The 576,716-nt window shown below is 38.3% G+C and overlaps 1 protein-coding gene across 15 annotated transcripts; it reads left to right on the forward strand.

Annotated features, from left to right (window-relative positions):
- Positions 1-12,932: 12,932 nt before the first annotated feature.
- ROBO2 (roundabout guidance receptor 2) lies at positions 12,933-484,852 on the forward strand. Of its 15 annotated transcripts, none has more exons than XM_063347562.1 (30): positions 12,933-13,881; positions 62,253-62,579; positions 333,617-333,774; positions 335,419-335,539; positions 345,416-345,554; positions 360,516-360,643; positions 363,924-363,935; positions 378,797-378,921; positions 383,515-383,686; positions 390,009-390,214; positions 394,227-394,308; positions 395,016-395,181; positions 396,885-397,051; positions 401,424-401,545; positions 408,201-408,432; positions 414,209-414,333; positions 417,139-417,310; positions 423,317-423,499; positions 433,367-433,409; positions 434,968-435,095; positions 439,425-439,706; positions 440,082-440,207; positions 444,634-444,790; positions 450,621-450,881; positions 454,150-454,367; positions 463,940-464,122; positions 468,671-468,841; positions 476,486-476,746; positions 481,263-481,463; positions 482,496-484,852. In XM_063347562.1, coding segments are annotated over exons 1-30 (4,725 nt in total). In that variant the 5' UTR covers positions 12,933-13,826; the 3' UTR covers positions 482,498-484,852. The 15 variants fall into 15 exon arrangements, with proteins under 15 accessions (XP_063203632.1, XP_063203648.1, XP_063203685.1 ...); XM_063347578.1 differs by having other exon boundaries at positions 481,263-481,364; XM_063347615.1 differs by lacking the exon at positions 476,486-476,746.
- The last annotated feature ends 91,864 nt before the right edge of the window (positions 484,853-576,716 follow it).

Genomic DNA, 576,716 nt, shown 5'->3' on the forward strand with positions numbered 1-576,716 from the left:
TATCTCCTAGTATGTAGATGCCCCCCCAGATTCTTGCTTTCTTTTGATTATTCTTTCAAAAGGTCTATCCTTTTTTGGAAACTAAAAAGGAAGGAGTTAAATGGAAGCTGAAAGGAGCTTATATGAAAACAAGAGATGACTCTATTGTAGTGGAATTAATCAAACATGGTGATAAGATAGACATATCTAATTTCAGAAGCTACAGAGAGAATATCTTATCACAATTGTTTCAGTGACCTCACTTTTTAACTTTCAGAGGAAATGCCTTCAGTATGCAACCTTACACTGAGAAAAAAGAGCGAAAATAAGTAGACAGAACAATATTATTGAGGTTGCCAATGGACTTTTTTAACAGAACTTTTATTTTTTTACAGTCTCTGCCTCTTATAAAAACAAATCCAAAACACCAGTTAAAGGAATTCTAGACTATTTTTATTGCAAAAAAAAAAAAAAAGTTGTATGGACCCACATGAATCATGTACAGCTATGAGTCTCAGTTCAGAAACTGGTTCATAAGAGAAATGGCAGCATCATGTCCAAACTCCTATATTGCTCACAAGAATGCAAACATATAATTGTGCATGCTTGTATAAATAAAAATGGCATCATAACCCTTTTTATATTCAGTATTCAAGGAAATGAGTTTTGACAAGAATAGAGTAACAGTAAGATGTTTTATCTTGAAGTCCCTTAGTAGTCTCAACTAACCATACGGTCATCCTCCAAAACAGTACCGCGATTCAGCTGAACTCTACTTTTCAGCTGGATCTCAACAGAGAAAGAAAGGAGAAAGAAAAAACAGCTTAGTTGTTGTAGGAACAACAACATCTTGTTGTGGCAGTGGGATTTAATGTGGCAGTAAGATTTAATTACTACTTATATTACAATTTCAACTTCTATACAATTAGAAAAAAAAAAAGGTGAAAAAAGGTGAAGGTAATGATCTACAAATAGACTCTTTGAACAGACTTTACAATCATACTTCCTGAGGAAACATCAGAAAAACCAGAATGGTTTTATCAGCTGCTGCTGTAACCTAGGACTAGATTTTAGTGTAGAGATCTGGTATTCTGAAAAAATATTTGCTAAAATACCTATTCTTTTCTTATGTTACTGCAAATACAAAAGAACAACACGTGGCAAATTGTTGTATTGACTTACATTTTGTGACTTTTTTCTTTAGGGGGTGACACTGAAGAAGGTTCAATCCTTCCTGGCTTCTTCAAAGATTATACGATTCCTTTTCAGTGAAATAACAAAAATATCATTGGGGCTAGTTTCTTTTCTCGTATGTCTGCTAACCTAACTTTGTGTTCCTGCCTTTCCCCTGAAAATGCCTTTCTGCTCCTGTTTATGGCAGTCCTTATTCATTACAATTTTATTCACTGTTTTCTGGCCTTTGTCTTGGCTTTCTCCGTCAGTAATTATGTCAGCACACATGACACAGCTTGTGACCAAGCCTAGCCATGCTCCTTGGTGAATCCTGTGGTAATTCCTATTAATACCAGCTACCTTACTACTGAAAGAGTTCTAATTGTACTTTTTATTTGGTCTGAAAGAAGAGTACTTAGTACTCAAACTCCCTTTGGACAGTCTCTAATTTTATTTTCTAGATCTCTAGATCAAAGACTGCATGATGGAAGTTTCATACCCTGCCAGAATAAAAATATTTAGATAGTTACCTGTTAAGAACCTTCAAAAGAAACTAATTGCTAGAAACTTAACCTGCACTGACTTGCAACACTAGTGAGGCTTTCACACAGATGCTATCAGCACTGTGAAGCACCTTTAAATAATTTTGATAAACCTGGCCTTGGAGAAACATTTTTCTGCAAAATTGTTTTGCTCTTAACATTGAATAAATTTTGATAGGTATTTTTTCATGTATTAAAATAATACAGACCAAACAGGAGTTACCATACAATGTCACCAGTCCAAACACCTATAGCTACAAGATGATTCTTTAATATTGAAAGGCATAAATTAATAGACATTATGAATTGAATAAAAAATGGACAACTACTATACCAGAGCTGTTGTACACAGCACCCGACTCTTTTGGTTAAATAGTTTAGAATGTAAGAGAACCAAAATATCATCCGAGTTGAGATGTCAAACATCTAGTAATGCCTCTCAGAGAGAAGAACTATAGTTACAGTTTTAACGATAAAGACTTCTCTTTCAACATTTGGAATTAAAAATAGAAAACGTCCTGCTGTAACTGCCTGAAGTGCATATGACAGCAATCCTACTGTTCTGCTTAATGAGCCTGTCAGTCCAGAATATTAAGCAGTTTGATTTAAGCATCTTAAATACGATATAGATCTAAAATGTTAATGGTAAGCAAGAGTTTGGAAAATGTAATAAGGAACATTTCCCTACATAAAAAAAACCCTAGATATTTGCCTAGATTATGAAATGTGGTTATTAATTACTGTAGCTTTGATTCCTAGGAACTAAAAGAACTCAAATCCAAAATTTCCACTGTATTTTAAGATGTTTCAAGACGTTTTTATAAGAATCTAGAGGTTCTTCACATTTACTTGCTGTCACTCAGCCCTCATTTCATTTTTTTGCTCATCTTGACACTCTTTTAAGGAATACTTTCCTCAATCATTTGATCTACCATTGTAATTTGACTTAGCAGTCTTCTGATTAAGTCACTGCTTACAAATCCAGAATTTAGCAGTTCATATGCCCTAAACTTCCTGTGCCGCTCTTGCATCTATAATCTTATTTCTGGTAGAAGAGAGATCTCTGCATGTATCAGACATCCAGCTCCAGAGTCATTGCTCCCTTCTTTTTGTCATGTTGATGTTAGAGAAGGCTGTACCATTTTTTCTACATATTGCTTGTCAAATACATGACTTAAGTAACTGTAAGCTTGTATGCAGGGACCAAAAAACCACTTTTCTGCAAATACACTGATCACTGATACATTCAGGCATCCAGAAGATTTTAGAAATATAATCCTTGGTATTTTTATGTTAAGTAGTTTAAGGGTAGACCCTGCGAATTCTTGATGACTGAAAAGCAAGCTCCTTCTTGACTCAGAAGATGTTGTACATTTCATTTGAACAATGTAGATTTATGGCCATTTGAAAATTAACGGATTCAAACTTGTTCTAATTGAGCATACGTTGAATCACTAACCAACTTCCACGTCAGATGACAGGAAAAGTAAATGGATTTACAGGGGAAAAAAAGAAGGGAAAGAAAAGTTTGTACGCAGAATTCTATGTCAGGACTACTATGATTAAATGATCAGTTTTAGCCTATGTCCCTGCAAAACCACTGAAGAACAGTGGTGGATGACAATAAAGTACATCAGAATTTAAGCCAATTTTCTTTGAAATACAGATCACTTAAAAGGATCTCTAGGACTCCAAGAGGAAAAATTTCCCAGGTGGACTGATGCATTATTTCAATGATTTGAATCAGCTGTACCGTTTCTTCCAAGGGATACTGGAAAAGACTTCTAGTGTCTTTTTGTTATGTGAGGATATAAGTCCTGTAAGCACTCATGGAAATTTCGCAAGTAAATTCTGTTCAAATTTAGATGAGAATACCTCTTTCCTTCTATTCTTCAGAATGGTAAGCAATATTCTTTTTTAAATACCAACAAAATAATAAATCCAGTGCATATCTTGACTATTTGGACAGGGGACAGGGAACTGCTGGAGAGGGTGCAGCAGAGAGCAACCAAGATGATTAGGGGACTCGAACACCTCTCTTATGAAGAAAGGCTGAGGGATTTGGGTCTCTTCAGTCTGGAAAAAAGACAGCTGAGGGGAGATCTTATCAACACTTATAAATACTTAAAGGGTGGGTGTCAGGAGGATGGGGCCAGGCTCTTTTCAGTGGTGTCCAGGGACAGGACAAGAGGTAACAGGCACAAACTTGAGCATAGGAAGTTCCACCTAAACATGAGGAGGAACTTCTTTCCTTTGAGGGTGGCAGAGCACTGGAACAGGCTGCCCAGAGAGGTGGTGGAGGCTCCATCTCTGGAGACATTCAAAACCTGCCTGGATGCGTTCCTGTGCAACCTGCTCTGGGTGACCCTGCTGTGGCAGGGGGGTTGGACTAGATGATCTCCAGAGGTCCCTTCCAACCCTATGGTTCTATGATTCTATGATTTCATGCCACCTACACATCTATAAGCATTACTACAGTACTTTGAATTTCATACCTAGGAGTATTTACCATTTTTTACTTAAAAATTATCTTGTAGCTTTACTCCATATATTGAGTCATTTACTTTAAAACTGAAATTTTAATAGACCTGACACTTACAGATTAAAGAGCTCGTACAGATTCTTCTTTTTCTTGGGAAATGATAAAAAGTTAAGTTTTTTACATAACTTTTTGCCAGAATCATTGAAGACTCGTTTGCTTTAGAAAATCTTTCAGCAGGTAATGTGGAAGCGGGAGTTAATTACTCTTTATATTACAGAAGTCCATAGATACACAATCCTGGTTACAGGATCTCATTGTGGTAGATGCTGTTGAAACCCAATTCTTTCCTCATTCTCAAGATACGTACCTTCTGGGCCATGGCAGTGCAAAATACCCTATTCTTCTCAAGGTTGTCCTAGAAGGCTGAAGTATTGCTGATTGTCTGGGTAAGATAAGCTTACAATGTGTTTCTCTTGTCTACAAAAAGCTGACTAAAATAATTTAAGCTGGGAATCAAGTAATAACTTTTGGTCTTCACCAGCATGGGCAAGATTTGAACTGATGACTCAGATTGAAACATGCTAAATTCCACCATCAGCCACAGTATTGCAAGCTGTACAATGCAAAAAAAAAAAAGAAAAAAAGAAAAAAAAAAGGATTTTCTTTTGTGTGGGTAGTGTGCTTTAAATGTGAAAGAGTCTTCCTAGCTGTGGCAGTAAGCAGCTTTGAGGTAATTGCTATTTTGTGTTTCAGTTCAGAGACAGACATTAAAATGAGTCATTGGCTTCTGTTTCGGTATTCTGAGCTGGCCCCTTTGCATGTACAGTTTTATTGGCTTTAAAGGGACCATGTACTGGCACAGCTGCTCCCAGTATAATAGGATATGCAGCATAGAGGAAAAACATCCCCACATATTTTCCTCATAAAAGTTTGGTGATTTTGTATACAGTTAAAGCAATTAAATCCTGTAATAGCTTTAGCTGCAAAATATACAAAATACAATATTTCCTCTAGTGATTGTACAGGATACTTGGTGTTTACATTTGTACTTATTTATTTGTCATTTTGATTAAATGCATACTTTTTAAGGTGAAGTCTTGCTCTGAAGTTTCATTTTTTTCCTCTTTTATGTTTCTTTTCAATTTACTTTTGACATTTATGTCAGTATTGACCCCTCTTTGAGTCTGCCATGCAAGGGAGAGGTATTAGCCCAAATTCTGCTGTGGGAACTCTCTGTGCTTCAGCTGCCTTTAATAGGATCACAGTTTTAAAAAATAAGTCATATACTTATATAAAAATTTAGATAGAAAACTAAATTACATCAGCAGTGAAAAATCATATGACTGAAACATCAATTCTAATTTAAAAGCATTTCTTGAGACAATGCAAAATGTAATTCTATTGCCGAAGTGAGGCAAGGCTGTTCTGGGACAAAACTAATATAGAAGTCTGACAAATATTGTTAATAATCCACTGATATGTATAACTGATGAGAACAGTGTTGACAGCACCATATTGCAAAAAAGAATCATAGCCTGATGGGAACATTACAACCCACTGGTAGAAACATGCAAGAGCCTCTAATGCTGTTAGGGTTGCCACCATAGTGATGGACCAGATTCTCAGGAGCTGACATCTTCATAAATCAGAAGCTCTGTGGTACCACAACAGGTCCTTGGTTTGACTAATATATGATTACAGTTGAGGACTGTAGTACAGCAGAAATCATGCTAAGCAATAACCTATCTGTGCCGTTGACACTTTGGAGACCAGAGATAACAAAGGGAACTCAGTAAGTCTGGCTTCTTCTTCTATGAAACAGTAACTATAAAATCCAGCTAAACTCAAAAGCCGTTTAAGACTGAAAAACAATACTTATGTGTCTATTAGAATTTTCAAGTTAATTGACTTGGTAATGAAATAATAAATCTTGTCTCCTACTTTATTAAATTAAACAACACTTCCTATTGTAAATAATATTTGCCCATCTATACATGGATATCTACATAATGGACATTTACATATGGATCTCCTTGTAGGAATTTCTGACCCGTTAACAACTTATGTACATATATAGTTACATATTTCCATTTTAAAAGCTGTAATTAAAGTGTAAATATTGTTGGCTAATGTAGTTGGCTGTCAATATGCACTTGTTATGGAAAATGTGACATATGTCATTTAATAAGAGAGCATAACATGTTATAATTACGTAGGAATATGGTGTTCATCTTAAGACTTATTTGTGTATCATACAGTTATAAATGTTGTGTTGCTGTATAGCTTTAATTTCTGATCCTTGGAAGTCAGGGTGCAGTAGCTACACTTATTTTCACATGAATCAGTCTGATCGCACTACTATGAAATATATTTTTCTAGTGAGAATTTCACCTTTGCATCTCTCATGTAAGCGGGATAAGATTTTATCCTCTTCCAGTTCTTCATTTTAAATGCTTGTTCTTTTTTTGAATGATTCAATAACTACCTTATGCCCTCTGGAAACCTAAACTGTCTTTTGAAATTAAGCTTAACTTGTCACTCAAGGAATGGTTTTATTTTTTGTATGTAAATTAGGGCAGAGTGCGGTTTTGTTAATTTTTACTAAAAATGAATGTCTGGATAGAGGACTACATTATCAAAGGAATAAAATTACTCTTGGAGTCTTATTTTATTTGTAGTTGATAGAAAATGTCTTTCACGTCCTTATTTACGTAGATTCGCACTTTATTCCATAATTGGTGCCTTCATCTTATTAAATAATTGACTTTTCCTTCCTTAGACATTACACAGAGTCCTGGATATAAGAGAGGGAAATACAAGTTCCTGATGTAGCAGACAGGAACACTCACAACCCTTACAGATGGTCAATGTACAGACGTATCGATATCATGAAAATATTAGTGTGTAAGAGGAAATCCCTGACATGGAGAATGCTAGCTAGATGTAGTCTGTGGAAAGACTGGAAGGGATGCAGCGTGTCCTGTTGAATGAACTCATGCTACAGTCTACAATGTGGGGACAGCCATAAGCTTGATGTGCAACTTCCCACACTTGGTAGAAAGGCTATTAATTTTAGATACTGCAATTGCAACAGGAAGCGTTTCCAATCACAAGAGAGCAAGGAATGCTCTTCTATTCCTGTAATAGTCACTGTTCAGTCTACTTAGGAGTCACTCAACAAAGGCTCCTAGAATTGCAACAGAAATGGCTTAAATTTGAGGAAACTCAAGCAATTCTTTTATTTATAGCTTGTGTGTGCAGTTTTATGCAGTTTTATGACAGAAGTGAGTACTACTGAACAGTGTAGTATATACTTCTCTACTGAGAAACCTTGGCATTCGGTGTCAAACAAGTACACTTACATGCTCAGAACTTTGCTAGTATTGCCACTCATAGAACCACGGAACCTCAGAAAAGTATTGGTCAGAAGAGACCTCTGGAAATCATCTAGTCCAACTTAAAGCAGGTTCACCTTCAATGTCTAGGACATTGTCCAATTAGGTTTTGAATAGCTGCAGCAAGAGCGATTCCACAGCTCCCTTGAGCACCTGTTTGACTGCCCTCATGGTAAAAAACGGTTTCCTGACATCTAACTAGAACCCTCCCACATCACAAGTGGTGTGCATTACCTCTTGTCCCATCCCTGTGCACCTCTGAAAAAAGTATGGTTCCACCTACTCCATGCAAGTCTATGTAAGTCTATATGAAGTCCAGCAGTTTTGAAACGGCTTTAGTGGCTATGATTGTGACAGGCATTGTTCGCTTCACACAACAGGTTTTGAGTTTCAGCCCTACTAGTTAGTCACAGACATATTTCTAATATATGCTTCTCTTATCCCTTTAGTATAAAGATGCTGTTGTTTTTTTAAATGGCAACTCCAGGTATCTCAAAGGGTGGTTGGTGTACTGCCATCTCTTACTCAGCAGGAAAACACAGACCTGTATTTCACACAGCAGTAAACTTACCAATTCTTTTGTGAATGCCACAACTAGAAGCTTCCTTTCACCTCGCCCTTCTGCCCTGGAGGACGGAGAAATCTGACCCTGGTTTTATGTATAATCCATTTTCAAATGCTTTTTTTAACTAAGAATTATTTATTTGCTTTCTTGACTTTTTGACCAAGCTGCAAAGTGTGAAAGACACTGTATCTTTTTTTATGGGTGGTAAAAGCACATACATAGAACAAATGGAAAGTAGGATATACAAAATCTTTATGTGGTAACTTTATACGTAACATATAAATATTTGTGCTTATTGACTACTCTGAATTTCAGTTAAAAATAACAGAATCAAGTAAAATGTATTTTAGGTGAGGCTGTTTTAAAAATTGTCAAGAAACTGTACCATCTTTCTGTTACCAGTTTTTGCACATTTAATGAGCTGTGGATGCAAAACCTAAATTGAGCATATGATGTATATCAAAAAACTTGCAATAATTTAATTTACCAAATATTTATCTTACCAACAGTATAGATCATTCTTATAACTGCGGTAAGCATTGTAGCTGTACTAGTAACTGAAAACAGTGCAGACATACTAACAGTCTAGCAACGTAAGGATGTTTCAAAATAGGGTTCTTAGTGTTGCTTGATTGCTATTTCCATAGGAATATTCTCAAGTCAGATGCCACAACTCAGGAATTTTTTAATGTTGAAGCAGACAGTGACCCTCTGTGCTGCAAGTAAGAGAGACCTGTGATACAGAGAAAGAAACACATGCTTCTGGCACCCCTTTTTTTTTTTTAATCCACAAGAGTGGTCTAGGAGAGTAAGTTAGTTAAAATTGTGGTAGGCAGGGACAGCAGAAAACTAATTTTCAAGGGCCTTCAAGAGAGAGATCTAGCCACAATGCTTAAACTGTTTCTAGCAACACGTCTTCTTTTCCTGGACTGAGTGCCTGATTTACCTCTCAGTGTCCAATCTTCCTGTGGAAGAGCCTATTGATTGCAGCAGGAATAATAATCATGCTTCAGCATTGATAAGGATTAAAACCTATAAATTATTTTCTCTTTTCTCTCGTCATGTATACAATAGTCAGATGACATCAGACAGATGGAAGACAAGAGCATGTTCTCTGGGAAAGTCCATGCTCACTGTGGCATTTTTTGCCTTTTTCTTTTTGGGTTTCTGAGGCTACCTACCATTACATGCTCTGAATTATCCTCTGGATCTGCCTTTTCCTTTACTCCAGAGTCTAAAAAGACTAGTCTGTTAACTTAAATACTTAAATTAGTTGCCTGCATATAAATTATATGACCATCACGTCACGTTATCTTTTTGAATATTAAAGATCTCTAGTGACTTTCAGCAATTCCCTGAATGAGTAGCTCTAGTATCCAGAATAAATGCTATATGATCCATCTCAACTCAACCTATCCTCTTGGCGAAGATAACAAGAGGTTTTTATGGCAATTCAGAAATAGAGTGTATTATATACGTTTGTAACACCAGAAATGGTAATGTTGACTTAGAAGAAAAATGCTCTGAATGGTAGAGCTCACCTGAAAAGAGCGCTAGTCTTAGAACACTCATACTTTAAACACTGGATCTGACCTTTCGTATACTCAATATACATTTTAATGCAGGTATATAAGCCTAGGAATCACAGATATGAAACATCAAACTGGGGAAGCAACGAAACCTTTACTTGTACCACTGATATACGTCTGATCTAACTGCTGTTCTACCAAATTAGTCCTGCCTCATTTGATGACTGACCTCAGTATGAATCAGGGCAATCTTACTGTGCCATTTCCCTGTTCTAAAGTTCCACTTCAACAATACTCTTTGAACTGAAGCTTTATGTGCACTGATACTGACATGTCTTTTCCTCATCCTGCTCACACAAGTATTTTATCAGGTGGCATATTGCTCATAGCCAAACAAATAGCTGGCACATACAGTCCGTCTGTACAGACTTTGTTATTCAAGCAAAGAACATCTGTCTTGTTGGCCATGTTCATAGGAGGTTACTCAACAACTGGAGAGACAAACATACGTTTTTTTTTTATTCTAATATTTGGACTGAATCTTGTAATGGAAGCAAACACTGTTCCGAGAAAACTCTGCTCACAGGCTAGTGACTCTGATCTGTGACACATCCTGTGTTTGTAAGCCGTAACACATGTGAACCTCCACTGTAATGCTCCAGCAGATCTCTAAGTTACCTTTTATTTTTTGACCTTGTTTGTTTCTTTGTTCGTTTGTATACTAGCCAAACTTAGCCGAGTTTTCTGAATTTGGGAAAATAGCACCAATACAAAAGACAGTTTCCCAATGCTCTCAGACTCTGCTAGCCATTTTGGAGGATGTTAACTCTTCTCAAAGAAAAATATCACTGAACGACATATGGGAAAATTAATGCTTGAAAATCCTTGATTAAATTTGGCTGAAACTTTTCAAAGTTTTTCAAAGTGTTTAGTAGTTGAAAAGCGGTATTCTGTAGAAGTGAATGAATAAACCAGTAGCAACTATAATGAATAACCTATTGATTTCACTGAGAATGTTCATATCATATGAGTCATTATATCCTTTTACAGGTACCTCTGTACGTAAGGGGTTTGAAGACTGTATATACCTACAAAATGTTATGGTCTATATCAGCTATTATTAAATTTATCTTAAATTTATTTGAGCAGCAGAAAAAGAACTGTACAGTGTATAGCTATTTCCAATTTAAAACTTTGTAATAAACAAGTCAGCATTTTGACTAACACTGTGTCCTTGAAATGTCCACTACAAAGGGAAATATTCTTTAATATTTCATGTCTTGTTACACATACTGCTGTCAGGTAGGTGATTTATGGTTTTCTGGTTTTGCCAATTCACAAGCACACTGACAAAGAATACCATTTTGATCACCTTACCCTAATTAGCCGTAATCATAGCCACCTTCACAAGGTAGTCTTTAGATGCATTAATATATATTTATCTGCAGGGCATACTGTGAGTATAGAAGGACATCGTTCCCTGATTTGCATAAAGAGGCTTTGGAGTTGTCATCTGGCTTTGTATGGAATAGCAATAATCTTCTCAGACACTTAAAAAAGCTACAAACACCTCACACTGCCACATTTGGCAACGGTAAAATATTTGTCACTAATTACACACAACAATCAATAACTTGCAGACCATTCATTTGAGTACGTGTGGGCAGTGTACGGTTTGCAGGAATGTGGTTCAGATCGTTTACGTGAAGAACTTATTAAAAGAATAAATGTCTAGTATATGCAAAATTAAAAAAGTGAAGACAGAGAAAAATATTTTGATTAGTTGGTTAACACGTAAGGAGGTTAAGTCGCTTCTGTTTAAATAGCCCTGCTCATCCTAGTGCATCAACGCGTTGACTCACACGTTTTTATCACCAGTTAATTTTTATCTAGCACCATTGCGTTACAAAGATCCTCAACTTCAACGTCCCTCTAAAAACTAAAAATAGAGGCTGGCTAAATACGCTACCAACGTATTCGAACAGGTTGCTTTGGAAAAGTTATGTATAATCCTGCTCGTTTCGGGTTGTCTGGTGGAGAAAAGACTTGTCGCCTACTGAAACGGCTCCCTGCTCTGCAGCCGCTCCCGAATCTCCGTCATTCCTGTCACAACACCCGCCTTTTCCACGCCGCCGGCCCCACTGGCCCGCCGCGGCCGTTGGGCGCTCCCGCGCGCCGGGGCGGGGACCGCCGAGGGGGCCGCGCGCGCCGAGGGCGGGCTCCGCCGCAACAAAAGGCCGCGCCGGGCAAGGGCGGGTGGCTCGTGTCTGCCGCCTGCCAGTAAGGGGCGCTCGAGCTTCACCGTGCGGCGCTCGCGCTGGCTGCGGTGACGGCGCGCGGCGGCAAACGCCGGCCTTAACCGTCACCTCGGGGCCGTCGCTCTCCGACCGCCCCGTGCTTGGTGCGTCTCTGCCCGGGCACCCTCTGCCCTCTCCCGGCACCCGTCCCTCTTAAATTCCGGTTTCCTCCACATCGCCCCTTCCTTCGGGTGGTCCCTGTCTCTCTCTCTTTTTTTTTTTTTTTTTTTTTTTTCTGTGGTGGTTTGGGGTTTATTCTGCCGTTCCTGTGCGTGGCGGGAAGAGGGGCTGTTCTCCCTAGTGTCTTGAGGGGGACGACGACGACGCGGCCCTTTCTCTCGTCTCCCTTCCTCACCGGCCCCCTCCGGGGACGGCGGTCGCTTCCGCGAAACTTTGCGGCTGAGGGGGGTTGCACTGCAGCCGAGGGGCCCGGGGCAGGGCGCGGGAGACGCTGCTCGCTCCGGGTTTTCGGCTGAGCGGGCCCGCCGGTCCTACAGCCTTTGTAGGTCACGCGTGATCCATTTTTATTTTATTATTTTATTTGCCGCCTTCCTTTCCCACGGAGCGGGTCAGCAGGGAAATCTCGAGGTGGGGCGGGGGGATGATCCTTTCAAGAGTCTCGCTCCCAAAGTGTATGTGCGAGAGAGGGCATGAATAATTAAGAGAACAGTTCCATGGAATCGCTTACCGAAAAATTAGCTGCCCATTAAATGGGAAGCGGTGAGGAGCAATCATGTAAATTCTACCTATACCCAACTGTAGAAGAGAAGCGGTGGGTATGTGTGGGGAGGGGGGCACTGCCTGCAGCAAGCCCCGTTTCCAGTCCTGTGGCTGTCTGCTTACATCGCCGTCCTCATCTCCCTACCCCGGGAGGAGAGGGGGACGCGTGGGTGTGGAGCGCAGTGGTTTAGTCCACACCCCGCAGCCTCCCTTCCCCAGGCAGCCTCGGGAGCCGCGCTCATTCTCCTCCCTCTCCCTGCCAGCCGGTGTGTCCGCGGCGGCAGGAGGCGGAGGCGGCGGGAGGGGAGAGGAGGAGAGGAGAGCGAAGCGCAGCGGCGGACGCCGGCTTGTCCGCGGCCGCCCGGGAGAGCTGCGGCGGCGGGAGCCCCCTCCCCGCACCCCCAGCCGCACGCACCCCCCCGCCGCCAGAACTGCACGGCAGCAGCCCGCCCGCCGCGGCACCGCGCTGGAGTTGCTGCCCTCAAGCAGTTTCCGCTCTGGTTTTCAGTGAGGAGGGAGGTGTAGGGGACAGGGCTTTATTTTGAGGGGATGCTGAGAAAGCCGTTCCCCTCCTGTAGCACGTTGCCTAGGCGTTCCTATTATGGAAGTTAAGTGAGAAACTCTGCAGCTTGAACTGATTTGGGAGAGAAAGAGAGAGAAAGGGGTAGGGGGAGGGCGAGAGGAAAGCAAAATAGCCAAACCAAGCCAATGATTTTCCTGCAAAGTGCCGGGAAGTTTGCGGAGCACTTTCTAGGAATCAGGCCCTTTCTCAGAGTCTCTCCTTGTCTTCCGAAGAAGGAGCTTGCTTTTGGATTGCCATGGATCCTAAAGAGAGTCTTAGACACACTTGAATAATTCCTCTGCTTGGGCTGGATTGGTGGGAATTTAGGAAGGAGCGTGTGTGCAAAGCAGAAGCCTTCGGAGCTCGCTCACTGCTCTAATCTGTATGGATCTAAAAGTGTCACATTCAAGACCTTTCCATCTGCAGCTTTTGATTTCAAGATTTCCCCTTTCACTTTAAGTAGCTGCTAGGAAACTGAAAACTTTTGGACCTACCTCTTATTGGCTTTGGATACTTCTTTTTTTTTGGATCTCTGTGGAATTGGTCTCACAAGCCATCGGGATTTGCTTTTAATATGTCAAAATGGGTCTGCTGACGCCACTCCTGCTCTTTGGATTTGCATTATTTCAAGTCCATGGTAAGTTCGCTTATTTTAGATGTGCCATTTCTGTGCAGAATTCCCCTTCATCTGAATCTGATTTGGGACAGCACATGGACGGCATTATAAGCCTTAACATTACACAGCCTTAAGTTTGTTTCTGTATAAAAATGGTATTTCGGGGCGGGGGAGGGAGAATATGTGTTTCCAAGATGCAATCCTTCCCGTCTGCTAACATAATGGAAAAACAGCTTATGAATGGAAGAACGTCAGCTTGAGGTAGCGAGGAAAGAGTAAAAACTACAGTGCTAAATCTTTTATTTCAGGGTGTGTGTTGGGGGGGGGGGGTGGGAAGCGGGAAGGAGAAAGGAAAGGCAGACAGCTGTTGTAGCTGATATTACTTTGCCTCCTCCTATTGTTAAACTTTCCACCGGGAGAGCCGGCTGATGAAATAAATAGGTTAACTCTGCCTCGGCTCCAGGTGAGGCGAATTGGCGAATTTCCAGAGTCCCTAAACGCCTCCTTTGGCGCTGGCGGAGACTGGAGCAGGCGCTGGCGAGCTGCAGACCAGGCAGGCAGGGCGCTGGGAGGCGGACACCACAGCACCCACCACCCCGCATCACCTCCACCCACTCCCGTGGGGCTGTGCAGGTGCGGTGCGGCCGTCCCGCCACGCCACGGTGGGGCTTCGCTGGAGGGTGGGGCGGGAGGGTCTACCCATCATCTTCCCCTGCACCCCCTCGTTATGGGTTTTCCGGAGGGAGCGTTGTCATGAAGTTCAGCAACGTTTGGGGGGAAAGGGTGGATTTTCCCCGCGCTCTCCCCTCTGGGTCTGTTCTACAACACTTCTTGCGCTTTTCAAGTTTAAGTAATGAATGGGGAGCTATAAATTAGCATCTTAGGGAAGTACGCTTGAGCAGGGCGGAAACTTAAGTACAACGGTAAATGGCCTTTCAAAGTAGGGGTTGGCGCTGTACTGCAGTGTAGATGTTAGATGCATTACAGTAGTTCAAGCACAGAACTAGGAAGCGAGCATCTGTAATAGCATACAGTTCTACATGAGTGTGTGCTGGGACAAAATGCTCGGCAGTCTGCCTAGGGTTGAGTATTTGCATCTCTAAACAGTGTTTTAGATTTTAGGTGACTTTAATGTCTGGGACTCTGGCTGGTTTTGCCTGTCTGTTACAGCAAACTGTTCCAGGAAGCTACTGCTTACAGTATTTACTGTATCAGTCCTGAAGCAAGGACTCTAGGTTTATTGTTTGCAGTCACAGGCTGCTTTGGGTATTTCTCCCCCTCCTCTCATCTTCCCCCACCCCCTAGCAAGAAAGGAGGCAAAATAGATGAGAACAGGGAGACATTCAAGTATGGTTTTACATTGGTTGCATAATATGCTATGCAGTTTAATGTTCAGTTTGGTCTACCGATAAGAAAATTTCTGCATAATGTATGTACATGCTAAACAGCAGGAAGTTTTAACTGTGAAAGGATTTAATGGAACGTTTGCGTCTATCAGCACGGTCATAGGTTTGCGGGGATTTTGTTCTCTGTTTGCTTTATTTTTCCTACTGTAATGTATTTTGATCCTTAAGACCACCAGTATTGGAGATATCTTTGCATACAAACTGAAAACATGAGGCTGTAGAAATGTAGTTATTAGTAAGTGTTTAAAATTGTATGTAGCTAGAAGGAATACAATTAAAGTGCTCAGTGGAAGTGACAGAGTGAATCAGAGGAGCTTGGTGTTACAGAATGTAATTAATGTACCAGGCTGTTTGGAGATATATGAAACAAATGCAATTAACCAGCTTGCTGGAACGACAGGAGCAAGATATAATTTATTCTGGTTTTGTCATGGGGAACACAAGTAGAACCTTTGTTCTGGCTTAGCCTTACAGGACACGAGGGTGGGGGGTGCAGGTGAAGCACGTAGCTAGTTTAGAGCTGGACCGTTAGAAAAAAAAATGCCAAGAAACTGCCCAGAATAGATGTGATCCTCCCCTTTTGTGGGAAGATATTGCAGAGACTATCAAGTTTGCCTACGTTAACAACTCTCTTAAATAAAAAAAAAGCCTTGTGGATAGCGTATCTTGACCAAGTGGAGGTACGCTATTATTGCCGAAATGACTAACAAGTAGCTTTGAAGAAATACTGGCATGCAAGCTTGGCATGCTGTACTTTTGTCTCTTTAGGAGCATAGTAATTACGATTACACTTTAGGGTGACATATACCACCAGTTGCTTAGAAAAGATATATAACAACATTAGCGCTATTTGTAATGCTTTAATTTAAGAGAAAAAGGCAAAGCCCAACAGACCTTTTGTTTAATAGGTCCTTGATTTGTTTGAAAGTTACCTCTTAGTGCATTTCTGGTTTTGAGTGGTCTTTATTGTTGGGTTTGGGGTTGGGTTTCCAGACAGAGAGAGACACTGTAGTATTTGAAGCATGTTAGCCATCCTCTTCCCTGTGACATTAGTTTTGTTTAGTAATTCAGCAGTGGTATTACACAGTACACAGTGGTGTAGATCAAAATGATAATTTTGTCTTCTAAAGTTATTTTCTCTGTCCATGTTGTTATGACACCTGAATATTGCAAAGCTTAATGAAAATGGCCGAAAGCATACATATATGTGTCTATTTTATTATGATTGTGCTTATGATTTTCCTGTAGCCTTATCCATATTCTTGCAGTCTGTTGAGGGAATAACTGTAACTTTCTTTTTCTTTAGCTATCAATCTTGGTTACTGTTCTTGAAAAAACAAACAAACAAAACCCCACCCCACCAGACAGAGTCTGTACCATAAAACAAAACACTAGCTATTGGAGTTAAAACAGTTGATTACATGTTTTTTAATAGCATTCAATTGATTTTTCTTTCATTGTTATGTGTTTTTTGTTATCTTTCTTCCAATTGTTGGTAAAGCTTGAAAGAATGAATATTAACAGAAAAGTTCACAACTGCTGTGAACACAGGTGCGTGGATGTTACCACAGACGCTAGTTTTAGTGGGCCAAACCCTACCCTGGTAGGACTCATAGTGTGTTCAATGAAAATTACAACCTTTTATGTCAGGGATGGCTTTTAGCCATTGTCCCTTAAAAACTTCAAGTGTCATGCTCTTGAATGTGTGATGGCGTTAAAGATATGCAAGAATAATTCTGTAAAAGCAGCATTTTATCTCCATATTGTTATATTTCAAAAGCATTTATTTTCTTAATGAAAAGCATGCATCTGAAATGGTAGGGTGGCTCAAGCATTTAATCTTCCTTTTCCTTTTTTTTTTTTTTTTTAAATTAATTTTATTTCTTCACACCAGTGAGCTACACATCTGTGGCCTTGTGCAGGTCTCAGTTGCCTATCAGAGAACATGGCTTACATATAAAGCTAGAGTACGTTCTTCCAGTGAGTATTAGAGCTGACAGGGTCTTGATCTCTCATGTGGGTTTTTCTGTTGATGGATAACCTTTGCTTCTGTGGAATATGTGCGTTTTAATGCATTAAGAGTAAAATTCTGAAGTGGAGAGTTTGTGTTTTTATTTCCTTTAGCTTGTTCTTCCATAGGACCCAATTCTGCAGAACATTTGAGAGTATGCTTCCATAACTTATCCAGAATCTCATTGAAGTTAATAAGAATTTAAACATGTGTTCCAAGTTAATCATATGCTTTAAAACTTTGCTGAGTAGGGATGAATTTATGCCCATGATGAAATGTTTCACTGAATTAGTCTTAATGTTTTGCTTTCTTTATTTCCTGTCTGGTAAGTCATTATCGCAACAGCGTATATTTACGTGCAAAAGATAGGCAATGAGAAAATCATGTCATTGCACTTCCAGAGGTGGATATGTTTGAAAAGTAATGTAGTAATTCAAATGATTTTGTTGTTACTGTTCTTTTGCTAATTTGGTACACTGCAAAAGGTCTGATACCCCACAATCCTTTCAGAAAAGGGAGAATAGGGGTTTTTAAACTTTTCCGTTGAGTTGGACTTACTACAATAATTCTTCCATTAGGAACTTTCTGGAATGATGAGATTCATGTTGCTTAAGGAAAACAAGTTTTAGCACTGCAGGCTAAAGATATATAATCTTAAAAGTAGACAAAAGGATATAAGTAGATTTTCAAGGATGCATAAAAAGCATCAAGGAGATGTGCCAAAAAATTCAGTGAGAGGAAATGGAGGCTTTGGCTAGTCTGTCCAGTCAGCTCTGTTTCCAGGAGTTGCTTTCTATAGCAATGCTATGTAGGCTCATAGCACTAAATTCAAGACATGCTCTGTCCGCTGCTGAACCATTTAGTGGAAATTACTAAAGAGTATGCAATGGCTTTTTAGCCATTTGCTACCCTTGAATTGCTATTCATATATCGATCTTGGCTAAATAGGTTGCTAACAGGTTCTGTACATTCTGTTTCAGCCACCTAAGAGGAACACTGCTGTCAGGTTTTATCTGTTATCTCAGCTGGCGTGGCAGAGGTTGCTCTTCCTGTGGCTGCCATCTGGCTCACCATCTCTCATACCAACCTTGTGGAGGATACTTAGTAATCATATTGATGCTGTCTCTTGCCAAGAGGCTGGGTTACTGGTGCTCTTTTCTACATTTCTATGGAAATCTCTTTGTTTTGTGTGCAGAAGAAAGTATGCATTTGCTCTCGCCAAATAAATAAATGTGTTCGTTTTTTGGTTTGGACTGAACAAGCATTTCTTGTGTTTAACTGCTGAATTTTTAAAGAACACTTATTGTTATCTAATCTTTCTTGCACTTTTGCAATGCACACTTGCATTTTTATAGTACACGTACCTTGTATATTCCAAAAAAGTTCCTTTTAATTTTGGTACATAGGAGGATACAGAATCTGATTTTAAATTACTACTTCAGAGAAAGTGTTGTGGATACCTTTTATGCAGGACTAGTCATGTGGACTGTTAGTTAGGAAATCTTTGAATGCAAAATAATTGCACGGAAATAAAGATGTGTGCAGGATTTAGTCTTAACATATTTACTGTCACACCTGGCTTCTACTATATGATGCAGACTGTGGACTGTCTGCCCTTGAAGTTATGTGTCCAGAAATAAGATTGAGTTGTTGGTCTTGTCCTCACCTCAGACCCTTTCTTTAACAAAATAACTGTTAATCCCCTGTGGTTAACACTTTTTTATTGTTATAGTGGACAATTAAACAAGGGCCTGATAATTTAGGACCTGCTTTGCACCACTGAAATTTATTTCCTTTGTGTGAAATATCTTGAAAGCCAGTGGTGATATCTTGACTTACGGTAAGTAAAGGCTTGCATCTTAATTCATGTAATGTAATCTTGTTACAAGATGAAGTTGGCTTGTTACTGCATCCTTCCGTGGGGATACCTTCCAAATACTAGAGGGTACAAGTGCATGTTGCTGCTTCAGTCCTGCTTGCTCCTTTCTTGTTCCTATAGTGCTCTCTTTACTAGTACAGAGTATCCCTTTGTAATCAGAAGGCTGCTTCTTGTGCTGGGTTGTGGATGTAATGATATGCATTCTTAATATTTTTTCAAGCCAAAAGTTCATGAAGTAAGAAATGGCTTTTTAATTCCATCTCTGTGGCTTATCTTGGCTTTGCTGCCATGGAAGAGATCCAAGATGTGCTCTTAATTTTATTAAAATAATAACCTTCATCAATAAATTCATGAACAACAATAGACAAACTAACCAGTAGTACCCATGTAATAACCTGCTGTTACCTATATTGAGCTGCTGTGCTCTAGTGGCTAAGCCTAATTGAGATCCATCTTCATATTATGGACAAACATGATGTGAAAATATTAATTTAAACAATGCTCTGGCAGAAGCAGCTTCTGCGTATGCATTGAATTTGTAGTCTTTACCACTCTACCTCAGCTATTTTTTTGGCTAAGCAAATTGTAAACTCAGTAAATAATTGTTATTATCTGCGCACCTCTATGAGTTAACACATCTGTTTAACTGGGTTTTGAGCTAACTTTCTTGTTATGTTCTAGATAGATTTACAAACATGCTTCCCTGTGCTTAGTTTCTCTTTGAACTTAATTGCACTGCAAAACCGTGTCAGTAAAAAAACCACACAGTTTAATTTTTCTTAACAATAGAGTTACTTGTTTGTCTTGATATTTATACCAGGAAACAATGTATCTTTGGCTTACTGATGAATAAAGGCCACCAGTCTTCTAATGATTGCAGAGTATATTTTGGAACCAATTGAGATTGTGTGCATCCAGGGTGTATTGCAAACCTCTTATGCTATTTATCTGTCCTGGTTGTGGAGATACTCATTCAGCTCTACCTAGCTATGTGAATGGTGACAGAAAGAATACAACGCACTTTCAAATTAATTCCTCATCATTTTCAGGTGCTCATTGCATAAGACATCATTCCAAGCTTGATTTGGGGAGCCTTAATAGTATGTGATGTTTGCTTGCAGAATTACCCTTCTTGTAAGTGAATCCTCATTGTACTCCTTCAGTTTCAGAAGAATTCTTCAATCTGACTACAATGAAAGACAGTGGCCTGCTGTTGTACTATTTTATGCTTTGTTATAATTTACTTTTAATTTCTCTCATCACTTTTTCTCAGATCAAGTGGGAGAACAGTTTATTTGGTCTGATATATGGAAATGAAGTGGTAGGATGAGTGGGGATGCCAGAAGCTGAAGTATGATCTAACTCATTAGGGTTTACCTAGACAATTATGCCATAATGTCTGTTGCAGCATATGGTCTTTTAGTTTGTATTTATGCATTTAATGCATTGCCTGTATAGCTTCAGTGTAGTGTTGCCAAGGTGGGAAGAGTTGCTCCATAATATGTCTGTCATAAATACAGATTGTACAAATACTTAAAGAATAAATGGCCAGCAGCAAGTTGTAAACCACAGTAAACTCAGTAGTTCTGTTAATCGCTTGCCATTGATTACAAGAGAAACCGAGTGGAAAAAATTTAACCTTTTAAAACCAAAATGTCAGTTAACTAGCATCAGTCAACTTGTTTCTCATTCACAGTGAATGGAGGAACCCTTCATGCCGGGGTACCAGAGGTACTTTTTTACTGCTGTGAAAATTTCAACAGTAAAGAAGCAGTTATGAAAAGTATTTTAATGCTGTGTGAACCCTATAATCATGGTTTCTCAAGCTGTCATTCTGTGCAGTTTTCAAAGTCCATGTGTCCTGTAGCCCAGATGACTTCATCCTGGCAAAAGGAGTGGTCAATTTTAACAGCTTATGTTGTATCCTAAAGAGAACTCTGTAACTAAGGGTTGGACAATAGTTTCTTTCATATCAGTATTATGAAAAATTCAAACGGTGTAGCAATGCTGTTGAACTAGGAGCTAGTTGGAAAAAGTGTGTTTTCTTCACCTAATTTTCCTTTCTGTAGTCAACTTGATCTCCTCCTTGGGATTGCCGCTCCTTAGTGGAGGCTGCAGAAAAAGAATCTGTAGGCGCATCCTCCTTATCAGTTTCCAGAGATGAAATACTGTGCTCCACACATGATGTCACCTTCAAGACCTGGCGATGCTTATTGGTCCTGCATGTACATATACACAAGCACTGCCCTGCTCTGACAGTTTTCTGAGGAGAGAAGTGACACACTGTAAGCTGGGAGGAGGAGTGGCAGAGTAGCGTGATTACAGGTCCGTGGCTTGATGGACTAAAGGACCTACCCCATTTTGAAACAGGGAGTGAGGGGAGAGAGAGAAAAGCAGCGGAGCTGGGGTACAGAGCACGTGGGTGGATCAGGCAGCATAGGACATGAAAAGGGGAGCAAAAGACTACTGTCAGGCTTAACATGATAGTGCTGATGCCTAATAACTGAGGCTGTTTTATACACAGTATGTTTAGGCGTTTATCATTGCTATGTCATTTGTATATCACTTACCCATGAAGTGAATAAACGTCTCTGTTAAACTGAGTCCAGATTTGTTTGGAGTGGCTGCAAGAAAATGCTAAATTCTGATTTGATGCAGTGAACTAAGGTCTTTGCTGGCTTTAACTTGATCCACTGCAGAAGTGCTGTGATAGAGTGGCTGGATTTTTTGTGTATTTGTTTTTATGATATGTAAGAGAAATTCAGTGGGCTGACTAAAATAGTTGGTTTACATTGAGGTAACGGCTGTTAAACAAAGGACTTTCAGTGGAAAAAATTAACTATCAGAAATAATGCATTTTACTCTTGATCTATTACATCTGTTCTGTTACCAAACAGGGTTTTAAAATATGCTTTGATTTTAAGCTAGTGAATGGGATGTATCTATTCCGATATATGCCTGAATTATAAGAACTTGTGTTTTTTTTTTCTTCTGCATGAATTTGATTCATCGTCTTAAACTGTGAAATGTGATGTTTACCTAATGAGATCAGACAACTTGTTCTATAAGAACATCTCATGGGGTGAAATCCCAAAATCTGGACTAGGGGGATCCTACGATAAAATTGCTTTTTAGTACTGTTGTCTTTAAACCTCTAATAATAGTTTACACTATAGCTTACATCTAGTTTAAAAAAAAAAAAAGTTTTTTTGTCTATGTAGGGATATAATTATATCTCTGCACACTTATAATGAAAGAAAATAACTTTAGAAACTGTAAGGAATAGAATTTATGTCCCTGAAGGCAAAACTGTAAACAGTTGTAGGAACTGTTAGAACACTGAATTAAAAGAAAATGGAATGTGTGACAAGTAGACAAACAGATATTTAATTAAATATGAATCAGGGTAAACCAGAACTGTTTATTATTGTTTACCGAATCCTTTTTGACAACTGCTCAGTTTAGGATAAAATGCAAAAGAACATACGTCTGACTTTGTATGACCCCAAATTTCTCTGTTCTCCCTTTCAGCAGACAACATGCCTTTTTTCTCTAAGTGATTTTTTTGGTTGCTAGGAGAAGTGCAGTAGTCTGCCCTGCTCTTATCCAGCAGTAAAACCGAAGAGTGTATTGAGGTAAAGAGAGGGGCAAAGCACAGTATAGGCCATGAATCACAAGTTGTCTCTAATATATCCACTTTGTTCCCACTTTTTCTTTGAAAACTTTTGTTTTTACTAATGGTGTTTCTTTTCAGCTGGTCTCTCAAAGCCATTCAGAGAGTGAAAAAAAATTGTGCTGTTAAGAGTCCACTTAGAGGAATAAAAAAAGGAGGGGGAGATATTGAGACTTATTCATAGGGCCACAGTGGTAGCAATGCGCAACTCAATGAATAGCTTCAGTCAGCTGCTGTTCAAACTGGATGATTGATACCTTCTGGTTTTTTTTGCTAGGGCTATAGAGTACACAGAAGGTCTTCATAGTGGCCCTGCCAGTTTTAATGCAAGATATTGAAGTTGTTTACAAATGATCTTCGTACTTCAGTATATGCAGTATTCTTGAAGCATGTCTGCAGAATTTGAAAAGTAATGTTGCATGCCATTTGTTAAAATTAGAAAGAGAGAATTGTTAATAATCATGCTACTCTTGCTCTAGTTTGTGAAACCCTTTATTCACTCTCTAAAGCGTGCTTTTTGAATTAACTGTGTACCGTGGCAAGAGTCACTTGACCGTCACCTCCTATAACGTTCTGAAAGTGTGCTTAACCAAATGTCATTGGCTAATTTTAAACCTTTGCAGTTAAAAATGGTTTTATGTAGCCAGATATTATAACAGGTATAAGTGATTAGACAATATTGTCTTTATTAGTAGACTATTGAAATAACAAGAGTTATGGCAGATTTCACTTGAAATTGATTGCAGGATGAATGTATAGACAATATATTCTTTCCTTAAGTGCTTAATGAAACCTAGCCTTAAGAGCAGTCTTAAAACAATGACTGTATCTCTCAAGAAAGATTGCTGAAGAGGTCATGTGTGTGAGATCCATCGATAAGGAAACAGAACATGTGACTGCAGAGAACTGCGATTTGTGCTGTAGAAACAGATGACTCCCTGTGAACAGAGCAGGCCTCTGTATCATTCCTTAACAGGAATAAGTGGTGAATGGCTAAGGGTCTCATTACCAATTTAGAATATCTTGTTGACTCAATTTAGCGACATGCAGATAATAGAGAAATTCAATGATGATGTAATTGGAAAAATAGTGCAGCAACTTGTACCGATTTGTTGTTTCCATTTGAACAAAATAGGTTTCACCCATATTTCTGAGGGTATTGGGTGACCTGGCAGTACTGGATTCAGTCCCAGTGTAATTTAGTGGAATTTGTGTCTGTTTAGGTCAGGGCTGAATTTGCCCCCGGGGAAAGATGAAGATGGAAAAGTTGTAAGTTAAATTACAGGGAGCTGGCTCTATCTTACAGTCTGGTGATGGGGGTGGGAGTGTGTGTGTGGTTTTTCTGTGTGTGGTGTGTTTTTTTTCTTGTTCTTCCTGATCCACACAGACTTTAGGAGTAATTTAAATACCATCTACACTACCACCGAGGCTTTCAGTTAACTTCCATGAAAGCTGCAAGTGCTGAGATCAAGGATTTTTCCCTCATAAATTACAGCAGATGTTGTCTCAGTCATTCTTCAGTGTTAGCCCAAAAGTGCTCTTGTCCCTCTTCCTGCTGAGAACTGCGTGGGAAAACAGACACATTTTTGTCACTGCATGTGGATGTTGATTAGCAAAATTGGATTAACTGTTAATATGTTAATATAAAGGATGTGCCCAATGCCACTTGGGAACTCCATGGCAGAAGGGAGAATGAGATCTGGTCTCTAAGAACACAGTGGACAGCGGGGAGAGGTGTGCTAGTGTTAATGGTGAAGGAAGAAGGGGTAACTTGAACTGTTACTGCTGCTGCATCTCTTTACTTGGTATTTAAAGCAAGACAATTTTTGAGGTCCAGGAGGATGAGAATGGTAGAATCATGGACCATGAATCTGTTCTCTAGTAACAATTTTCCTTCCTGTTACTCAATAGTCCCACCGCACTGCATTATGAAAGAGAAACGAGGTAAGAGGGTGATCCAGCACTGCTGGATTTGGGACAGGGGCAAGGGAGGAGCAGCCACAGGTGCGGTGAAACATTAAGCTGTGCTTGTCCTTCCTGATCTTTCCCCTCCATCCTCAGCTTTGTGTTTCTGGGAGTCTAAATATGCTAAGGAAGGAGTTTGGAAAGAAGTGGTAGCTCTGGATCTGGACCTGTCTGAAATCGGAGGAAACCTATTGTTGCATGGTGACATTCAGCTATCTGACCTTCCTGCTCTTGCATTTCCCTCTTCGTTCAATTTAATGTGGCAAATGAAGCATCATTTTTTCAGAGAACTCATCTGTCCCTCAGAACCCGATTCATATGTAGAATAAAATCCTTTCAGATTAAGTTGATGCATCTATTTAAGTTAAGGACCAGCTATAGCCACAATATTGAAGTGGAAAAGTAAGGAATGAAGGCAGGTTTATGTATACTTTTCCTGTCATATGATATGGAACAAATCTGTGGTCATTTCTTATTCTTTCTGTCTTTCTCCTCTCCTGTTAAATCTATTTCCTAGTTTTTTGCTATAATGAAAGACGTGTGTACCTTGCTTGGCAAGTTTCAAATACAAAATCTCCTCACTGTTGATGCTTTGCATTTGTAATTCTACAACTTTTTCCTCTGCATAGGCCAGAAAATCAGAGACACCTTAGCTTACTACACAGAAACCACTGGCATAGAAACCTCTAGATTTATTCTAGAGAAATAATGGAGAAAAATATGCTCTTGTCTTTACAGATTTTAATTCCCTGTGCTGCTTGTCCGCAGCTTGCTCCTTCTGTCTATGTTGCATGTTTCATTCATGTAGCTTGCCTCCTTATATTTCAAAGTTGAAGACTTTCTTCTGTCTTGTTTTCTTGTCAATTGTTATAGTTTCTTTCCCAGCTTTTATCTGTTCATCTCATTCTTCTCTGATTGGTTTATGTTGCTGTTTTCTAACCATGTTGCTTGAATATGAAGAATGAAAGGACTGAAATAACAGGAGAAGTTGTGGGGAAGGTGGTGTTGGTGATGGAGGAACAATTATAAGAAACTTTGTTCTTTGTCAGGATTGCTTGGTGAATTCTATGTGCATAGATAACCTTCTGTGGAGACAGAATCTTCTGCCAACCCTAACAAGTGTCTTGAGTAAATCTGAAGAAAGTAAAAAATTACAGGGGTAAGCCAAATTTCATGTGAAGTTGGAAAGAGGTACCTTCCTGAATGTTTAACCTTGTATCAAGTCTACCTTTTAATTTTGAAGCACATAAATCTCCTTTGTCATGGATAATCCTCTCCTTCAATCTAGAGAGAATTACAGATAACACACTGATTTGTTAGGTTTCCTATTCTTACAAATAGTTGAACTTTATCCATCTATAAAATATCCATACATAGATGAGCAATCAACTTTGAATATCTAAGCTGATTTTTTTAATGTTCTACAAAGTTCTAGAATATTCTATAAACGGACAGTTAACATTAGATGGCAAATGATACCAGGTAGGCATAAACTGAATAGTAATGGCATTCAAGGAAATTATTGTGCTGATGCTACTGTTGAAATCATTGATGTTATTCGAATAATTAATTTCTTTTGTATGTATATACATGATATATGTATACAATATTATACATAATACATTATATACTATACAATCCTGTAAGAGAACGCTTCTGACTTCCGAGGTAAACTGGGTGAAATACTTTCTGGGTGAAAGTTTAAGTTGTGGGTTTTGGTTCTGTGGTTGGTGGTTCTTTTGGTTTTGTTTTTTTCCTAATCCACAGTTGACCTTAGCTGTATTGAAGAACAAATGTTATTTTTTATACTGGGTAAGACTTGTGATGTGTATGAAATCATGACTCAGCAGAAGACATTGGGAATTTTGTCATCAGCATCAGTGGGGCCACAGTTTTGTTTTTGGAGGGCATGGCAATGTGGGAGGCTATTGCAGAGAACAAAGTTTTGTTGGGTTTTATTTTCTTTTTGTAATTACACAAAGTTTAAGAGATTGACTTAAAAATAAACATAGAGCTGTAATCAGGAGGTTAACAGATGCAAGAAGCTTCACCTGTGCTTTGTTACACAACTAGTGGGAAGCCAAGATAATGATGCACCACACATCCAGTAGTAAACAGTGTAGTCTGCAGCTTGAGAAAGAAGTCTGTAACACCATGAAAACTACATTATTTCATCTTCAATTGAAGGCTGCCACTTGACTTGTGGAGAGCACCTTCAGCTCTATCTGCCCAGAGGGCCAAAAATTTCACTATTAGGGAAGCCACAAATCAATTTTAAACTCAATTTGTAATAAATTTGCAAAGTAGAAAGGCAGATATGTTGTTTGGCAACAAATTTCTTCCATACCTCTTAGCATTTGTGAGCAGGTGTCTTACTAGGCTACTTGGTATTTCCAGAGCATGGATGAGGATGAAATAAATTCTGGCACTCTTTAGATGAAGAATGATACAGATGTTATTGGTCGTTTGAAGGAGATGGAGAATAATTTTATGCAGGGCTTCGTCTATTCTGCTATCTGCAATGGTACTCTTAGCATCTTTTAGATGGTCTCAGGATGTAATTTAAGGGCCCAAATCTGTATTTTACTGTATATACTATCATCAAAGTCTAGGCCGGACTTTGTTAAAGGCTACATCACGTTAATCCCATGGTACTCCTGTTAATATAGTGTGCAGGTATTTTTGCCCTATGGGAAATAGCCAAGAAAGCTTCATGAGAATGGGACAGTGCCTCCTGGGCTTGTCTTCTAATTGGAATGAAAGAATAATTTCTGACCACCTGATATGTTTTGTAGTCATGCCCAGGTAAACATATAGAGGCAAAAGAGTGGAGTGTGAAGGACCAGAGTTGAACCATTGGTTCAGCATGCTTCTTGTGTATTACTTCCACTGTGAAACTTTTTCTGCTGCAGAAACTGCAGATATTGCAGATTTTTAGCAACAACTAGAGTAAAGCGCAGTGTTTTCCTGGATGCCCTGAATACCCTTATGCCAATTTGGGATGTTGGGGGAAAGAATTCTAAGTTCAGTTTTAGAGGAAGATGGGTTCCTGAGAGTTTGAAACTTCTGGAGACAGATATCCATGCAGTCATATCTACCTCTTTTCTTTTTTTCTCCCCCCACCCCTGCCCTGTGCCTTTAGAAATTAATTTCCTAGTGCTCTAGATTTTTAACACTTTGAATAGACAGGCAGCATTCTCACATCTAACAAGTGTGATCTATTAAGCTGGGGAGAGAAAATGTAGAGAAGGTTAGTTTTAATATGGACTCAGCTGGAGGCATGCTACCTAATGAGTCACTAATCACATCCTGGAGTGTTATGACTGCTAGTGGTCTGCTCTCCAAATACCATTCTTATCCAGCTTCCTTTGTTTACAGGCCTGACACAGTCATAATTCTTACATCTACTTTAGAAAGAAGATAGTTTACAAGTTGGACTGGCCAAGATGGAGTATTATGAACAGGTTTCTTTGGAAGTGAGGCTTCAGTGGAGAAATTGAAACACAGAGAAGAATAGTGCTGTGCAGGAGCAAAAATGTTCAGCCTGTACACTGAGTACCTGGAGAGGAAATAGTTTCTTTAACATTCTGTGCTGAATGTTCAGAAGGCTTTTCAGATTGTATTTTTTTTGCATATATTAAAGCTTTTTTATAACTTGGTATGAATTGGTTGCATATGCATGTGATATAAATAAAACCTAACTGGATGTTGTAAGCCAAAGAAATAAATCAATCAATGATTCTATTGCATATATCCTTGGTACAACTCTCTTGGAGAGCTATAAATAGATATTGCTTATTACTTTTGGTTGCATTCATTTTTGCTTTAAATGGCAAATAAAACTATTGTTAACAGACCTTAAAGTCACTTGGAGGATATTTACTTAGATCATTTTGAGGAAAAGAATGAATGTCCTTGTTAAAATATTTGTTAATAGTGTCTGAGTGTTGGAACAAGTAGATAAATTGTCAGTACAAATGACTAAAGATTTTTCTTTTATGTCTTCAAGAAAGAAATTATGTACAGGGTTTGTAAGCATTTTTCCAAGCACTTAGACTATGATTTTTTGTGGAAAAAGGTGGATCCAAGGGTGGGGGGTAGGGCAGGGGGGAATTGGAGTAGCAGTTTTGGCAAGTATTGATTTGCTTAAAATAGATACCCATCTCACACATGTATCGTTACCCTCTTTTGCTCCTTTCCAAATATGTCAAAATTGGGAAAAATACTGCTATAGTTTCAGTAATGTCTTCTTTAAAAGTAGGTCTTGCTGGCTTTGGTTTTCTTTTCCATTAATGGAAGAGCTTTTGCTTTGCAAGGATTTCTGGAGGCTTTGCTCACTGCCAGTAAATATGGCAAAAAAAGGATAGGAGATCAGTTCACTTAAGTGTTTGAGTGTTCAAGGAATATATACCTACTATAATGTAAATGTCACTGGCTCTTGTTCCCCTTCCCCCTCATGGGGGAAAATCAATACATATGCTTCCGGATACTTCCCTTGACAAAATGAGATAGACAATGATGATAGGTCTGACTAACTGTCTGGCAGCATGCCTGTTTCTCTGATAAACCAAATATTTGGAACTTTTTAGGGAAATACTGTTAAAACGTAATATTCCTGCCATCTGGCACTTCTTGCTCACTTCAGCGAGATGCTTTGGAGGTAAGTGAGAAGTGCTTCTTAAGAAGTTCAATATGAAAAAAATTCAGAATATTGAGACCTGGTGAGATTCCTTTATTATATAAACAATTAAGAAAAGTAGTAAGGGGGGGTGGAACAGTTGCTGATTTCTTGTGCTATAGAGTTTTAACTTCTGGTTGCATAAACAGATCCATAATGTACCTTACAATCTATATTTATATTTAATCTTTCAAGTAGTCTGAACAATTGGACTAGCCTAGCAATAGAAGCTGCAGAGTACTAGCAAAATAGATAGTAGGAAGGATTAATGAAAAAATAATTCGCAGAATTTCATCTCAGCCTAGTTATAACTAGGTATATAAAACTTCTCCTTTCAAGCAAAGTTATGTATTTATTTCCAACCCAGATTTTACAATTTAAGGTACAGATCCAAATAAGAACACAGGCAAAACAATTAAACGTCCTCAGACAGAGAATAGATTTCAAAATTCATTTTAAAATATTGTGAGCATGACACATTTGCAAATAATGGATCTTTGATTTTGTTAAAAATTTACAGTGAATGGAATGGAGCTTATGTATAGTAAGTCTTAATTGCAATTCTGAGAGCCAAGACAAAGAATCTTTTGGGCCACAGATAAACTAGGCTCTTGAACTATACAAAAATGAAAATTCCCTGAATGTATTTTTTTTTATATTGAGAATTAGAGGGTGCATGTCTTGACATTTTGTAGCAACACCAGACTCATGTGCCTTGGCACATGAATGTAGCCTATTTGCTTGCTGGACAGTAACATACAGTAAAGTTAAAACACAAAGTGTTAAAAAAGAATCGGTGTTATATCTCAAAACCAAATACTGAAAATACCGAATAAAAGAAGATGAATCTTGACTCTGCTTGCACTCCATTCATTGGAGCCGCTGAGGATGAAGGTATAGGTGACTATATATATTCTATAGATATATTCTATATTCTCTATAATCTATATTCTCCGTGAACTGTTGGGTCCCCAGTTATGGTAAATACTGTTAAGTCTACTTAAGTTGCTTTATTCTGGTCCGTATATTGGTGGCATACCTGAGGATTTAATAGGTTAATACTGCTCTAGACATATCTTGTCACATTAATTTGCTTTGTGCAAGGATTGACACACAGTGAATTACGCCAGCTCTTGTATTGTGATAGGATGCCATACATGAAGAAGGCAATTGTCCACTTCTGCATCAAAGTAAGCTTATGATGACTGTGTGACACAAGACATGTCAGACTTTGACCCCTTTTGCATTCTTCTTAATTAATAGCTCTTGGTCAAAAACATGAGGAATAAATATTTGGGCTCTAAACTGACAGAACTGCGGGATGTTTTTGCACAGTCTTTGCCTGAAGGCTGAATGACACATTGGTAGGTTGAGACAGTGCAAATGCTGGTTTCATATATTTTGGGAGATTTTTGAACCTTTAAATTATGGAGAACTCTTCTCTGTTGCAGTATTATTTTGAGGAATTATTTTAAGTCTGTCATTCACTGATCTATGTTCCTTTATTTATTATTTTATTCTAATGTGTGTGTTTTAAAATGCCTTTCAATTCAAGCCACACTTGAGTGAGTGGAATTCTGATGTCTCCTATTAGTGTCATTTTTAAGTCAGAAGTGATCTCCTAATTTGAGGAATTTCAATCAATTATCATCATGCCTCGTATTGATTAGGTTTTGTTATTTTAGGGCAACCCGCCATCTTTTTGAACCATAAATAAGACTATTGAAATTTAGCCACTGATAAAATGGCATTAACATATATTTTTTTTATATACATTACATAGAAGTCGTACAGTTTTGAGAGTAAGAATGTAGTCTGAAAGATATGATTTTAAACATGAAAGAGGGAGGTTTATATTTATTGTAAATAAGAGGTATGGGTGGACTGTTGGATGAAGAGGTGGCCTTTCACCTCCAAGGCAAGAGTTTAAATTAATCCCTAGATCCTAAGTTAATTGAGATAAATGGTTTTAGCTTTGTCCCTGGTGTAAAGTAGTCCATATTACAAAATTGCCATACATCTGTTTTTGCAAACTTGGCATAATTTGCATTCTCTTAGGAATGAATTGGCATTGAAATGGAACTACTTCTTACTGCTTAGGAAGGTGTTCTGTCTAGTCAGGGTGAATGTCATTGTCAGATCTGTGACGGAAATCTGCTCATGCCTCTTAATAATCCGTAGCTGAAAAAATGGTTAAAAATATTTTAAGTGCTATAGCAGTTCTTTTTTTTAAATTAAAAAACAAACAAAACCAAAACAACAACCCAACTTCAGAGTAAAGAAAGTAAATCAGTATAAGACAGGAACCTTATTTTCTTACACCTGGTAGGAATTCAAATGCTCAGAGACATTAAAATTGCCTAACTTATCATTTGCTCTTGACAGGTAGCCTAACACTTAGATGATGGACTCTTGAACTTTATGAAAGATGGACATGTGGAAATGAATATGAATTAATGTAGAATACATTATTATTTACTAAGGACTATGTTGAACCTGAACGGCATGTGGCTTTCCTTCCCTACTTTCCCTGGAGGATTTCTGGGAATCACAATGCCTTTTCTTTTATTGTGAGGGTGGTGAGACACTGGAACAGGTTGCCCAGAAAAGTTGTAGATGCCCCATCCGTGGAAGTGTTCAAGGCCAGGCTGGATGGGGCTTTGAGCAACCTGGTCTAGTGGGAGGTGTCCCTGCCCATGGCAGGGGGGTTGGAACTAGATGATCTTTAAGGTCCCTTCTAACCCAAACCATTCTATGATTCTATTATGTGTAGATGTGGCACTTGAGGGCATGGTTTAGTGAAAGACTTGACAGTGTTAGGTTTACAGTTGGACTCAATGACCTTAAAGGCCTTTTCCAAGCTAAATGATTCTATGATTCTATACTTCCTCCAAGCAAAAAGCAGTATGTATGATACTGCCGTTGGCTTAGAGTTTTTGTTTGGTTGGTTTCCTGTTCTTGCTCTTGTGTCTGCTGCACTGAAGCTTTGGAGCTAGAGTCCTGTACCTCACTTTTTTTTAGCTGGCAGAAGATGTGGAGGAGTCAAGGATCAAATACACAACTTTTAACCAGTGCATCAGTTTTTAATCCTTAGTGTGAACTGAAGTGTTAGGCTATGTTGGGTAATGAAGGAAGCTGTGTCTGCATTTTGGCCAACGTGTTCTGTTTGGTATTATCCAAGGCAGTGTTCCAGATGAGGGCTTAGTGTGCTAAGTGCTGTCATAGCACAGGTGGAGAACATGCTTTCCCAAAGTGTTTAGATTTAGATAAGAAATGAATCACAAAAAGTATTTATGTAGGACAGGAATTGGGGAAAAATGTCTAGGAAGACAATGGGTCATATTCATTGAGTTCTGTTTGTTTCTCTACTTGTACCAATAACAGAAGGAACTTCAAAATGGAACACTGGTCAAATTGCATGTATTTATATACATTATTTAGGGAACAATTTTCTTAAATTCAGGAAAGATTACAGCATTTTTTTATGCTGATTTGCGTATGTTCTTGTTTGAAAGCAGAACGCAAATCTTATTTGTTTTGTGCATAAAAAAAAATTGGTTTTGAAAAATTATTTTTAAAAATCTTTTTTATCAGATGTCTTTTTATATTAAGAACTTGAAAAATGCTTTACATATAGTGTTTGGTTCATTTTTATAAAGAACACAGACATTCATGTGCAAAGGAATCAGAGAAACTGCCTCGTGTGTCCATAGCAGGATTTTATATAACAAGTTAACATAGATCTCTTAAATCTGAGTCAAGTTTGGGCTATATACTAGGGTTACATATTAGGTCAAATTAATTACATGTTTGAAAGCATGTATCTTTTGTTTCAATAACAGGTGTCTGGTGAATAGGAGGGGAGGAGAGAGGAGGGGGAAGGAAAAAAACCCTTTTCTCTCATTATCATACTCTCCAAGAAAACGTGGAATGAACTGTCTTATCGTATGATTCATGCTAGTTAGTTACTGTGATTTCTAGTGATAGTAGATGGATAGAATTTAGAGGTAAATTTTCTTGGATGAGCAGTTTTAATAAAACATGCATCTTGTAGTCTTTTGCTGTATCATGTGTGGAACTTATTGGCAGGAATGGCAGATGTGAGCTGTTCTAAGCCGTAAGTAGCTAAAAGGGATTAACTTTACACAGAGGATTTACTAATGAAGACATCGCACTTAAACACACAGAAGGAAAGGAAAGTGAATTGTTGATCAAGAAATCATTCTATCTATCTAAATGCTTTCCTTTTTTTTTTCTTTCTTATAAATGTAGTTGGATACTATTCTCCTATTTCATCTTCATGCTTTTATAGTAGTTTCACAGTAGCTGTCAGTCAAAGTTGCAGTCTATGGACAGATAGACATGACAGTTAAACTGTAGACTGTGATGGCAATCTGTGTAGTTATTTGTGCTTCTGGCACTTAATTTTCATATGCTTAGGTGTAGATCCTACTATTTGATCCAGTAAGTAATTGGTGTTCGAAGGGATGATCCAGACAATTCTCATATTCTCTGGGATTTGTCTTTAAAAAAACCAACCAAACAAACAAAACAACAACACAAAAAAGCAAAAAAAAAATTATTTTTGTTTTTATTGAATACTCCTGCTTTGCTTCTATTCTGTAAACAACCAGTTAGCTTCATAGCTGGAGGCCAGGTGAGCCTCAACAAGATTAAAAAAAGTGAACAAAACCCCAAAGCCTAAGTAAGAAAAAGAAGTTTCTCCACTGAAAAGTAAGAAGACTTGGTGCCAACTGACTTTATGGTCAGTCTGTCTCTGAACTTGTGTAATTATTAGTTGGGAAAAGCAGAAGGAGGTGCACATGGCTGGGTAGCCTCCTTTATTAAAATCATTTTTTCCAGAAATATTTGTGATCTTGTCAGAACGTGTTAACTTTGTAGGCAAGAGATCAAGCAGGTATCAAAAAGTTAAGAAACATGCGTGTCGCCTCTTATTCCTTCCCTTGCTTTCTTATCGTATCAGCTGCAGGTTCTATAGTGAGACAGACCACCTTGATCTGTATTTCAAATGCATCTTTGCTGCAAAGGGTTGAAGCCAATTTTAAGGTATTTTACACTTACACCCCAAGTGGAGCAGTCCGGGTTTTGACAAATAGACCATATCACACAGAATCACAGGATCTTCAGAGTTGGAAGGGACCTCTGGAGATCATCCAGTCCAACTCCCCTGCTTAAGCAGGATTGCCTAGAGCACGTTACTCGGGACTGCATCCAGGAGGGTCTTGAAAGCCTCCAGAGAAGGGGACTCCACAACCTCCCTGGGCAGCCTGTTCCAGTGCTCTGTCACCCTCACTGTAAAGAAGTTTTTCCGTGTATTTGAACGGAACTTCCTATGTTCCAGCTTGTGCCCATTACCCCTCGTCCTGTCACTGGGAACCATTGAAAAGAGCCTGGCTCCGTCCTCCTTAAACCCACCCTTTCGATACTTGTAAACATTAATAAGGTCTCCCCTCAGCCTTCTCTTCTCCAGGCTAAAGAGTCCCAGCTCTCTCAGCCTTTCCTCATAAGGGAGATACTCCAGTCCCTCAGTCATCTTAGTTGCCCTTCGCTGGACTCGCTCCAGCAGTTCCCTGTCCCTCTTCTTGTGCTTTTTAAAATATACTCTTGTTGATACTTGTTTTAATATGTGTTTATACACATGCACATCCATATATATAATTGTAATTATTAAATGAGGTGTTGTAATATAAGTGTTCTATTTTACTTGTAGGGAAATTAAGATGTTATTTGTAACAAAGAATACTGGTTTAATTGGATCCAATATAAAAGTGAACAATCATTTAAGAAGTAGCTTTCAAATAAGGAACGATGAAGCTATTGCTCTGACAACTAGAGTATGATCTTTAAAACCATGTAAGCTATTAAAAACTAGTAAGAATTTTATTCTAGCTTTTCAGTATATACTGGGTGTATACGGTGACTTTGGTCTTATAAATTATTAATGCTGCTCTTATACAACATATATAGAAAAGTACATATGCATTTCTTTTATGTAGTATTAAAGATTATTTTTCTTGTAGATTATTGCTACTACTTCAAATTAATTAAATTTCTCAGCCATTACTATATTTGATTACTTTTTATTTAAAATCATTAAGGTGTGCCTGGGTCACACCAAGCTATCCCCTTGTCTTTTGTCTCATGGTAGCTGAACAATGCATTTCGGAAAGGAAAAAAAGCGGCAAGCACTTTGAGTCATTCCCGGCTTCTAAGTGTTTGTGGCTTATTGACTTCCTTGGGCGATTTTTTGCAGTTAACTTCTTCTGTGAATTTAGTGAGCTCTTTGGTTTTGGTTTGGGTTGCTTTTTTGTGTTTTTTGTTTTTTTTTTCTTTTTAACCCAACGCTTATTGGCTCTTTGCTTTTTAAGATCTTTCTGAGTAGAAGTTACAAAATCATTCCAGCAAACCATTTCCTGTAGTATTAGGTGATATCTATCCATAGATAGTTCTCTTGCCCAGTGCTGACAGAACTGAAGGAATTGCTATAGATGTGTGTTCTTTCTACGCTCAAATGAAAGACTGTTATATAAGAAACATGGGCTTGGCACCTGTTGAGCAGGGCACCAAAATAAGTTTTAAAATACAGGCATTTCTGAAGCTTTTTTCACTGTAGTGAACTTTGCCTGCAAGGTTGGTGATACAATCATTTGAGGTTGTTGCATTTGATATTGATGTTAACCTTTACCATAGCTGATAAACCGACTTTCTTCTAGCAGGCATCGTTAATGGGAGGCTCTATGCTGTCCTGAATAATTTTCCTCACAATTAGCAGCATTGATCTTGTAGGTGCAACAGCAGCTGAAGTTCCTTGAGGCAATAAATGAATGAAACAAGTTGAAACTCACACTGAACAGCAAGCCAATTTCTCCCATTTGACCATTATGACAGTTTTTTTCTAAGTCCTTGTTTGTTGATTCTTGAAAGCAGTTTATTCCTCATGCCTAGATACATTTTTCACCCTTCCAAGGCAAGAAGTGAAAGCCTGGATTCACCAAGTTGTTCTCTGTAGGATCAGTTCTACTTGGTAAGTTGTTCTGGATATGAAAATAATCTGTAAATTACTTTTGTGCAGAGACGCAGTGTCCTGGTATCTGAATATAATGAAAGCTGTGGGGCTTTTTTGTTGGGGGGTGGGGGGGAAAGGTTGAAACAATTCCTAGTTGAAAAGCTGCCTTTTTCTAAGTATAAATCAATATTGATTAATACTAATGGAATGGGCTCCAGGAGAGGCTTTACATACCTCTTCTGCCTACTAATAAGGTCTCATCTCAGATGCTCAAAAGCTCTTAAGGAAGCAGGTAATTTCTATGGAAGTTAGAAAAATCACCCTATGCTTTTGTAGAGAGGAGATCTTGCCTACTGAGCGGGCTTCAAAGAAAAGCTTGATGAGGGAATAGACTGGGAGCTGTAGAGCTACTGAGGAGCATAGAAGGGCTGTAGGGAGAAGGAGGAAGTGCTGTGTGAGAAACTATCTTGTTATGTGTCAAATACAGATCTTGATATGACTGTGAGTGTGAGCTTTCCTTCCCTAAGTTTATTATGTAGTCTTAAGAGTTGGTGCCCATTCATTTTGACAAAATCCAATCTTGCGTTTTGGTGGAAAAACAGCCTCTTACTTAAAATGCATTTGAACTAGTAGCCCAGCTTTCTGTAGGCTGTAACATTCTGTCAAATGGTTATCTTCATTCTACTGTTAAGAAGGAATTCATCAAGTGAGCAGAGCTTTTCTTAAACTTCTATGGTGTATAGTAGAACAATATGGAAGTTACAAGAGAAGGGCTAAAACCCGACAAAAAGTACACAGATGGGAGAAAATAGTTATTTGTACTCTTGAGAGCTGCAGTTCCTGAGTGCCTGGGAGACTTTGTGCTGGGACTTGCAGACTTGCACTTTGTTATGAGGAGGAGTGCTGGAAGAAGCACTAGTTAGGAAAGCAGTCTTTCAGTGCATAGGATTTTCTGGGCTTTATTTGTCTTTAAGGGGTCATCCCTGATGACAGCAGATTCCATTTGTCTTTTTCTAATCAACTTGTTTAATGTCAAGGATACTTAAAATTTAATTAGATGACTTTTTTTTTTTTTGAGAAATAGTATGCAGGCAGTGAAGCAACATTTGACTTTTCAGAAAAAGATGATGGGAACACAATGTGTAGTCCTATAACTAAAATTACAGAATTCCATAAATAATTATTGATAGTGCTGTTTGTTTTTCTAGTAGTTCCTGCATTCTGAGATGTTGTGGTATGAGACCCTGCAACTGTGTTTACAACACACAGCAAAGGCCTTGTCCGAAGTTAAACCTTCTCTGATAAAATGTGGAAAGCAACTTAGATTGGTAGTTTTTTACTAAGCTACAACGCAAAGTGAAGTGACATTGCTTGATAATCCTGTCCTTTTGGAATCAGTTGTAAAACCTATAAATTGATTCCAGTACAAGAAAAAGGCAAGTCTTTCCGGAGTAAATATATCGGTAAATAAAATAACTGGTGATGCTGTCAGTGTCTTGGTTATTCTATGTGACAAAAATAGTTGCATTATCCCTATAGATTATGGAGGATATGGATATATAACACACAAATTCTGATGGGAAAGTTGGGGTATGAGCACTGCTCTGAAACATTGAGGATCTTAATTTCTGATATCAGCCTATGTGTCTTTGCTGCATCAATATTGTCAGTATTCTTCCAGACTTATAACGCAATAATTAATTTTTTTTAAAGTAAATAAACTGTTTTCCTTTTGGCATTTTAGGAAACAGAAAATCTTGCTAATCCATTGGGGAAATGTGTGTGTTTATATATGAATATATGCATCTATAATATAAAAAAATAAAGATAATTAATAGATAAAGTTCTTGTATGGGCTTTTTACATCTCCAAAGGTATAAATTGGTTAAGGTATTGTAGTAATAAAAACTAGTGCTCTGGGAATTTCCACGTGATGTATGCAAAATTAGTTTGAAAATATGAAACAGTTTCATTTTGTGACTAAAGTAACATTAGAAACATAAAGCGTGGCAAAGTGAAATCATCTCTCAATGGTTCTAGAAACCTGGAGCTTCCAGGCATTCCAAGAGGACAGAGGGTAAAGCTCAAACACAGCAGATCAAGAACTTGTAGGTAAATCTTCCCTGTGTCTGCGCAGTGGCATAGCAGGAGGAGAGTGGTATCAGCCATACGTTATTGTAAGCCATCTGTGCATGCAGGGTATAGGTCAGGAAGACACCTTAGTAAGCTGACAATATTAGTTGTTACATGGGGATTTTGTCAGTGGATTCCAAAATGTTTCACAAAGGAGTTGTGCCAACATCTGCATTTTAAAAATAGACGAATTGTGGTAAAGGATAAGTGAAATATCTGCCACGTAGCATAATGATGATAGAGTCTGGAGTTGAACTCATGTGTCCTGTGTTTAGCAGTGCACGTGACTGTACATGGGTGCTGGAGTGGCGTATGTACCCTGACAAAATGAATTTGGCTTGGAAAGAATTCAATCAATGTGGAAATCCAAGCAAATAAATGTTTTGCTATCCACAGGGAGAACAAAGGGGTGACAGAAATAGAGAACACTATTTTATAGCTCCCACTGTGCTTAGCTGTCCTTATATATGATACCCTGTCTCCAAGTGACAGAATTTCTTGTTACTTTGATCCGTAGGATAGCAAATCTGCGTGTATGGTGCACATGGTGCTGTGTAACAAACATCAAAATTCGATGCTATTCTATTTCAACACTCTTCCTGTGAGGAAATGTCCAGTTTACTTGAACAAAAATAAGGTTAATGAAAACAGTATCTAATGCCATTTTGAGTTTAAAAGTACTTCCAGGGAAGAACTTGAAAGCAAAATAATATATATGACATTCAAGGAAGTTATACTTTCTATAATAGCAGAAAAATTAAGATCCAGTTTCTGTTCCTCAGTAACTGCTTTATTTTTGTTGTTGGTGGTTTTTTGTTAGGGAAAGAATCACATGTGCAATTTTCAGGCACAATTTTACCTGTTCTGTTATGGTTTAATGTAGCTTTCTTTGAAAATCATCAGAGTTATCAGTTTTGCTTTGAAAGAGCACATTCTGCAGGCTGTGATAATATCACTTCCTTTAAGTAGCAGCAGCAGGAAGAAGCAAAGACTAACGTTAAATATATATGAATTTAGCCTGGATGAAAATGTTCTTGTTAAAGATAATCTTAAATGGTGAATTTTACACTAACATAGACAAGAAAATGATGATTTAGGCTTTCAAATCTGAAGGGAGTGAAGTTACGCATTTTTACTAATACAAAGGGACCTCAGGAAGTTTTAATGTGGTTAAGAAAGAAAATGGGTTGTAATCCAGAAAAAATCAATAATTGGATCATATACATTAAGAAACAAGATGATTGCCAGAGACCTCTGAAAGGCTTTATGCTCGCCTTTAGTACGGTGTACCCTATATAAGTTTAGGATACATGTGTTAAGTTGGTGGCTGCAAAACAGAGGATACTCAACATGAGATCAATGGTGTGGCTTAGTAAAGCATTGCATTTTTCAGAATGACAAGCTATTACATCAGCTTTGCAAGAGAACAGAGCGAAGCTGAAACTTCAGTTGAGCATAAACTTTGTGCCAGCTTCCTGCAGAGGAGGGGAATTTAGCTTTCTAATATGTGTGGTTCTAAGTCTCTTGACTTAAAACTGTGTTAGCAAACTAGAGAAAACTCAAAGGTGATGACAAGAGATTAGTGAGAATTTGGAAGAAGTTTTATGAGCAACTGAAAGGGAGTATGCCAGAGGAGGTAAAAAAAAGTGTCAGGGGGACTGTTGCTGTTGTCAATTGTGTATGTTTTTTTCCTCATCTTTTACGTGTTCCTTCATCTTCTAAGACAAAATACTTAAGATGCGGATTATAATTCAGAGGATGTGAGTATTTTACAATAAGCATGATGTAGTGTTACAACTAATTTATCTCAATCTTGAAATTTAAAATTGGAGTTAACATAGTAAGATATGGAAATGCATAGTTAAATGTTAAAATGAGGAGCTATGATGATTACAAGTCTTTCAGAAATGTAACAGAATGTGGCTCAACTGGATATAATTCACCAGCGTTATGTACATGACATTTTATTCTTGTATTCAGTATGGAATCCTCTTTCTGGTAAGATAATGGAAACCACCTGCTATTTAAGTCATCTTAAAGTGGTCTGAACAAAGCAAGAGATGACTTTGCAGCTGATGGATGAAAATGCTTAACAGATAGTAAAAGAAAACCTGCTGATTTCTGTAATCATCCACAATTGGTTATGTGCAGATAAATCCACTGTATCGTAAAACATTGGTTTAAGCACAATGTTTTGGGCATTTAATACTAAGAACAATGTTGTGTCGTACTGTAATGATTGTTAGGCTGATACACTCTGAGGAAGATGCAGATCATGGAAAGGGCTGCTTAAGGCATGAGAAACAAGAAAAGTTGCAAAGCATTGGTTGCATTTGTTCTGATTATTTTGAGAGAGAAGAAGGAAGGGAGTGGGTTTATTTTGCTTGTTTTTTTCCTCCCCTCTCTGCACCCCAATAAGGCTGGATGATTTTCTAGCCACAAAGGCCATCTGTAGCTACAGAAATAAAATATGTAATGCTTAATCAAAGTGTGTACTTCAAGGTGTAACCTGATCACCTGCAGCTGTTTGCGAGGGAACTTTTTTGCCCACATGCAGCTCTGTACAACTGCACCAGGTTTGTTGCTTTTTACTCTCTTCAAGCATGATCATAAAGTAAACGATGTATTTAGGGTCTGATGGGGTGGGGCAAGTTCTACAGGGCTAAAATGTTGACATTATCTGACTCCGTTAAGTAGCTCTATATGCTGTACTAATTCATGTGCTCACTATGAGGGAAACCAGCATTTTTATGTTAATTTGTTTTATATCTGTAATTGAAAAGTCAGGAATGTTTGGAGGAGGGCATGGAAAGGGAAGAGTCAGTGCAAAATACTTTAAGAATTTTTATAAAAAATTGCAAGTGATTCTAAAACAACTGCATTAAGACATTAATATGTTAGTGGTACATAACGATTTGTATTTTTACTTTAGAACAGTAATTATAAAATCTACATATTGTAATTGTTTCAGTTAATTTTTACACCATTTTTCTCTGTGCTAGGTAACTGGAGTGCTGATTTTTTTTTTAACCATTAATTTGTGTAACATAAGAGATAGCTTGAAATTAACATAACTGTGGCACAATTTAAGAGAGATAATAGTGCACAGTGCCACTGCAACATTATAACTGAGGTGAAAATACTAGGTGATGCCCTTTCAATAGAGACCATTTTTTCCCCAATAGAATTGAAATCTAATTAAACAGATTTCTTTATCCCACATGAATTATTAAAAAAAAAAAAAGGGGGGGGGAAATAAAAAAAGGTTCAGAACACACATTCAGGCATGGAAAGACCAAGGGAGCTGCATGATTAATCTGAAGTAAAAGTAAAGGAAGTCTTTCATTATTCATCAGTTAATGACAGTTTGGAGCAAGCTGCAATGTTTCGATAAATGAGAGATGTAAAATGCAATGTGAAACAGCCATCTTCCTCTCAAAGTAGAACACAAGACTCAACCAAGCTCCTCAGTGAAAATGCTAATTCCACATGATTAATCTTTTCTTCTTTTCTGTCACCATGAATATTAAGTAACTTCCTTTCCAGGGTCACTGGTAACTTGTAACTGTTTTACTTCAGCCTTCCCTGCCTGAAACACACAGCCTGACCTTAGCACTTAAAATGACCTTTATTGTTTGTTTCTGCCCCTTTGAACTGTAGTTCTTATTCTTATTGTTCTGGAGGAGGGAGGCAAATGGTGGAACAAGCAGTCAGTGGCAATTACTAAGATACCAGGAACAGGTTTTTGTTGACTGCTTTGTGAGTGGCAAAAAGGCTATACTTGGGAACAGTTGCCTACGGGAATTGTGATCCTGGTCTTGCCTTCCTTTTAAGTAAGGTGTTAGCTTCAGTGACGTTAATGGTGTTAAGTCAGCATTGGCTGTTTTTCTTTGTACGTTAACCAGATGTGGCTCTGAGTATTTTATTTTTCATGTTTGTGATTTACAGCAAATACTTATTCTTGAAAGCTTGTCTTTATAGGCCTAGTACTCTTAAGTACTGCCCTGCCCAGTGTGATGCCACCGTATTTTCGGAGATGTTCTCTCTCCATTCCATTTTGGCTTTATATATATGTTTATATAGACTTGAAGGTAAAAGACTCAGTATGTTACTTGTTGTGTACACAGAGGCATATTAGTCCCTTTCATTTAAAAGTCAAATTTCATTTTTGTGGTGTTCATGTTATTTTACCCAAAGACTTGTAACTGAAAAACTTGATGATGTTTGGGTGACAGATGTTTGCCTTTTCATATAAAACAAGGCTAATAAAGCAATTTAAATAGAATGTGTCCTATCTTGAAAGCCTTCAATCTCTCCTTACCTTGTGTAAGGAGAAGAAACAAGACCTGGTTTCACAGCTCAATCTTTGATGTAGTTCTTCATGGTGTGCTGAGTAAATCTGTAGCATAAAGATATTATTAAATCAATACAGGCATGGCTGTTATAAAAACTGATTTAAAAGATGTCTGTGCCCTGTGGATGCATTCCAGATAATAACTTGACCCTCTTTTTCCTTTATACTATCCCTCAGTGACCTCTGCCACCTGCATACACTTTTGTTGCATTCCTCTCAGCTCTTAATCGTGCATTAACACCAACTGGTTCTTTGGTGTAGCAGGTGTGGCGTTTATGTTTCTTTGACTGCTGTTAATAGTTAGATACACCGCCCCTTTTCTTTTTGTGGACATCTGTAATATCTCTAGATTGAGCTGGGTTAGCTAGTGTGTAGCGATGCCTGTTCTGGAAAGTGGAAGTCTCTTAAAGCTATGCTTGTTTCAGTTTTCAAATAGATCGTACGCACCTGAGTTCTGAAAAAAAGTGGCAGTTTGCATTGTTTGAGTAATCTGAAAGGGAATAAAAATTTCTGATTGTAGAGGGATTCAATCCCCCTGAGACAGGCCATGTAAAATGAAGTGTCTAATTTAATGTTGTCAGTTTCGTTCTGTAGTTATTGTAGAGCCTTGTGCTAATGGTTCATCTTCCTACTGACCTTAAAAACTATGTTAGGATAGTATGAATCTCTGAAGCTGAATTCTTTCTCCATTTACTATCAAGTAAGCCTGTATGTGTAGGTTAGACAGCTGAACTGACAGCTCTGTTTAAGACCTCATTTCAGAAGAAAGGGTTGTTAAGGAGAAGAAAAAAAAATTAAGAATATAATTCTACAAAATCTTGAGTCATGTTCCAATTAAACTCATTCTTGTGCTCACTTGTTTGCTGGTAATGTAAGTCTTGAGTGTAAATATTATGTGCTTTCTAAGTGGGTAAAGAAAAGAGTTTATAGGTGCCTTTTATTATGAAATTGAACTTTGCTTTATAAAATTTGGATGAAATTTTTACAATTATACAGATAAGCAGTGGTATTTAGTGTAGACCTATCTGTGTAGAAACTAACTTGAGAATTATATTAGCAGGCAGAAATTACTGTTTCCATTATTCCTTTAAGTATTCTCATAGTGCAATGTACTCTCCCCTTTCCTAGGTTTCTGTTTACTTCTATATTACTTGAAATACATCTTTCAAGTAAATTATGTTCCTGTTCATCTGTTTGTAAAAGCAGATAGTATGATAGCATGGTATGGAGTACTACGTTTAAGAGCTGCTAAGTGGGAGAGAGCGCTGCTGGTCAGTAAGAGGAAGTTGCTGCTCAAGAGTTTCAATTTTACTTCAGTGTAAACTGAATTTATGGACTGAAGTTTATTTTAGTCTCTGCTTAGGCTATGTACACTCTATTAGAATATAACTTTGATTAGGGGTAGAAATCCGTTGTGCTTCGTCTGTTATTTCCTTCACTCTTGGTGTGGTATTACCTGGGAAGATCAGAATGTCTTGCTTTATGCTGTGTACTACAGTGCAGTCAGAATGGCATGTCCAGAGCTGTCCTGTTATTATTTGAAATAGGCATAAGGAGGCTCTGAAATGTTAATTAAGTTCATTGAAACTACTTTGAGGTAGATTTTTGCAACTACTCAGCAGTTTTATAAAGAGAGGACTAGAAGAAAAATAAATATTCCATAGATAAGCTCAGAGGAAGCTTTTATTACTTATGTGGTTATGTGTGGCTACCTGTTTTAGAGAGGATTTGCATTTCGTTTTGGACATCCAAATGTTCACTTGTTTCTTGTATTATGGTACTTTTGCAAAGGGAAGAAGACTGCTTAACATTTTGAGTTGCAAGTTGGATTTCTTTTATGAATAAAGGTGTGTGTTTGTATCTATGTGTGTCTGTATTACATATATAAATATATTTATATCTGAGTGTAAATATAGTGATAAGTTCTGTGATGTTTTCTCAAATTTTAAGTCTTCTCTGTGTGGAGGGTTCTCTTATGGCATTCTTCTTTGTCTTTATCCCAAATGTGATATGCTTTATTGATGAAACTCCATTAACTTTAATTTCAAAACCTAAGTATCGGTACACAGGCACTGCATTGTAGTTTTGCTTATCTGATGAATAAAACTGTAATGCTCTTATTGAAGCTACTGACTCAGAGCAGTACTCTTGCATTACTGTTCATGAATAAAAAGTATTTTTTTCCCTACATATTCCTTGCATAGTTACCACTGCTGCTAATCCTTCATTTCAAACCCAAGTTAGGTATCTTGCTTTTTCTAATAATTCTGTCTCCCTCTTCCAGATTTCTATGGACCTGGCTTCTATGGTTTTAGGTTATGACACTAGAAATAATCACAAATGGTGTGTATTTTTCCTGACCAGCATTTAGTATTCTGTGTATATTGCTGAGGAAAGGTAGATTAAACAGAAGCAGCAAGAAGGTAGATATTGTAGTGTGCTGAAACATGTTGGGTAGAGGAAAACTAGGACTTTGGAGGCAGGAACAGTTCAATGTAATTCTACTGTATATAGTATCACAACCTTTTAGCTGGAAAAAAAATAGCAAATTTGCTTGGTTATCCAAGCTGTCATGTAGACGAACCATTGGTTGACATCTGTAAATAAATGGTTACAATAGGTATGAATAAACTGATTTAAAGAGAGGCATCAGTTGTATTGCTATGGGGATCTTTCTTATTTGGGTTGTGTCTTGTTTAACATCTTCGTTAATAATCTGAACGAGTGGGTAAACTGCATGCTAATTAAATTCACAGATGATACTAAGCGGGGAGGTGTTGCAAACATAGGGTGGCCAGATTTTCTAAGTGAAAATCTGGACCACCTGTCATGGCAGGCACAGAGAGGAAGGTTTTTAGCAGTGATGAGGGAGGGGGTGTGCACAGAAGGACTTGACAGCTTGTGGGAGGGGAAGAAAGACTGCCCACTCCACCCCCTCCTTAACCAAGTGCACCCTCCCTTTCCTTCTCCAGCATCCTCTGGCTTGGATCCATTGTATTTATACTGTTTGCTGTCCTGAGGTCATGAAAAATTTACTAGGTACCTATTAGCTGAAAACAGAAGCTTCTTAATCAGGGCTAGATGTGAAAGACTGAGAGAAGGAAGCAGTAGCAAACTCCAGGCAAATCATCCTGGTAAGCTCATCTTCCAGCTACTGAAAATTTGGATGGCACAAGTATTCTATTTTTTTTAAGATGAAGATTCGAGGCTGACCCTTCCGTGTTATTCTGATTTATATTGTTCTGACAAATGTGGAGCTACATATTTTATATAGAAGCTGTAATAGCAAAAGGGCACTATGCCTTCCTCTGAATCTGTAGACTGTCGTTTAATAGCTGATGTTACCTAAGTAGCTGTGGATCAACAAGAATATAGCTCACGATAGAAGGCAATAAGTGCAAAGTGGAAATTTTCTTTCCTCTTTTTCCTGCTTATGTGTACTCTTGTGCCTCCTCCACTGGCCCAGTCTGTTCTTTCTTGTGCTGTGCTTTCCTCACTACTTACTAAGTACCTGTTGTGTTTTTATCATTTCTTTTCACTTAACATTGCTTGGGAAACTTAAGTGGCACATTTAATACTTCCATTTTTGTCCTCCTGGAATTATGAATAACAGGTTTGAAAACATTTAGTCTATAACTTTGGCAGTCCATTATCATGTGAACACTTGAATATACGCTTTGTGCTGTACCTACCTTCAGCTTTCTGGAGATGATGTGGCATTGATCAAGGGGAAAGATCAACATTGTATTCTTAATGAGGCAACCGGTTTTAAAGGAGTGGCACTACTCTTGCAGCCTTTTACTTTAGGTTCAGAATTTTTAACTGTCCTTGGCTGAGAAGGTTAGCTTCATTCTTAAGTTTTTGGATTTTTTTTATACTACTAATGATGTATTGGATAGCCTGTGGCACTTACTGTCTCGGGGACAGTTTGGGGGAAACCTGAAGGACTCTAACTTTTGGTAGTCACGAAGTCTGACTCTGTATATGTAGATCTATCTGTGTAAAAGTTAATTTACTTCGAGGGGTGTTGAAGTTTTGGGGTTTGTGCTTTCTAATTTTCTTAGGATTGTGCATTTTTCTCAGAATTTTGTTCCGGCAGCCCCCTTGCTCTCTCCAAGTTCAATGGCAGCAATGCCAAAAATCATACAATTCAATAATGTATGTAGGTGTTTGTTATGTATTTAGCTGTAATCTAGTTCCATATTTGTTACCTTAAACAATAGATGGTTCAAAGTGTAATGGCCATGTGACATATGATGAGCATGTCATGCTGCCTTCTTGAAGCTTTTTACTCTTGGCTTTTGTTTCCTAGGCATCTTTCCCTGGCAGTGTTATGCAAATTAACCAATTAATGACAGACAAAATGGCCTTCCTGCATCGCCATGTTTGTAATAAGAAGGGCAATGCTCTAAGTCACGTACCTATTCAGTGTGCTCTGTAGGCCACTGCGAGGGCATGATTAGCCTGCCTGTGGAAGACAATTGCAGAGGCATCTGCTCGGTTAATTTTGAGAGAAAATTTACCAGATGGAGGCTGAAGATTTAAGTGATTAGAAGGTAGTAGATTGGAATACAAATTGGATTAAAAGAAATTAGATTGATATAAATCGAATTGAGTCACAACAGTTTGTGTTGTTTGTACCAAGGGGCAATGGATTATGGGAGAAGCAGATGCTCCAATGAGATAGGAATTAATGTGGCTTTGACGGTCCATCTGGGAAGGCCTGAATATCGAGTACATCCCTAATCTCTCTCTCCATTTATCAATGCCATAATGTTAATTAGTACTTCATTCATTAAGTTACTTACAGAGGAAAAAATCTCACCCCTAGCCCCTCTCTGCTTGAGGATTTGTTACTGTGCCAAGAAATGGAAATCTTTCTTTAGCTGAGCTAGTTACAGTTGACTGTTACACTAGACCTGTGTCATTTTCCTCAAGCTTGTGGCTGCTTTTGGTGTAAATGAAATTTATTGGGCTTTGTTTTGCAATAAACTTACCTTCATACATCCAGCAGCAGAGTTTTTGAAGTTCTGTCTTGATCCCTACAGCACGCCAATCCCTAGCTACCAGTAATAAGCCTCCTTCTCACAGTTTTAATAAGGTACTATATATTCTATTTTATGTAGTTGCATAGCATTTTGTTTTATGACCAAGATATAGCTATGACATTAATAATGACAGGCAGATCTTCTTTGGGAGAAAACCAAGAAAGTTTGCAAGTGTGCGTGCATGTGTAAAATCTTTGTTAGAAAAAGTTGTGTGGGAGAAAAGTGCTGTACCTGAAACATCTAATGTGAGACTTGTCCACAGGTCTGCAAAAGTGGCTGAGGACAAAACTGTTGGCTTTTAAGTGTATTTCTCTTACCTAAGTTGCATTCTAGAAGATAAATGTTTGGGTTTTTAAACTCTGAAAAGTGACATGAAATCATAACTTGAGTTTTTTCGGTAGATGGGGAAAATTACAAAAGGAAAAAAAAAACATATGAAATAGTTAGCAAATATACTAGGATTGTGAAGGCACTGAGTTTAATTCTTTTTTGAGCCACGGTCTTCTGGAAATGAAAGTCAGATAATAAATTAGAAGCATACTTAGTAAAAATACAAAAGAGAAGACTTACTTTTCCCTCTTTCCTCCCCCAAGTACACACATAGGTATGATGCAGTAAGACTATAATAATTGAGATACTCACATAGAGTGCTAACATTGACAAATGTCAGTCTTCATGCGAGCATTGTTGTAGTGTCAACCTTAAAATTTTCTTTACGTATTTCTATAAGTATTTGATTTGTTTTCCTAGATGGCAAGGAAGCTTTGGTTCCACTTCACATAGAAAGCTAACTGCAGCTGGAGTCCTTCAGTTATTAATCAGGGAGGTATAAAAGCAGGTTGCTGCTCTACTGATAGAACGCAAAATGTCAAAGATATCTACAAGAGTGTCTCGCGTTATACCCATATGTTCTGGAGGAAGTAAGCTCACCATAAAATAGTTTTGCAAAAGAAAAGATTCTTTTATCATGTTTGAGGTTTTTTTTATCTGATGAAAAAAAAGCCATTAAAAAAACCCCTGCCTCCTGAAAAATTTATGATTTTTAGCTCTAAACAAAGAATGTAGTAGGCATGGGTGGGCAAGAGGTTCGGAGGGAACATAGCTGGGACAGCTGACTCAAGTTGATCAAAGGGATATTCTGTGCCACATGACATCATGCTCAGCAATAAAAACTCATGGAAAGGAAGATAAAGGGGCTACATTTGTGGTTATGGCATCTGTGTTCTCAAGCAACAGTTATGCATGCTGCTTGCCAGGAAGTGGCTGGACATCTGCTTGGTGATGGGAAGCAGTGAATGAATTCCTATTTTTTTTATATTTTTTTTTTTTTGCTTTGCTTGTATGCACAGCTTTTCTTTCCCTTTTAGCTGCCATTATCTCAATCCATGAGTTTCTTGCCTGCCTTCTACTTTCTTCCCATCCCATGGGAGAGGGCTGTGAGCGAGCAGCTGGGTGGGTGTTTGGCTGTTGACTGGGGTCAACCACCACTGTTTAAAGATGGAATCTTATTTCAATAGTTTGTCTAGACAGCATTCACTATATTTACTGAAGGCAATGATTTAAAAGTCAAAGGTTACAACCTGCGAAGGTGGAATCTACTTCCTCTGAATTTTCTATTTACTTCCTCTACTGCTACTTTCACAAATTTACTTGCTTACAGTAAACAATTTGAGAACTGCCTAGGAGTTTGTTTCACCTACTGTGGTGCCACACCTTCTTATTCCTGTACCTTTGTATAGTGCTGTTTGCTCTACAACAACATGGATTAAATAAAGTATACATTAGAAAGAAGCTTTTAGAAGGTTTTGTCACAGCAGTACCCTTGCCATTCCACAGCTCTCAGAGGTAGTTTTTTATCAGTAATACATGCTCCATTAGAAGAATCAACAGAGATCCCTATAAAGATAGGGTAGACAACATAGATTTCTGAGTCTGATCATAGATTTCTGATTTAAAAAAAACAAACAAACCAAACCCAAACACCAAACTTATAGATATCTAAAGGGACAGATGCATGCCACAAAGCACCAGTATAAAAATTGTGATGATCTTTTCTTATAAAGGTGACTTTTGTAGGTAGAAAGCATATGACTGAATTTTCTTTAAAAGTTCTTTGTTTTCAAACATCGGGTGTCTGAATGAGTCTTTGAAATGCAAGCTAGCAAAAGGTGAAATGAAAAAACATTTACAAACGCCCCCCCCCTAAGTCTTGTATGGCCTGTACTTACTCACCTGATTCTTGTATGTTGACTTATGTAGCAGAGATACAGTTGTGAGGAAGTTTTACGCTGATTCCGAAAGTCTTCCACTTGTGAGCATATGAAGGTGTATTTACTCAATATAGGGTTAGAAAAAAACAGGATTAGAAGGTTTCTTTGTAGAATTTGATCAATGTTTTCATCCTTGGAGTTTTGGAAAGCTTTTCTATAACTAGTTGAAGCTTCCAAAGAGAAACTATTTGACAAATGGCTATGGTATAATCTGTCATCTCTTGGTTCAGAAATCTACAATAAGCTTTTGATATCTGTCATGTTACTTTCAATTTTATTGTGAGCTTTGCTGCTGAATTAATACTGATTGGCTGATAGTTACTTAAAACTTTACAAAAGCTTATTTTAGGATGTTTGTGTCAAGTTTTAAATAACGTATTGATATTGTCTATTTGCAATTCCCTAGACCTTCAGAACTGGTGTAGTTCAGAGGAACAGGGTGGGAGTCTTTACCAGTGTCAGCAATGAACACAGTGACCGCAGGATGTAATTTAGAACACCAAAGTTAAATGCCTGCTGCCTTTACAGTAGGAATCCCCCACCTTCCTGAAAATATTATATTAAATTATATTGATTTCTGTTACTGTTGTCTAATGTTCTTTTTGCAATACTTAGAATCATAGACTTGATTTTCATGCCATGCAAAATGTGTAATTGTTTACATCTGCTAACTTGAGTAGGATTTTTCTAGGTTGCACTATGTGAGGATAGCTACTTTGAAATCTGCATGGACCAAACTGTGTTGCTTCTGATTTGCAAAACTCATATTACCATAACTATTTTGACATATGTCCTATCTATTTGCCACTTCAGGGTTTTTGACTAGCTGTGAGATGTCAGACTTCTTATTTTCAGGTTTTAGGATATTGGATTGTTAGTGGCACCAGGGAGGTTTTCATGAGCGTGAAGATGAAGGAAGAGATAAGAAAGTAAGTTTCCCTGGCTGAAGTAGCTCTGTGTACAGCCTACTGTAAAGGTTGGGGTGTCAGAACTCTCAAGGTTACCTAAAAATATTGTTAAAATTTATATTACAGTAGTGTTGGTGGAGTAAAGATGAGTTATTAATCAGAACTAAAAAACATACAAGATTCATAATTGTTTCTAGTGACACAAAATTGTGAACATTTTGACTTGCATATCAAAATATTTATATGAAAGTTAAAGGTCAGATAACTTTATTTGAAGAGGCTTTTTGAAGACAGGTTGAAAGTTCTTAATTGGGGAACCACCTTCTTTGATTTTGTGGAGTTTATATAACACTTTATTTACAAAATTAGTCTGATTTCACAGATTGTGGCAATTGTATCCTAATCTGATAGCTATTTGACTCATGATTCTTGACAGGATCTGGACCAGATTGTCATTTGAAAGCTTCTTTTATAGCTTCTGTTTCAGTTTAATACTGTTAAAATCAATGTGTTTTCATGTTTACTCATTTTTAAAGCTTTTAAATCATTTATTTTTTTAATAATGTCTTAGATGGTCATTATCATATATCAACAGAAAATTTTAGACTTTGGAGAACCTGTGGTTATCAACCCTTCTATGTAAAAGTATGAAAATTTACTTGCTCCTAATTAACCATTGGTTTTTACAGTGGTATGTGGGAAGATGAAAAGCTTCCCTTTGACTGATAAGAAGCTGTTGTTAGTTCCCCAGTGCTATGATGATATTATGCTGATTGTATAATAAGTTATTGTGCTGCCTGTAAACAATGTCTGTTAGTTTTGCTTCTATGCTTGACCTGAAAAAGAGCTAAAATACGTTTGGTAGAGTCAGGCATATGCTTAATGCTTCACTTTGCTAAATTCCGGAGTGGTTTTGAAAGGCTCCCAAGGGAAGAGCTGCTTTGCTTGTGCTCCACTGGATGAGAAGAGAGAAAAAAAACCTCTTGCTCTCTGATGCTTTTGTTACATGCTGTGTATATATTGTAGAACAATTTGGATTAGAAGGGACCTCTGGAGGTCATCTGGCACATATATGTGTTTGCGTACATTGTATGTGTGTACATTTTATATATATAAATATAGATGTGTTGTGTATCTACACACAACGTATAAATACAAAGACATATATACACATAAACCTTTTCATTTGTTCTGCCTTTCATAACTGAGAGTGTTCCTCTTCTCTCCCTATTATTTTCATTTTTAAGTGATTTTTATCATCTCATTGTTTAGAGTCAGTGAAGATTAATGAAACCCACACTTGAATTGGAATAGCTATTTTAATTTCAAAAGCCAGAGCTTTTTTGAGAAAGAAAGCCTATGAATAAAAGTGGCTTAGGTTTGCTGGTTTTTGATGGGGTTTTTGTGTGTATGTTGGTGTGTTATTAAGTAAATAGTTGTCTGTTACCCGCTTCCAGGGAGCATAGCTATGGTTGATATTTTACATTTTGACTGCACTCTAAACCATACTGCTTTGCAACAAACGAATCAATGTAACTTTCTCATCGAAACAGTGACATGTATTTATAACATCACTGGTCACCTGGAAAAAAAATTATTCATTTACCTGTGAATCTGTATACCGTTTTTCAGGGATATGCTGCTATTCACTCCTATTCTCGTAGATGTATCACTAACACGGTATGTTCCACCACAAGCAGTGTGCTGGAATGCAGTGATTTTTGAGGACTACGAAGACTCTGCAAAAAAAGTTACAAAGCAAAGAGAGCACAAGCATTGAGATGTAAGGTGAAAGAATGTAGCTAACCTATTTATAATATGGGTGGTCATAGAATCACAGAATGGTTTGGGTTGGAAGGGACCTTAAAGATCGTCTAGTTCCAGCGCCCTGCCTGCCCTAATGTACTTCTGAGAAGTTCTGTATGAAAGGGAAGGGAGATAGATGTTGTTTCATATTATGTGCAAAATGATCCATTAGCAAACTTATTAATCAAGATGCAATTTACACTATGAAAAACAGCATAGAACTGTTCTGCTCTGTGCTGGCTATACTGTTTTTTGGCCTGTAATGCAGATCAGGGGGTTTTCATTATTCTGCTCTCCCCTGCCCCAAAATTGAAATGTGACACTTATATGTTGATGTGTGAGGAGAAAAAAATTGAAGAAAAGTGAATTAGAATAAATTTCCATTAGGTCTTCATGGCAATTTCGGAATGCTTCTCATGAAATAATTTCATGCAAGCAATAGGGTGCTTATACTGTGGCACTGAATTATTGTCCACATTTAAAAAAAAAATATCAGATTTTATGTTTGCAGTGTTTCTCTACGATTGAAGTTGATTACACTTCGCTTAGCAAAGTCACAGTTTTGTACCAGAGTAACATAATAGAATCAGCTTTCCAATAAGATTTGGTCAAATGTTTTTAATGACTGTTATTGATCTCTCTCGTCAGTGTTGCCTACTATCCCTTCTTGGCAGATGTGCACTATAGGAAGGGTGGCTCATCTGCAGATACGTGTCCTGGGGAAGTTAGGATGTGTTGCTTAAGAGATTAATTTTACTCAAGGAAAAGATTTCAGAGGACTGTGTCATAGCTGACGCAGCTTTGAACAAAAAACGTACCTTGGAAAAAGTCATATCACTGGCGCCTGTTCCCATCTGCCAAATCTCGGGGGAGGGGGAGACATTGTGAAGTATAAATTTTCAAAATGTAATCTTTACCATGTCACTTTGCCTAGAGGAATGCGTCTAGGATAATCAGCCTGGTGCCAGTGCATCAGCCTGTACTCCAGTTGAGTTTTCTCATTATCTTGAATTTTTTGTACATTATCTTTTGTTCAAACTAGGATGTGACTGACTGGATCTCTATTTAAGATCTCTGCTTGCTTTCAGTCAATTCTGTGGTTAAAAGGGTAGTTAAAGCAACATACTTATTCATTATATCTAACAGATATGTGTAATGTGTTTCTGATAAGTACTTCCTAAGTGGAACAAGGCATATGAAGAAGCAGGAAAATGAACAGTAACTGTGACTGTCTTTCAGTAAATTTAAGTAGCTGCAGGAGTGCCTTTTTTCAAGTGTAGTGTTATCTCATTCAGAAGTGTTAGAGTCTGCATAAGGGGGGGGGGGGGAAATTACCCAAGCCTGGGCACGTGACAGATCCTACATAGCCAGAAAAGATTCTGCAGACTTTTGTGTCTTATCCTAAAAGCACATTATTCTTTTAATTGTGATTTTAATACCTTAATTTCAGATTTTCTTCTTATTTTTTGCAGTGAAAATAACCTGAGATTCTAGCACAAAAGAAGGTTCTTTGGCATTAAATATATCTCTGTAGCGGTCCTCTAAGTAAAATTCAATATATTCAGGCCTTTTCCTTCCTGCATCTATTACTTTCTGTTGCAACAGATTATTAATTTTTTTCCTATTACAGTTTTGCTGTTTCTTTTCCTGATAAACAGGCCTTTTGCACTGTCTGAGGGAGAACGTGTGTTGTTGGCAAAACTCCTATGAGGAATGCATTCAAAATGGTATCAAAAACACAGAACAAGCTAATAATCTCTCAGACGCAATATTGCTTGCTTTCATTCGTAGCAGGCATGTCACTAAGGCATAAGTTTTGAAATGTCAGTATGACTTTTTTTGGTTGATGTTTCTTTATTCTACTACTGGTTTACAGTAAAGCATATATGATGAACTTGTGTTTCAAGTTTGGTTATCTTTCAGGCATTACTTTTTTTCTGAACTAAATGTGTAATACACCTGTTAAGCATGACCTATCAGAACTATTGAACTGAAAGTGTTTCAAATGTACGACACAATGGAATACCTCACATCATATTTTAAACTTCCCTTTGCATAGCAATGAAATGAGAACAGTAGAGGGGCTAGAATAGTAGGTGGTGGTTCTGTAGTATAGGTGATATCTGGTATGCATAGTGTTAAATGGCTCTTAGTCCTGTTATTGAAAATCTAGTCCTGGCTTTCTTTTTTTCTCCAAGTATATTAAAGCTATGTATTTGGAATGTTAAAGAAATCAAAATGTGAGCCTTCAGAAAGGATATAAAAAGAGTAGTAGCCTTAGAGATGAACTTAGGAAGAGCTTTTCTGTATGTAGAAAGTCAGGTATAAACCTGGAAAAGTAGTGAATAGATGCAAATAAATGGTATGTCAGACAGCTGAATCACTGGTGGCAAGCTGTGTCAGGTGGAGATAAAGTCAGAAAGGAAAAGAGAGTATTGAGGAGGTTCATGAAGGCAATTCTGAGATCTGTATTTTGAAATACCATATCACAGTATTAACATTTAAACTGATACAATGCTGTTTTTTCTTTGAAATTGCTTAGTAGTTATAATAAAAACATCAGCCTTTCTAACCAGCACTAGCCCAGTAGCCATGAACATTTTGGTGACTTGAGAAATTAATTAAATGGCTATGAATGTAGTCTCTAGTGTTGCTGTTCTTGTATGACAGACTATTAGTTTTGTAGCTGCTTATATAAAGAGTAGGCTTAATAGAAAAAATTAACTTTTGGTCTTGATGTGAAGCTAATAAATTAAAACTGGAGGAGCGTGAAGTGCAATAAATGAAGTCTTTTCCTTGAAATTTGAAGGATGGTGGCCTAGAAGGACTAGAAGGTAAATTGCCAAATGCCTTTTTCTGTGAAGATACATCTATAGATTACACACATGCATACACACACACAGAGCACATTAGCCTTAGGGCAGGGATTGAATAGTGGCTTTGTGGAAATGTAGTGAAAAATAAAATATTGACTTTTTGTTTGAGTTTACTTTTCTTCCTGATGCGCCTCTGTAGCAAATCTATTGCTTTGAATAATAAAAATTCTTGCATCCAATTAATTTTTCAGGGTTATTTGGCTATAGGATCAACCCAGCTAAATTGAAAATAATAGGTACTCTGTTTATATGCTATCAGTGTGACTGTAACAATATGGTACACTGGATCCCTGAGGAAACTTATGGGGAAGTCTGAGTATATTACAGCAAATCCATGAGGCTTGTTGGTAGTCATGAGAAACAGTCCGACTTAGAACACTGATGGTGCTGAACTGTTCAAAACGAATGAGCAACGGTTGTCTTTTACAATTCCCAAAAGAGTAGTCTTGAAGGTGATTCTTAGGGAATGTCTAGCCCAGCACACCACAACTATATTCCATATATTAGTTTTCATTAACTGTAGACTGTAACTTATATTTTACCATAGGATTTTCAGATACATTTTTTATGAAATATGGAAAAATTCTGCATTTAAGTAGAACTACTAGTATCTACCAGTAGAAGCAAAAATGAAATAACAATATAAAACCTAGACTTAGCTGATTCAATATTTTACTCTTTATTTACTCCAAGCAGTGATTGGAAAATTTCATGGAGTTTTTCACTGAAATAAATGTTCCTATTGGCTGAGTAACTTTGAATGTGTTTTTTGGTGGTGGTTGTTTTTTTTTTTTCAATATATAGTTTTATAATGTTTTTCTCTTAATTCAGTGCTGGCTTGTGAATTTGAACAATAGCAGAACAGGGTGAAGGTGAACAACAGCAAACAATTAGCAGTATAGTCTTCCTTTGCTGTTTACCTGGGAAGAAACCAGTGAAAACATTTTAATCAGTTACCGTGAGAACATGTGGGATAAAGTGGTGCACTGATAGTGTTCCATCAGTTGTCTCCTCCTACTTGGCAGTGGTTCTGATTTACCCACTGAGGACAATCAAACTTAGTAACTTAGGTTACTAATGAAATATTGTCTGAGCACTTCGCCCATGTTAGGTTTTCTAGCTCTAGTAGTATCCACTGTACTGTGACATTTACATCAGTTCACGTCTGCCCCAAAGCCATATTTTCTGAAAGAGTCTGAATTATTTCTTCTAATAAGTTTCTAATCAGTAGATATCAGAAGCTGCCCTGCAGATGCTGCTTCCTTCCTTCTTTGCCTTATCCCTATAAGCTGTTTGAAGGAGAGAATATTGAACTATCTAGTAAAGTAGTGTAAACGGATGTGGTTTTTGCTATAGCATGGTCTTAGCAAAACTTTATTGGGAACTTCAACAGCATAAAGGCGGAATGATTTTTATTTATTTCCACCCCACTTCCCCAAGGCTATAATAATGAACTAATGTTGAAAGCCAAAGACTGTAAAATTGTTTATAACTTCACCACATACTAAAACCCATCCTCATCCAGGATGTTTTCTGGCTTAGATTCTCACACACAAAACTAGCAATCAGACACATGTTTTTGGGGTGTGTGATTAGCATTGTTCCAGATGACACTGAGGTTATGTTGAATGCTGTACTTATTTTCTGTGCTTGTTGTGATTTGCCTCATAGCATCAAGACATAATGTCATTATATCTAATTACTTTATAATCTCACCTGTTGCTTTCTTGCCTTGTTTTTGTATTAATACTAATGTAGGAGTATCTCATGTTGTGGTAGATGCTAGAAATGCAATAGAATCACTGCTCTTTTTTTGCTTTTTTATGAGATAATCCTTTTTACTCATGAATTATATGCAGTGATGAATTGTAATTGTGAATTACTCTGTTTGTGGCAGAAATGTTTGTAAAATGTAAGACCAGGTTTTAATGATACACCAGGATGAAAGTATAGAGACGTAAGTTGAATAGAGGTGGCTTATGTCTTGACTTTTGTTGGAGTCGTCTTAGTAACTTTTTGTTTAATGCTGCAGTATGAACAAGGAAACATTAATATTAAAGGTAGGATACTATAGTAGACTTGCAAGTACACTTGCACACTTTTTTCGATGTATGTTTCATTTCATGTTTTCATTTTTGAACAGTGTTTTTAATTATTCTGTGAAGTAATAAGCGAAAAGATGAGCCTAAAACTTTCTCTGTGAATTAGTTGATGAGGCATATATGAAAATAATCTTCTTGATGTGTAATAACCAGTCATCTGCAATAGCTATGTGAACCTTAATGTACAGTGAGTATTACAGTACTCTGAGTAAGTGTTAATGCTCTCCTTTTCATAGGTGTGGCTTAGTCATCATATTGTAGGATTTTTTTCGAAAGGCGTGGTTTTGCCCAACACCTGACAGCTAATTTGAAGTCACTGTAGTCCATCATAGTAATGACTACTTAAGGACTCTTTAAACTCAGGGGTTATTCACATTCTCTATGCATGCATGAGATAGTCCTGTATTGGAAATCCTTAAGGGAAGAATGGAGAAGGAAGATGCGTGGGGAGTCCAGGATACAACACCAGCTGCCTGCTTCAGTGCAACCACTTATCTCGAGTAGATCATGGTTCCGTCTCACCTTCCAGTAAAAGGAAAAGTATCATCTTCTGCGCAGTTGGCTCGGGGGGTTAATAGTTTTTTTGTTCCTTCTAAATTAGGATGTATTTGTAAGAGTATTGGGCGGTGGATGGCAGGGAGCCACAGTGCAAGAATCAAAACTCAACTAGGAAAACACCATTTGGGGCTGTCACTTTCTAGCATGTAGACAAGTGTTTGCATCTGCCAGACGAGAGGCAATGGAGTCAAGTTTTTGGTTTTCCTTGTTCTTTCTAAATCGGAGTATCCTTCTGGAATAGCGGTTGGTACTCAGTTGAGTTTTGAAGGATGAAGTCTGCTGTGCTCTGTGATTGATTTCTTTTGTGTGTTTTTCTTCCCCCCTCTTAAGTGCACGTTGAAGGAAATAACGTGCAGCACTAGATAGCTGAAGGTACACCCAGCCATCACAGGAACGCGTGGTATGAGCCCCCCTCAGAACACAGCCTTACCCTTTCTCCTTGCTGATTGGCATGGCCTCTGCTGCCCGCATCTCAACCCTCTTTTGCCCGCAAATTGCTTAATTAGGATAGAGTGAGGTAAACATTAGTTTTATGATAAACATCAGTACTGAAGAGGAAGAATTAGTCCTGTTATGACCTGAGGAAGAATTAGTCCTGTTATGACCTGAGGAGGGCTTTTGAATTGGGCTGTATAAGATGGAAGATTTAACTCTTTATGGGAGAAAGCCCTTTTCAAAGGATTGCACATGGCCTGTAATTCTCTGTAGAATGTACTATTTTGAGTTTTGAACATTATCAACACACCTTTGTGTGTAAGAAAACTAATATTTTGGATTTTCATTTTGCATTTTTTGCTACTAATTTTGCTACACTCTGCTAACTATTTATCAAAATTTAGTCATATCTGTTCTCTTTTCTGACTTAAGTCCCCCTAAACTCTCAGAAACGCTTCAGATTTGGTGTTCTCATTGATGCTGTTAGTAGGAATATCTTAACACAACTAGTGGGGTTTCGTTTGTTTCTTTTGAGAACAAGCAACAAAGTAAGTTGGTAGACTTGTGTGGAGAGTGTTATGTATGTCTCTAGTCAATGTATGAAGTTCAGTTTTTTTAGTCCTGTGTACTGTGAAATTTTTAATCTTTTGCTTTAATGGTGGTTTCAGTCTTTTTCAATGTTGTGTATGGGGTCATGGTCTAGATTCACTTTTTTAACTGCAAATTGTCCTGTTAGATTTTAAATGTCTTTTTGTCTTTCTTTTCTAAGTGTGCTCTAAGTTTACCTGTGCTTAGGTATGAATTGTTTGTGGTTTTTTGGTGTACTGTAAGTACAGATTATGGATACCTTTGCTATACTGGTAATAGAATCTGGTAGCCACTGAAAGAGTCCATTTGTGCAGCAGTGGTATAGCACTTTATTGCTATGGCAAGCCTTAGTTTAATGACCTGAATGTTAGTAAAACAGAAGTCCAAAGGTGGATTCACACTGTAGAATGGATCCTTATTCCTTTCCTCATAAATTTTGGAGTAAATGAGGCATTGACAATATTTTTAAATATGTAGTGCCTAGAATATAATTAAGATACTGATGTTAAATTGTTTTCCAACAACTCAGCAAAGCTGCTGACCAGAAAATGGAGATGAAAGTTTCACTAACCTGCAGAAGCTGATATACCTTGTATTTAAGAAGTGCAGTCCCAATTGTGCTAGCATGGCAGCTCCACTCAAAGGATTTTCAGGATTCATGCTGGAAAAGATGATTTGTGCTAACAATTAAGATCTGACTTTTTATGAGAGGCCATGTTGAGGCACGAACTACTGTGATGTGTTTGTTGCAGAAAAACTGTTCAGGCTAATATAGCCTAATTAAATATGCAGTAATGAACTATATCTGAATGATTGATGCTGAAGTTAGGAGTGCTGGACTGTGATTTTCTGTTGGATGACACTGTTCTTGCATTTCCTCATCTCTTCAATTTGTCTGGTAATAGCTGGAATGAGGAGCATAATAATCATGAAAGAATTCTCTTTTTTTCAGAAAAAGGGTATTGCAAAATTTGGTTAGCGTTGTGATACCATTGCATTTTCTTGACAAGGGTTCAATGGAGGTTTGTGATCCTGTGACTTGCTTTAGTGAATTTGCACTACGTGGTAAAGGCTGTAACGGAAGGTTGGCACTGGGACTTTCTCCAGGGTCAGAGCACAAATTTACTTTATATACCTTACTTCTATAGGATCTCTGCCCTGTCAGCACCTCTTTTCCTTATTCCAGGACTTGAGTGACAGCATTTGTTGAAGAAGGTGCAGGACAATGTTCAGGCTCTGCTACTTCCCTGCCGCAGGCGGTGGGAAGGCAACTGAGTGTAAAGGAAATACAGAAAGGCAGAACAACCATGTGTTGAAGTGACTGTGCAGAAAACTACAGGGCAATGCAAAAAGTTGCTATCATGAAGGGTACAAAAGTAATATTGTAGAAACATCAGTATTACCAATACCTAGTAGTCCTGCTATTTGTGAAGGCTTAACAATAGCGTATTCATCATCAGTATTGTAAAGTGAAAAATAGTATTCTGGTGGGCAATTGAAAGAAGGTGGTACTTTGGGTTGTATTACTTTCCAGTGATAGAGGGAATAATTTCTTTACTTAACCTTTAGTACTGAAAAAAAATATTAAGTGGAAAATGTATAACCACATTCTTTCCAAGGTATGCTGTGCTCAGACTGAGCTGCTGGAGCACACTTGGGGATAATCCAGGGTTCCAGATGCCTGGTTAGATACCTGTGTAGAAATGCTGGAGATGTTCAATGGTCAGTAACCATGTAACCAGGGTTGTGACGAAGTGTTGGTAGGAGTTTAGGGATACTGCAAATAAGTTAGAAAGTACATTTGCAGATAAAAGATGATGGACACCAAAAGGGAAAGTGAAGAAAAGGATGAATGTAGAGAGAAGAAAAAGGGAAATGGACCTATAATGATTTCCGAGACACTGACGTTTGCAATGCACTTTCAGGTGCATGTATGCCTATATTGTATTTGTGTCTCTGCGTACGTGCATGCAATCCACTGAAACCTTCTGAAGTGCAGTTGAGATTTGAGATTTCCAAATAAAAATAAAGCTCATGAATGATTTCAGATATTTTGAACAGTTAAATTTGTGAACCATTGTACTAGACATTTATGAAGGAAGGAATACTTTTCGGGTTTCAGTTGTGGGGTTTTGTTTGTTTGCGGATTTTTTTTTTCCTTCTATTTGCATACCTGGGCTGTTTGTGGAGAAGGGATACAAAGCATACATATAAAACTACAAAGAACTGTTAACCTGTGGGTGGTAAGACAAAGTGGTTTTGGATGTCCGTCTATTGAGTCTGGCAGATGAAAGGATGGGAGAGCAGTAGCCATGAGTGGAATCCGGAAGCATACAGGGACCTAGAAGCAAATGTAAATAGAAAGATTATTGGAACAAGGAAAAGATCATCATGCGTGTATGTATAAAAGATCCTCCTTCAAGACCAGTCTGCATGTGGTATGGATTTGATAATGCCTTAGAGGTGCATATCTGTAGTCCAACTCAAGTTTTTAGCTTTGAAAGTGTCTGATACAGTCTCTGATATCAGACAAAACAATATCAGATGTATACAGGTTTTCATTTTCTTTTTTTTTCTCTAAATTTTTGTGGCATTAAAAGAGTAACTTGTGAGAACTCTTTGTGAAGCCTGAAGTTAAAATAAATTGTTCTTTCCTCCCTTTTCTTTTTCTCTAGGATCCCGTCTCCGCCAGGAGGACTTTCCACCACGGATTGTTGAGCATCCTTCAGATGTGATAGTCTCTAAAGGAGAGCCGACAACTCTGAACTGTAAAGCTGAAGGACGGCCAACTCCTACTATTGAATGGTACAAGGATGGAGAGCGAGTGGAAACGGACAAGGATGATCCGCGCTCTCACCGCATGCTGCTGCCCAGCGGATCTTTATTTTTCTTACGTATTGTGCATGGACGCAGGAGTAAACCTGATGAAGGAAGTTACGTTTGCGTAGCAAGGAACTATCTCGGAGAAGCTGTGAGTCGCAATGCATCTCTGGAAGTGGCATGTGAGTAGCCTTATATTATTAGCACTGTGTAAAACTTTATAGTTGATTTTATGCTGTCGTCTAGCACTTGCACACAGTCAGCGGTCTGTGAGATAACAAAGGTATGGCATTTTGTCATTAGCTATAGCTCTTAGTCAAGGCGTTTTTACATGCATTTATACAGTAGCAGTGACCATACAGAATATGTGATTTACACTGAAGCAAGGCTCTAGCCAGTGTATAATCATGATTGGCACAAACATGGACAAAGGCTAATCTTCCTCTGAAGAGTAATCTAATTTTTAAATTATGACTAAAATTGGTTATAGTGAAACTAATGTGGAAAAATACGTATCATTTAATACAAGGTGTACTGCCTGTTTCTCTTTATCTAGTCATCTGTTACCTCAACAGAAGCAGACAGCTTCTTGGTGACTCATGTTCTGTACTGCTGGAAAACTCAATATATGCTTCCCTATCATAAACTTGATACAGGCCTCATTCATTATGTGCATGGCAAGTGAAATTGTTGGCCATTTCTCATATCATCCAGAGCAGTCTTATTCTTTATCGATTCTCTTTGTCTTAACTGAGAAGTCATCACGGCTCTTTCAGAGACCACCCAGCATGCATGATCTGCTTGCACGGGAGTTAGAAGAGACATTCATTATATTCACATAGCAAACAAACTCATCATACATAAAATACAATGTGTTGCATGTTATTTTTTGCTGCTTAGTTATATGGGTTGAATAAACACTAATCTTTTTATTCAGAATATCAACTAAGGGTAGCTGTGTATCTTCACATAGAAGTATATTGTAATAGATTTATGAATGCTCTTCTCTTGCTGGGCTTCAGTTTTACCCCCGCGGTTCTTCATCTGGCAGTAGTTTCACTGAAATGTGTTTGACTGAAGTAGATCTTTAGCACAGACTTGTATTGCTTAGTTGATAAAGGCTGGATTTAAGTACATACTAGAAGGTATGCTGGTTGAAAGGAGAAGGGAAAAAAAAAAAAAAAAACAAGCACAGAAGAGAAAACTTTACTCCTGATGCAGTCTGCAGACTATTATAGCCAATGTGATGTGATCTTGAGGCTTCAGTCTTCTCTGAAATCGCAGAAAGTGCTATTTTTGAGATAGTTAGATCATGCTATAAGCCAAGTAGAACAGACTTGTTCGCTGCTTTTACTTGTCATAACCTAGACTCAGAACTGTTTCCAACAAAAAATGAAAACAGTTTTGGCACACATTGAAGGCAGGCGTAAACGTGTATCTGCCAATAAAGGCATCACAGAATGTTACTCAGTTCTGGTAGGAATTTAGGAATCAAGAAGATGACCAATTTAAGGAAGGCTGAAATCTGGGTGAGTATGACTCTAGATAAATTTACTGGAGTATTTCTGTCTTTGTACTTGTAGTTCTTAAACTGTGTGTTGAGAAATCCTATGAGAGAAGCTAAGCACTTCGAAATCTTTATTGCAACCTTGTTGAGATGTAGACAACTCCTGTCGAAGTTCAGAAGGGTCATCAAATTAAAGTGACTGATTATTTTGAAGTTTAAACTTGTTCTATATTTTGTCAGTTTTCACCGATCCCTAACTCGTTGACTGCTGAGAGACTTGTTACAATATCTCCAGTATCTGGAGTTACTGTTTTAACCACTGAAGGTGGTGGCAGGTCACGTATGAACTGTATTTGAGATCATAGAATCATAGAATGGTTTGAATTGGAAGGGACCTTAAAGATCATCTGGTTCCAGCCCCCCTGCCATGGGGGCTCAAAGCCCCATCCAACCTGGCCTTGAACACTTGCAGGCATGGGGCATCCACAGCTTCTCTGGGCAACCTGTTTCAGTGCCTCACCACCGTCACAGTAAAGAACTTCTTCGTAATATCTAATCTAAATCTACCCTTCTTCAGTTTAAAATTGTTACCCCTCGTCCTATCACTAGTAGGAGATAGCAGAAGACTTTAAAAATAGTAAAACCGTGTTTCATTGTCAGAGGTATTTTAGAACAGGACCATAGAATGTGAAACCTGAGATCTGAAAGTGTAGCCAAAGTTTTTGCGATAGCAACGTGCACCTCACACCAGATTATTTTACTGTTTTCATAGTTTTTTAATTTAACTGACTGAATTCCCCAATTAAATGGTTTAGCAGTCTAAAGCAGGCACTCCTATTCCACTTCAACCGTGCTTTGTCTTTCCTTGAGTCATATCGTGCCTGCGGTTACAGGAAGGTCTTCACCGAAAAAGAACGTAAATAATACATACATTGCTTGTTTACTTAATCTTCAAGTTTCTGCTGGGTTTTAAAAGCACAGGGCAGTGCTTGACTTGTATCAAAGGCATCCTTTGGAGGATGATAGCAAAACTACCTGTCTTCCCTTGTTTTTGAGATGCTTCTTAATATGATTTTTGGTTCTAAATCAAGTTTTCAAGTGACTTTCAAACAATAGTTATTTTAAGGCTCTTAATGTCAGCGTTTCTGGCCTGAAGAAGATGGGCAGGTCGGTAGCAGCCCATTTGCACGCTAGTGAAATGAGTTGTTGCTGATAGCCTGTTGTCAGCAGCGAGTCCTCATTCACCTGTCCTTAACTGCTGCTGAAAACTGGTGGGTTGCCTGGATACTGCAGCCCTGTCCGAGGGAGCCGGGACAGCCACATGCCATCGGGTCTTACTTGAGCTAGCTGTAATGGTGTTGAAAACTGCTCTTTCCACACTAAGCCAAGATGTTTTCATCACCAGAAAAAGGACTGCTGCCCTTTGCTGACAAAAGGGGGTTGGATTGTTATCTGACTGTAGGTGGCCTCAAATTGTGCCATTAGAGACAAACTGCTGCACTTTACAGGTTTAAAATGCTCGAGTCTGCTATTTTAGTGAAAAAATCAGTAATTGTTTTACTTTGCTTATTAAATTGTCAGTCGCCAATAATGTGCACTTGCAACTTTTGAATGATTTATGAAGAAATATTTATTTGTTTTACGTATTTAAGTGTGCCAATGCTTATGCATTCAGATGATCAACAGCGTTAACTGTGGTTCACTCCCTTCTACCTCCCCTCGGCTCCCGCCCTCCATCCCCGCAGCCCCGGGCCACGGGCACCTGCCACAAAAGCAGCGCGATTGAAAAATCTTCTGATGTATCCGTATTTATATTTAAAGACAGAAGAAAAACTCTTAAGTGAAATTCAGTTGGGGCGTATAGTGATTCTGAGCATGGTGTGGCCCATCTTGAATGCAAACAGTTTGCCCCTTGGTTTTTTGGAGTCATTTTTTTGCAAGTTGCTGAAGTCCCTGAGCTCTTCTTGATCGAGTAGCAGTTAACACCTTTCCCAAACATGATGAACTCAAGTATCAGCCCATCCAAAGCATTTAAGCTTTTAAATGCATGCCTATTCAGAGCACGCGCATACAATCAAGGACAGTTATTTTTGTGCTGATGTATGTCCTCAGAAAAATTTCTCTGTGCCCGTGAAACGGTGAAGAACTGTGATTTGGGAAGTTACTTAAAAAACATCATTGACACACAGAACGTGCTTTTAGAATTTTTTTGCCTTTAATTTAAAAAGTCTTTATTCCAGAAGACATATTTAGGAAGAAATAGGAGTTTTTATTTGAAGGCATGGTTTAGGATTGATATGACTTATTTTATTTCATTCTTCTTGTAATGCATTAATCCATGGTGTGCTTTGTGCGAGTTACTTTTTTTCAGTAGGAGCTTCCTCAGAAGCTAAAAATAATGCTAGTGCCAGAAGCAAAACCATTCTTCTACAGCATATGTGGCAAATTCTGATGTAGTATTTGTATATTTTATGGTTAAATCATTAAAAATAAATGTTCTAGACCTAAAACAACCACAAAGAATGGTACTCAAAAGAGTAAAATGTCTTTCTTTTCATTTTGTGTACTGGAATGTTTTTATTGAAATTGAACAAGGGCTGGCATTATTAGAAATATGTTGATGCTCAGATATTTTTGGGAGGGTTTTAGAAAGGGAAGTTGTCTTGAAATAGTTTGATCCTTCAAGAAACTGCTTTCATATTTGAAAGCCAGAAGTTTTAAAATAAAAGCACAGTTTTTCACCATGCAGGAATTGACAGGATTGGAACCTATGTGGTGGAGTTTTCCAGTGGGAATATCAGGAGACACATTTGCAATCGCGACTCTAGCTAGGATTTCAGTTGCGAGCGCTGGGATGCCACATGTAAGCAAGAGAAAGAGCATGAGGGTCCTCGCACTGACTCAGGCTGCCTCTGATCCAGCCTGAGTCAGCGGCAGCCCCCAGAGATAGCAGCTGTAGCCCCAGGTGTTAAATATGTGACAGAAGCTTGATCTATCGACCACTGTAAGAGGGGGCTTTGGCCTAAATGAAAATTCATGAAAAATTGATGAAGTCCCCAGATTATTTTTTTTCTCTTTCCTTTTCCAGTGCTGTGCCAATGCAGCGAGGAGAGATTAAATGAGGTGTTGAACGCTTTAGTGGCAAGGAGGTTGTGGTTCAAAGGTCAGGGGTCAAGGGAGGGAAAAAAGACCAATTTTCTACCTTACCTTCCTTTAAAAGAAAACATGAAGCTCTTCAGATTAGCTGGTATTTGCTGCGATTTTAATATAAGAAAAAAGCTCAGGGAATATTCACAAATAAGATTCTTTTCTGCATGGGTTGGCAAAGGGTAGGAGTGTGTGGGCTGGTGCTAATAGAAAACAGTAGAAGACTCTGAGTCATAATTCAATTGGAGAACCAGAAATAGATTGAATTTTGTAATGGCAGTATAAATTTGGGTTTCCATCTTTCTGAGTCTGTGCTTGAACTGAAGTCATTTGGAGAAAGAAGAGGTCTTGCATTATTTATGTGTCACAGATTGCTTGAATAGCAGGCTTTGGAACACTCTCCAAACATAATGATGCTGTTTATGTTAGATCCAAAACTGAATTATGTTTTTATCTGTAACAAGAGAGGTTACAGTAGTACACTGAGTTTAGTGTGAAGAGTCACAGGTGAATTCCAAAACTAGCACAAACCAGATCTTAAACACAGGAGACAGTAATTTTACGAATAAAAGAGGTATGTTTTAATATTCGGTGAATAAAGACTGAGAGGTATAAAATACATGCTATGCAATCATCTCTGTATCATAATGCTGATGACTATTTGCCAGAGCATGTGCAAAAGGCTGCAATATGCTCACAATAATGGAGTTAGTAATTTCATTTTAGATATTCACGGTAAAGAGCACCTGTAAAACAAGATAAAAAAAGAACACAATGTATGTGGCTGTAAAATGGGTGGATGATTTTTCTCATCTAGTTTCTGTTCAACATATGACTTAATAACAATTTTTATCTTTAATTTTGTTACTGGTAACTTCAAAGTCTGATTTGCTTTGGGGTTACCTTCACATGTGGAGAGTACATCCTGTTCATTTAGTTATACCCCTCTCGCCTTCATCTTTCTAAAGAGAGTGTGAAAAGCTTCCTGTCTGAGCTGGCAGTCTTGCTGTCATCAAGACAGAAATAATTATTGTAGAAATTGAAACGCTGGAGACTGTGGTCCTGTGGATAAGCCATATCAGGACATTGAAAAGCATCGTGCTTTTTCTTAGTCTGCATTTCTCTGAGAAGAAATATAACAAACAGTTATTATTATCACAGCACACTTAATGAAAATAAAATTCCCCTCTTAGAAGAAAATGAATAAAATTAGGTAATCAGAGTAAGGGCATAAGATGGAGGGGAACACTTCAAACCTTCTCTGTAGTTCTGAAGCTTGCAATAAGCAATTTCTGTGGATTAAGATGAAGCCAGCGGGAATACTACTGTTAGAAACTATTACATAATACACATTTTTGTATAGGACATCATTTAATTCTTACAGTCACTATTAGAAATTAATGAGATTAATAATTACCAATGAGTGAAGCTATATCAGATAAATCAAGACCTGAGTGATGTGTCATTGCGAAGTTTCCTTTTGAGCCAAAAATGTAGTTCTGATTATTTACTTTAGTAGTTTAGCTCTTAGCTGAGTATGTGTTTCTACTGCTGCCAAATACACCTGGGAAAAGAAACCTAGGTATTTGGGAGGGTGGGATTGTTGTACCAGTAGCCAGAGTGAACTAGAATTTTTATGGTAGAGGTGCTCTTCATCAGATTAAACTAAACTGTGTCTCTTGTCGTTAACACATTTCTCATATACTGTTTAAGATTGTGCTTCAGCATCGGTGCCTTCAATATGGACAAAACCAGTACTTCCCATCATCATCCACTAGGATTTAGACAGCTGACTGCATCGTCACATCTTAATTTCTTGTTCTTTGAGCTCCACCTGGACATGCGGATTTAAATGTTTAGTTCAAGGCTAAAAATGCTAATGACTCTGCATTTAAGAGCTATCACACTGATGGTAGATCCAAAGATACTTAACATGAATTCAGTCATAACATCAAGCTGTACAGTGCCTGTAGGTTTCTCCAGACCTTGTTCTCCATTTTCTTTTTCTTGGTCTTTTCATTCTGTGGTCATCTCGTAACAGATGTTTTGATAGATGTTCAGAGCACAATAAGCTGTAAAGAGAGAGATGCAGATTCACACAAAACAAGCCGGCTTGGGTACCAGAAGAGTGTTCTTTGTCAGCATTTAAGCTCCGCTGCTTATGTGCGCTGAGAAGGGTACACTAGCCCAGAGAAAAGTTTCCTTAACAGCTAGAAGTTGATTCCACTGTGTGATTTAATTCCTTCAGAACAGATTAGTGTATCTTTGCAATGTGCTTTCTTGCACTGTGTAGTCTAGTATCATCCCCAGCATTCCTGTAGTAGAAATAGTTTCTCACATCCAGAAATGGTTAGAGAAGCTTTCTGTAGTATCTCTAACTGATTCCCTGAATTCTTCTGCCCAGGAACTACCCTCTTTCCCCACCTAAAATAAAACTTTCAGTGTTACATTTTTAGAAGATATTTGCAGTGTGCTTGATCTTATTCAGCTTCTAATAATTTCTTGCACATTTCTTCATTTGATTTTTATTGGCTACCTTCTTCCCCTTGCCTTTGACTTTATTTTTTAAAATCAAATCCTGCTGTTTATGTATCTTTGAAAGCTCTACCTGATAAAATGTGACAGCTAAGGAACTACTGATGACTTTACAGAAACCTTGAAAGAGATCAGCTGTTGGCTGATCTGTTAGTATGTGTGTCATCATGTACTGATTATTTTTTTCAGTTGACTTTTCTCTGATTTTTAGTTCATCTGGGAAGTGAAGGAGAACAATATAACATTGCATTTTTACAACTCTGTTCCCTTTGCTCAGGAGCCTATAAGCAGTATTTGAATGTTACTTTAAATATTAGCTATTGCTGGCATATGCTTCAGACATGTACTATTCTGCAACGTCAGATAGGCTTAAAAAGAAATACTCATTTGAAGGGGTACTTCAGACTGTTACTCTGCAAATGTAGCATGATCTCAATTCTAACAAACTTCATTACTATTGTAATTAACAGTAATTATTAGGGTGGATGTTTTATATATACACATATATATGTATGTATTTTTTAATATATATATTCTGATAGTCATTATATTTGTTTGAGGACACCAGAACCTTATCCTTCTTCCTTATTTTTTTTTGTGTGTCTTTGTTCAGATATGTTCTTCCCTCTGTTCCTGTTCTTAGAGGACTAAAATTTAATCATGGCTTTGGTGGTACTTCCACTTCAAATGCTGCCCCAGATGTTATACTTGGAATGAGTTTCTAAATTTGGAATTTATGTGGGAAATGAAGTGGTGGTTTTGTTCCACTCCTCTTGCTTGGAATTTTCAAGTGGCAACGATGTGAATGTATACTGATACTATGGAAATAGCTTCTTCGCATTAGAGAAGGGAGGTGTACACAGTCACTTTCTGCTGTCTCAAAGATCTGTCTGCCACTGTACGAGGGGAGGTAGAGATGTAAAGAACTGGGAGCTCTGGATTACTGAGTCCTCTGTATTCTAAATACCTGTATTTTGTAATTCCATTCGGAAACATTTCAAGCTGTTACAATCCCAAAACACCAATCCATACATGAAAATCTGAGGCAAAATATCCCTTGCTTAAGCAGATAAGGTGAGTAGCAATCTTGCAAAAGAATTTACATTGGTTAATCTTTATAATTAATTTTTAGGCCATCATGTGTGCAAAAAAGTTCCTCATCTGCTGTATACATGCAGACACACAAGTATGATTTATAAGAATGTAGGTGTGGAAAAAGAACAAACGAATTCATTGCAACCTTCTGACTTCAACTTTTGGAGTTAATTATTCAGTGCTATACTTAGTGCGCTAGGTGATTGACAGTATTATAAACTCCTAAAGCTGACAAATAAAAGGATGATCACTTTGTATCTTAGCAGAGACAGGTATTAAATGGAACTTTAGGGGTGGTTAGAATGTAACAATTCCTGTGTTTTGTCCAGAAGAATACTTATATAAAATTTCTTAGTTTTCATTTTACACGGAAGAAAGAAATTAGTGATGATGAAAGAAATTAGTGTCCTCGGGATAGCTTTCAATTTGTTTCCACGATAGATGCAAACTCTTCTCAGGTTTTACATGCATATATAGACTTTGGAATAAGCAGATTATCAGCTATTAACGTGAAGGGACATTTTGGTTGCAATATGGTCACACAGTGGTTTTGAGAATGATACATTTTTATCGTGTCTTAGATCTGAAACCTGGGACTGTGATCTCAGTTTTAAGGAGACCTTTCCTCTTTTGGATCGGAGGCAGTGGCCTCATTGCCCGACTGGGTCACACCCCTTGGTCCATCTAGCCCAATGGTCTATCTTGGATAGTGACGAAAACAGACACTGTTTAGGAGAACACATGGGTTTAAACACTTTGAAGTGGCTCATTTCCCTCATGGATTTTGGGAATTACAATTGTTTTTCTTAGTTAGAATCCAAAAAAGGCACAGGTAGTGGAAAACCTGTAGTAGTTGAAAGCATCCGGTATGGGTGAAACACTGTCATCTTGGTCATTGAGATATTTGTTATCTTTACTGCAAGATTGTCTTTGAGACAGATGTGTACATAGGGTTAAGAGTTTCCTTTCTTACTCTACACCTCACTTTTCTATCGAAGTATTGAATATTTAGAATGTTTTGAAATTAAGTTGATAACAAAGGCAATATGAGAGCACAGTTTGGGTATAAATTAGAAGTTACTGAAGCAAACTGGAAAGTTAAATGAACCTTTTAAAGGAATGTCAGGATGGCTTTTTCTTCTAGCAAAGCATCTTGGTTACTAAAGAGTAAGTGGCAAAAGAAATTAACTTGAAATTATTTTTGGGAAGTATTGACTTTTGTGATCTATTTGTTTCTAGCTCTGTCTTCTCATTTTTATGTATTTCTCTTAGATTTAGGATCAGCATCGTCAGGAAATCATGTGTTCCTCAAGTAGTCTAATTCTTGGGTTGATTAAGTTATGTTCCCTCTTCGGATTGTTGGAGGGGGAGATAAGTAGCCTGCAGTTTGAACACTCAGCTGGGAAACATGATTTAAGCTACTCTAGATGCTAAAGATACATATTTTAGAGCCCCTATTCATTCAACTAGCATATATACAATTCTTATTCTACTGTAGAAGCAACTTAATTACCTGATTCAAACCTGTAAATTCCACTCCTAGAGATGCATGCCTAAAAGCCAGTGGTGGCAATACTGAACATCAGTCATATTTTCTTTGAGATTCAGAGCCATCTGTTCAAAGTCATGTATCATGTTGATTGCAGAACCACAAGCAGAAGCCAAATATTTTGAATGGTAGTATATCTTAGGGATATGAGGGATATTCTTCATTTTATTTACTTCCCTCTGCCTACTATAAAAAGAACAGGTGACCATTAGTTTAAATGATATCTCCACTGAAGCCCATGCTTATACATTTGTTGTGAAATTGTAAACGGGTAGTTTGGGACAGAGCCCTGGATTTTTTTTACCCAAATTTTCTTATTAAGTAACTCGGTCAGATTGTAAGCACTTGTTTTCACTTGCTAGAATAAAAGCTTGTCTTTGACTATTCTTTATGTAACTCACTTGCTAATTTTGCCATTCATCAAAATATTTTGACTGGTTATCATAAAAACACTGTGCATACGGGCAGATCTAGGTTTAAGTGTCACTTTTCTCTTTATACACCTGCATGGTGAACAAATAAGAACTTGGTTTCTGTCATATCAAACACCTTTCACAGTTGTTTTACTCCAGTGCTGCAGATATGCTTAAAGATAGTTTAATAATACTAATTTTTATCTCTCTTGGAAATAATTTCACTTTTGCAGAATGGTTCATTACAAGGAATGGATGTAAAAAGTAGAAGTTAAAAGCTATGAGAAAGGAACAGTTTAGTATCAGCGTGTCATCAAGTTCCTATCAATAATATACAGAACTGGTAAACAAACAAGATATAATGTGCAATATATTTATTAATAACATATTTATATATTTGCTAAAGTTATGGGAATATGAACTCTCATATATGAATACTTACAATGAAGTATTTAGAACGTGTATAGTAAACAACTGTTTAACTATCATATATATTTTATATATATTATAATTTTTATAAATATATGTGTATATATGTGCAAAATACACATACACTATAACCATATATCTTTTTAAAAATAGACTCTGTCATTGATGCACATTAAAATTCCTAACTAATGGACAATTTAGGGGTTTTAGTGTCATCTGTCACTGTCTGTGCTTCAAAGAAGCTTCTTTGTCAGGCACACGGTGTCCGCAATGCAACTGCGGTATGAAATGTATGTATTTCCATCCACTCTCATTGTATACTAGAGCCAGTCTATGACATAGTGTACTCTTTTTGCTCCCTTTCCATTAGTCCAATACACATGCAATTAGCTACAAAAGAAATACTAAATTGATAATTTTTTCTAATTTTTAGTGGTCCTCTCTTCAGCCTTCATGCTTCTGCTGTGATACCTATTGGATATTTGTAAAGAAACCTTTTTTTTTTCTCTTTCTAACCGAGTAGACTAAAAACAAACCTAGGAACTTAAGGGACAGTGTTAGTAAGGATTGGTACTTGTTTCCATACTAGCACCAACTGCAGGGAATACGTGTACACTTGTGCCAGCTGTTTTTCCATTGCCTATCCCAAACTCCCCAGTTGAGGTGACCTCTGAAGTGCCTGCTACAGTGAGTGATGGAGTTAATGAGATCCAGCGACACCATGACCCTGACCCCCTCGTGGCCTTGGTTTCACTCATCCATCTTCCTAGCAACATAGGCTGTGATGTGCTGTGTGGAGACAGGATTAAACAAGTGTGAATAAACAAGTTCAAAGCTTTCTGTCATGGCTGCCAACACAAAACATCAGGAAAATGAGACATTAATAACCCAATGCTGGGGAGGCGTGTCTTTTTGCCATAGGAACACCTGGGGAAAGTACCACTTCCTAGGCAATCAGTTTTTTACATGCCAGGAAAAGGTTGCTTAAGACTTCTGTGAAGGGTGCAAGGTTTGGCCTGACATTCTTCTTAGTCATCAAGCAGGCAGGCATCAGACCAGAGGTAGAATACATCATCCAGAAAGGTGCTGAAAAACCTGCTATGAACGCAGTGCCTTTTTCTTGTATCGTGTGTTATTTGGGCTATGATTCATCAGAAGTGATTGGAGAGGGTTTTTTGTGGTTTTAACCTAATCTGTTTACAACAAAAAACAGTCTGAGATGTATTACCAAGATGTTACAAGAGGAGTTTTGTACTTTGTCATAAACAAAACTTTTTTTTGCTATAATATGGTTTCAAGTTAAATTTTTCTCTGTAGGTAAGAAGCTGAGCAAGATACACTTTTCTATTTGTGACAGTGTTTTGGGTAGTGTCTGTCTTCTCTTTGCCAAGACACTCTCTTTACCCTGTGGTGCTCTCGGAACAGTTGACTAGTCGGTGATTAAATACTTTCATTTAGTTCAATGGGTCAGAGCCGTTGTGGTGGGTAGAAAATTACTGATAGATTATCAGTTTCATCACCTCTGACATCCGGCCTTAGCATGGTTCATCATCTGAGAATTCATAACACATTTTCCTGAGCGATAACATGCTCAGTTACCTGTATGATCATGGATCTGGGTACTGGGAATGTTGTATACAGGATTGATAGAACAGATGTCACAGAAATTAGAAGGGCATCATCTTTTTTGGTGATAAAAAAACCTCATTAGTACCAACTACTAAAGAGTGTGCTAGGGTCAGTAGCAAGCTTAGAAAGTTACGAAGCTGTAATTCACTGATATTTGTCTTTTCCTGGAACACTTCAAGAAATAAGTGCTTTTCAGAATTGGAGGAGCTTTGGCTTTAAAGTAACTGAGCACTTATAAGGCAGAAAATATGTAATGATTTTTGAAGTGTAAAACTAGCAAATTCATAACGAAACAGGTATTTTTTTAGAGACCTCTTCATTTTATTTGTGTTACACAGAAAATCTTATTATTACTGACTGAGCCAGTAATACTGACTGAGCCTATCTAAGATCAAGTTTTTTTTCTTGAGTCCAATCCTGAAATTGTTGTGAGCAAGCCCATTTAGAGATGGGGCACTACTGTACTTCTAGGTTACAAAACTCAGAGACCTCTTCCATTGAAATTTGTGACAAAACAGAAGGATGCCCAAGACACCTAGTGAATGAAGAATAAATTTGAGCATTGTCAAGGTTAGCAAAGCAACAGTGGCTGTCATGGTTGGGGAAGTTATTCCTCCAAAAATTCCTCTAATATTTGAGATTCATCTCTTCATGATTTCCTTTGCTGTTATTCTTGTAATTTTTATTTATATCTTATTAAGCTAAAGACATTTCCACTCTTCCTCTTGTGGGACTATTACTCTGCTTGGTTGGTCTACTTGCTCGCTGAACAGAAGATCCCTCAAATATCTCTGACTTCAGAGTGAGTGAGTGACTTGTGAAGCAAATTTATCTAATACTCTTTTGGGATACTGACCTCAAAGATACAATTGAGCATAATGATGTATGTAGTAGTGAAGTGAAATCTAACATTAGTGAAGAAATTTTGAACTTTATTTGTTGTCATTATTCTTCATCTTGCAAAGTGGTCCAGACAACACAGCCAGAACGGGGTTTCATTGTATGTGGCTTTGAGCAAATATGACTTTTAATCTATAACCCACTGAACTTCATAAAAGATTATGAGAGGGAGCTTTTAGAGATGTGTTATTTTCATCATTTAAAGTGTAATAAAGCTTCTATGTTGGCATTATATTGGCTATTAATAAATATCTTTATAGAAGCAATATTGTTTGTTTTACTTCTGTAATGGGCTAATAGTCATGTTTAAGGAGTCATAACCCTTGGTTCTTACAGTTCTCAATCTAGTGGGTTTTACTTCTGGGAAGATTAAGAGTGTACTTCTTTACCACTTTTTAGGTCTTTCAAGTACCTAATTCCTATCCTTCTTTTAAATCATAAACAGCTTTAGGATCCATTTAAAACAGCAGTTCTATAGAGACATCTTTTAATTCCAAATAGTTTACAAGTATGACATTTGAAACCTTTAATGTCATGTGCAGCCATAGGGGAAAGATTCTTTGAGATGAGGTAAAATGATTGATTTTTCCTTTTTTCTTTTTTTTTTTTTCAGAGGATTAAACTACAGTTTTATTACTAGTACTAAAATAAAAGTCAGACCCAAACCTTACAGACAACGCTTGTATCAGTTAACCAATGAATGGATCTTGTTCAATCTTGTAAGTTCTTTCATGGGTTCAAAATGCAGTCACTATGAAAATAAAGCTGAGTTAAAGCTTTGTAGAAACAGACCACAGAAACAAAATGTTGTCTTTTTATTCAGTTTGTAATGTCCATTGTATAGTATAATGTCCGTTTGCTAGTATAGATTTTGATTTCCTCCTTTCAGCTAGTATTCCTTCCAGGTTGTGATTACAATGGATGAGAACGTGCTGTGGCTTCAGTTCTTTCTTCTGCTACAGATTTCTAAGTATTACCACCCCTATTTTACAAATTGTTAGCCAATGCTTCTTTATCTGAAAAGAGCTTGTGAAGCTAAGTATATTGCTGATGTGAAATGCTAAAATAATGCTAGTACAGTAGGCAGCTGTGAGATATTCTGCTCCTGTTGATACAAGAGCACTGTTTACCCATTGGACATGCGCAGCTTTGTACGCAAGTTGTTCTTCTAGCCCAGAGAGGCTTCATGCGCATATGGCTGCTTATTTTCTTCTGTGTCGCCAAAGGTGCCTTAGTTCCAACTGCCTACTTGATTTTTCTTTTGATAAGTGTTTTGAATATATTGAGAGGGGAAAACTCATAAGGCATTAATCTAGAGGAGATTATCCCAAAGTGTGGAAGAATATATGCGGTACTTGAAGTGACTTTTAACCCAAGTTCGACATTTGACTTGCTTTAGAGTTGATAATATCCTTTTGAGATCTCTGACTTATAATCAACCTCATTAATTCTTGTGACTTCTCTTGTTTCTTTTTATTGACACATAAGATGTATTATTTTAGAAAATGAATTCCAGTTCTTTGTCACAATTCCCTGTTACAAAAATGAAATAAGGTTAAAATACACATACACTTATAATATGACAATAGTTCTGCTCTTTCACTGGGGGAAGCATGCAGGAATTATCAATTTAGACCCTAGAATTTGCATCAATTGTTGTGATGTCAAAGCTGCCATATTAATATTCTTAGTTTTCCATTTCAGTGGTTAAGTATAATACAGATCAATCTAATGAGGTTTTAGGTACACTAAGTACTTCTTGCTTTTACAGCTGTATGGTCTTGAGTTAAAAATATGCTTTTTAAAACATATAGTCATAACCGATAAAAACTTGTGGTTTTAAATAAAAGGAGAATTTAATCAGGAAGGAAATTAAGTACATAAGTTTTGTCTGTTTTTCTTAAAACTGAACACATTATCTTTGTATTGAGAAATAGTATTTAAGTCTTTATAAATTTATAGTTTGTTTTGACTGAGTTTTTAGGTGGCCTTAGGTGAGCCTAAGAATGAAAACTGTTGTTATGAAAGAGAACTACCTTTAGCACTTATTAGAGTAGATGATGCTCACTGCTCTTATATCTACATGTATTCATGTATTTTCCTATCTAAACACCAAGGGGGAAAAATAAGAAATCTTCCTAAAAATGAATGCAGTGTTTAGATTGTTAGTCAGAGCTGCAAAACAAAGCCTTCTCAAATTTATGCTAGGAGTGTGAAATTTTTTATATTATAGTCTAAACCAAGGCTTTGTTCAGTATACTGTTTTACTCATATTACAAGCATTAAAGTATATTTAAAAAAATAAAATAAATCTTGTAATCTCTCATCCTGACAGCACAACAGTCTGGTGAAATAATGTCACAGATCATGTCTGATGGATTTAAAGTTGAATATGGGTGGTCTGTATTTCCTTTTTTCTAATTCTTCTCCACTTTACTGGTCCTCAGACTGGTATAAGCCTGCGTTGCTTGCATTCTATATATGCATCATGGACAAATGTGGACACTTCTGTGGTGGTCGCCAGCCAGGAGCCACAGGAAATTGTGTATTCAGAAATGGTGGGGTTTTATAAATATAATTAAATCTGAAAAGGAATAGCAACAGAGAATCCAGCCCTGTCTCCTAATCATAAACGATGAGCAGTTTGATGAATAAACTGGCCTAAGTTACTAGTTTTTAAGAAATTTAACCACTCTATTTCTTTATGGGTCCCTGTGGAGGTGCTCTTGAACAGAAGAAATTGTAGTTTTTAGACAATACGTGAGTATTGATTATATTTTTTTTAATATTTTTTTTCCTATTTTCTTTTGAGCTTTAACAGGATTTTAGTGTAGAACATAATTATTTTGCTGCTACAGATTTTTATTAGGGAATAAGATACTATTGGTTTATTTTAAGCTATTTAACATTTTTAAAGACTCTGTCCTAAACTTCACTTCAGTAAGAGGCAAGTGTGTAAAGATAAACCAGAAGAAGTTATTTTGTCTCCTTATGGCATGTTGTTTGAAAACAGCGTGAATTCTAACAACTGACACTTCCTTCCATAGCCTAGGAATCTTGGACTGTCTTTAACAAATGTACTTTTAGGTGAAAGTTCAGTTAAAGAAAACTTAGAAGTGTGTGGAAGCAGGGTGTTTTGTGCTTCTGATCTTCTGTTTCTGGCTGCTTCTAACTTTTGGTTGGCATACATGTTTGAGAGGCGCTCATGGCTCCTGTAATGCCAGATCTAGGTTGGTCGTAGAAATATCAAGTCCTGACTTGTTTGCTGGTGTGCTTAATTAAGCTTGGGTGTCAAATTTTAGGTGGCAAGCCACTGTTTGAATAGCCTAGAGTAGCAGAAGCAAAAGTGGGGCAGATTCATTTGCTATGCGATAATATAGATCTATTCTTAATTCTTGTATGGCAGAGGCCCATTTGCCTGTGTAATGTGCTTGTTTTGGAGAATGTAAAGTGTAGTATTTGGTTATGTCTGTGGGAGCTGTGTGTTTTATATATATAAAAATCTCATTTACATATACATATGTAGATAAAAGGTGGCCCGTCAAACACTAATTCTGTTTTATTTTAGTGGTGTGTAATTACATGACCATGTATATAATTTTTTGATGGGTTACAGTCTAAGTCAGTGTCCAAAGCGGATGGTGCTTAGCTCTTTTTTGTACCTTGCTTGTTCGATGTTTCACTCACACTTCAATTTCTGTGTATCGCTGAAGTCTTAAGTTAAGTGGGATGGTATTTTTTTCCTCTTTAAAGTTTTTAGTGCTTATCTTGAGTCCAAGAAGTAGCACTACAAATATTTTGCAGACGTGGAACAAAGAGAGGACTAGCTTGTGATTTAAGCAGTACTGGCCAAATAGGCCATGGCAAATGTAGAGCTTGGGTCTTTCAGACAAACAGGAGTATTCTTTGTCTTTCTATGAGTCTCATGTGACTTCCGGCTTGTCCAGGGAAGGAAAGAAGCGTGGCTTCACGTTATGATCATTTGACATATCAAGCAAAGACTGAAGGGGAACAGTTAAATTTGAACAGCTTACTAATTCTGTCACAGCTCTAACCTACTCTGTCAAATTCTCAGACTAGCAGTCTGGGAAACAGGACAGGTCAGTACATTTTCATTCCTTTGAAAAGGGCTTTGCAATAGATTCTAGAAGACTGAAGGTCCTGTAGGAAAGGAGTTGGTCACCATGTGGTGAGACACTGGAACAGGTTGCCCAGAGAAGGTGTGGATGCCCCATGCCTGCAAGTGTTGAAGGCCAGGTTGGATGGGGCTTTGAGCAACCTGGTCTAGTGGAAGATGTCCCTGCTTATGGCAGGGGGGTTGGAACTAGATGATCTTTAAGGTCCCTTCTAACCCAAACAATTCTATGATTTGTGTTTGCATATCAGTGTATTTAATTTAAAGTGCTGAAGTATACTAATCTAAATCGGCTGCTCATATGATTTCCTTTTCTTAACCATAATGTGTGCTGTTTGGAATTGTTATAGTTCAGCAAAGAAAATGCACAGTACTTATATAATAATGAAACAAATACCTCAAAAATTTTTAGGAAACTAATGCTATTTATTGTTTTTCCTACCTGATGAATCAAAATACATATGTATGAAGCCACATTTGTTAAGATCACTGTATATCACTTGATACTTATCCACTGTGTAGAAACTTGATCCTTGGCATAGATTTCAGCAGCTCTGAAGTAAAACAAAAAAAGATATAAAACCCTTTGAAAACTTACCCAATGGCAAATTAATCTTTTATGAAGCCTTATCAGGGCCATAGAAGTGGCAGTATGACCCCCATGTGTCATGAAGAAACTTGGTCACATTTAGTCAAGTGGTGTACTATCATTCAACCTCAACACAGCAAGCAAAGTATTCCTTTAAAATTTTGGCTATAGTCTCTGAGGAAGAGAAATTCTGGAGACCGCTGTGAAGTTGGAGTAGGGCTTCCTATTGTGTGTGCAGCTTCCAGCCATTGTACACATTTGACCCCCAAATGACAAAATAAATGAAAGCTGCTCTTCAAAGTAATGCAATCAGTTCAAAAATATTGTGCTAATAAAGTTATAAATTCTAATTGAAAGATTTATGGCAATCCATTTAGTTGTTACTAGGTTATTTGTGACAGACAGATGCAGAGTAACCTGATTAGAGTCAGCATTGTGATGACTTGTAACTGCAGAGGGGAATAAAGCTTTAAACCATTGTCATAGCCTATTCTCTGAGATGCATTTGGAAGCTGATTTGAAAGAAAATATATGACCATTAAATGTAGGTTTGCAGCTGCCTCAGATAGGTTGGCCCAAAGAAAGTGCTAAAATGGCAGGTCTTTATTTACCAAAGTGTTAATTTGTAAATCAATTTTGCAGATGGATTTAGAAGACCATTTATTGAAACTCTCTTTTCAATATAAAATTAATTTTTCCATTAATTTTGTATGTAATATCTGATGCTAGGAAAAACAGTCTTAATTCAGTCATTTATGAAAATACGCTACCTATATGGACATACCCTTGGAAAATGTAAAAGCAGTGCTTTTATTCACATATAGCTGTATAATTTTAACTGGAAGAGCTTAGCTTTGTTGGAACCAAATAATAATTTCATGGATGCTACAAGAAGAAGGAAGCTAGTTAGCGGTTGTCTGGTACGCATTCATAGATTTAATAGCTAAAACATGGACATTGTTTTCATATTGTCTTTAAGATATATATTCTTGTAGTAACATCCTTCACACCATTCTACAAGTAAGAAATAATTCAGTTTTGTACCTGATTTGTTTGTCTTATTTATGATAAGCCGGATTAATTGGTGAAAGGATACAGTTTGGTATAATTAGGAATAAAATGTATGAAGTTCTTGAATAACACTGTAGTAATGTGTATTGCAAAGCGGTTCCTTGTCCTAATTTCAGTGCACTTGAATGCTTTAGCACAATAAAGCAATAAAATGATCCAAGTTCAGGCTTATTGGCAAGTGCTGGTCTTAGCCTTTCTGATTAATACAGGTCTTTTCCTGTAACATGTCAATTTATATTATATTCAAAGTTATAATCAAAATAGATGTAGTAGTTACAGCTGTCAAAGGGGACTATTTTGACAGAACCACTTTTGTATTGAGAGTTAATGACTCTTACGGCTATAACCTTATGGAATGGTATGCTTTACTTGCTGGCATTCATTTAGTAAACTCTTTCTCTAATGCTATAGGAGGAAATACTAATTTACCAGAACATCTGAAAACAGAGAGTGAACTGTAAATGAATGGGTTATTAATTTCTGTTTATGTAGAGTAGGGAGACTTCTTTGGCAAGTTGCAATACTGATTAATTTCCTGTTAGTATTGACTAGCAAGTGTATTAAAATAGTAGGAAATATCAAACAGAACGAAATATAAAGTGTGTGTCTGTATTGATATATCGTTGTAAATATGTGTAATGTTTGTGTCTGGTACATATGTCTTTATTATATTCCAGATTATTAGTGTCATTTTAAAATTGTCTACTTTGTTTCCCAAGATAAGGCTACTTTCTGTTGTCTGTCACCTTAACCGAGTTGTGATCGCTTCATTTGAAGAGGACCTGTTTGACTCTCGTGAGTGCTGTGATGGGGAAAAAGCAAAGGGAAGAAATGGGGTAGAAACTTTGCCCCTTTCTAAACATCAGCTTTTTATGAGTGAAGATCCTCTGAATACCTCCTGCCAATGTCCTTTCTAAACTCTTGAAGGATTTTGGAACAGGTTATGGTATCTGGATACTTAGGACCGGGGACCTTATATATCAGAAACTTCCCTTTCACCTTGCCATCAAAATCCACTGTTGTAACACATGAATTACTACATTCTGAGACCTGAAGCAGTTAGGTACCCTGAAGATTTCATCACTGTTATGTGTGTTCAAGCCCAGGTGAACAAGATATTCCCAGCAATTGTAACTTCTTTCTAATGGTGTTCATTTGAAGCTCAGGGGCCTCTGGAATGGTTGAATAATTCCCAAAGTGATGGATTAGCATACAGAGAGCAGTTGAGGTGGTCAAAGGTGCATGATAAATGTAATTCATCACATGGATATTACTGCTGTGTCTCTGGGGTTTCTAGAGGACTAGCATAAGCACATTTTGCAATCTGGCACAACTTCTATTTTTAATCTGTGAGTCCTTATTTTTAAATATTTCTTTAATCATAAGTGGCAAAATCATTGTGATTAAAGCTATCAGTACAGCTTTATGGAAAATATTAGAACTGATTTTCTATTATCTAGGCATACAAATGTTGGTCACAAACTATTGTGGTATGGGAGCAAAAGAAGACCCAGAGCTTGTCATCTCTTTCCAGTTATCTTTATTCAGATGGAATATGACCCTTGCACAAAACTTAAAACTCCAATTAGATTGTACGAAGAACTGTAATAATGGAATTTCATATTTTCCAGGCTGTTCCACTTTGGAATTTGTAATGAAGCACAGATTTATGGTAATATGGAATAAGTACCTAGACTCTTTAAAATTCTTTAGTCTTAGTATATTAAGAAGGCTGTTGAAATAGTTTTAGATTAGTGAACAAGATCATTAGTTGATGCGCATGGGCCCCGTATCATTTACTTCACTTAAATTTTGCCCGTGTGTGTGCATCTTGGATGGCCCAGCCTGTTGTTGCTCTTAAGACATGGTGCAACTTCACTGCATCTGTAGCAGTCGAAGTGATCCTGGAAGGTGCTGGTACACAACTTCCATTAATTCCAATGATTCTCGCTTTCAAAGGTCAAATGAAGCATCTTTTCTATGCATATTTTTCCTCAGTTTAAACACACAAAAACCCCAGTCCCAGATTCCCTATCAAGGTTGGTTAAATCTGATTCTGAATCTAAGACTTAAAAGCCAGCAGTACACTTCAAATGCAGGATAACCATGTGCTATTTTAACTGGAAAGCAAAACTCTGTTTTGCCAGTTCTTACCTGAAATGCTTATTTTCCATCTCTGTCTTTACTTCCTTGCCTCTTAATCTCTTAAGTGGTGTAAAGACTCACATTTGATTCGCCAATATTGATGATTCTAAAATCTGGAAAACGTTTCTTAAATTAAGAAAGATTTGTTGCAAGCTGGATTTTGGGTCAGTTTTAATTTGCAGTTGCAGTATGTCACAATCTAAGTCATTCCTCGTAAATCCACAAAGTGGCTGAGGTACTGCTGAACTCAAGGTGGTTGTTCTGGAAAGTCTCAAGTGTTTGTCTCGGGTACATGCCATTGCTGTGCTGTTTCAATCAAGAATCAGAAATGCTGAGATGGGCATATCATGTTTGTTGACATCCCTGTCTGTCAACACTTTAGGAACATTTTCAGTACCCTTTTTCCTACTGCTGTCCCTGATCAAAGCATGACTTTCTTACTAAGATTCTCATAAGATAATCATTTAATAGCAACTCTGAGCCAGAAGACAAAAGGAAAGATAGTTTAAGAGCTCATTGCTAATTTCTCTCCCAGTGTAATCAAATCAGTACAGCCTCCAGCCAGGACTTATAACCCTTAATAAGTCACTCTATTCGATTAAGAGGAATTGATTTTCTTCTACTGTGGATCATAGTGATTATGACAAATATGGTATCTGCTGCTCACTTCCCTATCTTCCCTGCTAGTGTCCATTTGTTTGCAGGGTCGGCAGGTAAGCGAGCCAGAGAGATGATGCGGCGTCATTAACTGCAGTTGGTGTCAGCACTCTGACAGCTGTGGAATTGAGTGGTTCCATAGATCAGAGCAGAAGCCAGTTGTGAGGGTCTCGCACAGCAATTACGTACTTCTGACAACTCTACTGACAGCCTTAAATGCAGGAAATGATGGGATGGTAATTTGTAATTGCAACTAGGAGAGCAACTTGCAATCAGTGGTGGTGTGGTGACAGCACATGGGCCATAGTTTAGAGGTTAGCCAACATTAAAGCAGGTGGGAGAAGGGGAAAGGAGAGCTGTCAAGCTGCCATGTTTCAAAAGTACAGCAATGTTGACCTTCTCTTCAATCAGAGGTTACCAGTGCATTTCTTGACAAGGTTGCCTATTTGTTTGCTTTTCCTATGCTTGTTGTCAGTGTAAAATTTGATTGACTAGAATTAGTTTAATTTTGTGGGAGGCAGGGTGGGGCTAGAGAGGAGAATTAGCTAAGTGTCGTTGGTGCTGTTCAAGATAGTTTTGGGAATGAGCACATAAATGTTTGTTTATACATGGTTAACTCTTTGGGCTTTCATGAGCACAGCCAAACAGCAAAACAAGACGTTATATCTGCCTGTGAATTTTTCTTTCCCTGTCATGGTAGTAGCAGCCTATACCTGGACAGCATTTCTTCTGGATGCCCTCAAGCTGTAGACAACATAGCAGGTGCAGGTGAATTTTGGGAACAAGTGAGCCAGTCACATGGTTTAGCTCTTTCCTGTTAAATTTTAGCTGTTAAAATTAAAGTAAAAATTTATGTAAAAACATAGCAAACTTCTTAAAAAATTTTTTTTGCCGGAAGTATTGTCTAGCCCATATCTGGGCATCTGCTTAAGAAGCTTTAATTTCAAAACTATTTAATTACCTTCTTGTTGAGCAAGGGGAACTAAATGACTATTTCAGTGTTGAATTTTATAGTGTGAGTAAATCAAGGCAAAGTTTTCAAAATCAATATGATCATATAGTTTGACATTCTGCATAACCCAAGCCACAGCTTCTGTAATAGGAGCAATAATTTTGACTGGAAAGATATACGCTCTTGCTTTAGGGCCTGAATTTGTTCCATGTTATCCTGAATAAATATTGAATCCCTGTGTAGATTTCAAGTGAGGGGAAATCACATTGCCTCTAAGCTGTTTTAATATTGAGATGATTCAAAGTTAAAACTACTCCTTCATAAATTTTAGTTGTTCTGTTCTGGTTAGGCTTCAGTTCACGTTTCTTTTTAAATTTATACAAACTGAATATTCTGCAGAGGAAAAAGTTTTGATGCCCACACCGTGTGATATTTCTGAGACATCATATGTCTTTTAAGTATTGCAGCTGTTTCGTGCAGTTGACATTTACTTTCCCTGCATAGCTATGTGGAATGGTGGTAAAATGGGATTCAAATAGCCAGGTGCTATCTCATACTGTATAAGTACAGCTTTCAAGCACTGATTAGATGGCAGTCTGATGGTTTTGGAGTGCCTCAAATCTACAGCCTTTGGATCCAGAGACAGTTTTGAGGGAAGCAAGATAGAGAGATTAAAAATTTTCAGGTTTCAGAATATTTTGAGAAACTTGCTTCATTAACACACACAAAAAAAAATCCAGTTACTTCCATTGCAGTAACTTATTCCCTTTATTAGCTTTATTTGCAATTAGAATTTTTCTAGACCCAATGTCCAGCCATGAAATACTGAAATCCCATAGTGGGAATGTCACCCTAAGGAAAAGGCCTTGAAAAATTGGAACTTGCATAGACATTTACTACCTCTGCCTTCTTTTAGATAGGTCTAGAAACTTGCATTTTTAAGTATCACATTCTAAATTGTGATTTTCAAACTTCAAATTATTCTTATGTCCCTTTTGTGAAAACTGTCAAATTTTTTAGTGTACTTTAAAAGTGTGGACAGTAATATTTTAGTAATTTTTATCTGCATTGTTAGATCATGAGCTCGTGTTCCCTTGGTTATTCCCCTTTTCCTCTAGGATATAATCTTCCATTCTATCACTGTGGGGTTTTTTTGTTTGTTTTGAAATATGATCTTACCATAAATCTTCAACTGTGCCCAGTTTACCAAGCAACGCTTATGTGTATAGATTGCTTACCACTTCATTATCAGTAATGTGTGTTGTCTGAAAATTGGATTAGTAATGACCTTATATTTTCTTCTCGATTACTGACAGATATTGAATTGTTTTGAGGGTGTGAACCAATGCCAGCATGACTCCACCAGGAACTTGCTTTTTCATCAGTGATTCCCTAGTGATATCTCTCTTCTGGATTTATCAATTACCAGTTTCAAATCCACTTAGTATGTGCCAGGTTTAATTTGTATGGTGCTAATTTTCTAATGCAAATATCATGTGGTCAGATGCTTCACTGCCTATATAACCTCTTTTCTATGAAAACGTGTTGATCATAATATCGTGAGATGTGATATAGTCATCAGCCTCCTTCTGAACAGCAGGTTCAAAGCTTTTATTCTGGATTATTGGACCATTTGATTTTTTTTAAGCAGTCTTGGCTGTGTAGTGCAACTTTGGCTTGAAGGGTGCTCTCTGTTGGTGTTGCTTTTTGAGTGTGCAGTGCTGCTTGTGCACTTCTCTGTGAGAGAAGCAAGACAGTCTGCTAAAGCATACTAGTGCCATTTACATTATGAAGCTGGCTTAAATGCATATAAAACCTAATTTTTGTGGACCAGAATAATCAGCTATAAGAATAAGATGTTTCCTGATTTAAAAAGGAAGGAAATTCTTCAGCAGCTTGCTTTCTTATGGTTTCATCTGATTGTATTTATTTTGTTGCTGATAATAAAGATTTGATATTTAAATTACTATTTTGACCCTAAAATTATCTACTTAAATAAAATCTTCTTATGGACAGCTCCTTTCTCTTTAAGGCCTATAAAATGTTCTTATTCAGGTCCTCTGTACGTTGTTTGGCTCGTGCAATTTGGAGATGTTGGAATGTAGTTAAGGCCCTGGGGAGCTCAAGGTTAGAGTAATATAGAGGGGCTCTTGTTCTGTCCTAGGTCGACTCCATCTCTCTGAACAATACGTAGAGGATACAGAATGTCCCTGGCCAAACTGGTTTCCATCTAGGAAATCTGCTAATAACAATATATGACCTCAGTTGTCATCTGCTTTTTATATATTACAGTCTTCATGTTTAGTATATTCCTCTTCTTCTCATCATCATTTGAATCTTAAGGTTTTCTGATATAAAGAGAAGTAGCATATGGTTTACTTACTAGAATTTCTGTAATAATGAATGATTACGAGCACTTGATAGTATAGAGGTGATTGCATTACCAATACCTTACTTAAATAAACATTTTTTTCTGAAAATTTTAACTAAAATGTAAGCCTCATCTCAGAGTGAAAATTCCAATGTTTTTTGTTAGAATTGGTCTTCAGTTGCTCTCCTAATACTTAGTGCTGGCTTTATATTTTAGGTCTTGTTAGAGTCTAATAGTTCACCGATAATTTTCCCCCCTTGTTCAGAAATCCGGTAGCCAGCTAGAATGAGTATCAACAGTTAACATTCCTCCCCCTCCTCTCGGAATTTCCACTCAGTGGACAACAGTGTCTGTAAGTGTCATGGAAAACATAGCTAGGAGGCACTGATGTTGCTTTTAGAGTCGGAATGCCCTAATCCCCTAGAGCCCCAGGATGTGCTAAAGAATAGTGAATGCCTCCATTTTTGTATGTGTGCAAAAATTCTTTTGTAGGAAGTTGTATTGATATCAGAGAAAAATTTCACACATATGAATGTTAAAAATGATAATCAGTATAAGATTACAAAAAGCAGTAGCTCTAGCGTATCCTTTTTTTTTTTCTTGCGTCTAATGTGAATCAAGGTTGAGAATTTCTTTGCTACTTGATCTTCCTAAGCAAAACACTATGGCTGAATTAGAAGCTCATGAATACAAGTTCAGAGTGATAATGCAGTCTTCAGTCTAATGTAAAAAAATACTGCTATTAAAATAAGTCATGTGCTTAACAGTATAACAAAGGAGTTGAAGGAATGGTTGAAGAACATAACTAGGTGGTAGAAATCAACAAAGATCCTTTTGGACTTTGCTGTGTTTACTGACTGCTTTCTGTGAGCTCATCTGATGCTGTAAGTCAAGCATCGAAGTCTCAGTGGACATTTGATGATTGTTCATCATAGTAGATCATTAGAATTTTGAATAGAAACAGTTGAGGATATAATTAATTAGTTTATGTTAGTAAAGTGCTCTGTAAATACTAGCTATTATAAAATAAACTGACAGTATAGCCTGGAAAAATGGTACAAGCATCCTCATTACTATAAATCATTACCTTTGCTAACAGCGTTCTGCTTATTATTAGGGAGAATTTATAACTGATGAAGGGTTCAGAAGTGACCCAGAGCCTTAAGTCCTTAATTTATCACAGGAGCAGGACATTGCTGACAGAAAAAAATAAAAATATGCTGAGATGCTTCCAGTGCACCCTAACCTTGACCTAGAGGAGACATCTCTGTGTATGATCAGGTAATTCTTGCTCCATGCCCTGTAATTCATGACCTTTCTGTTACGATTACCAATAAGGATATCTATTACTCTCTGCTGAAAGTTGGACTTTATTAGTATTACCTATAATTTATATTATACTACAGGCCTAGAGAAATGGCTTCCAAATGTTGTACGCAATATAAAGGCATAACAAAAAGACCATCTCTGCCCCAAAGAACTTAAATCTGAACTCTTGTGAACGCTAGCACTTTTACAGATGACCGTCAGTCAGACTTCCTTATGAGGCACTCAGGTTGTTGTTTGTTGAATTTTTTGTTCATAACACGTGGGTGTTATGGTTAGTGTGGTTTTTATGATTATTTTTTTCCTCTTTTTAAAGCAGGTTTTACTCATATTTCAGTTTAGATTATTACTGCACAGCAAGTCCCTAATATAGTGTAAATACAAAAATCTGTAGCTGATAGTCTCCATGTGCAACCACAAGGCAAAGCCTTCTTAGGCATTCCTCTTGCTATAGTGGGTTTAAAAAGCTTTGTAGTTTCCTTATTTCATCATAAAGTTTGATAGCAGCAGCCTTTCTCAAACCACTTTTCTTTGCCTTTTTTATATATTTATGAACAAAGGTCAGTTACTTTCCAATGAAGGCAGGTTCTGACAGCCTCTTATGTGAGTGAATAATGCTATAGTTGATGTACTTGTCAACATTTAAAAAAATTAAAATAAAAATCCAGAGTACATCTTTACTTTCTCATGACCATATATGTCCAAACCAAACAGAAAACAACTGGGAAGAGAGGAGTGGTTCAAATACATTGCCTTTGTCAGCAACATATATATTATGTTGTGAAATATTTCCTAGTTTAAGTTACAGGAATGAACAGTAGTATCCAGGCTATTAAACGTGTACTTTCAGTACACTTTGCATTCTAGAAAAGTGCAAATGCCTCAGTTGAAACAAGTCCTTGTAGAGGCTGTTGCTTGAATGCTGTTAGATAAAATGCATACCTAATTGTGGTTTCAGATGGGAGGGAGTTGACTTTCTTACTAGCAGCTGGTATAGTGCTGGTTTTGGGTTTGAGATGGGGAATAGTGTTGATAGCGCACTGATGTTTTAGGTTGTTGCTAAGCAGTCAAGGCCTTTTATGCTCCTCATGACAACCCACCAGTGAGTAGGCTGGGAGTGCACAAAAAGTTGGAAGGAGACACAGCTGGGACAGCTGGCCCCAGCTGATGAAAGGAATATTGCATGCCATATGACGTCATGCTCAGTATATAAAGGTGGTGGAAGAAGAAAGAAGGGGGTGGACTTTTGGAGTTACTGCACTTTGTCTTCCCAAGTAACCGTTAAGTGTGATGGAACCCTGCTTTGCTGACCTGCCTGCCAATGGGAAGTGGCGAATGAATTTCTGTTTTTTGTTTTACTTGTATGCGTGGCTTTTGCTTTGCTTATTAAACTGGTTTTATCTCAACCCACAAGTTTTTCCCTTATTTTTCCAATTCTTCTTGTTTTTCCCTTATTTTTCCAATTCTTCTTCCCATCCCACTGGGGAAGGGAAGAAGTGAGCGAGCATCTGTGTGCTCCTAGTTGCCAGCTGGGGTTAAACCATTACACTAATTCAGAAGCTAGTTCTTATTTACAAAAAAAAACCCAAACAACAGAAAACAAACAATCTTGCAAAAATATGAAAGACATAGGAACATCACTAACAATAGTCTTCTGCTTCTTAGTTTTCATTGTAAGTGATGAGTAAGCACCATTGTGTTGTTTCTGCATAAATATAATAATATCAGACCTCAAAACATGCAGTATTTATTATTAGAGAAGGTAAGAGGCTAGGGTTTTAACGTAAAAGTGTGCTGTTTTGCTGTTAAATACCACATTTACTTTTCTTTATGAGATACTGGGATCCAGCTTGACCTAGCAATAAATCCGCATGCAAGAATATATTCAGATCTCTGTTATGTGATGCACCATTGTGCAAAAGTATCCATGTTGTCTACTGAATGGGCTTGCTCAATAACTGTAGGCAATATATGTTCCGTAGTGAATAAATAGGATTAGTTAGGGCAGGTGTGAAAAGTGAATTATGGCTGTTACTATGGCAGTTTGCTTGGACTAAGTCTGTCAGTGTATCTCCAACTTTGCTTTGGAGGCTTCTCTCCACAGTGACTGTGTTGCATAAGTACTTTGCTTTCATTGGTATGTTGATTATGAGCATCTGGAATCCTGAATAATTGCATAGTAATTTAAAAACAAAACAAAACACCCTTAATCAAATGAAGGAGAGAAGGAATAAACCGATAGGTGGGAAAAAGAAGAAGCCGAAGTCATTGTAAATTTAAGTTTTCACTTATGGGTAGATATTAAAGCTACATGGGTAGATATTAAAGCATACAGATGTTCTGGAAGGGAGTAAAGCAGTGAAACTTTGCATTACTTGGTGGAGACTTGAGACTTAGCTCCACATTCCTCTTCCCCTACTTGGACCCCTCCCAGACGTTGACCAAGGAAGCTGGCAGTGTGGTGGGAGAAAGAGCGAAGGGTTCTTACCGGAATTCTTAAACATCTTTCATCTGCTTATCCTCTTGAGAGCATTGCTTTGTGATCCTGTATCTAAATCAGTATAGCCCCGGTATGCAGCTGTTGAGGGACTTAAAATGCTTGTTTTTTCCAGGTGATTATTTAATAAGTGGAGGCTTTAGTAATAAAAATGTGTTTCTTTCTGAATCTGGAATGTACAACACTGAAAATGTACTTTGTCAAAATAGGAAACTGAATGAAATATTGTAAGCACAAGCAACATAAAAATATGGTCTTTATTTAATGCGTTTCAGTCTTAATGTTCCTAGGCTGTATTTACTAAATCATTACCCTTGTAACTGGATCATACACAACAGTATTTCTCAAGTTAGCAGTGACATATGGAAAAACTTCTTTTACAAAGATCAGTATTAGAAATATACAGATGTGTGTATAGGTTGTATTTATACATTGATGTACCTGAATCAGAAGACTGAAAGCAAATTCCTCTTTCAAGTTCTGAGCTTGATTAAATTAATTGATAAAAGACTACACATGTCATTCTTAATAAGTTTCCAAGACACTGAAATAGAAGAAAAAGCTATAGATGTTGGTATATTAATGATGGCAGTCATTTTCATCGTGAAAATATATGTCTGGATACTTAAGGAAGAGAAACAGGGAAACCTCTGTTTGTAGAAACGTATACAATATCAGACTTCGTATAAAATACAAAGTGTTACTGGATTTGATGGTCTTTGATTTCCATCATTCCTGGAATTACAAATAACCCTTTCAGTCATTCACCTGCTGTGGTATATGGATAAATACAGTCGAACCCTTGCCTGGCAATACACAGGTATTTTTTGACACTTTTTTCCATGTGAGTTATTCATTATGGTAATGGTACTTTGCGATGTGCAGTTTCTGGATTTATGGCCCATTCTCGATAAGCGTGAATCCAGCCTGCATGTGCATCTTTGATAAGGTTCTAATTGGATAGCAGTGACCTTTCTGAATGTAATTCTAGGAGGAAGATTAAAAAGCAGTCCAGAAAGTGACAGGTTTGGGACAATAACATATGAATTCAGCTCTGTTGGCAGGCATGAGATGTAAGCCATGATAAATTAGAGACAGGCCAAGCAGACTTGCTGAATGATTGTTCATTTCTGCTGCATCCTTGGGTAAAATCCCATGAGTAGCGCCAATGGCGTCATATTTTCCCTGTACTCCAAATTCAGTGTTTACTGATTATGCATGCTACAAAATCATACAGCTAGTAGAGTTTCAGAAGACACTGAGGAGAGCCTGTTGAGTATTACACATTTGAATGATACTGTCCTTTTTTGTGCTAGGGGAGTCGCGTATTTGTTGTCCTCATTCAAATACTTGGTAAAAGCTTACTTCTGCTTGCTGCTTCTGGCGGCTTTTTGCTCTAATTAAATTACTTTTAAAGAAGTGTCCAGTGTCTTATTAAACAGCTTACAAATTGAAACTAACATCAGCTTGACTCTCCATGCATCCTTTTCTTTTTTTTTTTTCTTTGAAAATAAGACAACTATATGCATGTTTAGAGGTCTAAGGTAATGTAGGAATGCACTAGAAATGAAAGCTTTCCAAAAAAAAAAAAAAAGCAAATTTATATCAAAAGTTCACTTCAATAAAAATTTGATAGTTTGGTTAACTTGTCAATTATTCGGAAGAGTCACCAGATGCTTCCTGTATTGGCAGACGTCTTTTATTTCTGGATGAAACTTGGGGTATACTTTAGATGTCTCTTTATATCTGCATTATTATTTCTACATAATATTTGTGGATAAAACTTGACAATATATGGCAGTGGAAGAAAGCAACAGAAACATGTATATCAAGATCTATGTTGATTTTTCAGGTTTTATACGTACACAGCTTAAGGGCTGTTTTTATTATTTTTCTTAGAAACAGTTTTTGCCTTGTGACAAAAACATCAAGAGTTTGAAGTTGCTTTTTACTTTATGAGAAATGCTTGTTCTGCTGTATGAAATCTGAGATAACTAAACCGAAGGGAAAAATATTTCACTGCAGTAAAGCTGACTGTGAATAACCTGTTTTTAAAGCTTTGTTAGGCATCACTATTCAGCCTCCAAACTGCATAGTGAAGAATTCAAATGGACATTAGCTTTAGGTTTTGAAGTAAACAGAGGTGACGGGAGAAAGAAGTTCTGAATGTAAATAGGGTTCCGGGTAACTATGCGAGTATGATAGAAGTTCCTGGAGTTGTAAACAGGGATTTGTAGTTTTATTTAAGTTTATAAGTTTAACCACATGGGAAATAAAAACTGGTTTTGTGGTTTGATGCTTAATCTTACGACAAACATTTAAATCGGATGCCCCAGTACTGGTGATATTTGTGAGAAGGATGTAATTAGTGCCTTGGTTTATTGGAGCGTGCTGATAAAAATGAGCTGTTGTTACCTCTCTGATAGTTTGTTTTGTTTTACCTTAATCTCTCTTGAAATATTTAGAAAATGGGTCATGGTAAGAAACTGTCAGAGGTTACAACATGTAGTTGTCATTTAAATCTTAATAGTTTTCCTAATGAAGATACTTAGAAAGAGGTAGAAATGAAATATTCTTTGCTTTAATAATTTGAAAACTGAAATTTGGCAGAAAGTGTGAACGGCCACATTTTGGTTAATCTAGAAGTGTTTTAGAGAAGGGTTCAAAAGGGGAGGAGTTGCTACTGTTTGTGTACCTGGCCAGCACAGGTGTCCATGAATCAGTCAGAATTTGAGTGCTTGCACTTAAGAATTCAACAGAGAGAGAGAGGCAACCTGTCCATGTCAGAGACACAGGGCTAAAAATGTTTCTAGAATCAGCAGCAACCCCACTGGGCATGTGTTTTAATGGTGTTTCCGTGCTGTTTCAGGCCATATGGTAGGTAATTTAGGGCTCATGTTACAGGTGAGGTGAGAATTGTTCAACATGTGAAGAAGCGTTATGCCTTCTAAAGGCAGAATTGTCAAATGCAGTTGCTTAAATAAGGCTCATTACTTAAATATCAAGATCTTATCTACTTGATTTTCAGAAATTCTTTGCTGCTGCTAAAGTCACTGTGCAATTCTGAGCATGGAGCAATCTGGGTGCTTTTGCATCACGATATGTACCAAATATTTGGGGGTTTTGTGTCATGTGAGTTACAAATGTTTGTTTTGTATTTTAAAGTTTTGATTATTTTAATTAAGTAGTCCTGGTTTTTACAATTTCTGAGAATGGACATCTGAGAACTAATTGACTGTAGTAGTCAAGGAATGTCCTTCTATACCTAGGTAGTTCAGCTCTCTATCTCTCCTATTCTTAACCTGATATTTTCAAATATAGCTGGAATACATGGTACGATATCATGTAAAGTTTGGTAACTGTTTCACAGTCATTCAGAGCAATGTGTTAAAAGTGGCTGTTACTTACTGTGTGGCTTAAAAAAAGATTGGGCTAAAAACAAGCAGGTGTGCAAAAAAAAAAAGGTAGTACTTGCTGTTGTACATCGATGCTCTTGTACTGAAGCTGTTGAGCTTGGTGCAGTTTCTGTAATGGCTTTAGTTCAGGCATTTAATCTAATTTTCCTTGTTATCATACCATACCAATAGTTTTGTTTGGTTTGGTTTTTTGTTGTTGTTGTTTGGTTGGTTTTGTGTGTTTGGTCTTTTTTTTTAAACCTGAATGAAATTCCCATTTTACTACATAACAACTCTAAAAGAGGGCATGTACTTTGAGATGAAGCTAATTCTATCTCACTGACCAGCTTCTAAACATAATCAAGACTTCTGAGACAGCAGAACCTTCAGTGTGTGTTGAAGTGTTTTGAAATGTCTTAACTCCAAGTCTAGTAGGATGAGAAAAAGCAAAAAGGGGGGGGGGAGCTTTTAAAACGGAGTAACAGCATGTGGTGATAAGGTAAGATAGTAGTTGAAATCTTTCTGATGGAAGAGAGTCCATTTATACGCTTTGTTACTGGAGGAACTCGTTTTATATGGAAAATTCGTAATACACACAGAGCTATTTGTTTTATTACAAAGTTTTCCCAGTTAATCATCTCTTCATAAGCAGACAATAAGGCTTGTGGGTGAATATGTCCTGATTTGCATTAGCAATTTTCCTGATAAGAAACAGAGTCCGTGTTCCAGATGCTTTTTGGTTTTCTAGCCCCAGTGCTTTAATGTTCTGTGTGGAAAGGCAGCGTTTGTCCCCCATAGGCAAACTCCCATGCTGCTGTTCTGTAGAGAGCCAGGAAAATCAAAGAGCCACCTACTGACCCTACCTATTGTCTGGCCTTGTCGCCTTCTATCAGTAGCATGCCACAATCAGCAAGCTACATGTGTACCTCGTGCTTGCTTGGGGTTTGGCAGACCCTGTCCCTTGCACCTGTTTGCTTATGCATGAGCTGTGCATGTCTGAATCCAAATAGCTGACGGAGAAGGAAGGCAAAGGGGGAGGGAGGGAGGGAGGGAAGTCACCGTCAGGCGCTTTTCATCAGGCTGCTTGGAGGAGCCAGGGCACAGTGATGCTGTGGAGCCAAAGGAAGCATTGGCAGAGGCCACCAGTGTACTATAAAACTGGGCATTTTAATAGATTTGGACAGCTGATCATAGTACGTCGGTAAATAAAGTGTCTGAGGAGAGGCATCTGATTTTTCTACTTACTTTAATTCTCAGCTTTGATCTGAAAAGATGGCATAATTTTGTGGGTGATGTGAGAATCCGTACTTTTCTTGAACAGAACCTTACTTTGTTACAAGAGCTGATAAAAGTGCTATTCAGCCTGAGTAAGGATGACAGAATCTAACCTGTTATTGGCTAACAAATCTAATGTACCCAGTCTGATGGGTCTTGCTGGCGTATGTTTATAATTGTTACAGAGGAAGGTTGTCTTGATTTTTCACTACTGCAAGTACAAGTCGCATTTAACCTTCTTCACCAAATGCTTTTTGATTTGTTAGATATTTCTCATACAGAATATAAGTGTGTGGGAGCACAAGCACAAGAAAACAGATTCCACATGCTATTTCTTGTCTTTTCAATGTTTTGAGAAAAGTATAGGAAAAGCTTGTTCCAATTCAACTCAGTAAAAGTGGGTGCAGGGCCATGTTCTTGCTTTCTCATTTGTACCTGCCCAGAGAGTGTTCCCAGACTGTGTTCCTCTAAGCAGAGAGATCAAATACCTTCTCTCAGGTCCAGCCTTTTTGGTGTTTCTTCCACGCGTTTCTTTCCTTCTTGCATCAGGCTGTGCTTTAAAAATCATGCTTTGCCTCAAAACACTGTGTATATATGAGGTTTAATTTGGCTACTGTTACTCATGATATAGCTTTATTGAGGTGAGGGTGATTCTCTGCAAGTGATAGGAACATAGTCTCTGTTTTAGAGTTAAATAACTAAGTGCTGTGGAATAAGGCTTGTTAATAACTAGATATTAGCTATATTAGCTAATGCGTAGTCTTGTACAGTGGATATTTCAAGTAATCTTTGCCATAATTCAGAAAATGCCTGAATAATTTTGGTTCCCAGATCATGCATTTCCTATACATATATAGGCTTTGTTAATGCCAACTGGATTTAAATTCCTAAAGCTTAAGTTTTATGTGTAGTCCCTTAGAGGGAGATAGACATCTATAATAGCTTTGAGAACATAGGCTCTATGCCATAGTTGCCTTTGAAAGTGGGTTTTGGGATTCAAGGATACTTTTGCAATGTTTCTCTTACTCAAAGGACCCATGGATACATAGAACTACAGAAGAATAGGTGAAATTGAAAGTTGTTGAATTCCGTGAATTTAGAACTACTATAAATCTTACTTGCCTTGTCAATGGCATTTTCTACCAAATATATATCTAGTTTCAAGAGTTATACTGATCACTCCTTTTTCCTCCCCTCTTCTTTTCTTGTTTTTTTTTTTTTTGTTGTTGTTTTAGTGTTTTATTTATATCTTGATGAGAACCAACACAAATTTAAGATGACAAAGTTTTATGTTCCTATGAAAGAGGAATGTTTGCTTCTTTTCTATGGAGAAGGGTCTTAAATATGATTCCAAAATTAACTCCTGTTAATAAATTCATATTGTTGCTTCAAGTATTCCTGTAAAACCTTTTCATAAGGTAAATTTTTCATGCTGTAAAGTGTAATTTCAGTAAGTACTTTAGCGTATGGAAGTGGATTTATTTTGTATAATTCATTATTGCATCAGAGAAGTTCCTGTGCTTTTTTTCTAGTGAGAGTTCAGCCAATGCTTCTAATAAGCTTCTTCCAGTGCGTTTCACCTCTAGTCTTTTGTCTCATACAGCTGTTATCTGACAAAAGGGGAAATAAAGAAAGAAGAGGATGCATTCCTGTGGTCTATTTTGCACATTGAGCTATGGTAGAAAAAACATTGTCAGTCCTGTAGTAAGTAGAATAGCATTTACAATTGAATACGTATAACGAATTCCGGGAAGGCTCCACCTCTTACTTGTGTTGCCCAACAAAGTCTTAGAGCTGTTTTCTTTCTGTACACCCCCCCCCTAGTTTGAACAAATGAACACTTTAGAACTTTGCATACAGAGTTTCAGTGCTTGGGCAGAAGGTAGTACATCTGCAGGCCCTTGCATGACTAATTTCATGTCAGCAACAGATTTTACTGCTATTTAAATAAGCATTTATAATAATAGCTGTAAAGTTGCCAGATGGTTAGACTGGTAAGTTTTTAAGGGCCCTAAGCTTAAAAATATTTAGATTTTTTTATTTGCCTGTCTTCCTTGAGCACAAACATGTTCAGTTTTGCAATTTTTTTTCTATCAGAATTTACCAGAGATTTTTTTTTTGGTTTCTTATACTAATCCATTTACTGTAATCCAGTTGTCTCAGTATATTTTTTTTCTTTAATGGCTATTTTGATCAGATTGACTGTATACTTAAGGAGTAGCAATACAATAACTCAACTCAAAGGCGTTAGTATAGAACTCCCTTTGAATTCAATGGTAATAATGGGAATTTATCGTTACTGTGACCCCTTCCTAGTGGCACTACTACATACAAAACCAGTTACTTCCCTTTGGGAGTTCATGCAACATTTAAATCCTGGCAGGTTTAAAATTTCCAGAGTTAACTTTAGCCGTCGTTGCAACCTTTATGAATTTACACAATATGCCTCAGAGGGCCATGTGTTTGTCCTCTGTGGCACCATTACCGGTGCTGCACAGACTATGGGAGCTGTTGCAGATAGTTTGTCTATGAAGATATCCATGAGTCTCCACTAGTCTGAATAGAATTGGAAAAGAATCTCTATAACTCTGTCCTATCCATTCCTTTACTTTAAGGGTACAATTCCAAAGGATATTGCAGTTATAGGTTCAAAGACAAAAAATCAGACTTCAGGTTATAAAGATATAGCATAATACTGTATGGGTTTATTTTAAAACAAGCATTCTTCCACCCGTTTTTTGTTTTGTTTTCTGTTTTAATATCAAACACTCATTTAGGTAGAATTTTATTTTTAATTTTTTTTTAGTCAGGTTACTTTAAGCCCATTGAACCAGTTTATACAAGTTTAAATCTTTTTCTGTTTTACATATAATAAAATGTAAATAACCTTATCTTCTGAAGTTCTACTGATACTTAACATTCGTCTGTGTGTGTAGCCATCCAGAAGTATTGCTTATATACACAGGAGGAACATCTTGTTACTCTTGCTGGGGAGCAAGTGCAACTGTTCAGTGGTATATACAGTACGTTAAGACTTCAGCTTTTATGGTCTGGCATTTTTAGGTTTGGGTTTGTTGGTTTTTTTGTGGTCGCTTTAATATATATCTAAAGTACTGGGTATATATTCCCACATGTCACTGTAGCTTTATACATCTTTCAATAGATTTTAGATCCTTTATTACCATTACTCAGCCTTTAACATCCGTCCCATCCAATTCACAGCTTGAATTTCCTCACCTACCAATATATATGTGCTTGCTGCCTAAAAAGCAAACTGTTGAAGGAGTGCTTTAAAAAGGATAGATTATTGGCTTGGTTACGTTCAGCTTTGTCACAGACATGATCTGTGTAAAATATTTTGGTGACAGAATCTTTCATTTCTAGTTTATCTCTTCCCTTCCCTTGTTGTTTCGACTGTCAATTAGTGTTCTCTTTTCTCCTTTTTTCTTTACATTCTGCATATTTTCTTTTTAGCTTAATCACATCTAACTATGGTTATAGATAATTTGTGAAATAACAGGGAACCACATAAAAAGCAGGAAAGCAAGGGGAAAATGCTTTCCCAGGAAAATGTCAAAATTGGATAATTCCTTTTCTTTCTCTCATCTGTCTGCTTTTTTTCTCCTCCCTCCTTCACTGGATGTATAATTACCTCATTGTTTCAGTAATGTGAAACAAAAATTAGATGCAAGACAAAAATCTAAATAGAAGGACTCTAAATGCTTTTTCAAAATGAAGAATTTAACTAAACCACTCTAAAGTCCCCTGCTGGGCTCAGGCAAGCTGAAATTAATTCAAGAAGGCAGATAAAAATTTTAACCAGCCCGAGTGAAGATGACGGATGTGACAGCTCTCAGTTAAAATGTCTTTTAGTGGCAAATGCATGCATATTAGTCAAGTGATGTGACATAACTGTCCTGGGTGAGAGAAGATGAACCAATGACCATTTGCATTGAGAACAAAAGAAAATTTAGAAGATTACAATATAGAGAAAAAAATATGTTAACATCCTCTTTCTATATGTAAACCTGTACATATTTGTGTGTGTGTGTATGTATATACACACACATGTGTATGAAAGAAGTAGCTTAAAAGATCTTGTGGGTTATGGGAAGTAATTTATGATGAAGATTTTTGAGTTTTCTATTTACAGAAGAATTCAAAACCAACTGTAGACTTGTTTGAATGGGATCCATGCAAACTAGTTTTTTCCTTTTTTTTTCTGTACATAATAGACAAAAAAAGCTGAGGTGTGTGTTATTAATGTATACTCACTGCATTTGGAAGTTTTTCTCTTTTCAAAGGTGTTTTTGGCTTCAGTGTGTTCTCAGACTGAGCAGACGTACAGATCTAATGTGAGTGGAATTTATTCAAGGATCATCCAAGGATGCAGTCCATTGTAAAACATAACAACAGAAATAAATAACAACTTCTTTATGAAAAGAAGTTACCTGCAAAGAAAATACAGTAAGAAATTATGGTCGGTTTACCACAGGAATGAGTTTTTTTTAAGTTATGATTTAGGAGCATATGCTACCAAGTCAGAGTAGCTCCCAGTTAGAGCTGCCCAGGTAATTGAATTTCAGTATTACTCTTATTTTTCCCCACTATAATCGAATTGGATTATCATAATTTTGTTATTCAGATTCCCCTCTTGCTGTGTACCTCAATAACATTCAAGGCTGCATCTGGAACTTACTGTTCTTAAATGCTGTAGGAGGGTAGGAGTAGGGGCACTGGAATATCTTTGTAATAACACTTGGTTGTAAAATGAGATGTACTCCCAGCTGCTCTTATAGAGGGAGTTCTACCAAAAGGTTACTGGTTGAAATCTCAAAACTAATTGGGCATTTGGGATGGCAACTTTTGGTATTTTTCTATGTAAGAATGTGCATAAATGAATCCTCAACATCTTAATTTTAATACCCGGTCTAAAAAAAGGTTTATTTTGTTTCCACTCGTGAGATTTTTATATACGTCCTTGTGCAGCATGCTCCATTATAGTATTTTACTTTAAAGTAGCAGTATTCATTAAAGAGTTTCACCTATTGAACAAAGTACTCTGAAACAGGGTCAGAGGGGTAGGGACTGTAAAACTCTGACCTGTTCATAAATAAACTGCAATTCAGCAAGCCTATGGCAAGCTACTCATTAACACTTTAACAAGGGTAGCTAATAGCACAACAACCTTATTACAGCAACGTGTCTGTATACGTTTGCTCTGCAGATTTTTTTTTTTATATCTCTTCCTTGTGATTTCTTTGAAAATGATGTTTATCATGTTTAAAAAGTTATCTGAGATATTATAAGCTATTTTCTAGGGAGACTTAGTCAAAAGAGGGGCACTTGCTTAATTTATTTTAAGTAAAACCAATCAGAGAAACATGTTATGGGTTATTGGTTCTTTTTATTCTGATATCCAGTGCAGGTGTGTACCTTGAAAAGATCAGAGTATAAATCAACTGCTTTTCTAAAGCTCCAAATTTTCAGGTTTTCTCAGTGTTTTTGTGAAGGTCTGTCTTGTCACAGTTTGGCTAGGTACTGGTTTGCAAATGGACATAATTTCCGTTCCCTGCTCTGTCAGCTATCGCCCTGACCTTGAGCAAGGCTTCTGTAGCCTTTTTGTGCTTCAATAACCAATCTGTAAGATGAAGACATTAACTTTTTCCAGCATGGACACTAAATATTAACTGCTTTTTTGACTTATAATGTGAGCACAGTTAATGTACACCTTTATGGACGGTATACAGCCTTTTTGGCAAAAGAGTGCAAGGTAATTTCTATAGGCTTGTGCCTGAGAGCTCAGAGTTTTCTGTTGTGTATCTGGAGATGACTGAGGTCTGGAAGCCAGGAAAGATGTCTGCAAGAATGTCACAGCTTCATGTTCCTATCTCATTCAGTAAACTAAACAGACAATAAAGAGCATAAAATAAAATACAAGGTGTGAATTATACCAGAATAAAGCCCATATGTATAAAATACCTCTATTTAAGACTTTGACTGCTTCATTAAGTAAAGTCACTCTTACTTATTGTACTTATGTTACCTACTAAAATACTGTCTGCCTGTCTTGGTAGGGAATATATTCATATTTCAAGAGAAGGGCTGTTGCCCACAGAGGAGATAACTGTTTGCCTGATTTTCTAAGTTATGTCTAGTTGAGGGGCATCTAGTTCTAATTGAGGAGTATCTAGTTGTATCTGTATCTAGTTGAGGACTATCTAGTATCTGTCCCCAGTTTAGAATTATTTCAAAAACCCCATCATAGGATTATTTCAAACATTAGAAATTATTTATTAAATAATATGTTATTATTTGGTATATTTAAAATTCAAATGACACTTTCAAGTGTGTAAGTCTTTATCAAAAGTAAAAATACAATTTTAAGACCTTTAAAGCATACATACCTGTTGAAGGCAACAGTGGTGCTTCAGCTGTTACTTGGACTTGGTGGATTCTGCCTCCAAAAAAAATGTAACAGATGCTGCCAGGGTATTTTCTATAAATAAATAAAGCAGACTGAAAAAAAGAGACAGACAACACAACTGTTCTAAAAAGGAATACAGGATGCTTGTTATGACTCTGGTGGCTTCAGGAAGGCTGAGGAGCAAACTTGCTGTTTAGCAACAGGTGACTTTCCTTTGGATGCAGAATTTTTTCCACTTGTTCTTGTGGGACTCCTAGTTCAGGCTGACCAGCCTTTAATGTGCTTGCCAGATACGATGGATTTGTGTATCCAGAAATAGTGAAAATCAGTAACATTGGCAGTCATACTGAGAATTCACTGCAAGCAATAGTTTGAAGCCTGTTGTATAAATGTCATGTAAATGTCTTTTCTTTCATGGTTTTTACTGCTACTTCTGGTTTCTCTCAGTGTCAGTTGCTTGTTGGTGAATTAGGATGAGGTTCCCTTTTTCTTTTAATATTACTAATATCATGCCATAGCGTTTGAATACATCAAGTTTATGTGAATGGGAGGTCTGGTCTCACAGTAGTTTGGGGCTTGGAAGGTATGCTGATATATAGAGTTAACTTCTATATAGAAGTATGTAGAGTTAACCATTTTCTTGGCCTCAGTTCTAACACAGTCATTTAAAAACTTCTAAACTAGGATGACTTGGGGTGGGTGAAGAGAAGTTGTTTTTAAGCATTCGTGTAGTTTTATTCCCTGTAGGCAGATCCCCTTTTATATGTTAGTACTCAACCACAAAGAACGTGACTGAGGTGCAAGATTCATGTTAATGGTTTTAATTTTCAAAACCTCACCCTCCCACAGTCTCCATTTGGGGTTTTATAGCAAGCTCTACCTTACTGTATACTTTCTATTACTTCCTTGTATATAGGTCTAACCAATTCGTAATAAGGTATTGAAAAGAAGGAAAACTACCAGTGCTCTTAAGATCTCTGTGGCACATTTGAACCCATATAGGTCAACAGGCCTTCCTGAAGATAACTGTTTTCAAAGACAACTGTCTATCTGAAAAAGACAAGAACCCATGGCTGGTAGAAGATAAGGTGTGTAAAGATGAGCCAACTTCTCAAGCAATTAATATGAAAACAGTGTTAATGCTATGTTGGGCTGAGTTAGGATTTGTCACTATTCTGCTGTCAGTTAGTAATTGGTTGGAGTCTAAACCAGATAAAACAAGATAGGCATTTAATCTGGTTTTTCCTCTACTTGTAGCTTAACTACCGAAGTGACTTACCTTTAGGGATCAAATTTGGGCTGTTGTGGAGATCCATTTACTTTCACACATGGCTTCAAATGTATTTATAAAGTACATATTAAGATAATGTTGCAAAAATAGTATAGTTAAACTCAGTACAAGATCTTATGGAAGGACAAGGTGATATTTATTTACTAAATGTATAAACAAGTTGTTCATATGCACTTCAAAGCTACATACTCAAATGAAACAAGATGTTTGTGTCTACCTAGTCTCATCATGATCACTTGTGCGTGACATGCAAGACAAGGGATGCCAGTTCTTCTTGACTGACAACAACAAACTGGTCTTTGGACAGATCTTTGGTCTTAACATAAACATCACATTCCTTATCCCTGTTCCTGGGAGCAGTGTCCTGGGGATAACATCATTCCCTATCAATATAGGCTATTCCTTTAAATCTTTGTTCTTCTTTTGTTCTGGTGCTGACCCACAAAGATTTCCATTCATACCAGTCTTGATTATTTTATTATTTATTTTTTTTCTGGTACATACCTGTACAATAACCTCTTAGGAAGGGTATATACTGTTCTCTCCATGGTAACTCTAATTTGAACTTATTGGAGACCATGGGAAACATCTTCTGTAAGGTTGGGCTACATACACATCTCATCTAGAAATGTGTTGAAGTTATGATGGTAAGTAGAAGACATTCAAGTGAAATGAAATGGCTGTAATTCAGTGTTCCTTTATCAGAAAGAGTCATTTCAGGTATGAAGAATTTCTCAGAATTTTTAACAGTTAACCTGAGGGTGAATTTGCTATTTGGCTTGGTAATAATGGGCAAAATATTAAAGATTCTGCTCCTGATGCTTTTAGTTCTATTTTTTGTTTGTTTCTCAGGTCATGTAGATTACTTTGTTACAAGTATGATGCTATTATCTCCCTTTTCACTGGGTTAATTTTGTAAAAAAAAAAAAAAAAAAAAATTGGAAAGTTAAGGAAGAGATGGATATTCTAGATCACTCTTCTAATGTATTTACTCTGTTTTGGATCAGACTGAAACTCTTAATTAAGTTAATGAGTTTTTCGTTTCATCTCAATGACAGCAGGCTAATCTTTAATTTTTTAGGATCTTTGTTTTGCAACATAGGATATTTCTAAGTTACATTTTGTATTACTGTGGACATAACAAGCTTTTTGTAACCCAGATACTGGTACTTTTCCATTCCACGTTAAAGTGAGAGACCTGAATTGAGGCTGGTGTTGAAAGACTTCATGGAAAGAAACTCTGATTCAGTGATGGCTGCCCTGCAAAAAAGACTTGTGCTTATCAGAAGAATGTTTATTTAAGCAAATGAAACTACCAAACAAGCAACAAATCAAAAGATCACTGTTCGAGCTCTAATTTTGGGGGCGTTTGTTTTTTTTGTTGTTGGAGTTTGGCGGTTTGGGGTTTTTTTGTGTTTTTTTTTTATTTGGTTGGTTTTGTGTTTTTGTTTTTTTTTAAAGCTGGACTAAACATTATGGTTTAAAGAGACTCATAAATTTGACTCTTTTATTTATGGGGTACAGCACTCCTGATCGCTGTTGTGGGAACTGAAATGATTGTCATGTCACAGTGAAAAACTGTGGAAGTCTATGTCATTTTGGCAAAGTCTAGAGTGACATTTCCATTTATTTTCTTTGGTGTTACATTTGCCAAAAGTGTTACTTGTGTTATTTGTGACAGGCTGCAAACAAAATTCTGTGTATTATTGAACATTCATCAAGTGAGTAATCTCATGAATGAAATACTTGCAAATTTTATTTAAGCTTTTAATTTTTGGGAAATAAAATGTTTTAATTGTAGTACAGATGCACAGATGGCTTTATAGTCATTGAATGAGCTGTCAGGTATTCATTCTTCATTATAGAAGTTTTAAAATTTTGATTACATTTTTGCCATATTCCATTATTTCTAGTCCCATATGGTCAAAAGAAATTTGACAAAGTGAACCTTGGTTTTATGTGTCTTGGTTTTGGGGGAGATAAGAAAGATAGATTTCAGTTGCAAAGTGTAGTGAGCCTTCAACTGCTATCCTCATACCTCTTTACTAAAAATGGAAATAAAATACAAGGACAAAAAGCAAATTCTGAATTTACATGTGACATAACATATAAAGCTAGAATTTTGTCAAACAGTGTTAATTCACAGAGTAATAATATTATAATCATGGGAGCGAATAGATTCTCTTCACTCACAGGACTTCCTTTCCACATCTCCTGTTGACTGGGGACATTCACATAACCTTATTTTATAATTTTTGTTAATTTTTCAGTCATCTGAGGGTACCTTGCAGTTGTGTGTTCTAGTTGTGCTCAATTTTATTAATAGAAACTGAAGTACAGGGACTTAATCGTCATCCCACTGCTTACAAAATAAGAATAGAGGCAATATTAATGTGTGGCACAGCATGAAAGGTAGAACAGATGGTTTTAAAAATCATATCTGTTATGCCTTTTGGGTTCTGACATTCAGCTCTTCATGTAACTTAAAGTACTTGCTGGCTTGTTCATACCATAAACTTGTTCATGCCGTAAGCCTCATTGACCATCTTGAATTGAATCTCAGCTTCATAATTTGGGAGATAAGCAGGTTTTTCGGACTCTGGCATTATTTCACCATTATCCTCTTAACTGAGGTGCAACCCACCAGTAAACCATTTCAGCAGATGCCATTAATCCTTGCAGTCGATTATTGGATTATTAAAAATACAAATATGAATTTTTAAAGCATTGGGATGTTGTTAATGTTGAAATATTGGCACTTATTAAGGAAAGTAGTGCTTGTATTTAGTGCTGAGAATTTTTGTGCTCTATGAGAATTTCTGCTTTTTGTTATTGAGTCCTGAATGCGTTTATTGATACCGCTTTCAGACAGCATTAAGATACTGATGGCTTATTTGTCAGTGTAAGGAGAATTTCATTTTAAGACAATGAAAGAAACTAAAAAGAATGAAGTTTTTGTTTCAAAGGTTGACATTCATATAATGTGTGTGTTTTAATAAACTCCTATTATCCATAAAACTCACTAAACAATGCTTTTACTCTCTTCTAAAATCTTACTTGGCACAAATGAGTCTGATAGCTATTTTTCCATTCAAAGGGAATAGGCTTTGAGATGATTCTGGTTTATGGGGACTAAACTTTGGTTGTTTAGTTGCTTAGGAAGTTAAAGAAATAAAATATTACTATCAAAAGATATTTGGGGTAAAATGACACCTGTAGTAAGTGCCCAAATTGTTGCTATCATTGGCATATGCTGGAAAAGCATTAATGGAAGATCAATTAGATGACATAGGAGTACCAGTGTTAAGCAAATATTTGACTGACCTCTCTGGCTGTAAGGGAAGATATACACAGTAGTGTGCTGTACTTATTAATATACTGTTAGGAGAAGTCAAACTAGCAGAAGTTTGAGTCGTGACAGCCATACTTCTGTAGTCTTAAATCAGTTTCGTGTATTTATTCAGTCGTTCCAAAACAGATTCTAAGTTCTTAATGACAGTATTCCAACAATCTAAATAGACTTATTCTGAATTGTGTTAGTTTTAATAAAAACATAATTGATGGCAATATATGTTTTTGCCTTCAATTTTTTATCACTTAATATGAAGTAATTGAGCAGTATGCAGAGAGATGAGCCCACAGTGGCTTCATGAAATGGTAAATTCTCTCCTGCGCTTCTCTTCATTTTCTCCTTATGATGATGGCCTGTTACCACTCTGAAAGAAAAGCAATATGCTGTCTTATTTAAACACTCTTAAATAAAAGCTAAATCTTATTCCTATAGATGTTTGCAGCAAATCTTTTCTATTTTTCCACAAGAATGCAGTTGAATATTTTGTAAATCTTGAAGCAAACTGGGAAGAAAAAATCCCCCTGGACAGCAGATTATATCACAGTGACTTTAAGAACATTCAAATATATGGATTATTAACTAAAAATGTTATTAAATGATTTTGAATTGTGGATTATTGATCCAACAGATTGTGTTCCCTTTTCAGTCATTCCATTATGTTCAGAAAAATCTCTGCTTTCGTAGGTTGCAAATTATTGATCCAGTATCACAAGCTAGTAGCCTGTGATCATTCTTCTGTTTCAATAAGTTCTTTCTTTGTAATATATATCTGTAGAGGTAGTGAGTTAATGAATTTTTCCTATAGAAGTTCATAATCTGTGTTTTACTGCCACAGCATGTGCATAGCAATTATGGCATATGTTGTCAATGGTTATCCTAGGTATCTTTAAAAAACACTGTAGCGGGTTAACCTTTGCTAAAGGGCCAGATGCCCACACAGAGCCTCTCTCAATCCACCTCCTCAATCCCCTCCAGGATAGGGGGAGACAAATAGGATAGAAAAGCTCATTGGGTCAAGGCAAAGACAGGGAGGTTGTTTACCAATTCCCATCATGGGCAAACCAGACTCAAGTTGGGGAAAATTAATTTAACTTATGCCAATTAAAACAGATTTAGGTAGTGAGAAAGAGACAAAACGTTTAAATAACACCTTCCCTCTAATTCCCCTTCCAGGTTCAATCGCATTCCATTCCCAACTCTTCTACCTTCCCCCCTCTGCAGTGCAGGGGATACGGGGAATGGGCGTTGTGGTCAGTCCATAAGGGCTCCTCTCTGCTGCTCCTTCTTCCTCATGCTTTTCCTCTGCTCCAGTATGGGTACTTCTCATGGGCTGCAGTGCTTCAGGATAAACCTGCTCCTGCATGGGCTCTCCTCCTGGCTGCAGTTCCTTCAGGGCCTAGACACCTGCTTTACTATGATCCCCATCATGTGCTGCAGGGGAATCTCTGTTCTGGCATCAGGAGCACCTCCTCCCCTTCCTCTTCCTCTCACCTTGGTGCTCACAGGGCTGTTTCAAACACTTTACTCCTCACTGCTGGGCAGGATTTTCTGCCCTTTCTTACACACATGTCCCCCTCATGCTTTGTGAACATTCTCCGTCAGGCCTATATACAACTTGCCTATATACAGCTGGTAGAACAACATGATTTTTCAAACTGGTGAAGATGTACTCCGTTACGAATATCATTATTTATAGTAATTTGCTCTTATTTTTTATTAATTTTGTTAGCAGTTACTGCTTTATCAATAAATAGATGCTGATGCCTTGATTCTAAGTTCCATGTTTTAAAAGGCTTGGAGGAGCTGGGCCTGGAGCATGTACCTCATGGGTCTTAGTAGAGTCTCTAATAAGGTAACACTGTAATTTGTGCAACTTGTAGCTGCTTTCATTGAACTCATCCAGGCACTTGGAATAACTCTGCCATACTTTTTTTTTTTTTTCTTCCACAATCTGTTCTGCATTCTCTTTCTGTAAATTTGGCACCATGCTATACTAGGAGGTTCCATGCTGCAGAATGTGTTAAGGGAGGATGTTTTCCACCTCACGGGGAAAATTCTCCCAGGCTTTTGAAGTGTTTTGAGAAGGATGATACGCTAAGTGTCTTATTCCCAAGTGTTTGTAGATGAGATGCCTTAAGGCTATGGTTTTGCGTTTATTATTACTGGATCTGTATTCGGAGTATAAGATGAGAGCTCTATGCTGTTTGGGGGGAGGCAGATGGTATCGATTTGATGAGTTGTTACTGATTCAGCACTAATGTTGTGTAACTGTTATCTATGTCTTGCTTCATGATTCTGTGCCCTTATACCAAATGTACTCCTATTATGGAGCCACTACTGTAATTTGCCTCAAAAAAATCTTAACATATTGATTAAGATTATAATAACAAGCAAGACTGGTTCCCACAGAGACAATTTGTGGAAGTTAGGCAGAAAGTGGAAATTAAAATCTTGGAGCCACTGGGATGAATTGCACTGGTGTAATTGCGCTAATTTTGAAACTCTTATTGGTATGTAACACTTTATATCTTCCAAATTATTTTGGTGTACAGACATTTAAGCCTTATTTTTCCCAAAGTCTATAAACCAGCATAAACAACGAAAGGTGTCTCAACTTGTCTCCTCTTCATTCCCTGTCATGTCTTTCCAGACCTACACTGATCCCCTCTAGTGTCAGCAAAACTGTATAGCCAGAGAGTTCCCCCAGACTGGGGAACTAATCTAGGTTAAAACTTGTGGCATGTGAATGCATCTGTGGGTTTGGCCAGATTTAGAAGTTTGGCCAGATCACTTTTAAACTGGATTACTTCCCAGAGTGGTTCTGAACAGGTCACAGAAGTGCTTGTAGTGGTTGAAGAGAGGGGAGGATGTGGGGCTGAGAACCTGGAGGGTGCAGGGCAGAGAAACCCAACTAGGACTGAGGTGAGCGAGAGCTGCATTTGTCAGTAAGTTTAACTCAGGTGTTGATAAAACCCTGCCCTTAGGCAGAAATGTGCAAAGAGGAGCTCAGAGAGGAGTTTCTTAGCGTAAAAAGGTACATAGCTTGGCCTGAGGGATGGACGTATAAAGGATGCTGTAATGCTAAATACAACTTACATACTCGATAGGTTAATGAAAGAAGATAAAGTAATAATTAGTATGTTATGGGTGAACTGTATGTTAGGGAGGGGGGAGGAATGACCTTCTGAAATGTGTTACAAATTATTTATATATTTAATCAAAGGTTTAGTGCTGGTTCATCACCGTTTTCCACCTGCTGCTTATTCACAACTTACCTTTTGTTGGATCGTATAAATGTCATGAATTCATCAATTCCCCTGTTAATCCTTTTAAATGCCAGCAAATGGCAGTAGGTGTTACTGTGAGGCTCTGGGTAGGAAAGCTCTTTCTTCTCTCCTTCTCACTCATCTTTACGTTTTCATTCATGTCTTTAAATATTCTTCTGCTTCCCAATATTTTTGCTATTAATTATTACTTAGTAGTTGCTATTGCTATAACGACTGTATTGTCAAAGCACTGGTCAGCCCTGTCATTACCCAGCCTATTGGCAGATGGGGGAGCAATCTTGCAAATGTCAGCATTGAAGTCTTAGCCTGTCCACTGGTGATGAAGTCAAGTCTTGGTAAGCAGGAATTTACATATTTAATTGCTTAGATACCAAAATAAGATGTCCTGGTGTCAAGTGAAATCCTACAGAATAATTATGCCAGTTTTTCTTGAGACTGCTGTTGGTAGTGGTTGTAGGAATGTACTCTTCAATAAAATTGTTTGTGTTGATATGTAATAAATCTACCTTTTATTGTTATTCTTAAGATGCTTTTTTATGTTGTGGTAATACCTACAGGTCTACAATACCTACAAGAATTATAACGTCCTGTGTACTGTTGCAACGCAACAGCACTACACAAAATGTGCTCTCTAGTCCCTAATGTTACTGTATGCCTAATTTCTTTTAAATCTTATAATAATTATTCCTTTCAAAACCTCATTGATTGTATTACAGGTGCTGTTAAACATCTAGATAGCATCACAAATATATATAATGCTTCACAAAACATAAAAAACCTCATGCAATATTCTGCATAAAAATATTGTAGTATACAATATAATATATGGTATTATTTTACAGGATTTTTATAATTTAAAAAGCACATTACAGAAAAGAAAGACTGTTTAGATATCACTGGAGAGGGCCTAATGTGGAACTAATGAAATCAGTTGATCTTAAGGCAGGATTTGAATAAGAAAAAGCATGTGGTTGGCAGAAAGGAAGTGGGGGATATATCAAGCCCTTTTTCTTTTAAGCTCTCAGGAGCAGCATTCTAAAGGATATATTGCAAGTAGTCAGCTCTGAAAATGGAAGTTCCATTTCTGTGAAAAATCATTTAGAACCCATCTGTTTATATTTCACAGAAGCGGCGAGCGCAAGACATATAAATGATTGAAGATTGTGTGACTTGCAAAGGGCAAAACTATGAGTGTGCCTGTGTGTTTTACTTCTCTTGGAAAGAGAGTTGCATTTTGTAACCCTGTGCCTAAAACTGCTTCATCTGCTGCCAAAAAATTAATTAGAATTAACACACACACACACACTCACTCTAGAGATTTTTAGAGCAGCTTAGGGGAAATAGGGAGAATCTTAATTTCCAAATGGAAGTTGGGTGCTAAGGCTTTTAAACTCTTACAAGTATGTAGTTTTAAATGCAGAGGGCTGAGGAATATTGTTTCCCTAGTGTGCTTCATATGGAAAGAAGGGGTATGCAGAAAGAAAAGGTGCTCTGTAATCCACTGTGGAGGGACTGCATAAGGCCCACCAAAGCACCTAGGCAAGAAAGAAGAATATACCTGTAAAACTACTATTTCATCAGCAGAAAAGGACTGTATGTGGCCCATTTCTTAGCAACACTAGGTTAGTTTAGAATACTCTTATGGGCACCAAATGCTTGCTGTGTCGTTATTGCAAGTGGCTATAGAAACTCAGCTACTTAAAGAAATTAACGGCAGGGTGTATTGGGTTTGCATAGCAAGGTTTTGGTAGTGGGGGGAGCTCTAGGGGTGGCTTCTATGAGAAGCTGATAGAAGCTTCCCCCATGTTCAACAGAGCTGATGCCAGCTGGCTCCAAGACAGACCAGCCACTGGCCAAGGCCGAGCCCATCAGCAATGGTGATGGCACCTCTGTGGTAACGTGTTGAAGAAGGGGAAAAAAGTTGCTGTGCAACAGCAATTGCATCTGGAGGAGGAGAGGGCTCATTCATTATTACATTTGTCTTACAGAGCAACTGCTAAGTGTACTGAAGCCCCACTTCCCGGGAAGTGGCTGGAGATCACTTGATGTTGGGAAGTAGAGAATAAATCTTTTTATTTCTCTTGCTTCCGTGCACAGAATTAAAGCACTGTGCTTTTATTAAACTGTCTTTATCTTGACCCACAAATTTTTTCCATCTTATTTCCGCACCCTCCACTCCCCCCATCCTGCTGAGGAGGGGAGTGATAGAGCAGCTTGGTGGGCACGTGGGATCCAACTGAGGTCAGCCCACCACGCACAGGGTCAGACTGACAGCTTTTGTAAATCTGGGCAGGTACCTTGTCTCTATTTTGATTTACTCTTGGTCTATAATGTTCTATGAGGCCATGCATCTTGTAGTTATATTCGACACGACATGGTACTCTGTCAAAAAAGCAAAGGATTTGCTCTGACAAATCATGTGATGTGTCCAGCAGGTCTGAGGGGTTATCACTGCATAAACAAGTATCACCGAACCTATGGGAAGTTTTGCACATAGTTTAGCCGTACTCTTCCTTAATATTGTTAAAGGGGCTTCCTCATGTAACAAAAATGTACCTGAAGATCAAAGAAAAACCCCAAGCAGCATTTTCTTCCTTCTAGGCCCTTGTGTTTCAATGTTTTAAAAAAGTCGTGCATTGAGCTGATTTTTACTTAGTACCATCCAATAAGGAATGGATACTAACTCATCCTTCCTACTGCACAGGAGCCAAGGTGTGAGTGACAGCAGGGGGAGAACAGGGGAGACTGGAGAATCTGGAGACTGGAGAACTTCCTAGGTTTGATTACTTGGGAAGCTTATGTTTTTGCATTCTGATTCTGTTGAGTGACAAGCATCAGCCCCTGGAAGAAAAGAGCTCTATGTGACCGATTAGTTTGGTTTTTGTCCAAGTCACATACTTATATGTGTGTGTTTCTCACAAAACTATGTATCTGAAAAATTGTTTTAAAAAAACACAAACCAAAACCACTTAATACTAATACTAAATTTTATCTAATTCTGCTGCATCAAGTTATATTCTGATGGTTTTATAGACTTGTTTTGATCTGTTTCAGTGGGGACAAGTTTTTAACATTCCTTAAAAAATCTCACAAAACAAAACCAACAAAATCATCTTAGAACTGCATATAGTTAGATAAAAAAAGTTTCTGTGAATTCCTATAAAGCTGTGTGCTGTATTATTTTATTATTATTATTTATTTATTGTTGTTTAAATGCCTTGGCAGAAATATGTTTTAGAAGTGACCTTTCTAATAAGGACTGATAAAGTAGGATGACATTACTATAACCTATCCACACTTAAAATGTTACGATTCATTGCCTGCAATAAAAGGGAGATTCTGGCCATAATATCAGTGTTGCCTATCTTGGCTAAGAACTAATTAAGGAACAGGAATGTTTCCTGTGTGAAAATTTAACTTTTGAAAAAGTTGTTCATGGTTTAAAGGTCATGTGAACTTTAACGGCAAGGTTTTAGAAGAGTTTATGGACAAGCCAAGAGTATTGTTAAATGAACAGATGTTGGGAACAGATGCCATACATTTGTGTGTCTAGCACCACCTCTTTCTGAGCTGTGGGTCGCTGCAGCACTGTATCATAAATAATGTGTTGACTCGCTCTTAATCCTTTTGCTATTTCACTGCAAGCCGGGCTGTATTAGAGTCCAGTAAAATGCATCATCATGATATCCAAGGGTTGAACTTGTTAAAGTGGAGATGCTTACGTGTCCACTGAGAATTTCTAAAATTCCATCATTTCATGGCATGGCTGCAATTTTCCTTCTGAAAGACTGGAATTAGAGGGAGAAAGAGGTAGAATTTCAATTTTTGTTTCTGAGCTCAGTCTTACCACAGGCTATTCAAAGGGAGTGTTACAGTGGTTTAATACACAAAGTAGCTGTCTTGATGGGCTTTTAGTGCATCTGACTGGGTGGACACCTAGGTGAAATTCCAAGGAAATCTGTAGGAATTCCAATAGGGATGATGATTTTCAGCTTTTTATTTCAGTTTAATAAAAAAAAAAATAAAGACACGGTTTTTTATAAGCAATATGAGTTAATTCAACTACAGAATGAACATAAACCTTCTTAAGGATTAACTAACACTTGTAGAATATTAAACTCAAAGTGCCAAAGAAGTTGACTTTCTCAATGTTAATTCTCTTCTATTATGTCTTTCCCCCTGCCTCTTTTTCCTATTGTAGATGTTCACTCATATGGACACATACAGGCCTTACATATGTAGCAATATTCTATTGATTTAACTTAAAGCATTTTGAAAAGTAATTTAAGCTAAATAGATATTCCTGTTTAGATTTAAGAATGTTTTATTTGGTTTACTTTGATGTCTGGTGGACTGGAAACAACCACAATAAGCCCCTTTAGCTGAAATGACAAACGTATTCTTTCATGTATTTAGGTAATACAAAAAGGGCACCGTACTATTTCAGGGAAAAAAGAAGTATCACTTCAAATACATAAATCTTAACATTTATGCTATTCTTGATTTTTTTTTATTTTTTTTTTTTTTTTGCCAAAGAGGATTAAGTATAACACAGAAAACCAACTTTAAACTAGTGGTTTTTTGCTCACAAGCACATACATGCAAACAAATAAATACAAAAGCTGAAATAAAAATCAACTTGCAAGTGATGATGTGCAGGTTGACTTCATGAGGTGGAATTCAGTATTTATTTTTGAGCCATTATGTACATGGATTTGTATATGAATTCAAAGTGAAAAGCTGAATCTAGTATTAAAACAGCATGCTGTGGACTTCCAGCTGGAAAGACTTTAGTTATGGAGTCTCTAGGCTTCAAGCACCTGCGTTTCTAGATGGTTTTATTTGCATCCCTGGTATATCTTACTGATGAAAAGGTATTTGATACAGCATGTCAGTTTTTCTATCCCTTTAGATGATATGCCATACATGTCATAAAAGCAAGGTTCTGGGAGAGTATGATTAGTAAAACTATATCTGAGTTACTCTGAGGTGGAAGGATATGCAATTTTTTAGCTTAATGGTACTTTTTTTACATGAATTTGTAATGATTCCCTCAAATTATGAGCAAGCTTACTGCTTTATATTTACTTGCTGTGTAATGGTGGTTCTCAGAGTGGAAAATAATGATTTTTTTTGCTAACATTTTTCTTCTTATTGCTAAGTATTACCTCTTGTCAAGCTGCAATCAAGTGAAGTTCTCTCTAACCGATGCTTGAATGAGCACTCCAGACCTGGGGTTTTGTTATGATAAAATATTTATTTTAATTCCCCTGGAACAGGAAATTCAGGATGTTTTATACCCCATCCATCTTCTACCTAAGTAGCAAGTATGGTAGCTACTCTGTAAGGCCAGCCATGGTTTGACCTCAGTATTTGGATGCATGTAATGTCAGTAAATCTGTTAACAGTATGCTGAATTTATTTACTATTATTAATGGGCCTTTAACACATATTCTGACTGCTATAGATGTATAGAAACAACAGTCTTTTTTTGATATTATGGACCTATAATGCTAAATACTCAAAAACTCCATAGGAAAAATAATTGTTCTCTATACATCTAAATACTCCTAGTTTGGAATTCAGTTTTTCAGCCAGTACTTTTTGAAGACTTCCTAGCATAAGGGACTCATCTGCAGTAGAAAATAATAAACATTTGCCCCATAGAAGATTGGAAATGCTGCATAATGGAAGAGGGAACCCAAAGAGTACAGTAAAAATCCGTAGCTGTGAAACTGTCAGTAAAGCCTATCAGTAAACTCTAAGAGTAATCAACAGATTGCATACGTGTTACCTCCCAAAATGAAGGTAGAAAAACCAATCAGGAGAAAGATAAAGATAGTTTCCAGAGTGTTCATCTTCGTGTTGCCCCATTTGCATGGAAATACTGTTAACAGCAGACATCACGTGGCCCTAATGAGAGCAGGTGTGTTCCCTCATGGATCCAAGCCAGTTGTGGGTGGTAATGAAACCAATCTGTAAATGAGATTTTAAAGGGTGCAATACTTCATCACTGGCACTGTTGTCAACGTGCAGACGGCCCTTCCCTCTATTTAGAGTGGAATGCGATTAGTTGCAGATTAAGAGTGATGACAGAATAGAGTTCAAAGCACACCCTCCATAGTGTCAACAGGCCTTAATGATAACATAGTGCCGCTTCTCTTAAAGAGTTTCATGTCTTATTCAATGTAAATGGTAAAAATTTGGCATTTTAGAACCAATGATGTGTTTTTCTATTGATGCTGTCATAGTACGCAGCTGCCGAAAGAGGAGCTGTTTGTCAGATCCCATTTTCCTCAGTGATTCATCAAACAGTGGCAGTTCATGCATGAAGTATCAGAATGGGAATAAATAACTTGCGGCAATGCATTGAACAGTGTAGTGTTTTATTAATCTCACACCTACTCTGATGCCACTCAAGGTGTCAGAGATTTGGGGTAGGTTCATGGCTATTTTGCAGGACAACTTAAGAAATAGGAATGAGTTAATGGATGAGAAAAACAGAAGGAATAATTCCCATTATTCCTGCTGTAGGAGTTTTACATTTCCCAGAAGTGCCATTGATACATCCTTTTCTTTTACTTCAAATTCTATATTTTTAACAAATTATTGTCATTCTAAGAGGAGAAAAATCAATTTAGTAACTCTTTGATCACTCAAAAATCAAAAGCAATTCAAATCTAATTTACTTGCTCGGCACCTACTATCAACTATAACATGCAAATGCATGGTTTGACATAGAGGTAATAAAAGAAGTGTTTCTGGTTCAGTAGGGTATTGGCACTAACAAAACATGAGTACGCAAGAAGTTCTGTACATTTCCAGCTGTCATGATATGTCCTGTATGGAAGTCCAGATCTTGGATATGTTTTAGCTGCCATCTTGGGAGAGTGGCGTGTTTTAAAATATCTGAGAAGGATTAGTTTTAAGTATTGCATGGTTTTGACTGTTTAGGATTTGATGTGAAATGATTAGAAAACAGGAAAGAGAGGGAAGACAAGCAAAAGGAAAACCAAGTAAAAAGCCTGTCACATCATAGATTTCTCTTTTGAACAGTAGATGTTGACCGATGTTGTGGGAGTTGGGCAGATTTTCTAATGGGAAATATTGTGAAGGTTTCATAAAATCTGACTTTGGATGCCTGAATTAATAGGCTAACACCCAGAGACTACATAATCAGTCTTAGGTTGCCCTAGAATCCGTCTTCCTAGAGAAAGGAGCATAATATTGTAGCTTACATGCAAATTGTACACCCCAGCTTTGTGTAAGTGTTTTTGAAAAAGAGAAAATTTCAATCTGTAGCTTGCTACCTGGGGTGAAATTTAGTTTTCCCTTAAAATCCCGCTTCATACTCTGAGTTTGAGAGACTCTGGCAAGTTCTTCAGTGTGAAATGTATTCTTCAGGGTCTGCTGGAAGGATAGACAAAAAAAATAATTTCTTTTCTTTTTAATCCATCTTTGTCCGTAGTACTAGCCCTCACAGAAAGTATTCTAGGGAGCAGTATTTATAGTCTTAAAGGCTAAAAACCTTCTAAAGTAGTAAGTCCTTAACTGGCATAATGATCATAGTTTGCAGTAGGTATTTTTGTGATTATTTGTTTTGTTACTTCATATTCCAATCTCTCAGCCCACCTGACTGAAAAATCAGGTGGATGACACAGGTGTCCACAATGCCCTGCTACTTTCTTCAGCCAACCCATGGGAGAAACACCAAAAAAACCTGCTCAGCTTAGTCCAGAGGGCGCAGTGTCTGAACTCTCCTGTGAGAAAGATGATAGTATCCAGCAGGACTCTCTCACTCTCTAAAGCTGTATAAATTACCATAATATGAGTGTAACAAACATAAGACCATTATTAATAAGTTTTGAAAACAATTATACCACATACATCTGTGTAATCATAATTTATATGCATATGTTACATTTGTATATATCAACACACACAGAGTATACATTACTCTCATATTGTCACAGCAGGGTAAGTAATTTTTTATGTGTTTGGTTAAGTGTGGTCAGGATTTTTTCCATTCTTTTTCACCTACACATCAGTTGGAGAAACACAAGGAACTGTGATACTCTTTTCAGTGTGGTGTTAGCAATTGCTTTCATGAAAAACTTACTAGTAGTTTTCTGTTATATTTTGTCATGTTTTGATCATAATCCTTAGCAGTGTTCTGCTCTGGAGCATCCTTCTAATATGAGTAGCGGGCCAGAAAATGTCACTACATTTAAGATAATGATTTCTCAGTTCATGAACAGAACTAATGGATGTGTCTGTAAGCATGAGAAACCAAACTCCAGTATACTTACAGAGGGTTTACTCCTACATTGCTGATCTCGTTAGGCATCTTTATCATTGCCTATAGTAGAAAAAGTGTCGAAGTAAATGCATCAGCAATTTATCCAATACTGAGAGAAATAAGCAATACAGAGGAAGTTTGGGGCTGCTAGGCAGGTGATCACAGGATGCAGAGAAAGGAGCTTTCTGATTAGAGAGAAGCATATGTATATTGAAAATGCAACATGGGATCCTTTGTCTTTCTAACTACAACTCTGTGTTGTAGATAGTTGTATGTGGTGAGTCCTCTATCAACATAAATTCATGAGAATTTCCATGCAAGACTCCTTCTCCCAGAGTAAATCTTCCAGTATTCCCATTCAAGGGGCATCAAGGGCAGAAGTTCTAAGAAATGAATATATAGAGAAGAATACATTTTCAGAAATGTGAAATAAATACTCTTTGCAGATATTTATTATGTAGTTGCACAGCAGTAACATGTTGGCGATGGCTAACTAAAAAAGTGCAAGTTAGACATAAGTCTCCTCTAGGCTGAAATAACTACAGTATATACTTTCTTTTCTCAGCAGATGATGAAAAGTATGGGTTTCTCAGGTTCTTAAAAAATTATGGCCATGTAAAGTATTATTAAAGCATCTCATGTGATTGAATGATTAACTGATTACACAAATAAAAGAAAGAGTACTCTGGACCGATCCTAAACTGTATCTTCTTGTGATCACTACAGCCAAGGCTGCCCCCAACCTTAATGTCCTCCACCAGTCCCTCTTTGTATCAGTACCTTTCCACCAGTACCTGCTCTAGGTGAAACTGCTCTGGCAGGGGGGTTGGACTAGATGATCTCCAGAGGTCTCTTCCAGCCCCTACCATTCTGTGATTCTGGGACTGGGGATGCCTGATAATTACAAGTCTACTTCACGTAGCATTGTAGCGCGTGGTCTTTGAAAGAGGTTGGCTTCAGAAGGCCAGGGAAGTATTACTGTCTAGGGCATGCAGGTCCCAGAGGCTTTGAGCTGTTTGTTTAGGATTTGATGGGGCGGGGGGGGCGGGGGGGGCAAAACTCAAAGCATATGATGGTCATAATAATGGTTATGTATTTTGAATTGGATTTTTGTGTCTATATCACAGAGTTGTTCCTTGCATGAAAGTACAAACTCAGCATAATCTTATAGTGCTTCATTTGCTAACAGAGCAATGTAAAACAACTTAAATATAGACACACAATTGACAGGGAATGCTATTACAGTTAATTTACTAAATATGTTAAGTTTATGAGTGCAGTCTTATATAGAAAATTCATAGTTTACTTCCCCTTGATCTCGATTAACATGTCACAAGTATGTAATGATTTGGCGATCTTTTAAGAGTCAGTATTTTCCTCTTTTTTCCACTGTAAGCTCACTGCAAGAAGATTCCTGGTTCTTGTCCGGTTCTGGCCCTGGACTCTGTTTTGAAGGCTCACGTAGGCCAGAAAAAGTGTCTATGAATTTGGCCTTGTAACTCAAATAAATCACTACTGCACACCTTGGTATACTGGGTATTGAAATGAGGATCACGTACTTTGCTTTATTGGAACAACTTGGTGAGTAGGTTACATGCTACCATGAATTTTTCCTTTGTGGTTTCAAAGTTAACTGATAATTACTAAAGAGGCTTGCAGTTGCTTTGGCCTTTTCATGGGGACCTGGGAGAAACAGTGTAAAAAGTCTATGCAGATTTATAAAACAAAGTCACAAGCAATTCTAAAGGAGTATTGTTTCTGGTGTTTTCTTTGTTTAAAAGAAAAAAAATACGATACCTTGAGAATAATGAAATATTCTGTTATTTCTGAAAATAATCTTGTACGCATCTTCATACGATATTTTGATCATGGTTTGTTTTGGTTTTTTTTTTAAGATTTTTTTGTTAATGGATTCTAGATAGAAAACGCATCAAAGACCCTTGGTCAGTTCCTATAGTTTTTCTCTTCAGGCTTAAATCTTTTCTAAGTGCTGTTGGAAAAAAAAAAAAAGTTTGACATAAGTTCTTTATCATGAATAATTTTTAATTATTTCTTTTGGTCAAGCAAATGCTTCATATAGTGGTGTACCTGTAAATATTTACATTAGTAATTGCATTAATTCAGACTGTTTAGTGAAGTTGGTAACGTTTAGTGTATCTTTAATGAAAAGAAAGAGAAGGATTTGGAAAGGCAGAGTGGAAACATTACTTCTGTATCTTGCTACTTGTAACTTTAATGCAAGTGTATGTCTGGTATTTTGTATTCTTCCATTTGAAAAGAATGTAGATCACCTAAGCAGTCCTCCTTAAACGCATATGGATAGCTATATATGAATAGAAGAACACTGGGTAATGTTGTAGGTAGGTAACTACTCAGGCTTACAGTGAATAACCTTCTAATCCTTTGCCTCCCCATTCCCTTTATTTGTGTTATACGTGTTAGCTTCATCTTAATTGTTTTAAAGGCATCCAGCCGTTTTCTCTGTCTTCAAACCAACTCTCTGGGAACAAAAGCCTGCAAGTGTAACTCACCATTAAAAATCAAACACCCATGAATATTATATGAGTGAGAATTGACCATTCCCACTAGTCAGAAAAAATAATAAAACCAGCTGAGGGCTCGGGCAGAGGATTTTCATCACTTATTAATCCACCAACTTAAAATAGACAGAAAGTGTAACAGCGGAGTAACTTATATTGCAGTATAACACCCTGTGCGCTGCATTTTATAACGCTGTATATTTTAAAAAAAATTTATAATCAATTAACAAAGGTCATTTATTCCTACAGAAATTCTGATTTTGAACAGTATGCAATCCCATGCACATTAATTTACACTGACATTTGTCTCTCCCCCTACACCTCCATTCATCTGTGTTAAGGGAGCCAAAGTTTATTAGTCACAATAGGAGATGATCTTAAAATACCTCTTGCTTTGAATTTAAATGGGGCCAGTCTAGCTACTTTGAAATTAAAATTAAATTCAAAATTAGTACTCTTGATTATGAAAGAGAGTGTGAAAGGGCAGTCAAGTGTGATTTTTCTGAACAAATTATTCTTCCTTGGTACTGCTATATACAGTATTTAGTAGTTACTCACACTGGACTAGGTTGTGATAGGTCTTTTTTATACACATGGACATATATGAAAAGGACCCATTTCCTACCAGCACTCAACACAGGCTGCCTGAAAGCCGTAGTGCTTAACCTCAGGAGAAGACACTGGCAGTTTCTCCATTGGTGTTTCAGAAAGGAGTTGTACATGATCTTTAGATGTACGAGGCACCAAGAAGAGAGAGCTACAAGTTTGATTGTAAGAGGGTCCCTCTTACTTGTTCAAAAACTCTGGTGCCACATGACAGCAAACTGTAGATTAAATATAAATTTATGCTGCTAATTCAGATTTATCCAAACATTTTTGATAGGTGAAGATGACAGCAGCAGGCATTACGCCATTTTGTCAGTCTTCCCACAATTGGCATGAAAGCCTATGGCCGGTGCAGACTTCATATTGTGTGCCTGTGTGTGTCTGTGCTGATCCGGAGCAAATGCTTACTGTGAGCAGGAACATGAATCTGCTATTTAGTAATTTTAAAATTGTAGCCTCAGCTGCAGTACTAAAAGAGTTAGAGAATTACTGATGTATTTGGAGAGATATTGTTGCAGCTGCCATTAGTTTAACATAACTGAATGTCATCTTGTTATAGCATGGCCTTGAAGAGGAATGTGTACGCTTACTGAAATGAGAAATGAATGTTGGAATTTAACAGCATTTTTTATTTGCTGCTTCTGAAGGAAAACCAAAAATGTAAGAGTTACCTCCCGTTTAAGTGCCCAGATATCACTTCTGTCATTATTTTTATTTCACTGACAAACTCTGAGTAAGATTTTAACATCTATTCCTCTTTTAATAGCCCCTGAATTCCTAAGTGGTTCTCTGCATGGAGTTTGCCCAGGGTTATTGAATAAGTGAATTCAAGGTGAAAAACACCCAGGTTTGGATATTTTGGTTCTTAACTGAAATATGTTAACGCATTCTCAAAAGACTGTTTTAAACTTTCTTGGAAGAAGTGTGCTGTGCCTTAGTGCATAACCCTGTATTTTATCTGAACTGATGAAGTTAGAAGGAAGTTTTGCTAAAATGCAATTCTCTTCCAAAGCTTTATTAAGTCTTCTAAGTACAATATCATAAAATTAGAGAAGTGTTTCGTTTAAACTTTAAACCTTTCTAAAAGGTTTTAATTAGCAATTTAATGATCAATGTGAAGGAGAATGGGGCTGTGTTTGCTCATTAAATGAAATTAAATTAAATAACACATTTTGGTTTTGTAGAGTGTGCTCTTGTTGTGACAAGCGTGAATATGTTTCTAAGAGGGTTGATTAGCCTTTTGGCCTCTTCGCTTAATATTTTTGTCATTCTTCTATGGAAGTTCCTGTGTGCCTCCCATCAGGATTATTGGAATTTGGAACCTTATCTATAATTGTCTACCAATAGGGGTGACATGATGTCTCTCCGCTGCATTAACTTTATCGTTCCCTGTAAAACATTAACACAGCAAAAATCTGAGCTTGTAAATGAGAGCCATGTCTTCATCTTGATCAGAGAAATGAAATTTGTAATTCAAATGAGAAACGTTAATGAACTTAATGCACAGGCTGGAAAAAATCTTGTAATGTGCCAATTTGGTCTGCCTATGGATGCTTCCAAACATTCCCATTAAGGTATTGATTGTGTCCATTTAGCAAAGTGAAGGGGACAGTGAACTCCCTAATGATTTACAAATTATACCAGTAAAGTCTAGACCCCCAAACCGAGGAAACCTACCATGATAAGCCTTAAATTTCCTTAAAAATTGAATTTAAGAATGTAGCTATTAATGCTAATACGCTTCTTTAGAAGGCCAAAAGCTGTTGCAGACAGAATAAGCCCCCTTATGTGTTTATCAATATCTATGCAGAGTTTAACATTCTCAAGTTCAAATAATGGTGAAGGGTCTTAGCACTACAAAAAATAATGAAAGTTTCCCATCACATAAATGATTGCTGTAATTCTAAAGTAACGTCTTATCTGGAGACATAATGTTGTGGTCATCTTGATAGTTTGGAAATTCAAATTCTGCTCTTTGTACTTTCAGAAAACTTTATTTCTTTACTGGTTACAAACAGCTGTCACTTTATCTGCTGTCAGTAGCTGGTGATGGTGTACAAAGGATGTTCAGGCACGCTTATGTGCACAAAGGCTTTATTGGTGGGGTCTGAAACTGACGGTACACATCAACTTCAAAGTTATCTTAGGGGAAAAAAAAAACAAAATAAAACAAAAAACAAACGAAGGAGGACAAAAGAGGGACAGAGAGGGAGAAGGAAAGACCTCTTCCTAGTGGCTGCCTAGGAACAGAAGTAAAGTGTGTCCTTGGACAAGTGTCCTCTGCGGTGCACCAGCTGGTTTCCCCAAGCACTTTTCTCGCAGTAAGTATATGGGCACCATCTGAAACTCCTGAGTGGGTGATCCTGCGTGTGATACTGGTAGCAGCGGTGAGAGCACATGTAATCAGGTGCTGGTCTTGCACGTTGATTGATGGCTAAGCTTTGTATGCGTGAACATGAGAGTAACCTGCCTACTGGATTTGTGACTCGTCTCTGCTATGCTATTTGTGGTATACTAAAGCTCTAAGGCAAAAGACATGAGGGGAACGGTGAAGACGCCTTCTCCTGGACTTGCAGGCTAAAAGGCAAGAGGCAGAGAGAGATTCAGGCATCTGTGCCTGTCACAAGAAACCACTGTGACAGTGGTCAGAATCTGCTATCGTAAGGCTGCGAGGAGAAGAGCACTTGAGATGGTAGGGAAAGCGCTGCCATGGTATCCTCAGGGTGTGTGCTGATGAAAAGTCACAAGGTTACAAGTGAGAGTCAAGCTACAAAATTAGAAATGGAGGGCCTCTGGCTTTGGGAATTTTAAGGCAGTGAGCAGCATAGACACAGCTCCTGAGGTCTGTGTAGGAGATTTTGTGCTGTAATAGCCCCAATTTATTTCTAGATGACTTGCGTATAGAAGAAATGTTTATGAATTAGGCAGTAACAGCTGCAGATTTAGCAGCTCATGTCAAGTAAAAGAGTGAAGTACTAATCTACAACTGAAAATGCGGATTTGCAATTATTTTGCGAGTTGTGAAGTGAACCTCCCGACCACTATTTTCTTCCTCCCATGTTGAGGAATTTTTGTCTCTGAAGATTCATGTCCCATGAGTTGTAAATAACTGATTTTCTTATCTTGAAAGATTCTATGTGCCAGCTTGCAATCATTTTACTGTTTTACCAGGCTAATTCTGTGAAGTTTTAGGTTACTGGGTGATGTATAAATGGTTGTGGACTTCATGTTTAACAAACCGTTCTGATTGCCAGACAGCATTTTCAGTATGTAAACACATTGTAGTTCATTTTAAACAAGGCCAGTTTTAACACAATATGCATACATTTTTTCTAAAGCATGACTATATATAAATGCAATTCTACAATGGATAAGTAGTAAAAAAAATTAGTGATTTTACATACTGTGACTTAATTTCACTGTTAAAGAAAATAACATTTAACCAAGAAAGTAAATCTGCTAAACCTCCTGTGAACTGAAGTAAATATGCCAAATGGATGGGAGTAAGATATTTTACATGAAAATACAGGACTTGACAATGTCCCCAAAAGCTGCTTCCTACATTTAAGTTTGAAAGACCTGGGAAGTGTTTGAAAGGTAGCCTGTGCTAAATGCAGACCTTGAGCAGCGGTGTGCTTGAAGGTAGAACAAGTCAGCGTACTATTGATTGGAGTACGGTGGGATAAATGTGTGGCTTCTGCCCTTAATGGAAGCTGATTGTTCAGGGACGTGCCGGCAAGGCTGGTCGATTCCTTAGCTGTTGTTTACTGGGGAGGACGATATCAATTTTCCAAAGGGATGATTGGTGGGATGTCAAGGCTGTCACCCTTTTCTTCTCATCGCTGACAGACAGCTGAGTGACAATTACAGTGATGGGACATTGTCTGCATTGGCATATACACCAGAGGATAACTGGCAAACAAAAAAAGGCAGCAGCGCTTTAAAAAAGATATAATCAGCAGTTGTCAGGACTAGTTACATATATGATGTCTGAATAACAAGGCCAGAGTGTCCCGCCTCAGACACTGACATCTACTGTACTGTGTATTCCTCAGCCCATGTAGAAATTAGCCCTGGGAAAGTTATTGACTGTTGCTAGAAGTCACTGGTAATCTAATTGGGAATTAAGCTTCAAGAGACTGTATTTTCATGTGGATGTCCCTGAAAAAAAGCGAGCTTTTCTGCAGAACTTCAAAACAGTGGAGCTACATACCAAATTTATAAGCTAAAAAAATCTGTTGAAGCGTATGCCTACCTCCTTCTAGGAGTCCCGTGTTGGAATTTCTTCTTAATACTACCCCAGCAGTTACTCAGACACCAAACTGAGTGTGCATTTTGTGTTTGTGTTAGGTATTTAACCTGCCAGTCCAGAACACACAGATTATGCTAAACTTTAGATCTCGAAAACCTTATTTTACACTACATAGGTGTATACTAGGTGTACATATATACTTCTTGTGAATTAATATCTTGTAATAGCTACAGGTCATTATGCAAAAGACTTTGCCCTGCTTCTATGAAATCACAGGCAAAACTTCTCGGATTTCAGTGGTGCGTACTGAGGAGCAGTGAATCTAGTTGTGCGTTATGTTAACAGCTGTCACTTCTCTTGCTTCTGGAAGCTGAGATGAGAATGAGGCTATAAGAAAAAAAAAAAAGCAACCCAAGGAAGGGCTTAGACATAGATGTGTTAGATTTATGGTGCAAAGGACATCTGGCTTATCTCCAATCAACTGTATTCTCCTCTTTACTGCTTTCCTTGCCACTCCTCCCAGAAGCTCTAGATTGAGTGGGCCTTTTCAGAGGGTGTTTTTTAGGTGTACTCTCTTCAAACCTCAATTACTGTTTTGACAGTACACTTACGTTTATTTCAAACTTTTACCTGAAATATGTGTCCCGCTGAGACTTTTCTCTAGCCTGGTTCTCAAGATCTCCTGCAGCAGGCACAGGAGAGGGCAGAGCACTCAGCTCCCTGCATACCACTTACTCTGAAACAAGGAGAGATAATGGAAGCAGCGGTTTTAGGAATGATCATGTTCTTTTACCACAGGCCTGTATCTCTGGTCCTGCTTATAATGGATTAAAAAAAAATAAAATGCAGTAGTAGTCAATAGTTCAACAAAATTGCGCCTCTCCGAAGACAAATGTATGAATACACAAACAGAATGTGAATGTTGCCTCAGCCTGAAAAGCATTCGGACTATCAACTCTACCATTTTTACACTGATAATATGTAGGTCTAAGTGGTACAGTTGCATGAAACCCATTGCAGTGGTGTTTGGATAGCTTCCACACCTACTGAAATTCTAAGTGCTGGTTATTGTCTCTACTTTGTACAATATGCGTTTACACAGACGTAGGTAGTATATGGTACGAAGGCTACACATATATTCATTTTCCTCGCTTTAGGTCCTTTTTCTCCTTTTTTCACTTTTTAATCTCTTTGCATGAGTTAACTAGCTTGTTTTAATATATTAGTTCATTTCTCTTTTCTTCCACATCTGACACTTCCATTTTTTCCCTACACATCTTATATATACATGCACGTTCTTTCTAGTTTTAACTGTATAGTGAAAATTAGAGATTTTATACATGCTTCTGATTCTCTCATGCAATTAGATCTCTCAAACAACAGAGTCCAAACTTTATAGCAAAATGATTTTGCGCATCCTTTCAGGCACGTTTCATCCTTTGAATTATAGGCCCCTGATTGCAGCAGGCCAAGCAGGAGTTAGGAGATGCTGGTACGAAACACAGCTCTTTCTGTTGTATGTTCCGGATCTCAGTGGAACAATTCCTAACAGGGGAGTTTGTTTCTGCTGCTGACAGCTCATGATGGAGAGTGTTGAGACCCTGGGACTGTTACAGTAAGATTTGAAAGCTGCCCTCCACTGATGGCACACAGATATAGTGGCACCACTGTCTGTGAGAGCAAATAATTTCTCCAGCATAGCTTCTCTCATGCATATTGAGAGATGTAGTTTTTGCCTTTCTAATACAATGAGTCTGTATTAAATTTAAATTAATTTGCTTGCTACCTGAATTTTTCTTCCTACTGTTGATACTTTAGCATTATCTAATGACACTGCTGTTTGTGGAAGTTCAAGTTTCTTTTGTTTTCTTGATTCTTGAATATCTAGTGTTCCTCCCCACCAAGATAAGGTTGTATGGATGAGCTTAGAGGAATCTTCACAAGTAGAGGTCGTGATTTGAGAACTATTAGTTTCCAGGTACAAGGAAAATTTCATAACAAATTGCACTTTGGGAAGAATTGCCTGCTGCAGTAGAGATATAATAATATGATGTATGAAGTTGGATGTCTCCCAGCTGAATGGCATTAGAGAATTACATCAGACACTTATCTTCTCTTTTTCTGTTCTTTCCGAAATTGTATTTTCCTTGAGTGCTTTTTTTTAGCTATGCTATAGCATTTTTCAGGTTGGTGATGTGAAAGACTATGATATAGCGATATAGGGATTTTTTTGTATTTTTATTTTAAAGAAATGGTTCTTCAGCCTCCAGAAAAATACCAATGCATCTGATTAATACGGAAGTTTCTTTTCGATGGGTCTCATGAAAACGCCAAATACATGTGATTATTAATTTCTTTTTCTAAGCCACCAGCTAATTGATTTTGCACCGTGCTCATTAAAAATAGATACTTTGCCTTTCAGAGGGCTGTCTGGGAAACCTAAGGCAGGGCACGACTCCTCTGGGACACCATCAACTGACCATTCCATCAGGCAGGGAGAGAGTGGTCATGGTGCTTGTCAGAGCTGAAGTATATTTACCTCATCTCCCAGCAGATAAACATTTGCAAGGCAAATAATAAATTAGCCATTAATCAGCAGAGTGGCTGTGTTTGATGAACCCTGAATAGAGTGGAGATGTCAGGTAACGAGACAGAGTAAACTGACATTGTAGGCTGAGCCATGTGGAAATGGCTGTTAGCAGTTTTGAAAGCTTTTGTGCTGCGTTTTCAAGAGACTTTCAAGGTTAAAGTGAAAAAAGACTGAAGATATGAGGCAACCAGCAGTTACTAGTTTTCAAAATGATAGTATTATGCAGTCTTTCACCTCAATTAGATCTGCGGCACTATTCCAGTGCACAGCTATAGGTGTTACAGAAAAATGACGATTTTACAGAAACGGTACAGAATGCCCTTTTATTACCAAATTATTCAAGGCTTATTTTTGTTCAGACTTAATGATTTCAATACATCTTCAGGTGAAAGTTCAGGTTTCTGATTGACAGTGTTTCTTATATATTAATTTCTATTACATTAAGTATACTTTTTTACAGCATTTACAGTGTAAGTGTGTGTTTTTCTCAAAACGTATTGCAAAAACAGTGGGGAAATTCTACTCTGTTATTATCCAGACAATTTTATTAAAGATTGGGCATGCTTTAATGGCCACACTTGTAAACAGAACTGAAAATAATGGCAGTTTCCTAATTGCCATTTGTGGGTGCTTAATTTGAGCATCATTCTAGAATTACTAAATAGTCTAGGGAAACTTCAGATGGTCAAACTAGTGAAAATTGGGTAATTGGTGTCTCAAAAGGGTAAGTCCAAATGAGTTTTTCTTCATGTCATGTAAGTGGAGCTTAGAAATAATATGAAAAGTAAAATATGCAGGGATTCTGTAAGCTTTCCCACACTGAAATAAGGCTTGTAATATTTTTCTTCTTAACTGACAGGCAAAATAGCTATCCTTACAAATTGTTCATCAATTGTTTAGTCACACAGTACGATCTATACATTGGACATGCTCTTAGCCTTCAGGTGTCACAAAACATAGTCTGTTTGAAATGCAGATCTGCACCTTTTTTCTGAATGCATTTTTTCTAAAATAGATTACAAATACAGTTGCAAGTTTTTAAAGGAATCAGAACATTCAAGACCCTTCATTTTCATCTCCGCTCATTCAGTGCAGTATGGTTCCTAGAAATGAATTTCCAGGCTCTCAAAGGAAAATCTTTGGTTTCTAAGATCAGCTGTGTTCATCCCAATGCTTGTCTTGGTTCTTGAAATACTTTCAATCATTAATTTTGAATTAACACTTGTTCAGTTCGTTAGCAGGACTTCAGGGAAACACTTTAAGACAAAAGGTAAGGTGGCTAGTTGCTTTCTCACAAAAGTAATAGATTTGAAAGTAAAAGATTATTGATTACTTCTTTGTTGCTTGTTCATTGCCCATGCAGATTACCTGACAAGACTTTGGTTAAGAAATAGTCCTTGTTGTCATTATTCCTGTTTGAGACAATAATTATTTTTTTTTTGGCAGTCAGGTAGCTGACTTAAGAAGGATCTGCGTGATTTTCTTTATTTGGTTTGCAAAGTAACAAGATACTTTTCTACAGGTTTTTTTGTTGCTGTTGTTTTTTGGGGTTTTTTTTGTGTGTTTGTCTTTTTTTTTTTTAAGTATCCTCCTCAATTGTGTTAACAGCCCAAGATTATCTGTCTCTAAAAGGCTTATATTGTAACCTGTCCTATGCATTAGGAAGCATCATTTTACTACTGCTGGAAATTCTGATGCAGGTGAATGTCTCAGCAGGAGAAAGGTTTTCTCCCTACAATTCCAATTCTCTTGAAAATTGAAAACAGAGACTTTATGAGAAAGAAATCTCTGAGCAAGGAAAGTTGCTAAGCTGTGCATATACAGTAAAAGTAAACTTGGGGGTTTCAGAGATCAGAAAAACATGGGAACAAAAATTCAATAAAAATGGTTTCCCATCCACATTGTCTGGAATAGCTACTGAAAGGCTTTTTTTTTTTTTTTTTAAGTTAACTGTTGTTTAATAATATACTTGCCTTGAGTTCTCCTGTCGGTTTTTGTAGGTCACAGAAGATCTTTCTCTTTTTTAATCTGCCTCTATAAAGAAAAGAAAACCCACAGAGAGAGAAAGTGAGAGGAATTATTCTCAAATGTAGATGTTTTCTCTTATCTCTTGTGATCACAGCAAATCTCAACAGTCATTTATAATATAATAACATATTGTTCATTTTTAGTCAGCAGTATGATTCCAAAATCAGTGGTGACCCTTCAGATTTCAATTTTTTGTAGGTTAGACAGGTTCTTAACCGAGCCTCAGAATGTGAAGCTAGCCTTTAAAACCTATTTTCAAATACAGGATAGTAGTGAGTAAAAAAAATGTGTACGCGCCATAATGGAAGCATGGCTTTGCAGTGAAATGGTGCCTCCAATATTTTTCATAACTCTGTTTTGATATAAAGTATATTTTTTTCACAGTGTGTTGCAGCTAATAAATCTGTAATTTGAGCAGGAATAGTTGAGGCCCCAGAATGTGTATAAAAAGCTCCTCATCAAATAACTGTCAGAAAACTGACCTTGAAAAGATAAGTCTGCAGATAAGTGGCAGAAAGACTCATGACGGGTCTTTTGGACTCTCTGGCATTTTGTCTTTGGGAAGGATTTGAGTTCTACCATATCCAGACAAGGATATTAAACGCTACCTATTGTAACACTCTATTATTATATACTTATATTGAAACAAGTGATGTTGATTGCATAAGGATTTCTCAGAGGGTCCCCAGGGTTGAACGTCCCTGAGTGGACAAAAACAGAGGGTGCAGGACCTAAGGCGTAGACTTTGCGTTGCCCCTTGGCTGGCTTTAGGCATCTGCAGAATGGTTTTGCTTTTCTGCAGCTGGTTGCCTTGGTCCCTACCCTGTCTGTATGCCGTAAAAAGAGAAGAGGATGCTGGACTGCACACTATGAATCAACTACCTAGAAGGCAGATTTTGAGAGGCACGGACTTGAAAACGTTTAAGATCTTGATTGCTTCTAATTTCTTAAGAATCTGTATCTATTTGAAAACAGCAACTTAAGAATATATGTCACTTCAACTTTTTAACACTTTTGGCTTTGGATTTCTACCCCAAAAATAGGAATGGCTTTGATTGCAATAGAGGGAATTTAAGTTCCAGCCATTCTTGTTCTGATTGTCATCTTCAGTTTCTAAGAATATCAAAACCTTTCCATTATTTAAATTATTTTCAGAGACTGCAGTTATCTTACAAACTTCTTTAATTTTTAGCTGATTATTCTAATGTAGTTTGGTTGTTTTAAATGGATGTTGCTTTTCTTCTGAACTCTTCAATTTATTTAGCCCTTATGTATTTTAGGCTTTTGTGGAAGAATGTTCACTGTTTGTTATTCTGTATTTTAAATAAAGGAGCTTCATAAATAGTAGGTCTCGTAATTACTTGAGGGTTTTTGTGAAAAATAATACGCTGCTTTAAAAAAAAAAGTAAATGTGATTCTCTTCTTTTGGTCCAGTTTATTTTTGATGCTCTATATTTTGGTGGTAGCAGACATCAGGCGGCTGAAAAAAGGGATTGTCTTGCATGTGCCATTTTAAAAGTATTTGGAGATAACCTCTTCCTGCGACGCTTTTTTTTGTTGTTGTTTATTTAATCAATTATTTAGTAATGGTTTAGACACTACATGGAATGGAAGTTTCAGGCTTTTTTACTTGATTTTTGAAATCCTTCTTAAATGAACTGCAGCAGCCTTGTGCTTAGCTTTCTACAAACCCATATACTCTACAGAACAGTGAAGTGTATTCATATGTAGATAACATGCCATGCATTTGTGACCGACTTGGTTAGGTTTCTGAAAATAGCCTTTAGCTTTTCTATTGTTCAGTTGATTAGCAAAGTTTAATAGAGGTTTATGTCAGAGAAGTCTGAATGCTCTTAGTCTTGTCCTTTATTGGAAGGTCTTTTAATGCTTTGCAGATCAGAAATGTGTCACTAAATGGAAAAGCAAGATTTTTAATATTACAATAGTATGACAAAAATAGTATGTACGTTATGCAGCAAAATAGGTTTAGCCTTAGTTTGTGTATTTGCAATAAAAGTCTGTTGGATTAAATGTTTTGCTTAGCTACTCAAGGATACATGAGTCTTTCTTGCTCTCAAGATACTTTGCACTGATATTAGTGTCTCAGGATCACTAGCGTATATATCAGGTAACAAGGGAGTTTGAATTTCACTTCCTTAATCTGTTTCAGACCTTTTGGTAGTTCTCAGGCTTTGACTTCGTCGCTCTTGTATTCTGATTCCATAATGGTAAAAGGGACATTATAATTTTTCCCTATCTAAAGAGCAGGGGAAAAGGACTATATTAGTCTAAGCGGTGCTCTAAAATAAGGTGAGAAAGAAGAAAGCATCTCTTTCTTTTCATCTTATGTCAGCAATTTTGCTGGTAAAGAGGAGAGAATTATGATAATGAGGAATATCCCTTTACTAAGTCTTGGTTATCCAAGTAGCAGGGAAACTGGGCTGATGCTAATCTCATGTGATGTCCAAGCCATTAAAGTAAAAAACAATAGTATAAATGTATTCAGGTAAATTATGCAGCAAAACTTTTAATACTACAGTATAAAAGGGTACTATCTTCTTTCCCATAGAGATCTCAGTGTGAGACTGACTGAGCATATAAAGTCTGTTCAACCTAGCTGTGGACGTATTGCAGTTCTGGAAGCTTGGGCTTTGTACCTGCTCTGGCCATCTGTGATTTACCTTTGCTCTTTTCTTGGCTCTGATCCTTTGTTTCTGAATAAATGTCCTGGTGAGTTGAACGTCTGTTAAGTTTGTTATCTCCTTCTTTTCTCATTCATGTTGCAAGTATAGTGGCACTGAATGCACCTTAGGGGGATATTACATTACCTAAAAAGCTAACTTGACAGCACAGAAACATTGGAGAAAGGCAGAAGCTGAAGCTACTTTCTGAATTAATAAATCAAGGTCTCTGTTCTTCTGCCTTTTTTCTTTTTAATTTCTGGTCAGCTTTAGGAGAAGAGAGGCCACCACACCTTTGCCTGAATTTGTTGAAATAATTCAGCAAATGAGCTTCAGTTCCCAGGTTCACTGATTTTATTAGGAAATCTCCAAAGCTCATACTCCTTTCTTAGTTTGTTAAAATACTGGCTCATAATACTTAGGCAGTCATTTCTACTTTGCCTTTTCATGAACTAATCTGTAAGTTTTAGTAATGTTTAAAAAGGCAGACAAAGATAGTATGGAACTTTCTGCATTAATTTAGATGGGTTTTTAAAATATGTTTTGGGGTTTTTTTCCTTATCAGGCAGTAACATGATATAATTACACATATTGCTAACAAGGGCTCTGTAGGACAAGCTCAGTAGCATTTAAAAGATTCACAACAATTTCACTTTCTCAGCAGCAAGTTTTCATAAGCCCCAGTAAGATTAGTGGAAACATACATATTGATTGGAAGAGATTAATCATATTTTTTCTTCTCTTTTTTTATCCCTGTTTTGTCTGCTTTTTCACTTGTGTGCTCTAATATGAGCACTGTCCTTTGTACCTGTCACCATTACATGTAGAAAATGGTCAGTAAAGCCTCTTAGTTGCTGAATTACATTTTCATTCTCAAAGGCATCTGATGACATATTTCAGTTAAAACTATCCAGCTACCTTTAACAATTTTGAAATTTTTAGCCTTTTAATGACTTTTGGCTTTCCTACACAAAAGTTCTTAGCTTCACCACTAGCTTTTGGTCTTTATCCTTTACATTAAGGACTCTTGCATCACCCAAAGACTGTGATGTGTGTTGAGGGGAAAAACTAGGAACTACAACTGTATTGGGTTGTAGCAAGGTTTTGGTAGCGGGGGGACTTCAGGGGTGGCTTCTGTGAGAAGCTGATAGAAGCTTCCCCCATGTCCGATAGAGGCAATGCCAGCTGGCTCCAAGATAGACCCACCACTGGCCAAGGCCGAGCCCATCAGCAATGGTGGTAGTGCCTCTGTGATAACATATTTAAGAAGCAGAAAAAGTTGCTGTGCAACAGCAACTGCAGCCAGAGAGAAAGGTGAGAATATGTGAGAGAAACGACTCCACGGACACCAAGGTCAGTGAAAAAGGAGGAGTAGGAGGCGCTCCAGGCGCTGGAGCAGAGATTCCCCTGCATCCTCTGGTGAAGATCATGGTGAGGCAGGTTGTCCCTCTGCAGCTCATGGAGGTTGATGGGGCAGCAGATATACACCTACAGCCCATGGAGAATGCCACTCTGGAGCAGGTGGATGCCCAAAGGAGGCTGTGACCCCACGGAGAGCCCATGCTGGAGCAGGCCCCTGGCAGGACCTGTGGACCCATGGAGGGAGGAGCCCGGGCTGGAGCAGGTTTGCTGGCAGGACTTGTGACCCCATGAGGGGACCCACACTGGAGCAGTCTCTTTGTGAAGGACTGCACCCCATGGAAGGACTCATGTTGGAGAAGTTCGTGGAGGACTGTTTCCTGTGGGAGGGACCCCGTGGTGGAGCAGAGGAAGAGTGTAAGGAGTCCTTCCCCTGAGGAGGAAGAAGCGGCAGAGACAACGTATGATGAGTTGACCCCAACTCCCATTTCCTGTACCCCTGTGCCACCGGGGTGGAGGAAATATGAAAAATCAGGAGTGAAGTTGATGCTGGGAAGAAAGGAGGGGGGAAGGACTTTTAAGATTTATTTTTTTATTTCTCATTACCCTACTCTGATTGGATTAGTAATAAATTACATTAATTTTCTCCAAGTTGAATCTGTTTTGCCCATGACGGTAATTGGTGAGTGATCCCCTGTCTTTATCTCAACCCCTGAGCCTTTTGTTACATTTACTCTCCCTTGTCCAGCTGAGGAAGGGAGGGATAGAACAGCTTTGGGCATCTGGTGTTCAGCCAGGGTCCGCCCACCACAAGAACAAAGATCTTCCCCCTGTTCTAGGTGAGGGTCTGACCTAGCTGTGGGCAGAGAGGCAGGTTCTCACATCTCCGCTGCAGCTCAGCTGCAGGTTTGAAATGTCTCCTTAAGGGCACTGCAAACAGAGGAGTCCTGTCTCCCATGTGAAAACTCCAAAACACTGAGCTCTCTTGGCTAAAGCTGGGTTGAGTTACTCATGTCACTTTTCTAAACATATTCGTTTCTCTTGCTGTTTGTATTTTGAAAGGAATTTGCAACTCCCGTTTACTTGTTGAAAGACAAGACTGAAGTGCCTGTCTTTGTGAGGGAGTTCTGTGTGGTATCTTCTGAGTGGATGGAAATGGATCCCAGTGTGGTAAAACACAAAGAAAAGAAAAAAAAAAAAAAAAGTGATGTGGAGAGTGGGCAAAAGGTTCAAATAGCTCTATGTTTATACAGACTTTCTCCCATCCACTCTGACTCCAGGTTTTCTTCACTTAGTTTGAGGTCAGACTTTCCCCTAAAACAGGGTGATAGCTTCTACCTGGAGCAGGGAGATCAGTTTTTCAAACCTTAGTCAAAGAAACACTCAGCCCTGTGACACATTTTTCCACCTCTTAGTCTCAGCCTTATTTGAAATCAGATTTAGGCTCTACAATTTGAGGCATGCTTCCTTGGCTGGGAGGCAGCTAAAAATACAGCATTTTATATAAGGCAATTCTGCCTGCTGGCTTTACCCATGCCATAGAGCAGTTATAAAGTAGACCAAAATGTATACCTCACTAGTTTGCCCTATTTCAACTTCTCTAAACTGGATCATTATCTTCTTTGCTTATAATTTGTGTGAACTGACTATATGTGGGATGTTTCCAGAGGTTCTGAAACTGTTATTTTCCCTTGCTGTTATGGAAGTGGTAGTTTCAAATTACTGTGTGTTTTGCACAAAAATAGGGATTTCCAAAAGAGTAGCAGAAGGGAATTTTTATAAGGAGCAAGTCCTGACAGCTGCAGAACAGCAGAATGTGTGGGTCAATCTGTGATAAAAGTTGCAGCTGAGGTGGACTGTGCTAAGGAGATAGAGTTGCCCTAACTGCAGTCCATTTGTAATTAGATAAGGAATACTGACAGGAACAGTGAGTTAGTGGCTCCCCTCCAACGAGAGCTATTGACTGAACATTAGGTTTTGCATGAGATGGTGATGCAGTCGATAAAAGCATCAGGCCTTGTTTGGAGTAACACTGCCGATTACTCTCTAATTTGCCGCCTGGAAGTGAGCCACAGACATTTCAGCCTCGTGTTTAGTGTTGATGAGATCTAGAGCGAACATTTAATCTTATGTTTACTAGCAAACCACTTGTAACGAGGATGCAGCACCACAAAAGGGTAACTCTCTGATGGCTTTCCAGCAGTAAAGCTTTGTTTTAGCTGTAACCCAGTTCAAAGCTGTAACTTGATAAGGATTGTTCATTTTGTAAGCTGTAGCTTAAGGCAATCTGGTAAACCTTTGATGGGTGACTTTATTTTTTTATTTTTCATTTTTTTTAAAAAGGTATATATGATGTTTACCTTGTGACTAAAACACAGTATTCATTTTCCAAATTACAGCAAAGTCTCAGCTCTTCAAAGAGCTCTAGATGGAAAGGGACACCTATTCATTTGTATAGTCTCACTGCTCGGGGTCCGCATGGCTACAGTTGTCTGCCAATGGCGAGCAATTTGTACGACCAGAGCTCTCCTGCCAGCCTCCTCCTCTTGGCTTTGACAGATTTCTTATCAATAGCACTTTACCAATGCTATTAGCTTTTTAGATTTAAGCATGCAGTGATTTAATTTAAAGAAATGCTTTCTTTTTTTTGTCTAGAAAGTTATTGAGCATGTATGTGGTGATATGTGGTTTACTTTATATCAGGACTATAGGCTAACAGTGTTTAGCTGAAATACAGCTTCAAATGTAAGCCAGCAAATGTGAAAGAAAAAAATACAGAAGAAGAGGGAGAAATGTAACTCTGAAGTGATTTTTTTTTTAAAAAAAATCTTTCAGGAATGCATTTGTGTGACTTCACTGTGGTTCTGTTTCCATGAAATTGGTTAGTTAAAGTACCTAAAGAGACATCGTATCCTATTCTATGGCCACTGGAACTAAATACATGTAAATGATTTGGTACAAAAATAGGTTAGCTTAGGAAATAGGGAATCTAAGGTTTTCTAGCTTCTTGGCTTTTCATGCATTCACAGAAATTTTTTTTTGCTACCCAGTGATGATTTGGATCCTTTGTGCAATGAAATATCCAAATTGTAAGTAATTACAGTAGGAAAGAATGATACCACAGACAAAGCAGAGTTCCCCAAATCATCACTAACCATAATTGTGCTTTAAATGCTTCATAAAAGATCAAGTGGCAATCGTTCAGGAACCTTACCACTTTTCATCACAGTTGACCGGTCTCCTTAAAGATGTCCTCCCTTAGTATTAAGCATGTGAGGAGGTGCTTTTTCCAATGTTGTAATTCCTGTTGCATGAAAAGGAATCAAGTTTCTAGTCTTGTTCCATGGGAAAGTTGAGGAACCTGTGTATAACCTATGAATTCTGATTAACCGTACAGATTCATTAGCACTACAGGATTTGGTCAGACTTCTTTGTGGGTGCATATCTAGCACTGCTGACAGTGGTGGCAGAGCTTATGGTGCTTATCAGGTGTTTTACTGCAGAACTGGTGTATTAGAATGGAACCAGCTTATGGCAATCAATTAGATGAAGTTCAGGTAAAAAAACATACGTAGGGCGAAGATTTGGTGCAATAAAAAGTTTTGAAAGACAGATTAAGCTGTTAGAAAAGAGATTGTTGGAGTTCTGTCAGGAGTCCTTGAAGTTCAGGCATTCTCCATAGGCTTACTGCATGTCAAATGAGCTGACACAAATGATAATAAAAATAGCTCTTGCTTGCATCTTGTATTATTTGCATCCAAACCGGTCCATAAAATTTATTGGAAGTCTTGGGTACACTTGAATGCAAGATTCAAATTCTGGGCACGTAGTCCTGGAGCCTTATGAATTCCTATCTCGTGTTGTCGCTGCTGTCTCCAAAAAAAAAGGAAAAGAAATCACTTTGTATAATCCAAATATTAATGACACATGACTGGGTTTAGAGACAAGAATAATTACTACCTAGTTTAGATCACTTCTGTGACAGAAATTCCTGTCACCCTGGGCAGCAAGGTGGCGGAAGTTGGTCCAGTTTTGCAGTTGGGCTTCAGGCTTAAGGAGAAAACCCTTGTATTGATACTGCTTTAGCTAAATGCAATAGGGATTTGAAAATATTCGTAACATTATATAGCCACGCTGGGCGTTCTGTTCAGGCTTAAACTACCCTATCCACTGAGTGGGGTTGTTCATGAGAAGATCAGTTTTCTCAGGCCTCTTGCAGGTCTGCTGATAGCCTCTGTCTGCCTTTAAAAATGCTTAAGCCCTTTCGGCATGGGAAAACAGTCATCCTCTGTCTAGTACATCGGCATAACTTCTTAATGACTGTTCCTGTATTTATCTAAAACTTGAAAAAAGAAAAAAAGTTTGTGTAACATGGGAGCCTTTAGTTTGTAATTTTTTGTACATTCTGAAACCATTCAAACACAGTGACAGTCACGTTTCATGAAGTATGATGTTTATTTTCATGTTTTGGCTGGATTGGGACTAGCATGGGCTTTTCAGAGTTACTGCGGAAGAGATGTGTAAACTGGGAGAGGCCACCAGAAGCTCTGGGTAGAGCAGAATATCAAGAGCAATATGATGTGATTTCAAAGTAGAAGACTTGTTTAGGTTGCAAGCCTAGGAACACTCATCAGAGACAGAGAACTGTAAAGGACAGATTTTAAAGTCCAGAAACCTGAGAACAAAAATTCTGAACTATTCTGGAGACACTGTAGGAAAAGGAATGTTTTATGGGAACAACAAAGGAAATTAATTTAAGGAAATACATGCAAGTTTTATTTTGTCTGCTTCTGGGAATATTTCCTTATGTGAAGGCAAGAACAATATTTTTTTATTTTTTTTAAGTTGTCTATCTCTCTGTGTGTCTATTTGCATAAAATAGCATAAACTACAACCGGCCCTTACAGAGCCCATCCAGAGATGGGATTTCTGGGAGAAAGTGCATTTAATTTTGCCACTTCCTGTAGAGGCCCATTTAAGTTTGGATATCATCACTAATGTTCCGGTAGCTTGGTGGGTGGGTTGTATGAGCTTAATCTGTTGATGGCTAGCTCTAATTAAGAGAGGGCAATACACTAGAGAAGCCATGGACTAAAATAGCACTGCCAGGCTGCTGGTGAGATTAACAGTGATACTGTTCTCCGTTTTGCTGGAGGGTAATGTTTTCCTCAAAACAGAATATCCCTAAGCTAGTGTGGGGGATATTAAACTCATGCAGATGTATTCAGGCTCTTATAGCTGCTTGGTATAATGATTTAATTAAATTAATTAAGCCAGAACAGTACTTGAGCACTGAATAATTTATCAAAATAGATTTAAGGGAAGAATCAAAACAGTATGTCTCCCCAGATTTTGTCTTGTATGAGGGAAACTTCATCCTGCTGTGATCATCTTCCATAAAAATGTACTGTACAAGGGTCCTGAAAGCAGTTGAGGTGGACTTCACTGAAATCTCTGCTGGGTGCATGTAATATCATACTGAATTTAGAGGCAGGCTTCTAGGCCAAGACTGCTATAATCAATGATAATATGAGAGTGTGCGTGAGGAGATGTGACACCACATAGGGGTGTGTAGCCTGCCCAGGCTGAGTTTTCTCATGAGTAAATGGTACATAAAGGTGTATTCAGAAGCCTCTGTTGGTGGTCTGGGGGAAGGTAAGGGAACATTTGCTATAGTACACTCCAAGATTGGCAACATCATCTGATAAAGTGCCACTGAGGGTGGGCAGGGATGACTGGTCTTTGTTAACCTTTTCAGCCCGCTGCCAACATGAGTGATGTGTGATGGACCATTGTATTTTCTTGAGGCTCAAAAGTCAGAGACTAAAACATCAGTTTAGATGAAGATATTTCTTCTAGCTTGCTGTACTTTGCTGGTATAAGATTTTTCATTTTATCGAATGGGCCCTTTTTGTGTACTTTGTGGCAGTTGATGCTTGTAATAAGACTTAATTGAATGGCTAATCATTAATTACATACAGAGTTGATCAACTGTATCCTGGTAGGGCCTGTAAGAAAAAGGAGAAGTAGTCCAGGAAACCTTCCTGTTTTTCTCATAATGGATAGCAGCTCAGTTTTCGTCACAAACATTTTAAACTCAATGTCCTTATGCTGCTTCTGCCATTTTCTGTTTTTGCTGGTTTATGTTTCTATATTTTTAATGATTTTCCTGGGAGATTGGAAGAAATTGTGCTTTTGAATTAAAAGTTGGTACCCTCACCACGTTGCCATAGTGTGCTCTGGTTAGTATCCTGCTTTTTTCTGTAAGAAACTTCAACTGTCTTTCACAATTAAGTTGTACAAATGCTTGTGTTTCAACAAATACATACTTATCAGAGGATATGCGCCCTAAATAGAACCTGCTAGTTCATCTGAAGGTCTGGTCGGTGAATAATGATGTATACCAAGCAAGAAATGTATAAGTAAACAGTTTTATTATTGTGGCATATGTTTGGGTTGTTTTTTTTTTTTTTTTACTTTTTTCACAACATTTACTTCATCGCATACTCTTACTAGTTACTAAAAATTACTTGCCACTGACATACAGCTACCTTCAAGGTGAAAGATAACTCTGTAATAGCACCTGTACAGGAAGTAAATATGTGTGCTTAATAAATTGAACCTATAGGAGATTATTTAGGTAGGCAGAATGTAATTAGGTAAATTGGAATTTGGTTTGGACCCTGACAATGAATGCTATGAGGTATTAAATAACAAGAGGACTTTATAAAAAAAACCCGGGGCTCCTAGAAATGCAGTGCTGCCTCACTCCAACCCTGAGGTGTAGACTGAATACTACATTGTCTCTGATTCAGCCTCTATTGAAGTTCATGAGGGAAAGAAATCCCCTGTTTTTAATGGGCTTTGGCTCTGTCCCTGGGAGGGAATTGTGTCAGCTTTGAATCATCAAACTGCTTCCTGGTGCACCTGTGTTTTCCTTGGAGGACTCCCATCCGAACAGGGGAGGCATAGTCTTGCTCAAACCGGTGAGATCTGAGAAGATCAAAGCCCAGGGCAGGGCAGCTCTAGCAGCAGGAGCTGAACAGAACCAGCCACAACGCAATGGCTGTGCAACGGGATTTCCTTTGGGAAAACTCACCAGTCCTCCAGAGGTGATGGCCATGAGGAAAGCCACAGCCGAGGAAAGAACTCAAGTGACACTGGGCTTAGAGGCAGCTGTGCCGTGGTTAGGGGAAAGGATGCACATCACTGTTCATGCCCTTGGGTTGCAAAGCTAGAAACTTGCAGACTGGACTGGGTTGACAGTGGCACCAGAAAGTGCAGCCTCCAGACTTTCCTCCCTTTCTCCTCTCCCCTGTAAATAAGTACTCCGATGCACTGAGAGAGTTTTTTGTTGTGTCTCGTGTAAATAAAGATTAGTAGGATTAGTTAGCTTCTACAGGTAATTGCAGAGTAAGAAACCTTGCTAAAATTTCTGATTCATCTGAAACAAACTTTGAAATCTAATTGCCATAAAGATGGCTACTCTAGTGAAGGTGCTGTCAATTTTCTTTTATCCTTTATGACTGTGGCTTCACTTATGATAGAAAGATAACTGCTGTTCTACAGGGCTACTTTTTGCAACCTTGTGATAGTGAACCGTATTAAACCTTTCTAAACAGCTCTGTGCCCAGAATGCCTGTAGGTAATTAGGATTCTGTTTGTTAAGATTGGTGTAAAGAATAATTACTCTAGAGGCATCCATATTACTGGACAACACACCTGCATCTCCAGAGACAATGGCATTAATTGTAAAGTGTGTATTTTTTTCTCTCTGCACAGCTTACATCAGCCTACTTTGCAAAATCTAAAATCAGCAAGCAATTTAGCTTTCTTTCAGTGTTTTGTAGACAGGAAACTGTGAGAATTTTAATTTCCTTAAGGGGCTTAAAAAAACCAAAACAAAATCGAAAAAGCAGCCATCAGTGTGCACTCTAAAGCTAGTTAAGTGTAGAAGAAGCATGTTCACTGGAGATACTAGTTTGTTCTTGTCCTGTATCGGCCCTACAGTATTTTTTTGGTGATTGCCTAATTCATACCAGACGGCATATTTGTTTCAATATCCATTGGATTTTATAGTGTATTAATTTGTAATATTTTGTCAGTAAGTACTGAAATGTTGCATTTTGTTCACCAGTGAAGCCTTTTGATACAGAGGGGGGAAAATGACCTGTGTCGACATCATCTCCAGTATGAATGTATTGTGGGAATTTTAATGTGAAAGACTATAAAAATGCCATCGGATGTGCTTATAATGTTGATTACAGTACTAAATCATAAAACCAGAAGTGTATGGTTGTGTACAGTATTTCTAAGGCTTCTTTTTTTCTTAATCCCTCCAGGGCCCCCCCTTTATTAAGAGGCTTATATAATGATTTGTTTTGTTTACAATGCGTGAAGGTAGTATCACATTTTATTCTGATGAGTACAAATTCACATTAACTGTTTAAAATCTGTTTGAGAATATGATCTACAAATGAAGACTTTTTACCATTTTGTGCAATGTGCTTTTTTACTGAGAGCTAGACAGTTCACCTAGAAAATGTGCGCCCAGAAGTCCCTATACTGCAGACACTTATTGTTATGAAGTGAGCCTGCAGTTGGAGTGACTTTGTATTTACGATTTTAATAGTCTTTTCTTTAACAATTAAGTACAAAGTTCAAATAGCAAAACCTCTGGCATGGCAATTGTTTCTAGCTGTAATTAGTGCACAAAGGACTAAAATTAAAACTGTATTATAACTGCATTCTTTTATAGTTTACTGGGAAGACCAAAAGCCAACTGAAGATTAATCATCAAATCTGTACGCAATTTTTATTCCTCCCTTGAGCTCAACTATGGGATTAATAATATGCAGGTAGAGCTGTTGGTATTGGAAAAATACTTCTGACTTCCCCTGATCATTATTGTGGTATAATTTTCTTTAATATGCAAAAGAACATGTTGGAATTACAGAATGTGTTCTGAATTGTGCCTTTCTGTGAACGCTTCCCAAAAAATGTGAGGCAGGATAGTGCTGAAGATTAAATCGCATCACTAACTTGGTTTGCCTGAAAAGAGAAAAGCAACTCCATACCATTGTTGTACTTTGCTGCAGAAAGAATTCTTACAGGAGTCTGTAAGATTACATTAAATAAAAGGTTTGTAGAATTTATAATAATAACAAAGAAGCCTTTAATGAAAAACAATGAATAACAATATTGTGGATTGTCAATGACTTTCATGAGGCCAAAATTAAGATGATAGTATATTTAGAATTCAAGGGGTTTGGCTAGTAAAATTGTGAGCTAGATTGCTTGTTGTAAGGTACAAGAAAACACTGTGGATATTTTAAGGACTTTTTGGTATAAGAAGATATCAGACTATCTAAAGTTAAACTAATGTAAATTACTTCACTGTTTCAAAAGTTTAAAATCATACTTAATGGGATAAAAACACCTGCTAAAGTAGTATAACATATACCTTTGTCCTAAATTCTTGTGTGTCCAAGCCATATAACCTTGTCTACCCACAAAATTTTTCAGTGATTTTAATTTAAACTGGTGCATCTCAATGTGGATCCTTTGGAGGCACAACTCTCGTGTAGATTTAAGTTATTTTTTGTGGAATCACTTTGGTGAAGTCCAAATAAATTTTGTTCAAAGTGATTTAAGTGTGTCCATATGAGCTTTTTAACTCTTGCACCAATTATCATACCTTTGGATACTTTAGTTGGAAAGGGAAAGAAAAAAAAAAAAGAAGAAAAAAAAGAAAGATAAAAGTTTAGCAGTCTGAATATTCAAGATAGTAGTTTAGGTAGAAGTACTGAGCAGCTCTTGCTCTGCATTCTTTGAATATTGCTGGTTGGTTTTATTATCTTTGACCATAAAAAGACAAGAATTTTTTTTAAACTTTATTATTATTAATAATAATAGTTATTATTAGTATCACTTTTATTAATTTTTGTCTCTAGGCAAAATTTTGGCCCCACTGAAGTATGTAGGATTTCTTGCTAGTGATTTCAGGGGAGCTTGGATTTCACATTTAGTTGTGTTGGGTCCCTTGCACCTGATGTGATTTAAAGCTTCCTCCTTTGGTGAAAGAGATCTTTCACGCTTTCCAATCCAGGACACTTCGTCTTCTCAAAAGACAATTTAGCCACAAGGGCTCTTACCTTTATTTTCCTCAGGCTGAAATTGTGCAGATGGAGGCAACTGACTTAAAATGCTGGCAGCAACTGCATCTCCAACACTGAGCTGCCAGAACAGCTCTCTTGCCAGCACTCTTGGGCACTCAAGCATGTGGTCTGGGGACATTGCCATCGCAGAGTGTGACCTTGTGCTCAGACTCCATGTGGGGGCTCTTGGTTGGGATGATCAATCAAATGTCACTTTGGCCAATGGTCCACGTTAAATCTAAAGCTTTCCGAACAAAGCTGTGACAGATATGGCCAATTTTAATAGCTGAAGAATAAGTGGTGTGGAGGAAGGTTCCTCATTTGCTTTGTCCTGGCTGCTATGCTCTTACCTGTATGGCAGCTTTCTAGATAAGGGGCTGTTACTCCTTCCCAAAAACATGCTGCAGGAGGCCTATGGGGCGGTGGGGGAGAAGGATGTCCAGTGCCTGATGGGCAGCAGAAAGGCAGCAATTGAAAGAGCAGGAGCTCAGGCTGGGAGCTGGCATAAGGCCAGATGTCTGGAGTTATGGACAGCAAAAGGCTGTCTCAAAAGGGTTCTCCCTACTGCTAGGTGTAGAGTTTGCTGCAATTGTGAGGCAGTCATTGAGCTGTGGATGCAGGGCAAACCTAAAGAAAATGACCTGCTTTTAAAGACACAGTTGAGAGGGGACACTGTTTGAAACCTTCTTTTATATCTAGTCTCCTTACTTAGCCATCAATTTTTTGCTGGTTTTTAAAAATTACCTATTCTGGTAGCAAATCCAGTGAAACTTGGATTTTGGTTTTCTCAGCCCTTCTGGTATTTTCATGGAGCTTATTGTAAGAAAAAAATAAAATAAAATGCAGGCAGTGCTTCTTCAAAGCCCTGGCAGACACGGGGTCCCATTGCAAGAGGGCTTTTCTCATAATTGATCTTATCAACAGCATATTAAAAAAAAAAAAAATAATAATCCTGCCCGCAGAATTCATGTTACTAGTTTTTTGAGGAGCCATGAAAAGGAAGGTGTCGCTGTATTGCAAGCCTTGGGCTTTGCGTTTTGTATTTTTCATGTTTTTAGAAATCCATCTTAGCTATAGGCATTTTCTCCATTTGGCTGCTTTTTTTTCTTGTAACAAAATATTTTCTTTTTTAGATCCCATAGACCAGCAGCAAAAAGAGGTACCAGTATTACTATTGCTGCAAGTAATTCCATGACCTTTGCTATTAGATCAGCAAGTGACCTTACACCCAGAAAAAGGTTGCTCACAGGCTGTTCCTTCTCTTACTACAAGGCTTCAGGGCTGCTTGTCACTATTATTTCTTCCTGGATGTGCAAATTGTTTCAGAAAGCCAATAACTGTCATAAGAAAATGCAAAATTCTGAAAAATTCACACTGCACAGAAGGAGTTTGCTCCTGTATTTCTTGTTTTGCTTACTTGTTTGCAATAAAATAGCTAAAATGAATAGTTCAAATATGTTTTCTAAGTGTGCATGATGTTTTCAAGGACTGGTGACTCCCAGTATTTTGAGTATAAGAATATGGGTTTTTATAATTGATTTGTCCATTTTGCCAACTGTTCCTCAAAACCTTTCCAAAACAGTTTTTTAACAAAATCAGATGATGTAATACAAAACTTGCATAAAGGAGCTTTAAGCTCTTATCTTTCATCTGTATTATAGAAAACACTTCAGACATTTCTAGAGAAGTAGTATAAATGCAAAAGTTTAGTAATTTAACACAGATGCACTTTTATGATAAACTTAAAACAGAATGAAATCTCCCAGGAAGTGGAGCAGTATGTCATTGCACAGCTCAGAAAGCTACTTTATGTTTCATTTGCAGCAGGTGAAGTTACACGTTAAGGAGAGTGGCTACCCAGCCATACAATGCTTCCCCTAAAGAGCTGTGATTTGTAGCTTATTCAACCAGAAATTTCTTAAGACAAGGATAATCATTCTGAAAGCAAAGTACACAAAACCTGACCTACTAGCCTCTTTTTTTTTTTTTTTTCTTTACGCTTTTATCTCACGATTCATCTGGGGGTGGGGTGAGGGGGAAGAATTCTATCTACTTCTCAGACAGACTGTCATAATTTGTACTCGGAGTGCTGCAGATATATACTGCTACCTTTGCTATAGCACACAAGGCCATCGACAAGGGGCACAAGTCTGAATAGAATGAAAAGACGTTGTTGCTAGAAGTGCTTTGGTCTTTGACCTGCCTGAAACCTATTGGAAGGAATGATGGGAAAGGGGGATGGAGAAGACAATTTCTGCTTTTTCCCAGAAATGGTCATGTCTCTTTCCAACACTTATGTAAACACTGTGCTGCAGGGGTAAATTGAGGAGGGATAAGAGAGAGCTGACAACAAGCAAATAATTTTATTTTGCCACCATTTCTGGAATATCTATCCACCTGCAAAGTATCCGAAAGCTGTAAGGTGGTCCTGCCCAGAGGAGTGTGGTTTTTATTGTTAAGACAGTTGTGCTTCATTCCTCAGATATACTGATCTCCTGGAAAAGCTAGATCTTACTTGAATGAGGACAGCTCTTCTTTGCCTGCTCCAGAATAAAGTTAACTGTAGAAATGGTTCAGTCCCTTTGTACTGGGAGAACTCTGAATAAGGATCCCATTTTAAGTTGGAAGCTAAGGATGTATTATCTATAAAGATGCATTAACTTAGTGCTTATCCCTTACCTCATTGGTAGGTATGGGTGAGATGAGGAATAAATTTCGTTTTTATGCTTGGAACAAGTATAGGTTATATGCAGAGTTACAACCATTAGTTAACCTTCAACACTCCTTTCTAGGAAACACAGAGCTCTTTTTTGTGCATGTCAACTTGACACTGTTCATAACATTGTAACCTTAATAATTAGAATATGTATGAAGGAAAAAAGCTGGGGAAAAGGAGTTAGAATGAAAGCAATAATGTGGGACATACCTGGATTCACATCCCATGTGCTAACCCAGATAAGATTTTTATTTATTTTTTTTATTACCAGAGAAAACAATATCTTTCATCCTTAAAAAAACATAGGCTTTTCCTTATTGCTCCTCTGCTCTCTCAGCGTCTTGTATCTATTTCTGTGGCCACAACTCATTTTCAAGTCCCTTGACAGAAGTGACTCGTGTGCTCAGATTCTGCCCCTCCTGGCCATCGCGCATCTTTTAGTTGGCTGAATCCGGTTGTGTTGCAGGCTGAGGCTCTGCCGGAGTGTGAAGAGGTCTGTCTGTGAAGAGAAACTACATAGCAGGGTTCATGCTTTCCCAGGACTCTTCCCCAGCGTTCTTTCACCAGAGCTGATAAATCCAAAGCCTCGATGCTTTTCATTTTAGATTCAAGACTTAACTTAGCACTTTTTCTAGTGTAGTTATGTTAATTAAGGGTGCCCTTTTCATAGTGCTACTAAACCCCCGACACATTTGGAGTTTTAATGGAGGAAAAAAACTTGTTACCATTTGACCAGGGTATAAGAATGCTGACAAAAGCATTCTTTTGCTGGGAAGAAATAAGCAAGTTTAGAGTGGAATAAACGTAATCAGTGTAAATTTTAATAGTCAAAATTGAAAAGCAGATTTTGATCAGAAGCATTGTACTTTGCCATAAAGTAAAATTGTGCTTTTCAGCTGAAAATGCCCTGTCTTCAGCATTGTGCATGCCACTTCATATTTTGCTATTTAAAAAAATCCATTATTTTTCTTTTACTGCAAAGTGTACACTGAATGAAGATGCTTTGTTAATTTCAGTATTGACAGAATTTTAATCACCAGTACTTGGAAAAAAAAAAAAAAAGAGTGAGTTACAGAAAATGAGCGCATTTGCAATGCAACTTTACCATGTTGATTTCTGGGTAAGAAATAGAGTTGTAATATAATTTCACACCTTTGCAAGACGTTTTTGTTGAGTATTACTAAGTTTTGTATTACTTGCTTCTTTCCTTACAAAAGTATGTAATAAGCATTAAAAAGTCTATAGAATGAAAAAGCATGGGAACTATTGCAAAATGGTTCAGCTCATGCACCTTAGCCCTGACTTGTAAACCACCATGTTTCAGTCCTGAGTCTCAACTTTGGCGGAAATTGCTAATTGTCTAGTTGGTTCATGATGTGGCTAAATGTCCACTAGGGATTAAGGCGAGATCACAAATCTCTTAACTCATGACCTCGGACAGACATGAACGTTGGCCTCCAGAGACGAAAGGCTAATACACAGCCCCACTACTGCCATCTCCCCGTTGTGATCTTGTTCTCAGTAAAATTGAGGATTATCAGTCCTTCGTGGTTTTTTTTTAATGTTAGATATGTGTGAATACGGAGTAATTACATTGCAAAGAAAAATAAGAAAATATGGACCCAACAGCTGAAATAAGGAATAAGAAAAATGTATAAAACTCGGTTATGGGAACTTGACTTCCAAGTGTGTCTGACAATTCTATGTACTCAGATGAATCTCAGGAGATCCAAGCAATGACCTTTTACAGTTAACAAACAAAAAAAAAAGCACCTGAGCAAAACCCAAAATTCTGTCTGTGAGACTTTAATACTGAGCTTTTGAAACAAACAGAAAACGTGTCTTTTAAGAACTCTTATTCCTGATAATAGGAATTACAGTGGATCTTTAAATTTCTTGCAGTGTGATATCAGTAAGAGTGACTGGTAAAATGTGCTGAACAGAGACGGTAAAAGTCGTAAATGACATTTCCGTTTTTGAAAGGTGATGACTCAAAGCACAGCCACGGAAATGACTAATATCTTTGCTGAAATGGAGATGATGCTAATGACCTAGCAATGAATTGAACAAAAATATTTGGGAATTTTCACAGATGACATAAATTTAGCAACATTAGCAAAGTGTATTGTGTAAGACTTATTTGAGAACAAATTTTATAGAGTGAAATGAACGCTAAATTCAGTCAGAAATGGACAGAGGAGAGAAAATTTTAGATGATCTATTTCATTTTTCAGCAAATTTATTGTTTCCCTTTTTCAATAAATAATAATTTTAAAATATTTTAGCTTGTATGTTCCATGCAGAATTGATGGCTGCACTAATTCTGAAGGTGATTATTCTTCATTTTAAAACGTGCCCTGACCTAAACGAAAAAGGACAATTTACCAGGGCTGTTGGATTGGAGAGATGATGTAACAGTTTGTAAGGAATTACATTCTAATATCTAGAATCTATGCAAGTGTTTTTACACAGCATGTGTTTTCCGTGGTGCGGAGGTACCACATAAGACCCTTATTGTATTTGCATGTCAATGTGTGGCTGTCCTGGAAGGGGAGGCCTACAGAGAGCGATTGTTGAACTGAGCCTGATCTGATCCCAGGTCCCATTGCAGCGTGGGGGGATGTTGCTCCTTGTTTGGCATGAGGTAAGGCTGCAATTTAAACCAAAACAATGGGCATGCCTCTCTCATTTTTGCATTTAGAATGGCTGTCATGAGAAAGACTGCTGTGAATAGTAGAGGAGGCTTAAGGTAGCTATTAAAGATTTTTAGGTTGTTAGGTTGAACGAGCTCTTTTGTCATGTAATAATGTTACTGATCTTGCAAGTCATTTTTTAAAAATAAGCATGATTAGCAACTTGAACCTTAATTTATGATTTAGGAATTTACTGTATCTCTCGTAGTAGCAGAGAAAATAACTTCATTAAATATGAAGAGATCTTCTTGAAATGTTCAAAACATAATGACTGTGTTTCTAGGATCTTTAGGACATTTGCCAAACCAAAGCACTTCATCAGATCTGATTGCAATGGAAAGCAAGATTACAGACATTTCATATTTAATGTGCAGGCTTTTGTATCATTTTTAAAATTTACCTTTTTTTAATTAAAAAGTCGATTGTGATAATAATTTGTTTCCCTGTCAAGCACTGAAAACTGTCTGAATGGATGGTAAATTCCTTACAAGGAAACCGTGCTTTGTTTTCCCAAGGCTGTGTGTTCCCTTAAAGTTATGAATTTTCAAAGAAATCCCATATGGTTGCACTTACATTTTCTTAATGGAGGATGGAGCCATCATGTCCTTGTAAAAATGAGATGAGCCTTGAGCAAGCTTGTTAGTTGTGCTAACAAGTCCATTTTGTTAATTCTTTTTTTTTTGGTGACAGAACATTCTCTGAAGATTGTGAAAATAAATCGATGCAGGATGGATAGAGAGGTATCAGGCCTCGACAGGAAAGCATTTAACCACATGATTAAGTCTGTTTTTACATACTAGAACATTTCCTATCCACCCCCTGCTTAATTTCAGGTCTATGATTTAATCTCTTAAAGTTCAGCATATGGTTATTCTTCCTAATTGGGTCTCTAGCTGAAGCTTCTGATGTATATATTTTGGCAGTGTTTCATTTCCCTGTGATGCTATGTTTTTGAAAATGCACATGTTTTGCCAGCACCTCTACGGTTTGTGCCTACCGTGTTCATAAATCTCACCACCCTTTATATGACAACTGAAAGGGTAACTTTTGAGGAAGCATTCACGTGGTGATCGGAGCTTTAGCATGTATCTCTATTTTAATATGAGTTATGGTACTGCATGCTGAGAGACAACTCAGAAGTTTAGAGAAAGATGTTTATAAGGTATGATGCAGATTCCGTTATTTTAATGAGATACTACTTCTCTGGTATGTAAAATTGACATGAATATTTATGAAGCAGACACAAAATCTACTTGCCCACCTTTCATTATGTTGATGAAATTGTAATGAGATTTCACTCGCCTGTCAAAAAGTTGCTTCCCTTGGATGTATTAGCAAAGAGAAATTTTGCAGCACAGTTTTGCACACAGCTTATTGTCTGGTTTTCTATCCGAATAAGAAAATCTCTGCTTTCCAACTGAGACTTCATGTAGGAACATTTTGGAGTTGGAAAAATGCACTGTAGCTGCTGTACACTGTCTGCGAGATAGGTGATAAGAAGGAAAGGCATTTCCGACTGTGTTTAACTGCATGATACAAACGCCATGAGCGCGTTGTGCTCCGGCCTCCTCTCTCCCCCGAGGCTGGTTAAGCCAGGATGACGGTGCGAGCGCCTGCTCTTCAAGGCAGGGTGGGTGTTGTCCTGATGAGTCAGGGGGCAGCCCACCGCTTGGCAGAGCCAGTGGGTGATAAATGTCCAAAGCCCTCCAGGCTGACTACACATTTTTCATCATTAATCCGGCCTATTGTGAGCCGGTCACTCACATTGATTCCAACTAGAGGGCATCATCTGCCGTTAAGAGGGTGATGACTCGCTAAAAATGAAGGCCTGAAACTAATCAAATATAGTTAGAGCCTTTGCTGGCAGCTTGCTTGGATTGCTCTAGGGCACTAATACGAAAGCGGCAGACATGTGGTCAGATCCCTTCAGGCACTGTGTGGCTTTGTACAGGAATGCGACGGTTTCCTTTGACAGCGTGTCGTGTTATTATAGCTACTATTGAGTCAAATGCTGTTATGAGAAATTCTTCTGTCTCTTTTTGCAATTTTTTTTCTGGTTCTTTTGCAATAAAAAAGCCAAAAAGAGGGGTGAATTTGGAACCGTAATGTAACACCCGTCGTGTCCTGTCAAGTCAAGATCAGGCTAAATGATTGTGCTACAAAGAGAAAAGAATTCCCTCTGCAGAGAGATCTTTGTCTGCCTATCGAAATCATCTGCCTGTCTTCCTTTCTATTTAGCTACTTATTTATCTATTTACCTAAAGGCTCCATTTCTTTTGTTTAAAAGTAGCACATACGCGCAGCTCGATGCCTTATTCAGTGTTTGTCTTTGAATAGTTATAATTTGTTTGTATGGAATAAGTCGAGCTGAGAAGTAAAGGCTGAAGATCTGTGTAAATCATAGCCTCAAGTGAAATTACAGATTTTATGGAAATTGTAGGAATTACAGAGCTAGTGTGTTTGTAAGCAGCTTGTCCCTATTGCATAGCAGTGTGGTTCCCCGCCATGGTTTTCCTTCTTCACCTCACTGAGCATGTCCCTCCTCTAAAAGTTCACATCACTAGAGGTTCCCCTTGGAGGAATTTAACAGTGCTAGAAGAGAGCCCTTTTCAAGAAAGTATCCATTGTTGGCAGGAGGCTTTCCAAGAGTCCGCACTGCTGGCAGGGGGGCCCACCCCTCCTGGAGTTGTTTTCTGGGGTTCTCCGACTGAGAGTTCATGTTGGAGAAAGTTTAATTGGTAGCTCATAAAGCTCTCTTGTTGTTAAATGCTTTGACCACAGTAAAAGGTTCGTAAATACGTCGGGCGGTGTTCTACTTTTGTTTTTATTACAAGATGTGCAAATGATGCCTAGTGGCAACTTTTCAGAATGTGAAGCTGTTGCTCACTTTAAGCATTGATTTAGTCCTCTTGTAAGCAAGTTCAGCTTCCAGGTCATGTTTTCTTAGAAAGCTGTTTATGCTACAGGAGTAACCACTTTATGTTGGGAAGAATTGCTGAGAGTGCCAGTCTTGGCCATTCATTTAGGCATAATGCATTGATGAAGTGGTCTACTAAAAAAAACCCAAACAACAAAAAGCCTCCCCCCAAAAAAACACCAACACAAAGCAAAACAAAATCCAAGGCTGGTTTCCTCAAAAACCGGGACAGCTGTTGATTGGAACTGAGGGGTGAGAGGAAATTCCCTGCTGCAGGCTTTCTTAGCCTCAAACAATCTAATTGAAAGCAAGCTAATTGAGGAGCACCAAACCTGCTTTGTGACTGGAATCAGCGCATGCTGGGGAGGAGCAGTCAGGGAATTTGCTTCACAAATGCACTACTGCTCTAAACATGAATATAGATGCAGCCTAAGGGTCAGATTTTTGAAAGGATAAGATGGACTTACAAAACCAGCTCCCACTGAACTCATCTAGGCTGCAAGCTTTTTCTGCTAACCCAGAAGTTTCAGTGCCTTTGCCTGTGCTGCTGCTGTGGCAGCTGTCTTCAAAGATCTGAAGCAGTATAGGAGGAAAATGCCCTCCATGAGGGCTTTACAGCAATTACAGATTTTACCCAGGAAAACACAACATAATTCAATTACTTACGGGACTATTCACATTTTTAAAAGCAAAAGCACGTCCTTCTGTACTTCTTTAGATCATTTAGTTTTGTGTAATGGCCATTCAGGGAACCCCACATTTGAATAAAAAAGGTTAGAATTCTTGGCTGTTAGAGATCAATTTCAGCGATACATTTTCAGAATCCCAGGCATACCTTTTATGGAATTATTTGCTGTTTGCATAACACATATCCTGATAAATCATATGAAGAGTTTCCCAGATTTTCTAACATTTTATTTAATTTTCCTTTGTCAAATCCAGATATTGTTAATTCAGAGCAAAGTATATTCATGTTCTATGATGTTGGGTTTCTTAAACCACTCTCTTAGGTTTTGCTTCTTGTTTGTATTGTTTTAGCATTGCAGATGGTTCAGTATTTTTTAACATAGTTTATGACATCTTGGTAATTTAATTCAGAGAATGTTATATGCATTTCTTGTCTATTCAGCATCTTCAATAAAGTGAGCTATTTTAATTTCTCCTACCCACGAGTAAATTAATGGTATATTACTTTACTCACATACTCAGAGGCCAAGGAAAGATTTTACAAATAATATCAAAGAGGAGAGAAGTCAGCCAGCTGTGAAATTACTGATCATCTGGATTTTCCCTCTAGTTTGACTGCATATAGTGAACTGGAATAAATGCATTTTCTGCAGTATACAGCACTTCTACCTTATAGTAGGTTATACCAATTTGCTTCTGTTGATTACATGTCCATCTTACCTAGAGCAGAAGTAGTGTACCGGATGGTTTGTAGCATATTTTCTAGTGAACCTTCAGGAGAGTTTATATGGGGCAGGAGAGGGGAAAATCCTTGTTAATGTGTATTTGCCCTTAATGTTCTTAAGAAAAATACTCTGACAAAAGACTTCTCTTCTAAAAATGGAAATAACCTTTCTTTGTAGTGTTTTAATACAAATAGACCCTACAAAATAGCTGATGCGTAATATTTCTTTCACACTTACAGTAGTATATAATGAAATGAAGTGATCTTTTGTGGATTGTTCAGGAGTACACTGCATGTATTAAACCTTAACTTCAGTTGCTGGTTGGGAAGGAATGAGCTCACTCATCTAACAAAGTCTGCAGTCCAGCTAGTCCATCAGATAAGCAGAGCTAAGCCTTTCTTAAAGGAGTCAGGCTTTAGGAAGTTATAAATAAGGGAGCCTCAAGCCTGATCTGTCATCATGCTTATGTCAGTTTTTGCCTGCCCTGTATTACATATGCAAAGGGTGATTGACTATGTATATGGTAAAAAGGGGAGTTTATCAAAATATCTGTGACCCTGTGACAACAAATACTTCAAGGCTAATTTTAGAGTGAGTGGTAAGTTTATAATAAAATGGGTGAGATACTGTACTGTAGTCTCAGTCTAGCATGGCCCTTAAGAAGAAAAAAGAAACAACAAACAAACCAACACCAAAACACTTCCCTTAAGAAGAGGTTGACATTTTGTAGGCTGGCAGCTGTATTCATTGTATATAGAGACTGTACTGTTTCCTTAGCGGTAAAGCTGCTTTAAAAAGCCCCTGTTGCTGCTGGCTAAAATAGTGTCGTGCGGGGCTCGGTTGGCGGATTACTCTTTTGGTGGGTTATTTCAGCAGTTCAGAGCACAGCTTCATCATGTCCCCAGACAGTTCCTCTGGCAAAACTGGGGGAGGCAGGAAGCTGCAGCACAAGTAACAGGAGGACATTGCTGGAAGAAGGTGTAATGAGAACTTTGGAAACTGGCATAGTGGGCAGAGAAAATACAAGGTCAAATTACACTCTGCTGTACTTGAAGTTAAGTATGTGCTCAAATATTTTGCTATTCTGGAGTCTGTATTGAGTCACTTTGTACGTGTTGCTGCTTGAAGAAGTAAAGAACTGATGACTGCAGTGACACAGCTCTTTAGTTTTTAATGCTGTGTTTGTTTTGGAGCATGTTTAGGTTAAATTTGTAAGTTAAGTTAGGTTAAATGTTAGTTTGAAATATTATAACCTTTTCAAGCAAGCTTTGGCTTTCTGTGCCTCCTTTCCAGTTCTGTGACATGCAAGGGATTCTCCCTAGGCGCTTGGCAGTATTCTGCACTCATTATTTGTTTTGCATGGGTAAAGGGAGGTTGTGCAAACACGGAGGATACTCTTGTGTGCTCATACAAAGCAATTGTGTCTAGTTCTGTGATGCTGGTGGACCATTCTTTTGGTGAGGAGTAAGGTGTGATTTTGCAGCACGCCAGTGACACTTAGAGGCTGTGGCAGGCTCTAGGGACTTTCCCCACATGTTCTTTCCTGCTGCAGTGCCCGCAGCAGGTTGCCCCAACTGAGGTATCTCCTCATGAGGAGGTCTCTGTTAGTTTGGATGGATCTCCTGGTGGAATTGATTCTGTGACCATGTGCTAACCTGAGGCAAAATGAGCTGCCTTAGCTTGAACTGTTTAGGTCTTTGCCAGACTGACTTAATTTGACTGAAATGTCTTAGAGAACTGTGACACTATCTGTACCGCTAGAATCAGAAAACCAGAGCTGTATAGTGGGGTGCAAGCTGGTCACAACGTTGTCTTTTGGCCCACACAGCCATTGGCAGGAGAGGATGCGAGAACAGTGCCTGAAGTCATCCTTGTGTGCTGTTCAGTGCATCAGAAGTGTTGGATACTAGAGAATTCCTTTTGCATTGTTCTATTCTAAAACATCAATATTTTCATGGTGAAGAAAATAACTTTTTTCCCATAGCAGGGCAAGGGTGTAGCTTTTGTTATATGTTTTTTGCCTGCTGGAACCACGTCTTTCATTCCTTTGCATAAGCCTTTTCTTTTTTTTTTTTTTTTTCCATTCCTTTTGCATAGTCAGACTTTACCCCAGTTGCGAGTGTTGCATAGTACTGACGACACATCAGCTACATTGTCTAGCTGAAACTATCTTTCCAGAAGAGCAAGTGTAACATCTAGGTAGCCTAATTAGTCAGAGCAGTGGTTATGAAGGCGGGGATGTGCCAGGAACCTCATGCCAGCAGTTGTTGTCTCATGTGGTCTTAAACCAGCTTCATAATCTGCATGATTAGAGGAAGCATTTTTCCTGTCTGTGGGGTGTAGACAGAGAGATGCTCTGTGGCTGTATTAGAGAGAGTGACTCTAGAGGAAAGGGCATGTTTCCTCCTGGCTGTACACATACATCATATTATATGATATTTGGAACAGATAAATTTCCTCAGAAAGTGGCTTTTCAGGGACATAGGCAATTTGGCACCGAAGAAACAGAAAAAATTAATTACCTTTTGTCCCCTGTATCATCCACATGCTGATGCTTGGATTTTGAGAAGTTCCATTTGTGCATAACACGTTAATATGACATGTAAATTTGTTGTGTTTTAATCTATTCTGGTGTGTTTGCAGTAAAACAACAAAAGCTCGAAATGGAATGCAGCGATTCCTAGCACAGTGAGTCATAGGATATAATAATTTTCCATTGTGTCAGCAAACATTCTGTCATAACAGATGTTTTAATTATGTTTTTAGATGTTCAGTAGGTAGGTATTGGTTTTGTTAAAATTGTTATCTTTCAAGCTGTGTCTTTATATGGCCATAACACTCAGTATCTGGCTGTAGGCCCAAGGCCATGCATCTTCTAAAGTTTACATGTGTCTTGATATGTCTGTGGAGAATGAAAGGTCAATATACATTTGCAACTTTTTTGTATGCGTATCATGTGGCTGCTGGAGCCAAAACATCAGTGTTATAGAGGAAATTTTGTTAAGATAGTCACGCTGAGAAAGAAAACATGGGTGGCAGTGGTACATTCAGGCTGTGTGACGAACAGTACATTTTGCAGGTGTAGAACTGAGCAGTCCTGCCATCTTTGGCACACAAACCCCTGAGGTGGAGGGGTGATACAGCTTCCCACCAGCTTGTTAGAAGACTTCTCCATGCTATCTGTTCAGTTTTCATATTGAGCAGGAACACACCAGGATTGTGTAAAGTTGCCATACAAGATGCATTTTTTGATTGATTGTTCTTAGATTGCAGTTTTGATTAACAACCATGCTTACTCGGAAGCTCTGAGGAAACGGAGAGCCTCAATGTCTTGCAGGATCTACATGTTTAGTCTTTGCGCTGCTACCCCCCTCTCCCCCCATCCCACTAGAGATTAGATTTTCAAAGTTTTTATGCATCTTTGCATTATTCAGCTGGCTCAAATGTACCACATTACAGGGAGGAACTCAGTTTGCGCACATGAGCCTGAGGACCAACACCTGCATCTTCACATCCTTCCTGGTCTTGAGCTGTGCCAAGCATTGATAAGTAACTTGAAGGCAGACAAGTAATGGTGCAGGGTGAAAGGTAGAATTTAGTCAGTTGTGTATAGATAATAATAAAATCAAATGTTTCCCTTAAAACCTTCATATGCATTTTAAATAAAAATTTAATTATTTTTTCTCTTTTCTGTGTTACTAGGCTGTGACTGTTCTATCTCAGACAAGTACTTTTTTTTTTTTTTTTTAACATGAAGTATCCCTCTTTTGTGACTACACAGAATCACAGAATGGTAGGGGTTGGAAGGGACCTCTGGAGATCATCTAGTCCAACCCCCCTGCCACAGCAGGGTCACCCAGAGCAGGTTACACAGGAACGCGTCCAGGCGGGTTTTGAATGTCTCCAGAGAAGGAGACTCCACCACCTCTCTGGGCAGCCTGTGCCAGTGCTCTGCCACCCTCAAAGTAAAGAAGTTCCTCCTCATGTTTAGACGGAACTTCCTGTGTTCAAGTTTGTGCCCGTTACCTCTTGTCCTGTTGCCAGGCACCACTGAAAAGAGCCTAGTGCCTGGCAACAGGACAAGAGGTAATGGGCACCAACTTGAACATAGGACTACTCTTTAATTCTCCAGGCTGAATTAATGCATTATGAAAAAAAAAAACAAAACCAAAACAAACCAGCTTGAAGTAAAAACATGAAGGCAAAGTCTTCAGAATTGTATGGTCTTTTCAAGGACCCTTGATTTTTTTGCATGTCTGAATTGAGGCATCCCTAAAGTATTTGGTTTGCAAAAGGGATACGATCAATACTTCTGGAAAATTATATCCCTTGAGAAAAGGGGGAGAATAACAGGTCCTGAAGTAAAAACAATCCAAATCACTGGTAAATTAAAAATAAAAAAGATTCCCAATATGAGCAGGATGAAATCCTGTTATTCTTGCCAACAGTTGAAACTGATCCCTCTGTAAAAAGCCCACCCTTGGCCTCTGCTGTACTTTCCTTCCACTTGAATGCTGTTTTGAAATTTCAAGTGGAATTTAAGTGGTAGGGATGTGTTGGGCAGTCCTTCTGCACGGTTTTGAGTTTAATAGTAGAAACGGGAAGTTTCATAACATAGCACAAGAATAGAAATTTAGTCCATGGAAGGAGCCTGTATTGTCTTTTGTGAGCAATACAAATAAGAAAAGGAATATGAATGCAGAGTGCTTTTCCAAATACTGTTATGTTTTGACATGTGCAAATGCCCTGTAATGAAAATGATTAAATGGGAGATTTAAATTCTCTCTGCTCATGAGAATAAAGCAGTAATAAAATGATTTTTAATGCACGCCAACATTTTTGCATACTTGTGTCAAGATATTTGTTTACAAATAAAGTCCACGTTCTCTTTGTATGACTGGTCTGTAAATTTGAAGTGAAAGAAATCTGTTTCCTATTGATCAGAATGTGTTCCCGTCCAATTAGAAAAAATTTGAACTTGATCTTTGTGTAATAAGTGTTCTCCTTAATTGGATACGTGTCCGTGTTACAAGCTGTACTGCCCAGGGAACATCTAGTGTGGTAACAGATGACAGGCCAAGCAATGAATTGAACCCAGATGAACACTGAGCTATGAGTGTCCTTTTTTACTGTGAGGGGGCACTTAGCAGGACAAGCTGGAAAGGCCACACCTATGTTCCCTGGTTCCTCCTGCCACAATGGCCCCAGGCTGATGTTCTCAGATGCACTGGAACTGCACTCTGGCTGGAATTTGAAGCAGTTTTTAAAACTATTTTATTTAAAATAGGATTTTGGTGTTTCATGTATTATCTAAGTAGTCAAATACCAGTTTTTGACAATCTGACTTTGAGTGAGGTGTTTAGTTACATGTGCCCTGTGCCTGCAAACTTCAATATACGGTAAATTGTTTATCACCTTTTCATTGCCTCTGACCTGCTAAAGAGTCCACTCATGAGAGCCTATTAGTCTTGACCTAATTAATATTAATGGACTGAAGCTACTTATAATTTGGGTTTAGATGGGCAATCAATCTTACGTTTGCTTGTGAATGGTGTGGGCCTCACTGTTTTGTGTCTTGCCCTATGTCAGTATCTTCAGTCATTTGGAATTATTGTTACATTTAAGAATAAACACCTGCCATGTTTGCCAGTACATAATTTTAGCACTCTATAGAAGTTTGTAACAGCATTGAAAAGAAATACCAGCTATACTTGTAAAGAAGGGTCAAAAGCCAAATCAAGATTTTTCCAAACCTGACACTTCCAAAGTTTGACAGCAAAGTTGTCAAGATGTAATACTTCAAGCTAGTGATGTCATCTTGCAGCAGTTGTCTTCATCTTGTGGTTTAGGACAGGCACTTGAGTCTTCCCCTTCAGACTTGACGGTTTCTGGTTAGTGCCTGATACAGTAGATAAATAATCAAATATTTAGTTCTGAGTGAGAGAACTGGAGAAGCCATGCAGTAGCAAGTCAAGAAAAGAAAGAAATAATGCTATATTGTCATTCTGGTCAATGTCATGCAACCCATTCCTAATTGATAACAATTGTGTAAGCAATATCTGGTATGCACACCATTGACTTCTAATGATTATTTTTACATTTCACATGAAGAATGGAAGCTAGAATTTCTTCAGCTCCAAAATGCATATGGAAACTGGCTCTCTGCTTCCTGAAATTCCCATCACAACAGTCTCTTTGCAATCCAGGCACTGGAGGACGTAAACTGTTGTTCAGTCTCATACAGTCTAATAAAGGGAAAGAATGAGGATTATTTAGTGGCCATAAAATCCTAAATTTTGGTTAATGTAGAAGAATGCTTTTATTTTGTATTCATAGAATCATAGAACCATAGGGTTGGAAGGGACCTCTGGAGATCATCTAGTCCAACCCCCCTGCCACAGCAGGGTCACCCAGAGCAGGTTGCACAGGAACGTGTCCAGGTGGGTTTTGAATGTCTCCAGAGACGGAGACTCCACCACCTCTCTGGGCAGCCTGTTCCAGTGCTCTGCCACCCTCAAAGGAAAGAAGTTCCTCCTCATGTTTAGACGGAACTTCCTGTGTTCAAGTTTGTGCCTGTTACCTCTTGTCCTGTCCCCGGACACCACTGAAAAGATCCTGGCCCCATCCTCCTGACACCCACCCTTTAAGTATTTATAAGTGTTGATAAGGTCCCCCCTCAGCTGTCTTTTTTCCAGACTGAAGAGACCCAAATCCCTCAGCCTTTTCCCATAACAGAGGTTCTCCAGTCCCCTAATCATCTTGGTAGCCCTTCGCTGTATGCTTTTCAGGAGTTCCCTGTCCTTCTTGAACCAGGGAGCCCAGAACTGGACACAGTACTCCAGGTGCGGCCTCACCAGGGCAGAGTAGAGGGGGAGGATGACCTCCCTCGACCTGCTGGCCACAATCTTCTTGATGCACCCCAGGATGCCATTGGCCTTCTTGGCCACAAGGGCATATTGCTGGCTCATGGTCATCCTGTTGTCCACCAGGACTCCCAGCTCTCTTTCAGCTGAGCTGCTCTCCAGCAGGTCAGCCCCCAACCTGTACTGGTACATGGGGTTATTCCTCCCCAGATGCAGCACCCTACACTTGCCCTTGTTGAATTTCATAAGGTTCCTCTCTGCCCAAATCTCCAACCTGTCCAGGTCTCTCTGTATGGTGGCACAGCCTTCCGGTGTGTCAGCCACCACCCCCAGCTTTGTGTCATTGGCAAACTTGCTGAGGGTGCACTCTATCCCCTCATCCAGGTCATTGATGAATATATTGAAGAGGACTGGACCCAGTACTGACCCCTGGGGAACACCACTCGTCACTGACCTCCAACTAGACTCTGTGCCCCTAATCACAACCCTCTGAACTCTGTCTTTCAACCAGTTATCTATCCACCTTACTGTCCATTCATCTAGCCCACTCTTCCTAAGCCTCCCTGTGAGGATGCTGTGGGAGACCGTGTCAAACACCTTCTTTTATTGTATACAAAAATAGAATTTGTTCAATTGGTTGTGCTTATGGTGTTTGATAATAGGGTACATCTTCTTCAAACTCTTCAAAATTCTGTACTGTTTTTCTTCAGGAGATGTTTATAATTCTGATAAGGGACTAAAATTTTCATTTCTGTTCCCTTCAGACATCACAGTGAAAGCTGAATCAGTAGAAAAAACATTTGAATTACTATACAGTAATAAAATGATAGTTTAGAGATATTTTTAACATAATCATTCCTTAAATGGGATAGTATTTTAACTTACTATAGAGAATACCCTAACCTTATGGGGGTTTTGTTTTTCTTTAAATACATTATGTTTTAAAAGCATCTCACTCCATCATCATGTTCTTTTAAATATAATTTAGTTCTTGTATAATGCATTGTATCATCAGAGTATTCTGGAGTGTATGCTATTTATATACTGCAACCACTTATTCATGTAAGAGATGCATTAGAATAATTTTCCTGAATACAATGTATGATTAAAGGACAATGTCAAAGTATTTTTTAAAATGATTTTCCCCTTTCCCTGTTGTTTATAATAGCTTTTTGGAAGAGTGATACTTCAGGCATATTCATTTGAAGTCAAATAATGTTTCAGAACATTTTCTAACTTGCCTTGGCTAATTTTGGTGAGCTAATGAAGAGAGATTAATATCTGTTTCACTATTAAGACATTAATGAATTTTAAGTCCTGGGCACCCAACTTAGCCATTCATCTTTCCTAAGAGACAAATTATTGCATAACTTTCAATAATGCTCCAGAGTCTTGTTACATCTATAATGAGAATACTTGTTTAAACAGCAGCATTTTTATTTTAAATGACTAAGGGGCATAATCCGGTTGAAGTATAAATAAGTCTGCAACTTGAGTGATGAGGAAGTTCTTAGCATATTTCAATTAATAAATGTCTCGAGTCACATTCAGACCAACAGCCTACCTATGCATCTGGCTTGCCAGAAAAGGGAGCAAGGACAAATACTTTTCGGTTATGCTTTGAGGAGTTTCACTCACTTCCTGTGGTTCTTAAATGTTTTTACTTGTACTGCCATCCCGTTATAAAATGCTGAACTGCTATACACAAAATGAAAGGTATGTTTGTCAAAGGTTCCTTCACTCTGGACCGCTGGACTTTTTGCTATCTCTGGCCTCCAAATAGCACGCCTTCTATCGTCATTTTGCTACTAGGGATACTGTTAAGGGTTACACTCTTCAGAGATACTCACATATCTTCAAGATGTCATAGCGGAGTAAATGTAAAGAGATTGCAGCTAAAGTGAACTTTATGTTTTATGCATGTATGTACTTGCATGAGGGATCTTGATCCTTGATGGATGCATCCAAGCTGTTGCCACAGTAGTAGTTCCTGTAGATTCTGTAGAAATAGTCATTGAATTTCTCTGTGAGCTGGGGAAAACTATCAGGGCCTGCCTGGATCTGCTTCTGCCGTCTAACATCCTCGGTGACAAAGAGGGATGAAGGGGTTACACAGGATATTGGATTAGGTGTGGAGGGTTTCACGTGATTTGGATTATATAGTTGTTTCTGTATTTTGTCCCTTTTGCTGATATCCTTGGCCTCAGGCTTTTCTCTTTCTGCACACCAGTTGTATGTGGCTCAGAGTTGGTTTGTGTGGTTTGGAGAAGCTTTATTAAAGTAAAAGCTCATATGGATTTTTCATCTATTTCCATAATGTAGTTCATGAGCATTATTTTGCTGTTGTCATTGATTTTCTCTTGTTTAATTTTTTTATTTTCTTTTTCATTCTTTATCTAGCAGGATGTTGCAGAACTCAAGCGTACTGTGATCAAAACTTAATCTGTTGCAGAATTGGCACTGATCTCGTTGATAAGTCAGTTGAGTCCCAATTTATTTTCTTTTTCTGAATATGAAGGTCTACTGCGCTGTAGACATCTGGTGTTTTGGGCACTTAAAGCTGCAGATCACAGACAATTCTGTTATTTCTATTTAAATATGCATGAACTGTTGTTGAAGTAATCCACTCTGTCAAAATAGCATCAAGTGTAATATATCGCTGACCTCCTCTTTTGCATATTGGAGGGGATTGGAGAAGTCTACTTGTACTTATAACTACATTGTCTATGTTTCACTTTTTATATATTCAAATCTTTGCAAGTGTGATGATTATAGAGGATGTAACATTTGTAATAGCTTCATTATTCGTGCACCTTATTTATTTGGCCCTAAACAGGATATGACAATCTTTCACAGCACAATCTTGGTCTTAGGGATAAGAGAATGTAATGAGGTAATGTGGCAAGCTACAGCCCTTACTGTGGAGCTTGTGCAAAACACACCATGAAGGAAGTACCTGGACCCCCTACTGACCTTTAGGCTTTAAGAGCCTGAAGTCTCTGTAGATGTAGTTTGGCTTCTGGTGTCGGAGAAAGCAGGCTTAGCATCACCCTGCCTTCAGAGTCCCCTGGAGATCATTTTGACAGTGATAGTCAGAGCAGCACTTCACTGATGTACTTTCTCCTTGGCCAAGGGGGTGCGCAAGTGCGTGGCAAGTGGCTAGCACTGCCAGCTCTGCTGTGCTCTGAGGTAATCCTCGGTCAGCCAGCTAAAGCAGTTTAGTGATTGAATTGCTGCTGGACTCCCCTGGAACAGAAGCCTCTTGGGGTGGCATTGTACGCAATTTGGATTTCATGCAAAAAAGGCTTGGGTTTACAATCAAGCTGTGGCAGTTTACCTGCCATGTTAACATACCCCTTTCAATGGAAATTACAGCCTGTGTCAAATAAAATGAATAATGTCTTTTGATTTGATCCATTTTTTTTCTTGTGGACAAGCTAAAGTGGAAAGTGATTTCTAAAGGGTCTTCTGAAATCACTCATTTGCCATCTCTGTGAGTATTTTGAGTTAGCAGAATTGGCTTTGCCTAGTCTTGATAAGTTTATGGATTTCTCTGCCATAATTACGGGAGGGAGAACTCTTGCAGCATCTGTAGAATTAGAATTGTGTATAAGCTTTGCAATTTGATTTTTTAAGGCTGAAATAAGATTGACTGTACTTATTCTGTTGTTTTTTGTTTGTTCTGAACTTTACAATGGGAAGTATTGCTATAATGACAGGTGTGATTTAAAAGGTACAGGCTCGTCTTCCTGCTGATAAATGTATTTTTTTAATAGGCACTTAATCCTTGTGAAAGGTGCTGGATTGTGACAGCACTTGAAGATGAATTCCTGTATTTTTCTGCAGAAGTTGTACAGCGAGAGACAGTGGCAGGGCATGCTTCTCTTACAAATATGTCTGAACCCTGACCTAGAGCGATCATCTTTAGAGATGAGTCTCTGTGCCCATTCAATCCTTGACCTCCCTGACGAGACTCTATTGAGGTTGCCAATTTATGATGTGGACCTTGGGCTTGAGAGTACCAGCTCATTTTGAGTTGACTACCAAACCAGTTGTGAATGATGGCAACTAGATAATGACTTGGAGGTGGTTTCAAGCCAGTGGTCACTGGGGAAAGGCTCCCATCCTATTACAGATCTTTTGCGCTATCTAGCTTGCAGAGCAGGTGCTCTTCATTGTCAAAAGGTACTTTCTTTTGTCCATATTCTGTGTTTATTTTCATAAGGTCTTCAATGCGATGTTTTTACATATCTGGGAAAAAAATAACATAAAAATTGTAGATATTGGTTTTACATCAGGAGTTTGCAAATTTAGCATGCGTGTACAAATATCTCAGGACGGGAATTGTATTTAGCTATGGCAGATGTACCAGCCTGTTTTTTTCTTGCTGAACCTCACCATGTGAGCAGTGAGCTGCCATGCACACACTTTCGCTTGTCCTTGTGGATGTGGCAACGGTGGCAGTGACAGCTCCCCCCATTCAGTAGGAGGTCATGCACAAACTGAATGATGCCAAACAAACGCTCCCTATCCTCTCCAAGGAAAAGATTGCAGATCTTTTCTTTTTTGTTTTGTTTTTTTTTTTTTAAAACTTGGAAAAATAGTATATGTATGTTAATGTGTATCTATATGTATGTGTGTCCATGTGTAATACAAATATATACACATATTTAGACATCTTGAATTAAAATATTCTGCAAATAATTTATGAAATAGTTGCTATAGATTGGTAGTCCCTATTCTGAATCTTTGCTAGGCTTTATCTTACACTTACTAGGTAACAGGAAAACTCTCATTGTAGCATTGATTCAGTCCCTTGTCCTTGTTAATAATTTCAGTAAGTTTCTTAAACACACAGAAAAACTTTGGAACTTTGGAGTGATTATTCAGCCTATCTTTCTTGTTTTATTATTATTATCCTCCTTTACATTAGGAGTCAGCTAATGCGTTTGGTGAGATTTTTCTCCCCCTTATCTTTCCTTTAATAATTGATTCAAACCCGTCCATTTTTTTTGTACAAACCATAATGGTGTCAGAGCCCTTTTCCTCTTTCCCTTTCTGAAGCATTTGAATAACACTGCTCATTTGGAACCTGTCTTAACCTCAGCAATATGCTTAGGCTATTTGAATTCTTGTTCTCTTTTTCCTCTTTGTTATTCACTGTACAATTTGTTTAATGCTGCTGTAGCCATGCATTACCAGTCAACCTTATATATAAATTCCATAATAAATTAAATAAAGCTCTGTATGGGTCAGCTTAGACTAGCCCGATTAAAAAATGATTTACTAAAGAGATAGAGGTAGCAGGATGGTAGAACGTGCTTCTAAATCAATTATGAGTCCATTCACTGTTGGCCTATTGTGCGTAATAGTGTATTAAAATGCATTCTATATTGTTAAAAAAAAAATTGACTCTTTCATTGAAACTGAATTAACATTTGCAAGCGCATAATAGTGTTTGGAAAGCTATAAACATTTAAATTCAATCCCTCATTGCAGACTAAGTGCACACAGCTAGAATTGTAATATCCAGATAAGTCTTTATGTTGTGCTCATTTCATTATTATAGCAAGATGTTCACCATACTAAAGGTAAGATTGGGTCAACACTTGTATTTATAAGCCCATAATTACAAGAAGAAAGCAGTACCACTGGACTGTAGAAGTGAAGTTCATTTTTAACTGAAAATTAGTGTCTGTATGTACGTATATTTGTGCATGTATACACACACGCATATATAAAAACATACAATACTCGTTGCTAAATTTTTGAAAAGTCTGCTTAGAGAAAGTGTTTCGGTCTGAGTGCATTGGCTGGTCCTGTAAAACATGTGCTAGCCCTTGTGGCAGAAGATCCACAGCCCTTATCCCGAGGTTCAAAATCTTCCTCCTGCATCCCAGCTGTACGCTCAGATCATACTGGGGCACATCTTAAGCTCCCCCAACCCTGAAGACTCTTCCTCCTCTTTTCCTTGTGAAGGAGGAGAGGCAGGGTGCAATCAAACAGGCTGTCTGTTCTTGATGAGCTGGAAATGAAGGCTGCGCCCATGCTTGCGGCTTGGCACAGACTCTGTCATCTCACAGCCGCTTTCTTCTTTTCCCCCAGGTATTGCAGAAGGTCTCAGTTCTCGCCAGGGACAGCCTGTAAAGAAGTGCCATGGCATTAGGGTGACCTGGAGGTGTCTATGTCCTGAATTCACGTGCAGCAGACTCGCATCCTGGTACCCCCCTGCTAGCTCTGAGGCTGGCAAGGGATGCAGTGGAGCTCTGTTCCTCTAGAGCTTTCCTCTGCTGGGACTAATACTGTCTTTAGTGGGATTTGCTTACTTCAAATTCAGCTAATTAATTTTTATGGAATAAATTCAAAGGGAGCTGATACTACTGCTTTCATTTCAGTTTTACTTACATTTGTATTTCTGTGTTTCCAATATACCAAAATGAAATGAGAAGTTCTACAGGAAACAGACCAAGCAATGTCATCTGCAGAGTTTGAGAGTTTTAAAGAATTTATATTCTGTTTTCCTTCTTAGAGTATAAATATTAGGGCTGGTATTTGGACTTTTTGTCGTCTTTATAAACTGTATTTGCTTCCTTTGTGTATTAACTTAGTTCTTTGAATGAACACCTCCCTGCACACCCGCACACACACACACACAGGCACAAGCACGTAAGTGTACAAATCCATAACAAGCAACTGTTTGTGTCTGAAGCAGATTGGCTTAAAGCAGTGCCGCTTTTTGTGTCAGCACTGATCTGTGGTAGCTCCCAGAGCAAGAACTGGACTTGTAGGTTTATACAGCATTAGTTGAAGATGCACAAGCAACAGACGATAATCTTTAGTGACTCGGAAAGCAGGTAGCGAGCATCTTGCATAAGGTTTTATGGTGTCTGGTGTTCATACCAGTGTTTCCAGAAGTGCATGAACAATTCTTTCAGCCTTTAGAGTTTGCCTAAATTTGTTGTTCTGAAAGTGTGTGTGTAATTCGGTTTGACATGTAGGATGTTTGCAGAAACCTATGAGAATTACCTAAGCATTTTTGTTACACCCATGAGGGATATAGGCCTGAGCTAGCATGAAGACTGATTTTTCTCATCCCTGAAGAAATTTAGCCCTTCAGTTCTCTGAAGTGATCAGTTGAAGCATAAATTTGCTAGCATTTATTTCTAAACCAAAGAGAAACATATATGGCTTTAGATGTTGTGCTATTCAAGAAAAACAGATTCCACGAGTACAATTATTGCTGACCCTCCATTTAAAATGTAGATAAATACTGGCTGTGCATCTAGAGATAAATGGGTTTTCCTATATTTTCTTAGGATTGGGAGAAATTCATGTAAAGAGGAATAAAACAGTCTATCAAAGGCTTCGTTCTATGGAAAAGTATGTTAAGTTTTCAGGTTGATTTTCTGTCACTTTATGGTAAGCATGATGTGGTTTAATCTTTTTATAAATTTACAGGACAAGTTTTAAAAATAATTTAAATTTTGTGTGTTACACGTTTATATGTTGCTTTTTCCCTATAAGAAAGAATAAAGTTATGACAGATTTTGGTAGGTTAGTTACTACCCAATGTTCAAAAAAATGTGTAAATGTTTAAGCCCACTTTAGCCTCTAGGTTCGTAGCGTGATGCAAGGGCTACCCAAATGAAATAATTGCTTTGTCTGGCAAATAGATCGTCTCATAAGAGGACTGAACTGTATTAAGTGATTTTCCCCTGGTGATTGGAAGTATCTCTCTCCACTGGTTCAGGTAATTCTAAGGTTATGCCTTCACTCTTTCATGCTAGACTGCTTTTCCAATAAAATAAAAAATGTAGAACCTGCTACACAAATGTAATGTTAACCTAGATTTCTCTGAGGACAAAGGTGAATGCTATAGGGCTTGCTGAAGGCAGAGAGGGAAATGATATTAAAAGGATATTAGAGATAGAATTGGATGCATGGGACTGTACAAAGCTGAAAAGTGCAGATTGGGGTGTATGAATTTTATATTAGTTTATGTTCCTATGACTCTCCTTGAGGCAAATCCTAACAGACTTTTTAAATACTTGAGCACTACTTTCTTTTCCTGACCAGATATAAATTCAAGCTAATGGGTTTCTAGGGTAGAAAAATACAGTTGTAGGCAGAAGAGGAAGAACTAATCATGGAAAAAGAAAAGCATAAAGATTGTCATAGGGCAGGCTTGTACATTTCTATGCATTGTTTTTAGGTCAATACTTGGGCAAGGCTGCGGCTGTCCAAACTATGCATGTCCAGTGAACAAAATGAAAAGAAGCAGGAGTTTTGGTGCAATGAGAAGCTGACTTTCTAGTTTAAATCCTGAAGTGACCTGTCAGGCCCTGCAGTTTTTTGACTTGGAACAACCAGGAACGCCCAAAGGCACAGCTGGATTTTTCTGTGTTGCTGTACATATGTTGAAATTATGGATGTAAATGTTTAAATGCACTCCATGCCTATCTAACCATCATATTCAGCAGAGAAGCTGCTTTCATTGCAGCTAAATGGGGTGCAATTTGGATGTATATTTGCTGCTGTAGTGGAATAAATAATGTACACATCTGGAGAGATGTTGGGATAAGAGTACTGGTGGGAAGGAGGGACCGCGTCAGTATCTATTTTATGAACATCTCATTCATGTGCAATTATGCAACTTGTGCTCAGTTGCATTGCAGCTTGCATGTGATCTCTTACTGATGAATATTTGGTGCTTCGTTTTACTACAGGGGCTTTGAGTGCCAGAGAACTGTGGGGTCCCTGTTAAACAAAGTTGCCACAAAATCTATACCTCATTACATTGTGCATGAGTACTTTAAAAAATTAAAGTTTAATTAAAATAATTCTGAATAGAAATTATCAACAAAGGTGCGTACTTTGAAACTCTCATGGAAAATACTTTGAAAGAGGGGGAGAGGAGCAATTATTGCTGCAGCGTACCATATAAAATAGATTCTCTCTGTAAATTTGGTATTATGTTTGAGCTCAAAGAAAACAGCTAGAGAAGAATTTAATAATGAAAAATATTCTGGGACCCCTGTTCATTCTCAATCCTTGGAAAAGAAAACTCTTTTTGTATTGTTCTAAGTAATAAAAAAATTCATACACTGATGTGACTGCGTGGGAGCCAGTGAAGTTTCTTTAGACCTAATGATTGAAAGTCAGAGGTGAGTGAAGACAAATGAGCCATTCGGATGATACTACTGCTTTACAGATGACAAAGCCAGATCTAGCAATGGCAGTTGGAATTACGCTTTTGGGATATAATTAGGCTTTGGGGAAATAATTTTTGCCTTGATGGTTTCTCTGTGTCAGAAAAGCTGACCCGGCTCCTCTGCCGATCTGGTGAGAGGTCCAATTTGGAGAAAAGCCATATCTCTTCCACTCTCCCCGTCCTATACCCAGTAAGTGAAAGGGACCCCGACTACTCAGAGCTCCCCTTCTTGGGCACAGTGATCCAGATGCATGGAAAAACAGTCCTGTTTGCCTGAGTTACAGCTCCTGTCAAGAAAATCTTGAAGTCTCTTGCAGATAGTGGGTAAACATCCTGAAATAGTAATTCCCCAAATCCCAGGATGGAGAACATTTTAATTTTTTTTGGCAAGGTAAACATCAAGAAAATTCCAGAGCAATATCAAGAACATAACACAGTTCTGAGTTTTTAGTCAGTTGGTAGTTGGTGCCACAGCCCATGTTGCGCACAGAGTAACTCTGAACAGTATTTGGTGGGAGCAGTCTGCAGCACAAGGAATAAATTGTGAAAATGATTTTTGTTTATTGCCACACTCCTTTCTATTTAGCTGAAGACCTTAATGATAGCTATTGCATCTGGCAGAGTGGGCATCAGTATAAGAGCATGCTAGTTGCATTGCATTGTGACGGTTATCTGGCAAACCAGTTACTTTCAGAAACTGGATCATTCCAGCAGCAGTGCAATCAATTTCCACTCTACCAGGCAGCTGTTGGCCAAGGTCACTTCAAAACAAATGCCTGTAAGTTCCAGTTGTTCCCATCATGCAGCCCTAACCCTCAGTTCCAGTAGCCAGGCAAGCACACCCCCACACACCTGGAGGAGGTGGGGGTCTCATCTCACACAATGTTGTGTCCTTGGGTCTGCTAAGGAGGAGAATTAGTGGGCTTTGCAGAAATACCTCTCTGAGCTCTGACAGTAAGGAGTGTGATCATAGGACAGAACCTGCAAGGAAGAAATGGAGAGAGAGGTAGAAAAGGCATGAAAAAGTCTTTTGTTAAGGCTTATGCAGAAATGCAAACAGACTTTCTCTCAGCAGCTGCATGTCCTTTTTGTTTATGTACCAAAGGGTCTGCAGTCATCTTAATATTTATGCTTCAGTATTTCTTCTGATGCAAATGATGATCAGGCATTGATGTTATGGGCCAGCTGTAACATTGTCTTTGTTGTTATAAGAATACATAGAAGTGCTGTTCTAGCTGCGATGGTATAGGGTAGAAGAAATTTTTGTAAAGTGGCAATAGATCTTAGTGGACTACCTGATATGACTGGGACAAACATACAAGCGTTATAGGCATAAAATAAGCAAATAATATAAGCTCTGTGAAGCAGGAACATGAGCATTCTCATTCTCTCTAAACAAGTTTCTGTATTTTAGTGCACAGAAACTTGTTACTGAGAGCTTCTATTTATCCACCTGCCGTGGGAGGGAAAGCTTCGTGGCTTACAGGCTGCTGTTCAGCATCACAGATGATGTTGTTGCTCAGTAGCCATTAATATAGCTTTATCTATAATTAGCGAAGGTCTAATACCTTTCTGGCCATATGGAAAATGATAAGTTAGCTCCTGTCATAACAGGAAAATAATTATCGGATAAAGTATAAATATCAAAACATGATAAATAATGGTTACCTCAGCAATCCTCAGCTGGACAAAAGTAGCATCTGCCTTCACTTTCTGAATATCACACATGATTAATCTGGAAACAGGAAGGCACTTTCTCAGCTGTGCTGTCTCCACTGGGCAAGCCTGGCCAGGCAGTCAGTCCCATGAAGGCAGCTGAGGCAAAAAGAGTCTGAAGCCTTTTCTTACCCTTAAGCTCTGCGGTGGTGTCTCTGAATGAAAAGTTTTCTTCCATATGTTTTTTAAGGAAAAGTGGGAAGTAGGGGTGAGGTGAAAACATAGCATTGGCTAGAAGTATTCAGTTTGCTCTTGCAGTTTTGTTTGTGGAAAGTGCATCTAAACAAAGTTTTGTTTTATTCTTCTCAGAATTTCTACCATACTTCTTACAGAACAGTATCTGCCAGCCCTCTTGCATTGCAGAACTTGCCTCCCATTCGCTGACGGGTCACCCGTACAGATAGCCTGAACCTCCCATTTCATTCGGAGACTGGACCTGACAAAACTGTTCAAATCTGAGTCAAAATTCCAAAGGTGACAGTGGGTGTTAGGAGCTGTGCAAAGCACATCACAAGTTTATGTTGACTTGAACCTCTGATGGATGACAGCGTTGTCACTACAATGCCCCAAAACATTAATCTTTATGGCTATTTATTTGATAACAAAAAGGAGAAAATAAAGATCTGTGTGCATGTGCACACTTGTGCTTTAAACGGGAGAAAAACAGGGGAACTGCCACAAATCCTGAGGGAGATTCACTGATAGAGAACTGAAGTTCTCTCTTCACTATTCCTGTGGAGGCATTTGAATACAACTAACTGGCTGTCTCTGGTTTTCTTAAAATTGTGAAGTATATGTAAAAGCTTTACTCCTATTTGAAATGACAGGCAATACCATAATGCTCCAGAGTGTGCTGAAATTATTCCTGTAAGCTTAGTGCTAACTGTTAATCCACCCTGACTTCAGAGACTAAGGGAGAACCATGCCAGTGGAGAATTAGGACTGATTTTCATATTTGTTAATTTCATATAATCTCAATTATCTGTACACGGATTGAATTTCTTAGTACAGTATCTCTTTTTCCCCCCCTAATAAAACCTTTGAGTTTGCTGTAGATTCTGCATGGGTATTTACTACTTAAAATCAGCTTATCTAGCTTGAGGTCCATTAGCTTCCTTAGAGCTCTGGGACTTCGCCCTTTGCCTCTGGAAATTAAATATTTAATATTGCTTTGTCTGTGCTTACTTTGAAAAGCATTCATCCTTCATTTGGGTACCATGTCAGAATTCATTGGGAAGCAACAGCTAATGTTGCCAGCTGAAATCAAACCTGACCCTCTCATTCCCTTTCTGCCCTCAGGGGCTCTGTTAGTGTTACCATCTCAGGAACCCCTGGGGTTGCTTATGATAAAATGAAGTGAAATTAGGACCCTGGTAGAAAGCAGTCTGATATCCTAAGTGGTAATGTACAAAAGGACCCCTTAAATGAGATCCTTCTTGCTCTAACAGTTACTGCAGGATAACATAATGTGTATATGACTAAAAGGCATATAGTAGGTGAGTTGGATTGAAACATTTTTTGCGTTTTTCTTAAGTGTGTTGCTTGAAATGAACAATGCACATACATAGAGCTTGTCTTGCCAGTTTAAAAACGTATTTCTTCCAAGAAGAATACGAGATGATGGGGACAGAATATGAATGGGTTTAATATTATATTTGAAATCATATTTTTTTCTATCTTTTTATCTTTTATCTCTCTCTAGTTTTTATGGTGACCTACTTGAGTGCTTTGCCCATGAAGCATCCTTCCTGGGATTAAATGTAGTGAATTTATTTCAAAATAAGCACAGTCAGTGGACAACTTGCACATAATATGGTAAAGATTCAATTCATATCAACACTAAGCAATGTAAACTGTAGGGCTTTAAATTCAGAATTATTTGAGCAGGCTATCTAAATGTTTAGATGTGTGATACCAGTACTGGTATAAGCAACACAGTTATCCCAGTTTTTAGCTGTTTCATCTTGTTAAAGTCTTGTTCAGAGATTTTAACAGTACACGTTACATATCTTTGGAGACAGATGCTTACATTTTTTGAGACTTTATAAATTATTTTAAAAAATACAATTTTTTTTTCTTGGTTTGGTAGTTGAAAAATACCATTGTATCCATTCAATAAGTATATGCGTGTTTGGTTTAGAATTAAAGAAAAAAATAGCAACAAAGCAACACACTTCTTACAGATTTGTTCTATAAAAATTATGTTATTGATTGATGAAACTTAATTGGTCAAACTAAGGTTGGTGAAGGCACCAAATTCTGTATTTCATAAAACAAATAGGAAAGAAATTTCTTTCTGTATCGCTAAAGGAGTATGTACTGATATAATGCTAGTATTTTCTCAAAGCTCATAATGAGGCTTTAACAAGTATTTTATATGACATAAGGCATTCCTGGGAAACAAGGAGATAATGTTGAATGATTACAGGTGGACACTGTGCACTTCTGTGGTTTCAGATTAGTTCAGGTGCTCCTGAGTTACTGTGTGATGAGTGCTAATGTTGTTTAAGAGGGTGGGAATATTTTAAAGCTGTTAGGCTGTTTGTTTGTTTTTATTTTTTAATTCATTTATTATACACATCTACATTGTTAGAAACATTTTTTTATGTGTTTGTTCTACTAGTTCACCGGGACAACTGTTTCATGTACAATTGTGTCAATATTTAATAGTGGAAGGATAGGATTTCTTTTAAAGGTTTTTTTTTTTTCTTATTCTTTACTGGAAATGAAAGAGGAAGGGCTATAGCATGTCCTTACCCAGGGCTGGAAACAGCTGAAAGGTGCAAGGAGATTTTCTTCCCCTTATATTTTCAGTACAATGGAAGACTTTGCCTGATGATAGAGGTGCCACAAGGATTGAGAGCTTCTTGTGCCCTCTGGGGATGACTAGAGTGCAGCTGAGGGCCTCACTGGTTTCTGTGCTCACAAGGAAAAACTGGTGAGTGGTAGCATAGGCTACAACATTTAATAGTCTCACCGGTTCTTCAGTTTGTATCCCTGCAGTATTTTGACCATTTCAGGGAAAAGGCTCTGTGGACGTTCACTCGTGCATCATCCATCTACTCACCTTGTCCCACCCTTTCTGTCTCAGGCAAGGTGTAATGGCCTGTTTGACCATTTAACCTTCTTAGACATTACATATTTTTTCCATGGTTAAAAATTTTACCTATTTTGCATGATGCAGCCTGAACAACAACAGGAAAAAGCTAGTTGATTCAGAAACACCTGCAGCAGTTCCTCAAGGGCGAAATCTTCATTTTGTCCTCCAGTGAAAATGAAAATATTTTATGGCGTGCTAAACCAGCATTGCTAGTGCAAGCTGCTTAGGTACCTAAATCCTGCTCTTGAAAGATAGTCTTTGTAATAAGTTTAGTAGAGCTGTTGTTTTCATATAGTCTTTTACAATTATAATGTCTTCAGTAACTGATGATTAGCACTGGTCAGTTGATGTGGTGTGATATATTCAGTGGAAACATGTCCAAGGTCCAAGATCACTTGGCTGAAGAGTCTTCTATAAGGGCACATCCTTTTCTCAGGGACCCAAAAACCTGGGCAGATGAGAGTGGAAGGCGGGAAAGGATATGCCCAGTGGTGCCTTGAATCTACTACAGTATTTTTGCTGAAGGTCAGGGTAGCTCTCACCTTTACTCCTGGAAACTCTGTGGGGGCAGGACTCAGTCTTACCAGCAGCTGGAAATTAATGAGCAGTATCAAACATCAGGTTGTTCCTTTCAAATGCCTGTTTTTCCAAATGATGGTAGCTCCCCATTATGCCCTTCTACTTAATTTCTCATTGCTTATTCATATTTGGTTTTGATGTGCATTGAAATATTGGCCCCCTCTTCTTAAACAAGCTTGTAGTTGATTACGTGTAACCCTTGTCAGTTACGAAACTGAACTGCAATATTAACCCATGGTGGCATTTCAGATTACAAATTGGAATAAGAAATAGGAATGGTAATTGTTGTATTTTGGGGGAAAGGTTGTCTTACAGTGATTTTGGTCTGGCGAATTATTTTAGTAAATTCCACTCCAGTAAGAAAAAGCAAAGTATCAAAATTAGTAAGCGAACAAGAATCTCCTATTTCCTTCTCAAAAAGTGCTTCAAGATAAATTTGGGGAAAATGAGATCATGACTTTAAGCAGCATAATGTTCCTAGTTTATTAATATGCCAAGTAACATGTCAAAACAAGAAATCAAATGCAATTTGGCAATTTCTTCCTACAAAAACCAAAATACAGTGCTCCACACAATGTAGTAGGAATTTTAATTTGATCTTGTCCCTCTAGATTGAAGTCAGCCATCAAGTTTCCAAGTAAATTTAATACCCTATAAATGTGATTGATTGCTGATGTGGTAATCCAGTTAGCTGCTGGAATGTTTAATAGCTGGAGAATCCATTTAGAGAAGAATAAAGATCTGGAGGTTAAGATACTGGAGTATTTTCAAGAGGTCTAATTTCAGTTCTTAGCTTTGACATGAATTTGGGATAAATCCCCTTCTCTACGCGTCTCTTTATGAAATGGGGATTTCTGTATCCTCTACCTGGTGGGCATGAACATGGGTATGAACCATACGGTCCCATCAACACAAATATAAGACATAAGGTTTTACAATAGGATTTTCCTTATATTTCAGAAAGATCAAGTCGGCAAATGTTACCTGCAGCTTGTGTGTTATTTTAAAATATTTTAGCCAATTGAGGAGAAAAAGGAAATGAGAAACTCTTCCTAGCTTGATCTCTCAGCTCATATATCTGTCTGTTCAGGATGATGATAATTGTAATTTTGAGTCCAGTCAGAGATTTAACAGCTTTTAGTACTGCTAGTTTCACACCAAAGTTACATCATCTCATTAGTATTTCACTCCCTCAGTAACAACATATCTCTACATTTAAAATCTTCTTTTGCTTGTACTCGCATATACAGGAGACGTAATGATTTTAGCTTTTGTCCTTTTCCTCTGAAAAGGGTGAATGTCAAATGATTTCTGTGACAATTTGTGTCAGACTTGTGCCTTTCTTTTCTCCCATTAGACAAATCCATCCCACTTATCATTATGTTTTTAAAAAAAAATCATATGTAATATGATGTGAGTGCCTAAAAGCATGCAAAGACAATGCTGGTGTGACAGCTAATTAAAACCAGGTGCTTTAATGCTGAGAAGCAAACAAAAATCTTTAAAGTTACTGAAAACCAAAGTGTTGTGAAGGCAAAACAGAATTGCAGAGGGCTTGTTCAAGGGACAGCTCAAAAGATTTATGGAGTACAAAGGAATACGAATGATTTCCTGGAGGAAAACTGTGTTATTATGGATCCCAAATGACAAGTCATTGTTGCCTTGGTACTGGGAGACTTTTCAGCTTACGGTACTAGATACCACCAAAACAGAATCTTTTAGATCAGTCAGGTGCACCAAATTCATTGCAGATGATCCTTCAACCTGATCAGTTGGGTAAGTCCTTCACACTACTGTTTAGCCTCTTCATACAACTGTGATATCACTCATGTTTGCATATGAAAAAAATGAATGTTATCATCTAATTTTTATCTAAGGGTTATTTTGGCCCTAATGCAAATGTTAATAGCCAAGCAAAAGTAGTGGTGGGAAGAGAATATACATTTAGATTGCTTATTTTCTCCGATCCGAATGCAAGTTTTAACTATATGTTTTTAAGTACAAATGTGTTAATCTAAAGCCTTCACATACTGCTAAGCTCCCGTCCTTTATTACCAGGAGATCTTATGAAAAACACAGATACTTTACAAAGCCGTGTCATATAGTGTGGAGTAATTTGTAGAGGTTTGGGGTTTTTTTATTTAATATTTTAAACATAAGCCTTTTCAGTTAAGGTCTTTTTTGATCCTTTCAGCACTTTTGCTTTATGAGTGTGTGTGTATATACACATGCTGGGCTCCTGTTTCAGTGAAGCCTGAGCTGATACTAGGCCACCAAGCAAGAGTGTAGTGAGCAGGCTGAGGGAGATAATTATTACCCACTGCTGTTCATCCTCAAGAGGAGAAGACTAAGGGGAAACCTAATTGTTGTCTTTGACTGCGTGGTGGATGACTGCAGAGAAGGCAATCCCTCTCTCCTTTGAGGTGTGCAGCAAAAGGGCTGGAAGCAATGGCCACAGGTTGCAGCAAGGAACGCTTCAGTTAGATAAGGGAAAAAATCCTTCATGGTGAGAGTGGTGATTTGTGGCATGGGTACTGATGCCCAGAGGGGTGGTGGAATCTCTATTTCTGGATAGTCAAAACCCATCTGGAAAAGATCATGAGCAAAATGACTCCTACTTTGAAGTTAACCCAGCTTTGAGAAGAGAGTCTCCCCGGGTCACCTCCAGAAGGCCTTGCAATAGGAATTTTTCTGTGATTCTATGAGATGTGTGTATGTATACATATATATATATAAAAATGATGAAGTATGTATTGCTTTATGGTTTGCTATTGGCACAGCCTCTCAGGGTACTAAACATACACAGGTTAAGTAGAATTTGGAAGAGCTGGCATTTGCTTCAGGAAAAAATAAAAGTAACATTATACAAGGAACTAAAGAAATGCTTTGAAGTGGCAGCAAGATGTCATGTGTTTGGCAGTTAGAGATAACAACATTTAGGCCTTGTGGGAATAGATTCCCTTTCCTCCTCCTCCTGCTCTGTTTTGCTTCTAGAGCATGCTTTTGGCAATAGAAAATGTCATCCTATGCATCATGTAACACTTTGGTTACAGTTCCTAAAATAGGATTCAGATGAGGGTACAGTCAGCATTTGTAACCAACTACGGTACATGGAGAATAGACATAAAAGACTTGTGCTGAAAAAGATGAACCCATTTCTGTTTCATTTTCAGAGTGTGTTGGCAAGAGTTGTGATCACTGACATTTTGGGGGCAGTTCCTGAGAAGTGCAGAACTCAGTTGTCTTCCTCTGTTATTGCCACATCAACATTGACACAGTTTGTTTGTGCAAATGTGTTGTCAAAATGAAAGCATTTGTTTTAAATCAGTCCCGTTTTACTTCAAAAGTGAAAGAAGACTTTGGCACGTATTTTGCAAAGCCATAGGAGTTAATGTCTAGGAGGCAAAGCAACTGAAAAAAGGGGGTGTAGTGTGTCGCAGACATGAAGAAGCTGTTTGTGCAATACATATAAAAGCCTGGGAATGAACAGAGAGTCTCTTGTCGGGAAGTTCATGACCATTTAAACCTCACTTGACATTAAAAATCAAGCATGGCACAAACTAGAACAGAGACCATGTTCACTACAGGCATCTATTTGTCCACAATTTTGAAGCAGGAAGCAAGATGAGACTTTGGCATGAATAACATGTCTTTTTTTGAGTTTGAAGGGCGCGGAATACTGAGGTACAGAAAGTGATGGTGCTGGAGGTTTAGTGAGGTGTGTATGAGCTTTCTCTGGATATTTGCAGGGAAATGTAGTAATCTTTAATAAGCTCTGGGAAGGAAGCAAAATATCCCAAGTGAGGAGGGCCCAGCTATATACTGCTTCAGTCTGAATCCTACAAACAGTTCAACAAATGCGTGACTTGAGCTACTTGAAAACATGCTAAATTTTTGGTGGAATTCTCCCACTACTCATATGTTTATTTTGAGCATTCAGGCAGTATACCTTGTACCCAAGATGGTAGGAGCAATCCTTATACTCTCATGTGTTATTTAAGAAATATATGTAAGACTATAAAGAAAATGCTGATTTTGTTGACCTTGGAAGCAAAATCTGATTGATTTTATGGCACCCAGGATTCCACCTTAAGTTAGGGAATTTCAAAGCAACCTTTGTGATTCACGGGTCTGAATTTTCGTGGGATTCAGTGGAAGCTGCCTTAATATGCCTTGATAATCCTAACTCCATATGTTACGGGGCGTAGTTAAATTGAAAGTAAAATAGTGTCTTTACCTGTGGGTGCTTTAACTGTCCTTTCTCAACAGTCTTTTCATTCGACTTGGAAGATTTTAAAATTAGATTAACCTTGTTTTCCTGTTTTATATAGTTGGAGAATGTGATATGTATAAACCAGTCCCCGTGCTTGTACAAAAATCTTCCGGATTTAGTGATGCTCTTGTATAACAGGATAGCTAGCTTCCATGCGTTCTGTGCAGATTGGGATCAATAATAATACAACACAAACATTGAACATAGAACAGTGAATAGAAATCCCAGCTTTTATTTTCATAAAAATAACCAGAATATCTGCAATGCCTATTAAGACTTTTAACAACTTTGAAATATAAGGCATGACATGTTGTTTTAATTTATATACAACAAACACCACATTTCTAAAGTTGCTATTTGGTTTTTTTAAAAGATGAAACTGATGATAGCTAAAATGAAATGAAGTAAGTTTTATGCATGTTGCATTTTAACAAGTCTGCTGTCTCATTGGAATGCACTGCCTTCTTGTGCTACATTTTATTTTTGGAATTTAATAAGGCGCCTGTCATATCTGCCTCAAGGCTAAAGAATATCATGAGGGAGAAATCCAAAGTACTGTCATGTTTGACTGACAGGGGGCCAATTTTAATTTTTTTATGGGAGGTGGCTGATATTAACAGGCTGTAGTGCTGAAGATGCATTGCTCTACCATCTGCTTTAAAGACCTTGTGTTGATGAGCCAGTAATGACGTTGCTCAGTGACATTTATCAGGTGAATTTGGCTCTGACACTCAGTAGAGGATTTTCATTAAAAAATTAATTCTGTGCATTTTACAGTGAAGCCTATTGTGGTGATAGATTCTGGTACAGTGCCATGTATCTCCAGAAGCTGCTCTAATTACCTGAGAAACTTGAGAAAGCAATAAACTACTACTTTCCATTTCTTGTGTGTACTCCCTTAGCATATAATTAACACACTGACTCACTTAGCTTAAATCTCTAAAGATCTATGTCTATGTGATGATTACTAGCTCTTCAAAGTAATAAGCAAACGCACCTCAGTGGCTCAGTGACTGGATGGCAGTGGGACCGGCAGCCTTTGTGAGGTGCAGTCTGAGTGCGGCATTCTCTAAACGTTCACTGGAAAAGTGAGTAAGATACAGTAGCAGCGGAAATGCTACAACTTAGGCAAACATAAAAAAAACAACCAAACAACCAAGAACAAAAACCAAACCAACAAAAACCCCACAAAACCCTCCCAAAGGGAGCTCTAATAAACTATTCCTTCAACCCCTTCAATCCAATGGGAGAAAAAAGGTTTCTATTCACCAAGTCAGCATTTTGAGGCCTGGGCGTTGCCTGAACTGGAGACTCTGTGGACACCTGGTATTGATATAAATTAGAAGTCTTCTCTTTCAATATTTGTTGTAACATTAATTCATCTTGGTTAACTTTATTTCTCATTAGATTACCATTAGAAAAAAAAAATCTTGTCTAAGAAATTAATGCAAATTCCTTTGGAAGCAACATCATTTAATTAAATTTGGCATTTAATCTAGCATCTCTTCCTGTGCTTAGATGTGTCAGATCTGCAAGTATCCTTTTCCAGTTCAGAATGACTTTCAGGTGACCTGGAAGGAACAAGTAGCCTTACCATAGCTTTTCAAGCCCCTGTAAGTGCACCCTGGCAGGTGATGGCACTTCCATTGATAGTCTTGAAAGACAGACTAAAGGCTTAATAAAACATAGTAAGTGGGGTCATGGTTCAGTGTTCATTAATACTCATCTCTGTTAAGCTAGATTATTTTGCAGTGCCTATTTGATTTGAACCAAGGCTGAGCATAAATTCTACTGAGTTTGTTATAGCCCATGGTAAGGGGTTGTGCCAAGTTTATGCAGCTAACTAGAAGAGATGATGCTTCCTCCAACCTATAGTTAAAGCAACATATACAGAGAATTGCAGATACAGCATGAAGCCTAGTAAGGCCAGTGTCATGGAATATGACGATATCACCCCAAATGATTGGGATATAATGTCTAAGTAGAGCAGCTTAAGGAACAACTGCACTTTTCAGTGGATTGAGAGAACACATCAGGCAGATTGCATAGCATTATGCTGATGATCATCAAAATACTTAAGAACAGTTTAATGTAAACCAGGTGAGTTACCCATTAATGTCTCTGGAGATGATCTGATTAGCCATTTCATCTAGTCAGATAACTTTAGATGACAAACATTCTGTTTAAAGTATTATGACTAACTTTTTAAACTCATCTCTTGGGTTTTGTTGTGGTCAGAGAGGCTTATTATTTAAAGCAAACTATAAATACTCTTATGTGCATTTTCACAGAAAATTTAAAAGTAGTTTTCAGCCAGCTTTGTTGGCCTTTTGGGGGGTGAAGTGGATTAATTCTTTGACATTGTGTAGTGTTTCTCCTTCCTTCTGTGACATAGGAATATTTCTCCATTGTCTGGTTTAGTAATGTGAATACTTACAAGAGTATTTGGCTCAGCAAATAATTTGCTGTCGAACTGACGATAGCCTACACCTGGTTTGGGAGGCATACGCTAGTAAGAGATGGAAAAAACAATACTCACTTAATGGGAGTCAAGGAAGAAGTAAGTTTGTTACCTTTTGAGAAAGGTCTGCTTTGGGAGCATTTTTATAGCAGGTGAATACCATGTGCATTCATCACCTTGATGTGTACCTGCCCGTTGACCTATCCTACAGAGGTCATCTGGGTCAGGTCTTCAAGCAGCTTTTCTAATTGGGGACCCCTGGTAAGCATCTGCTTGATTTGCCCCTGGCTGCTATACGATCTCTCTTTTCCCCCTGTGGCATGGCTGCCTCGCTCTCCGAAGTGAATGCCAGCAGAAGGAAAAACACTGTATAGCTGGGGGATGGGGTAAGGCAGAAGGGGCTTGCTCAAATGCAGTTTCCTCCTTCAGAGATATCTAGTTTCTAAACCCTCCTTTTTTCTGCCCTTCTCAAGTGGAAATGTTTCCAGCTGACTGCCTTGTCCAGGTGTTAGTCCTCCTGTTACCTTTGAACCTTTGTAGTGTGCCTAGACCTCCTGCTGGTGGTCAAGGCAGAGTTAAATAACCGTATGGCAGCCTGCTGCTGAGCTCAGTTAGCTCGTCACTCACAACCTGAGCAGATGGTTGTGCTGCTCGGCCTTGAGAGACAGTCTCTTTCTCTTCTAAGAGCAAATTAGCCCATGGCTGGAGACTTGTGGAGGTGTTTTTGTTGCTTGCTTTTTGTTCCTTGCTTGTTTTCCCACATAAGGAAAGAACCGTGGGGCTTAAGCAAGAGTCTGTCAGAAGCAACATGAAAACCAGTAAAATAATAGACGGCCATCACAACAGGAACCTTAACTTAAATATTAGTATAAAGCTTAAGCAAACCTGAGGTGTTAGGCTTTTTTTTGGTGGGTTTGGTTTTTTTTTTTTCAAATGTTCCTTTTCAGCTATTGCATGTTCATTTATTCGCCCACTTCCCAAGGCTCTGTCTGATTGTTTCAGGTTTGCAGCACATTGGGATGAATGTTGTCATTCTTCTTTACAGGGAAGCAGGTTTAAAGCCATAAGGTTTTTTAATCACCAGCTGCTGGTCCTGAGTGACAAACCATGACACAGAGTATGTCTTGTTCGCCTGAGTCTTTCATTTAAAGGGAAGAAAAAAACAACCTCTGCTGATGGAATGATTTCTGTCGTGTTTTTTTCCTCCTTCCTTATGGAAGAAGTAGTTGGTTCTGGACATCCTAAGCCTTTTTGACAAATGGTAACATCACTGTTCATATCAGTCACACTTTTGTAATCGTTTCATACTTTTAGCAACAGAAAGTCAGATTAGGTACATCCCTATTGTTCCGCAATTGGAATTAGGAGCAAAAGGAAAATTACTTTCCTGAAGGGAAAAAGTGTAAAGGGGATATATTCCTCTTCCTCTCCCACCGCTTTCCCTTTTTTCCTCCCCTGCTTATTTTCTCTGTGAGTATACAGCACCAGCAGCTGGCCGAGGCCAGATATTCAGAAGAACAGGGATTCTGAGGAGAAAAAAGGGCTAGAGAAATGGGAGAGGAAACACATTTTCCTTTGATCAGAAGAGAGCAGATCTGAGTTAGCAGAAATCCTTCTATAGACATCAGCAGGTTAATGCAAGAAATAACGATTTTATGATACTAATAGTTGACGCAGTGGTGTTGCATTCATTATAGTATAAGCGTATAAAATGATTTATTTTTTTTTATGATTTTCATCAGGTCAGGACTATGTGTTTGTGTGGGTCTGTTTTTCCAGCATTTTCAGCTGTTGAAGTGAAGGATGCTTCCTTGCCCTTCCAACCGTGTTTCTCTTATGATCTTGAACTTCTAAAGAAATCTTGTGAGAAGCTTAAAACCTAGTGTTTGTGTAACACAAAATCAACAAACCATTAGCTCTGCTGCTCAAATTTTGTATCCCTACTTGGCAGGCCATTATAATGGTATCATAGGGTACAAATAGATAGGAAGAGAAGCAGAAAAAACTCCTGGCTTATTCCAAAGATATGCGTGCCATTGTAAAGGGATTACAGGAGAAGGGGAAGAATGCCCTTAAATGCTTGGTGGAGCAGCAGGTTCCAGAAGAATTCCCTATGCAGCTGTCTGCTTCACAGTGGAAACAACTTTCATGAAGTAGAGGAATTGCATAAGAAAAAAGATTTTGTGAGCATGGCAAGGAAATGATGTAGGCTTTAAAGCTTGGCATGGTTGCTCCTACAATTTGTGGGATGAAGCATCCAGAGCATTTGGAGTTGGAAGCATCTAGATAAACGTTAGTTTGTGTTTGGACAATGCGAAAAGAACTGTCTTGTGTATATTGAGTTACTCAAAATGCAGCAGTTTTGCTTCAATGAGTAAATACTTTCTGATTCCCTCTTTTTTTCCGCATAGGATGCAAAAGGATAGATGTTTATTAGCAGAGATTACTAAGCTACACAGTGAATCTTCAGTAGTACTAGAAAGAGCACACTGAATAAATAAAGACTGGTTTAGACGCTAAGAAAGCGTGTAAAAAATTTTAACGTTCTCACTGAAATGAGGTTTCTCTCAAGGTGAAGCAGGCAGACTAACCAGGTGCATTTATGAGACACTGCTGCCCAACAACTTGCTTTTCTCCAAGTGCTGAAAGTTTTAATTCTTTAGGGTTAACAATTCTAGTGACATATGTCCTTTTCTTCTTTTTTTTCCCTTTTTTTCCCCCCCCACCCCACAGTTCCATTTACTGCTGTTGTTTCTTAATTCCAGTTGTGTAACTCTATTGATCTTACAAATCAAATCACAACCTTTCTCTTTCAATAAAGGGGTGGGAAATAAAGGAAAAGGGTCTAAAGAGCCAAATATTTGACAAGATAAACCAATTCGGTTTTAACATGAAAGAAGTTGTTAGGTTACAGCCCTCTCCTAACAGCATGAGCACAGAACGTGTTGACATAAAGTAGCATCTTCTTGGCATTTGCAGCAGAGAAGCTAAATTTACACTGATGCCTTCACATTCACTTTGCTGCACGGGAAATTTTTGCAGGTTAGACTCTGTGGACTAAGAGATCTGATTGATAGAAGGGATAGCATCTCTGATGCGCTCATAGCCTTTTTTGCCATGAACAGGTGTTGATCTAACAACTTGGGGGAGTATATTCTACAATAGAGCTAAAGTTAGGATAAAAGAAATCACAGAGAGGTTTTTGTAACGCTTGAAATTTTAATGTCTTTTTCTGCTTTTTCCATTAAATTCCTAATGCTGTCAGGAAGAAGAGTAGTGCTACTACCTTAGTTATGCTAGCTTGTCATTATACCCTTATAAATGCATCAGGATGAACAACTCGTAGATTTGGGGTGTATGTATACAATTTAGTAAAAGTCTTATTGTCTCTTTTATACTAAACGCCATATGAAATCAGTCCTGTGAAGAAGATCTGCCACATGATTATTGGTTCTTATGTTCAATTCAAAAACTATTCTGCCCTTTTAAAAGTACCCTTTTTTTCTGCAACTCCTAATGAAGAACAGTTTCTAACTTAAGCCAATTTTTAACTGCTTTTATGGCATGACAATGATTTACATATGCCAGTAAAAAACCTCAAGAAGTTTATTATATTTAATTTATTATACCTAATGTGAAGGCACTTATGTAATACTATACTGATGTTACTAAAATTCGTAAGCAACTAATAAATATACCTTGAGTCTCATAGGAAATAAGCTTTACTGAGTTTTTGTAAAACTGAGCATTTCAAAGACTAAAAGTGATAATAAATTACCTGAAATAAACAGTAAGAGGTCTTCTCCTCTTCTGTATAAGAAGGCTTGCTTGGCTCTCTCATTTGTCCAGTTTCAGAATGCAAACCTGCCTTGAGCTTCTGATTCTTCTCCTCCTTAAAGGTCACAGTGGACTTTCAAAAGATTAAATTTATCCTATAATTGCCCAGAACTGGACAGTAATAACGCATATATCGCAAGAAGGAGTAAATGTAGTCAACTGAGAAGATAGGATCCACTAAAGTATTCATCCAATTTTCTGAACACTGTATAAGTGATTGTACTGGAATGAGAGGATCTGCTGGAAGCTGCAGATATTTCAGTCTGCACAACAGGACACCAGTCTTTTGAAGTCTATCTGCTGACTCCAGTTGACATGGTCTTCAAATTTCTTTTTCGGTTTGATTTTTAAATGGAATGTAGTTTCAGTAGACATAGCTTCAATCACAAAAAAATAGAGTATCATAGTGAGAGCAGGCCGAAATCGCCAGGCATCTGAATTTCTCCAGTAACAGCTGTGGCCCCCGCTGAATTTTTAACTTTTATTGTGTGATTTATTTATTTTTTTAAGGCAAAATTCCTCTGGAGCAACACCATAATAATGCAAAGTGTCAAATTGAAGTTAAATTCAATTTACAATCATTTACTCTTGCAGTGCTAGTGTAATTTCAAATATGGAACGTGATCTAATGATTGAACCAGCATTTTTCTGGTTTTCTATAAAGGATTTTGAAACATTTGTTTGTAATATCTATCAGATTGTAAACATATGTGTATTTTCCTTCTGTTTTCTGTTACCTCAATTGGTCCATTTTTTGTACATAAGCAAAGATGCCAGTAAATTTTGGAATACAACTGAGAGGAAAACTTGGAGGTAGTGAGGTAAAACTGAAAATATTCTGAACTCGGTTAATGTTGAGGGTGTCCCAGTACTTCCTTTCTTTGAAAAGAATGAGCCTGACTTACAACTGTTAAGGTCTGCAAATATTTTGTCTGATGACAATTTTTCTGCTATCTTTTATGCATAGCAGGTACACCTATATATATGGATTGCGTGTGTGGTTGTACATATAAAAAACAATGATCATGCCAAAAAGACCAGATCTTTGGTTTACTCCTTTTTGACTTGGTCTAACATAATTCTGCTGTTAAGCAGCACTCTACTGTGGCCTGTCACCTGTCATCTAATTCCTTACGTTTTCCTTTGTGACTTAGATAAAAGTCACAAGGCTTGGAATAAGGTGTATTTTTCAGATTGAGAAAGGATCACTAGCTCGCTTGCAGATACCTGGGTATTGGCAGGCAAAACAAGTACCATATTATCAATTATTTAAGAAGCTGGAGGATGTGACTTCCTGCTTTGAACGCACATACAAAATTTTAAGTGTAATTTGTTTTCTTTTTTTTTTTCCTTAATGGTATTTCTCTTGGAAATGAAGTCTTACTGTGCAAAAATAAGATCTTGGGCTTGCAAGTGAGTAGGTGAATTTACATATCCAATGTTAATAAAATGGACAGCACTCTCTTCATGGAAAACTGTTACTCCACGTTTAACTTTGGCAATACTCCTTTGAGGGGCAAAGGGCCTTCTGTTTGACCTCTGCCTCTGACCGTTCCAGAGCCAGTGCTTATGGGCACATGTGGAGTGGCAGCTGGTGGCTGCAAAATCCAGGTGCTGGTGTCGGGAATGTATTTTTACAGCTGTGCCATCTGGGTCTTTGGACATTTTCTTTTATTGTGTCTTAGCTGTCTTCACTTCTGGCTTTGCTGGACAGTGGAATAGCCCATGGGATGTTTGCTGGGTCAAACCGTTTATGATAGTCCCTTGTCATCCTTGATACCATTTGCGTTGAATCACTTAAATGAGAGCAATTTAACTCCCATTTATGCATCATTTGAAAGAAACAGAACAGTTGGTCTTGAAATTTGGGAAGGCCACTGAGTGTATTAAATATTACATAAACATGATCTGCAGTAGGTTTTTTGCTCTGAAGATCTTTTATAGGCCAGAAATAAAATAAGCATCCTCTTGTCTCAAAGCACTTCATATAATTGTATTATTTTATCTCTTTATGATTTGATAGTATCTCTGAAGCTTTTCCCAGAGCAGGTGGCAGTGTTTCCTTAGCACCAAGTGTTTGATCAAAAGAATAAAGGTATTCTGCGTAGTTAATAAAAAGAAAAGTAGTGTTTAAAAACATTCTTCTAATAAAATAAAAAGAAATACTCATCAGTTTTTTCATCAATAAGGTTCTACCAAAAAAAAAAAAAAAAGACAAAGGTAAATTAGGATTTTCTGTGGTTTTAATTGCTTTCTGTTTTCCCCCACGATGTTGGGGAATGTAGTTGTAATGCAAATATATTGCTTCAAAATTAAATAGGCTTCTGTGACATGGAATTGTAAAATGTCCAAAAATTCAGTGTTATAGTGCAAGTGTTCTCTTTCAAGAAAATACGTAATTGGGAGTGTTGGACCAATTTGACAATTAAAAGTGATTGAGAACTTTTCTCAGAGGAGAGCTCTTTTCCAAAGTACTGGAAAACTGCCTGCATAATGTAAGGTAATACAAAGTTATGCATCGGTGAGCTCTCCAGATCAAGGGCCTCTTGTAAACTTTATGCTGCACTTTAAAAAAACATGCCAAAGCTGGCAGTGAGTAGCAGCATGGATCATACTTGGACCCTGCACTGAATCTTAGTGACAGGAAGGCAAAAGCCATCTTTCACAGAGAGATGGGGACGAAGGCAACTCTGCTTTGTAATGACAGAGAGAGCAGCTGAGCAAGCCTCTCCACACCCGGCTTCCACCCTGACCTGCAGGACGCTTCCTTGGGGTGAAAAAGAGGTCAGTTCATTTTGCAAACTCAACAAGACATTCAGTCCACAACTCGTGTGCTGCGACTGCCGAGGGTGCCAATTAGTGGCAGCTGTATTGGTGGGGTTTGGGATGGGGACAGGTGGCTGCTAGGAGCTGAACCCAGACAACCCTCTCCTTCCACGTGGAAACAAAGAATTAAAAGGGAGGACAGCAATGTACTTTTTTCCTTCTGGGTGATTAGTTTTATTTATTTTCATTTTCTCTGTCACCTCTTGGTACTTTTTTTTTTTTTTACATTTCTCCTGTTGGCATTGTATCAATCTGATATTCCTTCCAATGGAGCAATGTTGGTTCTGATATGTACTTCAGCGTAGCACTCAAGATCTTGTCAGGTCAGGGCACGCTCATTTGTTAAGATAATGTGAAAATGGGTTAAATTAAGGAAGAAATTGGGAATCTTGTAAGAGCTCCAGTAAAGCATGAGGAAAAACTTTAGTTAAAAACTTTTGAATGTATTTTTTGAAGTGTGAGCTGAGCCAATAATTTGGTTCAGATCCTACTGACAGACTGAAAGTACAATTAAAATATCTGAAACTATCTTCACGCTCAGAAGAGAGGGCAAAGGCTGCAAGATGAACTACCCTCCTGTCCTTAGACAAAGTCTGTCTGGGTCATGTTTAGGAGGCTACTGTAGAGAGGCTTCTTTTACTGTCTCTGTTCTCCAAGTTGGAATTACTTTATCATTTCCTGTATGAAGAAATGGAAAGTCTGATGTATGAAAAGGTGCCCAAGTCCTAATGACAAGGATTTTTCCTGAAATCTTTGCATTTCAGATTTCAAAAGCCTTTTTAAAATCTTTGAAACACTCTGAAAGTGTTCCTTTTTTCAAAAACACCCTTGACAGAAGAAAGAAGTATACCACCACAAAGCTGTCTGTTTTCTCAAATAATGAGTAAAGGGAACTGGATCATCAGACTTGTTTAACCTCTACAGCAGCGTAGCTTAAGTAGAAACCGTGAAAATACTTCTTTTTGGAACTTGGCAACCACAAAGAAAAAAAGTAATAAGTACATATTACCTCATCTATAGGAAACCCTATAAACTGTAGCAGCCCCTTTAAGTTGTTCTGATGCCAAAGAACACATTTCAGGCTTCTTCTTCTTTATGAGGAAGATTTGCAAAGAATTTACTGTTATTCAGTAAAATACCATTTTTCTGACTGGCTTCATCTCAGCCCTACTGAAATACAATGCCTTGAGGCTGCCTTTGTGGTAATTTTCAGTGCTTCAATTTTGTACAGTCTGTCTTTAGCTGGAAAAACATGTATCTTGAAAAACTATTATGGTTATATTCGCTAACTTTTGTAATGCATACAGCAGCTCTGTCATGGAAACAAATCTTGCGTTAGCAAGAGTGACAGCAAACAGATGACCTATTCAAGACTGCTTCAGCCATCTGTAGTACCTGTGTTCTCTGTGTATATGCGTGCACATGTATATGTTTCCATTTATATAGATAGAGGCATTCAGAAATTAGAATTTACATCTGTAATCCTAACAAAAAGAGAATTCCAAATCTGGATGCTTTCTCTGCATTGCTCTTCAACAAGATGCTGTTCTTCATATCAAGGTCTGTGTCATATAGTATCCTGCGTCTTCCTCATCACTTCACTTCTCTCATATTTTCTTATCCATAATGGTGGTAAATTGAAGTCATTGGCCCAAGTTCTGTATGGGTTTATGGTTGGACCTTGCAAGATGTTAGCAACTCTTTCAACATGGTGAGTCTCCCACTAAGATAAATAAGCCTGTCATCTAGGGGCTTGGAGACAATACTAGCTCAAAGGCCTTCCTCCTGGCTTCTCATCGTCCCCTCACTGGTGGAGCTGAAGTTCATCTCTGTTTTAGAAATACTTTGTATCCCAGAAAACTTAAATATTTTTCAGGAAAAAAAGGTATATTTGGTTTGATGATAACACTTGATTCTCTTTTTTTTTTATACGTACACCTGTCAATTCATATACACCTATTGTCTGTTTTACCTAGGTAATGGTTAAATAAATGCCTTCCCATTATTTTATTACATGGAACATTGTCACATTTCTGCAGTTAAAGTTAACATACAAATTATATTGCTTGTTCTTTGAAGACTGTATATAGCATAGCAGCAGTGTTTAACCAGTGATCACATGACTATTTTAAGGAACCTAAGAAAGTTAAATCTGTTGTATATTTGCTAAGGACGGGTCTGCAGATCCATTTCAGAGGGAAAAGTTAGATGTCAATAAGTTAAAGAATACTGAAAACAACTTTGTTAGGATAGTGCACCTACTTTTCCATCGTGTTCTGCATTCAAGGCAGGAACTGGAGCAAAGGAGAGACAGAAAAACTGCTTGCAGCACGAGGACTTTTGAAAGTGCAGCCTTTGAGTAGGCATATTGTAAAGTATTTGATTTTCTACTTCATTTGGTTAATGGTTGAAGTGATTTCATTTTATTTTTGATTGAGGATATCTTTGATTCAGGATTTACTGTAGGAAAGTTAAGTATTGTGCTTATTCTTGGTGTCGGTTTAGTACAGTCTCAAACTGCCCACAGAGGTTATTTTCTGGATTCATTCAATCTTTAGCATTCTTTCTGAAATAGTGTGGTGATTAAAACTAGGTATCATGGTGAATGTTTTGTCCTGTAGAAAGCTGCTTACTGAGAATCTGACTGAAAATAGTGACCTATTTCGTATAGTTCACCAAGCAGGAGTTATTAAAAGCTTTGTTTATATAATGTGGTTAGATGAAGAGATGTAAAAGTTAATACCTCAGTTCAGTGCTGAAATCCATCTCTACGAAATCAAATTATCTGAAAATATAAAAATACAAATGCATGCTAAATTTTGATCCAATATAACTCATAAAAGGTGAAACAACTTAGTAAATCTGAAGAGGCGCATCATTTATTTTAAGCATTATCCATAGTCTGTCTTAAGACTGTTAGATAGATACTTTTAATTACCTTTGGCCTGTAGGTAGGTGAGAAAGAAGCATTACAGCAGCAAAGGGATGATGTTGATGATTCAAAATAAGATCTTCTGTACAACTGATCACACCCAAAAATCTGCTGATGTAGGTGTTGTCATCTAACATATACAAAGTTGGGCTGTGGTGGAAGTGGAAGCGTGAAAGTTAGAATGGTCAGGGTCTGCTTTTCAGCAAAATATACCTTCAGTAGTTCCAACATTGTTAGCCATCAATATAGGATGGTGGACTGGGCATCTGTAAAAATGCACAGATGAAAAACAAGACTATTAAAGCCCACTTCTGAAATTCACATGTTTTCAGCTTCTGACTTGATGCATCTCATCCATGGTACCTGGTAGGAGATTGCATAGGAAGGAAATAAGGCAGGCAGAACAAGCTGAGGTGTGTTTGTTAGTACATCTGTCTGCAGCAAAATCCCATTGTGGAAAGGACTGGGTCAGTGTGTGTATAAGAAGTGAACAACAACAATAATAATGATGATAATAATAATAAAGCAGTTTATTTGTAAGTGGGGTGGACCCTTTGGCTCTTGCATTAGTGCTTGTGCTACAGAAGACTAGTAATTTATTGATGCAGATGGCTATGTAAAGTGCATGCAATTTGTGAGGGGGCTTGACCCTTGACTGATGGGCCATATGTTGCAAAGCCCCAGAGGCATCATTTGACTGACTTCTCTTCCTCTCTCTGTGTCTGCACCCATGGTCCTTGTTCAATCACCACATATTGAACTATAGACTTACTAACTCCCCCAATAAATCTCCAACTAATGGCTCACGAAGGCTATAACTTAACCCTTTACATACAAAAGAGCACATAATTTTGCATTGAATGTTTCACACTCATTGAAATAAATATTACATGACCTAGCTAGTTATCAAGGACCAAGATGTCATAAAATACGACCACCTGCAGGCTTGTCATTGTCTGCATAAACAAAATTCACTTGGAGCAGTCTCTAATAATGTGTATACGGTGTTATTGAGACCTGTGCACTAAATGTGCATTACTGTTGAGTTGCATTTCTAAAATACCACTAGTGAAACACAGTAGAGTACCTAATGTTTCTAATTTACTGTCTTGTCTGCTACTCTTTTTATATCCTAATAGGGTTAATAGTAAATTCTTCGTGACCTAGGCATATGTCTTCAGTTGCGTAGAGATTTGACAGGCAGTTATCCCAGTAGACAATCTTTCCATAATCTATTAAAATGTGTCAACGTTTTTCTCTCTTACAAACCCCTTTCTTAGGAGCAGTTAATGCATTCAGGTGCAGTAAAATTACAGCTGCCTTTTTTTCATATAGTGTCCTTAAACTCTACAATGCTGCAAGTTGCTCCTCAGCTAGGCTGGCAGGTGGGGTTCTGCATTGTTTTCTGCAGGAGGGAGCTGTAGGCTGCTATATGAAAAAGCAGCCCTGTAAGAAAGTTGCTTATTGCCACTAAGCTTTTTTTATATAAGAAGCAGAGCAAGCTACACAACACAAAACACAGTGGTACAGTTTGTGTATCATTAGTAATGATGTAGCTTTTTAAATATTAAGAAGTAACCCCATACACCTAGCTAATGAAGTTACAGGGATTCAACTTTAAAATGTTGACTTGAAACTAGACAGGCTGAAATTTTTCAGCAAGTTCAAAAAGCAGAGGAAGAAAACCTCCAGGCAGAGGTTCCAGTTCCAGGTAGATAATGACTATTCTCTTTTCACCGCAAAGTAGCGTGAGGTGATAGTTTAGCTGGGTGGAAGTCGGTGGGAGTTTTAGTACTGACTGCAAGGTCATGACTTTACCTAGAGACCTGAGGCATTTGTAGGTAAAAGGACGCTATTTTTTTTACACTGGTAAAATCTTGTGTAGTAATTTCATGTGAGAAGCTTTTTCTAATTCTCCCAAGCTTATCTGGCAAAACTCTGGTTAATAATGGGGTTTGGTGTGAATAAGCACTGTGGCAGTGCTCAGATGATTTTTTTCTATATTTTTATGCTTAGAAAAGGTATGAAAACTTTAATTCGCTTAGGTAGTCATCATTCTGTAGTTTAAAATCTGGGTACAGGTGATGCTTTTCTTTTGTGTATGATTCTTTGGAGGTAGAAAATGGCGAAAAAATCAGAGCAATTTGGAGTTCTTCAGTGAATCTGAGCTACTTATTATGGTATGAAAAAAAAGGCAGCTCATGGCAAGCTGATGTAAATGAATAAATTCATAACTTCCTCTCCTAAAACTGCTTCTTTAGCAGTTTGTGATGTAGTCAGAAAGCAAGGTTATTTCAGCACAAATCACGTGCATTAATCATGCACATTTTTGTTTTCAGTCATCTGTATTAAGGCCCATAGGTTTGACAGTTTTATTCATATGGATCCTTTTTCTGTACTGTAGGCTCGGCACCATTATTTTATTACAAGTCTTCAGGCTTGAAGCATCCCATGTAACCAGAAGCCACTGATAAGCATTCCCTCCTGAGGTTATTATTTCACAATTAAAGTGATGATATTGAAAACATCGATGGCAGTGGGATTTACAAGGGCAAAGGTCTTTACTATTGCCTAGAATACCAGAAGCAGTTGAAAACAACATTTTTCAAATGTCCTACATACATTAGTCCCCATGGAAGATCTGTATATGGGTTTCAGTGTATGTTCTGAATGAGTTGGGCTAGGCTATAAATTTAATGTGCATTTTATATGGCTTTGGTCAGAATTTGATCTGCATTTCAACCCAGGTACCCAGGTAAGATTGCATACAGCATTCAGTTGTGTTTCTGTAGTGACCACCTTTGTTGAAACATAGAATCTTCATGGTTGGAAAGGACCTTTGAGATCATCGCGTCCAACCATACACACACAAAAAAACCCACACAACAAACCCCTACAATCTCTGCCACTAGAGCATGCCCTGAAGTGCCACATCTAGACGTTTCTTAAATACCTCTAGGGATGGTGACTCAACCACCTCCCTGGGCAGGCTGTTCCAGTGCCTGACCACTCTTTCAGTAAAGTAATTCTCCCTAATATCTAATCTAAACCTCCCCTGCCGCAGCTTCAGACCATTACCTCTGGTCCTGTCATTATTCACCTGGGAGAAGAGGCCAACAGCCACCTCTCTCCAACCTCCTTTCAGGTAGTTGAGGTTGAGTAGGCTTTGTTGCCTTAGCCTAGCCACTCAAATCATTTGCGCTCCTCAGAGTCTCATTCAAAACACACAAGCAGGGTAGAACAATGGAAGGAGAGAACAACTGGAGAACAATATAAGGAACTTACTTAGAGTTTTTCAGCTAAAAAAACCAGACAAAACTGTAGGAAAGTGTTCCAGTATTATGCAGATAGATCATCTGTCACCTTACAGTAGTATTTCTGAAAAATTTCAGTGTCAACAAAAAGTCTGGAACTGGCTGATGTGTAATATTAGAAGAGACATTTGTTCCTGCATATCATAAAAGAAGTTGTAGTAAATGGCCCGGAATAAATTATGTTAGTGAGTGGGCAACTGGTGAAAATCATTACTGTCTTGAGTTCCAGGTGTCAGTTTGTATATTATCACTGCTGTACTACATGTAGTGAAATGCACTGTCCTTGATGAGTTTGGGGTTCTTGAGAGGCAATAACAGATTATCTTTTCTGTCAATCACATTTCTATCAACTGTTGTTTGGTTTTCTAAGCCTTGGGTTGGGCATTAGAAATACTTGTTGAAAATTAGTGTGGTTATACTCCTTTTTTTTAATGTTGGAAGTTTTATTAAGGATAGGTATTTTTATTGCATGCTCTTCCCAGGTGAATGGAAATTAAGAGAATGAAAAAGATGAAATGAATTCCACTTGAAGGTGGTGCAGTTTTCAATAGCTACTGCACAGCTTTTTCAGTTTAGGTGTCGTATGCAGCATTTGAATGGATACACACCAAAGATTTGGACAGCACTCTGAAATTGTGCCACTTCTACTGATCTGAGGGAGTTAAAAAAAAAAAAGAAAAAAGATGTGAAGCTTGCACCAAAGTGGGCAACGGGAATTCTGAATTCTTTTTCTACTTATGCCATGGTATGCTATATAACCCTGAGCGATTTTCTGCTCTTGGGCATGCCTGAGTTTTTCATCTGAAATAGTTTGACTGTCTTGTCTGTTGAAGTCTATTACCTACCTCCCATCTCATAACCAGACATATAAGCAAACAAAAAATCCCCACATAATTCCCACACAGTAAAGTGTACGTCTAGAAATTAACCTTATTGCTAGGAATTTCTTGAAACGTGCTAAGTCTGATACAAAATTTGTTGATCCTGGTAGAATAAAAAGCTTCACTTAAGTTTCGGGTTTTTTGTCTTTGGAAGAGGTAAGGAGAATAGGTCAAACTGTTCTGTCCTGCAGCTTGAACCACTTTTGCAATTGGGTCAGCTGAACAATTGGAAAAATAATTAAAAAATTCTCCAGCCAAATAAGAGAATTGTCAGTTACGCCATTTTATATTTAGAGTAATTTCATTGACACCATTGGAATTGTACTGTCTAAAACCTGACGTAGCTGTCATCAAATTTTATGAGTTTTAAGGGGAAGGGACCTTGTGAATAGATTTTGCAGCTGTAGAAAACAGATCATAAAATCAAAGGCTGCACCAGGCCCTTTTGTTTAGGGACCTTTTCACTCAGAGCAGAAATTTTTTAGTAAAAGTGGTACAACAAGAATAGGAGAAAGATCTGTCTCACAGAACTATGACTTATATTTGTTGTTCTTCATCTCCCATTATAGTTTATTCACAGCAAGCTTTTATCCTGAAGAAACAGTAATTGAATTGGTGTTGAAGAGAAAGTTGACACATGTAAATAATAAAAAGGACAGCTTATGTCTCAATATATTTCAGATGCATTTCCATTGTGACCAAAGGCTCTAAAGACACAAATAGTAAATTTCAGCTACTTCCTTCAAGATTAATTTATTATACCATAATCTTTGTTTACGATACAGGCAGAATAGCTAAGTAATATCTAATAAATCAGAGTCTTTTACCGTTATAACCTGAAGCACTTTATCGTATTGTATTTTCTCTCCCTCCATGAAATTTTTGGCACACAATTTAGTACACTTGAAATACACATAATGAAAATAAGACTTCTGTATTGCTTTTGAAAGCTAAGAAAACCAAGTGTTTACTTCATTTACTGAAGAGGCGATAAGGATTATTTGGGTTTATTCTAAATCCAGTAATGATACCACATGATTTCTTTCTGAAAAAGTCATCTTCACGTATATAGACAAATTACTACTACCATCACCTGTGTTTTGTATTTGCCGGCTCATAAGCTTTTAAGTGCACTTAGTGGGGTGGATGTCAGGAAGACAGCAATATGACCACTGTTAGTGCATTAACTATGGGTTGGGTTGGGGTTTTTTTTGTTAATCCTTTTGTATATAGGCTTTATTTTAATTCAGTAGAATCACAGAATCAGTACACACAGCCTGATCCTGCTTGCCATTTATTTCAAGAGGAGCATGACTGAGACCCATTGTCATCTCTTTCTCTGATTTCAGAGTTCCCTTCTTGCTGATTAGTGCAGAGATTTTAATCTGCAATTTTATTTACAACAGTCAGAGCAGTCTCAGTGGAATAAGGAGAGCTCAGGGGGACTGAGCAGGTTCTGCAAAGTTGTTTTTTTGGTGCTGCATATACTTTAACTTGCACTACAGCTAGCTTTTTGGTTAAAATACTGGAAGCGCATAGGTACCTACTGCTATACTCATCAACGCTGTGATGCTCGTCACAGTATAAATAAGGAGAAATTTGTTTTCCTTCATGATTAAGTCAGCTCCCAGTATATTTTTCTTGGGTGAAGTATAAAAGAAGGGTCCTATGTGTATTTGTTTGTGTACCTGTTTCAAAACAGAGCCTTATCCCTAGATAGGAATTAATGTGTCAGGCATTACCCAGAAGAGTATTTATAAGAAGCAGCTGAAGAATTAAGGGAACAGCAGAGTTGTGTAAAGCACACAAAGGTACGCTGTATGATTAAATCACTGCTTGATGTGCTATTCTTAGACAGTTTGTTTGCCACAGAAATCCACCCATTATCTTCCTATTTTTTGTGTTGGTCTGGTTTTAGTGTTCCCGTGAAAAGCTGATGACTTTAATAAATAGTGGAAACCAACACAATAGGAAGGCAGAATAGAGAATTCATTATCTATATGTCAAAAGCTGTTTCATGGATGTGGGTGTTTTCTATATCAAGTAGTGGAAGCTCAGGAATATAGGATAATGCCATAGCAAAAATGTTGTTTTCCCCATTACTTTCCCAGTACCGTTTCTCATTGTTTCTTCATAGAATGAATATATTCATGCAATTTTCTACCCAGGTTTGGGGAGACCTTTTTTGCCTTCTGTATGCCTTTATTAGGTAACATAATGCAATGCCGCAGTATTATTGTCTATGACCTTTCTTAATCTGTAGTTCTGGGCTTTAGTTATTTATATTTTTTTTCTCATTTAGTGAACTCATATATTTCCGTGCAGATATCTTAAGGGAGTATTTAATTTTAAGCATTTATTTGGTTAATAATGGCACTGATACAGGAGAAGGAGTAGGTGGTAGTATGATTTTGCACTGAGTGAAAATGTTCCATTTCTGCAAACTGTTCTACATTATCAAGTTACACCATCATCTAAATACTTTTAAATATGTTTTTAGGCTGGGGAGAGGAAAGGAAGGACAACTGTTGATAAAATTTTTTTTTTTTTTCTCCTTCAGAATATTACCAATTTTTCTTCAGAGGAATAAAGTGTAATGATAACAAAGAACAGGATATAGTCATTTCTAATGCATAGAAATGATGGAAGAAAAAGTAGAAAAAATGTTTAATGTTTTGTTGGGTTGGTATCCAGAAGATCTGTGCTTTGGGAAAAGACGTGAAGGTTTCAGTTGTGATTCTGCAATTGTTTTTATTTTGCCGTGTGTTCAAGACCTCAAAAAAGTGACCTGTAAAACCATTTGAAAGTCATAGCTAGAGGCAACATACAACCTCACAATAAAATGAAACAGAACATTCCCTTGCCAGTGTTGTTGTTTGCCTGATGGCTTGGCTGATAGAAGATGGGGCCATTCTGGATATCGTGCTTTAGGTGACCTTGAGGAAGCTATGAAAATTATGCTTTAAGGTGCTGAAATGATGTTGAGTTTGTGCGTGTTCTCTCTTGAAATGAACAAGGGAGTGCATTTCCAGATTTGTTATAAATTCCCTTTCTACATGTGGATAAATTGAAGCACAAAGAAATTAATCTGCCTCTTTTTCAAGGTGGAAAAAAAAAACCACCTCAAAAAAGAACTAGGAATAGAAAAACTTGATCCTCTGTCTTCTCTATGTAAGCAGTAGATAGGCTGCAGTTAATGAAAGATTAAAGCTTTCTTAATCCGTGAGTTAAGAATGGTCATGCAGGTTGTGCATAGTAAAGTGATTCAGATAGTTGTTTCACTGGTGACAATTTGCCTGCTGCACGTAAAACAATCCTTTTTAGTTTACCAAAAAGAAGAAAGTTCTAAGATACTCATTCATCAGTTTCCAAGTCTGTTTGCTTACCTAAGCACATATCCAAAACCATTTAGTTTTGAGATTAAGTTGGAAATCTCATAAGAATAAACTTCTCTGTGGGTATTTCTGATTTCATTTACATTCAAAATGAGCTGACTATCGTGCTGTGTAGAATCACTCTTTTCTCTGTGTCTCAACTGGATTTTATGTGGGAGTTGTTGAGAAGTTAAACCAGAATTTTATCATTATCATGTTAGTGTAGCCCTAAAAGTAAAGCTTTTATTTTAGCTGAAGACATTAATTTCTAAATGGGTTCTGAAAAGGGAATTCTGTCTTTTTTTGTCTTTTTTTTTTTTGTGGTGCTGTGCTGCAAAAAAACAAAAAAGAAAAAGATTATTTGCATTTAGGATAATCCACAGGGAACGGTACATTATTTTTGTTTTGATATTAATGCAGTACAAATAGTTGTACTAACCAACAAGATTATTAGTGAAAGTGAAAAATTGGCCTTCCTTACCAAAAAAAAAAAAACCAAAAAAAACCCCTCCAACCCAAAAAAAACCTACTTTGCAAAGAGTACAACAACCCCTGCCAAATTGTCCCTCAAAATAGAGCAGCTTAGTCTCATGTCTCATTTGTAGCTCAGGAGGTGTTCCCTCAATGTTGTGCTCAAGTGTGTATGTGCCATTGATGTTGTAAGCACCTGACTGCCACTTGACGTTTAAGACTTTTTACTTCATAATTAACCAATAGTGTAAACTATGTAAATAGTTCATTCCTGGAAGTCCATTATTCCCATAACTCAGCCATCTAATTAATCTTTGGTGAACAAAGAAAACAATGGGACCGTGTCTGAAATCGTACTGAACCTAGTAGAAATGAGATACACTTCAGCATCTGAGAAGGAAGCAAAAAAAACCAGCTGCTTTAGATGGTGGTTCAGCTAAGAAAGCAGAATCAGAAAATGACAATTGATTCACTAACCATCACAGCATCAGTCCATTCAAGAGGCTCATGAAGATCCCATTGCAGATCTGGATCAAAAGAACTAAATTAAAGCAGGCTTCCTGGAAAGGACTGAGAAAGAAAAGTAGCATTAGGGAACAGAAGGAGGGCATCTGAGTCTAAGAAGAGCATTGATTCTGAATTTTTCATCAGTCACGTGAATTTAAAATCAAATTACATAGCTATTGTGGCATTGTAATTCTGCATATTCCTTTATGGCTCTCATTCCATATTACAACTTTCTCTTGCTGAATGTGCTGTTTAATAACAGGTTCCCAATGCTATGCACCCAATTTATCATTTCTTTTCTGAAAATTGCAAGTAGTACCTTATTCTAAGTAAAGCAGTTTACAGTGGTTGCTCTTCAGTAATGATACTGCCCAATTACATCAAATACATCATCTGCTATCCTAAGAAAAGAGAAGTATCATGGTATCGTGAATATCAATTATGCCATAACACTTGGTAAATGGCAGATTTTTAATGGGAGTCACATTATTCCTTAACGTGAGCCAATTTTACAGTGCATATAACTGTAAAATCTTTTCCCTCTTTCCAAATAAATTCTCTCCTATTTCAGGAGTACCAGTGTGTTAATAGCTCTTGCAGTGAAGATGGCAAAAGCGCAATTTCATATAGAATAAATGTATGTCTTAGGATTCTTTGAGAAGTGACACTTTAATTTTTTTCCCTGAAATTTTTTTTATTTTTTGCCAATATTTTGGAGACAGTAATTACTTTCAAAGCATCTGTCTGTATTTTCCCAGACTTCAGCATATGCATATTAGAAAGTGTTTATAATGAAGAGTTAAAAACATTTTTATGCTAAGCTCAGCAAACTATGCAAACTGTTGAACTGAGCTATACAGCTATTTATGAATAATGTAAACTTACTAAGGCTACATAATTGTTATGGTCACCTTATTGATATAATGATTGATTTTGTGTTTGAAAAGACATTAAATCCACAGAATAAGAATATATTTTAAAATTCCTTAAAATGTAGTAAGGAATAACTGGCAGGTCTTCTTACCTGCTTGAGTTGCAAGATTTCAATGGAGACCAAATCAGTGAAGCTTTCATTTTTGTGAATAACGACCGGTAGTTGAAAGCAATTTAATAACAGTCCACTTATTCCCTTTTCAGACACACAGGAATATACAACAGTCTGAAAAAAATGTTATGTGTTTTATCATTGTCGAGTGATCTTCACCAAGTTTTTTCAGCTTGACAAATCTAGCAGTTGGTGTGACAGTTCCTAATAGGAAGCTGGGGCAATAGAGAGAGAATTGTGGATATGGTGAGGGTGAATGAGGCAGTGCGTTTCACAGCCCCTGAGAAGATTAATTGTTAGGGTGAAGAACCCAGTGAATAAAGTCCAGTCCTGGAAGTAAATAGATGTATTTGTGAAAGAAAATCAAATAGAGTGCAATACCTACTTTCTATTGCTCGTGAAAATGTTTCTGTGCATTCATGATGGAACATAGAATCATAGAATGGTTAGAGTTGGAAGGGACCTTAAAGATCATCTAGTTCCAACCCGCCTGCCATGAGCAGGGACACCTCCCACTAGACCAGGTTACTCGGAGCCCCATGCAGCCTGGCCTTAAAAACTTCCAGGGATGGGGCTTCCACCACCTCTCTGGGCAACCTGTTCCAGTGTCTCACCACCCTCAGAGTAAAGAATTTCTTCCTAATATCTAATCTGAATCTCCCCTCTTCCAGTTTAAAACCGTTACCCGTTGTCCTGTCACTACACTCCCTCCCCATCTTTCCTCTAGACCCCTTTAGGTACTGGAAGGCTGCTGTAAGGTTTCCCTTCTCTTCTCCGGGCTGAACAACCCCAACTCTCTCAGCCTGTCCTCATAGGAGAGGTGCTCCAGCCCTCTGATCATCTTTGTAGCCCTCCTCTGGACTTGTTCCAACTGGTCCATGTCCTTCTTACGAGGGGCAGAGTCACCTCCCTGGACCTGCTGGCCACGCTTCTTTAGATGCAGCCCAGGATACGGTTGGCTTTCTGGGCTGCGAGCACATGGTCCAGCTCATGTTGAACTTCTCATCCACCAACACTCCCCAGTCCTTCTCCTCATGGCTGCTCTCAAGCCATTCTCCACCCAACCTGTATTTGTGCTTGGGATTTCCCCTACCCAGGTGCAGAACCTTGCACTTGGCCTTGTTGAACTTCATGAGGTTTGCACAGGCCCATCTCTCAAGCCTGTCCAGGTCCCTCTGGATGTCATCCCTTCCCTCCAACTTGTTGACTGCATGACACAGCTTGGTGTCATTGGCAAACTTGCTGAGCATACACTCAATCCCGCTGTTCACAGAATCATAGAATGGCTCAGGTTAGAAAGGACCTTAAAGATCATCTAGTTCCAGCCCCCCTGCCCTGGGCAGGGACATCTCCCACTAGACCAGGCTGCTCAAAGCCCCATCCAGCCTGGCCTTGAACACGTCCAGGGATGGGGTATCCATAATTTCCCTGGGCAACCTGTTCCAGTGTCTCACCACCCCCACAGTAAAGAATTTCTTCCTAATATCTAATCTAAATTTCCCCTCTTTCAGTTTAAAACCGTTACCCCTCATCCTATTGCTACACTTCCTGATAAAGGGTCCCTCCCCATCTTTCCTGTAAGGCCCCTTTAGGTACTGGAAGGCTGCTATAAGGTGTCCTCGGAGCCTTCTCTTCTCCAGGCCGAACAACCCCAGCTCTCTCAGCCTTTCCTCCTAGGAGAGGTGCTCCAGCCCTCTCATCATCTTTATGGCCCTCTGCTAGACGTGTTCCAACAGGTCCACGTCCTTCTTGTGCTGAGGGCTCCAGAGCTTCATGTCGCCAACAAAGATGTTAAACAGCACTGGATTTGATTTGGTGTTAATCAGCATGTTCTTTTTGGATTTCTAGGAAGAAATACACCTTTTTTTGGGTCTATTTGGATTATTTTTAGGGGGTGTATGCAGACTATCTTATGCAAAGCCATCACAACTGTGGCACTCTTTATGGTTGCAGAGGCGTGTTGACCTGTAGCCTGTGAGGGTCTGACAATTCCTGCTGCAGATATATAATCAATATCATGATTATCCTGATAATCAACTCCTGAATGTACCAGTGTGCAAAGGAAACAGTCGGTATGTATGAAAAATGGCTAAAATATAGAACTGCATTTTGTTGCATCATTTTTTTAAAAAAAAACCAAAGTCATATACATCCCATACAACCTCCTAGCAGCAGTTAGCTGCAGAGTTGGATCTTCTGACTTCCGTGCAGACTTTCAGTACTGAACATGAAGAAATGTGGACAGATCAGCCAAAGAAGAGAGAAGTATCATGTGTCTTTCTATAACTATTAGAAATACGTGTAGTGATTGGTGGCTGAGATTCTTGCTTTCTTTCATTTAAGAAGTTGATGGGTGTTAGTGGTAGGTAGAGAAACTAAGGAAACAGAGGTGATGTGTTCAGTTTGAAAGGGATTGTGACTGCCTTAGGAAGTCAATAGTTCGATGCATAAAAACTTGAGCTGTTTATCCATTTCTAACGTAATTTGTCAGGTGCATTGTGCTATTGTATTCATTTGCAAAATATTTCTTCGGAATAAGGCCTTGCATACTGCAAAGAGCTTAAAGTATACCAAAATATAAATAACACTGAATGAAAAAAAGTTTAAGTTTGGCTTTCATCCACTTTTGTCATCTTGTTCTCTAAGATAAAAGATGTAACAAATTTTTTTTTCTCTAACTTCTAGCTAGGTGGTACCAAACAAAGTGGCCAGTTCTGCCTAGGTCTAGTAAATTCTATCCTCATGTTAGATTGTTTAGAGAGTATGTATAAAACCCAAAGATCAAACCACAGATCTTACTTGTATGTGGATGTACGTCTGAGGTACGTAATTTCAACACAAAAAACAAAGCTTGGAAATGTTTTTTCATCTTATTTTGAAGAAATAGAAGGTCACTTGCTCCTCTTGTTTGAAGTTTTAACATACAATGCAAATATTGTTCTGAAATTTCTCAGTCATTACATGTTTTAATTTAAATGGTTTAAAAACAAATAATAAACCCCTACAATGTTGGTGAAAATGTTGAAAAAATTAATTGCATTGCTTTTCCACGTGTCTTGTGATTTGTTTGTTTATTTATTTTGTATAGCCATTTTTATGCATACTTGCTTCTCACAGTGTGTCACAGAATATCTTTTGCAATTGCTCAGAAGAGAAAAACATGGATAGTTGAATAAGCTAAAACACACAATAAAGCCCTGCAACTGAAAAAAAGGAGATAAAATTGGATGGAAAAAAAAAAAAAAAGAAATGCATCCACACAGCTATATAGGCTGATAAAAATGTAGTTAGATCCTTTGGGATTACTTGTAGAGCTACCAAGAGGCTTCAGAGAAACACTGATTTTGGTTTGGGCTCTGACAGAAATAAGCAGAAGTGGTGTCTCTTGAGTTGTGTGATGGGTTAACAGGAGTAGATTCTGTGTCCAGATGTGTTATGGCATAATTTTTTTGCAGTAGTATTAATCAGCAGTGTCACTCCATATATTATACACTGTTCCTGATTTGAAAACTTGCTCTATAATTCTGAGCCTGCCTGAAATCAGAGGGGTAAGGATTTTGCCATGAGAGTAACCTCAAAGGTAGCTGAAGAAAAAAGGAAATTAAAAGGAAAAAACTTGTTTCAGTAGAGTGTGGTTTTATTCCTGGACTGTAAAACAAACCAAAGAATGAAATAGTAAGTTTAAGATACAATAACATTGGATTGGGAAGCAGCACGTCCACCAGTTGGTACATACTAAACATACGTGAGCTTTTCGTTTTCTGGGGACACAACACACAGTATCTTCTTTTGTTAAAAAAAAGATAAATCTTCTTTTAAAAGTTAATATGCAGTCCCCTGCAAGATGAAAACGGGAAATATTTTTGGAAAAATGTGTAAAAAATAGTTGGATAAGTCTTTTTTTTCTGGGTTTTTTTGTGTTTTTTTTTTTATTTTTCTTCTCCCCAGTCCCCCTCCTTGCTCTCTCCCTGTGAGAGAATATCACACTGGTAGCTTACTGGGGCTCGTTTTCTTTGCTTTACTTTCAATTTTTTGTTCATTATCATCTAGTCATCTTAAAAAACTGGAGTCTAAACAAGAGATGCATGATTAAGTGCAAGTTTATAAAGCAGATAATTAATATGCACAATCACTATATGTAACCAGATTTAATATTCAATACACTGTATTCTTACAAGCCATATATGTATAGGAAATGGTAGCACTTGGCTCTGTTCTGTGGTTGAACCATACCATGTATGCCAACATTTCTTGTAAATCAAGATGCACTATGATTAAATTACTTGACTCATTTTTAATCCAATAATTTAAACACTCTGATACTGACAAAACTGGTATTTGATTCTTGCCTAAGATGTAAATCAGATTGCAAAAGCATGAGGAAGAGATTGCTATGACTATGCAAGAGATTAATACTGGGATTTAGTTTTGTAAATTAAATATTCTATTTGGATAAAAATTCCAAATTGCAAAATTCCACTGTCTTTGCCTGACAATTTCTTGGTGTTTGGTTGTAGGCTTTGAGTCTGGTAAAAAGTGAATGTTGTCTTAAGGAAAAGGATTGTAAAATGTAAAAAGTATATATTCAACCCAACTGCCTAAAAGCTCCTTAAATACCTATAAATTTAACTAAATTGCATTTGTGGTTCAGTATCAGTACATTCTGTGGAAGTACATCCTTGTAAACCCTGGTTTACAGTCTTCTTCATTGTCTTCCACAAAAGAACCCTAAATTTGGTGAGGGTAGCAAGTGCCCTTGCTAGTGTCTTCATTGTACTTGAACACAGCACAAGAAGAGACTGCATGAACCAAGGTGCCCTGAGAGTCCAGGAAAGGTCAAGGGCATGGAGTGTGATTGATTGCATGGTCTCCATGAGGGCAGGAGTCCTGACGCTTGCTGCAGCATGTGGGAATGCAGTAGCCCCAGTCTCTATCTAGACAAGAAAGTTTCCTGGCAAGAGCTTAAAGGTAGTGAGGAGCTTGGATTTTGTGAGTAAAATGCAGCTATTAGTTTGTCTGAGTTCTGGTTTAATCCAGTGTATGGAGCCATTGGAGCAACAGATGTTTGTGGAGAACTGACAGTCTTTCAGTGTCTTACCACAGATTTGCCTGAAAGTATAGCAGTTGTATTCCCACAGTTAACTGGAGAAAAAAAATCCAGGCTCAAAAAAGAACCACAAAATAAGCTTCCAATATACCTGGGCAAGTGTAAGCAGGGTAGCAAGTTCTGCTGAGGGATTCTTGCATGCAAGGTAGATTGATGTAGGTGTTGAGACATGACTCCCAGTCATGCTCTCTGATGTAGTGAAGTTAAATCTGGGACAGGAAGAGCATGGCCACTTTCAGCTTGTAGGATCATTTTGTAGTATTTCCTTAGCAAAATGAGCGTCTGTTTCAGGTTTTCATCCATAAATGTGTAAAAGGATGACAGAATATTCAAAGCTTTCTCACAGAACAAATAATACCACATTTGGGAATACCTTTACTTATTTCAGTGCCCTGTATTTGTCATTTATATTATACTGATTTGTATTGAGGATATGTTTAGACAGTGTACTTTGTGCGTGGAAGTCATCTTCCAGTCATAGTTGAAAAAACAGTAAAGTTTAAGGAAAACACAAGAACCAAAAGACTAAAGCAGTGAAAGAAAATTTAAAAACTTAAAATGTACCGCCATTATGGGGCAACCATGAACAGCAGGTTTATTCTTTGTAATTTGGAGACTTGAAGTCCATCTGTCTAGAACTTGGTTTGCACAACTGTCGTAGTACAGAGCATGTTCCCCTTTGCTTGCTTTCCACAAGACCACCCAGGGATTTCCAGTTATTTTTAAAGAGGAGTTGCTGCGGAATTGACAGTGGGAAGAATGCAGGGATGCTATTCTTTTCATCCCCTTCACCCTTCCCCTCCCCACCACCAAATCAAAGACAATAGTTTCACTGTGGACTACTCATTGAGTTGTCTTAAATCTGCACAGAGCACAAATGCAGGCATTCAGAAGCTTCTGAAACCTTATTCAGTTATTCTTGGCCTCTCCTTTGAGTTATAAAATTGACTTTTGATTGTGATAAGATGCTCCAGCATGTATTTTAAAAAAAGCAAACCTGCTGATCAAATACTGTCAGGATGAATTATATAGAGTTACTCATATATGCACAGCCACGGAGTTTCACAGTTTTTGGGATGCTGTCTTCTAGGACCATCCCTGTATCAGAGCGAGCTCTGAACCTGCTCTTCGAGAAACATCTGTCATTTGAGCTGTTGGAGAATCCTTATTAGTTGCATAAAGCCTGCAAGAAAGAGTTAGGCAGATCTAATTCCAGCTGAGAGACGAGAGTCAAACACATATCCAATAGCTAGCTTATTATAGAACAGCATGGAACATAAGGTTTATTTCAGGAACTTACTGAGTTTTGTAGTTTATCTGTTATATAGTTAGGGCCATAGGTTTTTTCTTATTCGTTTATTCCATTTTTATTTCTGAAGCACAGCAGCATCTACATTTTCACTTTCTATTTTTTTGACCTGTCATCCTGATCATTTTAAGATGTAGTTGGATTGCATTCAGTAGCCCTATATTAAAACATGTAATGCATGTATGTATTGAAAGAAATATGAAAATGTATGAAAATATCTAGTTGTGTATACTGTTTGGATGGAAAATTGAAGATGATAACCCCTTTCACCATTAACAGAGCGTGAAAGAGCAAGAGAGATTCAAAAACTTCATTAATTGCTGTAACATGACGTTACAAGCCACCTGCACTTCAAAGAATTTACAGTGAAGCAGATGGATTGATGAATATGCCATCAAAGATTTTGAGAATGTTTGTTTTAAAAATAAACTGCTTTCTAAGTCATTGACAATCAAAGCATACAATTTACAAAAATGTCACTGCTCTTTTTTATTTTTTGTATCCTGCATACTTTTAAAAACATATCCTTGTCTTTGGGAGTGGGATTCAGAGACAACATTTTCATAAGCAGTGACCGCAGTGGATTTGAAACAATCTTCATGTCATAAGAAGATTTATAACCCCTTATGTTTCACAGGCGTCTAATAACGGAGGGCAGGAGTGGAGTGTCAGTGGTTTTTTTAATTTGGCTGTGTGGGTCTGGGGCTCATGGAGGTGCAGAATTAGTCCTCTTGGCTAGACTGAGTAGTGTAGCAGGATGCTGGATGAGCATAGCTAACATAATAATAATCTACACTGACATTTTGCAAAAATCTTAGCTTTTATTCACTTTTCAACAGAAATTTGTGCTACAATAAGTGGCTTTATAATTACTATGGTCTTACTCATCAGAGGGCCCAGGAAACAGAAGTCTTGAACTAAAGTAACCTTGTGTTTGATGTGTAGGATCTGTTTGGCATCCTAAGTCCAGTCATTCCAATAACAAACGTATTATTATTTGTATCAAGTGGAGGAGATGTCATTGTTCAGAACTAAATATCAGAAACTGGGGACGTAGAAGAGGAAAAATAGTGACATATTTCCCCTCTTTGAGAGTTGACATCGCTACGTGTTCTTTTTCTTCTAGAATAGATTGAGTCATCACAACTTCTTTCCATGGTAAATGTGGATTATATTAGAAACTTGCTGTTAAGTTACTTTTGGACTGACTTTGAGTGCAAATTTCACTTTCATCATCTTCATTTCCTAAAAGCATTATAAACAGGAAAACTCTGCTAATTTTTAAATCTATTTTAGTACCATGTTATAGTGCCTGCTAGGTGAGTTCTTCTGAGAGAACTGAGGTGCACATTCTTACTTTCAAAAAATAATTTCTAATTCTGCAGGCTTGATTAGATGTTGATTGCTTCATAAAGTCTTTTCCTTGTAGAGGGAGAGTGAATGAATATTTCAACTCTAGTTGAGAGAAAGTAGAAGTAAGCTTATTTCTTCATTGTGAAAAATATCCGAATATGGAAAATAGTGAAAATTATCTGAATCTACTAGAAAGAAAAAAATTGAAAAGGAAATTAGCGAAAACCTTAATTATGGTCATTTTTATTTAAAACACTTTCTGTGTAGATGCTTGGAACAGTTGAAAATGGAAATGAAAGGAAGGGAAAACAGTGGAGGAGGGGCATAAAAAAACAGCACTTAAATTTAAATCTTTATTAATTTTTAGTTTGAGGTGCATTAAGAACATCAATCAGTCTTTCTTTTTTGCTATCAGGTAGTGGTATGCTCGGCTAGATCTCCACTTCGGTGAAGGCAATTCAGATGTAAAAGGATTGACATATCTGCAGATAGCAGGGCAATTTAGCCTACAGACTTGAGTCACTTTCTTGCTTTAGGAAAAAAGAGAGAAATGAAAGACAAAGATTCAAAGAAGATGAGGAAAATTGACATACAGCCATGTTGTGTCAGATTTGTGTTCTCCAAAGTTTAAAATGTAGGATTTCACTGTGTCTTTCCAAGTGGTTTTATTTGACCTTCGTACGTGGAACTCTAAGCATAATAGACTAAATATTTACTGAAGTCTTCAGTGATGAGTATTTGAACAATGCTGGGTTGGTTTTTGGTTTTGTTTTGTTTTTTGCAATACCAAAGAAAAGGAATACCAAAGAAGAAGAAATAGTGTGCCAAATACTGACAGCATATATCAGATACTTAACTGTGTAGGAAGTGTCAGAGAAAATGTTCTTTTGTTCGTTTGTTTGTTTGGATTTTTTATTGTTGTACATTTTATCACTCTGGTTGGAATTGGAGAGGGTAAAATGAAATAAGGAAGAAAACCTTAATAGCTTAAAAAGATATTTAAACACAGAAAAAAGCAAGTTAGTTTCAGTAGGTCAACATTTGCGAAGCAGGAGTTTGCACCTTCACTGGAAAAGAAAACGAAGGCATCTAGAAATCAAAAAGAAAAATTGAAAACCATTTCCTTCATTAAACAGAATTATTTGTAAGTCATTACTGTTCAGAGACATCCTTGTCCTTGAGAGACTGGTGGGACTGATAGAGTTACAACAAAGTGTTTGTACCTGGTGTTTAGGCATACCCCAGCCTCATCAGCCTGTGACATAATTGTACCCTCAGAAATGATTCCTTTCTTTTCGTCCATGAACTACTCATACCTTCTAGGATACTAGGTGGTGTGCTAACTGTAGTAAAAGGTTGTGTTTATACTTCAATGGGATATATTTGCCATTTTACACTTTACAACTCTCCTCTATAACCTACAACCTCCCTTACTGCTTTTCTTCCTTCTCCTTAGGACAAGAAGATCAAAGAAGCTTTAGGGAACTATTACTACCTTTCCATCTTCCTTTATATAAAAAGTGATTGAGATGTAATCACTGGGTAGTCGATTGGTTTTTATAATGGGTAAAATTTGTCATTTGCATTTGGCTAGGTTTCATTAGTATTATTCAGTGTATGTCTAAGTAGATGTTTTGATGATGTATGTCTTAAATACCTGAGATACACAGAATTTGGTGAAATAACCATCTCTAAATAGGATAGCACTTCTGTTTTCCCCTGATTCTTAGTATCTGAAGTAATAATACAAATTAAAGTATGCCTCTGCAATTGGAGGAAATCTGACATTCTAAACAACAACAAAATCCCTTTGTGATGCAGACGTGATTGGAGAGGTTGGAAGGCACAAAATACGGGGAATGTGTGTTATTTTCCTCTTGAGAAAGAGGGATTTGCAGTCTTTCAGATAGCAACTTGCACAGATTTCTCTATCCTGTCAGCACTTTGGAGTGTCGTTCTAAAAGATGACTGCAGTTCAGATGTGGTAACTAAGTGCTTTGATGTCTCTGTTCATCCTTTGCAGATCACAATCCATTTTCCCCCTCAGATCACCTCAGACTGTGATGTTAATCAGCATAATTTATATTCAATGTTTAGAAGAAACTCTGAGTGATATAATAAATGCAATGGAATCTGCTTAAGTAACGTGTGATCTTTTTATTTTGCATTTATTTCAAAGGCTTGTTTGCAAGAACGTAAGTTTTTGGGGAAGGTACTGTCATTTCAACAGTTTATCAGAATGAGACTAAAAGTACTGGTAATATTTTGGGGTTTGGTGGCTACATTTTGTGACAAACCATTACCTTCTGTTGAATTCAGTTGTGTTTTAGTGCATTAACCCCCTTTTAGTTTGTTTTTCCTGATGATTTTTTTTTTTCATATAATACTGAGATCAAATATGTGACTAAAAAACTGGTCAAGCATGAAATTGTTTCTCAGTATTGTGGGAGATGGTTCAAGTGGCAGCAAAATCAGGAGAACTGTGAAGATTTTTTTAAGTGATGCTCAGAAACATAAGAGCACATGAAGATAACACGAATGTATGTGATGCTTGCTTGACAAACTGATAATATTAATAAACACTAATCAGGGCCCATGTTTAGCTTTGGATGTACCTGTAGCCATAGCCACAGGTGCAGGAATGGGTGTAGATCTTACGCCTTATGGCAACTGCCACTGACAAGCAATTAGAGTTCATTATGACTGTGCTTATGCTATACTAATTAACATTCCTGTTGTGCTGTTTTCCTTGTTTGACCGTGTGACAGCTACAGGCCTGATGGCCTCTGTGAATAATCAGCTGAGGAATTGCTAGCTGCGGTAGAATTTGTACAAAAATGCATTCAAACACAGATGTGATCCTATCTTCTTGCACACAGTATAAGCAAGACTGAAATTCCACAGGAGTTCCTGTGAAAAAACAGTAGTAAAGGCATAGGAGGGATAAAAGAGAATAATCTTGAACTTGTTCCTGCCCATAAGTATTTGCTGCATTTCATTTTGATTTCGTAATTTCCGTTACGATTGGAGTTGTTTATAGCTCGGTGTGCTAAGCAAGTTTTCTAAGTCCCAGACACTCCAGTCCTCTTCAGTCTAGAAGAAAAGTGCTGTTAAACTAAATGCTTTGTCTCAAATAAGCAAAAAAGAAAATTACTTTCCTGGTTTGGGACTTGTTACTTACAGTTTGGAATGGGGACCTTGTAAGTCATAAAACATCACCATGAGCACTGTGGCTGTGGTCAGGCTGTGCCCCTGCTCTTCTTTAACAAATCCCTGGCAACAAAACACTTCTGCATCTGGAAGAAGACAGTGTACAATGCTTGGGAGATGAAACTGAGATGAATGGATAGACCAAGTAGAATCTCAAAGTTTGAATAATTAATTCTCAAGCATTATGTTTTTATACATTTAATGAAGTAGAACTGGGTTCCAGTAAATATTTTACAAGTTTCTTTTGTTTGTTTTTTTTTTTTCCCCCTCCAAGATTTTTGTGGAATGAAGTGTTTGCTGTGACCAGAGACCAAGGAAGGACAGGTGGCACTACTCAGTCATGATACAGTCAGATGGTGGACAATTACTTCATTGTGCAGATGTCCAGGGGCAGAAGCTCTCAGATGTGCGAGGCATTTCTCTAGCAGGGAAATGCACTGCCTGTTGGTCATGACATATAGTTTGGCAGTTTTATGGCCAGTATCAAATTGAATACATTAGGTCTTGAAAACACATTTTCATCTGAGTTCCTGCAAAGGTAAAAGATATTGAATGCTCCTGACAGAGAACAAAAGCCCCATTATATTAGGATCTTATTTACCTCATATATTGCTTTTCTTCATTATTCATGTTTGCATTAGAGACAAATATGTCAAGGTGGAAGTTACCTATTTTTATTTTACTTTTTGTTCAGTTACTAAGTGCCAGGTTTCTGTCAAAGGACAGTATTATGAATAATGTATGAGAAACAACCTGAGTATGAGGATGTTATCCTTTGAAACAAGTATAGTGGGAAGTGTCGTGGATCATTTAGAGTGCAATATCGTTGGCATACAAAACCCCAAGTAGTTTATTGTGTATGTAATTAGGGAGGGGAAGAAATTCTTTAATGCATCTGTTATCCTGGCAAAGTAATGAAGGAAGCAGAGACTATGCAACATGCAAGTGATGACACTTTCTTTCCTTTGCCACCTTCTCTCTGACTCCTCTCCTTAAATTGCAAGTAGAGTTAGTTGGGAATATTCTGGCAGAACAGTTTTTCTTCAGAAAATGCATAAGCATTTTGATTTCAAGAAACTTTCAGTGCAACACGAGTGAGATTCTGGCCTAGTTTCCTGCCATTTTGCCTGGGGGCTGCTGAAGAACTCGAATCCGTGTATCTGTGGCCCTGAGGAATCTCTGCTGCACTGCTAGCTTGCCTATCAGCAAGCCAGCAGCTTCTGTGGTTGAAAACGAGTAGGAGCCTGGAAGCCTTGAGGGCCTTGTGACAGGCACTATCGAGGCTCACAGTTCTGCTCACAGTAAGCAGAGAGCTTACACGCGATTTGGAATCCAGGCTCAAACTTGGGGGAGCCTGTGTTTCTGGAATCTTGACATGGTGGGCTGATTTCGGAGGCAAAGGCAATGGCAGTGCTTTGCCAGAGTCTCTGGCAGCAGGAACATCAGCAACTCTTTTGGAAAAATGAAACCTTTTGATTTAATACCAATAGTAGCTTAAAATATTAAAACTTCCAGGGAAAGAAGATGGAATTTGCCTTGCAGTATATGTTTGTACTGTGCTAGCTTGTGATCCTTGAGGCACTTCGAGAAATATCCTTTACACTTTTGGATGATCTTTCCAGATTCTCCATAATTTCTGGAGGAAATGAATCTGGGCAATGGCTGTTATCTATTAGTTGTTTCCCTACCCTGGACATGGCATTGGCATCACCATCTAACTCCTGTTTTCTGGGAAACCAGTACTAGGTGCTTTGTGTGAAAAATTATCAACATCAGATAATTTGGGAATTACACAAAACTATCTGTAGAGGAAATGAAATGTAAGAAACAGAAAAATACTAAGCGTTTGAGGAAAAACAGCACAAATGACAACAGAGAGAGTTAAAATAGTGAAGCGGATGAGCTACGATGTTGCAGAGAATTCAAGAATAGCCTATGTACAAGTAACAGCAGAGAAAGGAGAGCATAAGCATAGAGATAAAGGATACTGCAAGGTAGAAGATAGAGGTTAAGGAAAGGATAAGCAGATGGAAATAGGAGAGCAGGAAAAAAAGAAAGCAGTAGAGCGCTAAATGTAGAGTAGGAAGGAATATAAAGAAGGAGAAAATTCAACAAAAAGGCAAGGGGGGGAGTATTAAGAAGGGAATGACAAGCATAGCACTAAGAAACCTGTTCCTTCTGTCTTTAATGAGTCGTTAAAGACTCTTTTTTCTTTCAGTCTGTGACTGCAAAGAGGGGAGGTTTCCACAGCCTTTGATGAGGCAGGATACAGAGGCAGGAAGTCTGAGAGCTCTGGGAGGAGAGGGCTGCTGAGGACTTTGCTGCCACTGATTTACAGTACGAATCTTTCATTTTTAGAGAGCGATCCAGTGCAATCCATCCAGTCATTGCACAGGGCTTGGGATCCTGCTGGAGTTCCTCCAAGTGTATGTGCAGAGGACATTGCTGCTTAGTAGTATCTTTGCAATTGAGAAGATTAATTTTATGATATTCATTGGCTAGAAGTGACAAGGAATGTAACATACATCATAGGAGGGATATAGGGGAGGCTTCACGGCAGGACAGAAGTCATGCAATTAGTGTTACTTCACTATTTCAGTTAGATACATACTTGTACATACAAAAAAGAAATATTGATGGTTTGAAATAAATTTATTCTAGATACCAAAAGACCAAAACTGAAAGATATCACACAGTATCTGCAGAATACATGAGTCAACCAGGTATTTAACATACCTGATAGACTTGCCCTAAATGAAGGAAACCTTATTCGTATTGAATTGTAGTGGTATCTCTGTAGGTCATAATATAACCATCTAATCTTGAGTACATCACAAATTTTACAGCAGTATATCTTACAACCTTCTTATGTTGCCATTCAATATAGGAAATGATTTGTATCTTTAGACTTCAAGCCTAAAGTTAAAAAAAAAAAAAAAAGCCCTCCATAGTTCACAGCACAGAACAATAAATAAATGTATGAAATAGCTACATAAGGTAGATAGTTGGGTCACCACCAAGAAAACATTTAGATAAATCTGCTTTAACCTCCTTAGATAATTCAGGTATGCATGTATGAATTAAACAGCATTTATAATACAGTTTGGTCTTGCTTATGATATAGTATTTGTCCGGGTGAATGATGAAAGAGGGAAAAAATATACAGTGCCTGCTTTATGCCCTCACACTCCTTCCTTATCCAAGTTTAAATAATGTTTCTCCAGTTAGTCCTATAAATTGTGTACCTCATTAAGCGTAGTAACCAACAATGCACATATGCCACTAGTGTCCACTTTCCTTCGGAGATTTAGGGTGATGAGAAGATAAAAGGTCTGCCTACCAGATGGAGCTTGTCAGATTAGCAATTGGAGCAGCGTAAAGAGCACTGTCATATTGTTTTTTTCTTTTCCCTTCTTTTTTTTTTTCCTTGAGACACAAAGCAATCCTTTTATAACGCATGTGCATATTTTATGGGTTTTTTTTAGGAAGAAGGGGAGGAAAAAAGGCCTCAGCAGAAGGTCGCTGGTGGTTGTACCGCTAGCAGAGTAGCCGTTGCCTTCGGGCACTTTCCTGCTTTCTTCATAATAAGGAACATTAGCAACCAGTGGCTCAGGAAAGGCAGAGTCAAATAAGTCTCTTGGGGACAAGTAGGCCACATGAAGTGAGAGCCATTAGACAAAGCAATGAGATTACTGCTCCAGAAAGGGTTTACCACATATATTACCACATAGATTTTACAGGGCTGCCAGCTCACTCAACTTACAAATGTCAAACATGATTTAAAAGGTTATTATACTATCAAGAGAGAAAGAGGATGATTTTCTATCACTGAAATTTCTATTTCATTGTCTTGCACATACTGCATCTTGCAGAGTCCAATATAGCCAAATAACTCGCTTTTATCTTTAATAAGTGTTTTATGGCCCTCAAATTGGAAAAAAACATTTTCACTTTATTTGTATTCGAAAATTTATCTCCTCTCATCATGTAACGGTGTGATAAATATTACATGTAAGTCAAGTATTGAGAATTTGAAGACTTGTCTTTTGGACTGACTGTATTTGTATGCTGTATGTTGAAAAGGGCACATATCCTTAATTACTGTGAAATTGGAGTGATATGTTTTAAAAGCAGTATGTGCTTTCCCAACACACTGTAAAGCAGTAGGGCTCTTTAAATAGATTCAGAAACTTAGATACACTTGTGTCTATTTTAGCAAATTATATGAAGGTTTTATTGTAACTTAACCTTAAAGCAAAAGTGAGAAAAAAAATATTTTTACATTTTATATCCCTGGGTATTTTTTTCTAGCTTAACAGGGACCTCTGTTGGGGTGTGCGTTTAATTGTATTTTATAGCTGGGTATCAGTTTTAAGCAGTTGCTTCAGTACTAGCTACCCTGGTATCATATTTTGCTTCCCAATCAGAATTAAAATTGAAACTTATTAAGAACTGGCTGTTTTGTACCTAGTTACTTTATGGCTTCCAGCAGAGTTGCTAAATTACACAATACAGTGCATCCTTACTTCAGTTTTTTACCCACCTAGAATCCATTGCAACATGGAGCAAAAGCTGATTTGTGTGATCTTCTGAGTATTTAAAAGGAAAACTTCTTTTCCTTTTCTCCTTCCTCCTTCTGAGGCATCTTATTTAAGCTTCTCTAAAATAGTAATGATTTTTCCAGGCTTGCTTTCCAAATGTACAAATCACTCCCATTCCCACAGTGAATGGGAATTTGTATTTTTTTGTATAAATCTGTAAAATCTAATTTGCTACCTTCTCATCTTTGTCTGACTCCAAGTACTGCGGTACATTGGAGCTTGTAAAGAATGATGGCATTCACTGCAGTTTGGGGCAGTACGTTTTAGTCTTTGATATTCAGATAATACAGATTTTTATTTTTTCTTTTGTCTCAGTCCTAAAGCATTAAATTTAATACTCTAAATTTGCACAGGTACGTATGTATCAAGATTAAATTAAAACATTTGGAAAAAGCTTACTGCTGAATCTCTGCATGAAAAGCAGCACTGAATTGTTCCAAAATCAGTATGTCTGTTATCTTCATCTGTCACTGGAAGTTTGAGAATCTCCATGTTTCAGTGGGCAAAGTGCCTAAGTTAGAAAGGAAGCAATCTTGAAAGAAACAAGAAAAATCACCAAATTCCCCATAGAAGTACAAGTAGAGCAAGAAAAAGTAACAACTGATCTTTCCCATCACCGTTTTTCTACAAAAGCTGTATAAAATATGTTTCAGATTTTTAAAATATTATTTCAGACCTCTGGAGAGAAGTATGTTTTCTTTATGAACAAAATCTTTTCTGTTACACAGAGTGTCAGTCAGCTGGAAGAATCCATGTACTTCATTCTTGTTAGAACTTGGTATGAAAACAAAAAACAGCAAGATGAAAATAAATTAGGACCGCAGGAATGAACTAAGTGCTGTATTTTATCTTGCTCCATTGATGTTGAATTCAAGTGGCATAAACATGGAAACCTATTTAAAAGATTGCTTGCAAGATATAAATTGCCTGCTTCATTTTGCTTGGGTGCGGAGGACAAAACTAGTTGAATAATAATGATATTTTTGCACTTGTATAACACTTTTTGTCTGAGTATTTCAAAGCACATTGTAAACATCGTCACATGAACTTTGTCAGCTTGTAAATAAGATCTCAGCTTTACAAACTGCAATAGCAAGACAAAGGAGGAAAGTGCCAATTGTGTTTTGTGGCAGAGCTTGAGAAGGAATCCTGATCCTCAGCATCCTGCTGAACCATAAGAAATTATGCAGGTTATAACCATCTTTAACAACACAGGGCTCCAAGGTACGCTTATGTCTGAAGCACAAAGGGAAATACTTTACAGAAAGATGAACTTGTAGTATTGTTTAGATTTACCAACTTATAAGTGGATGTATTTCTCAAACTACATTGTTAAGTATCTTGTCGTTTCAAGGGAAAGCACTGAATAGACAATTTAAATATTCTCAGAAGGCCAAAAGATCTCTTAGGAATTTTTCTCTGGGAAAAGAACGCAGGGAAACCCACCTGGCTTATAAAACTATTTCATAATGGTTTTAAGCAAGGAAAAGTCTTAATTTTTTTACAAGGCAACCATGTTTAATGAGAACTTGCTTATTGATAGAAAAAAAAAAAAGTCAAACTTCCTATAAAAAAAATGGCTTGATAATTCATGCTTCCTTCGTATTCCCAAATATACTTGGGAGAAACAACACATCATGCCTCCAGACTTAGGGAGAGAGCAGCAGGATTGTCTCAGTGGTAGTGATGCAGACTCTGTGCAGAGACTCCCTGAGCCCTCTTGGGTTAACCTTTGTGTGCAATTCCACTGAAAGGAGAAATAATAAAAATGAGAACAAGCACATGGTGTGATGGACCTTGTTGCTTTTTAGATGGTTTCACTGAATTGGCAGCCATCTGATAGGTTTCTACTACGTATTTGGTTTTTTGGGGGGGAAGAGGGTGTTTTTTGAATTTTTTGATGAGGTGGTGATAATCCAAAGTAGAGCAGTAGTGAGACAGTAGTCAGATTCAAGTGCTTAGGTATGGGCAAAGATGCAACAGACAGAGTCAATTTATTATATTTTTTGAAAAATGTTTGGTTTTTTGTTTTCTGTAGTTTGTCCTTTTATGTGAACACTTAATCTAACTGGATTGTAGCAGTTTGTTGCATGATGCTGGAGACTGATCCCAGTTGAGACCCTTGGGTACTACTGCTGCAACAGAAACAATAACGAGGAATTTGTTTGTCAGGTTTCCCTGTGTTTTTAATTGGATCTGTCAACCCCTTTTAGCTGGAATAGACTTCAGAAATGGTATGGTTAGGGGATTCTGTACGGTCAATAGCTTCAAGGGATAGATTCTGCTATGAAGACTGGTAGTATTTGTTACTTGGCATTTTTGCTTAGCACACGCTTCTGCAAATAAAACCGAACTTTACTGTTTGTGTATTCTGGTTGTAGCAATTTATTTGTATAAAGTCAAAGAACAACATGATTATGGTAGCTGTATATTCTGTGTACTAGTTTCCAGACATTTACAACTTCGTTTCTCCAAATTTGTTTGCCATTAGGAATTGCCTTATGTTAGGGGCAAGGAAGAAACTGGGGAGATGATAAGTTATAGTAGGGGAATGTCCTTCCTTGCAGGGCTGCTTTGAACTGCTACTTATAAGACTGCAATTACTGCAATCAGTTTCTATTCTTTTTGAAATCCACTTTCAGATTTGCTTATATTTATTGATCTCTGCTGACTCACTGAGTTTATTTACTTATTTATTTTTACATCAGTAACATGTTCTTCTATGGAAATGTTTAAAAAATCAAAACCTATGATCAAACCCTGATTCCATTGAAATAAATCACAGAACTCCCACCAGCTCCAGCTGAGCTTGGCATTTTACTCCTCGTCATGAATCCCCACCGTGCCAGCTTCTGTGGTGGGGATCATTACTGAGACTTCTTGCCCCATCAACTCAGGTCCCTGGTTTCTGTAGTGCCACGTTTATTTAATGGTCAGTGCAGTAAAGCAGTTCATTAAAATGCTTTTGTTTCTAAGTTGCCTTTGAAAAAAAAAGCTACAATTGTTGTGTCTCAAGAATCCCTATAAGCAGCAAGACAGATGAGGATAGATTAGTTTTTTTGAGGGTTTTAGGTGCCTAACACTTCCGTGATTTAAATAGGATTAGGCATGTAGGTAGGAGATGAGTGTGTAATGAGTTTTGTGGATATATCCATAGCTTCCTACTATAGGGCTACATTATACCTTAGTGCGTTCCTCCGTCTCTAAAAAGACACGTAGAGTGGGATTCAGTTACCTAAACATAGGCATCTAGTGACACTGGAGATATCCCATGATGTTCTTCTCCAGTTGCTGCTCTAGCAACACAAGTGTCTGTTGCAGACCCTCTTTTTTCAGCCAGCCCTGTCCTCTAGAAATGCATCAGATAACCAGGGACCTAAGTCCCATACCTTTGGGTGTCTAAGTGTAGGTGGCAATGGGTGAGCTAAGTGCCCATTTTAAACAATGAAGACCTGGTGAACACAGTTAATGGGCTCAGGAAGCTACTAGGTCTGTCCGGTTGTTCTCCTGATGACACAGGTTTTATTGACTACCCCTTCACTGCCTTGTAATTAGAGCTTAGGCACCTACCTCACGTGTTGCCACTTGCATTTAGACACCTATATTTAGGTGTCCATAATGGGAAGCTGAAGTCCATTAATTACTTTATTGCAGTCCCTTTGGGCAGAATGGAAATCACACAGCTGTACGAGGGAATCTCAACTGTTTTAGGAAACCTCTTGTCATGAATGGTGATAAAAGAAAAAGAAAAATACAAGGATGGCTTTCAGCTCTCAAATGGAATTTAAAGAGGTATTAATTAGGAGTCAATGTATTGTCTTCTGAACTGAAACTATCAGGTAGAGAGGTAAATATCAATATGGAGTTTCTGATGGCATTTTTCTATGTGGCTTTTAGTTCAGTTTAGGGTTTAGAGTTTGTTTGGAATTGTAAACATGAGAAAAGACTACAGACTATGCGTATTAACATTAAGAGTGGAAGCTTGATGGTTTGTTTGGTTATAGATGGACAGGAAACATTTCACAATGGTCCATAGGAAATATTTTGGCTTTAGAGGGTATTGATGGAAAACTTTGTTTAATTCCAGGAAGTTACTGACGTACTGTACAGAGTTCAGCTAAGAATAGCACAAATTAAAGGGCTAAAGGGTCTAATTTACTAAGAACGATTATGTTAAATATGAAAAGTTTGATGAACTGATAAGTAAGAGGGATCTGATAACCCTCTTTAACTATTAACAGTGTATGATGCCAAAAGGGAGAGAGTAATTAGCCTGAAGGAAGTGGAAGTAAAATACACCTACTAGGATAAAGAAAATAAATGGACAAGTTAAGTCATATACTTCTCATGTCCTAGTTGCTTTAATGTTCTCCTCCCCTACTTAAAACTCGTATTTTCAATTCCAGACTGTCAGAAAAGATAACTGCCATTTTACTACGTTAGCCTTCTTTTCCAGCACATTCCCAGACTTTTTGTCACCCCTAATATTAAACACTTCAATCTTCCCATTTTTGCTTTCAGTGGCTGTATGTTGTGTATCTCTAGCCTAGATCCTGACCTTGAATATCTGACCACTGGGACTTAGGTTCATAAAGCCCTTTTAATAAGGAGAAATGAGTGCTGAACTAACACAGAAAACGATACCTTTAGCTTTAATACCCCTTCTTACTGATCTTTTCTTCCACTTCTATAAACTTCAGTGCCTCATTTGTTGCTTTTTCCTTTCCCTGCCTCTGTACCTCTTTCCATGCTGTTTTTTATGTACCTGTATCAAATCAGAGCTCGTAAAAAAAGCTTGGAAGGTTTGAAGAAGTGAGAGGGTAGCACATTTTCTGTTGCATATGTGGCAGAATGACAGGGGACACAGTTAAAAACTGTCAGCAGACCCACGGTAATTTGTAAGTTGCTGTGATTCAGCTGTTACCTGCACTCAACGTGTCTCCCTAAATGCTTAAGTCCAGCACGTAGGGCTTTACAAAGACAGTAAATTCAGAGGAATGCAGGAGTGGTAGTGCTGCAGTAGGAGGCAGAGAGTGTGAAATACACCAAACCATGAAAAATCATCAAAATCAGAATGAACATGGTGTGTTTGGTTCATTTGGTAATTTTTTTTGCCACTCAAACTATAAGATCCTAAGAACAGTTAACTTTTTCTGCATAGTGGTAAACTCATCTCTGGAACCGAGCAAATAATAACAGTAGAATCCGAGTTTCACAGCTGCTAAGCCCATCAGATTTCAGTTGCCTTACATAGCTCACCATGTGGTCTCTTTTTCTACCCTAGATTTGCTAAGCACATGCAAGGGGCTTCAAATCTTTAGGCAATCTTGGCTGAGTTACTTTTGGAAAGTTCCAGTAAGCTCTCATAATTACCTCATTTGCTGTTCGTAGTCAATGCGTTGATGTTATCACTTCATGTTTTCTAGCTAAAGAGATTAGGTCCCATGATGCAACCTAATGGCATTCATATGTATCTTAAATATCTTTTAACAAATCACCACCTAAACCAGTAAATATAAAAATATGCTCTAATTATAAATTATTCATGTGTGCATTTCAAAAATGTCAAACTGTTTCTTTGAAATCTTTTCTTGTGTCAAAAGTAGGGCAAGATAGCAAAATATCAAATTTGTCTATCATGGGCCCAAGGAAACACTTTTATAAAGTACAGTTTGTGCTTGAATTGATAAAGAAAATGGAAGAAAAGAAAAAATCCAGCTTTTGGCACAGCCAAGTGACGGGTTCTGTTACAGGGTTCTGTTCCTTCTGTTATATGCAACAAGGGGGTTTTAAATAGACCTTACTGGCAAAGAGAAACATCAGGGTGAAGGAAAGCTATAAAAAAAACTGGCTTCCTTTAGCTGAAAGAAGATAAAATTCATAGAAAGCTGAGCTATAATACTTGACCACCTAAATTATATCGGCAAAATGGGCATTGTTTTCTCACTGTATGCACAGGTGTTGTGTATTATAACAGCAGAATTAGGCACTCTTACTGCATAAACTCTTTTAGATGAAAATTCAGCTTTGGACAAAACCAAAACATGTACCTTTTTAGATTTTACAAGCTTCTTTTGGATGCTGAACTTTCAAAATAAGCCTTTAAACTACATGCAGCGAGAGATAAAGTCAAGTGAGCTTTAGCTCGTGAAACTTCATTAGCCAGTTCTAAATCGTGTCAGCTGAAGGGTAAAGAGAACAGTTAGACAGCAAGACTGTAGGTCTGCACAGCACTGTGGGCTGCTCTCTGTGTCCTCCTCCTAGCTTTTCTGCCCGCTGGATAGGAAAGCAGTAGTGAAATACTTCACTGTTTATAATGATGAAGTGCTTGCCCATGTCTCAGCAGGTTGCCAGAAAAAAGCAGCAGCACAGGCCGGTTTGATAGGAGAGCTCATCCAAGCATTCTCAGCCAGAAATTCGGAAGTTATGATGTATGTGACATCTCTGAGGCTGTGTTGACAGATGACTTATAAAGGAAGAAGTACAATTGGTCATTAAGGTGCTAGGTGGTGGATCTAATGAAGCTCAAGCAGGAAAAGAAAGTAGAGCTTCCTTTGTACATAAATCACCATGTTTTGTTTAGACACCATATATTCTGTCATGGTTACTCCCCGCGTAAGCAATTACTGCTAGGCAACCATAGTAGAAAGACATGCAGAATTTAATTCCATACTAGAAATCAAAGAATAATACCCAGATCTCAGTGATATATAAAATAATGATTTCCCTTGATAAGAAAGCATTGCACCGGTTTCCTTTTTTGAACATCAACTATTCTAGGTTAGCAAGACTTATTACAGATATAGAATAAGTAGGTTTTTGTGTGTGGTTTTCATAGATTTTGACAAAGGAGAACAGAGAGGCGGGAATAATTGACTCCCTGATCGGTGTGTCACAGTTTGTTGTGGGCAGGCTTGCGAACTAAAGGGACAATTGATGTAAGGAAGAATTGTAAAGATCAACACCCATGCTTAGTTTATACATGAACATAAGTCTGTGTTGAAACAGACTTATTGTGCGTAAGTCAGCCGGTATGGAAACTCTTTCTTGAACAGAAGCTATGTAAAATACTGCCCCTGAAGAAAGCATTTCAATGTCACTGACAGTTTGACACTACATCAGACTCTCTGTAAAATTTCTTCACAAGCAGCATATCCCATCCTTTGCCCATCAGACCAAAAGGAAAGAAAGACCATTTCTTTTGTTTGGATGATAATCCTATTTACCAAAGCAAAAGAGTAAGGTGGAGAAATTTTAAGTTGAAAAAGTGACTAATGTAGGATCACAATACCTGAAGTCCACAAGTACTTATTACTGGACAAGAGCAGATCCTTTTTTCAGTCCACTGGGAAGTACTTTTCTGGTTAAATAACCATCTGCAATTTCTATGTATAGAGCTTCAGTGGAAGAATATAAGGTTTCCTTAAATGGTACTGTGAATTTTTTATGTGTTAGCAGGCCAAAATGCTTGTAGTTCAAAAGAGGAGAACGTATTGTTAAGAAAGCAACCATTATATATGTTAAGCCAATTCTAAAGATAACAACAAAGTGATCTTTTCTAAGTCAGGGAAGGATAGCACAATTGCCACGTGTATTATGTCTCTTTTGTGGACAAAGAATTTTACTTTTAAGCAGTATCAGTGTTCAGATTCTTAAATAGATCTTTATTACTGAAATAATAGGGTCATTTTTTATTATTATTACTCATTAAACTATAAGAAGGAGCATGTTTAACAAATAAGTAATTTTAAATTTTCAGATACTTGTAAGTATAGGGTAGGTGTTGCTTCTGCTGAGATACTTTTGGAACGTGGCATCATGATAGCGGTCTGAAATAGCCAATTTTATTTAGGTACCAAAATGTACCGACATACCAATTGGTGTCTTGCTAAGTACATTGCGAAGGCCAGGCATCATGAGCTGAATCATTACAGAAGTGCAAAACGAAGTGTTCATGTAAAGAAACTGCACATGGTTTTACAGTAAAATGGTCACACGATAGGTTAAACTGTTTATTGAGTTTATTCCCTGGGTGGCATTCACTTAGTTGCCAGAGTGAATTTAACGGACTTTTATTGGACAATATGCCAGTCTGAATCTACTTGCGTGTTTATTTTATATATGGTATTTTGGAAGCCAACGTTGTTTGAAAATATATTGGCAGGTATACAGACATTTATATTTATGTCTTCTATCAGCAGGAGTTAAGGCATGGATTTGTCTTCCACTGCCTGCATGTGTTTGTAACTGTCAGAACTTAATTCTGATTTTAAGTCTACGTATTTATCTGAAACCTCTCCAGAAATGGGAAGCTGACACAGGATACGGAGAATTTCATCTCACAATAATCATTAGGGTTATGACATGTAAGCAGAAATCTTTTGGGGATAGAAAAGTGGGAGAGAGAGAAGGGAGAAGCTGCTCTGTGGCTGTCTACGCCATACCCTGTGTTTGTTAGTGTAGAATCTCAGTTTCTTCTTCAGGCATTAAAATTCACTTGAAAAATGTAAAGAAGAGAAATAGAGTGGTGCTTTAAATTGATGTGGTTTATCACATAATACATCTGTGTATTATGTGATCCATCTCTTAATATAAGCAAAAGAGATATCACAGATTACTTAGAGTAAAAGGTGATTTAAAAAAAAATCCGTAAGAAGCTCTTAAATGCCAATATATTGTATGGAGGATCATTTTCTAGATGTCAAACCTTTTCAGGTCCTTAAAATTGCTTCAATATCTATTATTATTCTGAATCTAATCATAATAATATTTTGTGTGGTTAAAGATGTTTTTAAGTGTACATATACACGTATATGTTGTATGCGTACACATATATATGGTATCTCGTAATCTAGTTGTTTGCTAGGTGTGGTATTTACTGTTCTGCTGGTTTCCAACTAAAATTGCTGTGGGAAGCCCTACATTACCACAGTTACAACTGCAGTTTGCCAAGGCAACCTGTCATCGCTGGATTCTCTTGGGGTTTTACAGACCCCGTGAGGTGCGGGAGGGGAGGGAGGCGGTGGCTGTTCCCATACAGCCTGCCTTCTGTCTCCTCCTGTCCCTGTTTCTGTGGCTCATACACACTGATCCTGTTGAGTTTCTCACTTTTTCAGCTGTCAGAAGCTTTCTGAGTTCTGGCATTTCTGCAGGGTTTCCATGAGGCACACTTCTTTTTTGACCCTGAGTTTACGTTAATGCCAGTCAGAATGGCATTGCTGAGTGTGAGTTGCTGACTTGGAATAAGATAGGAGCCACTTGATGAGGAGGAGGATTCAGGAGACGAATGCTTCACAGGAGAGCATATACTGACTGACATATACTTTCATTAGACATTATACAGCCATATGGAACTATAAGCAGAGAGAAAGATACAGCTTTGAAATTAAATTGGCTCGAGCCTTCTGCCAGTATTTAAAATGCAAACTTCCCTTTCTTCTTTCCATTTCTTTTGAATCTTTCATTTTCTGCTGACCGTTTGTTGACTTCAAACTGTGGTCCACCACAATTGTATCTTAATGACTTTTCACGTGCAGTTGATACCGGTGGAGAAGTCCCAAGTCATCTGCTTGTGTCCAAAGACTTGCTCTTATTGGAATTTAGAGTTTTTCTTGGATGGTGATGTTGTGTTTTCAGACAGTTGCAGCTTCCTTCTTGTGACTTTGCTGGCTGTGAGTTGTGGCAGTTTTTTGCAAGCCTCTCCGGTAGGAAGGTCTGAATGAGGTAAATTAGTTTTCTCAGGAGTTTGTTGGAACAATTTAATCTCAGTGTTGTGGATAAGCACACTAGGAAAACAAGCCTGAGTTGCAGTGTTTGAGATCAAAAATATCAAATTCACTTGAAGTTCCTTCCAACCTGGGAATGCAGGATAACAATATCATTATCCCTGCTGTCAGTTCACAGCAGGTCAGTTCAGGTCTTTCTGTTACATTTAGTGGATTTTACATCGGGTTTTCATAGGTACAGATGTTCATGATTGCAGAAAGTGATTCACTTCCTAAAAGAGAAGAAAGAGGTCTCAGGCAAGATTCCTGTTCAAAATTTACAGCCGAGTGAAGTCTCCCTATATTAGGATTCAAGCATCATGTTCTGTTTTGGTTATGATGCTAGTTTTCATAACCTTTTGATAGGGGTCCTAAAATAGCATTTCATTTTTTTCTTAACAGAATCTCAAACAGAGCAAAGTAGTTACCTGATATTTGTTGGTTTTCCTCTTACAAGCAGGGAAAAAAGAAATCCGTGCATTTCTGTTCTGAAGTCAGAAATGCTGAAATTTCTGTTAAAAAAAAGTAATCTGAAAATACTGACTACATAAATTATTGCAGGCATAAAAGTGTCTGATTTCTGTTGCTATGCTGTGTTTTATTTTTTTTCAGTGTTTCAGGGTATAGCATACTTTACTCAGCAAAAACCAAAATAAAATGTAAAATAAAAAAACCCAACAAACAAACCAGTAAAACTAATCAAACCCCAGTTTGATGGCCTTTCTCCCTAACTACGTGTGCATCTCTTAAGGGTTTAGTGTGAGCTCCAACAAGCTACCGCTGGGACCAATAGTGTTGGACTTTTGTCCTGCTGTATTGAGGGTTTATTAAGAGCTTTGCCCGTTTTATTTGGCTTTTTGATGTTTATATGTAGCTTGATTCAAGATTCCACCTTTCTCCAGTGCTCATTAGTTGTAGTGGCCTTTCTAAACCAGTCTTTTGGGAATGGCAGTGATTGTGACAGATGGTAGAGGAACAGAATTGCTCTGGGACGCTGCTTCTCGCTCTGTCTCTGTCTCTCTCTTGCCTTCTTTCCTCTTATTTCAGTGCCGATGTTGGATTCCCATGCATTTGCCCCTGGAGAGACACAAATTGCAGTAGTTACTTATGCAGCACTTCACAGAGTACTTGTAAGAATAAACTCTCATGCTTCTCTTTGTCAAATAGAAATCAATTATGTTTCTTTTTTTTTTACAATTGGATTTCTCTTTTTCCTTCTTGTAAAAGGTAATGCATTGAGAGTATTGGAGCCTAAAGACATATCTTTGTAGAAAACCATGTTACAGTTGAGCCAAAGCATTCTTCAGCTGCTTTTCTGGAGTTATTTGTAATTAGACACGCTCTGATGGAGAAAAGTGGTATTTTAATTCTGGCCTCTAAAGAGCCAAGATTACTTACAGCAATATTCTCCCAATTTGTATGATCAATATACCCTCCGTATTTGGCCAGTACAAATGGGAAAGGCATGTCACTGTCATCTAAGCTGCAGAAAAACAGTGTTTTGCCTTGAAGAAGCAAAGCAAAACTCAGAGAAATTTTCAGCTGGGGGAAAAAGGAAAAAAATGAGGGGAAAAAAATTGTCAAGATAGTGGTAAGCAAGGAAGAAACAGAAGAGACATTAAGCTTTATAATTTGTGTCCTTTTTTCTGCTTCCTGGTTGGTAAGGTAAAACTTCAGCTTTTTCAGTCAGTCTTAATATGTGAGATTTTCTCAAGACATTGTAAAGAGCACAAAATCCCAAGATTTAGCGTGAGAATGGCACCCCCTAATATTTTTGTCAATCCAAATACATGTTGGAAAAAACGCTTGGACATATCAGGAATGTAATGTAGGAACACTTAACAATACAGTGTCACAAATGTTTGTGCCATTTATAATGTTAAACCTAAATGCATTTCTTTGTTTCTAGCCTGCCTAGTACTAAAGGCCAGATTTCCTTTCCTTTATTTAAAATAAAAAAAGTAATACAGAGAGTACTGTATTATCTCCAGTCTTGCTGAGGTGACAGGCATCTTCCTCCTCTTCTCTGTGTCTTTGCAAAGATTAATTGCCTCTTCGAACCCATGTGCATTTTGCCTTCAAAGCATTCTCCCTTTGATCCCTCTCCTCCTTAGCTGCCCATCAGCGCTTGGAATCGTACAAGGGGAAGCCTAAGCTGGATTTGCTTGTATATTTGTGAAATTCACTGTGTGAAAAGGTACCGCTTGCACGTTCTCCATTGCTTACGGAGTATTATTGGATTAACTCTAATCGTGAGCTGCAGTGTATCCTGGAGGGGACCTTGGAAAAATGGGAATAGTTCTGTAGTTTCAGGGTCAGCACTCTGCATGTCTTGGTGTTCTCTTTTCTTAGTTGGGAAATAAAACCTGCTTTCATGGTCTCTTTCATTTTTTGGAGGTGATCCCCTAAATCAAAACTATTTTAATCGGTATACAGTGCTAGAGTGGATAATCATAAATTCATACAGTGAATATTGCTTGTAAATAAACTGAGTGAAAGAAGGCAAATGAATTACAAATACTTAATTGTAGGTGCCTACTGGAAAGTACAGCACTCTGTCGTTTTCTTGCTTTGTATAACCTTGGGACTTCATCTTAAACTGTTACTGACTGTATTTAGAATAAGATTGCAATATATATTTTCATATACTTAACCATAGAGAAAATCCTGCCTTCTGCTGCAGGAATAACCCTTTTTTCAAAGGAAATAAAAAGAAACATCCATTATAATTCTTAGGGTCTTAAGGTATTTCATGTACTAAAAAGATCGGAAAATAAAATTTTACTGTAGATGACTGAACTCAAATCTGCCTCCTTTTTTCTGTGGTAGATTTTCTGATTTGTTTTGTGTTGCAAGATGTTTCAAAAGTCATTCAAGTGGAAGCAGGCATGTGCTCTGTACGCCACAGCATACAATTTTAATTTCATGGTGGGCAATGGTTTTTTTGTTCTTTGCCAGGCCTTTTATGAATGTGCTGCTAGATCCCCTGTCTAATAGCACCTGCTGTGCTAGTGATGGGGATATGTATAATGGTATGTCTACCTTGGGAGATTATGGGTATGGTGAGGGCAGGGGACCAACAGGGAGGCCAATGTGTGTGTATACTTTCCAAATTGCTAGCTACGCCCCTGGCTAGATTGTACCGTTAAAAGTAGCATGCTGTTAACACTGGAATATAGAAAGTGAGGATTAAAAAATAACGTATCTCTGCATGTTAATGACTGTGTATTCTCTGTGCTTCCTAGCAAAAGCAGCAGAAGAATAATAACCTCTCTAAGGCAGAGCTATAGAGCACAGTCTTTCAAACTGGCGACCATTCCTTGAACTTGGAAAGCAATGCTATCTGTTCTAGCCTCTGTCACCTTAGGTTTCAGGCAATACGATGGTAGCTTTATGAATTTCACCTTCTAGGGGACTAGTTATTAGGGCAGATGCAACCAGGGAGTTGACAACCTCCTACACACATTGACTGGACTGACATTTGCTTAGCGGTAACAAGCTGCCATAGTATGGTGCCATGGGGGCCCTTGGGCTTGATTTAAGAGTGCTGACACCAACTGCTTGTTATTTCATATTTTAGAGCTGTCAGGGAGGGAACTGATGTCAGCATAAAATTATTTGATAGCTCTAAATCATGAGTAAAGTATGAATTTATTGACAGCAATAAGCTAGAAATCAAATTGTTGAACCCCTCAATAGGGAGAAAATTGACAACTGAATGGTGTGCATGCACACACGTGTCACAGGTAGAATATGTAACTGTAGCCCATCCTGTGCCTTTGCTCTGAAATCCGTGTGTATGATTCTATCTTTTAATATCGTAGTATAACTGCTGCTGTTATTGCCCAGCAGGTTTTCTAGGAAAATACTGCATTGCAGTTTCCATTGTATTCCTGCTGAACTTTTATTTGGCAAATTGGGTAATGGTAACGTTCTCATCTTATATTGTATATATAATCGCAATTACATCTATCTTCACTAATGGCCTTCTTGAAAATTCTGTGTTGAGAAGAGGCTTTTGAAGTAGGAAGATAATAGTGGGCTGTTAGGCTCACTGTGAATATTTATGAAGCATACTGCATTCCAACCCCAAAAGCTGTATCAGTTGGTTTACCTATGTCCCACATCATTTTCTTAGATTTATTCTAGTGTAACCACACACTGAATCAAACTTGTAAGCTTCAACTGTGGAGTATCAAAAAAGATATTTTTTTTTTTTTTTTTAAGCTCTACAGTGTTCCTTTTTTTCTCTTCTGTCCCCCCGCCCTAAGCCCATCATGTGGATTTTGGGAGCTTCTGATTCTCTAATTCTGTCCCAGTATATACCAATTGAAAGCATTTAGTTGTGATTAAAGCAGATTGAATGAGATAATCCCTCTGAGTGAGCAGCTTCAAAAAGCTCAAACACAGCTCTTTGGGGACATGAACTAACTCAACACAAGCTAATTCCTGCACCATCTCCCATGTGATGCGTTAGGCACATCGCTTACTTGTTTTGTTTACCAGGTCCCATTAGATATTTTTTTTGTTTTGTTTAAGAACTGAATTTTAAACTAAGTTTTAGCAGTCATACAGCATGGAATTGAACAGTTTATAGTTTTTTAAACTGCGCAATAAAATGAATATTTCTCTGTTAGAAATCAGAGCAAAGATGTTTCTAATGGAAGCAGTGATGCATTGAGTGATGACCTCTGGAGGAAGGGTAATAATATGCAAAGCACGGGAAATAGGATTGCTTCACTTTCAGCAATCTAATGCTTTGGTTAGACCGTATCACGCTCTCCAAGCCCCACTGCCTGGCCTCATATTTAATACTTTGCACTTTTTCCAAGTAACATTAGACTGGTAGCCAAGATTTTGAATCTGAGGCCTTGTAAGTGCAGCTGGAGTTGAGAATGTTGTAATGTTGACAGCTTTTTCCAGTAAAGTATTTTCAGTTGAGATGATTGCAGTTGTTATTTGTTTATATTTAAATTCCTTTCCTCAAATGTGTTATAACCATTATTTAAGGGGACCTAAACCTTAAGCTCTGCAACCTCTGTAGATATTAAGCTATCTGATTTTTTTCATTTAACTTTTGAATTATTGGAGGGGGCTGTTTCTGCCAGATCTTTCCAAGATCCACAGCTGATCTGATGACACTGGTCATGTGCTAGCCATGAGGCTACAGTAGCAAGTGATGCAATTGCTGTCCTCTACTGTTCACCGTGGAGGAAAGGCTCAGAATTAAAATATTTGGGAATATGAGATACTTTATTACATGTATGTGAACAAAAGGCAGTCTTTGCTGAATGCTGTGGTCATTGGAGTTCAGTCCCAAAAGGCAATGAATGCTTCCTTCCAATTTTCTCAAAATTTCTTATGAGATCGGTATTACTCTTTATTTTTAATGAGTTCATTTCCTACATTTTTTCTAAGACCTGTGTGTACTGATTTCTCTGCTTTTCTTTCATCTGAATGCAGTCTTGCCTTGTAAACACTGGTAGAAACAAGGAAGCTTGTATTCAGAAATCTTCCCTGGTTGGTTTTATTCTGAGTCAGGTGCAGAAAGTCAGTCTGTCATCTGAGGTAAAAACTTAGGAGGAATGAAAGGATACCTCTGCTTCAGGATCTTAGTGTAGATCAGGACTGTGCTGTTCTTCAAAAGATGAATCTTGTGATTATCCCCTGTTACTGTCCTTTGGCTCCTCTTACAGAGGGATGTTGGGGCATGGGAGCTATGCTCCTTTCAGAAGGAATTAAATCAAAACATGTGTTTCAGGAGAGATTTGAAATGTGTTCCAGCAGCCTGTGGACAGTCAAAGTACGGGAGCAGACTAGGACTAGTTTAAAATGGCTCTACCAAAATCATGTACTGTGTGGATACTGGGTTCTTGGTGCCAAGCCTTTCATTCGACAGATCTGATCCTGTTATACTACAGTTCTTACTAAAGGAGACATGACATAGGCTAAGGTGACATGTAACTGTGGAAGGGGAAACAAGGTGACAGTATTAGCTTTTTTCAACACGTCCAGATTTTTGAGTTCTGAACAAAAGCACAACCGCTGTGATAAATATATATATATATTTTTTAAAATTCTTCTGCTATGGCAAAATAATTGTAATTGAAATCCGAAACTTGATCTCTACATAGTCTCTAATAAGAACTACTTTGCAATGCCAAATTTGGATTGGGGAGAAATTGCAAGCTAAAGTTCGAGGCAATTGGAGAGGTCCTTGGCATGTGCCCAGTTGGCCAGCGTTCATATGTTGTGCTTGCTCAGCCCAGTCCCCAGCCTTACAGCAGAGAGGTGGTTGCTGAGTCCAGGACAACTTGCACATTTAAGTATCTTGGCCAAGTGCCACCTACCTCAATCTTTTTTGCAGAATTAAAACTAACGCACTGGTGATGAGGCAAATTCTGCTACATTTTGCTGTTGCTCACCAACAAAGGAAAACTAAGGGATTAGCTTTAAAAGTTGCATAACGGAAAGTGAACAGGCTTTGATGTGCCTGAGTAAAAGCAATCGTGTATACCAATTAAAGGGGTTCCAGTCATGTGCGAAGTGCACTGTTCATCCCAAGCATAACTTGCCAATTCATACCACCTCCAGTTGTAACTAAATATATTAGTGACACTTGATTTTGAATCTGGGGCTGATCTACTGGACCTGTTTTCCTGGAGATCACACCCCAGAATAGAGATGGCTCCAATCTTCTGTCACCTATGGAAAATGAAATTTTGCCAAACAGCGAAGGAGATGTTGAGACTTAACTGATACCAAGCTCCTTTTGCAACAAGAAAGGGTAGAATCAGAACTGGGGCCAGACTTTTTTTCTTCTAGAGACATGAGAAGCTAGAAAAAGCAGAGCAGTTGTAGCCACTTTAGCAAATCTGGCTTTTCAAGATTCAGACATAGGAAATGTTTGTTATTCCTGACAATTTTGTCTGAACTTGAAGTCAGCTCTGACTCAGTACAAATCTCTGTACTCCATGGTTTTGAAAGAAATGCAGGAGGCAGGAAGAACAAACAAGAGAATGATCCTTTGAAAGGGAGAAGTACTTTTGCTGCAGCACTTACCAAGTGACATTGATAATTCCCGTTACATGGCTGGACTTGTGAGGAAGGAATGAGGGAATGGCTGCTTTAAATAACTTCCCTCTTTTTCACTTAAAAAAGAGTACCAATTCCCTGTCTTTGTCTTTGGTATATTATAGGGCCATTGCAGAATGAAATTACTTGTTAGTTTGGAACTATTCAGGACTTCCCAAGTTTGACTGATGATGGTAACCTTTTTAAAGAGACGTTAAGTTAACACACATTGGAATTTGTCAGCGAGATTATCACAGGTCAGATGAATAGATGCATGGAGCAGCAGAGGAAATACTGGTGGGACCGAGGGGAATGGGCAGACAAAAGAGAAGGGCAGCACTTGTCTGGACATGAAACAGTTATCCAAGTAACTGCATGTATGACAGTTTCATTTTTCCCCTTGGGCTTTGAAAAGAGCCATACTAGTAAGTACTAATAGACTTACTTTTTTTTTGGTAATCAGTTATCAGACTGTCTGAACATTGTTTATTCTTGGCCTAGCCATGCTGATTTGTGTCTGTTTGAGTGGGCAAGCAATTAATGCCATACATATGGACCATTCATCTTCAACAAGCAAGAGCACTTCCACACTCTAAGGGAAAATAATGTTACCTTACAAAAGTTTCTTTTTCTTGCCAGTATTTTATCTCTTCATGTAGTCCAGATAGTCTAGAAAGGGAGAAAACCAGGAATACTGATTGTGTTCTTTTCTTGAGAGACAGAATCACTCTCATTTGTCTCACCTTGAGGACTGAAGTCATAAATCTCCTATCAGGTTGTTTTTATAATTTTAAGACCATAGGAAGGTGAGACAGAAATCAGAGTCACTAGTTTTCACATAATGCATCTAGGAAAATTGCACTGCACAAGCTGAGAACCCTTCACTTTCTAGGAGGAATCTAGTACTGTTCTTAGTCCCGTGGGATACATGAATAAAGTCAATTTGATTGGGGGCAGGGAGGGCAGATTGATTGGGTGTCTTTTGGTTTCAAGGGTTTTGTGTTGCCCTCTGATGAAGTACCATATGTTGAAAGAAGCTGACTTCAGGCCCTCAACATATTTTTCCAGAATATTGTAGAACACAGAAGATAGGCTGCTGCTCTGAACCAGCCACTCCCAGTGCCTCTCTTTTTCTACTGGTTAGAATGGGGCTTCTGGAAGACAAGCATTTTGTTTAGATGTCTGTACTGACGTGTGGTTATATCACCTGCTCAGTCTTCTTAGTTGGCATTTTGTTTTGACAGACATATTTATGAAATAGAAAGGAAGGAACCTCTCTTCCATCACCATATTTTTTTTTAAATATGATGTATGAAAAGAGAACTACAGTTGTGGGAGTTTAATTAGTTCAATCTATTGAATACCATTAGGTAACTGCTCATTGAATTTTTGCCAATAAGTGGACTGTAATATTACATGCATTTACCTGTAATATCTATCCTTGTAAAACTGAACTTTTTTATTATAGTTTTTATTGTGTTAAGTTGCTTGTCTGACAGATCTTGATAAAGGCCCTACATGCATTGTTCAGGGAAAGGTTCTGTTTGGGGCTCCATTAATAATGGATATCATCCATCTGTCTCTCAAAAATGAATTTTCATGATCTCATTGTTCTGAATGTTATGGCTAAAGCTCACAGTTGTCATATGTAGGAAGAAGAATTTGCCTTAGTAGCTTAGACCATTGGTCCATGAAATCAGGAATGCTGCCTTCACTGGCAGCCAGTTCATTGCTCTACGTATTAAGGACACTATTCTGATCACTCAGTATACAGAATTTTCTCTAATTTGAATGAAAAAGCAGTATGATAGGGCTCTTTCATTTCCCTCCAGGATATTAGGGCACATTCATGGAAACACGTCGGGACAATACCACATGCTGTGAATATCCTAAAGGGGAAGGAGAAGTCTGTTAGGAGTAGTGAACGGTACAGACTATCATGTTGTAATGATGTTTTTCTTCATATTTCTTTGAAATCTTTTAATAACTGCATAAATAGCTGAAGCCCTTGGGCAGCTTTAACTTTTGTGGCAGCAGTTCAGCAGTAGATCAGCCTGTGCCTTAGTGACCTTGGCAGGATTACATAAACCATATTTTCACCTGCATAAAATGTTCTTCAACAGTTTTTCTTTTGCTTTAGGCGTAAATAGTGTTTTCTCCAATGTCACATTGGCATGCTAGATTTCAGTTCCTGTGATGCTGGTCATGAGGAAACTTCTCTGTCCTCTATCCATGTTAGGTGTGTCATGCTCTGTTTATTGTATTATTGAAGGGCTGACATAGGATGCCTTGGACTGTTATCTCCCTCCGCTCATTTTGGATGACATCACTCAGAAGGTTTTGCTGAAGTCCCTTCATATTCTTAAACCTTGACTGCACTGAAGTCAACAAAAGTTTTATCATTTGCTTTTGCAGGGCTAAGTCAGGAAACAGGGAATTTAGTCCCCTAAAGCAGGTTATTTCTGATGGTTTTACTTAAGAATCACCCTCCAACAAAACAGAACCCGGCAGATCTCTCCAGAACATCTAAACCTACATTTTCTCTGGAAGCTGCAGATATCTTGCTGTTTCTGACTGGTATATGAGATGACAGGTAACTCCGTGGGTGGTTTGTGATTGACAGATGCTTTGCTCTTCTTCTCTTAACTTGCATATAATGATGAAAAAAGAATAGTCACAAAATATCAATGGAAAGAAAAAAATGTTGAACACACTCATGCATGTGCATATTTGCATAGCTGTTCCTAAAGGAAATTATTCATATAGGGAACCCTTTGGATTTGAAAACTCTTTCAAGTAGACACCCTAAAAGATACTGTGTGACTTGTATAAATAAATACATACTATAAGCAGTAAATTGCAAAGGTCAAAAAAACCTGCCAGAGAAATAGTCAAATTGAAAAGTCTGTGTTAACTTACACATGTTCACAGATGGGTGATCTAAACATTCATTTCAAATAAAGGAATGTTGAGGGAGGAAGGATGATCCATGGTTAAACTGTGAGCATGGGCAATTTCTTTTTATATCTTGCCATCCAGGTAAAATGGCAAAAATAATATTTTGTGGATCAGAGAACTATTTTGTAAATAAGGATTATGAAGTTTTCCAGCACTAGGGTCACAGCGTCTGTGAGTGTACTTTGATTAATAGATAATTCATACAAATGAAATGGGACTGAATTAATTGGAAATGCTATCCTTTCTGAATATTTTGTTTAGGGCTGTTGTTGATATCCCATTACATTTATCTGTTTCATTTCAACAACATTTTTGAACACAGCCAGAACTCTGTGATAATTTCTCCTTTTTGATGGATTTAGTACTTCAATAAAGTTATCCCTAACCTGTACTTGGGAACTTCTTAGAAAAAGATGTTAGACAACAAAAAAAGAGAAAGGTACTGCTTTTCTAAAGAATCAGTAAAAGACAGTCTTCCTTTTCCTCTTCTCATTGGACTCAAAAAGTAGGTTTCTTGGATTAGGACATCAACTGATATATATCATCAGGTTTACTTCCACTGACTCTAGGAAGGAGAATTTACAGTGGCTGGTGATCTTGCTACTGAAATCTTTGCAAAGATCACCTTCCAAATGTCATCCCTATGTCTTGTGATCCATACTTAATCTACCTTTCTGGATTTTTGGCCAAGTTGTAGTGGACGAGTTAAACATATACATTAAGTGGATTAGTTAAGCATATACATTAAAAAACAATAGCAATGAAAGGCATTATATACTAAGACACGTTGCCTTTGGAAGCATAGAAATAATATTCAACATTGCAGTTCACAACATGTTATAACTTGGTGATTAGTGTCCGAAGGCTTCAGAAAAATGAAAACAGCAATGTAATATAAATACAGTTATAAAACAACCAGTGCTTCATCAAGTAACGTCAAATCTCAAATTGATGGAGTTACCAGTAGCAAGTACCTCCTCCTGTGGAACATTTGTGTGCCCATTTGAAGTATCAAAATGAGAGATATTACTTGCTTTGGATCACAAGGCTATGTTGAGCCCTAAGACCGCACTGGCTTTTATATATGGGGTTGTGTTAGGAAATAACAGTGCAATACGATATTCCCATACCTAGAACTGGAGCTTGTTGTCTTGGTGCAGCAAATTGGCTTAACATTGGAAACCACATCTACTCCATAATCCATCAATTCACTAGGTAACCTGAAGTTCCTATTTACATTTGGTTTTGTTTGTTTTTGAGATATAAACATATTCTAAAAAAAACAAAACCAATGGAACTATTAGATGCTTTTTAAATGTGAATTTTTATTTTAAAAAGTTGTAGTGCCATTGTTTCCTTTCAAGAATTGTGGTTTTTTCCCATCTTAACATTGTTTTTGCAGCCCTCTGTAGCTCTGTTGTTTCTGATGGATCTTGTTCTAGTTTACTCCAGAGAAAGCATGAACAGATTTTAGGTTATTGTTTAGAAACCGTCCTTTGTTTGCCTAGTGTTTTTTAGTTAGGTAATGATTTTGTTTTCTTAACTGCTTTGCGCAGCATAGAGGTTACTGGTTTTAAGCAGTAGATAGCATGCAATCTCTTTGAAAGAAAGGAGAAATGACCAAGTCAGGTGTGCTCTGAGACTGGGTCACTGTCGTTCATTGTCAAAAGCGAGCAGCGTGGGCCATCGCACTGGTCCTTGCCGTCAGAAGTGACAGGTGAATGTCCCTGGGGGCTTCGGCGGGAGCAGCCCGCCAATCATATTTCAAGGGTGCTCACTCAGTACTGGAAAAACTAACCAAATGATTAAATAAACATCATTTTCCCCCATTCTTCTCAACTGGCCGGTAATTACATACACTTGTAATGTATGGAAATATATATTTAATAAAGAGGCTGTGAAGTTTCCATGCCTAGGTGGGCCAAGTGTGTAAATAAGGTAGTAGGCAATTTCAGTTTGTGGTCTCTTGCCTTAGGGAGTGTCTTTTAATGACTTGATGTGATGCCTTTTACAGTTTATCGCTGATGACATTTTGAGGACACACACAGTTCGTAGAACAAAGAACAATAAACTAGGGTATTTTCCTTAACGTGGTTTATATGCCCTCCAAGTTATAAGCCTGTTCCAGCAAACAGAAGTAAAGGGCTACTGTATATTATTCTCCCTGAAGGTAAGAAGAAAAACGCCTTTCTTAAGGAGAATAATGTTAGCTATGTGACAATAAACAAGTGGTAACCTAACACAAGAAGTTCATTTTAAGAAATAAAATATTATTTTTTTACTGATTTAATCTTCTATTTTTAATTTTATTATTCTATTTTATCCCTTTTTATATTTCTTATTTTATTTGTTCTGATCTTTATATATCCGAACCTTTCCAAATTACCTCTGCATCATTTTATATATATATACATATGTGTTTACTTATGTGTTGGAAAATTGCACTGTGTTATGTGTGCAGTTACACGTTGGTCTTCAGCTTGGAGCTCCAAGAAATCTTAGATGCGCTCACCCCTCAGGTTAGTGAATGCCTGGAGAGTACAGACAAAGATTTTGAACTTGACTTGTTTGCTTATTTAAGGAACAAGAATCCCAGCTGCTTTGGAGGGGTGCTCTGGTATTCTCAGCTAGTCTGGATTTCCTCAGGACTTGTTTCTCAGTCATGCCATTTGAATGTCTCAATCTTTGAAAAGGAAAGCTTTTTTCTCGTAAAGAAATGGGAATACAGCTAAAATATGTGCAAGTGTTTGTGAATATAGACATAATTTTCTATACATGAATCTTCACAGGATAATATATTTATATTGTCTATAGATACAGTTTTAACACAAGTACAGCAAATATTCTGACACATAGTATATAAATAAACTCTGTAATAACATATGATTCATATCACACCTGCTACATTGTGTGGTAAGTTCAAAGACTATTTGGACATCCTTTTAAAACTCTTGTATTATGTTACGTTACTACAACTTCAGAGTTGCCTCCCACTTGTGCTTATGTTATAGGAGGCTTAACCAGTATCCATTCCAAAGAAATTTATTTTTCTTTGTGACGGCCAGAAAAGGAGGAGAATGAAACCTAAGTCATCCTTCTGGTTTTGGTGTGATCAGGAATTGATGGTGGTAGTAGCCAACTACTGGAGGAGTACTTTCCAGCTTTGACGCAGGCACAGAAGTCACGCTTAATCACAAGAAGTGAGATTAATGCGGAAACCATTCAATAAAGTCATTGAGTACGTGGCCAAAATCTATTTGCGTTAATAAAGTTTACAAATAGATATCAAAACGTACCTCAGGTAACCTTCACAGTTACTAGGTATGTGTTGTTATTAATCAGACAGGTATAAATATTCTGCTGTCCAACACATGAATGTCTGGTCTGTAAAAAAATAATTTAAAAATCCTCCATTAAATCATAAAGTGATTAAAAGAAAAAAGTGTACTCGTACAAGTAATAATGGTTTTGTTCAGAAATTTTCTAATCTACCTGAGCCAAAGCCGATGGCTCACTGAATCAGCCACAGCGAACAGGAAGCTTACTGCTGGAATTAATGGTTTCACAAATCCCGGTACTCTTCCGCCTTTGTTTTTTCCAACTTAATAGGTGATGAATTACTTAGGATTGACAGGACAAACTGAGTATTGCATTGCAAATTTTGTTTAATTAGCCCTCCAGTAATTGTTAATAGTTAATAGTTAATATTTTGTCTTGTTTATTCTGCACATGCGGCTGCAACCCCCTGATAATGTTCAGTGTCATGACAGGGTTTCAGTAGCTGGCAGCTGCCATGGCTTTATGCTTTTCTTCAGGAGATGCTCTTTGCAGGATGGTAAGACCTCAAAATAATAATTGCAACAAATTTTGTTGGTTCCCTCCACAAACAGAGTTGCTGATCCTACTGGTCTCGTAGCTTCACATTCTAGAGGATCCCACGACTTTGGCATTTCTGCTCTTTTTCTCCCTTGTTCTCCATGCACGATAAATTTTATTTTAGTTTTAGTTTATTTTCATTTTGTTTTCACGCTGGTCCCAATTTGTTCTCTGTGTGTAATTCCTCTTATTCCTGATAATCTTTTTATTCCCAAACCTTACTGAATCTGATTAGGTCAGACAGAGGCAGGGAACATTTCCTTGTGGAAATCTCGAGTGCTTATGCTGCTTCGTCAGTGGAATAACTTGAATCAGAATGGTACTGCATGAAAAATGTATAGGTAGACATGTTACCATTGACCTACCTGGGAATTTCAGTTAAGTGGAACAGAAAAACTGGCCAGTGATGGGCTGGTGGAAGGCCTGTTCCAAAAATTATAGGCTAAAGTGCGTAGGGCACATAAAGTGATGCACTGACTTCAAGAAGAATCTAGTGAATTAGGAACCTCAATTGCTCCTTTATTCCATGTATCCCTATACCTGGCATTGCACTTTGGGGCACCACAGCTGTCAGTTTCCAGTGCACAGTTCCTACGCGTAATACAATATCAGTGACAAAGTGCGATGCACTATTTGATAAGCTGTCATTCTCTAAACATTTTTAATTTGCTTAAAAAAATCATATTCCTTTCACTGCAAAGTTGAGGGGGAGGGTGGGAAGGGGTAAGAGGAGTAATTTATAGCTGCAATTGACCAAAACAAGGATTTTTACCTCTCGTGTAGTGCAAATCAAGTTAAATTAGTTGAGTGGCTGTTTCCATGCCAGCAAAGGCTGGCTGAGTCCTTGCCTTGGAGCATACATCCCAACAAATCAAATGGCTTGCATTATGCAATAAATCTGCAGGTATTTGCTGAAGTCTAATTCCACTGTCCTTGAAATGCTCCACTGAATTTTTAAGATTTTAATAACTTCTCATTATTAGGAATATTAATGTCTCAGCTTAGATGGTGGACTGTGAAGGGTTAATTTCTGTCCAGGTCAAAGATCAAGGGTTCAGTCAACTGTCATGAGAATATGAAAGAGAACAGTAGAGACCTTTGAATGACCCCCTTTAAAGCAGATAAACTTCCAAAAAATGTTTGACAGTAATTTTCTGTCCAAATATAAAAAAGATAATGTAATTTCTGCAAAAAATGACAGCACCATTGGTTTCTCTGTGCATCTCTCCTTGCTGCTTAATCCTCACTGAATTATGATACAGGTTATCAGAGAAATGAATGTACAAATACAGTGTTCTTTAGAAATGAATGCCCTTGGTTGTACTTTAAATGTGCAACAATAGCCAGTAAGCTGGCAGTTTCATATATCTTTCAGTCCTCAGGAAAGCACCCACATTTTTCTGAATATCTGGGCTGTGATCGGCAGAATAATTTCCATAACAAACAGTTCCAGTGTCATGTACATGACTCAAGGAAGGCTGAAGCCGCACTACTGCCTTCAGCTGAGCTGTGTCTTTTTACAGAAATCGAGAAACTGGCCTGTGACTGCCAAGCAAATCAAAAGTCCACAAAAGATGGTGCTTTTTTAGCTATTTGTGAACATTGTGGGAAAGAGACGAAAAAGTACTGCCAAAGGATTCTAGGGAAAAGGTTCATTTATTTTATTGATTTTAAGTGATTTCAAAAATATCACTTAAACCATGGCAGACAGGGAACAGCAAGTGTTAAGACTTTTTGTGGGAGATAAGTGTTTTCTTATTAAATTGTTTTATTTGTTTGTGGGTTTTTTTGTTATGTAATGCCAATGTTTTCCTATTTATGTCATTGTAAATAGAAGGGGTATAGGTAAAGTTGTCTTTTTCTCTCTCTGTTTTTCAAAGAAGAGGGAGGTTATGAAAGCATGTTTTGTTGGCTCGTTTGTTTTCTTTTTAAAAAAGGAAGTTTATTCAAACTATTTTGTGTGAGCATCAGCATCTTATCGTAGCAATTTTTCACTTTTGTAAAGCAGCTGAGCATATGCATTGAGGAACAGTGGCATGCATGTATTACAATAGGATAGAAAAAACCACAACCCATAAAACAGGCAGAATGTAACATTTTCCCATTTCTACTTCAGTACTGTCCCTGAGTTGCGAGCTTAGTGAAGGAAATTCTCTTTTCTTGACCCCTTTGGATAAGGTGGACCCCTCAGCTTCAAGGTTGTACGCTCATATTTGGCACATTAATAGGCATGGAAAAGCGAAGCACATTTCAATTAATAATGCCTTCTGTTTGTATTGCCTGTGTTAGTAAAGACTGAAGTGAACACAAAGAATGCAACAATTTGAATACAAGGGTTCTCCCTTGATTTTCCCACTGAAAAGAATTGAATTGGCCTATATCCGTGTGACACACCAAGAAAGATTACCACACACCTGGGCTTAGAGGCCTCTGGGTAGGCTGAGTGAAATACATAAGCTACAAAGGAGCTAAAACACTATCATGTAAAAGGAATCTTTGAGAAGTGAAGTAACTTCTTATCACAGGTGCTATTTTAAGGTCCATATTTACATGCAGAATAAACTCAGATAGTCTGAGTTTCACGTTCCAGTATTTGACAATTTATATGTTCCTCCAGTCTTGTGAATAAATTTTGACTTGTGTAAATGAATAATTAAGGTTTATTTAATGGTGATATTGCTGTCTTTTTAAAATCACTTACTATAGGCAGAATGACTTAACAAAGCAAGTGTTTTGTCTTTCACATATAGGCTTGGTGTGGCTCTGGCAAAGCCAGCTATTTGATAAATGCCAAAGCTCAGTCAAGATTTGGGTTTCCTAATGACAGTTCTACTGTATTAAATAGCTTTTTAGCATGTTTATCTATGAGAGGAAATATAATTTTATAAATCTACAGAGCAGGCCACATCTTGGAAGAGATCAGAATCCAAGTACGGGAATTGGTGTAGTCACTATAGCTTCCTAGCAGCCCAGCAAATGATCTTAGAAAATCTTCTGAAGAGATACTTTTTCCAAATCTGTGTCCTTTCCAGGTTTGATGTGGAACTGAAATATTTATGTAAGCGTAGAAAAGGATGACTTAGAGATGAAGTTTGTTGCTTGGGATCATTATACCATATTGAAGAGATGGTGTTAAAGGAAAAGGTGCGCCAGTATAGTCTCCTGTTGGTTTGATTTCAGCTGGGTATATGTGACCTAGTGTGAGCATCTTTTTATGGCAATGTTACCCTTTATTTCTTCTCTTGATAAACCATTTCTCTTAGCTCATACTACTGTGGCTACACTTTATCCCAGAGAACAGCTTTCCTTTTTGTAGCTGCACATCATGAATAACAGCTTTATTTGGTGCCAAATGAGATGCCCTGATTTGCGAGCTTTCCATAAACATATCTGAATTGTTCAATTTCCTTCTCATTGCATAATTTCCATTTTGGCCTTCTGCCTGCTGATATTCAGATAAAGAGTGCATTCAAGTCATTTACAAAAATGCTGTGAAACTGTTTGAATGTAGCATGCTATCAAACATAACAGGATTGTTCAATTTTTATTTATGTGTAATGTAAGCACTATTCACCATTTTCTTTTAACAGCTACTTTAACAACTGTCTTGCTGTACTGAATGGTAACAGGAAAAAAAAAAGAACATTGGAAGTTACCTGCTTAAATGAATATATTCCATGTTCATGACAGAATGTAACGTTATTTATAGGTTTGTTTTAATGCTTTTTGTTTGAGGAAACAAGCAAGATAGCTTATTGTTTTCTTTTTTGTTCCTTTTCTTTCATGTCCTTTCAACATGGTGATGGATTCCTGACATGGAACTGCTGTGCAAATGGCTTGGCTTTGCTGTAACTTCAATAGGTAAGTGAATAATACCGAATTACTACTACTTTTGCTGCAACATATTTATTTCAAATTTAGAATGTAAAAGACTTAAAATGAATTTCCAAAACAGCAATGAAAACTTGTTTCACATTGAGTCAAGCAAACAGCAGACTGGATTGATAATGGTGAAATCAGCCTAATTCTTCCTGTTCCCAGGGAAAACGTATCTTGCCATATTTTGGCCTCATTGTCAGGATAAATCTCAGGATAAACCTGCTCAACTAATTGCAGTGTACCATTTATTTAATCTTCATGGTTAAACCTGAAGAAGGAGTCATAATGGAAAAGGAATTCTTTGTCTTTGAGAGTGTATTCCATACTCAAGGAATGGGAAGAAAATTATAAGAGAAACCCTCTCTTCAGCCACTGAATTACGTGATTTTTCTGTTATCAGTGATGTTTGTATATATTGAGCTAGGAAGCTCTTGGTGATGAACATGATTGAGAAAGGGCATCAAAGCAAGGTACATGAATGTGAAAAACTGTTTTCTGAAATCACTCTATCCAGTGGATAAGTGTCCATTGGATACCTTAGTTACAGTGCTATTGACTATTACTTTATAGATTAAATGTGGCAATACAGATAATAGCAAAATGGTCTTCCTGAGGATGTAGATACTTGCTAGGATTACTCTGTGTCCAGACAGTTCTTGAGGTAGCCTTTTCTGCACGTATAGCAGAATGATAGGATTATGCATTAAAGAAAAAAAAAAAAACAACAAAAAAAACGTAACCTGTACTTCATACCCCAACCAATGAAAGATTTTAAACTATCATATTTAGTGTTATATCGCCTATCAATCTGGCAAAGATTTTTTTGTAATTATGGACTTTCTGTGTATTTGTGTAGTTTTATTTGGGCTCTTGTAGAGGCTAGGAAAGAGTGCTGGGGCTATTTGTACATTTAAGTTGGCCTTTGAACCTGAATTTGCACAGACATCCTCACCCTCAAGCTCAGGCTATGTCCTAGCATTGCCATGTAGGAGCTGACTGTGTCCTGGCAAGAAGGATGAGGAGAGGACCCTGACAGCACTGACCTGCGAGAAGAGCATGTGCATGCTTAGTTGCAACTGAGTTTAACTGATGCTTAAAACTGTGTTTCTTCAACATTTCTTTGCTGTTATTGCCACTTCATAGCTGAGATGAAGGGTTGCAATTCAAATACAGGAGCAGTAGCTCTGGTGGTTCACTCATTTGTGTGTTCTCCAAATATGGAGCATAGATGTGTCCCCATGATGGCAGTTACAGCAACATGACTCTGGGCAACATTTCTGCAGCTGCACACAACCAGCTGCAATATAATGCTGTGTGCTACAGATATTGTAACGACCTCTTGAATTTTTTTAGACTATGGCAAGGAGAAAGATGGGGAAACCGAGCAATCCTCTTGTTGAGATTGTGGTCTCAAAAATATCAGTGTTTGTTGTTGTTGCCAGGAGCAAAATTTGGCCTGTGATGTTGCTAGGGTCTCTCAATTAGCACACTTAACTGCATAATATTTGCTTTGCCTGTTTTCACTAGGTAGCTAGCATTTGGCAGAACAGATACGTCAGTTTGCGTTATTACAATAGATAGTTATGAGAGATGTTACGATGGAAAGGATATACTTCAGAATACTGTGACAGGGAAAGCTAAGAAACTATGTAAACATGCTATCTGTTAAGCAGATAGGTTATTTTGCTGGTTTATACCAGTCAGATGTACAACTTCTTTCAGTGTATTTGATATACGCAGACCAGAAGAAAGAAAAATTGAGTGCATTGTACTTGTCTAGGTACAGTACAATTACTCCACTTTTTTTTTTTCCTCAAAATACCTGACACTACTGTACTTCAGAGTGGAGTTGCAGGGTTCACCAGGGAAAGAACAGCTGGCTTCTTTATTAGATTTTATGTCGTACATAAGGAGGCCATGTTTCCCATTGTCAGAATGTAAAAGAAAATGAAAGCTCTGGGCATCATTAAAATCTTGGAAGTGTAGTATGTGTCAGTTCCATTCCCACAACACCTGGATCAAAAGCTTAGTGTGAGGCCACTTAGCAAACAAAACCAGACTGTTTTCCACACTTCAGGTTTTTTGCATTAAATTTCCAGTAACTTTCCATTTACACTATGTTCAGCAATATTGTCTTGGGTATCGTACTTCTGGAGGGTATTGAAAAAGGAAAGTAGGCAACTGTAGCAAACAACTTTTTTTATTTACTTCTGAATATCTTTTCTTCTACACAGTGAATTAATACTAGCAGTAATTTGAATTAGAAAAATATGGGCGTTTATCCAAACAGCTAATAGAGAGGCGTCTCTGGGTTTGTGGTTTTTTTTGCATTTTCACTTCTAGAATGCAATGCACATTACAGGTCTTGAGTTACACAGTTCTACCCTCACCATGAGGTTTGCTGAACTGGGTGAGTTAATAGAGAGAGAGAGAATTGATGTGATCTTTCTTTTGAGTCTAGTAATTCTGAAAAACTACACGTTACACAGTAGAAAGGAGTCAGACCAACTTTCAGCAGGTGTTGTGCAAGAAAATGACGCAGGTTGTTACGCCAAGATTGAGAAGAGATACATGGTAACGTGAATATTTCAGGAGAAATCAATGACTTCTATCAGTATTCAAAATGCTCAGTGAGTGTCCCATCAACACAACAAATTAGCCATGTAACTACAGAAACTGTTAGCAAGAACAGGAAAATATTTTTATCTTTCTGCATCTTAGAATCATATTTAAGATCTGGGGTGCTTTTTGCTGAAAATGTAGGATTGCGAAGAGTGGTTGGGCAAAGAAGAATGAGGCTTATACTTTAGAATTGTGCATAAAACAGTGTTGAAATAAATCATTTGTTCAAAAGGGAAGTTGCAATGGAACAGATCCTTGTAAAAAGAACCATTATTGGTTTATTGTGGAGATCAGAGGCATCATTCTGGAAAAATAGTAAATAGGAGAGAACAGGAAAATTGGGAAAAAAACCCTGTAGTATTCATAAGTTGGGCAGGGTCTGAATAGATTATTTATCCTTCCAATGTCACAAGAGGACTGTTTCTCTTCGTCTTGGAAAATTGGTTGAACAGTCGGAGAAGTCAGACATGATGTTGGGCCTGATCGCGTCTGGAGAGAATTTGTGGAGCCTGTTGAAGTATACTGAAGTAAGCTGGGGAAGCGTTCAAAATGTTTGATGTTTACTGACGTGACTCTTTTCAAGCAAACATTTTTAATTTTTATATTCCTCCCGTTTCCTTCCATTCAGTATACAACACAAATGAAAGGATCTATTATTATTACTACTACTACTTCAAGTACGAACAGTCTGAGAATTTCCGTCTTTCTCCTCATAGTGCATTCTAGCTCGCATCATGGCCCAGCAGTTCAATCCCATAACAACTTTGTAGCTGGAGCAGAACTTATGAGGAGTTTTCGTATAGTATTCGTATGCTGCTTTTTGATTCCTGTGTCATTAAATATCAGATGAGATATTATTTCTTTCTGGTTTTTTCCTCTTCTTTCCTGTGGCTTAAAGTTCTACTGGATATGGTCTTGGACACTGGAATTTCTGTAGTTCGCTACTTTCATTTATATATGTGTATATACATATAGGTGTATGTGTGGGCGCATATATACGTTTGCTTTAGTTGCAAAGTGTATTATACTTTTGATCAGGAACATGTTGCAGAGAGACACTGAAACATTAAGAATCACGTAGCATTCAATACCAAACAATCACCTGTTGTTTCTACCTTACAGCTGAGTCTTCTCTCTCATTTTCTTTCTGCACACATAATTTTATTTTGTCTTCCAATATCATTTTAGATAGGTTATTCCCTAGTAGACTAGCTGGTTGCTGCTTGGTAACTGTAGTCTTAATAAATAATTTATGAGATGCCAAAATAGTTATGAGTAAGAGCAGTGAAACCCATTGGCTTCCTGCAGCAGTCTTAAATGCTGTTTCTTTCCAGAGCCACACGATTCACACTATGAAAATATAGTGATGAACATGTAATAATTCTCTTGAATGATAAGCATCAGATTTCCAAAAGTCGGGGCAGTATTGTACCTTGTGAAGACAGTAAAGAACATTTCCTGTCCTCAGGTGAGAAGTCATGATGCTGAGACAGTGTTTAATATGAGTGATTCAGCCGAGTCAACAATTCATATTCATCAGTTTTGCCTGGAAAATTAGAGCAATAGTAGAAGCAGTAAATAATGGATTAATCTCCAGGTTTTGATACATTTGTGCATCTACATAAAGACACTTTCCGACCATTTCCCTCCAATAATGTCTGTAAGAGCATTTGTTTTCATCACAGGAAAGAGCTACCAAAAGTGCTGTAAAGACTTCAGTTTCTAATTAAGGAAATATTGGTTTGCAATAAGCAATAGGGGCATTTATAGCATTCCAACTAACCCACAGCAATATCTACCACTGACCCTAATGCTGTTTTGAACACGATACGTGGCCCGAGGAAGCTTACTTGATTTCACCAGCCTGGGTGTAACACGTGCAGTCATAGAGTCAATGTGGAGTCACTAGTGTGTTGTAAATTCACAGCCAAGTCCTCTGGGCTAGAATGCCTTCATTTAGAAAAGTCCTTTATCAGAAATGTGGAGGCTTTATGAATTATTTTGATCAATCTCTCCTATCAGGGTTTTCCCTAGTCCATTTCTCATTAATGGTCTATTACAACTTATATCAGCATAGTAGATCTCTGCAAACTCCCACTATCTGCCATTACTTGTCATGTATTTTATTGACATCTATATTTAAACACTTAATATTCTTCATTACGCTCTCAGGATCAGTAACAGCAGGCCATCAACGTAAAGCAGCTCAGTGCCATTAAAACTAAGCTACTAACTTATGTCGCTCTAAAGATGGTGTTGCTGTTGTTTTACCCTCTCTGTATTGCTTTTCACTCTGCTTCTTTTGAACAGTGCATCTTTTTAAAAGCAAATGAATTAAAGCTCAGACACTTTATTAAACATAAGCTTTATAAACATAGTGGGCTTAAGTGGCTGGTTAAAATTGCCATACGGAAAGCTGACTTTTCTGAAATATTTTCTTTAAAAAATAAATAAAATACTTTTCTTGATATTAGGTGAGCAAAATTTGGGAAAATATTGAAGCATCTACATAGTAAAACAGTACAAAATGACAAGCAACACTAGGGTGTCCAAAATGTATAAACAGAATCTGAGTTTTAGTCTGTTCTATGATTGAAACTTCCATTCTCTTTAAAGAAAACAGGGAACAAAAAAAAAAATCTGGAAAGTTTTGACTAACTCAGAATGTGAATTTGAAAAAGAAATGTATCTGCATGTCACTTTTTTGAGAACTATTATATTGTGGTCAAAATAGGGTATAGAGAGACTTAAAGGCTGTTTCAGAAAGCCAGAAAACAGAAATAGCAGGAAATGAGTTTGTGCCTGCCTCCTAATAAAAGATGTATACTTTTCAACTAAACCATTGGAGGTGCTTTTAAAAGGTCCAGTATGACCATTGCAGCATGCAGTGGTGGGAACTTCTTCAGAAGATGACCTTTTCCCTGAAATATTTTTTTCCGTGTATAAAATGGGCATGTAATTAGCAAATGACTATAAAACAACAATGCCTTAAAAAACAACAGTAAGCTGTCCGTACTGTTTTTATAGAAAATCTGTAAACACCTGAAGAATAAGCCATTTGATTTCCTCGGTGAAAGACACTTTGGTATGGAGGAACCACTGGTTACATAAGGCATGCAATAAGCGTACCGAGATAATAGATTTAGACTTGGAAACCTTAAAAAAAAACCTGGTCACCATTGTTTCAGCTGTGGGATGTTCTTCTGTGTTTAAATAGTAGTGAGAAAGGTGATAATATGTTGAGGTATGTTCTTTGTCACATTTCTAGGCATAACAGTTCTCAGCAATAGAGGCTGTAGCATGGAAGAACAATGTATGTTCTTATTGTGTCTGCTATGTGTTATCTTGCAGCTAAATTAGTTACTTTTCTTGCCATGCCTTGAACTGTTTAAAATACGGGGAAATCTGGTCTTCTGAACTTCCCGATGTGGTTCCAGGAGCCTGGTAGCCCTAGCACTATGGGGGACTTCTATGGAATGTATTATTTGATAAAATAATATATTTTATAGTTATTATTTTTCTGTAAATAAAATAATTAGCTTTTAGATTTTTTTCTGTTCTGTGTGGGAATTGAACACTTATATTAACATCATCCTTACATTTTACCTCAATATTTTTCCTATTAAATATTTCTTATCTTTTGCCATCTATAGAAGTTACTGAGAATGTAATCAGTCACTAAAATGCATGTTTTTGTCTCACTGATTTTTAGAAGGGGGACTTGACATTTGCATTCAATTTGATCATACCAAATTAGGTGCATATATAGGCTCTTGGACTGATGGGATCCTGTAGCATGAACCTCTTCCCGCTCCTTCTCCCAACCTATTTTTGAAAGGAAAGAGCGGTGGGATGATATATAATAGCAGTGTGTAAAGCAAATAGTTGGAGAATGGAAGCACTGTATTTTAAAAGAAGTAATAAACTGGTATGGACTAATAAGTAATAACTGAGACTTTGGCACCTTTCTTAGACGAGCAATAAAAAGAACATTCAACATGAAAAATTAAAGGTGTTATGGAGATGTTGAAAGTGATTTTCTGTTTCTTACTGAGGGATTATGAGAGAGATGAAGGATTCCAGTCTTTGAGAACCAGAGATAGTAATTTCTCTAGCTCTATGGGACATACTATACTTAGGAATGAAACTGTGTCTAATAAAACCTGAGGCTGAAATATTACCTCTGGCTTCCAGAACTTTATTCCTTTTATCCTCTCAAAGGAATGCTACATTCCAGTTAACCATCGGAGTACCAGGGTTCACCAGTGCTTGACAGTTATTTGTGATATATCATCTGTGTATTTCTGTGCGTGTATGTATCTCTGCAGGATTTTTCTGAGAGCAGGGGTGGAGAGGGAAAAATGTTTCTTATCTGTAAAGTTGAATGATAATCTAATGAAAAACTTGCAACAAAGAAAAGCCGCGCTGTATGTGTTAATCATAATTTTTACTCCCAAACATTTTGTTAATGAGACTATTAAATCCTTAATGAGTAGTAATATACTACTTGCATGTACACATGTTAAGGGGTCATACGAATGTCAGACAGTAGTGCTTCAGTGGTGATGATTCTTTGTGTACCCAAACTATTTCTAATAGATACACACACATTTTAACCTCTCACATTGCCAGAAAAGCAGGAATTCTGCAGGGGTGACATCAAGAACATAGAAAGGACATTAAGGCTGCAGTCTGATTTACTAGGCGCGTGTTCTTCCTGACTTTGCCTGCTTTGTGTAAAACATCTTGCAAAGGACAAATTCCAATACTGAGCTATCTAAAATGTCAAAATAACTGTTTAATTTTGATACAAATGTAATACATTTATCCTCAACTCATGCTATTTTATGTTCTTCAGTCTTTTCCCATTACTTCTATACATTTCCTTTCTAATTTTCTTTCTTTTCTGAAACGTGGTTAGAAATAGCTTGCGTGAGTTTTTGGTGTCATGTATTTTTAAGGTGAGGTTACTAGGACAATATTTTACAATTGGAGCACCTTCCTCTGTAAACATTTCAGAAGGTGTATTGGCTGTGGAATTACTGAAATGTGTTATCACCATCTCTCACGGATTACAAATACCTCTGAATTACACTCCGTATTTTTGGAGCTTTATCCAAATCTCATTAAACTCAACTGAAATGTATGCTTGTAGGTCAGTTGCCCTGAGGCAGGTTGCTTAAGGCAATCCTAGCTCAGCACACACTTGTGAGAACTGCAAAATCATGGTCTCTTCAGTTAAGTGCTTCTGATTCTGTCATTGCTTCAATGAAGGATTTTAATTAAATTGGTTATGAATAAGTTAAGAATATAAACTAAAGCAGACATATGGAGATAGAGAGAAAAGTAGGGATGGAGTCTTTAAAGCAAAATACATAGACTTTAACCAGTTCCTGGTCTGGATTTATGATTGTTGCAAGGACAGTAGCTATAATTTGTTTTCCTTTAGGGTACTTAAGGTACTCTGTTCCATTGCTGGGGTGCTGCACTAAAATAGTTCTTTGCTTGAGTTTGGATTCTCTTCTGCTTCAGATTCATTTGTCTCCATGAAATGCGTAAGAAACAGACAATGGCACCCTATAACCATTCTGCAGTTGCTTTTCATAGATGGAAATACTTGTTAACATCGCAATGGCAGTAAAGAATCAAGCCCTCTTTAACTACTTATTTTTCAACCTCAGATAGTATATGTGACCAGCCTTCGTTTCTGAGCCTGCTCACCTTAGGGTTTAGAGATGATGAAGACAAGGTACAACATTAAGTCAATAATCCTAAATGCCACAGTGCACTTTTCATAAATTAATTTAAAATTTACAAATGGAAGAGAGAAGCTTATTATTTTACTATTTCCTTCTCTCCTGCAGTTGTAGACTTTGCTTTAAGGACTCTTCAGCTACATTTTTCTTTTCCTTTAGCCAGCTAAGTGGATATTTTTTATTCCATGAAGGAAGGATCCCTTCGGAAAAAAAAAAAATCATAAAGGATTTCTAATTTCTGGTAGTATTCTGAGAAAGTAAGGGGAAGACATGGTGAGGAAGAAGGTCTCGGATTATTTTTCTTCAAAGATTAGAAGTAAGGCAAGTGTCCCACTAGATTTTCCATAGTTCAACTGATAAAGAAATTTACTTTACAGGGGGTGAAAGCTCTGTAAGTTTTCATTATTGTCCTGAATAAATACCACATACACTTAGAAACTGACTGAATTAAGAAAGACTTTGTTACACCTCCTTGATGCTTAAATGCAATGGAGATTTTTCTGCAGTAATTCTACTAATTTGTTGTACAGTGTCTAAATCATGAGTCAGATGTGGCATTTCATTGGAGTAAGTGCATAATTAAAGTGCAATATGTAATAAACCTAGAACTTTTTCAGTAGGAAAAAAAAAACAACCAAACATAGATTTGTCTTAATTATAAGAGGAAAGAACTGAACACAGCAAACTTTCTTAATTAGACCTTTCCAGTGCTCTTTTACCAGTTGTTTTTTTTTTTTATATAAACATGCACAAACTGCAGACTTATTTCTTTAACCCTTCATTTTACACTTTTATATTCCAGAAACTGCTGCTCTTGCAACAGAAATAATAATCATGTGGGACATCACCATTACGGAACTTTATCATTAGGTTACAGAATTCTTGATTAGAGCTATAGTTTATTAGGCTTTAAACAATGACAGTTAGGTTATTTATTGACAACTTTAAGAGCAAAATTGCAGGAAAGTAGAAAGGGCATTTTGCAAATTAATTATATCCTTACTGTTCAACTACACCTGGAGAAAGGCAGTATCTGAGAGATGTGTATTTTGAGGGAGTAAGCTGCAGAAATTATAGCTTCGAGCAGTGTCACTGCAGGGAAAAACTGGCGGCCAGGGAGGAAGGAAAGGTGACCTGATTCACCTCTGGCCAGCTGAACTCCTTCAGGGCATCAGCGAGGCCCGGTCTCCAGAAGGGGTCAGTGCATACCAGATAGAGCCTCTGCACTCAGAGCTAGAAGCAGAGACAGACTTCAGAACAGCTAAGTCTGCGGCCATTTGCAATATCTTCTGCCTGTGTAATGATGATGCCCTTACCAGTTTCACAATGAGGAGGGAAAGTATATATTTAATTGGCTCGAAGGCTTGGTTTATGCCTTTCTGATGCATGGTCTCTGTGCAGAGAGACAGTTGGGGGAGGTTCAGATTAAGATGAGCTGTGTATCTAAATTCCCTTTACAGTCAATAAAGCCAATGGAGCCAAGAAAACATCTTAAAGAAAACATCACCTGGCTGGCTTACAGAATCTTTCTAGACCCCTTTGACTATATTGACTAGATCTTGGTTGACGATCATGGGAGCTTCGACACCGATCTCACACGCTGACCTCAACTTTTAACTGTCTATATTTTGCGCTGAATCCCATCAACTGACTCTAACAGCAGGATTTAGTTGCCTTAGCATAGGCTAATATTTATTAGGGGTACTATTTTAGAAGCCATCGCATATTCACCTCTTCTACAACATCCACCTACCCAGGAGTGGGTTTCCCTTAAATCGTATGTGCCAGCCCTATGCAGATGTTTTAGATAGCCCCAGGCATCTAAAATGGTACTAGACACATTTTAGTGAATTGTATGCCAGCTTTATTCTTTAGCAGTTGCAAAGAAGTAGTAGCAATTGTGATTTCTGTTTTTGTAAGTTACAAATGCAAGTCCATCACTGTTCTTCCACTGGGACTTATATATAAGTCAGTTAACTTAATAGTAACTATATCAATTTGAAGGAAGACATTGTTACTGAAATAGTCCATTTTAAGAAAAAAAAAATCATAGGAAATGTTAATTCTTATAACTAGAGATGCTCCAAAACACAACTATTCTTAATCTACCTAGTTGGGGAACCAGTAGCTGGAGGACCAGTAGCTGAGAAACCAGAGAAGCATTGGCTATCTAGATATACCCTTCAGCATCCTTAATCAGCAATGAAAAGGTTATAATAATCGTTTCTCTTAAACAAAGACTAATGACATCCTAAGTTAAATCATAAAATGTTATACTCAGGACAAGAGTAATATTCTAGTAGGTTTCCTCTCCAACTGGTGGCTGTCCCAAATGGTATGTTAAGCTTGCTTTTGTCTTCCTGTGGATAGTTCCATAATTCAAAATAAAGGCAATGCTGATTCTGCCTCAAAATGGGCAATAGGTAATACATCACTACTAGGTGCAGCGTAGCCTGGGCAGTGCGTACATGCAGTCCTGAACAACTTGTAGCTATAAAGAAGTACAAATCAGGCAAATGTTTGCAGGAGAAGTATGGAAATAGTGAACTGCTCTATATATGTGGGCACTTAGCGCTGCAGGAAGGATGAAGCTTTAAGTCACTATGTTTGAATGGGATGAGGCTACAGATGTATTTATTCACAGTGAATAGATACATAAAAAGGGATCCTAAAGTCATTTCTGTCAGATCTGTTGAAATCAAACAAGAGGAAGGAGGTCTATGAGCACTGAATCAGTTACATGGAGGCCTGTTTTCCCCCTCCTCAGAGAGTAATACAAATTCAGAAATCAGATTCTGGTAGTACTGGGGAAAAAACTACTGCCAACTGTTTGGACTCCTCTAACAACTTGATAGAAATGGGCGTAGGTGTCCAAACGCTCTTCATATATTTTACTTACATTGAGTTAGGTTGATTAAAAAGTACATGAGAACCGCTTTGTTTATTTTTAATTTAAAACATGTAGCACGTCTGACTTTTCACCTTCTTCTGGAACACCACACAAGGATTGATGTTGTGTTGATGCTTCTATTAGACAAATTTTCTGAACTTGCCCGGGTTCTGGCATTTCTGTATACCTTTATGGTGTTTTTTAATGCAGTACAATGCATAAAGCACCTTCTGTTCTCTTGAAGAGCTTTTCAAAAGCCTTCTTTTCAGCTTTAGGATGACTGTTTCAGAGATGGAGAGAGATTTAAAAAGTCATTCTGATGCTGAATACTCATTTAACATGTTGCAGCTGATCCTGGTGGAGTGCTGCGTACAACTTAAGTATCAACAGTGGGGTTTCCACAGAGCTCAGAGTTGCTGCAAATTTCAGTTCTTGGCAAGAATGTCAATTTTGTATGTGCCAAGTGTCTGTTATTTAACCAAGCAGAGGATATTGAGTTACTGTAGCAGAAGCAAGATGTATGATTCATGTTTGCATATCCTTCTTCAAAACAGAAACAAAGAGATTTCACTTTTAACATGTCATGCTTCTCTCACTAGCCTTTTCCCATTCACGTTGCCATAATTTGTCAACAAAAATACAAGCATTAAGTATTTATTCGTTTATTTAGTGAGGTGTGGTAGCAGAGCATGCTATCAGGTACTAAGCCAAACCAGGTAGGACCGAAAACGGCAGCAGCATAATATGCTTTTTAAAGTTGCAGAGCGATACCCTGAGTTGTTAAAATTCTGCCACTATCAAACACAATTTATTTTGAATAAGATGTAAAAAAATCATATTTACAAAGCAATAATGATTTTAAATCAAAAGTTTTATTTTAGGCACTTATGCTGGTTGTGGTGGTGATGAGTTTAGATATGCTTAGGGTTGGGGGTTTTGCGGTAATTCCTTCTTGTATTGCTTTTGAAAAGGTTGGCTTTTCAAAAGATATATTTGGGGGCAATTGGGAGTTGATGCTGTTCCTTTAATGCTTTATCTTAAGACCGCAGTCACTGTCAGAACAGATCAGCTCAGCGCCCTGTTTAACCCAGTGTTGTCAGTGTGCCACTGACCACCTCTGACTGCGGCCGTAAGCAGGGCAGCGTGCGCTCCCATCTGTGGCAGCTCCCTGCGAGACACTCAACAATTCACCTGGCTGCTGCCGCCCGCCAGCTCTGCTTGCTCGCCACTGTCGCTCGAATGGTGTTCACAAGCTTCTTAGGACCTGACGAAGTTTTCTACAGAAATGCTAGCCAGATTTTCCAGATTCAGCTGTCTTAGCTGAGGCTGGTTGTTAAGGCCATTCAGCATGTATATGAAGTGGGTATATGGATAATTAACTTTAGGACGGAGATTATTTTTTCTGTAAGGAAACTCAGCTGAAAAGAAACTTTAGAGCATGTTTCCTTTTCTGTTCCAGATTAATTTTCAGGGGTGGCAACTGACGTGAATTCAACTTTAAGTATCTCTGGTTAAAAGGATGGACTGTAATAGCATGACCTGTCCTGTCTGCTTTATGGCCTTTCCCCCCTCTTGGGGTACGCATGCAGAAATAACTGTGACCCTTGCCTTGAATCCCTGCTACCTTTGTGTGATCAGAGAATCCTGCAGTTACCTGCACTGTCTCAGTAGGTGCCAGTACATGTCGTACACGAATAGGTCCTGGACAGGTCACCTGTGGATAAGTGACACTGCCATGAATTACAGAAGCATATCAAAAAGCAAAGTGTACAGTCTCTTCAGTTCATTTGTAGCTATACTACATTCATTTTTACTACTTTGAATTAAGATCGCCAAGATACTTGAAGGATTATTAGTGGTTCAACAAGGCGAAAAGTATGGTCATCTTAGGTCTGTGTGACAGCATTTCCGGTACTTTGTCTAGCACACTTTAAAAAAAAGGATTCGGAATAATTTGAAACTCCTGGATAATTGCAAAGGTCACTTGACTTAAAATGAATATAACAGTTGTGACCAAATAACAGCACTTATTTTGCATTTCATGAAACCTTTGCAGTATTTAATGTAGGATTTTATAGTTCACCTTAGCTTCCTGGTTAGCAGGAGGTTTTGGTTCCATAAGTGTTAGCTACTGACCTTTGGGTCTAGGAAATAGGACAGGAAACATAATGAAAAAGTTTGACACAGTTTTCTTATTGTATTTCAGGTAGGATCGCATGGTGACAAACTGGGGGAGGGGAACTGGTGTGGAAAGGTTAGATTTTATCAGCAATACGGTGCTGCTTATGGGAGTCAGGTGTCCAGTTTGGGTGAAATGGGCAGCATTTTGATTTCTGTGCACAATTTCCAAATAAGGATATCAGGAGTTTGCACAAAAGGTTCTTATTAATTCTTCCCTACCCAAAGAATTAGGCTAAAATAATCTATTCACAGATATTGCTCTTATAGAGTGAAACAACCAAAATGGTTAAATGCTTTCTGAAGAAATTGAGAGGCAGTATTCTGTATTTCCAAATTGGAAAAGGCATATCCATAGGTGGAACAATTCTTCATGAAGTTTCCCAATGATTTTTTGTCAATTTACTTTAAAGTTTTGTTGACCTTTTTTTGGAAATAATAGGCAAAAATCAACTTTTATTTTGAACTTCTTGATATTGTTTAAATTAAAAATTATATCTGTGCTTTTCTTCTGGGATTATGGACAGCAGTTGCAAATGGATAAAGCAAAAATGCGACCTCCATTTTATTATGTACACAGATATAAATTGAGTGGGTCATGATAGGGCAGAAGTGAATGGGAAAGTTTGCATTCTGGTAATACCAAAGAAAATGATAGTAAGCTTTGTTGTCTAACTAAGATGAAACGTTCTCTTTTTTGCATTCCCCTTGTGAGAAGTTTTCTTACCAAGCTTGGCTTTTTTTTTTTTCCTTTTTTTTTTTCTTTTATGGGGCTTTTTCAGGTTCTTTACTATTTTATCATAATATTCAGGCTCCTAAAATAATTTCTGATGTTAGATTTTCAGTGGGCATGAACTGTTGAAGTCCTGGTTTAAGTCTGTGTCCTTCAATCAGTCATGAAATCGAGGCTGTAAGACATAACTGTATTTTTCTTGAGTATTTCATTCTAAGAGGGAAAAAAGCTAATTATACGTGTCATAGGACTGAGAGGTTTGGATTTGGATTCTTTTAGAGGAGGAAGAGGTGTCGTTTTGGTGATCAGAGCTGCAGAAGTAAAGAGAAAAGTAAGGGAAAATAGTTTCAGTAATGCATAAAATGGAGGAACTGAAAAATAAAAGAACACAAAGGAGACGAGTTGAAAGAAAAAAATGATAAAGAAAACCAGCAGATGGGGATTTTGGGGAAACCAAAGAAGTAACAGAAATAACTGCTTTGTTTTCATGTACTGTTTGGCCTTAAAGCTGTGTTAGGCTAAAGTGTCCTTTTTATCAGAGCAGTGGGTGTTGCAGAGATTATTTCAGTGGCGAGTCTGTGCAAAGATGAATGTGCTTCTGTTTCCCTCTGCTGATTAGCACAGTCCCAAATGGCAAGTGTGATAAACCCTGGTCTTTTGATGCCCTTTTTTTCCCTTCAACTCAAAGACTTTGAGATCACAGGGTAATTTTTTTTCCCTAACAAGACACCGGTGTTTTCTCCTGAATTCTTCATAAATCAGACATTTAAAATACTTAAGACGGTGTCTTTACATTTCCTGTTTCCATGGAATCTATAGGAGGTTTAAAGTGTTTCAGGATGCCCTGCCAGCCCTTAAAGCCATTATCAGATTTTCAGTCTCTTGTGTCTCACTTAGATCTTCTGAGGTATATTGCATAGCTGTTTTCAGTTGAGCAACTCTGCGTGAGGAGCTCTTAAATGATGCCTTCTAAACTTCCTGTATTCCTTTGATTTCACACTGGGTCTATTTTTTGCATCTTACTGACATTTGTCATTCCCTTGAGGCAAGTACTACAGCATATACAACACCCACAGCTAGATAATCACAAGCTTGGACCTGTGACTACTTAAAGCGAAGTCTTTTTAAAGAAAAAACTGAAGAAAGTGTTCTTGTAGTTAGTGCGCTGAGAGAGCATCAGAGGGAAGGCAGCTGTACAGGCACTTTACATAAGGACCCTCTTTCCGAAACTCCCGTTCCCCCATTTTTGTATTTAGACAGCTCCTTTTAAACCCTAACCTGCCCTAACCTTTTCCTCAACTTGTCTGGAGCAGCTGCGGTGCAGCATTCAGACTGAACGGGAACACTGATCAGTGCACCTGACAGCTCTGCTCTCTTGCCATGCCTGAAGACAAAACCTGGTCACGTTTAAGGCAGAACTTGTGCCATTTTTTTCGGTGGCACCAGGCTTCAAACCTGAGAGAGCAGACAAGTCAGAAATCACGGCTGACTGGTTTGGCGTAACAAAGCGGCACAGCTTGATAGGGTAGACTTCCTGGACAAGGAGAATATGGTGAACTTCAAGTCTTTGCAGTAATGCTGCTGATGCTTTTTTTTTTTTCCCCTACATGCCACCTTTGAATGTAATTACTGAAAGGTTCTCGTTTGTAAGAATCCTTTTCTGCAGCATGTATTTCAAGAGTTCCCTCATGAGCTGTAAGCTGAGCAACCAGTAAGTTGCTTGATTATTATGCAGTGGTAAAGCATGACATAGCTTCTGTGCACTAACGTAATTGTTCTGTTTATTTCATTTAAAATGTTCATTTAAAATTAAAAAGGAAGATAAAACATAGCAAATAAAAGGATGGAGGAGATCGGAGCGTAAGAAAGAGATGATTACAGTCTCTAACTGTGGGACTGGAGAACGGAGATTTGACTTCTGGAAGAGCAGGCAAATTACAGTTTGGGGAGGAGGTACTAGAGAAAGAGCTATGACAAAGACGGTTTATCATGAAATATGGAAAGGTTATGCTAGACAGCCTGTAATTATAAGCAAGTTTCCATGTTTGGCAGCAGAACCCTGTGAAAATATTGCTGCATCCATCGTTTCTTGCCAGGCTATGGCACACCGGCTCCCTCAGGTGTGCTGACAGACGTGTTCGTGGCCCCATGCTGTGAACCATGGTTCGGTTCCACTGAGCAGTCACTCAGCATATTTTTTAGGAAGGACACAAGAGGAGATTCGGTAGATTAGGCTGCCTGAGCTGTGTCACAGTGTGGTCCTGCAAACTACTGCGTTGGCACAACTGTGGTAGTAAAACGAGAGCAGGAATGGGAGGGAAGCAGCAGTTGTTGCACAACAAGCTCTGCGGCTGTTGAACTGCAGTGTAGATATTTGGTACTTTAGTGTCAGGATGGTCTCAAGTGGTCAGAACTGCATATCATAGAGTATTTCCAAAATCCTTTTAAGCTTCAGGCATGGCAGTTTGCCAGGCTTACTGTTGACTGCCTGTTGGTGTGAGGTCTGGTTGTACGAGCAAGCACAAATTTGCACAGAGAGAAATGAAGGTTCCCACCCCTTCCATCTTCTGCACCCACCCGCTCGCCCCTTTCCTTCTGCCATGCCAGGGCCCGCGTTCGGGGCTGGGCCCTGTGGGCGGCAGGGTCAGGGCCGCTGTGGCGTGGAAGGGACTGGCACCTGCAGCCCTGGCCCTCCTGGGGGAAAACAGCAGGGAGCTGGCCTTGTCCCGCGCCCCGACGGCTTCTTCTTGATGTGTTTTGGATGCTTCTCTTGCTGCCTTTGTAGCATGCCGCGTCCATATGGTATGTAAGTGATCTGAAATCTGATTGTATCTATAAATGAAGTTATTTTAGTTTTTTCCTGCTCAATTTCATTTCTGAAAGATTTTTGGGGACAATATAGTCAAGTTGTCTCAATATTCCCTGAATTAATTCCCGTCATTTCTAAGAAAGGTTAGTTTTGTGTTCATGTGAGCCTCATTGCTGACGCTTCACTGGGATAATGCTGTACTTGCTTTTAAAAACAAGGCATAAAGGCATTGAGTATGACCCAGCATTCAGCAGGAAACCTCTGAGGAGCACACAACAGTTTCCTGGTGTGCTTTCGGAAATCCGCTGAGTAGCAAATTTTGTCAGATGAGGGGTTTTGCTGCTAAGTAACACTTTCTGGAAAAGGACGAATAATCGTATGATAAGGTCCTTTTGCACTAAATACTGGTCAAGCAGTAACTGTTACTCACGTAGCTACCAGGTATGAAAAAAAAGTTCTGTTCTTCCCTAGAATCAACCCTGGTTTGCACTGAAGCAAATGAGAACAAAGCTGAAGCAAAATCAGGGCCAGGGCTGTCCAGATAAATCCATAAACTTCAAGAACAGTAAGAGAGACACCGAAGAGAAAAAGGATAACTATAATTAAATAGTGTTAAAACATCGTTAAATATTTATGATCTCTTTGTCTCACACTGCGACAGGCGTCACAGGTAGGTAGAGCCCTTTTAAACACGGGAAGTTAAAGGCATAAGAAACACTCTTCACTTACTGTGGATGAAATCCAAGCCTGTTGGAGTCAGGGGTAGTTCAGTTATTTAATTCAGTAGGGTCAGGTTTCTACTGTTTATAATGACCTACTGTATGTTTGGGTACCCTTTCAGTACAGGAATTAGGTTCCACTACTTAAATATTTTTAATGCTTGTGAACATGATGTGTAATCATTCTGCAGCTCTTTGTATGTGCGAATATTCATTTTATTTCCTAAATTATATTATTTTCTGGTAGCCAGCTAGAGAAAACAGCAATAGGATAAACCATTTCAAAGCAACAACGTAACCGTCTTCAGCACAGGTTTTCCGTATGTTTTATATTTTATAAGGAAGAAATAGGGTTATTTTGCAAAACTGCAGGAGGAAAGCTGGGTTTCTTTCAGTTTTGTGGAAGATACTTGCCTATGGGTAATTTTTCTTCCTGTGTTGAGCATAAATGCCAAACTCCAGTTTGAGCTGGGACGTTATCACAGCTCTTCAGTTTATGTCCTTTTACAGCCAGCCTTTTACAGTAAATTGACTGTAAATCAGAAAAAAACTCTCACAGTATACCAAATGGAAACTGTAAAAATCTTCATGAAGGAGTAAAATTCCTGAAGAGTAACTCTTAAATGGAAAGGGGATTTAGCAGTTTTAGGTCAGCATTAAAACAACGGAATTGCATGTCGAGTGATAGTGCCGCGTTTAGAAAGCTGCACAAGAGTTAGCTATTGGCAGAGTTATGTCTTGCAGGGTTTAAGTCCACTACCCGATGATCTCGTCTGCGTTTGTCATTAACTTGGGCTTTCTCACTGTCAAATCCCTCAGTGAGGCGTTTCATTTCCTTCATACTAATTTTCCAATTTTCCTTTTTTTGTCAAGTGAGCAGTTTTACAGCATCTCAGATGTAATTTCTACACGTATTCCGCGAATTGCCAACTTTAATTTCACTTGACTGTCTCTTTGATAGAATTTTCCCTACACCACAATTGTTTTTATAATTCCAGATGGGTAATTATGGGCTAGATGATAATGCTTTGGGGGAGGCAGGAGAAGTAGGTAGGATGCATAGTGAGAAGGGATTTGTCAAATGCTATTGGGATTGGCAGGGCAATGGAGAAAGGCAGAATCTTGTGAGAAGAAGATGCTATGCCTTTACTTTAGCTTTAATTCAAATACACGAATCCCTATATGTTGGGTTTTTTAATGTGATATAGTACAGCTAAAAATACACGAGTGATGTGTACAAGAGGAAGAAAAAAAGGTCTAGCTTTTCCTGAGGGATATAAAAACTCTTAAGTCTTCCCATTTTCCTAGATTCTTGTCATCTCTGCACTCCAAATTAAATTGGAATAATAAATAAAAAATCCACTGTATAGCAGGGCAAAGGTTTCTTCTGTAGATCTGTCTTGTTAGCAAGTGTTATACTTCTCTGTGGAGATGCTTACCGATTCCTGCTGATTCATTATGGCAGGAGTGGCTCGTTAACTCTTGCCAGAAAGACGAGTGACAAGCGCGGCTTTCTGGTGAAAAAGAGCAGAAGGGCTAAGCCTGACCTCAATGCAGCGAGTATAGATTTTGTTCAGGGCAATGTGGGCTGCTGACACGGGAAGCAGATTTGGGTTTTATCATGCCAAAATTGTGTTTCTAAAAACTTTTCAAGCAGCTGCTCAAACATCCTGATCTAATGAGATACAGGCAGACAAACTGACAGTTCAGCTAGTGCAGGGAGAGGGCTTGAGCGCAAAACTTGGAACAGCGCTTCCTGCTCCGTGAAACGTTTGTCCTCCTTTTGGCAGCTTGCTTGGGGGGATCGTTTGACTTCATATATCATGGTGATTTATAGGGACTGGATCTACAGCTCAAAGCTTGACTGTATGGAAACTTTGTGAGAGAGCATAAGTTGAGCTTGCAGAGCAGGCATACAATTTGTAAGGTAAATTGTCATAACAGTTCCGGCTTTTGTATTTCATTGATTTACTTACTTAAATGTGTATGTGTTATATTTATATAGCATATACATATGTATATATATGAAGCCAACACTTCTCACTTTTAGTCTGCTGTTCCTTCTGCATGTTGTATTACAGTCATGTGCGTGATGCGCAGTGAAAGTGCATTCTGAAAGGGTAGAAAGAAACATCTTAGTGCTGAGGTTGTGTCTTGTTCTCATGCTAAGTGTTTAAAGGAATTTTTCCTCAACAAAAGGGAAGTTTCTGGCTCTCTTGACAGTGTGAACATTGGCTTGCCTTCATGGGCTCATCAAGGTACATTTCAGTTAATAAGTTTACTGGCTTTTCAAATACCCACATATACTCAAGCCTTCTGCTGTCTGTCTGTAACACACACTTTGAATGTTTCAATGGCTGAAATATTTTAACATTTGTAAGTCTGTGCAGTATAGGAGGGCTTTTTTTCCTTGTCCTGCGATATAAAGGCGGCCAAACTAAATGGCATTGCAGAAGTTCCTTTCATAGATAGCCACGTAAAGATGAAACTGGCAAAGTATAAATGAAATAAAAATTAAATCAAACCACGCTATTTGAACTTTCAAAGTTGTAGTTCCATAGCTTGCTTATTGAGACAGCAAGTAGGGCAGCTATATATTTTGGTGATAAAATTGAATGGCTTTCTTCAATTTTCAACATAGCTTTCAGATGTCGTGGCACGTCCTGCTGTGTTCTAATAGTGTCTGAATAGGCAAGATTCTTACAATGTAAAAGCATTGGCTATTGCTCCTCCTGTGCACAGGGGGAGAAGATGGAGTACAGTAGTTGCTTCAATACTTATCTGGTGGCTACTATTATTAAATGATTTCCATTAGTCCGGCAAATTGTAATTTTCCTCTCTTATGCTTTCCTTGGTCTATTTAATGATAGGATAGGCTATCAACAGATAGGCTGTTGAGAGAATGTGATTCAGCTTTCAATTACCCTGCATGTTGTAACATCACCTAGGAATTAGTTAAGGTTTCCATTAAAGTTCAGGTAAAGTATTGTTTAGCTACATGTAAATACCTAATCAGCACTATGCTAAATCATTATTTCTCTTCTAACTACAGCAGTATACCCTGAAAATTACTGTTTTCCTTTAGTATGTTGCTTATTTCAGAGCACCTTTTCCACATGTGCATTTCCAGTTACAATAATTCATACATTTTGCACACAGTTTTAATCACTTGAAAGTCTGAATTAGTCTTTTAATTATTAATAAGGTGAAATCCATTGATTTTCTCCAGTTGTTCAAACATGAGTCTGGCCTAATCCTGCCTCAGGCTTGAGGGGCACTGAGATGAACAGCAAATCCTTGAGCTAAACATTCATTTCATGGGATTTAAAGTGTGTGTGGGGGGAGGAGGCATTTCTCTTTTTTTTTCTCTTATGACCTTTTCTTTCAGCTTTTTCCATTTTCTCATATGCAAACATATATTTGAAAGCTATGATTCTGTGATGACAAAAATAAGTGAAAACAGAGTAGTTTGAAAAAATTGTTCAAAACCAAGGTTATTGCTTACTTAAGTCTACCCAATTTATGTGACTGTCTGCGTAACTGATGAAAGTAGACCTGTGGTGCAGAAAGCTTTACTACTGAGACTAAGAAGGTGTATAGCTAATAAGTGAACCTGTGAGTGTTCAAGCACATAAAAGTCCATAAGAAATGCAGTACTTGTGTGCTGTGCTAATGCAGATGTGTATGTGAGGTTTATCCTATGATTAGTGTCAGATTTTCCCTTTTGTGTGAAGGACTCTTTTCACTAAAGCCTCTGGCTCAGCTGCAGATCAGTGGTTTGATGCGATTTTGTCACAGTTTATTTCTTTAATTGATCTGATCCTCCTTGTTCTTTACATATGACCCTAATTACTAAAACCTGGCATCCATCCATCCTACAGGAGTCAAATAATTTGTTTTACTCCTTTATCTTTTATCAGTTTAGTTTTGCTTCACCTCGGACTCCCTCATGTTGTATTACCATAAGAAGTCTCTTCTATGAGATCTGAATCCAAGCTAAGGGAGCTTTAAAAGAAGGGGAGGGTGGGGGAGATAAAATTCAGCAACCACATGGAATGTGGTTAAAAAAGAACACGATTTATTAACTTAAAAACACGTTGTTTGAAGCTGTCCTCAATGCTTTTCTGGAAATCGGTGCCAAATTTCTGAGCTTTACTCCATTGTTTTCAGAATTTTTAGCCTCTGAACAGATCTTTTTCAACTGCTCAGAGTCCCTAATCTCGGGGACTTAAATTCCCCAAATGATATAAGCATTTCAGAAAGCATCCATGAATAGAACAAGTTCAAAGTGGCAAGTATCAGTACCTCAGTTGTGCACAGGAAGATGGTATCTATCTTCTCTGAAGAGAAATAGTGTTTTTCACTGCTGCCACTAAAGGGAAGCCTCCTTTGGGACCTTGTTAGAGGCTTTCATGTGAGGACCATTTGACCCACTTCTGACTAGTGAGCAGGCTTAGAAGGCAGTAGTTGTTGGGGGTATGCCTTTGGCTGATCTCCTCCCCCTCTTTACAGTGAGAGAAAACCCTCAGTGGAATATATTAGGGATAATAACGGGGTAAAAATGTCAGTTGAAGAAGGGTAACGGATGGAGGTCCTAGCCAAAAATAATAATAATAATAATAATAATAAACAAAAATCTTCAAAAAGTGTCTCTGTTTACCACAAAGAAAGCATGAGGATAACATCAAATGTCCTCTTTAAAACAAATGAAAACAGAATACTCGTAGAACTAGTATTTGGTTTTAATAACCAACACTGAATATCACTTAACGTGGACTTTTAAATTAAGCCCAAATTTTCCTTTAACAAGATGAAATCAATTTAATGAAATTGAAACGTGTTGTTTGGAAGAAAATTGATTGGTTTTGAACTGCCTGTTACCAACAAAGAAAGGGGAAGGATTGTTTATGAAGAGTGTATGTTTAAGCTATCTGAGAGCAAGGCGGTATAAAAACCAGTTTTATGGTAGGGAAACCGTCAGTGAAATAACTCAGAATATGTACCTGTAACAGATCCTTTTAATCTGATATATAAGAAAAATAGAAAAAAAACCATACAACTTTCAGCCATAATGCCATTTCTTAGCCAAAACAAAAATAAGCTGCTATTTTTCCATCTTGATGAGTGAATTCCTTTGCCAAATACAGTAATTTTGTTGGGTTTTTTTCGTTAGGATAACGCCATTGTAAGGCAGACAGTTTGAAACAAGTAATAACTGTTTTCTTTTAAAATGTTGAAGATCTACAAAGCCTTTTTAGTTTTTTGCATGCTACAACAGGCCTTCATGCAGGTACCAATGTTTTCTGGATTATGAGATTATTGTATTTGTGTCCCTGGGAAAGGTGGTTTTGATGTATGATTTCCTCCCCAATCACCTCTAAATATGCAAGACTGGATCTACAGCAATGCACGTCGAAGAGATCAGAAATAAGTAACTTTTGAAAAAATGATTTATGTTAAGCTATGTATAACTATATGAAACATGAAATATTCTCCTTTCCTGCCACTGGGGTTCCTCATAAATAATCTGTCTGACTCTGTACAGAACAAAGTAATAACTGTATCAAGAAAGAAGCCAGAGAAACCAATTAAATTGTTGTGGCAAGCAGAAAACAAACAAGAGAGAGAACTCTCTATAACCCAGAAAATTTCTGCTATTGCTGTCTACTTGGAAGTCCACTTAAACACTGGATCTTTAGATCATTTTTCACGGTTTTATTTGTACCGTTGAAAAGAAGCTGGAAACCAACAGATTAACGTTGTAAGTCTAATGTCTAAAGTTCTTCCCCAGCATCTTTTGAATGCTTGTCAGTACATTTCAACTAAGGGTATGACTGAAAAACCAATCCAAAGGGATAAAACCAGAATGCACAGGCAATGTTAGGCCTGAGGAATCCAACAGGATGTAAGATGAAGACATCTGTAGCTGAATAAAGACGCCGCCTTTAGGAGATTATCCTGAAAATGATTGCAGCTGCCACCAGAGAGCAGAAGTGCCAGATGCTGCCGTAGCCCCCGGGGAACCATCTGTGTGTGACGAGTTGTCGAGACAGGAGGGTTGGAGGAACAGGCATCCTTCTCCAGATCTTACAATAAGAAATCAGACTGTGACAGCCCTACCCTTAGCCTTTGTCACCAGTAAGGGAAAATTCGCTAAAGGCCTCTTGCTATCAATTATCTTTTCTTTTGGCATTTGAGATGTGGCTTGTGGGAAATAACTACGATGGCATTTTGTATGGATGGTAAAAAGCTCTTTGCATAGACTTTGAACTGAAAATGCATGTTGCTCCATGAAGTGTTAGGATTTTTAATTTGTTAATTACATACTTCATACCTTTGAAAGCAAAGTAGCAGCATTTTTGTAATAGAGGTGGCATGAAAATTAAATATTTTTGTTTCATCAATTAAGTATAGCGCTGTTCACTTTGTGTACAGGAAGCAAGTATGAAGCTGTGTCTGCTCTGTGAAACATTAGAAGCAAGATCAGGGAAAGCTGAAGAATCTCTTCAGCAGTTGGAGAAACTGAGAAGCTCAAGATAGCTTCTACACACAGGAACAATCTGCTGAGAGCAAAGCTACTGCAATTCCAGGTTTGTTCCGGCAAAGTTTTGTCAAAAGTTTTCAAATGAGATTTTTCTGCATCTGCAGATATCTCACAATCTTCCTCTCATTTTGAATGCAACAAATAGCATGGTAGCAAGTTAGCCCAATATTTATAATCAAATTATCAGCAACATTACAGAAACACTCTGAAATTTATTGCTATTACGAAGAAACAGATGATTTTTCTGATTACTTCCTCAAGTCTTCGAAGGAAGGGTATTTATGATAGCCTTTGCCTTTATGTAAATATCTTTTCCATCTCTTTACTAGCTACCGTAGTTTTATGTTTGTCTGTTAGAGTGGGTACTAGTGTAATGAGTTTAGTGCCTTTAAAGTAGTTTGGCCTCCTTTTATCATTTAATGTTAGGTCTATCAAAACAAAGAAACAAACAAACAAAAATACAAACACTCGTAACTGTGAAGAAAAGCTTGAAAATGTGAGCTCCAAGCATACAGCATTTTATTATTTCTCATCTGTGTCATTTATGGAACTTTAATATATAATGTCTAATTTCATAATTTTCAAGCAAATTCTGTGATTTTGGGCATGAGTTCAAGATTTTGGAATGTAATTTGGAATTTTAGTAATAGTTCTTAAACTGAGTAACTGTAAATTATTCTTGGCCATAAGAATGGTACTAGTAAAAGCCTAAGCATTTTATTTTTAACTCAATTATCTGATTAATATAAGGAATCTTTAACACAGAGTGACAAAACATATTCTGTTTCTATACATGTATTTCCTTCTCCTCTCTGTGTTTGTAGATAGTTACGTGTATTTCCTGATTTCTGTGCAGTTATGTTCCCACGTGAATGGCTCTTAAAATGATTCAGCCTTCCTCAAGCATTTTTGGCATCACGGTACCTTTTCTCAGCTGTACATCACTGGGGAGCTTAGAACCAACAAGTGTGAATTAGTGCTTTCAGGTTTATACCAGCAATCCTTTAATTGTAGTGCAACTGAAAGGATTTTTAGGACGATGTCATTCAGAAATTCCAAAGGATGCCAAAATGATCCAGGTCTGTGTTTCTATACTCTGATTTTAATGTACTTTTTATTAAAGAGGAAGTTTACATATACATTAAAAGTTCTGATAATTCATAGTATTTTTTTTCATTTTTATCTGTTGTCTGCCCTCTATATTTATATTGGTATTAGACCTTGATTCTGATGTTACTAATTCCATCTCTATTACTGTGTTCACATCAATTATTTTACCACACAGGCACTTAATTATGCTATAAGTAACTCTTTGCTCACTTGTTCAACCCACTCAGCATGTTGAGCTCCTGATTTTAATATCTATCTCAGAGTTCACCACATGTCATATGTCTTATAGACAGAGTTTATAGAAGATAACCCATATGTCAGATAATAACATCACCATCCTATCCTGTTGACCTCACCCTTTGACCCCACGGTGGATAGATTGCTGTCTTGCGCAGTCACAGTTGCTAAAGTGTTCTGTCCACCGCCAATTAGGATGGATGTCCTGAATTTTCCAACATATACAAAATACTTTACCCAATCAGCAGTAGGCTATTGGGCCATTTGTCTTCATCTTGCCAACTTCATTTTATGTTGGGAGGCAACCAAGGAAAATGGAAGCACTTTTCCGGTCAAAGCCATGTTGTAATGCTGTGGGAGCTAAAGGATGAAGATTTTCCTCTCTGTTCTATGAGTGGTAATCAGTTCAACGTAATGATGGCAGATCCCAATCATCAGGCTTTAAAGTGACGAAAACGAGAAACAAGTTTGTGTGTCAATCATTTTCACCTAAATGCAGTCTAGAAAGTGTAATCAGGAAAAATCATAATTCAGTGTTATTTGCATAGAGTTTAAGAACAGCTCTGTGTTTTTCACGTGCTATACTTTTTTCATAACATCAATATTAATCACATAGATTGTATTCTTTTCAATGATACTTGGATCATATTCTGTTCCGTGATTTCTGGGTTGATATACATAGCTGTAGATAGCTAAGAAGAAAGTATTTGTGTGTACGTTATGCAGGCTAATTTTATTAGACATGTTGGAAGAAGAAATATCTTGTTTAACTCCTCAGACAAAAGAGTTGTCTAGCTCTCAAATGAAAATATCTATGGAAACATTCTATAAATGATGTTGCCCTTGAATTATTTTATAATTATTCTGGCATCGATCCCAGAAGCAAATGAGATTATACAGTTCACCTGTAGGTGCGATAGGTCCTTACCAGTTTTTAGCAGTTTTTGTCCACGGCCTTGTTCATGATCCGAAGCTTCTGAGTGAACTTTAAGAGCAATTCTGAAAAGACTATACTGCAGCAGAGAGTATTTGAGCTGACAGAAATTTGAATTTGCTTTGATTAGACTGTCACTGAAGAAAAGCTAAAGTTTCTTTGCAAAGAGCAGATGAAGGCAGCATTTTAAACTACAGCAAGCCTAAGTTTCCTGCTGCTGTTATCAAACATCGTCTGTTCTCTGTTTTCTGGGCTTCAAATTTGTTCCATCCACGTGTGTTTCTCAGCTAATTACTGGCAAAGTCTGCCAATACCCTCTTGAGGTAATTCTGGACCTCTGGAGTTACATGTCTATGTAGCGTGAAGTCTTTGACTTGCCACCTGCTACGGCTTTAAAGGCCTGTTGCCAAAATGGAATGTAGACTTGTTATCTGAAAGTTTAATGTGTTTTTAATCTAAACTCTTCTGAGCTTTAGTGTCTCCTTTAAGCCTTGGTAGGCCTATTGGGATGCTGAATCAGGAGGCCCTGGGAGACGCTGAACCACTATTTCACAGCTGAATCTGCCCATTCTCTCCCATATGAGTCAGCAATAGCTCATGAGTATTTGCATCAGAAACTGATAGCTCTCATAAACTCATGGGCATCTGACCTGTATTGATCTTTAGCAAGAGATCAGTGACCAAAGATAAATGTTGTCTCTGTGGAGAGATATGCAAGTAAAATCTTGCCACAGATACAAAACCCAGCTAATCCCTGTGCAGATAAGCACTTGTATATAGCTGTAATCTTTTTGATATCTCCCCCCACCCCCTCTCCAGCATTCCTAATTAAACAATGATTCTGATCAATTTCTGGGGACAACACTAAGTGGTATGGAATCAATGGTAGGAAGTAAGGGCAGAAGAAAAAACCTCTGTTGGTTTGCTCCCCTCTCATTACCTGTGAAAGATTGTTCCCTATTGTATATTTTCTAGTGATTTGTCCGTTCTTCTCTTAAAAGTTGCAGGGCCTGGGTTTCTACTACATCCCTTGAGAGACTGGTCTAATGTATCTTCCTGACAGCAATTTTGATCGGTAGTCTTTCTTCTTCTTAAGACTTTTTTTTTCCCTACCTTTTTGTTTCCCTCTTACTCTCGGTTACGTGATAATAAATGTAATTGCTATTTGAACAGGTTTTATAATGAACAGATGAGCTTTTCATTTATAGCATATATTTAGAGTTTTATTTGTATTTGTAGCTTCTAAATCAGATTTTAAAAATCTCTTTTAAACTCTTTTACAGGCCCATATAATCATTGTCTTATTTATCATGTTTATAAGTATGGGGGTTTTTCTAAAAATTTTTCTGAAAATAAAGTAGGTTTGTTAGCGATGCCCCAGCACAGCAGTATGGAGAGGATTTATAACCATCTGGCTTTGGCGCTTGGCACATCTTAGTGTAACAAAAACTGTGTTAGACTTTCTGTAGACATTTCTTCAAAAGGCTATCTGATTTTTTGTGTATTAATGTGGTTTAAATGTTTTTTCATCCCTGTATGCCTACTTATTTTAGATTATTTCCTCTGCAGTATGATGTTCACAATTAAAACTGAATATTTTTATTCCTTGCCTTTCTAGGAAGCATTCATTGTATTATTTCTTTTATCCTAAGTGACCAAGCCAAATTTTCAGTCTGTGATTTCTGTGGCTTCCTTTAGAATTTCCTGTTAAAGAAATAATGAAAAATATAAGAATTTTCGTGTTGAATAAGTAAGGTTTTTAATGGATAGGCATTTAAAAATACTTGTGTAATAATGCAGGCATTACTAAGAGTACGTTTTACAAAGTATTTCTAGCAATTGAAGTAACAGCAAAGTGGTTGTATTAATTCTTAACCCAGTCACCAAACTGAAGTGATCAGTAGGCAAGCCGTTTTGTTTAACAATATAAACAAAATCTTATTTACTCTTTTTTGGTGTTTAGAAAGTCACGGTGTGAGCCTAGCTGTTATTTAAGCTTTACGCTTTGTGGTTTCAAATTGATCAACAGAACTTGTTTTCCGTGATTTCTCATGTTTCATCCATTTGAATATGTATAGTGGTACTAATATTACCCTGTCAGTAATATTAGGGGATTTCTACTCCAGAAACCAATTTGAAGTCATACATCTCCATTTCACTTATCTGATATACATAACAGTGAAATTTGAATATTGGCTGGGTATTGCGTGCTGCAAATCCTGTCCAATTTCCAAAAATCCATTACTGCTTGCACATTCCAATTGTTGATAATCTCAGCACGGCAGGATTTGCATCAGTTAACAGCCAGGAAAACATAATTTCAGTAAACATGGAGTTGTTTGTGGAGGTAAGACATACTTAAATATTATATCTCCTACCCACAGAAGTGGAAATCCAAGATCTGACTTTCCTAAACCTAATTTCATGCAAAGAAGGAAGAACTGGACAAAATAATTGAGTCTGGTTATATTACTCTATAGGTAGTATTCTCCACCCATCTAAGTATTTCCTTGTACCTACTTACACTTCTTCTCTAGCTATTGCTGTAGGGGAGGAGAGCCCTGTGGACATGCCTATGGCCAATGAGGTGATGAAAAGTCTGTGCTTGGGTGCCTTGGACCACTCACTGGCACAGAGAAAATGTATTTTCAACGGTGCATCGTGTAAACTTAATCTGATGTCGGAACAAGCCTAATTGTGCATGGAGAAGTAATTTGTTTTAAGCTGAGATACAAATTCTGGTTTCCTTACGAGCCAAGATACTGGCAAAGTAAGAATATTTGCAAAGATTGAACGCAAAATAACAAAATGCACAGTATCTGTCCCATCTTGCCAGTGTTATTTTCATGCAGGTCCTCCGGAAAATGTTATTTGTATAAAAATAGTGCATTTTAGGAAAAAGGTCCCATACAGCATCTGGAGAGAAAATTGTGTGTTACTGCTATTTCAGGTCTTTTGTTTATTTTATTCCTATTTTCTGTCACTGACTAGCAAAGTAGCATCATTCAAAGGGAGACCAGAATACCAAAAACTGAAGGGCACAGTAAAGGTTCCTTGTAGAGTTCTGCCATTGACTTCAGTAGGAGTAAAAGAGACCATAAAACCTTAATTTTAATTGACTAGAGGCTTATAAAAGCCTCCAGATTTTAAATGGCTTGATTCAATTTGCTAGTACAATTTGGTATTTTGATTCTGACCATTTCTTCCCGCGTATCCTGGTAAAAGTCAGGTGTGATTTTCTTAGGGTCTATTAATGTACGCATCTGTGTCACTAACTGTACAGTGTAGAGAATCTAATTCATTGTGCCAAAGGCATTCCTAGTTTCATACTTAAAGGTGAATTTCTGTCCTTTGGTTAATGAAAATCACTTTTTTCCTTTGTGAATTTCCTTATTTTGTTTTTTAACTCTGAGCTGATCCTTTCCAAATGTCATTGTGTTATGTGAAGATCCTGGATTCATTAAAAACGTTCCATTGAGAACTGGTAGATATTTTACAAATGTTCCACTTGTTTCCAGGTGACTGAGAAACCTAGGCAGGCAGCTTATCAGTCAGCCAGGCTGTTTTTAGTAAAACAGCATTTTAAATAGTCGTGGTCTTTTTTCTTCCCCTTTGTTAAAATATTTTTACTTGAATAGCAAAGCAGTGGATCGGGTAAAAGAAGGAAAAATAATGATAAACCTTCATGGTCTATCAGAAAATACAGTGTGTTTCTAAAATGTGCTCTTTGACGTGGTATATGCATATGCTGAATTATCAAGTGTTCTATTACAAATACCACCTTTTGCAGATAGTAGTTGACCCACAAAATATACAGGTCTGCTTGTCTTGGAAAAGATTAGAACTGCAAAGAGCTTTCTTTCAAAGCAGTTACCTCAAATCTCTGCAAGAACACACAAAAATGAAAGGACGTTCAATTTAAGAAATACTTAATTTCTCCAAATCCACACAGTGAGATCATTAGTTTGTCTTTCATTTGTACAAATGACCCTCCAGTGGCATATGGGCATCATTGTGGGGCACTGGGTCAGTATTACTGCCAAAGGAAAATATTCAGCGGCTAAAACACCGCCTTCCATAGCTGTGGTGCCCTGAGGGTGCTTTGAGAGATTTCACATTGAAGTATTTTCTTAGCCCCTCCCTGCTGAGTGTGTGAGAGCTGATGAGATCACAGCTTGATATCAGATAACTGCAGGCCAAATATTCTCTAAGAAGATAAATAACCCAGCTATATAGGTCGCTGGAAGAAAGCCCAACTTCTCGAAATCCAATGAAGGCAAGGTTTCACCTTATAGGTATGTAACTAATCAATTCACTGTCAAGATCTATTTACAAAAAAAAAGGTTGTTTTATTTGAAAACGTGCTTACTTTTCCCTGCTTGCTGATGAAGCTTGGCTTTAACATTTTCAAACAAGTTTTTAATGTGTTAAAAGCATGCAGGATTATAGTTAAGCTCAATAATTAGTCTAGTAATAAATATTCAAAGAGCAGACCATCATAAAGGCCTGATTAGGCTATGCATGAATATATATGATAAAATTACAGCCCTTCTGCCCTTTTATACAAAGTAGGATACCTGCATTCAGATAAACAGAATGCTCTGCACTTTTTAACACAGTAACACAAAAAACAAATCACGTAAGAAAAATGCAGTATTTTATAGATATGTGTGGAACTTTTAACATGTAGATTGAAAACATCTCAAGGTTGTCATATGGGGAAAGCAAAATCTTCCACTGTGTTCATTTACAATAAAAAAGTAGAACTTTTTTACATTCACTGCATGTATTGCAATATTAATTTTGCTAAGACTCAGGCTTTTTTTACGGTTTGATTATAAAATCAATTACAGTAGGACACCCTATGTGACTAGATTCAACTTTTTTCTTTTCCTTGCACTCCTGTCTCTGACCAGCAAATGTGTCCAGAGTCCTGAAAACCCCTCAGAGCAGTTACAGCTTAAGTATATTCTTAAAACAAACAAGTAAAACCAACTGTTTGCAGCCTTTTCCTCAATATTAGCCCTCTGCAAAGTGAAGGGGTTTGTCAAACAGCCTTTGACAAACTTCCGTTATGTATTCAATTTTTTTATTTAAATGTTTTCCAAAACCTTATCGGTCAAGTAAGCAGTTACAAATTTTTGCTCAGAGCATAAGATGGCACCACAAGTGAAATGAAGCGATGATCTGGAATAGGCACCAGTCACTAGTGAAATTACACTGTCCTGCCCTGAATGGCAGTTTTCTCATCCGTGCAAAGAAAGTGAGATCCCAGGGAAAGTTCTCAGTTCTTCAGCCACCTCCAATGAGTGGCAAGTGGTCTGTGAGCTTTTTCAAATCGGCACTGTGCATTTCCTTGACATTTTAAGCCTTAAATGAAGCAGCCAATAAAAAAGAAGAAAAAACAAACAAACAAACAAACAAACCAAACAAAAAACCCCCCAAAAGTACATTAAGGAATTAGGAAAACTCTCTGGGGTGTCTCTTAAGAAGGTAGGCCAACCCTGGAAGTTAGTTAAGGATGCAAATATTGCAAAAAGCTGTGTAGAAAAAAGGCCATGACACAAGTAGTTCCACAGAAGCTTGAATTTTTATTATATGCCCTTCCATCCTTAAGGTTACAGTAAAACTTTTACACTAACAACTTTATTTCATAAATTTAATTGACACTTGCAGTACAGATAAAATCTCAGGTCTTGAACTTTAAAGCTGAGTTAAGACCTCAGTGGATGCATTTGATTTAAGATTCCAGGGTTTTGACATAAATATTTCCTAATCCTTTATGCTGCACTATAATTTGTTGCCAAGTTTTGTTTTGATCGGTTTATGTGTTACATTAAATCAAGGTTACCTTCCTAAGGAAGTATATTCCTAATTTTTAAAATGTGTTTCAGGTCAGAGGAGCTTTGGAAGCTCATATTTTGTTCTGCTTGTATTAACAAAGCACAAAAAAACTGAAAAGGCGTATTTTTAATTGGTTTATCTGCCAGTAGACAGAGTAGCAGCACATGGCAGAGAACTTTTTTCCCTGGTTTGACTATTATATTTTATACAGATTCTGTAATGAGCTTGTGCTTAGATTTGTACAAAATCTGATGATCCCATAATCTTCAAGGCCTGCCAAGAGCAGATGAGAACTGATAAAACAGAAAAAGAAAGCACAGTCTGAATAATGAAGAGTGTATGGGACAAGAAACAAGACAAGCTTGTGATCTATTTTTAAAATATATATTATATTCTGTCTGCTTTATTGCTGCTCCCCCTCTGCTCCCAATTTGCTTGTGCTCTGAGCAGGGATGCACGCGGGAGAGGATTACCTCTCACAATGGAGGAGCACAATGGTGTCTACTAGAACAGAGTGAAGATCCTTTTTTGTATTTTTCTCCCTCCATTCATGTTACCAAAGGCTGGGGTTTTTTTCTTCTGCTTCATGATTGATGTTGTCATAACCAAAGTTAAATGTTGATCCTTTGACAATGGGCTCATAAAGAATGTGCCTCTAAAACTGTTAGACTGCATGTGTGGAGCACACATGAAAATTATATAGTATCTCGTTAGCATTGCTAATCAATATGTAATGCATATCCTTCAGCTAATCTTTTTGAGCAATTAAAGCAAATTCAAAAGAGAGATTATCATGTGTAAACAATGACGGCTTAGATATCTTGCCTACTGGCCTAAGGTCTCGCCACAGATCCTGCAGAGTTTACCTTCTGTATCAGTAGTTAATTAAGGTGAAACATGAGGTAATTAGGGCTAATCCCAGTGCTATCCTGCTGGCCCATTGCCTCTCAGGCCATGCCCTAAACCAAAGCATTTTCACAGCTTGTGAAATGTTGCCCTTTTCAGAGCAGATTTTAAAAATGGATGCCCGTGTTTATTACAGACAGTGTTCCTAATCCTTTAAGGGAGCTACAGTGAATACGGTCCAAGTGGAAAGAGAGAAAGGATGGCTTCATTTATTTTTCTATGGGTTTGAAAACTGTACTGTTGATACAACTTTACGCTAGGACGTTCCTTGTAATTGACAAGGGATTAGGGGGATTAAATTTGTACTCTACACATTTCCAACTGCTTGCGTGAAACTTCCTTTTTTTTTTTTTTTTAATGCTTTACATTTGTCGACACAGGAGAGGGATGCACACCCTTAGAAGACGAGTTTATGCACAGACGTGCCAATGTGATATAAATTAAAAGATGTATGGTGGTACCTGGAGGAGCTGCCTCAGAACAACATAGGGGTGTTTTTCCTCAGGAATGGTTTGGCCATCATGAAGCGGTAGGAGAGGCCTTGCTGACTTCTGTCTGATCTCTGTCCTTCAGGATGCATATTCCATTTGCATGACGAATAGTTCAGATGCTAGAGGTGATTTTATTATTGAAAGGATGGGTTTAACTGCTCATTAGGTATGTCTACACTGAAAGCCTCACCTTATAACAGAAAATACAACAAATTTATTTTAAACCAATAATAAAGTAAGTTGTCATCCCAGAAGACATTTTATTAGGCTTTTAAATTTTTAGCCTAGCTGTACGATCTTGAGTCACGTGTCAGATAAAATTCCTTAGTTTTCTAATTAGCTGCAAGTTAGTATGAATACACTGTCAACCAATGACCCTTGTTTCTTTTGTACTTCCCAAGCGTAGTAAGCTGATCCAGTGTTTCTGAGTTGTACCTTATACTGGGGAAGAATATAGGTCCTGGTACTCCTGCACTGGAGTCATCTTCAGTAGGCTTGGTTCCATGCAATTCCCATAGAAAAAGAAATAAATTAAAAAAAGAATGGGAAGAGGTAATCAAAGTGTAACATTCAAAATTTATGAAAGGGTATTTTTGCCCTCAGTTGACATGTATTTGTCCACTCTAATTCTAAAACTGATATAGATGTTGATGATTGTACTTTGGTCATTCATCCCTGCTTTTCCAAGAGTAGTGTTTTGCTCAACTCTGCCATACAGTTTCGAGTGTCTGCTAGCGCCTTTAACAAGCCGAAGAGCTGCCCCTCTTTGATTCTATATTAACAACTTGTCTGGTTGGTTCTTTAATACTGCCTTCCACAGTTTTCAGAAGCAGGGGAAACTGAGACTGTCAGTCTTCAATTCAATATCACTTCCCTGGCTACTGGAGGTTTTTTATAAGTGCCGGAGAGTGGATGGATAAATTTCTTCAATTCCTTGTCATCCATTTTGTTTTTCTAGTTGGAATCTTTATCTTTCTGAGTGTCATAATCCTTACAGTTTAGAAGAAGGGGTATTAAAGTCACAGGCCTAAGAATAAAAGGTTCTGTCTTAGATTTATTGTTTTTTAAACATTTAATGCGCTTTTTACTTGATTTCAGCTTCTAAAACTGGAGGAGGGTCTTTTCCTTCTGCATAAATGCAAAGAGGATTTGCAGCATGACATTTAGAAGTATATTGTATGAGGTCTGCTATTGATCCCTCTGGTGGGGATGAGTGCTCAGAGGGAATAAATGGGCTGCTTTTATGAGGCTCCCTGTCATCATGGATTTAGCTGTTTCATTTGCAGATTCCTGTAAATGTTTGCCTGATTTATGGCCAGTAATTTTCGTTGGAGAAGAAATCGACGTATCGTCAGCAAATGACTGCGCGTCGTTAATACTTTCAAGTGGCATCTGAAAATGTTCATGCACTTGCATTGATCCAGACTGTTTCCCACTTTACAGCTCCAAATGTTTTAGTGTTTTGTTAATATTACATACATGAGACTTGGGATGCGTTTCATTAGTGGGGTGTGGGAAAGTGTTAGAAGAATAAATCATAATTCAGATTCATTGTGTTGAGCAAAGTTTAAGCAAAAAAAGGAACAGACTCAACTTCAGTATGTAGGAGTTCCACCTGGTAGCCTGAAATTACTCTTGTAGTATTTCACTGACGCAGGCAGTTGCTGGAGGTACTTTCCTGGGTAAATACAAAACAGTGTCCCAAGTCATAAAGACTTGGTAAAACTTTTCTAGATTTAAGCATTTTCAGCTTGCATTCTTGGTCATCCTCTCCACCGATTATGTTCTAATTCTTTAAATTGGTCTTAGAACATTTTATTCTTTGCATCCTATTATTATTGGCAGTTAATCAGCTGAAGCATCCCATAACGAAGGTTAGTGCTTTGGGGCAGGAATTCACATGACTGTGGTAGTTGGGATTTTTGAAATAATCCATGAAAAATATTACTGACTTTTAAAGACGATATTAAGAAAATGTGAAATCTAGAAGTGTCTCTGTTTATACTTTGAGTCCTTTGTGCTTATGATATCTAAGTGTGAAAATATTGTCTTTGAGTCTTTACGCTTACAGTGAGATTTGTTCTTCAGGGCGGGTATTCATACAGGCATGATGGCATTAATTTATTTTTTTCAGTCTACTGGTGATATCCATTATTTTTATTTGCTGGTAATGCAACAGTAGTTGTTGGGCAGGTGAGTTTGTTATTATTTATTCTGCGTGTTCAATGCTAGTGGGCTAGCGGTCGTGCTAGTAATATGGTCACTAGCTACACAAAGAACAGCGTACATTATTTTTTTCGGTACAGCCTAGGCTATGTCTGCTTCGCGTAGCTATTCATTCCCGAAAGATCTGAACTCCAGGGCAAATGTACTTTACACTGTGTGTTTAAAGGTGCCAGCTACTTAGCTTGCTGGCATAGAGCTGTAATACTGTTTCCTATTTTGTATAATCTCTAAGGTCTCTGATACCGGTGCAGAACTGTGGGGTACTTAATATTAAATGTTGAGATACCAAGTACAAAAAGGCTTTATTGTGTAGAAGTGTGAATGGCTACTACTGTAACATAACTAATCACAAAAAAAGGCATCTATTTCTGTGGGAAATCCTATGTTGGCCTCACCATGCGCATACATATTCAAACAGGAAGTTCTTGCAGTGCTTCCAGAATAAAAGACAGCATCTAAACTCACATTCCTTTTTGTCATTATCATTGAATACGCATGGAGGAAGACAGAAATTAATAGCCATGAGAACAAGGAGAAGGATACATCAGGTAAACCACAGCTTTTTCTTAAGTAGAGTTGCTCCCAAACTTGGCTGTACTATTTGTGATAAAAATTATTTGAATATCAAAAGCAAGATAAGGAGAAAGCACGTTACTCAAGTAGCCTTTCACTTCTGGGTTATCTGTTTAAATCCAATTCAGCATCAAGGTCGTTACAAAATGAAGCCTTCAACAAGCAGGCTCTGTCTTGTTGCTGGAACACAAGTATGCACAAACTTTTTCTGAAGACACTGAGGTAGTTACTGCTTTTGTAATAATCCCAGGAGGTGTCGTAGTATGAATAAGAAGAGACATGGAGGTGGGCTCTCGTTTCTAGAATTGATCCTTCAAGTCAGAGCCCACTTGTAATTCTTGGAGGGGTCACATTGTCTGAGTGACTTGTAGGTGTTTAGGTTATTACTGTGGATGGTTTTTCGTGACCAGACAGCATGCTTCCTTATTGCAGCCAAACCAGCTTTTCTTTTTGCTTTTTATGGCCACTTTAGGTTGCCTTTTATTTAGTCTCAGAAATAACAGTTTCACGGGTAAATGAAATTATGTCTGTCACCTAAGTGGTAGTAAAGAGGTATTTTATTATTGTGAATTTGAAGGAAAGCATATCTTGTTCGTTCTTCTTTTCAAGTATTCCTCTTGTATAGCCAATGCTCCTGCGGAGATATCACTCAATTAGTCAGAAATTTGCCGCGTGTTGCCTTTATTATTCCACGCCGTGACTGCTCCACCTCTTTCTCACCACCAGCCTTCAGCAAAACAAACCCCCTAGAAAGATGAGCTGCGGGAAGCAAAGGAGAGGATTATTCATTATTAGCAATTGTTATACAGAGAAAATGTGATCTGTTTCAAGCCAGCCAGCTGCTTTGTACATTGGAACTCTGCTGAAGAATATTTTAACCTGTCTTTAAAAAAATAAGCAAGTATTTTCAGAATAAAAGTAACAGCAGGTTACTGTGCAGATGAAATCGTGACCATAGTCTGTGTATTCCTTTAAAAAGGTATTCCTTCCATTCGTATTGTGAAGGTGCTGTTTGAGAATATGTTAATTTCTAAACAGTGACTCTCCAAACACTTTTCAAGAAGTTAGCGTCTCTTTTCTACTTTAGTAATAGGAATCCTGAAGCACCACTAAATAAATCTTTCCAGTGCCCAGTCAGCAGGTGAGCTGGCAGAAACAAGCTAACATCCACAGCTTCTCATTCACCGTTTACCCATTTCCTCTTGTAATGTACAAAAAGATAAAATATAATGTTTAATACTTTACCAGGTATTGGAGGATCTCAAAGTTCTTTGGTATTGTTAATGAGAAAATGGCTCACAGTGCTCCTGAAAAAATGCCCATGCCAGTATGTGAATCTGGGTGGACTGTGAATTTTTTTTTTCCAGATGCAGCCAATTATAGTATTTCCTTCATGTCTATTAGTAAACTAAATGAAATGATGGTAATATCTGAAGCAGCTTATCTTCTTGTTTCTTTTTCAAGATCTTTTACAATCTTGATTATCTGAAGATACATTTTTAATTTTTAGCACCATATATGCAGCTGTACTCCGACAGAGCTCTTATTAATGCCTGATGAAAATATAAAAAAGGAGTGTAATTAAGCTATGCCGAGTTATTGCTGATATCAGGATCCTAGGTTTATATTCTCTCTAATTAAGGTTCTGACTTTGCTGTCACTCATAATTTCTGCTAATATATGAAATAAATCATGTGCTACTTAACCTTAAAAATGGAAGCCAAAAAAAGGAGGTTTGTTATATTTATTTCTCCTTTCTAATCCTTCAGTGAAGATGGGAATCTTAACTTGGTGAAGTGGATGTGTCTTAAAGTGGTGCTTTAAAAAATAATCGGCGTGAATGACTTTGAATACACCAGAATCACAAATTTGAGAGGAAAAGTGAGAATGCATGAATGTAGGGTTTTTTTAATGTTAGCTTTCTGAGAAAACTTTAGATTTGAGCAAACCTGTTCTGTTTTATTCAAATAGAATAATAGATGTCCTAAAGGATTAAAAGTCTAGGTTGAGAGAGTGTAAATAGTAGACGGTGGAAGTTTGTGAACCATTCAAAAAACGTAGCAGTGCAGAGTGTTGGTTTCCAGCGTTTGGGAATATTCCTTGGCTCTGGTTAATACGGTAGCACAGGCAGAAGTTGTCAGTGTCACTGTGCTGGAGAAGGATTGCTTGGGGGTTTATGTTGGAGAAGGATTGCTTTGGGGATTACGCAGTTGAAACAAGCCCAGAGTGTTCTTGGATGCTGGAGCAAAGTTCAACTCTGGCTTCAGTGCATAAACCCAAGTAAAATGCAGTAGAGGTGAAACGATTAAGCTGCACTGCTAATGCACGTACATGAAGTTAATGCAGCCTATTCAGATCCTGCCTACCTTGGGCAGTAACAGTCATCACAGACAAGCACTGAAACAGGTTAATATTTCAATCAATATGCCTCAACCATACTACAGAAAGCTTCGTTTTTGCAATACCTCTAGTTATGTCCTTTTTAGTAACTAAGTAGCTAATCTCTTTGGCAGCAATTAATGATCTGTTTAACAATAATTTTGGAGTCTCTCTTTGGGACCTGTGGTCCCAAATAGCCTCTTCCATACATCAGGAATTCCTTTAAGGGGAGAAGACATTTTTAGAAGCAAAGCATAGGTCTGAGCAAAGTTCTCTCACAGAATCTTCAGAATCTTCAGAATCTTCATGGTTGGACAGGACCCTTAAGATCATTGAGTCCAACCAAACAACCTACAATCTCTGTCACTAGAGCATGCCCTGAAGTGCCACGTCTAGACGTTTCTTAAATACCTCCAGGGATGGCGACTCAACCACCTCCCTGGGCAGGCTGTTCCAGTGCCTGACCACTCTTTCAGTAAAGTAATTCTTCCTAATATCTAATCTAAACCTCCCCTGCTGCAGCTTCAGACCATTTCCTCTGGTCCTGTCGTTATTCACCTGGGAGAAGAGGCCAACACCCACCTCTCTCCAACCTCCTTTCAGGTAGTTGTAGAGGGCAATGAGGTCTCCCCTCAGCCTCCTCTTCTCCAAGCTAAACATGCCCAGCTCCCTCAGCCTCTCCTCATATGACCTGGTCTCCAGACCCCTCACCAGCCTGGTAGCTCTCCTCTGGACACACTCCAGCACTTCAATGTCCCTCTTGTACAGAGGGGCCCAGGACTGAACACAGCACTCGAGGTGAGGCCTCACCAGTGCCGAGCACAGAGGCACGATCACTTCCCTGCTCCTGCTGGCCATGCTATTCCTGATACAAGCCAGAATGCTGTTGGCCTTCTTGGCCACCTGGGCACACTGCTGGCTGTCCACCAGCACCCCCAGGTCCTTTTCTGCTGGGCAGCTTTCCAGCCGCTCTTCCCCAAGCCTGTAGTGTTGCTTGGGGTTGTTGTGACCGAAATGCAGGACCCGGCACTTAGCCTTATTAAACCTCATACAATTGGCCTTGGCCCAGTGATCCAGCCTGTCCAGGTCCCTCTGTAGAGCCTTCCTACCCTCAAGCAGATCAACACTCCCACCTAGTTTGGTGTCGTCTGCAAACTTACTGAGGGTGCACTCAATCCCCTCATCCAGATCATCGATAAAGATATTAAACAAAACTGGCCCCACAACTGAGCCCTGAGGGACACCACTGGTGACCGGCCGCCAAGAGGATTTCACCCCATTAATCGCAACTCTCTGGGCACGGCCATCCAGCAGTTTTTTACCCAGTGAAGAGTACACTTGTCTATGCCATGATTCGCCAGCTTCTCCAGGAGAATGCTGTGGGGGACGGTGTCAAAGGCCTTACCAAAGTCCAGATAGACAACATCCACAGCCTTCCCTGTGTCCAGAAGGCGGGTCACATGGTCATAGAAAGAGATCAGGTTGGTTAAGCAGGACCTCCCCTTCCTAAACCCATGCTGGCTGGCCCTGATTCCCTGGCCACCCTGCACTTGCCGTGAGAGCTCACTCAAGGTGATCCTCTCCATGATCTTTCCCGGTACCGAGGTCAGGCTGACAGGCCTGTAGTTCCCCGGATCCTCCTTCCGACCCTTCTTGTAGATGGGTGTCACATTAGCCACCCTCCAGTCATCTGGCACCTGCCCTGTTGACCAGGATTGCTGATAAATGATGGAGGGAGGCTTGGTGAGCTCTCCCACCAGCTCCCTGATTACTCTTGGGTGAATCCCATCCGGCCCCATAGACTCATGTACGTCTAGGTGCAGAAGCAGATCATTGACTATTTCCTCCTGGATTATGGGTGGGTTGTTCTGCTCTCCGTCCTTATCTTCCAGCTCAGGAGGCTGAACACCCTGGGGGTAGCTGGTCTGACTATTGAAGACGGAGACAAAGAAGGCATTCAGTATCTCAGCCTTCTCCTCGTCCTTGGTTGCAACTTTCCCCCCAGCATTCAGTAAGGGATGGAGATTCTCCCTGGCTCTCTTTTTGTTGATGTATTTATAAAAGCTTTTTTTGTTGTCCTTAATGTTAGTGGCCAAGTTGAGCTCCAGCTGGGCTTTTGCCTTCCTAATTTTCTCTCTGTATAACCTATCGAGGTCTCTGTACTCCTCCTGAGTTGCCTGTCCCTCCTTCCAAAGGTGGTAAACCCTCCTTTTATTCCTAAGTCCCATGCAAGTTCCTTATTCATCCAGACTGGCCATTTTCCCTGCCCTTTAGACTTGCGACACTTGGGGACAGCCTGCTCTTTGGTCTTTAAGATTTCCTTCTTGAAGAGCGTCCAGCCTTCCTGGACTCCTTTGCCTTTCAGGACTGTCTCCCAAGGGACTCTCTCAACCAGTGTCCTGAACAAGTCAAAGTCCGCCCTCCGTAAGTCCAAGGTGGAGGTTTTGCTAGCCCCCCTCCTTACATCGCTACGAACTGAAAACTTGACCATTTCATGATCACTAAACCCAAGACGACCTCCGACCACCACATCTCCCACTAGTCCTTCTCTGTTTGTGAACAGGAGGTCCAGCAAGGCACCTCCCCTGGTAGGCTCACCTACCAGTTGTGTCAGGAAGTTATGTTCCATGCACTCGAGGAACCTCCTAGCCTGCCTGCTCTCTGCTGTGTTATATTTCCGGCAGATATCTGGCAGGTTGAAGTCCCCAACCAGAACAAGGGCTAGAGATTGCGAGACTTCAGCCAGCCACTTATAGAATACTTCATCTGTCTCCTCATCCTGGCCAGGTGGTCTGTAGCATACTCCCAGCACAACATCTCCCTTATTTGCCTTCCCCTTCATCCTCACCCATAAACACTTGACTTTATCATCACTGGAATCTAGGTCTATAGAATCAAAGCATTCCCTAATGTACAGAGCCACACCCCCACCTCTCCTCCCTTGCCTGTCCCTTCTGAAGAGCTTATAGCCATTCATTGCAGCATTCCAGTCATGACAGTCATCCCACCACGTTTCCGTGATGGCAACTACATCATAGCTGTCCTGCTGCACAATGGCTTCCAGCTCATCCCGTTTGTTGCCCATGCTATGTGCATTCATGTAGATGCACTTGAGCTGGGCTACCAATTTCACCCCCATCCTTGGCCCTTTATCCCTAGGCTCATTACTAGTGGGCCTGGTTTTATCCCCTTCCCTCTTTGATTCTAGTTTAAAGCCCTGTCCATGAGCCTTGCTACCTCTTGGCCTAGTACCCTTTTCCCCTTTTGGGATAGGGTTTTCCCATTCTTAGCGAGCAGGCCCAGTGTCCTGTAGATCAAACTATGATCACTGAACCCAAAGCCCTGCTCGTAGCACCAGTTTTGGAGCCACGTGTTGATCCGTCCAATTTTCTTGTTTACCCATTCGTCAGTCCCCAAAACTGGAGGGACAGAGGAGAACACAATTTGTGCTCCTGAACCCTTGACAAGCCGTCCCAAGGCCCTGAAATCTTTCTTCGTTGCCCTCAGACTTCTACTCTCCAGCTTATCACTGTCTGCCTGTCAGATCAAAAGAGGGTAATAATCTGAGGGCCATATCAGGCCAGGAAGCTTCCTGGTTATATCCCTAACACGGGCCCCAGGGAGGCAGCAGAGCTCCCTGTGGGAAGGGTCCGGCCTGCACATGGGACCCTCAGTTCCCCTCAGAATGGACCCCCCTGTGACTATTGGCCTCTTCCTGCTCTTCACAGAAGCAGTCTTAATGCGTGGAGCTGGCTGCTTTGAAGTTGTTAGAAACTTCATTGGATGTCTAAACCTGGAAATAACACCAAGGTATTTGGGCTTTAACTGATTTGTTAACCAAAAACTACGGAGATTACTTTCTGAAGAGATTGGATTGAATTGGATTACTCTAAATCTTCAGTTCGGGCTTCCGCTATTCTCATTTTCGCTCTGCTCGTGCCTATTTCAGCACCTCCTACAGGCTGATTAATGAAACCCCGTTGCTGGCAGTCGTGAAATATGTTGCATGTAGCATCCTCCCAGCTGGAGGAAATGTTGCTTGTTGACGGTTGGCTGCTCATGAGGGAAAGCAGCTACCCAAGGCTGAAACCGTGGACATTTCCTGTAGATAAAAGCTGGATGGTGAGTACTGGCAGAAAGAAGAATAGACAAAAAAGCACAGCAGGTTTTTGGATCCATAAAACATTTGCTCCCCAACTGTCACACTTGCAGTCTCTGCATCTGGTGTTCTGTTGACTCATTTCACCTGAATCCACCAGCCAGCTTGTATCTGTTTAAGTTTTCAGTTTTAACAGATAACATGAAATTCTTTTCCTGAATATATCTGTACTGCACCAAATTCATAATTTTAATAGGCAAAAGAAACAATTCTGCTTTCTCTACTTCAACCTAAACATATGAATTCCAGTGATGAGCATTTACATTTGGTCAGACAGCAGAGCTTTTTAGCACCTTTAACTCCTTTATGTAGTTTTTAAAATAGTAAAAAAATATGAGTTGCTTAAACTATTCTTTTTGCTGTTTGTGCCTTATATTTCTCAAGAATCATTATTATTATGCATGGTTGCACTGACTAGTCTCATAACATTGGAAGATCAGCACAGTCTTCTTTAGTAACAGAAACTAAAACATAAGGGAGGAAAATCTAATCTGAAAGGTTTAAGGACACGTTTAATGGCTTTTTCTTTTGATTTTTTAAAAATTTCTTTTTACATTTGCTTTTAACGGGCAGAAGCTTGAATCTTTTCAGAGCTTGATAATATTAGAGGTCACTCCAGTGGGAATAAATGTAATAAAAGGAGGACTAGTGAAGACAAAATTGCATGCATACATGTACTCAGTTACCTATGTCCTTTATTGAACCAAGGACAATGAGCTCATCCCTGTTGAGGACAGAGAAGATGCAGAATCCACCCTCAAATACTGTGTAAGGCAAATTGGATTATTGTGCTTTGCCATTTTATTGCCTGTGGTTGACCAAAACCACCCTGTGATTATTTAGGCAGCTCTGTACCACAATTCCACCCAACTATCCTGGACTAAATGGCATTAAATACAGCGGGTGAAATACAGAGGAAATAAAAAGAGGAGGGAGAGTGGAAAGAGCATGTTAGTGGCTCAGACAGGTACCGCTGTGCACGCTAGCCACCAAACACTGACGTGAGGCAGATGGTTGGTGGGGCTGATCTTGTCTCAGACCGTGTTCCTCCTGGAGCTTCTTGTTCCATGCAGAGCCACCCCATGGGCACGGCGTGGTCCCTACCAAGTGAATAGGGTGACAGATAAAGGTAGAGAAGGGTGCGATCAGTATCAGAGAACAGCAGGCACTGATGGGGCCTTGGCTTTGTATTTGGATAAAAATACATGATGTATTTGACTGGATTAGAGTTAATAATGCTTCACAGGAGAACTGCGCAGTGGAAGTGCATGTATGTAGTGTATAAAGTAGCATATGCAGTTCAGATTTTCTTTCTCTGTAGCTAGAAGATTTGGAGCTTATGTTATAGTCCTGGATGTTGACAAGTGAAGCAGAATGTTGATTAGACACAGAGAGAGGAGGAGAAAAGATGGGATTATACAGGAAATAAACATTCTTACATTCAGAGAGTCATACTTTTTGGATTTAGAATGAAATGGAAGAATTGTGCTGCCTGCCATTCTTTAAATCTAGGACTTCACATGTACATATGGGTACGTGCTCCTACATACATTGTCATTTTCACAGGGGAAAATTAAAAATGAACCACTTTAAAAGGCATCTAGTTCGGTGTCTTTTAAGTTTTCTGGCAGCATAAAAAGTAGTACCCAACTAGGATGAGATGAAACCAAGAGTATTTCACATGTGAGATTTTTAAGGATCTTGTTTCATGTATGTTATTTCCAAATCTAAATTGAAGTAAAAATCAAAACATAAAATCATCTTTTTCAATTTGTGACAGAAAGTCATTAGAAGAAAAGGAAAATGTGTTTCAGAATATTGTGCAAAGAGATAAGAGTGCTTCTGGACAGAGATACAAAATAAAAAAAATTCGGTTTATCTCTCAAGGTCCAGGTACATTTTTTCATGCACAGATGCATACAGTTTTAGAGTCTTATCTCTTTTGGGTTTTTTTTCCCCTCCCCCAACCAAAAGGCTAGAGATAAAATCAATGGGGTCGTTTCCACTGATGCATGGAACTTTCAAAGCATAACACTGAATGATAAAAAGCAGGTTGTCTATATTTGATCTATTGTTGCAGTGTATAGACTGTCTGTAACCAAAAGAAGAGGGAAGAGTAACTCTGAGAAAGGTGTCATTTCTTGCTAATACTGTGAAAAATAAGAATTTGTAAACACTGTAGAGGAGAATTTTTAATTAATAATTTTTAAGACATAGAAATACATTGAAACATATAAAGGTAACCTCAAATGTGTAAGTTTCCAGAGTGGAAAAGACTTGGCAGGATACTTAAAATTTTCAGTCTGTTTGTTAGAACAATGTTCTCAACTAAAATGTGCTTTCAGTGGTTCTGCTGATCTTTTTCTTACTCTCCCTTGTTTTGCTTTCACCATCTCCCCCTGGCGCTTGCATAGACAAGATTATTTGAAATTACAGTGGGTCTGCATGCTCTTGTCTCCCACAAAATCTCACAGAAAAGAACAGCCACAAACCAAAATCCTGCAGCTCCTTACAGAGTAATGGAGCTTGGGCATTCTTCCACTCCAAGGGGTGAGGTCTCCAAAGGCCTCGATGAAAGAGCATCGGAAAGTCTGAGCAAGAACCGTTCTTGATAAAGAGGCATAGGTGGCTTTGAACAAGTTGCTTGAAATTTCAAAATCAGCATAGCTGTGATGGTAAGAGTGATGTCCTGACTCCTCGGGCTGATCACCTGCCTCCTGGGGCCAGTGCAGTTGAGCTGTTTCTGGTATGGGAGGTAAGTTCTGCAAATGTCCAGGTGTGGGCCCTGTCACAGGTCCCGAGGTCCCGTGGAGGGACGATGATTTGCAGCTCTGCCGCTCCCAAGGCTGCTGGCCCGCACCATCTGCGTGAGAGCAGCATATGCTATTCAGAGCGGCATGCAGCACAGCGGGACCTGCAGCCACGCCGCTGCTGACTGCTCACCTTCAGACATCTGTTACTTCCTACCCGGGAACTGGATATCCTTGTTCCACCACATACAGCCTTGCCACACGCCTAGTGTCTCTCAAAGCTAGTAGGAATACTCATGAAGTGAGATGTCGTTCATTCTGAAGTTGTGCAATTGAATCTAGATGAAAAATTAGCGCACAACTCTCTCTCCTACGCATACCCTTTAATTGATGGAAAGAGGCAACTTTTTTTTTTTTTTTCTGTGGCTCTTCCCTTCAATATGTGATGTTTTATTTAAAGGGGGGGGGACGTGCTGACCTACCTATGATTTTTTTTTTCTCCAGGACTTTTATCCTGTCTATTCATGTTGTCTTCAGACTCAAGCAGGCACTTCTTTTTAATAACATGGAGCTTATGTTTTCCTTCCTTCCTCAACAGTTATTAAAGAGTTATGCTTTTCAATGTGAGTGGAGAGTCTGATGTAATTACATGACTCATGGATTAGCATTTTACTATATTCCCTATGCCTCTTATGCAGCCTTTCCTAGACGTGAGTAAACATTGTGGGCTTGGGACCTGAATTAATGTGATACTTAAAGATGAGTTCATAACGATGGGTGGTAGGAAAGGACAAAGACAATCCATTTAAGACATCTCTCTCTTGGGTCAGCAGTGCACTCGCACTAAACTTGAATATGTATAAGTTTGCTTGTGAATTTCAATATTGGGGCGCATTTCTTCTTCTGGGCACTGAACATGTTGTGTTTGAGCGAGTCTGTTCCTGTGGAGCTGCTGAGCCTGGCCTCTCTCCAAAGTGGCTCAAGCCAGGCTCCTCAAACCAACAGTTTTTGGAGAGCAAGGCCACGAGCTTATGAGAAGAAACCTGGGAAGGAACAGCGTGGAGCAATAATATAGTCATGGGTAAGGAAATTAGAGGTTTCAGGTGATGTTTAAAGGATGCTCCCAGGTAAGCGTAGGAGCAGGACACCAGGGAAGCAGTCAGCAGAATAACTTTGACCAAGTAAGAGAGGGAAATACAAAAAAGGAGACGAGCCAGGGTAGAGAGAGGAAGAAGGAGAGAATAATGCCAGTGCCCACGCAGAAGTCTGTATCATTGAACTCAGAGCAGGTTTTGCCTGAATAAAAGTTTTGTAACAGTAACGTCCATTAATACACAACAGGCATAAAGGTTTTGGACACAATGCTCATAAGTGAGAGGTGTTGTGCATGATGAGTGGCAAAGCGCTTGCGGTTGTGCTGATACTCTGCTCTTTCAATGAGGAACTTGACCTGAAAAAGTAATAGTCCAGAAAGAAAACGTAGGTTTTGTCGCTTTTCTTTTGTTCTTTTTTAAAAACACACAAATACTACTTCTCAGCAGCTTCTCTGCCCATGATGTAGTGGTGCTGATAGATTTTAGCAGGTCTGCTTTGCTATAAATGACTGTAGTGATAGATCATCTTAATTTTAGTTTGGCCAAGTTAGAATTCGTGTATTGCAATTGAAAATTTGCAGTGGATGGTATCAGACACATCTGATTGATAATTGCTAAGTGGCGATGTCTTCAGAAACTTAGAAGTTATTATATGGTCTTAACTGTGTATGAAATCTTAGCATAAAATTAGGTGTCACTCAAAATTATCATCTTCACCTAAATTGAAGGAGAGGAGAGTTTTAGCTGTATTCATTGGTGACATTCAGGTTTCGTGATTTAATTTTGTGTTTCATTTTAATCACTGTGACTTTTCATTGTCAATACAAACTGAAAACTTTCTATGTAACCACTGGGGGCATGATTTTCATGGAATCTATTGTCTCCTGAATGTCTTTAAAACAGCCACCTACTCACAATTGAAGAGAGTTTGAAATCTTCTCTTTAACTAAAAAAGTCTGCATAATATTTTAGCAGCTTGTTAACAGGCCTGCAGACAAGTACTAATTACACCCCAATTTACAATACATCAGTTTAGCACTATTGATCTGTTAAAAAAATGAAAGTAAACTGAGCAAAAGCCAGTCTTGTTGCTGAAGGAATGATGTATTGATTCCATCTGACAGTGCTTTGTCTACAGATCAATGTAGATGTGCAGTATAGACCAGAAGAATGAGACAGGGTCACCAAAGGTCAGTAGAAGAACAGGGTGTCCCAGATTATTGGAGACAATGAAATGAACATATCATAAAGTAGACCTGATTGGTATTTGTAAAGGAATCCACCAGTAACAGGTTTTATTGTGTAAGGTAGGAAAAATATATTCTATTTTACAATCGGCTTTAGCTGCTCTCTGTTTAAGAGAGCTAAGGAGGATTCAGTGTCTACTCAGTAACTTGCTGACTGCGAGGAGTCTTACAAAACTGAAATAAAGAACGGCTTACAGCTCTACGTGTTTGTGATAAGTGAAAGCTACGCTTCTGAGATATGTTAGTCTTTGTCCAACATAATAGAACATTTTAAAATTCAAATATTCAGAAATTCTTAATCCTTTAGAAACTTCAGCCCCTTATTTTGATGGTCATTGCTGGTTTTACAGTGCACAGAGATGCTACTTCTATTACAATTTCAGCTTTCCCCATTGAAAAGGTAAGTAGGTATGGGCTGGTTTAATTCAACAACAGCACTGAAGTGTACTTGTGCCACAGTGTGTTATTCATTCCCGGATTTCTTCTCTCCTTGCTGTTCTCAGAGATGAAGGGCTTTATATTTTAAATAAGGAGGAACACTACTATAATATGATTAATCCCTTACAGCTTTCATGCCTTCTAAATCCTTTCTCATTCTGCTTTAGAAATTTAACTTTTACGATGAGGGGGATGTCTGCTCCACACAAGTATTATAATTTAGGGCTTAATCCCCAAAATTAATGTTTAATCTGCACTGCTGCCTTGTTTTAAGACCTGCTGAATAGGTGTCATTCAAAAAAATTGCTTCCAGAGCTTTCTAATTCACATTTTCCTTAGGTTTTACCATATTTTGTAGCTAAGTGTCTAACAGTGGGTGATGAGAGGTTGAGGGTACATGTTCTTCTAACATAATCACAGAGGAACAATTCACCACACTGCCACTTTAGCCTTTCCTCTAAGGAATCAGATTTAGCACTGTTTAGAGTTATAGATGCATAGTCACTGTATCACTTCAAAGCATATAAGCTCGTTTGGTTCAGAGTGGCTTTGCAGCAAGGGAAACAATATCTGCACCTTTTATCTCAATCCCCCATTTTTGTCTTCTGGGACAAGATACTTTTTATGGAAGATGTGCTACGCCAGCATTTAGTACAACTGCTTTTAAAAATAAAATTGGTTATAATATGAATTATTCACAATAGAATACCTTGGGGACTTCAGGTCTTTAAGATGGTCAGATGTGATCTGTCAAGACAATGTAAAGGGAATGTTTAAGTTTTAATGGAAAATGTTTTCTGGAACAGCGCTGGATACCAACAGTGACAATTCTAGCAGAATTAAAAATTACTTAATATAAAGCATATATTTATGGTAAAAATTCCTGTTCCTAGAATGTGTCCTACTTCTGCCTTAAAGAAATAGATATGGAAACAATAGGTCAGTTCTTCAAAGAGCTGGTAGTTCTGACTTGTGGTTTTCAGCCTAGTCATAATTGGAAAATCAGTTCTTATTCTTTCAAAATCCTGCAGAAGTTTTCAAAAAGACGCTGAAATCGCTGCTTTGACTCTTGGTCAATTTTGAAGTTCACTGCCAATGCAAAACCAGGCATAGTGCCTATTTTTTTTTTTTTACTGATGTACTCTATTTGTCTTTGGAATAAACAGTGGATTTCATTTTTTTTGGTATGATTAATCCTTTGTCATTTGTATACACGGTGTTCATCACAATTTGTCCAAGCATATAAGGTAGGCCAGAAATATCCATTCATTTGTCTCTTTTATGAACATTACCTTATTAACCATGTTGGAAATATCCCAAATAATGCATTCATTAGAGGTACACCCTGTCTGAAACGGTCATTTCAAAATCTGTCTCCCCAGGGGTTTGGATTTATACATACTGAGTTAAATGATTAATGAAACTATGGCACATTAAGTGTTCAGTATTTCAAGTTACTGGGAAGTTTTCATCAACATTAAGAAGATTTTGACTTAAAACACAGTCAAAATTTCTGTGTTTTCATTTGTAATTTCCTCTTTCATTTTGTTGCAGTCATGAATGACAATATTAACTAAATTCCATTTTGCAAGGTGCTGACCCTCCTAAAAATCACTGCCTTTCTTAGGAGTTGACGGTTTTATTAATTTCACAGGAAGACTTGGTAACTTTCCGGTTTAAATCCACTGAGATTAAGAGCAAGTTGGCTAAATAGCACAAAAATAGACGTGTGTTTTTTCGATATTGTTTCTTATGGAGGACTCAAGAAATCTGGTCTCTCCTGTATAAAATAACTGACATTTATTTAATATAATACTTGTATTTCTTCCTGTGAGGTGAAAGCAATTATTCTGGAGTTTTTGCCTTTAGGATTCACAGCACATTTCCAAGACTGTAAGAGAAGGAAAGAACAGGGGCTTGACTTCACTGTGAATGTGCACTGGAGGTGCTAACAGATATATATTAGATGACCATGGTCTAATGGCATATATGCTCCGATACGGCTTTGAGCCATATGCTGCACTGATGCTTCTGTCGGTCTTGGACTTCTGTGCCACAGTGAAGGTTTCTAAGAGTTTTTGAGAAGCCAAATTCAAAATGCCAAGTTTCCCTAAGCAGTTACCTACATATGTAAAGTGTGAGTGGGTTAAAGCCAACTCTTGCTGGCTTCAGGAAAAAGAACATCTTTCCAAATAATTTCAGTCTTTGCTGGGAGGGCTTTCTAATTGGTAATTATTAATATTACAGATATATTCAGCTTGATACTCTTCAGAATTACTAAACTTGTCCTTTTGTACCTAAAATGAGGTAATGTTCTTACAGAAGTCAGTGTCTTTTGTGTATTCAGTATCTTTTCATGGCAGGCCACTGTATTTTAAAAAAAAAAAAAGGTATTAGGCAAGTGTTTTGACCCTGGTTTCTTATGGAAATGAGGCTTGTGTGATCAGCATTAGTCACTGTGTGTGTCTGCCTACTGACCTTTTTGCTCTCTGATCCTCATCATTTCAGTTAAATTTGACAAAGAGGTAGAAAAATTTTCACAGTATTAATTTTTGAGAGTAGTTGCTCAGATTGAGAACATATAGTCTCCTCTAAAGAGGGAGAGAAGGAGCCCGGTCTCTGCATAGAAATCTGCAGAATTAATTATTCTTTTTAAAGGATGGAAATTAGACAGTGTGGGAACAGTTAATCCCGAACAATGTCCTGCTGAAACTGTGGGGAAGATGCTGGTGAGCAAGTTTCCAAGCCCTCATATTATTCTGATTAAATTTATTAATTAATATGATACATGTTACCAAAAAAAGACCAATATTCTCATGGCGTTACTCTGACTATTGCCGTTACTCTCTCAGATAATGTTCTCAAGTGTTTTGAGTAGAAAAAGACATTTAGGAACCTGGTCCTGTACATCCATTACGTGTAAATGAAGAAGAATACCTTACCCTATTTACAGCTGGCTGACAACCATTTACTTTAATAATGACAAATTAGTCAAATCCTGTAAATCATTAACAAGCAATTAACTTTCTTTCTAGAATTTCAGCAGACCAGGCTGTTCTTATCACGGTAACTGCCTAGGAACTTTGTCTGCCTCCCAAAACAGCTGACTGTTAGATGGCAATATGTGATAAAGGGCTTTGATGTGTCACAGGTGTCTTGGGAAAGGAGACTAATGCACATAGTGGCCTTTTCACCTGCTACTGAGAGCCTCTAGAACTGTTGTTCCCTTCTCTCTCACTGCAAGTCTGTTGGTACAAATAAATTTGTGCAACGTCGGTGGGAGCAGTGCAATCAGTGCAATGTATTTGTCCAGTACAGTGTATTCCCAGACAGGGAGGACAGCTATACTTTATACTTAATTTTGTACCAGTATAAAAAGCATCTGCAGGAGATAGGCTACTACTATAGTATGACATTTTTATATACAGACCTGGAATGTATTATATCTTGCATAAGAGAAAATAGCATTATTGATAAGAGGTTTTCAAAGCTTGTTACCTAAAAGTTTGCTCCTACATCTCCTTTAGTTGGGGTGATTTTAAAAAGTGCTAGTCAACAGTACAAGGGATTCAAATATTTATTTAGATGTGTTGTGAGTATGGATTTACCTGATTACTTCTAGACTCCTGTTCTCTAAACTCCTGGCTTATGTAACTTCATGGATCAAAAAAATGAACCTCCTTTTGCAGAAAATGATAATTAAAAAAAGCTACTATTATAAGTTAATTACTGAGTTGTGAGTAAAATGAATGTGTGTGATGTAAAATTATTTTGTTTAAAGAGCTATATATGTCTCTATTTATTTAGTTGTTTAAAGAAAAACAGCAGTAGGTATAGGTGAATCTTTTCCAAATTATCCTTTCGCAGATAAAGTTGAAATAGGTCTCTCTTCTGCAAACCAAGTGGCAGCTAAGCTTATTTCTGTGTGGAGAATTAGTATATGCTGTGACTTGTATTAAAATGTTTGTTTTGTTACAACTTTTTAATTAGGTTGCCCTTCCTATGAGAGACTCCCACTACAGTATTAAGAAAATGTTATCAATCTTGGCATAATTTCTAACTTCTGCTGCAGTCTTGGGATTCGAAATCCCTACAATGCAAATTAAATTAGGAACGACATTCCCAGAGAAGATACATAACCTTTCCAAAGTGTGAGTGAGACAAACACGCAACATTGCTCTCTGCTTTATCTTATCGGGGCGGTCTAATCCAGCCCAGGTCTGAGGAGTCAATCCTCTACTGCGCCTAACAGCCACCTTGGAACAATTTCTCTGAAGGAAATAAATGGGTTTCTTGTCAAGGCCATTGTAACAGAAGAGCTGGGGGCATTGATACTGAAAGGGTCATTTTTTTCCCGTTGTACACTAATTTGAGGGTGACATGCTGTAAATGTTGCAGTTTCATAAGTTGCATGAGACATCACTTTGTCTTTTCCCTTCCAGATATTTTCTAAATGTGTCATCATCAGTCATGTATAAAGCATATAATCTTTTATCATCACTATGCACATTCTGACACTGTGGTGATTTAGTCTTAATACCATCCCTATTACTCTGTAAATGAAAATCCCATATTGTATTAGACGCCCAGTACCTTGTTTTCCTGCCTAATCATTTCCGCTGTTTCTCTTCTCCATCATCTAGTGTCACTTGCTTCTGTGTACTAAGGCTTGTTGGTAAGCTGTTGCAAGGAGTAATTCAGTATGTTAATTTAGCTGAAACCAGCGTTACATCAGTGAAAGTATTATGGGCAAACAAAAAAAGGCGGTAGGCCAGTTCCCACAGAACAGAGTTGTGACTGGTAACTAGTCTCTAGAGAAGTCACTGAGAACCAGTGAAGGAATTGGACAGCCTTTACAGAGCCAGATCCTCCGGGTATCACTCAAGCAAAGTAACTATTGAAATATCAGCCCCCGAGGCTGAAGTCTTATGTGTGTACGTAACTTTATGCACTGTGAGTATTCCTATTGACTTCAACGGGATTACTGACAATGAGTATAGTTAAACATGTGCATAAATCTTTGGGGCATACAGGTCTTTGGAGTTTTCCCTGTTTATGACTGAGCACTTCAAGGTTTATTTTGTAGAAGCTCAGGAGAAGCTCATTTGTCCTCGTTGTTTGAGGCTTCTGGACAAAGCAGGAGCACAGTGATTCGTGTTTCCAATTTCAACAGTTTTTTAAAAATAGTTAAGAGAATATTAATTTTGCAAATGTAGCTGTAACCATTAACATGTGATTTTACCCTACACATGAAATACAGGCAATTCCCGATGGCTTAACTGGCATTTTGAGAGAGAAAAAAACAATGTCATGCAATTACTGAATTTGGTTTTGAAAAGGTACCAATACACCCAGCTATATATTCACACACAGACCCACGTGCACTCACATACAATATTTATGTAATTTCCTTCGGGAGATGGGAGGCTTTTTTAATGTATTGATTTTTACCTTTTCCCACATTTACTAAATGCACTAAGTAAATGCAAGTAAAATGTTGCTTACTAATTCTTCAGTGTTCTGTTAAAACTTTGGATGAAACAAGGTCATTGTACAACCATTTTAGGCAGAAGAGTTTTTTGAGAATGCAAGTGTGAATTACCATAAAAGTGGTTTTGCCTAAATACTAAAGGTGACTTTTAACTGAAAAACTATAAAGTACTTTGCTTCAATACTAAAGATAGCTTTTAATTGAAAAGTGTAAGTGAACCTACAAAGCAAGGTTAACGCTTAGTGGTATAATTTTATACATGCACTTTGGCAGTCACAATGGCTTTGATTCAACCTTGACTTCCTACAAGATCATAAAAAGGTACAGAATAATTTGTTATAAAAGAAATGAGAAGTAGAGTACAAATATGAGTTGCATAACAAATTCTGAAGATGAAATGGTAGCATTTAAAGGAAATGTAGCATTTTATGCCGCTGACATAATTCTCAGACAATGTTACAAAGAAAGAAGTATGGCCTGCAATTTGACCTTCCTCCTCCTCCCCGCTGCAGCTCCATAATGATGTTTAGAACTTTATAGCTATGTTAAAAAAGGTTTTAAGGAAAGACAGTGTCCTGTACCCTTATACAGGATACTGAATTCCTAATCACCTTAAATGCTCTGGTAATAGTGTCTGCGTCTTGCCAAAGGACACTGGTAAGCAATTGTTACTTTCCTCCTCACATTCAGAGGAGCCCCACACAGCTCGCTTTTTGGATAATCTTACACGCCAAGCAGTTTAAGATGATTGCCCCCACCCAGTCTTGCCCCTTTTTGTTTCTGCATCCAGCCGCTGAAATACTGGAAAGATTTAGTGCGTGCAGATAAGACCCAGTGAACACAGCAGAAGATACTGCTCCAATTAATGGCTTGCTGAAGGCCACAGGCTGGGCTTCTCCCTTTCATTCATGATCCAAAGTAGTCGGGCACTATTGTTTTACTGTTGCTTGATATTACGCTGCCAAAAGTAGATAAAACCTGCATGATCAGGACATTTTTTGAATAACAAAAAAGAGAGGATGTCATTTGAAGAGTATAACGTCTACGTAGGTTATAGAATTACTGAGTATAATTTAGAGTAATCAGGTCTGTAACTCAGTTACCCCAAGGTATTCTCTTCTTTGGAGGTGTATCATGATTCGTCAAGTTGGCGAGATAACCTTTTTATTAAAGTACATCTAAAGGATCTTTGCTTGAACTGATAGATATCACCTCCTTTCTTTCTGAAGACCAAAAAGAGATCACTGAATTATTTGCTAATTGTGAGAAAAATTTATATTGATTTTGTGTGTGTGTGTGTGTGGCAGTAGCCCACTAGCTATTTCTCAGTAGCATTTAGTGCTGAGGAATCTCTCGGGAAGATAAAAAAAAAGAAAGTGTGAGTTAAAGCCAAAAAAGAAAAAAACATTATATGGGGACACACAACTGCATGTTTTGATGGCTTATACTTTCTCTAGTAAAAGGTTGTCAGGGAGGAAGTAATATATACTAGCTCACGGCAATAGCCTAATCTGAAGACAAACTCATCTCTTACATGCACTCCATGTGCTTATATAATTTATTGTGATTTCTGTTGTTATATCTAAGGAAAATATAAGCTTATGGCGTAGAAATTTAACCAATTTTCACATTTCTTTGGAAAAAAAATGCAAATGACAGCCTCTTAAGAATAGTGATATACACAAATTATAATGTATCAGTGGAATATGTTATTTACTAATGCATTTAAGAATTTCTCCCAAAAATGCCATATTAGTTTCAACTTCTAAAAGTTTTAACCTTTTTTGTTAATTGTTGTAATGACTTCCATTTGTAGCTGAGCTTTTCTTAATGTTGTTTCACATAGAAAGTCATATATACGTGTATATGTGTGTATGAGTTTTAGTTTTGGGGTTTTGTCTGTTTTACCTTGTAAACAGAAGTGGTCGCAGTTGACAAATGGCTCTCTCCAGAGTTGTGGTGGTTGTAAAGTTGTGGCAGATTCACTCTTGTAATCTGACTGGTATTGCAACAATGAAGTGCTTTCAGAAAATAATACATGAGCAGCAGTGTATTAATAAACAGTAGTGACTCAATAATTTTGAGGAAATTTAGGAGGATATAAATATAGGAAAGAATGGAGACAGATCCTGCTGGATGACTGCTGCGGACTTTTTATACCGGGGAAAAAAGCTATTCCCATATGTCCCCAAATAGGCATTAAAACCAATGTACCTCTTCTTTGACATCTGTTAGAACAGAATGAGTCCATTTGAAATCCCCCAAACACTCTCATAGTGACAAAGTGTAGTAAATGAACCAAAATGGTTTGGGGAAATGAGGATGTGTAAACAAGCCAGTCAGATGTCATTTATTTTCTTGGATCACTTTGGTATTTTTTTCAGGTCTGGCTGTATTAAGTCTTTGTGCACAAAGCCGCGTTTACTGCACTGAAGGTAGATTTTCCATCTTAAAGAACAAGGCTGTTTAAGTCACATCTGTTTTGGAGCTGGTTCTCTCAGTTGTGTTTGATTTGCAATAGGCAGTGCACCCATTTAACAAAAACAAGTATGTGAGGTTCTTTCCTGTTGTCACTAGTGACCAGGCTATTAGTGGGGGCCTCATTATGTATGCTCTAAAAATACTTGCTTTTCTCTGTTAGCACACACCAGTTCGCTGCATGTACGTCAGGAGCTCATTGCATATTTTTTTGCTTTGGATGCTTAGTAATGATGTTTTTATCACTTTTTGTTCATATGCCATTTGATTGCAGCGTAGCTGAAGGTGCTGGAAAAATTCCAAGTAAGAACACATATAATGTTGTTTGGTAAGCTCTAGCTATTTGCAACAATTGAGGAAATTCCTTTATATTTAGAGTATTGATTTCTTTCTTATACAGTAACACTCGTCGTCGTTTTGAAGGAGATGTGGGGCAAACAGCTTTAGTCGATGGTAGATCTATTTTTATCTCTTTATGGCACATTCTTGCCCATATTGTAGTTTATATTTCGGAGGACATTGTCCAGGAAATGAGTCGAATATTGTGACATTTATAAACTAGTTTTTCCCCAAAATGAATTAAATTGTCACTCAGCAGAACCTGTGTCTAGCCTATTGTTGAGTACCCTTAGCTCACAGTGGAGTTTGAGGGTCGGTCAATATAACGTGACTTACCTCTGACTTAAGTGAAGAAAAGAGTTGCACCAAATTTTGTGAACGTTTTTCTTTTCTAATCCCTTACCTCTCATAGGTTAACACAACATAAATTAGAGTGCATTAGAGGAGGAATAGAGACAGTATTTATACTCATAACTCTTCCCCAAAATGATATCTAATACTTTATGGTTTTAAGGAAAATGTCTTCATATTGGTGATTTCATGTTTATTTACAGTTTTCGTCAATGTTTTCAGGATGCTTTGAACTTTTCTGAGAGCACACCATTTTTTAAATGCATAGACACTTCCGGGAAGCTTTAGATGTGCTTTTTCATTTCTTCTGGAGATACGATGCTTTTTTAACAACAGAGGATGCAGGAAGCAGCATCCAAATCCAGTCCTGTCTGATACCATTTTCCTCTGCGTTATCCACTTAGAGCAACTGTTACTTTTGTTTCCTGTAGAGTCATTACTGATGAACTGTATGTGTGAATCCAAACTTCAAATCTTTAAAAAACAAGAAACAAAACACAAAACGCCTAGCACAGGAACAATGAGTCCTAAAATTTATGTTCTGTTTCTGCTCAGATATTTTTTTCCCGTCATTCACATTTTATTTCTTTTTAATCTAACCTGTGACCCAGAAGAGTTACAAGCACAGAAACACGGGGTATAACAGTAAAAGCATAAAATTATCATACCAGTGCCTCAATAAGGAATGTTTCAAGTATATATTTTCTTTAGCACTCCGAACTTTGATTTTAACTTAGGGCTTGATAAAACCATGATCATGTTAAATTGTATTTTACTCATTATTTCCATTGAAATCATGGTGCTGCTTGCACGGAAAGTATTTCTGAACATGACTAAAAGCTGAAGATTCTGACTGCTTGGTACATTTACTAGAGGAAAACAGTAGGGTTGGTAGAATGAGAAGGTGGGCTCAGGTTCTGAGGATGGATCTGCCACTCACATGCTGTGCAACCATTGGCAAGTGATTTAATCTTTCAGTGAGTCTACTTTTCTTATACAGAAAAGCAATAAGAGTGAACTCAGAGACGTGAAATGGTTTAAATACTTGTGCTTCACTGTGAAAAGGATACTGATATTGATATCAACATTAATGTAACTTGCTAATTTCATTAGCTGACAGCAATAGTAACCAGTTTTACCTATCGCCTGTCCAAAAAATGGACTGCATATTGATTTAATCAGTTTACTTTGGAATATTGCTTAACAGGAAATCTAACAATCCAATGGGAGAAGTCTCATCTTATGAGTGATTTCCTTTGCATGAACTTATACTAATTTCCGTAGGAGCTGTGTGAACAGACTACTGCTAAGACGGTCTTTTGTGGTTTCAGGATGAAATATAACTATTTAATGCCCTGTTCATATTAAATATTCTAAGAATTGGTAACTGTGGAGTTTAAACTATTTCAAAATATAATTCTTGTTTTTTAGTGATACTTTAAAAGCACAATAACTTTGCCAAAAGGGCATTTGATTCTAAAGCATGGAACACTGGGAAGCTGAGAGATCTTTATAAAATCTAGCCCCTAGGAGTGTTGTAATCAATGAGAACTGAAGACAGTAACAGCTTATGTCTGTAGGCTCTTACTAATATGTGTTTTAGAGAGACAAGTGTGATGAGGAATATGCATATGTTATAATTACTAAAATACGTATAATAAGAAAAGTAATGTATGGACTAGGAAGTTTGTCTCAGGATATGGTCTGCAAATGGATTTATAAAAGGTAATTTTACCTCCCAGTTGGGAACTGACCTTTCTACAGTTCAGGTTTGGAGTGGGAGCTTGGGTATTTTAGCCATCTGGCAAAGATACTTTGAAAATTGTAAAATACATATGTATTTTTTTTAATTTCTCTTTACTGGTAAGTCTGTATCTTTTGTTAGAATTGTTGTTTAATCATATCTCTATCACAGCTCAGTGAGAAGCCTCATAAAACCACCTTGCTGGTACCTTTTAATGCTAACAGCCTTGCAATATTTTCATTGTATTAAATTTCAAATGCTTATACAGCATCCATGTGCTTAGCTTGCAACATTTCAATTTATTTATATAAAATTATTGCTGTGGAAAAAATGGTGAATATTTGTAGTCCACTGACTAACTGGACTCCCAGACAAGAAAAGTAAGACTGCTGGTTAAGCTAGTGTGGTGGTTTGGGCCAGACTGGCCACTGAGACGAGTTACAGATGCTCTCTCTCTCCTCTCTCTTAATATTAAAAGGATGCGGTCAGGTGCCTTGAGACAATGGCAACAGTAAGTTGAATTAAAGATGCTTTATTTTGCTTTCTCTGATGGCTTCACTCTTGTATTGAAAATGATTTTAGGAAAATAGGATTGAGACCCACATTCTGGATCAATAAATCTATTCTCCAGCTATTCTGGACATGACATTATGTCATCTTTTTCAGAAAGTTATTGAGCGAGCTCCATCTGAAAATCTGTTTTATTCCTCCACTATGCTTGTTAGAAAGTCATTTCAGGATCTGATACCTCTAATATTTAGGGGCTTTCTAATCTCCAACATAAACTTATTTATGACCAACCTATAATTTTCTTCCCTCCACTTCCCACCCTCCCCCAAATATAGGTCCTAGTTTAAGTAGCTTTTTTCATCCCTATTTTTTTTACAGGCACAGTTATAGATTTTGTATTATAACAAACGCAACATTCCAACTTAAGTCATGAAGACCACGTCTTATAGTAAAGCAAAAACTATAGTTAATTTAAATCCCAGAGAAAACCGTCCACAAACTTCACATCCTCATTATATTTATGAAGAGTTGTTTGTTTGTTGGGTTTTTTTAAGTGTAGAATATTCCTGTTCCATTTCGTTGAAAGGAAGTCCTACTGCAGAGCACAGCATTGCTGCAAGGCATTGAACAAAACTCAGCTTGAATCTGATTCTGCTTTTGGAAAACTTCCATTAGTTTCAGTATGGCGGTATCAAGCCTCATGTTATTAGATAAGCCTATAATGGTAAGAGAAGCCAATATTTTGGCTAGGTACTGTGGCTCATGCAGTGATAGGAGCAGAGGTGACATGAAATGTATGCCTTGTATGGTGACCCTGTATTTAGCACAGAAGGGACAAACTCATAGAAACAGGTGGTGATGTATACATTTTCTACATTTATAGCTGTTACAGAGGGTCAGAAAGCTGTTAGAGGAGAAAATGGAGAGAAGTACCATGAGATTGAGACATACAAAAGACTTAAGTGCCACTCAATTGCCTTAAGGCATCCCCATTAAACATAATTACCCTACTTACTAAGCACCAATCATAGCTATTAAGTATCATCGGGTTTAAATTAGTTCCCTGGGAGACATCCCGTTTAAGCGGATTTCCCAGTTAAGCACAGGAAACTTCTTTTTTAATCAGGCCTTCCTCTCCTCCTCCTCCTCCTCCTCATTTTACCTGCTATAGAGTTGGTTGTTTCCTAACTATTCAAACAAAAGAATTCCTGATGTGTTTGTTAGGTACACTAAGGCAGGAGAAATATAGTGCTTGGCTTACACTTCCAAAGCAAAGAGCAGAAGGATCAATTCCTTCCATGTTCAGTGAGGACCCTGATGTGTTAATGACTGGAAGTGTTTAGGCTGGCCTTTGCTCCTCTACATCCATTTTTCCTACGTTTGTTTTAAACGCTTTATTGGATGTCAGTGTCTACCCAGAGTACTTATTCCTTTGAAGTATCCATGGATTATTGTCACATATATTCTCCTAGAAGTTCATAAAACATGGTTATTCTGATTTGTCTGTCCTCATATAAGTCCATTCTTCCAACAGAGAATCACTGAGGCTGGAGGGGACCTTCAGAGCTCTCTGTTCCAGCTCTCTGCTCAAAGCAGGTCTAAACAGGTCAAGTTCCTCAGGGACATGTCTAGCTGAATCTTGAAGTCCTCCAAGGATGGAGATCACACAGACCCTCTGGGCAACTTGTGTTTTACTATTCTCATTGGCAGAAGTTTTTCCTCATAGTTTACCATAATTTCTCATGTTTCAACTTGTGTCTGTTGCCTCTTGTCCTATTGCCATACACCTGCAAGAAGAGTTTCGTTCTGGTTCTGTCTTCTCTGTATCCTCTGGTCAGACAGATATAGACAGCAATGAGGTCTCCCCTGAGCCTTCTCTTCTGCAGGCTGAAGAGGCCCAGCTCCCCCTCCTCTCTCCTGCATCCTGGGCTCTGTCTTCTCACCAGGTCGATGGCCTTTGCTGGACTTGTTCCAGGACATCCAGTACGTCTGTGCAAGTTACCGGGGAGCCCAGAATTGGACACAGCGCTCCAGCACCAAACAGAGAGGAAGGATCACTACCTTTGACCTGCTGGCTGCACTGTTGCGGACACAGTGTGGGATGTGGTGGGGCAAGGGAGCGCTTCCTCCTCACATTGCCTGTATGAGGCTTCACTCCGGTTGTTCTTTTGGCTGCCGCCCCTGAATATGTGTGTGTGCATTAAGTTCAGAGTGTAAAGACGAAAGGAAAAAAATAGTTTTGTTGAATGTGATGCTTATTAAATGTTTAATCTATGCCTATATTTTACAAATTTCTTCACACTTTAGAACGGAGGAGGCGTATCATCAGCCGGTAACAATTGGTGTTAGCTATTGCAGTAGCTGAGTCTTTGCCTTTAGTGGTCAAGATGAGGATGACTTAGACCATAAACTTCTAATTCTAAAAAAGGAAGGCATTTAGTACCTGTTGAAGTTAGGGGCAGCATTTCTAATAACCTAAGCCATATATGAAATAAATTATTTCAGTTTGAAGCCCAGGAAGAGTTTTCCTTCTTGCATTTAAACTGCATATATTTTATCAAAGAAAACTTTGCGATCTACCTTGAAATGAAAAATAACAGAAACAAACAAAAATCTAGATGCTTCTCATCCCTTGTTGTCTTATATATACAGTGATTTTCATAAAATCAGTCTTCCCCCCCCTTCTTACATAAAGATTACTATAACTGCACTATCTTCTTGTTTCGCTTCTGTCAGTGTTTTTCGAAACCAATAAATTTAATTTTCTTGGATGTTTTTGCTAGTAGAGTTGGGGTTTTTTTATTTTCCAATTGAAGAAAATCACACCTTTTTCAATATTTTCAATATTTTTGTTAAGCTTTCTTATTCTCTTTTGGGTTTATTCTTCTTTAACATCATGCTAGAAAAGACTGCTTTGCAATGATGGCTGCTACAGTGTCTGCTAAATCTGTTCATGTCTCAGAGCAACACAAAATCTGGAGGGGCTTGTCTGCCAAAGTGCTATTGTCTAGCTAGCAGTTTGCTGCAATTCCAGATTTCCCTTTTCAACTCTACCTCGTGGATGCGCAGTAGATAGTTTAAACAGCAAGTCTCAAAGGAGTACTTTAATTTAAAGAGCTTATTTTCAGTGGAAGCTGTTTTATATGCCAATTTTTTTCCCCCTATAGTAATGAAAATGAAGCAAAACCAGTGGTTATCTTATGCCTGCCACATTGGATACGTTACTGATTCAGATATGGATTAAACCCTTATCTGTTTACTACCTATATTACTTAAATATTAGGTGGAAGTTGACTAGTATGGCTCTCATTAAACTTATTAGAAGATAACTGCTTTCTAATTATGATGTGATTACAGTTTCTGAATGATTCACCATATATATGTGCCAGCACTTCTAGTTTACATCCAGGAATGGATTTCAGGTGCAAGCTTCAAGAGGGATATTAAGGTGAGAGTTGAGGAAAAAAGGGGCAGAGTTTCAGAATTTAAAGAGCAGGCAACCACTCTGAAATGCTGCCATACTCCGGGAGATCTGGGATATGTTCTGTCAGGCCCCTGCAGCATTTTAGGACAACTGTTACTGTGTTTACAACAAAATGCAAGATACTGTGACTGTCAGTAATGCTGTTATTGGAACAATCTTGGGGAACAGTGGTCCTTAACTCAATACTAACAAAGTAAATTAAACAGTAACTGAAAGATAACATAATGCCCAAAGAAGCATGTGTAAATGACAGATAATCATGACTTCTCTTGAGGAGGGCCTTGCCTCTCTAATCTGCTATTGAGTGGCAGGGCAAAAGTTAAAACCATTTTGTGGTAGGATTTTAAAATATGCATATAATTTTGGGGTGAAAGACAAAATACTGTCCTGGAGTACAAACTAGGATAAGAACCAAAACTAAGATTAGAAATAAGGAATTATTTTTCCTCACAATGACAAGATTAAACATTAATTTCCTTGAGTTGTGTACTAGTTGCAATAATGTTTAACATTTATATTAAAGAACTGGGAAGGAGGAAGAGAAGTGGGGGAAGAATAATAATCTTGCAAAGGATTTAGGTTGCAAAAGAAAAGGTGAAAAAGACTGTTGAACTTTAGGAAATCATAACTGGATGAAAAGTAATTCCTCACTATTGAAAGGATCTTACAATAAGTGTTTCCAAACCTTTTTTTTTTTTTTCTTTAGTTTGAAATCTTTATGAGTTCTCCAGAGTAGATAAAGATCTATACATGGTAAATTTAGCCTACTGATGTATGCTAGTGAGTACACTCAAAAACTTAAGGTCCTGTAAATAAATTGAAATTACTGTAGTAGTAGTAGGAAATGTACTACTTAAAGGAAAAAAGGAATGATGATATAGCTCTCTTGTTAGGAAGATAATGCCTTTAGTTATAGGTATTATAATTTTTGTGGATAAGAAAGCTGGTCTCTGGCCTAGCAATTGTAGAGGTTCTGATGTACGTTTGATATACCTTTTATCCTACATCAAATAATTCACAAGTAATGCGCCCCTTCTACAAACACAGCCTTGCTATTTAGAAAGAGTCAATGACATACGAGCCATGCACTTGCTTAGCTACTGGACTCACCTACTCTTCTTTCAGCTCTCACCTTCCTCACTCCCACTTTTGATCATTTTCTGCTCCTGCATTGTCTTGCTTTTCTGTTGTTTAAATTGCAAGGGAATATAATAGCTGTCAAAGTGAGTAGTTGAACACTCCCTAGCAGAGTGTTTCTTGCCCCGATTATGTCTCCAGATCCAGCCAGCTATTTCCAAGTTAGAAGGTGAAGTGATGAAACAAAGGGAGCATGGTAGCAGCTTGCACAGTGCTTCTACCCTACCTACCAGGGTCTGTAGAGGGAACTGAATGATAAGAAAAAGGGAGAAAGAAGGAAAGAAAGAGAAAGAAGGAAAATCCATATTTATTTAATAGATAACTTTCTCAAGCTTCTTTCAAGAGGCTGGCAGGTCTGAATAGAAGATGTACGTACACCTACAGGCTGTGTATCAGGAGTTGCGATATGGGGGCAGGGAAGCATCTTTTATACAGATGGAGAAAACTCAAGCATCTCAAATCCCTCAGTGAGGTGGCAGTTGGCAAAGAATAAATTTTTAATTTTTCCCTGGATGTGTTCAGTCAGCCGGTAATTTTTTTTTCTTCGCATTTGTTTTGTGTCTCTAATTTTCTCTTTTCAGGTGTACTGGTGACTAGAGAAGACAGGTTTTCAATTTCTCTTATGCAATGGAGATTACACATTGTTTCCACGAACAACAGAACTTCACATCACGTGTGGCCTAATATGCAGAACATTCCTCTCTGAGTAGTCCTGTAGCACTAGATAATAGAACAAAGCACACAGGCAAATCTCCTGATCTCCTGCGCCCTGTTCTCCTTTGCACTTGTACCTGTTTTACAAAGGATTGCTCCTCTGATTTCAGTTCAATACTATTATATTTCACCTTAGTAAGGGGAAAATTTAGTCTCTTTTCCAGTAAATAAGTGTTGTTCGTCCACTATACATTATCTTCATTAGCTGGACAACACCTTCCAATGATAAGCATCAACACATACCATCAGTATATGTTTGGTTGAACATAGCTAGGTTTTAGCTCAACACTGCTGTTCATTGCTGCAAAATTAACACAAAAGTGAATAAATCTAATGTATTTCCTCATATCTGTACATGCTAAAAAGCTTTTCTATCCTTACAGCATCTATTTAACAATTTTATAATTATTAGGAACAAAACAGTAATTACACCGCTGTTCCCTTGGCCATGGGGAAACACCCCCAGTTAAAAAGAGTGCTTTGGAGGATAACAGATGTTTTATCTCTTGGCCTCTGACTTCAAAGGAAAACAGTTATCTGGGAGGCGGGAAAAAAAAGGCAGTAATCAATTGTACTGTCATATTTTGTGAGCATGGCAACTGCTGACTCAACTGCTTAATACAAAGCATGTGAGACTACCTGTTTGAGCAGGCTTAAAATCTTTCAAGTAATGACAAGATGCTTGGAATGAAATGCTAAAATTAATCAGTTTGTAGTTTTTAATTATTTTTTTTTAACAAACTCCTTTTTACTGTTTATGACTTCTCAAAAGTAGAGACTGAAAGCCTCTCACAGTGAATTTCACAATACAAGCTTATCATAAAAAAGCTATTTGTTTCCAGCAGAGTGTTTAATTATATGGGTCATAACAGGTAGATTAAAAAATCTAAATGTTGATGTAAAGCAGAGCTGAGGGTTTTTTTCTCTTTATTTCAAGTTTTGGTAAGTGGCAAAACACCTCTATCCTACCCCAAAAATCTACAACAGCTTTATATCCTTTCATTTACTGTTATTCCTCTTTTGCCTGGAGATTTCTTCAAGGGCAAAGTGGATATTATGATACTTGAATGCTTACACTAAATATGGAGAAAGAATATAATTCTCACTTAGTACAAGAAACAGTCTGTAGTCCATGGTCAAATGCCCTTGTGAAATAAGAATAAGAAGAATAAGAAACAAAATGGCAAGGGCTCTAGTCTTGAACACTCAACATTTTTCCATATCGAAATACAGGAACTTAATACAGGTTATTGGTTTCTAAATATTGAGTTAAAATAAAGTGTGTTGCTCTGTTATATTTTTCTACTGAAAAAAAACCAAAACCAGCTCAATTCTGTGTTTCTTTAAAGTGACCAGGAAGAATATACAATTAACAAATAATATCCACAAAACCATTCATTCGATTGAAACAGTCAAATAGTAGAAAGAAAAAATACTGATTTCAAGCTCCATTGGTAAATGGGAAAACAGCATTTGCTAAATCATACAGGGGAAAAGGGTCTTAAAATATTTCATTACAATATTTTTTAAAACAGTAAGAAAAAAATACTAAGAAGATGATGTGTTAAGTTGATTAAAAATATTCTGTAAAAACACACATGCTGATACTTTATTCTTATGTAACCAGATCATCCCAGTGCTGCAAATGCTATTCACGCTGTGTTTAGGCATGAACCTAGACAAAAACAGGATTGGGTTTCTCTACTTTCACGTAGTCACTTGCTCATTAAATCAGCCTTTTGAAAAAAGGTTGCAGAACATACCCTTGTCGAGGAGTCTATCTTTGTCTCCTTTGCTTCTCCTCTCACCCCATTCTCTCTCTGTTTTCCTTCCGCTTTCTTACCTCCTTCTTTGTGGTACCTGAATGAACAATATAGCATCCACATTTCTTGGGGATGCAGTACAAGAATCAGGCAAGCCTAAACCTGGATCTCTGCCCTGTGGCTGCCTCTTCCTCAGCATGTCCACCCTCATCCACAGGCAACGGCAAGTGGAGGTAGCAAAGCGCTGCAAGAGCGCAGCCATGGTTTGACCTCCTGGGGAAGCCCGGTGAGTTTGCTGCAGGCAAGCAGGTACTGGCCGATGATGCAAGTTGATGGTAGGGTGATGCTGGGGCCCACTTTTCTGAAATTTGGGGTACACAGATTTTATAGAGGGAAGAAGATTGTAGAGTTAGACTGCAGTTTGGGTTGGAGCATGGAGTTATGTCATCAGGCACACATGCAAATGGGCCAGTGAATGTGAGCACTGTGCTACCAGAGGAATACCAAAGGAATTTAAATGGCGAATGGATGTCGAATGGCAGAATTTTTGTTGTCATTGAAACATATGTAACTGAGTGTTTAATTTCTTGAGGGGAATTTGGGAAAGAACTAAAAAGAAATCATTTTTTGCATATGGTTTAAACTGAGTCTTCAGTGCTCCCTGTGAAGGAGGCACCTGGAAGGCATTTGCAGTCTTGCTTTAGGATGAGCTCTGCCTTTTTTAGATAACTTCCTTAGGCCCTTTAGGCAAGCAGTTTTCTTTCTACCTTGTGTTACCATATCTGGTCAGTGTACCCACCGTAACTCCACACCCTCCTCAGTCTTTCCAAACTTCTATTTTAAGATTATTGGATGGGTAGGTATACTGTCAAGATTACTTGTACGACTGTGAAGAGGTTAAGTGGAGAAAATATTCATATATTATGGTTTAAAGAATAGTAGTACCATTGTTTTCATGACTTTCTATTTAACATGGAGACAGTAATGTACTCTGGGAGAGGGCTAGATAAAAATCTGATCATTTTAAGCACTGGTCATCAGTCCAAGTAGCCATAAAATTGAAATGTTAATCAGACAAGTTATTAATATTGCTAGTTGGATGTGTTCTGTACATTTGGTACTATAACTTCATTAACTGTCTAGACTAATTTTTAAACAGTCAGTCTCAGTCCAGCTGTCCTCTTTGGGTGTGTCTGCATGATAAAGGCTTTAGTTTATGGTAGCAACATGGTGTAAACTCTCCCAGGACTCCTGGCAAATAGTCCAGAGTTGCTACTCAGTATTAAACTCATGCCGTTCGTCTTGACTGTGTAGTTGACTGGGCCAGCTAGACTAGGCTCATGTAAACACATTGGGATGTGTTACGCTTAGTTCTTAATGTATCTCTGTCGCTGTGCCCTGTAATTGCAGCTGGTGTATGACAGATTCTTTGTTTGTGCTGTGCTTTATTCTTTTTATATTTGAATTCAAGGCAGGAGACAGAAATACATGTTTTTGGAATCAAATTTGAAAAGCACTTCTAACAGATGTTGATAATTGTATGGTACTTTTGGCACTGCTGGAGGAAAGGGTGAACACAGCTGGTTGAACTGTATTTACTGAAAATAAAATGCTGTGAAAAGTTCTGCTTATTTTAGTATAGTGATTAGGCTGAGACAATGCACAAGTATTTAAACAAAAAAACAATTGAAAGTTTGGGTGTCAACTGTAAAATACAATCTTGGAGTTCAGAAATAATCTAAATCGACTGCAAGTCATATTGCTGTATTTCTGGAACCTCATTGCTTTTATCTTTCCTGACTTTTTCACCCCTTTATCTCCAGTGAGATTGCTATTCCAGAACTATTTGGAGCACAGAGATGACCTTCAATAATCCTCCCAAATGTATATACCTTCTTCCTTGTATAAAATTAAATGTTGTCTGCTGTTTCAGTACCAGTATTCCAATTTGAATGGATCCTTATGGCATATCTCAGCCATATTTATCCTTTGGAAAATAGTTTTGTGTTGTTCACTGATTTTCCTTTACTTTCAGTGTATTTCAGCTTTGAACCCATTAATATAGGTATTGAACACCTGTCCTGTTTCAGATCCCCGAGGTACCCAACTCTTAACTTCTCTCTACTTGGAGAAGCAGACATTAATTACCACTCTTTGTTTCCTATCACTTAGCTAATTTTTAATCCACAACAAGAATTTACCTCTTACCCCATGGTTATTTATTTTCCTTAATAGTTTCTTGTCAAGGATCTTATCACAGGCTTTTGTCAAACCAAGTAAGTTATATCTACCAAATCTCTCCCCATTCTCCCTGCTTCATTAACAATGTCTAACAATTGAAATAAGGCAGAGGCAGTATTATCCATTCAGGGAGGTCCAGCTTTATCAATATGTATTATATAAATGCTTCATTGTTCTGATATTAATCGTATGCTATCAGCCACTCTATAGCTAAATGGAGACATTGTGTCCACAATGTCTTTAGTCTCTTTTTCTTAAAGGTTAACAGTATGTTGCCTTTTTTTTCTTTTCTTTTCTTTTTTCTAAATGTTTAGATAGGTATCTGTGATAGCACCTCTCCTGCCTTTTTATTTAGATACACTCTTTAATACTCATCAATCACTACCTTCACAGTGGGGCCATCAAGTTAAAATCACAGCTGATTTTCTGTTTTTCCTAATCTTTCTTGAAAATATTTTTTAAATGCTGTTTTAAAAATAATTTAATTACTAAATATATTTTAGGAATACCTATGAGATAAAAATACGCCTGTCACTTTCCCTAGTGAAAATTAATATGAAGACATTTCTCTTCTTTGCACTCAGGATGCTCCCTCTGATCAGCACTGCTGCATTGCGTGGAGACCAAAAGCACTCATCCTGGCCCCCTAATTCTGTTACCACTTTTGCATTGTTGCTATAGGTACAGTATGGTAGGAAGGGTGGAATTTACCAGAGGAGGAAAGGACAGGGGACATGTAGCCCAGCTGCTTTGTAGCATTCCTCAGGGCTGCTTGCAGGCTTTGTGTCACATGGTGCTGCAGCATCTTCATGGCTGCATGAGGTTACCCTTCCACACGGTAACTGCATGGGCCTCTGCCAACTTGGTCTTTATTTCCTTACCAGGCTTCAAACTACGCAGTAGGTTTTTTTTTTTTACACTAACTATCAAATTTCCTATAGCAACATGCATTAGCATAGTTGCATTTCTTATTCTAGACTCTCAAGTTGTATTTCTGCATGCCTTTTAACGCAATTTGCACCATTTCGATTTAGGGAGGAGTGAGCAATACTTACGTATTTCTTCCCAGGAATCAGTGAGACTTGTTCAGAGTTCGTGAAATGTTTCAGAGTCTTAAGTACGAAAACATTTTTCAATTCCAAAGTTCAGTTTGCCATTGCTAATAAGTTAGTCAAAAATATGATGATGTTCAGGTGTCTTACTGAAGTTATTGGAGAAATGCTGATAGAAAAAAAAATAATCTTAAAAGCTACCTCTCTCTATAACCCCTGTTGGATATCTCCCCGTGAAGTATTCAATCACAGATAAAAATTAGAAGCCACATTTCTAGGTGACAGACTCATTCCTTTAATTATTGAATGTCACACTCTTTGAAATATCACTCTGAAGTGATATTTCTGCTAGAAGTTCCATAATAGCAAAGTTAGGAGACTCCATGGTTGGGTACCGGCTTTATCTTCATTTTCTACCTCCCTTCCATCTGGGGAAGAATACTTTCTAATTACTTGTTGTTTTCCAGATCACTCGTGGTCTTTGCTCCCATGCTGAGTGGAGATTACACTCTCCTATTAGCCCTTTTAAGGTCCAAGGAATGCCAGCCATGCCATGTGTGAGCAATCTGCAGGCACCATTAGCACTGCTTGAGTAGCTCTTGATAACGCTCGCTATGAAGTCAATTAAAGACGTCAGGGGGTGGGCTGGGCTGCTTCTTTTTACTAACAACTCTCATTAGGGGGTGGAGGATGGGGAGCTTGAACAGGTGATTTTTAGTATTTTAAATAAGAACTAGGAAAAATACCCAGACTAGCTTTCTGCTTTGTTTGGCATTCATTCCTTTCTCTTTCCTTCCTTTCCTTATTTTTAAAACAAATCTCTGACAGATATGCCATTTTACAAAGTCCAAAAGAAGCGATAACTATAAATCTCAACAAAAGACATCTAGAGCGTTGGTAAAGAGAGAAGAAATCAAATTAGTGTTTCATAAGTGAAAGGAAAGGAATGGGCAGTCATTTTTCAGAGCATACTCTGATCACGGACAGCCCCTCTTGTTATCATTTGTGCTGAGTTGAGGACACTCTCTTTTATAGGAATTTTTAGTAGTGTGCAGCTTGGGAAACTTGGAAGTTTATAAATATTCATGAATATAAAGATATTTAAAGAATTAAATAGAATGCGATGTAATTGTCCGTGTGTTTATATATAAGCTTCTAGCAGCTGTGAAACAGTGCGCTGCTTGGGAGTACCGCAGTGAAGCTGCTGTGTGGCCTTGAGCGTAAGACTTTTCAGTGGCGATGCTAAATACCACTGGGAGTTAGCTCCTAAAGTAGAAGAGTAGGTGTTTCATAAAAGAAACGTAAAATGTAGAATAAGGTATGTATAAGCTGTAGCAATTAAAAAATTCAAAACATAGTTCGTATTTTTTCATGTGTTTTGAAATGAAATCTGCGGGCAAGTATTGTAGCTCACCAATGAACCTCATTTAACAATTTTCGCACAGAAATACTAGGAAAAGAGAAATGTAAAAATAGTTTTATTTTTCCTAGCAAGAAATCCAGCTTGTTGTTCTTTCTGCTGTTTTGGCTTTTTGACTTTTGAGATCTTTTTCTTTTCTTTCTGCTGTATGTGATTTTTTTTATTATTATTTTACAGATTTTTCCAATGGGATATGGGAGTATACTGTTCAGCTTTCCTCTTCCAAGGTTTTGCTTTGAGTAAAGGCTTGAGTCTTTAACTGAGTCAGGATATGTATTTCTGTTCTAGCAACCATCGTTATGAATGAGATTAATTCCAAGCAGCCAATGGAAGGACAATGTTTTTGAACAAATGTTCTTCCCTGGCATGAAGGTTGTATCACTCAAGTGTCTTTAGTCTTGACATGGCGTAAAAATGAAAACAACCACCCAGAATCCTATTCAAGTCTTCCATTTTCCTTATTTCACCCACAAGGTATTCAGGTGTCCTTTTGAGAAATAAATTCATTAGGCTAAAAGCCGTCATTCATTTGGAAACAACAACATGTAGAGGCGCTACGTAAGAATGCATTATACAGTGTTTTAACAGGAAAATACTTGATGCGTTTTGAAATGACCATCGTATCATACTACAAGAGAGTACAAAACACCACTTGTATCCGGCAGTTCTTTTGCTACAAGTCAAAAATTAATCTGAAATGGTTAGTTTAAATTCTTCAAGCATTTTTGGTTCACAGCCGCACATCACTTGCGTTAAAGCTCCGATCCTGTCCTGCTGGTGAGCATATCTCATCTCACTACGGCTTCTCTCTCCCCGCAGCAGCAGGGGGATGCAGTGAACAAAATGATTCAGGCAGCAAGAAAAGGACTCTTTCTCTCTGTTTCTCTTTTTTAAATTATTATATCAGCTCTGAATTAAAATAGCATCAATCTTGTTTGCTTACGTGTTCATAAAATTAACATTACAAAAGTGTTCCCGCTTTTGAGGTTTGGATATGCACAGCCATGATTTCACAAATCTTGCACTAATATCAGTTGTGCTTACATATTTTTGCTAAACATTGGACTTAATATACTAGTCATCCCTCCCATAAATAGCAATTGAAAATTGAGACTAGTGCTTTTTTTTTTTTTTAAAGCCTTTGTTGCCGGTTGTTCAATTTATCCAGTGCTTATGTAGGGAAAAACTAGTAAATAGGTAATTACTTTTTTTTTCCCCTCAGTGTACCATCTATCTTCTGTTTTATATTTATGGTATCTCATTTAACTTTACTTGGTCAATACAAGGAAATACAATGGAGAGGGTTTTCAACATTAATACTTATTATGCCAGTTATTTATTTTCAGAATAATTTATTTCCAGGCATCTTGCTGAGGTTTGAGAGAAATGGCTTAACTTATCTGCTAGTGCGTGCAATAAAGATAAAAAGAGAGACTGTTTACTTGGCTAAAAAGACACATTGTTTGTTTTCTTTTGAAATAGCTGAGAACATGACATGTAAATTAGTGTGGAAAAAGCAATGTGCGTCTCCATCAGAAGGGCTTGATTGTTAAAGGAGTATCAAAAGCAAATTTAGAAATACGACCTGACTTACTGTATTAAATAACAATTTTCAGCCTACACACTGATGCCTCACTGAATAACTGTCCTGGATTTATATTTTTACATTTTGTTAAGATGTGCATTATAGAATTGTGATTTGGACCACTGTGCCAGAAACTATACAAAGTGCATAGAGGAGACTGTAAAACTCTGTGCAGGCTGTTTGATTTAAATAATCAAAAAAATGAGCGAAAGAAGTCTGATCATCCATATACATCTGGGAACTGAGAGCTGTTAATTGTCCAGACTCATCCAGGAAAACCACCTGATAACTTGATTTCATTTTGTACCAGCCTGATACCACACGAATACTGTCCTGTTAGATATGAGTGGATTTTTTTGCTGGTTTGGGAAGGCTGTAGTTGTTGATTCACTCAACAGCTGCTGAAAATGTTCAATCTGGTTAGTACTTCACTTTTTTTATTTAGATTATTTTTGTTCTAGTCTGTTATTCCCTACTAATGGTATAGAGGTTGAAAGAGCACAGACCACTTTTCTCTGTTGTTCCCCTTACACTGACATGTCTAACCTGCTGCATCCATATTTAAATCTAATTGTCTCTTTGGCATGCTAGCCAACTTTCACAACATTGGAAAAATCCATATGGGGTGCATTGTGTATTCAAAAAAAAAGAGTATTTATTTTATAGAAGTGGAAATGATTTTGAAAGCCATAGAAAAGAGCAGTGATTGGTACTAAACTAATACTAATTACTAATATTAATACCAAATTTTGGGAAGAAATTCTTTACTGTGAGGGTGGTGAGGCACTGGAACAGGTTGCCCGGGGAAGCTGTGGATGCCCCATCCCTGGAAGTGTTCAAGGCCAGGCTGGATGGGGCTTTGAGCAGCCTGGTCTAGTGGGAGGTGTCCCTGCCCATGGCAGGGGGGTTGGAACTAGATGGTCTTTAAGATCCCTTCCAATCTGAACCATTCTGTGATTCTGTAATACTTAAAGGAATCTTAAATGGTATCAAATTAGACAGTTCCTTGAATGACTCAAGGCTTCAAAGTTGTTTTTTTCCCCATCTAAGAGTCTAGGCTGCATGCCCTGGCAAGATATTTCAATTTTTCTAGTAACCCTTCTTTGGCAGTTAAAATGAAAGTTAGTAGAGTATCTTCCACATTCATGTCATATGGAGAATAATGGACAATAGACAGTCTTAATGCTGAGGTTACTGAGAAGTTGTAACTTTTATCTCTTGCTTTTGACTGTTTTGTTAATACATTTTTACTTGCTACTGTGAGGAGATATATTGAAAACAAGCCTGGACATTTGACTTTCACATTGAATTTCTCTAAACCAGCACATCAATTTATTCCAATAGCAACTGTTAAAATAAATGTGATCAGGCTTATATATGTTACGTATAAATCTATTAATTACATACCTAACCGTATCTGCTGTTATAGTGCAGACAAATCCTACTCCTGATGCACATACTTTGTCAGAATTTTATTATTGGTACTCTCATCCCTGTGCTGGCAGCGAAACACAAGAGGATGGCATGCAGTTGGCAGGACTGTGCAAGGGAACTTTTACCTTAGAGCTGGGACAGTCCTTGGAAGGAAAAGCAAAAAAAGGAAGGGGTGAAAAAAAGCAAAAAGCAGGAGTGAAGCTACAACACTGCTGTGTAGTCAGTACCTCGGCTTGAGGGCTTCTGCCTCTGAACCTGAGTTAGGGCAGATTCGTAGTTGCTCTGATGTCCTCTAGGTCTAGGTCCCAGATAACCTCTGCACAGGTATTTTATCATGTGCAAGCATATAGTGACAATAAATGATAAATTATAGTAAGGCTTTGCACTTGAAAGGCAAAATTCCTGGTTGTCCCTGCTGTTAAAAAAATGATTGGAGGAATATTACTCGTAAAATATATTGGTGGCAATTTTAACACTCTTTTGAAGCAGAAATTTGCCGAGGGCTTAGACTGTTATATCTTTTAATGTCAATGCAGGTATCACTGTTGCTCAGTTCTGTAAACTGTATCTACATGAACACTTCTCCCAATTGAAAAAAACAACAGGGAGTAAGCAATAACATAAAATTATTTTTAGAAAATGCATTTTTAATTACTGAACTGCTTAATTATTGAGTACTACCGAAAATATCCTGTGAACCTCATCACTATGCAAATGTATTCAGTTTTGGAAACAATTAAATGATAATAAAGCATTCTTTTTTCTTTTACAACATATTACTGTAATGAAGCTGTTACCTCTCAGTGTGCATTTTAATGAGTTTTAAGTAACATTTTAATGAGCTCAACATTACCATAAACCCAAGGATTAGATAAAATTGAATTTACTGGGAAAAGGGAAGGGTTCATTAAGAGTTAATTATATAGTTTAAGAAGAAGTATAATTCATTTTATGATGTCCCATCAACCAAGAATCCAGCAGTAGATCTATACTTATTAATAGGTGTAGAAATGCCATTATTATATTGACATAAAAACATGGGTTTGCACACTACTGCTTGGATTTCCAATGAAAGTTTCTGCATTGAAATCCCTGGGTCAACTTTGTTCTTATCCAGCTCATTATTACATCTGAGGAGAAAAAAATACCAAGCTTTGTATTACTGGTTTGTAATTCCACCTACAATTTTTATAAACATCATGGACGGTGAAAGCAAAGTTTAATGGATTTACCATTGCTAGTAGGATCTGAAGGCAGGTTATGAATAAATGTCTTGGATTTATTATTTTTAAAATTAAAAAATAATAAAAGGAAGGGTAGAGATTAACTCCAAACTGCCAGCACTACTGACGTGCCCACTCTAACAGTGATCTATTGAATGTCTGCAGCCTAGACTCCTGAAATTGCAGGTAAATTCCCCACACTCTGTGTACATGACAGCTCTGTGTTGATTGTACTGTACGTTCAGATGTGCATTCAGATGTTCACACCCTTCACAACATGGAGTTGAACTGCTCATGCTCATTAAGTTCCATTACACATTGGATTTACTGCTTTGCATCTGCCAATGTTGGCATTTCGGTTTGACCATTTGTAAAAGTATGGAGGGTTGTAACTCAGTGCCCTGAGATGCCCGGTTAAAAAAAGAACATGAAACAAATTTTAAAATCTTAAGCAAATTATTAGTTGCGCTGAATTAATGATAGTGCTCTTTTGTTCATACTATAGCCCTGTGAATTGCTATTATTTTTTTTTAAATATGCATTTTGTTGATGTCGCAGCCTTTTAGTGGGGTGAGAGAAGCCTCTGGGGGCTTTAAAGCTTTCATGAGTTTCAGTAAAATGGACTTGATCTCCAGTACTCTACTGTTGTAGAGGAAAGAGCATTTTAGCACATGTCTGTTTGAGAGAGGAAAATTCATGAACAGCAATTAGACCTGCTGGAGTTTCATCATTCCTGTATGTGCCAGACCCAAAGGTGTGCCCTGAGAGTGGCAATTCTGATTGCTGAGCTTCAAAATGCTAAGGAGAACCTGCAGACCTACCCTGGCAGGACGATTCCTTACAACAGAAGTCAGGGTGATGATGGCATTTGAAAAGGAAGTCTAATTAGTACCTTGGATTGAGTAGGTGCTCAAAAGGAAGTGCAAAGAAGAGCTATTAAGCAGGTAATAAATTCTAGATATGACAGGAAAAAAGCAAAGTGCCACTGAATGTGTAATTATGTGGCACATTATACTAAACTTCCATTTGTTCAGCAGCAGAAGTGTTTCCATCTCTTCTGAGTTGTTTCCAGCTGATCCATCTGTTGCTAAATAAGAAAGGAAGCCCCGATGAACCGAATTCAATTGTAAAAATCAAACATGTACCAACTGTTGGCTGAGCATTGTTTAGTGCCCCATGTTTTCTCCTCCAGAAGCTCACCTCTTTGTATGAATGTGGCAGCACAGGCAGGCATGTGGAAGTCTTCAGAGAGAAATGGAAAATGTTCCATACCTACATCTGGAATTGTTCAGAAAAGGAGGAGCAGAGCTACAGAGGTCCTCCTCAAGGGAGAGTTTAATTCAATTTGCCTTAATTGAAGCTGCAAAAGCAAACTAGAGAATGTTTCCAGTTCTCCTGGTCTCAGAGAAATCCCACAGCATGCACTGGTTATGTGAGCTATTGTGTTTTTTATATTCCTTATTCTAAATATAGGAAAGTATAATGTATAGTTTAACAATACCTTTTCCTTGGTGGAAAATCTGGTTTAAGTAGTACTGTTCTCTCCTGGCCACTTATTTGCTCCACTTGTAATAGCTTGTCATTCTCTCAGTTGCTTATGGATCCACGCTGAGAACTGGATCAGTTGAGTGATCTGGGTTAAAAATCCTCCAAACAGGAGATTTTTTTTCTTTTTTTTCCTTCCTTTTTCTTTTCTTTTTTTTTTTTTTTGTTTAATTGGCATGGAAGAAAATGTTTGTACTACTTGGCCTAGAATCTATCCCAGGTGAATACGGTGGCAGGCTAAAAATTCCCTCCATCCAATCCTGTTTAGTCTAATCTAATCTGCCTATTTCAATATTATACTTTCTCTGTCATATGGCGCTTGAATACTTTGTCTTGTCAGTATAGCCTCTTGTTTTCTAATGCAACTGAAGAATGACAGTAACTATATAAATGTACACAAATTAAATCTTTTGTGGGAGTTACAGACACAGGTACTATGTGTCTAGTTAAACTCCATGCTAAGGAGGAGTGAAATGAATGACTTAAATGTGCTGGGAGGTTCTCATTTAAAATAATACCTATTTCAATATTTAGTTATTAAATGTGCCTATGCTGGAATAGATTCTTTGTTACACTAGTGGTTTATGTACAAAAAGCCAAAGGAAGAGGAAAGATTGTAAAAATGATTTTATGTTCTAATTGTGGTATTAACAGAGGTCTTTCAGACAAAAGGAATACAAGCCCTTCATTTGAAGGGCTGCTTCAGCTGTTGAGTAACACACCTCTTAAAGGCTGTTTTACAGGCACATCTCAGATTGTTTCTTCTCTATAGTCCGAGGTAAACAATGATTGGAGTTGGGCTGTTTGCCAGTTTTCTTATTTTAAAGCCTTCAGCAGAGGCGTAGTTCCCCTGATTTTCTCTTGTACTGAACTGCCGAAGGAATATTCAGCACCAAGGGTTGAGAAGGATGTGTGGCAGGTGGAGGACTTATTTTGTTCTTCTGGTTTTGTTGTACTGTTTGTTTTTCTACTATGCAAAATTTGTTGTACATGAAATAGCATTTTGGGAAAGTGGCATTCGTTAGAAAAAAAGGATTGTTTCACCTTTACCGCAATTGAAAATATTATGCTATTACATTTTCAGCAGCATGTCTGGGAATTGGTGTAACCACTCAGCTGAAGGTCATTTTGAGTGTCAGGCACAGCATAATGTGGCTGGAGGGTGGGGCTGGACACCCAGGTTTTGGTCTCCCTCTGGGTGCTGAAGCTCCCCTTTCAAAATTGTTGCTTCGGGCTATTACGGTTGGTCTTTGCTCCTGCTTCTTTAATTTTTTTTCTTTCCTCTTGCACAATGTAGTGAATAATAATGAGGGCAATGTGAACTCTTATACACTTTTTCTCTTTTGAAAATAACTGGGAAAGTTATATTTCATATTGTATAAAGGCAATTCCTTATACTATTTGAGTAGATCAAAACTGCAAAAGATTTCCTGCAAATTACGCTATTCTTTTCTTTGTTTTGCATAAAATCACAAATCTGTGGCTTCTGTTCCATATTCAGACAGTACGAAACTACTGTTTTATCTAGTTGTTTGTGGATCATTTCCTAGCTGTTAGCATGTTGACAGAACTCAAATGACTCTCTCTCAAATGACTCTGCATTTAATACAGGGTCAACATATCACATTGCTCCTTCATTTCTTTTAGACCTCTGGAAACTTAAATTCATTTCACAGAATGATATGATGATAAGTGACAAATAAATTACTTTGCATTGCTCGAGATAATCCAGAAAAAATGTCATCTAACATTTTTGGTCAGTTGTTAAATTTGAAAGGATCTTTTTATGAAGGAAGAGTTATGATGAAACTTCAAAAAAAACCAATACTTGAACACTGGAGGAAAAAAATATTACTACTGTCCTCTGGGAAGGTGGATTTGGAGTTTTAATGAATGATGTCTGGACCGTGCATCCATGCTTTTTTAATTTATTGTAGAGTATTAAAATAATATTGAATTTAAAAAATATGCAATCATAAGTGGTAGAGGATTTTTGGGGGGTGGGGTTTTGCTGTAAATTCTTGGAGAAGGGGTGCCAAATATGGCTGGAGCGGTGAGCACATACTGGTGACTTGCAGCCTTCTGCTGTCCCACTCCCGGTATACACAGTTCTTCCTTCACACGGCTCTTATTTTCCACTAGCTTCAAATCATAGAATCATAGAATGCTCAGAGTTGGAAGGGACCTTAAAGACCATCTAGTTCCAACCCCCCTGCCGTGGCCAGGGACGCCTTCCCTGGACCAGCTTTCTCAAAGCCCCATCCAGCCTGACCTTGAACACCTCCAGGGATGGGGCATCCACAGCTTCTCTGATTGGGCATGTCTCAGTGACAGCCGTGCAAATGCAAATGTTTTATGCATTTCCAGTTTCCAGTCTCGATTTGCTGGGGCAAATTCTAAAAAAAGTGAAAACAATTGAGCCCTTCAATTGTTAACGCTTAAAAAAGGCACACTGGGGTCAGGTCCATCAGGAAATGCCACTGCTGAGCCTGTGTGCAATGACGTGCCCATTTATGGGACAGAGGACATGAAGCCAGCCAGGCCTATACGGCAGGCCTTTTTAAAACTGGACCTGGCAAGCGCCCCAAAATGGCCTATTGACATGAGGACAGTTTGCAGGATGGGGAGTGAGCTATTCAATAAGCAGCAGACGGCTCCCACTGGTTCTGCATACCAGCTGTGGATGCATCTCATGCTTCATATCAGATGAAGTGTGGCTGCACAGTCCCCTTGCAATGGAGTTATGAAAGCTTATGAAGAATTATGTGCATTGCTATGTCTGCTCAGATATCTGTTTCAATCCTGACTTCTAAAGGGAGCAACACAAAAGCACTGACAAAAAAAAAAATCCTGCTCACAAAAAAATGAATAGATGTGTTTTAGGTTATAATTAGCAGATAAAGCTTGATAGAGGCCAGGGTTAGGCACAGAGGTCGGGGGGCATGGAAGGAAGAGAATTCCTATGTTGGGCAGCAGCCTATTTTGTTTGATGCTTTGCCTAATGTGGCTAAAGTATAGCAGTAATGTGGCAGTGACCCCCTGCCAAGATGGAAAAGCATCCCAGCTGTTGTGTATGTGTTGTGCATGTGTACACAAGAAGTTTATTAGAGGCTATTCACACTTCAGTGGAGCTCGGAGATTGCAGTCTGTATTATATTGGTTAAATGAAGCATATAACATTCTATATTTCTCATACAAGAAATATTCATTCATTTGTATTTGTTTTCATGATTCTCATCTTTTCTTATTTCTTTGTTTTACTGAGGGCACACGTACATTTTAGGTGTTTTGGCTGGGCTTGAGCTGGAAGCCCAGGGGACTGACGCAGCTAAAGTGGTTGCAGGAGAACCTGCTTCAGCCTGGAAACAGAAAAAATACCATTGCTCAATGGTGTGTCAAAATCTAGGTAGCATTCATTAGGTTGAGCACAGTGCTGCAGGTACCTAGCAGCGCTACTTTTGTACTCACAACAGTAAAAATGCATGCTATCATACTGTGATTTCTGAACTTACTAATTAAATCTGTACTTTCTAGGGAATCTCTGTGCTGTACTCAGTGTGTACAGTGCAGTTTCTCTGTGCTCTTACGAGCACGTGAAAAGCTCCCACCTGAATTTCATTTGTATATCTCTGACAGTAACATTTGAGGGTTTTTTGGATGCTGTTGCTTTTGAAAATTGGTTATATATTTCTAACTCCTTTAAGTTTGAGGTATGGTTTTTTGGTTTGTGGTTTTTTGGTTTTTTTTTAAATTTTGCTACTTAGAACCTGAGAGTGGCTATACTGCAGGAGAGCAAATGTCTTTCCAGTCCACTCTATCCTTTTTCTGACAGTAGCCTACAAGGCATTCTGGAGGATTGCCTCTTTTACCAAGCACAATCCTTCCTACTGCATTGCTGCGAGAGAAGCATAGTTGATGTCATTTGAAGAGTCCTCTAGTGCTTTTGGTGAAACTAGTACCATACTCTTGCTGCCAAGTACACATGCTGGCATACAAGTGACAGTGAAAGTACACTACTTTATTGGTGATGTGGTGTTTTTCAAAGTTGTGCTTGTTCCACATCTGATATTCACATTATTTGGGAAAAAATAAATTACTTGCCCATGTTTTTCTGAATACTTAGTCCATTAAATATGAAGAGCATGTAAAAGCTAATGTCAGATCTGAGTTTAAAGGATCACTAAATGACCGATCTAGTAAACTGCTAAATGTCTGATCCTTGTTAAGTCTTAAGAATTACAATAGACCATGCACACTTTTCAAAGCTCTTTGTCTGCAATTGTGGTACCAGTTCTTCTAGGAAGTCTTTGAACTTTTAAGCAAGTAACGGGGTTTTTAGTTTCAATGAAATAAAACTCTTGGTAACACGTCTCTTGTTAGCATTCGCAATCTGTGCAGTGCATTCATCAAGAGTGATTATGCTTTAAGAATAAGAAACAAGAAATCTGCTCTGTATCCTAGAGAAAATTTTTCAACATATTACATTCTATAGCTTTAGATTTCTGAAATTACTTAAATGTGGTCTTCAGGATATTTGCATTCATAAAGAATACTTGGTTATGCTTATTGCTTCCCTATGCCTTCCTTGAATGTCAAAACACAGTGATGCTTTTGAAGATTTATAGCAGATGGGTAATGAGATTGCTGACTGTTAACTGCAGCATTCAGAATTTGTTGGTGGAAGGAGGCGGGAGTTTGAAAAAGAGAGGTTACTGTGGCTTCATTGCAATGGAGACAGGTGATAGAACTTTGTTTTCAATCAGGAAGCTTAAAAATAAATATGTTATGTTCCAAATTAGAAAATAATCCACTCTTCGTACTGTCTAGTAATCAAATAAAATCTTCCAGAAAAAACTATGGAGATGTCAGATTACATTTAAGCGATCACAATGAATCACAAGAAAGGCAAGGACATTATACAATTTTTCAGTAAGTGTATTCAGGCTCTATTGCATATGCTTAATTCAGCACAAATAGCAGCCTTTAAAAAATCAGAAGCAAATCAAAGCTAATGTCTGTGGTAACTGTGACTTGTATGCCTGCGTAATTGTGTAAAAGGGAAAATAGGTCAGCAGTGCCCTTAGTTGGTTTAACTGGTGAAGAAAGATTTCAAAGTCTGAGTCTTGCAGTGTGCGCATAGAATCATAGAATGGTTTGGGTTGGAAGGGACCTTCAAGACCATCTAGTTTCACCCCCCTGCCCTGGGCAGGGACACCTCCCACTAGACCAGGCTGCTCAAAGCCCCATCCAGCCTGGCCTTGAACACCCCCAGGGATGGGGCATCCACAGCTTCTCTGGGCAGCCAGTTCCAGTGTCTCACCACCCTCAAAGTAACAAATTTCTTCCTAATATCTAATGTAAATCTCCCCTCTTTCAGTTTAAAACTGTTACCCCTCGTCCTGTTGCTATAGTCCCTGATAGAGTTCCTCTCCATTTTTCCTGTAGGCCCCCTTTAAGTACTGAAAGGCTGCTGTGAATAAGAACGGAAAAAGCCTGTATTCTTTCCTGACATCTGCACAATCGAGTAGTTGGGGTACACCTCATACTGAAATTTAGAGAGAAAAAAAATACAACTATCTTGCACTGACTCCATTTGGATTTTGTCTACTTGTCAGTGTTGGTTCATGTGCCTTATTTCTAACACTGTAGTTCTCTGTTCACCTGGTTTAGTAGATTCTGTGTTTAGAAGCAAGGGTCTCCACCTTCACATTTAGAAATTAATGCTCATCACAAAGTCCAAATTCTATAAATGTCTATATCTGTATGTGTGAGCCGTTAGAAGTTTGAGAGGATGTGTCAGAATAGAGTGTTTTTTCCACATTTTGGTCTTTGCTGAGGCCTGAGAATAAAGAGCAAGCTACCTTTAACTGTAAGTACTGAGTAGGTTATCAAGTTCAGAGGCACGTGAAATTCTGAGTGTGCAAAAGGGGTGAATCTGCTGAATCTGCGAGGAAGAAGATTCTCCTTCTTGTTTCCTGATGCAGGTATCTCCCTACTCCTCTTTTCCTCACTTTGATTTCTAGGGACCCTACTAATCAAGCATGGTTGAAGCTATGGACTCTTTGAAAATACCCTAACACCTCTGAAAATGAATCTCATGGTCCTGGGGCCTCATTTTAAAGTAAAGCCTGAACATTTTGAGTCATGGTAAATTAGCTAGCATTCATGTGTTCTAGGAAACATCTGTATCAGGAAATAAGCAAAGGACAGGAAAATGAACAGGAGGAAAAGAATGCATAATTCCTTATCAACTTTTTTTACAAAAAGATGGTAGTTTTTCCCAGGCAGTGCACATAGAGAGGGAGCTCAGGAACTCCCTGGGAGTCTTGCTAGGACTGTTGCCTAGGGTGTTATTTTATTTTTTTATATATTTTTTTTTAATTTTCCATACAAAATGTGACAGAGGCAGTTGCTGAAACAAAGAGGTAGGGCAGCAGCATCCTCAAGTGAAGTGTATTATTATTGTGCACGAGGAAGGTTGTCTGTGACCCCTTGTTTTTTTTCTGTCACCTTGTTTCAGCAGGTAGTGCTGGCTTGCTCAGGGACCATTTCAGTAGATCATACACATTAGCCAAGTTCTAAAATACCCCCCTGCACCATACACTACCTAAAGTATAATAATCCTTTAATCTGTCTATCGCATGACATCTGGGCAGTATTCGACGTAATAATTCATGTTGATTGTGCATATCAGTGTGTATCAGAGGAGAGAAGTGCCAAAGCAGTGGTGGAGAGATGAGGATTTAGGAAATTGCCCGTGGGGCAGTGCCTTGGATCAGGGGAGACCTACCTGCGTGTGGCAGGTGACCAACCTGCTACCGATGTGGTTGCGTAAAGTCTTTATATGAGAATAATATTATCCTGAGATAATCACAAAACAGAATAGGAGGGGGAAAATAAACTACCGGGACTCAAGTTACAGAAGCACATTAATATTTACTCGATATCTCTTTATACCCTCTAGTCAGCACGACAGATGTAGCTGTGTTTTAAGGCATTATCATTCATTGAAAAAGGCAAAAAAGATAGTCTTCCCCTCCCTCCCATCCCTGGTAATCTCAGATGTTCGCCGTGCGCGCTGGGGGGAGGAGGTGGTGAGCCGAGCGCTGGTGGGAGAAGAATGCAATTATCCCAAAGCCTCCTGACGGGCATCCACTTCTTCCTTCCAGCTTAGCTGCTCTGACCACAGGCTGGGGGCTCGTGGGACATGGACCAGATTGAAAAAGTGGAAGCAGACAGATGGTTATTTGTAATCATCATGTAAATGTAAATCCTATAAAAATGTTTTCTTTCTAAGGGCTTGAAAGCTGTTGTAGTGGAAAGCAGGATTAAGGCATGGATATCTAACCTAGAATAATTTTGACCCCGCCACCTTCCCTCCTACCCCATAAACGTCGTGGCTTTATCTCCGCTTCCTTTAAAGAAATTGCTGGAGCCTCAGTTGAGGAAATTAATTTGGTTTCCGTGTAATTCCCTGAGTTTATGAGCGTCGGTTTGACCGAGGCTGCAATTTGGGCCTAAGCTGGCAGGTGCTGGGGAGCAGTTGCCTTGGTAGCGGGGACTTCTCCTTCCCTCCTTCTCCCCGGCTCTGGCAGGTGCGCGGCCGCGAGCGTTTGTCCCAGCGCTGCCCCCGCGAGTCGGGCCTGCCCGCCCTCACTGTGCTCGCGGGGACCTGTGAACGGCCCTACAGGACTTCGCCTGCCTTCAAGACCGACGAGACAGCTCGCAAGACATCTATCTTGTTTGAGTAGCATCAGCTTGTTCCGAGCTACAAGGAGACCGATCAAACTTTAATTAACTTTTGTCCGCAGCACCGTTGTGGGCTGTGTGTACGATTTAGCTGTCCTTTCCAGCTCTCCGGTCCCCTGGTGCCTTTCCAGACAGCTTCCAGGAAGCTTTTGCCCTTCCGAGGCTTTGCCTCTTGAAACGTGAGGATGTTTGCGCTGCCGTCAGGCTGGCAGAGGGGAGCGGCTCCAGCTCCCTCTGCATCGCCCTGCTCTCCAAGGAGACCAGCTGCACTGTGCTCCTGGCGTGGGCGGGCAGGACGGGATGCCGGCCATCTTTCTCTTTGGCATCCCGCGTCAAATGTAGGGTAACACCCCTGCAAGCAAAAAGGGAGCTGTGTAACCTATGTTAAAATCGGAATAAAGGGAAATAAGAACATGGAATGAGTTGCCTTGCTGGCACCGTTTCACCACTCGTGTTGAATTTTTAAAATGCTGGTGTTTGTGCCCTGCCAAGAGGGCCCTGAGGAGGGCTGGCTTCTCAAGTGAACAAAAGCCTCTTGCCAGTGTGTGGAGAGGGTGATCCGCTCAGGCACACTGCTAGTTATTTGGAAGTACCCAGCAATTGTGGATAATTGGCTGAGGAATATTCTGCAGCTCTCAACCATTTTTCTGTTTTCACAGATGATTGTGCCATTAGATATGGTGAATGCACTAAGCTGTGCTGCAACTTTTCCATTTACTGTGGTAATAAGTGTGAACTCAACTTCCAGTTGATGCTCCTTTATTCTGTGGCTTTCTGGGATGCTGGAGTGGGACAGCCAAGCTCGCCAGCTCGTGCTCGGGTCCCCTCCGCAGGAGCCCTTCTTCCCTGCTCCTTCTCTCAGGGTGACATTTGGATGTGCTGGGATGGCTGTGCTGATGAGATCAATGTCTGTGCTTTGTATCGTTGTTGTTATATTGCATTAAAAGCACCAAATCACAGGAATGGCAGCCCGTGCCCTCTGCTCTTTACCCTGGTTTTCTCTCTGCTTTTATTCTTACTCTTTTCTTTCCCTTACCTGGCTTTTTGTTTTTGCTCTCCCTAAACTTGACGTGTTCCCCCTCTTCCTCTCTCAGTTGTTTTCTCTCTTTAATTTATATTCCACACATTTTTCTCTTATCTTTGTTTTTCTGTCCCTGCTTTATTTTTTCCCTATTTCATTTTTCTACGACCATTTTTTGTTTTCCTCCAAAACATAGAATGCTTCAGAGGGATACGGTGAGATATATCTATTCAAGTGTTGCATATGTGTTGAGGTACAGAGCAAGATTAAGTAAGCCCCGTAGCATCAATTTTGTCTTCCATTCAAGCCAGATTTGCAGTAAGGCTTGGGTAAAGGAATGTGATAAAATCAAATCACCTCTTAGCCTCATATTCTGTGACTGATTGGAACCTTACACAGTTGCTGGGATGATTCAGAGAAAGTTAATGTAATTTGCTGTGTATCACCCCAAGAAACTGTATTTGTCAGCTTCATATAGCAGTGTGAAATGTTAAAGGAAAACACTTTCCTTAATATTGTTGCCAGGAGTTAGGAGTATAAAGTCATTATGTTGTGGGATCTGCTGATTTTCTGGGGATTTTCCACTAATGTATTTACACCAAAGTTCTGTAATTGTAAAAAGAATCAAGCCAATAAAAATTAATATTTATTTTGTGGGTAATAATAAAGGAAGAAGCTGACATTTATCCATTTCCCAGTTATATGAAAGAGGGCATAGCATTGCTTAGAAGTATTTTTTCTTCCTGTGTATCATAGTGATCACAGACACGTATGAAGATGCCTCTTAAAAAGGTGATTTTGTAAAACTTTTTTTTCTGGTTCTTGCCCTGAAATTGCTGTGGTATTGGCTTTTTTGGCTTTGCAAAATGTTGTAGTGCCAAATAGCCAGCAGCCCATGATCTTCAGTGTACTGTTTCTGTGTTGTGCATTGCATAAGTTATTTCTTCCATTTGATCTTGAAGCTCTGTAAATTCCATTTCTGTCGATTTGATTATTGTGAGTCAAAAGTATATGAGTAATTTTTAATAATCAGAAATATTTTGAGATTGAGTCTTTTGTTATCTGCTGGAAAAAATCGATTGGGTGTGTCACCTAAGAAGGCTACAGGTTCCTGACAGAGCTTCGTTCTTTGCCAGCTATGTCCTGTCACTTTTATTTTATGCTTCAACAGCAAGACCTAAATAATCACTCTTTTTTGTGTTAGAAAAGGAATTAACTTCCAATTAATTCTCTCCTTCCTCTGGGATCTACCTGTGTATCCCAAAATGGAGGACAATAAAAGTTACCTCATATGTCATTTTGAGTGCCACATAGATACAGCCCACTCACCTCAGCCCATTCAGAGGCCAATTCTTGTATGTGTTAATCATATTTTCTTCTGGCTTATTGCAGAACAGAAAAATATTCAGTTCCAAATGTTAAAATGGGGCACATTTTATTAACATTGAAAGCAGTAAATTATCTCTGCTTATGAAATGAGACTGAGCAATTTCTGCTGAACTCTTCCTGACTTGCCCCTTCACTAGGATACAGTGTTTTCTAATTTCTCAGAGGGCCCTGGTTCCATTAAGGGCGAGAACTGTTTTAAAGCTGTAATGAAAGCCATACGTAGCTGAAATTCAAGGAGGGGAAATGCCCTAAATTCTATTTCAGTAGCTCATCTAGAGCTATTTTCAGTTTTATGTTTATAAGAATGTCAATTAACCTAGAGACTAGGACACACATGGAAGAATAACGATGAAGTGGATATCATTTTAACACACTGAAGCCAGCTAGCTGGACCTAATCCTTCTTTATAGAAGCTTGATTTACATAAGAAGCTGGCCTGTGTTGCCTAATTTAGTTCTCAAACAGCTTGGAGATTTAAATGCTCTTTCCTTTCAATGTCATGGGACAGCACTGGTCAAAGTTGCAGAAATACTGAAAGTAAAAAAATAAAAGGAAGAAACAAATACGCTGGAAGCACACTACCATAATCTTGATTTCTCTGACACCTTTCAGAACTGGTGATCACTTCGGCATGTATTTGGTGATAACAGTAACAGTAGTAACAGCAATACCCTTAATCAAGGTGTAACTCTCCAATTCGGTAGTAGTTGTGTCCGCTCTTTGCCTAGCTTATGCTGAAGTTGGAGATCCAGGCAAGCCAGATATTCAGCATGTTGTTTTCTGTTGTGAAAAGAACTCAACATCAGACCTGCAATGCTACTTTTGCAAGGATGGAAGTGACCCTGACAAGGTTAAAAAGAGTAATGGGTGCTGCAGGTTTTTCTAATTTAAATGCAGAGCAGTGTTCTTATCTGGAGAAAAAACAAGGAATAAAACCCCACGTATGTGAAATCTGCCTCCATTGGACAAAAGGTCATGCCTCACCAACTGCTTTTATGAGATCTTTTATAGCAAATACAAGGTGCGAAATCATCACCTAATAATGGTTGAGACTTTTTTGTTTGTTCATTTAATATTATTTGTATCTGCACGTATTTTTTCTTCCCATTTACGATGTCATCGCTTCTAGTAATTTTTCTCTTCTTTCCCTCATTTATTGCATTAGTGCTGCGGGATGACTTCCGCCAGAACCCTACAGATGTTGTGGTGGCAGCTGGAGAGCCCGCCATATTGGAGTGCCAGCCACCTCGTGGGCACCCTGAGCCTACCATCTACTGGAAGAAAGATAAAGTCCGTATTGATGACAGGGAAGAGCGGATCAGTGTAAGTACAGCTCATGTGGTTGTCTATAGGCATTGGCCTGCATTGAAGCCTGCATTGAAGCCCCACAGCTGAGTGCAGCAGAACTTTACAGCTTTATCATCTTTTCCCTTGACACTCATCATTATTCTTGACAGTTTGCCTCTCTGAGCTTTCCCAAATAGGAAGGGGAAGATTATTTATTCTTTCTGGTTTGGGTCTCCAACTTGAACTTCTTGAGGCTTGGTTTGTATAATCACTGTGATAGAGGTCCATTAGAGCCTTGGATTTGGTCATGTCAGGTGCTCTGTTAGATGGAGGACTCAGTGGATGTCTTTGATTTGGCCTTACCTTTTCTAGATCTCAGTTCAGTGAAATGAGACTATCAGATCATATATCAGAGAGGTGTTTTAAAGATATAATCAGTCATATCTATGAGGTACACAAATGCCCCGTGGGGAAAAAACCCACAGTTTAGGATGATATCGGTAATGTTGTATTTAGTATAGTAATTGGGATGTATATTCTAAATGAAGGCTGAAGTTATACTCTAAAGAATGATTGTTCCTAAATAGAAATACATATTGAGTAAATGAGTAACTTGGGATGAATTCTGTGAGAGTTCATTCCATGTACTGAATGAAAAAGGATCCAGCAGAAACACCTACCTTATCAAGTGATTAGAATTTATACCATGGTATGTACAAGCAAATGCAATAAATTAAGGGTGCGGGGACATATTTCATTCCTAATTTTTAAGTGCTTAGCTTTTCGCTATTAATATTCCTTCCGTGAAGTTTTATGTTGTATGTAATGGTAAGTAACTTATTCAGTGCTGACCGTATTCAATATGGAACTACCATCAGGAAGCTTGTTTGTTGCTTTGCATGCCTAAGGAAGAATTTCAAGCTAAACAATCTAAGTAGTTGCTATTTGTGGGCCAGGCTGTCTCTGTTTCTAGAGTAGAGGAAGGAAGAGTGGCGGGGAACTGGTTAACATTCCCTGACTCTCACGTTTCTTTGGCTATATTCCTACGTTATTCTGAAGGACCTCATTGTCTAACTTTTAACACTGTCTGTGACTTCACAAGCTACAAATTTTTTACTTTATTTCTTTCAACTACACTTCTCTTTCACTCTATAAGCACCCTTTGTAGCCAGGAAAATGTTGTCTTATGGGATTCAGGTGAATTCTCAGTTTGGGCTAAATTTAGCCTATTTGCATCAAGGGAAAGAGAAAATCTCTCTTAATCAGTGAACAAGGAAACTGGACACAGTAAAATAAAATGAACTAAATAAAGCTAAGTAAAATTGCCTTTTTTCTTGAGAGAGATGTCAAGAGTGCTTTACATATCATCATGCAAGAAATACAAGCACTCTGCATTGCCATGGAGGCAGCAAGAAATGTAATCTTTGACATGTAAAGCATCTAATGAAAATCAAAGAAAGAAACTGAAATACAGTTCAAATCTGTCAGTAGGATAAAATATGTTATTGAACAGCTTAAAGATATTTAAGTATATAGGATTATAATTTTGAAGCTATACATGTATTTACAAACAAAACTTTTAAATGCTTTAGTTGAGGAACTTGCTGCCTGAGATGGTAGGTTTTTTCTGATATCTTTCGTTTTTATGAAGTTAAAAATATATTCCTTGTTTTGAAACAGATACGCGGTGGGAAGTTGATGATCTCCAATACAAGAAAAAGTGATGCCGGCATGTACACTTGTGTTGGGACAAACATGGTGGGGGAGCGAGACAGCGATCCGGCAGAGCTGACTGTCTTTGGTAAAGCAACTCAAGCTTTTGTTTCCTTTTCACTACAAATGTCATAAACTGAATTGACCTGGGTGACTCATCAAAATATGAGACAAAACAAGGTTAACAAAACACAATAGTACTGCTTAAGCTGCATTTCACAGTTTCTGGAGGAGACCAGGTTTCAAAGGCTGCAATTTATAATTATGGAGCTGTGATGGCTCAACGTTTTCCTTCTAAGTGCATAGTTTCAATCTAATTGCAGGTCCTTAGTGATATGCATACACTCAGAGACAGTAATGCAGGACATAATGCTCTCCCTCACAAAATTGCCAAATGTAATTAAGCTACTTCTAATACAGTTGACAATGCCTGCTTAACAGAGATTTGGACCAGCATTGACTATTTAAATAGTTCCTTATTCCTGTGGGGTTGTGAAATCACATCTTTGTAGGGGAGCACAAAAGAGCTCAATTGATCAGTAAAAAGTCATTGGAGAAAATCTTGAGATCAACTTTTTGAACCTATAGAGATACTTTTGTCATTTGTTTTTTAAAGGGCATGAAACAGCTTTTCATCCTGTAATCCAGGGCATCATTTAGGGTTTTGGTGCTGCTGAATGAATCAAAAATGAATAGGTTTCATGTGTGAAAGAGCTTCCAGACCTGATGGGCAAGACAAGAAGTTGTTAGGAACATTTGCCCTGTGGTTAAGGTCTAGAACAAGAATAGAGTAATACTGAACCTAGAGCTGGATCCATCCTGCTAACAACTGGATAAGAAGCAAAGCTGCAAAATCCTGCTGTGGTACATCTTGCAGTCATGATATTTCTATTTACCATTAGCTGTGGTTTTGTAGGAATTAGTCAAGATGTCTTGAGGAAATAAGAGAAAATCAATAAAGAAAAAAACCCTCACTGCTAAAGAAAACACATACATGCATATAAAAAATAAAGAGAAATAGCGTTAGCATTCCCTCCTGCTTCACCTCTTTGATACCCTTGATACCAAAATTCCAAACAAGACTGCTTGTAATTCCAGTAAGACTTTTCATAGAAATCCTAAGATCCTTTCTGAAGCAGATGCTCCTAATTTTTTCACCTTCTGCCTAGTATGGTACACTGGAAAACCCAGTCATACATATTGGCATCTGTGTTTGCATGTATGTGAAAGTCGACATTTGTTTGCCCACTTTAAAAAACATATTATGGGATTTCGCAAAAGGCATAGAAAAGTTTCTGCGAGACAAGATCCATGAGGGAATGAGGATTTGCTGCTTTCCAGCATTACAAGACTGTAAAGGCTTCCACTCCGCTTAGTTTGTTGTGGATTCATGGAAGCATACATATGACTTAAAGTTAGAACTAGTGTACCTTGCAAAAAAACACAGAAAGGATCTCTATCAAATTATCATGTCCTTTGCAGCCAATCTGTTGAAGTCGTGCCTTTATACAGATGAAAAAGAGACATGACATATCTTCTTCATCAGTTTAAGTACTGATAATCTCTGGTAATACTCCCTGTGGATAGCAAGCAGATTGCAGTCCTAAACTACAAAGCCTTAAGAAATCCTTAAGAAAATAATTTGTTAAAAAGCATTGAACTAGGAATAAAAACTGAAATATGCATGTAATTTCATATCCTGCAGAGCTATGAAAAGTATTAGGTTTGTCTTGATAGCCAATTACAATATCCGGATTTTTTTTTTTACTGGATTTAACCATAGCAATCAATTTGTAAAATACAATCTAAGCCTATTTTGTGAATAATGAAAAAAATCAGCAATAAATGAAATTAGACATTTTAGTTTGTCATAATTGTGTTAGACTACCTAAAGAAAATTTTATTTCAATTTCCTTTCCTATCTGGGAATCTTCTTGTCAAAAACTCCCCTTATATCTAGGTATTGCCTTCTTGTCTTCCTTTTCGCTGTGGAAGAATAGCATCTGGGAAGCAGGCGCTCAGGTTATGGTCTGCTGTTTGACAGGACGATTCAACTATCCTGTGTCCATTTTCTGGTTGTCACCTGGCCCTGAAGCTCTACATTGGTGTATTGGGTTCACTGTATAGATGCGTCCAGGTTCGTCCTGGTCCACTGTGTACAAAAGAAAGGTGGCTTGGCTTTGCCTTCCACCAGCAGAACAGTTGTATTCCGTTCCTGGACTCAGGCAGCAGCTCGCGTGTGGGTGGGTGCGTGCACTGGAGAGCATTATCCATGATGTTTCCAGGAAGCAATGTATCTACTGGACAGTCCAATCAGTCTAAGCATACACAATAAATCCAATAAATCCAGCAATTCTGGGACATGTCAGATTGGCTGTGCATGTTCAGATAGACTTTACAGAACACAGGCAGAACCACGGGTCATCTGTTAAGTCCGCAGCCTTCCTCTAATAGGACTCACAAGTTCGAGGAACATGGGAATAGTGCAAACTTTGAGGAAAAATATGCTAAAAATATCATAATACTTATATATTATTCATGTGCCCAACTTTAACTGTTTTGAACACATTTGAAAACAGGCTTTATAATTAAAATTAAGATATCTTAGCTAAGAGACTTAGAGAATTTAATAAAGTGGCTGGCAAGCCTACAGCTGGTGCTGATTCTGGAGAGGAATGTGTATTAATTAGCTGATTATTAATGTCTCTATTCCTTTTCCAATTAAAAAAACCCACCAAATCCTTTCCATAGTGTGAAGGGGCCTTAGTAAACACACTACTCTGTAGGAAAAGGAACTGTTTCATACTAGTTCTCAAACCTTTCCAGGAATCAGCCACTTGTTACTTTTGGCTTTGCAAGTTTTTCTGTAATACCTGAAGTTAATTTTTGCATGTGACTTGTGACAGATCTCTGGCTCCCTGTACAGTAAATTTAGCTTGAGGCATTGCCTCTGGAAAAACGGAGTCAGTGTGGTGTGGTAACTGGTGGCCCGAGGGGAACAGCATGGAAACCTAGCCTAAAAGATTACAACTTTCCTGAGTTTTTTAAAAAAAAAAAATTAAAATGGACAATGAGAACCTTGGAAAGAAGTAGGAGGAAAAAATGGAAGTTTCTCATATGCAGAATGTATCCACTTGGCTGGGTACTCGTTCAATAATCTTTGCTGAGAGATAGCTGTGGATAACACATGTAGAACTTCACAAAAAAAGTAACTTTTTTTTCAGTGCTGCCTGCATAGGAAACCTAGTTTTCAACATTTAGGCACTGCTAACAGCATACTGTTAGCATCGGTGCAGGTTGCATTTCTTTTGTTCCCAAGTCATGATTTTTCTACTAGCAGAAATTTGCCAAACTTTCACGGTAAAATATCGTAAAGCAAACTGATTATATCAGCGGTGCTTCCCAAAGTTATTCCTGTGTTTTGAATAGTGACAATGATGCATTACATTTTGTTAATCTTCTCTTTCAAGCGCTCTTGCTAGTTTTTGCCTTTATGAGGCTCCAAGGTGTAATCTTGGAGTAAAGCAAGAAGGCAGGGTCTGTCACAAACTCTAAGTTGGCCTTTACATGAAGTTAATAACTAATCCATCAATCCAAACGTTCACAAAAAGAGGCAGCATGGTACTTTGTTATTATGGACGTGCTCTTCGAAAGGCCAAATTCAGAAGTGTAAGTAAGTGATACAAATTAGGCTGCTTTGTTTGTGTTTGGGCTCATAGCCTTTGGCTGAACAGGCTTTACGTGAGATGCAAAACAGAAACAGTTTCATTCCAATTTGTTTGTAAATACATAATATGGAGCCAGAAATTAAATAAAGTAAGAATTACTGTTTAAGTTAACCTTTTATCATTTTGTCATACTACTGCACTGTTCTCAGATAAGTTTTTAAGTTGTTTTAACTATTTCGGACTCCTTTTTGTTCCTTTGGACTTAAAATGGTATGTTTGAAGAACATGTACAAAGGTGTATATTGATTCTGAAGCTCAGTGAAATCGATGAAAGCCTTAATATATCAACTTCAAGAGGCTGGCATCAAGCAGTGGAAAAAGATATATTTAGAAGAGCCTCAAAAGGATATAAAGCATAACTGAGAAGAGTACAAAAATATCTTAAAAGATATGTCAATTCAGACATATTAAAGATTGTTTTGGGTTAATCTTTGATTTTAGCTTTGGTACCTGAACCTTTTTTCCGCTAATAAGGTCCTGTGGGATGAAGAGGTATTTTTGTCTGATGCTTGAAGAAGTATTTGTGTTTGATGTTCTCTAGACATTGTCAGGCTGAAAGAGATACCATAGTTCCAGAAAAAGCATAATATGATGCCATGATGTTACATGAAAAAAAAAAACAAAAATCCCTTAATGAAGACACTGTGCTCCATTTTACTTTCCTGCACTCTGAATATGTGGAAGGCCTTAGCAGAGAGTCTTGTCACATTGTATCCTGGAAATGAGTCTCAGAAGCTTTCCCAGCCACGTGGAGGAAAAATCGGTTACACATTCAGAGTTCAAGAGTGTATTTTGGCAGCATGTATTTTGTCCTTCAGAGCAAAGCTCCTCCTACTTTTCTTCAAATCCTTGTATTTCTCATTTGCCGTGTACTTGTGGCAGTTTGCAAAAAGGCAGTTTGGCTTTGCAATATTTTTTATCCACTGATACTGACAAGTTGTAATAGGATAATGATGCTGCTGTGAAAAATGGTCTGATTTGTTCTCCAATGCCTGCACCTAATGCTCAGTAAAAACTGAAATTAACAGGGTTGTAGATGTATATAAAAGGAGAAAAAACACTAACAACTGATAAAAATCATTATCTTTTATTTGCATGTGCCTCTTAACAGTGCTCCGGGCTTTTACTGGGCAAGCTCATCGCATCTTGGATACTATTTAGAGTGTAGAAGTTTGCAATGTCTACACAAGTGCTTGTTTCTCAAATGCAAAATGGAAAAGCACCTAAAAAGAGGCAGTAGAAGACTGTCTTTAAATATACACCCATCTGCTTTTGTAATTGTATTTTCATTTGTTTGGCCAACATATGTAAATTTAGTGTGATCCTAATATCCTGTCTTCTTCTACATCTTCATTTTTGGCAGAGTGCTTTACTTTATCCAGGTCATGTTGCAGTTAATGAAATATCTACACTATTGACAGCATTCTAAAGTGAAACTTACTTCCAACCATCTAATGTTTCATTTTTTTCCTTTACATCAGAACACTACAGTGAAAAAAACTTTTACTTTTAAATTACTTGCTATTAAATCCCTCCCCAAAGCCTTTTAATTTGTGTTTTAATACTTCTTTCTAGAACACGAAAACATTTTAAAAAAATGATGCCTTGTCTCCAGCAAAGGCAGAGAAAACAGTTCTAAATCAGATTGAGCCTCTACATTATGGGGACCATCAAATCCTTCACTCTAGCAGTTGCCTCAGCAGAGAAAATCTATTAAGGTAGTTAGGATCATTTTAATTAGATTGAGGGCCCATATATGGCTGTCTAACTTTTTGAGGAACAGAGAAAGGGCAATAATACATCTGAAGGTCATCTGAGTCTCTCTAACAGACTGTGATACTCAGACCGATTGCTAAATAGAGGAAAAATTGAGTTCTCGGGTTAACTCGTGTCAGCACCCAAAGCAAGGAAGGGATTTTCCTGTGTTTCTGGTTAGGATCAGTTCTGTAGGTTTTCTTGCAGCACATATCGCAAGCACTGCAACAGATTGTAGGTGAGTGTGCAGATTAACAATCCCCTTTTATAACTGGAAGCAAAGTTTATTCTGAAGTTATAAAGGTCACCCTAGTAATAGCATGACTGGCTGACATGACATATAACCATGACCTATTTTATAGTTCTCTTCAAAGATTTTTAATATTCATCAGAGAAAGTCTGGGAAGTGGGTACTTTATTTACTCAGTGAAAGCTTATAAAATAGCTACATTAAAATTTTTATGTGTATCTATGATTTTAATTTATTACCCTTTCTTGTTGTTTCTCAAATATATTGTGTTCTGAATGCTGTTGACAGAGTAACAATGTTTAATTATACCAGAAGGCTTTATTTATGGGCAATCCATATCAAAAGAAAAAAATAAAAAGGTTGTTTCTCAAGTTTAGCTCTGAAACTAAATTTGACCTGGCTGTGTGAAGAAACCTTCTTTATTTAGCATGCTTGGGCAAGCAGCGCTCCGTTTCCTGAGAGATTAACATTGTAAGCAAGTTATACAGGTGACTCAAATCCAGTTAATCTCGCATAAAGAATGTTAATTGCATTGGCAATGGCATTCACTCTGATCACTTTATCGCTGTGTAATTAGCCATTGGACATATTCAAGGAGTTGTCTGTGTGATACAAATACAGGAAACAACATGAGAGATAACGCGTTCTTTCCTGATTCACGCTGTGCAAAATGCAGAGATGATGGAAAAATGGAAATAGCCATTATTGGTATTTGCATGTCCTTGCTAACTGGTATCTGCACTTACATAGCTATTTATTTTCTAGCAAATTCTTAACTGTTTTGGAAAATACACAGTTTGAGAAGCTGATGTGAAACAAACGTGTGTATACTCCTAAATTGCCTTGATGTGGAATCAAGTGATTTACCTAATGACCTTTGGGCCATTTATGGTCTTATCAGCTGGGTTGTCCTCAAAATGTGAGAGGAATTTATTTTCTCATCTCCTGTATAGAAGCATTTACAGCCAAGAGTAGCAATTTCATAAATACGTATACGTTAGTTTCTTAGCAGTTTACAGGCAGCTTATATAAACATGGTGTAAAATAATTTTTGTATGCAGAACAAGCTGACATACAGGCACATGCAGAGTTCTTTAAATTCAATGTGGATGAACCAGGGTCTCTAAATCACCTATGAGGATGCTGATCTGGATCTAAATTTCTTGATTTAGGATCATCTCTTGAAAAACAAATACCAAAATGAAGAGCGTATTGTGTATGAGCTGAGAGCAGGGGTTGTTCTGAGCTCATCTTATAAGATACTGTTGCAAACTTACAGAAAGTTTCATTAAGATATCCCCTTCTAGATCTGCATAATTAGAGACAGGCCAAGCGCATTGCTTGCTTTTGTTACTTTGTCCAGTTTTAATAAGTGTTAAGGCTTTATATAAAACTAAAAGGCTTTGTCCAAAATTTTCCATGACTTATTGGAAAACTGAGGTTTTGGTTTCTTTTTAATTGCCAAAATAATTCATTCTTCTCTGAGAATGTTGAAGTTCCTGCAGTTTGGAGGTGACAGGGGTAATTGGAGAGAAATGGAGAAGGATTTGAAGGAGAGGAACAGAGGATACTTTTTTTCCTAAGAAGTGCAGGTCCCTCATATGGAATAATAGGGACCTAAAATTTGATGGGGAATAGCTACACCATGCCAGAGATGTAATTTTTTGCTTGTCCAAAAAATTTTCACTAAATTTAGCAAATTATGCCCCTTTTAAAAAAAAATAAATAAAAATCATCAGTTCATATGCCAGAGACACCAGGTTGAATGCAAGTCTGAACAGCATTTTCCTGCAACTGCACTGCACTCCTTCTGCTGTCGCTTTCCTGGGATGATGCTTCAACTGATTTTTCTTGTGTTCTGATTGTGGATGGGCTTGTATCTGGGTGGCACAGAGAAAAGAAGCTCCGGTTCAATTGCAGTTCGAGCACACAGTAGAGAAGAGTCAGTTTGCTGTGAGGTACAAAGGAGAGAGCGCCATGGATAGTTGGAAAGGAGACTGGACTTGTGAACTTGCTGGGTTCCAGCTGTGAAAAGCAATATTCTGAGCTAGGAGGAGACAAATCAGCTAAGGAAGCAGTTGACAGCTGGAAAGAGCTGGCACAGCCAGTGGCTGGAACAGAGAGGGACTTGAGGCTGGCAAAGACACATAGGTGAGGTTAGGAGCAAACCTAGCTGGAGACTGGGAAAGGTCAGGAGATTACGTGCACAGGAAGAAAACATCTGATGAAACACACTCAGGACAAGGAGCTGTAGTGCAGGTTATATATGGCTTGTACACAGACTTGAAACAGGGAATAAAGACTGACATGCATAGGTGCAGAGAGAGACTAGAACTGAATTTACTTGTCCAAACACTGCTGGAACCTGCAGGTCCCTGGCAGGACTGGGAATTGGGACCAAAGCAATAGCTTGGGAGAAATGGGGAGAAGAATCTCTGCCCTTTAGACACGTTTTTGTCTCTAGCATCTGAAAAGGTGCTATAGATTCTTAAGCATGTCTATTATTTGCTGACAAAATATGTTTTTCCCTGCGAATAGGTCCCCTTGCTTGTATCATGGAATTCCTATGTGATGCTGTCACTCATTTACTAATTATTAACAGGTGGTTTTGTGTTCCTTATTTTCTGTCTTAATATTCTGATTTGTAAAAGTAGTGAACACAATCAGCTGCAACTGCATTCAATGGAAGTTGAGCTTTGAACACACAAAATTAATGCTAAATTCTCAAAAAAAATATAATGGCAGTTTTGTGTTTCAGGTTGAGCATCAATATTTAGCAGAATTTTTTTACCTCGCTTTCTTAGATCTCCATCGCACCTCAGAAAGAAGCTATGAAAATAAGTGAATTGTTTATGAAGCATTAAGAGAGGTGTAATGGAGGTCATGACGAAATCAATTATTCTGCCTTTGAAGTGAAGTTTGAGTAGTATGACAGGAGGCCACCCACTAAATGGTACAACTAAAGTAAAATATTAAACACCTGCTCATTAAATGAATACCAACAATCTGGAGATATTTTGGAAAAAAATAGTGTGATCCTATAATTGCAACCAGTCCCATAAGGACAGAAAGGAAGTGATTAAAGGGCACGCAGACAGCCTTAGTTCTGGCACTGAGGCGCTGCATGCTTGATTTTGCAACCTTATTAATGTTCTTTTATTATTTTTTTTTTAATTATTTGGATATAATAAACATGGATAGCCAACCCATAAACTCAGCTCTGTAGTTATCAAGACAAACTGCCTGAGTCAGAATCTAGTATTGCTTACATCTGTGTGAATTTTGAATAATTTTTTAAGTGACATCATACCTTTCAACTTTCTAAGAATGAAATGTGAAACATAGTGTGTAACCAGTTTTAAATGTCTTTATAATATATCCCTGTGTTGAGCAGAAATACTGCTTCATATAAACCCAGTCTTATAATGGTTTGGCTGTAGCATAAATAATTTATGACAATATAAGTAAGTGTGGTATGGCTAGGAGAGGACAGAACAAAATTTATGCAATTCAAAGGCAACTTAGAAACTATTCCCAGTGACATCCTTTCAAATGAAATTACCGGTACTTTGAGTTTGTACCAGTATAACTGAGATCAGATTGTGGCTCTGCATCTGGATTTTAAGCAGGCCTGTACAACATTATGATGATTAATAATATTTGTAGTCGTGCAGGCTAACATAACAAGGATAAACAGAACTTATTATTCAGATCTTAATTTAGTTTTCCATGGTGAAGTTAGCGATGGGGATCAGGGCAGCTCTGACCTCTGTGCGATAGTCCACAATTGTCTGAGATGCATAACACGGAGTTTACATTTTTCTCCGAAGCATCAAGGTATTGATTATTGCCAAAGGCAGGCTATCTCCACCGGCGGCTCGTACATCGCTAGAGCAGGCAGGAGCTTTTAGGTTACGCTTTGTGTATGCAGCGGTGCAGAGCCAAAATGTTCACACGAAGGGCACCGTCTTGGGGACCTCTCTGCTGGTGTGGCAGGTGGGCAGTCAGTGCTAGCACAGGGTTCCTTCTGGTGGCACTCAGCTCTTGCCTCTCCCGACTGGCAGTCATCTTCCAGGCTCTTTATGCACATCATCAGTTCCACTTGTCTGAATTTGTGGGGCTCAGCCTCCTTTCTTCATTCTGTGAATCAGTAAACAAAAAGATGCTGAAAAGTGAAAAGTGTTCATTTCAACCCTCTGACTGACTAAGGAATTTTAATGTCTCTTTCAAGAACGGCCCACGTTTCTCAGGCGACCGATTAACCAAGTGGTGCTGGAGGAGGAGGCTGTGGATTTCCGGTGCCAGGTGCAGGGGGATCCCACACCCACAGTCCGGTGGAAGAAAGATGATGCAGACTTACCAAGAGGAAGGTGAGAGCAACATTCATGTTCCCTACACTTCCAAATTTCAATTGTTGAGCAATGCTGCCATTTGTAATTTGACATCACCAAGATTTGTTTCCCATATTGTTGGTCTTTGGCACTACAAAACCTGTTCCAGAGTCATCTGAGCAAGGAAACCCAGTATGGATTGAGTTGTCCAGGTAACAGATTCCTGTGGAAGGAAGGAAAGTGATGTGTAGGAATTGTGAACACATGGGTATTCACTGAATTTGCTGGAGAAAGTAAAAATGGTTTAGGAATGTACTAGTGGTAGTAGCCTTCATAATAACGTGCTGATACCAAAAGGGAGAAAACTTGGCTGGAGAGTTGCAGAGCCGCTCTGTTGCACTCTCAGGATGCATTAGAAGCAGAGTGCTGTGGTGGGCTTTGCTGGCTCCGTGGCTCATGTCTGTTAAGTATTGGAGAGAAACAGAGAAACCTTCCTCTTGAGGAAACAAAAAACCAAACTAGCAGAAGTGGAAAACAAAGTTGAAATCTGGAATAGGAACCTTGTGTTCAAGAAAGATTCGTTTAGTCTGGAACAAACGCGGAGAAAATTTCAGAGGAAGCAGGGGATGAGAGTCTGTCCTATAAAAGGGCATTAAATTAGCTTGTCTCATTTCTGCTAACAGAACAGACTTTCATCCTCGCTTTGTGGAACTCTTTCTAGTTTTGATGCAGAATCATTATTAGATTAAAAAATGTCAACACAGAAATTCCCGGGAACAGGAATGAGAACCCAGGTCTCCATAAGCCAATCAGTCCATCTGCCCCTGTGAGTCCTGATTCATTTTTGCACACTGCTTTTAATTTCAATAGGAGACATGAATAGTGCCTTTTCTTTTCCCCCACCACGGTTGATTGTTCTTCTCCATCACTGTTGGTTATTCCTGGGATGTTACTGATGGAATTTGAAGAAACAAAAAAAAAAACAACACAATTTAATTCTTCAGTTCTTCAAACAAGTTTTTTAAACACTGGGCTTACGTAGGCTGGCTGCCAGTATTACTTCTGCTGCTCCAATCATGATCTTAAAAAAAGAGCAGCTGCAATGGTGTTTGTGGCTAATTTGTGTCAGTGTATATTAAGTGTGCTGTGAGCACAATACTAGACTGGGCCTAACTTAAACAAGTTAGACATTGCTGTCTGCTTTCTTTACCACAGTGTGCTTTACGTCTTCAACCCAACAAGGTGAAAAATGTGGTAAGACTGTTTTCTGGCAGTCTTCATCCACTTGCTAAAGATGGTATTTAGTGTAGCGTACACTCTCATGAAAACTGGTGGCACAGTTCCTCACGCTCATACAGCACTTAGTTGTGTTTGCGTCTTGGGTTAATATCTTTTGTTTTTCAATTTCTAAATCTTTAACAAAATCCCAAAACTCATATTGGAGAATACCTGATTTAGTTGCCACATCCTCAACTCTGTAAGATGTCTTACAATTCTTCAGTTAAATATATTAATATAATGATACATAATCTAGAAAAAACATTTCCTGATGAGTACGGATACATATGTGTGTATATATATATATAAATACTTAAATTTTAAAATTAATTTCCTTGCAAATTGAAAAATAACATAGCTTTTTTGCTAATTATATTGGTTGATGTCTGTGCATGTAATACAAAAAAGAGCAGACTTTTGTATGGCAGGATGATTTTATCTCTTTGCTTGCTATTTAACTATGCATTGTAGAGTAGTCCATAGTAAATACATTGTCCTTCTGTGATTTATTCTTACTGTTGTGCTACTTCTGTTATTTTAAATCATTTCCGCTTCCAGGTCTCATAAGTAGAGGTAATAGATGATGAACAAATAGTGCCTTTGATTAGGTTGCACTTTTATTAGGGTTTTTTTAATGACTGTGTTCCTTCTTTTTCTTTTGTATCTTACTGTGAAAAACATAGTACTATGTTACAAGGTAATTTTTTCTGTTTACTCATGGTATATTACAAAGGAAGAAGAAGAGAAGGTTCATCTGATCATAATCAAGTTCAGGCTCAGAATCTACTCAGAATGTTTTTACACTGCAGTGTTTTTACACTGCTGTTTTACATTTCATAACTGTGTTTTGACATCTTAAAACAGAATGGGGGTGTATGTCCTCATTCATGTCTGCTTCCCAGAACATCGGAGAGGTGGGTAAAGAAGGGGCAAGGTTGCAGAATCTGAAGCTGGAGACCACCTTGGGTGATAGAGGACTAGCACTGCCCCTGTCCTGTAGTGGGTTACCACCACCTAAGCCACGTAGATTGTGGTCATCTAGTAGAGTCTAACATCTGCACTTCAAAAGCAAATACCTCTGATGATCAAGACTGTATGCTTTCTTTTCTAAAATGTATCATTTTTATAGCAAGATATGTGAGCAGAGTCTTTGCTGTCCAAAAAGTGGAAATTTCCAAACCATGCTGCATGATGCTTAATGAGGGAGGATAAATTTGGAACATCTAAAAGAAAAATTATTGTTTTTTCTGGATTTTTTAATGCAAGTGAAGAAATTTGCTCAGGTATGGTCTGAATGAATGGAAGGATGAGAAAATGATAATAAAGCAATTTTATAAATTAGGAAGAGAATTTCTAAGTGTTTCCTCCTTGATGAAGTGGGAGGTTTATTTTTTTTTGATTTTTTGAGGTAAAACTGAAATGAGCTTTCAGCATCTGAACTCCTGTATTTTAAGCGTTTTAACATCTACAGTGAAATATGAAACCCTCAATGAATTCCCTTTGTTATTCTTCCTACATGCATAAATCCTTCTTCTGAGCAAGTCTGTACAGCTATTTGTGTTACAGCTTTCAATATCAATTTCCTGTTTCTACAGCTAACAACGTTCTTTGCACATCTGTCTGGTTTTGTTTTTTCAATAATTTCTTTTTGGCTTCATCCCTAGATTACAAGACAGTTATAATAAGTACCTGTTTCAACAATTACTGCAAATTTTTAAATGTATCTATTGTTGGTTCAGCTTTCAAAAGTATCTAGTTCGGTGATAGCAAAGTGGGATAAGCTGAATTTTTGTATGCATTTTGTTTCTGTAATTTGCTCCTGGTGAATGCCAGAATCAGTGATACTCGATCCGTGGTCTTTCATAAATCCTTCTCTGTTTTTCCATCCTGCTTTCTTTTAGCTTTTTTTAGTGACATGTGAAAGCAAAGAGAAAAGTAATCACAGTAATTTCTAATGACAAATATAAACAGTATTGCTGCACCGATTGGTGTGTTGAGAAATAATTGGAAAATAATTTCAGGCTGTTACAGTTTTAATTATAAAGGTCCCTGGTGAACTGTAAGCATCTCCAGTTGCAATTGGATTGAATGAGAAAAAAAAAGCAACTTCTAAAGAAATTATTATGTTTGAAAATATGACTATTTAAAAAAAATAATTTGGCTGTTTTGTTGAATTGTCTATGTAATTAGCCAGAAATTTATGAATAACTATGCTTTAAAGCTGAGAACAGATGGACATAAGTTTATTCTAAGGGTGCAAGGCTTCATTCCAAGTTTTAGCTATTTTGAATTGATGATCCAAAACAATTCTGATGATAGTCTATATTTTGAATTTAAAATCTTAAAGTGGTTCTTATAGTGGAAGTTTTCAAAATGGTACGGAAAAATAGGTCTCGCTATCAGTGAAAGGAAGTTACTTGTCTGACAATCTCTAGACCTGAGTTGAGATTTCAAAGACTGTGGTATACATCATGGAGCTCTTCTATGTATGGCTGGCAGGAATTAAGAAAGCGATACGAAGGACCATGTGTAAAGACTATTGTGACTTATGTATTGTGACTGTTTTCGTAGTTCTTTTACCCTGTTGTGATAATGAATTAATTAAATTCTTCAGAGTTGAAAATTCTTTTTAGAGCCTAAACCAATCTCAGCAAATTACTAACTTGCTATTAAAAATGTTGATACTGGACCAACAGGGAGAGACAAAGTACCATGTGAAGTCTGCGATGTGTAAAGCTTTTTTCCAGAAGCTGTTCATTTCAAATCAGTGACCCAAGACTGAAATGCATTGTGAATCAAGGGTAGAGGCGCATGATGTATATTTTACTTTAATTGCTCTAAAAATTCAGCATAACACCGTAGCTTCCACAGTACACAAAGGCTAGGGAACAGCTAAACAAGTATGACTCATGTCAAACCACTGGATGTGAACAGGATATTGTGGGGTCACTAGTGCTATGCCTTTGGCTGAAATATTAGGTTCACTATTTCATGAACAGAGTTTCTTTTCATTCTAAGTGACACAAGGAAATAGCAAAAAAAAATGTACTAAAGTGACTCAGACAATTGTGGCCACGCATAATGACCAGGACCTATTGAAAATTAAACAAAAATTGTCTTTATACATTGAAGTCTTTTTCCAGACACACGTTCAGGTAGCTTTCCCTTTGATGTCTGTTTGGCAGAAATAGAGATGATACTTTCCCGCTTAGGAGCTGATGGTCTCCTGTGTGTTGAGAAACTCAATATGGCCTGGATCAACTTTTGATTCATCTGTTTTTTAGTCCTGGTAACAGGAAGAAAGTGATATCATTTGAGAGCCTCCAATATGAGAGTGGCATATCTATGACTAGCAATTTAATAAAATTTGAATAAGGTTTGTAGAGTGCTTCATGTCTTCAAATTTTCTAGTGAAGCCGAAGAGAGCAGCTGCATAGTCTGTAATTACATAGCAAGTAATACAGATTTTTAATTTTTTTTTTTTAGGAAGTGAAGAGATTTTCAATTACAAGTTAAAATTTATGACACGCTATAATAACTGTTTAAACCTTTTACACAGAAGAAGCTAGCAGTGCCAGCTCTTTGGGAGAGTGAGGTTAGCTCAGCAAATGTATTTTTCAGTTGCCTTAAAAACGACTGAGTAGCAATCACATGGGCCTCTTTTTTGCATTCCAGCCCAGAACAGCTGGTTTAGCTCAGTAAATACATCTTTAATGAAATTACAACCTGCTCTTGTAAGTTGCATTTACAGGCTCTGTCTGATTAGATGAATATTGTACTAGGGATGAAAAGTGGCAACTGCACCAGCAGGAAGAGGTATTTGTTTTACGTGCCACCCACGCAATGGAAGTGTAGGCAGAAAAACCAAGAGTGATGCTTCAGAACAAAAATGGTGTGTAGTTTACACAAAGAATATTGCTAAGTGTTAAGAGATTGTAGGTTATTAAGTGAAACAGAGCAGTGATACACAGCAATGACAATCATAAACAGCACACTAAGGTTTCTTATTGACTAAAGATTAGGAATATTCATTAGAAATCACATGGGAAAATGCATTCGTAATGCATAGACTTAACTTAGAATAAGTTATGTGTTAGCTCCAACACAAAACGCTGTGTAGATGTTAGTCTTGCTATCTTTTTAAAACTGGCCTCTTTGTGCCTGAAAAGTAATTGCATACACATAGCCTGGGCAGAAATACTGTCTGTCACACTTCTGATAGGTGTGCATTTTCAGTAAGTACTGTAATTTCTGTGCTTTCCTCCATGGCTTCTGGTGAGCTCGAAACTAAGGGTAAATGATGACATTTTAAAAATATCTTACGGTCTTCCAGATGCAAATCCTTGAAATGGATTTAAATGCAACTGACAGCAAACCTTATCCCAATAAACTCAGAAAAGTTAGATTTTTTAGGAAGAGATCTGGGAAGAGCCTGAGAGCTGGAGATGTTCTGCATTTGTATTTCTTCATGATCACACGATAAGGTCCTGTAAGCCAGAGAGACAGTAATTTTTAAGAATAAACACAGTGCTACATAATTCTATTTATATTCTGAGGATGGGATAGTGAGGTATTTAACTACAGCGTCCTCTAGATACAACCAAGGGGAGAATGACCTTTCAATGAAATATGAGTTAATAACACTACAGCGCTGTGTGCTTTGGTCGAGTTAATCTCTGTGCAGAATGTAACAAAATGCAGTCTAATGAGTATTGAAAATTAATTAGAGTAAAGAGTGTGTTTTAGTAGTGTAATGGATATAATCTTTGGTTACATCAGCAAATTTCTGTTGCAATTAATAACAATTAATGGTTTTAAATAAAGGGTCAGGGAAAAATGATGTTTTTCATATTAGCTGTATCACATGTACTGTTCATCACCTCTGGTTAGATCCAGTATGATTTGCATGCCCATCTTTTGTTTCCTAAGCTAAAGCATCAAGGAGAGATTAAGTCCCTTTATGAGGAGCATAGGGGAGAAGATTGGATGTTCTTAATAGCTTGTCAAAAGGCGACAGTGAAAGAAGGGAGTTTAGTATGCTATTTTTATTCTTACCTACATCTGGAGGGAGTAGAGGCGGTTTGCAGAGGATGTTGTTACTTTGGGTTTAGTGCAGCACATGGCTGGCACAGGGCAAGCTGCAGTGCAACTTGCCGAGAGTCCGTGTAGCCTAACTGAACACAGGTAGATTTCAGCAGAGTGCAATGTCAGCATCTTTTTAGCTGCTGTGTTGAATCGTTTAAGGAAACTTCTCCTGTAAAGCCAGAGATTTCATTTAGAGATAGAGAGGTGATGAGGGGTAATAGGGAGGCAGGGATTGGTTTATTTTTGTGTATATGGCATCAAGATGATGTACCCCAGTGCTGGTGGGGAACCCTTTCCTGTTGTTCTGTTGGCTGAGTATCCCTCTTCTCTGATTGATATTTTGCCTGTCAGTGATCCCTTCCTCTTCTGTAAGTGGAAAAATATTCCTTACAGTTTTCTGAGGAATACATGGCCAAGTGAAAGTGTAAATTAGAGTATTTTTTGACATTTTAAATCCCTCAAGGCATGGCATTGAATAAAGTCCTGTAAATGCATCGTCCCACAGTTACCCCAGAGGTCTACAGTCTAACCCAGTAGTTATCTGCCATTCAATTTATATGAAATATTAAATGCTGCAAGCAAAAGTGTTAGATATGTGGCTCTGCTAGACTGATCAGCAGAGAAACGGTTAATAACATTGACATTTAAATTGGCTTCATGTTAAGTGTCAGTTCTCACCACAGAGCTGAAGAAGAGCTATTGTTTCAGGCAGTCTGTTTGGGGATGCATGAAAACAGTCTCCCGTTGCTTACATAAGGGTCAGGGTTGGGAAAATAGCTTTACAACTCCGCAAACAGCAACCATAAAGGAATTGTGTCAACTAGCAGTCCTGCGTACGTGTTTTCTCTTTACGCTGTGTGAACCATTGGTGATCTATGAATTGATCACTGGCAGCGCACTCAAAATAGGATTGTGACAAGAAAATGTTTTATTTTTTATTCTTTCTTATTTAACATCCTAAAATTGTTAAATTTCAGAGAATTAATGAAGTCACTAGCAGAGTTATGAAACAAAATTTAGAGCCAGTAGTAGTAGCCTCAAACATGGATTTCTCTGAATTTTCCACTGACAGAAGACTGCAGTAAATAAATGGTCTTGCAGGAAGGAGGCCCAAGAAAAAATGTAATTTGATTTCATTCAGAATACTCATTCTAGTGCTTGAATCTTTCTTCAGTATCAGAAAAGCAGAGTATACTAAGTAAAAGCTTAGTAATCACATAGTTTATACGTTTCAGAATATTGAGGTAGCCTGCTTTCTTGAAAAGTATAAGGATATCAAACAGTTTAAGCTTATTATTATCAATGTATTGACTATTAAAATCATAGAATGAAAAAGTAAAGGTAGTAACTCTTCAGTCGTTTCTGTAAATCCCTGAGGAGAGCAGGGAGAGGGAAGCTGGTGGTTATGTTCAAGTGGGAGTAAGATTCAAGAGCTCTGACCACAGCTTTGACCAATCCTGCAGGGATTTCTTCTGCTTTAACACATTCCATCCCTGCGTGGGATACAAAAGTTGTCATCTCAGTTAAAAACAAACAAACAAAAACCGTCAGTGAAAACACTGCAAGGTTATAGTTTTAACCCTAAGAACTACTTTCCAGTTCCTATTGGTAAGTCCTATGTTGAGAATTACTTAACTTTAGCAAAATGTACTTTTTAATAGTATGACTTCTGGCTCAACTGTAATGTTGAAGGCACTTGCATTAAAACGTTAACATGACTTCATCTTTAATTACCACTTCAAGGTTGGTTACAGATTCGAAATACAGATTAGAAAATATTTCAGTTAGTTCTCTGACAAGTTTATCTTAATTATTCATCATGCCTAAGGCAAATAATAATAGACAGGCCAACACAAATTTTTGTTTATTTCAAACTACTCATAATCTGTGTGCTCACGTTAAAAAAAATGCATCAAGCCATATTTAGTGAGTGTAAGGTGCCAATCTGGGCTCAGATCTTCTTATTGTGTTCCAGTCCTTGAAGTATCATTTCAATTTTTTAAAAACAGAAACGGACAAAGCCAGTATTTTGCTTTTCCTTAAAATTAATTTCAGTGGCACGTGCTGAGCATATAACCCTGAGATTCTAGGGTGCTTCTCTGATGGATGAATTTATGACATAGGCATTAATAATACAAATCTCCCCAAGTGCTTGAAAAATGTGTCTCATCTGTGAGGGAAAGGACTACTTCTGGTGAAAGGAGGATAGGTCTCCATGCCAAGTCATTACATGGTCTCTTAGCTCATACTTCCACCGACGTTCCAGTTTTTGAAATGTGGAGCTCTGTCTGGAACTAAAATCAAATCATAAGCCCATTTTGGGTAATTATCATGTGGTAATTCCCTATGAGTACTTCTCTGTGCAAACAGAAATGTGGAGGTATAAGATGGAGCCTGCATCAGTTTAGATATTTACTGAGTCACTGATTCCCAAACGTATGTTTTGTTCTTAACTTCTGTTTGTTTCCATATTATTTCAAAGAGAATAAAAAAGCAGTCTCATTTTCCTTTCTTGATTCTCTCCTGAGTGCATGACTACTGATTTTGTGAGGCTAGTTATGTGCAGTCATATACGTGTTCTTGCACATAAGAGTAGTACCGCGTAGTGTAATGCTTCCAGAGAAGTTCAAAACCACCATTTCCTTGGACATAGGTGTGGTTTCACAATGTTGGCCCAACGACTGTAGCTGTTGTATACATCTTTCTTTTATGAGATGATTTAAGCCATTTTATTGCATGCTTTAAGGCACAGTGCAGTGTGAGTTTGTGTTTTATATTATTGCAACTGAGAACATCCACTATAAGAAATGACAAATAATCTGCTGATCACAACCCATAAAAGAATTTGGACTAAAGCAGAACCTGCTCTCAGTACATTTTAAGAAAATCAAAATAGTGAACAGTAACCTGTATCACTTAACTTTTCCTGGTTTGTTGGAAAGAGGCCAGTGAACCATTTTATATGACTGCTTGCATATATGTCTCACGCAAAGAAATTCAAGGTAATGTCACATTGCATTATACCTTTCTCTGGCAAGAAAGATGCAGCCAAAGAATAAATGGCAATCTGGACACATAGATGTGAATGGCAGCCGTCCTGTCGGCGCCTGGGGATAGCTCCCTGGTAGGTCAATTTATCATGGCTGTAAGCAGTGGCTTAGAGCCACCCAGCAACGAGATGCCTTGATTTCAGGGGTACAGCAGAGTAATTTGAGACCAGTGCACACAAATATATACATTCATGCTCTCTCCGTTGCTGATTCAGGTTTTGCTAGGGAAGGGAAACCAGAGACTCCTTTATCTTCCCCTCAGAAAGCTGTCACTCACATAGGTTTGTGCTTCTTTCCTCTTCCACTTACCAATGCATGGGGTGGAAGTGAAAAAAGAGCATTTCTTGTGAGGGAGCTGGCAGTAGGGGTGGCTGCATCACCGACGAGAACGGAAGCTCTCGGTTGTGCTTCTGGATCACACAAGGCTGAAGCGGGTAACGAGCTCATGCTTCCTATCTCACTGCAGCTTCTCTCTGGCTCCCTCCATCTGGCACAGAGAGTGGAGGAGCCAGTGAAAAGCTGTGGCACTGTGCTGGGAGCTGAAGTGCCAGCACCACAAAAGAGAAGTGGAGACAGAAGCTTAAGCCTCCTTAACTACCTCCTGTTTACTCTGGTTTTGGCCAGTAGCATCTCTCTATTTGGGCTCCCTAATCATTGATGTTGTGAGTAATCTTGAAGCTTTGTGCTTGTTTTGCAAAATAGCCTGGCAAACAGGCAAAAGAAAATAGAGCAAAGCAATTCTTGTGCCATCTCTAAAAAAAAAAAAAAGGAAAGCCTACAAAGCCTACACGCAAAGATTCTATTATATTTTTATTACTGTTTTTTACGGTAATGTTTTAGAAGAAAATAGGTGCCAGGTATAAATGGATGTAAATTTTTTGAGGCCAGTGGCATCAGTTCACAACAGTTAAGATGTGACTTTTTCTCTTACAAACTCTCTTTAGCAAGAAATATCACTTTTTGACTTGGTTTTGTTGAATTCAGTAATGCCTTCTTACACCTTTAAAATATACTGCTGAAGCAAGTGCATCCTTGTTTTTCCAGTTGGGCCTACTTGGATATGTAGGAATGCAATGACTGCAGCTGCAGACACAGTTTTTCTACCTGTGCATGTGAAAGACAAAGAGGTGCATACATTTTTATGCATAGCTGCATGCATGTTTTTGAAAATCTGGAAATCTAGGGGCTCTGCGAAGCACTCAGTAAAATGTATCAAACACAAAAAGGCATATTGCTAAATCTCTCCAAGTTCAGTAAATTCTTTCTCCCTTTTTTTTATTTGATAACCGTGGAAGATTGGTGGCTGAGTGTGGACAGATAAACTTTTGTATCTAGGGGAAAAAAAAATTACAACTGTGTCAAAACCAGTTTAATTCTAGATTATTCTTAGATGCTTAAGCTAATGCATGAATCCAACCTCAGTGCATTAATTTGTGATACTTAAAAACAGTTAATGTGTTTTGTTTTATTTGTTATTTGGTTGAGCAGATGGTAATGGTTTTGACACAATTCAGTTTTTTATTTTTCTTCTTTTCTTTTCTTGAAAAAGACAAGGCTCTTTTTCCCACTTTGTCACAGCTGGTTACCAATCAATCTCAATTCACGGTACAGTGATGATAGCACATGTTGTTCAGGGGCCAAATCTGATTGGGTTGCATTTTCAGCAGTGTTTCATATCAAAAAAAATTGTGTCTGTATGGCAGTGACTGTCAGCACACTATTGTACAACTGTCATTAATCAAAACTAGCAACAATGAATGCATTCATATGTGCCAGAGACTGCCAGATTTCACTCAAAATCACCCAATTTCTATTAGACTTTCCTCACCAGCAGTGTTTTCTCATCTGCCTGTTGTTTCTCTGTTTCTTTCTTCCTTTCCAGTCCCCTGCCCCCACCCCTTCCTTCTCGGTTAATTAAAGGCAGACCTGCTCTATTACTTGTAGAATAGAAATTATGTAACGCAGTGCCCAAAAGTGGCTGGTTTATATCTAGGCACAGGCTGACTAGCTGTTTAGAAGACCTCTCCCAGCCCTGGATGATGGCTGAAGTCTAAGCTGAACTGAAAGGTTAAGCACCTCCAAATGTTTAACAAAGAGAAGTACTTAAAATCAATTAGATGGCCATAAACATGTGAAACTGATGTTTGACGCCCTGTGTTTAAAGCTGAATGTTGGCATTAATTGGCTAGGAGTCAGCAATATTTGGGCAATATGTCAGAAGGTGTTTCTTGACACTGCGCATATTTGGAAGGCATTGCCTTCTTAGTGCGTTAGCAACGTTAAGGACCAGCTTAACCGGTACATTCTGCTTTTCCGCCACTCCGTCATCAATCCAGGAGTCTGGTAGCCTCTTTCTGTGATTGGTATTTGCAGTCAGAGAGGCCCTGATCCTGATTCCCAAGTGTTCAGTAGCACTAATTCAGATGAGAGTTAATTTCTCCAGAAACTCAGGTGGAAAAATCTTGCTATGGGAATATGAGGCTCTGGGACGGAGAGGAGACAAGACACTGTTCGAGACTGGGCAGGCGGATGCTTGAGAAACTGAAAACATATTGAGGCTTCACTCCTTGTTACTTCACGGTCCCTTTCTCACACAAGATCTGTGCTGCTGTGGATCAGGCTAAAAGCCAGTTTTCTTCCTTTCTCCTTCCTGCCTGCTTCATCTGTCAAAGCTCTTCACTGAACCGTGGTGACTTCTGGGGACAATGTGGGTGGAACAGATGACTGAGGGGCAGCGTATCAATACTTCAGGACAGCAGATGGTTATAATGTCCCGTGGGTCCATCTATGTATGAATCTAATTGCTAGATGGCCCGTTCTGTCAGGGTGGTCCAAAAACCCAGTATGGCCTCGTTGGAGAAGCAGACTGGGAGAGCTGTACCTCTCCTTGAAGTAATTGATAACTGGGCCGTGACAGTGACATGTTTACGCCACCCCCCGTTTCACGACCCGAGTGGGAGATGGTGGCTGTACCCTCCTCGCTCTGCGTCCTGGCATGCCACGCAGCTGGCTCCTTCTCCCAGCAGCCTTTGCACAATTTGCATGATTGGCAGGTGCAGGCATAAAGACTGCCGAAGCCTCCAAGGCAGCTGGCTGGCATGCCGGCACCAGCACATCGGTGAGATGAAGAAGAGCGAGTCAGCTGCAGCCCAGAGCAGACCGGAGGGCCCTGTCCCAAGGCTGCCTGCATCCCAGTTCAAGCAGCCGCTCGGTCAGATACAAGTCCTGCTGCCTGTCTGTTCTTATCTCGACAGCGGTAGGTGAACCACAGGGATGTTATTTGTCCAGTGAAAGAAAACAACAACCAAGCAAACAATTAAATAAATGGTTACTTGTGGCCCAGCTTTATAACTATGATTCTTACACAGAACTCATTTATATTAGAGCTCATCTTAGTTTTCTCCTCTTACAGGAGCTGAATACAACTTTATATTTTTAGTTCCCTAGGGCTGGCCTCATGTCAAGGAAATAAGCATTTTCTCTTGTCTGCAACTCTGTGGTCGCCAAAGACAAATAACTGCTCCATCATTGTGGGATACTGTTGTCATATTCTTGAGATTTTAAAGGGAGACAATTTGCCTTTCTCTCTTACGAAAACAGTGATTTCTATTTGCCATTGACTAGTGCAGCACAGCATGCAAAATGATGTAATTTGTGAGCAGTCGAGAAGAAATGTGCCTCAACTGCATATGGCTGTTGAACATAGTTGCAGTAGATCTTTACTGCTCCAGAAACTGCAAATTAAGTTCTCTGGCATCATGACTACACACACACACACACCCCCCCACGCACACTGGTACTACACTAACAAAAACATTGTCCCTAAGAGTTTCTGAAGTTTGCCATGGCATCTACTTATTCTTCCCGTTGGCTTATGTCTTATTCATTAGTTAAACCCAAGGTATTGCATATACTTATAATTAAGTTTAACTCCTAACAAAAGGGGTATTATATGTGTTTATCTCTGACAGAATGGTTAGCCTCAGTTTGGTCTTTTTTAATTTATTTTTTGCTTATGATTAAAATGGACTTACTGAATATAGAATGAAGCTGTATTGTATTGTGAATGTGAAAAGATGTCTTGACTTCCCTTTATTCTTGGAATTGCTAGTAATGCTGTAATTGATGTGAGCATTAATTAGACATAACAGAACTTTAAATGTTTCAAGATGTAGGATCCTTTTGAGTTAAGATGCTTTAAAGTCTGTTAGCACACAGTGCTTTCTCTACAAATCTATAGTAAAAAAAACAATAGAAACGTGTATTATGTACACAGAATTTAATGTTTCAGATTCCCAAATACTCACAAGATTCCTGTAACTAATTCCATTACATTCTTATTCATCAAAACATTTAAGGATGCTCTTCTATATGATTTTGATATGTTTGCTGAACAAGTCTACAAGGCCTTTCCTGTATAACAAAGAGAAGGTAAATTAGTTGTTCTGAAGTTATGTCATGAGTGCACATACAGTGAGAAGGAGTACTGATGTCTCCTGAAGTCTCAATCTTTCTTTAGCTTTGTATTCCTGTTTCGCTATTTGGTACATGAGAATCTGAAGCTAACTGTAGATTCAAGGTGACTTAAGGTATTATGGGCTTATTATGTCTAGAAGAAATGTTGTTGAAAATAATTTTACAAGAGAGTGTTTCAAGAGTAAAATATCCATGCTGAAAACCAGGGGTTTCCTGGTTTGGGAGCCAAAGACATCTCATACAAGATAAAGTCCCCTGGTGACTTTAATGAGCTTTGGAGCCTAAAATAGTTTGTTAAGCATGACTTTTGCAGGATAATAACAATTTAACTGAAAATATTTTTCTAGTTGTAAGCACTCTAAATGCCTTGAGAATGAATGTTCACTGCATGCTGAATTACTTTGTATTATTTCAAGTTTTATACATCCTCATACTTTTAGAATTATTACAACAGTAAAAACAAGGAAATGGACAAAGCATAATTGAATTGTTTCTAATTTCTTTTAAGAAAGAGAAAATGTTATTGCCCACACTTAATGAATCATTCTGTAGTATTTCTATGAAATTGATAAATCTTCTTTAATGTGCCTCTTCAATAAATGCCACCTTCCAGAGCTTAAATATATTTTTTATTGTTTGTAATCCTGTAGTGTCAGATCCTACCAATATGCTCACAGTTTCCCTAAGGGATTTCTGCTGTAGAGAAAAACTATATATAAAGGGAAATTTCCAAATCAGCGAAAGGTAAAGTGTGTAGCTCACATAGTTAAAGGCATGATAAACCTGAGCTGTCATGTATTGATAACTGATGTCTGATAGCTTAATTTTATCTTATTGCTCTAGATCAAGGACAAAGTGAATGATATTATTAATAAAGCCCTAATACTGAGGGAACATAGCAATACTAATTTTATGTAAAGTTTCTAACTAATGCAGAGTGCAATAAAAATGTCATGAAGATTAATGCTTGGTGGAATTATCTAATGCTAGATAATAATTTATCTTCCAAAGTTGGCTCCAAGATAGATTCAGACTGGCATATTCCAGGTGAGAGTTTTCATTCATTTCTGTTGTCTACAGAAAGACTTTTCATTCTTTTTCTGTAACTCAGGTATGACATCAAAGATGACTACACTTTGCGCATTAAGAAGGCCATGAGCACAGATGAAGGAACCTACACATGCATTGCTGAGAATCGAGTTGGAAAAGTGGAAGCCTCTGCTACCCTCACTGTCCGAGGTGAGTGTTCCCATGGAGGGAGGGTCTGTGTCCTATATGGATAAATTGCTTTCTGACGAAATGGGCCACATCCTTACCTGACACTGTTTGGGTTTCACATACTCTTTGCAATTGTGGGTGCTGGCACTGATTTACAACAAAGGTAAAATCCTAGTCCCGTTGATATCTCAGGCAAAATTGTAATTGACTTCAATAGGATAGTATCGCCCTGCAGTTAAAGAGCTCTTCCAATGTTTTTTATTGAAGAACAGGTGCGTATATGTGCATAAGAAAGCACCACATAACCATGGGCATAGACTTTAATATGTGAGCCATCAGCTTATGCTATTATTCGTGTTCCTTTCTCTAATAAGGAGTGTAGTAAGTAACTATGTTTATTAATGCCAAACATAATGCAGATAGTATTATTATGGGATTAGCTATGCCATAATTAAACTCTCTACTGTTACTCTATATCTGAAAGATAAACCCCAGCTAAAGGAAAAAGAAAATCCTAATTAAATTTTGTAATTATTACAAAGTAAAGACTAACATATTCTCTTCTAAAATATTCTTGGTCTCTAGTATCCACTCAGTGTTTATGTGCTGCTGTTTGATGCGGTAAGGAGTTTTTAAGACTGGTAGAATAATGAGTTGCCAAAATGTCTTTCATGACAGTAGATATAGACATGCTAAAGATTATGGGGAGAGAAAAAGTTTTTAGGCTAATATTTCCATATGAGTAAATAGAATATAATAGTTCTTACTTCATTCCGAAAGATAAGCAGCAATTTGGCACAATGGATATCATGCAGACACTATTTCACAGTTTAGTGGTGCATGCTGACGGTTTTCAGTAGAGCTGTGAAAGGTTAATAAAAACATTTTTAGCTTTATCTGTTCTTCTCTTTTCATACACATTAAATCAAATGTTCAAAGTCTCAATGGATTGCTTTATTAGAACTGGGGTCAACTGACCCAAGAGGCCAGCTTCCATTTCCATCCATTTAATGCATGGACACAGTTCAGTTTAATTTGCTGAATTCAAAGGGAAAAAAAAGCACCGAGTGGCTTTGTAGAGGGGAAGATGTTAGTATATAACAAAGGGAAGAGAGTATTGTGATAATCCATCTGCTGAAATATTACCTCAGTGTTCACTTTAGTCAATAAGTGGAAATACAGCTCTTCCCGTTTTAAGCTGAAGAAATAGGTTTACCTGCTACATGCTTGTGTAAGAGATTGTTCTTCCATTTTGTAACGTGAGAAAAATAGTCACTACAACGAACTCACAGAAATATTCTCACTCTGTTCCTTTGTCACAGGCAGAATCATGGTATCCAATAAATCTGGCAACCAATTTGATAGCCTTTAAACACTCCTAGAACTGTGTATACATAATCGGAGCAAGCCTTTTAGATTTGTGACCCAGACTAGTGATATAAACAATAGCTAGAACCAAGCAAAAAATCTTTTGAAATCACTGAAGCTTGAACCTGATGAAATTAAGGTGAAAAAAACCTGAGGAAATATATAATTTAATCGATTTTCCTACAGTAAAAGCAGGTTTTCATTATCTTGGGTATTTTTCCCCCCTGGGTTTGTCATTTATAGTCAAATTCATAGTGTTTATCAAACACAAAGGAAGCCACAATATTATAAGCATATGAAATGTTCAGGATATGACAGAAAATGAGAAAAGCCAAGAAATTCAATGGAGAAGGTTATTGCTCTGAATTTTCTGAAAACAAAGGACTGGACAAACACCCATTGACTTTTAAGGGTCCATGAACAACATTTTTTTCAATTAAAGGAACCCTTAATTCTGAATTCTTAAACTTTTGCCAGTTTTGTCTGAAACTGCTTTTAGCATAACCGCTCATCATGTAGAGGAGGAAAAACACATAGCGCTTCAAAATTTACTTTGAGGATGCCTTAGTCCTTGCCGGAGTCATGTAGTTACAGCTTCAAACCTGGCAACAGCAGCATTATCCTTAGATCCCTCGTTCATGGCTCCATCCTCTGAAAGCAGGGGATGAGGATGCAGTCAGGGAGTTTGCATTACTCTGTCACAAACCATAGCGGAATTTTAATTCCGTGGCTCAGCCTTCATGTCCTCTCTTGGAAAAAGGGCAGATCACTCTTATTCCTTCTCTCTCAGCAGAAGAAGGAGTATGTCCATAATACCAGAAGACAGAAAGGCTTCAAGTAGGTGATGGATAGTTAAATGAAGTGGGTATGTCAAAGTAAGGATAAAGCCACAGAAAGGTTGAGAACTAAGAGGGTCCTTGCATACTGTGTTACCTCTGGATCTGCATAACTTATATTTGACCCTAGTCTGCACATAAGCATACAGAGCTGGTTAACTTACTAAAAAAAATAATATTAATAATTATGCTGTTGCTCAGAAATGTGTAACTACTTCTACTGCTAAAATAAGGGAAGTTTGGCCTACCCAGGTGCAACCTGGAGTCAATTTTATGTTCAACTTTTCAGTTCTTCTGAAAGGGGATGTCTATATTTTATTACCAGAGGGACTGACAGCCCTCTTCCCCAGCACAAGCAAAATGAAGGGCTGTTGCTATAATCAAGAAATCACTTGTTGCAGCAGCAGCTTTCAATCTTGATAGCAACCTGAAACAGTATTAAACTGTCGATCATTCAGCAGTGGGTTTTTTTAGGAAGTAGAAGTTATCTAAGCAGTAATTTGGGAGGTTTTGGGTTGAAATCCCTGCGGCCATTTCAGCCTCTTTGTTATATTTTCATCCGCATTGTCAGTGAGGAAAAAAGCAGTGTGCTGTAAGCTTTCATGCCCATTATTGAATGAGAAAAACCGTCCTGGGCTTTCTGTAGCCCTTACTGCTTTACTGACTGGCCAAGCTTAAAATTCAATTGGTATTTGACTTGGAAAGAAAATGCCTTGCATCTACTGGCATGACACTTGGCAGTCTGCGGCTTAAATTGATGTGTTCATCAGGATCTAAAAGTTTTTGCTAATGTAATGCAATTTTTCTTTTATCAGGCATTAACAATGATACTTGATGATGGCATGCGAAGATAATAAAAATGTTTCTCAGAGAATGGTTCCAGTCAGCTTGTTCAGATGCTATGCTCAAGTAAATGTGATAATAGTGGCACATAACTAAACAGTAAACATTTTACTTAGGCTGTCATTTGAGGGGTTAGCAATCATGGTAGTATCCATAGTGGAAGGTAACATTACACGTCATGCATTCTGACAGATATTCTTTTCTTTTTTTAATTTCTTTTTTATGTTCTCACTACACCATTGTAATGTCAACAGCTCGCCCCGTTGGTAAGTAACCATCCTTCTATCCATTTTAGCATGGCTTCATGCAATGCTTCATCTTTCATTTGCAACAGCGTTTAACTGGCTGAAGTTGGCAGCCAGTGCTTAGTAGTTTTAACTGTCTAACACCAGGCAGTGATTTTGACTGACAAAGTGCTATTTCTGAACTTCGTATTTTCTGCTGTGTCATGTATAAATGCATTTGCCAAATCACCAACAAATACCAATCAGTGAAACGGGGGGTGGGTGTGGTGATACTGAGCCAAAATCACTCATTCAGACATTTTTAACAGTCTATTTAAGGGCCTGGTATAAAAGCCATTGAAATCAACAGAAAGGATTGTATTGACTTCGGTGAGCTTCTATCAGGCCCTAAATGATCAGCTCATTATGCTTTTATTGCATAGCAGTAAAAGCACAGGCTTTGCATGTCCCGTCTTTCTTGTATCTTTCAAAGAGTTTTGAAATTAAGTAGTCCTGAAATGGAAGAGGGGATGGAGTAGATTTCCGTGCTTGTTAAGAAAGTTCATCACTGATTTTTGCCCTGGGGTCATCTTGGAGTGCATTTTGGAATGCGCTGTATAGGATGCAGACTGATTTGAATAACAAGTCCAGAGGAAGACAGCTTCTGGATTTTGAATTTCCATACTGAAAATTTGATTCCTTCCTGTACTTCGAAATTACTTCTGAAAATTTCTAAAAGTCTAACTGAGCATGATGGAAAAATTGCAACTGTCAGTAGCTGAAATTCACTTTTGGTGTTCAGAAATATTCCAAACATATTATTTAATTTTCATTCACGGATCTTTACTCTGTGCCTATATGGATTTTCTAAATAGTTTAACCAGTTGCACTGCTCCTCTGATTTTTGTAGCTTGTGTTCAGATTTATCTTTTAGAATAATAATACGGTTACTCTAATTTTTTAGATTAGTGTGCAAAGCATGTACTGGTGTTTACGGAGATTGCTGAGGGGTTTGGTCTGTCTTTATGTAGTCAAGACTTATGTTAGAAATACATTTGACTAAAGTTTGTGAGTTTGAACTTGTCTCAGCTTTTTACTGTTATGGGTTGGAGGAAGAGAGGTTGGAATAATTTAAAGATAAAATCCAGGTTAGGCCTCTGTTTACAGAACTAAGGTGATCCCATGCTTATTTGCTTGCTTGAATTAGCATATGTACAGCCAAGGCAAGTACCTCTGCAGTCAAGACATGGCCTATCCATACCTGGAGAATTCCCTGTGCAGAACAAAAATTCGCTGTTCTCTATTTGGGATTTTGATAGCAAGCTTTAAACCCCAGTCACTAATGTGTTATTTTGGCATTACACTAGCTCTCAAGAAATTCATTTCCAGCAGTTGTAACTGTGAAACTGGAGTAAACTCACGAGAAAATTTTCTTTTGCTTAAAAATGTAGTGTGGATTTAGTATGTTTTTAATGTATATCTCATGTTGGGGAGGAGGTTCATGGCTAATAATGAAATGTCCTTCTTCATTCACTAAGAAAATGTTACAAGATTAAAAGTCTTCTAGATATTTTTCTCACTTTGCTCACTCTTAAAAGAAAGGCAAGAAAAAAATCACAAAGTAGAGACTGTTTCAGGCTCTGTGAAAGCCACGTAAAATAAATGACCGGAGAGTCACAAGAAAATGATAGGTTTCAGCAGTGTTCGTGGTGTCTCATTTCAGAACACTGATTCTTTTTTAAGACTTTTCAGGCCATTGAGTCATCCACGGTTCCATCTCCAAAGCTTATACAGACGCTCTTGGTCTCAAGTTACTTTACGTCCAGGTATATGATCCCCTTGTGTGACCGTGCTGTGGTCAATTTGTCATATTCCCTGCCTAAGCTATTTTGTTTTGTTACAAGTGAACATCTGGTACAAAGAAAATTCTTCTTTTACATTATTTATTCAGGAAACATAAATTAGAATAGTTGACTTCAAAATAATTATCATATGGTCATATGGTCTTTAATTTAGTGATTATCTTTGTGAATTGTGAAAAGATTGTTAAGTAAATAAGTCCAGCCCCAAATATATTTAACATATAGAACTCCCGTACAAGAGTGTATGTAGGGATTGCTGTATATAAGCAGATCGCTTTCTTTAGATCACTTTTATCTGATCCTGTGCCTGTAGAAAAGGCAATGCTGTCCTTATGATAGCGTATGCTTTTATTGCTTTTTGCTTAAGGACCTGGAATGGAACTGGTTTCTACAGTTCATATCTCTGTTTCAGTCAAGAGTAGGCAAAGCAGGTGACTACTTATTCTGGTTTTTGAAAATTTAAAGCCCAGTAAAGCAAAGTAAAGTAACTTCCCTCTCCACCACCAGTTCCCCACCAGGAAGCCCAAACAATCATTTTTTGTTAAAATTGTCATTTGGCAAGAATGGTGAGTCAAATTTTGTGGCTTTTTTGTTGTTGTTCAGGAAATTAACTGGAGTGCAGAGTAAAAATACCTCTCCTTACAGAAAGGAAGCTAAAGCAAATGCTACTTAATGTTATTAAGCTCACAGATCTCTAGGAGGATGACATTTTAACAGAAGGATATTTATATATTTATGCATACCTTAGACTACAGACGGCAGTTTAAAAGTTTATATTCTTTTGTGACACCTAAGAATTATCTGTGTATCTCTAACTTTCATCACTACCTCCAACTCAAAGCAGACATGTTTTGTCTTTATTGTGTTTTAAACACAATAAAGACATTTTCTTTCAGTGCCCTGTCACTGAAGAATAGAGGAATGTTTTTTAATGTTCCAGGATTACAATTCTTGTTGCAAACAGGATCGTTTTCATTTTCTATTCGGTTTTTGCCTGTTTCAAGTATTTACATTCTGTTAGTTGTGATATTTTTATTTAAATTTCAGCTTGAGTGGAAAATTCAGGAGTGGGATTACCAATGACCATGTTAGGTTCAAATGGTTATTAACGTATGGTATATACTACATAGACAAAATGAAGTATGATTCTGCCCAAGGTGGATGGCAGCTGGTGAATTTAACAGCTCTATGCCAGATTACTCATCATGTTTGGATCTGCTGCTAGGAATAAAAGTGTTACCCGTTTCTAAAATAGACGTTCTCTTATTTATAACCTTTTGAAAAGATTTCCGACAGGATTTACAACAGATGGGTTTAGGAAACAAGATATTTATCCCTATTTAGACCATTTCTGTTTTTATTTCACTCATTAGATGGATTTTCCAGGTGAGCAAGCTAGTATTATTTCACTTTCACATTCTGCTGTATTTCTTATGGCAGTTGGGCAGGAGAACAGCTGTTAAAAGACACACAAAAGTTGGGAGGAGCCCAAAAGTTTCATGTAGTCCCGCTGAAAGCAACGCTGACCCTCTTTCCAAAAGCATTTGCTGTACTGCTTTGAGACAGAGGACCTAAAGTTCAAATAGAAGATCTAGGACGATCTGTCTGATGTTTCAGTTTCCTTTTTACTAATCATCCAAAAAGTCATTCAGATGACAGAGTACTCAGTTTTCAAATTAATTTCAACTACGTCCAAGTGAAAATATAGTTCTTTGCATTTCAATTGCCTTGCAGTAAGTCAGGTTTACTTAATTTATTGTCATATGCTATGACTCATCTTCAACAAATAGCTAGATACTTTTGCCACCTGGATAGAAACTAAGTATTTGGAATTAACTAAGGACGTAAGGGGAGACCAACCAAATTACAAAAACTGCACTTCCCTACCATGTTGGAGAGGAGAGAAACAGTTGACACCTGCCATGAATTTTCCAAATTTCAGATTAATTAAATACATTCTATTTGCATTTAAGTGCAATGTGACTGTATGATGCATTTCACTCTGCTCTCTGAAGTTTCCTTGTCATAAATCAGCCTGGCATGACTTAATGGTCTATTAAGAGTGGTGCAGCATGAAACATAAAATAGAAAGGGCTGTACTTTAAACAAAGTTGTATAAGGTGTTGTGGCTGGAAATTATATCGTTCAGATGGTTCAGGTTGGTAAGTGAGAAAGATCTCTCTTTATTCTTCTTCATTCTGACTCTTGCATCTATGTGGGATGAATGCTTTTATTTTTAGTATATCCATGAAAATGTCACCTTCATTTGAGACACTGAGGATTTATACAGTATCAGTAATGGTGATTGGTGTGTGACAGAACAGATGAAATCATGCTTGGCACTATGGTGCCATCTTTCAGGGACAGAAATCTCAAATCTATATTAGTGTGGTATGTTTACTGTCTGCCTGCTGCTACCACCTATAGAAATTTTCAGAAGAGAGTAAGGACACCAGTGGGCATTATGCTCTGGGGATTTTTTTCTCCCTTAGGTGAAAGAATAATGCATTATTCTTGTTTAAAAATAGGCAAATTCTTTAGATTAAAGAGAAAAGATAGATTTCTTTGCGTACCAGTAAGAAATGAAAATATGGACCTGATTTGTTCTGACATTTCTTAGCCTTTTAAAGACCAGTCTAAAAATCCTAAAGTCCTTAGCATTTCTACTTAGGCAAAACTCCGCTAGCTGAATCCTTACACTAGAATCCTATAATGACTTCAGATGTCATAGAAATACAGCATTTGCATGATATGGGCCAGAATGGCTCTGCACGTGGCCATTGAGCACATTAACCACTAAGTATTTAAGTGCTGGTCCACAAAACTCAGCTTCGTTTCCAGCTGCTCCAAGTCTTCTTGGGTATAGTGATCCGAACAGAAACACAGAAGAACTGATAGAGGATTTTTCTTCAATGATAAGCATGAAAGATGGTAGTGCATGTTTCTTGAAGTTTTAGCAAGTCATACCCTGACGTCCCGGCTCATTCCACCATGGCACCAAGTATGTGCCAGTACTCATACTGTTTCCCTTAGAGAAAACCCAGTTACAGCAAGTGCGGGAAGTGAACAAGGGCCTCATTTTTTTTTCTTTTTTTTTTTTTTTATTGCTGAACTCTGCGTCGTGAAAGTTTTAAGAAGTTTAATGTGTAAATGTTTCTTAACTTTCCTGAAGCATACTCAAATCAGTGGGAATTGTTTTCTTACTTCAGTGGATTCTGAGTCTTTCCATAAGTCTTTGAAGATTGCACGTATGAAAAAGTCTTTTGATGTGTTGCTCCCCCCAAACCTTCCCCTTCCTTTTTCTAAAAAGAGAAATCGCTCACTTTTCCTTCAAGAGGAGTGTGGAAATCAATACATTAATCCATTCATTTTTCCCTTTACCTTCTTTGCTCAGTCGCTGCCAGCCATATTACAATTTGGATATGATCTCGGTATTATTCAACAGCAAAATGACTGTATGCCCCATTCCTTGAACGCCAGCATTGTCAGTCAGCATGAATAGTCTTTTTTCTTCCTCACTCCTTTTCCTCCCTCCACTTTACAGTGGCACAAACCAAGCAGAATATCTCCTCTCAGCCTTTTTTATTCTCAAGGGTAAACAAACCAGGAACTTGCCATCTTTCTCACTATAGATGTAGCCTATTAGCCTATCTAGGCTCTTTACTCGTCATCTCTTTAGCTCTTCTCTTCAGCACATGAATTCATGTTTTTTTGAAGGGGATAACCATGTTACACTCATTGTTTTGATGAAATCTTACTATATCAGCGAGGGGTATGCTTTTCTTTTTTAAACACATTACCAGCACACCCTCCTGCTATCTCCCATGACAGAAGGAATCATGGCAGATCACATGTCTTTTTGTTGGCATAATTTGTTTCATTTGCTAAACTCACAGAAGGTATAGTAGCACCAGCCATCCCCTAATGGTACAGTTTACATTAAAAAGTGGGCTACAGTGTTAAGATTTTAGGAAAGCAGTCTTTTCTATCTGATCTGAGCAAAAAGTGTATCCTGAATCTCAGGCAATTGAGGAAAAAAAATTGAAAAGCATTGTCTAGAGTAGAGAAACTCCTGAGTAATGTAAATTATTGGACAGACAGAATCAGTGCTACTTCTCTTTATATGTATCAAAACTAAGTGAAGGACTTTCTAGATGGGGTTTTCCAGGAGCATCGGTAAGGGGACACTTGAAAGAGATGACTGGACGAGATGTAATAAAATAGAGATATTTGATTAAAGATCAGCAGGCTACAGTCTAATGTTGAGAGGAAATTCAGACCAGATATTTAAACTTAATGTTTAAATGTACTTTAAAGCAAAAAGGACAAGGGGGTCAGAAAAGAAGCTGCTGATGAACTCATACCACTGGAAATGGGGGGGGGGCAGGAGTAGAGGCCTTTCTTTTCTACTATGTAGGAGACAGTTGGATTTTTCTGTAATTATTCTCATAGTTTTGTTTTATTGGCATTAGTCCTAGGTAAGAAGGAAGAACAAATCCTTGGTAGTAATTTTATTTTTTTGTGCTTCAACTTTTGTTATGAAAATGATAAATGCAGATTTGGCAGTTATGTTAATTGAAATTGGCAGGGAAACTTTGAATATAAACCAAACCTGCTTTTTCATTATTGTTCATCTAACATCTCTTTTTTCACCATGGAGATTTATCCCACTTCTTTCTTTTAGGTCATCCAGGGATAAAAGAGAGATTTTATGTGTCAAAATATGTAGGACAGTTAGCGTTCTTTATTTATTGATCCTCTAGACTTCTTTCACCTCTTGTAAAGAAAGAAAAAAATGCTTATGCTTCCGCGCTTTCAGAGATTATCCATCTGCTTCAGTGTTTCAGAACAACTGAAGGATAAAAATGTTGTTATATGTGAAATTCAGAACCTGAATTTAACTTGAATATGAGAACAATTAGTCCAGGTATGAAGGAAGGTTTAGCATTCTCAAATGCTTGAAGTCTGATCTTTTCACACTGTTGTGTTTTTACATGGGTCATATGAAAAGAGCAAACAAAACAAAACAAAAGGAATTTCTCACTTTCCACAAGACAGGAGCAGTGTGAAGGACAGTTATACCAGAACTGGTTCTGGTAATAATCTTGCTGAGACCTCACTTCCCCCTGCTTTCTACTGCTGCCCCATTGTAGCCTGATTCTTCTCCCCCAGTGCTTCCTTGCATTCAACCTGCTGAAAGGTCTCCCCGTGTGCCCCCTGTGCTTCTGATTTTGTGTATTTGATCTATTAGTCCAGGACATATGAGAATTAATTTTGAAGCGGTGTCAATGTTAAAGATGGTATCTGAGCTATGGATTATAGATGCTCCCTTAGGTTATGGGAAGCTGCTTTTCAGAAGAAACCAAACCTAGTACCTGCTTTGCCACCTCCACCTGTGTCATTTTAAAATAATATCACAGGTCTAATGAGTGGCTTCATGAATCACTTGTTATCCCCACAGTGTACCCATTCCTCGTTTTTATTGACAGAACCATCCACCTGAAGAAGAAATCACGGAAGAAGAGAATACTCTAAATGAACAAGGAAGAGAACATAATTAAAGAAAAAACAAAATGACCACAAAATGAGATCTATGCACTTGTTTCAAACTCCAACTGCACTCATACAGACTAGGCAATAGTTATAGATTCCTATGCTAACATGGTACTCATGGGAGAGAAAAAAATGAAACTAATTTCCCAGGCAAGTCAATCGTAACTAGCATGCTAAAAAGTTACTTCCTTCCCGGTCTGTGAACACACCTAATCGCTGGAGCGCATCATAAGATTGAGAAGTCTTTTCACTTTGAAGAAAATGACCATCCTAAACTTCCATTAGTTTATCCCTGATAAGAAATATCTGAATTAGTAATAGGCCTAAGTTGTCATCCTCTCAGGCTTCTGTAATGGCTCCTGTGTCAGAGGCTACACTCTTGATTTATCATTAGTCGTAGCTAATAGTGCACTAATAACTTCGTGTCATAAGAACCACACGTCACTTTCGGTACCGATTAAGAAGATCTGAACTCCTGAGGAAAGAACTGCTGACTCAGCCCAGGTTTCTGGTGTTTGAGACTGGAAATATTTTCTGTTTTCCTCTAATTACTCCATCAGCAATAGTAGCCTTGCAAACCATCGTTCAAAATTCCTAGACTTTTGTATCTGCACTTACTGGCAGCTCATGCCACGCGAAGGGCAAATGTTGCTACAGCAAGGTATATAAGTAGGGTCTGACAATTTTCTTTTACATTTGTATCACAAAAGCGTCCAAAAGGCCAATATCTACCAGGCCTTCTAGACAAATTTAATCAATGACACACAAAGGTGGGGGATCATTATTTTATAGAATCATAGAATCATAGAAAGGTTCGGGTTGGAAGGGACCTTAAAGATCATCTAGTTCCAACCCCCTGCCATGGGCAGAGGCACTTCCCACTAGACCAGGTTGCTCAAAGCCCCATCCAACCTGGCCTTGAACACCTCCAGGGATGGGGCATCCACACCTTCTCTGGGCAACCTGTTCCACTGCCTCACCGCCCTTACAGTAAAGAATTTCTTCCTGATATCTGAATCTCCCCTCTTTCAGTTTGAAACCATTACCCCGTGTACTGTCGTTACACTCCCTGATAAAGAGTCCCTCCCCATCCTTCCTGTAGGGCCCCTTTAGGTACTGGAAGAATTCCTGTACTGCCTTCAACTGTTGTCTAAGCTAGTATCTGGAACCAGCAAAACGATCCAACAAATAAGCAGTCCTACTCCATAGATGATGTCAAGGGTTACCTCCTTTTTCAAAATACACCATACTTCATCTGGAGCTCTGGGAGCTTCTGCTATCCTCTGTGTAAACGTCTTAGAGACAAGTATTGATCTGTATTTGGTAAGACTGGAACTGTGTTTGGTCTCTTAAAGTATCAACAAGTATTGAAGATCATCTGGAGTGGACACATGAATGTTGTACAAGCATTGAGATATTCAGTTTCACGTCTTTGAGGGCTTTGCAAAAGAAGATCGGGATGTTGATGGGGTTCCAGAAGTCAGAAGACAATTTGGGGAAGGCGCTATTATCTTATCACCTTAACTGACTCTCTTACTTCCAGGCAGAACTACTGAGTATTGTAGCAGGTGCGACTTTGATTGTTGAAAGGATTAATATGAAATTAATTTATTGCTGCAAATGTACAATTCTGAAGAAGACTGAAGATGGGAATATTAGGTTTGTCTGCTGTCTCTTCCCTGCTGGAATCAGAGATGAGTCTTGAAGAGTCTTGGTGCTCTACCAGACAGTGTGTTTCTGCTTGTTCTTCAAAGCTTTTTCCCCTATCAGTGAGCATTATCTGAGTTTTGCTTAAAACTTTAACAAGTCAGCATCTTTCCCGTTGCCCCCTTTGAACCAGTCACAGAAATATGTTTATGGATAATAAACAATTACAGTTTAAAATGAAGCACTCATCTTTATCACTTTAGCTTGTCTAAGTAATCTTCACGATGAATTTCATTTGCAGTTCGTTATCAACTGAAATTAGTTGCAATTAAAGGTTGTCAAATCTGTAATTTAAGCCCTTTAATACTTTTTGCTGTCACTGTTTTCCTGTAATATATTATTTTTTCAATGGGTCTGATCCAAAGACCACATAAGCCAATAGGATAATTCCTACCAACTTCAATGCACTTTGAATAAAGCCTCATATGCCATGGTATGTGAGGACATTTTATCTAAGTACATGTAATTAAAAGATTAATAAATTTTTCATTATGTGGAAATCATTTGGATTATGTAAAATGAGTTTGGTCTCATAGCGGCAGCCTTAGGTAATTGAGGATGTTTAGAAATAAACCAAACAACAGCAACAAAAATCTCACTGATATTTGTTTCTGTTGTTATAATTCCATTTCTGCTTGTGGTAGCAACACTGGACTAAAACTTGCTACAGTATCTACTTTTAATTAAAATCACGGCAATATAATGTACACACCCCAGGGCACATGGGCCGAGGGAGGTGCTGTGAGGAAGTCATGATAATAAAATTCCCTTAGGCTCATTGAATTCAAGGATAACCTCAAATCACAAGATCAGCTTAGAAAACTGTCACTGGAAGAAAATGTTGCTAGTACTTGATATGGGATCAAGCGTACTTTTTCCTATGAATTCACATTTTCCTGTGGTAATTGTCCCCTCCCCATCTGAGTCTTCTGCCATGTTTGTTATCAGGTGACCAGAGTTCACCTATGAAGGATGAACTCACTGTCTCAGTGAAACCTCTCTACCTCAGCAGCTTTATCAGCTCCTGGTGACTCAGCGTAACCTTTAGTATTCAGTAACACTACTGGGAAAGAAATGTATGCAATCCATCACCTCAGATTAGAGGTTCTGCTGACTATTAAGACTGGAGAAGGGTTGAGAGATCCCTTTGAAATAATTTGCAGGATTTTTTTCTTCTTTATTTTTTTCTGCGTCTCTTTAACATTTGCGCAGAGGCTACCTTCATATACGTTTATTAATAGAAGAAAAGATCCATTCTGTCATGCATAAAATGACATCTAGAAAGAGTGCAACAGAATGTATGCTTCCCGTTTTGAACAACGTAACTAATGCTTACTACTGCTCATGCTTTTCTATCTTCATTTGAATTCTTGCAGTAGAATACTGTTCTGTGCTGTAAAAACAGTTCTGAACATGATGTGGTTAACCTTAGGGTCCCTCCATCCCCTCATCTCAAAGCCCCCTCGTACATGGCCTATGCTTTCTATTCATGTTCAACCATCTGATTTCCATATCATCCCGCTCAGCCTCACAAGCGGCTATTAGCATAACAGAGCTTTAGTGTGACATTGATTGAAGCCAGTGCTTGCTGAATGCAGTATCAAAGCATAATTTGCCAGAAATCAAATCTAATTTACTGTGTACTATTTAAATTTCTAAAAAAAAAAAAAAAGTCTTTTCAATAGTATACTAGGTCTGTGGTCTTAATTGTTCTTTTTTCGTATTTTTGTCGAGTCCCCTGGAATCTAAGCAATATATTTCCTTTTAGAGCCATTGTCTTTGACTTTCAAATGTCAATTAAGCAAGAGTTTTTCCACTCTGTTTATTCCAATCCAGTTAATGTTACATCTGAAACAGTAAAGGGTAATAGTTTGATAGGAACAACATTCAGTTTGCTGCTTCATAACAGTTTTTTTCAAGAGATTCTTCTAATGACCTTAATGCTTAGCTTGAATTAAGCATTAAAGTACCACATAACTTTAACAGCTGAAGCATATCAAGCCCGCTGTTATTTCTGTAACAGTACCTTTTCAGAATGTTTTAAAAATTGACCTACTTCGAGAGAAAGAAGCAATAATGGCTTGAATTAGGTTTTGTCCAGCATTCCTCTGAAGCTGGGCTTTGAGGAAGTCATGATCTCAGTTAACCTTTCTGCAAAATGGGAGTAATAATATTTATCTATCTTTATAAACAGCTTCTATGTATGAAGATAATAAGCTCTATTTTTAGGAAAAATGAAGAGCCCAAGTGCTTATTCTGTCAAAGAAGCCTTGCTGCCTTTGAGCAGGGTCGCATTGCATTCTCTGAGGATAATGGCAGTCTTACCGCTTTGGTAGTTACACTTGACCAAGATTACTCCTGCAATCATTAACTGTTACTTTCAGTTTTCAGTTTGCATTATTCGATTGGAATTTGATAGAAAAAACTGATATGGTGAAAACATTGTTTAAATGCTTTAAACAAGGTCATTATTATCAGTGGCTGTCTATAAACAGAGCTATAGCTGAATATGTCAACAAACTGCAACAAAATGAGGTTTTCCTTCATTATAGAACCCCCTACTTGAATAAATTAAAAAAACAAATACAAAGTTTTATTTCACCAAAATGGCATCTTTCATGTTCTTTAAAATTACAGTATTACTCTAATTAATGTAGTGACCAATAAAAGTTATCTCCTTGTGAGATCAAGAGATTATATTTAAACAAAAGCTCCGATTCATTTATTTATTTTTTTAGTGAATTTCTAGTAATTATGGTTGCAGAGAAAAGCTAGAAAATATATCCTTGCTTAACTATATGTCATTGTTTACTGGAGTCTTTAAAAAGCCTAAACTAGTAGCTATGAGGCCATGGATCTTCTGTTCAGCTAGTATGGCAAATGCTGGATAGGACTTGGTGCGTGGCAGAGAGAGAACTCAACAGAGTCAATCCACGTCATTTGGATTATCTGGACTGAGCGACAGCCTTAATTCCTGCTTCGCTTCCTTGTCTCTTTTTACAGAAGAAAGGATCAGTTTTCTGCTCTTAGAGATGTTCAAAGTTAGGGGTGGATCAAAAACTGGAAACTATGTAGAAACTAGGACGTTTAGCTCTCATTGTTCCTTGACTAGCAAATTACCTTAATTTGGTCCTTGGAAGGTCTGCCACAGCAACAAGTTCAGTGCTATTACATCTGCTCAGAGCTTTGAGGTATCGACTTACAGTACAGCCTTGTGTGTGTGAGAATGTTTCAGATCATAAAATCATGGAATCTTCATGGTTGGAAAGGACCTTTGAGATCATCGAGTCCAACCATACACACACACAGAAAAAAACCCTACAATCTCTGTCACTAGAGCATGCCCTGAAGATGAACCCTTAAACTTACCTGCCTTGCATTTAGTTGGCTATGTGATTTGAAAGATAGGCTCACGGAATTGTCATGCCCTTCTTTCTTATGTTGAACTGTCTCAGAGCACTGTTAGCGTAACACACCCCCAGTGCACCAAATATGCCTACGAAGTGATCTTAGGCATCAATCATGCTTAGGTATGATCTATGGAATGGTCTCCTGACACCAGGTTTTTAGTGTCAAGATAGAAAGATTATGGTCTTGAGGCCACCCGTAATGCAGGATAGGCATGGGACTCATGCATAGTTCCTGTCAAATGCAGATATAACACCTGAAGGGGTTAGAGGTTTTCTGCTCTCCCTTCTGCCTGAAGTTGCTATTGATGCTATATTAATATCCTGGGCAATGAACTTCTATGGTTGAGCAGCAAACACGGAACTAATTCAGTGACCTTTATTAAGTGGGTGGTCAGAACAGTAGAGATACCGTAATGTAAGGTATGCCTATAGGAATGGAGGTTTCAAATTCACAACTTAAAGGTCTTTCTCTTTTTCCATTCTCATATGATTGAATGAACAAACACGTGCACTCATTACCACATTACTGCTTTCTGACATCTGTAGAGATTGCATACAGTTATTCTGGGTAAAACAAGGTGGGGGAAAAACAAGTAACTTCTGCAGTTCAGCGCTTTAGGAATAGTACAGGATGAGAAGAGGCGGACACTTCTCTCTTCAGAGAGGCCAAAACCTGCGTTTAGGAGTATGAGGCAGAAGGAAGACTCCTCGTGTTGTCCCCACCCTCTGCCTTCTAAATTGGTGGTGATTCATATTTATTGGGTGTTTTGCAGTTCTTATTTTAAGAATGCATTAGACCAGTGCTGTTGAACTGGTGCTCTTTAGACTCCTGCTGATCTGTAAAGCCTTGGGAAGTACCTCATGAGATAACTATAAAGCGTATTTTAAAAAAATCAGATCTGCATACATTTCTATGCAGTGAGCAGACTTGTGTCGTTGCTGTCAGCAGGTGTAATCGGAAGCTGGGTCTTGATTGCTCTTCGTGCCTAATTAAATAGTTTGTAATTATAATGGTGAAAATATGGTTTTCTAAAACACTTAAATTCTGTTTACCTAAAAGCTTAGTGTTCCTAAACCATCCCTCTCCACAACGACCAAACTGATAGTGGAATAGAATAAAATTAATGTGGGTTTTTTTATTATTGTTTTGTCCCCTTCTTCAGCCTGCCCCAAAAGCTAGTCGTTTGATGAGAATATTTGGAGACACTGCTTACATTTTTAAGATATGCCAAATAGTATAAATCCAATTCCAGTGAATTTCAGTGTTGAACTGAGACTGGAAGGTTTGCATGTCATGCATAGAAAAGTCATTTGCTTTATCACATCAGTCTCAACATAGTTGCTGATGTGAAGTTTTTTCTCTCAAATCCTCCAACACTGCTTCTTCCCCACTTCTCTTCTGCACATTAACACCTTTTCTTTCCCTTCTTATTCCCACTAAACATTGACTCTCTATTCTGCATCCCCAGACAAGTAAAACTATACCTCTCTTTTAGAAATTGTTCTCTTCTGACTGTGCTTCCTGTTCCCCTGTGTCTGAACACTGTTAATGCCATGTACTTGCAAACATAGTCAGTCCTGGTTCTTTTTTCTTGTTTTAACTCCACTTTCTCCTTTTCTCTTTTCCTTGTCTCTTCCTGACTTCCTGGAATACCTATTCCTTCTTACTCACTGCTGCCTACTAACTCATCAACTATTGCTTCTTTCTTGTCTTTACGCAAGCCGAAATCCAGATCTCCCAAGTTTGTGTTGTAGCAACCGTTCTTTTTAAAGCAAGTCCTCCTTCCCACTCCATTCTTGGCCATGCTACCCCTAAGAGAAGAGAGGGAACTCTTGAACTTCTGTCCTTCTGCTGTCATCCAGACATTCCTCTCCTTTCTCCATCATTTGTAAAAGTGTAGAGGGGCGGATTGAAAAAGGCAGTCTGTATATCCTAATTCATACCTTGCAATACACAATAGCTCCAGCACAACAACAAGCTCTGTGAAGCGTAGAGGGTATGAGAGTGCTGATATTTGCCCAGATGAAAGATAGAATACATCCACAGCTAATATCATAAACACCTGACTGCTGCTCCTTAGCATTTATTGTCATCAGAATTTTACTCTAGCATGTATGGTTGTAATGTTTCTTTCCTCTCTTTTTTCTTTTTTTACGACTGAGGATATCACATACTGATATTGCTGCTCTTTTTGTTGCTCTTGTTGTTTTTGTTTATATATTAGTTCTGTCTACACTAATTAATGTTTCTGGTGTTACGTCCTCTGGCATAAAAAAAATCTCCATAATGTTGTCTCTTTCCTTTAATATTCCTCATCCCCCCCCTTGCAAAATACCCTAAATTTACACCATGGTTTTTCTTACATTGTAGCTCCCCCACAGTTTGTGGTGAGACCACGAGACCAGATTGTAGCCCAGGGTCGAACAGTGACTTTTCCTTGTGAAACTAAAGGAAATCCCCAGCCAGCTGTTTTCTGGCAAAAAGAAGGAAGCCAGGTAAGCTATAAGTACCCTATAAGTCTTTCAAGCCTTTCTAAGTAGTTATATTGTTAGATTTTTAGGAATATTATTTATATTACCTTTCATATATTCTTTTGATGTTTCACAGGAATTTGTCTTTTAAACTATCACTATTCTCTACTGGCAATTTTGTTGCTGTTTTTTTTAAAAATATTAATATTGTGAAGAACTCAAAGGCCATTTAAGTTGGTGAAACTTGTGCTCGGTGCTGTATAAACATATAGAAAGCAATAGTATGTATCTTAAAGACTTTTCCTTCTGAAGCCCCCAACAAGCAGATGGGTGAGACAAACATAGTAGATAAAAAAGGTATGGCTCAATTTTTAACTAATCAGTGCAGTAATTACAGTTCACAACCTGTCTAGACACGATCAAGCAGATATATATCTAGCAAGCTGATTTGCATAGGCATATTCTCATAGTGCATATAGATAGAGGTTTTGAACACGGAGACGCTTTCTTCAGTAACATTGTCTCAGGAAATTTCTAAATCTAGTTTTGGAAATATTTCCCTGATTCTTACTGTCATTTTTTGAAAGCAAAATTTCTGATGTAGCAGTCGATGTTGCCATCAGCCAATACTAACTTCTATAGCTTAATATTTGAATGTCATGCCATAACATTTTTTTACTGCTGTTGCTGTATTGGCACTATGTTGCAGCAGAAGTCAGGCCTTCTCACTTTCAACATGCAGTTCATGTGAGTATGTTAAATTTGAACACTGTAAACTGTGTCGAATTCTCTCTTGCGCTTGAGAAGAGATTAAAAGGGGTAAATGGATGCCCAAGGACAGTGCCTCCTGCAGCTCCCTGATGAAGCCTGTCATGGCTACGCCTGTCTGTGTATCTATACTGCATACCCTTCTCCATTGGCTAAATGAGGCGTTTCAGAGTCTTGTGCCTTTTTTTGCCATACAGCGATATGTGAGTTAACTCAAATATTCACACTGTGCTGTGCAGTACAGGTGCGCCTTTTGTCTAATCTGGAGGCATTGTGTGTACCAGCTCAGGAGGTCAGAACCACAGACCTCCCGCTCTGCCCCACCTGCTTCTGCTTCACCTTCTTACAAGGGCAGATAACTGATCCAGAGTAATAGGACCAAGGCTCACAGCTTTTTGTGCTACGTTGCATTTGTGGCTTACAAAGATACCACACTATTACTTTATGAGTGTAAGCTTGTATGAGAGTAAGCTTAGTCTTCAGTATGTTTCTTTCAGCGTATTATTCAGAGAACTTTAGATCTAGCCTCCATGGATCACATCCTGGAAAAGCACAGTATTGTGAGTCTCACTAAGGCGAAAATTGTTCCAAAGGGAAAGTAGAATAGCATATTGAAATTAAAGTAGGAAGTACTGATGTGCTAGCAAACATTTCAAACCCCTTCCTTGTAGAGCATTTTAATAACATGGTAATGTTTATGTGAAGTGAGCTTATAGTGTCACACTTGAATCTAATAAAGTGGACATCCATCATGCTGTAATAAAGAGAAGAGCTTCTAATTAAAGTAGGGCATCATTTGCAGGATTAAAGTCATTTAACGTAATTGAAAAGTGTTAATACTCTATTTTATCCTCTTCCATTGGTATCACTTCAAGGGTAAAAACATTTTAAGGTGAAAATGCATCTTGTGTCTTTAATTGAATGTTATTACCTACTGATTGTACCATGTTGAAGCTGTTTAATTACAAACCTGGAAAATTAATTACCATATTGAGAACCAGATCCCTGAGGGTTAGAATGGTCTTTTTTGGCAAATAAATGCAACGTAAAAATTGATACCTACATGGTTTATAATCAAACCTTGAAACGTAGCTCAGTGTGATTCACTACACCCTCGTGTTAATCTTAATTGAGCATCAGTGAAGTAACACAGGTTACAGTCTCAATACACGAGTTGCCAGATTTTGCAATGAGACACCATAGAACAGGTGAGTTTCCACATACTGTATATCATTGTACAAATCTGAAGGACAGTATTTTGGTCAAATTAGGTGTGGTGCACTGAACATACATGACTTTTCACCTTTGCATGCCCAGCTATGAGTTATTTCTTGGCTTTACAATGTGTGCTTCTGCTATTACTTGAGGAACTGTAAGCAGCACCACTGTTAGTGTTCAGAATAACGTTATGTAGTCATGTTAGCTGACTCCAGTAATTGTAGAGCATTTTTCATTGTGAATCCATTTCTCGATCCTGTTTCTGAGCACAACCAGCTGGAAGGGAGGGGAGCTGTTCCCTTCTGAGTCATTTTTTCGTGCCAACAGCTGCTCCTTTGTTCTCGGTAGCCTTTTCGCCAGAGCCTAACAGCCGCCCACCAATGAAATGCACCAGATCGGGGCATGTGTAACCTTTAGACTCTCAAAATTAAATTCTTCCTTGAGATAAATTCAGTGGTATTACATCAGGGGTGACGCTGTTCCCCTTGTTTGCAACCTAGTACGCCACCATTGTGCCCAGATGAGCAACCCAACAGCTAATTAAAACCAGTGAAATTGTAAAAACATTTTAAAAGGGGTTATACTCTAATTTAGGACAAGTTATAATTCATAGTTATCTGGTCTTTGAAGGAAGGAGTCATGAGACTGATGAGCTCTTCCTGAAGTGTGGAATATTCACTGCGATGTGGTACCTCTCAAGAACAGATAAGCCCATGCCGAAGATAAAAAGGACAGCCTCCCCTTTCTAGTGCAGCGATGAAGAGCAGATCTTCTTCCTCTTAAGAATTAGGAGCTTGATCCTTGCACTGTCTTTTACATTGTGTTTCTTTTTAGACTTTGCATAATGAGTGATAAATGGTGTCAAGCTCAGCCATATCAAAATTCTCTGCTTTCTCGTAAAATTTAGTGGAGTTTTCATAATACCCTCATTCAGTTGGTGTCTGTGCCAGGCAGAGGTTATTCTGAAAGTTTCAATGCAATTCAGAAAACAGGGCAATTTTTCAAGACCCACTTAGCCCTGTAGCCTGAAATTGTTTCAGAATTTTCACACTTTTTTTCTTATTGGATCTGACATGTTTACTGGGTGCATATTGATTTTTGAGGAAAAATTTGCTGTGAAAAATTTCTTGAACGTTGACATTGAAAGGGGATAAGGGGAAAAACTCACCCTAGGGTGACAAGTAGCCTGGTGGGTTAATACAATTGTAACGATACTTGGGTGTCGGATCTTATTTAAAGCATATCTCTCTCCTTTTATTGCCAAAACCAGAGAGATAAAGGTGTGAGTTTCACTTCAAAGCAGGATTTTTTAAAGTCCAAGTTTGTTGCTTGTCAGTTGCAAATGATTTTTTGTGAACCATTAAGGTCTACTGCAGAAGAAGCAGACCTACAGAAAATTCACGTAATACCCTATCCTATACTCTTAGATTTTCTTTTTAGCCCATATAGACAAGCTTAAAAGTTAGTAGGGAGTCATCATTAGAAAGCACAGCCAAGCTGTACAGAGTTGCAGTAATGACTGAAAGCTTATCACAGCATGGTAACAGTGTGTTGGGGTATTCTTGATACAAACAATTGTATTTTTCAGAGGGGCTTGTTGAGTTGACATAAAAGCCGGACTGGAATTACTGTTGTTTAATTATTGTTTAATCTGTTCCCCTTTCTGTCTCATTGGGCAATGCTGCTGACCTTTCTGTTCACATTGCCTCCCTTTTCCTGTTCTTTTTTTTTCACATCGAGAGCTGTGCCAGACGGCATAACTTTTTCCTTGAAAGCACAGCCTTCACCACTAAAAGCTTTTCTGTCCTTTTCTGTATTATTGATTCATTCAGTCCTTCATCATATGCAATGACTGCTACATCCATTCCAGTTATTCTTATTGACATCTCTCTTTTCTCCAATCCAGCCCAAAGGCAAAAGCTAATCCCCCTGTTTTGTGCTAACCGTTGTCTTATCCTACATGAAATATTTTTTTCTCTCTGATGATTTCCACATCAGATTTATACTCTTTCTCTTCACCCTCAAGGCTCCATGCTGCTTTTATCCTTTGGTATATCTCAGTTTTAATTTCCTTTTACTTCTCCTTTAAGATCTCACGTTCTGCCAGCTTCTCCTACTTTATGACCTGTTTGTGTCTTCCTCCCAGCTTTCCTTCTGTGCCACGCTCTTACTTTCTCCTTTGCCCAGAACATATTCACAGCCAAACAATAGTGCTGTGCTCCCTCAAGTCCCCAGGATTCAATTCTTTCTGCTAGTTTTCTAATGTTTACTGTAGTATTGTGTCCTCCTGGTTTGACAGCCAATAAGTATATTATTTCAATTACATTTAGAACAGAGATGAATGTGTCACAAATACAAATCACTCAAGTGCGATTGTTGGAAAATTTCTCCTTGCCTGGACCCCCAGCCAGAATACACCACTGTGTGCTGTCAAAGGGCTGTTTCTAATTTAAACTGCAAGTTGCCCAAGGCAGGGAAAGCTAGCTCTATGTGTTCGTAAGGTCATAACCACACTTACTTTTTCTTCTAGCTTATATATAGTACTTTTAGGGAAAAATCATTGCCTCTCTAGCTGAGGGAAAAGTGGTGCTTTTGTGTTTTGAATTGATGTGAGATGAATTGTCTTTGCAGAATCTACTCTTCCCAAACCAGCCTCTCCAACCCAACAGCAGGTATTCAGTGTCACCAACCGGAGACCTCACTATTACCAACATTCAGCGGTCTGATGCAGGCTACTACATTTGTCAAGCACTGACGGTTGCTGGAAGCATTTTAGCAAAAGCTCAGCTGGAGGTTACTGATGGTGAGCTATGGAAGTTCCTATTGTTTTTTCCTGTCAAAAGCATTTTAAAAGTGATGTAAATAAAGGCATATAAGAGCACATAATTCATGCAAGTAAACAGACAAATACAATGAAAGGGTTCTCTGTGCAATTCTCTATGGTATCAAAAAGGCATCAAAGTCTAATTTGCCTTTTGCTTGCTTTCTGGAGGTTCCTCAATAATACAAAAAACCAGTACAAACCAGTTTAGAATTGGGTTGGTGAGAAAGCAAGTGTCTCGGTTTGCTGGAGCTAAGGTAGGACTGCGAAAAATATTGTGAAGAATTAATAGGTTTGTGATTAAAGCAGTGAACTGGGGTGCAGAAAAATCACGCTCAATTCCCACCTCATTCCCAGTCTTCAGTATTATCAGCTCGTTTGGGGATGTGTTCTTAGCTCAATTAAATCAACACAGTTACCTTGAACTTACTGAAGTACTGTTGGTTTAGAACAGCTGCAACATGTAGACCTTTATTCCCTGTGTCAATAAGGCGCCAAGATATTTCCTTACCTCAGAATTGTGTTCTAAGAGTTTCTCAGTATGGATAGATGCTAAAAGAGACATGTAAATGTGTAGGTAGGGTTTTCAGGAAAGGAAAAGAAAAGTATACATGATCTCTCTTGATGCTTTCCGTTTCAAAATTTTGGGTTTGAAAGTTATCCTGCCTTGAAGTTTACTTCAGTCCATCTGAAAACATGAGTCCCATTGATAGCTCTCTTCATTCCATTGTGGATAGAAGGCAGTTTGCATCCTTTAATGTTAGTGAAGAAAACAACAGAATTCCTCTTATACTAGGAGATTGTTGCATTCCCCAACGTCATTATTCCTTATCTTAACTGACTCATTAAATATCTCCTGACAGACTTTGATGAATTTTTGCCATTAAAACTGTTGTTATATGCAGAGGTCTACTTTTACTGTTCCCTTAGAGACCTGCCTGCACCATGAAAGTTTGAAAAGATGTCTAATTCTGAATAATCTGGCTTTTCACAAGAACATATTCATCACAAGTGACAGGTAGAGAGGTTCAGGCTCGTGTTATAGAGGTTTGAGCATTAATTTGATGCCTTTTCTTTGTTTTCCAAAAGCTGTCTATATTTTTATGACAAGGGGAGATAATTTCTGCCTTATCCCTGCATCTTTACAAGCACATTGCTTTTCTGTAAAGTAGTTTCTGAAGACTAAAGGCTAACCTTCGCTCTGCAGTCTCTTTAAGTCCTTCCTCTCATGGTCTCTGACAAAATGATGCATTTTCATTCAATTCAAATTTAAATGTAGATTAAAAGGTCATTTTAAATTAATGGAAAGGCAGTATTTTTTAATATCTGTCCATAGCGCTGCCTGATTCAGTGCCATGACTGTGATTGGAATAAATAGAACACACAAACATTGGCTAAGAGGACATTGAGCTGTTAATGGTTGCACCTGCTGATGCTGTACAGATTTACTGCAACAGGGGCCGAGAGGATCAAATCAGGTTCAAGGATATTAGTGATGAGAAATTCTTCCTTTTGACAGACAAGGCCTGTGGTCCATCTTTATCTATTTCTTGGCGGGGGGCAGGGGGGAGGAGGGGAAAATAATAAATCCTAATGACCTCTTTGGAATTTTCGTTAGTTTATTTAACGAGTCAACAGAAAGCTCACAAAGGTGTCCCTGCTAAAAATGCAAACTCAACTACAATTAATTGTGATTAAAGGCGGTGCGCATTCCACATTGCTAGAGAAAGCATTAGCTGGTGGCTCTGCTGCTCAAGGAATGCAAGGCCTGCGTTCTTCAAACACTTTCCAGACCCCACTGTCAGCATGATCGTTATGAAATAATACAAGGTTGCTTTATAGAAATACCATTGCATCCTTGAGTCAAAGGGCAGGTGAGGTCAGGAGAAAAGTGCCAGAACAATATTGTGGAACTGAGATTATATAAATAAATGTACCATTAGATCGCAGATATTTTTTTAATTGCTTTCAGTTAGGAAGTTAACCATAAATGTCTAAATAATCTCTTTTAGTTGATTCTGAGCAGAAGTTATGGAAGCTAATGATTTTTATCAGTAGGGAAATCTAATTTAATGGTTTTAAAAAATATAATAAAAGATAAACACTGTGCATGCTAGCTATATACTTAAGCATTAGTGTTCTAGTTTTTGGCTGGTGATTTCAGTTTTACTTCATAGCCCAGAATTTTTCTGTTTGGTTAATGATTTAATAATAGTGGCGAGCCATCTTTTTCATTTTGAACACATTTTTGTTTGATCCAGAGTAATTTAGATCCAATTGAAGTTCCAATACAGAATGAAAACATATGTCATGTGCAGAAAAACAAGTGCTTAATTACACCATATATAGCAGTGTTTCAGTTGTTACATTTTTGCACTTACAAGTCTTTACTGGAAATATTTTTAACTCAAGTGTTCACATGAGAAGAGATTACTAGCTGTGATGAAATGTGCTGAGTTGAGCGATAATTTTGCTGATTATGGACTGTGCTAAGAGCCTTCGGTGTATTTGAAATTCAAATCTTGTATTTTCTTGAAAGGCTATCCCATAATCCGCTGTCTAACGTGCATCTGGAAAAGCAAAATCATTTTAAAAATTGAGACAATCTTAGCAATCCTTTCAAACTCAAGACGTGAACATGCAGTTCGCAGTCTGTAAATGACAAATCATGCAAATAAACCGAGTGCTTCCATCTAACTATGTCTGCGCTCAAAATAAAAAGAATAGTTTACAATTAGTATTTTATTCCATAAATTTATCCATCATGCACAGAATCTTTTGGAGAAGATCTCAGTTTCTCCAAACCTAGTCATTATTTATATTTATTAATAAAAATTTCGTCCACTGTATGCTCAACTGTAGGATCGGCCTAGCAATGCTAGTTTACCCAGCGGTTGCAGTTTAGGATGAGTAATGGAATGCAGGGGCAAGCTTAACCTCCCTCAGTGGATGGCAACATAAGAATGAAATGTTTTAGGATATTCAACTAATTAAAAAGATCTCATTTATAGGCTTTTGAATGAAAGCAAAAGGCTGGACATACAAGGGAATTCAGAACAGGTGTCAAAAAAAAAAAAAAAAAAGGAGAGAAGGAGTTGTCAGCATACCTCAACAGCTCCCTTTCCATTTGGAATAGACACTTAAGGCATTTTTCCCAAACTCCTCTGCTATTTTTTGACTGTAGGTCTGTTGAATGTTCTGGGATATGTCTCTCAAATCCTTCTGGAAGAATTTAATATCACTCACAGTTTACTCATCTGCAAATCCGGCCACCATCATTCCTGTCTCTGATCAAATATATATTACGTATTTTATAGCAAGTGTGACAGTTTCAAACAGGATAAATTCAGAACAACTTCACAGCCTCTTGTGAAGCTCTTCCTCAAAAAAGACAGAGGAAGCGTTGGTGTCTGCTTTTCCACCTCTCAGGAGAACACCCTGCCCTATCATGCTATCACGAGAATTTTGTAATCGGGTAAACGATCTTGCTTTGAGACAACAACTTGTATCTGATTTTCCCCATTAATTCACCAGGAAAATTTTTGAAATGCTGATTTTGGAAGTGCCAAAGTAAAGACTTAATTTTTTCATTCTCTTATTTTAATTTCCTGTTGTAATTTGACCAAATTCCACCCAAATTTAAACATGGTTTGAGCAGATCCAAGTTGTATTTGTAGTGATTAAACTGTTCATTAACAAATATAATTTGTCCTTTGCTGATACTCTGCTCAAAATTTAAGCCGCATTTTATCACAAAAGGAACCTGATAATTTTTCAGTTACCAGAATATGTGAGTATATGTCTTCTGACAGTTTCAAAACCATTTTTAAAAATTAAATTAATTTTGAAATCTCTTTTACAACGCAAATCTGTTTTATCCACAAAAAATATTTATGTGGAACGGATATAAAAGTTTCCTGCAACATAAGCAACATAAAATGTAAATTAAAAATTAAAATGTTGCAAAAGAAACTAACAAAACCCCCTTTTTGTGGATATTTTTCATTATGGCTCTGTTCCTCAGAATTCTTATGATGTATCTTTTTAAACTTCTAACCGAGTTTTGAGTCCTTGTACTGGAGCCCTGCGTAGTAGGAATTCAAGCACGTATACACGTTTTAGAGAAGATTTACAAGTCATACTTGTGAAGACAATACAGTCGTTCACAGATCAGTGGAAACCCTAAGTGTTCATTTAACCTTTAGCCTTAGTGTCATGGAAACCTGTAGTGGTCTTTCACCCATAACACCCTTGAAAATGAAGATTCCTTCTGGCCAGGAGACTTTCAATTACACTATTGATCAGAGCTATTTAAAGGATTATGAGCTCCTCATTTGGGCTGTAAAAAAACTAATTACATGCCAAAGAACAATATCTGTATGCAGTAGGTTTTGAAAATACCTACATTGCTACACATATGAAAGGCAATTAGATGCAGCAAATAACTGCAATGGAATAGAGAGCACCTTAAGTAATTCTTTTTCCTTAATTTTTAGCTACCTAGAAAACTCGGATTTGCTGTTTTACGTTAAATCTAAATGAAAACTTACACAGCTGAGATTTTGTTTTAATATACTCGTGCTGCAGGTATGCTGATAGTAACATATGAGCTGAGATCAATTTTTATTTCACCAAATGGCTGAACTGTGTGTTCATAAGGAATCTTAGTGAGATCAAAAATTTCATATCAAGGTGAAAAGGCATTACATTTTCTCTTTTCTTGTAATACACTGTTTCCTGTCCTGTCTCTGCATTCAGTGGGTGATAATTCAGAATTTCCAAAATAGCTTTCATGTTCTGATGTTAATAAATGATCTGTATTGGCTTTCTATTTTCAGTTTCAATTTCAATAAATGTGATGAACTCAGACTCCAAGGTGCCACTAACACTAATGATTCTATACGTTGTTAACAAAAGAAGGTAGTTAGTATTTTCGCAACATTACAATTTCAGAAACAATTATTTTGGGTATAAAATCCACCCCTAACATCTTCCTAGTATTTTTTATTTATTAAGTAATGTAATGGAAGTGCTTTGGATCTGCTGAAGGTTCCAGAGGTTTGTTTCTCAAACAGCTCAAATACAACAGAAACCATATTGCTTCACAATAATTTATTTTCACTTCGTTGTTAGAGTCAGGTTGTGTATGGACTATAATGAACCAGATTATCATCTAGAATAAATGATTCAAACTCATTTGATATCAGTGGGGGCAAGCTAATTTACACTGGTTTAGGAGCTAATCCTGCCTGTTACAATATTTAATACCAATCATATAACTGTTCAGTTGTTCCAAGATTTAAAACAGCAGCAATGTGGCAGGTAAATATATAAAAATGAATTCTCAGTTCTGATATACTGATTTTATGCAGGAGTCATAGCCTTGTTTATATTCAAGCATTTCACATTCATTTTGTGCAAACAAAAGTTGTATTTTGCTGCTTAACAGATGGCTCAGAGAATAGGTTCAACAGCAGAGTTATTTCTGAAAAAATTGGTCTTTCAAGAAGAGTGAACATGAGCGTTTTACCTCAACTTCAAGATATCCCACTGGTCGTGGAATGAGGTTTATACGCAGATATGCACTCGCTAACTGGTTGTGGAGTCCTTTAAGCACTATTTCAAGCATGCAAATGTAAATTATTAGAGGAAAAAAAGTTAAGAGAGGTCATGGCTTTAAAAGGTGATGAAATGATTTGGTAAGCAAGCTGTTAAATGGCTTGATTGAGTTTGAATTTTTCTCCACTGGGAAGAGTGGTAAAGTCATTTAGATCACTGAGGTTGTGTTAGATATTTTTGCTGATGAAAACTCACAAGTTGAATGTGAATGGGGGATGTGGTTGGTACCCATGCTAGAATGGCTGCAATGTTTCGCTTTGAACTTTAACAGATTTTCTCTTTTAAGCCCTAAATCAGGTAAGCAATTAAGCACATTTTGATGTGACATTAAACATGTGCTTTAAGTGCTTTCCTAAATTGGAAGAAATGAGAGATATACCTCAGTTCTTTTCTGGATCAAGATCTTAATTTTCATCCAGTCTTAAATGAGTGTCATGATCTTTGCTAACAGAATTTTATATATCTAGGTGTTGCAGTGGTGTAATAAAATTCTTACACAAACGCTTTTCAAATATACCAGTTAATTGTTAACATGTATCTGTGGGTCTTCCAAAAAAGAAAGGTTTTAGCCTTTTAGAGGCTAACCTAAACCAGCCTGTTAAAATTGGTACTGTGTCAAGAAAAGGGCTAGCTGCAGCAGAGGATCCTTAAAGGTGTGGATGCCAATGCATGTGTCACTGTTTAGTCTTGACAGATAGGCCTCCACCCATCATCCTGCAGGGGCCGGTCAATCAGACACTGGCAGTGGATGGCACAGCTTTGCTGAAGTGCAAAGCAACCGGCGACCCCCTTCCTGTCATCAGCTGGTTAAAAGAAGGATTCACCTTCCTGAGCAGAGACCCTCGAACATCCATCCAGGACCAGGGGACGCTTCAGATTAAAGCTCTGAGGGTGAGTAGCGCTAACAAAATAAGCGATACGTGGCTAGTCTTGAACTGTTGGTGTGTGTCTCAAGCAGCTCTGCTGTCTTCAAAATTAACCTAATTGTCTCTTTTACGATGAAATTCTCACCGAGTCCACATCCTATTTCATTCTTTGACATTGGGGAGGGAGGGGAGAAGAGCCAAACTACCATCAGATATTTCTATTAGAATTCCCTAAACATTGATATTTAAAATGTTACTTACGTTGCAATGGAACACCTGAGTTGGGGATGGATAGAAATACAAAAGGACAGGCCTTCCTTATCTTTTCAGTTGGTCTCACCATGAAGCCACTCGTCTGTTGTCTCTGTTAAAAATTAGGGCAGTTCATTTTCAACACCTGATCATGATTTTCTAAGGAGCTATTGTGCTAGCAAGTGATTTTGGAGTTCATCAGGGTTTGGCTGTGCACTTTCTCCATCAATGAGTCTTGACAGTCTTGAGCTGGCTGATTTATTCCAATGTCACGCTTGCTGGAGATGTTTCATAAGGCTGCGAATGGGAGAAGACATCTAATACTGTAACATATATGCAGACGGATTTCTATTCAAAACGGAATGCCTATCATAATATTTACATTTTGACACGTGAGATAATAGGATATCTTAAAAGTACAAAGAAATCTTATAATATTCCAAATAGTATAATGTCAGATTTTGTTGATAAACATTGCATTACTAATCTTCGTTTGGGATTTTAATTTTTTTCTGTTCAAAGATAAAAATGCATAGTTGTTTGTGTTTATGTGGACAAGCATGTATATAGAAAAATAGTAAGGTAGATGTCGTTACTTGTCAAGAACTTAAAGACAATTTCAGAAACCATTTAATTTCATCAACAGTAATTTCTGCACTTAGCTTTGCCATACAAAAAAATGTCAGTGAACATAGCTACTGAGGACAAGACATGAAGTGCAGTTTTGTTTTCTGATACCATCTCATCAGTGATCGTAGATGAATTGTTAACTTCCTTGGAACAAAATGGAATTTATTAAAAAATTTATGCTAGCTTTCCTAGAGTAAACAATTTATCCTTCCTCCCTGGGCTGAAGGCAGGTTTAGGCCATGAAGGTTAATGCATTTTTCCTGTAGAGCTGGATTAAAGAGTGCGCTTGAATAGTCAAGATTCCCCAGTAGTGTTAGAAAGCAGCAATTAAAGGTGGAAGCTTAGTGATTTCAAACAAACTTTCAGGCATCGATGATGGGCTTCTGTGGAGCGTCCATGAGGCAGAAGCTCCTGGGATACCTGTCTGCATGCAGCTATGCAAACAATGAAATTGGTTCTGAATCGTGACAGCGCATTAATCTCGCTGTTAGAGGCAAAAGGTCTGTAAACGAAAAGAAAAAAATTGCTTGCAAGGGGAGAAGAAAACAGTATTAGTAGTGAGTGTGGTTTGGAAAGACATGAAGCGTTTATTGATCCTTAAGTGGCTCATTCACTAGTAACCGATTTTCCTTAAAGGCTCAGAAAGACATTTTTTATAAACCCCTCGATTGCAGTAATGTGCACTGTTTGACTCAGCCTTAAGAGCAAAAAACACACACAACCATAAAAACCAGATTTCTCCTGTACCTTGCCATTTTTATGAATTAAATATGGATTTAAATTTGGAGTGTTTAACTTTTCTCTCAAATGTGTCTAAGCAAGGGCTAGCAACACTTCCTAAGCAAAAAATGGCCACGAGATATGTCCAAGTACAGTTACATACCCAAGTTCAAAGAAAACTCATATTTATCACCCACATGTCCTCAGCCTTCTTCCCACGCAAATAACAATCACTATCACAATCATAAAAGATTTCAAGACATGGGTAAAGATGAGCCACTACTATTTAAACCTTTGAGACCATCCTCTTCTGCTATGCAACTTTCTTTGTGTGTGTAAATCAAATTATTCAGGAGTCTGCAGCAGTTACAGTGAACCATGGGCCACAGTCATACATGTGAACCTAGAGATTTTTCTGATGAGCCAACCTTCCCTGTTGCTCTGAGGAAGACAACTAAAAACTTACATACGTGACTCATTCAGTACCCTTTCAGACAGGTCAATACTGATGGAAAACTCCCTTCTGCTCCGTAAAAGTGTACACCACCAGAATTAGACACCTGCATTAACTAAGGAAGAAAACTGTTTCTTTTACCGAGTAGCAAAGATTTTCCACTCAGCTCCCCTGTTGTTTTTTCCATAGCACAAAAAAAGTATAAATAATTGATTTATCAATACACTATGTCTGTATCTAATCCATCCACAGTCTGGAAGTTAGATAATTCACCATAACTTGCAAGAGGCAGCATATCTCCAGCTTGCTTTATATGTTGAGTTTGCCTTCTGCAAGTTACTCTGTTGTGTGTACCACACACTTCATTGAGTATGCCATACCCCATCTGTCACGGTAGTACACAAATGAAGCTGAGAACCATAGCCTTGAGAAATATTCTCCATTATCACATAATGAAGAATTATATATTTAACAAAACCTCGGAAGAAGCGAAATAAAACACTACTTCAGAATGCAATAAGGTGCTCTCCTCTGGAAAATCTGTTTCTTTTCTAGAGTCTCTCATTTCATTAGCAATACCTCTATATTTTGAGTCTCTGAGGCCTTGTCAGGGGGTTTTAGTTATTACTTGTATTTCACAGCAAAAGCACCTCCTAAAATGCAAGTCATGCTCATTCGGACTATTGAACTGGCAGTAATCGGTTGCTTCTTGCCCCTAAGAATGGTACGCTGCAGTCCCAGTGTATCTGAAGAAAATACCATCAAAAGTCAAACACGACCAAGTTAAGAATCAATTAAATTATATATCAACAAGTAATCTAAAGAACATCTCAATTATTTGCCTTGGCATTCTTCTAGAAGAGTGAGGTATAAGCACTTCTCTATAGTGCCAGTCTTCATTTAGCAGAACACCCATTACAATTCCTTAAAGTCCAATAAAGCTTCTTGAATGCAGTCCTATTTCCGTCAAGTCATCTGATGGTGAATATAATTCTTCTCTTTTATCACTAGAGTCAGCACTCTCCCTCTTCTGCATCCATCTCCAGATTACCATGCTTTATACATAGTGTCAGGAGAGCTCCTCTGTATGTTTTGTGCTTTGTGAAGTTACTGTTTTCCACCCATCTCTGTAGTCTTCCCTGGTTCCTGTCTCAGAAATCTTTACTTTAAATTTAAGTAAGGACAAGCAAAACACTTGGCAAATTTTCCAGTAGAACCATTTACACAGCAATGAGATTAATATTGACAACATAACTCAAAATGGTTTCCTCAAATCAATTTGAAATATATGAACTGACAAGGGAATCACACCAGTTTTGAACAAATGCATTTTTTTTTTGCTACCAAAGGGCCTTGCGAGCCTGAAATAAAATCCCATGTGAAACAGAAGACAGGTAAGCGTGGTGTAGGATCTGATGTAACTTTGCCATTTGAAACTGGCTTGGAGGACTGTCTGCGTAGAGAGAACCACTGTTAAGGCTCAGCAACAGTGTTTGTATGTGGGGTGGCCTGTATGAAATGACTTCATCTGTCATAAGAGTCTTAAGATGATGTAACAGCTTTCCTGGCTTTGGAAACTGTATCTCTGGGTCATGATGGGATAATGAACAGGGAGATTTTTGTCCTCTAAGAAGTTAATGGCTGTTATATTGTTACCTGATTTCACCTGCATTTGTTGGAACTAATACAAAGTTTCACACTGTCTAAAACATCCCTTGTGTAGCACTTACGTGCTGTACTGATACAATTAACAATACGAAAATTAGAATTAGAAAAGTATTAGAAGCAAGTAATCATATTCCCTAAAAGTAAGCCACCATTAAATGACTGTTTGAAAATGTCTGGCGCCCTCTTGTCTGGTGTAAAATGTAGGCTAAGTCCTCCTTACCAAAAGACACTGGGAAAAAGAAAATTAGAGTAAACTCTGTCAGCTGATTCTGAAAGGCTGTTAAAATTGCCCTTAACTGTTTCTTGTGTCTAGCTGTCTGATACCGGGACTTACACTTGCGTTGCTACTAGTTCCAGTGGGGAGACATCTTGGAGTGCTGTGCTGGAGGTGACAGGTAAGCGATGGCCAGGGGCTGGTTTTCAGTTGTCACAAAATGAAAGTGTAGACTATATTAGAGCAGTCTGAGTGAAGTGACCTGTTCTAGAAATTCTGGGATTGAGATGGAGAAGTTTTAGGTGGAAAGGTTGGGTTCCTTCACACACCTTGCATTTCATCGCTGTTATCTTAAAATGCCTGTTGATATTGCAACAATTTGTATTTGTCACCAGTGACAGTGACGTGTTAGAACTATTCTAAACAGGAGTATTAATACGCTGTGAATTTGCTGGTAATTGGCTTGGGCAAAAAAAGTATTGTGCCTACACAGAGGCCTGTCAAGGTCCAATGGGCTGTCTGTGAGTACTGGAGTTGATTTGGATATAGGAACTTTTTCAGCCTTCTAATAACTAAGGTTTTGGTATGTTATGTAAATTTCAGCAAAGCTGGTCTTTCTGTTTTTCTTTCTTTTCTATTTTAATATATTTATATATAAGCTTTTCAGTTTTGTGGTTTTTTTTCTTTCAGTATGTACCTAAAAAATATAGCTTTTTAACCAAAAATATATGTGGTGATGCAATTGTTGACTTAGTTCGTTACAGATTAAGAACATTGGTTATGCTGATTTTGCAGATGTTTGGCATGTTTTTCCTTTTAATCTTCTACTTTGATGAAATTTATACAATCAAGGATAAAAAGTAATTGTTTTGAATTTGCCCCTCACAGAATCCGGTGGAGCGGCAGTCAGTAAAAATTATGATATAAATGACCTCCCTGGGCCACCATCCAAACCTCAGGTCACTGATGTTACTAAGAACAGTGTCACCCTGTCCTGGCAACCAGGGACCCCTGGAAGCCTACCAGCTAGTGCATATATCATTGAGGCTTTTAGGTATGTGAATTATATCACTTTTAATCTCTTTCCTTTCTAATTCTGCTTGAGCCCTGGTACCAGCTGTTCTCTTGGTATTGTGGTGTTCTTTTGGACTCTACACATATCATTAAAAGTTCATTAAAAGACTCAACTTCTATGGCAGGCATTGATTATTATTTTTTTTTAAATTTACCGTTTTTTTTTCTAAGTGATTAATTGAAGGAGCATCTAACTATTTCCTCCTGTCAACAGGAATACAACAGGAAAATGCAGTCATTGTTTGTTACTTTTCCCTTAGCATTGATGATCAGTGAGAGTCTCCTGTGGGAATGCTGCAGGTCAAATCATTTGGGCCAGTGTTGTCTTGACTATCATAGTGCAAATAATCTGAAGATAAGTGGGTAATCCTGAAGCCTCTCTGCACACTTTAATTCCTGTTTTTGTTAAAGCAGCACCTATTAAAGAGTCAGAGCACTTTAAATTTCTATTTTTTACTGCTTTAGGTAGATTAAAGCTTTTAACTGAAAAGGTTAGTGTTGATAATTTAGGATTTCATCCTGCAGCATAAGGCTGAACGGAATCCAGCTGCTCCCTTCCACACAGCAGCAATTAATACATGGTACGCAAGAACTCCTGGGCTCCAATTCAGCAAGTTTGTTTAAGCATAGGCCAGCTCTCCCAAGTATCAGTAACATACGCTTTGCCTTAAAAATGTGCGCATTCTTAAATGTTTTCCTTAATTAGGATGTTCAACAAATGACAATTTAGTTCGTCTTTTTAATTAAAATTCATTCAAGAATTTGTCAAATTCGTTTGCATGCAAATTTAAGAACACATAGTGATAATGCTTCATCTCGCTATGTTAATATGCAAAGAACACTACTGTATGTGCAGATTGTTGGGTTTGTTCTGGAACTCATCCTTTGTGCATTACACGAATGAAACAACTGAAACAGCATGACTCGTAGCTCTCCATTTTCTTTTTCCTTTTAATATATTTAAAGCCTTTTTTTTTTTAATCAATGCTATACAACAAAGCGCAATAAAATAAAATTTTCTCTTTAAACTTTTGTGATATTTTGCCCTAGATAAGCTTTAAAGGAATCCCTTCAATAACTTTAACAAAAGCCAGGCATTTTCATTAAGAGCTGTTTTAACAATCACACTTGAAATCTCTTCATACAGTGGATTGTAATCTAATTATAATAATGTTCAAGGGAAAATTTAGTGACAGAAAAAATATTCATATGCTTTCCTTCATTTACAAGCCTATTTTCAGAAGGTTTTCTTGTAACTTTGAGTGTGAATTTAGTTCAAGGAGAATACTTCTCTTCCAATGACAATTTATTGACATAATTTACTTAGCAATATAGAAAATTATTCTTTGAACAGGATTTTCCTTTCTAAGGTTTATATTCAAGGGTGGCCTATTTATCATTCAAATTTACTTTACAGCTTTTGACACTTTCCTTTTGCAGGTATTTTAGAGAGATAGCAAAAGCTTTTGCTTCTGTTGAAAAGAGAAATATTTTTGACAGCTGTGTTTTTGGTTTTTTTATCCCATCTTGATGAGTTAACTGGAAGAAATATATTTATTTTTACCCTGCTTTTACTACTTTTTCCTGTACTTAGGCTTGATATAGGGTTACAAAGTAGGTCCTTTCAGTTCTTTATTTTTCTCTTGCATTAGCCTGTAATCTTCAACCCTCTTCTCATTGCAGTCAATCTGTGAGCAATAGTTGGCAAACAGTGGCTAACCATGTGAAGAGCACTCTCTACACTGTGAGAGGACTGCGCCCCAATACAATCTACCTGTTTATGGTGAGAGCTATCAATTCACAAGGTCTGAGTGATCCCAGTCCTATGTCAGATCCTGTCCGAACACAAGGTAATAGTAATTATTAAGCCGTATGTGCTTGAGCTAAAATAGAAAGGAGGAACTGAGAGCTGACCAATAGGTCAGTTTAGCCATTTGGTTTTAGCACTCTGACTGACAGAATCATGAACTGAGCTTAACCAATAAAGATAAAAAATACTCCAGTGTTTGCTGTATCAACGTGGAGCTTAGGAGAGATCGGTTAGCTTTTTAATTCTTTGTAGGCCTTTTGGTTTGCAGTTCACTTAGATTTAGTGTGCTCCTCGATGCCTGGTTTCTATTGAAAGTAATGTGAGTTACCCAAACTTTTCTGAAAAGTGGTCTGAATACCATGCGCTCCTCAGTATCTTTTACCTTCTCCTTTCTTCTCCATTATAATAATAGGGATATACTATGACAAGAAGTGCTTATGACAGACACCGTGTTTAGCATTAGTTTCAATCAAAAGACTTGCATGAAATACCTGAATTGATTAGTGTGGTCCAATGTTTAGGCAGAGAATTCATGTAAATCAAAGCATCTGCATGCTAAGAATATTTTGAAGTTATTCTGAGGAAAGTATGGATCTTCTATTCATATACCTAGATTTCTGAATTCTTTATATTAATTCACTGCATAAACCAAGAGGGAAGGGTGAAGTGAAATCCCTCATTTATAGGGTGGTGATATAATTGATAGCTGTGATCCTCCATTGGTACTGAATTCAGTTTACGTTACATCAAGCTCTAACCGCATATAACTGCCACAAGCAAATTTCTCTTCACAGCATGGATTTTTTTGGCTTTGACAACACATTGCTTGAATACTTCATTCAAGAGTGTAATTCTGTGTTAAACAGGTTGGAATACAGGAATTAATAATTTTTTTTTCAATCATAATTTTTTTGAGTCCAAAGTAATAGCTTCTCTCACAATTAATTTAGAATGAGATCCTCTGTCTCTGTTTATGGAAGTTACAAAAGTGTGCATGGAGAGCTCATCCTGTGTCAGCTCCAGCATGTGTGAAGGGTTTGGGTCCTTTGCTGGTCCTAGACGTAGAGAGAGAAACAAGAGTAGGGTGGTATTTCTTTAGCACATAACCATCACATCCAGCTTCTCTCATCCCAGTCTATTCCCTAATGAAGGAATTCCTTAATTATCCCCTCAGAATAGTAATCGTTGCTGTAAAAGGAGAAACAGAGCTGCTTTGTGAAAAGCTGAAGGAGTGAGTTGGGCAGGGATTTCATGGCTTTAAGATCCGTGGAGTATCACAAATTTTCTTCTCTTTCTTGCTCTCCCATTAGTATAGGGTGACTCACGTCTTCATTGCACCAGCCTTTTAGTCTGCATAACTTATCACCTGGTTAAAAAAACAACTTTGTTTGGCATTTGAGTGTCAAGTATAGACTTTTTATCTGACATACTGACAAGCAATTTGATTTCAGTAAAAACATGTCTTTTAATTAGCTACAGCATGTGTTGCAGCTTCCATTTCCAGAAGCTGTTTAGCAGTCAAGCACACTGAGACATGTACGGGATTTATAGCTTCTTTGCAAGCCTGCAGTTTAATAGAATTAAATCATAAAATCAATTGAAAATTAACATAATGTTTTGATGTGATTTCTAATTATGCCTGAATTCAATTCAGGCTCACAGAAGAAGCTGACACACAGTAGAAAGCCTATTCACAGTGGCCGTGGAGGAATTAAAAAGCAGCTATAACAGTGCTATGTAATATTACCTCGCAACAGGTGTCTGTGGTAGCTTTAATAGATGAGCATTTAATTTCCTGGTATTAAGTATAGCAAATACAAGCAATAGGATTTTATACATATTTTCACCATTGGACTACAAGTAGACAATCGGGCACTTTCAAAAGGTTTACCTTGTATGACTTACATCAAATAAGGATGGAGAAATCCGTAATTACTCTAAGAAAGGAGCTGATTTCTTGCTTGGATTATTAGCAGACAAACCATATATTAAAAAAACACTTTAAAGATACTATGTATCATCCTGTCACTGGAATTTAAATTACTGGCAACTAATAGTAAGTTCAGTGGAAGCTGTTAAAAGAGAGGTTAGAGAATATATATAACCTATTTAATTTTAGAGACCTCTTAATTGTGATCAGAATATAGCTTCTTGAGCCATGATTTTATTATTCCAGTACTTGGTGATATCCTTACAGATAGATCAACTGATTTCCACCAGGAGTCTCCTAGTAATGTGAAACTGACATTTCACTGTGAGCATCACATATGCGTATGTTTCCAAGTGTACATACCAGAAAAGGAATTCCACGTGTACATCTTGACACTCATTTCTTATTATTATTAGCCCATGTTATTCCCTTACTTCTGGACCTATGTCTCATTAAAGTGATGGAATGCAGTTCATACAACCACACTATGTAGAAATGTCTTTTCTCCTGAGGGCATATAGGTACTTTGTTTGTTGTATACCAAAGGATAACTTAACCTAAAATGTAGCCATGGCTAGCTGTAGGTATTTTGTACGAAGGATCATAGCTTTTTGTGGATAGCAGCATAAATTATCATCCTGTAAACCAGTCTGAGTTGCTGTTTTACAGATTTATTTTATTATATCTCTCTGCTTCTTGGTCACTTTGGATACGCATAATTTGCTAGACAAGCTCCTTCACTGACATCCATATTTGGATTATATTCCCTTTGGAGATCCATGGAGCCGTTTTCCTTTGAATATCAGTAGAAGCCTGTGGCAATATTGTTTATTGCAGAACCCATAATCCAGAATTATGAAGCTGAAATATTGATGATAAAAAACTACTTTCTTTCAAAATCTGGAGGCATGTGATTCAAACTAGTTGTATCTTTAAATGTTTCATTTTTAAGAGCACTATTAGTTCTTCTTCATAATATTTGGAAGATATAGGAGTATGCAGCATGTGATTTCTTTTTAAGACCATCGGAAGAGGAAAAGAGTCCTTTTATGTATGTATTCTTTTCACAACGACGTGATGTTGATTCAAAAAGAGTAAAAGTGTCTTTGGCTAGTAAATCCCATGGCAAAACCACTCAGAATTCGCAGATGCCTTGACAGGCTTGACCATAATGTATCAGGCCTTTTTTGAATATAATCTGTGCTTGTGTTTATAATCCCCTCTACTGGAAAAATTACAAGCAAATTCCAGCAGAAATAACCAGTATGTGTATTTCTAACAGGTACCATGCAATCCATATAGACAACTGACATAGTAACGTCATCTGTAACTGTTGACCAAGAACGGTGTTGTAAGATCCTTAAAGGATCCATTGAAGGGATCCAGACTTCACTGGCTGATAGAAAGTACCGTCATTTCTGTCTAAGTTGGAGGGAAGGGACGTGCTATGGTGATATATTAGCTAGGTGATGGCTGTAGCCCAACATTCTTCTTAGGTGCAATGTAGCCAGGAATGACAATGATTTTTAGGAGCTATTACTAAGAAGACACATTGCACATCTCCTCTCCATTTTTGACACACATTTTGTATTTTCAGTTCCTATTTAGCAAAGGTAATACAGCTTCGTTCAGTTTAAGACAACGGTATAACCCAAATGTGATCTCTAAGGTCCAGGTACTGCAGGGCCACATGGGGTGCTGCAGGTGGAGTCACAGTTTTCCATAGATGTATATTAAGTGATAAAATTCCTTTAGATTTTGACTAGAAGAAATAATTTCTCCACACACTTTGAAGGAATCTTTGACATAACTTTGAAGAGTCAATTTTTGTGGTAGAGTGTTTTTGCTGGCCTTTTATTCGATCAGAATCAATTTGGCTTGATAAATTAATTCTTTTTCATATTTGCACTAGATTTCATTATCTATATCTGTAAAGGGAAAAATTGCTTTGCAGAAGAAAATGCTGGTTTTAGTTTTTGGTTTCTTGTGTGCATGATATGTGGGGAAGGGAAGGTTAGTGAAAGTTTGGATACATATAATAACTTCATGTCATATATGCTCTAAGAAAATAAATGAAAAAAAACCAAACCTGTTCATTTCATTTAACTATACTAACCAATTTGTTTCCATACATCTATACAACATTATTATTATATGAGTATTTTGGAACTAGTGAGTATTTTGTCTCTCTCATCACTTACCAGATCTGAGAAAACTTTGCCATTGAGACTGAATACTCATTTAAAAATCTTTATATTTCGTTATTTCCTAAGCAGCTCAAGGTGAATCATTAGTTTGCATTACTTTGTGTGGTTTGGAGTTCGTATTTAAACCTCAGTACTGTATTGTTTTTATTGTTAAAAAACAGTACTGTAAAAAGGGTGTTTAAATTGGGTTGTTAAGCTATTCGCTAATTCTTATGATGCCATATATAGCTCTCTTCATTAAAATAATACTTTCATGTGTGTGCCTGGCCTGGCAGATATCAGTCCACCAGCACAAGGTGTGGATCACCGGCAAGTCCAGAAAGAACTGGGAGATGTCATTGTACGACTGCATAATCCTGTTGTGCTGACACCCACTACGGTTCAAGTCACCTGGACGGTAAGGCTTCTGTTATTATTACCTTAACAGTACTTTAATTTTTTCCTATTTATCCTTGCAGTTTTTTACTACTCTGGAAAGCTCCAGTCTTCACCTGAATGTGAGTGCTCTGATAAACTAGCAGTATACAGGCATATATGTGTGGTAATGACATGGTCATTTTATTTTCTCTTTAAAGACAGACAGGTTCAAAGTCTTCAGTGTTCAGCTCAAAGTGAGCTAGCTGTCTGACTAGAAAAAGTATCGTAAAAATTAATACGCTTGACATCATAATCTAAAGAATGATGGATCTGTGGACTCATTACAGTACATGTCAAAAAATAATCAAAGCTAAATATCAACATGAAATTGCTGTATGAAAGAACCTTTTCTACTTCAAGGCATAGGGACCTCTGACAATACCCTATTACTTTGTGAGCCTAAAATGCAAAAATAGCTTTCCTATAGGACACTTGTAGTGAAGTCAGAGGCCTGTGGTGCTGATGCCTGATCCACTGCGTAGCATCTGGTTTCCTAGCATGAGCCTTACCCACAATCAGTGGATATCCTTTCATTATAGAAGACCAGAATCTTTTTGGCAGTACTTAACAACAATTCTATTTAAGGGCTCAAACTACTGGGTAGAATTTCTGATATAGTGTTTGGCTTTCAAAATGCTATGTTTCCCTTCCTGAGGCTTGAAGGAAAGGATTTGTAACCGTAGGAGGAGACAGTTCCCAGGGTGCTGCACACCAGAAAAGAGTGCTTTGCTTCTGGGGTATCTGCCCCAGAGAAGGGACAACCGTGGGTGGAAGAGCGAGAGAAGTGGTGTTACACTGCATGCCACTGAAACAGTTGTATTATACAGGATGAATTCTGCTAAAGGGACTCAGGGCTTTTCTTCTGTATGTAATATTGCTAAGAGGTTAATGTGTACAGGGGATTATACAACAGGAGATAAGAAGTGTGGTGATAGATTGTGTATTATAAGGATTACTGGTTTTGCACAACTCAGCCGTATTTATGGGGGCTTATGCACCATCCTTGTTCTGACAGATTTCAGTGGTCAGGGGGCAGGTTAGAATAAATAGAGAAACCCACAAGTTTGTCTGTCTTAGAAGATTATTTAGAAAATGTGTCACTGTATTTTGCCATTGATGATGTCAACATGCAGCTCGCCTTTCTAAAAGGGCTGTCTGTTTCAACTGCATAACCCCATGACAGGCTGACTAACCTTTGTAGCAAATCCTTTTGCCCAAGCAGACATTTGCCCAAGCAGATGGGTCTGTAGTTTAGAAACTTTGGATGTTAGCAGCCAGTGATTGTAAACTTGGATCACACTTGAGTCCTTTCTTCGGTGTGACAGCTATCAGAAATATTGTTTCATAGGCTTGCCCTTGCTTTAGCATATACTACAAAAGAAGGCTCCAATATAAACAGAAATCAGTTTTATGCAATGTAACCAATGTCGTTATATTATAATGAAATATACATATATGTATTTATGTGTGTGTGTATATATGGGGGGGTGTCTATGTTTGTGTGTGTGTGTATATATATATACATACACATATATATAAAAGAGTCTCTCGGTGCCCCTACTGAAGAAGGAATGAGTGAAGAAAACATGGTAAGGTAAAGATAAATTGTTAGGGATGCCACGGGTATCAGTTTATTGGGAAGATCCTCAAAGCAGTGACCCTATGCCACCTGACAAGCATGCAGGCCTCTGTAGAGACTTTTGGAATTGCCCGAGAGAAGAAAGACACAAAAAAAAGTCTCTGGAACAGCTAATTAGAAACTTTCCAGCAACCAGAACAAAACCAATTAATTAACCATAGTCTCTAGGAAAAAAAAGCCACTCTATCCAGAGAATAGAGTCCAAACTATTAATATAAAATGGCTAGATAGTGTACCTATCATACAAAAGGATGGAAGTGCCATGAGAGTTTTAAGACCCTTTGCGTTGACTTTCTGCAATTCAAAGAGTGAATGCCAGGGAACTTCCTCGATTACTGAGTTTCTGGCATCCTGAATCCCAGCAAATTAACACCAATTTCTCCCTTCATTCTGAGATTGTTTTGGTTTTACTTTCTCTTTTTTTTTTTTTTTCAAGTTTGAATTTAAAATTTCAGAAATAGTTCTCTGCTACTGTGTTGCAGTTTTAAAATATGCACATACATATACACACATTTTTTCTGTTTAAAAAGAAATTCAGGCTTACTAAGTCAGTGTTAAAAAAAGAGGAATGTCAGAAGTTAGATTTTCACTGTCACTTAAATTTACTCCTCTTGTGCATAAGTATTAAAGTGTAGCTGTAATTATCTGGTCACATACAGGATCTTTTCTTCGTGGAGCTATTCAACATTTCTTTTTATCTTCTTTATTCACTGTGTGGCACCAGGTCTTATTAAAATCATACCATTGAAACCTTGCATTGAATAAAAAATTATTAGTTTGTCTCACATGCTTGCTTATCTGTCACGCTCTCAACCGTAACATTTGGGTGCTTCACAAATAATACTGGATTTAACATCACAACGATAAAAATGTGTCATTGTGCTAACTTTACACATAGAGAGGTGAGGTGCTGATGAGACTTAGGGAATCAGATAAGCCCTGTTATCAAATGGCTAATTTTAAATCTTGGGCCTGACTTATTTTTACTTTTATCAAAACATTTTGCTTTGCAACAGCATGTGGTGTACTCCAAGCACTTTTTTAGCTGATCTCAACTATAGTTCAGCACTTCTAGCCTCACTGGGCATTAAACTAAGAGTTTCATTATTGGTGAAATGTGAAAAGTTTCCTAGCATTATAAAGGAGCCCTGTGGCACAAGCAGGAATAAAAATCAGTTCTTCAATATGGCAAAAGAATTGTTACTTTGAAATCCTGACTGTCTTCTAGGAGGCTACCAAGCAGAAGGACAATTTATTTACCTCTGCCTTTTAATTTGACATTGATTTTTAAATGAATGTACTTAATTGGAAGCTTCAAGTGTCAAGTCCTTTAGACAGTCTTCCAGTGTATCATTGCTTTTTGTCTTCTTCGTGTAGGATAGATAAATGCTAGTGCTGTTTGAATTTCCAGAGATTACTGGGCGTCTGTACTGGTGAGTTCAGCACAGTGTGCAAGGTGTTCTGCCCAGATGGAGAATTGCTGTGGGGTATATGTGGGAGCAGAGTATTAGGATATTTTGGGGTTGAAATTTACATACTAAAGAGCATATTGCAAAATGTCTTTAGGGTGCAGATAGCAGGTTTGCCTGAAAGGAGCTTGTACGTGCAGCATAAGCTGCCTTATGAGTTTCTTGCCATCTTTTTAATAGTCTGAATGATCTAATAGCTGTTGAACCTGTCTTGTGTTCAGCTGTGGTATGTGCAGATTTGAACATGCAGGGAAAACGAGTTTCCTGTTCTGCAGAAACGGAGAGCTGTTGCCAGTTTTGTAGATACCTCCCGCACTACGTATTCATCGTAAAAGGTTGAGAAGGAGCGTGCAGGACCAATTACGCTTGTAGGTCGCCTTAAAGCGTTAGGTCAGTGCTGAACAGAACCTACCCAGTAATTGCTCTCTTCTGTCTTTTAAAGGAGCATCTGCATTTTCTGCCGTCTGTCTTTTGAGGGAGAAAGTGTATCTTTAGATCAGCAACTGTTGCAGCTCTTTTTGAGTGGATGTCACTGCTGCTTGTACAAATTCAAGAGTAGTTAAGAGTGTCACAGGAAGACTAGAAATATCCTCTGATCCCAGTATTCAGTTCCTGCAATCTGTAATAATGAAAAGTACTTTGTATGAGGAAGTGTCAACCATTTACAAAAAAAAAAAAGAGAAAGGAGAATACCTAGAAACGATTACATTCTTTCATCAAATCCCTGTGCATGTTTCTGCAACTCTGCCTATGTGTGAACGTGTACCAAACCTATAAAGTTTTTTGATGTTTAGCGCCACTGAATACAGATCTTTAATGCTAAGAATATTTTTAGTGGCCTGCTCTTGGAGTGACACATAATTACCACATAACAAACAGAGGAAACGATGAAGGCAGTCTTTGTATTATATAAAGGATCGTGTGCATGTATATATAGATATATACACATATGTATGTATACGTATATACATAGATATACATGTACACACATATAGGTTTGTGTGTGTGTGTATATATATATATGTGAAATATACCTGTCCTATACCTCACAAATATATCTGGTTAATCCATGTAATTATCCATGAGTAATTTTTTACTATTCAGAAATCTCCAAACAAAACAAAAAATGACCTTTCTCAAGAAGTGAAGCGTCCTCTGAGTGGTTTCCCAACATTTTGACCACATGAAAGGCCCTGGTCATTCAGACTAGCTTTAAGTGGGCATGAGAGATATCAAGAAGAGAACACGAAGCTATTGAATGCAACTGGATGTTTATAGAAAGCATTAAAAATGTATAGTATTTTCTTTCATAAGTACCCTCCCAAACCCTGAACAATGGAATCGGTGTCAATATTTTGAAATTTGGGCAGATCACTCAGCCCTGTTGTGATCAAACTTCTAATTGAAAGCTCTATGAAACTTGTGTGAGCCCAAATCAAGCTAATTTATAACACCCTTGTACAGGCTTGTACTACTGCATTGTTTTCTTATTCCTTGTATTATTTAGTCTTTTCAGTTAGGAACTCCAAAGGCTTGGGGGAAAAGAGGTGTATGAATAATTTGTATATTACCTATATGTAAGTAGATACCAAAGTGTGGTGGACTCAAAATTAGTATACTATAGGGGTCCAGTTCTCAGTGAGTTGGTGGGTGCATTTGCCTTTGTAGTATTTTCCATACCATTTTGTAGCAACACAACGTTACTGTTCAGCCTGGTCAATTCTGAATTTTCAGATGTTCTCCACTAGGCAGCAGTCAGTAGAGCTTAAAAGCACAGCGATGACAAAATGGAAAGTTCTAACAAAGTTGTACTATCTTGCAGTGTAGCTTCTAACTCAGAGCTTAGGCAGGAATCAAACTCAGTGTTTGATTATTAAACATCATAGCCTTATACTGTAATTTAGGTTGAGAATCTGTATTGCAAAGTGCATGAAAGTGTTATTCTTGCTGAATTTTGTAATAAACATGAGGTTCATAAAGTCTTTATGTCCATAAAACATTTAATTAATGAAAGTCAAACATGGGTAAAAACAATTTACTCGGATTTACAGACTCCCTTCATCTGGAAACAGCTGCTTAATGTTCTTCTTAAAAACACAGCTTGATTCTTTTGGTATTAACAAGCTATTATTGTGAGTTATATCCCTCTTTCAGTGCATAAATTCACTTAAAGTGAATGTAGAGAAGTTTATAAAATGCAAGCTTAATGTTGTTGTAACATATGTTGCAAGGTTTTTAACAGTGACAGTTTTGATGAAAGACATTTCTGCTTTGCTCTCATAAATAAAGCTTTCTTCTTGCTTGCCCTGCTTTTTAATGTCTATGAATCTGTGTCCTTTCTGAATGCCTCAATAAACTGTAACAAGATTATAGGAGAAGCCTAATAGACCTTGGTTTGTGTTTTCAGCCTTAAATTCATTTATTCTTAAAACAAGTCAAACAAATGTATCTGTAATTCTGAAATATCTTTGAGCTAGCAAATTGTCAAGAACAGAAAACAAATCCTACTTGTTGAATCTTAGTTATAACCCAGAAATTTACCAGAGCTAGGTGTCTAGTCTTGTTATTTGTGCTGCACTTTCTTTGTCTCTTTATTTGGTGGCTACAGAAGCGGCTGGGTTTTGTTTGGTTTTATCCATCAAATTGTTTTGACTGTTTTTTCAGATAAAATTCAGGCAAACTTCATAATAGCTTGAATCATTGTTTCATGCCATTTTTTCACCAGGAGAAAAAATGTGTGCAACCTCTCCAAGATAAAACACTTTTTTTTCCTCCATTTCAAATAAAAATCCTATTTATAACTATGATAAGTTAGAATTGTTAAACTTCTATGTATGGTCCCATCTTGAATTGCGCTTGCCTAGCAACATACAAAATACAAACCAAAACCAAATTCCATCTCCATCTGATGGCCTGGGAGCATCGCAACCCCAGGATGCAAAGAGACTGCTTAGACTGTGAAAGCAAGAAACAGCACATGTCCTTGGAAGTTGTTTTCTCTGCATCTGTCTTATGTTTATTTTACTTTCCTGAGCATCTCATGAAAATATGAACTGTGAGCCAAGTAATGGACTAACTGAAAGCATGTAGGGCATCTTCAAAGACTTGTTCGTTTCTGAAAAGAATTTGTTTTTCTTTTCTTCTCATATTTCAGCACATCAGTAGCCAAGATGTGCTTAATAAGTTTATATGCAGTAAGCATTATGCCAAAGTTCTCTTTTCATGATTTGTTGCAGGGGTGGGGCCTTTTTTTATGATTTAAGGTGGTATTATCATGATTTATACAGCTGGAGAAAATAAAATAGAAAGAAATGTTCTTTAACAAGTAATGTGAGAAAAATGTTCTTTATAGACAATTAATCAATTGACAAGAAGGCAGTTTAATTTTTAAATTCAGCAGCATAAACAACTGTTATTTTCTCCTTTTCATAAGGACATAAGTATTCTAGGCATATGTTTTGGTTTTATTTTATATGGTTTGGTTACTTTAATATATTTATTGACGTATTATTTAATGCCATTTCTAGGTTGACCGGCAATCCCAGTTTATTCAGGGCTACCGAGTAATGTATCGCCAAACATCTGGCCTACCTTCTCCAGCTGTATGGCAGAATTTGGAGGTCAAAGTCCCAACTGAGCGCAGTGCTGTTCTCGTCAGCTTGAAAAAGGGGGTCACTTATGAAATTAAAGTTCGCCCTTATTTCAATGAATTCCAAGGAATGGACAGTGAATCAAAGTCTGCTCGTACCACGGAGGAAGGTTAGTAAACCAGTCTGTAAAGCAATAGATTTCATACCTATCACTGGAGGTGGAATCAAGAGTGACCATTTTGGTTATTGCGTATATGCACATGTTCAGCTCTTTCTTCCACATGATTTAGGTTTGTTAGATATAGGGTTGGCATTGGAATTCAACATAATATTCAGTTTTGTGCTGCAAGTATTCCAGAAGAAAGTGCTGGGCCAGTCGTATATATTCTTCTGGCTGATACATCCTTCTAGTGTGCAAATGGCTTCCAAAAAGTGCGCACAGTGGCCATTCTTTTGTAACCAGTCTTGCTGCAATAAAAGACTTTGGTCTCATTTGAAAATGAAATTAATAAATGAAACCTTTTGCAGACGAGTGTGTGATATTAAGGACATCTTTCTGAATGGGTAATAATGTAGATGAACAGTTTGTTTGGGAAATGGGGACTAGTGAAGGACAGATACTTAACTAGTCTAAAGGAACTCCAGTCTCAAGGGCATGCCACTTTATTGTTTCTGTTAGCACATCATTCAGGAAGCTGCCCTATTTAGTCCTTTAGAGAGTGTCCGTAAGTGCCTTTCAAGCCTATGTGAAACATGCAGAATGCAGACATAGTAAACGATTTACACTACTGAAATTTCTAGCACTTCTGTCTATAGTACATAGCGCAGTATATAGTTTTGCTAAAACATATGCAGTCCAGGACTGCTTTTTTATTGAAAAGTAAAGGGAGTTAGGTGAGATATAAGTATTTTTTGTCTTTTTCTCGTAGAATTGTAGAAGAAACCTATCTTTCCACATATCTAATGCAACCTTTGACTGTAGAATCTCTTCTATGAAAGGAGAAGGATGATCATAACAGTGAGGGTTCATCTTCTCTGTGTTTCATTGATTTCTTTCAAAACAGGGGAAAGAAATACTAGGGAAGTTTCAAAATGCTCTTATGGTTTCCATGGGTTTTGAGTGGACTCTTTTCTTCCTACTGAAGATGCATCTTAATAATTTACAGTAGCCTTTTGAGGCTTAATTTAGTGCTGATTGCCAAGTACTTTTTAATTCTAGAACAGACTCACTTATTACTCACTTTTCTCTTTGATTTGTTATGATTAACCCTCAACCAGTAAGTAATCCTGAAGATAACTTGGTTGCCATCCTTACTTTATAGATGAGGGAATTCAGTGTCCTGCAACACATAGAAGAACATGTGGGAAGGCATTGTTCAAGTCTGCTTTAGAATTCAGGACTTTATGGTTCCCATTTCTGTGTTCAGACTATAAAGCCTAAATCAGTCAGTAAAGAATATCTTTGCAGCAGTTTGAACAAAGCTTTAAGAAAAAAAAAAAAAAAAAAAAACAAAAAACAAAAAAACCCAAAAAAAACCCCACAAATTGAAAAATCTTTCGACAGGTAAAATTGCTTTTCTAGAATTAAAATGTAGGATTTTTCCCCCCTTACAGATTTTTTTTTCTTGTCCAATTTCAATTGATTTTTGTTGTTTATTTAGTTCCTCTAACTGGCTCTTGCTAAAGGTAAATTCAGAACTACTGAAAAAGAGAGATTTTGTACCTCCTGTCTATTTCTATAAAATACTTGAGGAATGACATTTTCTTTTATAAACCTCATCTCCCAGCAGAGCCTGTCAGGTAATTTCCTACTTTAAAGGCCACTTTGTTCGTGTGAAATAACTTTTCACATACTGAAGATTTTGAAAACTTTTCTTGCCTACAGATGTGTATAATTCACAGCCTAGGATCTGCTTTGTAGATTAATATAACCTTCAAGGAGTCTGTTTACAAGTCTCTCTCAAATAAACCATCAGCCTATAACACGTAGTATTATCACCAGACAAATGTCAGCCCCTGTAAATAATTATTCCTCTTGCTTGGGTGATAAAGTTAAGTTCTTCCATGAGAAAATTAAAACATTCAGTAGATGCAGTTCTACTGGTATTTCCTTTAATTCCTCACATTATCTTTGTAATTATGTTGGTGTTCATATATTTCAAAAATAACATCAACTAAATGTTTAATGACAGTGGTTTGTATCGTATTCGATGAAGAAAGATGGCAATCTATTTAAAGGTATCCCACTTGCTGTGTTGCCTGTGATTCCATTTAGAAAATGAGCTTTTTTAGACTTGACTTTTAAAAAATGTCAGATATACTATTTTTAGAAAATAATTTGGAAGAGTGATACGTGTGTTGGAAGTTTTTTGCGATATCAAAACAAATAGCCCTGGTAAAGGCAAAGTGTGACCAAAAAGGTAGTGGCAGCTTTCTGCTGGATTGAATTTTACATGCAATGTTACTTCCGAGGCCTACCTCCAAAAATCAATTTTGCTGCAGTTAGACTTTTCCTCTAGATCAGACATTTGTCACAGTTCAGTATCCATCCATCTCCTGCCTCTTTGGCCTTGTGAAGGTAACAAATGGAATTCTCTTTGGCTGCGTCTGGAAGAGATGAGCAGCGATTTGGGTTCTTTCATATCTGTAAGAAGAAGCTGAGCACTGGAATAATTGACCTGTCAAGAAGCAGGCAAGGTGTTCTCCACAAGCCAGCAGCAAGGGAAATGAGAAAATGGTTTTAAAAATGTTATTTTTCAATGTGGTCTATTTAATAACTGCAGCAGTGTCAGACGAGTGGCTTAATTTATATCATGGTGCCAGCTTACAGAGTGATATTATCAGAGAGAGGAAGCAGAGCTGTTATATACATATATGTGTATACACATACGAAAAGGAGCTAAATAAAATATTTTATTTTATAATTTTCTTTATTTCTTTCACGCTTGCTCTAAAGACAGATGATTTTTTGGGCGGGTTTTTTTGGTTTTTTTTCAATTACATCCACTGCTTTTAATCTCTTTCAGAATAACTTTGTGGAGTAGTATTTGCTCTGCTTGTTGTTTGTCACCACAAAAATATCACAGTTGGTAATGGAAGACTCCATAGTTTTTATCAGCTGCTGTCTGTCAATTCCTTCTTGCCTTAGTTCAGCTCTTAAAATGATACTTTCAGCCGCATTCATCAGCTGCAATTTTAATTTTGCTTCAAGCTTACCATATATCTTTCAAAAAAACCCACCAACAAACCACACACTAGCAGAATATTAACTAGAATAGTCATGCAGTTTAAATGCAAAGACAAATGAATACAGTATGTTTTTCATTAAATGTTACAGTATGATATTCATTTCACATTTCTTTATCATTTACTCTCCCCTCTGTCTCTGTGTTTCCAGGTATGTGTATATAACGAATTATATTTCTGAATGCCCTTTGTGTTTAAGAATGGAAGTAAATACACTTCAGCAAGTCGTTCCGTTGTAGTAAAAAACAAAAATGAGTTATACAGCATTAAGCTTTGCCATTTTTATGATTATTATTTTCATGTAAAATGTTGTTCTAGTTAATATTGCACACATACATTTATTCATGGTTCTGTTGTTATTGAATAACTTGAAGACTTTTAAAATGCTAATTTTTTTACTGGGTGGCAAATTATTTCACTTGCCATAAAATACACAATGCAACTATTAACCTCACCAATTTTATGCTTTGCACAATTGCAAGGAGTAGCCCAAGGCCACTTTTCCGTGCTTCACTGGAGCTCGCTAAGAGTTGGTGTTGACCATACAGCTCCATTTCTCCCCTCCAGGACGCTGTTCCTCTGCGTCGTTCAAGGTCACAAGGACTTTACCAAGCGCTATTTGCTTTGCAGCTGAACCAGCATCTGAAAATGTAGTTGTCAAAACATGCAACCTCACAGGACAGTAATACGTGTGTCATTTTTTCTCTAAAATATTTTATGCTGATTTAATCTTGTATGGGCCTTTGTCCCCACCTTTGAGACCCTAGTCTTCAGTTGTGTGATTCCTGCAACAGGCTACTCCAACACTTCAGGGTTATCAGGGTAAGGATTCCAGCTCAGCTCCTTGAGCCTGTGCCAGGTCAAGTGTTGAGGAGCTTCCAAAGTGGGAATAGAGCCAGTCTCAAAGAGACTACCGGGAACAATAAGGAAATCTGAATTGACTCAGGAAACTTGAATACTCCTGATATCAATGGCCGTGTTTAGTTGTGTTAAACCTGCCAGGCTTTAATACAAAGATGCCAGTGGCTCTTTGCTTTTCCGAGAAGTGTGGTCCAAAGATGTTCATGCAGTCAGGAATATGTGTTAAAGATAAGACTACAGTCCCTGTTGCCAGTGAAGGAGTCCTCTTTGGATAGGAATACTCTAGACAAGGGGACTGGAGTCAGGGAGCCGTGACACATGATGCGAGATGCCCAAAACCAGAGGACTGTCTAGCTTTTGAAATTAGAGCAGATGGGAGTGATAAATATTTTAGGTTCTGGTGCAAGGTCTACTATAAGTCTTGAAAATAAGCTTCCGTATTTCATATTAAATGTTTTAAGATCATATTAAAGGCAATAACAAATACATAGAAGAAAATTTCCATAAGGAGTTATTAAACACAAAGACATTGCCCTGGAACAGAAAGTGTCTAAGCAACAGGCATCTGTGAATTGGAAAACTGTCCTGGAGAGGTATCACTATATGCTTGCTTTATTAGTTCATGCTTTCTTTCTATTAGTCTTGTTCAAGACAGGATAGATGGACTGGGATAAATGGACTAGATGGATCCTAGGACAAGTTCAGTGCAGCTGTTAATAATTTCTTTCCCCAGGGACCATACCTTAATATAATACACTCAACGTCGTTGACTTTGCTTGCCATTGTGGTGGATTTTCAGCACTTGCCTAGAAGTAAGGGAGGGTAGAGGGGGCCTCACAAGAAGTTTTAAGTGGCTGAGGAGGGACATATGCCACAGCCCTCTGCCGTGGCATCTATGGCTATGGTGGGAGAGCCCCTGCGTGGAGATGCAGGAGATGCTCACAGAGGGGACTTTTCTGTAGCGGAGCTGCTGAGCCACTTCCCAAACAACGTGTCCTGAGCCAACAAAGGCACCCTGCTGCTGGTGTAGCTGCAAGAGGGGCTTTGCCAGCATAGCTCTGATCACTAATAGCTATGAATTTATTTTTTTTTCACACTTCTAGCCAACGTAGCAGGGCTGGCAAGCAATTGTCTTGTAGATATGGCCTTAATATGCAGTGACCAGCCAAACAGCTGTGAGTGGTTGAACTGAACATGACTCTGAAAAGAAAGCAATTTGCCTAGGGAAAAGAGGACATAAGCATATATCTGACCTAACTTAGCAGTTCCCCTATTCACTGGCATTTGATGTAAAGCCCTGAACACTTTAACCCTTTTCCACCTAGGAGTTGCAAGGATTTATGTTTAAACCTGTTAAGTTAATGTCTTCCTGGAGAACAAATAGGAAACAAAAACCAATCCTTAAATGTCTGCTGCTCACATTATTATTAGACCACGTGGGAGAAGAAGAATCAAAACACTTTTTGGGCCAGGTGAAGAAGCCTCGCATTATAACTTAGTTGATATATCCATAGCTATCCATGCGTATTATGGAAAACAAATGCAAGCGTGAGAATAATTCCAATGCAAACTTAAGAAATGCTAAATACAAAGAAATGAGGAATGATTTGTATTGATTCTCCATCGCCACAAATTCCACATCGTCATTCAGTGCTATGCTTCTCTTCAAAAAGGCTTTTTTCAAAATTGCCAGTGCCTAACAAAATGTGCATACGTAGGCCTGCAGGGAGCGTGAACTTTGTATACCGTCTGCTTGCTCTTACACTGTTTCAGCAAAATTCGTGCTCTAGCAAATGGATTAATGTCTTGCTTCTGTTTCTTCCCTCTCCTTGGTGTAGCTCCAAGTGCCCCTCCTCAGTCTGTTACTGTCCTGACAGTTGGAAACCACAACAGCACAAGCATCAGCATCTCCTGGGATCCTCCCCCTCCGGATCACCAAAATGGAGTCATCCAGGAGTATAAGGTAGAAATGATGTGTAATGGGAGGGTTGTGTGTTTAAGGAAACAGCCTGCTTGAATTACAGAACAATAGTGCTGTGTATGGAGTTAGATTCTGACAGCATTTACAGCCGCCCATGTAATTATGGAGAAAGAGGACTGACTGCTTATGGATTTTTTTTTTTTTTTAAGCAGTACTACTGTTATATTAAAAGCAAAAATACCATGAGCTAGATCTGTAAGAGAGCTGTAATTGCCAGCTAGTTTACAGTGCTTCTCTTTCTTACTTTTCCCTGCTGTGGAACGAGAAGAAGGTTTGTTTTTTTTTGTTAAGAGCTTCTGCACTCTCAAGACAGGCAGTGAAGTCCCTGTCTTAGAGTGCCTTCAATCTGACAGAAAAACTGGCAGGAAAGATACCTCTTCTTTCCCCTGCAAAAATGCTAATCCTAACACTCCAAGGTCAAAGTCAAGGACTGTGGCTCTGGGAGAATACAAGACTTCTCCTGAGTACTATCTTTGTCAAGATTCACAACTTAAACTGCTAGGTTGTTTGCTCTGAGGAGCAGATTGAACATCACTATTACATCCAGAGTTTGTTATATGAGACTTGCCTGCATTGGTTGTATTTTTCTCCTTTGCTGCTATGATGGTTCAAAGTATTCTCTTTGGACCACATAAATCATCTTAAATTTTGTTGTAAATTCCCCTCTAAGCTCACTTTTGCACAAGTATATTTTCACAACACAGAAGAAGTGCAGTGTGTTATTGGGGTGGAGGACTATGGAGAAAGCGATCAGGCAAGGTTCAGCATTGTCACAGGCTTGTGACCGTGGAACACACTGTTTGTTAAATAACTTTGCTGTGGCTGGTTTGTATACCTAGTGTGAAATTTTTAATTGAAATAGAGAAGGGCAGCTTTCTTGACAGTCCCACAAAGGGTGGAAGTGGTGGATACAGCTTATTTCACACAAAAAGATGTTGGGTTTTTTCCCCTGTTCTATCTTGAGGGAACACAAAATTGGGAAGGGAGAAAGTGCTTGACTTTTAAATCAACTGATGATTCATCCTCTTCCAGCTTATCACTTGGTCAGAAGGATGCAGTAAATGCTTATAATATTTGTTTAGCCTAGCACTTCTTTTGTTTTGCTTTTAGTCAATACCAAGATTTATTAATCCCAGTATTTTATTGATCTCATTTTCATATCAATTACTAATTATCTTTTGGCTTAATTAATCTTGATACTGACTCCAGTGTAAGTCAACATTAACCATCAAGGGCTTATAGGAAAATAGGTAAAGCACACTCCTAAACCACAAAATACGTAGGTATGAAACAAACAAAGTGGGATGATGGTTAATAAAAGCCATGTTCCAGGTGAGTGCTCAGACCTCTAGGCTGTTTATTACATAAACAATAAAAACAGCTGGAGTCGTTACCTATTACATCCCTTCTGTGTTAGATTAGGTGGCTCCCTGATTAGTGAGCTGGCTACAGTGACTGAAGTGCAGAGTCTAATACTTCCTGGAGTATAAAATGACTGCTGAGGTTTCACAGTACATTTTCTAACAAATTGAATGTAGATCTGTTGATTCCACTTCAGGCATCAAAGCACCTGTAAATTCATTTATGAATTAAATGCCTTTAATTAGTGGCATCTCATAGCTGCTGTAACCTCAGACCGCAACAGACACAGAGTGAAAGAATGAATGCAGTAGTTTCTCACCCTAATGCTTTCTGGCCTGCAAATAAGATCTACTTGAGCTTAGGAGAACAAAGGTTTCTCTTGCTCTCCAAATCTTCCTCGATTTTTCACAGGAGAAATATAAGGTGTGATAAAACACTGAGCAGGCTCAAAAATAAGGGGAGAAAGAGCATTACTGTTGCTTAGACAGATCAGTTGGTTGCTGATGGTGGCTCCACCAATAGTGCTTTCTTCTGCTATTATAATTATGTAGCGTACATGTGATATCTTAATGCATTGATTTTCTTGAGTGGTAGTAAATGCTTTCTTTAATAATACAGAAGCAGTATATGCAGATAACATTAATCAAAGAAGAATCCCTAAATGGTCTTAGTTTTGAAACTTCTTGGGAAAAGCCTATGCAAAAATGCAAGAGAGAGACATAGCACTCTGAAATCATAGACCATTCTCATCACAAAATGCAAGTTGAGATTATAGAGTGTTTTTTTCTGTTTAATTAGAGAGTAATTGAGTCAGGAACTGATATCTGGATTCCTGAACAATGTAAGTAATCACAAAAGCAGCAGTAAAAAGTGAGCTTGTACTTACTCCATTTCAGAAATTTCATATATCTCTGTTGAGCAGTGAAAGGAAGTTGAAAAGAATTTTCAAAATTAATTCTTTAGTACTTTAAGAAGTGTTTCAACCTGTGCTTGTATCATTTGGTGTCCTTTTGCTATTCAGTGGGAAATTAAGAATGAAAAAAATCTGTTTTTTTTTTTTACTAAAGGTTTGGTGTTAATCATATTACTAAATAAGATTTCAATTAATGTATAATGCCTCTTTTTCACTTGGATGGTTCTGGTCTGTGCTTCTAAGAAGTATAACCACAGAATTTGCGCTCCATGGAGAGCTGGGGTCCAGAGAGGTATTTGCAAGAGGCTTTGCAACTGGCTTGATCCTGTGCTAGTCTGGGATCTTTTACTAAACTAAATCATCCCAATTCTAGCTACTCCTGGACAGTAACATTGTTAAGAAGTCCAAAATAAGTGATTTTCATGCAATACCTTGATATGTCCTATCTATGCACGATTGTTTATGAGTATGAAGAATTTCATATTTTTTTAACACATCAACTTTTGTCCCAGATCTGGTGCCTAGGTAATGAGACTCGATTTCATATCAACAAAACAGTAGATGCAGCCATTCGGTCTGTAGTAATAGGTGGCCTGTATCCAGGTATTCAGTACCGCGTGGAAGTTGCTGCAAGCACCAGTGCAGGTGTGGGAGTAAAAAGTGAGCCACAACCCATAATAATTGGTAAGTGATTGTCTGTTTTGTTGTTTTGTTTTGCCTGTTTTGGCTTTCAGAGATGCTTTCATAAATCACTTCTGGAAGCATAAAAATCCACGGAGCAAAAGACGAGATTTGAATAGAGCTAGTTTAGCTTTTAACATCCCACTGCCTGCTGACGTTGTGTTTTCTCTTTGTGCGGAGTTCTCGCAGCCAATGAAGGGAAATATGTTCCTGAGACATATGAGAAAACGCAGATAATCTAGTGAAACTGATTTAATATATTTTTAAAATTAATTTACCACTTCTGCAGGTTGACGGATTTATGGAACTAACAGCTCGAGCTCCCTTTTCCTCCCGTTCAGATGACTGTAATATTGCCTTACTCATACTGTTGGTGCCTAAGGCACTATTTACAGTTGGTTTTCTGAACATTTGAAGTCAGTGTTTCTCAGGTATCCCAAGCAGATGAACTTCCTATGTCAGAGACCTTTAGTCCGAATAGCAAAGGTAGTATTGTCATCCCTGCCTCTGAAATGACTGTTTCTTATTAGTGGTTTCCATGCTGACCTGAGGGAAACACAGATCTTCTTTCTTCTTTCTTCCAAAATTCTTCTCAAGTATAAAATATAAAGGCAGGAACAATATGGGAAAGGTAAGAATAGGAGAAGCAGCCATATTTAGCAAAACTGAATTGAGCTGTGCCAAGCAGTACCTTTTTTGAGTGCGTAATACAGGAATTTTATTGCTTTTATCTGTATGATCCAATTTAGTTATTACTTAAATGAACTTTTCTTTGTTTGTCGGTCTTTTGTTGTTATTAAATATTTTCTTTCTAGAAAATGTTGTCAGCACAATGTCCCAAACATGGACTATTCTGTTATGTGTAGACCTTCAGAAAAGGCTGTCCCCTAAGCATTGCTTAAATGTTTAATGATATTCAGGTTCCTTATGCATCAAAACAGAAATAGGGGTACGTCAACTTTGAATATATTGTCACCGGAGAAGGAAATATAAGGCTGGAGGTGAAGGCAGCAATGGTTTTAGAAAAAGGCAGCCACAGAAACACCAAAGAAAAAGCGGAAAAAAAATTTCTAGAACTGAAAGCAAGAAATTGATTTTTGAAAATGCAAGAAGCCTGTCATCTAATAGGCCTGAATTTTGGACCTCTGTGTAAATGACTGATGTTGTGAGACTAGTCTGCCATTGCATTCGCTTTGAGCAGTACTTCTTTTTCATATTTCACTAAGGAGTCCGTCTAGCCAGGCACTAAACACACTGGGCTCGTCCCAGCAAAGCATTTAAGTGTGTTGCGCTTTAAGCATGTGAGTAGCCTTGTGTCACTTATGTGTTGTGAGTTAAACTTGCACCAAAATGCTTTGCTGGATGAGTCCCAGAATGCTGAGCCCCACATCCGGGTACAGTCCTTCATCCTGACTTTTTCCTTATGAAAAATAACTAGTATAATTAAGAGTCAAATATAGAGAGATCTGTATTGTTGCAAGAAGGAGGAAAGGACGTTAGGATGCAAATGAAGTACAAAAAGTACTTTAAAGTACAAAAGAAAGAAAAAAGCTGTTTGGCATTTAGAGACTAAATTTTGCATTGTTAAACTTACACTTTAGTGATAAATATCACTGAAGTGATATTTATTTGTTCCTTAAATGATCCCAGAATATCCGCTTCAACAAGTGGTATCTTTGCAAATTTAAGAGTCCTTTGCATGAAAAGTAAAGGAGGGACTTTTGTGTTTGGGTTGTGTTTCTGCAGTCATTTCTGTTTTCCCTTTTGGGAGCCCAAAGCTGCATGTGGTTATTACTTGTATGAATCTGTTTCTCCATTTTCTTTTGGTCCCATTTTTGTATTGCTTATCAACTGCTGGCAGTTATTTCTCAGACTATAAATTTGCTTTATTAAAGATGACAGTGTTTAAGGGATACTGTTTCTGGACGATCTGAGTTGGTGCCACTTGATATTTGACTGAGAATCAAGAACATATAATAAGAAAATTAAATTTTTAGGTAAACTTTAAAAAAATAATTACATGGATTAAAAATGAGCTAATGACTAAACCTCAAAATATCATCATGAATGGGAAAACATTATGGAATGATTGCATTATAATGGATTCCTATATGGCCTACTGATTAGCTATACTATTTAACAGCTTGCAAACAGAATGAACAGTTGTAGAAATGCTGAATTATGGAGAGAGCAGGTCAGTGGTGCAGAATAGTTAAGCTGTGTTGCTAAACAGTGCGACTTTCATTGTCATGAAATACAGAGTCCAGAGTATAAATAGAAAGAAGATGTTGTTCTTAAGTATAGGGCATGTTCTTCTAAGTTGTTTTTTCCTGAAAAGAACTGATTCTTATGGTAGATAATCGACTACTGACTTCCCAGACGAATTCTAGATAACAGATCTGTTACAATCTGGAAAGTAAAACCAGGAGAATATGGAGCAATAGGAAGTATATTATTTCTTTAGTTAGAAATGGTGTCACTGTAACAGGAATCCTGTCCCTATACTTCAAGCAGGACAATGAAAAAAATTACAGAAGACTCAAAGAGAATCAAGAAAAAAAATTTTACGATCACTTTTGATATGCTAAAAAATTTCACTTGTCAAACCAGAAATAAAATTGGAGATCACGGCAATGTTGGTTAATGGTATAACTATTATTTCTCTTCATCAGTTAGGCTGTTCACTCTTAGGTTCCATCATTGGCATAATAATATGAGGAACAGCTGCAAACTTTCACAGTAATAGGTACAATCGAATCTGATGTGTCTAATTAATTTTTGGTCCGACAAATTAGTTTTGTTCTTCATTACTCTCCAATGGGAGGAAGACATTATATTTCATTATGTTTTTGTCTTCAGGAACAATGGAGCGTTACAGGTCGCACACTTCCCTTGTCTATGTTCTAATTAGTTGAACTGACAGCATTGTTACAGAAACACCTGCAGTATATGAAATAGTACACTGGTACCTTAGATGACATATTTATTACTTCTGCTTAAATATTATAGAAAGAAATACAAAATGCATGCCGTTTCCCCAAATCGCAATGATTATATTAATTTTATCAAACGTCGGTGAGTAACGTTCATCTGTATCCATTTAATTTTTGTTCATTGAATTCACAAAGCATACATTATTTTGAAAAGTAAATGAATTATTGCTTTTGCACTTGTAATTGCTAGGCACTGAGGGGTATGAGCAAACAGCCAGACTGCAAACTTTAGAAAGTAATTTGGAGACAGATTGCCCCTTCCCCTAGAAAAGAGGGGGAGAGCGTAAAGTCCACTGAAAGCTCTCCCCAGGCTCTCTGAAGTTTGCTCGTACATCGTCCATTCTCAAAAGACTCGTTTCTGACCTTAGAGAATAAAACGGGATCTTCAGACTTTCTGGAGGCTTTAGCGGGAAGCAGTTGTTCTTTTCTTGAGTCCAGCCGTGTCCACTCCCAAAGCCGGTGTCTCTGAAGCGCTTCCCTGCCTGCTTTTCTCCATGGCAGCACGGCTGCCTCCGCAGCAGCGCTGACATTACCTGTTTCCTCACTGTCCCACTGCTTTTACCTCTCCTCCAAAGGGCACAGAAATTAACTGAAAGTTAATGGCAATTAGAGCAACATCAGCTCCCATGCTGATTTCTACTAGCAAATCAATTGTGTGCCTGGAAGGGCATGCCATAGAGTGCCTCTTTCTATTAGTTTTAGTCTCAGCACTTCCTCTTGCAGCACTGGGGTGCACCTACGGATTGGCTCCATGGGCAGAAAAAAAGGGGAAAATCCGCTGAAGGAAACACCGCTGCCTCCCTTCTTTTTCTTGTTACAGGTGTTCACTGAGTTTTATTCTCATTTACTGCATCAGTAACCACCGGGCCTTTGGCAGCGGCAAGACAACATAGGAAAGGATAGCTGCAGCTACCAGCCCCTGATGCTAGTAAAGCTGACCAGCGTGGCCAGTATAGACTGGGGCATGATACCAGTACTGGTGTACTGCCTCGTTATACATTAGCCGGCGTAGTCTGTCAGCATCCTTCTGTGGGACCTATTTTGTGTGTGGGAAGCCTGTTTTGTTTCTTGCACAGAACTACTGAAAGCAAGCCAAGCTCTAGCAGGGTTTCAGCAGTCTGTTTGCAAAAGCAGACGGTCATCATTACTAAATATTGACATGGTGCTGAAAGAGACAAAGCTTAATAAAATCACTGAGATCATTAACAGTGTGATAGCAATGTAATGCAGTGCATCGCATTTCTTCCCGAGCGACTCAGCCCAGCTCTGAACACAACTTAGGGCCTGAAGCTGCATCTTGGCTGGGGCAGTGCCGGTCCCCGGGGCAGGGGGGCAGCCTGGGCAGGAAAGGCACCCTCAGCCCAACCAGTCCTCCGGGAGGGATCCTCATCCACAACTCGACTGGTGTAAACTCTGTGTCTCCTGCAAAGAGGTGTCCGTGGAAATAAAACTGGAAGCGTCAGGCTTCTCGCATCTGCTTAAGCCAAGGATTTGTTTGTTTGCCTTAGGCTGAAGCCAGTGTGCTGACACAGGGGCTGTTCTGCTCAAAGAAGTGAGCGGTAAATTTAATCGTTGCTGAATTGTAGAAGAGGAATACGTACGTTTTCACAGCAAGGCATAATGATACAGTACTTTTAATAATTTCCTCTGAATGACCATTGCAGTGTTTTATTGCCATATTCTACTACTTTTACGTGTGTGCGATAGACCCTCATACTTGAGAATCATACTATTTGCATCTTTTTTGTCTCAGCAGAGTAGCTACTCTTGCAGCTCTTCAGCATGCATACAAGCATCTAGTAATACTGCATAAACATTTCAAGGGTTGAGCTATATAAATGCTTTTACCGGAAATAATGGATAATTCTTTCACCAATTTTAAAACTGCAGATGTGGGCAGTTTATATCCAATGCACATATAATCAATATGCATATTTTTTGCAGAAAAATGTGTTCCACATTTCCCAATGTTAAAACTAACCAATTTTGACAAGGGAAGGTTTGAAGTAGAGAAGTGCTGGCCCTACAACAATATGCTGTAGCATTTCCTGAAATTCTATTCACATTTTTTATGATCATTTGTTTTCAAGCCAGACACCAAGCTTTTCCTTTTAGAAAAGTTTCCTTTTAGAGAAAGAGGGGAAAAAAAGCAATGGGAGCATCTACTGAAATTTACAGTCTTCTAATGTAATATACCCTATTTAAGATCCTATAAAATAATTTTTGATGCATGTCACTTTAATTGGTATTCCACCTTGTAATTATTTCTTACAGGTTGATGTTAAGAATTTTTCATGCCTATTCTAGGTGAAAAAAATAGCATCTGTTGCTGTGATTGTTTAGAGCTTACTGCGTGATATTCTACTTTGTGTCAAAGCTCATGCACTTAGGATTTGTATGGATTGTTTTCCCCGTGAAATAATTGTTGGAAAAATGCATCTTTGCCCAAGTTGAAAATACATATATTTTATTTTTTATTTTACATTTGGAAACACCAGCATGCTGCGAAAACAAATGAGTTAAGTGAGAATTTTTGGCATGCTGTCAACAATGAGAGAAGAAACTGTCGTTTGAGGTTGTAACATATTTTGTATTTGGATTCTTGTGTGGAAAAAGCTATTTCTTGATTGCTTGGGGTTTTTTTATTTTTTTTATTGGTTTCCTATGATCCATTTTCTCATCATTTTGTCTATAATTATGTAAAAACAAGCCAACAAACGTGTATGTTGTTAACAAAAAAAGGCTCTGGACTGCCATCTCTTAGATTACTTGGGAGAGTGCTATAGAACTATCTTTTCAAATATGTGTTTGCAAAATCACAATGGATTTTAGGATTTACTTCCTAGAAACATTGGTTTTCAGGTGTGCATTGGTACTCATTAAAGCTCTCCTACTGTGGATAATTCTTTTGAGATGCGTTCCTGGCTTTTTTTTTAATTTTCATTTGCAGTAGTTGGTTCCTGTTTGTATTACAGAGTCCATAATAACAACGTTCTGTCGAATTTCTTTTGTGCAGGAGGTCGTAACGAAGTTGTCATCACTGAAAATAACAACAGCATAACTGAGCAAATCACTGATGTTGTCAAACAGCCTGCCTTTATAGCTGGCATCGGTGGTGCATGTTGGGTAATTCTGATGGGTTTCAGCATCTGGCTGTACTGGCGCAGAAAGAAGAGGAAGGGGCTCAGCAATTATGCTGGTAAGAACAGTAACTATGTATTACCATCTCATCAGGTTCTATCATGAAGAGAACAGGTGCTGTTAAACCTGCTTAAAAAACACGTTGAACTTACAGCCAAGGTGGTCTGGGTGAATTTTGTATGCTTGTTTTAAATGTATGCTGTGAAAATGCTGGTGTATGAGAAGCTTTAAATGCATTGCTCAGTACCACATTTCATCATTATCATAAGACAGTCTTTATTTTTGCATCTCCAGCACATCTAGCATAAAAAAGTACAAAGAGGACTATTTGTACCTCTTGCTCCTTGCTCAGAAGGCACTCTGTTAGTAGTCCAGCCCCATTTATGTGCTCAAGCGTGAATTAGACTAGACTCTTACAAGGAATGTTAGAAAGAGCATTTGGTCTTCTCCTTCATTGCCGTGCATTTCCATGACTTTGAAGCCATGTGCGTGGGAAATGAACGGAGGTACTTAATCAGTGACTCCATACCTATAGCTGGAGGAGAAGAAGGTGATGTATTAGAGAAATGTGGTCAAAATTTACCAATGATAGAAGCCATAAAAAGTTTTGTCTTGGAGGTAAAACACCTTGGAATGCCCTCACAGTGTGATCCCTGTTGCATCAAATGTGTTGCTCCAGTTACAAATTAGTTTCTGAAAACTACATTTGGAAAAATAAATACATTTGCCAAATGAAAATATTTTTTTTTTCCTCCCCCAACCTGTTTGTTTTGTGTATTACTCTGTGCTTCAAGATTCTTATGGATTTTTAGGAAGTCAGGTGGATTACCATAAAATGGGTCACTCTGAAGCCTAATTTACACAAAAAAGCTCTTCTTCAAATATTGGCGTAGGTTGTCTTATAGTGTTTATTAACATTTTAAAAAAGAAAACATTTCCTTTTTAAGCAAGATTTGCACAGTTGAGGAGACAGCATATTTAATGTTGAAGTTATATGACACTAAGGTTACACTAGTACTCTTCTATTTACAAGTTATCACATGTGAACCCAAGGACACAGGTTCCCTAAGTGGCTGAGGATCTCTAACAACTAGCCAAAACCCAACATTCATTCCCTGCTCACAGCCAAACAATCACCTCACCTTGGTGTTGGCCATCATCAGACTCCTCAGTGTCCCAACTGGGCTCGTTAAACCAGAAGGAAACTATTCTCTGTTGTTTTTCAATCCTTCCTGCTGGATTACTTTGCCACTGGCTTAGTGCAGCAGGGCAGCCCAAGAAGAAATCGGATGAGCAGTGGAAGCAGAGGGAGGAGAGACACTTTCAGTGGCTCTTGGACTGACTTGGTTTCTGCGAAACCTCACTTTGCATCACCACGTGGTCTATATCATTCATAAGTTATGCTTTTTGCCAATATGGTTTTTTCTTTCCTTTAACAGCAATGACTTTTACTCTCTGAGAGTGGAATAGTGTTGATTGTGAAACTAATATATATCACACACACCTACACGTGTGTTTATATGAAATATCAGTCTAGATCCCAAGATTTTTTATATTAAAAGACAGCTGTACTGTTATTCCTCTTAGGAAACAATCCTATACATAAAATTTGGCCACAAGATAAGACTATTCTTTTTTTTTTTTTTTTTTAATAGCAGTTTTAGCCCTGTATGTGAGTTGGCATGTTGCAGGGGGGAGATTAAGAGCAAAGTCTTTTATACCTTAATGTGCATAGCTGTAAATAATTAACAGTCATTATAAACAGTGTGTCTCCTGCAACTCATTCTTTCTCATGATGTTTGCTGCATCTAAGTGTGATGTGAACATTGTATCATGACACAGAATTCCCATCATCAGAATTATGAAATAATGTATGCTTTCAGCAAAGAAAGTTCATAACAGATCATGCTTCAAAATTCATCCGAATGTTTGCAATTTGGATAACAGCATGTCCACACAGAAGGTCTTCAAATGTGACTGTCAAAATTCACTGCTCACCTTTCCAACCATCATTTCTCGTTGGCTGCTGGCTGGTTAGTGCTTTAAGCTCAACTGTTATGTCCTGCTTATGCTATTCAACCACAAGTGGGTAAATTCCAGAAGAAACTCGTGCCCTGCAATTAACGCTTGTTATCAGGGTGTGTAACTCACAATGTGTTTGCTTTCTTGTTTTGCAGTTCAGTCCTTCACCTTCACCCCTGCAGGTACTGTCCATTAGTCTGTCTCTTACCTCACCAACACATCATTGCAAACATTAGCTATCTAAGTGTTTATGAACATGTGAGATACGCAGAATTAAAACCAAATACAAGGAGAAATACTTCTACTGCCTATCTGTGATAAAAATGTAGCATTCGTTGTCCTAGTGATTCCAGGGGAACATAAAATCCACCAGCATTAATGTCTCTGTCATTATAATTCTGCATAGTACTTACTCATCTAGCTCCTCAAAATAATGCAGTTTTGAAGGTAATTTGCAGGACAAGATGCTTGTACTAACTTAACATAAACAAGCATTAGTCATATATAACCGAATTTTTATTTTAAAGCTAAAAAAAAGTATCTTGAACATTTTTGAAGATCTAACTGGAGAAATGGAACTTTCTTCGACTTTAGCTGTTAGTTGCATATATGCTGCCCTTACTGTGAGGCGTTCAGATCTTCAAGTGATCTAGTGATTAACTTATGCATGCGTTGGCTTTACAATGTTTTTGAAATTGAAGCATTGGCTTTTTTTCTGCCTACCCAATTCACAGCTGATGTCCTAGTTTTCACGTCTTTAATAAATATAGCATACGGTAGACCATTATTGTAAGTGTGATTAAAGATATGTGAAGAATAAACGAAGTGTGGCTGAAACAGCAGGTTGCAAACAGCTTAGTCGACATATGGATAGCCATGAAAAATAGAGTATATGATTAATATTAATAATTAATACAAATAATTAGCTTCTGCTCTCATACCTAAGCTCAAGAATCAAAAACTCAAAGATAATTATACCTCAGCGTTACAGTGTAAAAGGCTGATAAAACATTTTCCATCAGAAGTCTGTGAAGTTTTTGCGTGTAGGTTGGCCCCTCAGTTGCACTTACCAAAGCTGTCTCTTCTTTTGTCCCCTCTGCCATCCGTGTGATACAGGCCAGTCTTCCTACTGCACTGCTGGTCCTCATGCTCAGCTAGCTGCTTTCTCGGTCTTGCTTATCTTCAGCCACAGCTTGAGTGTTGTCCTGGTTTCAGCTGGGATAGAGTTAATTTTCTTCCTAGTAGCTGCTGCGCTTTGGATTTAGTATGAGAATAATGTTGATAAAACATATTGTTTTAGCTGTTGCTAAGTAATGCTTATATTAAGTCAAGGACTTTTTCAGTTTCACGTAGAAGCTGAGAGGAAGCATAGACAGGACAAGCTGGCCAAAGGCGTATTCCATACTATAGACATCATGCGTAGTGTATAAATGGGGGTTGGCCGGGGGGCGGGAATCCATGATCACTGCTCAGGACAGGCTGCGCAATCAGTCAATGGGTGGTGAGCAGTTGTATTACATGACTCTTTTTGTGTATGCTTTTGCCATTATTATTTTCTCTTTTGTTACTATTCTATTAAAGTGTCCTTATCTCAACTTATGTGGGCTTCTTTAATTTTTTTTTCATTTTTCTCCCTCTTCTCCCTATGCTGGTTGGGGGTAGGGGAGTGAGTGAATGGCTGAGTGGTCCCAGTTGCTAGCTGAGGTTAAACCATGACAGTGTTTAGCTTAGCAGGAAAGAGCAGGTGGCTGTTGAGGCAGATGAGTGAAAGTGGTGATGTCTACCCCAGGGCCCTGTAACACTGTGAGAGAGAAGTGTCCTCGTGGAGAATCTCTGGGGGCTCAGGAATTGCTGAGACACAATAGGCTCAAAAGGCCACTATAAGGTCTCTTCGGAGCCTTCTCTTCTCCAGGCTGAACAACCCTAACTCTCTCAGCCTGTCCTCACAGGAGAGGTGCTCCATCCCTCTGATCATCTTTGTGGCCCTCCTCTGGACCTGCTCCAACAGGTCCATGTCTTTCTTGTGCTGAGGGCTCCAGAGCTGGACACAGTATTCCAAATGAGGTTTCACCAGAGCAGAGAAAAGGGGCAGAATCATCTCCCTCAACCTGCTGGCCACGCTTCTTTTGATGCAGCCCAGGATATGGTTGGCTTTCTGGGCTGCAAGCTCACATTGCCAGCTCATGTCAGAGGCACTGCCAAAAATTTGCTTTTTTAAAAATAGTTTTGACATTTCATGGACTTTATAGAACTATAAGTGCACATAGTTCTGTTTCCTGTCCTATAATTGTTTCTGGAGGTACTGAGAACCTAAGTCATCCAGTAGTCAATCAAAAAAAAAAAATCATTAATATAAAAAAAAAAAGTTGTTCTTATGAAAGAACATAGTCCATGCTTTTTGTCTTTATACTCAGAGTTCCCTAAAAACATATTTAGTTCTCTAGTATTTGAATTGGCCATTGGTAATATCACTTAGACAAACATATCTGTGCTTGTGGAGGTATGGGTATGTTGTTCCCTTCAAAGTTGAGATTCATAAACAGTTTGGTTTCAGATCTAAATATTTAGACAGTGGTATGTAGCTTTCAGAATCGCATCAGACATCTGTCAATAAAGCTTTACTAAAGGTGAATTTATCCTAACATACTGATTTTAGAAGGTGCACACTTTTTGTTCAATCTGCTTTAAATTCTTCTTTCAGAAAGTTGCAGAATGTGCAGATTTGACTGTGTAATAAAGAGAATTGAATGTATTAGTGGAACATTCATACACTTACTCAATTTCAGACATAAAACAAAACCCTATTTTTTCAGTTATTTCTGATGTGAATGGGTTTTTTGTTTGTTTTCCTTCAGTGGTACTGGCATATGTGTAGAACTTGAAACACTAAAAATAGTTCTTTAAAAGTTTGGATTCTGCAGTTATATAATTACTTGCTCAAAATGTTCTTTCGGGTCATTTTCAGATTATGGGTCATTCACTGGCACTTTGTTATTTGTGTTCTGTTATTAGGCTCCTAAGAGGTATAATTTCAGCTGTGTGACTAAACTACTGTAACACTCTGTGTAGGAGAAGAGCAAACAGCAAATGTCACACAATTGGTAAAGATTTGTACCAGAGAAGAATAATTGATTGAGTTAAATTCATTAAGTGTTCTGTCTTTGTGAACATTTTCACGCGCACTGATAAATTCCTCAGTTGGTCACAAACAAAGTGACATTGAAAATCATAGCTAAATCTTTTTACTTATTTTCCATTGAACTGACTCTAGTAGTTACTGAGCCACAATTCTGTACATCACTATTCTTCCCCTTCCCTTTCCCCTATCATGACTCACCAGGCATTGATTTTCAGTAATATCAGTACTACAAAACATACGATTTTTGACTATGTTTGTTAGATTGTTACTGGTAAGTAGTAGTGTCATCATCTGCACCTGTACAAGAAGTATATGTTTTTGGGACTATCAGCAAAAGCAAATCTGGCACAGAGTCAATAAATAGAAATGTTGCCCCTTTTCAGTCATCTGCTCTGTGACGTAAAGGATGTATTGGGCTGAATTTTGTGAGTTTCCGTAAAAGCTAAAGTACTGCTGCACTGTGGTTTTTTTTGTTTTTACGGTTACCCTTTACTCAGATTGCCTGGCTATAAACATGCACTGTGGGTTTCTATATGATACAAGAAAAGATAGATAGCACAAAGGAGATATCTGACCACCTCTCGTATAATAGATGAATTGTTTCCTCTGTATTACAGTGACAGAACAGAATTTATTTATTTTGTACTGGAAGTTGCAATTCTCTCTTCACATTTTGGTATAAGGATTCATACAACAAAGGCATGGAATCCATTTGTAGAAATAAGAGCAATTTCTTTTATCTGCTTATCTTTCCTGTGCCCTCAAACTTGTTGTGTTGTGCCAGTACCCACTCACTTGAATACTCAGGTGTTTTCAAGTGTCTAGGCCATCGGTCATGCAAAGAAAGTAAATATGTATTTTCACTTATGAGTAGGTAAGCTTATTTAGTGACTAGTGCTCCTTGGGATTAAAGATTTCATGAAACTGAGTAAACAAAACCAAATTAAAAATAGATAGAGAATTACAGAATCCTGCACATTTTATGTGCAACTCCTGAAACTGCTAAATGAGGATAAATTATTTGACAGAATCATCCAAAGGTAGACAGAAGATTTGATGGAATTTTTATATGCTGATTATCTGTTCAGAGTTAATGCTTATTAAAAGGGGATTAATCTACATTCATATTTGAGGAACAGCTTATCAGAAAAAGGAATGAGACTTGGCTGGCAACATTAAAGTTTTCATTTGCGGTAGGAAAATGTGGCCTACTAGAGATAGGCATGCAGAAAGCTTTCTAAAGCTTTCTAAAGCTTTCTTGCCTCAGAATGTCAACGTACTATACATTCCTATTTTTCCAATTCTAGCAGGCATGGAGATTAAGTTTAACCTTGTCAGATAATATTAGTAAATGGTTTGGGTACCTCCTTATATATTTAATGAAAAGCATGTGAAAAGCTCCTTAACGTATGCTGTTCTGCATACAAATATATACAATATAATTTCCTTAAATATTTATCCATTTAAAATGCACTTTGGATTATATTTCTGCATTTTCACAGTCCTTGAAGTGTAAACTGGTGGGGATTCCTTCACTATCTCTCTATGCAGAGGTTATTTTTTCATCTTCTTTTGAAAACCAATCTCATCCCTGCAGGTCTTCAGCCTTTCTAAGAACATATATCAGATGCAAAGAGTGCTGAAAGAGCTTTTTTGCTTCCTCGGTGATAAAAAGCAAGGGAGATGGGTGGGTCAGTGATAGGGACATCCTTCCCTTCCTCCTCTTACATTGCCCCTTGAAATTGCTCTGCTTCTTTTTGAAGTGGAGACAGGATGAATAAAGCCAGCTGTCTGTGTGTTTTATTTTTACAGTGACATCTACAAGCCTGCATTGCATTAAGTATGCTCCTATTCAGTCGTTTAGACTTGTTTTGTAATTGCAGAAATCAGACTGCAGGCAAAAATGCTGACAAAACGTACAGCAGGAATGATAAACATGGTGCTTGTGTTGGCAGCCTGACCATGTCTTCTGTGGTTAGCTGTCTTTCCTTTCACAATATTGATGCTAAAAGAAAGGCACCTTCTCTATCCAGCCTCAGGTAGCCCATTTATGGATGGCATCAGGAATATGATTTTTTTCCTGTGACATCCTGATGACATGTCCACACTTCAAGAGGAATTTTGACTAGCTTAGTTGATATTCCAGATCCTTTTCCACCAAGGATAGTAACTAAAATACTTTCTTGTTTATTTTCTGCATTGGTATCCAGGGTGGAGGGTAAACGAAAACCTGTATTCCCTCCCAGTTCCGTACACATCACATAAGCCAGGCACGGCCTTCCCCAGGAAAAACAATGTCACTTCAAGGAAAATTCTTTTTTTAATACACTAGGCCGAACCTTTCTTCTAAAAACTCTTTATATTGGGACGGTATACGATTATTTAATGTAGGAAAAAAACAGGAAACAGTTACTACCACTAGGATACCATAAGATAGAAGAAAAAAGAGTAAATGCTTTGATAACTCTATCTTGCAACAAGCTTATATGCCACAGCCAATCTGCAGCAATTATGGCTCTAGTGAAGAGGTTTCGACGTCACGTCTTCTTGATATGTTTCTCTCTTCTCACATGGAGTTTTCTCCATACCTCACTACATGGAAAATACAATGTCTCTGGCAAACATTGCTGCAATCTCCTACTAGCTCCCCCATTTTAGCTTTGCTTTATAAAGATACACAAGGGATATAAATATTTTGAAGACCACAAATATTGATTTTTATTTTTTTTCCATATGACATGCACGGTTAAAATCTCACACACCTTTATGTGCTATAGAAGTGGTGACAATATCACTTTAAAATTATTTCTGGTAGACGATAGTCTAAACAAGAGCATTAATCCCTAGAAGTTTTCAGAAAATATGTTTTAGTGGAATTCCCTTAAATCTGTAAACTTTATTTATAAGGGTTGCTACTGAGTGCATCTTTGTTTCTCATTTTCCTTATTTCTTGTCGCTTTGACAAATGCAGAAAGATGGGAAAACGGAGTGTTACATTTGAAGAGGAGGAGGAGACAGGAAACAGCATCTAATGTATTTTTGACCAACGTACTTTGAAACACAGCCAGGCAGTACCCGCCTCTTTGCATATTCACACGTGATATCCACAGCACTTCAGATTAGTCACTTTTAAGCAATGAGTGATACAGTCATTTGACAGCCTGTTAGAAACAACGTGAAAGTAGCATCGACTCTAAAATTAATTAGCTGCAATGTTTTACCATGTCTTGTTTTTCAAAGCAGACTTTTATTTAATACTTCCCATACTTGCATTTTGATTTTCTTTTCATTAATTGGTTTGATTACATCCTTTCAAAATTCAGCTATTAACCATTTTGATGTGACATATGACTGCAGTGATTTTCTGATATTGATATTAGTCTGTTCTGCAGTGAAGGGTAATTAATCACCCTACCTAAGCACTCTACCACAGGGCTTCCAGAGGGGCCAGTTTTGTTCCCTTTGCTGAATGTAGACTGTAAAATTATCCTAGGAGTTAATAAAGTGACAAGGGTTCTAGACAGTATCAGAAGTATTTTCCCAGTGGATTTATGTAATTGCTAATTTTTTTAATGATTGCAGCATTTCTATTGGGTGTAGTAATTTTGTCTGATTAGAATGGTATATAGTAGAAAGCCTAACCTTGAATTAGTGTAGTTTGGACTAATACTTGGAAAATCTTGCAAATACTCTGGCAGCTATAATTTAATGATGGGAATGTCTGTCTTGCAAAGGTAAATAATATTTCCAAACCAAGACCTATTTTAAATTAAACTGGCCACAGACTCTTCCTTTCCTCTCTGAAATTCGAACCCTCATCTTGTCAGGGGCCTGTAAGGAGTCAGGTGTCCAGAACATTGATATAATTTAATAGTCTGCCTTATCTGTGCCTGACAATAAATAATGGGATATTGCCACTGAGAACCAGAGTAGTTTGTTGGCCTTGATTCAAAAGATTTGGAGTGCTTCAAAAACAAGCATCAAATGTTGTCAATTAGCATCTCACCAGCAATGTGGGTTTACCTGTATTGCCCTGAATTGTAATCCTGTTAATAAGAAAGATAAGGGATAGTCTGGTTTTTGTCAAACACCCATGAATGGAGCCACAAAAACAATAGTCTCCCTCTGAATGTATCCTTGGCGTCTTCCATGGCAAGACTGGAAACACTTGTTCTTCCCGGCGATACTGGCGTGTATGCATTTATGCGTGGGTGCTGGTTCTTATACTGTACTTTTAAGGGAAACAGTGCAGCTGTATGCTTTTTTTCACCCCTTCAGCTCCAATAGAGCTGCCACCTCTTTGTATTTGTCCTGGGAAACGGCATATTTATGTGGTGACATTATATTACTGCATTACGACATGATGTTATTAACTCACTGGTGCAATGTCATTATGTACTGAAGCAAAAGCATGCCAAGAAAACAATTTCATCACATGGCACAGTCTTGCAATGCAAAGTCATATGAAGGGGCCTGTGGTTTTACCCAGGCAGCTGGTTGGCCTTGCAAGCTACAGCGCAAATTGGTGTTAGTCAATAAGGTGCGGTGAAATCCTAAACAAATTGTAACCCTAATGCGTTTGATCCTTTTCTCATATTTTCTGTACTTTGTTATGTGATGATGCCAAGAGGCCTCTGACGTCAGACACTGAGCAGTTTGAATTGTTACTTTTAATTATTACTAATTGATTTTTCCCTGTCTTATATGTGTGTGCGTGTGTGTGTGTGTTTGTTTGTTTGTTTTGTTTTTCCAACCAAAACACAGTCACTTTCCAAAGAGGAGATGGAGGACTAATGAGCAATGGAAGGTATGTTTCTTTGTATAAAGGTCTTTCCATCCTGTTTATTTTTAAAATGAGGGATCTGAAAAATGCTATAGGTGATGCACTTGGCTAATAACCGATCATTTGGAAGATTGACAATGCTAGGAGGAGTTAAGTAGCTTACCACAAGGTTTAATGACCTATCTGTTGTGCACTTTGGAGGAATCAAGCCCAGATGTTTCATATCTCCCAGATGCCCTGGAAGAAATGAGTAGTAAATATCACAAAGAATGTGTTCATTTGTTACCGGGATGTTTATTGCATTAATTAGACATTAGCAAATGAAGTTGCTGTTGTTTAAGACTCCTTATTGGCTCCCCCTAAATTGCTGTGAGTGAACAATTACACTTAATCGATCACAAAATAAATGATTCATGGATGATGAATAGGCTGTAGATTGATAGGACTGGATTCCACAACTTTGGCTACTCAATTGAAATTGATAAAAGCTGATAACGGGCCCATATATCCTCATCTATTTTCCCTTTGCCAATATGGAGATTGTAATTAGGCCCTGGTAATAACTTCCAATCTCCCGTTTAATCAATATTTTAGCAAAAAGAGATTAGGCCTAATGAGAGCGAGTAGATGTGGCAAGAAAGCGGCTAGGTCTTCTTATTGCCGTTTCCATAGAAACCGATGTTTCTCTTAGGGATTGTACCAGGCAGGGGTCTATAACGTACAATGATCGGAGATGTTGCTCCAACTTCATGAGTGCATTAATAACCTAGAAAAGCTGCAGAACTGTGGATGGTTTTTTGTTTTCGTTTGGGGAAAGGAGGCGTCTGCAGGAAATGATTTGTTTTTCCTGTTAAATACAAATACAAACAATCCACCTGCCTTGCTAAATTTCTGACTGTTTGTCCTGGGGTGAGAGAGGCACGGTGCGTTATGACCTGAGTGTACCTTCTCTTTCAGCATACTCGCTGTTTAATACTGCTCTCAAAGCCGGGAATTAGAGGGATATAAAAGCCATGCAGTAGTGGCAGATAAAGATAGCTGTGGACTTTCCATTAATCCTACTCAAACCTGTTTGCCTCTAAACCATCCAAGGGTGCTTAAAGAAAGAGTTACCAGCCTGTAGACGACAGGCATGCATTTGGGATGCAAGGGAAGGAAGAAATAGTAGCCCAAAGTCCTGGAAATGGCTGATATGGAGCAATCAGTTTGAGTGATGGCTCCCTTGAGGTAGTAATTTATCATGCAGCCCTGGTGTAGGATCCCACGATGGTGCTGCCTAACCCCTGTTTCACACAGACAACGGAGTTCATTTGGATTCTGGCAGAATCACAACGGATGCCTAGTCCCACTTCTACTGACAGAGTTGATTTGTGTATATCCTTAATTAACTGCTCAAGGTCTTTAAATCATCAAAGGCTACACAATTTTAATTTGAAATAAATTAAAGTCTCCTAAACTGTTTGTTACCTACGGTGTTAGGAGAAGAGTGATATGGTCTCTTCAATCACTACTTGCCTCACAGATATTTTAATTTTGTAAAAAAAAATATATATGTATATCTTTTTTTCTTATTCTGCTTCAGTCGACCAGGTCTATTGAATGCAAGTGACCCCAGTTATCCTTGGCTTGCAGACTCTTGGCCTGCGACAAGTCTGCCAGTAAACAACAGCACGAGTGGACCCAACGATCTTGGCAATTTCGGTCGTGGAGGTAGGTTTCATTTTAGCGAGTCACCACATAGTATACACAGGCTTCTGTTAGTTAACATCTATGATAAACATTGTGTAATATTTTTTATTGTTATAGTTCTTTCTATGTTTGACTCAAGATTTCATTTAAAATTGACTTTAAAATGTTCATTTTGCTTTGCCTCTTTCTACATCTTTAAAATGTAGGTCTAGTTTGTAATTTACCCCACAGTGGTGAGACGGGGTCTGCTTATCATCTCAAGAGAAATATGTTTGTTGCTCAAACTCATTCCCTTTTGTGTGGAGGTGAGCAATCTGCTGTGCAGGGCAATGTAGACAAAGACAGAGGATGTCCATAAGAGCAGAGAAGAACTCAGGGGATACAGGAAGGATGCTCCTTAGGCAGCAGGACAGAATAACATTGTTGCTGTCCCCTTACCCGTCCCCTTCCTGCTGAGGGGCTGCTCTCAATCTCAACCATAATCCATGAAGAAGGCCTCAAAGGTCTTCAGAAGCTTTCCCTCTTAGTGGAGCAAAGGCTACGTAAAAGGGAACTATTTAGATTTTATTAGTGTTTTATTTCCATCTTGAATTGAGGAAGGCCCTTTGGGGACGTGAGGTAATGATTTATAATTATGGTGATGAATCTTTAGAGGGGTTATTTTCTTTCAAGTATTTTATTCAAATGGGAATTTCAAGATGCATGACTGGGATTTTTAAAAATCATAGTAATATTCACATATCTCTGTTACTTCTTTGGTTTCTGTGATGTTGTAACACGGCTAGTTCTGCATAGTGGTGTTCAGAACAAGACTTCCTAACATAAATGAGTCCATAAATATTTAATATTTTTAAGACATAAATAAGTAAATAAAAATCAAGATGACTTTATGTATCAAAAATACATTAAAACGCAAAAAATCTATAAAACTATCAAACTGATAAATGTGAAAAGAATTCCATTTTGAACTGTACCAGAATGCACTTCCATCCCTCGTATCAGTTATAACAGTGCAAAACTTCTTGCCTGTGGTTTGACTACTGCGACTTCAAATTACAAGACATTCTAGGGTTTTTTTACATATGAAAAAGTTGTAAAGTGCTTACTTTACAAATATATTGTAAAGTAAGCAAAATTTCTGATAATATTTAGAAGGCAGTGGAATATCTGCCAGCTTCTTTGTTGTGAATATCTTGAAACTAAAACTCTTCAGTACTTTTCCCTCTTTCCATAAGTTCACATAATACAGAAAAATTACCATTTTCTTTTAGCATTTGGCTCTATACAACTGAAATAGTAAGCAAGTCTTAAAGCTTTTGGCTTCAATGTGGATGAGGTGTGGGTCCAAATTTGTCCAAGAGATGCAACAGTCATACTTGGAATTTCAGCAGCTAAATTCCACCCATGATCTTTACAGTTGAGCTCACACTTTTATTCTGGCTGTTTTGGGAACACTTATCCGTATCTGATTCAGCAGTTGAGTTTTGTTGCTTCTGCATTAAAGACGGATTAGAAGTCAGATGTCTTTTAACATGAATTAACTGTATAGATAGTATTTCGGCCTCTTTTACTAGTTAAAAGGTCTCTGATAGCATAAGAGGTCTGTAAGAATTTTGAAAACTGTAAGGTGGCAATCATTCACTCTGGACACTCAGAAGCTGAGGCAGGCAGTTCTAACATTGTCTTTAAGAGTGAAATCCACATTGTGTCCTAGATAGGCATTTGAGAACAAGGTTGTAAGGGGGAAGCACAGGTTAAGTTTGGAGTCACGTAAGGCCACAGAATGGTACTGCGTCTCACAAGGCAGCAGTCTCCCTCAGGAAGTACTTGAGCACTATTTCATTTTTCTCAAGAGTACAAAACAAGTTAGATTTTGGAGAGTTTTTGGGAAATTTTCCAGTGGGAAATGTGTGTTCATCTTTGGTCTGAAGTGTGCAGTGTGAGGTTTTTTTGCTATGACAACTTGGTGGGAAAATCACACTTGATTTTTACTAGGTGATTATGGCAGTTTGTAAAATGGCACTTTAATAGCTCTTTGAGTGCTTAGTGTATACATCTCATTGAGGTCAAAAAAGTAATCTGTGGTTGAACTGAAAATTCCAAGAATGTCTGGAGACCCTCAGCTTATTAGTAATAATGACTGAAAATTCTTGGCTGGTGGGAAGCTGTGCAACTCTCCTTTTAAGTGTGTGCAAATGTATAGTTCTCCATGTTAAAATGACTGTATAGAGATGATACCTCTTCAGTTGCCAGAAACGTGTTCTAAAAGATAGATGTACGTCTGAGTACTTGAGAGGTGAGCATTTTCGTCGTTTTTACTTCCATGAGTCTGCAAATCCCACACAGACAGGTTGAGCTGGACTTACTTCATTTTATACATCAACAATGGAATTTATTTACTGAACTTCAATCACTTATATGTTGATGAAACCAATTGTGGAAAGGAAAAATCTTCTTACTGTGAATGAAATGCAGAAAAGATAGGACTCCACTCATCTCTCATATCTCATACTATATTTGCACATAGATGCTTTTATGATTGTGTAATGCCCTTAGAAAGCACATTAGATATGTGCAGATAGATAGTAATAGCCTGATTTTGAAATATGACCTTTAGTTTGCATCAATTATAATTTTTTTACACTTACAATTTATCTGCAGATGTAAGTTAATACAATTAAGGCATTTTAAATACTTGATTGTGCCCATTTCCCTCTTGTTGTCTGCAAAAACAGATCATACTGATAGACCCAGATTTAATCTCTGTTTCTGCAGTCTCTCTACTGAGTCCTTGTTATTGCCATATTTATTGTTAATATTATGTTGTTGCCCTGAGACTGCAGATGTTATTAGGGTCCATATTAAAATGTTCACTGTTGCACACATGAATGCAGTAGAAAATAGTTCTGTGCTCTAAATGTTCATCCCAGGAAAAAAAAAACAACAAAACAACAACAAAACCACACCAAACAAACAAACAAAAAACCCAAACCCACCAGTGGGGAGGAGGCCATGGTATCATATCTCATTGCTGGAAATGTCTTGAGACAGCGAGAGAACAACTGTATTCCCTGAGGTTGCACAAAGCCCATGTCTGAGTCTGGAACTGAGCCTAAACCCTTGTCTAGGTGCAAGAATCATCTTTTCTCTTTGGGGCTTAAGGTATATAAAAATGTCTGCGATATCTAGAATGGGATCTGAACATCCTCACTATAGGAGTGTGCATTATCTCAAGTATGGTCTAACAGTTGGAATACATATTTGCCATCTGGCTATATAAAGAAATGGCATATAAATGATGCATTTTTGTAACAAGTAGATTTCAGAATGGATTCAACTTTTCAGAGTTGAAATAAATTATAAAAATAGTACCATTTGATATATTGACCTCTGAGAGAGCAGGAAGAGGGTTATCTGCTAAGCTGTGGTTCTCCTTGGGACATCATGCCAGTCATCATTAGATTCTTCACACTTCAGTAGTCTCAGCTTCTAAATCTAGTATTCCACCAGCAAAGGTCACTGCAATGTTTAGTAAGGAGAGAGATTGCCAATCTAACTGATTAAAGGTACAAATTGCAATGTGCGATAGGATTCAGAAGATGTAGAGAAGTCAACAGACATTTAGTTAAATATGCTGTACTGTTTTTCAGGTAAACGTACTGGAGTATTTGAACAAGTTGTTCTCCATTATCAACACTGCTTTGCCATTTTAAGAGACTGATCACTTAAATCCCTTCAGAATAACAGATTTTCTTTCACCTATCAGGAGCAACTTGGTTTTGTCAAGTTTTTTGGTGGTTTGGTTTTGGGTGGGTTTTTTTTGAAAAGAAGAAATATACTAGCTAATGTCAAAAAGAAAACCTGATAAGCTAATGTGTAAAACTTCAAGGAAGTCAAGGTGATGCCCTTAAAAAACTACTTTGAGAGCTTTGGCATCCATTTAAGAATTTTGCTACATATTTGCTGGGAAAGTTTCCTGTGCGATTTGTAGTTTCACTCCTTTCATCATTTCCCTGAAGCCCAGACAGTTTCATTGGTTCTGACATAGAGTGAACAATTGAAAACATTCTTCAGTACAGAAATATTCCAAACTGCGCTTTCACAGTTGAAGGTATGGGAAAAAAAAAGATGGTTTTAGGCAGTGAGACGTGAAGGACAAGTGGTAGGCCTGTCACAGAAGCTGATAGCTTGGCGATGGTTGTACATCATCTTCCCTTCATTGGCTCATGGACCTGTCTCAGCTGAAATGCAAACGTGCAAAATGACACATTTATTTTTCATCTTAAACCTTGATACTTTCAGGCTTCCTGTGCATCAATGATTTGTTTCATTCCCCTGTGTTCACCACAGATGTGCTGCCACCAGTGCCAGGGCAAGGAGATAAAACTGCTACTATGCTTTCTGATGGAGCCATTTACAGCAGCATTGACTTCACCACGAAGACTAGTTACAACAGTTCCAGCCAAATAACGCAAGCCACGCCATATGCCACCACCCAGATACTGCATTCCAACAGCATCCATGAGTTGGCTGTCGACTTACCTGATCCTCAATGGAAAAGCTCAATTCAGCAAAAAAATGACCTGATGGGATTCGGTTACTCTCTTCCAGATCAAGGCAAAGGCAACAATGGTAATTACAGCTCTTATTTTCTGGAGCCCTTGGCTTTATACCGTATCATCTGTGCATGAATTAGAAAAATCTTTTTAGTACGTGAGTCGCTGTTCATATTTACGGTAACTAACGCTTACAGACCTTGCATGCGTGCTGAACCTCACACAGTCACAAAATATATTGTTCTGTGCTTTTAATCCTCGTTGTCCTGTGCTAATCACCAAGCCATCTGCCTTCCATTAGGCTAGGAGAGGTATCCATTTAAAAAAGACTACTTTACCACTTGCCGCCCCACCACGTCTGCCGTTGACTTGCTAACTGCATGCGTCGCATGTGCTTGTGCCGTCGACTAATCACACGATGCCACTGTGACCTTTGCCCTTTAACCCTTAGCCTTGCTTTACATCCCTGACTACCGCGTGGCTGAGGGATTGGCTAATAGATTGCCACACAACCAGTCACAGGATTTCAGCACCACCAGCTCCCACAACAGCTCCGAAAGGAGTGGCAGCCTCTCAGGTTGGTTCCACCGCCGTGGGTGGGTGAGGGACGGAGGGGCGTCGGTGAAAACCTCCCAGCTGCGCTTTGCGGATAGGCGTGAGGGCGCCTGCCCGCCGGAACGTCAGTGAACAGCCGCACGTTGGCCTCTGCTGAAAAAAAAAAAAAAACAACCCACCCAAAATGCCTTTTGCAAAACCTCGTGGGAGACAATCGGAGAATCGCCCCCAACCGGCGCTTGTCAGCGCAAATGCGAACCTTGCCTTGTCGCATCCTCTCCCTGACAGCACAGTTCATGGAGCACGTATATTTCCGTATCAAACAGTTTATAGGTCTCCCCACACTGAACTTCATGAGCACGTTAATATTTTTGTGGAGTTGTTAACAGATTCCCCACTCCCACGAGCTCAGTGTTGTTTCTCAGTGAAGCAGCTCAGAAATAAATGTAGGGCCCTGCAAGATGACTGGGGTTTCAAAAATTGTGCCAAGTCTGCATACAAACACAATGTAAATTTTGTGTGTGCGCTGCATGTTATATTGGAGACATGATGCATTTTCATTGGATGAAAATGATTGTAGTACATGTGGTTGTGTATTATATTTAAACACACCTTTTTCTTGATTTCTTTGGTTTTGCTTACTTGTTGCTTATGTTATGTGTGATTATGTCTTTTTCTTTTCAAGACAAAAGCTGAAAAGCCAGCAATTAAAATGGAAGTCTGCTATTTCACTAAGCTGACACATGTGAGAGCCAAAAGGACTTCAGTTTCAAATTCATACTATATCTGTAGCCTTTTGAATTTCCACTATCAGTTGGAGTAGTCGTAACAGTAACAGATCAACCCTAAAATGGCTTCTTTATGTCGATTGAAATGACTATTCAAATTGAATGTTGAGATTAGAAGCCTATAACCGTTGGCCCATAACTCAAATAGCCAAATGTGTTTGCAAGTCTCGTGTTCTCAATGGCAGTATTAGCTGATTTGAGATTGACAGAAAAACAGGCTTATGGCATTGACAGAGAGGTATCTGGGAGCTAAATTCATACGATACTTCAAGAAAGATTCACGTTCCTTGTATGTGAGATGTATTGGCAAGTAGCTTAGGAAATCAGCTTGCTCCTCTGGCTGCATGAAAATACAGAAATTGATATGCTGAGGTACATATGTGCCAGTTATCAGAGGACAGTGTCACACTTAAGATGTGTTGACAGCTACAACTGCCTAAGAACTTTCTCAGAAAATACAAAGTTTCATTGGAAAATATCAGTTGATCAAAAGCTGGACTTTGAACAAGTATTTCAAGTGAAACATATTTTGTGTATTGTTTCTCAGTCTGAAGTAAAATTTCTGATGACACACAGAAACTTCAGGTTAGCTTCTCTTTCCGTGGCCAGGGCACTCTTGTTGCAACCAAAGCAGCTCACACCTGAATGCCCCAATGCTCAGATGAGTGTCAGACTGTTGGACTGCGGAGTCAGTGTTTTGCCCTCCCTTGCCCACTAATTATGTCTTTAATACAGGCTAATTACGTCTGTAATACATGAGAAACTGGGGGAGACCTTCAAATTGTCCGATAATTAGAGCATCACTGGAGTCAGAGACCAGCTTTGATTACCTAGTCCCCATCAGGGTGAGCAGGGACTTGTTCTCTCACTTCCTTGATTAGTACTTTAAGTACTAGTTATTATTCTGACTAAGTTTCTGTCTCTCTAAAGTGAATATACTGAGAAATCCTGTCCCACTGTGGAATGGAAAATAGCTAAAATCTCAACTGCTTCGCGAGGCGGGGAAATTTTGTGGCTGTACTTTGCACAGCTCCCAGCTTATGTCAGTGCTGTGATCATCAGCCTGACTGGCAAGTTCTTTTTCCAGGACCTGAGTCATCTAGAGATTTAAACAATATAATTGAATTTCAGTGTGAGGAGACATTGAAACATCAAGCATCATTGCTATGGGGAAACAAGGCTTCGCTGCAACAGTTTTCAAACACACATCAGGCATTATGTATTAGGTGTCTGTTCCACTAGTCTGACAGTGGAGTAACTCTGCCCATGGGGACAGAAGAGAAATCTCCTGCCCAACTCTACAGCGTAGGCTGCTTTCCCTAACAATAATGACCTTGGAGCTCCTTTCTTTTATTTCTTCATCTGAACAGTTCCTCGGCTCTCTGCTTCACTCTTTCTAATGGCTCCATTACCTTTGACCTTTCTCTCCAAAACGCCCCAAATCCAAGTGTCTCTATACTAGCAACCCACACATCCAACCTCCATTTTATCAGTCTCCTGAGATTACCAATATGCTACACTTCCAAAATCTTCCTCTCCACCTCAACTAACCTCTAAGCTGAAGTTCTTCTCTGCATTTCTTTTCTCTGAGTATTCCTAGTTTAAATCCCCCTGCAACACTCACACTCTCTCTCTCTCTCTCTCTCTCTCTCATACACATGCACACACACAGACACACACTCTAATGCATGTGCTTTCCTCCCAAAGCAGCACCTCCTGCTTTAGCACTTGTTGGCTCCTACTCCTGCTGACTTTTCAAAAATTCCCCCATGTCCCACAAATTAAAATTAGCATACTTACTTTGTACTGTTCTGTGACCCTATTTCTAACTCCGCTTTCCGCCGTACCTATGCTTTGAAAGCTTCTTTTTCTGTCCAGAAGGTTCATGTGTTTGTTCTTCCATTGCCACCATCACTGGCGTTCCTTTTCTGTTGACCAAAATGTTCTTTCCGTTTTCAAGAAAGCTTCTCTCTCTGCCAGGCTACAAAGGGAGGGAAGAGCGTGTCTTGCATCCTAATATATGGAATATCAGCTCAGTTCGAATATAGTGAATGACAGGATCTTGGCTGGACTTTCTATAAATACTCCAAGACAAGGAAGGAAGAGGTCTGGTCTGTAATTGAGTAGTGGAAAGTGAAGTCTTGTTTGCAACATGCTGCCAGCCAGACTGATTAGACACCTTGCTGGACTTGTTGCCTGTCTCTACCAGCCACACCAGGAGGTGAAAAGAGAAGTCTTGGCTACTTCTGAATCACAGAGTCGCCTTGTTTCTTCCCTCTCTATTCATTCCTATTTTGGTCCAGATGACATTTGGACATAACAGAAGAAAGCCACTGTCAGAGGAAAAGTCCCATGACCTGTGCTTGTCTCTGTTGCTAGAATTGCACCTCCTTCTGGATGTCTCTGTGCCTAAAGCTAGAGCCATGGCAAAGAGGGTGGTACCTTGCAGTGCACGCTGTGCCCCCGTGCTTTACAAGTCGGTTGTAGGTTTTTGACTCATTACTGATGAGAACTTTTTACATGTTTTGTTTTTTGGGGTGTTTTTTTTGGCTGATCCTTATAAATCAGCAAGAGGTGTCAGTGGGTAAGATGGATTACACCGTGCTTTCTGCACCAGGCAAGAGATGACTGACTGCCATCTGGGTACCCCACTGAAAAAGCATATGACGAACCGTTCTTCCACCCAAAAATCCGGAGAGTTTGAAAGCAGCGACAAAATAGCAATAAATAGATGGGTCTCCGAGCAGTCAAGGAATTTGAAATCTTGTGCCATGCTTCATCTTAATGAATTCCTGATAAGAAAAAGGAGTCAGGGCAAAATAAAAGAAGCTAAACAAGTGGAAAGAGAGCTTTTTCTGTTAGATCACTTTCTCACAAATGCAAGTGTCTCAACTGGAGAAGCGGGTACAAGGACAATAAGAAAAGAGAAGAGGGGTTAAGCAAAATGCATTGCTCACCTCGTTTCTGCCAGCCTCCTCCATTAGAGTTGTACGTCAGAAACAGAACCTCTTCTCTGCAGTGGCACAAGATATTTGAATGCTGTGAAACAGACAGTCCTAAAACATTGCAGATAACTTCCTGATGTTTTAAAAAAAATGGAACTTAGTAAATTCCTATCAGCAAAATGCTGTTTCTTTTTGTTTTGACAACTTACACTTGTCATTCTGGCTGAAAGATATTGAGTCTAACGACAATTTTTTTAGATTGTGTCCTTAACCTCTGTGTTTTCCACAGAAAGAGATTATGCAAAACAGTGTTATAAACACATTGGATTCTGACATTTGAAATAATTTGCTGTGCTCTGTTATATTTTTATCTAACAGTGAATTCAAGAAGTCATGAATAAATCAGTAAATATATTTCTGACACAGCAAAACACATCTTTCCTTGGTTGTGCGCTACTGTGGGGCAAATGTATGGAGTTTTAAAAAGAAATGATTTTCAACAATTATTTAGAATATTTTTCCATTACATTCTATCATTATTTATAACCTTGTAACAGCATTAGCACGTTGATGCTGATTCTGCTGAGATATAAATACATCTTCTTTTTTGGGGCATGCCATCTGGAATCAGAATTCTTTCAAAGCAATGTAAATAGCTAGCTTTTTTTCCCCACATTATATCTCTAACATTTTATTTTTCTTTTTGGATTTGCAGGTGGCAAAGGAGGGAAAAAGAAGAAAAACAAAAATACTGCCAAGCCCCAGAAAAATAATGGTTCAAACTGGGCCAGTGTTCCTCTCCCACCCCCTCCTGTACAGCCACTTCCAGGCACAGAGCTGGAACACTATGGGGTGGATCAGCAAGAAGCAGGGTAATTTTTTTCTTTTTCTTTTGAAGAAAAATCTGTGGTTTGCAGAGATGAGGCTTTTCTTGTTTTGTTTTGTTTTTTTTTTTTAATTTTGCTAAGTGACAATATTATTCTGTTTTGTTTAAAAAAAAAAAAAAAAGAAAAAAAGAGAGCGAGCGCCTTATCCTATAGACTTATCCAAGGCTGTGGAGGAGGAATGTTTGAATAGCTTCTCTTGATAGCGACTGAAGATGGAAATAAAAGTGACCTTGCTTCATCATCATGTAGGGCTTCTTTGCTTACTCACGCTGAGAAGTATCTCGCTTCACGTGTAGCTTAATTGAATTCTGTTGGAACTACTTGCAGATGATGGGACTCAGAGTGAGTAAGAATGACATAATCTGGCTCCTTGTATTTTTTCTCTACTTTGAAGTTTAAAAATATTAGAGCAAACAGAACCAAAAAACCCACACTAAACTGGATTAATTTTAGAAGATCAGCCAGTGGATAATAATCTTCTCATCGGCTTTTAGAAGAAATTTCACAGTTGAGGAAGGCATGCCATTTACGGGCCTTTTTTTTGTTATTTAAACAACTCCTGAGTTTCTGGAACCTTACAGTTATTTTTGGATAGCTTAAGACACAAAATCACACAAAAAGCACTAAATGAGAGGAAAAAAACATTTCCTGCACAGAGAACAATTATGGAATGCTTTTTATAAAGTGAAATTATATGAAATACTGGGTTATCAAACTCTGGATGAAACTCAGAGTATAGAGAAAAATAGTTTACTGTGGTCAGCTCTGTTGGAACCTTTGAGAATCAGTGTTCTGTCAGGGACAAATTTCTGCCTGTTTAAATAGATGGATTAATCAATATTTCCTAAGGATGAAACATATGTTTTAAAAATCATTGTAATAGCTTTACTGAATAAAGGTATTTCAAGTGTTATCTCTGCTGTAAGCATGAATTGATCATCACTACTTTTATAATGAAAATGAGAATAATTAAATATTAATATTTGAGTTTATACGAAGTCCTTCAACTCTTAAAATTAATAATAATTAACTGTGTAAGTCAGTGGAGTTCCTTTTAAAATGAAGGTCCCATCAGGCTGTATTAGTGTTACAATTTCAAAGCAAATACAAGGGAAAATGAACAACCTTAGTGATTGTAAGTGTTGTTTAAATCTCAAGGAAAAAAGTGCATATAATCATTATGTTCTGTATTCTGTTATAAAAAGTTAAAATAAATTTAAGATGGTTTCACTATGTAATATTTGTCTTTATCAGTTTATATCCTTAAAACACATGTGCCGCCATTTCACTAAAGTAATTATGCTATAGAAGGCAAACAACTTGGATTTTCTTTCAGGACAATGAAATAGCATAAAAGGTAAATGGAAATCCCTTCTAGAGAAATCCCTTGTGACATAGGGCTTGACTCCTCAGTTGCATAAAGTATCTGTTATTTAGCTGGAAGGAATGATGTTGGTCACCAAGACAACACTGGTTATTTAAGGATAAAGTAATCACCAGCCTTCCAGGTGCCCAACAATTCAGACTTAGTTTTCGCTCTTATCATCTTTTGAATTACTCTTCTCTGTTTTTTGTAATATCTCATTAATAGTGGTTGTAACAAGACGTTCTAATGTGCATTTTACCAAATACAAAATAATTTTAAAGATTAGAGTATCAGTCTTGCGCTACAGTAATTTGCAACCAACTTCGCTGAACCCAATGAATCTGCAATGCCCATAGTTCCTGAGGAGGTATCCAGTACTAATGGTCATTCTGTATTCAAGTGTCTATCTTGTTCCTGTGGTTTTCAACGTGCTAAAATGGAATGAATCATGGACTGCATTCCTTATGTTACCTTTACTATTGACACATTGGGTAAAAAAAAAGCAAGCAATTTTTTTAAACTTTTTTTCTTCCTTGATTTGCTTTGATGTATACTATGTATGACAAGTTCAATGTGTTTTAATTTTAGAATTAATTACATGCAGATGTAATTATATTGTGAATTACAATTGAAAAATGAACTTCCTGTCAAAAAAACTGAAGACTTTAATAAAATTCTCATAATGTGATACGAAAGGTGAACGTTCAGGGCAATAAAACAAAGAAGTTGGCATCTAAACAGAAACTTATTTTTCTGTGCATATCTTCCTATAACTCTTGAATTCAAGCGTGAGTTTCACTGGCATGAGTATCCCAAATAAACTAAACAATTTTGACACCTTATTTTGCTTACTAGGAATTAACACCAGTGGTCTATTAGCTTATAAATTGTAAAATAAAATCCATAATAGCAGTAGGAGAAAAAAAAGTCACCTAACATCCAAGCAGACATTTTATGTAATGTGGTAGCTTTTGGGATGTCTTAAACTCCTATTTAACCTGTGCAGAAAGTGTGTGTATACTGTTGTTTTGCTAGCAAACTCTTTTCTGTGAAGCTTTTCCCTTTTTGTGGTCTTCTACAAACTCTGAGCTTGTTCCTTGTTGTCTCCCTTAATTTTCTCTTTTATATACTGCAGTCTTTTCCTGTAGTAGCTCCCAACCAAACATGTTCCCTTTCCCACCCTTGTCAGAGAAGATGCTTTTGCTTGGTTTTTATCTAATAAATTTGGCAGTGAGGCAATGCTTATTACTTATTCATTATCAGCTACTTATATTTTTTCACCAATAATATACATGATCTTGAGCCAACCCCAGTCAAGGCAGTCTTCATATTGTTATCATTGGTTATTTTTATTTCTTACTATTGATTACACCTTGCAATGGCATATTAGCTCTGGATGTCAATACATTCGATAGTGATTTTCTGTCTTTCAAAAAAGTAAAAAAGATAATACCTTTTACATCAAAAAATCCTTTCTGGCAAGGCCTAGAGAGGGAAGCTTTCTTTGTTGCAACAATGCGTGTAATGAAACAGAATTGTTATAGAATGTGCCCCTTCTCTATCACCTCTATTTTTTATTTTGAAGAAAAAAATCTATCATCAGTGTAATGAACCAGGCTTTTTAATAGCAAAAGATTGCTATAGAATAAAAGTGCTGAGAGTAGAATAAAAATTATTAGAAACATAGAGAGTCATGTTTGTTAACCAGAATTTATTAGAGACTTAATTATCATGAAATTACTATCAGAGGTCCCTAGTGAAGTTAAGGTGCTTAGATTTTAATAAGAAGTACTTGAAAAAAGGTTGCATTTTCACCAAGTTGATTTTACTCCAAAACCTAAACAGAACGTGGATGTGACCAATATTCACCATGCTGGTTCCAGGAGCTGCAATAACTGTGTTGTTTATATGAGTTGTAGTTGCCATGTAGTCTGTTAGGTTTGTTAGCTTTTTCTTGCAGATTGGTTTTTTTTGCAAAATGCAGGTTAGAACTGGTGGCTTTTCGATCATCTCACACTATTCTTGTACCTGAGATCTTGAATCTCAATGTCCTGAACTTTAGGCTTAGGCTCCTTTCCATTTCAAACAAAATCTACGTAAAGATACGGCACTTGTGCTGAATCTTTTTACTAAGGAATCTTTTTTACTAAGAAGTCTTTTTACCATCAAGATGAACATTTGGGGATTTGAAGCAAGTAGGGTCAAAAGGCGAGCACATCCGAAGCTCATTTATGCATTACTGAAAAGTCACTAGGGAGTATCTTTCTGCCCTGGCCCTTTTAAAGCAGAAGCCGTTACACCAAAGCATGAGGTTGAGAGGGTAAAAGTAAGTGACAGAGCTGTTGCACTGTACATTTTTAGCAGCACGAGTTAGGATGGTCCCTTCAACCTTGGGTGGCAACGTCATGAGTGAATATGGCAAGAAAAGACAAAGTAGAAGCTAGTCATATCTTAATTGTCTCCTAAGGAATTGAATATGTATTACATAACATTTTCTTAAATCTCTGTGTTATGAAAATGGTAATGATCAATCACTCAAAAGCTCCTAAATGCCAAGTGTTAAGATACAACATTTATTTGCACCGCTGTACATGTACGTATGTTTGTGTATCTATATATGGTTATATCTAGATATAGATTTAAAGTGATACCAGCCTCAATTACCAGATACGTCTTCCACAGAGTTTTGTACGATTAAGCCAGGTTGTTTTAGCTACCCTGAATCTGCGCTTTCTAAATATAGGCTACAGACTTCTGAATAAGGAAAAGTAGTTTCGTTAATTTTAGAAGTCTTTGGGTTTTGCTTGAAGTAAATGTTCTGTTCATAATACAGGTTTTGAAACTTCTCTGTCTCAATGTTCCCAGCCTTTTGAAACCCAGCTTCATGCTTGAGAAAATCGGCAGGGATTCATTTTTCTCTGGGAAACTGATAATTCCTTCCTTCCCAATCAGAAGCCTTAAAGGAGTATTTTTAAACTGGTTTGAGAAATTAACTGTATAACGCAATGCATTGCCTGCCTGCATTGCAGAAAAAAGGGGTGTACCTTGTTAGCTGTCCTTAAAGGTGGAAAGAAGATAAAGCGGCTTAGATGGTGCTTGGGGAACGGCCTTTAGAGTGTGAGATGGTTTGACAGTGAAGGAGCTGTGAGAGCTTTTGGTTGTCTGGTTGCCTTTTGAAAAGAGCTGTCTATCCTGAGGTATTCTGGAATACGCTGGGAGTTGAGAAGAAATATGTGCAGATGCTCAAGGGACTGCAGACTGACTGGATGTTTGGAAGATGGGAAGAGCAGACAGTGGTGAGATTTGAGTCGTGTGATCATCAGCAGAGCTGTGCACAACTGAAGTTGTGTTCAGATTAGGGAGTTGCTCTGGGGAAATAATGCACAGGGAATGACCACAGTCACTAGGGCTTATGCGTCTTGAGAGATGCTGGTGTCTCTAAGGGACGAGCTCCTGGGATGATACTGCAATACAACACTGAATTGAACGGCACTGTGATGAGGACTGAGATAGAAAAGTACTGAATTGCTGGCAAAGCTTGCATAAGAAGTGGTAATAGAATATAAAGCTTCTCTACTGGCCCTGATCAGATGTAGCATCACCTCTTACGCCTTTGGCATAAGACTAAAAATTGAACCACACAAACCTATCAGAACAAGTCTTCTATATGAAGAGAGAAGAATTTGGCACTTAAGAATATTGGTAGTTGTTAATCTTTTAATTTACTTTGGGCAGGTGTGTTGAAAGTGTTCAGAAACTTAGCACTGTCTAGGTAAATCCCAGTAAAGATTGGTTAGGAGGTGGGGTGCTGGCAGAGCTGTCAACGTGTGTGCTAATGTATCTTATCAGCTGGTGCTGTGACATAGCGTATGCTTAGGGTCAGTGCTGCTGTGACATGAATGTATTATACATCATAGTAGATACATATACGCAGTGTGGAAAGACCAGAATTTATGTGGAAAGCGTAGCTTTTTATTTAAGCTACAAAATGAAAGCAGATAGTAAACTTATAGACAAATAGAGGGGAGGATGGGAGTAAGGAATTGCATTACTGCAACTACGTAAAGGTTGCTCTGCCTTTTAAGAATGCCGCTATTTTCATGTTTGGGTCAATCTTCAACACGTTCTCCTAGGTTAATATCCAGGAAGTGAGTTAGTTCATTTTTGTTGTTGATTGTGGCGTAGCATTATCTAATCACCATTAACATATGTGATAATGGACCAGTAATTTTTTTGTTGCACATCTTGTTCAAGTTGCTTAGCCATTGTGGGAAAAATTAAACAGACTCAGTAAGGAGAATTTAAGCAATTATGATCCTATTTTCAATAAATGCTAAAGCTGACATTGCGTGTGAGGGTTCAAACTATAGCAGAACTCCTATATACCTCTCTACTGCACAGCAGAGATGAGATTTGATATATATTAAGTTTACTTGGTTTTTATTTTAGATATGACAGTGATGGTTGGTGTCCGCCTTTGCCAGTTCAGACCTACCTGCATCAGGGCATGGAGGATGAGCTTGAAGAAGATGATGATCGCGTTCCTACACCTCCTGTCCGAGGAGTAGCTTCATCACCTGCGATCTCCTTTGGGCAACAGTCGACTGCAACCCTCACGCCTTCTCCACGAGAGGAGATGCAGCCAATGCTACAAGCCCACCTTGATGAATTAACTAGGGCTTACCAGTTTGATATAGCAAAGCAGACATGGTAAATGATTGAAGGGGGCACCTGTGGTCTGGGAAATGAAAGCATAATAATTTATTCCTTGATGACGTAAATATCAATTGTGTTCCACAACATTTCAGTAATGTTTCCAAAGCAGTGAAATGGAAGAAGAAATAGCAAAACTGTATCTACAGTGTGAAGGCCTTAAACATTAGTAGGTGCTTTTTAAACCACTATGCGTGGTAATATGTTAAATCTTGGCTAAAAACACGTCAAAATAGTATTCCTCTGGAGTTTTACATGTATTCAACTAAGTAGTTAACACCTGCCTACTGACAACGTTTATACAGTTTGGAGTACTCTCTTATCAGGCTAGCAAAAGATACAATTTTTTTAGGATTTTTCAAAAACATCGAGGTTCTAAATTCCTGATTAAAAATAATGCTAGCCACCTGAAATAGCAATGTAGCAGCTTTTACCTTGTGTTACAGGAGAATGAAGCATTTGGATCTCTGCCTGTAGTTTAAATCCCAAGGAAATTTCTTATTCATAGGGAAAAACCCCAGAAATAGCAGGAAGGAAGTTGTTAGAATGTACAAAGTGGATCTAGTGTTTTAGAGTGCTTTATGCCTATTTAAGGGAAGAGCAAGCAAATACCACAGTAACATTTCCCCTGCAAAACAAACAGAAGCAATCTCTTCAGGGACTGAAGAAGAACTTGTCAACTGCACCAGGCTGGGGATACAGTGAAGGTCAGTTGCTTTCTGGATGTTCCCTAAGCGGCAGTTGTCCTTTTACAACTTTTCTAGCCAGACAAAGCCCGTGAATCTCAGAGGAGAGGAGCCGAGCTAGTTACCGAATGGCGCGCTGCCAGCAGAGGAGCAGCCTTTCTTCACTGGTAAATAAAGCCACAGAGTTATTCAGCTTGAGCTACCATAAATAGATCAGGCAGGTAGGCAGGCGGTGCCAAATCAAAGCCAGCTGTTTTCCCTGGACGCTGTGGAAGCCTGGAGGCTTGTCTGCAATCTGCACTCAATCAACAGGGTACTTTGGTCCCGCCGCAGCACCACGCTGCCAAGCACAGACCCCGGCCTGCCGGTGGGACAGACCCAAATCCCAGGCAGCAGCTAGACCTGGCCTGTTGAAGGTAAAACACTTCCGAGCCAGCAGACAGATGCATACCCTGTCTGCGCAGTCAATGGCTGCTGCATTTTGCAGCTGTTACCCTTTCGACACCCTGCAAACCACGGGTGCCAGTCTGGGAGCGGATAACGTAATAGGACTCTGTAGCAAAGCCTCTTGCGGCCGAAGGGAAGGGTCTTGCTCCCTTTCTGGAGAAATGAAAATTGATTGGAAACTTTCATAATGTGCTTAGGAATATACAGATTTTGACGTTGCTCTTGTGTAAGGTCACAGTAATTGAGCCTGAAACTCCCAAAAAAATACAGAGGAAATAAACTCTATTTTCATACTAGAACCTTATAGCAGGCATTGGAATAAATATTGAGTTGCAAATAGAAATTATTTTTGCAGTAGTTGTGACATGGAGTTGTTTAATGCGTGGCTGGATATATATCATGCTGTTCAGCAAATGCCGTTCAAAGTCAGTGGAAAGTCCTCCATTGCCTCAAGTGGGAAGGAAGAGCTCTTCGTTTTCTTGTCACAAAGTCAACCTGTCCCCCCTCTGTAGAGGGGTGGGGGGGAGGAAACAAAACAACAAGATGAGACCCATCAGATAGGTTACTGTAGGAGTAACAGAAGAGAAACACAGAGACCAGCCAACTAGAAATTTAAGAAGGAGCACATTAGAGATTACTGGAAAAGTACATAATCATTATGGCTTTGATCCAACAAATCACTTAAGTATATGCTTAACTACAAGTACATGAGAAATTGACTTCAATTGTTCTATCACATGCTTAACATTAAGCATATACTTAAGTATTTTGCTTGATTTGGAGCTAATCACACTGTTTATTGAGGGTTAGTTAGGTGGTAGTGCCCTTTAGGGCAGTGTTCTGAACACTGCATAGCTAAGAACCTCGTGTCCAGACAGAAAAGTATTCAAGAACTACTGATCAGAAGGGGGTTGTATATCAGAAGGGAAGCATTGGCTCTGCAAATAAGCTTCAGAATAAGCCATAATTTAAAACCTGCACAAAGGCGGAGAGAGATTCCAGTGGTACATAACATTTACTGTGACATTCTCAGATCCGATAGATTTACATTACGAAAAATAAAAAGCTGTTTGAATAAAGAGAATTACTGCACTTATCAAGTGTAGGCAATAATAGAGCACAACATTTTCATTGAAAATATATTAGAGCGAGGAAACTGAACAGGTGACAGTTGTAATTTTTTCTGTTATGTCCAAGCAAGAGACCAGCAGAATCCTGGATGCCGTCCAGAGCGCTGCCGATTTGAATCAGGTCATGACACCTCATGAACAGCCGCCCAAGGATTCCCGCGTGCCTAAGTTAGCAATTTCAAGCGTGGTACATGCTCTCATGCCAAGGCCAGTCATGCCTGGGTCCCCTGGCACAGCTTGCTGTGTACCTGTAGTGCTGTGAAGAATGCTGCATTGAAAGCTGATGGTTGTTCTTTTCCTCTGTAGCCTCTCAGAGACCACACAAATGAAACACCAAGTCCCATGCTTGCCTTTGGCCATTTAGCTATCCTGTGGGTGCTTTTTATCTTTGTTTTTCTTTTTTTAATTGTAATTGCTGCATGCAGTAATTTCACACATGCATGCCCTAATACTGCTGCAATTAAATCAATTAAAATACTTGGAATAATGCAAAATAAAAAAGGCCTCAATGATAATAGGTTCATTGGACTTGAAAATTTCTTCTGTCCCACTGGTCATTTCCTCCTCTTTAGGGTGAGTTCTACTTAAGGGCATTGAATCTGTTTAAGCAGAAGGAATGTAATTTAATTTTGGCTCAAGGTGTGATTTGCAAGGTGGAATATTTTCTGAGACACTTATATGCTAGGTTGAGTTTCAGAATTGTGTTTTCCGTGAACTTCCTACCTGATTTATGTAGCCTCTGTGTTCATTGTTCCTCATCTGTAAGGACAATCTTGACCTTCCCCATCTTACAGGAGGGGAAGCGTATATAAGACTGGAACGTGCACAGGTACTCTGGTATTAGAAGCTATGGTGAATAGCTGAACTGACTTTTCTTGAGTTTGACCTAACAAGCACGTTTTGTAAATCTGCTTCAGGACTTACTGAAAGGCTTGTCTTCTATTGACCACGGGGTACAAAGTCTCATCCGTTCTGATGACATTTTCCTGTTTGTTTGTGTAGGCACATCCAAAGCAATACACAACCTCCTCAGGCTCCAGTTCCGCCCCTAGGATACGTATCTGGAAACCTTATTTCAGATTTGGAAACAGATGTTCCAGATGACGATGATGATGATGACGATGATATTGAAGAAGAAACTGTAGAAGTCAATAGGCCGCTGAGAGGTCTAGAGCATACTCCAGGCTCCAGTATGGACAATCTAGACAGCTCTGTGACAGGTAACCAAACACAGTTAACAGTGACACCAATTTGTTCCTAACAGTAAAATACATCATCAATCAAACACTTCCTAAGTGAAAATTTATTCCACTCTATTTCTGTAAAATTTAAAATGTGTTAATATTAAACTCTAAAGTTAAAGAAGGATTTGAAAATACTTTGCTTTGCTGCAAAATGATAAGAAAATTCATGAATTTTAAAAAGCTTTAAAGACTTGAAAGAAAACTCAATTATATCCTAGCTTTCATGAAAAGTTCACTCTACTGGAGAAGCAAGCCAGTTACACAAAAAGGAGGGGGAAGACCTTGGCTTAGGAATATGTATTTCATAAATCAGGAGCAGCATAAAACTGTTATCTTAAAGCACTTTTAGATATTTTGCTGGGTAAATGCTTTCACAGATGAACGCAGGGAAGTTAAAAGACTTCAGAATAAGTGTAGATAGATCAGCGCAACATTTATTTGTAGAGTCACTGCAACATTTATGTAGGAAATTGTGTATTTTGAACCTACTTTGTATTGCTGAATGTAGTAATTGTTCCTTTTCAGTGAAGACATTTAATTATTCTGACACTCCTTCCTTCACTGCTTCTTCTCCTTTGCATGCCTTGGAAAGTTACAACAGGGATCATCAAAGGGCACCTAGGAAGGCATGCTAAACTGATGCACAGAACCTGAATGAATAAAATCGCTGTTGATGAAACGTAGGCAGTGAAAGATATTTTTTGAAAAATACAGATTTTATATGGACATAACAAACTTTTTGTAGGTGTCAGCATGTTCCTCTTTAGGTTAAATCTGGGCCTCTATATACCATACTGTATCCATAATGTACAGCTTTACTGGAGACTCAAACGTACGTAGTGTCCATGGTTCATAAAAGCTAGTGGCTGCTTCTTCGGTCTTTGATCTCAGAGGAAGAACAGTGATTGTTAGTTGTATTTTAAGGGAGACTCTCTCAGTACAATTTACTACCGTAGCACTGCTAAATTTCATCTCATTGTCCTGGACCTTTGAAATTCCAAGGATTTTGCACCCTTACTTAAGCATTGCTATTCTGAAAACACTGCAGGAATTTGACAGTGACAGAGCAACAATGCCTATAATTTTCTTCCTTTTCCCTTGTTGAATTAAATAGTGTGTAGCTTAATCCCACTTTCCAGGTTTTCCTTCACTCTAGGGCCAGACTGCTTGCCAGTCTAATTAAGATTTAAGAATTGTATCTCTGCTGCTGTGATTTGAAATCCGGATCCAACTGAAGGCCGTAGAGTTAAAGTTTAAATCCCTGAATTGAGAAGGTTAACTTATTAGTGCATGAGTACGTTAAGTCACTTTGCTTGAATTTCTAGTGTAATCTCCTTCGGGCTGTAATTCTGCATATTTTTGCATATCTCACTAATGGCTCAGAAGCCTTTCCATTAGGAATGCAGTAAGGGTTTTACACTGGTAATACAGAAATATATAAATAAGTAAATCAGGTGGCTATATCTTTTCCATTTAGTATGTATTAATATGTCAATGTTGATGTATCTGTAAATCAGAAAATGAACGTTTTTCACATTTGCATTTTCACCTAATGTTTTGGACCACCCTACCTAGTGCAAAATAAGGAATGGCTGCATTTCTGCTCCAATTCATAGTCTTTTGTGCTTATTACAATTTCTCCTTTTACGCATAACATTCAAGCTTCTAATATTTTTAAATCTTGTTTAATTATTGGATTGTTAAATGTTTCATTATTGGAGTGTTAAAAACTTCCTGGTGTATTTTTTTGGAAGAAGTTGGGCAGAACCTGGTAATATAGGCTGGGAGTGTACTTAATCTAAATGCCTTCTCACTCATTTCCACCACTATCTTTATGTGACCTCATCTAGCTGAAAATTAAAGTTTTTCTTTTGCTTTTTCTTGTTTAATTACAAGCTGGATCTGCTCCTTGATCTAGTTCACCGCGTGGCAAGGCGTTTGCCAGCACTGCAGGAAGGGAACGTGCAGCTGGAAGGGAAGCAAAATGACAGACTGCCCCTGTAGCGTCTAGCCAACACTTAGATTGACTTAAAACAGTTACGGAACTATAACCTTAACAAAAATACAGCCAGAGCGTTAGGGTAAATGATCTGTAAAATGGCAAACTCTCCCAATAACAAAACTGCTTCTGTTTTCATGAGTTACTATGTAGGTAAAACCTTGATTTTCTGAGGGCTTGTTTTGGGCTTGTGTTTTTTCTAGGGGTGGAAGGAAATGGCTTATTATATTGGGTGAATTGTTTCAAAAGAGAATTTTAATTTTTGTCTATCTGTTTCTGTTAGGTCTTCCAGGCTGTGTTTAATGGTGTTAAGGAGGTTATATAGCAAATTGCATTCATCGTTTCTAAGCTGTTTCTCATTCTTTAATTTCATTGCTTTTAGAATACTGTAGAACTACTAAATTGTTCTTTCTTACACTGAGAACATATAAGCTACTTCTTTCCACAGGGCTTGTTGTGACTTAAACCAGCGTTTCCCTAGGAATTCATATATCACGTTTTCACTTCTTTAAACATTATATTAAAAAAATGGAGGCAAGTGAGAACAGCTGACCCAGATGAAGCAATGCTTCTGTTCACTTCCAAGCGTGCGCTGTGAGTTCAGTGTTTGCGAGAAATCTAAATTGACATCCCTGGGTCCAGTCTTCCTCCAAATAGGGTTGCTGTAGGGTGAGCAGGGCGAGATTCCTCACCCTGTACTGTTTGCATGCCTCAGCGATGACTTGAAGATACCCACTCTCGGCATGAAATGGTACTTTGTACTTTATGGCTGAGCTGAGACCGAGGTTTTCATCCAATGCCAAATGTGGGATTCTCTGAGGGGAAAAACTGGCGCTGTGTGAGCTGAGCTCCAACTGCTAAATTCCTCCGAAACCACAATGTTGCTCCTTTAAACTGTTTAAAAAGTCAGGTTGTCTTCCAGGCCCTTGAGTTTTAGTTACAGCTAACTGAAGATTCAGACAAGGGTTTAATCTGTGCTATTAAGCTTTTCTCTTTGCAGGTGGCAGAGACATAATGTTGACGTGTATAATAACGTGAAAAGAAAGGAGGAGCGCACAGTAACTATATCTTAACGTTTTCCAGATATTGCAAAGAAAACTCAAGAAGGGAGGTTTACATTTGAACGTTAATGGGATGGAATATGAAATTAAAGCCAAAGTTTTGCTTCATTCCCAGCATGGTTCATTAGGATACCAAATTACTGATTCTGATTTTTTCAAAAAGAAAACTGAAAAGCAGCTGTAAAACTTGACTTTTAATTCACAATTACTTAGGGCTCTTTGTGCTCTCAGAGACACATTGAAGTACGGTTTTTTGTTTGCTTATGTTTAATGTTTGGCTTTATAATGAAGTGCTGTGCAAAGTTATGGGCTGAATGGTCATGAAGAGTCTGTTATATTCTACTTTAATAGACTTAATTAATTGCATATGATGGCTGTATAAGAAATGAGTTTGCTTCTCCACTGAAATCACCCTAACAACAATAGGTTCTGTCAAATCAAAGTATTATGTTTTCAGGGTTTTGTTTGCCCTCTCCTTATCTTCTCCTCTCCCAGCACCACCAGTGAAGCTGGTAGTGAGAGCTGTTGTATCTTCAGTCCTGGTCCTTTTGACTGAGGGGAGAGATACACCCATTGACTACCATGGAAATTGTAACAAGCCTTTTTCTACCTAACTGACACAAACTCATAGAAGCAGAGAGATATTATTGTAAACAGTGGCACTGCAAAAGGTTAATTTTTTTTTTCAACAAAATTATATAGATCTGAAATCCCCATGTGTTATATAGCTCAGCAAGGAAGAAAATCCCTTATTTGGCATGTTTTAGTCTTGATTAAAAGAATCACTGATCACTGTCTGTATGGTAAAAGTTGTTCATTCATTGTGTCTGGGCACAAATGGAATAATTCTTGAAAATTACGCAAAATCATTTTGATAAGCCGTATTTTACCATGGCAGAGTTCAATATTTATATTGATTTGCTTAGGGATACCTATTGCAAAAGATTGTATTTTATAAGCAGTTAGACAGATTGCATTTAATAGGGAGAATGTGTTTCATGGATTAAATGTGTGCTCAGAAAATAAGAAACTGCTACTTTTTGTATCTCATAAAAATGGTAATGCAACAATTAGCAGGGTCATATTATAAAGCACAGACTTTACTCTAGCTTAATGGATCTAGGGATATGCATTCATCAGCAACGATGGATTTAGCATAAAACGACATGTAAATGAATTGATGACTGATCATAAATTAATTTTAGTGCTGAAGAAGTAATAGAGACACAGCAAGATGCCACTTTATCATAGTATTTTACTGCTCAGCAACATTTGAGCAACTACTTAATGTTCTGTGTGCATCTCTTTTCTAACAGCTTGAATAAATTTGAGAAATTTTTGTGCCTTTCAGCAATATGGAAACCAAAAAATCTAGAAAGATTGAAAATGCAAGCACAAATAAATTTGGCTAAGTGACATAAATTCATTTTTCATTAAATGTTTACGAAGGGCATTAATTATGGTTGGACCTGTGAAGTGCCAAGTATGTACGTATGATTTTTACCTCCTTTTGTTTAGTGTTTCCCTCCCCAAAAGAAAAAAAATAAAACTTAAGTGTTTATTTCAGGTATATACATTTAAATATTTGGGCATTTATTGTGAAGTATCATGTAAAGTATAGAACCAGGTCTAATTTTTAAAGTATGATCATATTTGTACTCTGCGTTCAGCCCTTTCTATTATTCTTTCTTATATTAATGGTACAATGACTATTGTCCCTTTTATTCCACCACTTCCACCAAAACCAGTGGACATTCCTTCTTTGTGACCACGACAGTAATCAGATATATCCGAAAGAGGAAAATGTCTTTCTCCTGTACAAAGGGTAAAGGAATTCTGTAGCTGATTTCAGCTGAAGTAGAGTCAGTGCCCAATGACTTCATTCATACTTCACAAACCTAAGCATTCTAGCCCTCCTCCATCAAAAAACTTGCAAGAGGAGCAGGAGCTTAATATTAGCACGTGCTTAATGGTCTTGTGAAGGAAAGCACATAAGCATACACATACAAGTCCCAGTGACATCATTTGTTAACTTTAAGCATACACATCAGGTTTGGTATGTAGAGAAAAGTATCTAATGGAATTTTCAAAAGTGTTAGGATTGTCGCGAGGAGCTTTTACTTCACCAAGCACGTTAGATTTTTTTTTTTGAAGTAAAGCAAGAGTACACTTTACAAAGAAAAATAGCATTTTTATTGCCTGCAAAATTCCACTAAAAGCAGTAGCATGCAGTCTACTAGAAGCTAGCACCTCTATTCCCCTCACCTTTCCCTGAGAGCAAAGAAGCTTTCTGTTTGCATTAGCACCAAGAGATATTTTATGGAGCAAGAAAACAGAGTTCAACTTTTCACAGAGTTGATTTTGTTCTGCGTAAAGCATTTACTGCTGCTGTCAGCAAGAGTAAAATTTACAGTTGCCAGAAAGCGTAAAAACTCAAATGTGCTTTTGGAAAACACATAGTGAGCTGCATGTAAAGGAGACACTGAAAGCCTGTTTCATTCCATTTCAAAATGCATAGTTGATCTGAAAGGGACGTCAGCATCTCTTATTCTGCCTTTATTCAGAGAGAAACAAATGTGCATCTGATTTGGAAAACAAGAGGCCAGTGGATGCCTTTAAACAAGCAGTCACCATGTGTGCTACGTTAACGCAGCTGCATGGTAGCCTGAGGTGCCCGGGCTGGGCTCCAGCATTCCCATGCTTACTGGGCAATATCCACACCTCTGGAGGACAAAGCAAGCCGGAATTTTACTGCTGCAAGTTTTAGTGGGGAAAAAATTGTTTATGCGGGGAAACTGAATAGCTCAGGAACCAGCAGAAATAGCATAGAGTTTTCCCCTTTAGCTACGTGGTCGCATAAAGCTGTGGGTGCTGTATATGTCTCATGGTCGCTTGCTGACTTCAGCAGGTATAAGGAGTTTTGCCTCTGCTTCCAGCAACCAGAAGTATCAGGGAATCATTGACTCATAGAATGGTTTGATATGGAAGAGACCTTTAAAGATCATCTAATCCAATCCCTCTGACGTGGGCGGGGATGTCTTTTACTAGAGATGTCATCCAACCTGACTCTGAACACTTCCAATGATGGAACATTCTCTGGGCAACCTGTTCCAGTGTCTCACCACCCTCATTGTAAAAAATTTCTTCCTTATAGCTAATCTAAACCTACCCTCTTTCAGTTGCCCCTTGTCCTGTCACTACAAGCCTTGGTAAAAAGTCTTTCTCCATCTTTCTTGTACACCCCTTTTCTATATTGAAAGGCCGCAGTAAGGTCACCCTGGAGCTTTCTCTTCTCCAGGCTGAACAACCCCAACTCTCTCAGCCTGTCTTCCCAGGAGAGGTGCTCCAGTCCTCTGATCATTTTTGTGGCCTTTGTCTGGACCTACTCCAACGTGTCCATGTCTTTCCTGTGTTGGGAACCCCAGAACTGGATGCAGTACTCTTGTGGGGTCATTGTTTGCTTTACTTGTAAACTGTGTTGACATCCCAGTAAAGCTCACGTCCCTGCAAGAATTGAGTTATGCTTCCATCCTGACAGGCTGTGCCTCCTAACACAGCTGCTGGAGGAGAGGGGAAAGGGAAGTGATCCATGGGCAGAGTGCACTGTTCCTAGCCTTGATAATGCTTGCTGTCCCTGGGAATACAGAGGAGTTCTGGAACGGGGCTTTCCGATAGGGTTAGCCTGAAAAATTGTCAGTCTGATAACAGCTTTCTACTGTTAATTAAAATTTAGCTATTTTTAGAAAAACCAGGCATGTCTGTGAGCGTGTAGAATGATAGGTGTGTATGCACACACATTGGAGAGAGCGTTATGGGCTTTTGCGGCTTTTTAGTATATATCATAAATAAACCGTGGATTATTTTTTTGGACTGGATGAACTTAGTCCAGCCCTTCAAAGAGTAGATGAAAAGTAGCAGTTGTTCTTAGACATACCCTGAATGCGTCCATCCAAATTATCCTGTGTATTTTATGTTGGGTAACAACTGAGTGACTGGTTAGCAAATGGACAGAGCAATGTAAGCAAATGGAAATTCAAACCCAAGTTCCTTTTGCCTATGATACTGAAAACCATACCTACTCTGTATCAGCATATGTTTTTATATGTCTCTAAGTAGAGAGTAGAATTTATCATACAGAACCCTCGGGCCCTGAAACTAACAAGATACGTGTTAAATTTTTAGTACCCAAGTGTCATCCTTTGATATCTGTAGGTCTAGTTATATTCTTATGTTTCAGCTTGTGCTTACATATTTTGCAGAATATGTCGATAAGTGATTGTTTGAAAATGTCCTCAGCTGTAGCATTTCATTTTCTTACACCTTCATGAAGTGTTTTATCTGTAGTATCTCTTTTCATACATCATCAATAACTGTTGCTAAGCTTTTTTACTCTCCATTCTCTATGATGTCCTATCACACTTTGATTGTTAGTTCAGAAACTGTCTTCTCAGAGGAAATTCAGATTTAGCCTTCCCTTGCTGTTATCTAGGCTTCCTTACATCTATCTGCATCAGGTCGAGTCTGTTTGGAAAATAACAATTTTATGTGTGCTCTTGGCAAGCAGAATCAAACTCTGTCACTCTCTGTTGCACTTAACACACTTTCTGCCTGTCAGACCTCCCTAGACCTCTTCGGTTTCTTTTCTTGCGTCTTAGGAGTGCATGGACTTTTGTTATTATAGGCTGCCACTTTACTGACATTAAAAGGTTTGGTCACTGCAGCATCACAAAATAATCCATTGTTCTTGGGCTTTGTGGTGCAGTGTGCTACTGACTAAATTCCAGTATTCATTTTTGCAAGATATTTTTAATATTTGACACCACCGTTAGTTAATTAGCGTATCAATTTGGTACTAATAAGCATGTCATTACTGATTTACGAGTTAAAAATTGCGAACACAATAATACTTTCTTGGACGTGGGTTAAAAAAAGGCTTTGAAGAACATGACTTACACTGCTACACATCTTGTGTACATTTACATAAATTCAGCTGTTCTAACTGTATAGTTAAGTGAGAGCAGTGATGTATCTCTCCACATGTGTCTTCATATCTTTGAAAACCAGTTCTTTGCACATCCTCATGGGTTCACTGGGGTTTTTTTTCAACCTTTTCATGCCACTGTTTTTAAGAAGCAAATTTCAGGTATTTCAGGATAGGTGCCTGAGCTATCTCAGAACAATACGGTATGCCTACATAGCACCATGCGATGCCATGCAGCAGCTCAGGTCTCAAAAGCAGTCTGGCAGCTCTGCACCTCAGCTGGACATGGTGCAGCTTGGACCTCAGCCGTTAGCATGGCTGCCGCGGTCCTGGAGCAAAGCTAGGTACTTGGTGCTGCCTAAGTTTCCTTTGCCTCTTGCTCCACTGCACAGCGTAGAATTACCCTGTGACATTTACCCATGATTTTTAGAAGTACAGGACACCATCATCGCCATCTGAAGCCACAGAGGAAACTGAATTTCAGTACTTTGAAAAAAAAATCTGAAATGAGTGATAGCTTTTGAAAATACATTGTACTGCCACATTGGGTAGCTGATTGATGCTTCACGCATCCGAAAAAAGAAAAGAAAATGTAAAAAGAGTAAATAAGATGAATCCTTCCTTCACTATTTTGCTCTTTACATTTCAGTTATGTCAAGATTTCTATATTTCTTTCATGTGCTTTTTCTGGTATCTGGTTTTCTGACTGCATTTTTATGATATTATCACTTTCCTCTCCTGCAGTGGTGGTAATCCATAGCTAGAAGGTACCATGAGGCCAGCATTGGTTTAGTGACTGACTCAATATTAAATTAGAATATGTTTTTGCTCTGGTCTTGAATGTTCATTATTTCCAACCTTTTAAAAAGGTAACTTTAATCCACTAGAATGAACTACTTTAGGTCAGCTTTCTTCAGGCCGTTAAAATTGCTCATCTATTTTAAGTTTTTGATTGAGAAAATGACATAATGCCAGTCTTGGTCAGGATAGCTCTTGAAGCCCATGTCTGACTTCAGCCATATCTACCGAGACTTAGCCTTACACTTGTGCTGTCCTAAATTAAGACTTCTTTTTGCAAATATCAAACTAGATATTGATTTTTAATAAGTCAAGTAAAAAAAAAAATCAGATTCGTTTCAATCCTAAGGAAAATTTATTAACTTTCAAAAGAATTTACTATGGAGCCTTCGTATTTGTAGAGAATATGTATCATTTTGTTTACAGGGTCAAAGCAACATGGAGGGAGCTATGAATGAGATCCCTCTTACCATCGATAGTGATCTTTTATACCAAGTTCTGTCAGATTAGCTTTGCGTTTCCTGTTGTTAAAGGACATGTTAAGTGAGTCTTGAAGCTTTAGATGAATACTGCTCTTTTGTACCAAGCTCTGTCAAATGAATTTTGTGTTTCCTGTTGAGAAAGGACATATTAAGTGGGTCTTTAAGCTTTAGATGATCAAAAAATATCAAATGTGCACAACTCACTAGACCCCTACATTTGTTTTTAGGTTCAATGGTAAATGGATGGGGTTCTGCGTCTGATGAGGACCGTAACTTTTCTAGTCATAGATCTAGTGTAGGTAGCTCCTCAGATGACTCGATCTTTACCAGCGGCAGTTTTGCACAAGCACTGGTTGCAGCAGCAGATAAAGCTGGTTTTAGGCTGGATGGAACCAGCCTGACAAGAACAGGTTTGTAGACTCAAAGTTGATGCTTTCTGCATGAAGGGTGTCTCTGCCTATTCTTTTCCTTTCAGTGAACCTGCGTCTCACACTTGTCTAACATGCATGGAATAAGGTGGATGGAGATACTTTTATCAGTATATTTTAAATGAAACCTTGCATTGTGTTTCATTTTGAGTGATTTGAAGTAGTGAATAGCACAAGCTTTTAATCTATACCTTCAGTCTGCTGCAGTTTCCCTCTGTGCTGACTCTGCTGTAGATTTACTGATGTATGCATCGTTTAATATTTCAGTGAAGAGATCACTAATTCTGCCATGCAGTCTTTGATTCTTTCATTCTTTGCAAAAATCTCCTCACGATCGTTCACATTTCCAGTGATGAACATCATGTTTAAACTATTATCTCCATCCCTGCTCTTCTGTTGCATCTCTTCTTGCAAAAGTGTATTTTTCTGTGAAGTTTTTCTAAGCATGGGGTGAATTGGTGTGCTTTTATTGTTAACAATACAAACTGTTTAAAATCCTTATTAATAGCTAATTTAAAAGATACTTAATTCAATAAGTTAATATATTTTGATAAAATTTAATTTTAATTATGCCAACTGAATCTGCCAAGTTAAATGTATCAAAGATAAAGTGACTATTGCTTTTGAAAACAGCCAACCTTCTAAACCGAATTAATGAAAAGTAAATAAAATTTAGTTAATATTTTTAAAGCTCCATATGTTTATTTCTAGAAAAAAAAAAAAGTAAAAATGATTTTTAAGTATCCTGGAAAAAAGAACGCGTTTGCATTTGCTTAGTCTTATCAAAATAGCAAAAAATGACTAATTATTTAAATCCACAAATCTAATAGAAAAGTATGAACTTGGGTCATATTTTTGTTATGCTTTCTCAGCCGATTCCTGCCCACAGGTCCCATAATGTTCCCATCATTTACATTTTTTTACTGTTAGTCTCCACATGTTAGGGCTGAAGAACACATGCTTTCTGCATGCAATGGCTTCGTGGCGAACATTGCCTTTTATGAACATTAGGAATGAAGAAAAGAATTGATGGCAAAGTCCTGTCGCCAACAAACTACAGGGTGAACAGATACAGCTTTTCTCAAATCACTGTGACTTTTGCCATTGACTTTGGTCAGACATAGTCATCATAAAAAGATAGTTATTTCACCATTAAAAGTAGTTAAAACCCTCACTTGCTCCTTACGCTAGTGGAAAATTGACTGAGTAAATCTGTTTCATCTTTTGAAAAAAAAACAAAGCAAAAGAGAAGAAAAACTGATGTAGACCTTCACTCATCTACTGTGGGCACATTTGGCCAAACTATAATCTAAAATACACTGTTTTGCTTGAAGAATGTCCTGAACAGTCTTGAATGAAAGGAGCAAACCATTCTCAACCTTTTCTTTGGTGGTGTTCTTGGCCTCAGTAAGAGCAAATGCAAAGATTCACCCAAAGTCAATGTCGTTTGTATCAGGCCATTTAGAAGTAGAGTTTCCACCACAAACACACACGTAACAAAAATAAATGGACACACAAACACATAAACACTTCTAAATAACTATAATTTCTTATTGTAGCTATGTAAGTGGAAAGTACAAGGAAAGGATGAGAGCCCTCTTCTCAGTTATATTTTCCTTGCTTAATGAGGTCACAAATGCACTTAAACTGAGTATGCCTGCAATTCCTTGGACAGACTATTAGAGTTTAGGGTAAAACAAAGGATCCAACAGTTGTGGTAGAGACTTTATGATTATTACCCTCTTACTCTCTTAATTATCCAGCAGGCAAAAAGGAAACAAAATAAAACCCACGGGTAAACAAACAGCCCTCCCCTCTTTTTCTCATGAAACCCTCAGCAAATGGAAATAACTCCCTGGTGCTTACTGCAGTTTCACTGCCATATGAAACCTGCCGATGTAGCGTGATCAATCAGACAGGCCTGTTGCTGTACCACAGCAAACCCTGTGTCACGCAAAATGGCGTCTGGTAGCGAAAAAGCAGCAGTATTATTTCTGTTCATTGCTCTGGCGGGAGTCTGAAGGTCCCGACTCTTTTCTCCTTTGCAGTCTGGGCAGTTATTTTCACCCCATCAGAACAGCTGTAAAATATTCTCGCTGATATGAAAGGAGAAGGCCAGCTTGATAGCCTCACGTGGGAGCGTTTGATTGCCAAGCATAAGAGACACTGGTAAATCCAGGCACAAGGTGTCTCTCCTGCCAGACACTTTGATTACGATTTCCAGAAGCCATCACGTGATTTGCCATGAAGTTCAGACAGTTTTCCTTTTTAACACCCTTGGGAAATTAAATCAAGGATTAGTGGATTCATCCTTGTCTCCACTTACACACACTAAATCTGCTACAGAGACTCTGACACCGCTCAGCAGTTCTTTCTGGAAGGGCTGCATACAAATACAAGGTGCTGTAAGCAGTTACTAGGTGCATTGAAAAATGTGTTTTGGGAGCCTGCGCATCACTTGTGTTTGCCCCATATCTGATTTAGGTCAGTGCTATTTATTTTCCCTCATTTTAATGGAGGGACGAAAGAGAGAATGTTTGGTGTCTATTTCTTTTTCAAACCAACATTCTGAATGAATAATCACGTTTCTTTAGTCAAAAGAATAAGTGTGAAGAATCTTCATCCTGCACTCACTAGTTGCACTTGCATGTTGCAAGTTTATTTTTTGCAGAACATCTGTGCAATGTGCTGTGAGCTAGGATGGAATTTCAGGCTCATATCTGAATTTCTTTGCATTAGTGGTATTTTATTTTTAAATGAAATTTTAATATTTTGTCTGTGTTCATCTGCTGTTTTATCCTTATCTATGAAACAAGGGCTTGATCACTTGCCTTTGTCTGGCTGCAGCTGTGCCAGCTATAGAGGTTAATGTTTCCAGCCTTCCCCCAAATGCTTATTACTACTGTCTCCCAGCTCCAGAATTAGCTGCTTGGGTGGGTGTTCTGTAACCCATTTCAGTTCAAATGAGCCAGGTTAGCAAAGGCATACTTTTCATACCATTTAATTTCAGTTGGGCTTATTTTGGTAGAGGCGAGTGAGGCAATGTCCACATGAGGGTTTCAGACAGGGTAACCTCCAATGGCAGTGACATGCAGTGGGGAGACAAACCTGCCTAAAAGCAGTGTCCTCCTCAGGGTGCACAGCAGTCGGAAGGTAGAAGATCAAGCCTGAGACAGTCAGGAAATCTATAAAGTCAAATACTGAGATGTTATTCTAACATGTATGTTTTAATGGGAAATGCCATGTTAGAGAGATTATGACTCCTTTTTTCGCTTTGCCCTCTTGCACTAAGAATATTTCAAATAGTGTAGCAAGTAGCATATTAGTCCCCATTAGGCTTGTCTAGATCGGATCGTTTGTGATGGCACGTTGGAACTAAGAGCATCTGTTCAAAGGTTTTGCTCGAAAACATAACTTGCAGCAGGGTAGACCCTGCTCTACATTACCCAGAAGACCATAAAGCTCCTTTCTAGCTTGCTGTCAGATGACCAGAAAAATAACAACCAACCATTTTACCACTTTCCATCAACTCTTACACCATTTGGGCCTACAGTAGGACTGAAAGAGCAGAAGTTCTGACTGGCTTATGCATTTTCCACTGCAAATAGAATTAAAACAACTAAGAGTTTTAAGTACCAGTTCTAAACAAATTAAAGCGTTAACATCTCCAAGATACTTGGCAAGAATGACATAAAAATGGTGACCTTTAGTTTTCCTCAGTTATTATTAAACAATAAGCCTAGTTAAGTTAACTGAATAAAAATATCAAAATAAGAGAAAGTGAATGCAGTAAATGAACTGCACTCCTACGGTCCCTGCGGTGATGCTTTTAATGATCTGCTCCATGGAACACCATCAAAGATTTTTTTTTTTAAGAGAAAACATGTAGCTTGATTAGTCTATGTATATCTGAGGAATACGTTCAGTCAGAATACATTACTTTTTTAACGTTTAAAAATACTGAAAATTAACAGAAACATTTTAGCGTTTAAATATGCCCCCATATTTAAATATGCCCCAATATTTTATTTCTTGAGAAAAGTGAACCCTTAAGTATACAAACATACACTGCAAAATCAGTTATGTTTATCTCACTGGAGTTACTCCAGTATACAGTGCATATGGGAGCCCCTAAAATGAGAATCTGGCTCGAGAAACGTGAAGGTGGAAGGCAGGAGGAGATAAATTTGATATGATTGCAGAACTGTTTTCCTTCCCTGCTCAAGGCTGAGGAGTTGTTATGACACATCTGTTCAGCACACAGAGCAGGTAGGAGTTACATGGCATACAGTAGTTTTATCACAGCAGATGGAATGATTTTAATTACCAAAGTTAAAGACAAAAGAATGCCAAGTTTCTCACTTTGCTTGTTGTGGTGTGTCTTAAAGCAGTTGTCATCAGTGGGTACCTCAAGGGGACACTTGCTTGCCTCTGAGAATTAGACCAGATTTAATGTTTTGGAACAGACGTTAATAGAACAGCCCATTTCAAGGCAATAACAATTTTTCATCTGGTTTCTCTTTTTTTTAGGCAAAGCATACCCTTCTTCTCAGAGACCTCGGCCGAGCAGTCCCTTTTCTACTGACAGCAACACCAGTGCAGCTGTCAATCAGAGTCAGAGGCCGAGGCCCACTAAAAAACACAAGGGAGGACGGTTGGACCAACCCCCCTTGCCTCATCGTAGGGAGGGAATAACAGACGGTAAGTGCTGTGGTGAAGTCCCTGATGAAAACCTGCAACAAGCCCGCGTGCCAAGTGGGAGAATGTACAGCAATCTTTTAAGGAATATATGTTACAGTGAATTACTTGTTTGGTGAAGTGGTGTCCCCAGGTTGTCATGCAAGCAATAGTGCAACGCTAGCAGCGTGGAGCTTGGTTAAGTGGCTCTTCCAGGAGCCTTTCTTCATTTCAGCTCTGAGCAGGTTAGCATCTCGTAGGTTTTCTCATATCTCGATATAAATCTTACTCAAAAATGACTGCGTTGCATATGGGTTCACATTAAAAAATGACTTGTGGTTAATTTTACATTAAATGAAAGTAATCACCACCAGCAGTAATGGTATGCCGTAAATTCCTTAGCAGAAGTGTAGAGCCAGTCCCACAGCGCTCTGTTTGGTTTTTGCTGTTTTTGACAGCCACCCAACAACTGTAGCAATACGTTCCACGCTTTTCTCATGATTCTGCCTCACATCTTGTCTGTGCTGTGTCAATCCTGACCTCAGTGACTTTGTTTCCCTCTTTGACATCTCCACTTCTCTCTGACCACTGCTTCCCATCTGGAAATTTCAGGCATGTCTGTGCTGCTCTTCTAATGACTAAGATCAGCTCAGTCTTCCATTATCTTTGTCTACCCCCTTTTGAGTTTGGCAAAGACACAATTGCTGCCTGTTACTCTTTGAGGAGGACTGGATAGGAAGGTGGCTGGCTGTCTACCTCCCCTTCATTTCTTCTGATCTCTGGGCTAGCCCCTGTAGGTGATGAAATTATTAGAGAGGAGAAGCAAGCAAATGGGAAAACAGCATTAAAGGAACCACTAAGGATATCTGTAATGCCATGGAGATGGAGAAGTGATCACTTTCCTCATGCTGACCTCTCTTTCAGTGTTCAAAGTAGGGCAATTCTGAGCGCTAGACTGTCCCGCCTGCCTCGGTGGCTCTCATAACACTATCTGGACCACTGGAGTGGGTGTGATGCCAGTGAGTCTTATCTCCTAATCTTAAGTACACCTTGACAAATCTTCCAGTGTATGGGGAAGGTGTAAAAATAATTTTTAAAATGCCTTTAGATTTTAGTATAAACATCCTCCTTATTCTAGTAAAAATTACTTGAGAATCATAGAGTATCTCGAGTTGGAAGGGACTCATAGAGATCATCAAGTCCAGCTCCCTTCTTTATCTTGTTTGGACAAGTAACGTAATAAATAGATTTGATAGAGAATATATTGTTTGGTTTATTTGTACTCTAGGTACATATATAAAATATATCAACAGCTTGAAAGGTGTATTGTGGCCACTAAAACCACCAGAGCTCTCCTTTCAGTCATGTTATCAGGTGTACAGATGCAATTTTGTAGTACGCTCTGACAAGGTGGAGAACAGATTCCAGAAGTGAAAGTCTTCCCCAAAAGGGTTATTGTTACATCTCATGCTCTATGGCTCGCCCTCACTACCATATTATTTGGGGAAACATCTTAAAGTACCTTAGACTCCACTCATATGGATCTGAATTGGTTTAAATATTAATGCCCTCCCCTTCTGGATATATTCCAGAGGCCTCCCTGCTACCCAGACCCATTAAATATGAGAATAGTAACTGGAAATTGTGGGTGTCACTTGTGGTGCTGGCAATACTCTTTCTGTGCGTATGTTAAGTCAACCCTTCTGCATGGCATATCCTGTCACCCCAAACTATGAGCCTTTTGGGCCACAAATTCTGTGTACATGTGAGTTTGTACTGCATTCAGTATGGTGGGACCTTAATGCTTCTGCTTTTGAGTACTCTTGCTATAGAAATGTTTAACAATAATGTGGGTATCAGAAAATGAATAGGAATCCAGTCCAGCTCATGAGACAGATGGAAGGGGAGTGACTCCATCATAAAATCCGGTATTGTTTTAAATTAGTGAGAGAGATCAGATTTTAAGATCTATTTAAAACTATGAATCGCCTATTATCTTTGATTTATTCTTTATAAAATACTAGTCTTACTGGAGTTTCTTTCATATATTTGAGTCAGAATACCAAGGATACACCATTTCCTTCAACAGTCCACCTCTCAGACACAGGCAGTAACCATAACAGCTTTTGGACACTCTTAGTTTAACATTTGTCTGTTATAAACCTAGTTGAAGTGCTTACTATATATTCTAAAAATTTATGGTTTCCTGGAGTAATAGAGGATCCTTTCCCATCCTCTCTTACCACAGGAACAAACAAACACAAATTGTACAGTTTTTCCGCTTCAACTCTTACTGAATCTGAGTCATTAAAGTGCAATGGCAAGTCTGAGTCATAGCTAAATTTGCAAAAGAACATGTGTCAATTAAGGAAGCTAAAGATTGCTGCTGCCACCTGTGTGTACGTAAACAAACTGAATTTAGGAACCTCTGGTATACAGAAATTAAAAACGGATGCTTTGTGTGTAATAGCGCGTGAACTTTACAAAGAGAGACAATGCCACCATGCTTAAGCTACAATTAGAAAAAGCAAGTAGGAGAACTTGGGATAGATCCCGCAATTCTGAACCCCAGTCCAGGTCAGTTCATTCAGCCCTGTGCTGTCCTGATTTCAATGGGAAGCATCCCTACATTTTTCTCCTGGTTTTGAGATGTCTCCAATCCATTCCCTTACAACTGCTTCCTCTTGGATTCATCATATGAGAACATACTTGGTTTATCAGTTGTCTTCAAATTCCCAAGCTGGATGAGTCCTACATTCTCTGTTTAAGTCTCATCACATACTAGATCTCTGTCATTTTAAATTTTCGTTGACCAAGTAAGCTCCAGCCATGTCCTTTCTCTGCCCTTTCCAGTACACATCCTGAGCACTTCCTCCTTGTTAACTGTAACCACGTTGGACAGTGCAAAAGACCTAAGAAACTGTAAAATTTAACACATAGCACACAGATCCCAGACCATGTAAGTGTATGAGGAGACAACTTCATACTTGCTTTTGACAGCAATCCACACAAATCCCCTAAAAGCCTGCTTCATTTTTTTCAGTTGCAGGTCAGAATCCTCTAGAGATTGGCTCTAGATTGAATCTTCAAATTTGTCTTCCTGTACAACTTTTTTTTTTTTTTTTTTAAATTCCCCATTCTAAAAGGCCATGGAGACAACAGCAAATCCACAGAGGAAGAATAACTTATGAATCCCTCAAATGATGAAAAACCTTTGTTCTGAGCTCGCAGTCCACCATAAGAAACAAACAGGAGATCTTTAGTTCTAGTGCTTAAGGAATAATTTGTTTTCTTGGAAACAAAGTGTTCACAAATTGGCAAACAGCGGAATCTGTTATACAGGTGGTGGCATGGTAACTGCATTACTGGTGTTAAAAGCTCTACCTTAGTTGAGCATGATTTAAAAAAAAAGTGAAGGCGTTGCAGAAGGGAAATATGGTTAGGTGTGAAAAAGGAGAACTGGAATTTAAGATTGGCTTTGCCACTGACTTGCTATCATGTATTACAAATCAAATTTTTGCTGAGGTAGATCGCTGTAGAGAAGATGCTTACTTTCTGATACTAGAAAGTGGTTCAGAAGCTTATTAAATGTCTCAGTAATTATCACCCCTAGGAAAACAAATCACTAGCACAGGTAGAAAGGGACGTCCTTATACTTGTTGGTTCTGTAACTTTCTGCTTTTTCCAGTTAATAATGAGAGGCTGTGCCAAAGCTTGACTGGTTCCTGAATCATTTGGCCAATGCTCTGCGTTCTAAAGGAGGGATGGAGTAATCCCAGGGCGAACATCCATCTGCCTCTTATGAGGCACTCTGGTGTCCTACAGCTTCTCTATCACAATGCCTCCATTACTAAATCAATAAGACCATCACCTCCCCACCAATGCACTTATAAATTGCTTTGTAGGTTTGATAATCCTGCCATTAGAGGCTGCAAGTGGAAGTCTGGATGACATCCCACTGGCCTAGTAAGTTACTAGCTCAATGCGGATTTTCAGGTGTTTTACCTGGCACCTGGAAGATAAATGCCATTTAGATGGAAGCACAGTGGTAGTCAGTGATACCACTCTGGGTGTCCTCACTGAAAATCCTGCTGAGGGCCCTAAATTTCTCGATTCAAAACTTCTCAAAGTGATTGACATGTTGGAGTGAGTTGGCTTGCCTTTATGTGGTAACAAATCTGCCTGTTAGGGACTGAGACTACTAACTCGTCTGACCTTGTTTCCCCTTTACTAGCAGCTGAAATGCCAACCATTTTCCATCATATATGTGCATACTCGCAAGTGCGTGTGGAGACACATGCACAGTCACATATGGACATGTTTGGCTGGGAACGGAGAGGAGAGGAGAGGAGAGGAGAGGAGAGGAGAGGAGAGGAGAGGAGAGGAGAGGAGAGGAGAGGAGAGGAGAGGAGAGGAGAGGAGAGGAGAGGAGAGGAGAGGAGAGGAGAGGAGAGGAGAGGAGAGGGGAGGGAGAGCAGAGGGGAGGGAGAGGAGAGGGGAGGGGAGGGGAGGGAGAGGAGAGGAGAGGAGAGGAGAGGAGAGGAGAGGAGAGGAGAGGAGAGGAGAGGAGAGGAGAGGAGAGGAGAGGAGAGGAGAGGAGAGGAGAGGAGAGGAGAGGAGAGGGGAGGGAGAGGGGAGGGGAGGGGGGGGGAGGGGAGGGAGAGGAGAGGAGAGGAGAGGAGAGGAGAGGAGAGGAGAGGAGAGGAGAGGAGAGGAGAGGAGAGGAGAGGAGAGGAGAGGAGAGGAGAGGAGAGGAGAGGAGAGGAGAGGAGAGGAGAGGAGAGGAGAGGAGAGGAGAGGAGAGGAGAGGAGAGGAGAGGAGAGGAGAGGAGAGGAGAGGGAGAGGAGAGGGAGAGGAGAGGGAGAGGAGAGGGAGAGGAGAGGGAGAGGCTGTTCTCTGTGTCATTAGAGGAGGAAACTTAGGACTCCAGATGCATGGGGTCTTCATATATGCCCAGGAAAGATAATAGAGCATATTTAGTTATTTACCTAAGGCAGAAGGTTTGCACTAGAGAACTTAGGTTGTAGAGCAAATAAAAACCACATTTCCAAATGAAGCTTTCTTCCAGCTTCTTTTATTAAAAAGGAAAGGTAAGTGTTACTGTGACAATCAACCAGAGTAAGAAGGTGAAAAAACAAATGGTTTAGTCAGTGATAGTTGGATGGAATTAGTAACCATTCTTACAGATCTTCTCAGACATATCTAACACAGTTCAGTAAGTCTGCAATGGGGCTAGAGCCAGCTTGCATTAATTCCATAGTACCTGTAATTCTTCTAGAATTGCATGTAGCTTCATCAGAAGATAAATTTTATTTTTCACTTCAATTCATTCACGGGTTTAAAACACCCAAAGAACTTTACAAATATGGTTTTCATTTCACTTCTATGCATCAGGAAATTATTATGCATATTTTGCAGGTGGATAAAAGCAAGAATCAGGTTAACAGTAGATCAGCAGTATAAGTCTACAGTAGAGTTGCAGCTGGCTCTGGAACATGCAGTACAGTTTAAGTACTAACCTTTCCTTCTCAGTATCTAATTAATAACAACTATTAGATGGCAAATTCTGAAGATGGGTAATGTATGTTAAGAAGTTTCATACTGCAATAATTTTAACTTTTTTTTTTTTTTGGTGATACTGCCTAAACATTTTGTTTATAATGAACAGTAAATATTTTATCTTGGAAAATTGCATTGTCAGATGTCATGTTATGACTGTGTTTATTGGATTCAATGCATCTCCATAAAGTGCTTATAAATCACAACTTTAGTAATCTCTATTTCAGATTGCATAAGCAGATGCCAGTGTTGTGGTTCTGTACATTAACTGGTTATGATCGCAATAAAATCAATTATAAGAAATGCCGTTTTGGAAGCCAACGCTATAAAGCAATTTTAACATTGGCAAGCTCCCATACCCTCCCACTTCCACCTACAGTAACTCAAGTATAGTCATTGTCATAAAAGGTCACATCTGTATTAATAACTAAAAATTTCTCAAATAAATTAGTGCTGAACATAAAGCATACACCAAGCTCACTGACAGATTATTATAAGGCTGTTCTAGCCAGAAGATAGATATCTTAATCTGGGTTATAGCACTTCAGCTATGAACAAAGGTATGAGAGCAACATCAGATACAACTTCTTTCCCTTGTAGACACAAATAACCCACATGTCCTCATTTATCTGTAAGAGGCAATGCTGACTGAAATGACATCTCAGCAACTTTGGAAGCATTTCTGCCCCATATATGAGGTATAAGTAGCACCTCATGTCCTCTAACAAGGACATGAAAAAAAAGTCTGTGTGGCATTATATAGAGCCAAATTACAGAGTTCAAAATCAATTCCTTCCAAAGGTGTCCTCACCAATTTATAAAATGTATTTCAGTTTCACTAAAGTTATAAACATCAGACTTTCCTGCAGGCAAAGCAGAGGTTTGCTTTTCCACGTCTGTTATTGAGCCAAGTTCAATTCATTGATAAACTTTCACAACGCTGTAAAATACAAAAGACTACAAAGCAGGACAGACCCGTATCTAGTGTAAACTAACATAGATTTAGTGAAGTTGGTGGGGCTGCACAGATTTATTTGGACCATGCATTGCCAAAACCAGAATGATCAACAAGTGTTCTACATACAAAATGAGCACCTGATAAGGGAGAGTTTTCATTACCATACTAAAGGTGCTTCCCTTTTCTGATTTTTTTTTTCCTTAGTAATCTGAGGCTTTTCTGGACTACTATAAGTCTATCATATGGTTTACATGAAAATCTTATCTTTAGAGTTACAATTATCCAGATTCTATAATTACCTTGGGTCACGGACTAATGAACAAAAGGTACTTTTGCTTCCACAAATGTGATTAGAAGCTTGATCTTCAATTCTACAAGCATCTTAGTAGTCCAAGTGAAAAACTTGAAAAGGACAGGACTTGTTAGAGACCAGGCGAGTGTCTTCCAGTGTTCAGCTGGGACTGTATTTTGATTGGTTGTGTTTGCAAGACTGCTAAACTTAAGAGTGGACATCCTCTTGTCTGTGAAGACCGTAGCTCTTGGCTGAACTTTCTAATTGGATAAAAACCTTATCTGTTGTTTGGTGGTTTCATTTAACCATACATGTTTCATTGATGTGTTGGTGCTTTTTCAATGACAGTAGGTTTTGTGAATTATTTTTTCCCCAAAATTTTGTGGAATTTTATGCATTTTGATAAAGTTGTATATTCAGGTTTTGAATTTAAGCCTCAAGCTGAAAGTGAAGCCCAAAAATGATGGTGATGAAGCAAGCCCCGACATGATGGGGGGAAATTACACTGTCAACTGACACAGATCAGTTTCTCATAGTCTTTCTTAATTGCTTGCTGTCACTGAAAGAGCCAGACGGAGTATACCCCACAGAAAATAAATCCCATGCTTAGAAATGTAAGTTGGGGCTCAGAGTGTGTTGATTTTTATGGAAGTTAGAAAGAGGTAGCAACTCAGTAACCTAAGTGAAAAACAGGGGAAGGTAAAACCACATTTCTGATTAACATGAAATTTCCTCCTTTTAAAACCAGCAAACAAAGTGATTCATGCCATTTGCAAGGGACTTTTCTTTTGAGAATCAAATAGACCTTCTGTTTCAATTAAAAAATTAGTTCATCTAAATCTTATTCACATTTTTTAGATCTTCCACCACCACCCGACCCACCCCCTGGTCAGGGTTTAAGGCAGCAAATAGTCCCCGGCCAGCGCGGAGGCTCGGCAGAGAGGAAAGGAAGCTCTCTTGAGAGGCAGCATGCACCGAACGTAGATGAAACAAAGAGCTCCCTGGACCGGCAAGCTAGGACGTCACTAGAGTGGCAGCGGCAAACCCAGGAGTGGATAAGCTCTACAGACCGCCAAGAGGATTTCAGGAAAGCCCAACACAAACAAGCCTTCGGATCAGGTGTGTGTGCGCTGCACCAGCCGAGGCAACGCAGACGGCTTCTTGCCACTCCTCAGCTGAGGGTTTCTGTATCTGGCAAGAGGCTAGGGCCACCTCACGCCCCTCTGTGCCAGCGCTGGTGGGGCTCAGGCTGGAAAATAAGGAAGGGCAAAGTGAAATGAGAGCTTGAGATCCAAGTATTTTCCCTCCTGCAACAATGAAATCTCATTAGACCCTGATTGGGTGCATTCTTTGCAGTGTTTTGGAGATTAATAACGTTGTCAAGCATAGCAGCAGAAAAAACAGGAACAGTTTCAGGCCGGCAGGGAAGGAGAAACAGATTTTTAGCATATTTTATGTTAGATGTATTTATTTATGTATATAGGACCATGTTTTCTAGTTCTTTCAACCTGCTTCTAAATTGGCAGCAGTTGTTTTTCCATGTCTGCCAGAAGGCTGATCCTTCTGAGCTACTGACATTCCCTCCAGCTGTATTTAAAACGCTACCTTCTCCTTATTCATGGATATGACCAAGTAAAATTCATCTCTTAGGCCCAGCAAGATGACAGCGCAGATTTTCACCTTTATACAGGACCTGCTCATTGCCGAGCGCTGACTTTATCTCCTAAATGGATTTCAAGTCTGTAAAAATGTGTGCAGGAGGCGATGCTGAGCTGGACTTGTAGTTCTACAATATTCACAGATTCCTTCTCTCAGCCTGACCTCACGTAAAAGCTGCTGCTTCAGATCCCTTTACCTAGCGTATTTTCTTTAACCCACTAATCACATGTTATCCCAGTGCTGATTAGAGTCGTACAAGAGGACAATTAAGAAAATTAAAAAAAAAATAAAAATTATACTGTACGTGGAACTGACTGCAGGGCTACACTGTTTCTTCAAGTATGCATGTAGCTCCCACAGCAACACTAGAGGTACTCACATTATCCATCTTTTTCTTTATTTTATTCTACTATTAATGCTCCTTGTTAATCTAGCACCCTAATATCAATGACATTCTAAAAAAAAACAGTAGCATGCAGGCAAACCTGTCACGGGGTCAGGATTTACTAAATAAAGTCCTCCTAGGAAATATTGGTACCCATATTTGTAATGTAACTATTTTAACTACAATCCATATTTTAAAATATAACAATAATGGTACCGCTAAACCCCCCTAATCTTTCAGCTGCATAAACAAGTGAGCAGCGGTTCATGTTGTGAAACGATGATGCGAAGTTGCAATTTAAAAATAGCGTGTGAAATTCATGCTCCTTGGTGAAACGGCAATTTTAATTACAATGTACGAGATGTATGAGCACATAGAAAATATCCTGAATATACTTTATCTCATTTCTTTGTAAACTATTATTAAGGATGCTTCTCTCACCTGGTTAGCAAGAACTCCCCTCCTTTTCCACTGCCTCATAAGTGGACAAATAGAAGTTGTCAGTTATTCTGTGATACCGAGGGTATAGAGTCTTAAAATACCCATCCTGCAGGAATTGCATTTATCTGTCCTTAAATAAAAATAACTTGATCTTGGCACTTCCAGTGCCCTACACGAGCATTGAATTTAGGGTGGGAGTGATTACAGGTGTCTTGTTCTTGTCAAATTCATGCAATTGCATGTCCTTTATGCAAGATAAAGTATTCCTCTAGGAGATACTGTGATTTTACCCTGATGGGAGGGGTTCATAAAGTTTGTGCACAAGGTAGGCCAGAGCTTCATACCTGTCAGTCTGTCTTCTCATCCCAGCTTCTTACAGGACAGCTTTCTTGCTCTGTATTCTTTTCTCTGGTAGATTTAAAAAAGGCTACTCTTGTGTGTGATGCTTGTTTGTATTACTAAGTTTGAGGAGTTTAATAGTATTAATTGTGCTTCTTCCCTTTTCCTTTATTAAAGACAAAGATCTCTGGAGGTCTCTTCTGTCCGGGCTTCAATATGTTTCCAAAAGGAGTTATTATTAGCTATCAGCTTCCAGAAAATAGCTATTTTGCAGCTTAGGGAGCTTCATTCAGACATTATCAAGCTGTGAATGAAATTTTAAAAGCAAGACCTTTGGTTTGAAGTTGAATAGAGTAAAAATACCTAATTCTGGGAACCGTGTTTCCACTGTTTGCTTTCAGTATAAACAAGATCACTGAGTTCCTGCCAATGGCTTCATTGTGGAACTGCAGTTACAGCACATCAAATATGACATTCTCAGCTACTGCTCTAAAGTGTGCTAGATCAAGTTACAATAATTTATCAAGTTACAATAATTTTTGATAACATTAAAAGCCTTCTGGTTATCTTATGGGGTATAGAAACATAGTTACACACATATATCCTGTTTTCACAGCATTGTATCTTCCAGTTAAAGGCTCGGTATTTCAAAGAGAAAGGCATCAGCAAAACCTCCCCATATTCTTTGCAGCCCTGGGGCACGGGGCACTGTTTTGAGTGTTTAATAAATGTGAGCCCATTCTAAGGACTTGAGACAACTACCTTTCATGTGCTAGAATGTTGTGAAAAACTTAGCCTTTATTTTATGTCACAATTGCTTATTTTATGGATTGCATTTATTTCTGAGGGCACCACAGATAATTTAACACACCATATGCTCTGTAATGATAATGCACTTTATATTTATTCATGGTCGTTTTTTCTGAATATTTCATTGAACCCGAAGGAGGCCTTATCCTGAGTCCACAAACTAGAAAAACAAATCAATTGACCATATATGTCATCTTCAAACTCTTTTGCAATGCTAGTGACTTTTCTTTCCATCCTTTAAAAATGTATCCAGCTTTCTGCTAACCTGATTTATGCTGCTTGCTTTATTGCTGCCTTAATGCAAGCTGTTCCATATTTTAGCCAGCCTTTGGAAACCAGGTTTGCATCTGATTCTATTATTAGGGCTTGATATATAAAGAACAGGTAACATAATTTAGGAAGCTATGGCTGTTAAATGCCATTTTACTATGTCTTTTAAGCATTTCTTTATATTTCAGCAAGGACAGCACACGGTCATAGCACAAAACACAGATAATGCCCTTACGTCCTGCGGCGCAAATATTCTGGTCCCTTGGGCAGGGCCAGAGGGAGATACTTTGGCAGAGAAAGAAGTCAGCTGCCTGCCCTCTTCTGCAATGGATTTACCGTACAAATGGGTTCTGTTCAATAGCAAATCACATGGGGAATTCCCGTGTCCTGCTCACTTGCGGCAGTAGGCACAAAGAATGAAATCCTGGGTTTCGTCCGCAAATTCGTTCTCATTTAGCATTTCCCTAAGTTAATTGTGCCTCCGCTGCAGCCTTTGCAAAGGCTTCAAGACTGTGAATAAAAGCATTTTTATCTCCCCTTTCTTTCCAGCCATCCCCACCTACTTTTCCTTCTGTGTTCCTGCCCTCTGTCAAAGAAAGTCTGGTTCCCCTCATCAGGTTGTTTAAGAGTGAAGACAATGGGGAAAGCAAAATTAAAAAAAAAAAAAACCAACAACTTTCAGCTCAGATTCACTTTTAACACTGTAAGATTCAAGCAGGAGATATCCCACTGATTTCAGAAGGGGCAATTCCTGTGTTTAAGGTTAAGCGTGCATACTCATGTTCTTTCTTGAAGCAAACTATATTTAGCAAGGTCTCTTTCTTCAACTTCCGAGGCAGCAAAAGTGGATCATACACAGCAAAGAAATAAAATAGTGCTTCTATTTCAGTGTTAAATCAGTACTGCTGCTTGGCTTCTTAGGCTAGGATTATTACACCGATATCTCCTGAAAACTCTAATCAGATGTGATGTCTTGCTTTACTTCATGCTATATGAAGACATGCAGTCCTGTGCTTTATTGGGTATTAATCCTGCCCTAGCAAGCAGTTCGTTAGTACAGGTCTTCACAAAGGAAGAGGCCAAGTGAGCAAAAGTAAACCTTTTGCTCATAATGGAACATGAAACAAGCTGCAGGAAGATTTGCTCACACCAAATATTACAACTACTAATATTATGTATAATGTAATATTTTCTAATGTAATTCATAACCACTTAAAAAAAATCTTCAGTGTACTTTGCATTGTTAGAAATTACTGAGCTGCTGGAAGCTAATTAAATTAACTGATATTGTAGTTCTTTATCTAAATTGATTGAGGTAACATTGCCATAATTTAAGCTAAAGAAAAGGAAAAAGAAAAAGCACATTCGTGTAGGCTTGCAGCAAAAATCTAATCATAGCTGCATTGTTTTGGAAATTGTATGTGCATCTGTTTTTATTAATGTATGTATGATTCATGATCTATTCATAATGAATCTGTACTTTTTATAATTAATACAAGCTAACTTATGAGTTTACATGAAAGCAAGATTAAATTCATGTTGGTTTCTTTGTCTGTGGAATACAACACTGAGTTGTGTATTTTCGTAGGCAAAATTGCCATGCTGTAAAGCAAGACAAAAGACAGTTATCTGAGGGCAGGAAGGAATATGATGTCCATGTAAGAATAGCTTGTTTGTTCCTATTTATAGGAATTTATTTGGTATTTGTTTTGTTTTGTTTTGCTTTTCTAGAAGAGGCACTCGTACCATATAGTAAACCCAACTTCCCGTCCCCTGGTGGCCACAGCTCTTCAGGAACAGCTTCTTCTAAAGGATCGACCGGACCTAGAAAAGGTGAAGTCTTGCGAGGAGGTCACCAACGCAATGCCAGTGACCTTCTCGATGTAGGCTATGTGGGATCAAACAGTCAAGGACAGTTTACTGGTGAATTATGTAAGTTTATCTCTAGCTACAGTTCAAAATCTCAAACAGCAAGAAAGAGAAAAATTATAAATCTGTTGTGAAGAGAGGAGGAAGTTGAGTGTGATAATCAGATTAAATATTACACAGAACTTTTTGTCTTCTGCGGTGTTTTGCCTGTGATGACAAACAAATGAAATTCTTCTCTTCTTTGGTTTGCACCAGTTAAAATCTGTGCAAGCCATGTAAACATTATCTACATAGTACATCTTTCAGTGCGTAATGCTAGTGAAACACTGGCTAAATTGAAAAGAAATTCTAGTAATTTAGAATTTTCATCACAAAGTGTAGTGTGCTTGTCTTGGAAACTTTTTCTCAGAGGAGTGAATGAGAAGGGTGCTGAATTTTTTGGGCATGGTGGCAAGCTTGTAATGCCTTCGCCTTAACTTTTGGTTGCTTGGTGAGCAGCATTCTGCTCTTTTTGACCTTAGGCGGAGGTCCTCTTTTTTCGACTATGTAGCCTAGTTTTTCGGTTGTGTATCCCAACTCTTCCCTCAGCCTCCCGGGCCAGGGTAATTATTTTCCAAGCTTTTTTTCTATTGTCACTCAATATCTGTTCAACCCTGTAGAAAACCATGTTAATGCTGTGTACGTGATGGTAGTACTAGATGCCAAAAGTTTTGACTCTGTTGTTTGAAGTAGTACATCAACATCCCAGCTAGCTCAAGCATACTGGTATGTTTACTAGTAAAAGCAATGTAGCTGTTGGCATGTCTGCCTCCTGTTTGCTGCGGTCAAACCCTCAACACCTCCCAACAGTTACTGCCCAGTAGCTTGTAAGAGAGCTAATGGTGATCCACAAGCCCTGAAATGTGCTTCCTCAGATATGATGTTGGTAAGTGTTGAATTTTAGCATCCATCGCTTTTCAACTTACAAGCAATTAACTCTCTTCTCCCAACCTATTGAATATTCATCCTGTGCTGCAGTAATATTGCCATAGGCTTTATTTGTTGTTTTTTTCTCTTTATTACAATCTCTTTCTCTCTCTTTGTTTCTCTCTATAGAGTAGTTGAGAAGACACATTGCAAGCTGCTCTGATGGACCATCAGGTCTGAACTCATGGAAGTGATGACACTAAACAGTGCAATGAACATTTTCTTTATTTATGTACTATTAAAAGAACTGTAAATGCAATGTAAAGACACACAGCCACACATATCCCACAGATACTTTACTTGTGTTCTTCTCTTTAATACACCATCCACCTTAAACTATTCCTTGTCAGGAGTATATAGAAAAGAAAGAAAAAAAAAAAATCACCCTCCAGGATGAAAAGGATTTCCTTCTGTATATAATTTCTTTTGTTGCATTGCTATGCAAGCTCACCTTCTTTTTAGCTATGTTCATATTCATGTCTGTTTTTATTGGTCTGTTGTACTATATGTGAATTAATAGGCTGTGGTGCCATATATTAACTTTTAATTGTGTAACTTTTATGTTTAAAGTTTGCACTGCAATTTTATTTGGTGATAAGCACAAAACTCTACTCCTCATGACATGAAGAAAAAAAGAGACTGAATGTGTGAAGAAGGTTTACGTACTGTAAGCTACTTTGGATAATGCTGGATGTAAAGGAGTATGTTAGGTGGTTTTCCATTGGGGTGTAGAAATAAGAAAGTGACAGGCATAACTGATGTCAGTGAAGACATTAGAGACAGATTTAAATCTTTTAAAAGCAAGCAACATAGTTGCTCCTCCTATTTAAGAAGGGGTCAGAAGTTGGAAGTGTGAGATTAAAGAGTGAATATGAAAATTAAAGATGGCATGAGATGGCCTAGACCCTTTCACTAGAATGATGCCCTTAGTATCTGTTTTTAGCCATCCCATGCCACTAAGTAAAGGGGAAGAAAAACAAACCTTGCTAGAAACAAAAGAACTTAAGGTGTTTCACTAAAGCTGTTTTTATACTGCAGTTTTAAAGGAATTATTACCATTAATTTCTCCAATCCAAAATATAAGACAGAGATTTCCCAGGAGAAACAAACAATATAAACTCAAGGAATACCTAGTAAGTAGTTAAGGATGCAATTTATTATTAAGACATGTTCAGGCTGCTTCCAAAAAATTGAAATGTCCGAGTATCTTATTTCATCTTTCCAATACATGTACAGTCCAATAGAGGATAGAGCTGCACCACTGAAATTCATGACATTGTTTCGATGCAGTCTAAACAAACCTTTGTGTTATGTTAGCTGAAGTCTGCGAGAGCTGAAGTTGGATCCACTAAATTTTTAGTAAAATGTTTAGTGTTTGGAGGGAAAGCAATGGTCAAATTATTTTTGGCTTGCATTGAGTACATTTCTGGCAATACAATACATCCAAAAAGTTGGATATAAGCAAAGAAAATCTTTCACCTGTGTTTTAGTGAGTGGCTTCAAACCCTACTATGATGAGGAAATAACGCATGTTTATACACTTTTTGAATAAACCAAACTCTGTAAGTGGACATTAATGACAGCATCCTGTCTCTTCATTAGTTTTCATGACTTTGTCCAAATCTTCTGTACCTCTCAAATCTTAACGAGTAAATTGTCAGACTTTTCTTAGAATATTGTGTGTGGATAGCCCACTCATTTGATGCTTTATTTAAATATTGCATCCTACAGCTTATTTCTGTTAGTTAGCTGACCATGAACACAAGTTGCCATTTGAATACCTTTTTCGTATAACCAGTCTATGTTGTTTTATATATTGCCTTGGAGCTCACCAGTATTAAGAACACTTTTAGTAATGGCAGAATTTTAGAAAAGTAAATTACAATGCTAAATATGTGTTGCTTTTCATTTCATTAACTTGTTCCATGATAAGATAAAACACTACAGCCATCAACTATAACTCAGCACTACTGAATATTAAAAAAAATGCTAGTTTACTTCCTTAAGGTCAAGACTGTTATTTAGCAGGTTACAAACCAAAAAAGTTGAGAAAAAAATGTATTCATTTATTTATATATGTGACCAATGAATATATGTAATTTTCCTGCTTGTTAAACCATTATAGTTAAAACCATTACTTAAAAATGTACAAAAATGTTCAAGCAAGACAAAGAAGGCATCATATTTACACATGTATGTTTTTTATTTTGGTATTATCATATGAAGAGAAGACTATTCAGAGTACAATTCAAATTTAATTCTCTGGAAAATGGTTAACTCAGTCACCGGTAGATTTTTTTTTCCTTTTAATTCGGAAGTTTGTGCTGAGCTTTGGTGGAACACCTTACTCGCTCTATTCTGTTCAAAATTCAGCATCATTAGACGTTGATAAAGCCATCCCAATTACTTTCAAATACGTGTTTTATCTCTTCCACTGGAAAGTAAATGTGTGTCAGTATTAAAGCTGTGCAGTACCATGATATTCACTAACTTGTCCATCTGCTTCTGTACATTTTTGTTCATTAATAATTTGCTTACAATATTACATAAGATGTTGTTGTGTATCGCAAAGTGTCTCCATTATCTTACAGGTGATGTCTCTTCTTTCTTTTTCTCTCTCTCTCTCTTTTCTATACAGTGTACTTCCAATGAACCACAGTACATATTTTTTAAAATGCCATTTAATTTACTATTTTAAAAGAAGTATTCTTCTTTTTTTTAAAAAATTGAAAACATTTATTGTGAATAATGTGTTTAAAGAAAAGGGATGTTGTGGCAGCACTTAGTATTGTTTTTTAATTTGTTTTTTTAAAAAACTGTTTATTGGCTACAGTTTGTTCACGAAAGAGTATGACCTCTTAATGTGTTTCATTGGTATTGTTAGTGCAGCAAAGTTTAATTGGCATAAAAAGTTGGTTAATAGTACTGTTGAAGTGTGTATTGTATATTTACTGGGGAAAAAATAAAACATATTCACATTTCAAATCTATGTTAAAAGACCTTGAGTAAGGAGTCAATATGTGAATACCCAAACTGGGAAAATCAGGCAATAATAACATAGACTGAGCTATAATCATCACTGTCCACTTACAGGTAACAAGGAACATTTTATACGCTGTTTTTTGAATTAAGCCAAAAGCTGTCTTATAAATAGGCCGGTGGTAAACATTGCCTGTCATAGGGACTTCTGTTTAAGGTCCTGTCTATATTGGGAATAGCTGTACCAATGTAATTACACTGATACAGCTATTCTAGCGATACATCCTCTGTAGACATACTATCTCAACGTACAGTAAGGACCACAAGTGCACAACTTACTTTGATTAAAGCCCATAAAGTAGTGGACCTGTAAAACCTGTGTTCAGTGGGTCTGAACCCTTGGACTTGGGGTTTTGTACTGGTAGAGATACTGCCAATCCGGTACAGAACATCCCCAGAACATATAGATAGATACTAGGTCAATTTTTCTTAATCTTTGAATTGAATATGTGCTCAATTTTAAATGCAGGAGGGCTGAAGGACCAAATAATAAATTGTTACATGTGCTTCAGTGGTGTATTGCTGTATGGGCAGCCATTTCAGTGATGCAAACAACAGACATTGCTTTTTTGTTAGTTATTATTTCTGAAGACCTTATCCAAGTCAGTAAACCTTTTGAATAACTTTTGTTGTCACCTGAAATACAACAGAAACACCGTTCCTTGGGGAAAGTACAAAGGAAAAGGAGCATGGAGTGTTTTAAGTATATTGACTTAACTATACACCAGTGCATAAGGTAGACATGACTGTTTGAAGTAATGGTATGCTGGTTTATGCTTGCCTCAGCCCACACTTTACTAGCCAGGAGAAAAGGTGTGTACTAAGGCTGAGAAAGGGTCCTCACAACTGACAAAGGAAAGGTAATTGGGATAGGGGAGATTCTGGCAGGAACTTTTTCTAAAAAAAAAAAAAAATACAGGCAGCTCCTTTGGCTTTTCTACGATTTATGCAGTTTAGTTTTTTTATGATTAATGGCCTTGTGGAAATTAAGCAGGGGAACTAGAAGGAAAAAAGCTGGCCTTCTTTTATAAAGATCGGGGGGAACTTGTTTGCTGAGGGGAGGATTTTTAAATTTTATTTTTATTTTTTAACACATGTTTTGTGTTCCATCTCTCTGGAACACGTTAGCTAAAAATAAATTATTTTTTAAAACCATGTGGGCAACGGACAATTCATTTAGGAGGTACATTCAAGTAGCAGGAAAGATGGCAAAGAGTAATACGAAAAAAAGGAAACACGTACACTGCCTTAGAATCAGCCAAGTCCACTACAGTTTCACATGTAATTTTGAACTGTGGATGATACATATAAGCTTCTTTGCTTTTGGTTTCCATACCAAAATAAAGTACCAGAAGTCCATAGGAGGCCTAGATCCTCAGGACACTAAATCTGGCACTTTATTTAAGATGTGTGGTTAATCTAAGCTGGTGGGACTGGAGTATGCTCAGGGTGAACGATCTCCCAGCCTTGGCTGCTTGCGCCCCAGCACTCTCCAGCTGGGAAGCACATGTGGCTTCAGGCTCAGCGGGTTCCCGTGGATGCCTTTGCTAGGCACCTTGTCAGGCATCACATTTCTAGAGGAGGGTACTTCACCGAGGATGGAGTTTTTCAAGGCAGGAAAAGTGTCTGATGAGTTAGGCATTGTGGTGGTTCACATGGGGACCACTGAGTCAGGTGAGTCTCATGTTTTGGGACCACCCTCCCCAGTCCTTGTCTCAGTGCTGTCCTGCTATGGTCTGTGTACTCAGTGCTGCTGCTGTCCCCTGGATCTGGGGTGCCTGGCGTGGTGGGGTGCAAGAGAAGATGCGTGGTGGTGCTGGAGGGCACGTAATGCTCTGTGTGCATTGAGTGGCTGGATATATGTACTATTAGTTAAGAGGGGACCAGGGAACACAGTAGAGCAGAGGTCCCAAACATCTGCTCTGCTGTTTCTAGCTCATTCCCTGCTTCTGTTTCAGACTGACCTCTTGCCCTGCCAACCACTCCTCCACCCAAAATAGCAGGTGTGACTTAGAGACACCTCACAGGACCCAGAGGAGGTGTAGGGCCATGCCTATGTGCTGTGAATGTGGACTGGGGATTTGGGGAGAGGTAGCTCTGAGCTCGAGTGTTGGTGTGAGGACTAGACTGCTCTCTAGCTTGCCTTTACTTACGTGTGTAGCTACATCCAGGAAGACCCCAGCGGAAAATAAGTTCCTAGAGTGCAGCTCAGCATTGCAGCATCTCCTCTGGCATGTGACTCCTCATTGTCTGCCCCAGACCATCCCGAGTTTGATGCCAGCTTCTCACCACATCCTGAGGACTGAAATTGCTTGCGCTGACCTTGAGGCAAGTGAGATTGTTCCTGTCTCTGCAGCAAAATGGAAAAAAAGACACCAAAAAAACAAACCAAAAAACCCGAACCTGTCACTAAGTACAAACCTTTCAAAACAATGCTCAAAAATCCTAGAGAACAAAGCATTTAAGATGTACCTGTTTGGGTTTATTTTTTTTTCCTTTTCTTGGTATTTTCTCTTAGCTACCGTTGAAATGATCTATTTATTTTTTCAGCACTGCTACACTCTCCGTCCACCTCCCACCCCCACTCACCCTCATTCTCCAGTACTTATCTTTCAGCTGTAAGGAAGTTATGGTAAAGAATAATTACATTTGTGTACTTTCCGTGTTGTAACTTTCGACAACGAGGTGCACAGTTGCATTCAGTTCAATTGATCAAAGCCAGATGGGGATGAAATGTTTGTGGTTTTTCTCTAAAAAGGCCTGCTACTATTTGTGCTGATATTTGTTTCCCATTTATGCTGATCAGTGCATCTTTTGCCTTCAAGGATGCCATTAGTAAGTCTCGTTTGTGTTCAAAAGCAGGAATCCATTGTGCAGCACTTGGAGAGCCACTCGGATGCAGGTAAAGAATATAACAGCTTGAGCAAGTGCTAATTAGAACCAATTAAACTTAATTGACCTCCTTTGGCAGTAAAACGCATAATAGAACTTGCTCTGTCCTTGCAAAATGGAGATCTCGCCTCTAAGCGTAAGAGTGAAGCATGGTTTCATGTATCAGCCTGTAGCAATTATGTGGGTATAACAACCAGGAGGCGGCTTGCTCCAATTTGTTCTAATAACTGAGCTCTACTGTATCAGGGCAGCGCAATAAAAGTGAGATTTCTGGTTCAGTCTATTTAAAAATGTAATTTTTACAGAGCAAATGAGCATCCCAAGATACCAGTACTAATCTCTCGGAATGAGTTGGCAGAAAAGTACAGAGTCTCTTTTATAGGTAAGTAATGGTGTGAGCATAAAAAGAGGGAGTTATATGCCTGCAAGTTGGAAATGTCTGTGATGCTCAGAGGCTGTGTGTATCCCAAGTAGTAGGTGTCAGCTCCGGTGTACCTGGGTTGGTGCCTTGTCCAGGTGGACGATCTGCCCACAGTTCAGCATGGCTCCCCGCTGCACCTTGCAATGAGGTTGCCTTCTGCAGGCTTCTGCTGGAAAAGGGGGCACCGGCATCCATCCATGTGAGGTTTGCAGTGCCGTGGGACCCGGGGCACAGAGAGCGGCGTGTGCACGGCTACCATGGCCACCAATACAGACATAGCCAGAGGTATCAAAATAAAAGTAGCAACAGAAAGGAGAGGGGAGAGAAAGAAGGGTGAGAAATGTAAAATTGTATGAATTCAAAAGCATCAGCGGGGGAGGCTAAACTGCACCTCCCTGTGAAAAGCTGAAAAGCCATTCGTATTAGTAAAACAGGATTGATCCAGTTTCAATGACCATGCTTTGCTGACTTTTTCCTTAGCAGGAACTGAATGCGACTGATTTTGCTGCTAACTTGGCCTTACTATGAACAGCAATAAAGGTGTTAGTCAGGTGGGAACTTTGATGTGACCAATAACATCACTCTCCCTTCAGGGAATGTTCTTGTGCTGGCTTGTTAATGAATTTCTTTCCTAATGAGTATCATTAAAAACCCTTTGATTAGCTATTTGTGTGAATGCCCTTCCTTTTTCCTCTAAGCTGCTACTTGCACTAGTGGCAGCAGGATTTTCCCGAGGCGGAAAGTGTGCTGTATTCCTTACTTCATGAATATGAGTCTGAGGCAAACCACAATAGGAAAGAGAGGGGGGAAAAAAGCGGGGGCGGGGGGGGGAAAGACCTCACAGATGAGTTGAAGTTGTTTTCCACACATGGACAACCTGAGCAGGCAGTAGCATTCAGATGAGAATGTCATTAGGGGAAATGAAGACCAATAGGTAGTGATGGTGAAGCATGTAACAATAATTTACACACACCTCGAGTGCCAACAGGCAAAGAAACAAATAAAGCTATAACCTGGAGAAAGGGAATGCCAGAGAATAAATGGACCACAACAAGCAAACAAAAAATGCCATGTCATAAAATGTAGCAAAAAGCCTGGAAAACAAAATTAAAAACAAAACAAGGCATTTCACATCCCAGGCCCCTTAATGAGATATTGATGGCATAGAAATTGCCTACTCCTATGCAAGACAAAAGGAAGACTGAGAAACACAAAAACAATTAGGAAACAGATTTGGCTATCTAAGGTTTAATAGAAAGAGATGTGGCATAGCAGAGCACAATTAATCACCAATTGCCTGAAACACTTTCTTCTCCTGAGCTACTGCAGACCTGTCTACCCCCTCCCAACCTTAAAATGGCAGGCACCCGATCCAGATCATGTTTAAAATAAATTTCACTCTGCCGTTCCTTCCTCAGTCCCCCAAATCTCCCAGTAAATTGCAGCTACTGATAAACAAACCTTTTTTCATTTACTCTGGTGTCACAGGCTTCAAAGTAGCTTCAGCCTACCCCCCCCCCCTTCTTCCTGCTCTTTTTCCCCCGTCAGCCGTATGCTTCATCTACATATTCTTTACCTTGTTGTTAGGCATATAATGAGGCTTTTCTATTTTTGTCCTTCTTTACCCAGAAAGCTGTCTTAGACGCATCACACTTCAAGATGCGTACAAGTTCACTTTTACGTTTGATCTGTGTGGAATACGAGGTTTGAGTTTAAACTAGGTCACTGGGTGCCTTTAGAGCATTTGTAAGTAAGGGAGAGCCGCTGATGAGTCTCGATTTGAGTGTTTCAGCCCTGTACGCAGAGCCTGAGAAACTCGGGACGAATGATCACGGTTGCAGAAGGATCAAGGCTGTGTGTCGCAACCCGTGTCTACTGTGCCTTACGCGATTCTCTGACTCAATGTGCACGTAGTAATAGCAGCAGAGGAACGTACCTTAAAACATCTGAAATAGTAAGTAACTCTAAGTAGTGACAACCTGAGAGGAAATCTTGGGTCTGGTGAAAGCTGTGGTGAGGCTTTAGCCTTTTCTTTAATCAAGATAAAGAATTAGTTTTGCCAGGGTAATCTCTGCAGCGTAGTAGCAGATTTTTGCCCGTGAAAAGACTGCTTTTCTGTTCTGTGTACCTTACAGCCACGGGACATTCAAACACATTCTCATTTTCTGTATACGAACGTTTGTGTACATAAAAACCTGTTTCCGAGCATGGGGCTTTGAATTTCCTTCTATCATAGTCCATATGTTCTTTTGGATCTTTTGGGAGTTACCCAAATCCCAAGTGTTTTTACAAGCACTTATGGCTAACTGAGAATATTCAAAGACAAACTCCTTCCATATTTTCATATTCTTTACTGTCTTGTGCAGACCCATGAAAGAGAACAGATACCAATTTCAGCTTTTGATTGCTGTTATGTTACACTTCTGGTTTCACTGAGGGATTTAGGAGGAAAGATTTTCACAGAAACTCATGTCAATTAGTTAATTAGAAACTAATGGTAAAAGTACTAGACCTCTGAGATCTGGTAAGAACCCTTGTACTTTAGCTGAGGGTAAAACCTTTCAGTACTTGTGCAGCTACTTTTTTTTTTTTTTTTTTTAAATTAATTGGATCACAAAGTTACAGCATTTTGTAATATTCCCAGTAGAGCTGTCTGGGTGAAGAAACTTCACTCTCAAACTGAGTTGCTCTGATCAGAAACTCCTGCTTGGACCGAGATATGGCCTTCGGTGGGACAAGTAAATCTTACATGCCTTTCTAGCAGCAGCAGCTAGAATACAGCAGCAAAATCCAATGTTAGCAAAAGCCAGGTAAACTGAGTGTCTTTTAGTGGCTTTTGAGGTTTCCTCTGCTTTGGGCTCTGTTTGGCATAAGCCAGGAAATGTTTGGTGCAGGGATGACTTTGTGCCTGCTGGTGTCCCCTGGCACCTCTGGCCTCATCGGTCACACTCGGAGCTGGAGCAGCCACGGGAATCGAGGGCAAGGAGGAGAAAAGGGAAGGGAGGGGAGAATAAGGAGGCATGCAGTATTTCAACAGCAGTTTTCAGGACAAAAAAGAATTCTAATTCTTTCCAGCCAGTTCCGTAGCAGGTACACAGAGATACTCCTTTTGCCCACTGTCTGTTTTTTACTTTAGATTTGGATAAATGTAAATAGCTGTCTTAGAAAAAGAAATTTCAGAAGAAAACAATGTTAACTGCCAGAGCTATGTGGGGCTGTCCTCAGTGCAGGCCTCTGGCCATCAATATTAGGATGTGTCAGTAAATTGATTATTGTTCATACGCTGTTCCTCGTGCTGACAATAATAATGATAGAATGCTCTTAATTGGTCCCAGGGAACAAAAATGAGACACAAAACTGTCCCCCTTTTTATGGTGAATAGCTGCTTCTTTTTTTTCTCAAGCACTCACTATTATCATGGTAGTCTTAAGGGTGTTTTGAAGCATCTTATGCTCTTCACTTTCTTAAATCCATTTATTAAATTGAACGTTGTTGAGCACGAGGCTGACATTTGGTGATTCTCACGCAGTTTCTAATAGCTGCAGGGTGCTCATTTTTGGAAGCAGTTTTATGATACTACAAAATGTCTTCTCTGCTTTCGCTGGCACATATCATACCATATAGCTGAAGCAGAGCTGTCAGGACAGCATGTCTCTATTTAGCAGACCATTGTTTGTCATCGAACTGATATTCTTGGAGTTTTTTCAACTATAGCATTGTTGCCAATGGTTAAAATTTCAAAGCTTCATAAATGACTGTGCACAGGAAGATTAATCCAGCTGGCAATCTTTCTACTTTTAAGATTTTTGTAAAAGTCATCAACGGGGGAGCCAATAATTTTCACTCTCTGATGAAGTCTTCATTATGGAGCATCTGAAACCTTGTTATAATGTGAATGACTTTGACATTATATCTGCAGTTATGTGCTTGCACTTCTAATATCATTCATACAAAGGGAATTGAACACCACAGAGAGCCTCTGAAAGTAGAGTAACTTAATTTTCTTCTGCATTCTTACAGTGTACAGGTTTAGTAAGGGTCTCTCATCTTATTTACAACGTTTTTCTTTGCCAGATTCTTCTTATTTTAATTCCCTGGTATATAAAACCTGGCAAATGTCAGTGCTTGTAACTATCAGCTTTCAATAAACACAATCTACAGGGATGTGAGTCGTGTAGGACACAAAAAGAGCAGGTCACTCCATAATGAGCAACTGCGAAGGGAGGACAAGTTAGCTGAAAACACTTTCTGTGTTTGTCAGATTTAATTTGAGGTTTTGACTGTGTGCGGATTCAGAAACACTTGTCACAGGTGGTCAAGACATGCTAGGAAGAACTACAGTGAATAATAAGGCTATTGTGCTATAATTGTATCATAACACCTGAAGCAGCCATGGTAGCTGTTGTTTCATCACTCTTCAGCATTGATTTTATTATTCTGAAATGAAATTATTATGACTTCGACCTGCTAGTGGATTCTGTTATATTGAGGAAATGAATGCTAATAACTTTTTTTTTTTTTTGGTCTCTGTTCCTCTTCTTTTTCTTGCCTCCTACTGCCCCCTGCAATAGACTCAAGTTCATCTTACTTGAGGTGTAGCCAATTATCAGTGTAACCCTGCTGATAAAGCACTCCTGGATGGCTGCATTGGAAAAAAAAAACACCCAACAAAAACAATTGGCCAATGCTGCTAAAAGAATCTATATTTCCTTTTTCTCTTTATAGAACTTTTGTCAATCTTCACAGCTCTCCAGAAAGACATTTCTTATTCAGAAAAACAGATTAAAGTTTCCTTCAGTGAAACAGTTTGATAGAGGCATTAATTCACTGCCAGACAGGACCTGATCCTATTACATGTTAATATAGCTGTTGCCACTTTTACAGAGGTATCTTGGGTATGTGTTCAGATGTTCTTTCCTTCAGTGCCTTGTGTGACATGAAAAAACCTGGCCAAATAAAATTTCAACTTTGAGAAGATTTTTCACACGTCCTAGGCAAGCCTAGTGCCCTCTGTGACATGTTGTATTTATTAAAGTGTGATGCAGCTTTGAACAGTTTCAGATTTTCTCTTCCAAAAATTTTCCTTCAACTGCAAAAGTTATTGATGCTAATTATGTCTGGAAATTCAAAAAACAACTTCAGCCTCTCTGAGCCTGCATCCATGTCGCCAGCTAGTGATTTGGAATGGCTTCAATTCAACACAGCTAGTTAGGGAAAGACAGAACGTAGCCGGCATCCTCACTTGGCTACAGTCATAAATCATCACACAACCTGGCATTGACAAATTGGTCTTGGCCTAGAGCATCCGGGAGCCTTGTTGAGAAGCCTGGCCAGGGCAGGGCTAAAACATTAACAGCAGGCATCCTGGGATATGCATGCAAACTTCTGGATGGAGGTGGATATGTAAACAATATGTTTTGTGGGCAGATTTCCAGGAGAATCTATTGAAATTTTTAATTTGTCTTCAATTACTTTTCCTGGAATTTTCTTTCAGTTCAGTTGCTATCTTTGTTGTCCAAATGAGCACGGGCAAGGTGGATCTAGGATGATAATCGGGCTCATCTGTCAGCAGTGATATGAGAAAAATAGCAGGCCAGTTGCAATTTATTGCACAAAATGTCGCTGTTAAAGGGTAACCAGTTCATCAAACTTTGGTGAAAATGATGAGGCTTTCCGGTGGTAATTTAGACTAGTAGTTGGAAAACAGTTCTAATCGGACTCCAAGGCGGAGTAGCTGTCACATATGGTAAATCTCCACAGAGACTGAAAATAGGCTGAGAATTAATGAGCTTCTAATTTCAAGACTGATGTCTCTTGAATATGTCTCCTTTTTTCTCAGAGATTTTCCCCTTATCCCTCCTCTCCCCCTCCCCACTGTTACCCTTTGCTTTATACAAATTCCTTATCTCATAAGCAGTCATTGAAGCACTTTTCTGTGCATGTGCCTGTGTGTGTATAATAGAGCTTAAACTGAATTGTATAAACAGGCATTTCGGTATCTTAATCTACCAGCAAGTGATTGGCACAACTGGAAGAGTACGGGGACAACGGCCCCAGTAAGTTATTCTGTGAAAAAATGGCATCAACTTTGTACACAATAACACATTTCTTATTAATTAGTGTCAATGAAATGCTGCTGTCTGCTGCTATTTTAATGTTTCTATTAGCTGCTAATCTTTGTCTTTTCACTTTAGCTTTTCCTAAGATTCTTTACTCCATCTTCCAGTCTTCTATCTCAGTTTTTCCTTCTTTTTTCTAACTTATGTCTTTCTGCTTTTCCCATTCTGCCTCCTCTCTAATACCCTTTTTCTCTGCTTTGTCTAGGATTTTCAACTCTCATGCTACTCTCCAACACCAGTCTTTCCACCCTCTAATTTTCCAGGATCATTCCTTCCTCTATCTGCATTGCTAATGTGAAATTCACTACTTTAAATATGTCATTCTAATACGTGAATAGCTAAATCTCTGATCCTGCATATGGCAAGCTAGTTGTCTCCAGAAAAATGAATAGAATCAAATTCACTTGACTGCCAAAGTGACTGATATCCCTATTTTATCATGTACCTGATCTCTGCTTGTTAGGAAATGTTAAAGGACTTTCTACACCTGTATGTAGGTGTATAACCATCAGAGAGGAATTAACGATTTGCTGCAAATATACCAACTCCTCAAGAAGATCTTGCAGCAAAACATCAATCCTTTTGAGAGGTGGGGGGCAGAGGAAGCTGGCAATGCCTATTTCTTTTTTATAATCTCCGTGGTGCTGTTACAGAAAGATTTAGAACTGCTTGCAGGCCTATTGGCTGGGTAGTGTAAGATGTGAGTACAGTAAAATATTATTCTTTTTCCTCATTAAATTATTATGAGTCCACTTTGACGTAAAATCCATAAAACATATGGATTTGGGGAACTCTGAATCATTAATAACACAATGGCTTGTTTGTGGAATAAATATAAGGGAAAGATGAACTGGAAATTAAATGTAATTGAAAAGGAAGTGAATTTTTGCAAAGATAATATACCTTACCAGTATGGTTTAGTCTACTGGTTTAACTGTAAAGGATAGCAGACTGGGGTCATATTTTAATCCAGGTGATTCCAAGCGCAGCTGAAAGTGGTGTTCTCATCCCCTGATATTTTTTTGAGAATCAGTAGGGAAATCATCCTCATTTTGGGGCATAGCTTTTATTTTGGCTGTTGACCATGTGACAGTCAGGTCCTGGAGAGTACGCAGCTATGAGGAGGGCACGCAGGGAGTGGAGGTGTTACGGGGGCAACCTACAGGGCTTTGTGTGTGCTCCTATATACTGATGGCTCATTTGCCTCTCCTGGGGAGGGAGGAAGCCACTCTGAGCTTCTTTGTGTTCTGTGTGACACTAAGACAGCAAATGCCATATTTTGGTTTGGTTTTGTTTTAATCCTACCCCCTGCTGAGGATTTTGAGAGTTGCTGTGGTCTGGCTGGAAAAAAGCAGCTTCTGTAGGTCCCCATCAACTTCTCTGTTGTCTTTCGCCTCTATCTGTAAGGCTGAATATGGTGGAAATACCTCAAAGCAGCTTCTCCTTTCCCTCTTGCTGCTTGAAGAGAGGCAGCTGGGGTATGCCTGTTGACTGAGGAGGGGAAGAAGGTATTGGCTTTTTGGGGGTCTGGGGGGCAGTCAGGGGTTTGGAAACAAGGACGCTGTTTGAATCTCCTCTTTGTCCCATGTGCCAGATCTTTCCTTTTTCCCCCCACTGCCTCCCCTTCCTGATTCTGTGTTTTTTTTGTGTCGATTTGTGTAAGTTATGGAAATGTTTCATCTTTTGAGTTTCATTGGTTGGATGCTGAAAGGTAAGCCTCCTTCCTGGTGCAAAGATTAACAAAATAAATCTCGGCATAGAGTTGCCGTACTGTCATTTTCCCTTTTCCATCATGACATTATGATTTCTGCCTAGACTGGAACCACAAAATTGCACTGACAGTCTCTGGGGTGCTCTTGTCCTCTGGCACTGCTAGCTAGAAACATAGATATTTCACAAGGAAATCTCCGTTTCCATGAAGTATTTAAATAATCTGCTAAAACTTTATATATAAGTAGGTAGAGGGATTCTTTGTGCATTTGCTTTCTAGAGAGCTGCACTAACTGAAGTTGAGGACGAGATTGATTTGTTGCCGGTATCAGTTGTAACACCAATTCTCTCATTCCAGCCCTTCTGAAAAGCCCAAACAACTCTTCATATGTGTGTATTGCAAATGGCTTGGCAAGTGTTTTCTACTGACATCAAACTAGTGAAATGACAGGTAAATTGTTTCATAGTGTAGATTACAGACTGGCAGCGTCGTATGCAAGGCTAGCAAAGTTACAGAAGTAGCCAGCTGATATTCACAGCATCACTTACCAACAATAGAACATTAATCATCGAAATGGAGGGATCACGGGTTTTTTTTATAATGTGTAAAGTGACTTCTGGCATCCGTGCTTGTTTGGTTTTGAGCATCTCATGACCAAGCACAGACAATTACACCAAATGACACTGCTGTTGAGAACAAGGATTACATTGGGTCTCTCAAACTGATTTCAGTCAAGATTGTAGCATGAATTTATACCAAATCATGAAGATACAGGAGGATTTGACATTACTCTCCCTTACTAAAATAGTTGTATTACTCATTACAAAAATAATTCATTCTGTCTAATGCATATCAAGTCTGAATAATGTAATATGTGGATACACCAGCATTTTACAAAGATTCACAGGCAGATAGATAAAGTTAGCAATAATTCTTTCTGTTATTGTGTTGTCAAGACTATAACTAACAACAGCAAATTGAAAAGAGTCCTCACAACCTGAGAGAGATTTGTATTTTGTCAAAGGAATGCTCACAGAAGCAGGTTTCATGAACCAATAAAGAAATTCCATAGGTGTGTGAATTATAGAATTACTTATTAAATGAAAAAAATAAATGCCAGAGCTTTGGGGGACACTGTGTTTGGTGTCGTTGTCTGATAAATTTGTTTTAAAATGTAAAAGGATTAAAAATGATCATTACTTAGGCTAGGATTAGTAATAAATAAGCAAAAGCTTTTTTGCTAAAGCCCTAGGTGAACAATGGCACTTGAAAATGAAACACTGGCAAAATGCCCGTCTCCTCTGGGAAAAGCCCGGAGAACCAGCAGTTTCTCTTTGTAAGCAAACAGCCTACAGAACGCAAGCGTCTTCCCAGTGCATTAAGAGCATCTCAACAGGGCACACTTTTTGTGTATTTTTGTGATTACTTGTTTAATCATAAGTAATGGTTAAATTCACAGAGGCAAATACAGGGATGGTACGGCTTTTCCGTCTGCTCTTTGAGGGTCATATGCTTACATCTAAACTCATTTTTCCCTCATCTGTGTGTATGTGGGTTGGTTTTTTAATTTCCTCTCCAAATGTGTCTCGCAAGAATGAAAAGACCTAAATGTGACCACAGACTTTAAGAACTGATTTTTCTCACACATGGTTTCAGTTTTTTTTAATATATGTCTTACTGGAAGCAGACACATTCCAGCACACGCGCGCGCACACACACACACACAGAGCAGAATTTTCCTACTGCAGTAGTTCTGGCACGACATATTCTCACAGTTCCTCAGAATGATCTACCTGTGTGAATGGGGTGGGGAGGGTTCACACATCAAAATAAATACAATGCCAAATTCAGCGCTTCACGTATGAGATGGGGAAAAATTGATCACCCCACAGTGTTTGGCAAAACGTAACTTGGATTGTGACTTACATCCATAGTTCCAGGTTAGGTTTTTGTTCAGAGGTGAGTTTTATAAAATCGTGTATTTAATTATTTATGAAAATGGCTAAAATGCCATTTCACGCCCTTTTTAAAAGACGGGTGCCAGTGTAGCATGTGCAAACATGGCAACATGCTTCTAGAGCGCTCCCGTAGGGCGGTACAAACAGCACCATTTCACCAGTCTATGTCACTGGCATTTAAAAAACACAATTAAAGGCATCGATTGCACCCATCCTCTGTTATTTATACTTGGTACTGTTTTTAAAAAAACACATTTGAGAGTTTAAAGACCAGGTCCAGGCTCCATTTGAGAGCTGCAGACCAGAGGAAGGAGCCACCTTACCCCATAGCTCCCATTGCTGGCCCCACGCCGCAGGCCCCTGGGGGCCTGAGTTGCTGATTGCACACACTTTATTGGCAGCCACGGGTGGCATGCCACACTAGACCACTGGGCCAGAACAAACCAGAAGCAGCAGCAAGAGGAACTTGTTTCACCATCTCTGAGGGCTGTAAGGCAGGAGGAGCTGGCTTAGCATTGCATGGCCAAGCCATCATTCTGGGGCAAGAACCGTGAGGTCGCTGTGCTCAGGTCAGGAGCAAGTCTGGGGGGGGAAAGACCCCCACAACTACAGCGGCCCGCAGCAGGGCTGCCACACAGAGTGTGTTGGTGGAAACCTGTGGTTCTTCTCAGAGCAGGCACTGGGATATAGAAGTGAACTGTCTGGTTTCTTATGTGGAAATGCGAGCCAGAGTTTCAAACTAGTTTGACTTTTAAAAAAAAAACAGTGGTTTTGTTTCCACCTCCTGCAGGATGCTGAGCACCTGCTAGTGCTGAAGGATCACCGATGAGAGAACCAAAGAGGTCTTGCTCTGATGCTTAGGATATGCTTTGGGAAAAGGCTGCATTTATTTCTAACAAAAAAAAAAAAGGGCTCTTGGGAGGCATGTGCTTGTGACTTGCATACAAAAGAGGGGATATACTACCTTGGTATACAAAGTGTGCCACAGGCTTGTACTAGGGCTGTGGATTGGGCACGCCGGCACTGGTAACTGCATCCAGGACCAGCTATTCCCTGTCTTTGGTGTCAAGTGAAGTGAAGTGGTTGTGTCTTGAAACTTAATTATTTTCTGCAGGCTTCTTCTTGAGTTTAAAATGTCTGAAGCAAAGTGAGAACAGTGTTGCAACGTGAACGTCTTTATCCACAAAACTGAGGTACGTCATGGGAGCCGTGGGATGTATGAGGGAGCAGAATTACTTGGGACCATGATGAGGACATGTATTTTTTTCAGAGGGAATTTTGTTTGTATTGCTTAACCTTGCTTGCAAGGGCAAGTAGCGATAGGACGAGGGGCAATGGCTTTAAACTAGAGCAGAGTAGGTTTAGATTAGACATTGGGAAGAAGCTCTTTACAATGAGGGTGGTGAGGCACTGGAACAGGTTGCCCAGGGAGGTGGTGGAGGCCCCATCCCTGGAGACATTCAAGGCCAGGCTGGATGAGGCTCTGAGCAACCTGATCTAGTTGAAGACGTCCCTACTTACTGCAGGGGGGTTGGACTAGATGACCTTTAAAGGTCCCTTCCAACCCAACACATTCTGTGATTCTATTCTATGATTCTTGAAATGGAACATAGTAGCAATAAATTTAGATTATCCCTACAGCAAAAATAACAATTTAAAACCTCCCTGAAGTCAAAAATATGTCTTGTTCTAAGCTTGTGCTGGCAGACGGGAGGCTGTGTTAACCTTCTGTCTGTGAGCGAGCCTCAAAGGAGTGTCCAGCAGCTCTGCATTAATAGTCCAAATGCAACAGTGCTTCAGTCCCAGTTGCTGCCACTTCCCAAGATTGCTCCTATTTTAAGCTGTCAATTTACAGACTTAAAACGTGCTGACTTTGTAATGGATACAGACACTCCCCAAACAGATAATGTTTTCAGATAGGAGAGCTCATCAAGTTTCTGGGCCCTATACACCTGGGTAACATCAAAGGGCCAACACATAATGGCAGATTTTGGATTAGATCTAAATCTGGATTTTACCCAGGAGCAGCTTCTTTGTAACTGGTACTTAAGCTACCCCAAACCAAGCAACAAGCACAAGTCTTCTTCCATTCCAGGAAAATGGGTGGATCCCCTTTCTTTGTTATTTGTAGTTTCTAAGGAAAAATTCAGTAGGATGCTGCCATTATGCTTAAGGGCATGAATTTAGATTTTCCAAATGCCTCTGATCCTATGGATGAAGAGAAGATTTTAACATATTGCTTATTGTTTCTGTTCAATTCAAAGAGTTAGTTGTTTCTTGTTTGGATGTTTTGGTTTTGTTTGTTTTTGGTTTTGTTTTTGTTTTTGTTTTTTTAATGGAACAGGGTAATTTCCATGTTTATATTCTATATTTTATATCTAATGCTTTTGGTGCTAAGTATGTGTTCTGTGTGTGTTTTACAATGCCTGCCCCCAACACACACACTCCACATATGCTTCCTCTCCCGATTTGAATAGAAATCTAACACTGCAAGTGAAGAATGCTGAACTACTGTTTCACAAGCTGTCATTTAAGTGATAGATGGTAAATTGGAATTTTGCCATGCAAATTAGTTAATGCTCAGATGAAGACAGTGTTTAACTATTCAAATAAGATCTCATTCTTGATCAGCTGTTTCAGCTTATATCTCCAGTGAAGCAGACAACTAGCTTTCAACTGGAGCAGACAACTAGAACTCCACAAAACCATCAACTGTGTTCACTTAGTACCATCTCAGTAGATCAAATGATTTTCAAACAGCACTGATCTGTAGCTATCAGCTGGAAACAGCAACGGATGCTGATCCTTCAGGCAAAAAAATTGGGATAGTTGGTAGAATTTTGAAAGAAGAATTTACATCTCTGGAACCCAGTATATCCAGAAATGTAAAAATCCAACAAACTCACAGTATGACCTTTCTTTTAGCAAAAAACATATGTAAAATCCACACATAAAGAACGATATATTTAGAATGTTAGTGGGAGCCAGAAGTGACTCCTATAGCAAAGTTCCCTAAGCCTGCACTTTAAATGCGTATAACCTTTTTTTAAGCATCTTGCTACTGCTTTTGTTCACAGGAGACATTTTAAATCTGGAAGAAAGCCCCTTGGCTATACAAAATGCCCCATCTTTACCTGATAAAACTCTATGCCGTTATACATTTATAGCACTTCATTTCAACCTATTTTGCTTGGATTCCTTAGGGAAATTTTGGCAACCTGTCAAATAACTGAGAAGAAGCCATCTACAGAACAGGTCCTGCTGCCTCGCCAGGAGACCTGCCTTGCTCACCCCTGGGAGGTACCAAAGGCACCATAAGGGCAGTGGGGAAGGAGAGCATCTTTCCCACTGCAGAGCTTCCCCACAGCTCTTTGCCGGAGTCTCCTGAAAGAAGAACTGCCACAGTCTTTCGGAGGTGAGGAATGATTAGAGCTAAATTTAACCCCATCTGGGTCCTTAGAGTTATTCTCACTAGTTCATGTATGCTTTTCTTATGGACCAAAGCGACGCCTGCTTTGCCAGCTAAGGCAGTTAACCCTGTAGTACAGGTGTGCTGTGAGGTCATAGTAAAATGCCAGTGACAATGGATGATAGGGAGTATAGCAAAATAGTTATGCTATTTCAAGAAAAGAGGGCACAGAAGAAGGGGTTGCTCTCCATGACAAAAAATGAAATTTGATGACCTATACCTTCAATGGTGTGAGTGCCAATTGAGGGTGACATTTTGTCACCAATGCTTCTTTTTTTCAGCCTGCTCAAAAACCATCCAATTATTTTTTTGTAAAATTTTGTCTGCAGATGTCTTCTAGACAGTTTGAAAATACTGTCCAGAGTAGACACACCTGATCTTCTCTTAGGTCCTTCAAGAGAACATCATAAAGGCTGTACCTAGTTAGATGCTGCCTGCACAGAGGCTAGCAGGGGCAGAAGGACCAGCCTCACCTACTTGCCCTTCCTCAGTGGGTGGGGCGTGCTGGCTGCCTCAGCTACTGACAGGGTGGACAAGTTGAACAAGCTTCTGAAGAAGTACCGAGTGCTGAGTTTTCCACAAGAAGGAGCCAGTGGAGGAATGAGGACAAAAGAAAGGAACATGGGGCTGAGCTGTCCCTGACAGAGCAGACAGGTGGGAGGAAGAAGGCGGAGTGGGGCAAAGACCAGTAGAAAGAACTTATAGAAGCTGTGGTTAGGTAATGAATGCTGGCATCAGCTCCAGCTTTTGGAAGCCACCAAGGAGATGGGGGAGACAAAGCAGATGATGAACTGGAGATGTTTGAAAAGGTGCAGCAAACTCAATTCAAAGAGGGCTGTCAGTTTGGTGAAACAGTTAGCAGTCCTAGTAGTGTCCTTCAAACGTATTTTTTTAATGTAATTTTGCATGTATATTTATGGAATGGGCCATTTTCCTTTTCACTAATATATATTCTAATCATGTCCCATTCTTTATATGCATCGTAGCAGCATGTACACTGTAAAGACATCTGCTGGAAGTGATGTAGGTAACCAAACCAGTTTGGGTTAGCCTGGCATTTCTCCCAGTGTTCTGACTCAATGCTGAAATGTGTGCTATCTTTTGCAAGATGCTCACCAAGCAACTCTTTACAAAAGGAGACTGTACAGTGTGCCACCATTTGAAATCTCTTTATAGTGTTTTTCCATTAAAACAACAAACCTTGGCAGCTACCATCTACAGTTTTCTGTTTTGCAGTCAGCCAATTATATCGCTTAAAATGCACTTGATTAGCAAGGACACAAGTTCAAGGCACTGTCGTCTTCCTTTGTGTAGTTCTAATTGTGCCTTAGGAGACACTTTTGTCTTCCCTTCTGTATGTTTATCTCCTTCACTGGTTTTGTTACTCCCCACTACATGCAGTAGTTCCCTTGCAAACTTTATTTTAGCAGTGATCTTGCAGTGTTCTGACTGCCTTCTCAAAGGTCAGACATTAAAACAACCAAGTTGCCTCAATCTTTTAGTGTGACTTTCAGCCAGGAGAATAGATCTGGTGGTTTCAGTGGGAAGATCTGCAAGAGTGAAAATTGTTCCAGTGAATCAGAGCTTAGAAAACCACATTCTATTTTTGTGGCTTACCAGATGGAAGAGCTACTCTAAGGTCTGTAATCAAAAGGGCAGGCGTGCTAGCTATAATGGAGAGGAAAACAATAGGATGGCCTTCAGCATGGGCCAACCGTCCAAGCACAACCGAATGACCCTGCTGAATGGTCACAACGCATGCTGAGGCCCATAGGAGCAGGCTTCTTTTCCTCCAAAAGCATAATTGACCTATCTGGTGTGGTATGTTACCCTATATAGTGATGCATACACCACGGCTCAGTGAAGAGCAAGATGACCATGATTCAGGTAGCTCCCTCACACCAACATACACACAACATGCACACGGCACACCCTTCGCTCCCCCCCCCCGCCCCAAAAATGGTCCACAGCTGCTACCATTGCATCTCATGATTTATCTCCAAATCATCATGGGTTAGAAATGATGCCTGACATAGTTAGTCATAATGTTTAGGGAAATTAAGCTTCAGTTCAAAATTGTGATACAAACTTTGTAGTTTCAGGGCAGCTCCAGATGAAAGACTTTCCCATTTTAATGTTTTCTTTCTTGGTGAAATCATAATAATAAATAGATTTTTTATGGCAGAGACGTTTTAATGCTTGACAGAGTGAATGCCGCAAAACACAAGATAAGAACTTCATTTTCCTGTAATATCAGTAAAAAAGAGATTATAGATTGTGAAGAATAAAGCGCAAATATATGTAGTGTATGTGAACAAAATTCAGGAAAACACTGAAAGAGTTTCAATTAATATATTTGATTTACTGAATCAAGGGGGTCTAAGATTCTGCATTAAGTGTCCTACAGATAAAATAAATCATTACAGGTCTTTGGGTTTGCTCTTTATTTAATCTGTTTCATGGAAAGACTTTTCACAAAATAATTTTAAATGTGCTGTTTTGCTGCTCTGCTATCTTGTAGTGTGACATTCATGTCAAATGAGAAGGTTTCAGTTTTGCAGTGGGAACTCTCAGTTTTTAAGTTTGCTTAGGCACATGCAAGACTTTCTGGTTTAAACCTAAATCTCCTGCCTCTATATAAGATTTAAGTATTAAATAGTCTTAATCAAAACTATATTTTCAACAGAAGGTCCCTGGCCAACTTTTGCTTTATGCCTATTCAGATTGTACTAGAGTGGCCCCAGGCCCTGACTGGTGACTGCCATAGGAAAATATGATAATAATAAAAGTCAGTTATGCATTTAATGCCCCACGAAACCTTTCGTTAGTCTCTATCCCTGCTGTGGCACTGCAATGGGAATGCAAGACCTGGAGCTGCTAGGAGGAGTAGAAACAAAAGTCTGCAACAGCCAGAGAAGGGCAGTGACATGGTGGGCCACAGCTGGGGTGAGGGATACAGGTGGCTGGCAGCAGTGCTGCCTCCATGGGGCTTGGTTGCCACTGAGGTGTGGTTTCCAGTTACTCCCAACTGGAGACCTATTTCTGACACACTGTCTGACCCACATGGTTTTGTCTTCTTCCCCTCTGCCCTGCAACAGTAAGTACGATATTCACCGATTTCCACAAAATGGCCAGGTGGGATTTAGCTACAGTTGAGAAGCTTTTTTAAGTATCTCTGCCCACCCTTTTGTCTGCCTGCTTTTGTAGCCTAGCCTAGCCTAGTCTAGCCTCAAATTGATGTAATCATTGAATAGTGAAATCCACACATAATGCAGGTTACATGACATGAACTTGAAGCGTGGACCTGAACAATCTGCGTATGTTCACCACACATGCACTTAACTCATTCCCATGATCAAAGTTATTCCTCCCTGTTTTGGTGCTCTGACACCCTGCCAATACACTGGGGTCAGATGCCTCCTGGTCCAGTCACAAGCGACCTCATTCAGCAAGGGAGAAAGAAGTCTTGTTTGTCATGAAGCGGGCATTATGCTTCTATACTCATTTTTCTTGGGTGGTAGGAATTAGCGGAACCCCAAAGTGGTTCAGTTTTGCTTGCTTTTTTGCTGCTCATCTTCCTTATTTGCTGCGCTTTAGGACAGAGCAGTGTGAGTCTGAAAATCTTATTTAAAAGAACAATGTTAACAATGCAATTAAAGACACCACAGGGCTTTCAGATGAAAAGTGTATGCTGCATGAAAAATATATGCAGAAAATAACTCAGCTGGTGATTTCTTTCTTTATTCATGGCACCTTTCTTTTGTCTTCAGCAGTGAGAACACTGTTGAGTGCAAAGTTTTTCTTTTGTTTGTAGCTGCCTTCTACACCATTTTTCTTTGATGTTGGCATATCCAAGCAGAATAAATCTCTTTGCAAGCAAAGGTGAGGAATAGACTGGAAGTTCGGGGTTTTTAAGCAAAATGTTTTCAGAAGTCGCAAAGTATCACAAACATTCTAATTTTAGGATTGAATCTGACTTGGGTTTATCCCATTAAAAGATTCAGTCGATTTATATAGGGTATCTTCTGCTACGTTTGCTTTCAGAGGTATTTTCTCTACTAATGGCCATCACACTCTTTTCCATTTTTTCTCGTGTTTCTCATGAAGACTGTAGTAGTATGATCAATTGTCACTAGGAATAACTTTGAATTTTCTCATTACTGCAAGACATTAAGTTGCCAGGGTATGATTTACTTTAGCAAGTGGCTTTTATGTCATCTATATTTCAGAAATTCTCTGACTTGTTTAAATTTCCATTTCCTTGGCAATGTATCTGTATGTATGGTGAAACAAAGAAAGAATTGACTAACACACTTGAAAGCATGAGGCATTTTGAAGATGCACTGTTAGACAAATACAACAGCAGCACGCTGCACCACATGAAACCGAAGCAACCACCTGGAAGAGAAGAAAAGAGCTTAGGCTATTAGCACAGACTTTGAAACCATTTTGTCAACAAAATACTCTTCCTTAGTTTGACTGCAGAGATAAGGAATGACATAAAAGTGAAAAGATTTTAGAATATGCAACTCTCCTAAACGTCTGAAAATACGCAATGTATTTCTTCTGGTCTTTTGCATCTGGTCTGATTTTTGTTGACCTACTGGCAACTGGAATTTCCCCTTATGCAGCTTCATTAATATAAGTGCAGTGAATGGCTACGTACAAGTCCAACCATACCCACGGTTTAGCGTATACCATATGTTCCTTTGTAGTGTCTGCACTGTAGAGTCCTCCTGCTGCTATCTGCTGGAGGAGGGCACTACAACATGAAGCTGGTGGCAACCGGTGCACCTACCACATCAGGTACATGATTTTTAACCGAGTTCACACAGGGGTAAAATGCATAGCAGGAGGCAGATGGCATTGGTGTTATTCATATCAACAAATGACGCTAAGAAAACAAAAGTTTGAATGAGTGAGTCACTTCTTGTATTAAACTCAGATCAGAATATCTGCTGAGAGGACATTGCCCCTGCAAAACTGGTTGGTTGCTGATGGTCAAACCTGTCCGTCGCTAGACAGTCAGGTACATTTTCTTGGGCATCTTCCTGAGCATCACAGCAATGAAGCAGGCCCGCTTGGATGCCTGGAGGAGGCATCCCTCTGGGCTGGGCATTTGTGAAGCACTGCTCTGCCAGTGGTAGCACTTGCTGTCCCTTCTGGAAAAGGACACAGTGATTTCAGTCGCCAGGAGAGAGAAAGGCGGCTGAAGAAGTAGCTTGAGAGAGCAATGTCCTTCCTGGGACCCAAAGGTATTTTCACAGGAGGTTCAAATTTAAAAAACAGGCAGGGACTGCCTAGTGTCATGTCAGCTGGGGCACAAGGGCCCTAGCGTGCCTCATGTCTATGAGGACATGAACCCCTGATGTCCTGCTGAAAGGTCCTCACCGGGGGTGCATCAGAGAGGTGGGCAGAGCCAGTGTGTAGTGGGACATGGCACCTGTCTGAAACACTGATAAATGGAATAAAAGACTTTCTGTACAGTGTCACTTTCAGAAAGAGGAGCTCAAATGCTGTCAGGTTTCTGTGACTAATTAGCCATTAACTCGGTAGTGAATTTTCCTATCTACCTCTGCAATTCTTGCATATCTTCTATATTTCACCAGCCACAGTGTTTAAGTCCAAAACCAAAGGCAGCATTCTTTACCACCTGAGCAAGGCACAATTTAAAAACACTTAACAGTTCCTTTGTGAGTATTAAAAAAATAGTCTTACAACATCTAGGATTAATAGGCAAGTAAACTTTATCCCCAACATACAGAGCAATTGTAAGGCTGCAGAAACTTCCTGGAACACCTCCTTAACTACCTATTCCCATTGTATCCTTAATTGAGTTTCAGGTACACCTCCAAGACTAATGAACTGCTTTGGATGCTACTTGCATAGCAACAGTTTCCACTATAACTATGGGAGAAAATGGCTTTCTGTAACTAGTCTCCCTTGTGGTGAGACTGCACAGCTACGTGTGCAAATAGACATATAAACCTAGCTGAAATTAGTAACTGAATAATGAAAGGATACTCAATGGTGCTGTATGTTCAGAAGAAAGAGCCGGTCTGATCTGTGCCTTTATCCCGGCTCTCTGATAAATGGGCAATGTCAGATATTGGAACAAACACGTGTTTCTTCTGAAACAAATCCCGACATGAAAGAGGCAGCTGCACTTGCCGTTTTCTTCCTGACATGCAGCCAGGATTTAGCCATCAGGTCCTCATCCAGGAATGAGGGCTGCAGGTTTTACCATGGAGCAACACTTACTGCACAGTGTGGACCAAGAACATTTGTGCCTTCCTTAGAGCTGCACAAATTGACCTGCCAAAAGAGTGCCTGGGATACTGAATATCTTAATATGTTTCACTTGTTGAATCTATCTGCTTTTAATTTCTCTCTGACACTTAACATTTTCACATAAATACCACTTAGAAAATAAAACCTCTCTCTATACATAATAATTTTAGTGTTAACATGGCCCTGAACAATTATTTTGTAACGTACATTTTAAAATATTTAAACAGACTGAAACACTATGATACTTTGTTGACTCTCTGGACATATTTAGTTTGCTTGAAATGTGGCCAAAGGAACAATTTAGAAGCATTTTGGGAAAAATTCAGCTATACAAAGAAGATTACAGTGTTATCATAGTTAAATATGGAAGAGTCTTGCAGAATACCAAAGCAGTGCATAGACTCCATATAGTGCTCGTGAGGGGCTTTGGGTGCTGTAAAAATGCAGGACCTACAGAAGCGAATAGGAAATACTGCTCTTGGATAGGACGTTGATCCGCGGCCTTTTCTTCCCCTTCTTACCCTTGAAACATCCCCTGGAGATTGGTGAAAGTCTCTTCTTTTTAAAACCAATGAGGGATTAGGACTATACTGTGAAACACTGGCGTGGGTGCTTTACTTGTGCATTCATTGGCTGATAAGGACACTCAGGATGCTGTTCAGCATCCTTTATCTGAGAGGATTTGAACCCAAACCTCCCAGGAGAGTGCCCTAATTAGCACTCTGCGGGCCAGCCAGCCTAGGCTGAGTTTTCGCATGCTCGTTACCTTTTGTTGAAGCTGCTCTGATGTCTGTCAGATTTTATGTTTACAGAATTTATGTTTAAGCATGTGTGTATGTCCTGACCGTCAGGCCAAATGGTTAAAGTGGCAGACTGCTTTCTCATGTTAAGGCACTTAGGGGGTTCTTCTGTTGGGTTGCATGGTTTTGCAGTGCTATTAGGGCTAGGTGTGGTTTTTCAGGATCTAAATTAGGCATCTAATTGATACTTCAGATGCCTAAATCTCTTTTAATTCCCCGTGGGGTCCGGTTTTTAGTGCATATTTTTGAGGTTTTCCCAAGAAAGACCTTCTTTTTTAGCTGAGAAACAAAATTATGCAGAGAAACATTACCTACAGGCTTATTATAAAATCCTGACTGTGCAGTAAAGATGCAGCTGCTTGCAATTCATCACCTAACTTTCCTTAAGTTCTATTGGTGGGTGGCTTTAATAACCACATTTCTGCCAGCAGATGTAACACTGCTCGCATTTATATGCAACATTTAAAAGTATATATAACTGCATAAAGCATACAGTTTTTTATGTCTGTTGTGCTCTGTTGTTTTTTTTTTTTTCTTTGTTATCTAAAAAGCTGCGTAGAACTGCAAATTTTTGTCCACCTACTAAACGGACCTCTAATTTTGCAGTCGACTCGCAGAAAACCTCATTGATATCAGCAAGATTTCGTGCTTACTGAGGCCCACCTGTGCAGATCAAATTGTCCACACCCTGATTCAGTAAGGACACTTAAGTGCATGCTTAAGTCCATCTCCCCTCACTAATATCCTTATGCATGAGGTATGTTCTGTTGATTCTAGCTGAGCAAAGTCTTCAAATTACCCGTATGCTGAAGTGCTTTGTTGATTAGGATGGACTAAATCAGACAATAAAAATTGAATCTTCTGACACGCCCTTGTGCATCAGTGCCTGTTTTTGAAAGCTGAAAAAAGAATTCACTAATTATTCCATCATTTTAGTAATAATTTGCTAAGAGATTTTCAGCTGAATGGCAGCACTTAAAAAACCAAACCGAATAATTCTTCCTACCTTTGCCTCTGTGACTTACATTATTTTTGAAAACTCCCATGCTATGTTTCAAAATGATTTCTCTCTATATGTGCTGAACCAAGAGACTGCTGCTCAGTCAGTTGAAAGTAATGTGGAAAAAGCCTCATTCTTTTGCTTACAGTAAATCTGAATCTTTGACTATAGTAGTAGATTCTACAAATGATGAGCTACATCCTTATTTCGGTTGGTTATGAAAAAGGAGGCGCTTGCAGATTCAAAATTGGACACATTTTTGCTTTAAGCAATAAGTTATGTTTCTCTTGCAGCCCTTGCTCATTTAGCAAAGCTACAAAATAAAGCTAAAATGCTCTTGGGAGAGAAATGAGAAATATACGTACGTGTGCAAGATTCCTCTTTCTTTTTAGTGCTACACACAGTGTGCAGACAGATGCAAACTGGAGCTTCAGAGAGCTTGACTGGTAAAGGCTTTCATCTTGACCAGAAAAGTACCATTTGGTGAAGAAGCTCGAGAATATCCTTATTGCTCACGGTCACTCAGTTTCTCACTTCATTTAAAAAAAAAAATAGCCAATTATCTTTGGATGGAGCATTTTCAGTATAGATTACGATTTACTTGGAAATCAACCCCAAACTTAATTTCTCTGATTAATCCTTCATGGATTTTCTTTTGTTATTCAGTACAACAGACTAATGATTATTAATACCACCTGGGAGAAGGAGATCATGCAATGCTAGAGATGCATGATGTCCATACACTAGATCTGTGTTGATCCACCATGCAGCTATCCAAAGGAAAAAAAGGAAACCCAAAGCCAGAAACAGCGGGTATGTGTATGTATATGGAAGGGAGGAGGGGAATAACGATAATTGTTTGAAGCAGAAATAACATAAACATTTTGACATCTATGTCTGCTCCTGCCAGGTAGGTAACTACAATACAACCAGATGTGATCAGTGGCGTCTTGGTATGGAGCGTTTGAACTCTTCAACTATCTGCAACTTTTGCTTTTACGCTGACAGTGTAACAAGTCTCCCGCTCCATACTTTTTTGTTCAATATCAAAACTCAACTCAGCCACAGCATCTACAGTAGCAACGTACAATAAGCAATAAGCATTGTATAGCATTTCTATTGTGAGAAAAACCAATTATTGTCATGCAGCCTTAGTTTTAAAAATCTCAGAACAGATGGCCATACTTCGGAATCATGAGTATTCTCCACAGACAAAGGGCTTTTGTCCAAATGGGTCTGATTGCAGAATCAAGGCCTATATATATGGAAATACAAACTTGCACAATATTACACAACAGGGTCTGTTGACACACAAGGAGTTTAGGAACAGAATGCAATTGCCACAGTCTAGGTGACAGTGTGAATGCCTTGAAGACTGTGCAGAGCTTGGTTTTGTTCCAATATAAAGTCTCTTCAACCACGGAAAAGTCACATTGTGAGCTAAAAAACTAGAGAAGTCGTCTTGCTAAGGAATTTTCTTCTCTCAATACCAACTCAATTATGTCAGAATTTGACTTGAAAAAGTAAGGCTATAACAATTATGAAGAGTATAAAGTTACCTTGAGATTATAAATATGAGGGTTTTATGCAAAAAATGAATATCATTGTTTTTAAAACACATACATTCTGGACGTCAGTATCTCAAGTGGAAATTATGTAAAATCATAATGCCACCTTTTAATTTTGATCAAAGAAGGCATTTTTCACAGAGAAAATCAAGTTCTGCTGAGTACGGTTTTCCCAGCTTTACTAGGGAATTAGAAATTACCTAGATTTTTAAATCCATACAGAAGACTATCCAGATGTTTGGTAGGGGTTATGTGTTTGCTTGTTTGTTTGTTTTCCTTCTGTAAAACAGGGATCAAGAAGAATGTGGGCGGAAATATTTTGAGAGCAGAGGGAATAGGAACTATTAAGGGGGAGAACCAAGCTGATAAAATTGGGACTAGCTAGCTGAGGCGGCTACATCGTTAACATTGATATTACAGTTCTAGTCCTTTAGTTCTCCTTGCTTTCTCTTAAACATATCATAAATCAGCTAAATTTTGGCAAAACAGTTCCTATAGCTGTCCAACTTTTCACAAGTGGCTATCATAATAAGACCCTGATCATGATTTAAAACTTCTGAGTAAAAGCATATAAGAAACTACTTGATTTATGGTTCTTGTTAAGTTAGTAGCCAACATCTAATTGAAAGGGAGAAAGTGTGAATAAAGTATGTTAAAAGGTATTATAAGGCAAACTTTTTCACATAGATGAAGAAATGAGTTGTTTTGTCAGGATATTAAGTAGCAGAACTGCAAGAAACAGAATGACATGCCAGTTTAAAGATTTAGAGAAGTTCACAAAGTGTTTTCAAGCAATCCATTACATGCTTGTGTCCAGTCTTACTCAGAAAAGCACATAAATACCGGGCAAAATTTTTTCAATGTTCATAATGCTGTGAACCCCATATACTTCAAACACTGGCCTTTAGTGATATGTGGATTTGGGATGAACTTCTGATTTGGGACTCATCTGAAGAAAAAAAATGAGCCATGAACCACGATTCATGTATCTTTACTTTTGTCATTCTTCATCATTGTCAGTCTAGCACCACTGAGATAGTTTCTCATGTCTCACGACTTACAGTCTCTTATAGGCTACGCAGTGAGACTTGCCCAAACTTGTGACTTTTTCCAAATGATACTGCGAGGCAGTATAATTTTGCAAACATTTTGCAAAAAATTTCATAGGAACAGAAAGACAGTGAACATTTACAGTCATTTTTATAGCACAGAGAACAATTTCCATACTTTTTGGAAATGACTGGCAGAATGTGTTATGGTCTTCCAATAGGGCAACAATTTGTAGACTTTTAATACTCTGTCAAATTAACAGAAGTCCTTTTTCAGCCCATGAAAAACATCTGAGAATTTACTGCTTTTTAGCGATAACAATCTAAATAGGATTTGTTAGCCTTATTTCAGGAACACAGTCCTTAAAGTGTCAACGCACCAGGTGTCCTACTGAAAAAAAGAAGAATAAAAATGAGCATGGGATCCAAGTTAGTGGATATTCAGCATCACAGGCAGTTAATTTGATTGAAAGCTATTAATATTATCTCATTAGACGCATTAGAAGAAACAACTTCCATTATTAGATCTCTAGTTTTTCAAACGGGCTATGGCTAGGTAAGAGACACTCTTTTCCAATCCTGCATTTATTAAAATCTTCACTGAATACTTATTTCTATATTTAGGTGATGATATCACAGCTCATTATCAGTGAACAAATTAGTTTGAATCAGAATCCAATCTACCTGGCGTTCAAGGGAATAAGGGTGCATAGGAATCATTCTCGGTGTTGCTCTGTAAGGGGCCACCTGCCCTCTTACTCATTACAAGAAGTCAGTGAGGGACAGGAGAGTACCTATGATGTACTGTTCTGTCTGATGACCTGCGATGTGAACATTTTGAAGAGACACACTTGTTTCTTTCTTATTGATGTGAACTTTGCCTCTTCCAGTCATCTTCCTTAACATTTTCTGGATCAATCTAACCCTTTCTGTTGTCTCAGAGCAAATATTTCAGTCCTATTTGGGGAATCTTTAATTAATACTAACCAGAAGACATAAAGAGATGGATATAGGTGCTGTGACAAAGCTGTAGGAAGCTTTGTCAGCCTGGAGCTGAGGTAGTTAAGAAGCGGGAGACCCAAGTTCATTGACTGCATCTTGTGGCACTGACATTTCAGCAACTCCATCACTGGGGTCACTCATCATGGCTGAGAGAGTTATTTTCTTTCCTCTGGGCCCCAGTAAATATGTTATTATCTCACACCATGTAGGACAGCTGTAGCAAGGGGTATTGTGAGAGACCATGAAGCCTGGTGGCTTGGGCCTGTCAGGATCAGCAGGTATGGGTCCAAGAAGAATAGAAAAATGAACTTTGGTCCTTCCCATTTCCTCCATGATCGTCCCAACTACAGTGCTAACAAAGGGTGAGTCCCAGGCCTTGTTTTTTTACAGGCAATTTGTGTGTGTATGTGTGTGTGTGTGAGAGAGAGAGAAATCTAGCCCTTTTGATGGATTTGACCCAGTTTTGCGACTATTTTTCAGGTCAGCTGAACCTGTTCTTTTTTGATGAATAAATCATTTGTCTATATTTTTCTGCTCTGCTCTAATGGGGTGAACAATTGATGGTGGTGAGGTGATGTATAACATTCATCCATCTTACTAGATGGTCAGAATAACTGAGCTAAGGAGTTAATTAAGGTAGGTGTACCCCAGCAGTGCATCCACTGCAACCACTACAGCTTCACCCCTGAGCAAAGAGAAATGGAAGAACAGTTGAGGGCTGCTGAATGTTTGGAGCCTTTGGAGGTTACTCCAAGATTAAGTGAGTTTCTTCACCAGGATTTTCTGAGTCTAAGCCAGCTGTCAGATATTAAACCACAGAAAATAATCAGAGGCCAAGCTTGGATAAGGAATCAAAGGAAATAGGATTTCTCTTTGAAGTAGTGCATCTCTCTTAACTGATGAAAAAAAATGTAATTCATTCTTGCAATAAATAAGGTATTTGGTAAAAGTTGACCAATTTTTAACCACCCTGTTCTTTAGATAAGTCACTGTGCATTGGCAGATCATCTCAGCTGAGCAACCGATTTCCTCTTCTGAGTTTTTGCATTTCTTTGACCCTGAAATTTTGGGATGCCAAACTCCTGGGAGAAAACAATGCAGAAAAATGCTGATTTTTTTCACTTAGTTCCAGTAAACTGTAACTGGAATGGGGACTTAGCCAAAACCTGAGGCAAAAACAAAAGAAAAATTGGAAAGCAGGCACAATCAATGTTCGTTGTTTTCCTAACACGAGCTATTATTTAGACTGAATGTGTGATGTAATTGACAACTGCATCTTGCATGTCCACAAAGTTGAAATTGTTATGAAGATGTTTAGGTCTTATCACACCTTAATTTTCCTTTTTACAGTTACAGTGTAATGATGCATATAATGCAGCAATGTACAATGCAGATGGATTAATTTTAAAATGGATGGAGTAGCATTATGATAACACAGTGTGTTTTATGCCAAGCAAGGTGTGAAACTATCATGTTAAAGATGATTTATAAATTTATTATTTTTCTGCAAGTGCTGCCTGTCAGGTAATATCTTGTCAAAATAGGCTTGTAAAAGAAAAATAACAACAGCAGCAATCTTGGTAATAAGAATTCTCTTGGAAGGCTAAAGGTATTTTGCTAACTAAACCAAGTAAACTATCTGTATTGTATTTGATTGCCTGTTGGTTCATGCCTCTTCTTTGCTCAGGAGGGATTAGGGTAACTGCTAAAAACACAGGAAACATCTATTTGAGTCTTGATTTCCACAGCTCTTTGAGTTCGATTAATCTCGATCTGTAGTAAAAAAGGATTATATTTTTGTGTGCTGTCCTCTCACAAAACTGTGGAGGGGTTTTACGTCCAAATCTTAATATAGGACATTTTCAGGCCGTGCAGAAAAAGAAAACCGTGATAAACTATGATAACATTATCACTGATGTTGTGTTTCATCATCTTTTTTATTTGTATATCAATAGCCTCCAGAGATCTGTTGTGAGGACAGCACTGTGGAAAGCACTGTATGAACAAATGGCATAAGGTATGCCTTGTCCAAAAAGAGCTTATGATCTAAATAAAAATGTCTATAAAGAAGTGAATCGACCAGCCACAGGCCAAGCACCGGGTTTTTTGGTTTCCATTTCTGTCCTCTGACTACATCACCTTTTGTAGCCTACACCTCATATCTTCTCTGACTAATTTCATCTGGGGAGGTTGGGGTTGCATGAAATCATCTGTGCATTATACAAGTGATTCAACCGTGGCGTATTTTGCTGATTTCTTTCAAAGTGATTTTGATGTGATTACCTAAGCACGCAAAATGCCCAATAGGTAGAACACAGGAAATGTAGTTTCTGATACAAAATTCAGTTGTTCCAGTGATTATAACTAAACTTTGGTAGTAAAAAAAAGAATGGAGCGAAAGTAAAACAATTAGCAGCATTCCAGAGAATGCAGAACTTGGAACATGTGAAGAATGGGAATTAGTTGTTGATGTTCCAGGAGCAATTGCTCCCAGGGACCTCATATTTCTTAAATCAGCTAGAGGACCATCTGCTCCAAAGGATTTATCAACTACTATATCCCTGCTCAAAGGAGTTTTAGGTATTCAGTTATACTTCCCTCTGCCTCCTTTTTGCTGAAAAGGTTTCTAGTGTGTCTATTACTCCATGAAAAACTTTCTTAATGAAGCTCCAACTAAAAAGAATTGTGGCTTGCTATATGTATCATTATTCACCCAAATGCAGGCTCCATTCATAATGATTTCAAAATATGTTGTGTCTGAAACATAAAATATATAAAAACCAAAAACTGTTGTGAACTAAAAAATTACCAGGTTCATTTTGCTTTTTATTTGGCGTTAGTCAGTGGTGCATGGAAAATAAGGCCAGCTCCTTGATTGGGGGCCTGGATTATAATTCTTAAAAACGCAGGAAAGTCTGTGTTTTCAAGCATCTCCTATTATAATAATCTTTGAAATGTTCTTCTGAACTTCTCCTGCCCCAAAATTATTTCCGCCCACAATTATCGGATTCTACATTCTTAGAAGCTTACTTAAGCTGGACTCCTGGCCTCTTCAATATTATAGGTCATATAAGTGGGTTATAAAGATTGTCTTTACATCTCACCATGACATCTCAGGGAACTAGGAGTATTGGTCAATGATGAAAGCACAGTCTAAAAAATATTTGTTACATAAACCATGTATTTTATATATATATATGTTGTTTCTGCATGGAATTGTTACATCAAAATCTTTGCTATAAACACTTCATCTTTAGGATATTTCTCTTTCATCAGAGTTTTTGAACTTGATCACGCTCCTATGCCTTTTTTTAGCTGAACAGCGAAAGTGTCTACCCCTCCATACTCCCCAGGGCCAGACTCACTGCGGCAGATCACTGGAGCTCTGGACTCTACCAGGAAATCCAGAGCCATCTGGGTCTGTCCTTGCGGTTGGATGATTTCATCCTAACCCATGTTGCTGGTTGTTTGTTTTCTGCTAAAAAACATTTCTGTTTATTAGGAAATGCGTGCTAGACAGTTTGACACTAGAATTTGGCACGTGTCTTTGGGTTAACTTGGCCAAAGTGATTTATAGCTGTTTGTTCATGACCAGCATCCATTAGTGGAAAATGCTGTCTGAGTAAAATCCCATGAGAGAGGAGCACAATGGGGGATTGTCAGGAGCTATCTGCACAGCCAGTGCCCCAGCCACCATTGAGTGCAGGGACAATTACCTGATGGCTTTCCTCTGGTCATGCACCCATACAATTAAGGACATTTTAAATTCTGCTCCTATTCTTATTTTGTCTTCCTGAATTTTCAGAGATGGATAGGATTCAGTCATCAGTGCTGAATAGCTGCTCTGCAGAAGGAGTGAGCCAAATCAGGGCCTGCAATCTGATGCTGTTCCAACGATTAGCACCTGATCCTCACGTAGTCCTATTAAAACTTCCTAATGTGGTAAGCATGAGTAAGCATATCATTATCCGATCCTGGTTGAGCATGAAGCCTTCACTTCTGATGGCATCTCTCATTTAGTGGAAATGAATGCTTTGTCCTGTACATTAAATATTAGACAAGCGAGGGAGGCAAAGGGACAGTAAATGGTCTTCCGGGCAGTAGGCTGAAGAAAATGGTTGGATCATAGGCTCTTTATCCTGTGGTAAAGCTCTTTGTAAATAATATAGGAGCTAAACTATATTACAGGAACATGGTGAATTAAGAATGAAAATGGACCATCTGAATAGATGTGCATTACAGTAAGTACTGGCTGCTAACTTTGAGATGAGCTAAGTCATGACTACCTTTTTGTTTCCCCTGTTTCATGACTACTGTCAAAATTCCAGAAACACTGAAATTCATTCAATGTATTATAATGGAGTTTTCTCCTGCAAAAGTTGTGAAGCCAAGTAGAATGTTGCCTTGCCTACCTCGCTGGGAAAGCTCCTGATGTGATAGGACACTTTGCATCTAGGCTCATAAGCTCGTTGGGATAGCTACCAGGCCTTAGAAATAAACACGTACAAGGTAAACATTAGCACTGCTGTTGTCGGTTCTATGACAATTTTTTAGCCTGAAAACATGGCTAGTAAGGAGCATCTCTATAAAATTTGGTAATTTATGATGTCTGTGGGTTTGGCTTTTCGTTTGTTTGTTTGGGTGGTTTTGTTTTGATTTGGGTTCTTTTTCTCTTGTTTGGATATTTCTTAGCAAAAAAATTATTTTGATCCCAAACCCTTTGACCATCTTCCCTATTCAGCTGCTCTGCTAATCAATACCAAGCTGGTTTCCAATTAACTTTCTGGAGCTACATAGGTATTTTGCAACCATGGTAGCTGTGGTTTTACCCAAAAGACACAGAATTTAAAACATGACTTAAAAGATTTAACAGAACTGGTGTATCAAGCAAGAAACAAAAATGCTAACCTGCTATTCCCCTTCTCTCCTGGGAAAACCTTTTATACCATAACAGTGGCCAGCTTTCCTTCTATTCAGACATTTCTATCAGTATCAAAACATATCTGTGCATAGTAATTTTAATACAGAAATATTTTAATAAGGGAAACCATTTAGAAAATTAGTAAAACGAAACACTTAAAATATCTATATTTTGATTTTTTTCTATAGCCCTTTATGTTTAAGAAAGCATGCGATAGTTAAAAAAAAAAGTTCAAAAGGATGTTTTAATGTCTTTAGCCTCAGTTCAAAGAAGCGTGTGTGTGTGTGTGTGTATGTTCTTAACTGTTGGTACTTTCCTAACTGATAAACTGTCTGTCACTTGCGTTTTAATACAGGTGTGATGTTTTTTTAATATACTATGGTCAATGAAGTTCTCCGTATATTGTAATATATATTTCCAGCATCTGCTTCTGATGCTTGAAAATATGTTAGTCTTTCTCCAGTGTCTCCCCAAGTATGAAAATAAGCATCGACAATAAGTCATCTCGGTGCTCATCTTAAAAACCAATAGATTTCTTTTTGTCTTCAAACAATGAAGTTTAATTAAAAGGAGGAAAAAAACCAGCTTTGAAACTACACAGTCAATACTTGGTGCACACAGTAAATACTTTCCATGTGTGCACAAAAAAGGGAGAGAACAACTGGAATGGTTTCAAAAGGCCGCCACATGAATAAAGGTGTCATCAAGAAACAGCAAATCACTTTGAGTACATTACGGGAATACTTCACCTTTCTCAGAAACACTGAGCATAGGCCATTTTCAAGAACCTCACCAGAACTTGTTGTTAATCTTAATTATGTGCCTTAGCCTACATGCTAGGAAAATGGATTCTTTAGAAATGTTTGCAACTGATGGCAATCAGAAAACATGAATACTTTGTACATGAATGCTTTCTAGCCTTTCCGTGTGATAGGGTCCTATATTTTCAGTGGAAGATTAGTCTTTATTTTCAAATAATCTCGAGAAAGCTGCTATTGCTATTACATACTGGTACTTGGTGACTATGTGACAGCATAAAAATTGCATGGGAGTTTTATGGTATGTTGTGACAGAAAACATAATTTTAAGCACAATGGATGAACAGTATGTGTATCCTATTACTTTGGTATGCAATTAATAGAAAACCTTGTGCTGTGTGTTTGATTTAGTGAGTTGTAGTGCTTTGTAGCAGATAACTGGCTAGCAGAGCCTTCCTCATGAAGTCCTGCTAGAAGCAGGTGCAGTGGTAAATCTCACTTCCGTCAATGAAACCTATTCAGGAGGAAAGATTTATGTTAAACTGCTTTGTGCTTGTAGCCCTGCTCAAAACTATAACCAGGTTTCTCTCATTACCTACTTTTCACATTAGAGTAGCTGTTGCTATCATAACCCCCCATCCCTGCCCCCTTCCCCTTTGCTGTCTATTGTCTGTTTTCACACTCCTCCTTGCTTTATAATCGCTCACTCACACTTATTTATCACCGGCTTACTCTGTCCTGCCTACACTATCTCCCATTTTTGTCATGGTGCACTGGTACATTACAAATACAATTAAACCTTTTACGATACCGCAGCTTTTGGCTAATGCATCCCAGCTTCAAGGTTGAAAGATTTCTGATATTACCACTGATATCAGTTCTTTCCCATTTATCGGCAGTGTCCGGACTAATGCAGAAGTGTTGCATTAATTAAAGGAAGCATCCAGTAATGCTGCTGTTTTTGCCAGTCTGACACTGAATTGGAGCTTGTTGCCTGCTCATGTTTTAAGAGCCATTCATCACACATGTCATCCCAAAGCAGCCAGCTGTCTGAGAAAAGCCTCATTTGCATTTCATCAGCTACACTCTCCCTCTTCTCCCTACCTTTTGTATGGAGCTTTGGCTTTTTTTAAAAGAGCATAGTCTTCAAAAGCAGCTTAGCTAAAATTAGTATTCCATTTAGAAAGATGATTTTCTTTAGTTCAGAGGTCTTAGAATTGATCTGAGTGGAAAAAATGTGTCATACAAACGTAGCCACGCAATCTGTCTGTATGAAGAAATTAATGCATTATGGGAGAAGACAAAGATTTTTATGATGGATGGACTACACCTCTATTAGTTCTGTACATTAAGCTGTTAGAATTAATAAAACATTTCATTTATTTTGAAAGTTCCTTAAAGGGCATGGGATTTTAAAATCCCAGCAGCTCTGAATGATTCTGCATTATGGATTTTGATTTCCTTTATTGTTAGACTGAAATTGTCTGTGTCAGGTTATATTGAAGCCGTTTAAGGAGGCCAAAGAACGTGAGAAACCATCTCAGTGTGCTGAAACCAGCTGGAGAAAAGAGGAAAAATGAAATTATAAGCTCACACTTTCATTCAGTGACTGACCCGATGAACTAATTTTTGCTTTTGTTGCTTTACTGAATAGTGCAGAATCTGTAAGCAAACATATCTACCCTATAGCAAAACAACCGATGCAAATCTTTCTGTATATATCTTTATATATTAAATACAAAATGTTGTAGATGTAGGTATATGTGTATGGTTATCTGTTTTAACTTCAGTTTTTGCACAGTGTCAGGACTTGTTCAGCAAAAAAAAAACAACAAATGGTCTAAATTTGGCTCTTATGTCCCTTCATCTAAACAGCAATAACACAGAAATACTGTAGTTCAACATGATGTATCTTCCAATTTTAAAACAGGTGTATACTTATTTCTGAACTGTATAAGAGGATTTCCAAATCTTTTATTCCTTAAACCAGCACTAAAAGTCTATTCTCCCACACAGTGAATGAGGTGCATTGTACACAACCATCGTGATTGAAGTTGTTATCTGTCACCAATGGAGAGAGACAGGAGCATGTATGTACAATAGGTGTCTACAGCCGAATCTAATTTGAGGGGCAGATGCTGTAGGGCCTGCTGGGCTGCGAGGTGTGCCGTGCAGTTTTACTGTCCTGGCTGCAGAATGCGCCTCCTGCTCCCTGCGGGGTGCGTAACTAACCTCCAGTCAAAAGTGGTACGCAGAAGCGTATTGATGTGCACTTGGATCTTATTTTAACTGCCTCTGGAAACGGCTGGTGTACGCGTCAGGAAACATCCCACAGTTTTAACATAAATGAAACAACTTGGACCAGATACTTAATTATTGGGGAACTCAAGATTCATTTCGTGTCACGTGTATGTTATACGCTGAGCTGTTGGGCAAAACCCAATAGTTACCTGAACCTAGGTAAATATTAGCCAACAAATACCTAACTTTAGGCATATGTACTTAAGTCCTGTTCATTTCGACAAGGTTTGGGAAGTGAGTGTTTTGCTGAATAGGTTGTATGGTTGAACTCTTAAAAAGAAAATGGGTATTTGCATTGGCAGTACAAATGTTAACTTTGATTTATTCTGATTTTTCTTATTTTAGCTGCCCCATTTGACACTGAATTTGAAATAGGTGCATTTAATTTAAATCCTAGCTAAAGTTACTTTAAGTCAATTTCTAATCCCAGCAGAAGTAAAGGAGAAGCAAACATCTCAAAAGTCTGACTTGGTGTAACAGTATATGTGGAAGGGATCCACAGTTCAGAGCAGCTTTGTGGTGGCTTTCCCTCTGCTTGCTTGGTCAGCTCACAGTGCAAATATAGAATACAGCATTTTGCTGCTCTCTTCTCCACAAACGTGGCCTATTTAGTTCTGCCACCGCGTTAGCCAGTGAAGCACTGGGACTGTATTAGGCTACTCTGGCTACCATCAGGGAGCCAGAGAAGAGACTGTCAATGAAATGATCTGTCAAGGATAGAAGGTGTGGAAACAGCCAAGGAGCACGCACCATTTCTTCTTACTGTCACTGGAGTCAGAAGATCATGATCATAGCTGGCGTCTCCTTTTTGGAGCTATGTTTATGCTGCATTTGAGCAAACTATTGAAACAGGGATGTAGTTTTGTATGCAGATGATTTACCTGTGTGTTTTGTCAGCCATGGAAAAGATTTCTGCTTTAGCGTCAGGTGAGCACTGGGCATTGTCTCTGTTCCAAGCTATAACGGGTTGTTGTGCGTGATGCATAAGAACTTTTTTTCCCTGTAATTCCAGGAGTATTTCCAACAAATTTGTTCATCAAAAGCCAGAAATGAGCACAAGTCACATTCACTTCTCTCCATGTGTCTATGCACATCTACAAGACTTTGTCTGTTTATATTTCAGAGTGAACAAAACTGAAAGAAACGTCTTATATAGATTTATTATAGCTTCTTATTCCTTTAAAGAATAATTATTTTTTTTTTACTCAATAGGAAGAGAGACACTCAGAGATAGCATTTTTCTATGATACATACAGTTACAGCCACTCCCTGTCTCATTCTTTCTTCTGCTCTACACACCACAGCTGTTCCTTGTGTGATGCTGTAGCTGCTCCCTCTATTTCCAGCGCAGACCTGGAAAATCATCAAGAGTTGGCTTGGGTTTTGTAGGTGGTTAAAATTTAATACATTTGTATCTGTTATTCCTTATATAGCTCCTCCGCAGAGTTAATTAATATCACATTTGGGAGTGTGGGGGTAAAAGAATTTGAACATGCACTATGACACTTCAATGTTTCTTATAATTTTTCAATGTCTGGCTTTTAAATAGTATAGGCATAAAGATTTTTAAATAAAATTGATTTCAGTTTCCTGGTTTTAGCATATTACAGACTATCTCACCAACACCTTTAAGCCAACCATGTGTATGTCTTTATTGTAAAATAGTAAAAAAGAATCATCTTTGTTTTTTGACACCTGCTGTGAATTTAGAGCTTTTTCTGATTTTTTTAAACCCAGTCATCTCACTTATCTATCCCCCAAATTATAAAACTTCTCCCTTGTGCTGACATGCACTTGATTCCTTTTACTCTTTATAGATTATTTTCTGCTAATGTGATTAGTGCATTTATGTACGGATTATGGCCAGAATCAGATCTGCTTTTAAATTCTTTAAAAGTTGTCATCTTTCTTTTGTCCAATTTATCAGATATACAATTAATAAACCTTTTTTTTTTTTTTCAATCACAGAGCAAAATATATATACACACAACCTTATCTCTACTTCCAGCTGGAAAATAGGAATTATTTGTAAAAGTAATTAGGAAGGATTGATTCCTAATCAAATTAAAATACTTGGAAGCCATATTCTGTGAACCCAATTGTCATTTAAATAGGGTCTGAATTAGTACCTCAATAGACTAATAGTTCTGAAGGTAAAGCAGTGATTTTGGTCCTTTATAAAGCAATGCCACACAGAACTGAGCAAATACATGACAGCAACATCATCGTATATGAAGAGTTTACAGTCTATGCCCAGACAAAGCGCAGGAGATAGATAAGACTTTGCCTGAGAGAAGGGGTGGAGACAGTCTGTTAGGGGGAAGAATAAGAGCAGCAACTTAGGGAACAGCGTGTGGGAAGCTGTTTTACATATAAAAGACAGCCCGGAGAAGGGGTCTAGAGGGAGGGTGCCTGGCACAGAATTCTGCACCTGAGGGGACAGGGAAGGTCCCCGGCCTCCAAAGGGGAGGCTGACACAAGGTCACGAGAAGAAGAGAAGGATCGGGGAATGCCGGGGCGCTGGCATGGATGCGGTGATACACCACCACTGCTGTTGCATGAGTATAGGGGCGCAGAACAGCCGTACCGAGGGTGCTTACACTGCCGGGGTGCCCACAGCACCCCAGTCCTGGGTGCTGATCAGTGCCCACCAGCTCCCTGCCCAGGGCTCTGCCCTCGAGAGCTGGGGCAACGCTACCCTCTGTGCCCTCCTATTCCAGCAAGCTCCAGTCCCACACCTGTCCCTCTGCTGCAATGCCCCTCTCTGCTGCAAAATACTGATGTGGGCCTGCTTTGTATGTGGGCTGAGGTCTGTGGTAACCAGAGCAAAGATGGAGATGGAGGGGCTCTGCTGTAGAAGGACAAGCGTCATGAAAGGAAAGGAGAACGTGCCATGTCGCATCGTGTCATGCTGCAGGTTTCAGCATCAGGTGAAGTTCGTCGGGAGTGTATTCCCAGTGCCTAAAAACGTGTCAGTCACTCCCAAAGAACCTGATGCAGAGGCAGCAGGCGAAGTTTGCGTGCACTCGGAGTCCCACATATGATAGAGGAGGGAGAGAAAACTGTGGGCAGCCCCTGAAATAAGGAGCAACTGGATCTTGGTCAGAACAGCTCATATGTTTGCAATCCTACAGAAATATGATGTGTTCTCATCTGAGCCATTTTGTGGTGGGATTTGTGATGATCAGAACTTACGGGACCACCAGGGAGGGGTGAATTTCCCCCTTAAAGATGGCAGTAAAAGAGTCAAAAGATGTTGAAATGGCAGTGGAAGGTATGACAACCAAGAGCAAGCATGAGCCATAGGCACCACGGTGTGGCAGAGAATTCTGTGAGAAAGCGTAGGGGAAGAAAGGTGTTAGGAAATGAAGAGCATCAGGCACTTGAGGAAGGAACATGCTTTGCTGTGAGAGCAGAGGAGTCCTGGACACAAAGGCTGATATAGGCCCTCTCTGTACATTGCAGTAGCACTTTCTTCCTGACTTCATGCAGATTTCTTTTCCCCCCCTACAGCTTTGCCTGTCCTCCATCCCATTCACTGCCAAGGAATGAGAGTAGCCTGGTTGCTCGGGCACACACAGACAAATGAGGAGTCTGAACGGAGGTAAGAAGAGTACCTACACTGAGATGAGATGAACCAGAAAAATACAGCTACAAGGAAACTTACAAAAGACTATATGCAACTGTTCTTGTGTACTGACCCTGAGGATACCATTTGGCCAAAATCTGCAAATTCTCTTTATTTTTCTGTGCGTACCAGCTTTCTTCAGATAGCCATACCCCTCTGCCCTCCTTCTGTCATCTCTCTCTCCTTGGGTTTCCATTATCACGTTTTTTCTGGTTCTCCTTGGCTTTTATTCATTTCTGTTTCTTCAAGAAGACGACCATATGAGTCAGAAGTATATAGAAACACAGAAATACACAGAAAAAGTTTGCTGATTTTGGCCAAGGGCAATTGCCCTTGGGTATATCCTCTTGTAAGTTTTCTTTATAAAGAAACCCTTTTAGGTTTCAGGTTCCTGATTGTCTAAAGTGTAAATGTGAAAGAAACTGTTGACAAAAAGGATTGGGAAGAATTATCTTTTGTGAACAAAACATTTATGAATTGAATTGTCTTAAAAGCTTCTATTTCTGCTCATGTTTAAATTTTACTCAGAATAACTTTTAGAAATTAAAACTTATATTAAACCATTAGGAATTTAACTACTACTCTGAATGATTGTGATGGAAATTTATTTTTCTCATAACTACATTTGTTTCCATAAGAGAAACAAAAATAGAAAATGAAAAAAGCTCATTCATTTGACTAAACAAAACAGTTGCTGTGACTGTTACAGGATTGTGGTCCAGACTAGTTAAAGCTCTGGAATAGTGAGATAATTTGCTAAGCAAAATGCATATGCAAATTAGTTGATCAAATCAATACTCTATTTTTCCTAGTGCTTTAAGTAAAAGAAGGAAAAGGCAAGACCAACAGTAGCAGGGTGTCAGAATATACATTATTATTGTTAATGTGATGTAATAACTGAGCACGAGGCAAATGAATTTTTCGGCACTCGTGAGGGTATGGAGAGCAGTAATTTCAGTGACAATGCAGTATAACTGAGATTGCATCTGATGCACGAGAGAATAGGGATGGCATTTATTCCATCTGACTTATATTATCTACAGTGTTGTCATCTGGCCTTCTCTTACAGGAAACAGAGAGAAAATAGCTCTTACAGGACAACAAATCAGGTTGCAGATGGCAGGTTGCATCTTACAACCCTTGCTGGTTCTCAGTAGAATATTGGTAGCTAGATAATCTCCAATAACCTGACAAATGTTAGATGTTAATTATTATTTGTTAGACTTTCACACCTTCATACATTTTGTCCTCGAAGTTTTTCAGGATCTTACTATAAGGAAAACTTTTAACAAGCGGAAGGCTTGTGCTCATGCAACATTTCTTATCCGCAATAAGCAAGTCACTACTGAGATTAAGTCCTGCTGGCTGTCACTTTGAAACAAATGTTCATATTATGCATAAGAAAAGGCATGCCTAGATTCCTAAAATTTACTTGTTTGGCAGTATACTAACAAAAGAAGATTTTTTTTTGTATCTATACCAGGTCAAAGACATGGCAGGTATTTATTCAAGTAGCTTTGGCTTGACTTGTACATATAATGAGGTACCTTATTGTGAAACTGAAACTGGTACTGGAGCGTGATCAATGGAAAACAATGCAAATGCCCATTTTGAGTAATAGACATGTTGATTTTTTTGTCCAGTGCCCATTTTCCTCTCCAGAAGTAGAATATGGCCAGGGAATTCATGTCCTTTGTTTGAAGACTTAAATAGATAGCAGGAAATAAATAAATAAATAAATAAATAAATAAATAAATAATAATAACAACACTGTATTAGTTTAAAAAATAGTAGACTTCCGGATCTCCACAAGTGAAAAAAATGTAGCTGTTGCCTTTTGTAACCTCTTCAAATGACAATCCTTCTGCTCCACTGCTTATTCAGTACACAGTATCAGCTCCTCGGAAAAAGCTCTCTGGAGTTGGACTTAAAATCTCTGTAAAGCATTGTATCTGTATGGGATTTTGTAAACAGAATAAGATAATTTCTCATGCTGTACACATGCCAAATGAATTAGCATTACTGACCAAAAAATTCTAACGCACAAAAGGATGAGGTTCAGTTCTCCAGAGAAAACCGAGGGAAGGAAGTGGCCATCAAGTCAGACTTCATCACGGAGTGACTCTCATTAATTTTAAAAATCTGCTGACTTTTTGGAATGGTTACAGCAAATGACTTATGAAATGAAAAATTCTTTCCCAACCCAGTGAGCTTTTCAATCAATGTTCTCCATGATGTGCTGTTTTGCTAGCTGTCTCAATTCAGCAACCCTAAAAATATTTAGCAATATAAATGTACATTTTAATAGCTTGCTGCAATCTCTCTTTTGATATCTGGCTTTTATGATCTGTCTTCATCCATCCACAATCTCTGGTGCCATCAGCCGAAAAGTCAGTTTCTCTCAAGGGTTCACCTGAAGGCATCTGCAGTACTGAGCTCGCCCCGAGCCCCCGCCTCTGCACTGCTCCACATCCCCATCAGTCTCACCAAAATTTTTTTCTTTTTTTTCTTTCTCATGAAAAATATAATAACAGTTTCTTCCTGTGCATACTCCATGCCCTGAGGAGAAGATTAAATTAAATTAAAACTTAAAAGAGGATTTGCCGATGGCTTAGATTTCTAGTTAAACTGCCTGAACTACAAATAAGTTTTATGTAGGTTATTGTTCTTTGGCAAATGCATCGTTACTGCAAGTCTTTGCTAACAGACAGCCTAATCACTGCTGAGGGAGAGAAGGCTTATTTATTGACTAGCCATTGCACCACTTGCTGACTAACTTTTCCACCTTTTTTCCACCATCTAACTTTTTTTTCTCTCAATGGCAGAAGCGCTGAGATCTTCTGGGAAGCCAGCAGACACTATCACCCTGGGGAAGGGGTGTATTTTGCACCAGAACTATGAAGCTATTTCAGGCATATGCTTTACACAGTTCACAGGAATCATCAGTGTTAGGAAACTAGGTTTACCATGTATTTCCTCTGTGTTTTCTTTACAGTCGATACAGAGAGATGTTTGTCTCTCAACCAAATGATACAGAGGCCTAAAATAGCCTGGCGTAACCCCCAGTGTCATCCCCCAGTACCATAACTGCTGGTGCTGAGGAGCAGCAGAGAAGAGGGAAGGACAGAAGAGGGAGTGTAGCGATAGGACATTGGGCAACGGTTTCAAACTGAGAGAGGGGAGATTTAGATTGGATATCAGGAAGAAATTCTTTACTGTAAGGGTGCTGAAGCAGTGGAACAGGTTGCCCAGGGAAGCTGCCGATGCCCCATCCCTGGGGGTGTTCAAGGCCAGGCTGGATGGGGCTTTGAGCAGCCTGGTCTAGCGGGAGGTGTCCCTGCCCAGGGCAGGGGGTTGGAACTAGATGATCTTTAAGGTCCCTTCCAACCTGAACCATTCTGTGTGAGATTCTGTGTGTGACACCGCAGACACTTTGAATCGGTGTGTGCATTACGGTGCACAGGCTCTGTAACAGAGCTGGCTCCTTCAGCCTCTGAGTCTCTCTGCCCCCAAATGGCACAGCCCCACATCCTGGGAGGTGGGCAGACAGAAGTAAAGCACCTGCGGGTGTCTACAGCTGAGAGGACACCCAGAGCAGGGGTAGGTGCTTCAGAGAGAAATGGATATTGGTTAGTTGTAGCTTTAATCTTCCCTGGGATTCCCCATTTCTTTTTCAGTAGTTTTTATGCCCAATTGGAGAAAGACACTGTGGAGGATTATGTACCTTCAATATGCGAAAAATGTTGGAACAAGTTATTGTTGTGTAACATGCAGAGCAGTTTCGGAAGTTAGATGCGTCCAAGCTGTTTGCACTTCACTGATGTGTACACAGACATCTGTCGGTCTCTTTGGCTCTGAATGATATTTGAAGACCACAACCTTCCTTGTCTCACAAACTTCAAAGATATTTCTTCATTGACAAAACATGAAAGCACATAGGGTTAGGCCATTGGGTAATTCATAGCTAATGAATAATACAAATCTGCAGCACTTGTGAATTTAATAAATATTACCTTTTCACACTAGGTAAATAAGATCTCCCTTAAATAATTTTTTCCAATGACTTACATCGTAGACCATAATAAAAGCATAGGTTTCACTCTCTGTAATAAATATGAAGTAGGAAATTTTTCAGCAACAGGGATTTTCAGAGAATTTTCCCCAAAGTGAGCAAGGTGATTTTTAAAACTTACACTACTGTTTCAGTTATTTAAGGTATGAATGATAAAATCTTGAACAATAGCTACTTGATTGCATCTACCTGTAGGACACATATGAAGGACAAAACAGGCATGCAAAATTCAGGAATAAAAGTACAGAGCAGTTTGTGCCTTTACAATTTGCCGGCATAAAACTGAAGCTGAATCCTCTAAGTCTAAGACTTGTTTGTCAGTAAGAACTTGAGTCTGTTTGGAGGTGTAGCTTGTAATAATATGATCCTTGCTATTAGTATAGCACGAACATCGTTCAGTTGTAGAGTAAATAGAAATGAGGAGAAACAGCAGGTTTTCAGAGTTCTTAGCCACGGCACTGTCAATTACCCACCTTGCTTAGGTCCCAAGATGTCTGGCAGTTTCCCAGTTATAACTCCTTTTAGGCAGCATCTCTGTGCTGAAGCTGAGAAGAATCACTGTGATATCTAAGGAACATGCTGTGTGGGGAAGTCCTTCTGCAACAAGTTAAGCCAAGTCTAAAATTATGTTGAAGGCAGGATGAGAGGCAGCACAAAATGATCTTAATGAATCTGGACCTTTGCTTTTTTTCGTGGCTGGCTATCTAGCACTGGCTAGAGATTTTATCATCTAATAAAAAAATAGCATCCAATAGACTGAGACAGTCTTTGGGTATAAGCCTTACAGAATGTGTTGAGATTGATTGATTCAAAATGCTGGTCTTTTTTTTTTTTCCTTTATCTTATATAAGTATACATAACAGCAAAGACTAAATCCCCAAACCTTGAACTGCAGACATAGCCTTTTTGAAAAACATAAAACTTAATCCTGCTTGCCTTTCCCTTGTTTCACAAGGTTGTTCTCTTAAAAAGGACACAACTGTAAAGTAAGATTAAAGGACACGGGGTGTGGTTTAAAATGGTATCTTCACATTTTAAAGGAAGATTTTTAAAGTTCTGAAGGACATCATGTACCAGGAAAAAGAGATGTAAATCTTTCCCCTGGCTTTAGATGACAGATCCCTGTCTGAGAAAAATGTAGCATCTGTGCCAGTGATATGCAGCCAGCCATCGGGTGCCCTCTACCAAGGATTTCAAGGCTTTCCCTTCTTTTAGGCACAAGTGAACCACGGCAGCACAAAGGCTCAACAAAGTCTTTTTGAGTCTTCTTCCACAAATACCACGCAGTGCTGGTGCCTTTTGAAATAATTATTATTTACATTACTTCTTGACAGAAATCCCCACTTGGTGTTTTTTTTTTTTACGTCTGGTGCTAGCATTTTTTGCACCTTTCCATTCTCTTTCACGATCCATGAACTCCACGTTTCAGCGCTACCAGTCTTGCAATATGCTCGCTCATGTGTTACAGTAAACACATGCACTGTTTTGTCCAAAGTCTTCCAAATTCTTGCAGTCTCAGGAGAGGAATACAAAGATGGCCTCAGGAAAGAAATCATAAATAGGTGCATATTTTGCACTTGTGACTGTATACTTTAATCAAATTGAGCATTCATGGAAAAAAAATCTGCTTTATTACTTACCATAAATCCAAGATAATTCTATTTAATGTTCCTTTAACTGACAAAAAAGGATAAACATAGCAAACTATAAACATGACATAAATAAAATCTAGCATTCCTCCCATTCCCCACCCACTGTCCCAGTTGGCTATTTTATCATATCACTCGATATAAAATTTAACAGTATGGTATATAAATGATCCTTCTGTATTCTTTTGCATAATAATTGGCTGGTTTCCAGTAATAAAGAATAGTAAAGCTACAATTTATTCCAAATCATAAACATCTTTGTTTTATGTGTGCTTCTTTGCTTTTATTGTGGAGAAAACAATACAGTGGCCGACTGAGAGCTACATCAGCAGATTGCAATAGTTGTTTGAAAAGAACTAGAGCCACTTGAATTCAGTCTGAATTTAGCTGACTTGGTGTCTTACTTCTTGGCTCAGGGAAGGAGAGGAGCTGCTAAAACGGTGACACGCATTGATGTTAATAAATTAGTACACTCGTAAAAGGAGACTCCCAATTTTAGTGCTAACAGCACACCATTATATGCAGCATAATGTAGTTTAAAAGGCACACTGATAAGTGACTGTATTCAAATCCATTTCTGTGCCCTTTTGTGTTCTTATCTACCCTGGTCCAGCAGACAATCCAGCTTTTCACTAACCTTTGGCACTCCACCATCAGCAATAACCCGTGCTCTCCGTTATATCCCCATAGCTTCTGTAATGAGCATCACCTGTGGTATGCTCCATTTGGAGCTGCAGCATCAGCAAAACCCACCTGCTCTGGTGCCTGCTGGTGGAAAAAGCTCTGTGGCTCGTGGGAACTCGTCTGCATGCCCTAAAGCAACGCTAGGAAAATGGCTAAATACCTATCATCTCCAGTGAGCTGAGCCTTAGCCTCTAATCCTTGTAATTGTTACCTTAGTAAAAGGAAATAACCAAATAAGAGTCCTGAACCGACACAGAGTGTCTGGGCTACTTCTAGCAAAACCATAAGGTCGCTTCTGTTTGTGGTAAATTCTTTATTTGAATCAAATAGATTACTGTGGCAGCATCTCAGTTTAAAAATAATTTATTTCCTTGAAATGTTATTTTTTAAGGGTTTTCCTTTGTAATCATATGTATTTTCAAATTCCTCTTGTACATTTTGAAGTGTATTTATACTGAAATTGGAGGCATTTTCTCTTTAGAAATATATATATATTTATCAATAGATATGAATACATACATTCATATGTATGTAAATAAGGTTGAATTCTAGTAGTTTTGTAAGGGAACAAGTGGGTTTGTAATAATTTTAAAATAATAGCTGTAACGGTTAATAATGAATGGCACTTTGAAATGGGTAGATTTTGCAGAGCTATAGGCAGAATACCAAAAATAGAAATACTTACAGAAATGTCATTCCAGTTGTCTGAAATGAGTGCTTCTCAGTCCTCCTTTCCTTTTTTTTGTTTTGTTTTGTTTTGTTTTGTTTTGCTATTTTTTTCAGAAGGCAAATCAAGCTGAGAAGTTAATAAACATATTTTCTTAAAGCAAAGTCAGTTTAGCATCAAGACTGTTATACTCAGTTGTAAACTTAGAGAGATGGTGTCAGGATTTCCAACATGAAGGCACACATTCTTCTGAAAACAGAGAAGCCTTGCAAAATAAAAGCTTTTTATTGCTGGATTGGTATGTTGAAAGAGGTCAAGAAACATCCCAAACTAAAGACGATGTTTCTAGTAGTAGAAATACAAGATTACCAGGGCTATAGAACAAAAATCTTCTGTCTCACAATAGAATTTACAATAAAGCAGGTAATATTATTTTCTTTTTTGGAAGTTCACTGAGACAGACAGCAAAGAAATAATGTATTATTTTGAACTGTCAGATATGCTTACGATAATTTAACATCTCATTTATTTGTGCCTGACATCTGATTTTGCTCTGGACTTTCCCAAAGAAAAGAAATGTATGTATAGTTCCAAAATATTGCCTTTTAAAAAGAGAAAGCTGTTCAGGTATGTAATGAATCAGCAGATAATATAGGCAGAATATTCTGACTCTTGAAATTGACTGACTGATAATACTCTATAAATTCTAACCCTGTTTTTTGCATGTCCTTTATTTTTTATTGGAGGAAGGGAACAAGCTGGCGTGTTGCAAGTATCACATTAACATTAATCTATTGATTGTAATTTTTTTTTTTATTCATAGCAAGATAAGTATATTGAGGAAAAAACATACCAGAAGGAATTCTGTGAACATGATAATCTAAAATATTTTACTAACTAAAGGAACTCGCTACTTTGCAGCTTGGATTCCTCGACATTACTCAGATGAGAACATAAAAAATAATACCAGGATTAATATGCCACCCACCGGTGTTGAGGATTAGTATGGCAATGGTTTTGTTCCCCCATACTGGCACAAACCAATTCTGCCTAGCAGGAAAACAGACCTCTCTTAGCTAATGTGCTCATCAGCAAAGTAATTTATATTGCTTCAGAATTTGCCCCTGTCTTGCAAGTACAGGAGTTGGGGCTCCTAATTATTTTACAGACATTAAAAAAAAAAAAAAAAAAAAAAAGGCCTTGAGTTAGATCACTTTATTTTCTCATCTTTTAAAATTACCTGGCAGTTTTTGAAAACATGCAGGAGGGCTATAAAAGGACACCCATAAAATGCAGCTGTGTTGCATCACAAGGCCAGCGGCATCGCTATAGTGCAGGGAGATATCCGTGTACCACGTGCATCCCAGAAAAATCTCTGAAACATGAGCAAAATATGGGTTGTCCAGAAAAGAAAGGTAACAACAAAGAAAATATGTAGAGACAAGTCAACAGTCTAGTACTCTTGTAAATTACTCTGGCTGTCCTACAATCAGTGACGTTATGTGGCTTAGCCCAACCAAGAATTTTGCCCAAACGAAGCAGAATGCTTTGGATTTAGCTGTTCACAGGAATCAATCTGGATCACAATCTGTTGCTACAATTTAATTGCTGTGGTTTAGCTCCTTCTTTTTCAGGTGGGATATTGCGGACATCAGAGGCAACGACATGTGGGCAAATGCAGCCACAGAGAAGCCGTGGCAGGATGTGAGTTGAAGTGAGATTCAGAACCTATTGATTTCAATTGCTTTCCTGCTCTTGGTTAAAATTCCAGATTACAGTTTTCGGATTGGCTCCTCTGTCCTTCAGAAATAGGAGAATGTTTATGCATACCACATATGCAGTCACAGTCGGTCGCCAAATGCCGCCTGCCGGCCCAGAGCAGCAGCGCTGGGTGAAGCTGGGCGCCCACTGAGCTCCCCACAGAAGGAGGCAACGCCGAGGTGGGTGCGAGCGCTTGTGATCAACAGAGCAGGGGGTGGGTTCGTAAACTGCTAGGGGAGTTTTCTTTCTCTCACTGGTTAGCAGAACAGAAATTTGTTGCTTTCACAAAGATCTACTTGCCCGAGCCTTAGTGATTCATTAGGAGCCTCCTTCTTATGCTCGGGATTTCTTCTGTAGGACAACAAGAGTAGAAGGAACAGCGAAGTGTTGTATAAGCTGGGGGTGTGCAAAACTTGCAGGGTTCCAGTGTTGTTGTTATTTTAATTATTCAAATAAACAAGAGACATAAATTATCTTGACAGTGCCTGCTGGCCACCTGCCTAGCCAAATGTTGGAGAAAATATGTATCATATACAAGGAAGAAATATGCTTGAAAATGGTGTTACACTCTTCTAGTAAGCCTTAACTGCTATTAGTGTTCAATTAGTAATTGTAAAGAGATTTCTTCCAAAACCCTTGAGTGTGACTTTGAAATAGTAACTAAGGATAGTTAAGGGACTATTCTGAATATAATCTTGGCGCATTAAAGGCAGCAGGAATATTTCTTCTCTTCCCTCACTTGTTATTGTTTTGAAAGAAGCAAACTAAAAAACCCTATTCTTATGCTTAGTAAGTTCAATGAGGCTTTATTGGAAGTACTTATATCCTTAATAAATAAAATAATTTCATTAGTGCAACAAAGTTGTTCAGTTAAATATAGCAATAGATTTTAAACTAATAATTTTGCAGTTGTTAAACATTTTTTTGTTCTCACTGCTTTGCTATATATGTTGGCTCAAGATAATGAGTGGCGTTGTTAATTCTAACAAGCCTCCAGCCCCTGTTTTCTTGAACTCTTCTTTCTTGCCTGCATCAGTGTTGCAATCTCACTGGTATCGCTCATCCAGTATGCTTTCACCGACCAGGGAACGGGTCCCTTCTCGAAGTGCTGCTTCCTTATCCTCTTATCCTCTCTCAGCTCACAAAACTGCCTGCTCATGCTGGAAAAATGGAGGATTTCTGTGGTATGGCTTAAACAACAGTGGCATACAGTAAAACAATACAGCATGACCTTCAGCCACATTAGGTTTCTGTTGAGTTGAATAGCCTGACATGTGGTGATGGTTTTCAGCCAAAGAAGTGGTGGCATGTCTTCTGAAAAAGGGGAAATCCTATATTTTTATGATGAATATCAATAAAGGACTTTGTCTGTCTTAGCAATTCTGGAATGAGAAGGAAAATGAGGCCCGGGTGGAGAAGAGGAGAGAAGCTTTAAGGGGAAATGCTGTAAAGACTTAAATTAATTCCATATTCATTAAATAGCAAAGATTTCTAGAGTTAACCATGAGCACATATTTACTTATTAGAGATGCATGGGAGCAAAAATAAGCTGAGGTGGTGTTAGAATAAGCTGCCCAGAAGTAAATAGCTTTTCAACCTCTCTTTTTAAATATTAAAATTCCTCACAGTTGTATTTGAAGCGTTTAATGAGAGAGAAAAAAATGTAGTCTATTCCGATCTTTTCCCCAGCTGAGCTACAAATTTGCTTACAACCTTATTGTTATCATGAAGTTAATAATCACGGTGACAGCAGAGAACAGTTGGAGTGTGTGAGACTTTCATTGCTACTAGATTCAGAATCCCGCTAATGACTTCGATCAGCTCTTTTCTTCCCCCCTCTTCTGGAGTCATGTCAGAGGCACGCCACCTCTCAGAGCGCATTAAGCCTAATGTGGGATTCGAGAGCGTGTAGAGTGCCGCCCAATGTCAAAGCTCTTTAGAAGAGGAGTTGTTCAAATTAAGCTCTTACATTAACTGTTTGATGGAATAAAAATAAAACCTAGAAAAAGAGCGCAAGAACCTGGCCGGTTTCTTCCCCAGGGGCTTTACCAGCTAGGTGTCCGCATGCAGCCGTCGTATGCGGCAGGTGCCTGACAGCAACGTGAGCAGGAGTCGGGGCTTCTGACTCTGAGGACACTTCAGAGGACTCTCTGATCCCACTTGGCTCCACAACACGTTCGATCAAACTTATTTCATGAAAACCCATAAATAAATTGGAAAATAAACGAACGACTGGCTGGACCCAAGCTGACCTCCTCCAACCACCTAGGAAAGTATACATGACTCGTGTTCAAAAGGTTTTAGTCCTTAACCTTGTAGCTGCTAACTCTTTCATATTACAAGGAAAGTGAGATTTTTGGCAATGTAGAAAAATCTATAGCCTTTCATGTATGAAACAGAAATACTGCATATTGAAAAAAAAACAACCCAACGAAGCAACCAACAAAAACAACCTGATGTTCATGAGTATAGCACTTTTTTTTTTTTCTCAGTTAGGGGAAATGTTATTATAACATTCAAGTAAATGTAGTCTTTGTCTCATTCAGAAGGCAGCTCAATTGATAGCACACTAAAACTAATGCTTTTTTTCCGTGATTCTGACATAGTAAATACAGCAGTTAGGGGCAGACCAGGGGTACCTCCAACCCAGTATCTGGCCTCTGACAGGGGCAAATTATGAGTTCTTTGTGACAGAGCTTAAGAAAGAAGGAAAACGTGGGGTAATCCTTCTCCAGTATAGTCTCCAAATTGTGTAATCTGTCATTAGTCGGCAAGTAAACTAGTTTGTGATTTGATGAACCAGGTATCAATTACGTTACTAGGTTTCATAGATATTCATGGATCCTTCCATCATGATTTTATCTCATCTCTTCTTTAATCATTTATATACTGAGAAGATTAAAAAAATGCTACTGCAATGAATTCCATCATTTAATTATAGCATGAGTAGTACTTTCTTTCACTGAGTGCCCCCTCAATCTCCTTATGAACAGTGAATGTTTTCTTCTTTACTTTCTCCATGTCATTCATGATTTTGCAGCCATTATTTGATTATATTTTATTCTTGTATTATATTTATTTTAGATTATGTTATATTTTATTATATTATGCACGCTCTTTCATTTCTCTCATTTCTAAATGGTAGAGTTATAGTTGATTTAAATTCCCCCATAGAAAAGAAAGCATGATGATCATCCTTTCTGCCTCTTCCCTGTACCTTGTCTCATCCTTAAATGTGAACTTTGAAACGACACAACCTGGTTTGCACATGGCAGTCAAAACATGGGCACGGTCTTTGCTGGAAGATACATAGTCTTACAGGGAGTCCAGTCCATTGCAGGGAATGACTTCTCAGACTACTGTCATAATAGCAAATAGATGGTAGAGGAAGGGGATGAGGCATCAGTTGAAGGCAAATCCTTCAAGTTTTTATTTTGAATCCTTGATTTTACAACCCTAGTAATATTTTTCTAACACGTATTTTCATACTTACAAGAGGTGATCGTGATTTTTACAAGAGACGTGCCAATTGGCTGGAAGGGAGGTGTAATAAAAGGTTTTATAATAGATTTTAAAAGCACTATTTCAGATCATTTCAACAAAAGCAATATTCTGTATTGAGGGGTTAAAGAAAATGTGAAATGAATAGGTTCCAACCGAAACCGTTTTGCAGAATTTCTGATAGCAAAACCAAATTTCCGTTTTGCAGAAAATTCATTTCTCTGGAATTCTGAATATTCATGTTGAATATGAACATTTATCTTCAACACATAAAAAAGCATAAGAAAGAATAATATCAATAAACTTCTAAAATCCATTATTCAGAAGTCAGGAAACATGAAAATCAAGATTGTGCCTTGTTCACTTTTCTATGTATTTAGTAACATGCTAGTCTTTAATTACATTAATATGTAGGGTATATCCATAGGAACTTTTCTTTATTCAGTGTACAGAATTAACAGCACTCCCTTACCGATTCAGAATTTGGTTTCATCTTCTATGGTCAATATGAGGTTATAGACTTTCCTCAACCACAGTCTGTTAAAACTCTGTTCCCAAGCCAAGATTATTAATTCCTGATGGGCTTTTCTCTCATATCACCATTCTAGTATTTTAGTGCTTTAGAGACATTAATGAATGCATCTCCCCTGTGCAGGGACTGAGGGATGTTGGGAGCTGGCTCACAGACATAAAAGTTTAAAATGTACACTCACGTTGGGGCTCAACTTCAAATGTACGGCTGGCTTTTCAGAGTACTTACTGCTACTTTGGATGTTAAGGCAAGAAAAACAATGATTCAGTTGCAACTGCAGGGCTCAAACATTTTGTCAATCAGCCCCCACCTCCAAGAAGAAACATCTAGCTAACCTCCATCAGCTGTTTGCCTAGTGCACACAGGAACTGGGAGGCCTGTGCACGCAGGGCTTCCATGTCCTGGACATCGTATTCCTCTCCACCTTGAATGCGAGACTCCCTTTCCCTCTACTGCAAAGGGTTTACAGAAAGGATTTTGACACACTGTCAGAACAGGCGTGGTCCTCTCGCCTGAGATCTTCTTCCCTGCTCTGCAAGGCTTGACTTTCCAGATATTTTAGTTAACTGGAATCACGTTTGCATTTACAAATGTTTTTGATTTGTGTAAACTGTTGTTGAATTGTAGAAGAAAAGCCAATGAGAAATACAATAATCAGTGTTCCTAAAACTGCTCTAAAAAATCGCATGCGTCATTGCTGTTCAAAGAATGGTCACTGAGTTTTTCAGGTGGGTGAAATATTATCTATTTCTTTCCTCGGCCTTGTTATAGAAATGGCAGAGGGGTTTTCTGAAAGAATTCAACTGGAATGGAAGAAAACCTCTCAATTATATTATTTAAAGTTCAGCAAAATTACACGGTACTCAAATAGGTTTTGCAATGGAAGGTGAGAGAAAGCTTGAGTAGTAAGCAGTATTAACGTGCCTGGCAATGACAAATCATTAGTGCTTCATATGACTTTCTGTGGATGATGAACCCATTTTCCTGTAAAAAGCGGAAAACCTTTCCTCTTGCAAAATTTAATTCAAAACAAAGAGCTTCAAAATTCCTGTAGGCTCCTGTATACTCCCTGTAGGCATGAGAAAGTGACCTTGAACTTTTGTGATGTGAGTTATATAAATTTGTTTGTTTGTGGTTATATTTTTCTCCTTACGTTCTGTCTAAATAATCTAAATTACAAGTTGCAATTAATACACTATTACTACATTATGTGCTGAAAGCATACATAAGCAATCAATATGCTTTGGGTGTATCTTGTTTGTTTAAAGCGTTTCACCTAAACCTTCAGTATTCCTCAGGCCATCACTTGTCTTTCCGAAGGAATGGGGCTTTTGCTTCTTGTGGAAAGGAGTGTAATATTTAGTATTAGTATCCCATTTTTACTACATTTGTTGCTGAGTTTTACGGTAGGAACTGTGATAGTTTTAGCAGAGCAATTGTTGATTTATTGGATTTGAGTTTGAACACTGACTTATATTAAAACATAAATGTTTTAATCGATTGCCGTAGAATGATTTAGGCAATAGTAGCTTTCACAGAGTCACCTAGCTTTCACGGAGATTAACCATGAACTGACCCAACTGTCTTTCAAATGTTTACAATTAAGTATGTCATCAGAAATAAGGCTATGACACACCCACAATAGCCGCTGCTGCAAAAACACCGGTATTCAGGCAGAAAAGATCTTCCCCCTTCTTTATTTGCTGGGCACCCCCTCTTTATCAGGTTTCACATAAGCATGGCCACAGTGAGTGCAAAACCAACACACTGCGTTTTCCAGAACTCGAGGGTAGGGCTGTCTACTTTTCCACCAGCAGAGAATTCCCCTGGCTCTTCTGCCCACCGCATTGTCCTGCTGCTTCGTTTGCTCTATTGTTTTTTCCTGCGGAGTGATACATTGCTGTATCTTTGCTTGCTGCAGCTGAAGTAGAGCCATCCATCATCCCAATCACTAGAACTAAGGACCTTATGGACTGGGAGTAAATTATGTAGCTTTGGGGGGCCAGAGAGGAAAAGAGTGAAAGGTTTTTTGTTTGGGTTGTGGGTTTTTTTTTCTCTGCTTGAACCTGCTATTTTACATTACTGTCTCCTTTTATGTAATATTTCTGCCTTGCTTGGGATCATGATAAGGTAAATGTAGCAGAAGTAGTTTCATTATTTCCAGAATGTAAATTTAATCAATACAAATGCAGTTAGCAACTCCGTAGCTGACTCGACTGTTGCTTGGATCTGAATTTGAGTTTCATTTGTGGCTTTCCTTTCAACTTTAATGTAATGCAGATGCAGACTTCACTAAAATAAATGTCCAGTAAACCGTAAAATAATGCTGTATAGGTGTTGAGTCCAATTTACTGTTACAGGCAAACTTCTCTTCCTATTCAGATAAAATAAGATCCAAGTGAGGCTCCTGGTTTTAATTTTAAAGACTACAAATTATTAAAACCTGAAACTTTGCCCTCAAACTAAGTCATATTTTGGCACCTAAAATTAAGTCTTAAACCTAACTCATAAACTAAACCAGAGCCCAAAATCCCAGCAGTGTATCCTGTCCAACTAGGATGACTGAAAACAAAGGAGATGATTAGGCTTAATTTTCACTCCTTGGTATTGCTGAGTATCTCTTCCTTCTGGAGTCTTATAATATCTCTGGTCTTTCACTTTAAACTTCTGGCCACCTGTAGTAGGGTACGGAAGGGCTACAAGTGGCTGTTTCCCTGGGGTTGACCCCAGGCACCTTCATGAGCAAATCAAGTACTTAAGTATATTCCTGTCTTCTACCAAACACATAACCTGAGTTAATGCTGCAGGCTGAGATGTGGGCTTAAGTTAACAACCGCACATCGTGCTGCCTTCCCAGGCTTCACACCCCCCTCCTCACCTTGTCGTCCCTCTGACAGTAGACCTGAAAAATAGTTTTTACCCTTCAAAATTTTTCAAGGCCTTAAAGGCATTTTTCCAGTTTCAGTTAAGCTTCAAGCTTATATCAGTTAAGTTGCTTATAAGGATCCAAGAGTTAAACTACAAAGAACGCTGCAAGATTTGGGTATTAAGGTACGGATTTTTACTTCTAGCAAGGCCACACTAGGCTTGATATCCAAGTTACACTTCAGTTTGCCTCTTGATGTTCAGGGCATATCTGAAATGACCGAACAAAGGAATAACGAAACAGCAGTTTAATGATAGAAGCGCCTTGTTTTTCATAGTCTTGTCATGGAAATTGTGTGTAAAAATAAATTTGAGGAAGCTTTGTCGTTATAGTTAGTGAAACAATCAAAGATGCTCATACAATCTCTTTGATAATTAACTGACAAGTTTTAATGACACCATTGAATCAGAAAACAATGAAAGATCCTTTCTAGTGTTTCAAAGTAAAATGAATTTGCTCTGCATTTGGTAAGCTTACTTGGAATATCAATTTCAAAATATGCTCAGAGCACTGTTTTGTAAGACCACCAGCTTTCAGCTACCCTTTTTGGAAGAGATACTGCAAGGAGCTCCCTGCCACCAGAAGGGATTTAAGTTTAGATCCATCCGGCAAAAGCTTGACCAAAAATCACCTTCTGTCCCTTAAAGTCTGTTTTGTTGTGGGATGGACCTGAGGAACGGGGCCCTGGTGGGCTACGGGGCAATCACACCTCCATACAGAAGCTTTGGCATAATATGCGAGGAATCACCTGCACATCTTGTTAGCACTAAGTGCTAAGTACCGGTATATTTACCTGAAAATTTACTTTCTTCTTTGTCAAAGGAAGTGCTATTCTCTCGGGCTCTGTACAGCTTATCAAATCAACAGTACCATGAAATTTTCATGGATTTCTTTTTTTGCTAGAGTATGAGAAAAAAAAATTACATTGTACGCATAGTTTTTAAAATTTCTCTCTGAGACCAGGTACTAGTCTAAGTAAGTACATCTAATTTTGTAATGAATGTTATGTCTGTTGCTGATTAATGAAAGAAAAGCTGGTAAAATGAGATAGGAGAGGCACACTCTGTGTTAGGTGCTAGGTTGGATGCATTGTGGTGTCTACTGTAAGAGAGATGGCGAGTACGTGTGGGGTTATAATGTAAAATGACCAAGAATTTCACACAGTGGCCACCAATATGTATTTATTATACATCTGCATAGGGTAGACCAAACTATATGCCATCAATTCATATATATCAGATGACTTTGAGCCAAAAATATTTACATTAAGCCAAATAATTTAGAATTTATTTTTGGTAACACGAATTAATGGGTGTAAGTTCTGGAACTAAAGCCATTTCACACACCCCACTGAACAGTCATGGGACCGGTTTACTGATATTCTGGACTGGATTTGGGTAGCGTAAGCTGCCATGAAACACAGTTTACGTCCATCATCGGATTCACTAGTCATCGCATTTCCCCTTCAGTTGTCAGAGGTAGATATTTCCATTTCCTCACCCTTTTCCTTGATGTCAGAAATGAAATTTTTTGTTTTACAGAGATTACTGGCTCTTTATTTCCTTTCTTTACCTGATAAGGGTGGTTTTTTTCCTGACAATGTGTTTGTTTTGCATATTCATTTCTTTGCAGTATCTTGCAAATATACTTTGTACTGAAAATGGAATAATTATGTCTATTTCTGTTCCAGCTCTGCTGTTCTTGGACTCATTCTGTTGCTGAGTTGACCTGACATATTCTTAGCTAAGTAAGGCATGTTATTAGCAATTCTAATGTGCTTCCCTTGAAACTCATATGCAGAAGGAAAAAGTTTTAAAAATATAAGGAAGAGTAAAATACCGATTCCTATTGGATAATCGCTTTCAAAACAGAGGGAACATCATCATAGTCAGTCTTTTTATTTCGGAAATCACTTTGCTTGGGAGAACGAAAGACTTGGAAGAAACAAGAGATATTTAGCTTTACTTGGTTTTCATGCTTTTTTAAGATTATTGTTACCTCAGTGTTCCAGTTCCATACTCAGTACTCAATTATTGCTCTTTCTGGACTGGATTTATGTTCTCTATGTTCTTATGTTCTTTCTCATAAGTTGTCCTATGATGCTCATTTTCGCCTTAAAATCTCAGCTCCTGAAGTCGGGTTATTGTGTGAAACACTCAAAAACCTTTATTCTTTTTCATTTTCCTTTTTCTTTTTCTTTTTTCTTTTTTTTCTTTTTTTTAGTGAGTTTACAGCTCTTCCAGGTTGTTCTAAAAAGCTTTAAAATCGTGAAGTTTTATGGTCCCAGCACTATAACTCAGCATCTTCAGTTTTTAAAATATTAATTTTGTAAAACATTAATTTAAACCCAAACCATAATTTGTGGGGCTAATTTCTGACTTGATAACCCTTAAAACCTATTTGATATTTAATATCTTTCTATGTGATGCTATGAATATATTAAAATTTTTAAAACCTGGCATCTCTACTGCATGTCTCTTTCCGTGATGAGTGGCTGAACCATAGAAGCTATCATCATCATCATCAATACCAAAAGCAAAGGGATTATTATGCCACTTCTGATTACAGGTGTGGCCAGAAGCACAGAGGAAGACTAGGGAACTTGAGGGACCCTTTTGCCTGAATTTCAGTTGTCTCAGCTGGAACTTCCTGCAAGCATTCAGGAAAATAAATTTTTTATTCACATCTAAAAAGAGATTTTTACGGAGTGAGTAACTATATACTGTCTTCTCACCTCCTGTCTGAAATCTGAGCCAAAGGGGGACCAGGTAAAGGGACAATCTTGCCAATGTCTGTAAGAAATAAAAAGAAGAACACTTCACATTTCTGAATCTTTCAAAATACGTAAAATATTCTATTTTTCTATTTTAGATCTGCCATTGATTCATAATGGCATATTTTACTTACATGGAATTCTGTCAAGACTCCTTTATGACAGAAGTGTTTAGGTATTGACTGAAATTTTTTGTTTGCATCTCTTTTCTGAGGAATCCAGGCTATAAAATCAACATTTTAAGCCATACAAAGTAGGAAAGCGCCCTGTGATAATGTTCGACTAAATGAACTGAGTGAGCGGGACTGTTTTTATGAGGAAGTGTTTAAGTAAACGAACACATTGTGCTTCTCTGTTGTATTTAATGTCTAGACAGGGAGAATATAGCAGTAGAATTTTTTATGCCATTTTTTCTCCAAAAACATACAGGTGTGTTTAGAGCATACAAATCTTTCTTTTGATCTCTTCTGCTTTCAGGAACCCCACTGATACAGCTCCTGGTGCCTCATAATCTGTAATGCTTCCATCTTCAAATGGCTCCACTTCACTTCTCCTTCCCCCAACAAGGCAGGCACTTATTTTTCCATTTTAAATATAGGGAGCTGAGGTTAGATTTGAACATCCTTGATTCCCAGGAACAAAACCGAACAGCCTGGAGGGAAGAATTCCAGGTTAGATTGTTGTAGCTTAAATACAAACAGAACAAATGAACAACATGGTAATGGGGATATGTCTTTGCCTCTTCCCATCCAGCAGGTGTCTTCAATATGGTGAGCACAACTTCATCATCATAAAGCTCCCAAAAATTCTCAGGAGTGAACAGAAACCGATTTTTCTTATAGGTCAGAGATAGGCACTGGGCTGCTGGAAAAGAGAACAGAAAAAGCTGATCTGGGATGAAGAGAGGAAAGAGAGAGGCTCAGAGACTGAGTCCTGCTGGTGCCGTTTCTGCTGTGGGACCGGGGGGAACCCTGGAGTCAGTGATCCAGCTGCTTCAATGAGTTGCCTCCCCGCAAGCATGGATCCTCTGTCCTTCAGCTGTCGCTACTTGCTTGGCTCTAGGTGATAGGGCAGTACCCGTTACGCTTCTCAATAGTAGTTTTACTGGTCTAAGCATCTGCCTAATTTGCCTTTCCCACAGATGGCTTGAACAGTTTAAAAGGGAAACTGTTTTGTGAATGCATCAGGATCTCATGGAAAAATTCCCATATTCATATAGCATCTCTGGGACAACTCCAGCCATTGTTTCAAGGCAACTTCATATTAGGAGATGTTTAATGTGTTTTAGCTCTTTTTAATGTGATTTGGCAGCTGGGCATAAGAACAGCAAATCAGACAATGTGCCATCAACCAATTTACTGCATGCCAGGGTTTGGAAATCTTGGCTGTGTGGCACCTTTTGTTTCAAACTTCCACCTCATAGCTTTGGTGAGCTCAGCCTGGCCTGGCCCCTCTTACCCTCTGGATGGTACCAAAGCCTCTACTTTCCAAGAAGAAGAGGCCAACAGGACTTGGGTGTATTGGCCCTAGCTGGTGCCCCTGGGACCCTACGCTGTTACAGTTGAGCTCAGACCATGCGTTTCTGGGTTTACAAGCCCGTGGCTTGATGTCCTCACAGGGAAAATGTAAGTATTCATATTGTCTCATGTAGTTAAAAGTGTGTTGTGCAGTTTACAGATAGTAATTTCGATTTGTTTTTTACTGGTATGGTGTCCAGCACTGTCTGGCTGCTATCTTCCCTACAATGGCAGATCAAAAGAGGGTTCAAGAGCCAGGTACTCAGCTGGGACAAATTAACAGTGATGTGTTTACGTCAGAGAAGAGTTACTGTTTTACCATAGCTACAACATACCCCTTTCTGAAAATGTTTGCTATTGTTAGTACCCACGTTGGTGACAACAGGGTAACCGTGCATTGTTACTCACACGGTTCCTGGCTTGCATTTATTATATCCTTTCCCCTTCCCACACCCTGCTCCTGCTGTTTGGCTGACATTATTTATACAGCTCAGTAATGTTTTTCAACAAATCTGTCTTTCCCAAACTATAATTTAAGTTTGCTGGAATTTTATGAGGCCGACTTGGAAATGTTGAGTAAAATTCTGACTTGCAACTCTGTCTAGACCTCTGCTAAACCTCCAGGGCACTGTGGATGACAAGTGACAGCTTTTAAGATGAACTTTTTCTGAAGGAGAAGGTGTTAAATCCTCCTAAGGAAACCCTTATGAATCCAAAATGGTAATGTATTTCCTTAAACTGTTTGATCTAGAAGCTTTTCTGGGTTCCTGTTCTCTGCAGGAAAGGTTTTGCCTCACGCATATTTACGCTTTCATTTTTTGCTCATGTTTTCTTGCTTTTTTGACAGTAATAGCTTTGAAATGTGTGAAGATAACTAACTGCTCAGAGCTCTAACTACATACTCAGGGTCTAAAGTACATGTTATTTAAAAGTTTGCCTGTTTGCTGGAGAAGAGTGCTTTTTTTCCCTCTGACTTAATTAATTCTTCCAAGAAGCAGTGCAGGCAGGGCAGGAAGGCCTTTTGGCTGGCTGAACTGCACTTTAGGCTGTTTAATAATTTCAGCATGAGAATGCACAAAGCGTAAATGCCCCCTCGGTTTCACTGTTTTGTCTGTTATATTATCCCCAAAACATGTTATCCAAAGTAATTTTTCTGTAAACAATGAATAGGCTGTTCTGTAACATCCTGTGCTGTAAAAGGAAGGTACAATGGGGCGAATTCAGGCTCAGCAAAACTTTCTGTGTCTCTCAAGAGCAAGACAGGGTGGATCAGCTCAAGCTGGGCTGCTCTGCAGTGCCTGGAAAACTTCTGGGGTGGGGGGTGTCCCTGCTTGCCTTGATGCTACCTGGGTGTGAGGCAGCGGCTCCCTAGAAGAAGCAGCAGGATGCTGATGTTCAAAACAAAGCGGTGGCGGCACGGCATGCTGCTGCACAAAGGTCACCCGCCTGAGCAGGGAAGAGCGCGAGTCTGGTTTGTGCTTGCTGGTGGATGATGCAGCCCCCCAGTTGCTCTGTATTAATTAGCACTTCTCAGCTCTCCTTCTGAACAAGGCTAGGAAAAAAACTAGTGCTTTATATCCCCCCTGCCCCTTCCCCCAGACAACATGTTTCTTTGGAAAAGTTCAAGGGGTCCCTATGTTTTGCAGCAATACTCTGCTATGTTCAAGTTGCCTACCCTGTGTATGCGTAGCAGAAACTTGCTGGACTTCAGCTAGTAAAAATCTGTCGGGATTGTTTTTCCATTGCACATCCTTGAGACTCTCACAGCTCATATATTTTCCAGGCAGAAATAAATGCACACAAAAAGTGTGCACGCACTATGAGTCTGATGTGTTGAGGATGTGTCAGGACTTCTGCACAAGCCACGCAGGTGACAACAGTGTGTGTAGCAAGTTGGATGCATTCTGGATGTCCTGGATTTACCGTGCATACACAAAGTGTCTCCACAGTGCAGGCAAAAACTGGATGATCTGTCACAGATGAGTCATAGTCACTACACATGCACTGCGGCGTTGAGATCTGGCTAGCTGTCAGCTCCCTCTGAGCTCGTGCTCCTGGGAACCACTGGTCTAAATAGATGGATGGAAAGTGCTGCCAGGGGAGCGGAGGCTCAGAGCATGGGCTCAGAGGATTACCACACCCATAGTAGGGACCAACAAAAATTCCCAGCTTCCTGAATTCTGGTTAAATAGCCTACCCACTGGATTATTTTGTCAGGATACGTAATTTCACAGTCTTTTGTTGTGTATGCTAAAATATTCAGTTCAAAAGTAAATTAATGTGTATGGGGGGAAATGCCACATACTAAAGTTGTCATAAGAGAAATCAAGTCAGCAGCTCCTGTGATCTGTGTGATAGGGGGTGATTAGATGGAACAGATGCCTTCACAAACCCTGCAAGGGACTCTTACCATGCTGAGCATAAAGGGGAAAACCTGAGAATTGGGTATGCTTTTAAAGAAAGTTTCGCTGTGCTTTTTTCTTACGCTACTGCTGGAAAAGTTAATAAGGAATTACCAGAAATTGCTGTTTATACTATTCAAATTCTGCAGTTAGGATACTGCCTACAGAAGATGCCTGACATGCAGGCACTGTAAGGACTCCCCCTGCCACTGTAGGACCTGGTTAGCTAAGTTCTTCTCTGCATTTTGTGTATGTTCAGCTACCCTATAGTGGCATTATGATGACTCCGTCAGTCTATATGTCTGTTTTTGTGGCCTCTGCTCCTTCTTGTTCAGGCACTCAGAGCCGAGGGCTACTGATTTGGGTAAACTGTAGTTTCATTACTGTGCTTCATAGTGCAGTTTTGCATCTACGTTTGGAATTGCTTGGAAATGAAAGCAAAACCGTCCCATCAGTTTAACATATACTGATACTAAAATTAACACTGTAATTAAAACTTCATTCCTGCATGGAGGCTACATGGAGGCACGAACAGTGAAGAGTGAGCTGTCCAGAGCTCACCGATTTTCTGGAAAGGAGATTATATATTCTACATGGCAGTACAAACAAAAGAAATTGATATATCAACCTCTGTTTAAAGTACTTTTAAAACATAAGTGTTGAGGGGATACGGCATAGATGGAAATAGGTCCCTGCCTCAGAAATGGCCAACCCATCAGAATGCAGAATACTGAAAAGGTCATCCTGAAATGGCATAGGACTGTATTTCATAAAATATAGGCATTACATTTCTGGAACCTCATTTGTGTGACAAAAACTGTGACAAGAAGGGAGGTTGGCACAAAATCAATATACTCGGGCAGGGACTGTAATAAATAATAAAAATGAAGAACAGCATAAATTCTAACCAGTTTTCATTACACGTTAAAGCCGGTCTGATTTCCTATGTGATCTCTTGAAGCTGCATAATTTCCAAAGAAACATCAGCAAAGGTATATTTTTCATTTTGGATGAAAGGTGCTAAGACAAATATCAGAGAGAGGGAGAGCAGAGGATGTTCATCACCTTCACTTGCACTTGGGTGTTACCAACAGGAGCAGAGGTGTGGAGGAAGGGGCAGGCGGCAGGTGAGGGCCCATCAAACCCCATCACAGCCGCAGTCCTCTGGGGAACCTCAGCTGTTTAGGTGTTCTTCAGTCCCAAGCAGTCTGTTTTACAGAGGCCTGAGCAGCTTCTCACCCACGAGCTGCTGTGCCATAGCACAAACCCCAGTTTCAACCGTTTCTTTGCAGAGCCAGCTTAACATGCTGATCCCGACACCTTCATTTTCCAGTCAAATGTACTGGTAATATCAATCAACAAGAAGGATGCCCTCGTGTTATTCTGTTGCTATCCTCTGAACTACGATCCTTAAGGTCCCTTCCAACTCTAACCATTCTATGAAACACCATGTCCTTCAATTCTATGAAAATTTCAGCGTCGCTGCTGCTGTGAAAGGATAAATCCATTAGTTGCGATTTTATCAACCCAAACGCACACGAGCTCCGCCGCCTGCTTCAGCCTGTGGTGGCAATTGACTTGCCGAGACCTCCTTGGGCAAGACAAGTGACTCAGCTCCCCTGGTCCCCCTCCCCCGGGGAGGCAGGGAAACTCGAGCCTGGTGCTCCACAATACGTCTCCATTTAGACTGACAACTTCCCGTGACTGCGGGGTTAACCTTGTTATGACAGCACAGCTGCAGTTGCCATCTCTCCCCATCGCACATGATAGCACAGCCTTCCCAAAGTAATAGCAGCTCTCGGAATCACAAATTACAGCGAGTGTTTCATCTCTTGTGTTGTTATTTAGCCCCAAATGACTCTGACATCAGTTTCTGATGGCGCAGACGTGCTTTTTTCGGTTTCCTCCCAAACGAAAGGTTAGCAGGGGACAGCGCCTGTTATACTGGTTCTATTTTGTTATTTCATAGTGAAAAATATGGATGGGTGTCCACCTTCATGTTCCTATTTGGCAAGTGCTTTGTTACTTGAACACCATTTCCGCCCTCCCATCAAGAGTAATAGTGCTCAGATGCATCTGTATGTCACTGTATGTCACATATATTTCTGCCTGGAAAAATTGCATCTTTAATGCAAATGCTATTTTGAAATTGTAATTTTATTTGGTGTATACAACTTTTTTTTATTATTAGATAAGACTTGGTTATATTTTTGGTAGAAAGACAATAATGTGGTAGAAAAACTGATGGTACCTGTGGACAGTGTATTTTTTTTTACTGTCAAAATATTTCAGGTAGAGGGCATGTTTAATTAGATCCTCATTTCTCAAATTCCCCTTTAATATTTTCCTTCTATCACATTAAACACTTGTCAAACACAACTCAGCGTTGCAAGATTGGATCTCTGACCATTGATCTTTTTTTCCAAGTGTTAGCAGACCACCGCATTCTTTCTTTACCTTCTGGATAACTCCCTAGATAAATACACTTTCTGTGTAAACATCACTCTACCTTCTGGATAACTATTACGTGGTGTCCATTACTGCCCAAATTTCTACGCTACAATTTTATCCACAAAAATCTGATAATATCTGGGTGCTTTAGAACCAGCTATTATTAGACAGAAATAAATTTTGTGCGTGGATATTTTTAGTGTTGACAAATGTAGAGTGCAGCATTATTAAATTTCTTCGGTTGCCCTCTGTGTCTCAGGAATGTGCCAAACCCAGTACAGCTTTTAATTGCTTCATTCTCTACTCAGTAATTTTCCTGCTGTTATTAGCGCGGGCTGCTCAGCAATCACTCAGAGCCAAGGCGTTTGTCGGAGATTTCCTTTGTGTAGTGCTTGTGTTCTGCCTCTCAGCGCTCTGTAATGCAGTTCTGCACATGAATTTCTGCTCCGCACCATAACTGGTTCCAACTGGCACTCGCAAGAACTCAGGGAAAATACATTTCTTCGTGAAGCAGGTCTTATAGCTATAACTGGGCCATATTTCTCAGACGACTGTGCAAAAAGAGCTGAAAAGATTTGGAAGATCTGTTAACACATTGCAGGCATGTGATTTTAAATCACATGAGGAGGGAGAAAAGCAGGAAGGGGAATACCAGCATCAAGCACCTGCAGGCACTGCCTCGGGTTGGAGAATCCTGGCCCGTACAGTGTTATCCATTCTACAGGTATCTATCTTTTCATCTACCTCTCTCATGTAGAGTTGTAATCTTTATAGCTATATAAAAGGCAGAGGGACATAAAATCCACCCAAATAAGGGCAAATAACGAACTAGAATATTTTTATACAATATATCTTGGTTTCATCAAATTTCAAATAGCTTTCTATTTATTGGAAGCTGCAAATCTGTACACTTTGCTGACATGAAAACATGTAGGAACATAATGATTAAGTGTGATTTACAACTATATCCAAGCAATGGATGCATGGTGGTTGGACCAAATTCAAATTTTATTGCAAAGTACAAAGTTCAAAGAAAAATAAGACCAGTACTACATACCAAAGGGCACTGTTCCGGAAATTGTATTGAATCCAGAGTGTCATAGTCTTTGGGTTTTGATGCAAGATGATTTCAGGACAGGGTGGACAACCAGCGGTGGAAGGGCATGGTTGTGTGTCTCTGAAGGCAGCTGCGAAGCAAGTAGCTTGGAAGTCAGTAGATTCATGTTAAAGGGAGAAAAGTTTGGGTTTTTTCCCTTGAGGCAACCAATCCAAGCCAAAACGTAAATAAGAGAGCTTAGGCATTTTGGAGAGGTCCTTCAGAAATGCATATCATAATAGCAATGTCTTCTCTAATTGATTATGCAGTCTGAATCTTTGCCATTAAGTGCTTGGCAAAAGTATTACGCTCTAGCTCTCCCTACTGGATTATTATTACACAATTCCTGTATTTAATGGGTGCAATGTATCTCTGTGTTAAACAATTAAACAGATAATCCAAGCCTCTCACTGTATCTTACAGATGTTTCGTACTTTATGTACATTGCAACAGATGGCTATGGCTTGTTTCTTTATTTTTCTAATTCTTCTCATTTTGTAATATATCAGAAAAAAGTATGCTATTTCTCCTGCTGCAGTTTATGAAGAGTCATTCTAACAAAAGAATATTTCTTTTGGCTCTATTCGCCAAAAGTACCCAGGTGATTTTTAAGAATTTAAGATAATTTTTCAAAAGTGAGTTAGGCTCTTAGAAGCCTGAACCTCAGTGGCTTTCACAGAAACTTAGTTGTCTGTGTTAAAAATATTTTAGTTATGTTTAACTACATACTGTTCTAATGTAATTGATTTTTGAAAGCCATACCCAGTTGTGGTTATCCACTTTTTCCAAGGGAAAAAGCTAGCAGAGATGTTTTAGGTGAGTTAAAATACGCATAGGTTCTGTTTTGCCTGTCTCTCCCAGTATGACATCTACACATCAGGACTTAGCTAAGAGAGTATAGTCATATACTGTGACTGTAAATGCAATAATTTGCTTTATCAGTCAATCTAAGAGAACAAGTTTGTTGTTTTTTCATTAATTGCTGCTTCTCTGCAAAAATCTGTACAACAAAAGAAAACAGAATGTATTTCATGTACCTATGGTCCATACTAAACATCACTGTAAGAACTGAAGTAATTTTATTATCACTATAAAATCCATAGGCTTGTATTCACCCAGACTAATTGAGATACACCTATCCTGCTAAATTTAAAAAAGGGCTGGAGACCAATCCTAATGTCTGAAAGCAAGAGGAACTGAAAGTCTAGAGTCCACAAGCATATGGCAGGCTTGATCTGGGCAGTTTGTTGGTGAGGGCCAAAGCAAACTAAAGGAATGGGATAATGATTAAGTATGTAGAGATCAGGAGACCAGTGTTCAGATGTGCTTTTTAATCCTTTTACTTTTTTTTCTTTTTAAAAAGCATGGTAGATATTCCCTAGGGTGGCTAGAAGATTAATCTTTTAAATCTACACCATTGGATAACTTAGACCCTGATTCAAGTCCTGACTCCTTGTCTCCTTATTATGCACAATGTAAGGCAGTTCAGTCCTGAGCTGTCTTTCACAGCAAATCAGCTAATTCCTTTTGAGAGGAAAATGTGATGCAGCTCTGGGAAATGGTCCTAGAACCACCCCTGTACCATATGGATGCAACAGCAACAGGTTGGACTCCCTCAGCTCTCTGCACACCTCCAACGCAATTCCTGCAGTCTTTGCATCCTTACTTACTACTTTGTATCTTCATGCTGCACCCAAAGCACTTTTATTAAGCCCTACAAGGAATAATAATCCTATTCAGTGTAGACATGGAACTTTTACCCAAGACAGAGATGGTCCATCGTGGGGCAGGCATGGGTGTCTCTCTACCACTGCACATGGGGACCAAGAATCTTGCAGTGGAGTAAATGTTTCCAATGACATAAGTTTAACCATAGGAGGTGTCAGGTACAAACTGAGATTTTAGGTGGGCTGAGTCTCTAAGCAGTCTGTTTCTCCGTGAGAAGAACAAGTTTAGGCACTTTAGTTTGGTGCTGGAAGATACATTTCCTGAATACGGACTAGTGTAAAATCCAGCTCCTACAGTAAATTTTCATTAAATTAATGTTTTATCCAATATCTTTCAATTTTGACCTAAAAGCATTTTAGCAGTGACATTACTGAAAAATATCTTGGCCTATAAATCAGTCTGTACAGACACTCCAGTCCCTTCCCTTTTTTAAATTTGTCTTGCCACTTTAAATGTCCATTAATTGTATTAACACGTTTTGCTGACATACGGTGTTTGCATAAGATAAATCAGTGGATTAGATCAAACAAAAAGAGATTTTTATTTGAGAGGTGTTTTTGAGAGGTGTTTGATGGTGCTAAAATATTGGGTTGAAGTACACACTCTGCATTTCAGAACTGCTGCTTGGTTGCCAGTGATTCGGAAGGGGTAGGATTTGCAATGGAGCTCAGCATGAGCTCCCAAAGCGGTGTATTGGCAAGAAGTGGTTAAGGTGGTATTAGCTGCCCAAGGAACTATAAACATGGGAAAGGATTGAGTTTTACCTCCACAGCTAAAGAATATTAGCTTGACTCCATCTACCACAGGTTTGGTCCAACAAGACCAAGATACTTAAAAGCTAGAGAAGATACAGAGAAAGGACAGAAAACAAAGCTAAGCACTGAGTAAAAACTGTGATGTATTCTAAGAGAGACGTATAGAACACAGCATGTTTAATTTGTTGAAAATCAGGTTGGGAGATTACTTTGATTATATTGATAATCTCTCCCAGTGGAAAAATGTCTAGGTACTAACTGCTCTATAATATAATGGAAAAAAACCAGAGCCAATATGCAAACTAAAGCTGCATGAATTCACATGGGAAATAACAGAGTTTTGATGCAAAGGTGATTAACAAGTGTAGTAAACCACGTGCATAAGGGATAGATTTTCCTTTTTTGATGCCTTTATGTTAGTCTCTAATGAAATAACTACTTGGCTTAAAGACATTCACCTTAGCAGAGCTCTGCATTCACATAGCTCTACTGCTTCTGAGACAACTTGTTTCACAAGTGTATTGGTCAGTATAGAAATGGATTCAACCCAGTAATGCAATTAGCTGTGAGCCATAGTCATACGTTTGGAATAGCATCCAGCCTGAAGACAGAAGAGATGAGCAAATGTATAAAGCTATCTGTCAAGATGGGGAGCTGAAGTTTAAAATGGGTGCGTAAGTTTCTGCTTTTCCAAAATCTGTAGCACCTTTCAGCTAATCACATCCTTCTAATATCGGATGTACAGAAGAATAAGTAAACATATAGGGGTATTACAACAAGATCTTAACTAGTACTTGATGCTGAGCTTGCACCTTCTTTTAGAAGAATTTTGAGGTCATTTCTAAACTGTCTGTTCTCAAATTGGGCAAGTCCCCGAGGATCCAGGAAAACTCCATCTGGTGTCTACTCTTTCTTCATTCCCCCTTTCCCTCTCCTTTTTTGTTTCCTCAAAAATACATTCCTCTCTGGCAGTCACAGAGAGGAATACAGCATTTAGTCTGACCCAATTAGGATAAAGAGACAGAAAGCAAGTGGGGCACAAAGGCTGCGACCTTAAGCAGGGGTTGCACACTGTGCATATGTAGGATTGGAGAGAAGAATACGAACTCTATTGCAGAGAAAAAAGACCCTGCCCTTCTGCTTCTGGTTGTTTTCTTTTCTAATTATGACCATGAGCTTCTAGATGAATGAGAAAAAAATAAGGCAGTATGTTGAGCTGGAAAAGAGAGAAAGTACCCCAACTTTCTAGTAATATCAAGAGCCACCTACAGAATTTATGGCTTATTGAATAGACCCCCTAAGCCTATATACATCTCATCTGACATAGAATTATAGCATTTAAAAACAAAAGCGTACACCTGCAAGAAATTGATGAATGGAAGAACAGATCCATAGAGTACTTTATCAACTGCCTGCCACTTTCAGTATAGCAACCAGTAAAATCTCACTCATTCTGACAAGGAAAGAATCATTAAAAATATATGCATCTGGTGGAGAAATTGGGCTAAAGATGGTCCACTAATGGCATCATATATCAGTATGTGACCTGGTATGGAAAAAGAAAAACCTGCAGAAAACATCCCTTTAAGAATATTTATAGGAACCAAAAGAACTTTATTATATCATCAGATTTGCCATAAACATGTCTTAAAAGCATTTTAGATAGCCTGTTTAAAACCAAACAGTTAATGTAGACTTAAATTGAAACAATATTGAAAAAAAATTGAAATAAAATTGAAACAAAATAAGCCTTATAACAGCTGGACAATCACTCTGCTCTCAAAATTTGTTGACACACTTTTATGATTAATATATCCTGCTGTTTGAACACATTTTATGCTCTTTATATGTATTTCATGTAAAACCCACTTGCATGATGCTTACATGTATTTCCTGTAAAGCTTACTAAGTGACAGATTTTTTGTCTTCTTCCACAAGCAAGATTTGAAAAAAAATAAATCTGCTGCCTACTGGCTGATCTTTGATCCACGATCCTCACTTGTAGAGCAGATTTGAACTGCAGTAAATAGAAATAGCATTCTGTGTGGGCTGTGACTAAACTCATTTCAGCACATTTGGAGGGTGCTAAACAAGTCAGCCCTCCTTTGCTGAGTTTCTGACTGGAGTCAGTAAAAGTGAGACAATGAAAAGCAAGAACAAAATGTCCCTAAAACATACGCACGAAGCATTTTTTTTCTTCCCTTTTCTCCCATGGCTTACTGACAGAAGTGATGTATCAAATGTATTTTATGATATGATTTATTAATACTGGTAATTTCAGTAAGTTCAAACAATATGTTTTTCACACAATGAAACAATGATAGTACATAAATATGTGGGTGTACATTTGTTCTGAGCACAGGCACAAAATACACAATGAATATATTAATCCAAATCAATTGTCTTCTAGAAGGAAAATGTGCTGTCAGCCAGGACCATGTGCATGCTAGACAGTTGTTTCACAGGAGGGATGCTTCTAACACATCAGTACAAGAGAATGGAACTTATTTGGCCCGTTTCTTCAAGCTGTGCTTTTCTGTTGTGGTCGTTTCCCTTTTTTTTTCTGTTCTCCCTTTTAGCACATTGAAGATGGATATGGGGAACAGTTGTGCTGCTCACTCTCTTTTACCATGAGTTTTGCAACAGTTTTGTTTCTCTTAAAGTTTTAATGAGTGAAAGGCCTGTGACTGTGAAAAAATGTCAGCATTTATTTTAGGGAGAAAAAAGTTTCTAAGTTTTGTGGCTGCAGAAAGCACTTCAAAATCAGATCCTTCTGGCATTAGAATGGATCAGAGTCAAGAAAATATAGTTCAGAAATTATTATAAAGTCATGAGTGTACATCAGTCGGATGAATTTTAGAGGGAAAAAGAGAATAAAGGGGAATTTCATTTATCATTTTAAAACACTGGTGTATTTTAAATCTGCAGAAAGAGGAGAAGAAGAGCCAGAAGAAAAAAAAAAAAAAGTCAGAAAAGATGCTAAAGAAGAGGTGAGGACATGGAAAAAATGAATGGCAGCCAGGGATTGATAATGAATATAGGGTACAGAGAGTGTTTTTGTATTCTTGTCCCAGCCCATTACTCTGATAATATTTTAACTTTAGTATCCATAAAATAAAATAAAATAAAATAAAATAAAATAAAATAAAATAAAATAAAATAAAATAAAATAAAATAAAATAAAAAAGAATTACTAGCTTCCCAAATAAAGCCTTGAAAGAAATGGTGAAGTAGTATGAGGAAAAGGAAGAAATTATAGTTGAGGGTTTTTTTGTCAAGTATGTAGGAAAAAGGGGAAAAAAAGGTTTTAAATTGTTCTGAAAGAAATGCAATATATCTTTGTGCATTTTTCCTTGTAATAGTTTATGAGAGGATAAGCTGAGAGAATCACATTCTTATGCCAGTCAGTGCAATATTAGACTGCGGCAAACTTCCCTCTTTTTTACAGGCTTTCAAATGCCTTTCTTACTGATATGAAATGTAAACTTGTATCTATTCACCTAAAGCAAGATGCGCAGCTCTTTTGCCTCCCACTGCTAAATCAAGGCAAACAAGCTGTGCCGTGAGACCACTTGCTCGGCAAACCGCTCCTGGGGCACGGCGGATAGCGTGGAAGGGCGGGTGTAGAGGTGAGTTTGAGAAAACCTGTCTGAGGAGGGAGTGCTGGCTTTCAGACAAACACCGTTTTATAGCTGTACAGACGTCCGACCGGCTGAATGCAACAGGACTGGCAAAACAGATGAGAAAAAGTATTTTCTCACGTTAATTTACCTGGTGTTCTTCATTCATGGCCTGCTGCGGAGTTGCACAGCTGAGCACATATACCTTGTAGGTAAATTTCATTGATGTATAGATTTAAAATAACATATTATGGCATATTATAGTACAGCTCGGGGGAGGGAGTGACCTCTGTAACAGACTACCGGCTATTCTATATGTGCCTTGTATAATTATTTATATATTATATATGCATCTGTATAATTATTTTTAGGATAGACATCTATATTTCTAGTATAGTCCTGTAATGCAGATGGGCAGGTTGTGTTACTTCAAAGTAGACCACGTGCAGGCGTAAGTCTGAGAAGTGCTCTTGAAGTTTCAAGTCATCTTCAGACTGGCAGAAATCTAGCTTCCTTTTAAAGTTCATGGTCCAGAACACTGTCCTGGTATTTGGCAGAAAAAGGAAATATATTTCCTACGAATGAGGAGAAGGAATGCCTGATTTTGATACTTATTTTTCATTATCCATAGTGTAAGGTGCATTAGTATAGATCAGGTGCATGAGGATTGGTCACATATTTAAGTCTTTAGTATTAAGAAACAGAGATTTCTGGCCCATGGCATATGAGGGAGCAGTAAGGAAGTACTCTCACTGGCAGGCAAGTAATCAGAACATACCCACAATTTCCTTTGACGCTACTAAATTTAGAGAAGGAATGTGAAAAAATGACTTCACGGGCACGGTGTTCCCTCTGAGGCATGCAATGAAGTGTGGCTTGGACAGGGATAATTCACTTTCCTACTTTTTAGCCTGGCCTCCTGAAAAAAGGAACTTTGTATTTGCATGCTGTCCCCTGTGTCCACTCTCTCTCTCTTTTCTATTAACCTTGAACCCATGGATCAGCTTGAAAACTAAATGGGATGGAGAGATAGAGGTTTTCCAAGACTATTTCAATTGTATAGGTTTCATGACAACTGACAATTGTTGGAGGAGAGAGACTCAAATTAGTACCTCTAGCTGAGGAAAAGTCTGAGTAACTTGCCTGTCTGTCCCCTAGTAATCGGCAGCGAGTTGCACCACATTCACCCGGTCCGTTCTGCCAAGGAGATGAGGAAAAGCAGTGGGATAAAGCAGCCATGTAGCAGAGAGAGGGGAAGCAGCGAAAGCAATTTTGATGACAGAGTGCAAATCTAAAGGAAATCAGTCTCCAACACTGCTGGAGCTTGCTGATATTTTTATTCAGTTTTATATTCCCTTTATTATGCATATAGCAGTGAATCTGTTACAGAGATTGGGTGTTTTAAATTGAGGCTTAGAAGAAAGAAAAGCTCCCCTTCCGAAGCCCAGAATCTTTGCCCTGTTGGCTCTGGAAAGGCTGTTTGATGGTCTTCGGGGAGAAAGACAAGGCTGGTCATCCTGTTCTTTATTAAAACAACAACTTTAAAATGTTGATCTTAAATCAGTTCATAGAAGAATATGGGGGGGATGTACTTTTTCCTTTATACAGAATTCAAAGAAAAACTATTTTTTATCATGAAAGTTCTCATGCTATATGGCTTTTCACAGAAAACAAAAAGTGGATATTGAAAGACAGCATTAATAATGTTGTTGCCACAGTTTTGCAGAGTTGCTGGGTGAGCAAGTTATCATTTTCTGAAGTGCTTAACACTATTGGCTACGGGTTGATTTCTGAACTTCCTAGGCTCTACAAATAACGACATACTGGCACATAAAGTCTATACAAGGTCTCGGTTGTCTTTCTATTGACAGTAGTTATAAGACTTCCTTTTTATTTAATACTTGGGGAGGGACTCTATCAGGGAGTGGAGCCATAGGACAAGGGGTAATGGTTTTAAACTGAAAGAGGGGAGATTCAGATTAGGTATTAGGAAGAAATTCTTTACTGTGGGGGTGGTGAGCCACTGGAACAGGTTGCCCAGGGAAGCTGCCGATGCCCCATCCCTGGGGGTGTTCAAGGCCAGGCTGGATGGGGCTTTGAGCAAACTGGTCTAGCGGGAGGTGTCCCTGCCCAGGGCAGGGGGGTTGGAACTAGATGGTCTTTAAGGTCCCTTCCAACCCAAACCATTCTATGATTCTATGAATACTATACACAAAACTTTGAGTAAACCTGGGTCAATTCTTATTGGTGTAGTGTGTGGTGTCTGAGATTAGAGTAGGAATCTGGAGCGCACTGTCTGCATCAGAATATTTGGTAAGGGGAAGTAGGGGAAGGTGGCCCTGTGAGTTAATAGCTCTTTTCAACTTGTGATGAGGATTATTAAATATGAAGGGGAATGTGGAAATATGGAGTCAGTTTAAATTAAGTATTGAGGGAGAAGGAAAAAGTGTTTACCACCTGTGGTTCAGGGTAGGGAAGCACACTCAGAGATAGCTGAGAGCATTAGATTAGTGACTGCAGTGATATCTAGGGAATTTTAATTTGTATAATTTATTCAGTCATTAATAAGGAGGACTAGAGTTTTATGTAGAACTCATTTTTATATCAGTATGTGTTACAGGCAACTCAGCAAGGAAAAACTTCAGACTGAATTTTATTAAGTAAAATGGATATGGTAAGTACCACGATCATTAGGGATGGATTTTGGATACAAATACAGGTGTATTAACATGTAAATGGTCCAATTTAATACAATCAGAAATGTATTAAGTAAAATAGATTGGCAGTGTTTATGAGCAAAGAACTCTGAGGACAAAAAAAAAAGAATAATTTGCAAGAAGATTGGGAGGATGTGCTTCAAAGTAAAATTTGAAATATAAATTATGTAAAGCCTCTGTGGATGAGTGATAATTGTTAAGCTAATTGCAAGTAACAACAGAGAAGTCAAAAATCGCATGGAGTCAAAAAACTTTGGCACAGATATAATGTCATTGGAAGAAGCAGAGGAAATGTAGAAAAGAGCATTTTAAGAATAAAATTTTAAAAAATTTCTTTGCTGTTGCCTGCCCTGAAGGGACGACTGGGGGAGGGAGGGGGAAATATCCCTGTGATGGAGTCACCCCCTGTAGGTGGAGGATGAGGCAAGATAAATAAGTAAAATGAGTTAGAAAATAGTAAATGTAAGAGAAATTTAACCTTTTCCTTTTCAAGAACCTGGGGTCCTGCTCCTGGTAACCCCTTCATTACATCGTTGCTTTTAACTTACTGTCTGCCTTATAATGCTACAAACTACCATAGGGAAGGACTGATTTTTTAAAGTGTCGTGGTACTCATGGAGCAGCACTCCACTGTGTCTATCCCAGTGAGGGGATATGCACCTCTATGAACCTCTTTGCACAGAGGTTCTTAGACAGCTGGAGATGAAAAGCACAAAACAATGATTCATGCAGTAAAGACAACTTTCTCCCCCAAAAGGGGAGGAGAAGTTGATCCAATTATTCATGGTAACAAACACAAGAGAGAAAGCATTAGAGGTATATGTATTTTCCAATATGTTCTAAATGCATTGCAGTTGCAATGCATTTAGGGAAATATTGAACATCAAACTAGCGGAGGCATAGCAGACATAATCTGTTTAGTAGTAGAAAACTGTCTTTCTGTGTCTAAAGAAGGATATCTTCACATTTCAGTGGGTGGCAATGTTTTTCATGAGTGACTTTTTTGCCTTATGATGACAAAAAAAAAAAAAGATGTTTAAACATTTATAAACCATGGATGTTCCAGGGTTCTGTGTTGTCAAATTATTGCAGAGAACACAGGTACTTCTCATTTCTTTGCCACATCTAAGTTCCTTTATTAGTGCTGGACGTAGAGTGTCACGCAGCAGAAAATTTTTAAAAGTCAAACTCCTTTTAGCTTTTTTTTTTTTTTCTTGTTTGAAGCAGCACACAGTATAATAAGATGCAGTGTCTGGAGTCAAAACTTAGGGTGGTGCAATTCCCAATTATTTCCAAAACAGGGTAAGCCATTAAATTGGAGGATATTCCTGACAGGAGGACAAGCTCTAGCTGCTGTGGCCAGGAGTCTACTGCTTGGGAAAAGGATGATTCTTGAGGTTATCTGTGCTTTTTTCTTTGCCAACTTCTTGAACAGCACCTTATAGTTGCTGGAAATGAAGAATTAGTTAATGCAATGCTGTCTATGGTGTAAATAAATAAATAAAATGAATAATAAATTAAAAGAGTGTGTACTATGTTGGACAATTTTGCTAGCATCTTGACAGACATGTCTTGGTAATGCTCAAATCAAAGCATACCTACCACAGATTTCCCTTTAATCTTAGGAGAAGCATATTAGCTGAAGCCTTGTAAGAGAAGAATGAGGTGTTTCTGTTCTGTCAGTAAACGTGGTCATATTCTGTACACAAATATTAGGAAAAAATGGTATTTTTAGGAGGGAATAAGTCGGAAATGTAGCCAATGAGTAAAGTCTGCACGATTTGAAGTGAATGAGGGAGAGTGGGAGAAAGGTCTCATTTGAAGGAGAGCAAGGGAGGGGTTTATCATGCAGTTTAATTCTAATAATCCAGATGAAAATGATGGAAACTCAATTTGCCTGTTGTAATCTAAGATTTAGCTGTGCAATCCTGGGATTGCCATGTTATGACCAAGAAATGAGGAAAATTCCACATTCCTTGAATGTGAATTTTCTAAGATTTCAGTACCCTGGTGACAAACCAGTGCTCTTTAGAGAATTATTCAAGCCACCTTTATGGCATCTTTTGTCACATTTGTTTGCTTCACTTACGCTTTTGCTCACTATGTCATTCAGCTCATATCTGCGCTGCACCCGATGAGCAGGCAGCGACGCGAGACTGTGCCCTGGATCCGTTTCCCTCCCATAAGAGGCAGGCGAGGTGGGGGACTCCTCGCTAGCACGGCCATTCCCTGCAGCTCAGCCTGTGGCCTGCGAAGCCGTGGCCATGAAGGAGGGATGGCGACCTCCATCAGGAACCTGGGAGCCTGCTGCCTCGTGTCGTCAGAAGAGAGGTCCCCACAACAGGTGTACTGAGTGTTGGGCTTCACGGTCTCTTGGGGGTGGTTTCCTGTGGGGAAAAATAATGGTTAGGTGTCTTGGAGTGCCCAAAATAAATGATTGTGACAGCCTTCAGTGCTTCAGGTGGAAAATGACAACATGATCCAGCTCTGAAACCATGATGCCAGCTAGGCACACTGTCCCTTTGGCCCCCTTCATGCCTCGCAAAGGTGGCAGGAGTCCTGGATGAGTGAACCAGGAGCTCTTGGCTAAACTCAAACATAAAAAGTATACAAGGCATGGAAGCAGGGGCAGGTGGCCTGGGATGAATATAGAAATTCTGTCCAGGTGTGCAGAGACAGGGTTAGGAAAGCCAAACCCCACTGCGAATTGAATCTGGTGAGGGTTGTGAAGGACAATGAAAAGAGTGTGTACAGCTATTTCAGCAGCAAAAGACAGACCAGGGAAAACGTGGGCCTGCTGCTGAAATGGAGCAGGGGACCTGCTGACAGGAGACATGGAAAATGCCGAGGTGCTCGAGCCTTCTTCACCTCGGTCTTTCCTGGTAAGATTTGCCATCAGGAATCCCAGGCCCCTGAGACCTGAGGGGAAGTCTCGAACAAGGCAGACTTACCCTTGGTGGAGGAGAACCTTGTGAGGGAATATTTAAGCAAGCTGGACGTACACAAGTCCCTGGGACCTGATGGGTTGCAGCCATGAGGTGCTGACAGGTCTGGCCCATGTCACTGTGAGGCCTCTCACCATTATTTGTGAAAGGTTGTGGTGATCGAAGGATGCATCTGAGGACTGGAAGAAAGAAAACGTCACTTCTGCCTTCAAGAAGGAGGATCTAGGGAACTACAGGCCTCTCAGCCTCACGTTGGTCTCTGGGAAACCATTTCCAAACATGAAGTAGAGGAAGGCGATTGGGAGTAGTCAGCATGGATTTATGAAGGGGAAATCATGCCTGACCGACCTGAGAGCCTTTTATGATGAAATGATGGGCTCAGTGGACAAGGGGGAGCGGTGGATGTTGTTTATCTTGACTTCAGCAAGGCTGAACACCTTATCATTGTGAGGATGGCTGAGCTCTGGCACAGGTTGCCCATAGAGGCTATGGAGTCTCCATCCTCAGAGATAATAAGCCAACTGGACATGGTCCTGAGCAACCTCCTGTATGGTCCTGAGCAACCTCCTGTAGGTGACCCTGATCTGAGCAGGGTCTGTGAGTCTGTGAGTCAGCGATTCTGTAACATTGCAGAGGCATACATTGGTTTAAATAACTTTTGTTTCTGCCTTTGTAGGTAGGCTCATAAGCTCTTAGAGGAAATGTCTGGTCTGAAAAATTGCCGAATGAAAATTTTTCATATAAAATTGATTTTTCATAATTAAATTTAATTATGGAAATATTTTTAGTATAAATTAAATAGGCTCTCTGCAATCAAAGAAGGCATCTATGTATTTAAGTGCTGGAAATATGTCTAAGAATTCCTGTGTTTAAAAGTTTCCATGCTGTCATTGCGATAAATTAAGTTTCTAATTAAACACATGCTCACATACACACTCTTGGATGGGAATGCTATGCTTGATCAATAGCCCTAGGCTACACGGTAGCAGGCAGAATTATAGCAAATGGAACTGGATGAATGGGTTTACTTAATGACCACAATATGATTTATTTCATTGGTGGGAAAGCGGGGAGGAAGACATCAAATTGCTAAAAATACTACCCGAGCAAATTAAGATATGATCTTACAGGAGATGCATTCCCAAGAGATCCCATGTGAGTATAGCAGATCAGAGCTCAGATCACTCTTAAAGAAGCGTACTTGATGAAAATGTGTCGGCTAATCTGCATTTAGCTTGTTTTCCATTTATAATTAAGTGGGCTTTTTTGTTATTTTTTAATGTAGCTGCCTTAACCATGGACAATTACTGACTTAGAACATTTACACAGGGTCAAGATTTTAGCCATTGGAGTAGTCAGTACAAGAAACAGAATTAATGCAGATAATTTCACATATAGATAAATAGATCAAAAATATGTCTTTAAATAAAGTTTCACAAAATTTAACTTTTTTACCCCTGACGACAACCACTTATTAGTTGTCGTTTGCACTCAGTTAAAGTAATAGCTCCTACAAGACCTGCCAGTGTGGCAATGTGGTGGTATCTGCTGATGATGAATCTGGGACTTGGCAGCTACATGCTCACCTCTGTCACTTAATCAGTGACCCCTCTGTCCAGGGTGAAGAGAGTAATGCCAGTGAAGAGAGTAACGCCAACTAGAGCTGAGACGGAGAAAGAGAGACGAGACAGCTTTCTGAGTTTTGACTTTGCTGTAAAGAACGTTTTGTGTTATACGGCCCATGAGCTAAAGTGAGCCAAAATCAAAAGAGCACTCAAAATTTAAATGAGTAGCAGGCGGAGAAATCTCCAGCCCCCCAAAATACATGCACACACATGTACTAAGTTTGGTTCCGGTTATTGGAAATGTTCCTTCAATTTCTCTTTCTTCCTTCTTATTTATCTGTGAAAAATGCAGAATCTGAATATAAATCAGGTTTTGACTTTTTCTATAATTGTGCTTTTCAAAGGAGATAATTAAATTTCTGCCTCTTTAGGAAAAGGTCAGCATGTTGGGGTAACAAATATTCATATCTCTAGGGCATTTGCCCTTATTAGCCATGAATCACTGTTTCACAAGCTTGGAGCCTTGGCAAGAATCCATCTAGCCTAAAATACTTTGGAAACCTATGAATTAACTGAGATGCACTTTAATAGTTCAACTTTATTACTAATTAACCTGTATATGCCCCTGTTTGTTATGCTATAATTCAGAAACTAACACTATTGCTATTGTCTGGATGTATATGAAATGTATGGTGCTACTTCAGGAATTTGTTGCTATGCTGATCACTTGTTTTGTACACAAGTTGAGGCTGAAAACAGGCTAAGGAGGTTAGTGAAGAAGCCTTTGAAAGGCTGATGGTTGACTTAATCTTCATCTTCACATCAACTGACTCAAATCAAGGAAACAGCCTGCACTTGGTGGATTCTGGAGAGCTTAGTCACAAGTTGACTGGCATAATACAAGGGGCTTTGAAGAGAAGCAAACAGACCAGCCAGAAGACAAAACAAGGATATATATTTTTTTCCATCTTACATGATCATTTCTTGTGATCTCAATTCATAATTAAGTTTTCCTCCACTTAATACTTTAACCCTTGGTATTTATGATACTCTTCAGTTTTCATCCTTCCTGTTGAAACAGTTTTGTTTCAACCAGAGAGGAAGGCGGGAAAGCATACTTCCCATGCCTACTTCTAAGAGTGTTTATCTAAGAAATCTAGGTTCTTCTTGAAATGCCAGTAAAAGTTTAAGCATTTTAAATTTCAGTATGCATTTAGCAGGGAGAGTAATGGAAAGTCATGTTTTTATTAGGTAAGTACCCAAACAGCTAACCTATAAGGTCATGTTTCTGTTTGTTCACCCTCTCTTTCTGGTCTACTGAATATGGAATGATAATATTATATTTAATATTAAAGTGTATCACAATAGGAGGGCAGGAGAGCATCTGCTCTCACATATGCCTGTAGTATAGTGATTCAAACCTTCACCTGGAAGGTGAGACAAGTGGGTTCATAGCCCTTTATAGAAAGGAATTGAAGCTGGGAGCATTAAACTTACATGTGAGAGCTGTTTTATGCAGGATTTCTTTATTGAATGTGACAGTAACACATAGTTCATACAAAGGACTGAAAATTTTCGTAATAAAGAACAAAAGTGTGAGTGTGCCTAGTCACACAAAGAAAGCAGATGTTAGCAATACATTAAATTACAACTCCAGCACAGGCATATTCTATGTCTTTTTTTATTTGCCATCGATCTTCAGACCACACAAAACAAAATCTTTCTCATAGTAATTTAATATTTTTTCAAGTTCTGCCAAAGAGCTGACAAAATGTATTGAGTCTCTGATAATAGCCGAACACTTTAAATTATCTTAATGTTTTACATTAACTGTGCCACAGGAGTTGCCTAAAAGAATGTAGGTCTACCCGGGGGAGCAGAGGAAATAGTGAGGTATATTTAGGAGAAAATTTTTTTTTGTGTAGTTTCATAGAAACAAACCTTGCATTAATTGATTTAGAGCAGAACAACTGAAAAGCAAAAGTTGGTGAAAACTAACTGGTTTCCAGAGCCTGACGTCCTGTGTGGAAAAGTGTCTAGAACCAAATGCTTCAGAGAATAGGGCAAGAAAACCTGCAATAAGAAGCTGTATAGGAAAAGGTCTAGTCATCATTTCTAACCATACCAATATTTTCACTATTTCAATTCAATTTCATTTTCACTAGCTGCCCCTTCTCTAGATCTAAGGAGAAAAGGTGAAAAGAAATCCTTGCTGTATACTCTATACCATTTACTATTTTGTTTGTTTTTATTATTTCTCCTATAATTTATCTCTGCTCAAAGATTAGTGCTTTCCAGCCATCTTTCCCAGGAGGAAAATAGAAATGGATTTTTCAATTTAAACAAGCAAACAAACCCAAATCTTCCTCTGTGAAGACAACATTGAAAGTATACATAACTGATACCAGGTAAGTGGAGTTAAAAAAATAATCATCTCGGCTACAGTTCTATGACTGGAAAACTTTCAGTATACACAAGCATCTATATGTATATATATATTTATACACTTTTAAAGACAGGTGGGTTTTGTTTTTTTATTTGGAATATATCCTGAAGATTCTTGATAACCTCATCAAAACTTCTTATATTTAAATATTTCATAGTAAAGTTTGATAGAATGATAGAACTTTTCATAATGGAAGAAACTTTTGCTATACAGGTGAATAAGGAAGGATCAGAAAAGAGTTTTTGTCTTTTAATACATCCTTAGCAATGCATAAGTGTCTTTCAGTGGTGTTAATTTAATATTTAGCACGGTCTGATAGCCAACTCTGCGATGCTATCATTCAAAGGTGTAGCAACTCACTGAACTCGGTGTCACTAGCCATTTCCCTCACATTCACTTGTGCCTGGACTTTCTGCTACATTGCTGGAAAAAAGGGGGAATAATGGCATCTGACATATTTTTTTTGGTGGATTTAAGGAAATGAAGAAAGAAAAGACAATTGCCTGACACAGTTTGAAAGAGCTCTTTTCATATATTCCCATGGGCTTCATATCTGTGTAAACCAAGGCAGACTCAGAAATGTGTTGTATTATAAGTTAATGATCTGTTAAAAGAAAAAAAGAATAAACATCAACAGTCATAAATCCAAAAACTTTTTTTCCACTATTTGAGTGTTACTTCCTTATTTAAAGAAAGCTATATTCTTTTGGCATTTAGGTGCTGGAAACAATTCTATAACAGTAATATTTTTACACCCAGAGTTTTACGTAAGCTTTTCTTTTTAAGATTTACATATATATTTTAGGCTTGACTTGTATAATTTCCTCTGTCCACCTAACCCTATTCCCATCAACACTAGACGTGTTAAATCACTTCATAAGGTAAAAGCCATAATTTTCCATTTTGACTTTTCAAGTAACCCTCTGACTGGTACCTTGAAGAAATTATGGAATCTAGGATATTTTTCCAAACCCATGTCTGCTTTTTGGATTATGCTTCAGGGCTCCATTGTGCTAAAGTAACCAATGTTCTTTAATGACTTTCTGCAATACCTCCAGGGAAATGAAATGGCTTTTTCATGTCGGAGCATTCAAAATACCAGTTCCTTGTCCTATTGCCCTTACCATGGGACAGGGCTTTGACAATGCCTGTCAAAGCAGCATTGTCTATGGTATCAGAAGTGGCGGTGTAAAAGCTGACAGATTTTTGATCCCATTGGCTATGGGCATTTGTATTATCTTGTGGGGTGTGTGTTTTTTCAGTGTAGCCTTCATCTTAATGGAGTGTGATAGCTTTTGTCCACAAATAATATCCTTGTGACAGCAGCAGAAACTGTTTATATAAGAAAATAATTGGAAAATATTTATGATTTTGTAGGCACTTAGGGCAGTAAGTGCTCTTATTCCTAGGATGCAATAATATTAGGCATGCAGCTGTAAGTATTCATGCTCCTGCCATCTTATAACCGGCAATGATTTTTGTGTCCTGCATAATTCCATCGTTTGCCTTGCATGTGGCACAGGGCTGAAGCCACAGGAAAGCTTAGGCACTGAAATGTTCAGCAATATGGCCTCAGTGCTGAGTGGTTTGGTTAATATAGGGGAATTCACAGTTCTGACTTCTGTTCCTAGACTGCCTGTGCAGTCCTGAAATATGTGTGTGGCAAATCAGGCATCGAAGGACCTGACTCACATCAGACATCCTAATAAGTTTGCAAATGGGACGTGCAGCAGAGAAGGCTACGTTCTCTACTTGTTCCTTCTCTGGGGTTTTGGAGCTTCATTGCAGCATCAGGACTCTGCTTTGTGATCCATCTGCAGTAGGTGTCTAAATCCAGTCCTTCCTGATAAAATACAGAGGGAAGAGATGGCTTTCCCTGTCATTCTAACAATAAAAGCATTCATTCTGAACACAGGAAATACAGGAAGGCATGTTTTACCATCATCAAATGTGTGTCTAACCTATTGGGCCATAAAGCATTCCTTCACGTGTTTGTTACTCTGTTTTAGTAGACATTGGAATATCAGTCTTGGCTACTTCTTCACCATTACACTACACTTTTCTAATGATCTCTTATTATGTCCCCTGAAGATTCAATTATTTCATGCACCCTAAAATAATTTCAGCAGGGGAAAAACCTCATGTGCAATCTCCTGAACCAATCCACATCAGAAAACAGGGCTTCTAAAATCTGACATCCATTTTGCTTGAGGTTGCTCGGCATGTTCAGGTGGAGGTCCTGTGGCTAGCTGCTGAGTATATATTATCCACATTTTTCTGTTTTTTACCCTTAGCTTTCAAAGACAAGGCACATGGTCTGGGTTTTATGTAGGCAAAAATGGTGGGTTAACATACTATTCCTGTAGCAATCCAGGGAAGCTCTGGATTTAGTTGGGTTACCTCAGCTTCATCTATCCAAGGATGAGAGACCATCTGCTGCTATGGGTGCAGAGAAAGTAATCATGGTAACGAATATTACTCCCAAACTTCAAGTAGAAAGGGGTAAGTACTTGAGTGGGATGGTAATATGTAGATTACTGAGAGCATAACTGAAGAGAAGCAGTGATTGCTTGGATCTTCACCTCCTCTTGCAACCCCGACAGGAGATACACTAGTCCCAGCAGGTCCATGGCAAGGACAGTTTGATGTGCCCTGGTTGGAATAACTGTACTAATGGCACACTGACTCTTTCGTAGACTGGAAGAGTTTTTGTAGACTCTCTTTTCTAGACTGAAAGAGTACAAGATACATTCAAATGGCAGAAAGGTATTCAAATATCTGTATGGAGAAAACACGATCCAAATGTCCTAGATATGGATAAATGTTCTATTACTGCACTGCTGGGCAAAAATGTGTGGATAAAAACACTAGATTCTGGTCCTAAAGGTATGAATTGATTTACAGAATTGTCCCTGCAGGCAATACAAGCAGAGAAATTCCATATTTTTGGATCCTGGAAGGCCTTCACTGATCAATGCTTTAAAATTTGAGCAATCAATTAAGCCAAAGTTTATGGATATGCAGAATACCTTCAGAGGAGAGGACAGTATGTTGCAGCCCATTTGAAAGAAGGAAAGAGTTTGAAAGGCAGCTTCAGCATTCACTGCCACACATCATCAAGCCCTATTATGCTGGGATGCAGGCAGTCTATGCAGTTTTGCTCTTAGTCACTTTTGGACTAGCAATACTTCAGGAACAGGCATTAGGAATTTTGAGAACCCCAGCTCTGAGTTTCGTCAGTTTTCCTGAGGGTTTGCCCCCCAAACACTACTGTGGATTTAGACTTTCGTGAACAATAGTCCCATTGAATGAAGAGTGGTGGGTGTGTATTTAGCAGAATAATTTCTTGGCTTTGCTATCACATTCTGTGTTTCAGGGAAGCCAAATCAGTGTCTTTAAATTGATTTGTCACAGACCAAAAAACAGAATAAAAGTCAGAATCTGCTATTTCAAAGCCATTCCCTTTTATGCCTTCCTTAGACATTTTAATTAATAATCCTAAACGTTTCAATGAAAGAAATAATTTATTTTTAAAGTAAATAAATACACACAGTATGAGGATTTCCAATTTTCTACATTAAGATCAAGCAGATGGCTCATTGTAGTATGTTATTCTGTTATTTACAGAATAGCTAGCTTGTACTACAGTATCTCTTCATCTCCAGAATTTCTCTTCCAAGATTATGTATAGGCTCTGTCTTAGTCGTAATATTTTAATTCATCACCACATATTTAGCAAACTCCTTCTTTTATCACTTGATGACAGAAGGGATTTTTTTCTCTGACATTTATTGCTTTTTAAACTGTATTTCTGGTTGTGTGCCAGATTTCTCCCAAAATATTGTAAATAAATGTGAGTAATACAGATTTGGATTTATGAAGCATAATGGCTGGATGCTCTAGCTGTGAAGAGATGGTTTATCATATTGTCCACCATTATGTGGGGAAACTTTAAGACTTGCTTTCCTGCTTTATTTTACTACAGTCCTTAAAGGTTTTAAACCAAGTTGCTTTGAGATTTGAACACAATTATAGTAACCAATCTGACATACACACAATGTGAATAAAATGCTCTATTATATACAGGCATTTTAACACTGATAGATTCTACACACATAAAATAAAGGCACCTTGAAATAAAACTCTTATCTTCCTAACCTCACTTATCTACTAATTACATATAAACTCACACAATACAAAAAAAAAGATTCCTGTATGTATATCATTAAGGAACATAAAAGAAAGGCTTGTTATCTTTTTGCATGCTTATCTGTAAGACTCGGTAATGTTCCTATCTGTAAGAATATATACTCTGTATACATGTGTATGTTCATATATAATTTATATACACAAATATATCTCCCTTCAGACTCTGAAGGATTAAAACACGGGCTGGGGAACCGTTCCTGTATTCATGCTTCCTGAAATCAGACATTCTTTAAATGGAAGACCCACATTTCTTCCTTCATGAACGCTGCTTCATGGGACCATGAAATCAATCCTGCCACCCTTTTGGCTAAATTTGGATTAAAAATGAAAAATTGCCTCTCCTCTAATACCCTATTCTCTTTCAATCATTATTTCACAACCTGGATCATTTTTTGCATGGTAGATTAAATGTGCTGGTAACAGAGTTTGAAAACATGGTGGCTAAGCAAAACCATCACTCCTTTGCATCACATTCCTTACATTTTCTGCGTAGTGATACATTGTGTGGTTTACCTTGAAGAGCATGAACAAACTTTAGGCCTGAAAAGAAAGCATGTGCCTGTAAAAAAAAAAAAAAAAAGATATTTATAATCAGTAGGAAATAAATTTTCCCCTCAACATGTGTAGTGTTCACCTCCTACTCATTATGTGGGGCTAGTTAACCTCTGAGCTTGGTGTGCTGCAACTGAAGATGGATAGTGTCAGTTTGGGCTGTGGTGGGTTCTGATGTAACCAGTGCAGGAATCTGGATTCCCCCCACTTCTGCCCCAGGGAAGAATAAAAAATTGGGTGTGCTTCCTGCTGTAGCAACAGGGGCTGGCATCACTTTTCATGCAGTTAGAGGCTACGTGCCACATTTCAGAGGTGACGTAAAAATACAGGCTTCCCAGATTTCTTACCTGCTTTCCATTCCAAATTTTTAATGATTTCTCAGTGGATCCAAATATTGCATAAGAATTCCAAGGAAAGGAATGACCCAGTTCAGAGAGATACCATCAGGGGACATTTCCCAAGTGCCTGTTCCATGGGGATGGGAAAGGAAGCAGATGTTTTCCATCAACAACTAATGTTGAAGAGCTACTATTACTCCCTCCGTAACCACAGGCTCTAGGCCATAATCATGTACTCCCTTCTTCTGCTTCTATAGATGTAACAGCAGCATGTAATAATTCAAATTCTGTCTTGTTGACACAGCTTGCTTCATCTGTAAAGAAAGCAAGTTGTTTGTTCGCTGAATCTGTGGACACATCAGCACTTTGCAGAGTCTAAAAGGAGTTCCTGCTTTCTTGACGGCAGTTGCAATTGCTTGCTGTCATCTGAGCCTTCTGCAAATCTGTGGCAACACCCTGAAATAGACACACATAGTAAATTTCTGTCAATGTGGCACAATTATTTTTTTAGAAAGAATCACAATTTTCCCCTGAAAAAATCCCTTGAATAACTGATATAAAATAAATCTTTATTTCCTGTTAATTCAGGAAGCTGCTTTCAAAAATGCCTTCTTTTTCTGAGCTGAGTAATTATGCCATTTTGAATACGTGGGGCAATTCTAGGAATTGCTTCAGTTAAGCCTGTGTTACTGATGGCGAATGTGTTATACACACCTGGCTTTGAAAAGAGTGAGAAAAAAAGGTATTCTGATGTAATGCGTTGTAACCTAATTGAGTAAATATGAGACACAATGGATTAAAATGGCCTTAAAATACAGGCATGCGTGCAAGAATTTCCCAGAGAGAACACTAAAGATCAAAAGGAGGAAAAAATAAAAAGGAAATAGTTAAATGGCATTAGTATAATAAAAGGGGAATTATGGCTAAGCTGTTGAACCAAAAAAGGTTAGCTGCAGGACTAAACAATTCTTTTTAAATATAGACATGATCAAGATGTCTATTCTGTGAGAAAGAGGACTTTAATACTCTGTTTGCCCAATGGGTGTAATATAATAGTTATACATATTTTATCCTTTAGTGGACAGCTGTAGATGTACCAAACTGGAAAGCAAACCCATTAATTCCTTTCCCTTTGCAACCTCACAGAGACCTGGTGTTCATAGAATCATATAATCATAGAATGGTCTACGTTGGAAGGGACCTTTAAGATCATTGATTCCAACCATTAACGTAGCACTGACAAAACCACCACGAAATCATGTCCCTAAGCACCACATCTACCCGTCTTTTAAATACGGTGGTGATTCAACCACTTTCCTGGGCAGCCTGTTTCAATGCTTGATAACCCTTTCTGTGAAGAAGTTTTTCCTAATATGCATCTAAATCTCCCCTGGTGCAACTTGAGGCCATTTCCTAGAACAGCCTAGGTTGGAAGAGACCCCGAAAGACCCTCTGGTCCAATCCTTCATGGGAAAGGGAGCCTAGATGGGATTATCTAGCACTCAGTCCAACCACATCTTGAAAACCTCCATTGATGGGTACTCCACCACATCCCGGTTGAGGTTGTTCCAGCGACTGATCATTCTCACTGTAAAAAATTTCTTATATCAAGATGAATATTTATTTAGGACCTCCAAAGTGTGCTACAGTAGAAAGCTTCTCTTTTCTTTTCTTTTTTTTTTTTTTTTTGTAGCAAAAGGATGCATGGGTATAGCTGTGGTCTAGGCTCCGCTTGATGTCAATGAGCTAAAGTTGACCCTAATTCATAGGAATTCTTGTCCACAGTGCAGGCAAACAGGACAATCCTGAAGCCCCTTATATAGGAGACTATTCTATTCCTTCCATAGTTAGAGTTCTGAAAACACTGAACTCAGTAGGAAGGCCACTTAAGCTATGAAGAATGTGAAACCGAGGAATGCCGTGGGCCTGTAAACCCTAAACAAAGACGATGGATCTCGTTCACTGTAGCTGTATTATGTGTCTTGGATACCAATCCTGAAGAGTGAGGAAGGATCATTAGTAACTGACATATTTAGTATAAATCTAAAACTTGCATCTCATGAAAAGGTGAAGAAAAGGACGAGATAAAAAGAAAGATAGGAAGGGAAGTTTTATCATAGGCAAAAGGAAAAAGAATATGTAGATGCTCCCTGAGGCAATGCAGACAGGGTGAAGAGGGGCTATGCTGCCAGCTTCCCGCATTAGTTTTAGAGGTCAGTTCTGAAAGGTAGGAGTCAGGTTTTTTTCCCTGCCAAGACACACTGTCAAGAAATCTTAGGAGACAGCACGGAAAGTGATTGATACAGGGGTTTGCAGGGGGGGGGAGGTGTACTATTTTTATTTTTGTAACCTTTTTTCCCTAAATTTAACCTTTTCCTGTACCAGAATAAAGCTGCTTTTTAATTTCTACTTCATTCATGGGTGACAAATCTGTAATGTTCTTTTTTCTTGGAGGTCTCAGTCAACTAAAGCAATGTTTTGCAGGAAACCCTTGCAAGAGCATTGCTCACAGAGGAAGTTTCTCCCAAAACTGTGGAATTTTGGAGACCTACAGGATTAAATTCCAGGACTCAGGACAAATTCTCCCCAAGCGTGCACTGCCCAGCACCTTCCTTGCAAAAGGTAGGAAAGAGGAGGCAGCCTATATGCTGAGTATTCCTAAATTGCTACAGCTGATCAGTGCAAATTTGCTTTGGTGGAAAAGATATGACAAGTGACAAGCCAGAGTGGGATGTTGCTTTGTTATTCCGATTTTTCACTGACAAACGCAGATGAGCAGTGTGTGTGAAAGGAACCTCAGACTCTATGAAACAGACGAGAGCTCAGGATATGATGTATAGACTTTTTTTCTTGTTTCATGGGGCTGCTGGGATATGAACATGCCATTTTGGGGCAAGCTAATTGCCTGTTCAGCAACTAAAAGCAAGATACCTTTGTTCTGTGAGTTACAATTCCCTGAAGTACACTGCAGTAGCAAAGCAGTAATTACAATGCAGCATGTCTTAAAAGAGCACCATTATACATTTCACGAAGAAAAGGACAACTTAGGCGTTGCTGTTCACCGGTTAAAGCAAAAGATTTAAAACATCTTGAGCATGGTCATGTATGTTTCATGAATATAAATTTGTGTTCATGCAGATTTCTTATGTTAAAACTGTGCTTGAAGCCTACTGTTTTCAGACTGCTACTAGACCAGGTTATAAGCTATTTTGTGCTCCTGGCAATAGTCCAATAATCTAAAACACATTTTTAATTTTCTTTTTTTTTTTTTTTGTCTCCCCCCCCCCAGTCTCCAGCAAAGAGATATTGTCTCACCAGAATGGAATGACTTCTGCATGAGGCGGCCAGCATAAATTAAAGCAGGGTCCTTGGTTGAAGTGAAGCACAATGAATGTTCAGAAAAGGATGGTGAAAAACAAAACAGAAGTATGAGCAGACAGAGGAAGCCAGGCAGCAAATACAAAAGAATATGGGTTTAATATATTTCTGATATCCAAAATAGAGCGAGCATGGTTTCAGCATCCTGGAAATCATAAACACCTTAGAGAGTTAAGACTACCTCATAAATGGGAATAGGTCATCTCTTGAGGATTATTTATAAATCAGATTTAATTAAAAGGTCAAGGAAAGACGAATATGTGTTTTAATAAATAGTTCATTACTGTGGAATCCAAACATCAATAGGCTGTTAATAATCACTTATTGATAACTGCAAGCATGCTATAGTTATTTATTAACCTCTGGTTATTTATTAACCATTGACAAATGGAACCTTTTCTGTGCAGTATAAAATTGCAGAAGGAAGCTGGAATGAAACAAGATATGAATTAGGATTTTGACAGAAATCAGTAAGGGAAGTTACCTTGGACAATAATTATGCTGCGTTGCATTATAGGTTCCATACTCTCTCCTAATGACTATGTAATTTTCTCACGTCTCCATGGCACATATTTTGTGACTTTTTCATTAAAAAAGCCAACGCAAACCCAGTAATCTTTTGCCACATAATACATTATTAAAAGAATCATAAGGAGGGAGGATATAGGAGCAAGTTTAATAAATGCTGCGAAGCATAGTACTGCTCCTGAATGTTTGTGTTGGACTTCACATGATGTATGGGAAGCTGACATGTCCTGTGGGGGCTAGTTTACATTTTTTTATGAAAGGTTACAGTACTCTGGACCTATAGTTTATTTAGTTTTGCACTAGTGATGTAAATATTTATTAAGGATTTGACTCATTACATTTTGTGCAACCCTTGCACTCCAAACCTGTGTGATTCACAGTATACTGAAAAGAGAAATAATACCCCTAAATCACACCTGTCTGCAAAGAGAAAATCTGTCAGCGCTTTCAATCCCAACTCTTCGCCTTGCATCAAGCAAGGCGGGGGGAAAAAAAAAGCTGGAAAGAAAGCTGGCTGCTACTAGGAAATGAATTCACTGGAAAAATGTTCTTTTTTTTAAGAAGTGCTTGTCTGGGATGGCTAGGCAAATACAGAACTCAAACAAGTCAAT

Source organism: Chroicocephalus ridibundus, chromosome 1 (assembly GCF_963924245.1).
Source record: "Chroicocephalus ridibundus chromosome 1, bChrRid1.1, whole genome shotgun sequence".
Lineage (NCBI taxonomy): Eukaryota > Metazoa > Chordata > Aves > Charadriiformes > Laridae > Chroicocephalus > Chroicocephalus ridibundus.

What these genes read in the sequence shown, in the direction of transcription:
- ROBO2 (XM_063347562.1), top strand. Translation starts at nt 13,827, where the DNA reads ATGGGTCTGCTGACGCCACTCCTGCTCTTTGGATTTGCATTATTTCAA. An exon ending in TGCATCTCTGGAAGTGGCAT is followed by an intron (nt 62,580 to 333,616) that starts GTGAGTAGCCTT and finishes TTATTGCATTAG; the next exon opens with TGCTGCGGGATGACTTCCGC. An exon ending in GCCACAACCCATAATAATTG is followed by an intron (nt 417,311 to 423,316) that starts GTAAGTGATTGT and finishes TCTTTTGTGCAG; the next exon opens with GAGGTCGTAACGAAGTTGTC.